This window comes from Stegodyphus dumicola, chromosome 5 (genome assembly GCF_044657685.1).
Source record: "Stegodyphus dumicola isolate Sdum_Otavi_A_Nest chromosome 5, ASM4465768v1".
Lineage (NCBI taxonomy): Eukaryota > Metazoa > Arthropoda > Arachnida > Araneae > Eresidae > Stegodyphus > Stegodyphus dumicola.
The window spans coordinates 2,157,020-2,733,735 of record NC_140772.1 but is presented as its reverse complement, the minus strand read 5'-3'; the positions used below and the strand labels follow the sequence as shown (position 1 = coordinate 2,733,735).

Genomic DNA, 576,716 nt, shown 5'->3' with positions numbered 1-576,716 from the left:
GCAATAACAGTGTGTACATATACTCTTCTGTTTTCAATCTACCGAAAGTCGACATTCTCCAATTTCGGTCTTTCACAGTAACATATGTTTATACGATTATATATATATATATATATATGTATATAATATATAACACTTTCAATTGCACAAGAGGCCCTTGCTTTTACAACTGCATTTATATGTGGAACACTTCCTTTTGCAATAACAGTGTGTACATATACTCCGCTCTTTTCAATCTACACCAGATCATATCTGTGATTATCGACATACACCGGTGAGGGTCCGAATGTAGAAGAATGTAATGCAATATTTGATCTTTCACCGACGTATTTGGTGAATGTTGACATTCTCCGGTGAACGTCGATATTCTCCAATTTCGGTTTTTCACGGTAACATATGTTTATAAGATTATATATATATATATATATATATATATTGTTTATATATATATATATATATATATATATAATCGTTTATTGCAATGCATTGTCGGAAACGCTTTCCTGGCCCATAGTGACGAGAGACAACACAAGAAAAATAGGGTACGAACATTGTAAAGATATTTGTTTATTTTCCTTAGCGCAGCGGAAACCAAGAAATAAGAACAAAAGCAGGGGATCGCCATCAAAGAAAGTATTCGAAAGTTCCTTCGGAACGTATCCTAAACATGGGTTTGGTAGGGATAGTCCAGTGCATTGTTCAGCAAGATCACGAGACCTAACTTGCATTATCAGTTCGTCTCGGGGTACTTCAACACATAAGTGCACGAAACCCCAGTTAGAAGTCCAACAGGAACTTGTGGCACATATTGTGGCAGGTGCTCGGAAAGTCCTGGGGATTCACAGTATTTTCCAGAACATCTCATGTTGGATGTGCGAGAGATGGGATACCTGTAACAGGGTGCAGGTCGTAATTTCGAACACCTTTTTGAGGTCCATAAGTGTCTAATTTTGTTGCTACTTTTTAATTTCTCTTGTGCTAAGCATAACTGGTGTCCGATCTTTCTTGTGTTTTGTGTTGTTTGCACCGGCCAGGAAAGTGTTTTCGGCCATGTTTTGCCATTTAATTTTTCGTCATCGTCGTCTCTCTCATATATGTGTATAAATACTTATGACTCAAGTTTTGCTACTATATGATGACATTTACAAACACGGTGTTTAAAATGCTACATATTCCCATCCGAAAATATATTTTTCTTTTCCTCTTGCCCTTCAAATAAGATATATGTGTCCTTCATTGCAAAATTTCCTGGAACTTTAATTTTTCTTTTTTCGAGGACAATGGAGAACATATTTCAGTATAGGCAGCTGTCGATATTCAAACATCAAATTGTAAAAGCCATTAAAGTGTGGCCGAAATGATCAGAAGGGCTAAATTCGCATAAGGATTTAGGAAATACATTTTGAAAGATTTTGTAAATTTTCCTTCAATAAATTTAATGCAACAGGCAAAAGAAATTACAGGGAACAATAAATATAGTTGAAAACAGTTATATCTTTTCCTAATTTACTTTGATTTGATTGATTTCTTTCTTTCTTCCTGTATAAATAAATAAACTTTAAGAATGCAACTGAAGAATGAGAATAAAAGTTTCAATTGAAAACAAATGGTGGCAAAAATCCTAGTGCGGCTCTGCTGGACGACGAAAAAGACCAGCAATATGATCCGAATTTGGAATAACGAGAGAAAATTTGAAATCTGTGCAGCCAGCGATGCAAAGAGACTCGTTAAAATACAGGTTTTGCTGATTCAGAAAGAACGTTACGTGTATATCTTCTAAAATGCTTTTTCCATCCTTTGTTTGTAGTTGTTTCCCTTTTCATTTCAGTTTCCTTTTTTCCTCCTATTTTGCAATTTTCGTCATTGTTTCCCTCTGTTTTTAAGCCGCCTGTTTATTTTTTCTGTTATTATTATTGCAACTTATGTAAAAATTAAGTAAGGAAAAGTAAGGCACTGAAACTTTGCAAATTATTACGCTCTACGTGAGATTCATGGAGGCCGCTTATTGCATACAAATAACGCAAAATACTTTAACTTATCTGCTTGGCTTTAGGTCAGAACAACGAAAACAACAAATTCACCCTTTGCAGAAAACAATTCTGCCAGGCAATAATCTACGGGGAGATTTTTCCCTATGAAACTGAGCCAAAAGTGTTATATAGTATCTAAATATGGAAGTGTTGTACATGTTAAACGTAATCGTCATTGCATTACCTTCACTATTTTACTACTGAAATAAAGATATACCGATTTTTTTGTAGATTGGAAAATCCTCCTTGTGATCATGAAAAGGAGCAAGAACTGGAAAAGAAGCGAGAACCGGAAAAGATGCAAAAACTGGAAAAGAATCAAAAACTGAATAAAAAGGAAGAACAGGAAAAGAAGGAGAAACTGGAAAAGGAGCAAGAACTCAAAAACAAGAGAAAACTGGAATTGACACAAAAACTAGAAAAGAAGAAAGAACTGAAAAAGAAACAAAAGCTGGAAAAGATACAAGAATCAGAACAGAAGCAAGAACTGAAAAAGAAGCAAAAATTGGAAAAGAAGCAAGAACTGAAAATGAAACAAGAGCAGAAAAAGAAGCAAAAACTGGAAAAGAAGGAAGTACTGAAAAACAAACAAAAACTGGAAAAGCAACAGAAACTAGAAAAGAAGAAAGAACTGAAAAAGAAGCAATTACTGGAATGAATTCAAAAACTACAAAAGAAAGAAGAACTGAAAAAGAAGAAAATACGGGAAGGAATACAAAAACTAAAAAAGAAAGAAGAACTGAAAATGGAGAAACATATTGAAGAGATGCTAAAACAAGCACACAAAAATGAACTGGAAAGGCAAAAGTTGTGGGAAAAATTGCAAAAACCAAAAAAGAGAGACCTGAAAATGAAGAAGGAACTGGAAAAAATGCAAAAACTGAAAAAGAAGCAAGAGCCGGAAAAGATGCCAGAAATGGAAAATATAGAGGAGTCTGAAAAGACGCAATACCTGGAAAAGAAGCAAAAAACGGAAAAGATTCCAAATCTGAAAGACAAGCTGGAATCGGAAAAGAACTGTCAAGCTCGAAAAGGAAACCGGTTGAACTGCGAAAAGAGCCAGAACTGGATACCGACTGTAGAACGCTTGATTTAATGACCAAACGAAGCAAGACCCGGAAAAGAAAAATAGAACAAATAAATCATATACCTGCTTCATTTTACCAAAATTTATTATTAACAACATTTTTATTATCAAGAACTTTATGGTATTTTAGTATATGGACGGCATTTGATAATATTTTGCTCGGTAAGTGTAACTACTGATATATTATTAGCTAGTAATTAGTCATGCTAACTTTAAGATACCAGTATTATTTTAGCAGCAACTAAGTACACTCTTTCGTAGTTCAGATCTATGTTTTCAGTGCCTTTCATGGCTGCGAGGTCTTCCGGTTTTACCTGGAAAGTCACAGTTTATTGACTTTTTAACACATAACTTTACACATGACAATATTTTTCAACAATAAATTTATGTTGTGCTACTGGCTTTAAATTGTGCAAATAAATATTGCACGGCATATCTTTCATAATTGAACTCATGAAATTAATTTATACAAATTTCGTTTTAAAATTTGTTTGACCCTGAGCTGTCTTATCCAACAGCAGATATTCATAGAACTTTATATCAAGGTTCAAAAAAACGTTCAAAAAGGAATGTTTATCCACTTTTAATTATGTGTTAATCAGCATGATTTTCATTACTAAGATTGTAATTCTAAACAAATTAAAAGCTATTGTAGTATGTACATTAGCTTTTCATTTGCTTTCACCTTGTTTAAATTCAGTTTGACATACCACAGTTTCCGTCTCTACTCAGGATTTTTTCAGTGTAAAAATTCAAGATTACAAATTGAAATGAGCGAAAGAAATAACTTTACAAATGTGTGTATACATTACATCAGAATCAAAATATAATTAGATAAATAAACTGAATAATATGTTATGAAGCGAATTTATATCAATTTCGATTTCTTTCAAAATAGAGATTCCTTCGCACCTCACAAATCTCACAGAAACTCTCGGTTTGTGATTCGTGAGCTTTAGTTTTTTATATTTGGAATTTGGCAGCAATATGATTCACTGTTACGATGCAAATTCTTGCTCACAAATTGGTTATCTAACTAGAAAATGGTATAATTAAAATAAAATGAATATTATTAGATGGAAATGTTGGTTTCCTTTGCGTTTATCTGAATGGTATCGTATATATAAATCTGTTGGAGACGTTTTTTTCCCACACATCGAATAGAGACACATAGTCACATAATACAAATAATATGAATACAAGAATATAGTGTAAGATGAAGCTCTACCACATTTCTCTATTACTTAAGACTGCGAAAGATTTGTTAAAGCATTAGAGGATCATACTCTGATGGATCTCGCCCTTCTGTTTCATTTTCTGCCCTCGAAAACACATTATACAATACAATAGATTACTTTTGAAGTACAATAGATTACTTTTGCAAGTACAATAGATTACTTTTGAAGGAATGGATTATTTGAAAACATTGTAACTGTAAGAATTATTCTCTGACGTTATTACTGAAAAAGCGGTTGAGAGCATAATCTTTGGCTATGCGCTTTAAGCTGTATTAAAACCATTTTGAAATGTAAGGCCTACAAACTGAAACGTAACTTTATCTTATTTCTGTACTATTCATTAGAGTTATATACATTCCCATCAATAGATTCTGAATGCCTAAATATTCTGCTTACCCAAATCAGTTATTTTTTTCCTCTCTTCTTTTTCTTAATTTTAATTAGTCCGGAAAGTAAAGCTATAGAGAATTTCACTTCTTCATTAGAAATCTGATTTAGAATTTTGTTTTCGGAGATAAAAGTTTGAATTCTTTATCCCTTTTCTAAACACAAAGATTGAAAAACGTAACATCGAAATTTTGAAAACATTTATGCACTAATAGAAGGGAAAAAAAAAAACAGAATATAATGCTTCAGCAAGCATGTAAATATCTCTATCACTTAAGTTTCAGCTATGTTTGTTATAGTATATTCAGGCGTATAAGGCGCACTTTTAAAAGAAAATGCAAGATAGAAATTTATGGGTACGCGCTGTACGCCAGCTATAAAAATGTTATGTTTAGAAATATGGAAAAAGTGAGCATACGAAAATTAGATTTCTGCGTGTAATTAAATGCTTTTTATTTAAGAGAAATAACATAGTTTATGTACTTAAAAATTTTCGTTATCGGATTCTGTTTCATTTTCACCTTCACCTCTGATCCATACTTGCATAGACAGATCCAAGTTCCTCATATACGTCTCAAGCTATAACTTCAAGCACATCATCGAATTCTCTTTCAGTTTTGCCGTTACTTTTACTCTGATCCACACATAAATAATCATCTTTCGTTGCATCTAGACCGTCAGATATACCACATAAATTAAACGGGTTTAATTTTATTCCGTGATTTTATTATCTACTGACACACTATTTATGGACTGGCATGACGTATTTGGTCTCCATTTGTAATTGTTTTTTTCACCTTCACTTTTGTTCGAGTATTCCACTAACGTTTAAAATATTCTATCGATGATTTATTGACATATATGTCTAATATCTGAACTAATGGCAATAATCCGCCGGGATAAACTGTCATATCTGTATAACACTCTTTCAACAACATATTTGTGTTATCCGTTAGATGGAGGCTGAGCATGTCCCAAAGTATTAGACTTTCTTGATTATCTGAGGCAAAAGGAAGCTTTTGCCAAATATTTCTTATCCACAGTTTCACAACATTTTTCTCCGCCGATCATTTCTCGTGAATACGGATGAAAACACTTTCGGGAAACTGCACTTCAGCAAAGTCTTTCTTTTCAAGATATCGATGAGCTTTTAATTTCGTACGGTCGGCTAAGCAGGAGATCAGTACGGTGAGGTGAGATTTCTCGTTGGCCTATTGATTTTATGTTAACCGTTATTTTTCTTTCATATCATTGTTTCTTTATCTCCTACTATATCAAAACTACAGGAATGACATCCATATTTGCAACACGTGATAGTAAATAAATTTTTACATATTTTTAAAAACTCATCAAAGTTTTATCTCTATATTTTCGAAGCCTTTGAAAAAATTTTATCTCTTTTTCTCGGAGAACTGAATTATTCCGTGAAGTAAATCGAATACACAACCTCAGTTTGCTTTAGAGTTTTCACTTTCATTTGCACTCCATTTTTCTATTTTTAAGGCAAAGAAACGTACGCTGTTTCTTGTTACAATTAATCCATTCTAGTGATGATGGGGATTTTCTACAATGCAGTTTCCAACACTTTCGCCGACGGTAAGCTATTTCATTACTTCTTTATGCAATACACATTTATTCTTTGGCGCAATAATCTTTGTAAAATTTCATGCCTCTTCCACTCGTGTACGAAGCATTCACGAAAACCAAACTGCATGATTTCCATTTTCTTTCGCAAACTGAATGACTTAACATTGGAAACTTGCATTGTGTTTGTTTCGTTCGGCGAAAGCCATAACTACTGCTGAAGAAAGCACTGGATGAACTACACTTCACTAAAATCAAATGTGATATCGTTAAGTCTTTGATGTTGACATCAGAACCACGGCTTCAAATGACTACAGAAAGAAGAAACATGACTCCTAATTCCGCAAATTCACTTTGGTCGAAAGTGCACTCTTATCCAAATTATGTTCCTTATTTCTCGAAGTCCTAGAATAACATTCTCTTCCACATCCAGAATGAATACAAATCACCTCCTACCTTGCAGAAATAGTTTCCCCGATAATCAATTCTCCTGCGCACCACCTTATCGCTTGCGAAACTGCAATGTTTCCGCAATTGACATATTTGCTCGTGTTTTCTAAGGTATGAAATAATCAAGAAGAGCTGTTGCGGGATATGATGTTTTTGGTATTGCCAAACCACCATGTGTATTTTATTGCTTTCTTTATTTACTAAAGATCTGATGCATTGTAATTAAGCGATATAAGAACTTGATTTGTATGCGATTACGTTTTCTTATACAAAATGTTCCAACAATGTGCTTATGCGTTGTAATTTGATTTATTCAAAACTCAGTCTAGTTATATTTATAAAATTTTCAATCGCAAACGAATGTTTTAAGAAAACAGTTTAAACGTTTTGGGTCAAGATACTTTTCAAAAAACGTCTAATCCAAGAATTATTTATATGAGAAATTTTATGTAAAAACAAATGGCGCACATTTTTACGTTTGAAATTTACTGGCATATTCCATGACAAATTTAGTAAGAGATTTCAGGTTTTTACCAGCTATAGGAAGTCAAGGATTTCTAGAATAATTTACAAAGTCAAGGACGAGTTCTGTCTATTGTTAATTGGTATTTTCATTTCCAAAATAGAACGTTGAAAATTAAATTTTGAGAGAAGTCTTTTTAATTTTTTTGCCACGCTGCATAATGAGTTCATTTCAAAAAAGCTGAAAATAAAAGTATCAATTTTCTACATTTTACTAATTATTCTTTCCTCCAATACCTAGACTTCATTTCGGAAACTTTCCTTTTGGATATAAAAAATAAATCACAAAACAATTGACTGATGTCAATCGAAATCAGACGGAGATACTTATGTTCAAAATTATTTCATAACGAGGGCAAACCTTTTCCTCATAAAATTATGAGTGTCGGAGAAACATATGAAGAGCTAGGCTTCGTAATTTTTACAAAACAAATGACTTTAAATTTAAAAGTACCAAAGCGCAAACATTTACGATTTTCAAACCACATTTGTACTTGCAAGTCAATGCCTACCACAAACGACCAAGATCCGGTCTGAACGTTTGCAGACAGTGCACACACATGCGTTTCGAGTACCTTTCATTTTGGTTATTTGCGTATGCCGTATAACCTTCTCAAATATTCTCATGCTTGTGACTCAGAATTGAATTATCATTTTAACTGATATTTTTATGTGACGTGTAACAATAATTTTGTTTATTTTTCAGGATGAAGATTCAGGCCCCCTTTGCGCATACCGACTGTAATTTGAATAGCCAGTTTACAATAACAAGCTTAATAGTAACCGACCGTCATAGGGAGGCGCCCGAGGCTTAAAGGAACGCGAATCTCTATCAAATTTGCAACTTGTGCAAATGTAATTTTGACTTTAAAATTCTTTTATTTTCCCTTTCTCGTGTCAAAAGTGTTTTTCTCTTCAATATTTAGTTTAATAACGTTAAACTTTAATTTAAATTTTTTTTTCGCTATTTTTACTTTAAAAAGATTTTAAGTTCTTTCATTTTACAAAAGTAATACTGATTTTAAAAAGTATAAATATTTCCTTTTGGTTTTTTATTTTAAAAAATTGCTTTTAAATGCTCACTTTATTTATTTTACAGAAATATTATATACTCTTATAAGCTAAACATATTTCTTTCTCGTATTTCCATAAATGCCATTTTTTAAAAATATTTTACTCCTTTCTATTAAGGGGTGTTGGAAACCCTATAGCAACAATGTTGAATTGGCCATTTTTGGATTACCTTTTCTGAAAATCTGCTGTTCTTACAAGCTTGAAGGTTTTTACGTAATTAAATTACATCTATCACCTCGCGCTCTTTCAAGCACGAGGCAGGTTCGTCTATGCACTCGCCATAGTAGGAAAATAATCTCTATCTTTCAAATTTTATCCTCTAATTTATTACACATAACGGTACACAATATACAATAAAAGAAATATCACTAGTATAGTATACATTTAATTATATACATAATATAAGGCGTGCAAAACATGTTTTAAGTAATCTCAGCTATATACATAATATAAGGCGCGCAAAACATATTTTAAGTAATCTCTTTCCACACGGCATGGCTGCCGGTCCAATCGCTAAAGTACCAAGTCTCGTATTCACGCCACCAGCCTGCCTCGATCGGTTTTTCCGAGGAATTCTTTTAATACGGTGTCTTTAATCATAATATTGTTATTTCAATCCATTTCATCGAGAGTCGCGATCAAACTTTTAACTTTTGTTTTTAAACTCTGCAAAATAATTTTCCCTTCTTCAGATATTTTATAGAGATTAAGAATCACTTCAGCATGATGTAAAAAGAATAGCCATTTCTCAGCTTTCGATGGTGGGTCAAACATAACTCCTTTCATTATTTTCAAATGTTTCAATAATCGTTTCCCTTTCTCTAAGAATCTCTAAGAATCTCCTATATCTTGATAAAAATAAGAACCTTAATTTCTCATTTCCATATAAATATACTTTCTCGGTGTCTACTGGCTTTAACGCCTGACATTCGAATCATGTTATTAACAGACATAAAAACAATTATAATTTTCTAAGTTAATATGGTTAATATATAAATTAAGAAGGACTTACCTTTGATCCCGATAGTGAAAATATCGAACGAAGAGCACAACTTGACGCTGTTAACTTTAATCATGAGCACACTGCAGTGGCACGTAACTTGACATGATTACAACACGGTAATTCACATTACCCCTGATTTAACTTTTCACGATTTCACTAGGATGATGAACACTGATGATCCCATTTTACCACTCACTGGCTGTTAACTTTTTAGCACATCACGCTTTCACAAATCGGATGAATTTATTCGCACACATGGCCCTAAACGCGCCATTTTCTTTCGTCATAAAAATCTTCTCTCATCGTAGATCCATTCGTGAACTATCACCGAATTTCATTTTATAACTTTCAGTAACTTTTTACAACCATATTTATTTATTATTTTCACTATTTAGTGATTTCCTTTTTCACAATCTTATCCAATCGACTGCGCCGATTTGCACCTCGCGCCGTTTCAACTCCGAGGCGGGTTCGGTCATTTCTAATGCACTCGCCATAATAGGAAAATAATCTCGATCAGCTTTGAAATTTTATCCACTAATTTATTAAACAATACACAATAAAACAAATACCACTACTATACATTTAGCTTAAGTTATCCCTTTGCACACGGCATGACTGCCGGTCCAACCGCAAAAGTCACAAGTCTCGTATTCTTCCCACCAGCTTGCCTCCACTCTGTTTTCCGGCGTAACTACGTCCCTTCCTTTAACCGTCTTTAGCCCCTCGCAGATAAAATGTTCTGGAAACGTCTTTCGCTAAGGGAAGGAACATCACAATACCTAGCTGAATATTCTGAAACGAGCTTTTTTATCATTTTAAATTTTAGAGTATTTTACAGTATATTTTGTTACGCATAGTAAAATTTAGCACTGATTATAATCAAAAGCTCATTTCGGCAAATATTTGGAAGCGTAGTAAATAAGGTATAAAAATTTCAGATACCTGTGAGCAGTAGTTCTTGAGAACAGGTACTACATCGAGTATAAAAAATCACGTTCGGCGGAAAAACGCGATTTTATGTAAAAATTCTCAATTATCAAAGTATTCAATGACAAATTAAAGCTAGATTTTGTACAGTCCTAATTTTCAAAGAGATTAAAGAACGGTGTTTTAAGAAAGCTAAAATTGTAGAGAATTTGAAAATGCAAATATCAGAAATCCTCATTTTATGAAATGTTTTGGCTTTCAACACCCCTTCAACTATTCTATTCTTTAAAGGTCCTTTCTCTTTTTTTTCTATTTTGGTAAAACTTGATATATAAATTTAATTCTTTGTCTTTTAATTTTTAATTTTATATCTCTGGTCGCATTTCTCTTTAACGATTAACATTTTGCATTTGGCTTATTATTATTATATTCAAATTATGCGAAATGAACAAACAGTAAATAATGAGATGCTCAATTAAAAACAAATACAGATTTAATGATAAACTGAAATTTTTAATGTCATTTACAAACAAGATTTCAAGGGGTTCAAGAGGCCGTTGCCTAAAAAAATAAGAAAACAATTCGTCGTTTCCGGAAGAAATGAAACTTTAAAAAATATTTTCGTTGTCACAAAAACCAAACTTTTTGAAACATTACGTTATTCAAACTCTTACGTCACTTCCGAGTGTCACGTTATTTAAGATGGCATAGGTTTCGGCTACGTCCCCAAGCCTCTGGCATCTCCTGAGGGCGGTTGGTTACTACACCTGTACCAAAGATAGTGAACTTCCGGTGATATCCTTCTGTCTGTAGCTGAATGAAACTGGCTCTATTTGACGGCACACTAGCGAAACACTAAAAAGTCATGATTTAAACGACGATGATTTGAATAATTTAACTGGAATTTTAAGGACGACAATTTAGATTAACTGCTGATGATTTTTTATTTAGGTGATCGTGAGTATATGGTTTAGTGATGAAGAGTATGAATAATTGAGTAGGATGATAATAAAACTTTAGGTGATCGGGCTTTGTATCTAGGTGAAGTTCTTTTATTCTGACGACGACTTCAATGATGATGATGAAGATGATACATAGGATGGTTTAGAATGACTGATGTGATTTGGGTGATGATGGTTTATCTTATTCTGACGATGATCATGGTGACGCGATATACATGATGGTTAAAATGACGATGTGTATTAAGTGATAATAAATATTTAGATGAATTTGATGGTGACATAGTTTTGACTGATGACGATTTTGTACATGATGTGAGAGTGATTTATATAATAATTTAGAGGAGTTAGACAATGAAGACGATGATTAAATGAGGATGAAGAACATGATGATTTGGTTGATATTGCTTTCTATTTAGATGATCTGGAAGATCTCTCTCGACGATGATAATGGTGATGATGACATATACGACGGTTTAAACTGAAGGTATGATTTCGATGATGATGATTATTTAAATGATGGTTTTGAATTATCTGGTGATAATTTTATAATTTTTTTCTTGGTTATTCAGATAACAATTTTGATGGTGATTTAGACGGTTGAGGTGATGAAGACGATGATCAAATGAGAATCATATTGTTGATGGTGGTGATTTAGATGATACTGCTTTTTATTTAGTTGATTTGAGCTATGATGATTTATCTTAATTTGGCGATATTTTCAATGACGATGATGATGATAATATATATATGATGGTTTAACATGAAGATGTGTTTTGGGTAGTTATGCTTAGTTAGATGTCTCAGATTAGCAGATGAAGTTGATTGGATTTAGAAGGAAATTTATATAGATGATGATTGAGTTAGATATTGATTTAGATGAAGGTATATTCATTTGATAATGATTATTTAAACAATAAGAGGGTCGTCCGAAAAATTACTTTGCCGTAAACCATAAGAAACAAAGTCTTATTACCTGGAAAAACCTATTGCAAAAGATACAGCTATATTTCTGCTACTTCTCAGCATAAGAAACATCGGAACTATACCAATTGTCATAGCGTCGGTTACCTATTTCCATTAGAGTGTCATAGAAGTCTGTCGCCTGGGAAGAAAGGCAGCCCGTCACAGTTGTCTGCAACATTTCACCTGTAGGAAAGTGTGCCCAGACAAGAACGTCTTCAGGTGCAATAACAGGTGGAAGTACTTAACAGCAAGATCGGAGCCATAGAATGGATGGTCAGACATCTCCCAGCGAAACGTCTGCAACATATATTTTGTGGAATTCCCTGTATGCGTCCGATGTTGTCGTAGGACACCACAACACCAGCACTGAGCATCCCAAACCATTTGTTCTGAATGGCTCTTCAGATGTTCTCTAGTAAAGCGCAATAAAGATCAGCTTTCACCGGAGCACCACTCGCCAATACGTCAATGAGCAGAATGCCTTTACTATCCCAGAATACCGTGGACTTCAATTTCCGTGCATAGACTGAGGATCGTCCGGCGCGTGGATCCCTGTGACGCCAATCAATCGTGAGTTGCTGTTTTCTGTGGTGAAGTGAGCTACCCACATCTCATCACCTGTAACGATTCTGTTAAATTGCGTTCAATAAACTGATTTATGTATCTGCTGCCTCTAGTTCTTTGTGTTTAAGTTTTGAGTATTCGAAATGGAACTCAAATACAATCAATCATATATATAGATTACATATCAATTCATATATTTGAATTAAATACATATTTACTTACCGGCCCGAAACTTTCTTAACACGTTGAGCGCGGCGCCGGTCTCTGGGGATCGACAGTGAACTTTCCGTGTGGCCGGCGTCGGTCCCTGGGAACCGGCACTGGAATTTTCGTTTGCCTGGCGTCGTTCCACGGAACCGACAGTATATGTTAAAAATTAAATATAGTCTGAATGAAATGTGATCAAATTTAGCATTAATGAAATGTATTGAAACATTCTAAACCCAAATGAGGCTTAGCTTTAAGGCCTAGCTCGCTGCCGGCTGAACGGAAAGGACAGCAAATTCGGCGCAGAACTCAGCGTGTTAATTAGGAAGCTACCGCTCGGCCTTAAAAACGCACAGCAGTTTGGTTTAAATAACCATTGATAACACTATTCTATAACGTTCTTTCTATAACGTTCTATAACATTTCTATAACGTTTCTATAACGTTTCTATAACGTATCTATAACGTATTATTCTATAACGTTCTTTGTACGTTAAAGTACATATAGCACAAGAGTGTGCAAGGAAACTGATATATAACAAATTTATTTAATATTTTTCATATAATAAGGATAATTTCAAACTGTAAACATAATTCTAAAAATCCATGACATTATCGAATTGAGACCTGTTTCGATGTCAGATATATCTCGTAATGAAATCTGAAATTTTTTGAAATTTAACAACTAATTTTTCGAGGTATTTGACAGTCCAACCTGTATAAGTTTCATTTATTTGTTTAAATGTTTGTAAAGTGTTATCACAGATTTTTATAAAAAAGTGTGTGAGAGATAAATGATAAAATTGATGGATAGAAATGAAGGGAATATTATGCATTTGTTCAGAAACATAAACGTAGTATTTGTGAGATTTCTCGCACAGCCAAGTTATAATTGTTTTGTTCAATTCTTTTTTTCATATTTAATTCTTTTAAATTAATTTCTCAAAGTTTGTCATAATTTATGTGACTCAACTAGGTACGAAAAATTGATTCGGAATGTAAAAGAAATATATGTATTCTGTAACATTATTTTTTGTAAAGTTTAATTTTTTTTTATTAACAAGGTCTGTAACCAATGTTTGCACTTATTTAATGCACGGAGTTCCAAGCAATTGCACTCATCATCCTACAAGCTGCAATAAACACAAAAACACAACTCTGAAAATGAAATATTCTAACAAGGATTGTAAAGCCAAAGGCATATAATTAGTCTCCTCTGTATGCTCAGTTCATTCAATATGATTTCTCTCACAGCTTATAAATTTTCAGATGAGTTACTCACGTTCGTTTTTAATGGTAATCAAAATAATGTAAAACTGCAATTAAAAACATTAAAATTTCGACAAATTGACTAAATGAAAAATATATTCCCTGGTCGCTTAAAATTGCATCAACGGTACCTAGTTCCAAATTGCAAGACGGGTATTCCACACACGGATAATCGAGAATTAGTATAACATTCTATAGCAAAATAATGCAAATTCCATGCTTTTTTCATATAATGCATTCATGCTGTCAGATTTATTATGTCTAATCTTATAATATTATTGTAAAATTACTGCCGGTAGAAATCATTCCTTGAAAATGAAGGCCCCTTGCCACCTTCAAATGGATAATTCAAACGTGGTCAAAGGAGAAATATTAAAATTTCAAAAATTCGTGTTTACGGTTTTTTAATACCTAGATTTACCACTGCTAACTAATATTATGATATAATAATATATTAATAATTAGTCAAACGAAATTTATGTGGCTTCGTGTCAACCACTTGGTATTTTTAACGCTGTGTTTGAGCAAAAACAGAATATTGTTTATTTAAGCTATAATAAACATCCTACAGTAACATTTAGTTATTGTACATTGTTTTTTATCAGCACTTACGAGCTGAAGTTTCGTCTTATTAAACTATCCATATTGGTGTTTTTCATGCTCCTATATTGTTTTTGTATATAAATAATGGAAATTACAATTGGGATGATCAGTTCCATAAAACTCTCAGTATTCTGCAATCCTAACCACATGACCAATAGTGCCCCAAACATACAAGAAACAAACAGGTATTTACAAGTAGGAATGATTTTCGAAACGTTTGCTTGAACAAAACTCAAAACAAAATAAAACAAAAGGGTCGAATCAAAATGTTAATGTTTCATAAAAATGTGCAGGATAATGTTAGATGTAAAGCCTGTTTTCGTTTCCCTGGCAGACGTACTAGGAAGTTTCATAAATGAAAGTTTTCTCTTTTGGTGGGATAGTGGCTGTGACCTATACATCGAACATTCATTGCTGGACAGTACGTGTAAAATTAGAGATAGATAGAGATAAGTAATTAATAGAGTATTTGACATATATAAACTCATCATTCAGATCTTCGAAAGTGTTCAAATAGTAAAAACACGATACCGTATGCTTTCACCACTTCACTTATGATGTATACTATGCCCATATGAGGTACTTCTCCCTGTTAGAGTTAACTAAATCTTAGCTATTGAAATATAGCATTTTCAAATTCTTTCCATTTGAATTTAACATGAATAATTTTACTCTGATCTCTCTCTTTCTTTTCTGTTTGTTTCTTATTTCTAGCCATCTATATCCAGTTTGCTTTAGAGTAAATAGATTTAAAATAATTAAAAATTACATTCCTATTTTCAAAAAACGTTTATTAATATTTCAAAGTAAACATTTTGATATTCGTCAAATGGAACTCGAACCTAAAATTTAATTTTTATTAAATCTTTATTCTATTTCCAGCACTATGCATAAAAATGCCCTTTCTTGTTAAAATAACGAAACTGATTTCAGATTTACTAGTAATGAATCAAATTGCAAATTGCTTAGATGACATTTTTCAGCTCTCAGAATACATTCCATTTGACTATGCAGTAAATCGAATGATTGTTTGCAGTTAACAATATGTAAAAAGCTGTTTGGGCCAGGTCGAGAAACAGGTGGTTTACATCTGAAGGAAACGAATGTTTGACAATGTCTATATACTATATATAAACTAATAATTAGAAACTTCCGCGTAATGCCCTTATGAAATAATTCACTGTATATTAGAAAAGTACGAGAAACAGACGCATATTTTTTCGAATGAAAAAAATCGAAAAATTATGTGCTTACTAAAATCAAAAATCTCAGGCGAACAACAAATAAGGTCTTGTAAGGCCTTATGTGTTGTTATGTGAATTTCCTTATAAGGCCTATTAAATTATACACACTTTTTGCTGCTGATCATTTAAATTTATTTCTTCGAATTGCTCTTTCAAACTTGAATACCCGATTCCTAAAAGAAAGTTGCTGATTTTGAAATTACGTATACTGCACAATTTTGGTCGTGCGTTTATGAATTTTTTCTAATTTTATTTCTTTATTAGCGGAAGTACCCGATGTCAATTAAGTTAGATTGAAAGCAATGTATCTAACAACAGAGAGAACGATACCGTTGTAATCCGTCTCTAACGATGTAAAAAATACGATTCGGTGCGATATGCAACCCCACATAAAAAATTTCGATAGAAAAATATAATTCTCTCTCATTGTATCAAAAGCAATGTCACTAAGCTTTTAGTGATTTTCGTCTTTCTAATCAAATGGCCATAACAGCTCAAGTTCCATCCAATATTTCACCTATATTCAACTTTAGTCGATTCAATGTCGCAAAATATTTATCATAATTGATCAGAAATCAATAACGCAAACAAACAAACAAACACACAAACAGACATTCTTCTTTATATATATAGGTTATGTAAAATTTACAAATTTTTTTATTAACAAAATGTACGATTTGCAAGCGAGCAGTAGCAACACTTTTCGAAATAAAACAATTCTATCTCCAACGCCCGAGACTGTTACCACTAGGAAAAATGAGTGCGAAAATTAGAACTTTCAGAATTTTTAATTAGTATTTTGGCTCATGAAAGTAGTTAAGATGAGAATAGTCGAAATGGCTTCCCTCGAATTTTCGGAGTCGGGAATAACGTATTTAATGTTTGGGATAGCTATTTTTATTTCATCTTTTGTCTATTTTCGTATTTTAACAAACTCTAGGATTTGAAAGAGAGCAATGGTAACAACTTTCGAAATAAAGCAGATTTTCGTCTCCAGCTTGCCAGACTGTTGCCACTCGGAAAATGAGAAAGAAAATTATCGTTTTTCCGAGTTTTTAATTTATAGCTCTGATTTTAGCTACTTTTTTTTTTTTTTTTTTTTTTTTTTTTTTTGAGAAAAGTGACGTCGACCTAATTGTAGAAAGTTTGGTGGTGATAGCTATAGTAGTGACCTAGTTATGAGAGTACAAACACACAAACTTTCTTCTTTATATACTATATAGATAACAAGTATGAAACTTTCCCAAATGTAAGTATACGAACCGCGAGACTGTATTAAAATTTGTATTTACTTATTTGTCAAAAAAGAATTTTTTTAAAAATTTGACATCGCCAAAACATGAATATTTTCGTGATTTAAAAACATTTCAATAACTGGAAGTATATTACTACAAGCAACGATTGCAAAAATAAAGGTCGTGTAGGGACTTTTAAGCCGGATAAAGGATGTTGATGTACATATACGTGAGCATATACATATACGGTTGGTACAGCTAACCTGCAATATAAAGAGAGAAGCAAGCCTACTCTTTAGAAAATTTCAATATTCTTCGGCTAATCGTTTTTGAGTTATGCGAGATACATACACACATATATTATATCTACATACATACAGAGAACACGAAAAAATCCCTTTTGAATGCATTATAAAATATACTATGAAAAGGAAGAAGTCTTTATTCTGTCCGTATGAGATGTCGCACAAAAATCATCCAAATGGATTCAGATATGGACAAAATGGACATTTCCACTGAAATGTGATACTTGAAAATTTTCGTAATTATAATACTTCCTTTATATTGTAAAATGCAGTAATAAAATATTACCTAAATGGAAAATCTTAAAAGGATGAGAATTAGTTCCAGAATTCCACAGCTATACTTTTAAGAAGTGGTCGTAAAAAAAAGTGGTTCGCTGAGAACTTCGTTCTAAAAGTTCAAGCAATAACTAAAACATTTTCGAATAAATTGTGTGTGAAAACTGTATGTCCCGTCGTTCAAAAGTAGTGGACTGTAAATTCACTTGATGTTCCCTCAGTGTAGAACCCAAGAAACCTCAGAGTCATAATGTTGACCGAAACTACTTTATTGGCTTTCAAACATTAAGTTGGCTGAGGAACGGCGAAGAACTCTTTGAAATCTCCGACTTCAGTAGCGGCTCACCAAGTAAACTCAGGAGAACCTCTGCTTAGTTGAAACTCACCGCAACTTAAAAGCTCTAAACCCGAGCTTTACGATCCTAACAAATTTGTGTCTGCGCCTCTCCTCGGTACAAAGGGAGAAATACAATTTGCGTAACATAGAACTAAAATATTTAATCCTTTGCGGCGCACTGTACGTTAAAGTCGGAATTTCAGCAAGAAACGTTGTATTCAGTCTATTTAGTCCTAAATAAATATACAGGTAAAATGTTGTAAAAATTGCACTTACCGTTTTAATTCTGTGGGTGTTCCATGAGGTGGAACACTGCGCCGCCAGAGCTTATAAAAGTGCGACTAAGCGAGCTTTGCAGTGAAGCACGAAAATGAGTAGAAGCGTTTGCATAAGAATGAAAAAACTCTGTATTATGGCTGTATACATGGTTTCCTGGATATGCACAATATTCTTGAATATATACGAATAAATGAGATACATATCTATATACACAAGTCCTATATACAAAAATGTTTATAAATTTTCCTATTTCTTAGCTTCGTGAAATTGTTCAAAGCAAGTCACACCTTTTTGATGGAAGCACAAACCAACTAAGATTAAAATAATTAACTACGATTAATATTAACAAAAAAGAAAAATAAGTTTATAATACATAGATACACGAAAAATATCTACACAATTATTGAAAATAAACGGGAATGAGACTAAAAAGACAGCAAAACATTCGCGTAGGTCTAAGTAACGATGAGTCAAGCTACTAATGAAATTCCCGCCTAAAAACTACCCCCAAAAATTTCGAGATGCCAATATTAATGCTTTCATAACACAAAACCCACCTCGCCCCTCAATGCTGCTTTGTTTGAATTCATTCCCTCCCCAAAAAAAATCAACGGAAAGAGAAAACGAAAACAACGGATGTTCTCTCCTGAGAGCACAGATGTTCTGATTAGTAAGAGCATGAGATTGCTAAAGGCGCAGTGTTCCCGCTAATGGAACACCTGGTTTTATTCAATGATTCTGCGTATGATTTTTGTATGAAAGATTAAAAAAATAATTTGGAGTACAGCCAAAAAAATTATGCCTATTTTTTCTCCAAATAAAATTTTTATATCATTAAAAAATAGAGAAAATTACTTGAAAAAAATGGATTTTAATAACACATAATAAATTAAAGTTATGTGTCTCCTTGTGATATGCTGCTATCTACGGTTTAAAAAGAAAAGTTCAAAGTATATTATAAAAGCATTTTTATCTATTTACGGTTGAATTTAGAGGCTTTCGAAGCGATTCAATTTGGGTGTTCCATGTAGTGGCACACTGAGACACAAAAGTTTAACCATATTTTAGAATCATTTATAAAAATATATAAATGTAAAGTTAAATATAAAATATTCGTTTCAAAGCGATCGTTGACGATTCCATATCTCTTTAGTCTTCCGTTGATGCGGTCATCTTAGAGAGACATTGTGAAAAACCTATATTTACTTATTTTTTCAAAAACATCGGTCATCTGAGGATGGTAACCGACAAGAGGATTTATTGTACCTATATTTTCTTTTTGTAAAATTCTGCGTTTACATTTTCTAGATCTAAATTTAAATTTGATCTTTCTCAAAAAAAAAAGAGTGTAAATGAATGCATTTCCGTTAATAATCTATTCCGTTAATAACTCTATCTGGCTGCAGTGGTCCAGAGGTAAAGTCGTTGAACGCTGGTAGCTAGACCCAGCACAAAAACACGCTGCTTGAGAATTTTGTGGTTTTTCTAATGTGTAATGTGCGTACGAAACTTTTCCTGAGAAAGTCCTCCCCAAACGCTTCCCTCCCCTTAGTAAAAGAGCCCTAACGTGCTCTTCCAATAATCCAATAAATTTAAATACGGTACTGAAATATTACGTAGTTCATCCTGACTTGTGTCATCACAACTAACGAATCGCAACATGCAAAGGATACTCATATAAAAGGATTACTTTGAAGAAGCTGAAGGAAAAAGAACAAAAGAAGTCTTAATTTTATTCAAAGAACATAATATTAGAAATTTCAGACATGCATAAAACTTTTAAATACATTTAATCTAAAGTAAATGCTCCTTTTCCCTTTTTTAATTTTTTAAAAATATATTGTTCATGAAGAACTGCCAATACAACTTTATGAAATGACTTAATTAAATAATAACGTTTAATAGTTAAGTAAATAAATTTAAAATTCTCTTAAAATAAAAAATAAAAAACTGCGTAGTACTCCCACACGTATCATTAATTTTCTACTTCCTTTCAACTTTTCAACGCAAGAGTTCCTTCTTGGATTTTTAGCAAAAAATTATTAATGAAAGGAAATATATGAAATATAGAGGTAAAAATATTCCTCATTCTTACTCGCACCTAGAATTCATTATTCGAATACGCACCAGCACCTTTTAAAAGTAGAAAAGATATATCTGCAGAATAATCGTCATGCGATTATTTTATTTACTCTCTTTTATAGGAATATATTTTCCACGACGATATTTTTAAACTGCGAAGTTTTGGAACCGCTTTCGGTTCTTCGTCGATGTTTTGTACCACGATTGTTTTCTTCGATGATGTTTTAGACTTACGATATGTTTTCCTGCCTTCTTTTCTCCCACATGTTTTCTACAACGAAGTTTCCGTCTTACGTTGTTTTCTCCGCTACGTTTTCGTCCGCGATGTCTTCGTCGGACCTCCTAGAATTCACTCGCAAGCAAGCGAAGTAATCGTTCCATTTAGACTCTTGTCCTTCGATAAAATAATACCTGGCCCATTATGGATTTATGCAAATGTACAGAGACGTATAAGATTATGGGGTTCATTTAAAAATGACTTTTCAGTCCACTTTCATATTAGTTTGATTACCATTAAAAACGAACATGAGAAAGGTGTCTAAAAATTTGCGTCTTATAATTAGGAATTTTTGAATAAGATTACAATAAATTTTTTTTTCTTATGGTTGGCACTTGCCTATGTCGGCATCGTCCTGCCCTAAGGCCAGATCGGTAGTCTCTTTATAATGGAGGCGCCTAGTAGGCGGGCCATCATTGCCTCCTATGAAGGGACATACAATTTTACATCCATGCCTTCTCCGGAATTCGAACCCGAGCCCTTCGGTATCGCACTCAGTTTTCCCTAACCACCATAACGCTAAAAAGGCTTGCAGCTACAGATTTGATTTTATTCTTGACTTATCATTATAGTCGTTAGAATATTTTATTCTCACAATTAAATATTGTTTTTTTTTCTTTAGCTTGTACAACGATGATTCAAATTTTAGTGTTTTTCCAGCATCAATGCGGTGCGCACATTGATTACAGACATGTTGTTTAAAAAAATAAAATTTACGAAAAAAAATGCAGATCAATTTTTTAACAGTGGGAATCAATTTTTCATAACTATTTCAGTAGTGTCAGTTAGGTCAGACTTGTAGAGATTAATATTAAAATATTAAAACTGAGACTCGGTCTTTCAGAAAGCCTCACAAGTACTTTCTCTCTTTCCATAACAATGTATGTTATTGTCGTTATGATTGATCAATACCAGTATTGATCACCGATAATTTTTAAGAAAATCTGTGATAACTCTTTACCGACTTTTAAACAAAGGAATGAAGCTTATACAGGGTGAGCTGTCAAGTACTTCAGAAACTGTGTTCTTAAACGTTTAAAAATATTTCATATCTTTTAATGAAATACATCTGACACTGAAGCATGTCTCCATTCGATGTCGCCACCGATGCTTGAAATTATATTCACAGTTTCAGCATGTTTATAATAAAAATTGTAACCAATGTGCTACTCACTGGTTTTCTCATATACTCCTGCGCTTTATGTACTTTAAAATTACAAACGGCTACAACTGTGTCTCTGTTCACCTTGTTTATTTAATCAAACTACTTTGTCTTTAACTGACAGAGTGTTGGCTTTATAGTAATATATACTTCTCACACTTCTGCTGCTTTGTATTGTGTTAAAAATGTTTCTTCTGTTTTATTTGGACCGTAAACTCTTCAAGAAAGTAATTCAGAAATCTGATTTAGAATGTGCGTGTTGATGATTGACTGATTCAGATGCTTGATTATTTTCTGATTAGATCTCATTTGCGTCTGCAAGAAGTGCCAATAATTAGGTAATAAATCTATGCAGAATTTTCGTCAGAACTCGTTGGTATGCAAGTAAATAAAATGCTTACACAAATGAATAAAATACTCCTCATATTATCATTTCGACGTTTCATATACAGATAATTTGACTAAAACCTGAATTTATATTTTCTCTCTCATTGTAATGTTTCTTTATACTTTTATAAACGTTCTTCCAAATAAATGTTTCCACAAAATTATTACAATAGGTTCTCAAGCATTACTCTCTTAACCTTCTAAAACCGTGCCGAAATTTTCATATTATAGCTTTCAGACCAGCGCGATCCGAAACAGTTTTGCCACCTCTTTGACATTTTCCTAATGAGAAAAGTCGTTAGTTCCCCTCTATGGATGAAGTAAAATTTACATGTTTGTCGGACGCCTACGTCCCATAGTAGAGGAGTTGCTAGATTTGCAATTTTTTCGATGATTATTTTGCTTTCATATTTAAATGAAAGCAAAATTCTAAATAAATAGTGCATAAATAAATGTGCAGTACTGGATGCATATCCAGTGCACACTTTATTTAGAACAAAATGTATGCAATGTTTATATTTCATTCATTATTTCTAATCAATCTCGTAAATAATTTGTGAATTTTTTAACTTTGTTTTCACTCTTCATTTATATTCGCGTATTTTCGTATTAGAAATTAGAAAGCGAGAACAAAATTTAACAAAATATAGTAAATACAGACTAGATCTGTAAGTCTGCAGGCCGGAATGCGATTTTTAATAACATATTTTCATTAATAAAATAATGGTAATGACTAAGTTAATGAAATAATAATAATAATATTTATTACCATTAGATGATTAGAATGAGATTCAATACAATTAGATTTTGAGATGAACTTACAGCAATAATAAAGCTTTACATAACAATAACAGAGATTTAAATCTGCTTTTTTCGATAATTTTGTTATTATAATATAAAAATCAAAATCCGAGATACATTGGTTGCGTTTAATAATTAATTTTAACAAATATTACATTGGACTATCAGGCAAAGAAGGTATATCTTTAACGAGAATTTTTCTTTGTAAAATTGGCTTTTGTTTATGTTAGCCGAGAAAAAAATTCGTGACTTATACATGCAATCATCAAAAGAATTTTGAGAACAGTTTTAAATGTTCATGAAGAATTAATTATACGTCAATTTCTTTCCATAGGTAGAAATTTCGTCTAAAACTATCGTTATATCCAAAAGTTGAAGTCTATTTCATTTTCAACGAATATTCTATTTGCACATAATATATTTTCTAATTTATTTTAGAAAGAGTAATCTTTCACGTTTTCAAAAGAATAAGGAAATATTCGGTGTAGATACCATGTAGTAAATTTGTTTTTTATATTTCTTCCAGTAATGAAAACGATTACACTGCAATATTTTCAAAGCAAAATTAAGAAAACCGTTTACGCCAAATTTTGCATAAAGTATCTTCTCGTGTATATTTTTATTTAAAGTGTGGAATTTTCTCTTTGAAAATATCAAAAATCATGAAGAGCAAAATTAATTCATGAGAAATAACTTTGAAATGCAATAATTCCATTGTAATATGACATAGTGGATAAAAGTCCAATACAGTTTATTTATTCACAAATAATCCCCCTCATATGCGAAATTTATGTACTGTCGATTGAGAAATATAGGTTAGTAAATTAAACCGGTTAATTCAATACTTTTCCTTTATCAATATTTTTACCTGCTCTTCAGTAAAGCGGTAAAGGTGGCTGAACACTTATAGCTCGCTTGGATTTGAATCCCGGATAAATAGTTGGATTCATGGTTTTTGTGTAACGTAAATGCAAGCCAGCTTCTCTTAAAAAGTCCTCCGCGAAGACATAACTCCCCTTATACAGGTAATCGTTGGGTGCTTTGATGTAATTCAGTAAGCGAACAAATTAATCCAATCAATACCGAAAAACGGGTTGATTACATGTGGAGTTTTCCACCAGGAATGTAAATGCGAGCAATTTTCTCTTAAAAAGGTTTACACGAAAGCATCCATTCCCTTAAGCAGATAGCGTTCGCGTGCTTTTCCGTAATCCAATCCTAATTTTCATACATTTAGTAGTAAGTTGACATACACCTTATTACAGACAAAATAACAACTTTTTTAAGATATTTTTTATTAACTTGTCTGAATTCTCTCTATCTCTTGAAGAGTATAAGAATTTCAGCAAATAAAACTGGCCCAAAATTTTATAACATTTTACTGATGTTTTGATTCAGTTTAGAAGTAACGTGAGCTTTACTGATATTTAAATATTTTTTGGCAGATCTCATCCTAAAATAGGGTGTAAAGATAAATTGATTTTATTTAATTTACAATCAATGAAAATCATTGAAAGCAATCACTGAATGAATGAAAATCAGAAAAACTATTATGCATACAATTGTCTCTTATTTATCTCCTGATAAATCAGACAAAATTGCCTGCATAATAGAAGCACTTTGAAAGAGTTGACAGTTCTTAAGGGTTTTATGCACTCCACAAAACAATGTCAAAATAAAATCTTATTATTCATAAGTACGAAAATGAAGTAAACGAGTAAACGATAAAAACGGTTTTATTTATTTTCTAGAAGGGCATTAAATCTAAAATATTAATCTATTCTTATTTGTTATGATTAAAGAACATTAAATATGGTATGCTTAAAGAGCGTGCAAAATCGCTGACGTTTTAATCATAGCAAAAGTCAGTACTAAAAAAAATAGCATTAAAATTATGAGACAGATTGAGAAAGAGATGGCCTCTATTTAATTTTCAAGTATATTCGCGCGAGACGAAACCTGCGGTTTTTGCCAAAATGTAGCTAAACTGATAAGAAGAGGGAAATAATGCGTAGCCAGCGGCTACTCTGAGCAGCGACAATGGACCACCCAAAGATCTACAGATAGGCGATTCTCTAAAATGGGGAGGGCATGGATGGTACGACAGTTGTACCAATGCCGGCGTCTGAGAAAGTCATTCTCCTTGTACAACTGCTGTACCAGCCGGCTTCGAGAGGTTAATCGCATTTACGTTTACTCGGCTGGAGAACTCAGTAAAGGACTTCTTACCACAATGCCCACAGTTGGATAATCTTCGGTTTCTGGCAAGTACTATCTTAGCTGGTAAAAGGCAGCAGACCAACAATAAAGTGCTATTCACATTCAATGTTCCCATGTTTAGCTATTGTCTATTTTGCCTTTCTGCTCACTTTTCGAATATTTGATTTTGAGTGAAACGATCGTTAAGATAGTAGGTGCTTTGAAATTTATAATCATTCATCCTTTGGTATTTAAATAGGAAAATTCTCATCGGAAGACTCAGTGTGAAAGTAATTCAGCTGACAGGGAAGTACTGCTATATGCGGTAGAATTACATTTGCATAAAGGTATAAAACCGGCCCTTTAAAAGAGCTTCAACGTTTTCATATGAACGTGTATTTCTGTTGAAATTCAACTAGTTGCAAAAGCACAAATCTTCATAATTTATTTTGAGATGGTGGAAAAACAGTGCTGATGTGTTATCAAGCTAAAAAAAAAAAAGGGGGGGAGGACTGTGCTTTATCTCCCGTTCTACTGGGCCGATTGACAAAATTCAAACTGCGTTTTTCATGTCTCGAAAGCGCGACTTAGGAATATATTAGATTTATACATAGCACTATTCTAACATAGGCATCTAACATAGGCATGTGTTGAAATCTTACTCCAGCTTTGGATTAGCGTGAAACGTGATTGCTTACAAGCTCTTTTGCGATTTCAAAATTTCTTTCGACTTTTATGAAGGTGCTTTTATTATAACATTGCAGTTTTTGTTTAGTATTTTTATCACCTGATAATTATGGAAAATTGTAAGGAAGATGTAAAAAATAAAAGGTCTTATATTCATCGACCAAAGAAAAGAAAGTTCCAGGGAAATCAGCATAATGATACAATGAATAAGAAGTGTGGTGTCAGTTCTTCGTTTAAAAAATTATATAGTGACACTGTTTTGCCACCAAGAGATAAAGATTACTTTAGAGCCTAATTTTAGTGGTTATAGACTATTTGATTTGGATATCCTATTTCAATTTATTGAAAATAATTTATGTTGTAAAATTTGTAATGTTCATTTAAGTGAACTATTTCATCATGGTTTAAGCTCAAAATTTGAGTTACTATGCTCAAAGTGTTCATGTAAAAGAACTTTCAGAAACTCTAATATGATGGGTGTCCGAAAAAATATATCAGAGCTAAACAGAAGATTTACGTATGCAATGCGAACTCTTGGTCAAGGGAAAGCTGCTATGCAGAAATTCTGCTGCGTTATGGATCTCCCTCCTGTGATTGCACATCGTTCTTTCAAATTCGTCGTTAAATGTGACTGTAAGTGGAGACGGTACGTGGAAGACTCGAGGACATACGTCTTTGGTTGGAGTCTGTTCCGTAATAGGGTCAGAAAGCAACACAGTAATCGATACAGAAATACTGTCTTTATATTGCAAAGGTTGCGAGTCATTTCTAGGAAATGGCGTAAGTGAACACAAGGCCTGTTTGGAGAATCATGCTAGTTCTTCAGGAAAAATGGAAATGAATGGAAAGATAAACAATTTTTCATGTTCCATGGAAAAAAGAGGTGTAAAATATACTTCTTATATTGGTGACGGTATCAGGTTCAATGTTCTGTCTTACTTTCTTCGGGAACATGCAAGGACCTGACTCGGAACAGAGAGCTTACTAAAGCTATGTTCAATAACTGTGGGAAGTAGACAGGATACACAAGAAGGGTATACAAAACCCTTTGTTTTTCTCTCTTTACAATAATTTCCGTACTTTGGAATACAAAGACCCACTACTTGTGGTCTAAACGTAAGAATATAAAAATATTTAACTAAACTCTAACTTAACTTTGGAATAATAAACGTGGAAGATTGGCCGTATACTAACTGGAAGCCGTATGTAGTACAGAGAACTGTTAACACTACAATACGTTTAAACATTATCACGAGGATTAAAACTCTGGCCTGGAAGGCAACCAGCAACTGAGTAAAACTTCTAAGGTAAGCGGCCTGCTTCGACTAACTCCTTCCTCTCTCTCGCTTGGCAAAAAGCCACATCTTAAGTACTTGGCGTTCGCCACACAAATTTTGCATAAATAAGGAACGCTTTTAATTCTGGCCGGAAGTAGAAAATAAGAAGTGATAGTAAAGATTTAAAATAAAATAAACGTTAGTAAAACTTCAGATCCTTACATACTTCCCGCCAGAGTTAATTAGTTTTCAACTGAGGTCTAAAACGACCTTGTTGAAAACTTTTAGCTCTAGAATCTAACGCGAGGCCTAATCTTTTACAAACATTTCTCACTAGAAACTTGAAATTAAAAAAAAAAAAAAAAAAAAAAAAAAGAAATTTGTTTTTACAATAGCAGCACCAAGGACACGCAATTTTTCATCTGTACTGCATCTAAACAGGAGCTTTTATTCAAATCTGGTTCCTTCCAGAGATCTGGAAGGAAAACTAGTTTAATGAAATGTTACACAATGTAATGGCAAGTAACATGCATATTTATATTTCTCTTAACATTCTTATTTCATTCATGACTATTTTAATTATCTCTCCCCGTGCTCTCAGACATGTGTTGCAAAAGAACACCAAACACGAATGTGTTTATGTATACGTGTTCAACACTTCCTCCTACAATCAAAACACTAACGTGTTAAAAATTCAACATACCAAGACCTCGTAACACACCCTAACTTCAACTCTAAGCCCTGAGGTACAATTCTGAAAGTGGCTAACTCTGAAGTGTAGCGTCAGAGAACCTAACTACATTCATTCAACCTTTAACACATATTCACCATGATTTGGTCTTTTTACAGTCACACGAATAAAAAAAAAATTTAACATTACTTTCACTTTTACCATATCACGGTATTTCTTAACATTTAAAATAACAGTTCACGTTGTATATAAGAACATATTAAAATGCCGTTAATTTTACGCATTTGAAAACATACATTAGTAGTACATTGTTAACTTCTATTCTTTTCAAATCAAGTGCCAATTCTTCTACATTGAAATACTACATTTCAAAAAGTCTTTCAGACTAAAATTTCTTTCTTGCCAGAATGTTTTAAATAAAATTTATACAATAACTTTTACAATATTTAAGTCTTTACATATTCCTATTATACATCAACTTTAGTTTTACGCGCGAGTAATTGAAAAACATAATACCAAAATCGGTAACAACTCATTTCTCGCCTTTTTGGCGATAAAGGTAGACCTCGCATGACGTAAAACTTCTTGAAATCTGCCACTTGCAGTAAGAATGAAAGATTAACTTAAGTTTGCAAAGTAACATAAAATTTTACTTATCTTTGTTATATTCGGACATTCTTTTCTGAGCCCAGTCCTGGAAGGTAGCAGAGATTCTCGTTTGATTTATTCTCCTTCTTGTGCGGGCTCGCCCTTCAGTGCCTTCCTCTAGAAGCTTTCTTTTTTCCTCCCGTTCGGTCACCCTTGAATACCTTCTTTTTCGCCTCTGCCTGTGGTCTTGGCCATTTGATGGCAGCTGGTCTTGGCGGAACCGGGAGACTTCTTTCGCGTTCCTGCTTGGACCTCGTTGCTGGCCGTTCAAATTTTCCTTGTAACTTTTCTTCCGCCGCTGGTGGCCCTTCCGCAGTTCGGCGACATTTGCTGCGGAGAGTCCTGTCGGATGAGTAGATCTTCCGTTTTAGAGCCGGATTATAGTTGCCGTCTTTTGTCCTGGCTCTCTTTGCATACGTCGTCCTTCTCCCTTCTTCATTCTGGGAGTGTTCGTGAGCTCTCTTTTCTGGACGGTGGAACGGCTTCTTTTTCTTGTTACCTTTAATTTTCCAGCGGGGAAACTTTCTTTTCACTTGCTCCTGCCTCTTAATAGCTTGCCCTTGGACTTGTCGTTGTTCCACATCTGGAGCTTGTGCCCGCCGTGTCTGCCGTGCCGGATCCTGCAAAAGATCTGTAAATATTTGCATTTTATTACGATCATAGTAGGGTTTGATTTGATCAATGTTTGCGGAGCAGGTTTCACCATTCCTGGCTTTTAACACTACTACAGCGTGAGTTATTTTTTCTATGACATATGGATCTTCAAATCGTGGAAAAAATTTGGCAGTTTTATCTTCTGGTGCTGAAGAAAGTGAATGCTTAATTTTTAACACTTCATCCCCTACTTTATAAGTTACTCCCCGTCGTTTCAAGTCATAATACAGCTTTTGTTTTCTCTGTGCTACTTCAGTATTCTTTTTTGCTTCTTTAATTAGTTTTTCTATATTGCCCATTTTAATTTCTGTGGCTCTTTGTTGCACATAAAATAATTTATCTAACGGCGTTACAATCTTTCTACCTAAAAATAACTCAGCAATAGTTTTGCCCGTTGTATCATGTTTTGCGGTCCTAAGGGCGAAAGCAAATTCATTGAGATAGTTATCCCAGCTTTTATGAAAATTGTTAACATAACTACGGATAATTTTCACTATATTTCTATTCACCCGTTCCGCTATATTTGATTGCGGCCGATACGGGACCATTTTTAAATGACGTATGCCCAGTTTTTGGCACATGTCTTCAAATACATAACTTACAAATTGAGGACCATTATCCGATATAACTTATAGGGGCGCTCCGTATTTTAAAATATATTTATTTAAAATAGAATCAGTAACTAATTTCGCGGAGTCTCGCTTTAAGGGAACAATTTCGGTCCACTTACTAAAATGATCAACCATAACAAGGAGATAGCGACGTTTATTTAACTGACTTTTTGGGAAAGGGCCCAATAAATCGATGCCAATTATTTCATTTGGAAATTCGGATTTAATACTATTTAGAAACCCGGCCGGGCGGAAATTAATATAATTAACTGCTTGACATGTTGGGCAGGACTGGACATACGCCCTTGTTAACTTTTGCAGTTCAGGAAAATAGACTGCCTCGCGTACGCGTTGGATAGGTTTTCGAATACCAGCATGAGAAGCTAAAGGGCTGTCATGGAGCTCCTGCAGGATATTTAATCTAAGACTAGCTGGGATAACAGGTCGAAATTCGTTGTTGGAATTTGTAGTTTTTGTATAAAATAATAGACCATCTATTAGTTCGTTATGGGCCGCCCTATTTCTTATCGCCACAATATCTTGGTGGCTAAAATTTTCAGGATGCTTTAAATACTAATAAATGCTTTCAAACTCAGGATCCGTACCCAGTTCGGTTATTACAGTTTGTCGGGAATTTATTGTACATGCTGTGAGCATTGCCACCTTTACAGTATTACCTTCTTCATCTATTTTAATTCTGGATAGGGCATCTGCTACGATATTTTCCTTTGCGGGGGTATGCTTGAGTACCAGATTATATTCTTGTAGCTTGAGTGCCCATCTTATTAACCTTGGGGATAAGTTTTTCCCTGAGTACAATCTAGTTACCGCCGCATGATCAGAGTACACTGTTATTGGCGCCTTTCCAAAATAGACTCGGAACTTTTGCACTACTAACAGAACTGCAAGTGCCTCTCTCCCGGTCGAGGAATAGTTTCTTTGTGTTTGATTTAAAGTTCGGCTAAAAAATGCCACGGGCTGCTGATTTTGCGAAAGTAGCGCTCCTACCGCATAATCCGAAGCATCCACTGAAATTTCTAAATTCTCATCCTTTTCAGGAAATTTCAGCACAGGGGCTTGCGTTAATGCTTGTTTTAATTTTTCGAAAGCACTATTGGCTTCGGCCGTCCACGAGAATCTTGCCTTTTTCCTTTTTAATTTTAACAATGGTTCAGCAATAGCTGCAAAATCTTTTATAAAGGACCTATAATATGAACAAAGTCCTAGAAAAGAAGAGAGCTTCTTCGCCGTGTTTGGAGTCGGATACTTTTGTACAGCGATTATTTTTGATTCGTCTGTCTCTATTCCTTTCTGAGATATTTTGTAACCTAAATATTTTAATTCAAGTGCTGCAAATTTGCACTTTTCGACATTAACATTTAGACCGGCCTCATTTAATAAAGAAAACACCTGTCTTAAATCCTGTACATGTTGGTCGAGATTATCACTAGTAATAATGATATCCTCTAAATAGATAAATGTGGACTTTCCATGAACAGTCCTTAACACAATGTCCATACATCGCTGAAATGTTGCCGGTGCCCCTGAAAGGCCAAACGGCATGCGCAGAAATGCATAAGTGCCAGACTTGGTTATAAAAGCAGTCTTAGGCACGTCCTCAGGCCTAATCCCTATTTGAAAATAACCAGTCGTTAAGTCTAAAGTCGTCATATATTTGGTGGATGTTATGTTCCTTAGAATTTCTTCAATAATAGGTAACGGATATACCGGATATTTAGTTATGGAGTTTAATATACGGTAGTCAATTGCGAATCTCCACTTTTTTCGATGTGTCAATGGATAGTCATTATTTATTTTACATAAAACCACCGGGCTAGCATAACTACTTGAGATGGGCGTTATGATCTTTTTACGTAGCATATCGGTGATATACTATTCTATAATTTTTTCCTTATTCTTATCATACCGGTATGCTTTGTGGCGAACTGGCATTGAATCTCCGGTGTCAATACTATGGTTAGTAACCTGAGTAAATCCTGGAATATCACTAAATAACGAAGCAAATTCACTTACCACTTGTCGGATTCTTTGTTGCTCTTCATTAGGCAGGTGGTCAAGGTTTAACATCGGCGGTTCAGCCTTTTCTTCACGAACTGGTTTCATTGTCAGCTTAAGAGACGCTTCATTAAAATCTAGCGTTGCTTGTGCCTCTGAAAGAAAATCTATTCCTAAGATAATATGTGCTTGCAGATTCTTCACTATGAAAAACATAACCTTTACTTGTTCGTCCTTGATACGGACATACAGCGGTAATTTACCTATACACTTACATCTTTCTCCTTGCGCAGCTAACACTGTCGTATTATCCGAATTATATATACGATATTTACGAAAATACTTCCTAAAAAAATCTTCTGCCACACAGGAATACTGCGCGCCTGTATCCAGGAGTGCGGTGGCTGGGATATTATTTACCAACACTTCAATCTTCGGAAGAGTCAAATTTTTCACCATTACTGTATTTAACTTGAAGGAATAGGGGTTTTCGTGGCCTTCGGATTTTCGCACCCTCCAGTCAGCAGAAATCCGTTTTAGTTTATATTATTTTTCATTTCCGTGCTTTCCTTCTTTTTCCACTGGCCTTGAGACTTTTTCCTGGATTGCTATTGAACTGTCGACGTGCGCCGGCTTTTTTTGAATGCTCGGGTTTCCTTGCCCACTGATTCGCTTTGCTTCCGTAGCCGTGTGCTTGAGTTTGCTGTAGTCTTGGCGCACCAAATTGGTTTCGCAGTTGATATTGACGTCTTCTTTCAATGTCCGCCGTTTTTCTACTTTCAAACTGGATTGCTAGCTCAAATAACTTTTCCAGTGTAGTCGGATTTCTTAATTCAATAAAGTCTTGCACTTGGGGCAGTAACCTCGGCAAAATCACTTGAATTATCTCAGGATCCGGACGGTTTCCATACAAGATTTTGAAGACGTGAATTTTTCTTAAAATACAGCTTGAGTGATTTTCGATTCTTTGCTGATATATGCTGAAAAGTTCCGTTTCTAATTTCGCACGATCCCTTACGTCAGGGAAGGCTTTTACTAGGGCAGTCTTGAAATTCTCGTAAGTATAGGTGGGACTTCCTGCTTGACCCAAGAGACTTCTGCCTATAGATTTGAACCAATTAAGCGCTTGGCCCCTCAAAGCGCTGGTAGCTAAGGTAACTTTTTGAAATTCGTGCACGGGGTAGAGCATGAAGTGGTCATCCAATTTTTCCAAAAAACTGATTACCGGTGAGTTTCCATTAAATGTTGATTCTAGTTTCATCGAAGCGCGCATGGTCTGGACGATGTAACCAAATCTTTCCAGGGCGGCAGCTGGCATTTCTGGATTCTGAGCCGCTTCTGCAGGCAGCACAGGTTCTTCTTGAAACTCGGCCATCGTTATTCTTTTTCGTTGGGCGCCAATATCAGGTTCAATGTTCCGTCTTACTTTCTTCGGGAATATGCAAAGACCTGACTCGGAACAGAGAGCTTACTAAAGCTATGTTCAATAACTGTGGGAAGTAGACAGGATACACAAGAAAGGTATACAAAACCCTTTATTTTTCTCTCTTTACAATAATTTCCGTACTTTGGAATACAAAGACCCACTACTTGTGGTCCAAACGTAAGAATATAAAAATATTTAACTAAACTCTAACTCAACTTTGGAATAATAAACGTGGAAGATTGGCCGTATATTAACAGGAAGCCGTATGTAGTACAGAGAACTGTTAACACTACAATACGTTTAAACATTATCACGAGGATTAAAACTCTGGCCTGGAAGGCAACCAGCAACTGAGTAAAACTTCTAAGGTAAGCGGCCTGCTTCGACTAACTCCTTCCTCTCTCTCGCTTGGCAAAAAGCCACATCTTAAGTACTTGGCGTTCGCCACACAAATTTTGCATAAATAAGTTAACGCTTTTAATTCTGGCCGGAAGTAGAAAATAAGAAGTGATAGTAAAGATTTAAAATAAAATAAACGTTAGTAAAACTTAAGATCCTTACATAGTTGATGCAAAACCATTTGCAGGTATAACTGACGCCAAACCATATGGTTCATTAAATATAGAAAAAATTGAGTGTGTTGGACATATTCAAAAACGAATGGGAATATGGCTACGCAAATTAAAACTTGAAAGAAAAAAAGTGAAATTAAATGACGGTAAAATCTGTCTGGGAAAGGGAGACTAACAGATAAGTTAATAAATGAAATAACTTCGTATTATGGTAATGCGATTAGAGAATATAATGAGTCTGTTAGTGATATGAGAAAAGCCATTTGGGCAATTTACTACCACAAAATATCGAGTGATGAAAAGCCGATTCATGACGTTTGTCCTACAAATGAAACCACATGGTGCAAATACAATAAAGCTAAGCAAAATAAAGCTGATTATAAGCATATAAATTCTGAACCAGTCGCTGTAATGGAGGCAATAAAGCCAGTTTTTATAGATTTGTCACAACCTTCGTTATATAGACGTTGCCTTGGCGGCAAAACACAAAATAATAATGAATCATTTAATTCCTTAATTTGGAAATTTTGTCCAAAGACATGTCGTGCTGGTAGTAGGATAGTTCAAATTGCTGGAAATGAAGCAGTAATTGCTTTTAACGAAAGGTCTGTTGGTAGACATTCTGTAAAAAATGAGCTACAGCTTTTTAGAAGTAAGTTTTCTATTGAAGGATTTTTACAAATTGATAACAAGAGAATAGATAACGCAGAAAAGAAAGGCTTGTCAGAAACAAAACAACAGCTAAGATTGAACGGCAGCAAAAAATGTCAGAAGTGCAGGCCTCCATAAAAATGATGGGGATGTTTATTGTGCTGGTGCGTTTTAATTTGTAAATAAAATTTTAGCAGTTTAGCATACAATTTGAAGTAAGTCGTAAAAGATTTTTTCACCCATGTTAAATAATATGTATATTATACAATATAATACATATCATATGCTTAAATGCTTGAGTTTATTTAACTAAAGTGGTTATGTAAAAATAAATTTTTGTGCAAATATGCCACATGTATTTTAATATACGGCTATCATTCTGTCATGGTAATGTATATAGCAAGGTAAATTTAACGTGTTTCATACTAACAAAAGCTTCTGCAATTTATTAGGATTTATACTTTTTAAATGTATTTTCAAAATAAATATACTATGCACTTTATTATTAGAAAGTTATATACTGAAGTATTGGCATTAAAACTCAAATTTCTTAAAACACGATTTTTCGCAGTTGTATACATAGCATTTAAAGTATGCTAAAGTTACATTGTGGAAGAACTATTAAATGTATTATATATATGATATACAGTAATATATTACAGAGAACTTTAGCTAAGACATTTGGCTATAAGTAAATTCTTATTTGTAAGGAAGTTTTAGTTTTATCATTCTTAGTCGATATGTTATACTTCGATGAATGTAGCAGTTTAGCATACAATTTCAAATAAGTCGTAAAGGTTTTTTCCCACTTATGTTTAAATAATATTGCATAATATGATACATATCATATGCTTAAATGCTTCAAAGTTCTTAACTGATGTAGTTATGTAAAAATAAATTATTTGTTCAAATATGCTACACGTATTTTAATACACGGCTATCATTCTGTCATGGTATTTTATATAGTATGGTAATTTTAATGTGTTTCATATTGACAAAAGCTTATGCAATTTATTAGGATTTATACTTTTTAAATATATCATTTTGAAAATAAATATACTATGCACTTTATTATTAGAAAGTTGTATACTGAAATATTTGCATCAAAACTCGATTTTCTTAAAATGCATTTTTTCCCAGTTGTATACATAGCATTTAGAGTATGCTAAAGTTACCCTGTGGAAGAACTATTAAATGATTTATATGTTTGATATACAATAATACATTACAAAGAACTTTACCTGAAACATTTGCCTATAAGTAAGTTCCAATTTGTAAGAAAAATTTTAGTTGTATCATTGATAGCGTAGAAGTTTCAAATCATTTTTAGTTGATATGTTATACTTTGATGATGGCAGCTTATTTTACATTAATTATGCTTATACCAACTATTGGAAATTGTATAATATTACAATATCTCTCAGAAAATAAGCATTTTATATATTTTATGACAAGAGAAGTATTTAAAAAAATATTTACATTAAAACTTTATTATCTCAAAACATAAATTTTCACTGTTGCGCGCATGATATTTTAAAAACGGTTCTTGGTACACACTTTAAATTTAATGGACTTCTTTATATGAGTATTATCATCTAACTGAACCAAAAATATATTGAATATTTTAATAGTCAAAAGTTTTACGCATGGAAATATTAAAAATTTTTTATTAAAATGCATTGTATAAATTTAGTTCTAAATAAAATGAGAATTTAACATGAAATTCTTAAGATTTTTGGTTCACAGTAGTCTTTAGATGCTATACAAGCTGTATATTAACTATGAAGTTAAAATATATAACAGAATGTTTCAAATTGTGCACGCAAAGTGGGAGTATTACGTGAACATATAATAAATTACCTCACAAAGAAGATTAAATTATAAAAACATTTGTGGCAACACAAACTATTTGCTTACTAATTCAGCTGTGCTATGTAGTGAGCTGTAAAAAACTGGAAGTAATAGCTATAAAAATAAATATGTTATCCCAATCCTTACAACAGGATCATATTCAGAGGTTTTGAGGGTTTTAAGGTGTACGAGACCCCTTAACTTAGTTCAATGGAGAACGTGATGCAACCACTTCGCATTCCCCAATGACTTTAGCTTTGGCACTTACGTTTCAACCGTCACCGGAATGACGGCCTTGATAATTCAACGAAAGAACATATTATTAGTACTCATTTCGTGCTCTTAACGTTCTTAGCATATTTCATAATGCCTTACCGGAAATTTCTGTTTTCAGCTATAATCCTGGAAGGAAAAGTTCTGTTCATGCTGGTTCTATCATCTCGACTTGAGGTTTTGGATGATGGTAAATTACTCATGTATCGATTGTTATACTAAGGGAACTCTATTTGTATGCCTCATGATTGAAAAGTCCATTATTGCCACCAACCATAACCGAAATCTGAAAGGATTTTATGTGGGACTTCTCAATATCAGGCAATCTCTGGCAAATTCCGCTCAACATCCACGATTTGTTTTCGTGACTTCTTGCTGATTAGCAGCATTATCTTCTGTGTCCTAATGTGTTCTGCAGTTCTTTCGTAAGTGTTCATCACCACTGCAGTTCTAGCATACTAAGGTCGCTTTCGTCTGACGTCTGTTCCGCCTCAAGGCACTTACTTAAGTGGGTAGACTGCCTGGACGAGCTGTCACTTGTCCACTAGTTTCTGGGTTGGAGTAGTTCCGATTGGGCAATGGTGTGTGCAAGTTTCTGAAAGGACTGCCACGTTTTTCATGGCGTACACTCTAGGCATTTTTTAAATCTTTGAGATCCACTATTCGCAGTTGTTTCTATACCTCAGGTTCCCGTATGCCACCGAGGAAGTATTTCATGGATTGTACTTCACGTATTTCTGTTGAGCAGTCAAAAAAGTAGAGATGGGACAGCATTTCGATAACAGTGGCGAGCTTCTGGATTATTTTGGTGAGCTTCTGCTATTGAGATATTAACTGCAGCCTTCTGTAGCCTTTTAAACACTTCTTAGTAGAGCTTTCGCGTACCGGGTACAGCATCAAAATCTAGCCTCTGGGTTTCTAGAAGAGTGGGACCGATATCGTCTTCTTCTATTCTCAGAGAAGCTGGGAAATTACAGGTTTGTCTTCGGAATCCTACCCATTTCCATTTGGAGCTATACAGAACTGAGCCTTGTACATATGCCAAATGTTTTTTCCATCACACGTGGAAAGCATGAGAAATGGGTGGGAAAACATAGGTACCAATTTAAAGGTATCAGAATCGTCTCCAGTTGTCATTATGAATGTGTTCAAGCTGTCAGATTCTTTGGCGACAACAGCAGAAACTCTGTCATCGATTTGTTGTTCGACATCAGAAACTCTTCCTTTGATTTGTAGTTTGACAGCATTAACTCTTTCTTTGATTTGCTGTTTGACAACAGAAACACGTTCTCCAGTTTCTCTAACTCTCCTTTCGACCATGTTATTTCTGCTTTCAAAATACTCGAAAATCTTCTACTGTTGTCTTTTATTTCTTCTTGACAGGCTTAAGTATCAATTTTGGATAGATTCCATCTTTCCTTGAACTGGTATTATTTCCCCGTTCCCTCCTTTGTTGGACGCATTTATCTCTTCTGTAAAGGAATCAACCTCTCCTTTTATATCTTCCTGGAACGCAGCAAAGACTGGCACAAGCTGCCCCAGATGCTCCTCAATTGTTCTTGTCACTAGCATTCTGTCGTACTTCTAACACCCAAAATTGTTCCTGGCATAAAGGTTCGTAAAGCATGCGGAAGAGCTGGTAGCTTGTTAGAATTTATTTGTCCCGAAAAAACACTAAACAATTCTGGAGTTTTTCGAAAAGTACGAGTAAAAAAATATAATTCCAAAAATATACGAAATATAAAGGAACACTGCTAGTAGTTATCACTTTAAAGTGCTGAGAATGATGAAGAAAATACGATGAAAAGCGCACGTAAAGAGCGAACATAAATCTGTCAATACTCCTTACTCTATGCTGAACTGCAAAGTTCAGAACTGAAGTTCATTCTGGTCTTATCTCATTTTCTCACTCTCCATACCAAAAGCCCGAAACTGACAAAACTGTTGGACGTTCGAAATTTTGGAAGAGAAAACAAATGAAGCCACAAGGAAAAATCTACATGGCTTATAATGATTGTCACATTAAAAAATCTATAAACTGTATTTACAGTGGTACCTCGATATACGAGTGCCCCAACATACGAGTGTTTTGAGACAGGAGCTACCGAGCGAGCGATGTTTTTGCTTTGAGACGAGAGCAAGATTTGAGATACGAGGAATCGCACACTACACCGCTGTACACGACCGCAACATGCGCGCGCATGTAGGTGTCGTGTGCAGCGTCTAACAGTTTCTCCCACCTCAGACTAGTCCTCAGTCTGAGTGCTTGTTTCCCTCGTTTTGGAAGCATTTTTGATAAGTTGGGTTCGCGTTTTTTGCTTTTTGTACATTTAGAAAACATTATCATATTTATTTTTATAACCCTGGGTCCAAAGAAGATGATGATGTCTATTGAATTAAAGCGTTAAATAATAGAAAACCATGAGCAAGGTGTGCGAGTAATTGACTTGGGGACGATGTACGGGCGTAACACATCAATGATATTTACTGTGCTTGAACAAAAGGAGTTGATAAAGTATAACGCCAACTAAGGGCGTTACAATAACTTTTAAGCTCCGACCTCTCTCCGTCAAGACATGGAGAAACTACTGATGGTGTGAGTGAGAGAGAAGCAGCTTCAAGGAGGAACCTTAACACAAAGCATCATATGTGAGAAGGCACTATTACGAGTTATTTACGAGCGATTTACGGTTATTTTCTAAAGAAGATCCCACACACTTCTACAAACGTGGAATCGGAAGACCCGTTTAAAGCCAGTCGGGGCTGGTTTGACAAGGCCTGGCTGGGTGTTACAACGTCTGCATGGAAGAAGCTGTGGCCTGAGGCTGTAGCTGAAAGAGAATTCGAAGGATTGGAACACAAAGTGTCAGTGGTAGAGGAGCTTGTTTCTCTGGGAAAATCCATAAGTCTGGAGGTGGAGGAGAGAGGTGTGAACGAACTCGTAGAGGAACAGTCTCAGGAGCTGACAACCGAGGAGTTACACGATCTGCATTTGCAGCAGCATACGGTGGTTCAACGAAAAATTAGTTTTGAAGAGGAGCCGGAGATGGAGGAGGTTATCCCTACAAGAGATATAAAACAGATCTTGAGAATGTGGGATAAAGTTGTAGAGTTCGTGGATAAAAATGACCGCGAAAAAGTTGCAACTACTCCTAAATCGGAGTTGTTTAACGAAACTTGCCTAACTCGATTCCGCAATACCTTGACAGGTAGGAAGAAACAAACCTCCTTGGACAGTTTTTTTAAACGATCTGCGGGTGAAAATGAGCAGATCATGACAAAAAGAGCGAAGACCAGTGACAAAAATTAAGCGCTTCCGTAGGCACTTTTTCTTTTAATTATGTTTTTGAATATGTATTTGTTATTTATAAATAAATGTTTCTTCTTGTTTTTGAATAAGAAACTACATTTTTCTTATTCAAAAACACTTAAAAAACAGCTGAGGTCGTGTTTTGGGAGCTGGAACGGATTAATGGCATTTCGATTACTTTCAATGCGGAAAATTGCTTTGAGATACGAGCAAGGTTACGAAACATATTAAACTCGCATGTCGAGGTACCACTGTACTTAATTATATAATCGTTAGCAGGCAGAGAGTAATAAATAATTTTAAAACTGTGCTGCTATCAATATACAAATTATGTTGACTAGTATAATTAATTTAGAATTATGCGAATACATATAATATAAGATGATGTATGTTACTACAGATACGTGTTAATATAATACATATATAAGTCTGTGCATATATATGAAATCATAATTCTTTTTATACCAGTTAACAGTTAGAATTACTGAACAACCATGAAAGGTTCCCCAAGAATGAAATATGGTGTAACAATGAACACTTAGTTTAGAAATTCGATTCTATTATACATTGCTGTAAAAGTCATTGTAAGAGTGAAAATTCTTCATTCTGCCTTAATGCGATTTTTTGCGTTTAATGCGTTGTTTGGTGATTTTATGATCCCGAATTATATTGATGTGATATATTAATACTGCATTTGTAGATATACGTTTTTTCAGAAACGAGTCAAAGCGATTGATTTTTTGTAAATATTTGGATTTATCCTTATTTTATTGACGTGCACCAGCACTGAATTGAGAATGGCTTGTGCTATGCTTCGATGGATGAAGAAGCGTTTGTAAGTAATGAATATTATGAACGTTTGAACATATTTAAATGAATAGTATTAAAAGTATATATTTACTTATATCATATACTAATAGTTTATGGTAAATTTTTCATTATAAATCTCATCACAGTTTCATTTCTCATTCTATTGCATTTCTATAGCGGTACATAAATTTTGTGGTTTACATATTGTAGATTGCATCAGTTTTACAGCGCAATTTATTCCTCGGTATGTTACTTGTAGTGTTATTAGAAATTCCATTATTTTTGTATTTTTTCTGCAATTGGTAGTATCTGATTAGGAAATTTATGTTTTATTTCAAGATATATATGAAGTTGGTAATATCAAGTGTTAAATAAACGTTGTTATCCGGGCAATAGCGTTAGCTTTATCGAGATAGATAAATGCAATTCCTATTTCTTAAATACTCAAGATATAAAGACACACTCGAATAGTAGATTCACTCACTTTACGTTTTTTAAGGGTTATATATATACATTAAGGGCGTGTTCAAAACAACCATTGACGAGTAGTCTTGGCGTAATTCGTATTCATACCAAGATTATCCATTTCTCAAGGCAATAATTTTTGTTATTTTTGCTAAACCGTTTACGAAAATATAATTTTCCGAATCCTGAACTCTTATGCATGGAAAGGCAGATTTTAAGATATTTGTTTTGCAAAATTCAAAATTCGTATTTTTAAAAATTTTTTTATGCAAAATTCGTATTTTTAAAACACTGATGTATATGTTCTTTTTTTAAAATTCTGCCAGTATATAACATTATATAAAATTCTTGTGTTATCACCATTTATAGTTGTCGCTTGCTGTACAGCCTGCTGAATACATGTTACTTTCTAGGTATCTACAATTACATCGTGTTGTTTCGGTACGAACAGGGGCGAAGTATTCATCACTTAGATACATTTAAAGATAATTAATTAATTTTTTTCTGATTTTGATATCTATAATATATAGACAGGATTACTGATAAGAAATTTAAGAAAATAGTAAATGAAGAAGTAAATAGAAAAATTTCTTTCAGGTATTGTAAGATGTCAATATAAACTTCATACATTTTACTAGGGGGCTGTTGACAAAGGAAAATCTTCACTATATAAGTCTACGAGCTCTACGTATACAGTGTGTTGCTCAAAGTAAACTTCCTGCATTGTGAAGAGTACTACGTGTATGTCGTGATGCGTTCATGCGAACCTTGTTTCCTCGTATGAGCTCTGCCTCTTCGAACCGAAATTGTCCGTAATCTGCAGCGTCTTGAGTTGTTTATGCAGCTTCTTGAGCTGTTCTGGTATTTCCTGTCGAATCTGACGATGACGCGGACAGTCTTGCATCCTTCGTTTACTTGCGACTTCTTCCCGTCATCGCGCATATTCTTTTGACGTTCCGCTTGCCTAATGGGCCTCCGTTTCGCTTCTGCTTACCTTTCCGGAGCACGCAGTGATTCTTGGTTTTCTGAATGTCTTTTGCGTCTGCTACTAGTTTCTGATACAGTTTGAGCAAGCGAAGTTTCTTGAGTTGTTGCTTGTCTGCTGGAACTCTTATTCGTTTCTTCTTCAGTTTCTTGAATGCGTAACCTTTCTTGTCACTATGCTTGCCTGCTGAGTTTCTAGTTGTATCTTCATTCATTTTTGAAGCATGCAAGTTTTCTTCTACTTGCCTGCTGAGTCTCCTAGTGCTTTTTACTTCATTTTTTCTGTAGCTCGCTGTAACATCTGTGCTGTCTTCTTGCGTTCAGACATTTTAGTAAATTGAAAAAAAATTATGTAACTGTAGTAATGTAACATTGCATCTAAAATATGTTAAATACCTACAGAAGTTTAAACTTCTACTCAGAAAGGAAGTATACCATAAAAGAAATTAAATTTTTATAAATAAAATTAGAATAGCATAAAATGCATAGAAACATTTCATTATGAAGAAAATGTATTCATTCTTTCCAAGCAACCAGCTATTCGTAAATAAAGTTTTCTTGCCAAGTCAGGAAACAAAGAACTTTGACACTTGGGGTAATACAATTGAAATTATGATTTAAATTTATTTTAATATAACAAATTTGCAAAATCTCAATAAAAGAATTAACGTAGCGATAGCATATCGTGTCACGTATCTAAAGGTGAAACATAAAAGTTGCCAAAAGCAGCTATTCATTTAAAATACTGAAATTAACGAAATATTTTTCGACATACAGTGACGTTATATGGAATCACGTGCTTTCTTCAACTCAGAATATAACCGTAAATAATAACAATAAGTTTCGAGTTTGGCAATACTATTTATTTCATATTTTTTTAACTTAAAAATTTCTCTTAAACAATACGATTTGAGAGTGAGAAGAGCCATCATTTTTCTAAATAAAGCAATTTGATCTCCAGCGCTTTCCGAAATTTTATATGACATCTCGAGTGATAGTCGTAGGAAGATAACAATAGTCGAAAAGTTTTACCAAGAATTTTTGAAATCCGAGGGTACCTCCTTCTAAACTCAAATCTCCCCCCCCCCCCGTTCCGGAGGATATGATGTTATGAAGAAAAAAAAACAAAGAGGCAAAATCCCACATATATTTAAACTGCTGATTCCTGTTTACAATATTCAATTTCCTTTAAAAACATTAAGCTTCATTTAAATAAAAGGAAAATAAATTCACACATTTTCCCTAGCTTTCAAGCTTTTATTGTATTTTTAAATATTCTTTTTGTCACTCTTGCGCAAGTTTTCCGCGACGTCATTAGGAGCCGTAGGTCGAAAACATATAAGAATCATTGCTGTAAATAATGATCATATGATAAATTGCATACATATGCGATTCTTTTGATTAGAATTTGAGTACAATTCTTTATACATCAGCTACTATGCCCCTTTATGTAACGACAAGAATTATTTTCAATGATTATCCGATGAGAATGATTCTTTACAATGATTATTTGATGACAATGATCATTTGCAAAGAATATTAAAAGCCGATGACTACGATTACTTAAATACAATATGCATGTCATTCGATGACAACGATTATTTCCAAAGAATCTTCGATCACGTCACTATTGTATATCGCTATACTTCTGGGATTGGGGGGGGGGTGTTGTGTATTGTACTACGGCCCTGTAATTAAGAGTTTTAAATGACATCAAAAACGTTAGTAAAACTTAGGATCCTTACATACTACCCGCCAGAGTTAATTAGTTTGAAACTGAGGTCTAAAACGACCTTGTTGAAAACTTTTAGCTCTAGAATCTAACGCGAGGCGAATCTTTTACAAACATTTCTCTCTAGAAACTAGATATTAAAAAGTCGTTTTTACATTATCATCTCTATGGACAAGTATTTTCATCTGTACTGCATCTATAAACAGGAGTTTCTTAGTTGAAATATGGTTCCTTATGGAAGGAAAACTAGTTTAATGAAATGTTACACAATCAAATGGCAAGTAACATGAATATTTATATTTCTCCTTTAAAATTCTTATTTCATTCATGACGTTATTTAATTATCTCCCCGTGCTCTCTGACTTGTGTTGTAAAGAAAAACACGAGCGTGTCTATGTACAAGTGTTCAACACTACCGCCTGCAATCAAAACACTAACGTCTTAAAATTCAACATAACAAAACCTCAGAACACACCTTATATTCATCTCTAAACCCTGAGGTACTATTCTGAAAAGTGGCTAACTCTGAAGTGTAGCGTCAGAGAGCCTAACTACATTCATTCAACCTTTATCACATATTCACAATAATTTGCTCTTTTTACAGTCACACGAATAAGTTAAAATTTTTGGCATTACTCTAATATTTTTACTTTTAACATATCACAATATTTCTTAACTTTTAAGATAACAGTTCACATTGTATATAAGGACATATTAACATGCCGTTAATTTTACGTATTTTAAAACATACATTAGTAGTACATTGTTAACTTCTATTCTTTTCCAAGCAAGTGCCAATTCTTCTGCATTGAAATTCTACATTTCAAAAGTCTTTCAGATTAAAACTTCTTTCTTGCCAGAATATTTTAAATAAAATTTTATACAATAATTTTTACAATTTTCTTAAGGTACCTTTCTCAAAGATTATCAATGCTTTTTCAATATTCAAGTTTTTACACATTCCTATTATACATTAATTTTAGTTTTACTCGCGAGTAATTGAAAAACAATACTAAAATAGGTAACAACTCCTTTCTCGCCTTTTTGGCGATAAAGGTAGGACTCACATGAGGTAAAAATTCTTGAATTCTGCCACTTGCAGTAAGATTGAAAAATTAACTTATGGTTTCAAAGTAACATAAAGTTTTACTTATCTTTGTGATATTCAGACATCCTTTTTTCTGCCCAGTCCTGGAAGGTGGCGAAGACTACGGTCTGGTTGATCTTCTTTCTTGTGCGGTTCGCCCTTCGGTTCCTTCCTCCATGAGCTTTCTTTTTCTTCCAGTTCGTTCACCCTTGAAGACCTTTTTTTTAGCATCTGCCTGTGGTCTCGGCCGTTTGATGGCAGCTGGTCTTGGCGGAACCGGGACAACTGTCTCTCGTTGTTGCCTGGATCTCGTTGCTGGCTGTTCAAATTTTTCTTGCGTCTTTGCATCTGCAGCTGGTCTTCCTTCATCAATTCTTCGACATTTGCTGCGTAGACTCCTATCCGATGGGTAGATCTTCTGTTTTGGAGCCGTGTTATAGTTGCTGTCATTTCTCCTGGCTTTCTTTGCATTAGTCGTACTTCTCCATTCTTCATTCTGGGGGTGGTCGTGCCCTCTCTTCTCTGGTCGGTGGAACGACTTCTTTTTCTTGTTACCTTCAGTTTTCCAACGGGGGAACTTTCTTTTCAATTGCTCCTGTCTACTAATGACTTGCCCTTGGGATTGTCGTTGTTCCACCTCTGGAGCTTGTGCCTGCCGTGTCGGATCCTGCAAAAGATCTTGAAATATTGGCATTTTATTACGATTATAAAATGGTTTTATCTGGTCTACGTTTGCGGTGCAGGTTTCACCATTCCTGGCTTTTAACACCACTAAGCCTGAGTTACTTTTTCTATGACATATGGTCCTTCAAATCGTGGATAAAATTTGGCAGTTTTATCTTCTGGTGCTCAAGAAAGTTAATGCTTAATTTTTAACACTTCATCTCCTACTTTATAAGTTACTCCCCGTCGTTTCATATCATAATAAAGCTTCTGTTTTCTCTGTGCTACTTCAGTGTTCTTTTTTGCTTCTTTAATTTATTTTTCTATATTGCCCATTTTAAATTCTGGGGGTCTTTGTTGAACATAAAATAATTTATCTAACGGCGTTATAATCTTTCTGCCTAAAAATAACTCAGCAGGAGTTTTGCCCGTCGTATCATGTTTTGCGGTCCTAAGGGCGAAACCTAATTCATTGACATAGTTAACTCAGCTTTTATGAAAATTTTTAACATAACTACGGACAATTTTCATTATATTTCTATTGACTCGTTCCGCTATATTTGATTGCGGCCGATACGGGACCATTTTTAAATGACGTATGCCCAGTTTTTGGCACATGTCTTCAAATATATTACGTACAAATTGAGGACCATTATCCGATATTACTTTTAGGGGCGCCCCGTATTTTAAAATATATTTATTTAAAATAGAATCAGTAACTAATTTCGAGGAGGCTCGTTTTAAGGGAACAATTTCGATCCACTTACTAAAATGATCAACCATAACAAGGAGATAGCCACTTTTATTTAACTGACTTTTTGGGAAAGGGCCCAATAAATTGATGTCAATTATTTCATTTGGAAATTCCGATTTAATACTATTTAGAAACCCGGCCGGACGTAAATTAATATAATTAACTGCTTGACATGTTGGGCAGGCCTGGACATACGCCCTTGTTAACTTTTGCAGCTCAGGAAAATAAACTGCTTCGCGTACGCGTTGGATGGTTTTTTGAATACCAGCATGAGAAGCTAAAGGGGAGTCGTGTAACTCCTGCAGTATATTTAATCTAAGAATAGCTGGGATAACAGGTCGAAATTCGTTGTTGGAATTCGTAGTTTTTGTATAAAATAATAGACCATCTATTAGTTCGTAATGGGCCGCCCTATTTCTTATCGCCACAATATATTGGTGGCTAAAATTTTCAGGATCCTTTAAATAATCATAAATATTTTTAAATTCAGGATCCTTACTCAGTTCGGTTATCACAGTTTCTCGGGAATGTAACTTACATGCTGTGAGCATTGCCACCTTTACAGTATTACCTTCTTCATCTATTTTTATTCTGGATAGGGCATCTCCTACGATATTTTCCTTTCCGGGGCGTGTGCTTAATTACCAGATTATACTCTTGTAACTTTAGTGCCCATTTTATTAACCTTGGGGATAAGTTTTTCCCTGAGTACAATCTAGTTCCCGCCGCATGATCAGAATACACTGTTATTGGACCTTTCCAAAATAGACTCGGAACTTTTGCACTGTTAACAGAACTGCAAGTGCCTCTCTCTCAGTCGCGGAATAATTTCTTTGTGTTTGATTTAAAGTTCTACTAAAAAATGCCACGGGCGGCTGATTTTGCGAAAGTACCGCTCCTAGCGCATAATCCGAAGCATCCACTGAAAATTTCTAAATTCTCATCGTTTTCAGGAAATTTCAAAACAGGGGCTTGCGTTAATGCTTGCTTTAATTTTTCGAAAGCACTATTGGCTTCGGCCGTCCACGAGAATCTTACCTTTTTCCTTTTTAATTTTAACAATGGTTCAACAATAGCTGCAAAATCTTTTATAAAACTCTAACTTCAATCTTTGGAAGAGTCAAATTTTTCACAATAACTGTATTTAACTTGAAGAAAGAGGGCTTTTCTTGGCCTTCGGATTTCCGCACCCTCCCGTCAGCAGAAATCCGTTTTAGTTTAAATTTTCTTTCTTCCTTTCCATGCCTTCCTTGTTTTTCCGCTGGCCTTCAGACTTTTTTTCTGGCTTACTTTTGAACTGTCGACGTTCGCCGGTTGTTTTTGGATACTCAGGTTTCCTTGCCCTCTGATTCGATTTGCTTCCGTAGCCGTGTTCTTGCCTTTGCTGTGGTCTTGGCGCACCAAATTGGCTTCGTTGCTCATACAGGCGTCTTCATTCGATGTCCGCCGTTCTTCTACTTTCAAACTGGATTGTTAGCTCAAATAACTTTTCCAGTGTAGTCGGATTCCTTAATTAAATAAAGTCTTGTACTTGGGGAACTAAACTCGGCAAAATCACTTGGATTATCTCAGGATCCGGACGGTTTCCATACAAGAGTTTAAAGACGTGAATTTTTCTTAAAATAAAGGTGGAAAGATTTTCGATTCGTTGCTGGTATATGCTGAAGAGTTCCATTTCTAAACTTGCACGATCTCTTACGACAGGGAAGGCTTTTACTAAGGCAGTCTTAAAATTTTCGTAAGTATAGGTGGGACTTCCCGCTTGACCCAAGAGGCTTCTGCCTATACATTTGAACCAATTAAGCGCTTGGCCCCTCAAAGCGCTGGTAGCTAAGGTGACTTTACGGAACTCATGGACTGGATACAGCATGAAGTGGTCATCCAATTTTCCCAAAAAACTGGTTACCGGTGAGTTTCCATTAAATGTTGCTTCTGGTTTCATCGATGCGCGCATGGTCTGTACGATGTACCCAAATCCTTCCAGGGCGGCAGCTGGCATTTCTGGATTCTGAGCCGCTTCTGCAGGCACCACAGGTTCTTCTTGAAACTCGGCCATGGTTATTCTTCTTCGTCGGGCGCCACTATCAGGACTTGTATTCCTCTTTACTTGCTTTGGAAACATGAACTATCCTGACTCGGAACAGGGAGCTTACTCAAGCTATGTTTACTAAATTACGTGATTCAAATCTTATTTATTGCAACAACTTAAACTGTTATGACACTTTCAATTGCACAAGGGGCCCTTGCTTTTACAACTGCATTTATTTGCCGAACACTTCCTTTTGCAATAACAGTGTGTACATATACTCCTCTCTTTTCAATCTACACCAGAGCATATCTGTGATTGTCGACATACACCGGTGAGGGTCCGAATGTAGAAGAATGTAATGCAATATTCGATCTTTCACCGACGTATTTGGTGAATGTTAACATTCTCCGGTGAAAGTCGACATTCTTTAATTTCGGTCTTTCAAGGTAACATATTTTTATACGATTATATATATATATATATATATATATAATAATTTTTTCCTAAACCGTATTGATTAATTGATTATATTATCTCCTAAGTTTAATTAAAGTAGAATTTTAAAAGTGTGCATCCATACTGGTGAGTTATATTTTGAAAGATGTTTTGAAGTAATTTGAAAGCAAAATGTTAATAATGTTTTAACGGGGACTGGAGTTAAATCATCACGAAGAATAATATTACAATTGTAAAAGTAAAAATTAAAACATGTAATTATTGTCATTGATCGGAAATTAGTTGACTTTTCAAGGGGAACAAACCAACTCCCGTTCAATGATCAATAATTGATAGAAATACGTAAATATGAAAGTGTTTCGTCTTTACTCGAGTTATAAATTAAAGCCAAACCGGCAATTCTAGTCAGGCCAAATATTTCCGCGAATAGTTGTTACTCAAAGAACTGATTCTCATGAAGCATTTTAGTCAATTCAATTTGGAGTAAAAATCAATTACTGTAGAGAAATCTTGTAAAACTCGAGTAATCGTTCCCGACACTATCATCTTTATGTATTTGAGTATCACCCAAGTCTTGCCGACTGATATAATTCAAAGCCCCTACTGCCGCTAAGAATTTTCGGACACCCTACACTTCTGAGTCAGACACGAAGAGAACACACTGCCAACTCCCCCACTAGAAAGAATGTAAGTTACTTAATACCTTTCTGGCCTTTATATCTTCATGTACATTCACTGATCTTATTTATATTATTTTCTATTTTATTTTTATATTATTTTTATATTATTTTTATGTTCTCTTTGATTTGTTTTTGCAAAGTTTGCATTATTTATCTTTTTTATAATCTTCTATGTTTATTTCAACTTTACTTTGATTTCGATTTCATAATGACAATTTCCAATGTTTAATTTCTACAAATAATATAGTACTCAAATACATAAAGATGATAGTGTCGGGGACGATTACTCGAGTTTTACAAGATTTCTCTACAGTAATTGATTTTTACTCCAAATTGAATTGACTAAAATGCTTCATGAGAATCAGTTCTTTGAGTAACAACTATTCGCGGAAATATTTGGCCTGACTAGAATTGCCGGTTTGGCTTTAATTTATAACTCGAGTAAAGACGAAACACTTTCATATTTACGTATTTCTATCAATTATTGAACATTGAACGGGAGTTGGTTTGTTCCCCTTGAAAAGTCAACTAATTTCCGATCAATGACAATAATTACATGTTTTAATTTTTACTTTTACAACTGTAATATTATTCTTCGTGATGATTTAACTCCAGTCCCCGTTAAAACATTATTAACATTTTGCTTTCAAATTACTTCAAAACATCTTTCAAAATATAACTTACCAGTATGGATACACACTTTTAAAATAATTCTACTTTAATTAAACTTAGGAGATAATATAATCAATTAATCAATACGGTTTAGGAAATAAATTATTATTAACTAACTTTGCAGCAATTGCGCAAGTAATAATAACTTGTATTCGCACTAAATGGATTTAAGTTCATACAACATTATATATATATATATATATATATATATATATATATATAACACTTTCAATTGCGCAATAGGCCCTTGCATTTACAATTGCATTTATTTGTGTAACACTACTTTTTGCAATAACAGTGTGTACATATACTCTTCTGTTTTCAATCTACCGAAAGTCGACATTCTCCAATTTCGGTCTTTCACAGTAACATATGTTTATACGATTATATATATATATATAGATATATAATATCTAACACTTTCAATTGCACAAGAGGCCCTTGCTTTTACAACTGCATTTATTTCTGGAACACTTCCTTTTGCAATAACAGTGTGTACATATACTCCGCTCTTTTCAATCTACACCAGAGCATATCTGTGATTATCGACATACACCGGTGAGGGTCCGAATGTAGAAGAATGTAATGCAATATTTGATCTTTCACCGACGTATTTGGTGAATGTTGACATTCTCCGGTGAATGTCGATATTCTCCAATTTCGGTCTTTCACGGTAATATATGTTTATAAGATTATATATATATATATATTGTTTATATATATATATATATTGTTTATATATATATATATATATATATAATCGTTTATTGCAATGCATTGTCGGAAACGCTTTCCTGGCCCATAGTGACGAGAGACAACAGAAGAAAAATAGGGTACGAACATTGTAAAGATATTTGTTTATTTTCCTTAGCGCAGCAGAAACCAAAGAATAAAAACAAAAGCAGGGGATCGCCATCAAAGAAAGTATTCGAAAGTTCCTTCGGAACGTATCCTAAACATGGGTTTGGTAGGGATAGTCCAGTGCATTGTTCAGCAAGATCACGAGACCTAACTTGCATTATCAGTTCGTCTCGGGGTACTTCAACACATAAGTGCACGAAACCCCAGTTAGAAGTCCAACAGTAACTTGTGGCACATATTGTGGCAGGTGCTGGGAAAGTCCTGGGGATGCACGGTATTTTCCAGAACATCTCATGTTCGATGTGCGAGAGATGGAATACCTGTAACAGGGTGCAGGTCGTAATTTCGAACACCTTTTTTGAGGTCCATAAGTATCTAATTTTGTTCCTACTTTTTAATTTATCTTGTGCTAAGCATAACTGGTGTCCGATCTTTCGTGTGTTTTGTGTTGTTTGCACCGGCCAGGAAAGTGTTTTCGGCCATGTTTTGCCATTTAATTTTTCGTCATCGTCGTCTCTCTCATATATGTGTATATCTACTTATGACTCAAGTGTTGCTACTATATGATGACATTTACAAACACGGTGTTTAAAATGCTACATATTCCCATCCGAAAATATCTTTTTCTTTACCTCTTGTCCTTCAAATAAGATATATGTGTCCTTCATTGCAAAATTACCTGGAACTTTAATTTTTCTTTTTTCGAGGACAATGGAGAACATATTTCATTATAGGCAGCTGTCAATATTCAAACATCAAATTGTAAAAGCCATTAAAGTGTGGCCGAGATGATCAGAAGGGCTAAATTCGCATAAGGATTTAGGAAATAAATTTTGAAAGATTTTGTAAATTTTCCTTCAATAAATTTAATGCAACAGGCAAAAGAAATTACAGGGAACAATAAATATAGGAGAAAACAGGTATATCTTTTCCTAATTTACTTTGATTTGATCGATTTCTTTCTTTCTTCCTGTATAAATAAATAAACTTTAAGAATGCAACTGAAGAATGAGAATAAAAGTTTCAATTGAAAACAAATGGTGGCAAAAATCCTAGTGCGGCTCTGCTGGACTACGAAAAAGACCAGTAATATGATCCGAATTTGGAATAACGAGAGAAAATTTGAAATCTGTGCAGCCAGCGATGCAAAGAGACTCGTTAAAATACAGGTTTTGCTGATTCAGAAAGAACGTTACGTGTATATCTTCTAAAATGCTTTTTCCATCCTTTGTTTGTAGTTGTTTCCCTTTTCATTTCAGTTTCCTTTTTTCCTCCTATTTTGCAATTTTCGTCATTGTTTCCCTCTGTTTTTAAGCCACCTGTTTATTATTTCTGTTATTATTATTGCAAATTATGTAAAAATTAAGTAAGGAAATGTAAGGCACTGAAACTTTGCAAATTATTACGCTCTACGTGAGATTCATGGAGGCCGCTTATTGCATACAAATAACGCAAAGTACTTTAACTTATCTGCTTGGCTTTAGGTCAGAACAACGAAAACAACAAATTCACCCTTTGTAGAAAACAATTCTTCCAGGCAATAATCTACGGGGAGTTTTTTCCCTATGAAACTGAGCCAAAAGTGTTATATAGTATCTAAATATGGAAGTGTTGTACATGTTAAACGTGATCGTCATTGCATTACCTTCACTATTTTACTACTGAAATAAAGATATACCGATTTTTTTGTAGATTGGAAAATCCTCCTTGTGGTCATGAAAAGGAGCAAAAACTGGAAAACGAGAAAGAACTGGAAAACGAGAAGGAACTGGAAAAGAAGCGAGAACCGGAAAAGATGCAAAAACTGGTAAAGAATCAAAAACTGAATAAAAAGGAAGAACAGGAAAAGGAGGAGAAACTGGAAAAGAAGCAAGAACTCAAAAACAAGAGAAAACTGGAATTGACACAAAAACTAGAAAAGAAGCAAGAACTGAAAAAGACACAAAAGCTGGAAAAGATACAAAAACTAGAAAAGAAGCAAGAACAGGAAAAGATACAAGAATTAGAACAGAAGCAAGAACTGAAAAAGAAGCAAAAATTGGAAAAGAAGCAAGAACTGAAAATGAAACAAGAGCAGAAAAAGAAGCAAAAACTGGAAAAGAAGGAAGAACTGAAAAACAAACAAAAACTGGAAAAGCAACAGAAACTAGAAAAGAAGAAAGAACTGGAAAAGAAGCAATTACTGGAATGGATTCAAAAACTAGAAAAGAAAGAAGAACTGAAAAAGAAGAAAATACGGGAAAGAATACAAAAACTAGAAAAGAAAGAAGAACTGAAAATGGAGAAACATATTGAAGAGATGCTAAAACAAGCACACAAAAATGAACTGGAAAGGCAAAAGTTGAGGGAAAAATTGCAAAAACCAAAAAGGAGGGACCTGAAAATGAAGAAGGAACTGGAAAAAATGCAAAAACTGGAAAAGAAGCAAGAGCCGGAAAAGATGCCAGAAATGGAAAATATAGAGGAGTCTGAAAAGACGCAATACCTGGAAAAGAAGCAAAAAACGGAAAAGATTCCAAATCTGAAAGACAAGCTGGAACCGGAAAAGAACTGTCAAACCCGAAAAGGAAACCGGTTGAACTGCGAAAAGAGCCAGAACTGGATTCCGACTGTAGAACGATTGATTTAATGACCAAACGAAGCAAGACCCGGATAAGAAAAATAGAACAAATAAATCATATACCTGCTTCATTTTACCAAAATTTATTATCAACAACATTTTTATTATCAAGAACTTTATGGTATTCTTAGTATATGGACGGCATTTGATAATATTTTGCTCGGTAAGTGTAACTACTGATATATTATTAGCTAGTAATTAGTCATGCTAACTTAAAGATACCAGTATTATTTTAGTAGCAACTAAGTACACTCTTTCGTAGTTCAGATCTATGTTTTCAGTGCCTTTCATAGCTGCGAGGTCTTCCCGTTTTACCTGGAAAGTCACAGTTTATTGACTTTTTTAACACATAGCTTTACACATGACAATATTTTTCAACAATAAATTTAAGTTGTGCTACTGGCTTTAAATTGTGCAAATAAATATTGCACGGCATATCTTTCATAATTGAACTCATGAAATTAATTTATACAAATTTCATTTTAAAATTTGTTTGACCCTGAGCTGTCTTATCCAACTGCAGATATTCATAGAACTTTATATCAAGGTTCAAAGAAACGTTCAAAAAGGAATGTTTATCCACTTTTAATTATGTGTTAATCAGCATGATTTGCATTACTAAGATTGTAATTCTAAACAAATTAAAAGCTGTTGTAGTATGTACATTAGCTTTTCATTTGCTTTCACCTTGTTTAAATTCAGTTTGACATACCACAGTTTCCGTCTCTACTCAGGATTTTTTCAGTGTAAAAATTCAAGATTACAAATTGAAATGAGCGAAAGAAATAACTTTTAAAATGTGTGTATACATTACATCAGAATTATAATATAATTAGATAAATAAACTGAATAATATGTTATAATGCGAATTTATATCAATTTCGATTTCTTTCAAAATGGAGATTCCTTCGCACCTCACAAATCTCACAGAAACTCTCGGTTTGTGATTCGTGAGCTTTAGTTTTTTATATTTGAAATTTGGCAGCAATATGATTCACTGTTACGATGCAAATTCTTGCTCACAAATTGGTTATCTAACTAGAAAATGGTATAATTAAAATAAAATGAATATTATTAGATGGAAATGTTGGTTTCCTTTGCGTTTATCTGAATGGTATCGTATATATCAACCTGTTGGAGACGTTTTTTTCCCACACATCGAATAGAGACACATAGTCACATAATACAAATAATATGAATACAAGAATATAGTGTAAGATGAAGCTCTACCACATTTCTCTATTACTTAAGACTGCGAAAGATTTGTTAAAGCATTACAGGATCATACTCTGATGGATCTCGCCGTTCTGTTTCATTTTCTGCCCTCGAAAACACATTATCTTAGTACAATAGATTACTTTTGAAGGAATGGATTATTTGAAAACATTGTAACTGTAAGAATTATTCTCTGACGTTATTACTGAAAAAGCGGTTGAGAGCATAATCTTTGGCTATGCGCTTTAAGCTGTATTAAAACCATTTTGAAATGTAAGGCCTACAAACTTAAATTCAACTTTATCTTATTTCTGTAATATTCATTAGAGTTATATACATTCCCATCAATAGATACTGAATGGCTAAATATTCTGCTTACCCAAATCAGTTATTTTTTTCCTCTCTTCTTTTTCTTAATTTTAATTAGTCCGGAAAGTAAAGCTATAGAGAATTTCCCTTCTTCATTAGAAATCTGATTTAGAATTTTGTTTTCGGAGATAAAAGTTTGAATTCTTTATCCCTTTTCTAAACACAAAGATTGAAAAACGTAACATCGAAATTTTGAAAACATTTATACACTATTAAGGGAAAAAAAACAGAATATAATGCTTCAGTAAGCATGTAAATATCTCTATCACTTAAGTTTCAGCTATGTTTGTTATAGTATATTCAATCGTATAAGGCGCACTTTTAAAAGAAAATACAAGATGGAAATTTATGGGTACGCGCTGTACGCCAGCTATAAAAATGTTATGTTTAGAAATATGGAAAAAGTGAGCATACGAAAATTAGATTTCTGCGTGTAATTAAATGCTTTTTATTTAAGAGAAATAAAATAGTTTATGTACTTAAAAATTTTCGTTATCGGATTCTGTTTCATTTTCACCTTCACCTCTGATCCATACTTGCATAGACAGATCCAAGTTCCTCATATACGTCTCAAGCTATAACTTCAAGCACATCATCGAATTCTCTTTCAGTTTTGCCGTTACTTTTACTCTGATCCACACATAAATAATCATCTTTCGTTGCATCTAGACCGTCAGATATACCACATAAATTAAACGGGTTTAATTTTATTCCGTGATTTTATTATCTACTGACACACTATTTATGGACTGGCATGACGTATTTGGTCTCCATTTGTATATGTTTTTTTCACCTTCACTTTTGTTCGAGTATTCCACTAACGTTTAAAATATTCTATCGATGATTTATTGACATATATGTCTAATATCTGAACTAATGGCAATAATCCGCCTGGATAAACTGTCATATCTGTATAACACTCTTTCAACAACATATTTGTGTTATCCGTTAGATGGAGGCTGAGCATGTTCCCAAAGTATTAGACCTTCTTGATTATCTGAGGCAAAAGGAAGCTTTTGCCAAATATTTCTTATCCACAGTTTCACAACATTTTTCTCCGCCGATCATTTCTCGTGAATACGGATGAAAACACTTTCGGGAAACTGCACTTCAGCAAAGTCTTTCTTTTCAAGATATCGATGAGCTTTTAATTTCGCACGGTCGGCTAAGCAGGAGATCAGTACGGTGAGGTGAGATTTCTCGTTGGCCTATTGATTTTATGTTAACCGTTATTTTTCTTTCATATTATTGTTTCTTTATCTCCTACTATATCAAAACTACAGGAATGACATCCATATTTGCAACACGTGATAGTAAATAAATTTTTACATATTTTTAAAAGCTCATCAAAGTTTTATCTCTATATTTTCGAAGCCTTTGAAAAAATTTTATCTCTTTTTCTCGGAGAACTGAATTATTCCGTGAAGTAAATCGAATACACAACCTCAGTTTGCTTTAGAGTTTTCACTTCCATTTGCACACCATTTTTTCTATTTTTAAGGCAAAGAAACGTACGCTGTTTCTTGTTACAATTAATCCATTCTAGTGATGATGGGGATTTTCTACAATGCAGTTTCCAACACTTTCGCCGACGGTAAGCTATTTCATTACTTCTTTATGCAATACACATTTATTCTTTGGCGCAATAATCATTGTAAACTTTCATGCTTCTTCCACTCGTGTACGAAGCATTCACGAAAACCAACCTGCATGATTTCCATTTTCTTTCGCAAACTGAATGACTTAACATTTGAAACTTGCATTGTGTTTGTTTCGTTCGGCAAAAGCCATAACTACTGCTGAAGAAAGCACTGGATGACCTACACTTCACTAAAATCAAATGTGATATCGTTAAGTCTTTGATGTTGACATCTGAACCACAACTTCAAATGACTACAGAAAGAAGAAACATGACTCCTAATTCCGCAAATTCACTTTGGTCGAAAGTGCACTCTTATCCAAATTATGTTCCTTATTTCTCAAAGTCCTAGAATAACAATCTCTTCCACATCCAGAATGAATACAAATCACCTCCTACCTTGCAGAAATATTTTCCCCGATAATCAATTCTCCTGCGCAGCACCTTATCGCTTGCCAAACTGCAATATTTCCGCAATTGACATATTTGCTCGTGTTTTATAAGGTATGAAATAATCAAGAAGAGCTGTTGCGGGATATGATGTTTTTGGTATTGCCAAACCGCCATGTGTATTTTATTGCTTTCTTTATTTACTAAAGATCTGATGCATTGTAATTAAGCGATATAAGAACTTGATTTATATGCGATTACGTTTTCTTATACAAAATGTTCCAACAATGTGCTTATGCGTTGTAATTTCATTTATTCAAAACTCAGTCTAGTTATATTTATAAAATTTTCAATAGCAAACGAATGTTTTAAGAAAACAGTTTAAACTTTTTGGGTCAAGATACTTTTCAAAAAAAGTATAAACCAAGAATTATTTATATGAGAAATTTTATGTAAAAACAAATGGCGCACATTTTTACGTTTGAAATTTACTGGCATATTCCATGACAAATTTAGTAAGAGATTTCAGGTTTTTACCAGCTATAGGAAGTCAAGGATTTCTAGAATAATTTAGAAAGTCAAGGACGAGTTCTGTCTATTGTTAATTGGTATTTTCATTTCCAAAACAGAACGTTGAAAATTAAATTTCGAGAGAAGTCTTTTTAATTTTTTTGGCACGCTGCATAATGAGTTCATTTCAAAAAAGCTGAAAATAAAAGTATCAGTTTTCTACATTTTACTAGTTATTCTTTCCTCCAATACCTAGACTTCATTTCGGAAACTTTCCTTTTGGTTATAAGAAATAAATCACAAAACAATTGACTGATGTCAATCGAAATCAGACGGAGATACTTATGTTCAAAATTATTTCATAACGAGTGCAAACTGTTTCCTCATAAAATTATGAGTGTCGGAGAAACATATGAAGAGCTAGGCTTCGTAATTTTTACAAAACAAATGACTTTAAATTTAAAAGTACCAAACCGCAAACATTTACGTTTTTCAAAACACATTTGTACTTGCAAGTCAATGCCTACCACAAACGACCAAGATCCGGTCTGAACTTTTGCAGACAGTGCACAGACATGCGTTTCGAGTACCTTTCATTTTGGTTATTTGCGTATGCCATATAACCTTCTCAAATATTCTCATGCTTGTGACTAAGAATTGAATTATCATTTTAACTGATATTTTTATGTGACGTGTAACAATAATTTTGTTTATTTTTCAGGATGAAGATTCAGGCCCCCTTTGCGCATACCGACTGTAATTTGAATAGCCAGTTTACAATAACAAACTTAATAGTAACCGACCGTCCTAGAAAGACGCCCGAGGCTTAAAGGAACGCGAATCTCTATCAAAGTTGCAACTTGTGTAAATGCAATTTTGACTTTTAAATTCTTTTATTTTCCCTTTCTCGTGTCAAAAATGTTTTTCTCTTCAATATTTAGTTTAATAACGTGAAACTTTAATTTAAATTTTTCTTTTCGCAATTTTTACTTTAAAAAGATTTTAAGTTCTTTCATTTTACAAAAGTAATACAGATTTTAAAAACTATAAATATTTCCTTTTGGTTTTTATTTTAAAAAATTGCTTTTAAATGCTCACTTTATTTATTTTACAGAAATATTATATACTCTTAAAGCTAAACATATTTCTATTTCGTATTTCGATAAATGCCATTTTTTAAAAATATTTTACTCCTTTTTATTAAGGGGTGTTGGAAACCCTATAGCAACAATGTTGAATTGGCCATTTTTGGATTACCTTTTCTGAAAATCTGCTGTTCTTACAGGTTTGAAGGTTTTTACGTAATTAAAGTACATCTATCACCTCGCGCTCTTTCAAGCACGAGGCAGCTTCGTCTATGCACTCGCCATAGTAGGAAAAAAATCTCTCTTTGAAATTTTATCCTCTAATTTATTACACATAACGGTACACAATATACAATAAAACAAATATCACTAGTATAGTATACATTTAATTATATACATAATATAATATTGTTATTTCAATCCATTTCATCGAGAGTCGCGATCAAACTTTTAACTTTTGTTTTTAAACTCTGCAAAATAATTTTCCCTTCTTCAGATATTTTATAGAGATTAAGAATCACTTCAGCATGATGTAAAAAGAACAGCCATTTCTCAGCTTTCGATGGTGGGTCAAACATAACTCTTTTATTATTTTCAAATGTTTCAATAATCGTTTCCCTTGCTCTAAGAATCTCTAAGAATCTCCTATATCTTGATAAAAATAAGAACCTTAATTTCTCATTTCCATATAAAATATACTTCCTCGGTGTCTACTGGCTTTAACGCCTGACATTCGAATCATGTTATTAACAGACATAAAAACAATTATAATTTTCTAAGTTCATATGGTTAATATATAAATTAAGAAGGACTTACTTTTGATCCCGATAGTGAAAATATCGAACGAAGAGCACAACTTGACGCTGTTAACTTTAATCATGAGCACACTGCAGTGGCACGTAACTTGACATGATTACAACACGGTAATTCACATTACCCCTGATTTAACTTTTCACGATTTCACTAGGATGATGAACACTGATGATCCCATTTTACCACTGACTGGCTGTTAACGTTTTAGCACATCACGCTTTCACAAATCGGATGAATTTATTCGAACACATGGCCCTAAACGCGCCATTTTCTTTCGTCATAAAAATCTTCTCTCATCGTAGATCCATTCGTGAACTATCACCGAATTTCATTTTATAACTTTCAGTAACTTTTTACAACCATATTTATTTATTATTTTCACTATTTAGTGATTTTGTTTTTCACAATATTATCCTATTGACTGCGCCGATTTGCACCTCGCGCCGTTTCAACTCCGAGGCGGGTTCGGTCATTTCTCATGCACTCGCTATAATAGGAAAATAATCTCCATCAGCTTTGAAATTTTATCCACTAATTTATTAAACAATACACAATAAAACAAATACCACTACTATACATTTAGCTTAAGTTATCTCTTTGCACACGGCATGACTGCCGGTCCAACCGCAAAAGTCACAAGTCTCGTATTCTTCCCACCAGCTTGCCCCCACTCTGTTTTCCGGCGTAACTACGTCCCTTCCTTTAACCGTCTTTCGCCCCTCGCGGATAAAATGTTCTGGAAATGTCTTTCGCTAAGGGAAGGAACATCACAATACCTAGCTGAATATCCTGAAACGAGCTTTTTTATCATTTTAAATTTTAGAGTATTTTACAGTATATTTTGTTACGCATAGTAAAATTTAGCACTGATTATAATCAAAAGCTCATTTCGGCAAATATTTGGAAGCGTAGTAAATAAGGTATAAAAATTTCAGATACCTGTGAGCAGTAGTTCTTGAGAACAGGTACTACATCGAGTATAAAAAATAACGTTCGGGGGAAAAACGCGATTTTATGTAAAAATTCTCAATTATCAAAGTATTCAATGACAAATTAAAGCTAGATTTTGTACAGTCCTAATTTTCATAGAGATTAAAGAACGGTGTTTTAAGAAAGCTAAAATTGTAGAGAATTTGAAAATGCAAATATCAGAAATCCTCATTTTATGAAATGTTTTGGCTTTCAACACCCCTTCAACTATCCTATTCTTTAAAGTCTTTTCTCTTTTTTTATATTCTGGTAAAACTTGATATATAAATTTAATTCTTTGTCTTTTAATTTTTAATTTTATATCTCTGGTCGCATTTCTCTTTAACGATTAACATTTTGCATTTGGCTTATTATTATTATTTTAAAATTATGCGAAATGAACAAACAGTAAATAATGAGATGCTCAATTAAAAACAAATACAGATTTAATGATAAAAGGGAAATTTTTAATGTCATTACAAACAAGATTTCAAGGGGTTTAAGAGGCCGTTGCCTAAAAAAAGAAGAAAACAATTCGTCGTTTCCGGAAGAAATGAAACTTTAAAAAATATTTTCGTTGTCACAAAAATCAAACTTTTTGAAACATTACGTTATTCAAACTCTTACGTCACTTCCGAGTGTCACGTTATCTAAGATGGCATAGGTTTCGGCTACGTCACCAAGCCTCTGGCATCTCCTGAGGGCGGTTGGTTACTACACCTGTACCAACGATAGTGAACTTCCGGTGATATCCTTCTGTCTGTACCTGAATGAAACTGGCTCTATTTGACGGCACACTAGCGAAACACTAAAAAGTCATGATTTAAACGACGATGATTTGAATAATTTAACTGGAATTTTGAGGACGACAATTTAGATTAACTGCTGATGATTTTTTATTTAGGTGATCGTGAGTATATGGTTTAGTGATGAAGAGTATGAATAATTGAGTAGGATGATAATAAAACTTTAGGTGATCGGGCTTTGTATCTAGGTGAAGTTCTTTTATTCTGACGACGACTTCAATGATGATGATGAAGATGATACATAGGATGGTTTAGAATGATTGATGTGATTTGGGTGATGATGGTTTATCTTATTCTGACGATGATCATGGTGACGCGATATACATGATGGTTAAAATGACGATGTGTATTAAGTGATAATAAATATTTAGATGAATTTGATGGTGACATAGTTTTGACTGATGACGATTTTATACATGATGTGAGAGTGATTTATATAATAATTTAGAGGAGTTAGACAATGAAGACGATGATTAAATGAGGATGAAGAAGATGATGATTTGGTTGATATTGCTTTCTATTTAGATGATCTGGAAGATTATGATTTATCTATCTCGACGATGATAATGGTGATGATGACATATAGGACGGTTTAAACTGAAGGTATGATTTCGATGATGATGATTATTTAAATGATGGTTTTGAATTATCTGGTGATAATTTTATAATTTCTTTCTTGGTTATTCAGATAACAATTTTGATGGTGAATTAGAAGGTTGAGGTGATGAAGACGATGATCAAATGAGAATCATATTGTTGATGGTGGTGATTTAGATGATACTGCTTTTTATTTAGTTGATTTGAGCTATGATGATTTATCTTAATTTGGCGATATTTTCAATGACGATGATGATGATAATATATATATGATGGTTTAACATGAAGATGTGTTTTGGGTAGTTATGCTTAGTTAGATGTCTTAGATTAGCAGATGAAGTTGATTGGATTTAGAAGGAAATTTATATAGATGATGATTTTAATGAGTTAGATATTGATTTAGATGAAGGTATATTCATTTGATAATGATTATTTAAACAATAAGAGGGTCGTCCGAAAAATTACTTTGCCGTAAACCATAAAAAACAAAGTCTGATTACCTGGAAAAACTTATTGCAAAAGATACAGCTATATTTCTGCTACTTCTCAGCATAAGAAACATCGGAACTATACCAATTGTCATAGCGTCGGTTACCTATTTCCATTAGAGTGTCATAGAAGTCTGTCGCCTGGGAAGAAAGGCATCCCGTCACATCTGTCTGCAACATTTCACCTGTAGGAAAGTGTGCCCAGACAAGAACGTCTTCAGGTGCAATAACAGGTGGAAGTACTTAACAGCAAGATCGGAGCCATAGAATGGATGGTCAGACATCTCCCAGCGAAACGTCTGCAACATATATTTTGTGGAATTCCCCGTATGCGTCCGATGTTGTCGTAGGACACCACAACACCAGCACTGAGCATCCCAAACCATTTGTTCTGAATGGCTCTTCAGATGTTCTCTAGTAAAGCGCAATAAAGATCAGCTTTCACCGGAGCACCACTCGCCAATACGTCAATGAGCAGAATGCCTTTACTATCCCAGAATACCGTGGACTTCAATTTCCGTGCATAGACTGAGGATCGTCCGGCGCGTGGATCCCTGTGACGCCAATCAATTGTGAGTTGCTGTTTTCTGTGGTGAAGTGAGCTACCCACATCTCATCACCTGTAACGATTCTGTTAAATTGCGTTCAATAAACTGATTTATGTATCTGCTTCCTCTAGTTCTTTGTGTTTAAGTTTTGAGTATTCGAAATGGAACTCAAATACAATCAATCATATATATAGATTACATATCAATTCATATACTTGAATTAAATACATATTTACTTACTGGCCCGAAACTTTCTTAACACGTTGAGCGCGGCGCCGGTCTCTGGGGACCGACAGTGAACTTTCCGTGTGGCCGGCGTCGGACCCTGGGAACCGACACTGGAATTTTCGTTTGCCTGGCGTCGTTCCACGGAACCGACACTGGAATTTTCGTTTGCCTGGCGTCGTTCCACGGAACCGACAGTATAAGTTCAAAAATAAATATAGTCTCAATGAAATGTGATTAAATTTAGCATTAATGAAATGTATTGAAACATTCTAAACAAAAATACGGCTTAGCTTTAAAGCTTAGCTCGCTGCCGGCCGAACGGAAAGGACAGCAAATTCGGCGCCGAATTCAGCGTCTTAATTAGAAAGCTACCGCTCGGCCTTAAAAACGCACAGCAGTTTGGTTTAAATAACCATTGATAACACTATTCTATAACGTTCTTTCTATAACGTATTATTCTATAACATTCTTTGTACGTTAAAGTACATATAGGACAAGAGTGTGCAAGGAAACTGATATATAACAAATTTATTTAATATTTTTCATATAATAAGGATAATTTCAAACTGTAAACATAATTCTAAAAATCCATGACATTATCGAATTGAGACCTGTTTCGATGTCAGATATATCTCGTAATAAAATCTGAAATTTTTTGAAATTTAACAACTAATTTTTCGAGGTATTTGACAGTCCAATCTGTATAAGTTTCATTTATTTGTTTAAATGTTTGTAAAGTGTTATCACAGATTTTCAAAAAAAAAAAGGGTGTGAGAGATAAATGATAAAATTGATAGATAGAAATGGCGGGAATATTATGCATTTGTTCAGAAACATAAACGTAGTATTTGTGAGATTTCTCGCACAGCCAAGTTATAATTGTTTTGTTAAATTCTTTTTTTTTTCATATTTAATTCTTGTAAATTAATTTCTCAATGTTTGTCATAATTTATGTGACTCAACTAGGTAGGAAAAATTGATTCGGAATGTAAAAGAAATATATGCATTCTGTAACATTATTTTTTGTAAAGTTTAATTTTTTTAAATTAACAAGGTCTGTAACCAATGTTTGCACTTATTTAATGCACGGAGTTCCAAGGAATTTCACTCATCATCCTACAAGCTGCAATAAACACAAAAACACTACTCTGAAAATGAAATATTCTAACAAGGATTGTAAAGCCAAAGGCATATAATTAGTCTCCTCTGTATGCTCAGATCATTCAATATGATTTCTCTCACAGCTTATAGATTTTCAGATGAGTTACTCAAGTTCGTTTTTAATGGTAATCAAAATAATGTAAAACTGCAATTAAAAAGATTAAAATTTCGACAAATTGACTAAATGAAAAATATATTCGCTGGTCGCTTAAAATTGCTTCAACGGTACCTAGTTCCAAATTGCAAGACGGCTATTCCACACACGGATAATCGAGAATTAGTATAACATTCTACAGCAAAATAATGCAAATTCCTGGTTTTTTTCATATAATGCATTCATGCTGTCAGATTTCTTATGTCTAATCTTATAATATTATTGTAAAATTACTGCCGGTAGAAATCATTCCTTGAAAATGAAGGCCCCTTGCCACCTTCTTGATGCCTAATTTCAAATGGATAATTCAAACGTGGCCAAAGGAGAAATATTAAAATTTTCAAAAATTCGTGTTTACGGTTTTTTAATACCTAGATTTACCACTATTAACTAATATTATGATATAATAATATATTAATAATTAGTCAAATGAAATTTATGTGGCTTCGTGTCAACCACTTGGTATTTTTAACGCTGTGTTTGAGCAAAAACAGAATATTGTTTATTAAGCTATAATAAACATCCTACAGTAACATTTAGTTATTGTACATTGTTTTTTATCAGCACTTACGAGCTGAAGTTTCGTCTTATTAAACTATCCATATTGGTGTTTTTCATGCTCCTATATTGTTTTTGTATATAAATAATGGAAATTACAATTGGGATGATCAGTTCCATAAAACTCTCAGTATTCTGCAATCCTAACCACATGACCAATGGTGCCCCAAACATACAAGAAACAAACAGGTATTTACAAGTAGGAATGATTTTCGAAACGTTTGCTTGAACAAAACTCAAAACAAAATAAAACAAAAGGGTCGAATCAAAATGTTAATGTTTCATAAAAATGTGCAGGATAATGTTAGATGTAAAGCCTGTTTTCGTTTCCCTGGCAGACGTACTAGGAAGTTTCATAAATGAAAGTTTTCTCTTTTGGTGGGATAGTGGCTGTGACCTATACATCGAGCATTCATTGCTGGACAGTACGTGTATAATTACAGATAGATAGATATAAGTAATTAATAGAGTATTTGACATATATAAACTCATCATTCAGATCTTCGAAAGTGTTCAAATAGTAAAAACACGATACCGTATGCTTTCACCACTTCACTTATGATGTATACTATGCCCATATGAGGTACTTCTCCCTGTTAGAGTTAACTAAATCTTAGCTATTGAAATATAGCATTTTCAAATTCTTTCCATTTGAATTTAACATGAATAATTTTACTCTGATCTCTCTTTTTCTTTTCTGTTTGTTTCTTACTTCTAGCCATTTATATCCAGTTCTATATCTTCTACTTGTGCCTCTGATATTTAATGTAACGGCATTTTGCTTTAGAGTAAATAGATTTAAAATAATTAAAAATTACATTCCTATTTTCAAAATACTTTTATTAATATTTCAAGGTAAACATTTTTTATTCGTCAAATGGAACTCGAACCTAAAATTTAATTTTTATTAAATCTTTAATCTATTTCCAGCACTATGCATAAAAACGCCCTTTCTTGTTAAAATAACGAAACTGATTTCAGGTTTACTAGTAAGGAATCAAATTGCAAATTGCTTAGATGACATTTTTCAGCTCTCAGAATACATTCCATTTAACTATGCAGTAAATCGAATGATTGTTTGCAGTTAACAATATGTAAAAAGCTGTTTGGGCCCGGTTGAGAAACAGGTGGTTTACATCTGGAGGAAACGAATGTTTGACAATGTCTATATACTATATATAAACTAATAATTAGAAACTTCCGCGTAATGCCCTTATGAAATAATTCACTGTATATTAGAAAAGTACGAGAAACAGACGCATATTTTTTCGAATGAAAAAAATCGAAAAATTATGTGCTCACTAAAATCAAAAATCTCAGGCGAACAACAAATAAGGTCTTGTAAGGCCTTATGTGTTGTTCCTTATAAGTTATGTGAATTTCCTTATAAGGCCTACTAAAATATACACACTTTTTGCTGCTGATCATTTAAATTTATTTCTTCGAATTGCTTTTTCAAACTTGAATACCCGATTCCTAAAAGAAAGTTGCTGATTTTGAAATTACGTATACTGCACAATTTTGGTCGTGCGTTTATGAATTTTTTCTAATTTTATTTCTTTATTAGCGGAAGTACCCGATGTCAATTAAGTTAGATTGAAAGCAATGTATCTAACAACAGAGAGAACGATACCGTTGTAATCCTTCTCTAACGATGTAAAAAATACGATTCATAGTTATACATTTTTCAGTCTGGTGCGATATGCAACCCCACATAAAAAATTTCGATAGAAAAATATAATTCTCTCTCATTGTATCAGAAGCAATGTCACTCAGCTTTTAGTGATTTTCGTCTTTCTAATCAAATGGCCATAACAGCTCAAGTTCCATCCAATATTTCACCTATATTCAACTTTAGTCTATTCAATGTCGCAAAATATTTATCATAATTGATCAGAAATCAATAACGCAAACAAACAAACAAACACACAAACAGACATTCTTCTTTATATATATAGGTTATGTAAAATTTACAAATTTTTTTATTAACAAAATGTACGAGTTGCAAGCGAGCAGTAGCAACACATTTCGAAATAAAACAATTCTATCTCCAACGCCCGAAACTGTTACCACTAGGAAAAATGAGTGCGAAAATTAGAACTTTCAGAATTTTTAATTAGTATTTTGGCTCATGAAAGTGGTTAAGATGAGAATAGTCGAAATGGCTTCCCTCGAATTTTCGGAATCGGGAATAACGTATTTAATATTTGGGAAAGCTATTTTTATTTCATCTTTTATCTATTTTCGTATTTTAACAAACTCTAGGATTTGAAACAGAGCAATGGTAACAACTTTCGAAATAAAGCAGATTTTCGTCTCCAGCTTGCGAGACTGTTGCCACTCGGAAAATGAGAAAGAAAATTATCGTTTTTCCGAGTTTTTAATTTATAGCTCTGATTTTAGCTACTTTTTTTTTTTTTTTTTTTTTTTTTTTGGAGAAAAGTGACGTCGACCTATTCTGGGACCGATAAAAGAATTGTAGAAAGTTTGGTGGTGATAGCTATAGTAGTGACCGAGTTATGAGAGGACAAACACACAAACTTTCTTCTTTATATACAGGGTGATTATAATTAAAGTTTAAGTTTCAAAACGCTATAAAAAAAGAACCACTCATGAAAATGACGTCAAATTTGAAAGGAATGTTATTGAAGAAGGCGGAAAGCGTATGGCAGAAGAAAAAATTTAGTTTCAACAGTTAGCAACAGATGGCGCTGCAAGCGGAAGAAGACGTAAATTAAAATGTTAGTTAAATTTCAGTGTTATAAAGCCGTCAGGTACCAGGCTGTTCCTCATTTTGCGTCTCAGACGTTCGCCATGGGTGTTTCACTGCAGGACCGCGCTCTGCTGGTAAAGCTGTATTACAAGAATGATGATTGTGCAAGAGTAGCTCTGCAAAAATTCAGGACACTGAAGGGTATAAAAGAAGGCATTGGTCCAATGAGTGTCGTATGTCTAAAGAAAATGATGCAAAAATTCGAAGCGACAGGTTCGTTTGATGTGCAATCTGGTAGAAGGAGAAAACGAGTGCATTCGACGGTAGTTGAAGAAGTGGCCCCAGCATTACAGGAGGGGTCGGCCGGTGGTGTGCAACCGTGCAGTGCACGAGGAATTGCCCGAACATTGGACAGGCCTACGAGCACGGTGCTGAAAATTGTACGAAACATCCTGCAATGCTATCCGTACAAAATTGGCTATGTGCAGGATTTGCTTCCGTCTGACCTGACAGCTAGGGAGACGTTTGCGTTAGAATTCCTGGCTCGCATGGAAATGGATAATGAATGGCCGTGGAAAATTTTGTGGATAGATGAAGCCCATTTCTATCTGACAGGATACGTGAATACCCAGAATTGTCGAATACGGGCAACAGAAAATCCATTGGCAAAGCACCCCGTACCACTCCATCCTGAAAAGGTCACTGTATGGTGTGGCTTTACGGCATCATTCATCCTACAACCATATTTTTTCGAGCAGACGGGTGCTTCCGATCCTGTTACCGCAACCGTCACTGGTCAGAGGTATGCGTCTCTTTTGCGCAACCACGTGATTCCAGCTCTGCAACAGCATGGATGTGTGGATGAAATCATTTTTATGCAAGATGGCGCTCCTCCGCACATTGCACATCACGTGAAGCAGCTGCTGAGGCGCCATTTCGGAAATGCTCGAATTATCAGCCGTCATTTATCTACAGCCTGGCCGTCCCGATCGCCTGATCTTACTCCGTGTGATTTCTGGCTGTGGGGATATCTGAAGGATGTTGTGTTCCGTGCTCCAATTGCAAATTAGCGGAATTAAAGGCACGCATTTCACAACACATTCTGAACATCACCCCAGAGACACTGCGATCCGTTGTGGAACATGCTGTTTGTCGCTTTCAACTTGTTGCACACAATGGTGGACACCATATTGAACATGTTTTGCGCCAGTCTCGTGACAGTTCCGAACTTCTTTGATGAATGGTTCTTATGCGGTACGTCGCCGCAAAACTCATGAAACCGATTTGTCCCTTTCGATGTGATATGTACAGTCATGCAAATAAAATTATTCAACAATTCTAATTTGTCAATACGTTTTAATGTGTAACTTCCACCTTAGCCGTTGTTTTACGAATCATTTCTCGTCGTGATTCGCCCGCTTACAGCGCCATCTGTGGCTAACTTTCAAAACTAAATTTTTTCTTCTGCCATACGCTTTCCGCCTTCTTCAATAACATTCCTTTCAAATTTCACATCATTTTCATCAGTGGTTCTTTTTTTATAGCGTTTTTAAACTTAAACTTTAATTATAATCACCCTGTACTATATAGATAACAAGTATGAAACTTTCCCAAATGTAAGTATACGAACCGCGAGACTGTATTAAAATTTGGATTTACTTATTTGTCAAAAAAGAATTTTTTTAAATATTTGACATCGCCAAAACATGAATATTTTCGTGATTTAAAAACATTTCGATAACTGGAAGTATATTACTACAAGCAACGATTGCAAAAATAAAGGTCGTGTAGGGACTTTTAAGCCGGATAAAGGATGTTGGTGTACATATACGTGAGCATATACATATACGGTTGGTACAGCTAACCTGCAATATAAAGAGAGAAGCAAGCCTACTCTTTAGAAAATTTCAATATTCTTCGGCTAATCGTTTTTGAGTTATGCGAGATACATACACACATATATTATATCTACATACATACAGAGAACACGAAAAAATCCCTTTTGAATGCATTATAAAATATACTATGAAAAGGAAGAAGTCTTTATTCTGTCCGTATGAGATGTCGCACAATAATAATCCAAATGGATTCAGATATGGAAAAAATGGATATTTCCACTGAAATGTGATACTTGAAAATTTTCGTGATTATAATACTTCCTTTATATTGTTGCGTGCGTACGGGTTCGTTATGAAATGAATGCACAAGTCCGATCAAAAATGAACAAAAATTTATTATTATCACAACAAAAATGCTTAAATTTTCTCAAATTATCATGCAGTATTACAATATCTCGCAGTAGTTATCTTTTAACTACTCAAATGTCCAATAGAACGTAATTCAAAACAGCTAAAGAACGCTAATCCGCGAATTCGCTACAATCAACAACAGTAGTTTTCTAAACAACAACAAACTAAACAACTACTACAAACTGAGATGTTTTCCTCCTTTTATAAGATTTTAAAATCACGCGCTAGAATTTTCCAGCACTTTCTCGAAATCAAAAAGAGATATTTATTTATTTAACGCACGCGCTCTTGTATTTTTAATTTTTTTTTTGGCTTAGCTTTCTTTTAATATTCGTCACGCGCTGCACTGCGCGAGAAATAAAACCATTTAATTTATAACTGAATTAACATTAGCTTTTTAAATACCAAATTCGTAACACTGCCCCCTTCCCAAGAACTGCACGTCCCAGCCAGTACAATCCCTGGACAGGAAGCTAAACTTACAACTGTGGCATAAAAGCAACTGAAGCATAAACATTACATTACAATATCAAACAATATAAACAATAAATGCAATAACTAGCTTAAACAAATCAAATGCTATCAAATACTAAATACAAAACAAATACTAAATACAAATCAAATACTAAATACAAATCAAATACTAAATACAAATCAAATACTAAATACAAATCAAATCAAATACACATTTATAAACAAAAAGGACCATGGTCTGATACTATTTACAATTATTTACATTACGTACTATGGCCATAGTAATGAGCTAACCTGTCGTAAGAGTTCGAAGACTCACGGATCCGAACCACGACGTCATTCGTGTTCAGCACTGTATATGGACCATCCGAAGGTGACTGTAATTTAGGGCTCAGTCTTTTTCGTTGAATTGGGTTCCAAAGCCACACCTTGTCTCCTTTGTTGGATCTCTGTCTAGTAGCTCTTGTGTCGCATCTGGTCTTCACTTTCTCCGTCGCCAAGTTCACTCGCTTTCGAGCGGAACGGTGCATCACTTCAAAACGGGCCTTGACATCTTGGATGTGTTCCTCAGGCGATGAAGGCGCATCCGTACGGCGATGAAACAGGCGGTCACAAGGCAGACGAAGGTCTCGACCGAAGAGCATCTGAGATGGAGAATAGCTGGTAGTCTGGTGTTTCTTTTCGACCCTAGCATGATTTCGGCTGTTTCTCGAGCTGGTTCTTTCGGACAAAGCGTCGGCATTTCCAGGTGAGGATCCCTTCTTAGGATGGATAGTCATGTCTTCAGATCCTGAAAGCAGTTTGTTGTTTTTCAAGTCTAAGGAAAAATTGTATTTCCTTAAAAAGTCCAATCCGAGTATGCATGGATCTGTAATATCCGCCACATATGCTGTGTGATGGTAGGCGGCACTTCCAAACGTGATGTTTACGTTTAACTTCCCAGTTATGTCGATCTTGTCACCAGACGCAGTCTGAAGGGTAACACAGGATGGCGTCCAAATAAGTTTATCTTTAAACTATTCAGCTAAATCTTTCCTAATGATGGTAACATTAGCTCCTGTGTCAATGATCATACTGCAAGGAACTCCATCGATATTCCCATTGATGGACAGTCCGTTATTGTTGCCACTCACTGTATAAATTTTTAAGAGCTTTAAAACAAGGTTTTTCACTATCTGGCAACCTCCGTTCCTCGATATGGTCACTAATTTGTTTACTGCGTTGTTGCTGGGAAATGGTCTTATTTTCCGTACCTCGGGGTGTTCTGCAGTTTCTTCGTATGTGGCCTTCAACTCCGCAGTTCCAGCACTTAAGAATTAGTTTCTTTTCACTTCTGTTCCGTCTCAAGCCACTGACTTGTCTGGTAAAATCATCTGCTTTATATTCCGTACCCTGGGGTGTTCTGCAATTCCGTCTTAGGTGACCTTCACTACCACATCTCCAACACCTTAGAGCCACTTTCTTCTCGCTCCTACTCCGTATCAAATCTTCGACTTGTCTGGCTAAATCATCTAAACGAGCCATCAGTTGATCCACTGGCTCATGGACTCGCACAGCTCTAACTGGGTAGCGATCTCTACTAGTTGCTTGCTGGGCTGCCTCGAACTTCATGGCGTACAACAGAGCGCTTATTATGTCCTTTACATCTGCCATTCGAAGAGCTTTCTGTATTTCAGCATCTCGGATGCCGTCGATAAAATATTGTAAGGACAGGATCTCCCTTGTTTCTGTCGGGCATTCCGAAAAGGCGAGATGGGACAGCCTTTCAACATCCGCGGCGAGCTCCTGAAGTGTTTCGGTAGGCTTCTGTTGACGAGATTTTAATTGGAGCCTGCTGTAGTCTTTTAAACATTTATCGCCGAAGCGCAGCTCCAAAGCGCCGGATAGAGCTTCGAAATCTAGCCTTTGATTTTCGGGAAGCGTCTGCAGGATATCCGCTGCGTCTGCTCTCAGAGAAGCGGCGAGATGACAGGCCTTAGCTTGGGAATCCCATCCATTCGCATCCGCAACGATAGAAAATTGTGTCCTATACACCTGCCAGGAGGTCTTCCCATCATATGTAGATAGTTTCAGAACGGAACGAGCAGGCATCGATAAAAATTTAAAACCTTCAGAATTGTTTCCTACCGTCGCTATGCACTTCTTTAGGCTGTCAACTTCTTTGGCGACGGCAGCAGAAACCCTATCATCAATTTGTTGTTCGACGGCAGAAACTCTCTCTTCTATATGTTCTTTTACAGAAGAAATTCTTTCTTCTACTTGTTCTTTTACCGAAGAAACTCTTTCTTCTATTTGTCCAACTTTAGTTTCAACCGCGCCTATGCTGCCTTCCATAGCCTCAAATTTATTTTCTATTACGCAGGTAATTTCTCTTTTCATTTCGTCCTGACCTGCTTTCATCTCGACTTAAAGGGATTTCATCTCTTCCTTAAAGGGCCGGTTTTATACCTTTATGCAAATGTAATTCAACCGCATATAGCAGTACTTCCCTGTTAGCTGAATTACTTTCACACTGAGTCTTCCGATGGGAATTTTCCTAATTAAATACCAAAGGATGAATGATTATAAATTTCAAAGCACCTACTATCTTAACGATCGTTTCACTCAAAATCAAATATTCGAAAAGTGAGCAGAAAGGCAAAATAGACAATAGCTAAACATGGGAACATTGAATGTGAATAGCACTTTATTGTTGGTCTGCTGCCTTTTACCAGCTAAGATAGTACTTGCCAGAAACCGAAGATTATCCAACTGTGGGCATTGTGGTAAGAAGTCCTTTACTGAGTTCTCCAGCCGAGTAAACGTAAATGCGATTAACCTCTCGAAGCCGGCTGGTACAGCAGTTGTACAAGGAGAATGACTTTCTCAGACGCCGGCATTGGTACAACTGTCATACCATCCATGCCCTCCCCATTTTAGAGAATCGCCTATCTGTAGATCTTTGGGTGGTCCATTGTTGCTGCTCAGAGTAGCCGCTGGCTACGCATTATTTCCCTCTTCTTATCAGTTTAGCTACATTTGGCAAAAACCGCAGGTTTCGTCTCTCGCCAATATACGTGAAAATTAAATAGAGGCCATCTCTTTCTCAATCTGTCTCATAATTTTAATGCTATTTTTTTTAGTACTGACTTTTGCTATGATTAAAACGTCAGCGATTTTGCACGCTCTTGAAGCTTACCATATTTAATGTTCTTTAATCATAACAAATAAGAATAGATTAATATTTTAGATTTAATGCCCTTCTAGAAAATAGGTAAAACCGTTTTTATCGTTTACTCGTTTACTTCCTTTTCATACTTATGAATAATAAGATTTTATTTTGACATTGTTTTGTGAAGTGCATAAAACACTTAAGAACTGTCAACTCTTTCAAAGTGCTTCTATTATGCAGGCAATTTTGTCTGATTTATCAGGAGATAAATAAGAGACAATTGTATGCATAATAGTTTTTCTGATTTTCATTCATTCAGTGATTGCTTTCAATGATTTTCATTGATTGTAAATTAAATAAAATCAATTTATCTTTACACCCTCTTTTAGGATGAGATCTGCCAAAAAATATTTAAATATCAGTAAAGCTGACGTTACTTGTAAACTGAATCAAAACATCAGTTAAATGTTATAAAATTTTGGCTAGTTTTATTTGCTGAAATTCTTATACTCTTCAAGAGATAGAGAGAATTCAGACAAGTTGATAAAAAAATATCTTAAAAAAGTTGTTATTTTGTCTGTAATAAGGTGTATGTCAACTTACTACTAAATGTATGAAAATTAGGATTGGATTACGGAAAAGCACGCGAACGCTATCTGCTTAAGGGAATGGATGCTTTCGTGTAAACCTTTTTAAGAGAAAATTGCTCGCATTTACATTCCTGGTGGAAAACTCCACATGTAATCAACCCGTTCTTCGGTATTGATTGGATTAATTTGTTCGCTTACTGAATTACATCAAAGCACCCAACGATTACCTGTATAAGGGGAGTTCTTCGCGGAGGACTTTCTAAGAGAAGCTGGCTTGCATTTACGTTACACAAAAACCATGAATCCAACTATTTATCCGGGATTCAAATCCAAGCGAGCTATAAGTGTTCAGCCACCTTTACCGCTTTACTGAAGAGCAGGTAAAAATATTGATAAAGGAAAAGTATTGAATTAACCGATTTAATTTACTAACCTATATTTCTCAATCGACAGTACATAAATTACGCATATGAGGGGGATTATTTGTGAATAAATAAACTGTATTGCACTTTTATCCACTATGTCATATTACAATGGAATTATTGCATTTCAAAGTTATTTCTCATGAATTAATTTTGCTCTTCATGATTTTTGATATTTTCAAAGAGAAAATTCCACACTTTAAATAAAAATATACACGAGAAGATACTTTATGCAAAATTTGGCATAAACGGTTTTCTTAATTTTGCTTTGAAAATATTGCAGGGTAATCGTTTTCATTACTGGAAGAAATATAAAAAACAAATTTACTACATGGTATCAACACCCAATATTTCCTTATTCTTTTGAAAACGTGAAAGATTACTCTTCTCTTTAGAAAATATATTATGTGCAAATAGAATATTCGTTGAAAATGAAATAGACTTCAACTTTTGGATATAACGATAGTTTTAGACGAAATTTCTACCTATGGAAAGAAATTGACGTATAATGAATTCTTCATGAACATTTAAAACTGTTCTCAAAATTCTTTTGATGATTTCATGTATAAGTCACGAATTTTTTTCTCGGCTAACATAAACAAAAGCCAATTTTACAAAGAAAAATTCTCGTTAAAGATATACCTTCTTTGCCTGATAGTCCAATGTAATATTTGTTAAAATTAATTATTAAACGCAACCAATGTATCTCGGATTTTGATTTTTATATTATAATAACAAAATTATCGAAAAAAGCAGATTTAAATCTCTGTTATTGTTATGTAAAGCTTTATTATTGCTGTAAGTTCATCTCAAAATCTAATTGTATTGAATCTCATTCTAATCATCTAATGGTAATAAATATTATTATTATTATTTCCTTAAATTAGTCATTACCATTATTTTATTAATGAAAATATGTTATTAAAAATCGCATTCCGGCCTGCAGACTTACAGATCTAGTCTGTATTTACTATATTTTGTTAAATTTTGTTCTCGCTTTCTAATTTTTAATACGAAAATACGCGAATATAAATGAAGAGTGAAAACAAAGTTAAAAAATTCACAAATTATTTACAAGATTGATTAGAAATAATGAGTGAAATATAAACATTGCATACATTTTGTTCTAAATAAAGTGTGCACTGGATATGCATCCAGTACTGCACATTTATTTATGCACTATTTATTTAGAATTTTGCTTTCATTTAAATATGAAAGCAAAATAATCATCGAAAAAATTGCAAATCTAGCAACTCCTCTACTATGGGACGTAGGCGTCCGACAAACATGTAAATTTTACTTCATCCATAGAGGGGAACTAACGACTTTTCTCATTAGGAAAATGTCAAAGAGGTGGCAAAATTGTTTCGGATCGCGCTGGTCTGAAAGCTATAATATGAAAATTTCGGCACGGTTTTAGAAGGTTAAGAGAGTAATGCTTGAGAACCTATTGTAATAATTTTGTGGAAACATTTATTTGGAAGAACGTTTATAAAAGTATAAAGAAACATTACAATGAGAGAGAAAATATAAATTCAGGTTTTAGTCAAATTATCTGTATATGAAACGTCGAAATGATAATATGAGGAGTATTTTATTCATTTGTGTAAGCATTTTATTTACTTGCATACCAACGAGTTCTGACGAAAATTCTGCATAGATTTATTACCTAATTATTGGCACTTCTTGCAGACGCAAATGAGATCTAATCAGAAAATAATCAAGCATCTGAATCAGTCAATCATCAACACGCACATTCTAAATCAGATTTCTGAATTACTTTCTTGAAGCGTTTAAGGTCCAAATAAAACTGAAGAAACATTTTAAACACAAAACAAAGCAGCAGAAGTGTGAGAAGTATATATTACTATAAAGCCAACACTCTGTCAGTTAAAGACAAAGTAGTTTGATTAAATAAACAAGGTGAACAGAGACACAGTTGTAGCCGTTTGTAATTTTAAAGTACATAAAACGCAGGAGTATATCAGAAAACTAGTGAGTAGCACATTGGTTACAATTTTTATTATAAACATGCTGAAACTGTGAATATAATTTCAAGCATCGGTGGCATCATCGAATGGAGACATGCTTTAGTGTCATTAAAAGATTTCATTAAAAGATATGAAATATTTTTAAACGTTTAAGAACACAGTTTCTGAAGTACTTGACAGCTCACCCTGTATAAGCTTCATTCCTTTGTTTAAAAGTCGGTAAAGAGTTATCACAGATTTTCTTAAAAATTATCGGTGATCAATACTGGTATTGATCAATCATAACGACAATAACATACATTGTTATGGAAAGAGAGAAAGTACTTGTGAAGCTTTCTGAAAGACCGAGTCTCAGTTTTAATATTTTAATATTAATCTCTACAAGTCTGACCTAACTGACACTACTGAAATAGTTACGAAAAATTGATTCCCACTGTTAAAAAATTGATCTGCATTTTTTTTTCGTAAATTTTATTTTTTTAAACAACATGTCTGTAATCAATGTGCGCACCGCTTTGATGCTGGAAAAACACTAAAATTTGAATCATCGTTGTACAAGCTAAAAAAAAAAAAAAAAAAAAAAAAAAAAAAAAAAAAAAAACAATACTTAATTGTGAGAATAAAATATTCTAACGACTATAATGATAAGTCAAGAATAAAATCAAATCTGTAGCTGCAAGCCTTTTTTAGCGTTATGGTGGTTAGGGAAAACTGAGTGCGATACCGAAAGGCTAGGGTTCGAATCCCGGAGAAGGCATGGATGTAAAATTGTATGTCCCTTCATAGGAGGCAATGATGGCCCGCCTACTAGGCGCGTCCATGATAAAGAGACTACCGATCTGGCCTTAGGGCAGGACGATGCTGACATAGGCAAGTGCCAACCATAAGAAAAAAAAAATTGATTGTAATCTTATTCAAAAATTCCTAATTATAAGACGCAAATTCTTAGACCCCTTTCTCATGTTCGTTTTTAATGGTAATCAAACTAATATGAAAGTGGACTGAAAAGTCATTTTTAAATGAACCCCATAATCTTATACATCTCTGTACATTTGCATAAATCCATAATGGGCTAGGTATTATTTTGTCGAAGGACAAGAGTCTAAATGGAACGATTACTTCGCTTGCTTGCGAGTGAATTCTAGGAGGTCCGACGAAGACATCGCGGACGAAAACGTAGCGGAGAAAACAACGTAAGACGGAAACTTCGTTGTAGAAAACATGTGGCAGAAAAGAAGGCAGGAAAACATATCGTAAGTCTAAAACATCATCGAAGAAAACAATCGTGGTACAAAACATCGACGAAGAACAGAAAGCGGTTCCAAAACTTCGCAGTTTAAAAATATCGTCGTGGAAAATATATTCCTATAAAAGAGAGTAAATAAAATAATCGTATGACGATTATTCTGCAGATATATCTTTTCTACTTTTAAAAGGTGCTGGTGCGTATTCGAGTAATGAATTCTAGGTGCGAGTAAGAATGAGGAATATTTTTACCTCTATATTTCATATATTTCCTTTCATTAATAATTTTTTGCTAAAAATCCAAGAAGGAACTCTTGCATTGAAAAGTTGAAAGGAAGTAGAAAATTAATGATACGTATGGGAGTACTACGCAGTTTTTTATTTTTTATTTTAAGAGAATTTTAAATTTATTTACTTAACTATTAAACGTTATTATTTAATTAAGTCATTTCATAAAGTTGTATTGGCAGTTCTTCATGACCAATATATTTTTAAAAAATTAAAAAAGGGAAAAGGAGCATTTACTTTAGATTAAATGTATTTAAAAGTTTTATGCATGTCTCAAATTTCTAATATTATGTTCTTTGAATAAAATTAAGACTTCAAATTAATCCTTTTATATAAGTATCCTTTGCATGTTGCGATTCGTTAGTTGTGATGACAACAGTCAGGATAAACTACGTAATATTTCAGTACCGTATTTATATTTATTGGATTATTGGAAGAGAACGTTAGGGCTCTTTTCCTAAGGGGAGGGAAGCGTTTGGGGAGGACTATCTCAGGAAAAGTTTCGTACGCACATTACACATTAGAAAAACCACAAAATTCTCAAGCAGCGTGTTTTTGTGCTGGGTCTAGCTACCAGCGTTCAACGACTTTACCTCTGGACCACTGCAGCCAGATAGAGTTATTAACGGAAATGCATTCATTTTCACACTATGTTTTTGAGAAAGATCAAATTTAAATTTAGATCTAGAAAATGTAAACGCAGAATTTTACAAAAAGAAAACATAGGTACAATAAATCCTCTTGTCGATTACCATCCTAAGATGACCGATGTTTCTGAGAAAATAAGTAAATATAGGTTTTTCACAATGTCTCTCTAAGATGACCGCATCAACGGAAGACTAAAGAGATATGGAATCGTCAACGATCGCTTTGAAACGAATGTTTTATATTTAACTTTACATTTATATATTTTTATAAATGATTCTAAAATACGGTTAAGCTTTTGTGTCTCAGTGTGCCACTACATGGAACACCCAAATTGAATCGCTTCGAAAGCCTCTAAATTCAACCGTAAATAGATAAAAATGCTTTTATAATATACTTTGAACTCTTCTTTTTAAACCGTAGATAGCAGCATATCACAAGGAGACACATAACTGTAATTTATTATGTGTTATTAAAATCCATTTTTTTCAAGTAATTTTCTCTATTTTTTTAATGATATAAAAATTTTATTTGGAGAAAAAATAGGCATAATTTTGCTGGCTGTACTCCAAATTATTTTTTTAATCTTTCATACAAAAATCATACGCAGAATCATTGAATAAAACCAGGTGTTCCATTAGCGGGAACACTGCGCCTTTAGCAATCTCATGCTCTTACTAATACGAACATCTGTGCTCTTAGGAGAGAACATCCGTTGTTTTCGTTTTCTGTTTCCGTTGATTTTTTTTTTGGGGGGGAGGGAATGAATTCAAACAAAGCAGCATTGAGGGGCGAGGTGGTTTTTGTGTTATGAAAGCATTAATATTGGCATCTCGAAATTTTTGGGGGTAGTTTTTAGGCGGGAATTTCATTAGTAGCTTGACTCATCTTTACGCGAATTTTTTGCTGTCATTTTAGTCTCATTCCCGTTTATTTTCAATAATTGTGTAGATATTTTTCGTGTATCTATATATTATAAGCTTATTTTTCTTTTTTGTTAATATTAATCGTAGTTAATTATTTTAATCTTAGTTGGTTTGTGCTTCCATCAAAAAGGTGTGACTTGCTTTGAACAATTTCACGAAGCTAAGAAATAGGAAAATTTATAAACATTTTTGTATATAGGACTTGTGTATATAGATATGTACCTCATTTATCCGTATATATTCAAGAATATTGTGTATATCCAGGAAACCATGTATTCAGCCATAATACAGAGTTTTTTCATTCTTATGCAAACGCTTCTACTCATTTTCGTGCTTCAGTGCAATGCTCGCTTAGTCGCACTTTTAAAAGCTCTGGCGGCGCAGTGTTCCACCTCATGGAACACCCACAGAATTAAAACGTGCAATTTTTACAACATTTTACCTGTATACTTATTTAGGCCTAAATATACTGAATACAACGTTTCTTGCTGAAATTCCGACTTTAACGTACAGTGCGCCGCAAAGGATTAAATATTTTAGTTCTATGTTACGCAAATTGTATTTCTCTCTTTGTACCGAGGAGAGGCGCAGACACAAATTTGTTAGGATCGTAAAGCTCGGGTTTAGAGCTTCTAAGTTGCGGTGAGTTTCAACTAAGCACAGGTTCTCTTGAGTTTACATGGTGAGCCGCTACTGAAGTCGGAGGTTTCAAAGAGTTCTTCGCCGTTCCTCAGCCAACTTAATGTTTGAAAGCCAATAAAGTAGTTTCGGTCAACATTATGACTCTGAGGTTTCTTGGGACTCTGAGGTTGAGGGAACATCAAGTGAATTTACATTCCACTACTTTTGAACGACGGGACATACAGTTTTCACACACAATTTATTCGAAAATGTTTTAGTTATTGCTTGAACTTTTAGAACGAAGTTGTCAGCGAACCACTTTTTTTTACGACCACTTCTTAAAAGTATAGCTGTGGAATTCTGATACTAATTCTCATCTTTTTAAGATTTCCATTTAGGTAATATTTTATTACTGCATTTTACAATAGTGTTACGAATTTGGTATTTAAAAAGCTAATGTTAGTTCAATTATAAATTAAATGGTTTTATTTCTCGCGCAGTGCAGCGCGTGACGAATATTAAAAGAAAGCTAAGCCAAAAAAAAAAAAAAAATTAAAAATACAAGAGCGCGTGCGTTAAATAAATAAATATCTCTTTTTGATTTCGAGAAAGTGCTGGAAAATTCTAGCGCGTGATTTTAAAATCTTATAAAAGGAGGAAAACATCTCAGTTTGTAGTAGTTGTTTAGTTTGTTGTTGTTTAGAAAACTACTGTTGTTGATTGTAGCGAATTCGCGGATTAGCGTTCTTTAGCTGTTTTGAATTACGTTCTATTGGACATTTGAGTAGTTAAAAGATAACTACTGCGAGATATTGTAATACTGCATGATAATTTGAGAAAATTTAAGCATTTTTGTTGTGATAATAATAAATTTTTGTTCATTTTTGATCGGATTTGTGCATTCATTTCATAACGAACCCGTACGCACGCAACAATTTTTTGTGTCAGAAGTGGGATTTGAATGCCAATAACAAGAGCGATGGAAGAACAATTCAGGCAAATGATGACTGCATTTGCTGCTTTCCAAGAAAAGATGGAAGGAGCCGTCAACTCCGTTAAGGAAGATATAAAAGCTGTACAAGAGAAAATGGATGCTGGTCAAATATCCGTTAAGGAAGAAATGAAATTGGGCCAGGAATGTGTTAAGGAAGAGATGAAATCCCTTAAAGTCGAGATGAAAGCAGGTCAGGACGAAATGAAAAGAGAAATTACCTCCGTAATAGAAAATAAATTTGAGGCTATGGAAGGCAGAATAGACGCGGTTGAAACTAAAGTTGGACAAATAGAAGAAAGAGTTTCTTCGGTAAAAGAACAAGTAGAAGAAAGAATTTCTTCTGTAAAAGAACATATAGAAGAGAGAGTTTCTGCCGTCGAACAACAAATTGATGATAGGGTTTCTGCTGCCGTCGCCAAAGAAGTTGACAGCCTAAAGAAGTGCATAGCGACGGTAGGAAACAATTCTGAAGGTTTTAAATTTTTATCGATGCCTGCTCGTTCCGTTCTGAAACTATCTACATATGATGGGAAGACCTCCTGGCAGGTGTATAGGACACAATTTTCTATCGTTGCGGATGCGAATGGATGGGATTCCCAAGCTAAGGCCTGTCATCTCGCCGCTTCTCTGAGAGCAGACGCAGCGGATATCCTGCAGACGCTTCCCGAAAATCAAAGGCTAGATTTCGAAGCTCTATCCGGCGCTTTGGAGCTGCGCTTCGGCGATAAATGTTTAAAAGACTACAGCAGGCTCCAATTAAAATCTCGTCAACAGAAGCCTACCGAAACACTTCAGGAGCTCGCCGCGGATGTTGAAAGGCTGTCCCATCTCGCCTTTTCGGAATGCCCGACAGAAACAAGGGAAATCCTGTCCTTACAATACTTTATCGACGGCATCCGAGATGCTGAAATACAGAAAGCTCTTCGAATGGCAGATGTAAAGGACATAAAAAGCGCTCTGTTGTACGCCATGAAGTTCGAGGCAGCCCAGCAAGCAACTAGTAGAGATCGCTACCCAGTTAGAGCTGTGCGAGTCCATGAGCCAGTGGATCAACTGATGGCTCGTTTAGATGATTTAGCCAGACAAGTCGAAGATTTGATACGGAGTAGGAGCGAGAAGAAAGTGGCTCTAAGGTGTTGGAGATGTGGTAGTGAAGGTCACCTAAGACGGAATTGCAAAACACCCCAGGGTACGGAATATAAAGCAGATGATTTTACCAGACAAGTCAGTGGCTTGAGACGGAACAGAAGTGAAAAGAAACTAATTCTTAAGTGCTGGAACTGCGGAGTTGAAGGCCACATACGAAGAAACTGCAGAACACCCCGAGGTACGGAAAATAAGACCATTTCCCAGCAACAACGCAGTAAACAAATTAGTGACCATATCGAGGAACGGAGGTTGCCAGATAGTGGAAAACCTTGTTTTAAAGCTCTTAAAATTTATACAGTGAGTGGCAACAATAACGGACTGTCCATCAATGGGAATATCGATGGAGTTCCTTGCAGTATGATCATTGACACAGGAGCTAATGTTACCATCATTAGGAAAGATTTAGCTGAACAGTTTAAAGATAAACTTATTTGGACGCCATCCTGTGTTACCCTTCAGACTGCGTCTGGTGACAAGATCGACATAACTGGGAAGTTAAACGTAAACATCACGTTTGGAAGTGCCGCCTACCATCACACAGCATATGTGGCGGATATTACAGATCCATGCATACTCGGATTGGACTTTTTAAGTAAATACAATTTTTCCTTAGACTTGAAAAACAACAAACTGCTTTCAGGATCTGAAGACATGACTATCCATCCTAAGAAGGGATCCTCACCTGGAAATGCCGACGCTTTGTCCGAAAGAACCAGCTCGAGAAACAGCCGAAATCATGCTAGGGTCGAAAAGAAACACCAGACTACCAGCTATTCTCCATCTCAGATGCTCTTCGGTCGAGACCTTCGTCTGCCTTGTGACCGCCTGTTTCATCGCCGTACGGATGCGCCTTCATCGCCTGAGGAACACATCCAAGATGTCAAGGCCCGTTTTGAAGTGATGCACCGTTCCGCTCGAAAGCGAGTGAACTTGGCGACGGAGAAAGTGAAGACCAGATGCGACACAAGAGCTACTAGACAGAGATCCAACAAAGGAGACAAGGTGTGGTTTTGGAACCCAATTCAACGAAAAAGACTGAGCCCTAAATTACAGTCACCTTCGGATGGTCCATATACAGTGCTGAACACGAATGACGTCGTGGTTCGGATCCGTGAGTCTTCGAACTCTTACGAAAGGTTAGCTCATTACTATGGCCATAGTACGTAATGTAAATAATTGTAAATAGTATCAGACCATGGTCTTTTTTGTTTATAAATGTGTATTTGATTTGATTTGTATTTAGTATTTGTTTTGTATTTAGTATTTGATAGCATTTGATTTGTTTAAGCTAGTTATTGCATTTATTGTTTATATTGTTTGATATTGTAATGTAATGTTTATGCTTCAGTTGCATTTATGCCACAGTTGTAAGTTTAGCTTCCTGTCCAGGGATTGTACTGCCCGGGACGTGCAGTCCTTGGGAAGGGGGCAGTGTTACGAATTTGGTATTTAAAAAGCTAATGTTAATTCAGTTATAAATTAAATGGTTTTATTTCTGGCGCAGTGCAGCGCGTGACGAATATTAAAAGAAAGCTAAGCCAAAAAAAAAAATTAAAAATATAAGAGCGCGTGCGTTAAATAAATAAATATCTCTTTTTTATTTCGAGAAAGTGCTGGAAAATTCTAGCGCGTGATTTTAAAATCTTATAAAAGGAGGAAAACATCTCAGTTTGTAGTAGTTGTTTAGTTTGTTGTTGTTTAGAAAACTACTGTTGTTGATTGTAGCGAATTCGCGGATTAGCGTTCTTTAGCTGTTTTGAATTACGTTCTATTGGACATTTGAGTAGTTAAAAGATAACTACTGCGAGATATTGTAATACTGCATGATAATTTGAGAAAATTTAAGCATTTTTGTTGTGATAATAATAAATTTTTGTTCATTTTTGATCGGACTTGTGCATTCATTTCATAACGAACCCGTACGCACGCAACAATATAAAGGAAGTATTATAATCACGAAAATTTTCAAGTATCACATTTCAGTGGAAATATCCATTTTGTCCATATCTGAATCCATTTGGATTATTATTGTGCGACATCTCATACGGACAGAATAAAGACTTCTTCCTTTTCATAGTATATTTTACAATGCATTCAAAAGGGATTTTTTCGTGTTCTCTGTATGTATGTAGATATAATATATGTGTGTATGTATCTCGCATAACTCAAAAACGATTAGCCGAAGAATATTGAAATTTTTCTAAAGAGTAGGCTTGCTTCTCTCTTTATATTGCAGGTTAGCTGTACCAACCGTATATGTATATGCTCACGTATATGTACACCAACATCCTTTATCCGGCTTAAAAGTCCCTACACGACCTTTATTTTTGCAATCGTTGCTTGTAGTAATATACTTCCAGTTATCGAAATGTTTTTAAATCACGAAAATATTCATGTTTTGGCGATGTCAAATATTTAAAAAAATTCTTTTTTGACAAATAAGTAAATCCAAATTTTAATACATTCTCGCGGTTCGTATACTTACATTTGGGAAAGTTTCATACTTGTTATCTATATAGTATATAAAGAAGAAAGTTTGTGTGTTTGTCCTCTCATAACTCGGTCACTACTATAGCTATCACCACCAAACTTTCTACAATTCTTTTATCGGTCCCAGAATAGGTCGACGTCACTTTTCTCCAAAAAAAAAAAAAAAAAAAAAAAGTAGCTAAAATCAGAGCTATAAATTAAAAACTCGGAAAAACGATAATTTTCTTTCTCATTTTCCGAGTGGCAACAGTCTCGCAAGCTGGAGATGAAAATCTGCTTTATTTCGAAAGTTGTTACCATTGATCTGTTTCAAATCCTAGAGTTTGTTAAAATACGAAAATAGATAAAAGATGAAATAAAAATAGCTTTCCCAAATATTAAATACGTTATTCCCGATTCCGAAAATTCGAGGGAAGCCATTTCGACTATTCTCATCTTAACCACTTTCATGAGCCAAAATACTAATTAAAAATTCTGAAAGTTCTAATTTTCGCACTCATTTTTCCTAGTGGTAACAGTCTCGGGCGTTGGAGATAGAATTGTTTTATTTCGAAATGTGTTGCTACTGCTCGCTTGCAACTCGTACATTTTGTTAATAAAAAAATTTGTAAATTTTACATAACCTATATATATAAAGAAGAATGTCTGTTTGTGTGTTTGTTTGTTTGTTTGCGTTATTGATTTCTGATCAATTATGATAATTATTTTGCGACATTGAATCGACTAAAGTTGAATATAGGTGAAATATTGGATGGAACTTGAGCTGTTATGGCCATTTGATTAGAAAGACGAAAATCACTAAAAGCTGAGTGACATTGCTTCTGATACAATGAGAGAGAATTATATTTTTCTATCGAAATTTTTTATGTGGGGTTGCATATCGCACCAGACTGAAAAATGTATAACTATGAATCGTATTTTTTATATCGTTAGAGAAGGATTACAACGGTATCGTTCTCTTGATTGTTAGATACATTGCTTTCAATCTAACTTAATTGACATCGGGTACTTCCGCTAATAAAGAAATAAAATTAGAAAAAATTCATAAACGCACGACCAAAATTGTGCAGTATACGTAATTTCAAAATCAGCAACTTTCTTTTAGGAATCGGGTATTCAAGTTTGAAAAAGCAATTCGAAGAAATAAATTTAAATGATCAGCAGCAAAAAGTGTGTATATTTTAGTAGGCCTTATAAGGAAATTCACATAACTTATAAGGAACAACACAAAAGGCCTTACAAGACCTTATTTGTTGTTCGCCTGAGATTTTTGATTTTAGTGAGCACATAATTTTTCGATTTTTTTCATTCGAAAAAATATGCGTCTGTTTCTCGTACTTTTCTAATATACAGTGAATTATTTCATAAGGGCATTACGCGGAAGTTTCTAATTATTAGTTTATATATAGTATATAGACATTGTCAAACATTCGTTTCCTCCAGATGTAAACCACCTGTTTCTCGACCGGGCCCAAACAGCTTTTTACATATTGTTAACTGCAAACAATCATTCGATTTACTGCATAGTTAAATGGAATGTATTCTGAGAGCTGAAAAATGTCATCTAAGCAATTTGCAATTTGATTCGTTACTAGTAAACCTGAAATCAGTTTCGTTATTTTAACAAGAAAGGGCGTTTTTATGCATAGTGCTGGAAATAGATTAAAGATTTAATAAAAATTAAATTTTAGGTTCGAGTTCCATTTGACGAATATCAAAATGTTTACCTTGAAATATTAATAAAAGTATTTTGAAAATAGGAATGTAATTTTTAATTATTTTAAATCTATGTACTCTAAAGCAAAATGCCGTTACATTAAATATCAGAGGCACAAGTAGAAGATATAGAACTGGATATAAATGGCTAGAAGTAAGAAACAAACAGAAAAGAAAAAGAGAGATCAGAGTAAAATTATTCATGTTAAATTCAAATGGAAAGAATTTGAAAATGCTATATTTCAATAGCTAAGATTTAGTTAACTCTAACAGGGAGAAGTACCTCATATGGGCATAGTATACATCATAAGTGAAGTGGTGAAAGCATACGGTATCGTGTTTTTACTATTTGAACACTTTCGAAGATCTGAATGATGAGTTTATATATGTCAAATACTCTATTAATTACTTATATCTATCTATCTGTAATTATACACGTACTGTCCAGCAATGAATGCTCGATGTATAGGTCACAGCCACTATCCCACCAAAAGAGAAAACTTTCATTTATGAAACTTCCTAGTACGTCTGCCAGGGAAACGAAAACAGGCTTTACATCTAACATTATCCTGCACATTTTTATGAAACATTAACATTTTGATTCGACCCTTTTGTTTTATTTTGTTTTGAGTTTTGTTCAAGCAAACGTTTCGAAAATCATTCCTACTTGTAAATACCTGTTTGTTTCTTGTATGTTTGGGGCACCATTGGTCATGTGGTTAGGATTGCAGAATACTGAGAGTTTTATGGAACTGATCATCCCAATTGTAATTTCCATTATTTATATACAAAAACAATATAGGAGCATGAAAAACACCAATATGGATAGTTTAATAAGACGAAACTTCAGCTCGTAAGTGCTGATAAAAAACAATGTACAATAACTAAATGTTACTGTAGGATGTTTATTATAGCTTAATAAACAATATTCTGTTTTTGCTCAAACACAGCGTTAAAAATACCAAGTGGTTGACACGAAGCCACATAAATTTCATTTGACTAATTATTAATATATTATTATATCATAATATTAGTTAATAGTGGTAAATCTAGGTATTAAAAAACCGTAAACACGAATTTTTGAAAATTTTAATATTTCTCCTTTGGCCACGTTTGAATTATCCATTTGAAATTAGGCATCAAGAAGGTGGCAAGGGGCCTTCATTTTCAAGGAATGATTTCTACCGGCAGTAATTTTACAATAATATTATAAGATTAGACATAAGAAATCTGACAGCATGAATGCATTATATGAAAAAAACCAGGAATTTGCATTATTTTGCTGTAGAATGTTATACTAATTCTCGATTATCCGTGTGTGGAATAGCCGTCTTGCAATTTGGAACTAGGTACCGTTGAAGCAATTTTAAGCGACCAGCGAATATATTTTTCATTTAGTCAATTTGTCGAAATTTTAATCTTTTTAATTGCAGTTTTACATTATTTTGATTACCATTAAAAACGAACTTGAGTAACTCATCTGAAAATCTATAAGCTGTGAGAGAAATCATATTGAATGATCTGAGCATACAGAGGAGACTAATTATATGCCTTTGGCTTTACAATCCTTGTTAGAATATTTCATTTTCAGAGTAGTGTTTTTGTGTTTATTGCAGCTTGTAGGATGATGAGTGAAATTCCTTGGAACTCCGTGCATTAAATAAGTGCAAACATTGGTTACAGACCTTGTTAATTTAAAAAAATTAAACTTTACAAAAAATAATGTTACAGAATACATATATTTCTTTTACATTCCGAATCAATTTTTCGTACCTAGTTGAGTCACATAAATTATGACAAACTTTGAGAAATTAATTTAAAAGAATTAAATATGAAAAAAAAAAAGAATTTAACAAAACAATTATAACTTGGCTGTGCGAGAAATCTCACAAATACTACGTTTATGTTTCTGAACAAATGCATAATATTCCCGCCATTTCTATCTATCAATTTTATCATTTATCTCTCACACCCTTTTTTTATGAAAATCTGTGATAACACTTTACAAACATTTAAACAAATAAATGAAACTTATACAGATTGGACTGTCAAATACCTCGAAAAATTAGTTGTTAAATTTCAAAAAATTTCAGATTTCATTACGAGATATATCTGACATCGAAACAGGTCTCAATTCGATAATGTCATGGATTTTTAGAATTATGTTTACAGTTTGAAATTATCCTTATTATATGAAAAATATTAAATAAATTTGTTATATATCAGTTTCCTTGCACACTCTTGTCCTATATGTACTTTAACGTACAAAGAACGTTATAGAATAATACGTTATAGAACGTTATAGAATAGTGTTATCAATGGTTATTTAAACCAAACTGCTGTGCGTTTTTAAGGCCGAGCGGTAGCTTTCTAATTAACACGCTGAGTTCGGCGCCGAATTTGCTGTCCTTTCCGTTCAGCCGGCAGCGAGCTAAGCCTTAAAGCTATGCCGTATTTTTGTTTAGAATGTTTCAATACATTTCATTAATGCTAAATTTGATCACATTTCATTGAGACTATATTTATTTTTTAACTTATACTGTCGGTTCCGTGGAACGACGCCAGGCAAACGAAAATTCCAGTGTCGGTTCCCAGGGACCGACGCCGGCCACACGGAAAGTTCACTGTCGGTCCCCAGAGACCGGCGCCGCGCTCAACGTGTTAAGAAAGTTTCGGGCCGGTAAGTAAATATGTATTTAATTCAAGTATATGAATTGATATGTAATCTATATATATGATTGATTGTATTTGAGTTCCATTTCGAATACTCAAAACTTAAACACAAAGAACTAGAGGCAGCAGATACATAAATCAGTTTATTGAACGCAATTTAACAGAATCGTTACAGGTGATGAGATGTGGGTAGCTCACTTCACCACAGAAAACAGCAACTCACGATTGATTGGCGTCACAGGGATCCACGCGCCGGACGATCCTCAGTCTATGCACGGAAATTGAAGTCCACGGTATTCTGGGATAGTAAAGGCATTCTGCTCATTGACGTATTGGCGAGTGGTGCTCCGGTGAAAGCTGATCTTTATTGCGCTTTACTAGAGAACATCTGAAGAGCCATTCAGAACAAATGGTTTGGGATGCTCAGTGCTGGTGTTGTGGTGTCCTACGACAACATCGGACGCATACGGGGAATTCCACAAAATATATGTTGCAGACGTTTCGCTGGGAGATGTCTGACCATCCATTCTGTGGCTCCGATCTTGCTGTTAAATACTTCCACGTGTTATTGCAACTGAAGACGTTCTTGTCTGGGCACACTTTCCTACAGGTGAAATGTTGCAGACAAATGTGACGGGATGCCTTTCTTCCCAGGCGACAGACTTCTATGACACTCTAATGGAAATAGGTAACCGACGCTATGACAATTGGTATAGTTCCGATGTTTCTTATGCTGAGAAGTAGCAGAAATATAGCTGTATCTTTTGCAATAAGTTTTTCCAGGTAATCAGACTTTGTTTTTTATGGTTTACGGCAAAGTAATTTTTCGGACGACCCTCTTATTGTTTAAATAATCATTATCAAATGAATATACCTTCATCTAAATCAATATCTAACTCATTAAAATCATCATCTATATAAATTTCCTTCTAAATCCAATCAACTTCATCTGCTAATCTAAGACATCTAACTAAGCATAACTACCCAAAACACATCTTCATGTTAAACCATCATATATATATTATCATCATCATCGTCATTGAAAATATCGCCAAATTAAGATAAATCATCATAGCTCAAATCAACTAAATAAAAAGCAGTATCATCTAAATCACCACCATCAACAATATGATTCTCATTTGATCATCGTCTTCATCACCTCAACCTTCTAATTCACCATCAAAATTGTTCTCTGAATAACCAAGAAAGAAATTATAAAATTATCACCAGATAATTCAAAACCATCATTTAAATAATCATCATCATCGAAATCATACCTTCAGTTTAAACCGTCGTATATGTCATCATCACCATTATCATCGTCGAGATAGATAAATCATAATCTTCCAGATCATCTACATGGAAAGCAATATCAACCAAATCATCATCTTCTTCATCCTCATTTAATCATCGTCTTCATTGTCTAACTCCTCTAAATTATTATATAAATCACTCTCACATCATGTATAAAATCGTCATCAGTCAAAACTATGTCACCATCAAATTCATCTAAATATTTATTATCACTTAATACACATCGTCATTTTAACCATCATGTATATCGCGTCACCATGATCATCGTCAGAATAAGATAAACCATCATCACCCAAATCACATCAGTCATTCTAAACCATCCTATGTATCATCTTCATCATCATCATTGAAGTCGTCGTCAGAATAAAAGAACTTCACCTAGATACAAAGCCCGATCACCTAAAGTTTTATTATCATCCTACTCAATTATTCATACTCTTCATCACTAAACCATATACTCACGATCACCTAAATAAAAAATCATCAGCAGTTAATCTAAATTGTCGTCCTCAAAATTCCAGTTAAATTATTCAAATCATCGCCGTTTAAATCATGATTTTTTAGTGTTTCGCTAGTGTGCCGTCAAATAGAGCCAGTTTCATTCAGGTACAGACAGAAGGATATCACTGGAAGTTCACTATCGTTGGTACAGGTGTAGTAACCAACCGCCCTCAGGAGCTGCCAGAGGCTTGGTGACGTAGCCGAAACCTATGCCATCTTAGATAACGTGACACTCGGAAGTGACGTAAGAGTTTGAATAACGTAATTTTTCAAAAAGATTGATTTTTGTGACAACGAAAATATTTTTTAAAGTTTCATTTCTTCCGGAAACGACGAATTGTTTTCTTTTTTTTTTAGGCAACGGCCTCTTGAACCCCTTGAAATCTTGTTTGTAATGACATTAAAAATTTCCCTTTTATCATTAAATCTGTATTTGTTTTTAATTGAGCATCTCTTTATTTACTGTTTGTTCATTTCGCATAATTTGAATATAATAATAATAAGCCAAATGCAAAATGTTAATCGTTAAAGAGAAATGCGACCAGAGATATAAAATTAAAAATTAAAATACAATGAATTAAATTTATATATCAAGTTTTACCAGAATAGAAAAAAAGAGAAAGGACTTTAAAGAATAGGATAGTTGAAGGGGTGTTGAAAGCCAAAACATTTCATAAAATGAGGATTTCTGATATTTGCATTTTCAAATTCTCTACAATTTTAGCTTTCTTAAAACACCGTTCTTTAATCTCTATGAAAATTAGGACTGTACAAAATCTAGCTTTAATTTGTCATTGAATACTTTGATAATTGAGAATTTTTACATAAAATCGCGTTTTTCCCCCGAACGTTATTTTTTATACTCGATGTAGTACCTGTTCTCAAGAACTACTGCTCACAGGTATCTGAAATTTTTATACCTTATTTACTACGCTTCCAAATATTTGCCGAAATGAGCTTTTGATTATAATCAGTGCTAAATTTTACTATGCGTAACAAAATATACTGTAAAATACTCTAAAATTTAAAATGATAAAAAAGCTCGTTTCAGGATATTCAGCTAGGTATTGTGATGTTCCTTCCCTTAGCGAAAGACGTTTCCAGAACATTTTATCCGCGAGGGGCGAAAGACGGTTAAAGGAAGGGACGTAGTTACGCCGGAAAACAGAGTGGGGGCAAGCTGGTGGGAAGAATACGAGACTTGTGACTTTTGCGGTTGGACCGGCTGTCATGCCGTGTGCAAAGAGATAACTTAAGCTAAATGTATAGTAGTGGTATTTGTTTTATTGTGTATTGTTTAATAAATTAGTGGATAAAATTTCAAAGCTGATGGAGATTATTTTCCTATTATAGCGAGTGCATGAGAAATGACCGAACCCGCCTCGGAGTTGAAACGGCGCGAGGTGCAAATCGGCGCAGTCAATAGGATAATATTGTGAAAAACAAAATCACTAAATAGTGAAAATAATAAATAAATATGGTTGTAAAAAGTTACTGAAAGTTATAAAATGAAATTCGGTGATAGTTCACGAATGGATCTACGATGAGAGAAGATTTTTATGACGAAAGAAAATGGCGCGTTTAGGGCCATGTGTTCGAATAAATTCATCCGATTTGTGAAAGCGTGATGTGCTAAAAAGTTAACAGCCAGTGAGTGGTAAAATGGGATCATCAGTGTTCATCATCCTAGTGAAATCGTGAAAAGTTAAATCAGGGGTAATTTGAATTACCGTGTTGTAATCATGTCAAGTTACGTGCCACTGCAATGTGCTCATGATTAAAGTTAACAGCGTCAAGTTGTGCTCTTCGTTCGATATTTTCACTATCGGGATCAAAAGTAAGTCCTTCTTAATTTATATATTAACCATATGAACTTAGAAAATTATAATTGTTTTTATGTCTGTTAATAACATGATTCGAATGTCAGGCGTTAAAGCCAGTAGACACCGAGGAAGTATATTTTATATGGAAATGAGAAATTAAGGTTCTTATTTTTATCAAGATATAGGAGATTCTTAGAGTTTCTTAGAGCAAGGAAAACGATTATTGAAACATTTGAAAATAATAAAAGAGTTATGTTTGACCCACCATCGAAAGCTGAGAAATGGCTGTTCTTTTTACATCATGCTGAAGTGATTCTTAATCTCTATAAAATATCTGAAGAAGGGAAAATTATTTTGCAGAGTTTAAAAACAAAAGTTAAAAGTTTGATCGCGACTCTCGATGAAATGGATTGAAATAACAATATTATATTATGTATATAATTAAATGTATACTATACTAGTGATATTTGTTTTATTGTATATTGTGTACCGTTATGTGTAATAAATTAGAGGATAAAATTTCAAAGATAGAGATTATTTTCCTACTATGGCGAGTGCATAGACGAAGCTGCCTCGTGCTTGAAAGAGCGCGAGGTGATAGATGTACTTTAATTACGTAAAAACCTTCAAACCTGTAAGAACAGCAGATTTTCAGAAAAGGTAATCCAAAAATGGCCAATTCAACATTGTTGCTATAGGGTTTCCAACACCCCTTAATAAAAAGGAGTAAAATATTTTTAAAAAATGGCATTTATGGAAATACGAAATAGAAATATGTTTAGCTTTAAGAGTATATAATATTTCTGTAAAATAAATAATGTGAGCATTTAAAAGCAATTTTTTAAAATAAAAAACCAAAAGGAAATATTTATAGTTTTTAAAATCAGCATTACTTTTGTAAAATGAAAGAACTTAAAATCTTTTTAAAGTAAAAATTGCGAAAAGAAAAATTTAAATTAAAGTTTCACGTTATTAAACTAAATATTGAAGAGAAAAACATTTTTGACACGAGAAAGGGAAAATAAAAGAATTTAAAAGTCAAAATTGCATTTACACAAGCTGCAACTTTGATAGAGATTCGCGTTCCTTTAAGACTCGGGCGTCTCCCTACGACGCTCGGTTACTATTAAGCTTGTTATTGTAAACTGGCTATTCAAATTACAGTCGGTATGCGCAAAGGGGGCCTGAATCTTCATCCTGAAAAATAAACAAAATTATTGTTACACGTCACATAAAAATATCAGTTAAAATGATAATTCAATTCTTAGTCACAAGCATGAGAATATTTGACAAGGTTATATGGCATACGCAAATAACCAAAATGAAAGGTACTCGAAACGCATGTCTGTGCACTGTCTGCAAAAGTTCAGACCGGATCTTGGTCGTTTGTGGTAGGCATTGACTTGCAAGTACAAATGTGTTCTGAAAAACGTAAATGTTTGCGCTTTGGTACTTTTAAATTTAAAGTCATTTGTTTTGTAAAAATTACGAAGCCTAGCTCTTCATATGTTTCTCCGACACTCATAATTTTATGAGGAAAAAGTTTGCACTCGTTATGAAATAATTTTGAACATAAGTATCTCCGTCTGATTTCGATTGACATCAGTCAATTGTTTTGTGATTTATTTCTTATAACCAAAAGGAAAGTTTCCGAAATGAAGTCTAGGTATTGGAGGAAAGAATAATTAGTAAAATGTAGAAAACTGATACATTTATTTTCAGTTTTTTTTGAAATGAACTCATTATGCAGCTTGCCAAAAAAATTAAAAAGACTTCTCTCAAAATTTAATTTTCAACCTTCTATTTTGGAAATGAAAATACCAATTAACAAAAGACAGAACTCGTCCTTGACTTTCTAAATTATTCTAGAAATCCTTGACTTCCTATAGCTAGTAAAAACCTGAAATCTCTTAGTAAATTTGTCATGAAATATGCCAGTAAATTTCAAACGTAAAAATGTGCGCCATTTGTTTTTACATAAAATTTCTCATATAAATAATTCTTGGATTAGACTTTTTTTGAAAAGTATCTTGACCCAAAACGTTTAAACTGTTTTCTTAAAACATTCGTTTGCTATTGAAAATTTTATAAATATAACTAGACTGAGTTTTGAATAAATGAAATTACAACGCATAAGCACATTGTTGGAACATTTTGTATAAGAAAACGTAATCGCATATAAATCAAGTTTTTATATCGCTTAATTACAATGCATCAGATCTTTAGTAAATAAAGAAAGCAATAAAATACACATGGTGGTTTGGCAATACCAAAAACATCATATCCCGCAACAGCTCTTCTTGATTATTTCATACCTTAGGAAACACGAGCAAATATGTCAATTGCGGAAACATTGCAGTTTGGCAAGCGATAAGGTGCTGCGCAGGAGAATTGATTATCGGGGAAAATATTTCTGCAAGGTAGGAGGTGATTTGTATTCATTCTGGATGTGGAAGAGAATGTTATTCTAGGACTTCGAGAAATAAGGAACATAATTTGGATAAGAGTGCACTTTCGACCAAAGTGAATTTGCGGAATTAGGAGTCATGTTTCTTCTTTCTGTAGTCATTTGAAGTTGTGGTTCAGATGTCAACATCAAAGACTTAACGATATCACATTTGATTTTAGTGAAGTGTAGTTCATCCAGTGCTTTCTTCAGCAGTAGTTATGGCTTTCGCCGAACGAAACAAACACAATGCAAGTTTCAAATGTTAAGTCATTCAGTTTGCGAAAGAAAATGGAAATCATGCAGGTTGGTTTTCGTGAATGCTTCGTACACGAGTGGAAGAGGCATGAAATTTTACAATGATTATTGCGCCAAAGAATAAATGTGTATTGCATAAAGAAGTAATAAAATAGCTTACCGTCGGCGAAAGTGTTGGAAACTGCATTGTAGAAAATCCCCATCATCACTAGAATGGATTAATTGTAACAAGAAACAGCGTACGTTTCTTTGCCTTAAAAATAGAAAAAATGGTGTGCAAATGGAAGTGAAAACTCTAAAGCAAACTGAGGTTGTGTATTCGATTTACTTCACGGAATAATTCAGTTCTCCGAGAAAAAGAGATAAAATTTTTTCAAAGGCTTCGAAAATATAGAGATAAAACTTTGATGAGCTTTTAAAAATATGTAAAAATTTATTTACTATCACGTGTTGCAAATATGGATGTCATTCCTGTAGTTTTGATATAGTAGGAGATAAAGAAACAATGATATGAAAGAAAAATAACGGTTAACATAAAATCAATAGGCCAACGAGAAATCTCACCTCACCGTACTGATCTCCTGCTTAGCCGACCGTGCGAAATTAAAAGCTCATCGATATCTTGAAAAGAAAGACTTTGCTGAAGTGCAGTTTCCCGAAAGTGTTTTCATCCGTATTCACGAGAAATGATCGGCGGAGAAAAATGTTGTGAAACTGTGGATAAGAAATATTTGGCAAAAGCTTCCTTTTGCCTCAGATAATCAAGAAGGTCTAATACTTTGGGAACATGCTCAGCCTCCATCTAACGGATAACACAAATATGTTGTTGAAAAAGTGTTATACAGATATGACAGTTTATCCAGGCGGATTATTGCCATTAGTTCAGATATTAGACATATATGTCAATAAATCATCGATAGAATATTTTAAACGTTAGTGGAATACTCGAACAAAAGTGAAGGTGAAAAAAACATATACAAATGGAGACCAAATACGTCATGCCAATCCATAAATAGTGTGTCAGTAGATAATAAAATCACGGAATAAAATTAAACCCGTTTAATTTATGTGGTATATCTGACGGTCTAGATGCAACGAAAGATGATTATTTATGTGTGGATCAGAGTAAAAGTAACGGCAAAACTGAAACAGAATTCGATGATGTGCTTGAAGTTATAGCTTGAGACGTATATGAGGACCTTGGATCTGTCTATGCAAGTATGGATCAGAGGTGAAGGTGAAAATGAAACAGAATCCGATAACGAAAATTTTTAAATACATAAACTATGTTATTTCTCTTAAATAAAAAGCATTTAATTACACGCAGAAACCTAATTTTATCTAATTCTAATAACTTTTTCCATATTTCTAAACATAACATTTTTATAGCTGGCGTACAGCGCGTACCCATAAATTTCCATCTTGCATTTTCTTTTAAAAGTGCGCCTTATACGCCTGAATATACTATAACAAACATAGCTGAAACTTAAGTGATAGAGATATTTACATGCTTGCTGAAGCATTATATTCTGTTTTTTTTTCCTTCTATTAGTGTATAAATGTTTTCAAAATTTCGATGTTACGTTTTGCAATCTTTGTGTTTAGAAAAGGGATAGAGAATTCAAACTTTTATCTCCGAAAACAAAATTCCAAATCAGATTTCTAATGAAGAAGGGAAATTCTCTATACCTTTACTTTCCGGACTAATTAAAATTAAGAAAAAGAAGAGAGGAAAAAAATAACTGATTTGGGTAAGCAGAATATTTAGCCATTCAGTATCTATTGATGGGAATGTATATAACTCTAATGAATAGTACAGCAATAAGATAAAGTTGAATTTAAGTTTGTAGGCCTTACATTTCAAAATGGTTTTAATACAGCTTAAAGCGCATAGCCAAAGATTATGCTCTCAACCGCTTTTTCAGTAATAACGTCAGAGAATAATTCTTACAGTTACAAGGTTTTCAAATAATCCATTCCTTCAAAAATAATCTATTGTACTTGCAAAAGTAATCTATTGTACTTCAAAAGTAATCTATTGTATTGTATAATGTGTTTTCGAGGGCAGAAAATGAAACAGAACGGCGAGATCCATCAGAGTATGATCCTCTAATGCTTTAACAAATCTTTCGCAGTCTTAAGTAATAGAGAAATGTGGTAGAGCTTCATCTTACACTATATTCTTGTATTCATATTATTTGTATTATGTGACTATGTGTCTCTATTCGATGTGTGGGAAAAAAACGTCTCCAACAGGTTGATATATACGATACCATTCAGATAAACGCAAAGGAAACCAACATTTCCATCTAATAATATTCATTTTATTTTAATTATACCATTTTCTAGTTAGATAACCAATTTGTGAGCAAGAATTTGCATCGTAACAGTGAATCATATTGCTGCCAAATTTCAAATATAAAAAACTAAAGCTCACGAATCACAAACCGAGAGTTTCTGTGAGATTTGTGAGGTGCGAAGGAATCTCTATTTTGAAAGAAATCGAAATTGATATAAATTCGCTTTATAACATATTATTCAGTTTATTTATCTAATTATATTATGATTCTGATGTAATGTATACACACATTTTAAAAGTTATTTCTTTCGCTCATTTCAATTTGTAATCTTGAATTTTTACACTGAAAAAATCCTGAGTAGAGACGGAAATTGTGGTATGTCAAACTGAATTTAAACAAGGTGAAAGCAAATGAAAAGCTAATGTACATACTACAACAGCTTTTAATTTGTTTAGAATTACAATCTTAGTAATGCAAATCATGCTGATTAACACATAATTAAAAGTGGATAAACATTCCTTTTTGAACGTTTCTTTGAACCTTGATATAAAGTTCTATGAATATCTGCAGTTGGATAAGACAGCTCAGGGTCAAACAAATTTTAAAATGAAATTTGTATAAATTAATTTCATGAGTTCAATTATGAAAGATATGCCGTGCAATATTTATTTGCACAATTTAAAGCCAGTAGCACAACTTAAATTTATTGTTGAAAAATATTGTCATGTGTAAAGCTATGTGTTAAAAAAGTCAATAAACTGTGACTTTCCAGGTAAAACGGGAAGACCTCGCAGCTATGAAAGGCACTGAAAACATAGATCTGAACTACGAAAGAGTGTACTTAGTTGCTACTAAAATAATACTGGTATCTTTAAGTTAGCATGATTAATTACTAGCTAATAATATATCAGTAGTTACACTTACCGAGCAAAATATTATCAAATGCCGTCCATATACTAAGAATACCATAAAGTTCTTGATAATAAAAATGTTGTTGATAATAAATTTTGGTAAAATGAAGCAGGTATATGATTTATTTGTTCTATTTTTCTTTTCCGGGTCTTGCTTCGTTTGGTCATTAAATCAATCGTTCTACAGTCGGAATCCAGTTCTGGCTCTTTTCGCAGTTCAACCGGTTTCCTTTTCGGGTTTGACAGTTCTTTTCCGGTTCCAGCTTGTCTTTCAGATTTGGAATCTTTCCCGTTTTTTGCTTCTTTTCCAGGTATTGCGTCTTTTCAGACTCCTCTATATTTTCCATTTCTGGCATCTTTTCCGGCTCTTGCTTCTTTTCCAGTTTTTGCATTTTTTCCAGTTCCTTCTTCATTTTCAGGTCTCTCTTTTTTGGTTTTTGCAATTTTTCCCTCAACTTTTGCCTTTCCAGTTCATTTTTGTGTGCTTGTTTTAGCATCTCTTCAATATGTTTCTCCATTTTCAGTTCTTCTTTCTTTTCTAGTTTTTGTATTCTTTCCCGTATTTTCTTCTTTTTCAGTTCTTCTTTCTTTTCTAGTTTTTGAATCCATTCCAGTAATTGCTTCTTTTCCAGTTCTTTCTTCTTTTCTAGTTTCTTTTGCTTTTCCAGTTTTTGTTTGTTTTTCAGTTCTTCCTTCTTTTCCAGTTTTTGCTTCTTTTTCTGCTCTTGTTTCATTTTCAGTTCTTGCTTCTTTTCCAATTTTTGCTTCTTTTTCAGTTCTTGCTTCTGTTCTAATTCTTGTATCTTTTCCTGTTCTTGCTTCTTTTCTAGTTTTTGTATCTTTTCCAGCTTTTGTGTCTTTTTCAGTTCTTGCTTCTTTTCTAGTTTTTGTGTCAATTCCAGTTTTCTCTTGTTTTTGAGTTCTTGCTTCTTTTCCAGTTTCTCCTTCTTTTCCTGTTCTTCCTTTTTATTCAGGTTTTGATTCTTTTCCAGTTTCTCCTTCTTTTCCTGTTCTTCCTTTTTATTCAGTTTTTGATTCTTTTCCAGTTTTTGCATCTTTTCCGGTTCTCGCTTCTTTTCCAGTTCCTTCTCGTTTTCCAGTTCTTTCTCGTTTTCCAGTTTTTGCTCCTTTTCATGACCACAAGGAGGATTTTCCAATCTACAAAAAAATCGGTATATCTTTATTTCAGTAGTAAAATAGTGAAGGTAATGCAATGACGATCACGTTTAACATGTACAACACTTCCATATTTAGATACTATATAACACTTTTGTTTTATAAAGGAGTTTTTTCCCTATGAAACTGAGCCACTTTTGGCTCAGTTTCATAGGGATAAAACTCCCCGTAGATTATTGCCTGGCAGAATTGTTTTCTACAAAGGGTGAATTTGTTGTTTTCGTTGTTCTGACCTAAAGCCAAGCAGATAAGTTAAAGTACTTTGCGTTATTTGTATGCAATAAGCGGCCTCCATGAATCTCACGTAGAGCGTAATAATTTGCAAAGTTTCAGTGCCTTACTTTTCCTTACTTAATTTTTACATAAGTTGCAATAATAATAACAGAAATAATAAACAGGTGGCTTAAAAACAGAGGGAAACAATGACGAAAATTGCAAAATAGGAGGAAAAAAGGAAACTGAAATGAAAAGGGAAACAACTACAAACAAAGGATGGAAAAAGCATTTTAGAAGATATACACGTAACGTTCTTTCTGAATCAGCAAAACCTGTATTTTAACGAGTCTCTTTGCATCATCTCTGCACAGATTTCAAATTTTCTCTCGTTATTCCAAATTCGGATCATATTACTGGTCTTTTTCGTAGTCCAGCAGAGCCGCACTAGGATTTTTGCCACCATTTGTTTTCAATTGAAACTTTTATTCTCATTCTTCAGTTGCATTCTTAAAGTTAAATTATTTATACAGGAAGAAAGAAAGAAATCAATCAAATCAAAGTAAATTAGGAAAAGATATACCTGTTTTCTCCTATATTTATTGTTCCCTGTAATTTCTTTTTCCTGTTGCATTAAATTTATTGAAGGAAAATTTACAAAATCTTTCAAAATTTATTTCCTAAATCCTTATGCGAATTTAGCCCTTCTGATCATCTCGGCCACACTTTAATGGCTTTTACAATTTGATGTTTGAATATTGACAGCTGCCTATAATGAAATATGTTCTCCATTGTCCTCGAAAAAAGAAAAATTAAAGTTCCAGGTAATTTTGCAATGAAGGACACATATATCTTATTTGAAGGACAAGAGGAAAAGAAAAAGATATTTTCGGATGGGAATATGTAGCATTTTAAACACCGTGTTTGTAAATGTCATCATATAGTAGCAACACTTGAGTCATAAGTAGATATACACATATATGAGAGAGACTACGATGACGAAAAATTAAATGGCAAAACATGGCCGAAAACACTTTCCTGGCCGGTGCAAACAACACAAAACACACGAAAGATCGGACACCAGTTATGCTTAGCACAAGATAAATTAAAAAGTAGGAACAAAATTAGATACTTATGGACCTCAAAAAAGGTGTTCGAAATTACGACCTGCACCCTGTTACAGGTATTCCATCTCTCGCACATCGAACATGAGATGTTCTGGAAAATACCGTGCATCCCCAGGACTTTCCCAGCACCTGCCACAATATGTGCCACAAGTTCCTGTTGGACTTCTAACTGGGGTTTCGTGCACTTATGTGTTGAAGTACCCCGAGACGAACTGATAATGCAAGTTAGGTCTCGTGATCTTGCTGAACAATGCACTGGACTATCCCTACCAAACCCATGTTTAGGATACGTTCCGAAGGAACTTTCGAATACTTTCTTTGATGGCGATCCCCTGCTTTTGTTCTTATTCCTTGGTTTCTGCTGCGCTAAGGAAAATAAACAAATATCTTTACAATGTTCGTACCCTATTTTTCTTGTGTTGTCTCTCGTCACTATGGGCCAGGAAAGCGTTTCCGACAATGCATTGCAATAAACGATTATATATATATATATATATATATAAACAATATATATATATATATATATATATATATATATATATATAAACAATATATATATATATATAATCTTATAAACATATGTTACCGTGAAAGACCGAAATTGGAGAATATCGACATTCACCGGAGAATGTCAACATTCACCAAATACGTCGGTGAAAGATCAAATATTGCATTACATTCTTCTACATTCGGACCCTCACCGGTGTATGTCGATAATCACAGATATGATCTGGTGTAGATTGAAAAGAGCGGAGTATATGTACACACTGTTATTGCAAAAGGAAGTGTTCCACAAATAAATGCAGTTGTAAAAGCAAGGGCCTCTTGTGCAATTGAAAGTGTTATATATTATATACATATATATATATATATATATAATCGTATAAACATATGTTACTGTGAAAGACCGAAATTGGAGAATGTCGACTTTCGGTAGATTGAAAACAGAAGAGTATATGTACACACTGTTATTGCAAAAGGAAGTGTTCCACAAATAAATGCAATTGTAAATGCAAGGGCCTATTGCGCAATTGAAAGTGTTATATATATTATATGTATATAATCGTATAAAAATATGTTACCTTGAAAGACCGAAATTAAAGAATGTCGACTTTCACCGGAGAATGTTAACATTCACCAAATACGTCGGTGAAAGATCGAATATTGCATTACATTCTTCTACATTCGGACCCTCACCGGTGTATGTCGACAATCACAGATATGCTCTGGTGTAGATTGAAAAGAGAGGAGTATATGTACACACTGTTATTGCAAAAGGAAGTGTTCGGCAAATAAATGCAGTTGTAAAAGCAAGGGCCCCTTGTGCAATTGAAAGTGTCATAACAGTTTAAGTTGTTGCAATAAATAAGATTTGAATCACGTAATTTAGTAAACATAGCTTGAGTAAGCTTCCTGTTCCGAGTCAGGATAGTTCATGTTTCCAAAGCAAGTAAAGAGGAATACATGTCCTGATAGTGGCGCCCGACGAAGAAGAATAACCATGGCCGAGTTTCAAGAAGAACCTGTGGTGCCTGCAGAAGCGGCTCAGAATCCAGAAATGCCAGCTGCCGCCCTGGAAGGATTTGGGTACATCGTACAGACCATGCGCGCATCGATGAAACCAGAAGCAACATTTAATGGAAACTCACCGGTAACCAGTTTTTTGGGAAAATTGGATGACCACTTCATGCTGTATCCAGTCCATGAGTTCTGTAAAGTCACCTTAGCTACCAGCGCTTTGAGGGGCCAAGCGCTTAATTGGTTCAAATGTATAGGCAGAAGCCTCTTGGGTCAAGCGGGAAGTCCCACCTATACTTACGAAAATTTTAAGACTGCCTTAGTAAAAGCCTTCCCTGTCGTAAGAGATCGTGCAAGTTTAGAAATGGAACTCTTCAGCATATACCAGCAACGAATCGAAAATCTTTCCACCTTTATTTTAAGAAAAATTCACGTCTTTAAACTCTTGTATGGAAACCGTCCGGATCCTAACATAATCCAAGTGATTTTGCCGAGTTTAGTTCCCCAAGTACAAGACTTTATTTAATTAAGGAATCCGACTACACTGGAAAAGTTATTTGAGCTAACAATCCAGTTTGAAAGTAGAAGAACGGCGGACATCGAATGAAGACGCCTGTATGAGCAACGAAGCCAATTTGGTGCGCCAAGACCACAGCAAAGGCAAGAACACGGCTACGGAAGCAAATCGAATCAGAGGGCAAGGAAACCTGAGTATCCAAAAACAACCGGCGAACGTCGACAGTTCAAAAGTAAGCCAGAAAAAAAGTCTGAAGGCCAGCGGAAAAACAAGGAAGGCATGGAAAGGAAGAAAGAAAATTTAAACTAAAACGGATTTCTGCTGACGGGAGGGTGCGGAAATCCGAAGGCCAAGAAAAGCCCTCTTTCTTCAAGTTAAATACAGGTATTGTGAAAAATTTGACTCTTCCAAAGATTGAAGTTAGAGTTTTATAAAAGATTTTGCAGCTATTGTTGAACCATTGTTAAAATTAAAAAGGAAAAAGGTAAGATTCTCGTGGACGGCCGAAGCCAATAGTGCTTTCGAAAAATTAAAGCAAGCATTAACGCAAGCCCCTGTTTTGAAATTTCCTGAAAACGATGAGAATTTAGAAATTTCAGTGGATGCTTCGGATTATGCGCTAGGAGCGGTACTTTCGCAAAATCAGCCGCCCGTGGCATTTTTTAGTAGAACTTTAAATCAAACACAAAGAAATTATTCCGCGACTGAGAGAGAGGCACTTGCAGTTCTGTTAACAGTGCAAAAGTTCCGAGTCTATTTTGGAAAGGTCCAATAACATTGTATTCTGATCATGCGGCGGGAACTAGATTGTACTCAGGGAAAAACTTATCCCCAAGGTTAATAAAATGGGCACTAAAGTTACAAGAGTATAATCTGGTAATTAAGCACACGCCCCAGAAAGGAAATTATCGTAGCAGATGCCCTATCCAGAATAAAAATAGATGAAGAAAGTAATACTGTAAAGGTGGCAATGCTCACAGCATGTAAGTTACATTCCCGAGAAACTGTGATAACCGAACTGAGTAAGGATCCTGAATTTAAAAATATTTATGATTATTTAAAGGATCCTGAAAATTTTAGCCACCAATATATTGTGGCGATAAGAAATAGGGCGGCCCATTACGAACTAATAGATACGAACTAATAGAACTAATAGAACTAATAGAATTATTAAAATAAATTTAAATCATAATTTCAAATGTATTACCTTAAGTGTCAAAGTTCTTTGTTTCCTGACTTGGCAAGAAAAATTTATTTACGAATCGCTGGTTGCTTGGAAAGAATGAATACATTTTCTTCATAATGAAATGTTTCTATGCATTTTATGCTATTCTAATTTTATTTATAAAAATTTAATTTCTTTTATTGTATACATCCTTTCTGAGTAGAAGTTTAAACTTCTGTAGGTATTTAACATATTTTAGATGCAATGTTACTTTACTACAGTTACATAATTTTTTTTTCAATTTACTAAAATGTCTGAACGCAAGAAGACAGCACAAATGTTACAGCGAGCTACAGAAAAAATGAAGTAAAAAGCACTAGGAGACTCAGCAGGCAAGTAGAAGAAAACTTGCATGCTTCAAAAATGAATGAAGATACAACTAGAAACCCAGAAGGCAAGCATAGTGACAAGAAAGGTTACGCATTCAAGAAACTGAAGAAGAAACGAATAGGAGTTCCAGCAGACAAGCAACAACTCAAGAAACTTCGCTTGCTCAAACTGTATCAGAAACTAGTAGCAGACGCAAAAGACATTCAGAAAACCAAGAATCACTGCGTGCTCCGGAAAGGTAAGCAGAAGCGAAACGGAGGCCCATTAGGCAAGCGGAACGTCAAAAGAATATGCGCGATGACGGGAAGAAGTCGCAAGTAAACGAAGGATGCAAGACTGTCCGCGTCATCGTCAGATTCGACAGGAAATACCAGAACAGCTCAAGAAGCTGCATAAACAACTCAAGACGCTGCAGATTACGGACAATTTCGGTTCGAAGAGGCAGAGCTCATACGAGGGAACAAGCTTCGCATGAACGCATCACGACATACACGTAGTACTCTTCACAATGCAGGAAGTTTACTTTGAGCAACACACTGTATACGTAGAGCTCGTAGACATATATAGTAAAGATTTTGCTTTGTCAACAGCCCCCTAGTAAAATGTATGAAGTTTATATTGACATCTCACAATACCTGAAAGAAATTTTTCTATTTACTTCTTCATTTACTATTTTCTTAAATTTCTTATCAGTAATCCTGTCTATATATTATAGATATCAAAATCAGAAAAAATTAATTAATTATCTTTAAATGTATCTAAGTGATGAATACTTCGCCCCTGTTCGTACCGAAACAACACGATGTAATTGTAGATACCTAGAAAGTAAAATGTATTCAGCAGGCTGTACAGCAAGCGACAACTATAAATGGTGATAACACAAGAATTTTATATAATGTTATATACTGGCAGAATTTTAAAAAAAGAACATATACATCAGTGTTTTAAAAATACGAATTTTGCATAAAATAAATTTTTAAAAATACGAATTTTGAATTTTGCAAAACAAATATCTTAAAATCTGCCTTTCCAGGCATAAGAGTTCAGGATTCGGAAAATTATATTTTCGTAAACGGTTTAGCAAAAATAACAAAAATTATTGCCTTGAGAAATGGATAATCTTGGTATGAATACGAATTACGCCAAGACTACTCATCAATGGTTGTTTTGAACACGCCCTTAATGTATATATATAACCCTTAAAAAACGTAAAGTGAGTGAATCTACTATTCGAGTGTGTCTTTATATCTTGAGTATTTAAGAAATAGGAATTGCATTTATCTATATCGATAAAGCTAACGCTATTGCCCGAATAACAACGTTTATTTAACACTTGATATTACCAACTTCGTATATATCTTGAAATAAAACATAAATTTCCTAATCAGATACTACCAATTGCAGAAAAAATACAAAAATAATGGAATTTCTAATAACACTACAAGTAACATACCGAGGAATAAATTGCGCTGTAAAACTGATGCAATCTACAATATGTAAACCACAAAATTTATGTACTGCTATAGAAATGCAATAGAATGAGAAATGAAACTGTCATGAGATTTATAATGAAAACTTTACCATAAACTATTAGTATATGATATAAGTAAATATATACTTTTAATACTATTCATTTAAATATGTTCAAACGTTCATAATATTCATTACTTACAAACGCTTCTTCATCCATCGAAGCATAGCACAAGCCATTCTCAATTCAGTGCTGGTGCACGTCAATAAAATAAGGATAAATCCAAATTTTTACAAAAAATCAATCGCTTTGACTCGTTTCTCAAAAAACGTATATCTACAAATGCAGTATTAATATATCACATCAATATAATTCGGGATCATAAAATCACCAAACAACGCATTAAACGCAAAAAATCGCATTAAGGCAGAATGAAGAATTTTCACTCTTACAATGACTTTTACAACAATATACAATAGAATCTAATTTCTAAACTAAGTGTTCATTGTTACACCATATTTCATTCTTGGGGAACCTTTCATGGTTGTTCAGTAATTCTAACTGTTAACTGGTATAAAAAGAATTAGGATTTCATATATATGCACAGACTTATATATGTATTATATTAACACGTATCTATAGTAACATACATCATCTTATATTATATGTATTCGCATAATTCTAAATTAATTATACTAGTCAACATAATTTGTATATTGATAGCAGCACAGTTTTAAAATTATTTATTACTATCTGCTTGCTAACGATTATATAATTAAGTACAGTGGTACCTCGACAAACGAGTTTAATATGTTTCGTAACCTTGCTCGTATCTCAAAGCAATTTTCCGCATTGAAAGTAATCGAAATGCCATTAATCCGTTCCAGCTCCAAAAACACGACCTCAGCTGTTTTTTTAAGTTTTTTTGAATAAGAAAAATGTAGTTTCTTATTCAAAAACAAGAAGAAACATTTATTTATAAATAACAAATACATATTCTATAAAAAAATAATTAAAAGAAAAAGTGCCTACGGAAGCGCTTAATTTTTGTCACTGGTCTTCGCTCTTTTTGTCATGATCTGCTCATTTTCACCCGCAGATCGTTTAAAAAAACTGTCCAAGGAGGTTTGTTTCTTCCTACCTGTCAAGGTATTGTGGAATCGAGTTAGGCAAGTTTCGTTGAACAACTCCGATTTAGGACTAGTTGCAACTTTTTCGCGGTGATTTTTATCCACGAACTCTACAACTTTATCCCACATTCTCAAGATCTCTTTTATATCTCTTGTAGGGATAACCTCCTCCATCTCTGGCTCCTCTTGGAAAATTATTTTTCGTTGAACCACCGTATGCTGCTGCAAATGCAGATCGTGTAACTCCTCGGTTGTCAGCTCCTGAGACTTTTCCTCTACGAGTTCGTTCACGTCTCTCTCCTTCACCTCCAGACTCATGGATTTTCCGAGAGGAACAAGCTCCTCTACCACTGACACTTTGGTTTCCAATCCTTCGAATTCTCTTTCAGCTACAGCCTCAGGCCACAGCTTCTTCCATGCAGACGTTGTAACACCCAGCCAGGCCTGAACAATAATTCTTAGGCACATCACGATGTTAAAGTGGTTTTTCCAGAACTCTCGAATGGTAAGGTTTGTGTTCTCTGTCACCTCAAAGCAGCGGCGGAAAATGTGCTTGGTGTACAAATTCTTAAAATTAGAAATCTCCTGCTGATCCATGGGCTGCAGGATAGGAGTGGTGTTGGGTGGTAGGTAGGGAAATTTTATATACTTGAACTCTTCGAGTAAATCATCTTCGAGATTTGATGGGTGAGTAGGGGCATTGTCGAGGCCAACACCAGAACAAAACACCAGAATTATCCACTCCACAAAGAAGTTCATTCTGTCCCACGACTTCGGATTTGCCCTCCACATATCTTCTTAAAATTATAACTGGCAGGTTTTCTTTTAAAATATTATATGACTTAAAGCCTCTGGGGTTTTCCGAATGGTATACTAGCGGAGGCTTGATTTTACAGTCGCCACTCGCATTGACGCAAATTGCTAGATTTAATCTATTTTTAATGGGTTTGTGACCTGGCATCTTCTCCTCTGCCGTTATGTAAGTTCTATTCGGCATCCTTTTCCAGAAAGCCCTGTCTCGTCACAGTTGAGGACTTGCTGGGGGGGATGTATCCTTTGGCTACTATCTGTTCGGAAATCATTTTGATGTAAACATCAGCTGCCTTTACATCCGGATTTGCTGCCTCACCATGCCTGACGACGGAGTGAAGGTCGGTCCTTTCCCTAAAGTTGTCAAACCAGCCCCGACTGGCTTTAAACGGGTCTTCCGATTCCACGTTTGTAGAAGTGTGTGGGATCTTCTGTAGAAAATAACCGTAAATCGCTCGTAAATAACTCGTAATAGTGCCTTCTCACATATGATGCTTTGTGTTAAGGTTCCTCCTTGAAGCTGCTTCTCTCTCACTCACACCATCAGTAGTTTCTCCATGTCTTGACGGAGAGAGGTCGGAGCTTAAAAATTATTGTAACGCCCTTAGTTGGCGTTATACTTTATCAACTCCTTTTGTTTAAGCACAGTAAATATCATTGATGTGTTACGCCCGTACATCCTCCCCAAGTCAATTACTCGCACACCTTGCTCATGGTTTTCTATTATTTAACGCTTTAATTCAATAGACATCATCATCTTCTTTGGACCCAGGGTTATAAAAATAAATATGATAATGTTTTCTAAATGTACAAAAAGCAAAAAACGCGAACCCAACTTATCAAAAATGCTTCCAAAACGAGAGAAACAAGCACTCAGACTGAGGACTAGTCTGAGGTGGGAGAAACTGTTAGACGCTGCACACGACACCTACATGCGCGCGCATGTTGCGGTCGTGTACAGCGGTGTAGTGTGCGATTCCTCGTATCTCAAATCTTGCTCTCGTCTCAAAGCAAAAACATCGCTCGCTCGGTAGCTCCTGTCTCAAAACACTCGTATGTTGGGGCACTCGTATATCGAGGTACCACTGTAAATACAGTTTATAGTTTTTTTAATGTGACAATCATTATAAGCCATGTAGATTTTTCCTTGTGGCTTCATTTGTTTTCTCTTCCAAAATTTCGAACGTCCAACAGTTTTGTCAGTTTCGGGCTTTTGGTATGGAGAGTTAGAAAATGAGGTAAGACCAGAATGAACTTCAGTTCTGAACTTTGCAGTTCAGCATAGAGTAAGGAGTATTGACAGATTTATGTTCGCTCTTTACGTGCGCTTTTCATCGTATTTTGTTCATCATTCTCAGCACTTTAAAGTGATAACTACTAGCAGTGTTCCTTTATATTTCGTATATTTTTGGAATTATATTTTTTTACTCGTACTTTTCGAAAAACTCCAGAATTGTTCAGTGTTTTTTCGAGACAAATAAATTCTAACAAGCTACCAGCTCTTCCGCATGCTTTACGAACCTTTATGCCAGGAACAATTTTGGGTGTTAGAAGTAGGACAGATGCTAGAGACAAGAACAATTGAGGAGCATCTGAGGCAGCTTGTGACAGTCTTTGCTGCGTTCCAAGAAGATATAAAAGGAGAGGTTGATTCCTTTACAGAAGAGATAAATGCGTCCAACAAAAGAGGGAAAGGGGAAATAATACCAGTTCAAGGAAAGATGGAATCTATCCAAAATTGATACTTAAGCCTGTCAAGAAGAAATAAAAGACAACAGTAGAAGATTTTCGAGGATTTTGAAAGCAGAAATAACATGGTCGAAAGGAGAGTTAGAGAAACTGGAGAACGTGTTTCTGCTGTCAAACAGCAAATCAAAGAAAGAGTTAATGCTGTCAAACTACAAATCAAAGGAAGAGTTTCTGATGTCGAACAACAAATCGATGACAGAGTTTCTGCTGTTGTCGCCAAAGAATCTGACAGCTTTAACACATTCACAATGACAACTGGAGACGATTCTGATACCTTTAAATTGGTACCTATGTTTTCCGACCCATTTCTCATGCTTTCCACGTGCGATGGAAAAAACATTTGGCATATGTACAAGGCTCAGTTCTGTATAGCTCCAAATGGAAATGGGTAGGATTCCGAAGACAAACCTGTAATTTCGCAGCTTCTCTGAGAATAGAAGAAGACGATATCGGTCCCACTCTTCTAGAAACCCAGAGGCTAGATTTTGATGCTGTACCCGGTACGCGAAAGCTCTACTAAGAAGTGTTTAAAAGGCTACAGAAGGCTGCAGTTAATATCTCGATAGCAGAAGCTCACCAAAATAATCCAGAAGCTCGCCACTGATATCGAAATGCTCTCCCATCTCTCCTTTTTTGACTGCTCAACAGAAATACGTGAAGTACAATCCATGAAATACTTCCTCGGTGGCATACGGGAACCCGAGGTATAGAAACAACTGCGAATAGTGGATCTCAAGGATTTAAAAAATGCCTAGAGTGTACGCCATGAAACACGTAGCAGTCCTTTCAGAAACTTGCACACACCATTGCCCAATCGGAACTACTCCAACCCAGAAGCTAGTGGACAAGTGACAGCTCGTCCAGGCAGTCTACCCACTTAAGTAAGTGCCTTAAGGCGGAACAGACGTCAGACGAAAGCGACCTTAGTATGCTAGAACTGCAGTGGTGATGAACACTTACGAAAGAACTGCAGAACACATTAGGACACAGAAGATAATGCTGCTAATCAGCAAGAAGTCACGAAAACAAATCGTGGATTTTGAGCGGAATTTGCCAGAGATTGCCAGATATTGAGAAGTCCCACATAAAATCTTTTCAGATTTCGGTTATGGTTGGTGGCAATAATGGACTTTTCAATCATGAGGCATACAAATAGAGTTCCCTTTGTATAACAATCGATACATGAGTAATTTACCATCATCCAAAACCTCAAGTCGAGATGATAGAACCAGCATGAACAGAACTTTTCCTTCCAGGATTATAGCTGAAAACAGAAATTTCCGGTAAGGCATTATGAAATATGCTAAGAACGTTAAGAGCACGAAATGAGTACTAATAATATGTTCTTTCGTTGAATTATCAAGGCCGTCATTCCGGTGACGGTTGAAACGTAAGTGCCAAAGCTAAAGTCATTGGGGAATGAGAAGTGGTTGCATCACGTTCTCCATTGAACTACGTTAAGGGGTCTCGTACACCTTAAAACCCTCAAAATCTCTGAATATGATCCTGTTGTAAGAATTGGGATAGCATATTTATTTTTAAAGCTATTACTTCCAGTTTTTTACAGCTGACTACATAGCACAGCTGAATTAGTAAGCAAATATTTTGTGTTGCCACAAATGTTTTTATAATTTAATTTTCTTTGTGAGGTAATTTTTTATATGTTCAAGCAATACTCCCACTTTGCGTGCACAATTTCAAACATTCTGTTATATATTTTAACTTCATAGTTAATATACAGCTTGTATAGCATCTAAAGACTACTGTGAACCAAAAATCTTAAGAATTTCATGTTAAATTCTCATTTTATTTAGAACTAAATTTATACAATGCATTTTAATAAAGAATTTTTAATATTTCCATGCGTAAAATTTCTGACTATTAAAATATTCAATATATTTTTTGGTTCAGTTAGATGATAATACTCATATAAAGAAGTCCATTAAATTTAAAGTGTGTACCAAGAACCGTTTTTAAAATATCATGCGCGCAGCAGTGAAAATTTATGTTTTGAGATAATCAAGTTTTAATGTAAATATTTTTTTAAATACTTCTCTTGTTATAAAATATATAAAATGCTTATTTTCTGAGAGATATTTTAATATTATACAATTTCGAATAGTTGGTTTAAGCATAATTAATGTAAAATAAGCTGCCATCATCAAAGTATAACATATCAACTAAAAATGATTTGAAACTTCTACGCTATCAATGATACAACTAAAATTTTTTCTTACAAATTGGAACTTACTTATAGGCAAATGTTTCAGGTAAAGTTCTCTGTAATGTATTATTGTATATCAAACATATAAATCATTTAATAGTTCTTCCACAGAGTAACTTTAGCATACTCAAAATGATATGTATACAACTGGGAAAAAATGCATTTTAAGAAAATCGAGTTTTGATGCAAATATTTCAGTATACAACTTTCTAATAATAAAGTGCATAGTATATTTATTTTCGAAATGATATATTTAAAATGTATAAATCCTAATAAATTGCATAAGCTTTTGTCAATATGAAACACATTAAAATTACCATACTATATAAAATACCATGACAGAATGATAGCCGTGTATTAAAATACGTGTAGCATATTTGAACAAATAATTTATTTTTACATAACCACATCAGTTAAGTACTTTCAAGCATTTAAGCATATGATATGTATCATATTATGCAATATTATTTAAACATAGGTGGGAAAAAATCCTTTACGACTTATTTGAAATTGTATGCTAAACTGCTACATTCATCGAAGTATAACATATCGACTAAGAATGATAAAACTAAAACTTCCTTACAAATAAGAATTTACTTATAGCCAAATGTCTTAGCTCAAGTTCTCTGTAATATATTACTGTATATCAAACTTATAAAACATTTAATAGTTCTTCCACAATGTAACTTTAGCATACTTTAAATGCTATGTATACAACTGCGAAAAACCTTATTTTAAGAAATTTGAGTTTTAATGCCAATACTTCAGTATATAACTTTCTAATAATAAAGTGCATAGTATATTTATTTTGAAAATACATTTAAAAAGTATAAATCCTAATAAATTGCAGAAGCTTTTGTTAGTATGAAACACGTTAAATTTACCTTGCTATATACATTACCATGACAGAATGATAGCCGTATATTAAAATACGTGTAGCATATTTGCACAAAAATTTATTTTTACATAACCACTTTCTTTTCTGCGTTATCTATTCTCTTGTTATCAATTTGTAAAAATCCTTCAATAGAAAACTTACTTCTAAAAAGTTGTAGCTCATTCATTACAGAATGTCTACCAACAGACCTTTCGTTAAAAGCAATTACTGCTTCATTTCCAGCAATTTGAACTATCCTCCTACCAGCACGACATGTCTTTGTACAAAATTTCCAAATTAAGGAATTAAATGATTCATTAGTATTTTGTGTTTTGCCGCCAAGGCAACGTCTCAATAACGAAGGTTGTGACAAATCTATAAAAACTGGCTTTATTGCCTCCATTACAGCGACTGGTTCAGAATTTATATGCTTATAATCAGCTTTATTTTGCTTAGCTATATTGTATTTGCACCATGTGGTTTCATTTGCAGGATAAACGTCATGAATCGGCTTTTCATCACTCGATATTTTGTGGTAGTAAATTGCCCAAATGGCATTTCTGATATCACTAACAGACTCATTATATTCTCTAATCGCATTACCATAATACGAAGTTATTTCATTTATTAACTTATCTGTTAGTCTCCCTTTCCCAGACAGATTTTACCGTCATTTAATTTTACTTTTTTTCTTTCAAGTTTTAATTTGCGTAGCCATATTCCCATTCGTTTTTGAATATGTCCAACACACTCAATTTTTTCTATATTTAATGAACCATATGGTTTGGCGTCAGTTATACCTGCAAATGGTTTTGCATCACCTATGTAAGGATCTTAAGTTTTACTAACGTTTATTTTATTTTAAATCTTTACTATCACTTCTTATTTTCTACTTCCGGCCAGAATTAAAAGCGTTAACTTATTTATGCAAAATTTGTGTGGCGAACGCCAAGTACTTAAGATGTGGCTTTTTGCCAAGCGAGAGAGAGGATGGAGTTAGTCGAAGCAGGCCGCTTACCTTAGAAGTTTTACTCAGTTGCTGGTTGCCTTCCAGGCCAGAGGTTTAATCCTCGTGATAATTTTTAAACGTATTGTAGTGTTAACAGTTATCTGTACTACATACGGCTTCCTGTTAATATAAGGCCAATCTTCCACGTTTATTATTCCAAAGTTAAGTTAGAGTTTAGTTAAATATTTTTATATTCTTACGTTTAGACCACAAGTAGTGGGTCTTTGTATTCCGAAGTACGGAAATTATTGTAAAGAGAGAAAAATAAAGGGTTTTGTATACCTTTCTTGTGTATCCTGTCTACTTCCCACAGTTATTGAACATAGCTTTAGTAAGCTCTCTGTTCCGAGTCAGGTCCTTGCATGTTCCCGAAGAAAGTAAGACGGAACATTGAACCTGAGAGTGGCGCCCAACGAAGAAGAATAACCATGGCCGAGTTTCAAGAAGAACCTGTGGTGCCTGCAGAAGCGGCTCAGAATCCAGAAATGCCAGCTGCCGCCCTGGAAAGATTTGGTTACATCGTCCAGACCATGCGCGCTTCGATGAAACCAGAAGCAACATTTAATGGAAACTCACCGGTAACCAGTTTTTTGGGAAAATTGGATGACCACTTCATGCTGTATCCAGTCCATGAGTTCCGTAAAGTCACCTTAGCTACCAGCGCTTTGAGGGGCCAAGCGCTTAATTGGTTCAAATGTATAGGCAGAAGCCTCTTGGGTCAAGCGGGAAGTCCCACCTATACTTACGAAAATTTTAAGACTGCCTTAGTAAAAGCCTTCCCTGTCGTAAGAGATCGTGCAAGTTTAGAAATGGAACTCTTCAGCATATACCAGCAACGAATCGAAAATCTTTCCACCTTTATTTTAAGAAAAATTCACGTCTTTAAACTCTTGTATGGAAACCGTCCGTATCCTGAGATAATTCAAGTGATTTTGCCGAGGTTACTGCCCCAAGTGCAAGACTTTATTGAATTAAGAAATCCGACTACACTGGAAAAGTTATTTGAGCTAGCAATCCAGTTTGAAAGTAGAAGAACGGCGGACATTGAAAGAAGACGCCATTATCAACAGCGAAACCAATTTGGTGCGCCAAGACTACAGCAAACTCAAGCACACAACTACGGAAGCAAAGCGAATCAGTGGGCAAGGAAACCCGAGCATTAAAAAACAGCCGGCGAACGTCGACAGTTCAATAGCAATCCAGGAAAAAAGTCTCAAGGCCAGTGGAAAAAGAAGGAAAGCACGGAAATGAAAAATAATTTAAACTAAAACGGATTTCTGCTGACGGGAGGGTGCGGAAATCCGAAGGCCACGAAAACCCCTCTTCCTTCAAGTTAAATACGGTAATGGTGAAAAATTTGACTCTTCCGAAGATTGAAGTGTTGGTGAATATAATCCCAGCCACCGCACTCCTGGATACAGGCGCGCAGTGTTCCTGTGTGGCAGAAGATTTTTTTAGGAAGTATTTTCGTAAATATCGTATATATAATTCGGATAATACGACAGTGTTAGCTGCGCAAGGAGAAAGATGTAAGTGTACAGGTAAATTACCGCTGTATGTCCGTATCAAGGACGAACAAGTAAAGGTTATGTTTTTCATAGTAAAGAATCTGCAAGCACATATTATCTTAGGAATAGATTTTCTTTCAGAGGCACAAGCAACGCTAGATTTTAATGAAGCGTCCCTTAAGCTGAGAATGAAACTAGTTCGTGAAGAAAAGCCTGAACCGCCGATGTTAAACCTTGACCACCTGCCTAATGAAGAGCAACGAAGAATCCGACAAGTGGTAAGTGAATTTGCTTCGTTATTTAGTGATATTCCAGGATTTACTCAGGTTACTAACCATAGTGTTGACACCGGAGATTCAATGCCAGTTCGCCACAAAGCATACCGGTATGATAAGAATAAGGAAAAAATTATAGAATGGCATATCACGGATATGCTACGTAAAAAGATCATAACGCCCATCTCAAGTAGTTTTGCTAGTCCGGTGGTTTTATGTAAGAAAAATAATGACTATCCATTGACACATCCAAAAAGGTGGACATTCGCAATTGACTACCGTAAATTAAACTCCATAACTAAATATCCGGTATATCCGTTACCTATTATTGAAGAAATTCTAAGGAACATAACATCCACCAAATATATGACGACTTTAGACTTAACGACTGGTTATTTTCAAATAGGGGTTAGGCCTGAGGACGTGCCTAAGACTGCTTTTATAACCAAGTCTGGCACTTATGCATTTCTGCGTATGCCGTTTGGCCTTTCAGGGGCACCGGCAACATTTCAGCGATGTATTGTGTTAAGGCCTGTTCATGGAAAGTCCACATTTATCTATTTAGAGGATATCATTATTACTAGTGATAATCTCGACCAACATGTACAGGATTTAAGACAGGTGTTTTCTTTATTAAATGAAGCCGGTCTAAAAGTTAATGTCGAAAAGTGCAAATTTGCAGCCCCTGAATTAAAATATTTAGGTTACAAAATATCTCAGAAAGGAATAGAGACAGACGAATCAAAAATAATCGCTGTACAAAAGTATCCGACTCCAAACACGGCGAAGAAGCTCTCTTCTTTTCTAGGACATTGTTCATATTATAGGTCCTTTATAAAAGATTTTGCAGCTATTGCTGAACCATTGTTAAAATTAAAAAGGAAAAAGGCGAGATTCTAATGGACGGCCGAAGCCAATAGTGCTTTCGAAAAATTAAAACAAGCATTAACGCAAGCCCCTGTGTTGAAATTTCCTGAAAAGGATGAGAATTTAGAAATTTCAGCGGATGCTTCGGATTATGCGGTAGGAGCGCTACTTTCGCAAAATCAGCAGCCCGTGGCATTTTTAGCCGAATTTTAAATCAAACACAAAGAAACTATTCCGCGACCGAGAGAGAGGCACTTGCAGTTCTGTTAGTATAAATCACTATCATATCCGCTATAAAATCGTCATTAGCCAAATCTATATCATCATCAAAATCATCTAAATATTCCTCACCACACAAAACACATCATGATTTTAAACCATCGTATCTCTATCACCATCGTCAGAATAAAATAAACCACCATCACACAAATCACATCATCATTCCATACTAATCAATCGAAAGTATATATCATATACACCATCATCATTGAAGTCGTCAAATAATAAAATCAGCTGTGATGTGTGCTAACATAACTTGGAATTATTTTTACAAAGTACTATCACCTAAAGCTTTATTACCATCATACTCATTTAATCACATTCTTCATCACTATAACATATAATCACAATAACTTAAATAAAAAATCATCAGCAGTTAGTATAAATCCTCATCCTTAAAATACCAGCTAAATTATTTAAATCATCATCATTTAAATCAAGATTTTTTTTTTTTTTTTGGTGTTTCGCTAGTATAACATCAAAACGAACCAGTTTCATTTAGGTACAGACATGTACAGGTAAAAGTGTTGGAGCTTCATTAAAGATTGCACAGGTATACATCCCAATAACTAACCGAATACAGCACGGAGGGAAGGCCAGAAGAATAAGAATCCTACTGGTAGTTCTTTAAAGAGAGATTTAGAAGTTAGTTTTTAAGTGAGGAGGACAAAAAGGGAGAACGGGTTATAGAAGAAATGAAGAAATCTAGAAAAAGGTTCATTAGAAAGTAGTAATAATATTGTAGTGGCTAAATCAGTTATTAGCCCAATGGATGAGTCCAGATCTCGAAACTTTGTGCTGTTGGAAAGGAGGGAAATCTAATAAAACAAGTTTTATATCAAGCTTGTACAGAATACTAGCAGCTTAGCTGCCAGCCTTCGTCTGGCTTTTAAATGTACCGGGAAAATGGCTGAAAGAAACACCAAACTTGAAACTTTAAAACAGCGTAGAATCTTACTCTGCAGAACAACTTCATAAAAAAAAGTTATTACGTATAACAAAATTACCATGAAATAAGCAATATCCCTTAATACAAATATTAATGATCTTAATAAATAAATTAACCAACTTCCCTTTGCAAAATCTTAAGAACTCAAATGGTATAAAGGAGGTTAAGAACTTTGTTTCCTAAAAAAATCACTCAAAACTTTTCAGTATCTTAAAATCAGTGAAATGAGCAACAAAGAACACAAAAGAAAACAAAAAAATTCTGGAAAGCAAAGTATAATTAATGATAATGCAAAGTATAATTAATGATATCCCTTGTAATGTTGCGCGCTTCCAACCTGCACGCAACAATAGTGGTGACTGCTAACAACTGGAAAGTAGACAAATTCTTGAGAAGGGTTTAAATCCCTTTTTATTCAACTTTAGAAATTACAAATGCGTGCTCTTGACGCTCGCAAACTACGCCGACCCGGCGGTAAAATAAAAATAAAAAACTAAAAAAAGAATAATAACAAGTGACTAACTACGAGGCTCTCTATACGTAACTAACCTCACCGCGTTCTAAGATACCGCTGATAATTCAGCAAACTTCTGAATATTACGTTGAAAAATTAACAACAAGAACTTAAACGCGTGGTTCTTCAATTTCTAACTACCCACCTCCACGCTCGTGCAGCAAGAAACACACTTTCGAACTCGTTTCCCTTCTATTTAACTCAGATTACTTCCGCTGACAATTTGAATCCTTTGCGCGTTCTACTAAAATTTACATACTCTGGCATTGGCAATTCCAGGGGAAAGTAAGGCTTAACAGGAAAGATAGTTTAAACTTAAAATAAATATTAGTTAAAATAAATATAAACCCTACATTTGCCGCTGCCAGAATTTGGAAAACTTGGAAGCAGGTCCTAGAAACGACCTATTGGAAAGTTTCCACAATTCTGATCTAAATTTTAAGAGCCTCGTTGACATAAAAAAAATCTGTTATCTCACAAAAGGTAGAACAAATTTCTGTAGATACTTATTTAATTCTCTCTTCTTACAGCAACCTTTCCCGGACTTCAGCAATCAATCTGTTCTCTTCCTTCCAGTATCTGGAAGGAATAAGTATCAGTATCTTTCTAAATACATTATAATTTACACTTTCTTGACACTGAATAAGTTTTTGTTTTTGAACGATTTATTTTCCTTAGTTACTGCTTAATTCACATTCATTCAAGTATTCAAACATGAATTTAACTTTACCCTGGCTCTCCACCATGTGTGGTGTCAAACGGGAATATTCGTGTTTTAGTATTGCAACACTTCTCCTAACCACAATGATTTGTTAGAATTCAACGACCAAATAGACACACCTTACTCGACATTATACAACTCGATGAGCTACTTTAACATTCTTAAAATTCAAGTGTAGGTGGAGAACCCTACAAAACACATTCATTCTAAATTCCCCCTCATTTATCTTTAGACATGCAGGCTTTCGCTCTAAAGCATGATTTTATCTACAGTTTAATACTTAAATTTGAATTCATTGCTTTTGAGCATTTACTTTTAGCATCAAAAATTTTATGCTTCTCGACTAAATTCTACTTTTACATAACTTTCAAGCAGTTACGTATATTTACAAAATTCTAATACATATGATTTTTACAATTTACCATAAAATGAATAAGAGAAAAATAAATTTTTACTTTACTCATTCTTCGCCAAGCTGGAGGCACTGAAACTAAAGTTGCTATTAATACAAGAATACGAAGTTATTTTTATCTTCGGCCAAATTTTGGCTTTAACATAAAAAAATTAGTCTTTCGACCAACAGAAACTGCTTCTTCCTAGATTTTATACTTATATACTTTTGCCTTAGCTAAATAAAGTAAAATAAAACTAAATCTCAACCGAGACACATTGACTTCCGTCAAAACATAGAACTTTGTATTTACGCATAACATTTCGGAACAAAAGAAAAAAAATGTTATAGAAGATTTTAACTTATCTTTGAGTTTTCGATGATTGTAACTCCGACATCCTCTTCTGGCAGAACTGCTCCCATGTTATAGATTTCATCGACGTCAGTCGTCTCCTTAGGGTCCTTCGAGTGCCGTCCACGTTGCTTCTTCTTTTTCGCCCTCTGCATGCTGGCCTCTTGGAGTGGTAGTCGTCGGGTTGCTGTCTTTTCCGTTTTGCCCCTGGACGGCTGGTCTTAGCGTCCTCCGGTCTGGAATCGTGCTCGGATTTCTTCTGTTGGTGGTGGTCTTTTCGTTCCTCCTGCCGTCTTTTCGTCCTCGGGAACGGCGGCCTTGTTTGCACCTGACTCTCTGGCCCTGGAAGCGTTCTCCTCGATGCAGAATTTCTACTGCGATAAGTTGTAAGTGGTGTTTTCCTCTTTACCAAAGTGTCTTTACGCGGCGGCTTTGCTTTCTTGTATTTCTTAAATGCTGGAGTCTGATGTTTTCATTTCTTCTTTTCGGTACCGTCGCATGACTTATAGAACGGCTAGGTTTCTCTTCTTGTTCTCTGCTTCTTGGGTTGTGGAACGGGTGACGTTATTTCTGGACCTTCTACTTCTTTTACGCTTGAGTCCTGCAAGAAACTTTCAAGGATTTCAAAATCATTTTGATTATAATATTTTTCACCTGGTCGGGACTTGCTTTACAGATTTCCCCTCTCTCGTTGTTAAGGTACAATACGACTCCCTTGATTTCCTGAATTACATAGGGCCTTCAAATTTTGGAGCTAACTTTGCAGTAAAATTGTCTGGGGCACTTGATAAAGAAAATTTCCGCTTCAACACTTTATCTCCAACTTTAAAATCTGCTTCACGGCGTTTTCTATCATAGTATAACTTTTGCCTATTTCTTGCCGTATCCGATCTTTTAACCGCCTGGTCAATAAGTGTTTGCACATCTTTCTGTTTAAATTCTTGGTCTCTTTGTTGCACAAAGAATAATTTATCTAATGGCGTAATTAACTTTCGTCCTAAAAATAATTCTGCTGGGGTTTTCCCGTAGTATCTTGATTTGCCGTTCTTAAAGCATAAGCTAACATATTTATGTAGCCATCCCAGCGCTTGTGATGTGTGCTAACATAACTTGGAATTATTTTTACAATGTTTTTATTAACTCCTGCTATGTTTGCCTGTGGTCTATACGGAACCATTTTGATATCGCGTATGCCAAGTCCAGTGCATATGTTTTCAAATATTTGGCTAACGAATTGTTTACCGTTATCGCTATGTACTTTTTTCGGTGCACCGTATTTATGTATCTGTGTAATGTATCTGTGTAAGAATGCATCTTCGACTGTTTTGGCTGACGCGCGTTTAAGTGGAAGAATTTCTGGCCATTTTGAAAAATGATCTACAATTACTAAAAGAAAACGATTTTTATTTAACTCACTGGAGGAAAGGACCAAGAAGATCTTTGCCTAAAATTTCATTCGGAAATGTAGCGCGAATGTACCGGCCGGGCTGTAATTAATATCATTTATTAACTGACATTTATTGCAGGACCTGACATACGCAGTTACTATTTTGTATATTTGCGGGAAATATACCGCTTCGCGTACCCTTTTTAAAGCCTTTCTGACCCCTAAATGACCCGCTGTTTTCGCGTCGTGTAATTCCATCAAAATGCTTATACGAAGCGAGGCTGGGATGACTGGTTTGTATTCCAGATTTTCGTTTGTTGTTTTCGTATAAAATAATAAATTATCTATTATTTCATAGTTTTCTGCTCTATTTCTTATCTCATCGATATCTGTGTGTTCAAAGCTTTCGGGGTCTTTCAAATACGCATAGATACTTCCAAATTCAGGATCAGCTTTCAATTCAGCAATAATTGTATCTCTAGAATCTAAAATTTTTGAAGTCAACACAGCGCATTTAAGTTCATTGCCTTCATCGTCCAGTTTTATACGAGAAAGTGCGTCAGCTACATTGTTTTCCTTACCCGGTTTATATTTGATTATGAGATTATATTCTTGGAGTTTTAAAGCCCATCTTTTTAACCTGGGCGTTAGGTTTTTCCCCGAGTAAAGTCTACCAACAGCCGCATGATTCGAAAAGACTGTTACAGGCGCTTTGCCGAAATAAACTCGAAATTTGTGTACAGCCATTAATACGGCTAATGTTTCTCTCTCTGTAGCTGTATAATTCCTTTGTGTATGATTCAACGTTTTACTAAAAATTGCCAAAGGATGGCCATTTTGCATAAGAACCACACCCACACCATAGTCCGACGCATCTGCTGCAATTTCCAGGTTTTCGTCCCCCTCCGGGAATTTCAAAACAGGGGCATTGATAAGCGCTTCTTTTAACCTTTTGAATGCGGTATTTGCTTCTGCTGTCCACATGAATTTACTTTTCTTTCTTTTAATTACTAACAAGGGTTCAACAATATTAGCAAAATCTTTTATGAATGGCCGATAATAAGAACATAACCCAAGGAAAGAAGAAATTTTCTTGGCGGTGTTGGGAGGTGGGAAATTCTTGATTGCTTTTATTTTTGAATCTTGAGTTTCTATACTCTTTTGCGAAATTTTTAACACAGATATTTAAGTCTTTAGTTGCGAACTTGCATTTTAAGGCGTTAATTGTAAGACCGGCCTCTTTTAATAATTTAAAAACTTCTTCTAGATCTTTAATATGTTGTTCCAAGATACTACTCTTTATAATTATATCATCTAGATAGATTAAAGTCGATTTTCCTAGGACAAGCTTTAGAACAATGTCCATAGCTCTCTGGAATGTAGATGGGGCCCTACACAACCCAAAGGACATGCGTAAAAATGCATAAGTGCCCGATTTTGTTATAAACGCGGTTTTATGTATGTCTTCGGGTCTAGATAACTAGTTGGGGCAATTTTTTCCCACCCTAGTTGGGGCAATTTTTTCCCACCCCAGTTGGGGCAATTTTTTCCCACCCCAGTTGGGGAAATTTTTCCCACCCCCAGTTGGGGAAATTTTTTCCCACCCTAGTTGGGGCAATTTTTTCCCCCACCCCCAGTTGGACAGTTTTTTTTCCACCCCAGTTGGGGCAATTTTTTTCCACCCCAGTTCGGGCAATTTTTTCCACCTTACTTGGGGCAATTTTTTGCACCCTTTTTTGCACCCTAGTTTGGGCAATTTTTTCCCACCCCAGCAATTTTTTTTGCACTCTAGTTGGGGCAATTTTTTTGCACTCAGTTGGGGTAATTTTTTTACATTTACATTAATAATTTATTTATCATTTATTTAATTATCCGTTTTAATTCTAAAAATAAAATTGAAAAGCAAAAGAGAAAAACATATAAAAATAATCTTATTATTATATTTAACTATCCGTTTTAATCTTCTTTTATTGAAACTCCAATTCCGAACAATATATGTAAGAATAATTAATCTTGTTATTATATTTAATTATCCGTTTTTATCTCCTTTTATTGAAACTCCAATTCCGAACAATGTATGTATTAGAATTCGTCTATTTGCATTAATTTAGCATTTATTTAATTATCCGTTTTAATTCGCATTTAACATTATTATTTATTAGTAGCGTCTCGCCCTAGCAGTGAACTTGCTTCACGCATGCGCAGTGACAAGCTTCGGTGGCGTTATTGGCTGCTGTCCGTTATACAGGATTGGCGATGCATCATCAGATCAGCTGAAGACATGTTATTCCACTAAATTCCACGTTGCAGAAGTTAAGCCTGAATAAGAAGTTTGAAGTTAGTTATGGTGTTACTGATTTTTTTATATTTAGCGTCATTAGTATGGAAGGTAACATCTACAAAGGCAGAATTGCGTTTACGCGTGCGCGTAAGACCTTTACGGCTACGAATATGAGTGTGCGCATGCGCGTTTAATGTATAACGGACGGTATAAATTATCTAATTCAGTTAATGTTGCAGATTGCGTTGTTCCTTAATCTTCGAATTGGATCCGGCTTATTATTTTTTGCAGACTGTTAGAGCAATTTTATAAAAGTAAGCTTGAACTTTCGATTGTGTCAAATAGAATTTCCGATATATATTTACTAATATGTAAAGAATCTACAAAGCGAAAGTACGTTTCGAAATCCATTAACAGAAGTGGAACAGAAAGTGGAATTGCTGCAAAAAATGGATAAAGGCATATCCTTTGATTATCTAATCATTCCGAAATATGTTTATCAATTTCACTCTACTCTGCTGTGGGAGGGAAACGACGCGGCGCGCAATGAATTGGAAGTTGATCTGTCAGCACTATCCTTATCTTCAGGGCAGATGTTTTTATTTTATTTGGCTTATAATTCCCTACTAAATGTAGTATTTCATCTCGATGTACTCCGTCTTTGATATGATTTAAATAAAGTTCGACGTCATTATAATTCGTTTCCGATAGTGAAGAAAGTGACGCAGAGTTTATTGAAAACGAAAATTATAGACAGCAATTATTGACAGCAATTATAGGACTTGAACAGCGGAACTTTGTAACTAAACAAGAAATTATGTCTGTTTAATAGAATTAAAGAGAAAGTATAGTCACATGAAACGAAGCAACTTAAACAACTTACATTGAAAGAAATGTTTAATAAAGTAAACAAATGTATTTCCACATTTGTATGGTTTGAGTCACTATAACTAAAGAGTTCTGCGAATTTGTAGATGTAGAATGTGAAAAAGGATCTTCAACATAACAACAACCGTTTTCTTTTACTACTTCCAACTATTGCAAAATTCTTGAAATCTAGAAAGGACTGAAATCTTATTTTATTTCACAAGAACACCTTGCAGAGATGACAATGATTGTAGTGAAATGTACTATTTGTGGTTTGTGCAAAGGCAACTTAAATTATTTAACAAAATTATCTATTAAGGAAAGTACAAAAGCAACTGCAACTGATATTGCCAATGAAATTGAAATGTAGAATTTTAGAATACTACAAAATGATGAATTATTAATCGTACAAAAGTTTACATTTCATGATAGATGTTTTGCTTACACTGAGCTATGAGACAACAGTTTTGGCGGAGCTGACTCTTTTATTTATATAAACAACAGTGAATTAACACGATATCAAACTGAAGCTTCAGATTAAAAAAAATTAATGAAAATGTCGCACATTATACAATTAACACGGATCTATTTTTCGAAGAATTAATGATTTCAAAAGCTTTTTGGTGAGCCAATTATAAAATGCATATTTATGGATACATGTTTTCAGTCGTTTCATTGAAAAATACACTTCATTGCTCAGTTCCATTCAAATAATAGAATACATTTCCAAGGATGCCAAACACATCCACACCAGTCCAAAGAGTATTCTCATTAATGAACGTGATATGGTTTGCAGAAAGAAGTAAAATGGCTGAACCAAAGGTTGTAGTAAGCTGCAACATTAATAGTGAACAAAAACTGCAGTGAATTTTTCGATGCCATTAAAAATAACAAAGAATTTTTAAAGAAATTTCACACTAGTGAAAAACACGACTGAATGAGGTATGTTGAATCACCAGAAATTTATTTTAACTCATTGCTAATTTTTTGTTAACAACTTCTTTACCTGAAAGTAATACCTATACTTTTTGAATTACTACTAAGGTAAGATAATGTAATCAATATGAAAAGAAAGGACCACAGTATGTTATTTTGCTGAATGCCTGTTAAAAGATGAACTTTTATGATAAATGAGATTAAATTAATTATGTTAAGCTCTCAAGAATTATTTGCCAAGATCTTTTATGATACCTGTAAATATGAAATAAAAAAATTGTAAAATGAGGTTAAATTAATTGATTATGTCAAAGGACTGGAGAGTTATTTGCTTAGGATGAGACATGCCTTTAAGGAAAGCATGAATTTAAAAAAAAAATGTTGATAACGGTATAATATAAGATGAAATATAAAACAAATAATATAAGATGAAATATAAAACAAAAATACATTTGGAAATAAATGTAAAATACGGTTAACTGATTATTGCATGATACAAAAACACATGTAATTGCTACAACATTAATTTAGGCAACTCGAAAACATCATCAACACGAGCGAAAAAAAGATAACGTCTATTTCCCTATACGGTTTTTAAGTCCCCAGTAAATAAATTCTCATATATTTGTGCACAATGCGCACCCCGTATGTTTTTTTAAGCACCTAGCACCTAGCAAAGAAATGCTCGCATAATTGGGCACAAAGTGACGGAATTTCACGCATTCCACAACACTTCACTCAATTCTTTGACTTGACTTACGAATCATAGAAATCTCAAATCATCGCCAAGCCAAACATACATAGATGTTCTTCGTTCGGCCAAGCGACGAAGGTTACCATGCTGAAAATATGCCTATTGCGCATATGGTAAAATGGTCACGTTATCCACGCAGCAGAAGCGAAGTAAAATGGTCACGTGACCTTCAATATGAGCCCTCAGAAGTTTTCCCTAAATCCCTCCCGTTACTCCGGATTCTACAGTAACCTAAGGCTCCTATAGAGCCTTACAGTAACCTAAACGTCAGCAGAAAGTTGTCGGGGTCGGTAGCCGGGTTTGGCGGTGATCTCCCCCACCGGCCGCCGTAGCCAGGTCGCCAAGAGCGAAAACTGCCAAATATTCCAAATATCCGAAAACTGCCAAATATTCTTAATATCCGAAAACTGCCAAATATTCTTACACATATATATATTTTTTAGACCAAAGGGGCAATTTGCCCAGAAGGGCTATTAATTTCATTTTGGCATTTTGCGTTGGTTCACTATAAACGGTGTTTCACTTTTCGAATTTTTGCCTCAAAATTTGCCCAAGGCCTTGTATTACATTCAAAGAAATTAAATAATGAGGAATCTGCATGTTTCTCGTACTGTGAAAAAAGAATGGTACCTACAGACATCAAATTTTGAATAGCGTAGTCCTCCACTCGAATATGGACATCTGGAGGCCCAAATTTGGAATTTTTTTATTATCTACTTCATATTTTGTAAAACTTTAACGGATTTTTGATTCACAAACTCAATGATTTCAAAGAAAGCAATGGCAATACTCTATACGGGGGGGGGACATTTTGATCTCCAGCGTACAAGATTGTATATTGGAAATTCTGAATATATGCTCTTTTTGCCTTACTCCATCTATCTAACCTCCGTGTTCGCACCTAAACTTGATTTTTCCTCCTGTGGCCAGAAAGACTTATAGTGGGTGCCAAACAACACGTCTGTCTGTCTACGCTCTCAGTTTTTCATTATATCGTCAGCTTTCAGCTATATCTGAATTCGGTCCTGATAACAGAACAACACCAAATAGAGGTGCTCATTTCCGTCGTAGCTACTGTATGACCTTAGGACCTGCTGTATGTAGGGTTTAAGTTGTTAAGTTGCTAAAATAGTTGTTATGTTACTCCAATGTCGGGTCCAATCCGTCATTAGACGTTGACCACTGCTAAAACCAGAAGCGGTGGTTAATTTATTATGGAGGCAACAAATAAGTGGGCTCCCGCCTTTGTTCCTGTTTCAAATTAATCAATTTCTGAACTTATTTTAATAACTTCGGACGAATGGAAATATATTTCGCAAAGAAAACCTTTTTAATTAACAACAAACCTCTTTATTTAGAATTCTAAACATATATATATATATATATACATAAAAATTCTACCTTATAATGAACTTATTAAATTATTAATCCAAAGGGGCTTAAGGACAATTGTTTTCGTTTTGCGATTTTGCGTTGAATCACTATAAATGTCCGTTTCACTTTTCAAACTGTTGCCACCAAATGTTAGAGTCTTGCATTATATTTGAAGAAATTAAATAATGAAAAATTCGAGTGGCTCCTAAACACTATACCATCTGGGGGGGGCAAAATCTTTTTATTATAAATTAATTTTAATAGAAAAATTATTTTAACATATGTGGGTTTAAGAAAGAGCAGCGAAAATTTCCCAAAAACCCAAGAACATGAATTTTGGCAGCATAGTTTTGTCAAAAATTGCGCGATTTGGCAACACTGCGTTGCAACGTAAAGCTGATTCGCTGGTTGTGGTAGCGCCAAAGAACAAATGCGTAGTCTACTGTGTGCTTTGGTTTTTAAAAGTTCCGAGACTTGAATGGATATGGAAGCGGTTGATGAAGAAGAACGCTTCAAAAGGCTTGCTTTGTATGTATTCACTTATATATATTTTTTTCATACATTTAAATAAAATCAGGAAGCTAAAACAAAGTTAAAACTATCATGGTAACCAGAAGTGAGGTTTCATCGCCAAAATTTTTAAAAAATTGTCGCGAAGCGAAGGGGCACTCAATTCTACACTAGAGCGAAAATATTTATATTCGTGATCCATTTGTACATAGAAATTCAGTATACAAGTAAAGTAAAATGTTTGATATCCAAATGTAATCTAATATGTGTAGTTTCCTAAAAAAGTGCCAGAATATTTAAATGTGCGAAACTAAAAGTATAAAATGTTAGTTTCCTTGAATTATGCGTTTTCTTAGTCTTCATTTTATAATAAATCCAGATGTAAAGTATAAGTTCAAAAATAGGCTGATCGTATTTTCTTCATATCACAGTTAAGTTGACCATTATTCGGCTGATCTTTAGAATATGGTAACTGGTAGTTTGGCGACATTTTGCAGGTGATAAAGGTTACTACCTGGGACTTTGGTAATAATGTGAGCAGTACTCAGTTCCGATTACGCATTATTTTGTCTGAGGGAAATGAGAGATCATGGGATATGTCATGTGATATTAATGGACGAATTACGGTTCTTTAATCGGAAAAGGGGGGAAAAAATCTGGAAATTTTGTATTTGGCTTTATTCTGTGTTGTGTTAAACTGTGTTCCTTAATTTAGAGGTAAAAGTTTTTGGATATTTTATTTATTTTATACGTGGAAATGTTCATGTTTGGAAAGGGTATATACTTTTTCGCTATCAGGTAATTTCATATATATTCTTTTTACCGGGTTTAAAGATTCAGAAAATTGTCATGTATTTTTGTGAAATTTTTCTAATTTATGAGAAAAAAGTAGTGTACATGGATATAGTTAAGAGTGTGCACAATGCCATTTTTGTGTAATTCTGGGATGTTTTTTTAAGTAAAAATAAGTCGATGTGTACATGGTTTATGTGTATGTGTTATTTTGAAAAACGCGTAAGGAGTATGGTATTGTGCACTTTTTCCCAATTTTGCAGTGAATATTTGTCATGATTAAGCAGTTTTGTTAGATAAAATTTCTAGCATAAGTGTAATTTGGCTATTAGATTGTTGGAAGAACTGTTCAGTAGATAAAAAGAAAAGAAACATGGGTATCCATGTACCACCAAGTTTGGCCAAGGGGTACCCTAAACTATACTTTTACTGCATTGTCATCACAATGAAAAACGGCTGATCTTTGAAATATGGTAACAGGTAGTTTGGCGACATTTTGGAGGCGATAAAGGTTACTACCTAGGACTTTGGGAATAATGTGAAAAGTTTTCAGTTCCGATTACGCATTATTTTGTGTGAGGGAAATGAGAGATCATGAGATATGTCATGTGACATTAATGGACGAATGACTGTGTCTTTAATCGGAGAAGGGGGTATATTGTAAAAATATCTGCTGTACTTTATAGGAGTAGTTTCATTCTATGTTCTGTGAAACAGTGTTGTTTAATATTTGGATTCCATGGCCGTATATAAAGTAAATCCGAAATTTTTATTACGTTTATGTGTAATTGAAAAGAATTGCTTAATTGCGGAAAAGAATTGCTTAATTGCGGATAAGTATGAATGTCCAATATGTGGGAATGAAATGAGATTGTGTGAAAGGAAGGATATTACAGATAGTTTGAATGGCGGTGCAAGAAACCTGGTGAAAATGGACATTTTGTGATCCGCCATGCACTCAAGATTCTGTAGAAGATTAGGTAAGTTAGTATTTTTTATTATTTGAAGTTATTATTTTTATGCATTGTTCTAACTGTAAGGAGTAAATAAATTAATATGGTATTATTGGAAAATTGTTATTAGCACTGATTTAGTTTAAAGTAATTAGGATTGTAAGCTAATTTTTATTAATTTAATGTATGTGCTTATTTATATTTCAAGTAGTGTTTTTTAATTTAATTATATTTTAATTTAATGATCGTGATTTTGAGAGTTATATGTTTGTAGTATTTTGGAATATGTTTGAGTAGAAGTAAATGTGCATGGAAAGAATTTAAGTATTTGACACTAACTATTTGTAATCATTTTTAATGTTTTGTTATAAATTCATTGGTGATGTTTATAATAGATAATTTAGAGGTAAAAGTTTTTGGATATTTTATTTATTTTATACGTGCAAATGTCCATCCTTGGTATATACTTTTTCGCGATCAGGTAATTTCATATATGTCCTTTTTACCAAATTTAAAGATTCACAAAATTTTCATGCATTTTCGTGAAATTTTACTAATTTATGAGAAAAAAGCAGTGTACGTCGATATAGTGAAGGGTGTGCGCAATGCCATTTTTGTGCAATTCTGGGATTTTTTTTAAGTAAAAATAAGTCGACGTGTACATGGTTTAGTTATATTTTAATTAAATGATAGTTATTTTGTGACTTTTATGTTTGTAGGAATTTGGTATACGTTTCAGTTGAAGTAAACGTGTATGAAAATAATTTAAATATTTGACACTAAGTATTTGTAACTATTTTTAATGTTTGCGTATAAATTCGTTGGTGACGTTTATAATATAATAGATAATTTAGAGGTAAAAGCTTTTGGATATTTTATTTATTTTATACGTGGAAATGTTCATTCTTGGAAAGGGTATATACTTTTTCGCGATCAGGTAATTTCATATATGTGCTTTTTACCGGATTTAAAGATTCACAAAATTTTAATGCATTTTCGTGAAATTTTCTAATTTATGACAAAAAAGCAGTGTACATGGATATAGTGAAGAGTGTGCGCAATGCCATTTTTGTGCAATTCTGGGATGTTTTTTTAAGTAAAAATAAGTCGACGTGTAAATGGTTTATATGTATGTGCTATTCTGAAAAACGCGCAAGGAGTTTGCGATTGTGCACGTTTTCCCAATTTTGCAGTTAATATTTGTCATGATTAAGCAGTTTTGTTACATAAAATTTCTAGCATAAGTGTAATTCGGCTAGTAGATTGTTGGAAAAAGTGTTGAGTAAATAATAAGAAAAGAAACATGTCTTTACTTCGTGAAGACAAAATGGCGGCGGGGAAAAAAAAAATAGAGGGTTGCTGTAGCAGAGTTGGTCGCCAAATTTTCGCCAAGTTACCATAATCCAAAGATCAACCTGAAAAACTTCTTTTATATCATCCTCATTTTTTACACCTTATCCACATTTCTTTATAAAATCCGTTAATTGGAAAATTTTACCTTTGTTTTCCTGGCTCTAGTGTAGAATTGGGTGCCCCTTCGATTGGCGACAATTTTTTTAAAATTTTGGCCGTGAAACCTCACTTCTGGTTACCACGATAGTTTAAACTTTGTTTTAACTTCCCGATTTTATTTAAATGAAAATAGATTGATGTGTACATGGACATATTTAAGGCAGTGCGCAATGTTTAGTTTGTGCAATTTTAGGATGTTTTTTCAAGTAAAAACAGATCGATGTGTACATGGACACAGATCTTGTGCAGCTCTTTGACTTCTTATTTTGGTTTTGGCCAACCAGCGGCCGAGCGGTAGAGTCGCTGAACACTGATAGTTCGATCCGAGGTTCAAATCCCACGAACGGGCTGGCTGCATGTGTGTTTTCGTCGTTTTCCCCATGTGTAACGTGTATACGAGCCAGTTTTCCTTAGAAAGTCCTCCATGAAGGCATCCCTCCCTTTAGGCAGATAGCCCTCAAGACTTTGCCATAATTAAATTACTTAACCAAACCTAACCTTATCATGGTTTTTGTAGCGGCCATCTTGAAATTGTGTCTTCCTGGCGTTGATCTTGGCGTCAAGAAAGAATCGCCAATAAACAAGGGGCACCCAATTGTAAACTTTTACCGTTTTGCTATATCTGAAAACCTTTAAAATTAGTGGCTATCATCATCAAATTTAGCTATCCTTCACTGTACATATTTGGCTATGCATCATGAGCTTGGCGACTAACGACAAATTGTTCCGTTAAATTTTATCTTTCTTCTATTGCGCGCTGAGACAATTATGCCTGAATTATATTAGTTTTGTTATATATTATACTTATGTCTATTTCTTGCACGTCCTTAAGGCTTATTATAGTTCTGAATAAATAAATTCCCACATGCATTTAAGCCTTACTGAGGGCCAGCGCCGGATATCTTACTGCCTTGATGCAGTCTCTGTGGGTCCTAAATTCTCCAAGTCTGTGTGGCCATCCGACCCCTGGCGCTGGTTTTGGGTTTATGTGAATAACAAATCAGGGTACTTTTCCGTTTCGCCGGCGCAAATCTCGCCAAGTAGTCTTTATTGGCGACAACATACAGTATACACATAAAAAATGTTAGTTCTAAGAATTCTTTTTTTGAAGACATAATCATTTTAATATCGCTTAAAATTTTATAAAAAGCCAATAAATAAAGACAATAAATTTGTAAAAACACATTAATTTAAGAATTTACTATGCTTTCACGGTTCAACATTCTGATTCGCCGGTTTATATCACGTGACCCCAAGCGATCTCATCTCACGTAAACTACTCTACAAAAATCTAATGCTCTCAGTAATTATCTACATTAATTTCAAGTTGAATCTTAATTTGGAACACAAGTTTAAATGCAAGAAATATTTCAATTCGTGCGAATAGCTTACTCAGAAATTATGTAAAACTGCAGTGCTTTACTTCGCTAATGCATTCTCGTTAGAATTGATGAATTTAACCCTTGACTTTACCTTTTCTATATTTTCGGCTTCGGGTAAGCACTGTGATTGCATCCTAATTAACTTTATTACCGAAAATGGCCTTAGACATAAAACTGAACTATCTGATAAAAATTCTATGTAATTATATGCCAGTATTGAAAGAAACAATCAATCTGATAAGAAAAAGCTGCGACTTGTTTTGAAAATGAGGCTTAAAAGGTTACCAGCGAGAATGTTCCGTTTGGCATCGGTTGTACCATTATTGGCGACTTTATCGCTTGCGCCGGCAAAACGGAAAAGTACCCAAATCAGTTATTCTTAATTCAAATAGCCATAAATTTAATCTTTGGGTCTATGAGTATCATCAACGAAATCTAATGGAAAGAAATGTTTGGTAAATGTTTCCTCGTAAACGTTTTTTAGCACATTTAACTTAAATCTGTAATCATCGTCAAGCGTAATGTCAACATATAAGGTTACCATACTCCTTTATTATTCAATTACTAACAAAAAAAATTGTTTAGGCATCCCTACATGAGTCATTACTGAAGTTGTCATGTTTTGATAAACATGCGGTGATGAGAGGAAAGTATAATAAATAATGATTCCTCAGGTTGGCGTCAGATCAACGATGTATCTATGTGGAATGTTTTGGTTTGAGATGTGTACCAAAAAGCAGATACGCAGCAATGAAACCAAATTACTGATCCTGATCGTACATATTTATGCTAAAAGGTTTGTTTCTTCAATAACAAGGTATTTCATTTAGTGTCAAAGTGAAGTTAAGAATTGACACTCTCCAGATATTTTATTATGTGCGAAAGGGGGGTGGAATCAAATGTGCATGCGTAAAACCTAGGAGAAAAAGGCTATTGGTGGTTTTGAGGTCCGGATTTTAGATAATTTCGGATAATGGACGTCCAGATTTCTGACTTTGTACTGAATTTCTTATTTATTTTGATTAATATAGCAATTGGATTATATGGATGATCTTTAACTTTGTTAGAGATTTCTTACTCGTAACTTTATGCTTTCTTGACTACTGTTATTATAATGACTTTTGAAATTGCTTGTTTTCATGAATGTGTTTGATTTATTTAGAAATTTTTTGTTTTCATCCGCAGAGAACCCGTTGGCGCCGTTTGCTGTTTTACTCGCCAAGTTCACCTATGGTTGATCGGCGTCAGTTATGAGATATTAAAACACATGGAAGTAAGTCGCGTAAATGTGATATTTAATGAATATAATCAAACTAATTAAAGAATAAGTAACATAAATTCACGTTAGCCGAGAAAACAATATATTAAGCATATGGAAGTGAAAATTCAAAATTAACCGGTTAAACACAATATACGAAAATAAATTTGTATTGAATTCAAGTTAGCACAGAAAACAATGTATAAAGCCTAACGGAAGTAGAATAATCATGTAATATTGAGCTTTGTAATAATGACCCTTTTTCTTGGCAATTTCTTGGGAAACTTGATACCTGTCTTTGAATATCTTTCAGTATTATAAAATTCCAAAATATTTATGTTTTTAACAGTGCAGTTTCTAAAGAAATTGTGAATTTACGATTAATATCTTCATTGCATAATTTTAAAGTACTTCCAAAACTATGATTGAAATTCCATTATTATCACATAAATGAAATCAATATGTATTCTCATTTAAATAGAAACTTAATTGCAACTGATTACATAAAAGGTTTTTTAGTAATAAATTATATTCTGCTCTGACTCATTTTTTAAATTTTATGCATATGCTCATGTATTGCACAAAAAAAAAAAAAAAAAAAAAAAAAAAAAAAAAAAAAAAACACCCAACATATTCACTTTAAATTTGGCATATTCATTTTTATTAAGACTTGCTTTTTTGCATGTAACTCGTAACAGGAACCAAAGAATATATTATTTTTTGTTCGCTGCTTTGCAACTGATATACACCTCATCAGCAGCCAAACAGTAAAGTGTCTGGTAAACCAACTAATGGGCAAGTTGTATGATTGTTTTCATGGTATTCTCAATATGTAACGTGGATTCAAACCAGTTCCCTTCAGAAAGACCTCCTTGAAGGCATCTTTCCTCTTAGGCAGATATCTCTCCCATGTTTTTCCATAATTTAAACAAACCCAAATGATGTATGCTGCTAAAAATTTTATTTAAAGTCCACATTTAACAACATTATAAAACTTGCAAATATGGTCCAAGTTAAGATCATTTGTAAATGCATATTAATTACACTAATTGTATATATTTATTATATGAATATTTTGAATGTCTATTTTATCATTAATTATTATTAATATATTTATGGACAACATTTCTTTTCTGATTGTTCTGTTCAATGTATCTGATTTTAATTTCACTTTTAAATTTTCACACCATAATTTTATCAAAGTCTTCTGAAATTTAGTCACAATTTCACTCAGTCAAATTTAACTGTGTAATTCACAGATGCAGCATAAAAACTATGTTAAATATCAGTCACCAAGGATGTATGGATTAGGTTTTTCATGCCATCTGTTTTGTTTATTTCATGCATATGATTGCATAAGAAGACTTACGTGAAATAAATGTGTCACAAGCAGTGACACTGAGATGTTATTTCACATATAACTGAGAAGTACAGCACTAATTAGCACTGTAATTGTTAAAGAAAGTATCCTAGCTTTTAAAAAGCTTCGTTGCATGTAATGTGAACTTAATAACTTTATCATTTTAAAAATAAGAAGGGTTTGTGTGTTTATTTAATTCAATGTGCAAAGCATGCGAGGGCTAGCTGAAAAAGGCATGCTTTTGTGAATTTTTTCTAGGGTAAATAGGCTCATATTTACACCACTTGAGGAAAACCACGAAAATGTCACAAAATACGTGCAAAAAAAAAAAAATAACCTGCCCAGCCAGCTCGTTTTTCAGGATTTGAGACGAGATTGAACTACCACTATTCAGCCCTCTTAACCACTGGTAGGACTAAATATGTAATACAGTCAAAAGTCTAATCCGGACTCGTCGGGACTTCGGCGATTACGGATTATCGGTTTTTCCGGATTATAGATCATCAATTTAAATCTGGTAAGAGGGCATGCAGAAATTATAAAATTAAAAATATGAAACCGTAATTTATGAAATAAAGAGCAATTATGATCTAATGGGTATCAAAATATAAACAAAAATAGCTTTATACTTATTTGTTTACTTTATTAAACATTTCTTTAAACTCGCGCATGCGTAAAGCATACATTACACATAGTCGAAATTAGAAAATTGCAACCAGAAAACTATTTGATGTGTATTCGTGATATTTATAATGACGAGGAATTTGATTTATATCATATCAAAGACGGAGTACATCGAGATGAAATACTACATTTAGTAAGGAATTATAAGCCGAATAAAATAAAAACATCTGCTCTGAAGATAAGTATAGTGCTGACAGATCAACTTCCAGTTCATTGCATGCCACGTCGTCCCCCCCCCCACGTGCGCAGGGCAGCGTGAAATTGATAAACAGATTTCAGAATGGTTAGGGAAACAAAGGATATGTTTTTATCCTTTTTTTTTTTTTTGCGGCGATTCCACTTTTTGTTTGAAAATACTTTCGCAGTCTTATGATACATTGCCAAAACAAAACATGCTTTCGCTTTGTAGATCCTTCACCAGCTCCAGAATCGGAAATTCCTTTTGACATAATCGAAAGTTCAAGCTTACTTTTATAAAATTGTTTTAACAGTCTGCAAAAAATAGTAAGCCGGATCCAATTAGATGATTAAGGAACAACGCAATCTGCAACATTAACTGAAATAGATAATTTTAGCTTATACCCTCCATTATACATTAAACGCGCATGCGCACATGCATGTGCGTACGCGTAAAGGTATTACGCGCATGCGTAAACACCTATGCGCATGTGTGAACACATTGACGCCTGCGCAGAAATTTTGTAGCTTTGAGGTCCGGATTAACGACTTTTGACTATCATGTAATCAAAAGTTAACTATGTGTTGTGTGGCAGGATTGCTTTCTCAAGTATCGAGGTAGGAAACACTTAATCTATTCTTTTTTTTAAGTGTTTGGTCACGGTATTATTCATTACATGTACTTTCCATAATTCATATAGAATACTAATATTTCTACTACAAATGTCTTTTTTTTTTTTTTTTTTTTTTTTTTTTTTTTTTCATTTTTTAGTATAATAGGTATAAATACAGTAGACGTATATAATCGATCGGGAGTGGCCAAACTTTAGGTCAGTGAGAGCCACAACTGCATGTTTACATCATTCTAAAATAGGTGAAGTAGGTTTCAGACAGCAAGAAATGTCGATTCCAAACAATCATTCAGTGACAGTCTTAGTTCAGTAAGAGCCATGTGCCTGTAATAAATTAATGAATGCTTGACTTTTAATACATCCATTTTACATAAACAGTTTTTCAGTGTTATTTTTTTAATGTACTTGTAAACAGTTTAAAGCATTTTATGTTGAAACAACTGCCTGTCTTTCATAGTATATTTGACAGTACCAATAATTTTCAGTACTGAAATTCTGTTCAGTAGCATTGTTAATAAAACTAGAAAATTGTACATTTTATTACTTTTGAAGAGTCATTTGCACTAGGATTCATTACACAAGTAGTGGTTTGCTAATTTTGATGACTTTGGGTATCCATAAAACTATTCCGTCATTTTAGAGAATCAATAATACTTTTTTATTTCAGTTGAATCATCTAATTGTGCATTAACAATATATTATCTGGTTGAAGTTTTAAGCCATAAATATTGTTTTTCTCATTATGACCATAACCAATAATAAAAACATTACTTAATTAATTATTTTAAATGCATATTTTGGTGGCCCATGAAGTCAAAATATTTTATCGTTTGGAAACCTTATGATTCTGCGTGCTTAACGCTACGTTAACAGCCATGTTACCAATTACCATTAACCCCCTTCCACCATATTTTCTTCCACGAACTAGCATCTGTCACCGAAAACTTCCTTAATTATATGAAAATATTTCTATGTATTTATTAAAAGTTCATAAATAATAACGGGAAAATACAAAAAAAAATAATAAATAAGTGAAGAATAATTTAAATCGGCAAATGCAAACAACGACGGGGATAATTCAACAAAATGAACGTTAGAGTAATGATTGCAACCTTCGTACAAGCGAATAGGTTGAATCTGCCGGATTACCAGGTTTGAACTATTATCGGCAAAGTTGGGGATGTTTGCATTTGCCGGGTTCTTTGCGGAAGTGTATCAAAATTCTAATTAGATGTAAACAAATTTAATTTAATAATAATTGAATGCCCTGGAAAGCTTCAAACTTCTTTTTTTTTTTTTTACTAGTACTTAAAAGATCTAACATTGTGGTTCTCAACCTATTTTGCCCTATTTTACGCCTTTCACCATTGCTAGAAGATCATTCCAATCATGCCCTTCCTTGGTACTTGGAAAAATGCATATATGTTTTTATTTAGATTGCTTTTTAACTTACTTTATAAATTAAACAAAAAAAAAAAAAAAAAAAAGAGTACAGAAATGTTGGTATATACCAGGATTCGAATAAAAATAGTTTTTTATATTCATAAACCACAGCTGCCAACTCTGGTTTTTCTTCTTGTCTCTTGGTAGATCAAATCTTCCAGTTTTCAATTTTTAGCCTTTATTAAGGAAAATGTTTCCCAGAAATAAATAAATTTCATTGAGTGAATTAAACTTAAATTGTGCTAATTCCATCTTTTCACCTTTAGTGATTTTCAAAATAATTTTTCTTATTAAGTTTTATTACACCTGAATTGTATTTTTTATTAATTTTATTAAACACCATCTGATCTGAATTATCTTAATCTAATGGAGATATTTGTAGATGTTTACATCAGGGTTCAAGCTGTGTTTAATCAATTAATATTTACGTCTAATTTAATTTTATTTCGATCTACGGTACATTACCGAGTTTATCCGGATTTAAAGTACTTTGATCAGTAAAAGCTTTTATTCACTACTTAAAAATTTCTCAATTCATACTCTATTTCGATTCTATTTTTACCATCAGTTCGTACTCTATATCGATATGTTGTTTAATGAGTAAGCTACAGTTGAACACATTTTATAAAACTTTCATTATTTTTTCTGTGGATGACAAAAGATATCTTAATTCAGAAAAACTGTAAATTTTAACATTACACTGATCATTACATTATGTAAGTATAATCAGACATCAGGCTGATCTTAACTGTAGGGTAACTCTTGGTTTCTGCTTGAAAAAAATCGGCAAGTAGTATTGGTTGTTTCCGAAATCTAAAAGCCCTAATGTTGGCGAAACTAGCCTTTGGGAAAATTGTGGGTTTTTTTTAAGATTTTAATAACTTAAAATAACCTAACCTACCTTTGTCATATTATTTAATAATGTGTTACTGCAGTTGGTTTATGTTTTAAAGGTTATAAAATATATTGTTTAGGCATCATTTAATGCACACAGTACAAGCTTAGCATACAGAACATTACTCACCTTTTTAAAACGTTGTAGTAGATGATGAAATCAGGCTTGTGTAGACACGTCACGTTCAAAACCATAACATTTTATTCCCCTTTAGGTGATAGGGTACTCTTTAAAATGTTTTGGTTCTGCACTTTATATAATGTAGGACATAATGGCTGTACAAGCTTTATCCATTAAGATCACTTCTGTAATTGTAAATGTAAGCAGGATCATTTAGTTTGAAATATTTGTATCTTCATTTTTCATAATTGACTGGCAGAGTCAGAATCAGTAATCCTAAGAGTGTGTTAAGTATGTAAATGATGATGCTTATCTTGTCTTAACCGTAAATTAGAACTACCACATGTTAACACAATAAGTCTGATATAATTCTTTTCCGTCTATATGTTGGTTAATGATGTTTTTGAACTTGTTTTATTTAACAGTATTTAATTTAGCATACAAATTCTTGACTTGAACTTTTTAATATTTTTTTGAGGGTTCTTGAGATTTAAATGGTTGTCCTGTTCCCCATGAATAATTCAGAACTCAAATCCACTATTATGATGATGTGACTGAGTTTGGGTCTAAAGTTAATTTTATGCTTCTTAAGATGTGACTAAAATTGCTACAGAAAATTCCAAGTTTGAGTTAAGTGACTACATGACAAGTGTTTATTTCTGGGAAATGCTGCTGATTTTTGAAAGAAGCTGCCGCAAGAAGGTTCATTGTATATTAAATGTTTAAATCCAAATCACGTGGCTATAGGATCCATTAGATTTTTTTAATTTAATATAATTTTTAAGTAAACCTCTTAATTTTTACTAGTTCTAATTTTTGTGTTTTCCTATTCAGAGTTAAATACAAAATTAAACAATTGTTTCCTGTGCAAATACTGATACCTTTAATTGAAATCAAATGAGGAAAAAAAATTATGCGACATGTAATTAGCTAAAAATTGAGTAATATTCTAATTGAATAATAATCGCAAACCCTGACTTTAAATTGCATCTACAATGGTGAATCGAAATCTTTTTCCTTGGGGTCAGGCCTCGATTTCAAAAATCATTACCTGTCATGATTCAGCCCTCTATTTTTACTAATGGATAAGGCCAGCAGCTAGCATATCTTCTTGCAGTGGGCGCAGTGAGTGGATCTCCAGAGAAGTGAAAAGGGGGGGGCAATGTAGCATCCTGGGTCTGGGGCCCATCATAAGATATAATATTTCTTTCCTCAAGTAGTTTTGAAAGTGGACTCTCGTTTATTTGCTTTTTCTGTTCCGAAGAGGCAGTTTGAGAATATCTGATAGGGGGTTGAACTGGCCATTTATATCGCAGGGGTCTTAATTACAAACATAGTCATAAATTACAAACAAACTTAAAGATGGAAAGTGCCGAAAAAGGACGTGACACAGCTCGCTTTGGAGGCATGGGAAAATGTAGGTGTCGTTTAAAACATCTAACTTCTCCGCATTCAATTTTATGGAGAGGAAAACAAGTTTAATTCTATGTATGAATGCAATTTTGTACAATAGGAATGGATTATTCAATGATAAACTGTAAGGCAAATAACATCTTTTTTTTTTTTTTCTTTTTTTTTTAAAGGCATGGGAGTAGAAAGGTGCATATTTGTTACATCAATAAATCTATAGTGTAAATACCCAGATTTGCATTTCGAATGCTATGTTACATGTGTACGAAGTATCTGAGAAGTCTAAACACAAGTGGCTTTCGACCTTTTCACGTCTAAGGATCGTTTACCAAATTGCAAATACATTGCGGTCACTGCACTTTTAGTTAATTTTCTAACGCTGCGTAAACACTTAATTGATTTTGATTAGGGACTTATGAATAAAATAACGCAAACTAGACTGCAGAAAATTCTTAAGAGTGCAGTTAATCTTACTGAACTGTGCATTATTGATGCAGTTTTTGGTTATATTCGTGTTAGTTAATGTGGAATTCTTAATTATATATATATGAACTTATAGCATCTAATTAATTTTTATATTTTTCCTTTTCGCATTTTTATTTTTTGAGTTTGTTCTACTAATAAATTCTTATTTTAATTTTCAAATGTTTAGATATTAAGTTAAACCTCTTATATGCAGTTGCAATTATTAATATTGGCGAGGAATTGCCTTGCTTTGATTCCAATTTAATTCTAACTTTAGATGCTTTAAGTTTATTTTACTTCAATCCTGCAGCTATAGCACAGGACGGGTTTAAAAATTTTGTTTTTAATTTTTAGCCTATTGTTATTTTTTTATATGTATGTATATAGGCATAAATAAATGCAACAAAATATGGAACAAGGTTATAAGGTATTTCTCCTGCCTTCGTAGTGTAGTGGTTCTGCACGCTGAGCCGGTATTGTCAGAGGTCCGTGGTTCGATTCCCGGCAAAGGCGTTGTTAATTTTTCATCTTGCCTGCTTCCAGAAAAAAATACCTAATGTCTCTACAAGGTATAAAATATCAAAGAAAAAAATTTTAAATATACAATGTTCATTAATGTATATATATGTATATAATATCTATATAAATGTTAGGTTCTGAAGCAATTAGAAAATTTTTAATTACATATATATACCATTTTGTAAGCATATATAAAATATAGCAATTTTTAAATTACTTATATGGTTTGTTGTGGTTTATTTAAATATAGCAAAGCACTCGACGGCTATCTGCCTAAGGGTAAGGATGCCTCTGTGGAGCACTTTCTAAGCAAAACTGGATCGTATATGCGTCACACATGGGGAAAACCATGTAAACGCCCATACAGCCAATCTGTTCACCGGAATGTGAACTCCGGACCAAACTATCAATGTTCAGCAGCTTTACCGCTCAGCCGCTAATGAACCTTCTCCTCACATATACATGCATATATATATTATAATATTTACATGTAGAACATACGTTACGGTGAAACACTGAAATCTGGAGAATGTCGACTTTCACCGGTGAATGTTGAACATATAAGAATATGATATTTTCTTTACCGTAATTCAGTCGCGAAAAAACGCACTTGAGACTTAAAATAAGAACATAAGAATTTAAAACACACAATACATTCAAAATGAGAAAGGAAAATAATAGAAGTCAAAAACTTACTTGATTATACAGTGCGTTCTGAATGAGAAAATAAAATAATAGTAATAAAAAACTTACTAAATTATGTGACTCAAATCTTATTTATTGCAACAACTTAAACTTTTATGACTTTTTTTTTTAACTCTCTTTTCGACCTACACCAGAGCATATCTGTGATTGTCGACATACACCGATGAGGGTCCGAATGTAATGGAATGGAATGCAATATTCGATCTTTCACTGATGTATTTGGTAAATGTTGTCATTCTCCGGTGAAAGTCGATATTCTCCAATTTCGGTCTTTCACTGTAACATATACATACACGTTAAATTATTAAATTATATTTGCATGTCGATTAATTATATTTACAGGTTGATCATTGATAAAAAATTATAAAATATGGTATGGAATTACTTCGCTTCCTAGATTTTTCGTAAGCTTCATCATATTTCTAAAACAGAATCTCAGTGGTGATCCCATTTCCAAGCTGTTTATATGTCTTATTTTGTCTGCACTGAATTATATTTAGAGAATTATTTCACATGATTATAGCTGAAAATGCAGTTTTACAAATGAAGAATTTAAGGGCAAGAAGAGAATTAGGTCCTTTTCTAATTATTCTTGAAGCATTTAAATTAAGAAAAACAAATGGCAAATTAATAGAGATCACTGAAGTAAAGTCTTCACAGAGGACAGATTAATTAGCAAATAAATTTTAGTTTTCATTAAGTAAAACAGAATTCATCCGCATTCTATTAGAAAGGAAACAATCCAAGAAAATATTTTTCTATTTTCGCAGTCATAATTTTTTTCTTAAATATTCAAAGAATTCATATTCAAATATTGCAATCTATTATAATCAGTAATAACTACCTAAAATGCAATTTTAATCTATATTAATTCTCATTTTCTCTCTGATAACCCCTCCTTAGAGTTAAATAGCAGTCGCAGCAGTTTTCGGCTACATTTTGCTTTATAATAATACGCTTACGTTTTCATTTACAACTTTTAATACTCTGGGAAAATTTCAATATGAGAACCCAGAAAATTATTCTTAACGATGCTAAGATTATTAAACATTCTCATGTCGCAGTGCTTCAAAAGAAATCCCGTTGTTTAAATTTAATATCCTTAACCCTCCGACATTCATATTCTGGCCTAAAAATAAAAGCTGCGAGTCAGAATTAAAGGGGTTGCTCATAGGCAACCTTAATTAAAAGTTAGAGGAAATGTTAATCAGTGCATAATATTATCTTTTGAATTAAACACTAACACACTATTTGATCAAGTTCAAATAGAAAACAGATATTCGGCATTTGATTTGAAAACAGATTGAACTTGCAAACAGATATTCGGCATTTGTAAAGAAAAAAAAGGATGAATCAATATGAGTTTGTTTTCCGACTGCAAAACCATCTTAAGATACTATCAAATTTGATCTTTAAATTTTTCCAATAATATTCAGAATAGAGGGGGGCACTATTATTAACTAAAATTCACTAATGCAAATTCTATTTTGGGTTGAAATGATTTTCATTAATTACATTTTAGAACCTATTAGGTTACTTTTTTATAATACGCCGAGAGATATTTTTGAAAATGAGCGATGCCTTTTGCCAGGACTCGAACCTGAACCTTTCGAATACGCGCCGAGTATGCTGACCATCACACCACAAAGACATGCTGGAAGGAAAGAGAAAATACATTATCCCTTATAAAGGGCGAATGGAGATTAGGGAACCCGATCGTTAAATCCTGGTTGTGAAGAATCAACGCTCACCACGTTTTAGTTCGGGCACCACTGTAGAGTCATTAGGTTATTTTAAGGCAGGAGGTGTGAAGAATGTGCAAAGGCGTCGCCGGGACTCGAACCTACACCTCTCGAATACGCGCCGAGTGAGCTATGGTTACATTATGAAGGCATGCAGAAAGGAGGGAGAAAATACCTTATAACATTAATGAAAAAATACTAAAAATATCTAAAAAGTTAAATTTTTAATTACTTCAGTTTTTGTACTGATAAATGATAAACTATTATAATATGAAAGAACAAAAGGACTAAAATTAATTATTTGCTGATTATTTAAGAAAATTAGGATATTTGGGAACTCACTTTTTTACTTCCTTGTACGAAGTAAGTTGTAAATAATGAGACGGTCAATGAACGAAGTTGTTGTACGAAGTAAGTTGCACTTTTGTAAGAAGTGTCGCAATCATAAAAATTTTCGAGTATGATATTTCAATGAAAATACCCAAATATTAACTGCTATCGGATACAATGAAGGATGTTTTTGCGTGACATCTGTAGGTAAGAACAGAATAAAGGACTCTTTTTTCCAAAACGGGTTGCAAAAAGGATTTAAAATGGATTCAGGACAGATTTTTTTGCGATGTCTGGACGTACGTACGTATGTATGTATGTAACTCGCATAAATCAAAAATGAGTAGACTCAAAACGTTGAAATTTTGTATATGATATAACATGTAGTTGTGCACCTACCTTTTTGGTTGAATTCGGCTGCACCAAACATATATAAATATGCAAATATACCCACTTTGTTACTCAGCTGCGTGAGCTCATTTTTTAAAAAATTATTTTTATATGTTGGTAAATTGTGCATATTTTGCTTTAAAAATGGTTGAATTATGTTGTTCTTATCTTCCAGTTAAAGTTCTTATGCCTTTAGTTAATCTGCATGCAATAGTTGTAGAATTATTAGCTATATAAAAGTTTTTTAAGTGCGGTTAAACCTAATTTTTTTTTTACTATAGCTGCCATATTTGTTTGCATTTGAAACTTAGCAAAATAGTGAGTTAAGTCCGTTTCTGCACCTTTAGTGTCTTTTTGCCGAGTGGGACCCAAAGTAAACTCAGTTTTGTGCACCGAAAAATCTGCCTTCTTGCTTGCTGGTGTCACTACTTGTTTTTGCATAGAAACAATAATTTTAATTGTAAAAATTGTTTTTTTGTTTTAATTGTATTTGGTGTTTTAAGTTTCTCTATATTTTGCAATTTTTAATAAAGCTATTTTGAGGTTTTCTGTATTTTTGTCTTGTTGCGAAGTGAGAACTGAATTAATTTAAAGAGAAATCTATTTAATTTAAAAAGATTCGAGGAAATAAGTTTCAATGAAATGCAGCCAAAAAAGTGCTCATAATTTAATATTCCGTGCAAGGGAAGTCATGTGGTCTACACATCAGACTTTTTAATGCTGTGCCTACAACAATTGTTTAAAATAGATTTTGACAACTAAATATAGCAGGACAAAATCGGGTGTGTTTCATTCACTATATGCGCGAAGTTCTTGATATAATCTTCTATTTCTTCTTCTAAGTTCTTGATATCCATGACATTTAGGAGCTCACTTTCAGTTATATTAATACCAAGTAATCCAGTGAAATACTTAAACCAGCTAATTTAATAAAAGAAATTCACACTTGTATATCCACACACTGAAAATTTTCTTATCCGTAATATAAAACACAGCACAAGAAATAAATATTTTGCAAAACGTAAAAAAAAATAAAAAATTAAAAAAAAAAAAATAAATAAATAAATAAATAAAATATTAACATTAAATAAGAATAAATCAGATCATGCAGATTTGAAAGGTAGTTCTGAATATTTTTAATTAGCTGTTACGTTGGCGGACGGCACGTCCAACTGTGTGACTGGAAAAAGTAGTGGTGCTGTCTGTTACAAAAGCAACTGTAAACACTTAAAAAACAGTTCATTTTAATTTACCGTAATTATTTATATACAAAAACTTTGAATGAAGCAAATTTAAACAGCATTTAGAAAGCAAGGGGAAAACCACGAAAGTGCCCATGCTGTCAGCCTTTCCATCGGAATGTGAACCCCGGACCGAGCTAACGGTGTTTAGCCTTTTTACCACTTGGCCGCTGTTGAGCCTTTGTGCCTACATGAAAAGCTTAACCCCTTCCGGTAAAATGACGAGTCAAGCTCGTCATTGGTTTTTCATGCCATATCGCACAATGACGAGCTACACTCGTCATGCATACTGTTGAATATGATAATTAATTTAGTTTAAAATTTCTAGTGTACTGAATTTGGCAACACCTTTTTTACTTGTGGAAATATCACAGATCCTATCACATGTTGTTACATAGAATTTCTTGGTACAAGTCACGCCCAAATTGTTGTTAGTCTGTAAGATTTCATTCTTGTAAAAATTTAGTGTGAGCATCGGTCAATATATATTTCTGTAAAGGAAAAATGGTACTTTTCCGTTTGGCTGGCGCAAATTTCCATTTCGCTGGCACAAGCGATAAAGTCGCGGAGTGTTGAGTTTCATGAAGTGTGTAAGATTTATTTATGGTTGGTGTGAAGAATTAACTTCAGTTAAATGGTATGAAAAGTTCTTTCAATATTGTTCCAAAATTCAATATTTAAATATTTTTTATTTATGCATTCAAGATAAAAAAACATCTTAGAACTAACATTTGCTGACATTTTTTATGTGTATACTGTGTGTTGTTGCCAATAAAGCAATAAAGTCTGCTTGGCGAGGTTTGCGCTGGTGAAACGGAAAAATAACGCAAAAATGTGTTGTATAGTAAATACCATAATAGATAAGAGTTTTGCAGACTATGAAGGTAAAGGTGATTGGAGCGATTATGAAGAATCAGAAGAAATAAGTGTACACTTACCTGATACTGATAATGAAGATAATAATAGTGAAATATTACCAAGAAAGCGAAAACGTGTTAGGCGACTAATAAGTGATGATGATTGTGAACCTTCTGGAATCGCAGACAAATCATCGGAAGAATGGTGTTGGAAGGAAATAGATAATGTGCCTGAAATAAAAAAATTTACAGGAATACCTGGTGTAAACCCTCTGATTATGCAAAACTAGGTGCTAATCCAAACCATTAGAGGTTTTTGAAGAAGTATTGAATGTGAACTTTTGGGAAATACTATCAATAGAAACTGACAGGTATGCGGAACAAGTAATAAAGAAAGAACATTGTCCAAGCAAGAAAATAGATGTAGAATGGTTTTTAATCTAGTAAATATTTCATACATCGGTTAATCTTTATTTCATACAGTATTTCGCAAGTTCATTTCTTGTATTATTGTAGACTCTAATATTTTACCTATATGTATTTAAAATTATGAGTTCATTTGTTTAATTAGTTTTGTGATTTAGAGACATGTTTTCCATGCCATTCTTTTAGAAAAAGAAACTCAGTTTTGGGAAATAACAATACAGATGTGTGATTTGATGATCGGTGGATAGTTACCATTATGACACCAAAATGCTTTTTTTTAATTTGAGAGAAAATAATAAAGACTTTGAAATAAATTTTATTTACTTTTGAATAGAAGCTCAATATAGCAATATGCACGTAAATGGTACATAAGGTATCATTTTTGTTTTGAATCTGAAATCTTAGGGGATAAACTAGGGAATAAAGTTAGGGGAGTCTACTGAGAGGATGATAGAGGAAAAGATTTGCTTTCATATTATTCTATCATACACCAAGAAGAGCTATGCGCGAAAGAACTAGGATTTGACCGCCTAATGAAAGTAGTGAGCGATACAATAAATTTTATTCACTGGCATGCTTTAAACCACAAGCAATTTAAGGAAATCCTAGAACATACAGATGCACCACATAGTGATCTCATATATTACTCTGAAGTATGATGGTTGAGCCGTAGAGAGCTTTGAAAAGGATTGCTGATTTGATTGATGAAATAATACTATCCCTTGATGAAAATGGGAAACAAACTAGGTTTTTAAAGGAAAAAGGCTAGGGAAAACAAACTAGGGTTTCCAGCGCCCGGGGAACTCTAAAGTATGATGGTTGAGCCGTAGAGAGGCTTTGAAAAGGGTTGCTGATTTGATTGATGAAATAATACTATCCCTTGATGAAAATGGGAAACAAACTAGGTTTTTAAAGGAACAGGGGCGGAGCTAGGGTTTCCAGCGCCTGGGGAAAATTGAAGAATTTGCGCCCCTTTCTGTGTGCCAAGAATGGAAAACATTTCATTAGAAAATTTCATAGCATCAATTTGGCGCCCCTTGGATGTTGCGCCCGGGGACAGATGTCTCCCCTTGCACCACCCTAGCTACGCCACTGTAAAGGAACCATCTTTCAAGTGCGACTTAGCATTTTTAGTTGATGCGAGAGCCCATCTGAATGACCTAAACACAAAATTGATGGGAAAAAAACTAGTTCATCAATCACCTAACAAGCAGTATCTGCTTTCAAACTAAAACTCCAGCTGTTCTCAAAGCAGCTTGGCTGTCAAAATTTTGTCAATTTTCTGTACCTGAAGAAGCTAAAAGAAAATTTTCCTGATAAACAACTGGAAAGGCTGCTTATTTTTTTTGTAAAGTGATTTACAGACTTTGAATTGCATAAGATTAAATTTAAACTGTTCAGGGCTCCGTTGTAGTCGAAGAAGCTCCAGAAGATGTTCAATCAGAACTTATCGATGTACAAACTTCTGACTTATGCAAATCCAGATTCCATGATTTAGATATTCTGGACTTTTGTAGAACTCCACCTGCCGAATTTTTGCACTTAAAAAATAATGCAAGCAGATGTGCTATCATGTTTGGTAGCATATATATATGTGTGAACAAACATTTTCTCTTATGAATCTAATGAAGTCAAAATTAAGAAATAAAGTGACAGATCAACACTTGCAATCTGTGTTATGAATATCAACAACTAACTTTAACCAAATATATCAAAAATTTTCATATAAAATTCAGTCTCAACCATCACACTAATGTATTTAATTATGGCTAACTTTACACATTTTTATTAAAATATTTGTATGCAAGTATTAAATTATCATGCAAAAGCATAAACTGTATTTTTTCCCCCAAACTGAACTGGGTGTTTTGGGTCCAGTAGTACATGCAAGGGAAACCGCATCCCTCTTAGCTTAGTATAACAATGGGCCCCCTTTTCCCTGAAGATGTGCAAATAAGTAAATCCTAATGGAGTTTCTGCCACACCTGAGTGGTATCGTACAAAGTTCAAAATCTGGACGTCCATTATCTGGAATGAGCTAAAATCCGGACCTCAAAGCCACAAACCATCAAGAAAATCAAAACCATCAACCATCAATAAAATTTTTCTCGTAGGCTTTACGCATGCGCATTTGATTTCCCCCTCCGTGTATAATAAAACATCTGGAGAGTCCCAATTCTTAATTTCACTTCCACACCAAATAAAATACCTTGTTACTGAAGAAACAATCAATTTAGCATAAATTTGTATGATCAGTAATTTGGCTCCGTTGCTGCGTATTTGCTTGGCACGCATCTCAAACCGAAACATTCTGCATAGGTACATCATAGATCTGATGCACACCTGGCAAATCATTATTTATTATACTTTCCTTTCATTACCACATGTTTATCTAAACATCTACTTGACTAATGACTCGCAGTACTCGTTATCTACTTGAGTAATGACTCATAGCAATACCTAAAAAAAATATTTTTTTTAGTATTTGAATAATAAAAGAGTGTGGTGACCTTATATGTTGACATTACGCTTGATTTCAGTTGTGCTAAAAATTGTTGATGAGGAAAAATTTACCAAAAATTTCTTTCCATATGCTAAAAATAGATTTTGTTAACCCAAAGATTACATTTAGGGCTCTTTGAATTAAGAATAACTGATTTGGTATTCACATAAACCCGGAACCAGCGCAGGACTCGTATGGTCACACTGGGTTGCAAAATTTAGGACATATTTATTCAGAACTCTGATAATGTGCATGTGCAAGAAATAGACATAAGTATAATAGATAACTAAACTAATACAATGCAGGCTTAATTGTCTCAGTGCATGATAGAAGCAAGATAAAATTTAATGGAACGACGTGTCATTAGTCGCCAAGCTCATGATGCATAGCCAAATATGTATAGTGAAGGATAGCTAAATTTAATGATAATAGCCGCGAATTTTAAAGGTTTTCAGATATAGCAAAGCAAAGGTGAAATTTTCGAATTAACAGATTTTGTAAAGAAATGTGGAGAAGCGGTAATAAATGAAGATGATATAAAAGAAGTTTCTTATTGTGATGACAATGCTTCTCAATCATCAATCAATTAATGAATAGCGAAATCTGTAGTATGGTTCTAGATCCAGAAATTACCGCTACCGATAGTGAAGAAAGGGACAGATAAGTTACTGAAAACGAGAAAATTTCGATTGACAAGTTAGTTGGAAGTCTCAAAACAGCAGTTACAGGACTTCAACAATGTAACTGAACAAGAGATTATGTCTGTCTACAGAATTAAAAAGAAAGTACATTCAAAAGTCGTTAATTCGGACACCCATAATCCGGAATGATCTATAATCCGGACCTCAAAGCTACAAACTTTTTGCGCATGCGTCTTAGTGACGCATGCGTGTAAGACCTTTACGGCGGCGAATACGCGCGTGCACAAAATACGTTTACGAATGCGCGTTTAATGTATAACGGACGGTATAAGCTAAGCTAAAATTATCTAATTCAGTTAATGTTGCAGATTACGTTGTTCCTTAATCTTTGAATTGGATTCGGCTTATTATTTTTTGCAGACTATTAGAGCAATTTTATAAAAGTAAGCTTGAATTTTCGATTATGTCAAATAGAATTTCTGATATATATTTACTAATATGTAAAGGATCTACAAAGCGAAAGTATGTTTCGAAGTCCATTAAACAAAAAGTGGAATTGCTGCAAAAAATGGATAAATGGATAAATGCATATCCTTTGTTTATCTTTAACGCCGAAAAAATTGAAAACAAAAAAATTTCGATTGACAAATTAGTCGGTATTCTCGACACAGCAATTATAGGACTTATACAGCAGAACTTTGTAAGTGAACAAGAAATTATGTCTGTTTATAGAATTAAAGAGAATGTATTATCACATAAAAAAAGAAGCAACTTAAACGACTTACATTGAAAGAAATGTTTAATAAAGTAAACAAATAAATAATAAGCTTTTTTTTTTTTTTTTTTGTTTGTTTGTAAATTTTGATACCTTTTAGATCATAATTGTTCTTTATTTCATAAATTAGGGTTTCGTATTTTTAATTTTATAATTTCTGCATGCCATCTTACCAGATTTAAACTGATGATCTATAATCCGGAAAAATCGATAATCCAGAATCGCTCAAGTCCCGACGAGTACGGATTAATTACTGATATTTATTTAAAATTGTGAATTTCTTTATTTTATTTAGTTTTGGGATTTAGAGATGTATTTTGCATGCCATTCTTTTAGTAAGAGAGTCTTTTAGTAAAGTCTGCTGTCACTACAATAAATGGTACATGTATACAGGTTTAAAAGAAACAGTCATTTTAGGAGACTTTCATCTCACATTAAAAAAAGTGTCTTCATTGTTAATCTGCATTTGAAACAGCCTTCTGTGCCTGCCTTTTTGTTATCCAGAATAATTAATTTTATTTCAAGGCAGTTTAGTAAACAACGCTTTAGTGAACTGGTTTGAAATAAAATATAATTTGAAAAATTCTCTTCTGTTGACCAACATCTCCAGTATGTAAGTGTCCAGTTTTTGTGGCCCATAGGCTCTACTTGCATCGTGTGATGCTGTGCAGAAGCCCTGGTGTAAGTGAAGCTCTTTTTCGGATTTCTTCTAGTAAGCAAAGTCAAATAAAAGTGAAGCTTTTGGTAAAAGCAAACTGGTGTAAACTATTTCAAAGCAAACAATATGTGTATAAGAAGTTATATGAAGTGCAATATATTGCACATATCTAGTATAATAATGTATAAGAATTTCATGTTCTTTTGAATAGAATCTCAATATTGGAATATGCAAATGAATGATACATAGGGTATCAATTTCGTATGAAATTTGAAATTTTAGGGGATAAATTTTGGAAATATTAAATGTATTTATAGTAAATTCTCTTTAATTCATAATTCTGGGGTCTTAAGTTCTTCGTAATGTAGGATAGTATAACAAAATCTGACATACATGGCTCACCATAAATGTGCACGAAACTGTTGAACTCGAAAAATTCATTTCCAGCAACTCATAATTTTTTCATAGTTTATATTAGTTTTACTTGATGTCAGTGCACTCTTAAAACTTGCATGCAGCATTCTCTAGGTTTTGATATGTGATTGTAAATATAGGAAATGTTTGTAATATGCACACTAACTATTCTGTTAGTTGTTTCTAAATACGTTTGTTACTTTTATATGGCAGCATGAAAAGGAAGAGAACAGAAGCTGCTGCTCCATTGCCTCAAGTAAGTTATTTTTTTGCAACAGAACTAGAAGTAAATAATGGTTCTAATCTGGTAGCATTTTAGACATCTTGTATTTAATGATAACGATATTTTTTTTACATATTTCACAACACACTATTAATGCCAAAAATTGTTTGACAAAATACATTAAACACACCAATGTGAATTGGAATTTATAACACTAAAACTACATTAATCTTCAATACTATTCCATTTTTTGTATAAATATCTCTCTGGGTGACCACAAAAGTAGAGTTGTAACTGTAAATGTTATTTATAAACTTGAAGCATCATTAATGGGAATTTCTACAAATCTGTGTGCTTTGACTCTAAAATGCTAAATGATAAATTTTTTCTATAGAATCCATACAGCATCTCATTTTATCCAAAATATGTTTCCACAGTATTTATTCTGCTCATACGAGGGCTATCCAGAAAGTAGATTACGTTTTGGAATAAAAAAATAAACAAAGTATAGGAAACAAATTTTATTATATACAGATGAAAGCCACACTCAAATACTACTTTTCTACATAGTCACCATACAAATTAAGGCATTTATCGTAGCGATGTACGAGCTTGGAAATTCCTTCGTCGAAAAATTCGGCCGCCTGCGCCTTCAACCACTTCGTTACCTCTTCTTGCAGCTGTGCGTCGTCATCAAAACGCTGCATAGCCAGCCACTTCTTCATTGCTGGGAATAGGTGGAAGTCGCTCGGTGCCAGGTCGGGACTGTACGGCGGATGAAGAAACAACTCCCACTTAAAAGATTCAAGAACTTTACGAGTGACATTTGCCGTGTGGGGGCGGGCGTTGTCGTGAATCAACAAGATCTTAGAGCTCAACATTCCTCTGCGCTTGTTTTGAATTGCTCTTCTGAGTTTTTGGAGAGTTTGGCAATACCTTTGAGAGTTTATTGTAGTGCCTCTTTCCAGGAAGTCCACCAAAATTACACCTTTTCTGTCCCAAAAAACAGTCGCCATCATCTTCCTTGCCGACATTGTTTGCATGCATTTCTTGGGTTTTTGGGGAGAACTTGTGTGCCCCCACTGCATTGATTGCAATTTCGTTTCACAGTTCACATGTTTCACCCATGTTTCGTCACTAGTAACGATTCGATCGAGTAAAGAGTCACCATCCTTATGGTAAGCGTCCAAAAAGTTCAACGCTGCAGCCATTCGCTGATTTTTGTGGTCCTCTGTCAAGATTTTTGGAATCCATCTTGCACAAAACTTGTGGTAACCAAGCTTTTCGCTGATGATTTCGTGCAACAAACTTCGCGAAATTTGTGGAAAACTCAAAGAAAGTTCCGTTATTGTGAAATTTCGATTTTCACGGACTTTAGCATCGACTTTTTCGAGAAGTTCGGCGGTCACTATGCTGGGTCTCCCACTTCAATCTTCGTCGTGAACATTGGTTCGGCCATTTTGAAATCTTATGACCCACTGACGCACTCCACCTTCAGTGATAATGTTGTTCCCATACACTTCACGAAGCTGCCGATAGATTTCTATCGGTTTACAGTTTTTTGCAGTCAGAAACCTTATTACTGAGCGCAGCTCGCGGGATTTTCAATTAACGCAGACATTTCAAACCGTCACAGTATCTGAACGGAGCACAGCACGAACCTCTCACTAGCATGGCTAGATGCAGACTGAGCTGCGCAATGCTCTGACCCCAAGATGGCCGCGCTAGCCCCGCCCCTAGCGGACACAGACGGAAACGTAATCTACTTCCTGGATGGCCCTCGTATTTCTTACATTGTAAAAGGTTCTATATATGGGACACAACATATTTTGAAGACTAATGTTGATTATATGAAACTAAATCTTCAGAATTTCCATCATATCTTGTTTATACATATCTCGAAGATTATGCAATGATGTTTTTAACTGCAGTTAGGTTTTCTGTAACTGCAATGAAAAACTGCAGGATTCTATGTGGTGAGAGTTTTTAAAATGTTGCTTTTATATATTTAAATAGTTTACTGATATTTATTTAAAATTATGAATTCCTTTGTTTTATTTAGTTTTGTGATTTAGAGATGTGTTTTGCATGCCATTCTATTAGTAAGAGAAACTCAGTTTTTGAAATGGCAATACAATTGTGTGATTTTATGAATGTGTGATCTCAATATAGCAGCATAAACATAAATGTCATGTTGTAATCTCAAGGTTTTGATATGTGATTGTAAATATAAGAATTATTTGTAATTTATGCACTAACTATTGTAATAGTTGTTTCTAAATATATTTGTTACTTTTATAGGGCAACAGGAAAAAGAGAAAAAGGGCAGAGTCTCCTGCCTCAGTGCTCCAAGTAAGTTATTTTTTGCAACAGAATTGGAAGTAAATGATGGTTCTAATCTGATAGCATTTTAGACACCTTGTATTTAATGATAACAATATTTTTTTACATATTTCACAACACACTCTTAATGCCAAAAATTGTTTGACAAAATATATTAAACACACCAGTGTGAATTGGAATTTTTAACACTAAAACTGCATTAATCTTCAACACTATTCCATTTTTTGTATAAATATCTCTCTGGGTGACCGCAAAAGTAGAATTGTAACTGTAAATTGTTTATAAACCTTCAGCATCACTAATGGGGATTTCTACAAATCTGTGTGTTTTGAGTCTAAAAGGCTAAATGAAAATTTTTTTCTATAGAATCCATACAGCATCTCATTTTATCCAAAATAAGTGCATTTCTACAGTATGTTAATATGTAGTAAGGTTCTGCAAGTATATGCAGATCCTTAAGAAGAAAGTATTTTTCCACAATATTTATTCTGGGTTGAGAGGAAATTTTCAGAAAGGTGCCTTTTGATGCCATTTCCCTCTAGGCGTCAAAAAATTCCTCCCAAGGATATAACGATTCAAGATGGCGGAAAAAATTGCGCCAAGTGCCGCTTATCTGAGTTTTCCTGATTTTTAAATTCATAATTCAACTAAAGATTTTCTTAAAATTTAATTAAACTTGTTTAGTAGCTCGAGCGGCGCTGCTGCGGCACCCAAGTGATTTGAAGTCATAAATCGAACGACGCTGCTACGACACTATGGTTTTTTGTAACGCAATCTCCTTATTTACGATGTGAGATAAGATATTTTTCTTGGAAGTCTTTTCATGGACTAGGCTCCACTGACATTGTTGCCAAATCTTAGCTCAGTTTAGTTAGTCTCAGCATAGCATTCGCTTGAAACAGTCTTGGTAGTAAATATAGTAATTAAATAGTGTTTTACCCTAAAAATATGGAGGAAGATCAGATCAGCTCGAGTTCGGACAAATTCGATTTTGCTGCTTTGGATGACCAACTTGCAGCGATTTCCGACAGAGTCCGCCGCGAAACGAACGAATCCAGTGGAGAAGACAGTGATGCAGTAAGAGGTGTGAGAGGACGGAAAATTAGAATTATAGAGAGTGACAGGGAAGTTGAGAGTGATGTTAAAAGAGAAGTTGAAAGTGAACCTGTGGAAGGTGCAAGTAGTTCAACATGAGTACTTTGTGGAGACTACGACGAAGTGCCTCCAAGCGTACAATTTATACCTGGCCAAAGCGTACAATTTATGCTTATTTATACCAAATTCATGGCCACAGAAACATGAATAGTTTCTAACATAAAACAACCAATAGATTTTTTTAAACTGTTTTTCACTAATGACCGCATGAAAATTGTGAAACCAATACATATGCAAAAAGAAAATTGGAAGGGAAGACGCTATCTGCAAATTCAATTTGGCAAAGCTGAAATCGTGCTCGAGTTGCTGGTGAGTGCAAAGGGTTAACAAAATAAGCTATATAAAAGCAGTAGATGCAGTTCGTAAGAATATTATTCTTTAATTTTCTGATGGATTCTGATCTGAGCACCATTACATATGTCCTGTTATTTGCTCCGTATGTATTGAAGTTCATGAACTTGGCCAGTTTCATGTATAAAAAAGATGGAATCACTGTTGGCAGCAGTGCAGGGCATTATCAAAGTTTTAAGAATTTCTGTTTTGCACATTTGGACCATCAGGGAGGAGATTCATTCTGAATGAAGTAGAAATCAGTACATCCGTATATCCTGAAACAAACATGCTACTTTCAGCTAAACAGTTGTTTTTTAGATTGTGTTTGAGTGTTGCCTTCTCTCCATGTCAGCAGTCATGGATTAGCTGTCTCTGGGCTAAATCTGGATTTCTTGGGGAAGAAAGCTTGAATGTGCATTTGTCCAGTCTCAGAGTTTTTAAGTCCAGTATCTTCAATCCTACTCCACACATGGAAAAGACCTATGTAAATTCTTTGCATAAGCTTCTTGTTATAGCCATTGGAAGCTTTCTTTGCAATGTGGCAGTTTATTACCTGTTCAGAGGTACCATTATTAGCAAATAAGGGTCATTCTTTTGAAGTTTGAACTTGTTAATGATGTTGATCAATATGTCTATAAATGCGTTCTATCTCTTGGAACCAATTCAGCCAAATTCGGAGGCTACCTCTTTAGTTTACTTGAATGTTGGATGGTATTATCAGTTGGTACTGGCTTTCCATCTTGGTGGTGTGGTGTGTTGAGAATACGGCAAAGCACACTAGGGTTATCTGCCTAAGGGGAGGGATGCCTTCGTGGAGGACTTTCTAAGGGGAACTGGCTCATATACACGTTACACATGGGGAAAACCACGAAAATGCCCATGCAGCCAGCTCATTCGCGGGATTCGGACCTCGGATCGAACTACCAGTGTTCAGCGATTTTACCGCTCGGCTGCTGGTGAGCCTTCCATCTTGGTATGGCTCATCATATGAGGTTTTAATGCAAAATACTTTTGACCCTGGATTCTGCGATGAAAGACTAAAAAATCTGCTGTTACTACAATAAATAATAGAAGTGTGCAGGTTTTTGTAAGAATCATTCATTTTATGAGATAATTTGTATTTTAATCAGCTTCCTATGCCTGTCTTTCCATTATCTGGAGTAATGAATTTTATTTCAGAACTGCTCAGGAAACAACGCTTTAATGAATTGGTTTGAAATGCAGTTTGTTTTGAAAAATTATCTTCTGTTGATCAGAATCTGTACTATATAAGTTTCCAGTTTCTTTGGCCTGCAAGCTATTACTAGCATTGTCTAATGCTGTACAGAAGCCCTGGTATGAGCAAAACTCTTTTTAGGATTGCTTTTTGGTAAGCAAACACAAATACATGTACAGGTTTTCCATAAAAGTGCAGTGGTGTAAACTATTACAAAGCAAAGAATATATGTGTTAGAAATCATATGAAGTATAATAAAATGCTTTCAAATTCACTGAAGTTTTTATTTAAATGTAAAAAAAAATTTATTTAAATGTATATGTTTATTTAAATGTAAATATATAGTATGTATATGCAGCGCTCTAATTCTGATTTTAATCCTTTTCAGAATCTTGAAAAGATTAAAACTCTCTGTAAAGAGGCGGAGGGCATGCTCCAATGTGCAGCCTCCCTAGGTAATTAATAGTAATTTTTTTGGCATATGTAGTAATTTAATGTTTTATATATATTTAGTTTGATTTTCTTCTTTTTTATCACAATCAAGGTGCATTATTTTCTGTTTGGCTTTTGTTAATCTTGTAATGATTATAAATGTTTGAATATAATGATGTTTGAAATGCACTGAAACCATCTGTTAATGAATTTATACAATTTTTGATTATTTCCCTCTTCTGAGGATGTATTTGTCCTAGAGACAAGCAAGTTATTGCCTCATTTATGAAATAAGAACTGAGGTTCAAGAAAATTTAAGCAAACTTATTTTTCTAAAAAATTCTAATTTCTGTGAACAAAAGGCATGTCTGGTGTTCGTGTTTTAAAATTCTGTGGCTTCTTGGCTATCAGCAGAAATTTTATCTTTTGATTTAAGTTCATGTAATACTGGAGACTAGCAATGTGAAATAAATTAGGCTAGCAAAATAAATTCATAGTTCTTTGTGGTGCACTACACTTTAAAATCGGTATTTCAACAAGAAAATTTGTATGCAGTCTATCTACGCCTAAAGGAGTATACGGATAAAATTTTGTAAAAATTGTACTTACCGTTTCAATTCTGTGGGTGTTCCATGAGGTGGAACACTGCGCCACCAGAGCTCTTAAAAGAGCGACTAAGCGAGAATTGCAGTGAAGCACGGAAATTAGTAGAAGCTTATGTATAGTAATAAAAAAAAAAAAACACTGTATTATAGCTGTATACATGGTTTTCTGGATATACACAACCTTCTTGAATATATATGGATAAATGAGATAAATATATGTATATACACAGGTCCTATATGCAAAAATATTTACACATTTTTCGATTTCGTAGCTTCATGAAATTTTCAAAGCATGTCGCATCTTTTTGATAAAAGTACAAAACCAACTTTGCAGGTTTTGAACAATGAACTTGTTTTGTGTGGCTTCTGTTCCGTGCAACAATATGTTTAGAATTCCAAGTAAAAAGAAAGAGAAAAAGAAATTCTTTCCTCTTCGGAAAGAGTTTTCCTGCCATTTATGGAAAATTAATAATAAAAAAAAATTAACTGCAATTAATATTAACAATAAAAAAATAAGCTAAAAATTATACACACACAAAAAATATCTACACAATTATTATAAATAAACGGGAATGAGACTAAAAAGCGATAGCAAAATAATTCGTGCAGCTTCCCTAAGTAAAGATGACTCAAGCTGCTGATAAAATTCCCACCTGAAAACTACTCACAAAATTTTCCCCCAAAACAATGTAAATAGAAAACATATACAACAGATGTTTTCTCCTAAGATGGATGTTCTGATGCGTAATAGCATGAGATCGCTAAAGGCGCAGTGTTGCCACTAATGGAACACCCCATTATATTTAATGATTCTGCACATGCTTTTTGTATGAAAAATGTAAAAAAATATATAACAAGTGATATAGAGTACAGCCATCAAAATTATACAGAATTTTTTTTCAAACAATTTTTTTTTTTTTTTTTTTTTTTTTTGCGTCGCCAAAAAATATAGAAAATAAGTGGATTTTAATAACACATCATAAATGAAAATTCTGGGTCTCTTTGTGATATGCTGCCATCTACTATTTAAAAAGAGAAGTTTGAAGTATATTATAAAGGCATTTCAGCAATAAGTTGCCTCCCCCCCCCTGATTATTTTCAACCAAAAAACGTTACCCATATGAGAAGATATGATGTAGTCTATCAAAGTAAAGATAATGCTGTGATAAATCGTGAGATGAAATTTATGATGATTCACTAATGACTGAAAAAGAATTTCTGGATTTATTGGCAGATTCTGAATTGAATCAGTATTTGAAGGATTAGAATGAAATTCTTTAAAAACTTTGTACATATTTAAAAATTTTTTGGATTGGATTGAATTATTTAATTATGGCAAATCACACAAGGGCTATCTGCCAAAAGGGAGGAATGCCTTCATGGAAGACTTTCTAAAGGAAACTGGCTCGTATACCATTACACATGGGGAAAACCACGAAATCGACCATACAGCCAGCACGTTCTGAAGCAAATGCGCATTTAGGAAGGTTGCTAGTCAAATTAGGCTTTTTTAATCTCTTGAAAAACTCTTTATGAATGACATATTCGTTGAGAGATGAGGAAGCAGTCAAAATATCCTATACATATATATAGAAAATAGTAACTGAAATCTGACAAAATTTGCATAGTTTGCGCAGCATTACCTAAAGCAAATGCCATGGAGTTAAAATAACTATTGCCAGTTTGGGTATGCCGTCTTTATTCATTGGCATCTGGTCATACGCTTGAGGCATAAAGCCAGAAAATTTTCTTTATTGTTTAAATTTGAGCGTAAAATCATATTGATGCCTAATTGGATAGTTGTCTGGAATAGTGACAGAATTTAATTTAATGGTAGTTGTCGCAAGGTCACCAAAGACCCATCCGATTTGTTTTACCATATGCTGAGAGCTACTCCAGCAGCTTTTAGAAGGACTAAAATGCCTTTTTGTACTAAAGTGAAATCTGGTTTTGGAGCAGCGAATTTATAAGGCACTAAGGCTTCTAAACTTAGCAGCTACTGGAGAATCTTTAGTTTTGATTACGTGTGTATTTCATGGATATCCGTATCCAAAACCTGTTTTTAAAACATCCTCAAAGAGAGAATCCTATTTTAAGTAAGTATATAAATACATGTAAATTTTATAAAACTGTAATTTTGGTTGCAATATCTGGAGATATCTCACCATCTGATGCAGCATCAGCTGTCAGTTGTTTTTGAGATTTAAAATTAACAGCTTCATTAATTCATTTTCTTCAAATTAATCATTTCTAGATTATTATTAAACACCAATTTGTAAAGAATAAGCAGATTTTTTTTTTTTTTTTTTTTTTTTTTTTTTTTTTTTTGGGTGGTGCAGTTAAAATCATGCAGCTTCTTTACCTTCCAAATCTTCTATTTTCTATTCCATTTAGCATTTATGTTTTGAGAATGCCCAGAAAATCATTTATGTCTTGCTGACTATGAGTTATGAAAGTGATGGCTTCTATGTATGATTTCCACTGCAGTTTTGCCCACCTGTCATTTTACACGGGAAATTCAAAATATCCAGACCGATCACATCCATGCTTTCCTTTATACGTTATTCTCTGAAGATCAACTACGTAGCAAGATCACTGTCCCCTTTTTTAGGTTTGGTTTTTCAAGCAGGCCTTTGAAGTATATAATTATGAAATAGAATATTGTATCTGCCCTCCTTCATCCTCTGGCATGAGCATTTAATAAAGATTTGAGAGGCTATTGGGTGTTCAAGCTTTGTGCTTGAAATTTGCCTACAGTTATGCTTTCGAAATTAGGTACTGCTTCACAAGAGGGCTTGATATTCCATCAAATGCTTCTGCTCTATGTTGCATACAGTGTGTCAAAAAGATGGATCCATCCTCCTATTAATAAAGATGTTCTATGTCAGAGGTGTTCTTCACATGCATTCTTATTTTGTACCCCTCCTGATTTTATACTCCATAGGCTGCAATAATAAAAAGTAAATTTTTTAACAGATAGTGGTGGATACACCATATTTATAACATTCACAAGAATATACAGTATTTATTTAAGCACAGGCAGCAAAACTCACAGCAAAAATCTATTTATTTGAGACTAAGTTTTGAGAAGCTTCAAGCAGATTTTGGGAATTCCGGAAGGCCTGAGTATCGGAGCGAGAAATTTCTGGTATGGTGTGATTCCGAGGAACAGCCGAGCATTATTTTCCTGGATTGATTAAGGAGCCTCTGGGAAGTACATAACATAGATTGGGAACCACTGCTTTAGAGATTAGAATTTGCTATCAAAATTGTGTTTCTATTTATCAGAATTTTACATAATGTAAGGTATATACTTCTAACATAGAAAACAGCTGTTATCTGGCTTTCCACAATATTAGGCTTGTTTCTCTACCCCCCCCCAAAAAAAAAAATTTAAGATGTTTGTAATTGGTTTTAAGTCGCAGTAATATTAATATAATGATATATTTTTCAGTTAGTCTCCCAAAAATAAAACTTAAAATCATATTGATAACTAATTCTTTAACGCAGCAGTTGTCATTCCTTTAAAGAAAGGAGTGTTTATTGTTGTTTCTTCAGCTTTGAATTTTATTATGTCACCAATTGCTCTTGCCTGAAAATATATGTATACAAATAAACAAATAATTTCAGTAGCAAAAAGAGCTTTTTTTTTCGCTCAAAATCAGTACATCTTCCTTTAAAATGTCAAATAATATCTTTTTAAGCTTACTGGGACCAAGCCCTCCAAAAACAGATAAAAGGAGTATGTATAATTTTCATGAAACTTTTCTAAATATTATCCATTTGATTTTTTGTTGATGTTGTCATCTGAGAGCAGTGGCCTCAAACATAGCATCAAACAAACACAAACATCTTTCTTATTCCAAATAATTGTAGTATGTTGAATCAGTGATTAACTTACATAAGCTAAAAATAAATTAGTTCCATTGTGAATTTTTTTCCGATTCTTGTACTTATTTTTAATGATAAGTAAAATAATGTAAAACTGCACGCTGAAAAATTTAAATATTGAACTTTGTCTTCAAAGTAATGGTAATTAAATTGCTGGAAATATTTCTGCAAGCCGTGTGAAACTGCTTCTACATGCAGCCTGCAGGTCACCAGTTTGAGACAACTGCTGTAGAAAAGTTTTCTTTTTTGTCAATATACTTCATTTTGAATTTTATTAAAATTAATCAGATTGGAACATTAAATATTTTTGTACAATTATATAACATATTTTTTCACTTTTTAAATGTACAGAAAATACATAATATTTCTCATGTCAGTCTAAATGAATATTCATCTAATTTCCTATAAAAAGTTTTGCTTTTCTACCTGGGCTATGTCTATAGACCAGTGATGGCGAACCTGTAGCATGCGTGCCACAGTCAGCATGCAGAACCTCATCAGCCGGCATGCGACTAAAATATTACTTCCTTAATCAATAACCACAATAAAATGATACTATGTAATTTAAATGAGTATTTTAGTTTGTTTAGTTAGTTTAAATAAGTATTTAGTCTTGAACGTTTCACTTACTAACTGATCGCATAATGCCACTGACACAGGGCCGAAGCCTATATATAAGCTTTTCATTTATCGCCACAGAAATGATATACATATCTATTGACCCAATTTATGACATTTCAATTGTTTGTGCCAGTCATATTACTCGTTACACAGCAAAGAATATGCCAAAGTTGAAGCAGCTAATGTTTGCTAAACGAATTCAAATTTATTGCAGACTGCCAGTGAGTTTTAATACTTTCATTGTTAAATAGATTCCACTTTTCACATCTCAGCATCCTGTTATGAATAATTCTAATGTAATATATAAACAGAATACACAAATATAACGGAAAAACATGCGATCTGATAATATAACAAAACACGAAAGCTTAGTAGAGAAGCCAAGCTTATTCACATGCGATGAGCCAGAATAAGCCCGATAAAGCCGAAAAGGAGCACATGAGGTCTAAAGTTAGAAGTTTAGCAAAGAGATGTCTGGGTTAATGGTTACTGCTATCCTCTGTTCCCGTTTGGTAGCCATAGATTGTTGATTCGTGAAAATCCAATTCCTTGCTATTGGTTAATAATGTTGCCTCATTTTAGTATATGATCAATTTATATTTAATGCATCATTTTAAAATTTTGTGCTTTTCTCTACTCCATGTCTTGAAACCCTCGCAAATGAATCTAGCATAAAAGGAAAAATTCAACATTGATAGTGCAAGATCATTTCAAGAGACCTGGGCAGATTGACAAATCAGCATCTTTGACAAATCAGCTTCTTGTATGTCATTAGCACTGCGCTTAGATTTTTTGGAAGGCCTTTTTGGCTCAGGGTTCTCAACATTCCCAACACAATGAGTATTAGATACACAATTTACATCAGTTTTAACATTGCATTTATCTGATTTAGCACTTTTAGCACATAGAGAAATAACATTATTAGCAATATTAGTAAAAAAAAAATTCCTCAGAATTGAGCACACCAAAAGATTCATGCTTACCTTTGAACAGTTGTACGAGTCCTTGGGGGATTCCTTTTTCTTATGAAAACAACTAAGTTTCATTTGTTTTTCATCTTCAGTCTTAGCACTAGCCAGTATCTCATCAATATCCCAATTCCTCTGACTAATGGCATTTTGTAGTATGCTAATTTGTTGAGCAACAGTGACATAATCATTTAAAGATTGAGTATTTCATTTAGTAATTCAATCCAGTTATCATCAAGCAATGCATTTGCATATTTATGTATTTCATCAGGTAGCCCTACCACGTGATTACGAACAGCAGCAGCAGCATCCATTTTGTTGAGCGGAGGGAATTCATTCTCCTCCATCACATATGTTAATAACCAAAGTCACAGCTGAAAATTAGCACACACAGCACAAAATTAACTGCACACTCATTCGGTTTAATCCACGGGAGACTGAGAACACTGAGATAGCACAGCCATAAAAAGAGCTTGAAAACAGCATAGAGTAGCTTGCTCTGCTCAGAACAGCAAGCACTTAAAGACTCTCTTCTCTTGACCAGCATCTATACTATACATGTTTCCACTTTTGTGGCCCATAGGCTGTTACTTGCATTGTGTAAAGCTGTACAGAAGCTCTGGTGTAAGAGAGAATTTTTTCCGGTAAGCAAACATCAATACAAGTGCAGATTTCTCATAAAAGCACACTGGTGTGAACTGTGATAAAGAGAAGAATATTTATGTTAGAGATTATACGAAGTGCAATAAACTGCTCTTAAACTGTTTTTATTTCAATGCAAAAATAATTTATACAGCATTCTAATTGTGACAGGCACTAAAAAGTGTGACAGCAGTGAAGGCTTCTGCGGAAGTTGTTCTTAACTCAGGTAATTGATAGCATTTTTTTTTTTTTTTTTTAGCATATACAGTAGTTTAATGTTTTATATATGTGGGATTTTAAATCCATAGCTTATTATTTTTCCTCGTGCGCTGTCTAAATTTTAGCTGTTGACTGCACGAGTGAAATTGATAGAACTCTCGCCCCTTTGTTTTATGAGAGGATATGCAAGATGATATAGATGGGGTATTAAGAGATGTAAGACGTTATAGCTGCCATGTTAATAGATATAAGATGTTATAGATATCGTGGTAATAGATAAACGATGTTATATATTTTGTATTAATAGATGAACTATATTATAGATGTATTAATGTTTTATTAAATGTGTTTTGTTTGAATATGAATTGTAATTTCGAAACTAAAGAACCCACATATATATTTAGTGTCATTTCCATCTGTTTTTAACTCAATGGTTAGTGCAGTATTTTCTGTTCGACTTTTGTTAATATTGTAATGGTTATAAAAGTTTGTGTAAAATAAGCTCTCTTGTTTCCACTTCCAAATTAATAATTATTAATGGCCAAGAAACATGGAGTTAATAAAAGTAAGTGAAATTACTTATAAAATACAAATTACATGTAATGTCAAATCCCACAGATAGTATGAAAAAGTTAATCATAATATAAGAAAATAAACAATGGCAGTAAATGCTTTATTCCATGAAAATAAAACTAAAAATGACTGAAACAATGACACTTCATATTTCCAATCAAATTCCATTGTTCTGAAAGTGACGATTTTGATACCTTAAGGGTCTTGAGAGAATGTTGATGTCATGAAGCGAGTCTTACTAAACGTATATTCTGAATATCTCTAACATGTTCTGTATTACAGTGCCATCACTAGCCATAGCAAATATTTTCTAGGCCCACCGGCAGCCGAGCGTTAAAAATCGCTGAACTTTGGTAGTTCGGTCCGAGGTTCAAATCCCGCAAACGGTCTGGCTGCATGGGCGTTTTCGGGGTTTTCCCCGATGTTTAGCGTGTATAAGAGCCAGTTTCCCTTAGAAAGTCCTCAATGAAGTTATCCCTCGCCTTAGGCAGATAGCCCTAGTGTGCTTTTTCGTATTCTCAATACACCAAGCATTTTCTTCCTCTAGGAAATCATGGTTCATTTGATGTGTCTTCATTGTCAGCAATAAAAATAAAATCCTCTCAATACCTCCAAATTTCATATAAGGTTAAAAGGCCCATTTTCGTAATGTTGGCTTATCACAGTGCTTGCATCGGAGACAGACACGAGATGAGAGTGGTCCTTGGGCTCTCTCGTGACCTTCGTGTACCTCGACACTTAGAAGACATAGCACGAAACTGCTATAACTGGTTCTAAAGATAGCAATGATTATAATCAGTATTTAACTAAGTGCTTAATTTATTTGCATTTCATAGTGGAAAAACCTAAGTTCCAACATTCTTATTTAAAATGAGATAATGATCTAACAAATAACATATATGACTGTAATATTTATAAAACTTGAATTATGTAGTGTTTGGAAGTATAAATACCAAAAGAAAAGCAATAGAACTGTAGTTGGCAATTAATAAAAATCTATCTTTTTTTTTTTTTTTAAAATATTAAACAATCAAAATGCAATTATTGTGGATTACGGATATTTAGTAGTAGTGCTGAAGTCTTAAAATGTGACTAGATCTACCCAAATGTTGTTACCTGCGAATTCTCTCACGTGATTGAAGATGAACACAACCAGGGAAGGGTATAAAAGACCCATTTATTGTTCACAAAATATTTAACATTTGGCTCAGAATTGCGTGATTACAAGAAATATTGGCCACTTGCAGTGAGAACTTAAAACAGGAAGTAACAATAAATTTAAAGTAAAGAGAAGTGCCAGATTACACGATTCAATTTAAGCTAACAGGTAGACTCAGAAATCTACACAGGCAGAATACTAACTCAACCGCAAGAATGCGTAGCCACTTTTAAGTTTAACTACAGGTAGAAACCATTAACCTTCCAGCACATGCACTTGGCAATTTTACATGAGCACGTGTGTGCCATATTTTTTACGACATCTGTTATTATACCATTTTTGACACGAAAAAGGACAGAAATGAGTGAATATTGGTAATAAGTTTGTTAAAACATAAAATATTAACCTTATTATTGCAGAATACAAATGATGTCACATTTAAATGATAGTAAATTCTTTTTAAACACTTATATTAGTCAGGTGGAAAAGCAATGATGTATTTTACTATAGAAATTTTAAAAGGTATTATTTAATAACTGTATTTTAAAATCCAAGCTAGTTTTAATATTCGTCTGTCCTGTTGATTTATCGTCGGATCGAAGATAACTTCTCAGAAAGAATAAATCTCTTGTAGTACATCTCAGTTAGCTATTTCAATTCCAGTGCCATCACTTGAGAACAATTCTTTCGCATTTACATGGTATCCTTTTTTTATTTCCATCATATGTAACAATCTCTGTCTTTCGAGTATTTTATCTTTTAGCAAACTTATATATTTATTTGTACATTCTAAAATTTCATCAAGCATATTTATATCAACTATTTTAAAAAATGTTTCTATTTCATCCTTTACATTGTAATGTATTTTGCAGTAATTTACAAAACAGACAATCTTCTTAATAGAACATAAATTTTATTTCTAGTTCACAGTGATAGACAAATTTTATACAATTCTTAAGTGGCAAAATTTTCATCCTACTCCTTCTTCAGAATACTAATCTTTTTTTAACAATATCTCTCGTTGTTGAGTAACGGTTTGATACAAATATGTCGTTGCCACTTCAATAATAATTATACTTATTTATTAAATAACAAGATATTACAACCTCTCCCCCCTCCTTACTTTTTTTTTTTTTTTTTTTCAAAACAACAATATCAGCACAATACAGAATTGAAATACAAGATGTAACATAATAAGATACACTAAGGAAGAGAGGAAGGAACAAAATATTTTTTTTATCTACATAGAGAAACAAATTATTTAATCAGGCCAGTGAGTACGACTTAATGCGTCTACATTTTTATGGTTTTTACCACTTCGATGAACGATCGTGTAATTGTAGGGTTGTAGTACCAGTGCCCATCTCATAAGTCGTGGATTTAGACTCGCATTATTTTTGAGCCAAACTAAGGGATTATGATCGGTCATGATGAGGAATTTAGTATGCCCGTCTAAATAACATTGAAGTTTCTTTACAGCAAATATTATGGCGGCGCATTCCTTTTCTGTGGTGCAGTACTTTTTTTCAGTTTCTGTAAACTTCTTACTGAGGTATAATACTGGATGTTGATTGTCTCGTTCATCTTTTTGAGCTAAAATGACACCCATACCAGAGTTTGATGCATCAGTTTGCAAAATAAACTCCTTATTGAAATCAGGTGCATGTAGTACAGGCCTTTGAGCTTTAGCTCTTCAAATGCTTTTGTGCACTCTTCTGTCCAATTTATTTTCCCTTTCTTTAAGTTTCCTTTCAAAGTTTCTGTTAAAGGTGCTGCGATAGATGAGAACATGGGAATGTAATGATTAGAATATCCCGCTAATCCTAAAAATGCTCTGACTTGACTTTTTGTGGATGGCACTGGAAAATCAAGAATAGCTTTTACTTTCACTTCACTTGGCATTCTTATACCACGACCTACAATATGTCCTAGATATTTTACTCTATCTTGAGCAAATTTACATTTTATTGGTTTAATAGTTAAACCAGCGTCCTTTATTTTGGACAAAACGGCTTTCAGGTGACTTAGATGTTCTTCCCAGGTGTTTGAAAAGATTGCCACGTCATCTAAATGTGGAACAGCAAAGTTTTCACAACCGTGAAGGATTTCGGCATCATTTTACTAAATGAAAATGGTGCATTTTTAAGTCCAAAAGGCATCTGTAGAGGTCTAAATGTGCCAAAACTTGTAACAAAAGTGGCTAATCTTTGAACATTAGGTGTTAAAGGTATTTGCCAGTATCCCTTTGTTAAATCCAAAAGAGTTATATATTTTGCGCCTGCTACCGTTTCTACTCGTTGTTCGATGTAAGGCAAGGGGAAGAATTGTGTTTTAGTCAATTTATTCAATTTTCTATAGTCGATACAAGGTCTTGGATCCCTCCTTGCTACTTCTACTAAAATCATAGGAAAAGTGTAATCTGAATCTCCTATTTCAATTATTTTATGCTGAAGCATTTTATCAATTTCTGTTTTTAATATATCTGTTTGTCTAGGAGACATTCTGTATGGTTTACAGTGGATTGGGGTGTTTTCTGTCAATTGAATATCATGCGTTATTAAATGAGTTTTTCCAGGTTTATTAGAAAAGATTTTTTAAAACTTCAGCAGCATATCATGCAATTCTTGAATCTGTTGTTCATTTAGCTTATCACTTAAGGAGCTGTTTTCTTTGATGTCCTCAAAATCGAACAATGTTGGTTCAGAGTCAATTGTTGGGAAATTTTCCTCCATATCATCAATTTCAGACTGATCTTCTGTAATCATAAGGTTAACCGATTCTGCTCATCTATGATAGGGTTTTAGCATGTTAACATGGTAGACTTGGTTAAAGTCATTTTTTTCTTCGAAACTCACAACATAATTAGTTTCGGATAATTTCTTCTCAACCTTCCCAGGACCTTTCCATTCAACTGCTAGTCTGTTTGGTTTATTCGTTGATACAACTAATACTAAATCCCCTTCAGAGAATTCTCTTTTTATAGCTTTACGATCGTACCACACCTTTCTTTTGGTTTGCATTTCCAGCATTTAATTAGTTTCGGATAATTTCTTCTCAACCTTCCCAGGACCTTTCCATTCAACTGCTAGTCTGTTTGGTTTATTCGTTGATACAACTAATACTAAATCCCCTTCAGAGAATTCTCTTTTTATAGCTTTACGATCGTACCACACCTTTCTTTTGGTTTGCATTTCCAGCATTTTATCTGTAGCCAGCTCTTTGCATCTTTTTAACCGATTTATCAATTGAAAAACGTTTTCAACAACATTAATTACCTATGTCTTTAGGATTCATCCATTGTTCATATAATAATGTTACAGGTGTTCTAAGATTTCGACCATATACTAATTCTGCAGGTGTAAATCCCGTACTCTCGTGCGTTATTGTTCTTAAAGCAAATAGAGCTGCGGGAACTTGCTTCTCCCACTCAGGGGCTGCTTTGATACATAAAACTTTTAAAATTTGTTTGATTGTTCGGTGAAATCTTTCAACAGGGTTGCTCTGCGGATGGTGTACTGAGCTTCTAGTTTCTTTTATTCCAAATTTTTCTACAAATTTTATGGCTAGATTGCTCATAAAGGAGGTACCTTGATCAGTTTGTATTTCTTTCAGGAAACCCATTCTACTAAATATTTGTAACACGGCTTCAATTACTGACGTTGTGCCAATATTAGGAACAGGTACAGCATCCGGATATTTTGAAGCTAAACAAATAGCTGTAATTAAATATCTATTGCCATTCGGTGTTATTGGTAAAGGACCGCATGCGTCAAAGTTAATTTTTGAAAATACTTCTGCAATAATTGGTACTAAAGTCAAAGGTGCTTTGGCTTTATCATTAGATTTTCCCACTCTTTGACGTGTATCGCAAGTTTTAACATACTCTTCTATTTCTTTATAGCAATTAGCCCAGTAAAAGTATCTTGTTAATCTATCTTTAGTTTTCACAACGCCTAAATGTCCAGATGTGCTATCATGACATAATGACTTTATTTGATCCCTATATTTTTCAGGAATAACAATTAATTCCCTTTCATTTCCATTTTTATCTATTTTCCTTTTCACCAACAATCCGTTTTCTTTTACTTTGAAATCATTTGTCTTGCTGGAATTTTCATTTTTAGCTTCGTTAAGCAATGACGCTAGATCTCTGCTTTGATGCTGAGATTCAATTAATTCCTTTGAATTAACATTAATCACTTTCTTAATTTCCTTGTCTTCCTCATCAGCTTGCGGTAAAATATCTTCGTCAGTGTCAATAAACGTCAATTCTTCTAGTTTCTCCATTTCAATTTCTCTGCTTCGATCATCTTCAGGAGATCCTTTTACTTGAGATCGTGTCAAAACCGCATTTATTTTTCCTAAATTTAAGAATGATTTACTTTTGAACAATTGTGCAGTTTTGTTGCCCAATACATATCTCCCGGGATCATTTGTAACAACAGCTGCCTTTGTCTTTATATGACCAAGTTCGCAATTAATTTCAACTTCCGCTAACGGTAGACACACTAAATGGTCATTTAAAAGATATTGTACCCAGACATGTTCTCCAGTCATTTTTGCGTTATCTATGTAGTTCCGAGAAATAACATCAACAGTGGCTCCTGTGTCTCGAAGAATAGGCATTTCATACTCATTCACTAAACCGTTAATTGTATATGTCTCTAACAAATCATCATTTGAAGATACGCAATTTACCTTTTCATTTGGTTTTAAGCGAGGACACTGAGGCTTAAAATGTTCATATGATCCACACTCGAAACATCGTGGTTGATATCTTTTGTCATATAAATTTTCTTGGTTTTTTTTTTTTTTTTTTTTTTTGAACTGATTTCTTTGCTGATGATCTTTCTTGTATTTTGAATCATCCCATCTATCAGAATGCTTAAAATGAGGTGGATGCTCTATTTTTTTCACAAAATTATCATAACGCGGTTTAAATGATCCTTTGTTAAATTTCTCAGTCTGATTGGTAGAAAATTTCGGTTTTATTGTTTTTCTCACATCTTCAAAATTTTCTTAACCATTTCAGTAGGTGAAATGATGGTTGTCCATTGATCCATAAAATGTTCTTTGAAATCAGGAGAAGTACGCTTTTTTATTTGATCAACCAGCATGAGATCTTTTAGCTGTTCAAAAGTTTTAATGTTTAATCTGTTAAGCCATCCTTCTAAATAATTTTTTAATTCATAGTAGAAATCATACCAAGTACTTTCAGTAGATTTTTGGTGTTTATTAAATAGTTGTCGAAATTTTTTCGCAGTCAATTTAAATCGTTGTAACAATAAAGTTTTTACATATTCATACTTTTTCGCTTCCTCTTCTGGTTCTCTAGCAATAAGCTGAACAATGTCAGGAGGCAGTAATGAAATAAGTTGAGTCACTTGATTTTCAGCAGGTATATTCATTATTTTAGCTTGATGCTCAAATAACACCAGGAATAAACTTATTTCATCTTCTTTAGGGTTGAAACGTGGCATGACATCGTGAATTCTGATTTTTAAAGGCTGCTCAGGTAACTGCGTAGTTTCTGCCGGCTGTGCTGTGGCAGCCATTGCTTCCAGCTGAAGTTTCTGTAGCTCAAAGGCTCTAATTCGCTCTTCTCTTTCAAGCTCTTCTTTTCTTTTTTCTCTTTCGCGTTCCCTTTCTCTTTCTTCTCTTTTGCATTCCTTTTCTCTTTCTTCTCTTTCGCGTTCTTCTCTTCTTTCTCTTTCTTCTCTTTCGCGTTCTTTTTCTCTTTCTTCCCTTTTGTGTTCCTTTTCTCTTTCGTGTTCTTCTCTTCTTTCTCTTTCTTCTCTTTTGCGTTCCTTTTCTCTTTCTCTTTCTTCTCTTTCGCATTCTTCTTTTCGTTCCCTTTCTCCTCTAATTGCAGCCAGTAGTTCTCAAGTAAACTCCTCATCATAATCGGGACTTTCAGTAATCAGTTTATGCAACTGAGCAATCTTAAATTCAGGTTTCACGGTTAAACCTAACTCTTCTGCTAGTGCTTTTAAATCCTGTTTTTTACTCCTAGCTAAGAATGACATGTTGACACAAGTTACTTTTAATAGGCTTCCTTTTGAAATTCAATCTAAAAGCTCGTACTTGTATTAAAAATATATAATTTCTGGCGAGATTTAATTTCTCGAATACGAAATTCACACTAACCAATTGGAGAGAATTATTTAAACAACTTTGCCAGGTTGGCACAAAATAATTTAATACTATGTCGGGTTGACATTTTAACTCACTATTCACAAGCCTCGTTAGCTATAACTATATAAACACCTTTGCCAGTTCGGCAATACAATGGAATTTTACCAACGTCAGTTTGACGATTTTACTATCTATCTCCACGCCTGGTTGGCAATAACAAAAACAATTTTTGCCAGTTTGGCAATACAACTTTTAGAATATACAATCTGTAATACGTCGGGATGACGTTACTATCTACCACACGCCTGGATGGCGGGAACTTAGACTTTGCCAATTCTGCAGTATAATCAATTCACTCTACGTCAGTTTGACGTTACTACCTATTTTCACGCGCCTGCTTGGCAACAAATTCAAAAACTCAGCAGTTTATATATATATATAAATGCCGGGATGGCTTACACATATCAATTATCAACATAAAATTTCAATACAAATAAAAGTAAAGCATAAATAATAATTTCAAAATACTTCTTTACCACGAATATCAATTATAAATTTAAGCTGAATAATTTGTGGGTCAGTTATTTTAAACAAAATCTTACACGATAAACTATAATTCTGAAATAAAGTATTAAAATTCAATAAAAGCTTTTTTTAAGAAAACCAAAAGTTAATCTTATCTTCAGAGATCAGCAGTATCCTATTTTTGACAGTTTTTGCTCAGACGCAAGTTACAGAAGCACAGAAGATAACCTTTGAATGATCCGCTTAAAATCTGGCTTTATAACGGCAGACTTCTTACATCCATTTCTCCTTGAAATAAAAAAAAAAAACTTGGCAATTGGTATTAGCAAACTTGTTCTAAAAAATTCAGTAAATTTCTGGGATTAGGAGACCAGCACCATCGAAATTGATAATTGCACTCCTAATTTCCAGTATCTCGGTGGAACCTCCAATTTATTAAGACTAATGTATTTTGCAGTAATTTACAAAACAGACAATCTTCTTAGTAGAACATAAATTTTATTTCTAGTTCACGGTGCTAGACAAATTTTATACAATTCTTAAGTGGCAAAATTTTCATCCTACTCCTAGCTGTAAAATCTTCAGAATACTAATCTTTTTTTAACAATATCTCTCGTTGCTGAGTAATGGTTTGATACAAATATGTCGTTGCCACTTCAACAATAATTATACTTATTTATTAAATAACAAGATATTACAACCTCCTTGGCATAGTGTTTTAGACCAGATAACGCTCACAATATTCATCTTGTTTGTCTTTGAGCAGTTTGTCTACTTCTGATTTTGCCACTTAGAAGATTTATCCTCCCTAACATAGAATATATCAGGGTTGGCCAAGCTTTATGTCAGTAAGAGCCGCACGTTTGATTTCAGGAATGTTCGAGAGCCGCATCTAGATTTTCTAAAAGCCACAAGTTCATATTTACATCATTATAGAATTAGTGGAGGAGGTTCTAAATAGAAAGAGATCCCTGATAACTTTGTAAAAAGAGTCTAAACTAATTAATTACTTCTTTTTGGACACATCTAGATTTTCTAAAAGTTTGTTTACCATATTTCATACATATGTTTTATATGCACGAGCCACACAAATTGTCTGCAAGTGCCATATCAGGCTCGCGAGCCGCACTTTGGCCACCCGTGGAATATATCATCATCCTTCCATTTTTCTATATCATTATTACTATCATCATCTGAAATATAATGTTCAGATTTACAGCTGATATTATTTATCTCTATATTTTCCTTACACCTATCGCTATTATTCTCGCATCCAAAGGTTTCTTTTTCTTCATCAGATAATTCTTGAAGAATGCAAGCAAAATCAGCTGGTTGCACTTTTTTTTTTTTTTTTTCCTGTGAAAACCGATATAAAAATTATAGAGTCAAATTTATACAAATTAAAATAATACACGTCAATTAATAACAAAATTACAAAATATTTGAGAAAAAAATACTTTCCTAATTTTCAGCCACAACCATGCGCATGTCGTAACTTTTACGAAGAAGCTGCCACATAGCGCAAAAGCCCAGTAATAAAACAAAAATGTCATATGACTTCCTGTTGGCGTATTCCATGATGTGGGGAAGGGTTGAAAGGAGAAATAGGAATGACATTCAGACGTCTCAGCCGCCATATGCGAGAAGTATGCATTAAAAACCGAATTTGTCGTAAACTTTGTGCATAGTGCGCATGCTGGAAGGTTAAACATGCATTCACAATAGCAAAAACACCGTCTAACCTTTTATCCTAAATACTCTCGTTCACCCTACTTTGTTTGCAATGTGGGGGAAAGCTAAGGGAATTCAGGAAAGGTTCACAATGTAAAATAAGTATTAGTAAAAATAAACAGAACCCCACAATATGTAGTCTACATTTTAGTTTAATGGTAGATTACTGTGATTATTTCATATGGTTTTTGAAACCAATACGTGGTACTAAGTTTTATACATTAAAACCTGCACTTGTTAATGTTCATTGTTGCACAATGAAACTTTTTTTATCATTTACAGTACAAAGTCCGAAATCTGGACGTCCGTTATCCGGAATGATCTAAAAGCCAGATTTCAAAGCCACAAACATTTTATTATTATTATTATTATTATTTATTAATGCTTTACACATGTGCATTTGATTTTTCCTTCCATAATAAAAGGTGTGGAGATTTTCGCTTAAAAATTCCGATTCTTAATTTCACTTAGGCAATAAATAAAATACCTCGTTATGGAAAAACAATCATGTAAGCATAAATTTGTGAGATTGATTAATTGGCTCCGTAGCTGAGTATCTGCTTGGCATACATCTCAAACTGAAACATTCACCTATTTTATATCCCTGATGCCGACCTGGCGAGTCATTATTTATTATATTTTGCTTTCATCACTGCATGTTTATCAATAAATGACAGTTTCAGTAATAACTCATGCTGTGATGTGTAAACTTTTTTTTGTATTAATAATTGAATAATAACAAGAGTACGGCAAACGTTTATGCTAACATTATGCTTGGCAGTGATTATAGATTTTTAAATGCTCTAAGAAATGTTGACGAGAAAAAATTCAATGAAAATTTCTTTTCATATGCTAAAAATAGATTTTATTAATGAAACTCATAGGCCAAAAGATTACATTTAGTGCTATTTTAATTAAGAATAACTGATGTGTTATTCACCATAAGCCCAGAAGCATCGACAGAATTTAGGGAAGACTAAATTTTTGGAATTTGGGGAAGCACCAAGGGGCAAAATTAAGGGATGAGAAGTTTTTATGATTTAGGGAAGGCACTGGGATCCAAAGTTTACGCATGGTGAAAATTTAGAACTTAGGAAAGTGCTTTGTAGCAGAATTTAGAACCCATAGAGACTGTACCAGGTGGTATCGAGCCCCAGCCCTAGATAAAGCCTTAACATTTATTCAGGACTCGGATTAGTTTGAAACATGTGCAAGAAATAAACATAGGTGTAGTAAATAGCTAAACTAATACAATTCAGGCTTAATTCAATATGCAATAGGAGCTAGACAAAATTTAGCGAAACAACTTGGCTTTCGTTGCCAATCTTGTGATACATAGCCAATAATCTATAATGGACGCTATTAAGCTAGGCTAAAATTATCTTTATTGATTCTAATTAATAAAGATAATCATTCAATTAATGTAGCAGACTGCACTGCTCCCTGATCTTCTAATTTGATCCAGCTTATTATTTTTTGCAGACTGTTATTATTACGGCAATTTTATAAAAACTAAGCTTGAACTTTCGATTATGTCGAAAAGAGTTTCCAATTCTGGATTTGCCAAAGGATCTACAAAGCAAAGCATGTTTTGATGTCCATTAAACATAAATTTAAACAACTTACATTGAAAGAAATGTTTAATAAAGCAAACAAATAAATATTGAGCTTTTTTTGTAAATTTTGATACCCTTTAGATCATAATTATTCTTTATTTCATAAATTATGATTTCATATTTTTAATTGTATAATTTTTGCATGCCATCTTACCAGATTTAAATTGATGATCTGTTGTCCAGAAAAATCCCAAATCCGGAATCGCTGAAGTCCCGACCATTCCGGATTTCGGACTTTGTACTGCATTATGAATTTCATTGCACTCAAATATAATGAAATCATGAATTTTTATTCTGTTTTCTTAATATCGCTTTTTATTATATATTAACTAATGTACACCTTCCCCCCCCCCGAAAAGGGAGGGGGGACAGTTCTATATCTTCTGCTCTACTGGACCGATGGTCGAAATTTAACTTATGTTTTCCATGTCTCAAAAGCGCGACTTGACATGTATTAGATTTATATATAGCATTCTTCTAGCATAAATATTTTGAGACAAAATTGGAATACCTGCAAAAAATGAAAGTTTTTATTCAAAATTTCCTAATATATACGTGACTTTTTTGAAATTTTGGCGCGTTTTGAAGTTTGGCATATTCATTAACCCTTTCCAGCACGCTACCTTTTAAAGTTGGAGTTTTGATTAAAAAAAATAAAAGATCGGCAGTCTAGGCCTAGAGAGTTGTGAAGATAGCACTTATCGTTTAATTCTGTGGGTGTGCCCAAAGTAGGCACACTGATTGAATAGAGTTTCAAAAAGAATTCTGAAACGAACATTGTTGTCTATGAACTGACCGATGAGATGCAGAGAAACAAAGAATACAGACTCTCAGTTGTCCTAGATTATCGGTGAGCTCGGTCTGGGCACACCTAGGGTTTACCGTTTGATTTTATTTCAGATTTCAAGGTTAAACATTAAAACTAATATAGAATAAGGAGATTACCATACAGCCAAAAGAATAACAGAAATTTATTTTCAAACAATTCCTTTTATACCCTAAAAAAAAAAATTGGAAGATCTCTTTGAAAAATGAGGGTCTTAAAACTAAACATGGCTAAGATATATGGGCTGGTTTGTGTTGAGCTGCCATCTACTATAAATAAAGAAGGTTCAGAGTAACCTATAAATCCTTTTTCATTCAATTTTTCTGTGCATACAGAAGGAAGTTTTTAGGTGTGTCCACACCGGACACACTGTGCCGCAAAGCGTTAAAGACATTAAATAATGAATAATATGCATGAATGTATGCATGTTTCTCAGTAACCTAGAGTCATCCAATTTTGAATATCATAGTCCTTCGCCCGAAAAACCAGGCACACGAACATTTGCATTTTCCGTTACTTAAATATGCATTTTCTAAACATGGAGAAAATCTTTCAAAAACTGCTATTCATTCAGTAGCATAATGAAGCTTTGTTTTTTCATTTAACGTTGGTATCCCAAATATGAAAAAATAAAGCCATGAAAACTTAATAATAAATAACATAAGTTCAAACATTCCTATTTATAATAGGTTTTGGGTATAATGCATGAACACGTTTAACTGATTTTTGAATGGTAATAAAGAAGCAGTGCTGTGAGTTGTGAATACTATTAAGAAAGTTGTAAAACTTCATTTTGGGATTAATGTTATAAAAATACTTTGTTGTGCTCTTTAAATTTTTGGTTAATTTGAAGCAGAAAACTTGCTTTCAGTTAAAACTTTGGTATAACTGTTGAAATGAATGTTTGAAAATATATTTAATATTCTTACAAAATGTTCAGCTGCAGTAAGATAGGGCAAGGCGGATTTAGGGTTGCCAGAAAGTGGCAAGGGAAAGCAGGTTAGTTGCCTTGGCACAAAATCTTCCACATGCCGACAAAGTTGGCAATATGCCGTGGACTGACGGAGAACATTCTAGAACAAATTCTTACCGGTTTGACATGAATGTTCTTGAAGGCAACCCAAAAGCTATATAACCCTGCTGGTATGCGAAGTAGGAGTGTCTCGTAGTCTATTGAGTTGATGTATTCTAACGTCGAGGTGTCTAGTCCGAGTATTGTGAGTTGATGCATCGAGTGCATCACGATTCGTAGCTCGGATAGTCTCGATAGTACGTAGAGTTCCGAGAACGAACCGAGTCGGGAGCCATTCTCCGGTGTTTCACCGTGAGGCTTTCTTCACCTTTATAGCCTGAAGTCTGTGTTGCTGATTGTTTTAGCGTTATTTGTCGTAGTTTTTCAATGACTGTAAACGTGTTTTTGGAGCTGTCCTAAGTAATACTGTCTAATAAATTGTGTTTCCATTCTTCATCAAATGTTGTTATTCGAAATCCAAATCTACGAACTCGTAAGTACCCCACAATATTTTGATGACAATATTGGAAGAAATTAAAAGGTCGATAGATTTCATTGCCAAATAGCCAACTATTAATTAGATGCATTTTAAGAAATAAGGACTAAATGCTGATTTTCTCCTTTATATTATGCTTTTCGTATTGTTTTGTTATAAATATTCTAAAAATGCAGTAACAACAGATATTATTAAAGGGAAGGTCTCTCAATACCATTTCTGTTTGAAATGGAAATGCATACAAAATACATACAATTCAATTCTCTCTCTCTCTCTCTTTTTTTTTTTTTTTTTTTTTTTCTTTCTTTTTTTAAAGTTAGGGCAAGTCTCTGGGGGCCAGAAGAGGTAAGAACAATTTCCCCCCTCAACATTTCTCTAAAGCATGTCTTTAAAAAAAATTCATGAATTTTGATTTATTTTTATTTTAAACATTCAAAATATATTTTCATTGTTACAGCAGTATTTTTAACAGTGGAATTTAGTATTTTTCTTGAGTATTGTGTTTAGGAAATTCCTAGCAGATTTATTATTCTTTTTAGTATGGAGATTTAAAACTCGGAAAAGTTTCTATTTTTATAAAACAGGAATATCATCAGTGGTTCTTTGAACATCATAATACTATCTAAGCAGTTTCTCTTTTCAAATTTTAAAGAAAATTTACCGTATACGCTCGTGTAATACTCGCACCCCAACTTTACAGATATAATTTATGTTAAAAAAAGTGACCCACACAATGTCTGCTCCCCAAAAACTAAAGCATTTCTTACTTTAAAATATATATTTTTTAATATTCCCTTTTTCCCTTCAGTCAATATCATTTGTTGATAAACATCTTTAGAGAAAGAATATGCATTTGTTTTGTCTTTGGTTGATGCCAGGATGGAAAGCAGAGACTTTCCTGGCTTTCTGGTATCCAGTCATAACATGGGTGCAGACACGATAATAAATGAAGGCATTCCAAACAAATTTAGTAATACTTTGTAGTGGTGATACTAAAGGTTTTCAATTTTTGTTTAGATGGCACAATTAGGTAAAAGGTTGAGAACCACTGCTGTAAATGTTTGACATCTGATTGTAAATTTAAGAACTATTTGAATATGTGCGTTAACTATTGAAAGTTTAAATATATTTGTTACTTTTACAGAGTGTGAAATCACCTCCACCCCCACCACTTAAAGTAAGTTTTGTATATTATACTTCATATATATTATAATGAGAATAAGTATCTCTCAATTAAGAGTATGAATGTAAAATTTTATGTAACTTGGTTATTAGCTTTTTTGTCAGTAGTCAACTTAGTGTAGGAGCTTTTATTAGACATCGGTCCTCAGTTTTAACTTGCCAGTTGAAGTTAAGTCTTGCTTTTTGAGAGCATTATTTATGTTAATGTTTAAATAATGTAAAATAATGTCCTTTATGGTTATTGCAAGAAATCTTCTTTTTCTTTTTTTTAATAGAAGATAATTTTGAGGTGTGTATGGATAAGTTCTTCATAGTATATCGAAATGAAGCAGTAAAGAAACATAAAATAATAGCCGAAGATTTTCCTATAAAGCTGTGTGAGAAAGTCAGTTCAAAGATCTTAAAATATCTTACGCTGTTGTAAAGCTGTGAGCAGCTTGGAAAATGATTTACTTTATTCTGTATCCTAACGGAGTTTAAGCCTCATCTGAGACTTTAAGTAATGACCGACATAATGCGTCGTTTGTGCAACTGCCTTTCTCATCCTCTACAGCTATAACATCTAAAGAGTAGAAAGATTAAACACGAACACTGACATAATGCATCGTTTGTGCAACTGCCTTTCTCATCCTCTACAGCTATAACATCTAAAGAGTAGAAAGATTAAACACAAAAGACATGAAAGGTATTTTCTTGATTATTTATTGTTACTAAGAAGATCTTTGTAGGTTTTTTTTATGTAATATCTTAGCGGCACATTATTGCTGCACTGATCTCGTAGATATATATATATCTGGTACTTCTTTAACACAATGTCTTTCAATTTTAAGCATATAGAATTACAGATCTGTAAAACTATTTGAATGCTTAATTAATACAGAATAACAAAATAATATCAAGAGTCATGTTCCATTCATTAAAGCTCCAGTTTTCATTTTCCTTTCAAAATCGAAGAGACATAGCTCATGAAAAATGCGCACAAAGTTTATTAAAAAACTCGGATACATTTGTAGCAGCTGATAATGTTTTTGTAATTCATTTTGTTTTTAGTTTAACTTGATGTTAATATTTTATATAAACCGGCATATAGCTAATTCAGAAGTCAAACAACAAAAATCAGCGTTATATTTACAAAATTTTCACAGGACTAGTTTCGATGGTTTTACCGAACCACCATCCTCAGCTGCAAAATGCATACAGCTATTTAAGATTTTTTATATGTAATTGCAAATATAAAATATTTGCAATATGTGTTGTAACTATTGAAAGTTTCTATTTATATACTATTTGTATATTTATATACTATATACTATTTTTAAAGGACTCCTCATCAACGACGAGAAGCCGAAGGCAGCGCCGCCGGCTCCGTCCACGACGTCCGAAGCCTGTAAGTTTTGTACATCATCGTGTATATTATAAAGAGAACTGTTAATCATTTTCAGTTAAGATTTTGAATGTTTTTTAATTCATAATTTAACTATTCTTTTAATATTTCAATTAACTTGGTTATTAGAATTTTTATTAGACTTTATTTTTGGAGCTTTTATTAGACATCAGTTCTTTGTCTTAATTTCCAAGTTGAAGTTAACTCTTGTTTCTTAGAGCATTGTTTTGTTGTGTACATGTTTAAATAATGTAATTATAAATAATTTGTAATCATTTACTTGCAATTTTTATTTGTAATAATTAAATATCAGGAAATTTAATGTTTCTTCATGTGTCGTATACTTACCAAAAATAAATTAATTTTGAAATTTCAGTTGTCTGTTTAAGAACTTCAGATAAGAACAACTTTAAAAACGTTTTTCAAATACAGAACATTTCTGTGCAAGCCAAGAATTTTTAATATACTGTCTGTTACTGATGTTGATTCTATTCTGTACACAAATTCAATATGATTTGCAAATAATTTGAGTACGAAAGGTATATTTCAGATTAACCATTTGAAAAATGTTTTCATTTTTTATTTAGTTCTAAACTACATACTAGTCATATTTCTTATTATGAGTGTCTGAGTCAGAATCTGTTAGGAATTCCCCAAAGAAAGATTTTAATTTTTTTTTTTTCGTATTAACATTATACTGCAAATCCTCAGCTAGATGGGAAAACCAGCAAATTTATTTAAATCCATTGAAGACAGTAGGGCTGGAAGAGTGACAGGGGCCAAGTCCCTTTGGTATGTGGAATCTGAAATTTTAGCATAAATTTTATATACTAGCATAATTTTTATATACATGAAATTTTAGACATATGTGGAATCTGAAATTTTAGCAGATAAATTTCAAAAGTAATAAAAAGATAGTCGATTCTATTTAATATATAATTTTGGGGTCTTAAGTTCTTCATAATATAGGATAGTAGGCTTATTTCTAATTTATAAATTTTTATTCCAGCGCCGGCCAATAACAAGGTCTAAATCGCAGGATTCAAATAATCTAAATCGCAGGGTCCTGGGACGGGGACGTTTCAGTAAAACAAATTTAGTTTAATTTTATGTTTTTTCATATATTTAAATTTTTAATGAAGATATTATGAGTTTTTATGTATTTTTGCCTTGCCATGAAGTGAGAACTGAATGAATGAGAAATATATCCCAAATTCGAGGAAATAAGTATAAATGGAAATGCAGCAAAAAATGTGTATTATGTACCCCATACAAGAAAGTCATATTTTGTTCACATCAGATTTTTTTTTTAATAAGGAATGCTAAATTTTCCTAAATAAAAATGCAAAGAAATATATAAAATGATTTATTTTGAAATTTAGAATATTTCACGTTTAAAAATGACAACACATGAATATTTGGTTTCATTTAAAATACTTTTTTAAGTGGAAGACTGTATATCTGTGACATAAGTAAACAGACAAACAGTTATATAAGTGAAGGCCGGGAGAGGAACTTTGCTGGATTTGATGCAATTTGCACATATGTGTCTTCGATTTTGACTGAATTTTTGCAACAAAGTCTTGGATTGTATGCAGGTTCTCTTATATTTATATATAGCATTGTTCTAATGCAGGTATTTTGACACAAAATCAGATTTTTTCTGAAATGACAAGCCAATTGTTTTCCATATTTCGGTTCTGGGACTCAAATTATGCCTAAATATTAAATTTTGCAATTTTTGGTGAGAAATTTAAAAATTTATCTTGGCACATTTTTTTCAGTTTGCTCCAACAGTAACTCACTTGGCAAACTTCTTAATTTATAGTAATCTATTTTTTCCCTTTTTTCATTGTACACGAGCGGGGAAAAAAGTCATCATTCATACTTTATAATAATTGTAACGAAGTCTTAACCCAAATTTGGCGTTATTATCGCTTATAACAAATATGCCAAATTTCAAAACGCGCCAATATATAAATTTGCGTATGTTTTAGGAAATTTTGAATAAAAAACTCTAATTTTTTGCATGTATGCTTAAAAATACATCTTCTTTATGAAGGTATTAAAAATTTTATAGGTTATAATTAAAAATGTTTTTGAAAAATTTATAAAAAATATTTAAAAATAAATCATAAAAAATGAGCGAATTTTATTTGGAATGAAACAAAATTTCGAATTGTTGAAAACTTGCCAGTTTGGCATAATTTGAGTCGTTGAATCGAAATATGGAAACGAATTGGCATGTCATTTGAGAGAAAGTCCGATTTTGTTTCAGGATAGCTATATAAGAACAATGCTAAATATAAATCTAATGCGTATCCTTAGTGGAGCTTGTGATACATGAAAAACACAAGTTGAATTTCCTCAATCGGCCCATAGAACGGGAGATGTAGAACTGTGCCCCCTCTTTTTTGAGCAGTTTACTTCGTGCATATTTTTCGATTGTGCTAAGCAATGTAATTTGCATTCACTTTGTTAATTGTAATATGGCTGCCTATTTGCCTGCCTTCCCTTCACATCTTTTTGTGCTGCATTCAGGAGTGAGCAATGTATTCCATTAGTTGAATAAGCAATGTGCATGAACTCTGCTCACTATGGTTATTTCAATTGTATTTTTGAATGTTTAATATTTCTTGTTATTTGCAGCAGAATAGTGCTTGTTTGAATGTAGAGCAGTCAGATGAATTCTGTAGCTCCCTTTTTTTGTTTTCTATTAGTCGTCTTTCAAAATGGTTCGAAAAATTATTTAGTATCCTCTTACATAAAATTTTTGCCTTATAAATAAACGTCTTTTCACATAATATGATGCATGTGCATTGAGTTACAAATATATATATTTTTTAGTTTGCATATTTTATATCTAATTCTTGAAGCTGATTCGTGAAATATCAATCCGTAGTTCTACAAAAATGAAACTCGTATCTTACATTTTCATGTTACCGGCAAAGTATAAAATCCAGCATTCTGTAAAATGCCTAGGCAGTTGTATACAATACCTATAACTAGCCGGCAATGAACTATTCATATTTCCTGGCTAGCCGGCAATGAACTATTCATATTTCCTGACTAGCCGGCAATGTACTATTCATATTTCCTGGCTAGCCGGCAATGAACTATTCATATTTCCTGACTAGCCGGCAATGAACTATTCGTATTTCCTGGCTAGCCGGCAATGAACTATTCATATTTCCTGACTAGCCGGCAATGTACTATTCATATTTCCTGGCTAGCCGGCAATGAACTATTCATATTTCCTGACTAGCCGGCAATGAACTATTCGTATTTCCTGGCTAGCCAGCAATGAACTGTTCATATTTTCTGGCTAGCTGGCAATGCCAGCAATGAACTATATTCGTATTTCCTGGCTAGCCAGCAATGAACTATTCATATTTCCTGACTAGCCGGCAATGAACTATTCATATTTCCTGGCTAGCCAGCAGTGACCTATTCATATTTCCTGGCTAGCCGGCAATGACCTATTCGTATTTCCTGGCTAGCTGGCAATGAACTATTTGTATTTCCTGACTAGCCGGCAATGAACTATTTGTATTTCCTGTCTAGCCGGCAATGAACTATTCATATTTCCAGGCTAGCCGGCAATGAACTATTCATATTTCCAGGCTAGCCGGCAATGAACTATTCATATTATACTATGAAACTATTCATATTTCATACACTTCCTAGGCATTCTATGGAATGCTAAATGACAAAACGGCAAAGTAGGAAATACATTTTCATTTTCGTTTCAAAGAATCGAAACTACTTACCAGAAGTTAATAAATGATGTGAACTAGCCAATACGACCACTCGGAAGGAACCACCGGACTACTGGCCCCTGAATCGCTAGAATGGGTTGTTTGTGGAAAGCAAAAGTACATTCATTTATCCTGTTAAAGAAAGCATCAGTACTATGCCACAGACGCCGAGTTATTTCCCATTCTTCATAAAAACACATTTGAGTACTGGACACGGACGAGGCGACAGAATGTTGAAAGAACTTTCCACCGAATACAAAAATGTTACGCGTAATGAACACTAGGGAAATTATGCAGTTCTTCAGATGCTATAATTTTTGTGCATTCTGAGTTATAAAATGAATGAGACGTAACGCTGTTAAGCAAACCTAGAGCCAGAGTTTTGCTATGGTAAATAAATACAGTGAATTTTAAAGAATGCATTTATTATATTTTGCTTTATGCACTATCAATGAAGTAGATTTAATTTAATTTTAGGTTAAGTATAAGTGGAATGCAGGAAAAATGTGCATAATTTAATATTTACAAGGAAGCCATGTGGTGTGCACATCAAATGTTTCCTTTGAAATGCCCATAAAATATCCATCCATCTTCTCAGTGTTTAGTTTTCCAAATAATCCCGTTCCAAATTTTCAAACTAGCTAGCCCAAAAAGCCTTTACAATCATCAACTTCATCAAAAGGATGATCTATGCTTACTGCATTATTTGCAAGAACTTCATTAATAATTTCACCCGAAGCTTCAATTTCAGACCCTGTTCATTCACTGCTGTATATCCAAATAAAAGTTTCTGTTTCATCAAAACTTCTTTCCCATGCCTCAGTGTCAGAAAGAATGTGTCGTAAAATGTTGTCAGCTCTTGTGGGCTCGTATTAATATCATTTATGTGTATTCTGGACTTTTAAAATTTGAACACATAAGCGGGAAAATCTGAATGACTGGCTGGGACGTAGGTACCACATCATCAGATGGGGTCAATTCCGGTCAAAAGAGGATGTCTGGTAAGCCTAATGATATTCCAAGTTTTCTGTCAATTTAGCTAATATCTTAATTTTCATAAGGAAAACTAATATTTAAATAACAATGTTCTGTTATGTAACAATGTTACGCTAACTGTGTTCTGTTAATAGCATTTTGATCTTTGTGTTTAAATGAATAAATGCTTATTTAAATATTGACTTAGTCAATATCTCTGTATTTAGCTTCTCAGCTAATATCTTAATTTACAGCTAATATTTAAATTTTGTTAATGTTTGTTTAGCTTTCGGGATAGCTAATATTTAAATAACAATGTTCCGTTAACAGTGTTCTTTCAATAATATTATGTTTTATGTGTTTAAATGAATGAATAAATATTTATTTAAATATTGACTAAATATGTATTTAAATATCTTTTGAATTTAGGTGAACTTTTGTTAGAATAGGAAGGTCGTCAAGCTCGTATCATCCACCCAGATGAGCAAACTGTCAATGGCGCCATACATGTGATCCATCGTGTAATGATGATAAGGCGTGATCTTACCAAATCAGGTGCTCCCATTGATTCATTTAGCAATGGCTTCTTATCCATCATTCCAGCTTTTTTTCGGTCGCCATATTTTTCTGAAGACCAACACATAGTAGAAAGAATAAAGGAACACATAATAAGGCAATAAAAACTGCTGTCAAACACTTACTGTGTTTAAGTAAAAAAAGAAAGATTTTTGTAAAAAACTGTGAAATGTGCATTTTAGAAGAAGAGGCTATTTCTGTGCAATCTTGTGTTCTTTTATTGTGTACAAATGTTAAACATCTTCAGACCAATGCCAGAAAATGTATTACAAATTCACGAACTGAAGTGTAAAAAAATGTATGTTTTGTAATAGAGTATGAATAATTCAGAAATTTGCTTATATTTCATAGAAAGCCAGTGAAGTGACACCATGGAAAAATTTTTGAGCCCTTTTGGGTAGAATTAATCAAAACGCGTTAAATGGAGAAGAGTAAAATTTATTACAATGTCCAAACTCATTTTTTAATTACAGTTCTGATTGAAAAATTTGCTGTCAATGTACAGCTTTTGTTAGTATTATCTATAAGAGGAGAAAGTTACCATTCCAGAATACTTGGAATTTTGTAGGAATATTCTATGAATCCTCTACTACGATTCTTCAGTACTTTACAAAATTTTAAATTTGTTATTATTGTATATTAACACAAAAATTGTTTGTTTAAGAAATGTTAAGCAATTATTCATGGCAAAGCAGATTGAAGTGTGTCGAAAACTATTTAAAGTACATTTATTTTATTAATGACAAATTCTATGTTTTGTAGAATGCAATCATTAGAGTCATAGTTTGCTTATTAAAAATGGCATCATGAAGCTGCTTCAAAAATTATCATTAGCTGTAGATCGAAAATGATTTAAAAACAAAGGGATTGTATATATTATAGTATGCCCATGTTATACTTATAAATTATAACTCGGATGTTAATTGAGTTAAAAGTACACGAGATTATTACTTCTTGAGTTCTATTTTCAAAAGCTTTGCTAGTGAAACTAATTAAAATTAATGAATTAGATCTGTTATGTGAGACCATGTTGTTTAATGTAGTTTCTTACTTGCATATTGTAGTAAATTGTTCCCCCCAAAATGACTGCTATTCTTGTGATACTAAATCATATTATTTGCAATAATGTTATTATTACTTGTGTAGCGAGATATTTTTTTTGTATACATGTAACGAAGAAACACACCCTTGCTGAAATCCTTCATAGCACACTCTGCTGTTTTGTCAGTTTGCAGTAATATATGCTTGAATGTTTATGTTTGACCAATTTATGGAAATGTTGTAAATTTTACTGTAAATGGATATAAATGAAAGGACCACTTCGATTCACGAAATACTACAGCAAGGAAAAATAGTGACTTGCTTTAGTTTTTCGTATTTCTGTGCGCAGTTGGAATAGGTGGCACTATGATTTCGTAGTATATCGTATTGTTATGATTACTATTTAATTACAAAAATTGTTCGTGAATATTATCGCAGCAGCACACAATGAACCATTTGCTGTAGGTATTAGATGTGAACGAAACTTTGTTCGTTATGGTCCTCGTCCCCCCTCCCTTACTGTGAATTAATAAGATTGTAAATCCGGTATTTTAGAGAAGGAATTATTTGGAAAAAGACTTTTCCTTAATTTTTTGAACTTGTATTATAGTTGCAAATTTTATGATTGATATGACTTTTTTTCTATTAAATGATTTAGAGAGATTCTGATTTAAATTACTTGTTTTTAAACTATTCACTGTTATGTAATAAATACGAGGGCCATCCAGGAAGTAGATTACGTTTCCGTCTGTGTCCGCTAGGGGCGGGGCTAGCGCAGCCATCTTGGGGTCAGAGCATTGCGCAGCTCAGTCTGCATCTAGCCATGCTAGTGAGAGGTTCGTGCTGTGCTCCGTTCAGATACTGTGACGGTTTGAAATGTCTGCGTTAATTGAAAATCCCGCGAGCTGCGAGGTGCGCTCAGTAATAAGGTTTCTGACTGCAAAAAACTGTAAACCGATAGAAATCTATCGGCAGCTTCGTGAAGTGTATGGGAACAACATTATCACTGAAGGTGGAGTGCGTCAGTGGGTCATAAGATTTCAAAATGGCCGAACCAATGTTCACGACGAAGATCGAAGTGGGAGACCCAGCATAGTGACCGCCGAACTTCTCGAAAAAGTCGATGCTAAAGTCCGTGAAAATCGAAATTTCACAATAACGGAACTTTCTTTGAGTTTTCCACAAATTTCGCGAAGTTTGTTGCACGAAATCATCAGCGAAAAGCTTGGTTACCACAAGTTTTGTGCAAGATGGAAGGCAAGAAGAGGTAACGAAGTGGTTGAAGGCGCAGGCGGCCGAATTTTTCGACGAAGGAATTTCCAAGCTCGTACATCGCTACGATAAATGCCTTAATTTGTATGGTGACTATGTAGAAAAGTAGTATTTGAGTGTGGCTTTCATCTGTATATAATAAAATTTGTTTCCTATACTTTGTTTATTTTTTTATTCCAAAACGTAATCTACTTTCTGGATAGCCCTCGTATATGATTCTTTTCTATCTAATTGCAAAACTTCTAAGGTTTTTAAATTGCAAAACTTATATAAATTAGTAATTTTTAAGTAGTTTTTTAAAGCTGAAATTGAGATTTTTTTCAAACAAAAATAAATAAATAAAAAGTGAAATGAATATTTAAAAACAAAAATGGCAAAAGACGTTACTAGAAAGAGTTAAAGTCCAAATTATGTAACTTTAAGCATTTAACTTTTAGAATTTTAAGATAAAATATTATATATGCATACTCTAATTTTTAAATTGTGTAAATTTACTCGCTTGAATTTTCCCTTTTTAAGTTAAACAAAAATAAAAACACATAAAAATATAAACAAACACATTAATGAATAAACAAACGCCTACAAAAAAATCTGATGTGTACACCACATAAATTCCTTGTAGGGAATATTAAATTATATGCATTTTTTCTTGCATTTTATTTAAACTTATTAGATTGAATTAAACCTACTTCGCCGACAGCGCATAAACCACAATAGAATAAATGCATTCTTTAAAATTCACTTTGTTTACCACAGCGACACTCTGGTGCTAGGTTTACTTAACAGTATTATATTTCATTCATATTATAACTCAGAATGCACAAAATGTATATATCATTTAAAGAATTATCTAATCGTTGCCACATGTTCTATTCAAATACTATATTAAAGCTAGAACTATGTATAAAAGAAATTAAGCAAACAAAACAAAAAAGAAACAGTTTTTCACAGACGATTGAGTATTTCTCATTTAATTAATTCAGTTCTCACTTTGCAAGAAGGCAAAAAATACATAAAAACTCAAAATATCTATATTAAAAATTACAAAGTAAATCTCAAACGCTTATTTCCTCGAAAAAATTCCAGAAAGAATTAAGCATGATTTAATTGGCAATAATAAATGAATGCGTTATCTTTGTTGTTGCGAAGCTAAGTTTCTCTAGATTGGCAACAAATCCACTAGTCTCCTGTTTCAAATGTAAACATCAATGGCCGCCATTAAAAACAGGCTTAGCGGCAATTAAACAACTTTAGAATTGTTGATAATTCTAAACATATTGCATACAGATTTACTAAAGGCATAAAAACCTTAACCGGAATATAAAAACAACATAATTCAATCATTTTTAAAGCAAAAAATGTGCAATTTACAAACATATAAGAGTAAAGAAACTGAGATCACTGAACCGGGTAACAGAGTGAATATATATATAAATATATTTATATACGTTTGGTGCGGCCAATTGCAACCCAAATACGAGGTGCACATGTACATGTTATAGCAGTCCTATATACAAAATTTGAACGTTCTGAGGCTACTCGTTTTTGAGTTATGCGAGATAGGTACGCACGTACGTACATACATTCGTGCAGACGCCACGAAAAATTCTCTTCAGAATTAATTTTAAAGCAGTTTTATAATTTTTTTGGAGGAAATGAGTCTTATTCTGTCCTTACATACAGATATCATGCAAAAACCGTTAAATTGCATTCGATAGTGGCCAAAATAGATATTTTTGTTGAAATATGTTTCCTGAAACTTTTCGCGATTACAATACTTCCTTTTTACTTCGTACAAGGAAGTAAAAAGCACATGAAATTAAAAAACTCTTTACAGTTTAATAATTATGAGTATTTTTTGTTTGAATTTTAGTATTTTAAACTTGAACTTTTATGGCAAAATTGCACACTTTGAATTTATCTGTTTTGATTCAAATTATGAAAGAGTTCTTAATGTTCTATCAGTTGGTTCAAGGATCAATATTAGTGACAGCTTTGGAAAATACATTTATATTTAACTAACACAACATTGATCAAAATGTTCAAACGGTAAGCGTATATTTTTTAGTCTAAATTGACTCAAAAATATGTTCCCCGTTTGATTTAATTTGTCAATATTAAGCATTTTTTTATTAATAATTTATATTAGGCATTTTTTCTTAATTTATATTTAGCTTTATAATAATTCATTTTTATTAAGCCTTTTTTTACTATTGCTATATTATATTAAGCCTTTTATTTTTATTTTTAATGTCTTAATATTAATATTTTTAATATCATAATCCCTTTTAATACCTGACAAGAAATTAATTTTTTTTAGTTATCTTCATGCCTGCAAATTTAGCACGAAATATTAAGTAAGTTTATTGCGTACAACTCACCGTTCTTTTACATTGAGTGCTGATTGATTGCAAAACAACATAGAAATTATTTCAGTATACTGTAGTAATTTTTTATCATGTTATTTCAGTATATTATAGTAACTGCTTATCTTGTTATTTCAGTATACTGTAGTAATTTTTTATTTCGTTATTTCAGTATATTGTAGTAATTCTTCAAGTCATCACTAAGTATATTAATATATTCGCTTAAGCGAAAAGTTTTCTTTCTTGTGCCCAAAATGCGATCCAATCAATCCAAAAATTAACTTAATAAAAAGTCACGCTAACTTTGGAAAAATCAGTGCCATAGAAATGTATTATGCCCTCAATTATAACATGATTTTAAGGAATGAAGGTTGTAGAAAGAACCTTACGAAATAAATGAGCTGGCCTTAAATATATTATTGATACCTAACGCTTATATGTATTAGCCGGAATAGTCCACTCTTTGCATAACGCTGGAGATAAACTGAAAGAAAATAATTGTGATATAACCAACAGAAGGCGCTTTTCAGGTATAGGTCCTTTGAAAATTATAAAACATAAGCCTCATATATTGGCATAATAATTGGAGTTCGACTGAAAAATGACTGACGGAGAGAGCTCCTCACTAGGGGGCAGGTGTCAAATTTCCGTTGCAGTGATGTACTATTAATTTTTCCTTTTTATTTTTTTTTTCACCTTAGATTTTAGCTTTTTTTTTAAGCCTCCCCCAGTTAGCATTCGAATTCTACGTAATTAATGAAATGTTGAAAATACAAAATGTGCATAAATTTGGTGTAGCGACAAGTCGAGTAAAAACTGAATGAGGACATCCGGTTTGTAGCATCTTCCCATTACGAAATTCATTTCTAGCTCTAAATATTAAGTTCAATTTCTTTTCCAAATAAAACGAATACAGGCTGAAAAGTTTCATTGAAACTTCTAGAATAATAAATGAACAAATCAGATCCTTTTTATATACGTAAAGGGAAGTGTTACACTGTAATAGCACTAAAACAAATTATTGTAATGTTTTTTGATAAAAGAAATAAATTTAAAATCCGGGTAGAAAATTATTCCTGGTAGTATTAGGTTATAATAATTAACTGGAACAATAAAATTTGTAAACATAATTCCTTAGGATTTACACTAACTTAACCCCTTGTGTACGGATTTATTTGAGAAAATTTTTGCTTGTGGAATGGATATAATTTTTGGTTGCGATTCATCAATAGCTACTTCACTTTAGGAGTATAAATGTAACAAAATTTAATATTTAGATAATCCACTATATTTCTAATCTTCCTTATTCTGTCATCTTCATTATCCGTAAAATGTAGAAAGCTTGAAATATCAAAAGCCTATCGCATGCCATATAGTGCTGGCAAAAATTGGAGTACTTATTGCATATCGTTTTGACCAATACATATGCATTTTTGGCTTCTTTATGTGCAACATCAAGATGCAATATAAGCTTTCATTTCATCAGAACTTACAGGAAACCACTTTTTTTTTTTCCCACAACCTTCTTTTTCTATCCCTTGTCTGGCATATCTATTTGTCTAAACCACCTTTTTTTTTACACAACCTTCTTTTTCTATCCCTTGTCTGGCATATCTATTCGTCTCTTCTACTATAGTGTCCCAAAAATCTTCATTCAAGACTTCTTTCAAAACATCCAAAGGTGTAGGATTACTGCCTAGTCTATGCAGGCTCCTTCTTCTTCCCAGATTCATTCCTCTGATACTGGTCACGAGAAGATTCACTATCACTGCTCGATAGACGTCTTGTGCGTCTTCGAAACCTTGATATTATATTACAATTGTCATCATTTTCTAGTTTGATATCGTCTTCATCACCTTCGCTTTGTATTTCATTGCAATTGTCAATTTCAGGATCACTAAACAATTCTTCTTTAGATTTCTCAGTCACTTTCACTATCATAAAATATATTCCTTGTTTTTGACATAATGGGGCAGTGTATCGCAAATAATGTTCACCGAAATACTGTAATTGCCTCTTCTATTATGACTGATACAAGCTCCAATGAAATGAACAGAATTGTGCATAACCTCAAATATCATTTTAGACATGTCATCCGCTCCTAGGGAAAACCAGTGAATGCCGTCTCTCAGACGTCAAATGTACCCAAGAGTTTAATTTTTGGTTTGACGTCTTAGACACTTCAACCGCTCCTAGGGGGAAAAAGTGAATGACGTGTCTCAGACATCAAATGTACTCAAGGGGTTAAGAACAAACAAGTAAACTTTTATCTTTTATTTGTTTCGAACGGATTTTATAATATTGTGAGGAATTGATTTAAAATAAGGGCTGGAAAAATTGTTCGTCTTTCGACAACTGAAAAGCTTTAGCTAAAATATTTCCATTTCATTTCGTTTTCCCGCTCTTCCAAAAATTAAGCAAAACATAACATTATACGAATCCAGAAATTTCATTTATACAGAGTGAATCAAAAATATATAGCACAAATGTAAAGGGGATCGAAATAAGCCAAGTTTGTAATAGAATGTGTGCGTAGAATGGCACGTTGAGGACGTACATGGCGACCCGCAGGCAAAAATCTGCATTCCCCGTGCGAAATGTAAGTCGTATCTATCGTTCCATGAACGCAAAAAACCACCGACCTACATTTTATCCCTGGGGCTGCGGATAAATGGAGCAGTTATTCGAAGGAAGCGCAAAGAATTCTTCCCCTGTACTTCCTATGAATAACTGCTGCGTTCCTTTCGCCTGTGAATAAAATGCATATCGTCGAGCTCCGTATTCAGGTTGCGATGCATACCACTCAAAATTCACACAAAGAAAGAGATTTTACATAGCTTCATCATTTACAAGCCCAGTTCAATTGACTGGTTAATATCCAAAAAAAAAAAAAAAAAAAAAAAATTTTCATTATTATATGATTAACAAGACCTTTCGATATGTTTCTCTGTTTTTATGTCAATAAAGAAAATATATGAAAATCTTTGTCTCATGTAATCTGGTTTGCATTGGAATTGTCATTTTTATAAAAAATCATGTATGCTCGAAATGAATGGAACGGTATCAACTTTATAAAGTATTGACTTCGGACTATATTTTGCTTAGCCCAAAGGGCTAGTAATTCCGAAACGCCACTTTGCGTCGATTCACTTTTCAAATTGTTGCCGCCAAAAATTATCGCTATCAATTATATTTAGAGAAACTAAGTAATGAAGAATCTGCATGAATGTTTCTCGCGCTGTGATGAAACAACGGTACCTAGAACCATCCAGTTCTGAATAACGTAGTCCTCCAATCGAACATGGGCATTTAGAGGCCCGAATTTTGAATTTGTTTTATTATCTATTTAAAATATTGTAAAACTTTAACAAATTTATGATTAACAGAACTCTACGATTTCAAAGCGAGCAATGGCAACACTGTACGAAAGAAAACACCATTTTTATCCCCAGCGCTCGAGACTGTGATGGAAATGCTAAAGGTATGCTGTTTCGATGTGTTTAAATATTTTGCGATGTTGCTGTCGAATTGAATTTTATGTGTTTTAAGTGCAAGGAACGTGATAATTAATACGTAAAGGCAGCACACAAAACGTTAAAAAAAGCCCTTTTCGCCTTAATATAAAATCTGAAAGTTTTTTTTTTTTTTTTTTTTGGTTAACTTTAATTTCTTCATGTTCCACAAAATATACCATGTAAGAAGTAAGTTGTATCACAAACAAACTAAATAAACAAAAGTACAGTAGCACTTATAGTAATTTAATAAAAGAGAAAACTGAAATAAAATACTAATAATACTGTAAATGCATCTTTATTATATAAATTGATAACTGAATTCCTAAAAGCAGCAATTTTCTCTTTAGTTCGTAAAAATTCAGAAAACATTTTGGCCTGTGTGGTAACACAGGTACTTTAGAGTGGCCGGAAGTGTGTTAAGTTTCTGGACGTAATGAACACATTCAAGAAGAATGTGATTCGAGTTAATTTCAAACTGTTGAAAATTGATCAACTTGTGACGCAAGATTTTCCAAATATAAAAAGCAATATTTCTATAATTGTATTCTGACTATGTTTAAAATAATCATAACGCAATTTTTTTAACTCGGAGTTCAATTAAAGTGTATTCCTATATTATCTTTAAAAGATGTGATAATAATTTAGCGGCGTCATATTTATTAAAATAACGCATTTTTTAAAACTACCTGTTTCTGATTTAATATCTGTAGTATCTACATACATTCCATAATGCTTCAAGTCTATGCCACATTTCATCAACCGTTTTACCTGGAGAGGGGTGGTGTGCCATTCTCTCAGGAACCCATGACCAATGTTTTCAATGGGTGACAAATCTGGAGACCAGAGCAGCAATCAAATGTGATGACCCTGTGTATCGAGGAAGATCAGAATACGATCTGCAACATATGATCTTGCATTATCTTCTTGGAAGATGGCGTTTGGCAGGCCTCGAAGATAGGGCACATCCACTGGACGTATAAGACACGAGAAATGTATCGATTTGCGTTCAAATTAAAGTCGATCCGAACCAGAGATGTGCGTGTCGTGTAACCAATGGCTGCTCAAATCATCACACCAGGTGCAGGGCCCCTATGCCGATATCGAATGCAAGCAGGCGACGTGCGGTCTTCTCGCAGCCTCGAGATACGCATACGGCCAACAGAATACTGCACGCTGAACTGGAACTCGTCTGAAAAGATGACATTGTACTATTCCTGTATCCAGCTTTGTCGTTCCGCGCACCAGAGTGGCCGTGTCTTGTCTACATTGTCAAGGGAAGACGAAGTAACGGTCGCCGTGTTGATAGTCCGCGCTGCTGCAAACGTCGACGCACCGTACGAACGAATACTGGGCGTGCTGCAAACATGCCCGTTTCCCTGACCGTCTGTGGTCGTACGGTTTTGCGGGGCTGACTTCACAACATGTCTGTCTTCTTGGTCGTTAGTCATGGAAGCGCGTTGAGATTCTGCGTGCCGTTTAGTATGACCCTCAGCAACTCATTGAATCCATATTCGCGTGACTGTGGTTGGATGTCGACCAATGCGACGGGCGATATCATGGAACGATAATCCACACTCTTGATAGGCAACGATCGTGCCTCTTTATTCTGCATTGTCAAAAACTCAAATTCCGACACTTGCTGGTAAGCATTTATTCTTATTATTCGAGGCATAACAGGAGATTCTGAGGAAACCCCGATCTTACAAAGCGCTTTCCAAATGAGAAATCCACTGCACAACTTTTCTTTTATGAAGTGTTTCAGATGTTGTTTCTCCCTCCTGCGTTGTCTAAATGCGATGAAATCATAATACTAAACATTTGCATATCCCAATGTCTTCTTCCTCTCTTGGGATTTTGATGTTCGTCAGATTATTCCTTCCTGGTGTTGCAATTTTAATGGCCAGCAGCGTATATTTAATATTTTAAATTAAATATATCATTAATTTTATGCATTTTTATTTAATTTTAATAACTGCATCTATTGTTTTTAATAATCTTAATCTAGATAATTAATTAACAGGCAGATCAAATATGAGAGAATAATATATTACGCTTTTCCGAATGGCAGCAGACTCTAACAGGGTTCGTAGCGGTCCTTGCAAGTGCTTATAAGGCCTTATATTTGAAAATAAAATATAAAGGCCATTATAGGTGCTTACTTTTTGTTAGCCCTTATTTTTTTGTTTTTAGTGCTTATTTTTTGCTTTTAGTGCTTTTTTTAATGAATGCGCCCCGTGCATGAGACCCCTCAGCTCTCTTACAAAAAAAAAATCACTTTCTCAGCCATTGGCTACTCCATACCACCTGACCTGATGATTCTCCACCACCTCCAGCCTTCTCTCCGCCCACCGACGCCGCCTTCAACTTTGTTTCTCATCGCATCGACCTGATTCCTGGGAAATAGCCTCCGGTTACTTCTCCCCAAGTGCAAGTATCGCCACCTCACCATCGACTGGACTCTATGCCATATTTTTTTGCTTACTGACATATTTTCTGCTTATTGACACTCTGCCAGAATTCACTTATGCTCCCAACGTTCGAAAAGTGATTCAGCATCGACAGGGATAGGACTCTTCAGTCCGGGAGCCCTTCGAAAGGAACCTAAAGGTTCACGGATGATACCAAAGCCGAAACTAAATAAACAACTTTTCTTCCTTATATGGAACGTCAGATGGTGAATCCTACTCCCGGAAATAGCTTTTCCCCCTTTCTCTGCATTAACGTAATCTACGGTGCGCGCGAGAATACAAACAGGTGCACATCGTTCTATTGGTCTAAGAATTGCGAAAACCGTAGAAAATTCCGGTACATTCGGTATTCTTTTCCTCCCACCCAAATACTACACACGTTTGAATTTCTTTCTATCAAGATTTTAATAATTTGCATTCTCGTTCCGCGTGGTCAGTTCATATTCGTGTTTATTATGATCGTTATGCTTATATTATGAGAATATGTATGAATATTTATAATAAAATAGTTGAAGTAGCTGCTGAAGTGTAGATAAATTTCCAAAAATGGGTGTATTTTTACACAGATTAGCTTTCTAAGGAATAATATTCGGAATGGCTTAAATAATAGGAAAGTAATCGAATAGTCAATTCCCCCCCTTCCCGATTCATTATACAGTACGGAGGTTGGGAGGTTCTACCGTTGGAAGCAGCGGACTCCCTCTTTTTTTTTTTTTTTTTTTTTTTTTTTGTGTGTGTGTGTGTGTCACTGTCCAATCTGCACTGAATAGGACTAAAAGTTCTGTGGTCTACCCAACCCAAGCGTTTCAAGATTTGTTTATGAACACTTAAAAGAATTTTACTGTGCTTTCTAAGCAGATTATTTCTCAGTTTGTTTGATAGTGGTCTATTTTTATATGATGCACATATCGAAATGTCAAAATCATTTATTTAGCCGAGAAATCTAAAGAACGGCTACAATCTCCCCTACTCCTCTTTTTCCAGTTACTATCCGGAATATTCGGCAATTTCAGAGTATGCAGGTTAGTTAAGCTTTTACTGTTGAAGGAGACTGCATGAAGCAATTTCACGTCTTCTGATTTCAGAAATGTGCCTCTTTTTTACTTAAATTACTTTGCTTGGAATAAATGTTAAGGGAAAACTGTTATGCAATGAAAATTTAGAAAATGTTCAGAATTTTGATTTAAGTTAAATTATTTAAATATTAATGTGAGTGGAAAAATAATTATTATTAGATGCCAAACGAATGCAATTAAAATGGCTTATTATTATTTATTTTCTATATTTTGAACTGAAATTTCATCATTAAATCTTGTAATATAGTTTAGTTCTGCATAGTTTTTTTTTCCCTCTCATTATAAACTAATTCTGTAAATTGAACTGTCATTTAAAATTTTAAAAAAAAGAAGAAAAAAAGTTGTTTTCCATGGTTGAGGTAATGCTCATTTTCTTAATAAATATTGCAGTGCTCATATTTTAAAATACAAGTCTAATTTTTCTTTTAAGGTTATGCTGTTGTGTATAATGTGCTTATTTTTTTCTTAAAATGTGCTTGAAAAGTGCTTATAGGTGCTTATTTTTTTAACTAAAATGTGGCTACGAACCCTGGGGAAATTAAAACTGAGAAGTACAGCGAAAAAAAAATGGTCTCCCGAAGTGAGTTTTCTCTAAGCCCAAATCTACCAAGACGAATGGAATCTAGAAAGTGTTCAATTAACTTACTCTAAAATTATAGAAAAATGATTTAATTTAGATTTAACAGTTTATTTTCTTTGAAATGAAAGGAACGCCTGGGATTTGAGCTCTGAAATGTTTATTATTTTAAGTTAAAAAAATTCCAGTTTTAAATTTGGAGATATCATGGCTTTCAATACCGTTGTCTTGAATTTCACCGACACTGAAACGATGTAAATTAATCTAATTTTCTCCAACTTTTTCATAAAAAACAAAATTAGGCTAAAAACTACTGTTCGAATATTTTGGTTTATTAACTTTTGTTGTTTTCGGTTACCGACTGTTTCCCATTTGATTTAATTTTTATATATATTTTCTATTTTTTACTTTTTTGCAGATCATTTGCCATTGCTTTTACTTTGTAACTTGTGCTTTTTTTTTTAACTTTAGAAACTTAAAATTTTTAACGGACGAAAGACTAATAAATAATTTACTATTAATAACTCAGCAATAAGTTTGCGCATAATTGTTACTTATTTGAATGACTACATTTGGTAGTATTATAGCTTCGTTATTAATTCAACTTAGTTTTCTCATCCCCCGCTCCGACTACGTGTATCCGTCATTTTTAGCAGCAACAGTATCTATCCGCCGCTGTTTAAATTCATAAGCTAGTATACTCAGCCGCTTATTACGGTCTCTTTTCCTGGAACCAAAATGAATACATGCCAACCAATTGAAAAACCGTTTAGTAAATTCATCTGCGCTGAGTATTAAATCCGACTGCCTAAAATACTAATTCTTCAGTGACAGAATATGCTACTTCTCCACATCAAAGCTTTCCCTAGTTCATCCATATAATGTTAACCAATAAATAAATAAATAAAAATTCTTAATGCTTTTTGATTTTACATTTAAAGGTCAGGTGCTGTAAGTGCGGACAAAACCACAGATCCAATACCTGTAAATTAAAACCAGATGAAAAAACAACTTGCATTTACTGTTAAGAAAATCACGTTTCTTATCGTGGTTGTAAGGTATACAGAAAAAGATTCAATCATTTAGAGAAGATAGAAAAACCACAAGAAATTCCTACTAATGACTTCCCCGAATTTATTCAAGCTTCAGGCCAAACTAATCAAGAAATACCTAAAAACCTTTAAAGTGACAAAGTTAAGCAGAAAAACCCGCAGGAAAATTTAGCAGAAATCATTAACATTTTCAAAGATCAGAAAACCCTTTTTCTCATTAAATCAATAACCACAATAATTCAGAGAATTAAATCAGCTAAATCAAATATGCAGAAACTTTGCCTAGCTTTTCAAGCCATTGAGATGATTCTGAACTGTGCAGATAAAGATTAATTCGCAGCTTCTCTCAAGACAAGCATAGCCGAGCGGCAGAAATTCTCAAGTAACAGATCCTCACATCGTGGAGCCACGTTTACTTCTTTTCTAGAGACTCTGCACTAGGTGCAAAAAGTACGTTCTATCTTACTGGATTCAACTCATCTTTAAAGACACTCTACTTATAATATATTGGTAAAGGCCGCACTAGGCCGATTGCCTCTTAATAGTGTTATGACATAGACATAGAGATGATTTTACATTAAGCCCAAAGGGGCGTTTTTTTAACGTTTTGAATGTTACTTTTATTTATTAAATATCATGTTCTACGTACTCAAACTATAAAATTCAGTTCAACAGCAATATCTCAAAATAATTTTAAAATGAGCATATTTACAATTTCAGATACAGAATCTCACGCGCTGGAGACAAAAAAAATTTTTTTTTTTTTTTTTTTTTTTTCTTACAGTGTTGCCAATGCTTGCTTTGAAATCGTTGAGTTTGTAAATCAAAAATTCTTTAATGTCTGACAAAATATGAAATAGATGATAAAACAAATTCCAAATTTGGGCTTCCAGATGCCCTTATTCTATGGAAAATTACGTTATCCAAATTTGGATGGCTCTAGGTACCGTTGTTTTATCACAATCCGAGAAACATACATACACTTACGCTGATACTTCATTATTTAATTCTTTAAATATAACACAGGGCGATAATATGTGGTGGCAACAATTTGAAAAGTGAAACAATGCTTATCGTGAATCGGCTCAAAATACCAAAACGAAATTAACCCTTTGTTGCATCATATCCACTTTAGTAGACGCAAGTTTAAATTTGTTTATTCTTTTGTAAATGCCTTAACAGATTCCATTCCTGTGTTTATTCATTCTATATTATTAGAACTTTCAACTGTGGATCATAGATGGCTGTATAACATCACTAAGTAAAGCATTGATATTTGGAAAATGGCTGCTACTTCTGTTTCCAAGTTAGTACTATTTCTCATAGTAAACATTCTATAATATTGCTTACATTTTCTTATACTGCCATTTTTTATTCATAATTAGTCATTTTAGACATTTTATTTTAAATGTCAGTTTGAGAAAATTGTGGAGTGGGTAGATAAAGATCTACCGAAAAGAGTGAATTGAAACCCAAGTACTACTTATCACAAGGAAACAAGGAAATGTTTATGTTTGGCAAGGAATTTCTAGAACATTTGACATTTGAATTCAACAGGTACAGGTTACAAAATCGTAGCAAAATGAATTCAATCACAATCGACGAAATGAAGGTATTTTGGGAGATCTGTATGTACATGTCAGTTGTAGATTTACCTTTAGAAGATGGTAATGATCACTGCAAACAAGGCAGGAAATGATTTCAATTTCAATGACCGTAAATCGTTGGGAAGAGATTTGTATGCATGTACGTATATGCATGCTGTCCACTGTAGTGAACAAACTGTAGCAATTATTTAAAACGAAATTTGAATAATTTTTTATTATTATTATTATTATTATTATTACTAAGGTTATTTTAAATAGAAAAAATACAAACATTTTCGTTTAACTTCTCTAGATTATTTGTATGCAACAAAGGGTTAACAGTCCTTCTGGGCTAACGCAGTTTGGAAAAAAAAATCCTGTAGAGACAGTGTAAATGAACGAGAATTCCTTCCCGAATTCTAAATGATCAGAAGTGGAAGTACAACTGATGTGCCATCTTTTAAGGTCTCCACATTCAAAACCTTCCATTTTGGGATAGATAATGTTACCAGCGAGTTATAAAAGGAGTTCATGAAGTGCATTTTACTATTATCATATCTTAAAAGTCTTCGAATGGAAAAGAATTGAAAAATTTTTCCAGACTGAAGAGAAAGGAAGAAAAGTAATTGTCATGTTAATAACCTTCATGCATGCTACAAGCATAATTTTCATGCTAATAAGCAATTTTTATGTTAATAAACAGACAGAAGCCAAACTTTCTGCAGGTTAGAAACGTAAATTTTGAAATTTGAATAAACCATTGGTAGGAGCATTTTTTTTTTTTTTTTTTTTTTTTTTTTTTTTTTTTTTTTTTTTAAATTTGCCTGTATGCTTAACATGTGCCCTGTCGAAATGCCAAGCGAAAAGATTTAAGCCACAAATTCCAACATTCAGATTTTAATTTTAGCGTATTAGAAAAGCTTTCAAATGACATCACAGGAAATATTCAATAAATAATTGAATTTTGGGAAAATGCAAACACTGGGAAAGAGATAAGTAAGACGATATCTCTGTTAGAAGGCCGTACATATAACATAAATGCGAAGGCAAAGCTCTCTAAATCCTTTAAAAACTGTTCCCGAAAATATGGCATTTATGTAGAAGAAGCTTCGGCGAAACTGCAGGCTATAATCTAATGTTTCAAATATCAGTCAAAGAAGTTGTGTGCTTTCATTTTTAGAATCTGTGTCAATTCGCAAAGTTATTCAGACAACCTGTATAAAAACTAATTATGAATGTGTTTAAAGAACTGCAGAAATTGACAGCAAAAGTGATGCAATCCAACCATCCATCGAATCTAGAAAAGCACTGCAAATTCTAAGCAAAATTTTTGAATTAATTTGCGCTGTTCAAAACAGTAGTTTATGCGTTTGAAAATGGGTTGTTGAACAATAATCAAGCAAATTCAAATAACGCAAACGAAACCGTTTGGTTTCTTCTTAACCTCCTCTAAATTCAAATAACGCAAACGAAACGTTTTGATTTCTTCTTAACCGCCTCCAAACGCTAAACCGCTTAACTGCTTCCAAACGGTTGATTGTAAAATTTCATCGAGAACGTAATTACAAAAAATTTTTTATAATAAAATTTGAAATGAATGAGAGTTGCATAACTAATTTAATTTTAGCATTAATTTTTAGTCCAAAGGGAAAGAACTGCAGAACTGCGATAGCAGTTTTAAACTTTTCAATTAAAATAATAAACAACTGATTTATTAATTAATCCTAAAAATAATTAAAAAAAGCCTTTCAGATTAAAAAGCCTGAAACCTTTCAAATTTGAATCACTCTCAACGTTCGTTTCACTTTTCAAACTGTTGCCACCAAATATTATCGCCCTGTATTATATTTGAAAAAAAATTAAATAATGAAGAATCTGCTTAAATGTATGTATGTTTCTCACATTGTGATAAAACAACGGTACCTAGAGTCATCCAGTTTTGAAAGACGTAATCCTACTGCGGACAAAATTTTAAATTTAGAATTTATTTTATTATCGATTTCATATTTTGTAAACTTTAGCGAATTTTTGATTAACAAACTCAAGGATTTCAAAGCGAGCATGGCAACGTTGTACAGTAAAAACATTTTATTTAAAGGATAGGGTGAATTTAAAATTATTTTGCGATATTGCTCTTGAACGAATTTTAAGGTTTAAGTGCCTTTTATTTATAGGCTCAATATGCGTTTAAGCAAATATTAATTGACAAAAACCAGTTTCTTCTATATCAATTGCATGAATTGGGTCGTCATTCGCAGCAATTCATTTCACATTCCGAATATGAGGTAATTAATATTTGTTTAATATTTGTTTTGTGAAAGTTTTCAGTTATTTGTGAATAAATAAATAAGATGTATGTGCGTTTGCTTTCAGAAAGTGGAAGTATGAACAAGAAATAGCTGGTCTCCTATAGAAAATTGTATTGCAGGATATATAGCGATATGGTTCGAATGGTTTTGTTTCATCTTCAAGTAGAGTAAGCATTTGAAATTAATTTTTTTTAATAACTTTCTACGATTTGGTTTGTATGATTAGGACAAAGTCTCAAGAGGTACGCCTTCGGAGAGGACTTTCTAAGGCAACTCGCTTGTATACACGTTACACATAGGTATAACCGCGAAAACAACCATGCATCCGTTCGCGGGATTCGGACCGAACTACCAGTGTTCAGCGATTTAACCCCTCGGCCGCTGGTGGGCAACTTTCTACTGACTAGAGGTAGAGTAGCTTCAAAATTACTGGATGTAACCAAATACTCGAGAGCTATGCCACAGTTAACTTTTAACATGTTATTTAATCAAAAGCAATATGGGCTGTACCGTGTCCTTAAATCTGCATTTTGTATATTATAAGTACAGCACAAAGTAAACAACGTATGTTTCTGTGTGCAAATGTAAGAGCTCTTAATTTATTTATCTGTTGTATCAAGTTATTTATTTCTGTCTTATATAATTAAGTTATGTACTATATAATCAAGTTATGTCTTACTTAATCAATTATACGTTGTTCAAAATCTATGTTGAATATTCAAGAATAATGTTCAGCGTAATATGTTGAAAAGAATATACAGCGTATTAATTGTAGCATTGAGTTGTAAATGTTCCTTAAGTACAGTGCAATGATCAACGCAATGCATATTATGAAATGTATTGTGTAGCAATGTGTTACATGCGATGTAGCCAGGAAAATGTTTACTTCAGCATGACAGAAAAATCTATATTTTGCCCATGTACTTTGCCCTTGTATTGTTTTCTGAGTGTAGCTTCAGATAGTTGCGGGATCCGAACGATACCCGTATAACGTTGCGCGCAACCAAGAGGTGACTGTGAAAACTTGTATAAAAGATAGAGCCTTGTGAAGGGTTTAAGTCCCTTTTTATTCAACGTAATAAATTACAATTGCGTCCTCTTGACGCTTACAGACTGTGCCAACTTGGCAGTCAAATAAAAATAATAACCTGAAAAGAAAGTAAAGACAAGATTCTAACTACGAGGCTCTCTAAAATAACTAACTCACCGCGTGTTACAATACCGCTGCTAATTCAGCAGGCTTGAAGCTCACTGGAACAATTACCACTACTTCCCGCCAAGCACATAGGCCGCAACGCGGGGTCTCGCTAACTACCTCCGCGCTCGCTAAGTAAGAATATCACACCGAACTCATTTCCTTCTATTTAAATCAGAATACTTCCGCTGATAATTTGAATCCTTGCGCGTTCTACTCAAATTTACATATTCTGGCATTGGCAGTTCCAGGGGAAAGTAAGGCTTGACAGGAAAGATAGTTTAAACTTAAAATAAATGTTAGTTAAAATAAATATAAACCCTACATTTGCCGCTGCCAGAATTTGGAAAACTTGGAAGCAGGTCCTACAAACGACCTGTTGTAAGTTTATCTAATTCTGAACTAATTGGCGAGAACCTCGTTTACACACACACACAAAAAAAAAAAAATCTTATGTAACAATTATACTAAAATTCTGTTGATCGTTACAAAGCTCTCTTCTTACAGCAACTTTTCCTGGACTTCATCAATCAATCTTGGTCTTTCCTTCGAGCATCTGGAAGGAATAAGTATCAGTATCTTTCTACATACATTATAATTTACACTTTCTTGACACAATAAATTTTTGTTTTTAAACGATTCGTTTTTCTTAGTTATTGCTTACTTCACATTCATTCAATTTTTCAAGCATTAATTTAACTTTACCCTGGCTCTCCACCGTGTGTGGTGTCAAACGGGAATATTCGTGTTTTAGTCTTACAACACTTCCCCTAACCACCATGATTTGTTAGAATTCAACAACCAAATAGACACACCTTACTCGACATTCTACAACTCAATGAGCTACTTTAATATTCTTAAAAATTCAAATGTAGGTGGAGAACCCTACAAAACACATTCATTCTAAATTCCCCCTCATTCATCTTTAAACATGCAGGCTTTCGCTCTAAAGCATGACTTTACAGTTTAATACTTAAATTTTGACTTCATTGCTTTTAAGCATTCACTTTTAGCATCTACAATTTTATGCTTCTAGATTAAATTCTACTTTTACATAACCTTCAAGTATTTACATACATTTACAAATTTTTAATACATATGCTTTTTACAATTTACCATAAAATGAATAAGAGAAAATAAATTTTTACTTTACTCATTCTTCGCCAAGCTGGCGGCACTGAAAGTAAAATTCTTATTAATACAAGAATACGAAGTTATTTTTATCTTCGGCCAAATTTTGGCTTTAACATAACAGAATTAGTCTTTCGACCAACAGAAAATGCTTGTTTTTAGCTTTTACACTTAAAGAAAATAATACATTTGCCTTAGCTAAATAAAGTAAAACAAAACTAAGTCTCAACCGAGACATATTGACTTTCGTCAAAACATAGAACTTCGTACTTACGCATAACATTTCGGAAGAAAAGAGAAAAAAAAATTATAGGTTTTAACTTATCTTTGAGTTTTCGATGCTTGAAACTCCGTCATCCGTTTTTGGCAAAATTGATCCCAAGTTAGAGGTTTCATGGATGTCAATCTTCTCCTTATTGATCTCCGAGTGTCGTCCACGTTGCTTTTTCTTTTGCGTCCTCTACATGCTGGCCTCTTGACGGAGTAATCGTCTGGTTGTTGGCCCTTCCGCTTCTCCCTGGGACGGCCGGTCCTGACGTCCTCCGGTCTGGAGTCCTTCTTGAATTTCTTCTGTTCCTCGTATTTTTGTGCCTCCTGTTCGCGTTTCAGTTTCCGGAACGGCGGCCTTGCTGGCACCTGACTCTGTAGCCGTGTGCGCGTTCTCCTTGATGTATAATTTCTCCTGCTATCCTTTGTAGGTGGTGTTTTTCTCTTTACCACGGTTTCTTTACCCGGTTCATCTGTATTTTTGTTTTTCTTAAACGCCGGAGTTTGAAAATCATTTTTTCTTTTTGATACCGACGTCCGGGTTGTAGAAGTGCTAGGTCTCTCTTCAGTTCTCTGTTTCTTGGGTGGTGGAATAGTTGTTGTAGTCTCTGGCCCTTCTATTTCGTTTAGACTTGAGTCCTGCAAGAAACTTTTAAGGATTTCAAAATCATTTGGATTATAGTATTTTTTCACCTGGTCGGGACTTGCTTTACAGATTTTCCCTCTGTCGTTCTTAAGATATAATACTACCCCTTTGATTTCCTGAATTACATAGGGGCCTTCAAACTTTGGAGCTAGCTTTGCCATAAAATTGTCTGGGGCACTTGATAAAGAAAATTTCCGCTTCAATACTTTATCCCCAACTTTAAAATCTGCTTCACGGCGTTTTCTATCATAATAAAGTTTCTGCCTATTTCTTGCCGTATCCGAGGTTTTAAGCGCCTGATCAATCAACTTTTGCACATCTTGTTGTTTAAACTCCTGCTCTCTTTGTTGCACAAAGAATAATTTATCTAAAGGCGTAATTAACTTTCTGCCTAAAAATAATTCTGCTGGAGTTTTTCCCGTAGTATCATGATGTGCCGTTCTTAAAGCATAAGATAATTCATTTATGTAGCCATCCCAGCGCTTGTGATGTGTGCTAACGTAACTGCGAATTATTTTTACAATGTTTTTATTAACTCTTTCTGCTATGTTAGCCTGTGGTCTATACGGAACCATTTTGATATGGCGTATGCCAAGTCCATTGCATATGTTTTCAAATATTTGACTAATGAATTGTTTTCCGTTATCGCTAATGACTTTTATCGGTGCACCGTATTTTAAAATGTATCTGTGTAAGAATGCATCTGCGACTGTTTTGGCTGACGCGCGTTTAAGTGGAACAATTTCTATCCATTTTGAAAAATGATCTACTATTACTAAAAGAAAACGATTTTTATTTAACTCGCTCTGGGGGAAGGGACCAAGGAGATCTATCCCTAAAATTTCATTCGGAAATGTAGCGCGAATGCTATTTAAGTACCCGGCCGGGCTGTAATTAATATCATTTATTAACTGACATTGATTGCAGGACCTGACATACGCCGTTACTATTTTGTATAATTGCGGGAAATATACCGCCTCGCGTACCCTTTTTAAAGTCTTTCTGACCCCTAGGTGGCCCGCTTTTTTTTTTTCGTGCAACTCCTTCAAAATGCTTAATCGAAGCGAGGCTGGGATGACTGGCTTATACTCAAGATTTTCGTTTGTTGTTTTCGTATAGAATAATAAATTATCTATTATTTCATAGTTTTTTGCTCTATTTCTTATCGCATCGATATCTGTATGCTCAAAGCTTTCGGGGTCTTTCAAATAAGCATAGATATTTCCAAATTCAGGATCAGCTTTCAGTTCAGTAATAACCGTATCTCTAGAATCTAAAATTTTTGAAGTTAACACAGCGCATTTAAGTTCATTTCCTTCATCGTCCAGTTTTATACGAGAAAGTGCGTCAGCTACATTGTTTTCCTTACCCGGTTTATATTTTATTGTGATATTATATTCTTGGAGTTTTAAAGTCCATCTTATTAACCTGGGCGTTAGATTTTTCCCCGAGTAAAGTCTACCAACAGCCGCATGATCCGAAAAGACTGTTACTGGCGATTTGCCGAAATAAACTCGAAATTTGTGTACAGCCATTAATACGGCTAATGTTTCTCTTTCTGTAGCTGTATAATTCCTTTGTATCTGATTCAATGTTTTACTAAAAAATGCCAGCGGATGGTTATTTTGCATAAGAACCGCACCCACCGCATAGTCTGACGCATCTGCTGCAATTTCCAGGTTTTCGTCCCCCTCAGGGAATTTTAAAACAGGGGCATTAATAAGCGCTTCTTTTAATCTTTCAAAAGCTGTGTTAGCTTCCGCTGTCCACGTAAACTTACTCTTTTTTCTTTTGATTACTAAGAGTGGTTCAACAATATTAGCGAAATCTTTTATGAAAGATCGATAGTAAGAACATAATCCAAGGAAAGATGAAAGTTTCTTGGCGGTGTTGGGCGGTGGAAAATTCTTAATAGCTTTTATTTTTGAATCTTGCGTTTCTATACCCTTTTGCGAAATTTTATAACCGAGATATTTAAGTTCTTTAGTTGCGAACTTGCATTTTGAGGCGTTAATTGTAAGACCGGCCTCTTTTAATAATTTAAAAACTTGTTCGAGGTCAATAATGTGTTGTTCCAACGTACTACTCGTTATAATTATATCATCTAGATAAATTAAAGTTGATTTTCCTAGGACAGGCTTTAGAACAATGTCCATAGCTCTCTGGAATGTTGATGGGGCCCCACACAACCCAAAGGGCATGCGTAAAAATGCATAAGTGCCCGATTTTGTTATAAACGCGGTTTTATGTATATCTTCGGGTCTCATAGCTATTTGATAGTAGCCAGACGTTAAGTCCAAAGTAAACATATATCTTGTCGATTTGATCTGTCTAATGATCTCGTCTATAACCGGCAAAGGGTAAACTGGAAATTTAGTAATACTATTTAGTTTTCTGTAATCGATAGCAAACCTCCAAGCCCTTTTATCCGAAGGAGGAAACTCGTTCTTTTTCCTACATAGTACGACTGGACTCGCGTACTCACTATTTATGGGCGTTATTATTTTATTCGTTAACATCTCCTGAATATGTTCTTCGATGATTAGGTCTTTTTGTTTATCATAACGATACGGTTTAGTCCTACAAGGTTTTTCGGCATTTAATTGAATCTTGTGAGTCACGATTTGACAGTTTCCTGGTTTTTCTGAAAATAAATGAGAAAAATTACTCACCACTTGCTGTATTGCTTTACTTTCCTGGTCATTCAGATGGCTAAGGTCCAATTCAGGTGTCTCCACAGGTTCCACCACACTCTGGTCCATCTCCAACACCACGGAACTATCTTGAAAATTTAATTTGGCCCTCGCGGCCCTTAGAAAGTCCATACCTAAAATAAGAGAGTGTTGCAGGTGTTTCACCACAAAAATTAATACTTTGAGATTTTCCTCTTTTACCTGTAAGTTTAATGATAATTTCCCGATGCAGTGACATGTTTTTCCTTGCGCTGCTATAATTTCCGTATTTCTGGTTTTAAATAGTCGTATCCTATAAACATTCTTTTTGAAGAACTTTTCACTCATAAAATTTCCTTCTGCTCCTGTATCGATGAGGGCTTCTACTGGTACATCGCCAACCAGGACTTGTATAATTGGTAGCTGTGAGTTTTTTACGATGACCGTGTTTAAATGTCTATTTGAGGGTTTTTTTAAAACTTCCGGGGTCTGGACCCTCCCTTTCACAGGCCCCTCTAGTCGTTTAAAGCTTTCCTTTCAATCTGTGTCTTCTGGGTACGCGGATGTTTATTTTCAAATTTTCTTTTTGGGCCTTGACCTTCGAGTTTCGATGCGTTAGCTTGATAGTTCTTTCCCCCATACGAGCGATTTCCATTTCTGGTTTCCTCCTTCCTTCGGGTACTTTGAGAATATGTTTCCCCTCTCGCTCTTTCCGCTATTCTGCGATTTTGAAACTTCACCGCCAATTCGAAAAGTTCCTGCAACGTGCTTGGGTTTCTAATTTCAAAGTAGTCTTGGACAGCGGGTAACAATCTTGGTAATATTATTTCAATTATCTCCGCATCGGGTTTTTTTTCCATACAGCATATCCGTTAGCTTGATTTTTCGTAAAATAAAGTCCGTCAATTCTGCTGTATCCCGTTGGTAGAAACTATATAGTTCGGCTTCCAGCCGTGCGCGGTCTTTCACTATGGGGAAGGCCTTTACTAACGATTTTTTGAAATTTTCAAATGTATACGTCGGGCTTCCAAATTCACCTAGAAGAAATTTGCCTATATTTTTCCACCATAGCGCGGCCTGTCCTCTTAGTGCTGATGTGGCGATGGCAACTTTTTGTCTCTCAGGCACAGGGTAGAGCTGAAAGTGGTTTTCTAGACCTTCTAAAAATACCGCCACCGAATTTTTTCCGTCGAAATGGACGTTTGGCTTGATTGAGGCTCTCAAAGTCTGGACCAGGTATCCAAATCCTTCTAACTGAGTTGTCATTTCTTGGTGTTGTCCAGCGGCTTCCATCCAGTTTTCGGCCATTTCAGTTCGATAAGTGTTCGGGCGCCAATATAACGTTGCGCGCCTCCAACTTGCACGCAACCAAGAGGTGACTGTGAAAACTTGTATAAAAGATAGAGCCTTGTGAAGGGTTTAAGTCCCTTTTTATTCAACGTAATAAATTACAATTGCGTCCTCTTGACGCTTACAGACTGTGCCAACTTGGCAGTCAAATAAAAATAATAACCTGAAAAGAAAGTAAAGACAAGATTCTAACTACGAGGCTCTCTAAAATAACTAACTCACCGCGTGTTACAATACCGCTGCTAATTCAGCAGGCTTGAAGCTCACTGGAACAATTACCACTACTTCCCGCCAAGCACATAGGCCGCAACGCGGGGTTCTTCAATTCTCGCTAACTACCTCCGCGCTCGCTAAGTAAGAATATCACACCGAACTCATTTCCTTCTATTTAAATCAGAATACTTCCGCTGATAATTTGAATCCTTGCGCGTTCTACTCAAATTTACATATTCTGGCATTGGCAGTTCCAGGGGAAAGTAAGGCTTGACAGGAAAGATAGTTTAAACTTAAAATAAATGTTAGTTAAAATAAATATAAACCCTACACCCGATTTGTCTATGTAAGCCGTCCGGATGTCCGGACCTGCTCTGACCTGTCACCTGCCTTGCTATATAGGTATTCATGAGAAGATAAATAGGTACTCCCTCTATCGATGATAATTAGAAGCGCTGTAATTTCTGTCGGCTTGTATCAAACCGCTGTCCGTTGTATTTATATAGACGAGGCTCACCAGCGACCGAGCGGTAAAATCGCCGAACCCTGGTAGTTTGGTTCGACGTTCGAGCCCACCAGTGGCCGAGCAGTAAAGTCGCTGAACACTGGTAGTTCGGTCCGAGGTTCGAATCCCGCGAACGGGCTGGCGGCTTGGGCGTTTTCGTGGTTTTCCCCGTGTGTAACATGTATACGAGCCAGTTTCCCTTAGAAAGTCCTCCACGAAAGGCTTCCCCTTCTTATTCAGATAGCCCTAATGAGCTTTGCCGTAATTAAATAAACCAAACCGACGTTCGAATCCCGCGAACGGACTGGATGCATGGGCGTTTTCGTGGTTTTCCCGATGTGTAACTTGTACACGATCCCCTTGTACATGAGACCCTCCTTGTTACCTTAGAAAGTCCTCAACGAAGGTATCCGTCCCCTTAGCCCTCGAGTTTGAGAAAAGTGTTAATTTAGATTAAAAATTAAATAAATTCCCCTATTCTATATGTCGTACGTTTCAGCAAAGGAAATTCTAACTTTTTTAAAAGAACAAAATGAAATTCATCATATACCTTGATTTCTAACTAATGTTTCACGTTACTAAAATTGTTACTAATAGTAGATGTGTGCTGTTAATTTAAATGTATTTCATTCAGATACCGCTGAAGTCACAAGATTTTGTAGGGCTACGAGATATACGGAATACGATTTGATTTTAGGATTACGTTTCTCGAGTATTTCGAGCGATTGAAAAGGCTAAACTAAACAAATGGAAGCGGTTTCGTGACGAAGCCAGAATTTCGTCAATCGAATAAAACTTTGCCTTCATTACAAGCATAAAAGAAATTACACGAGTTTCGCCAAAAGTGGGATCTATGTAATTTTCCTTAGTCTTCCTCAAATTAACTTTTATAGTGCACTTTATTTTAAAAAGAAACGGTATTATTGAATTTTGGTAAAAGGGCAAAATTTTAAAATTATAATCCCCCCCAACAACCAGATGCACTGCGCTTTACATAGATTACATCCTGTTCATATGTTATTTAATTAATTTGGACTTCTAAATGCAAGCAAAATTCGCATTCTTCTCTTCAGATTGGAAGATAACGAGGGCATACAGACAGCATTGATTTCGCAATGGTTACTAAGAAAATGTTATGTCAGCTGATTGTTGTGTGGCAACAACTTAATTCATTGCACAACAACGAGCCGCAGTTTTTTGGCTTAGCTGGCAACATTTATGAACAAAGAACTATAGCAATATACTAAAGCAACATTTATTATGAGCCGCCTAACCGGTATAGTGGTTAGCGTTGCTGACTGCCGTGCCGAAGGGCCCGGGTTTGAATGCCGGAGAAGACATGGATATTTGCAAATGTATAGTGTTTGTAAATGTATAGATGTTTGTAAACGCATGGCTGCTTTTTAAATATGCGACAAGCGGTTTGGTGGAAGGGAAGAGGAATGGAGACCCCCCGGGGTGCTCTCCATCAAAATGGGGGGCGGAACTGAGCTCAGTCGCACTGTTACCTGTAAGGTGTACAAGACTGGTTGCCAACGCTAGGTGTATCTTGCCCTTCTTGCCAAGAGGAATTTTGTGGGCGTGGACTGATGTTACTGTCAGACAAGTGAGCGTAAGTAACAACATAAAAATGGAATATCCAGTCCGCACCTCACTGTTGAGGTATCACCGGAGCCATAGGCTAAGAATATTAACTAGTCAGCCAAAGCTAAGCTAAAGAAAATAAATTTAATAATCAGTTATTTTTTAATTTGAGTCCTAGCAAATTTTGAGGTCCGCTAACTGAAAGATGTATTGACCACGCCAAAGTCTTTATTTGCAAAAAATTATAAATAAAGTGATCAATCAATTTTTTGACATCAGAATTATAGATAATACAAAAACAGTGTCAAAGACCAAAATTGGGTACTTTTCCGTTTCGCCGGCGCAAATCTCGCCAAGTAGATTTTGTTGGCGACAACATACAGTATACACATAAAAGCTGTTAACAAACATTAGTTCTAAGAATTTTTTATTTTGAAGGCATAAACATTTTAATATGGTTTAAAATTTTGTAAAAAGCCAATAATTTGTAAAAAGGCATTAATACGCTTTCATGGTTCAACATCCTGATTCGCCGATTCGTATCACATGACCCCAAGTAATCTCATATCACGTAAACTGCGCTATAAAAATCTAATTCAGTAATTATCCACATTAATTTTAAGTTAAATCTTAATTTGGAATACACGTTTAAATGCAAGAATTATTTCAATTCGTACGAATAGCTTACTCAGAAATCATGTAAAATCGCAGTGCTTTACTTCGCTAGTCCATTCTCATTAAGAATTGATGAATTTAACCCTTGATTTTGCCTTTTCTTTATTTTCGGGTGAGCGGTGTGATTGCATTCTAATTGATTTAATTACCGCGAATGGTCTTAGGGCATAAATTTAACTATCTTGTAAAAATTCTATGTAATTGTATGCCAGTATTGAAAGAAACAATCAATCTGATAAGAAATGGCTGCGACTTGTTTTGGAAATGAGGCGTAAAAGGTTACTAGCGAAGGTATTCCGTTTGGCATCAGTTGTACCATTGTTGGCGACTTTATCGTTTGCGCCGGCAAAACGGAAAAGTACCCAAAATTGAAAGATATCATAAGTTTTGTTACGGTTCGAACAGAAAATAAAATACAAAGTTAAGCATATAATAGAAAATCAAAATATTAGAAATACATTTTCAAGCCACAAATATTTTATGTTATACATAGATTGTGTTCTCATTGGAATACAGGAATTCCATAAATTTGGAAAGCAGTTGGCGACCTTTGTCTCATAGAATTAATTTGCATAGAAGGTCGAAAGTCAAGGTTTGCGGAAAAAGTTCATTTCTTTTTCTGTCCAAACTCGGACAGTGAATAATGCAGTGCGTCCGCTGTTTCTTGTCCACATGTACAGCGACTGGGCGGAGTCTTGAGTTTGAATCTATTAAAGTAACTAGGAAAGGCTCCGTGATTTGAGAGCAGTTGATTAAGAAAGAAATCATTGAAGTGTCTTTTTTCAGAGATTCTAGGAAGAATCTTGTATTCTAGGAAGAATCTGCCCGTATCTTCTTCTTGCCATCGATGTTGCCACAGAGTGAGAGCTTTTTCTTTAGCTGTTCTTACTATGAAGCTCAGAGGAAGTTTGCAGTCTAGATGCACTTCAGAAGATATGCCTTTTTTGGCGAGTTCGTCCGCTTTTTCGTTACCTCTGTAACCTTGATGGCCTCATATCCAATGTAATTTAGCTTTAGTTTGATAGACGAGCTTTTTAACTTCTATGATTTCTTGATTCAGAATGTCAAATCTTTCCAATGATTTCAGTACGGCTTGACTATCCGTATAAATGTGGGCTGTATGCGTGTGTATTAATAGCCAGTTTAGAGCTGATTTCAACGCTTGAGTTTCAGCTTGGAATACTGAACAATTGGGGTTCAGTTGAAAAGAAAATTCAGCTTTTAATGTGCCGTTCCAATAGACACAAAATCCCGCTCCTGTGCCATCTTCAATTTTGGAGCCATCCGTAAATAATTCATAATTTCTATTTAATGGGAGATGATCGTTCCATTCACAAGTCTTTATTGTGGCAGGATGGGTAAACCATTTATGTTTGGGAAAGTCGAGGGCTTCTTTTAAAAAGTGAAAATTTTCAAATGAAAAGTCTGACCAGCCTCTTTTAGTTCTTTGGATTGCACTTTCTTGATCCAATTTAATATCTAATGGAATCAGGCCGGCTAAGATCTGTAGAGCTGAGGTCGGAACTGTTTTGTAGCATTTTGTCATAGCTAGTAGGGCTACTCTTTGAATAGTATTTTCTTTATTTCGCATTTTAACAGTTGGTGGAAACCACCAAGCTGCACAGGCGTATACAGCTGTCCTTTCTATGGCTCGTTTGTAAAGTTCCTTCATAACTGCTTTGGAGAGGCCAGGAAATTTCATAAGCCGATTTATAATCTTGCAGACTTTTGTTTTTATGTAATCCAAATGTGGAAGCCAGGTAAGGCATTCATCTATTATTATACCTAGGTATTTGATTTGTTTGCGCCTTTTAATAGTAGTGCCATTCAACTTTATTGTGGGGGCTGAATATGCTGCGCCCCTCTTTTTGACGGCAATAAACATTGAGCTAGATTTCTCCGGGGAGAAGCTAAGTTTGCTCTTCTTCGCCCATTCAGTTATTTGAATCAGGGCATTGTTGGCTCTATTATGGATTTGTTGGTGGGTAGCTCCTGATACTATAAATAGTACATCATCTGCATAAGCTTGTATTTGAACTCCCTCTCCATTTGAAGTGCAGTGTTCATGACAATATTCCAAAAAAGTGGTCCGGAGTTTGATCCCTGGACACACCCTTTTTCTTGAGAGTGGGTAAGAGAAGTGTTGTTTGCTTCATAGATGATTTTTCTATTTTCCAGCATTGATTCTATTACTTTATATAGGTTGATTGGACATAGGAGATATTTCTCAGTTCTTGTAAAAGAAAAGGCCACCAAACGTTATTAAAGGCACTTTTAATATCGAGAGATATAATGTTCGTATAGCAGTTGTTTTTCCGGTTATTTTCAACTGTGTCGATTATATCTTTAATGGCGTCCGTGGAACAAACTCCAGCCGTAAAGCCATATTGTCTGTTACTGAGTTTGCTGTTTGAAAATAGGTAATAGTTGAGCCTGTTAGTTATTAATTTGTCATAAACTTTACTCCATGTATTTAATAGACATATTGGTCTGTATGCCTGTGGAAGTTCCAAGCTTTTGCCTTCTTTAGAAAAGAGAACTAGTTCAGCGGTTTTCCAGCATTCAGGAAAGATACCGCGTCTAAGAAGTTCATTGAATAATGCCGTGTGTACTGTTGGGTTGGCGTAAAATGCTTCTAGAATTATTTCTTTAGGAAGGTTATCCAAGCCAGGAGCTTTACCAGAATTAAGTGATTTAATCGTGAATTCAACTTCCTGTCTGGTGAACGGAAGATATTGTTTAGCACCAAATCGGGTCTTAATTTGAGTTCTAATTTGACTATGTTCTATTGAATCTGTGCTCCGGTCATCAGCTGGGAAGTGGTGCTCCAACAGCAATTTTAGAGTCTCATCAATGGTTTCAGTCATAGAATTATCAGGTTTAAGAAGCGCTTTGATTTGAAAAGGCAAGGAAATATTTCCTTTTGCCAGATCATAATGAATGCCAAATGGAGATTTTGGATCTATGCTTTCTAAGTGATTTTTCCAACACGTTCTTTTGGAACGGAGGATTTCTCGTTTATATTTGGCTAAGTCTTTCTTATAGATAGTCTTATAATAAGCTCTTAAGTTGTCGTCTTGAGTACAACGCTGACAGCGTTTTCTTTCTGCTAGAATTCTTTTCCTCATGATATTAAGCGATTGAGTCCACCAAGGGACCTCTTTGTGCTGTACGTTGAGGAATTTGCCCTTTGCTTTTATTGCTTGGTCGAAGATATCTTGGATCTTTTGGGTCCAAGTTTTTATTAAGGCTTTTAAGTCAACAGTATCTTTCACATATTGAGGATTAAAGGTAGAAAAATAACTACTGAGCTTTTCCTTAAGTGTAAGCCAGTCCATCTTGTTCAGTTTATACTTCCTTCGTATAATCTGATCTGTGCTTTTGTCACGAGAAATTTCAAAAGATACATAGCAATGATCGCTGAGCGATGAATCATCCAAAACTCGCCAATCATGAATAATATTTCCTTGGCTTGCTGTTAAGTCTATCCAGCTCTTTCCTCTGGAACAGTTATATGTTGGGGGACAATTTGGGTCATTTTCAATAATAAATTGTCTAGAAATCAGAAATTCTCTGACCATTCTGCCTCTAGGGTCTTCAAATGGAGAACCCCATATTTCACTTTTAGCGTTAAGATCACCCAGGATAATATTGTCTGTATTATCCGATAGATTTCTATCGACTAAGTCTAGGAGAGAAGTTAAGTCTGTAAGGTCCGTGATTGGTGGGCTATAACAGTTAAAGATCGTTAATGATCTTTGTTCAAATTTCAGTTTTATAATATTCAAAGTTGGAGTGGTCAGCGTGTTAAGAACCGTGAGGTTAGAATTTACGACCACAGTGCCGTCTTTGGTAGTCCGTCGGTTGTTGAAATGACTTTAGTTTGTAATGGGAAACCAACTGGTTTGTTGTCAATACAGTATGGTTCTTGCACGAAGACCAGATCATAGTCAAAAATGTGCACTTTAAGTTGTGCGGTTGCAACATGAGAGCGTGCTAAATTAATTTGTAGTGCTCTTAAATAGTTCTTTTGAGGTAAATTATCCATGATTTATGCGTTTCTTAAGTTCGTCTATCTCTAAGATGCGGCATGGACAATTTTTATCGAAGCTTGAATGTCCTTCGTCATATTGTTGCTCGTTGTTGGCGTTTCGTTCCGCACAATTAATACATTTGAGAGTTGAGCTATCGCAGTCTTTGTGAGAGTGGCCCACCTCACCACAATGACCACATGCTTCTTCCGTCTGACATTGCTTTGAGATGTGCCTAAATTGGCAGCATTTAAAGCATTGTGTAGGTCTTAAATATTCTTTGATGCTAAATCGTTCCCAGTTAATACATACTTTTTTAATTTTTAGGAGTTGTTTGAATAATTCTGGAGTGGCCTCGCATACCCAGTGGTTTTTATGCTTTTGTTTAATGGGGAATTTAACTACTAAACCTTCCCCGTCAAGTTCTTCATTTTGAGCCTTTAATGATGTTAATAACTCTTCTTTTGTGATATCCTTTGGGATATCATAAATAATGATTCTTGGAGACCGTTTTAATGGTCACAAGCTCACTCTTGTTGGATGGAATTTAATGGAAGTTGATCGTTACATTTTACCGCGTTGCTGTTTATACAAACAGCACAGTCCCGTAAACTCGACGTTATGTGGACTAAGGATCTAGGATCGTATCTTTTCTTCTGGCATCAACTTCTATGAGTTCTAACCAGTAGTTAAACATTTTACCAAAGGCCCTTAGTAATCATAATAAAATAAGAGGTGTATTGAAAAATACACCACACCCGAAGGCAAGATCGAAGTCATGAGATGAACTCAGTAAATATAATTTTTTAAATGCAATTAAATGGCATGTCATTAGCAGTGGTCGGTGCAAAATAAGTCCTAAGTTTCATAAAATTGCTGAATAAAACGTAAAATAAGACTGTAGAAGTAACACCACGTGATGCGAGATGGCCGTAGCGAGTGAAGGAGTCGTAAGACCGCGAACTAAAATTTTTCCCTGTAAGCAAAGTCTTTGCTATAAAGCACTTTACAGTACTAAATAAATTCTTGGTTAAATAGAAATAATAAGTAAAATAAGTAAGTAATCTAAGTTGCAATCAAAGTCCATAAGCTTTGTCAGAGCATTGTCCAAAACATAAGCAAAACTTGATTCAATGAAGAGTATTAAAATATGTGAAATAAGTAGAATAATATATATATATATACTGTACACTACCACCATAATGCATTAGGATGGATAGTTCGCGGTCTTTTTACTACATGTTCTTCAGTGGGATCATAGTTTGTGAGTTCTTTAATAGCCGGGTATTGCGAGTTTTTCATTTTTTTCAAAGAAGTTGTGTGCAGTAGTTAGTATTTGATCATGAATCGGCAGAATCTTTAAATCCTTATGAATTTGCGCGTTACGCACAAACCAAGGTGCTTTGGTAATGCTTCGAAGAATCTTATTCTGTAAGACGTTTATTTTCTGGCGTTCAGTTTTTCCAGCAGTCGCCCATGCAGGAACTGCATAAAGTAGAATTGGTCTGATGAATGTGATATAAAGTTTTCTCTTGATGTTTAGATTTAATTTAGATTTCCTTCCAAGCAGGAAGTAAAGAGACATGAATGCTGCATTAGCATTATTGATGGTATACTGGATATGATCCTTGAAATTTAAAGCTTTGTCGACGTACACTCCTAAGTATTTATATGAGCTTGATACAGGAACTGGTGAATTATCTATTTTTATAGTAGTTAACAGGATAATTTTTCTTATATCTGCGGTATAAAACAACACAACATTTAGCTGCGTTAAGTTTAATTTTCCAATCTTCACAGTATTTGTTGATTAGATTAGCTTGCATTTGGAGTTTGTCAAGAGCATTTTGTGGATTTCTAGAACTGGTTAAGATAACTGTATCGTCAGCATATTTATAAATACTTGAATGTAGTGGGACAGGCATGTCATTTATGAAAATATTAAAATATTTCGGTCCTAAAACTGAACCTTGAGAGACGCCTCGGAAAATCGTTTTGAAAAAAGTATTATTACGTGCATATGGGTTTATAATAGATTATTCAATCTACAGAACCGGTGGTAACTTGACGAAATTTTTTCAAAAGAAAAAAAATTATTTAATATTCAATCATGCTGGAATGACGGCAGAAATGTTGCTACCCAGGAAAAGAGGGCTGAAATATTATCGATTTCATTTGCTGTAAATTAAAACGCCAAACGATAATTTTAATTGTGGTGACCTTATATGAAGCTAACGCATTCTTACCGTTCATTTGTTGTCTTATATGTGATCTGTGGTTTCTTTAACTAAAAAACAAGTTCAAGAGTGTAGAAAAAATGTTTCGAAATGGCGGGGATGCCAAAATCCAGAAAGGTGGTAGTACGTGGATAGTTTTCAGTCAAGCAGTTACAAATTTCGCCAACGTCAGATTTTGTGGTTTTGACAATGGAGTTACACAAACCAGAAATGTAAACCGTTTCGAAAATTAAATAATTCATTTTCACAAATCTAATGATATATTTCATTTAGGTTAATAGTTTTTAACAAACTTAATAAATATATACTAGATAAATAAAAAAAAGGCTATATTTAAGAATTTACCAATTGTGACCGGCTAACAGAATAGTATCTATATCTTCCTGATACAAGCGTATTGGTATATAAGCCGACCAGCTTAATTTAGCTTTATAAAAAAAAGTTTCTAAAATTCTTACCGTATATACGGAAATATACTGTGTTTCTTCTGCAGAAAGCATGCGAATGTGTTCTAATTTAACAAGAATTTTGGAACAAAATCGTGTAAGTGAATAACAGCTTCGTATGCGTTTTTCCATGCAATCAAGTGTTACTTCCCTGGAAAAAATGGAACAAAAAACGAGTATCTAGGACATATCCCTACTAAATTTCCTGTTCTATCACCAATGTGTTTTTGAGCTTTTGGACTTTTAACCCTTTGGCCTATAACCACGAGCCTGACTTGTGGTAAAGAATTTGTGTCATAAACAAAAGCCATGAGTCTGACTCGTCGTCAGGAATTTGTGTCATAAACAAAAGCCACGTGTCTGACTCGTGGTGATTAATTTGTGCATAAAATGCCGCGTATTATTAGAACAAGCGGTTGGTGCTGATGTATTTAATTATGGCAAAACACACGAAGGCTATCTGCCTAAGGGGGATGCCTTCGTGGAGGACTTTCTAAAAGAAACTGGCTCGTATACACGTTACACATGGGGAAAACCACGAAAACGCCCATGCAGCCAGCCCGTTCGCGAGATTCGAACCTCGGACCGAACTACCAGTGTTCAGCGATTTTACCGCTCGGCCGCTGGTGGGCCCAACAAGCGATTGGAGTTATTCTACATCGAATATTTTTCCTTTGATTGTAACGTCAGTATTTTTTTTTCAGTTATTTCTGACGAAATTGGATGATCTGTTACTTTAGTTCCCCGTAAAGCTTCGTTACGTTCACACATTTCATATACAATTTCGTATAAAGAATTAAAAAACTCTTATACCCATCACATCCATCGTGCAATTATGTTTTTCAACTGTACAATTGATTACGATTACACACAATTGATTATGTTTTAAAATTACTATTTGTACCTAAACATTGTTTATTATTTCACCATTCCTTTCGTTACACTGAAATGTATATGTCATGAAAAATATACATTTTGCGCCAGTTCGGGTACACGGCTGAACAATTGAATGGCTCGGCACGCGACCGATTTTCTTGTTTACTATAGCTCGCGCAATTGGCAGATATCGTGTAGTCCAAGGGGTTAAAAAGCGGTCTTTCTTAACGTCGACATACAACCTAATTAAACTTTGGAAAAGATGTTCGAGTTCTTCCGATAATGGTAAGCGCTTTATTGTTGTGGAAATGACGGTGTAGAAAGACAGTAAAGAAATATCAAATAGGTCATTTAAAACATAACAATTTTAGGTAAACTATTTCTGTAATTAGGGTAAAAAATGTACGAAAAGCCTCTGTACGTACCGATGTCACGAAAAAGTCTTCTGAATCTCTTTTGAATCCACTTTATAATCCGTTTTGAAAATCATCAGTTTAGCAGAATTTCGTTCGGTGTTCTGCCCACCAGCGGCCGAGCGGTAAAGGCGCTGAACACTGGTAGTTCGGTTCGAGGTTCGAATCCCGCGAACGGGCTGGCTGCATCGGTGTTTTCGTGGTTTCCCCCATGTGTAACGTGTATACGAGCCAGTTTCCCTTAGAAAGTCCTCCACGAAGGCATCCCTCCTCTTAGGCAGATAGCCCTAGTGTGCTTTGCCATAATTAAATACACCACACCACAACACCGTTCGGTGTTCTATCGAACAGAGCGAGAAATAATCTTTTAGAAGAACACTACTAGTCTTTTGCAATACCGCTCCTGCGTATTTGTCAATCAATATGCAGATCAACCATTGTGCTTATTAGGTAGTGAATACAGCTTATTAGGTAGCTCCCTTACAGCTTATTAGGTAGTGAATTTTCTTATATAATTTATTAAAAGTGTGCGAGGAATGTCTAAGCTCCATCATAATTTTGAGATAACACACACACAAATATTTCGGCTCCAAACTTCTTAACCCTTTCGAGACGGCGCGCCTGTGTTTAAGACGTTCTCTCCGGACGGACGAGAGTCTAAGGAACGCTTCCACAGGACAGGAGATTTTACAGCGCTAAGCCTAACTTTAGGAAAAAGAAATAATTAAAAAAAGTTCAAATCATAATTTTTACCATTTTAGATTGTTACTTAAGCTATCATGTACTTTAAAATTTAATAGTTTTTTCTTTAATTTACATGAAAAATCTTAAACGATTCTTACTTTAGAAATTTTAAATTTAAATAAAGTTTTAATTGGCAAAACACATTGATAAACTTAAAATGTAATTAAAAGATAGTATAAGAAATATTATTTACCAGAAATGACAAAATCTTTCACGGAAAGTGGAAGGCAGGCACTCAGAGAGCTCAACCTCTGACGACACGTGACACGCCCTGTTTGCTTTCCTTTCCCATCCTGAGTCATGTTTATCTCATTTTTAGAAGGTCAAATCTATATGTATCTCAAATCCTACGGACGTGCAAAGCCATTTTGTGTCAAAAGTTGTAGTTTTTGAAATGTTCTAAGACACTGGCACGAATATGTGACGAACATGTGACGAATATGACACGAATATGTGACGAATATGACACGAATATGTGACGAATATGACACGAATATGTGACGGTGGGGCAACAAGCAGACGATTAGAATCGAAATCCATTTGATAACGAGTATTTTGTCGAGAACAGCTTACCAAGTAGTATTAGAAAGCATACATTTATGTTTCCGTTAATTTAGAAGCAAAGCACGTTCCGTTCTGAATGAAGCAAACCGTCAGACCAAGAAATCTAAATCATGGCAATGTAACATAAAAATGAAATCTACACGAATTTGAAAATGCAACAGATGCATATGCGCTTTGTTGGATAAAGAAAATCCATTGGATCAACAAATTAAACACGTTCTGAGATGGATGATGTGAATGAAATTATACTTTTCAGATGCTCAAGAGAGGAAAAAAAAAAAAAATAATAATAATAATAATAATAATAATAAAAAAATCTGAAATGTTTCAGATTTTAAATTACGTCCAAAGGGGGCGTTTTTTAACATTTTGTGTGTTACCTTTCTTTATTAAATATCATGTTCCTCGCACTTAAACCATAAGATCCAGTGCAACAGCAATATCGCAAAATAGTTTTAAAACGAGCATATCTTTAGAATTTCCGATACAGAGACTCACGCGCTGGAGATAAAAATGTTTTTTCTGCACAACGTTGCCATTGCTCGCTTTGAAATCCTTGAGTTTGTTAATCAAAAATTCGTCAAAGTTTTAAAAAATAGGAAATCGATCATAAAACAAATTTCAAATTTCAAATTTGGTCTTCCACATGCTCATATTCGTTGGAGGATTACGTTATTCAAAATTCGATGACTCTATGTACCGTTGTTTTATCACAATACGAGAAATATACATACATTTATGCAGATTTTTCATTATTTAATTTCTTCAAATATAATGCAGGACTCTAACATTTTGTGGCAACAGTTTGAAAAGTGAACCGACGTTTATGAGTCCGACGCAAAATCGCAAAACGAAAACAATAGTCCTTCAGGGACAAATGCCTTTGGACTAAAAAAAAAAAAAAAAAAAAAAAAAAAAAAAAAAAAGACCTGAAAGTTTCCAGATTTTATATTACGCCCAAAGGAGGGGTTGTGCCTTACTTTTATTAATTAAATATCACATTGTTTGCACTTAAGCCATAAAATTAAATTCAAAAGCAATATCGCAAAATAATTTTAAAATGGGCATATCTTTTAGAATCTCTAAAACATAGTGTCGCACGCTGGGGATTAAAAAAAAAAAAAATTTTTTTTTGTACAGTGTTGCCATTGTTCTCTTTGAAATCGTTGAGTTTGTTAATTAAAAATTCGTTAAATTGTTACAAAATATGAAAGCGATAGTAAAACAAATTCCGAATTTTGGTTTTCAGATGCCCATATTGAGAGGAGGATTACGTTATTCGAAATAGGATGGCTCTAGGTATCGTTGTTTTATCACAATGCGATAAACATACATACATTCATGCAGATTCGTCATTATTTAATTTCTTTAAATATAATACAGGGCGATAACACAGAGAGCTCAACCTCTGACGACACGTGACAGGCTGCCCCGTGTTTGTTTAGATTGTGCTTTCTTTTCTAATCCTGAGTCATGTTTCTCTCATTTTTAGTAGAAGGTCAAATCTACATGTACAGTGGTGTTCAAATTGTGGACACTTTTGGAAATTTTTATGTTTTTGAACTTTGTATGCTTATAGAAAATGTTACGTTTCGCAAAATGCAAACTTGTGTATATCATTTTAAAGAGAATTTATTACTGAATTCAATACAAAACACAAAATTCAATTATTTGCAATACAAAAAAAGTTATATGTACTTTAATATAAATAAAAAACACAGTTATGAAGTGGTTTGTAATGTCTAGCTTTCCTGGTCAATCACTGTTCTTGTTCTGATAACCAATCAAATGTTAGTAACTGCCAGTAGAAGCTGACATCATGTTTACACTTGAAACAATTCATTATTTTACTTTGTTCTGTAGAAGGAGGACCTGTTTCTTATACACTGCAATTACAAGTAGGAATTTTTGTAAAAATGTTTAATATTTAGTCAAGAAGCAATGACATCAAATAAAAGAGTAGATCTGACATCTAAAAGATGTAATATTATTGTGTTATGAGAGAGTGGTCTTTCCTATGCTGAAATTGCAAGACAGGTGGGGGGTTCAGTGACTACATCTGGAGTCCGAAAGTTTTGTTTACGATATCAGGAGACAAATTCAATAAAAAACAAAGAAGGAAAAGGCCGAAAAAGGTGCACCACATCTATTGATGACAGAAGAATAAAAAGACTATGTCTCCAAGATAGAAAAATGTCATCAGCGGCAATCAGAAGTGATCTGAATGATGCTGGTGTTTCTGTCAGTTCAAGAACAATAAGGAGAAGATTAACAGATGTTGGACTGAGAGGTAGAATTCCACGAAAAAAGCCTTATCTTAATTTTCAGCAACGAAAGAAAAGACTACAGTAGGCAAAGGAACAAATTAATTGGACAGATGATCAGTGGTCACAAGTTATATGGAGTGATGAAACTAAGATATCGTTATTCGGTAGTGATGGGCGAAAATATATAAGACGTAGAATAGGAGAAGAGCTACATTCTGACTGCATTCAAGCAACTGTGAAACATTCAACCCAGTTAGTGTTATGATTTGGTCATGCATGTCAGCAGATGGTATTGGCCGCCTTCATGTCATCGATGGGACCCTAAATGCCAGAAAATACATTGACACTATTCTAGAACCAAAACTTCTACCTTCCATCAGAGATCTCTTTCCCAACAATGCTTTGTTTATTTTTCAACAGGATTCTGCTCCTTGCCACACGGCCAAAATATCGAAGGAGTGGTTTCGTACAAAGAGCATTAAATTGTTGTCATGGCCAGGAAACAGTTCTGACCTCAATCCTATCGAAAATTTGTGGCACCGTTTGAAAACTCTTGTCCGAATGAGGCGCCCATCAAATAAAAGGGAACTAATTGAGGCTATAATTGTTTCCTGGCATCATGTAATAACGAAAGAAGAGCTTAAAACTCTTGTCAGCTCAATGAAACGTCGAAGTGAAGCTGTAATCAAAAATAAAGGGTACCCTACTAAGTACTGATAACTCACTGCAATCATCACTATCGATAACTATTATCGTTTAACTTCTTTTGTATTGCAAATAATTGAATTTTGTGTTTTGTATTGAATTCAGTAATAAATTCTCTTTAAAATGATATATACAAGTTTGCATTTTGTGAAACGTAACGTTTTCTATAAGCATACAAAGTTCAAAAACATAAAAATTTCCAAAAGTGTCCACAATTTTGGCCACCACTGTATCTCAAATCCTATGCACATGCAATGCCATTTTGTGGCAAAAATTTGTAGTTCTTAAAATGTTTCAAGACACTGCCACGAATATGTGACGGCCGGATATGATTTTTCTTTAATAGTTGTGCCCTCGGATGTCTAAAGATGTCAGCGGATTCGCATCTACCGTATTTTTAGAAGTAAAATATGTTCTTTCTACTTCTAAACTTTTTTAACTATAAGACGTGGAGAAGAATGTTTACAGGATTTAGCATTGAAGAAACTAAACTCGAAATAACTTCAGTATTGATATATGCGCTTTCTCCGTAAACCTAATGCAGAACATTTTTCAAGCATATAAAATTTAATTATTAAATTTTTTAATGCCTTGAAATTTTTAACGGTAAGCTCTTTAGTAGACAGCAATCTGAAAATCTCAATTTCCAGTCTTTTTATTCATTTTATTTTTGATTTTAAACAGTAATCGGTAAGATAGGATAAAACGTACTGTAGAAAGGTGATTTTCTGAGACTGACTGGAAATGCGTGTGTATTTTAGGAGACAATTAATACAGGATATAATTTTCATAATGTCTGCTATAAAATATTGTCAGAGTTTTTTAAACAATCGCAAATTAAAATCAAATTAACGTCTTTAAAAAATAAAAATAAAAAATTTCCCCTCGTTCACTGTTTTGGTAGCAGAAAGCCGCATAAACTCTTAAAAATTAAAAGAAAATAACTTACTACCAGATTTTCTTAATTTATATATTTTACTTTTAACTAAGCGAACGGTCTTGGGGGGGGGAGGACGGAATTTGACCCAAACTGCAAGGAATACGTTGTTAGCTCTTCCGGTTTCAAGTTTTAATTATCATTAAATTAGTATTCGTCACGTTGAGATAATAGTGAAATATTTCACATAAATTAAAATAACGAATAACACGCCCTACATTTCATACTATGATGAACTATCAATTTCAACTGCAGCTTCACTGCATAAAAAGATTATTATCTAAATACGCTGGATTTGGCAAGAAGTCGCCAAATGTGTAGCAAATTGGAGGAATTGAATATCCGCGGGCAGTTTACTGCGCATTGATAACTTGAAGAACAGGGTGAAAAGCTGTGAAAAGGTCGTTCTAGCTTTGTATGTGTTCTCAAGTTAGCTTGTCGCGAAGTGTAGTTGGTTCGTATGGTAATTAAGTGATTTATGATGTGTTAGCAAAATTTTAGTACAACTATTTTTTCGGTTGGCTGGAAATTCGACAAGTATTTAGAAGAAGGTTTTGAACATTAATTTGTGAAACATAGTATGAACTTTGTGGATAGTGAGTCTGCTGTCATATAAATAATAAATTAAAATTACGATGTCATAATAGATTACGTGGCGGCGGGTTAAAGCGACGTTGTCAACAGAAAATAGGAAATGCAATTTGGAGTTTTATTTGGTGGTATATTTTCCATCGTTGTTCTGACACGAGAGAAGAGGCTTTTAACAAACTTGTGGTGAAATTGTTTTGGTGATGTATGAAATTGGTATTTCTGCTGTTCGAAGAAGCATTTATTTATGGTAAGTGCGTTTTGTTTTATTCTTGTTTTTAATCTAGTAGAATGTTATGTTCATTGTTTTTTTAGTATGAATTTCTGTCGTTATTGTGGTTTTTTAATTGTTCGAAATTTATTTTAGTTTATTTTGTTCATTAGTGCGCAATGCCTAGATTGTGCAATTCGTAGATGTTTTTTAAAGTTTAAACAGAACGCTGTGTACACGGTATTCTTGAAGCTTATTATTATGTTAATTTATTAAAGCGAGGTGTTCGTAGATTATTCGTTCGTTACCTAGATAACAGGATGCTGTGTACATGATATTCTTTGAAATTTAATATTGTTATGCTAATTTATTAAAAAGTGGTGTGCGTAGTTCGCTATTTTGTTTCGTTGTCCAGATTGTGCAATTCGTAGATTTTTTTAAAGTTAAATCATATCGCTGTGTACATGGATTCATGTCAGATATTTTTGGTTAGAAACTTTACGTTTTTGCTATATAAATTTTTTGTTTTTATTTCAAATTTTTAGCTTAAATTGTGTGTTTAAAACATGGTTTTTGCATGTGCGAAAACCGCGTTTTGGGAGACATTTTAGGCTTAAAGTTCGAAATGTAGATGTTACGGTGAAACACCGAAATTTGGAGAATGTCGACTTTCACCGGTGAATGTCAACATTCACATAGTCACTTGGTGTATGTCCGAAATATTTTCCAAATACTCTTATTTCTGACTTACACCGGTCAATGTCGACATTCACCATGTACTAATGGTGAATATTGAACATATAAGAAAGTTATATTTTCTTCTCCGTAATTCAATCGCGAAAAAACGCACTTTTTTGACTTAAAATAAGAACTTCAGAATATTAGAACTTAAAACACACAGTACGTTCAAAATGAGAAAGGAGAATGATAGAAGTTTAAAACTTATTAAATTATGTGATTCAAATGTTATTTATTGCAACAACTTAAACTATTATGACACTTTGAATTGCACAAGAGGCCCTTGCTTTTGCAATTGCATTTATTTGCGGAACACTTCCTTTTGCAATGACAGCGTGTACATATACTCCTCTGTTTTCGACCTACACCAGAGCATATCTGTGATTGTCGACATACACCGGTGAGGGTCCGAATGTACAAGAATGTAATGCAATATTCGATCTTTCGCCGACAGTTCTTCGGATGTAGGAAATTCAGTAGCTGTAAATTGTGAGATATTGTATGAGCCTGCAAAACATCACCGTTTCGTTTTGACCTCGAAGGCAGCATGTTGTTCCCGTGGGTCTCTTTTGAAGTTTTTCTTTCAGTTTTTTTAAAGTATTTTATCGGGGTACAGTGTTGTCAGAAAATTTTCAACTAAAGTAGCAAAAGAAGACTCAAAAAGTCTCCAAAAATGGCAAATGACGTCAGAGATCACGGAAGTTTGACGTTATAGTTACGCAGGCTCATATGACCTCTGATGTCATCACAAATTTACCGTCTATTGGTTCTGTAAGTTACAGACTATTCAATTCTTAGTCTTTTTAATTACATAACTTAGCTTTAACGAAAATTTTAAAACTATATTGCTCATTTTCAGTTGTTTATATATCCATTTCTTTTTTAATTAATTCTCATTTAATTTAGTTTCAATTTTTAAATTAATTTGCAGATATCCATTCTTAAGAGATTCCTCACGTTTAGACTGTTAGCTCTTTTGTATTAAATTTTTTTAGTTGGCAGTTAATTTTTTAATTTATTTTTTTTTGCTTAATTGTAAACAGTTTATTTGAGGCATGCTTTTTAGTGAGTTTTCCGTTCTGTGTGGTGGATCTGTTTCAGATCCTGATTACTTAAAGAATTTTTCTTTCACTGTTAAATTTATTTTTCTTGTTATTTAGAAAAATGCCGTTGCTTTCATTTTCAAGTCATTTCCATTGCTTAGTTCTTAGCAATATTATAATCAGGAGTATGAATTTATTTCTCTTTTGGGTACCCAATATATGGCGCGCAAGCTGCAAGTTCTTTGATTCGATTCATCATCACCACAGAGCTCGGGGGGGGGGGCTGACTAAAAAACAAAATTCACGGGGGACTAGGGAGGGTGGTGAGAGGTCCCGAAGAATTTTTTTTCTTTCTTTTTACTTTTTTCACTTCTCTTAGCCCCTTTCTTGTTATACCAGCATCAGGCTGTGTAGTCTTGAAAATGGAAGCCCACATCTAAATAAGATTGCTAGATGTCAACTTCTATTTTAAGCCTAAATAAACTATTTTTAATATATATTTAATTGATAAATTATTTTAAAATAAAAGCATTTTACGATATATTAAAATAATCTTTGAAGTCGCAAAAAGTAGCATAAGAAAATGATAGATTTCGCAAATACTAAAATATTAGTAGCACAGGTTCGTCAAAAGTCGCAAATTTGTGCAATATCGCACGATCTGGCAACAGTGTCAGGGTACTACATTCTCAGATGATCCTCCAGCTTGGATGGTTTCATAGAGCCATTGCTTAAGACTTTGCACACTTTGTTAAGACGGCACATGGGCAGGTGGTTGCCCTACAATGAAGGAGTGAAGCCAAACTTTAAGCAAAGAACTGTATACTGCCTACCTTTCTTTTTAGATTGAGCCGTGTCTAGTATCAGTTATTTGTGATCGAAAGTTAAGCTGTTTAAATGCAAGGCATAGCAATTCAAATTTGATTACCCGTTGTAATGTATTTTGCAGTAATTGACAAAACAGATAATCTTCTTAGTAGAACATAAATTTTCTTTTTCTTTTACGTAGATAGATAATTTCAAGAAAATTATTTTGTGGCAAAAATTTCATACAACTACTTGCTGGAAAAACTTCAGAATTCTAATTTTAAAACAATTTCTCACCTTGCTGAGCAACGGTTACATAATACAAATATGGCGTTGCCACTTCAACAATAAATATAGTTATTTATTAAATAACAAGATATTACACTGTGCAAAACCTTATTTTAATCTTGAGGAAAGTATACAGCATGTTTTTTAAGTTGGAACATTACATTTATTAAGCTGTAGTACTTACTAAATAATAGATTTACTCTAAAATTTTCATTATACAAGTAAGTTAAAAAAAATCCCGCTTTACCTCCACCAAAAAAATGTCTTCATTCGTCCGCAAGCAAAACATACTAATTACTTGGTCGATCTGAAATTGTGTTATACTCGATATAATGCAAAATGTTGTTTCAGAGGAATGCTTATTCGCCACGAGCATAAACAGTACTCAAAATACCTTTGTTGTTATTTTTAGACGCGCCTGCTTTAAATTTTATAAGTTACATTGTACGAAGGAACTACAAAAGTAATATTGTATTTAATAAAGATTAATTTTTCTTAAAATACACAGCATGATTCTTTTAAAATTGTATGTATTCTAAGCATTACGAATATTATGTATAATAGGTACTTATGTATTAATGCAACTACTTTAATAGAAATCGCCAAATTTTCAGCCACACCCTGGCAACCATGCGCCTAACGACTGGCAAATATGCCGATAACAGTCCTTCAGTCAAGCAGAGCCGCCATTTTCGTATGTCTTGTTTTTTTGTCCTATTCCAAGTTCCAACGGTCTTTATAAATAAATCGTGACATGTTTTACATTAGTTTTAAAATATGAGCTTGGGGAATTAATTTACCAGCAATAGAAGAAATTGTAGTAAAATTATTGCAGGAATGCAAAATTTTGCTGAAAATTTTCTGAAGGGAATAAGAAAGATATGCGTTTTCCAGATGGTCGCTGCTGCCAAGGTTTGCGCTAAGCCGAGTCTCTACAATTCTCTAATGTTTTTTAAACGAAAACAGATTGCTGTATACTTCGGGAAAAGAAAATAGCGCATTTGAAGAAGAATGTAAGTGTTTTATTTTTTAATGCATCACGTAATCCTTATTCCTTATTTTATAGCTAAATTTGCATTTTAAATTGCTAAAGTATGTTTTCTTTTCATATGTTGATAATGTTTGTTTCGCCATTCTTTGACGCAAACTGAAAAAAGTGCGCTAAGACAAATTTTTGACGTTTGACGGGATTTCTGCCAGCTTTCATGGTTCGATTCTAGCCAATTTGCATGATCGACGGAACAATGCTAACTGCCATAATTTTTTCACCTTAAGAATCAATAGATTTGATGGTACTTACGTACTATGATGACTATCTAGATATCTCGCCAAAACTGGCGACCCTTGTAGGTTATACAAGTTAATCCTAACATAGGTTATAAAGGAGGTAAACGAAAGAACAAGGGACAACGTGGGACAAGCCGCCATCATTTGGATACCTATTTAGCTGAATTTATTTGGTGGGAAAAACACGAAACTCCTTTCGAATTGATTGACTATTTCAAAAGCTATTTCCCACCACTTTCCTCACCATTAACTTCAATGTTTCCTTTTAACCAGTTTTAGGTAAGTTAATTTTTTTAATTCATATTTAGTATATAGTTTATATATATTGTTGCGTGCGTACGGGTTCTTTATGAATTGAATGCACAAGTCCGATGAAAAATGAACACAATTTATTATTATTATAAAAAAAAGCTTAAATTTCCCCAGAAATTGTTATCTTTTAACTACTCAAACGTTCAACAGAACTTAATTCAAAACAGCTAGAGAGAAAACTCACGAGTTCGCTACAGTCCACAAGACCAGTTTTCTAAACAAACTCTTAAAACAACTACTAACTAAATAACTAACCAATTGAGAGGTTTCCATGCCGCTTATATAAGCTTTTTAAATGCGCGAGAATTTTCTTGTATTTTCTCGAAATCAAAAAGAGATATTTGTTTATTAAATGTTAAATTCACGTGCTCTTGTATTTTTTTAAAATTATTTCCGCTTAGCTTTCTCATAATATTTGTCACGCGCAGCACTGCACGGGGAATAAAACAATTTAATTTATAATTCTACCAACATTAGCTATTTAAATGCCAAATCCGTAACACTATATATACATGCGTTTATTTATAATAATTTATATATATGTTACGGTGAAACACGGAAATCTGGAGAATGTCGACTTTCACCGGTGAATGTCAACATTCACACAGTCTCTTGGTGTATGTCCGAAATATTTTCCAAATACTCTTATTTCTGACTTACACCGGTCAATATCTACATTCACCATGTACTAATGGTGAATGTTGAACATATAACAATATTAGATTTTCTTCTCCGTCATTCAGTCGCGAATAAACGCACTTGAGACTTGAAATAAGAACTTAAGAACATGAGAACCTAAAACACACAATACATTCAAAATGAGAAAGGAAAATAATAGAAGTTATAAACTTACTTAATTATACAGTACGTTCTAAATGAGAAAATAAAATAACAGTAATAAAAAAGTTACTAAATTATGTGATTCAAATCTTATTTATTGCAACAACTTAAACTATTATGGCACTTTATAACCTCTCTTTTCAACTTTCACCAGAGCATATCTGTGATTGTCGACATACACCGGTGAGGGTCCGAATATACAAGAATGTAGTGCAATATTCGATCTTTCACGGACGTATTTGGTGAATGTTGACATTCTCCGGTGAAAGTCGACATTCTCCAATTTCGATCTTTCACCAGAGCATATCTGTGATTGTCAATATATATATTCGGTTTCTTTGGTTTTCAAGTTTTTGTTCCTTTATAATTGGGGCTTTTATTTAAAAAAAATTTATAAACATAAACCGCCGATAAATAATTTTTATCGCACTTTTGGTTTGGATTTGCTTCGAGCTGGTTGTCTTTCACGCATCCGGATTCTTGGTAAGCATTTTAAAACTTTGTTCTTAGCGATTGTTTTCTTTTGATGAACAATGCCTTGCTTCGAGTTACGTTAAGGATCTCGTAAAGTTTAGGTTTTTGTTATGGATTTAGATTTTCTTAGGAATAGAGATTTAATTCATGATATTGTTGCGTGCGTACGGGTTCGTTATGAAATGAATGCACAAGTCCGATGCAAAATGAACAAAAATTTATTATTATCACAACAAAAAAATGCTTAAATTTTCTCAAATTATCATGCAGTATTACAATATCTCACAGTAGTTATCTTTTAACTACTCAAATGTACAATAGAACGTAATTCAAAACAGCTAAAGAACGCTAATCCGCGAATTCGCTATAATCAACAACGGCAGTTTTCTAAACAACAACAAACTAAGCAACTACTACAAACTGAGATGTTTTCCTCCTTTTATAAGATTTTAAAATCACGCGCTAGAATTTTCCAGTACTTTCTCGAAATCAAAAAGAGATATTTATTTATTTAACGCACGCGCTCTTGTATTTTTAATTTTTCCGGCTTAGCTTTAGTTTAATATTCGTCACGCGCTGCACTGCGCGAGAAATAAAACCATTTAATTTATAATTGAACTAACATTAGCTTTTTAAATACCAAATTCGTAACACTGCCCCCTTCCCAAGGACTGCACGTCCCGGGCAGTACAATCCCTGGACAGGAAGCTAAACTTACAACTGTGGCATAAATGCAACTGAAGCATAAACATTACATTACAATATCAAACAATATAAACAATAAATGCAATAACTAGCTTAAACAAATCAAATGCTATCAAATACTAAATACAAAACAAATACTAAATACAAATCAAATACTAAATACAAATCAAATACTAAATACAAATCAAATACAGATTTATAAACAAAAAGGACCATGGTCTGATACTATTTACAATTATTTACATTATGTACTATGGCCATAGTAATAAGCTAACCTGTCGTAAGAGTTCGAAGACTCACAGATCCGAACCACGACGTCATTCGTGTTCAGCACTGTACATGGATCATCCGAAGGTGACTGTAGTTCAGGCCTGACTCCTTTTCGCCGAATCGGGTTCCACAACCACACCTTGTCTCTTTTGTTGAATCTATGTCCAGTAGCTCTCGCGTTGTATCTGGTCTTCACTTTCTCCGTCGCCAAGTTCACTCGCTTTCGTGCGGAACGGTGCATTACTTCAAAACGGGCCTTGACATCTTGGATGTGTTCCTCAGGCGATGAAGGCGCATCCGTACGGCGATGAAACAGGCGGTCACAAGGCAGACGAAGGTCTCGACCAAAGAGCATCTGAGATGGAGAATAGCTGGTAGTCTGGTGTTTCTTTTCGACCCTAGCATGATTTCGGCTGTTTCTCGAGCTGGTTCTTTCGGACAAAGCGTCGGCATTTCCAGGTGAGGATCCCTTCTTAGGATGGATAGTCATGTCTTCAGATCCTGAAAGCAGTTTGTTGTTTTTCAAGTCTAAGGAAAAATTTTATTTCCTTAAAAAGTCCAATCCGAGTATGCATGGATCTGTAATATCTGCCACATATGCCGTGTGATGGTAGGCGGCACTTCCAAATGTGATGTTTACGTTTAACTTCCCAGTTATGTCGATCTTATCACCAGACGCAGTCTGAAGGGTAACACAGGATGGCGTCCAAATAAGTTTTATCTTTAAACTGTTCAGCTAAATCTTTCCTAATGATGGTAACGTTAGCTCCTGTGTCAATGATCATACTGCAAGGAACTCCATCGATATTCCCATTGATGGACAGTCCGTTATTGTTGCCACTCACTGTATAAATTTTAAGAGCTTTAAAACAAGGTTTTTCACTATCTGGCAACCTCCGTTCCTCGAAATGGTCACTAATTTGTTTACTGCGTTGTTGCTGGGAAATGGTCTTATTTTCCGTACCTCGGGGTGTTCTGCAGTTTCTTCGTATGTGGCCTTCAACTCCGCAGTTCCAGCACTTTAGAATTAGTTTCTTTTCACTTCTGTTCCGTCTCAAGCCACTGACTTGTCTGGTAAAATCATCTGCTTTATATTCCGTACCCTGGGGTGTTCTGCAATTCCGTCTTAGGTGACCTTCACTACCACATCTCCAACACTTTAGAGCCACTTTCTTCTCGCTCCTACTCCGTATCAAATCTTCGACTTGTCTGGCTAAATCATCTAAACGAGCCATCAGTTGATCCACTGGCTCATGGACTCGCACAGCTCTAACTGGGTAGCGATCTCTATTAGTTGCTTCCTGGGCTGCCTCGAACTTCATGGCGTACAACAGAGCGCTTTTCAAATCTTTTACATCCGCCATTCGCAGTGCTTTCTGTATTTCAGGGTCCCGGATGCCATCGATGAAATATTGCAGGGACAGGATTTCCCTTGTTTCTGTCGGGCACTCCGAAAAGGCGTGATGTGACAGCCTTTCAACATCCGTAGCGAGCTCCTGAAGCGTTTCGGTGAGCTTCTGTTGACGAGATTTTAATTGGAGCCTGCTGTAGTCTTTTAAACATTTCTCGCCGAAGCGCAGCTCCAAAGCGCCGGATAGAGCTTCGAAATCTAGCCTTTGATTTTCGGGAAGCGTCTGCAGGATATCCGCTGCGTCTGCTCTCAGAGAAGCGGCGAGATGACAGGCCTTAGCTTGGGAATCCCATCCATTCGCATCCGCAACGATAGAAAATTGTGTCCTATACACCTGCCAGGAGGTCTTCCCATCATATGTAGATAGTTTCAGAACGGAACGAGCAGGCATCGATAAAAATTTAAAACCTTCAGAATTGTTTCCTACCGTCGCTATGCACTTCTTTAGGCTGTCAACTTCTTTGGCGACGGCAGCAGAAACCCTATCATCAATTTGTTGTTCGACGGCAGAAACTCTCTCTTCTATATGTTCTTTTACAGAAGAAATTCTTTCTTCTACTTGTTCTTTTACCGAAGAAACTCTTTCTTCTATTTGTCCAACTTTAGTTTCAACCGCGTCTATTCTGCCTTCCATAGCCTCAAATTTATTTTCTATTACGCAGGTAATTTCTCTTTTCATTTCGTCCTGACCTGCTTTCATCTCGTCTTTAAGGGTTTCATCTCTTCCTTAACGCATTCCTGGCCCAATTTCATTTCTTCCTTAACGGATATTTGACCAGCATCCATTTTCTCTTGTACAGCTTTTATATCTTCCTTAACGGAGTTGACGGCTCCTTCCATCTTTTCTTGGAAAGCAGCAAATGCAGTCATCATTTGCCTGAATTGTTCTTCCATCGCTCTTGTTATTGGCATTCAAATCCCACTTCTGACACCAAAAATTGTTGCGTGCGTACGGGTTCGTTATGAAATGAATGCACAAGTCCGATGCAAAATGAACAAAAATTTATTATTATCACAACAAAAAAATGCTTAAATTTTCTCAAATTATCATGCAGTATTACAATATCTCACAGTAGTTATCTTTTAACTACTCAAATGTACAATAGAACGTAATTCAAAACAGCTAAAGAACGCTAATCCGCGAATTCGCTATAATCAACAACGGCAGTTTTCTAAACAACAACAAACTAAACAACTACTACAAACTGAGATGTTTTCCTCCTTTTATAAGATTTTAAAATCACGCGCTAGAATTTTCCAGCACTTTCTCGAAATCAAAAAGAGATATTTATTTATTTAACGCACGCGCTTTTGTATTTTTAATTTTTCCGGCTTAGCTTTCTTTTAATATTCGTCACGCGCTGCACTGCGCGAGAAATAAAACCATTTAATTTATAATTGAACTAACATTAGCTTTTTAAATACCAAATTCGTAACAATATTATTGATAATGGCACTCCGGAGGATAAGTATAAGTTATGGATTAACTTAAATACGCATCGCAATCAAATTCTAAATGGAAAGGTTACTGTTGCTCTTGATATTCTTGATGAAATTTGTAAACTCACTGAAGTCCTTAACTTAGGCATGAAAATGTTCAAAAATGTTGATGAACTTAATGAAAATTTTCCCATTGATAATGAATCTTCTGTTAGTAAACCAACTGATTCTCAAAATATGCAAAGCATATATCCCGATAATATTCAGAAGGCTACTGCTGATAAACAGAAAGAGGAATGGATCTATCCCCCCCCCAAAAAAAAACCACAAACGCAATCTTAGCGAAGATAGTAATCATTCAACCACATCTGTTAAAAATAAATATTCCGCTTTCCCTAACGAAGACGATATGGATGTTCAAGTCATCAGTTCTCAGAACTCTCAAGATAGCGAAGGATTCGTTAAACCCAGAAAAACCGCTAATAGAATACCTCCTATAATCATTTCGGACGTAAACGATTGGAAAAAACTCCGCGATGAAATTAAAAAACTAACTTCCCAAATGGAATGCAACTTTAAAGGCACTGATATACACATCAAAGTTAAAAGTTCAGATGATTACAGATTAATCACTAAATTCTTAGATGATAAAACTATTCCGTATCACACATTTCCTCTGCCAACTGAAAAACCCATACGCGCTGTGATTAAAAAACTCCCAGCACACACTAAAACAGAAGACATCTTTGAAGCGTTAACTGAAAAAGGAATCACAGTTAAAGCTGTTAAGCAGTTCACCAAGAAAATTAATGGCGAAACTGTCAAAATGCCCACCTTTTTAGTGGAAGTAAAAAGAAGCATTGAAGGGAAAAATATTTATAAAATTACACATATCCTACATTTAGGAATTACAGTTGTTAGCTTCCAAACTACGCCAGGTCCGACACAGTGTCACAACTGTCAAAGGTACGGTCATAGTAAAACGCACTGCAAGCATAAAACGCGCTGCCTAAAATGCGGCCAAAATCATGCTACGTATACTTGTACTAAAGACAAAAAGCTACCTGGTACCTGTGCCCTTTGCGGAGGTCCGCATATAAGTTCTTATCGTGGGTGTGAAATGCACCCTGATAATATAAAAGAGAAATCAAGAGAAGAAAATCGTAATACCAGAAGAAATAACCCACCTCCACCTCCAAGGGACTTAGAAAATTTTCCGCCTCTTCCTACTCAAAATCAAACCCAAAATGTTGAAAATAATAACAACGAAAATAATACAAGTCAAACCAATCGGAACCCAGAAAGTTCAGGAGAAGCACAAAACTCCGCCCCCGGATTCATATTATGGCTAAAAAACTTATTCAACCAAGGCAAATTACTTTTCTAGAAATTTATGACAGCAAAATCACTAATTGACAAAATCCAAATCGGATTTGAAGCATTTGAACTCTTAAGCAATATGAACTATGAATTCTAATCCTTATATTAATGTTACTAGTTATCATATCACTGCCTCGAGTAGTTTAAATGTCGCATATTTTAACGCAAATGGTATAAAAAATAAAAATACCGAGATACTTAATTACATTAATCGTCAAGATATTGATATTTTTCTCGCTAACGAAACTCATCTCAGAGCATGTGACAAATTTATCGTCATGATATTGATATTTTTCTCGCTAACGAAACTCATCTCAGAGCATGTGACAAATTTAAAATACAAGGATTTAGAACTTATCGTTCTGACCGCTCTCATAATAGAGGAGGCGGGACTTTGATTCTTGTTAAAAATTATCTTCGCTCCACTCCATTTAGCCTCAGCGGCAATACCAGCATCGAACACACAGCTATCATTGTGCACTCTCGTACCAACGAACCAGTGGTTTTTATCTCTGCTTACAATCCACCAAGGAACACCATCAGTGGTCACGATCTCATCAGCTTTAGCAACATCGCTTTTCCGGTTGTCATAGCCGGCGACCTTAATGCCAAACATAATTCATGGAACTCAAGAATCAGGAACACTAATGGTAACATACTCTATAGTTTCGCACTAAATAACGATCTCAGAATTTATGGCCCTACTCACCCTACCCGTTACCACCATACAGGGCCCACCAGCGGCCGAGCGGTAAAGTCGCTGAACACTGGTAGTTCGGTCCGAGGTTCGAATCCCGCGAACGGGCTGGCTGCATCGGTGTTTTCGTGGTTTCCCCCATGTGTAACGTGTATACGAGCCAGTTTCCCTTAGAAAGTCCTCCACGAAGGCATCCCTCCCCTTAGGCAGATAGCCCTAGTGTGCTTTGCCATAATTAAATACACCACACCACACCACCATACAGGTACAGCTGATGTTCTTGACATTGTCATTACGAAAAATATTCTTCAAATTCCATATCTTAAAGTCAATAATGAACTGAGTTCAGATCACCTTCCAGTCAATTTCACATTTTATGGATATGAAAGGTCACTTCCTCTCAAAAGCATCACTAACTGGACTAAATTTAAGGAAATTCTTGAAACACTACCTGCACATCCGGTTTTAGCTGATATTTCACACATCGAAGAACAAATCACTAAAATCAACAGAAGAATTAACACTGCTATTATCAATTCTACTACTTTTAAAGAATATCAGAAGCCCAAATTACCTGACTACTTAATTGATAAAATCAAAGACAAAAATAGGACTGCCAAGCAATGGAGAAGGACGGCTGATCCTACTATTAAAAACCAATTAAATAGAAAAATCCGTGAAATTAAAGAAGCTATTTCTGAATATAGGTCAAATTCTTGGGATGATCTCCTCGATTCCATGGACTTCCAGGAAATGTCTGGAAAATTCCAGGAACTGTCTGGAAAATTGCAAAAACACTCCGTAAAAATCAAGACTATAATATTGGTTCTATTAACACTAATTATGGCATCGCCTACTCTGAAAAAGATATTGCAGAAGCTCTTGCTCCCCATCTGGAAAATACTTTTACTAACAACAATTATTACTCGTACATTGAGGAAATAGAAGAGGATGTTTATAATTTTAATATTCACCTCCCGGACCGCATTGCTAATGAGCATATTAATCCCACCTCACCTAATGAAACATCATCAAAAATCTAAAAGTCAGAAAAGCTCCGGGTTCCGACGGGATTTCAAATAAAATCCTAAATATTCTGCCCAAAAGCTACATTGTTCTAACTACTAATATCATAAATGCGTGTCTCAGGTTAAACTATTTTCCACAGCAGTGGAGACATGCAAATATTGTTACTTTCCTTAAACCGGGGAAAAATCCAAGAGAGCTTAACTCATATCGTCCAATTAGTCTGCTTCCTGGGCTGGGCAAAGTTTTCGAAAGGGTCATACAAACAAGACTTACAAAGCACCTTCAAGATAAAAATACCATAAATAGTGAACAATTCGGCTTCAGAACTGGACACAGTACTGTTCATCAACTGCTTAATGTAACAGAGTATATCGCTGATTCATTCGTTAAAAAGAATACAATTGCAAGTTGTTTTTTGTATTTAGAAAAAGCATTTGACAAGGTGTGGCATGATGGTTTAATTTACAAGCTACACCTTGCTCATCTGCCAATTAACTTCATTAAACTTCTAAAAAGTTATCTGAGAAACCGTACCTTTCAAGTAAAAATTAACAACACTTATTCTACGAATAAATATATCAAAAGCGGAATTCCACAAGGAAGTGTTCTTGGACCCAGTCTTTTTTGCATTTATACAAATGACATGCCCGTCCCACTTAATTCAAAAATAGTTAAGTTTGCTGATGATACAGCGATATTGACCAGATCAATGAAACCACAACTTGCTGTTGATAAGCTTGAAATTGCAGTGAATCACGTTGTGTATTACCTTAAATCATGGAGACTCGGCATTAATCCCTCTAAAAGCAACATTCTACTTTTTCGCCGACATCGAAAATTCACCCCAGTTGAAGTGAACATTAAAATTAATAATCAAGAAGTTCCTGTGGTTAACAGCACTAAATATTTAGGTATCTATTTTGATTCACAATTGCTCTTTAAAGAACATTCCGAATATGCACTCAGAAAAGCGACTGTCGCAAAAATTGCTCTTCAACCCTTGATTGGCAGAAAATCCAAGTTAAATGTGAGAATTAAAAAGAAAATATATATTACACTTATTCGCCCGGGCTGCGGCGGCGTCTGGCGGCTTGGCTACTCGTGCTTTTTTCGTGCCTGGATTACTGTGATCGCCATGTGATTACAAGTTTTTCAGTGTGTTTTGCGAATCTACAACGTGTGATTTGTGAAATTCTGTTCACTCATCATGAGTGAAGGTGATAATTGTGTGAAAATTATGGAAAAGGCTGCTCGGCAAATTGTTAATTTCTCTGAGGATTACATCGATTACGGTAACTCGGTATTAGGTGGAAACTGGTGTGACATTCTTCATAAAGAGGATTTCGGACCTAGAGATTACATCGCCTGTGTGCAATTTCGTGACAAAATCAAAGCGGATATTAACTCACAAGGTCGATATTGTGCAAACAGCCTAAGGATTATGACGGATGATACCCAGAAACAGATTGTGGAAGAAAACTACAGAAAGACCAGAGCGATTGCCGAAGGACTTATTTCTGCATGCATAGGTAAGTGCCAGTTCTTTAGTAGTCTGGATCCTGGTTTTGTTAATCGATTTAAGGAAAATGTAATTAATAGGAATCGTAATTTATCTGATGTTTTGAATATGTGTAATGTTATTGATGCGTATAATACTACTGACAATGATAACAAACTTAAGCCCAAGGCTAGAAAAAACTCGGTCAAACGAGTTAAAAGATCAATAAATGATACTAGGGATTCTCCCGAAGAATACCTCCCGCCCTGTTAAATTAGTTAAAAACAATATTGATCTCCCTTTGGCCAATAAATTTGAAAACTGTCTTGTGCAAATAATGATGCTAATGAAAATGTACCAAATAATTGTAATGAAAATGAAGTTGAAATTATTGAAATGGACACGTAACAGGGTTCTGACAGTGTCATACCACCAGCTCTATCGCCAAAAATTCGGCCTATCATGGTTAAGCCTGATATAAAATTCAGCGACTTCATTAAGATATTAAAAACTGACAGCAAAGCTGACTTTGTAGGCAAAGTCAGTGGAGAATTCCTGAAAATCTTCCCGGCTACAGAAAATGACCACAGAATTGTTACGAGCTACCTGGACTCTAAAAAAGTGGATCACTATGTTATACTCACAAAGCATGACAGACCGATCAAGGTGGTAATCAGAGGGTTGCCAATCGACTGCCCAGTGGAAGAGATAAGCGAAGCGCTGCAAGACCAAGGATTCAAGGTTCGACGAGTCGCCTGATAGAGTGGCATAGGAAACCAGAATTCCTATGCCACTCTATCAGGCCCAAATTAACAATGTACCTGGTGTTGAGCAGGTGTATGACATTGTCAAGCTCCTGGGATTTTATGTTAAAGTGACTGCTTACCAATCAAACAGAAGTGTTGTGCAGTGTCACAACTGCCAACACTTCCATCATTCTTCAGATAACTGCAAATTTAAACCAAGAAGTGTAAAGTGTGCTGGGCCACACAAATCTGCCGAATGCTCTGCCAAAAGGCTTGATATTGTTAAATGCTGTAACTGCTTACAAACAGGGCATACTGCTAATTATAGGGGGTGCTCTAAGTTCCCCGTCAACAACACTATTAAAAACAAAAATGCAGGTGCCAAAGTTGGTTCTGATACCCTAAGCGCTCCCAAGCAGAGCGAAACCAATGTTCAAAATTCTCATGTGTCTAATGGTCGTACCTTTGCTGCGGCAGTTAAAAATGTTATTTTTGATAATTCTGAAAATGTTGTAAATAAGCCATCTACTAAGCCTCGTAAAAATGAAAATGTACAATCTCATGTTGATATTGCTAAAAATTGTAACCCCTCTGCTGAGGGAGGCTTTAGTGCCATTATGGAATTTTTAAGTTATTGAAAGAATTAAGCTGTGTTTTTAAAGGCCTCTCAGTAGGCAATGTTATTAGTAAAATTAGTGCCAGGCTGCCAGAGTTACAAGCAGCTAATAATGCCATTGACAAGCTATTTGTTGTCTTTAACATTTGTGAGGACATATTTGGCTCTAATAATGTAAATAATGAATAACTTGATGAATGATTGTGTACATATTTTTACATGGAATGCGAATGGACTATCCCGTAAAATTCATGTACTTCGGGATTTTGTAAATAAGTACGACCCCGATATCTTCTTCCTACAGGAACACCGCCTTGGCCCTTCATCACCTATCTTTGTGCAGAATTATGCTGTACACAGATATAACAGACCAGCTACAGATCAGAACCCTCATGGCGGGGGCACAGCACTTCTTATTAAACGCTGCATTCCTCACAACCCTGTTCCAATTCCACGGCTTTCAGCTTTTGAGGCCTCAGCCACCTCACTCATAACAAGCAATAATATAACATACATTTTTGTCTCCACATACATTCCACCCACACGTAACCCTCAACTTGTCCGCATGGACTTGCAGGTTTTACTCTCACTTGGCACACATGTTATTATTGGTGGAGACCTTAACGCTAGACATCGCGCATGGAACTGCTATAATTCAAATGACATAGGACATGTAGTTTTCAATTTGGCCAAATCGGCGAATCTACACATAGCAGCTCCCAAAACACCAACACGGTATACTGCCCGTTCTACTGGAATCTTGGATTTCTTCCTGCTCAAAAATACCAGCGTTCCGCTGGATATTTCTGTGCTCGACGAACTCTCTTCTGATCACAATCCGGTCAGACTGATTCTGAACGTCAGCAGCTATACTCCACCAGACACAAGAGTCTTTCGCACGGACTGGCGAACCTTCGCCAAAACTCTAAACAACATGCACTACACAACCCCCACAGTACAATCGAGGGATGACATTGATAGTTTAATCAAGATTTTTACCGATGATATCACTCATGCTTACTCTGCAGCCAGAAAGCCTGTGCCGAAGGGGCGCACTTACAGAAGCCAAGAGCTCAGACTACTCATCAGACAACGCAACGCTGCCAGACGTCAGTTCCAGAGGTCCCGCAACCGAGAGGACAAACAAAGATTCAACAGACTCTGCGGAGAGGTCAGATCTCTACTCAATACACAGGCACAACTCAGCTGGACCAGGTACCTTCAAAACCTCTCCACAGACGATAACTCGCTATGGAGAGCCATCAAAAGGTATACGAAATGCCACAACAACATTCCGCCCCTTAAAGGTCCTCAAGGGATCCATTACACCGAAATTGAGAAAGCAGAACTTTTAGCGCAGCTGGAATCTCAGTTTCGCACTAACAACATTCATGACTCCACCACTGAAAGCACTGTTCAATACTTTCATTCCACTTTCTCTATAAGCCCACGCACTGACAACATTATTCCAACCTTACCTTCAGAAGTCCTAGCTATTATCAAGAAACTCAAAAACAGGAAGAGCCCTGGCATTGATAACATCACAAACATCATGCTTAAGAAGCTGCCAGTCAAAGTCATCTTCATTCTCACCAAGATCTGTAACATCATCCTGGAATGGCAATACTTTCCTGAGTGTTGGAAAAAGGCTAAAATAGTCCCTATACTAAAGCCTAAAAAACCACCAAACAAACCAGAATCATACAGGCCTATAAGCTTGCTTTCGTCCATCAGCAAAGTGTTCGAAGCAGTCCTGCTCAAAAGAATCAACGCACACCTGGAGGACAACAACATTCTGATTCCCCATCAGTTCGGCTTCAGGAAGCAACTCTCCACGGCAAATCAGCTCTACAGGGTTGTTGAGACCATCGCTGAAGGAATGGGTAACAAGAGGATCACTGGTGGAATTTTTCTTGATATAGCAAAGGCTTTTGATAGAGTCTGGTTGGAAGCACTCACATACAAGTTACATGTTCTGGGTTTCCCAGAATACATCATTAACATCACCAATTCCTACCTAACAGGTAGATACTTTGTCGTTCATGTATCAGGCACAAACTCAACTTTCCACCCCATCCATGCAGGGGTCCCTCAGGGGTCCTTGCTTGGACCTACATATTTTAACATTTACGTGAACGACATTCCCACCACACATGACACAACATTAGCTATGTATGCGGACGACACTGCGATCCTGGCACAAAGTGCATTTATTGGTCCAGCAATACAACGACTACAGAATCACATCCATGCACTAGAGACCTGGCTCACCCAGTGGAAGATTGCAGTTAATGTCGACAAAACCAAGGCCATCCTGTTCACTAGGAAAACCAAGATCAAGAAAAATCTCCAGTTCTTTGGTACCACCATTCCCTGGGCCAAGCAAGTCCTATATCTTGGGGTGATCCTCAACAATACTCTCACATGGTCCCCACACATCACTTCTATTATCCAAAGGTTCCGGATTCGTAAAGCGCAACTCAACCCCTTAATTGCTCGGAACAGAGTGTAATCTATAGACAACAAGTTACTTATTTACAAGTCCATTCTCAGACCATTACTCTGTTATGCCAGCCTTATCTGGGCCCACACACGCAAAACTAACAGAGGCAGGCTGCAGGCTTGTCAGAATATTGTTCTAAGGCAAATTACCAACGCAGAATGGTATATCAGGAATAATAGAATACATAAAGAGCTGGGCATGATGCAGCTCAGATCATTCTACTACAGGCTGGCCAAAAGATTTCACAGTAGGCAGCAAATTATTGACAATCCCTGCATCAAAATCTGTGAATATGATTATAACGATCTTGCGAATATTGATCGTCCCCTTGCTCAGCTCAATGTGTACATTATGTAATTTATTCCTGCTTTGTGTATACTCTTTCTCACCCTTTTACCTGCCTCTGATGTCATGTATGTTCTTATTTTTATTATCTTCTAATGTTTCATTAATTATTGCTCATATATTTTTTGAATCATGTATCATGTACTTAATGGATCCAGACTATTGACTTACTCACTTACCATGTAACTTTGTAGTCACGGCTCGACAGCTTTCCTGGGCTTCCACCATAACAGCAATTTACCCTCTAAAGACCTAAAAATTTATATAAAAAAATATATATATATATATATTTTGGTAATTACTTATATGCTTATATTGAATGGTTAACTGTAAATATAATATTAAATGGAACCAGACATATTCTACAAGGGGTAAGGCCTCTGGCCTAGGCACCCTGGTGTTGCAAACACCGCTCTACTGGGTAATACTTATTCGCCCGATACTTCTGTACGCTATCCCTGTTTGGGCCACCGTTTATAAAACCTACAGAAGAAGACTACAAATTTTTCAAAATAAAATTCTACGCGATATCATCAATGCGCCGTGGTTTGTCAGAAACTTACAGATTCATAAAGAATTGAAGATCCGGCCCATTCCTGATGAGATACTCACTACAAGCCAGTTTCTTTCAAAAAATAGCTAACTCAAGATATGACCATATAAGGGAGCTAATTAATTATGATTCTATCCTGGAATGTGCTGCAAAGCACCTTCCATTATGTGAAGTGGTGAATTGTGAATAGTGTATATAAAAAATTATATTACATGAGATTGTATAATATCCCGCAGCATCGGACTTTGGATTAAAGCTCACTTATTCTTCGTATTTTCAACTACCTCAAATGAACATTGCGACATCCTAATGGATAATGGCATTGCTCTTTGGTAGCTTTTTATATTTTTCAAGTTCAATTTGTTTTCTACTACTTATGATTGACTTTGCGACACCCACATAGGTAATAGCTTAGCTCATAGGTATCTGCTTTTATGTACATATTGTGTATATACAGAAATTCACCACTTCGCGTTTTGAGAACAGCTACAGAGTACAAGACTAAAACCACTGTGTTCTTGGTTCATCAAGTGTTCTTTTGCTGTTTCATTGTATATACATTTAATTTACTATGCTTTACAAGTATTGTGTGTCTTCAAGTGTGAATTCTTCATTTTCACTTTATAATTTGACTGTGCTTACCTGCAAGTACTGTTTTCTTTTTCCACCGGAATGTGAACTTTCAAGAAGCATTGGCCGAGGTCAGTTTACGGGAGGGTGACTCCTGTCGTAACTGCCGCCGACCTACGACGTTTCAAGCCACACCCACTGGGTAGAACTCATTGCAATTCAGCCTGTAAGTGCCTTTTGATTTAATTTATGAAATTCAAAGTATTAGTGATTTAATTATGATTGTTCATGACTAGCTTACTACATAACTTAATATATTTTCATATTTTGTTGCCAGCTCTAACAGTTTTCCCAGATGTACTTCTAAATTTCATTGTGTACTCATGTACTATTCTAGCTCCGCCTATAGAGGCGCGGCGGTTACCGCCTTATTCTCATTTTTCCAAGCCTTAGGGCAATACCATGACAGGCAGTTAAAGCTAAATGCTGTCTAAATCAGATAACTGAACTGAACTAATTTTTATCGGCAGATGTTGCCAAGTGGTCGTCATAGTAGGTAAGTACCCTTTTTTGCTGTAGCAACCGCTGGTATTGAGTCGGCAATCAACCGAGATATCTCGCCATAATCTGGTTGCGTATTTTTGTACCTTGTCACCGTGATCGTATATTAGTATAGTATTGTACAGAAGTATTGCTGCATTTCTGATGTCACTGCGTTTTCTTATATTATTCATTTTTGTTCAGGTTTTCGAGTTCGCATTATTTATTTAAAAATATATTCCCCTTTTTTTTATAAGTCCAAAGGGGCAGTTCGCCCTAAAGGACTATTAATTTCGTTTTGGCAATTTGCGTCGAAACTTTTAAAAGGCTGTATCACTTTTCAAATCGTTCGCACCATATGTTATCGCACTGTCTTATATTTAAAGAAATTAAATATTGAAGAATCCGCCTAAATGTATGCATGTTTCTCGCATTGTGATAAAACAACGGTAAAAGCCATCGAAATTTGAATAACGTAATCTTCCGCAGAATGTGGAAACCCTAATTTGAATTTGAAATTTGTTTCATTATCGATTTCGTATGTTGTAACACTTCAACGAATTTTGGATTAAACTAAGCAAGTAATGGCAACACTGTACGAAAAAAAAAATTATCTCTAGTGCGCGAGACTGTATATCGGAAATTGTAAAGATATACTCATTTTCCTAATTGGAATTTGAAATTTGTTTCATTATCGATTTCGTATGTTGTAACACTTCAACGAATTTTGGATTAAAAAACTAAGCGATTAAACTAAGCAAGTAATGGCAACACTGTACGAAAAAAAAATTATCACCAGCGCACGAGACTGTATATTGGAAATTGTAAAGATATACTCATTTTAAAATTAATTTGCGATATTGCGGTTGAACTGAATTTTATAGTTTGAGTACGTAGAACATGATATTTAATAAATAAAGGTGATACACAAAACTTTAAAAAACGCCCCTTTGGACGTAATTTAAAATCTGAAACCTTTCATTTTTTTTTTTTTTTTTTTTTTTTTTTTGTGAATATGACGTTAACAAGCTTTAATTTACCAAGTAATGAGGTAGATGCCCTATCGTTTTTTCAAGAAAGAGGTCTTTTGCCTGACAAACAAGTTTGCGAAAATAGCCACAACATGAAACTTCATGTTAACAACGAAACCATTTGTAGGTGCAATATTAAAAACTGCAGGAAGAAGGGTCTTTGTGTCGGACTTTGGCTCAGCAGTTCCAGAATATCGTTCGTCATTGCTATTATATATATGTATTCTAGGGCAGACGAGTTGACGTCCATGAAATGGTGTAATCAATAGCTTAATTTGAGTGAAAGTGCTGCAGTTGAGACTGGAATAGTTGCATGCGATAATAATCTCAATATATAATAAAAGGATGAGTCTGTCTCTCTCTCTCTGTGTTTCGTTCGTAAACTAATAAACCCAGGGCTCCGAAATTTGGTCCATAGGTCCATCTAGACAAGAGCCAGTGCACCTCGAAGCCTCAAATTTTTTAAAAATTTTAACAATGGCATACAGCCATTGTTGCCGATATACCACTGTTGTCACTCGGAAAAATGAGAGCGATAATTCTGTGCAGTTTTTAAATTTAATGTTTCTCTTGGATACTGGACATTTGTTTTCCGGTACATTGAAAAGCCAGACGAAGGCTGACCGCTTAGCGTCTAGTAATAAGAATAGTTAAAAGATTTAGGAAATGACAGTTGCATTTCAAACCGTACCATGCGCAGTTCCTGCAATAATTAAAGCCGGAGGATTAAACCCGTCAACCAGATTTTTGCACCAGTACTGGAGGACAAAGATTTTGCCACCAAGATGATATTCAGCGATGAAGTAACGTTCCACTTATCTGGTAAACTTGGTGATAGAGTGAAAAATACTTGGTGAGTTTGTGGTTCATTTTATATATTTTTCCTGTGCATATCCGTAATACTTTTGAAAATATAGCCTTTTCTAAATGAATGAATAATTTATGCTAACCCTGTATATTGTATTTTTACATTTGCTTTCACGAGTTTTGCGAAAATATAGCTGAGATATAGGCGCATATCTAAAATCGCCAAGTATGGATGGGGACTGCTATAACATAAAAGTACCAATTTAATAAGAGCTCTTTCGTAAAAATTCGCAGAAGATGTGCGTCAACGAAACCGATGGATTTAATATTAAATATTATTTGATATAAAATTTCATTAAATCGTTGCACTCTTTGAATGGACATCTTAATTCTAGCATACCCCTCTGATATCCTCTTACTGGAGTTCCTCCAAGTAGTGCCCACCAGCGGCCGAGCGGTAAAATCGTTGAACACTGGTAGTTTGGTCCGAGGTTTGAATCCCATGAACGGGCTGGCTGCTTGGGCGTTTTCGTGAGTTTCCCCATGCGTAAAGTGTATACGAGCCAGTTTCCCTTAGAACATCCTCCACGAAGGCATCCCTTCCGTTAGGCAGATAGCCGTAGTGTGCTTGCCGTATTCTCAGTACACCAATCCTCCAAGTGGTAGAGTGACCTGGGTTCATATACTAAAAAACTTCAGTTTGGTTGAGAGTTTCCTTGGTTTCCCCATGTGTAATATGGATATGAGCCATTTTTTTGTTAGAACATCCTCCACGAAGGCATCTTTTCTACTAAATAGATAACCTTTGAGTGCTTTGCTATAATTTAAATAATCCAATCCTTCTCGGAACTAACAATTATTAGTGATGACACAGGATGAAGAATTAATTAGGTATTAACGCAACCGCCTTATCAGAAGTCACCAAATTTTCAGAATGTGCCAAACTCTGGAGTTGATGAGCCTAATAATTCTTCAGTTTTAATGAGCAATTCCGTACGCCTTCCTTCTGTTTCAAGTTGCAACGATTTTTATTTAAAGCCCGGCGCCAGAGGCGATGCAATCCATTGTGGTGTACTTAGGAAAGGCAAAAATTTTGAATTTAGAGAAACATCCAAATTTAGGGATGGAGAACTTTCTAGAATGTAGAAAAAACACTGAGTATCAGAATTCCGGTGCAGCAAAATTTTTAGAATTTGGTAAGACGCATGGGCATTTTCGTTGCTTTCCCCAAGTGTTACATGGATAGGAGCAAGTTTCCGTTAGAAAGTCCTCCATGAAGGCATCCATCTTCTTAGGCAGATACCCCTAACATGCTTTGCCATAATCAAATGAACCAAATCACACCAAACTCTAGATGGAATTCAAATAAGCTTTCTCATAATTCAGTAATGCATTAAGTCTAATCTGTTCAAAAAATATTTAGTCGGCATTCTTCTTAAAATCACAATATATAAGTAACTCGAAAATCCCCCTAATATGCACAAAATAAAATTAAGTAATCAGTTTACTGAGAAAATAATCAGATAAATGTATTTTGCATAAAAAAACTTCAAATGTTTTTAATAGTTATATGTCAAAATCAGAACGTTCTCGACTAATAGAACGTTCTAAAACAAACTGCATTCCTTTTCTTTCACTTTCAGTATTTGAAGACAGGTTTTTCAGTGGTGGTTCAAATGCATTGTTTCCTTTGGAAACTCACGTAACTTCGTTTTTCTGCGTTGTGACAAGATTACTTAATAGTTAATTTTTATTTATTACATAAGCTAATATGAACTAGTTATTTAAAAATTTAATTTGCATCATTTGCAATGAAATCATGACATAAATCAGTATTGTTTAAATATTTTTCCCCTCCACTGTAACTAATTAAGGGGAATGACGCTTTATTGTTGGAATTTTAGGTCATACGATAAGGTTCAGAATAGGATGCTGATATTTCTTTGCAGGTGTCATGAATAATTCTTCCAGAGAAGCATGTAATAAAGCGAGCGAAAATCACGGAAATAATTATTTCTCCCAAATGTTTTAAACTAAAGCCAAAGTTCTGTACTTTAACGTGACAAGTATGTGAAACGGTAACTATCAAATATTCAAAATTCTATTTAAGTGCAAATGTTTTTGGTATTTTATTTCAAATCAGCATTTTAGTTGAGGAAATGTGAAGCTTGAACTTTATTTTATACTTAACTTTAACCTTCAAAATTTACCTTTGAAGGCACAGCTGAATATTGGTAGTTCAATTTGGAATCGGGTTTTGGCGGGCTGGTGTATGAGCACTGTCATGTTTTCTCTCGTGTGCATATAAATAATAAATATTTGCCAAGGGATTGAGGTGGTTATACAGTAACTACTTCTGGATGAGGTTCGCTGTATCCTTAGCGTCATTGTCCTGTTGAAGCACGAATGATGTTCTTAAGCCAAGATTTTGAGCACTGAAATTCAAGTTATAGCTCAGTATGTAAGTGTACATGGTGTCATAATATTACCAATGAAGCATAGGTTACCAAGTCCGTTTGCTGCCATGCAGCCACAAACAACGACATTTTCTCCACCATGTTTCACAGTCGGAGTTAAATGCTGAATTCCAGCTCGGATTTTGGCTTTCTCCTCACATATTGTTGTCCATCAGTCCCGAAAATGTTAAACTTCGATTCGTAGGAGAAAATAACCATGTTCCAAAGCTCGTCTGATAAATTAACTTAGGATTTTGCAAAATATAATCTCTCTGTCCTGTTTATTTTTGAAATGAAAGGTTTCTTTCTAGCTGCCCTTCCATAATAACTCTCCTCAGGTATAATATTCCGTAGAGTCTTCACATTGAACATTTTACGCGAAGTATTAGCAAAAGCTTTGGCTAACTGGGATGCACTTATTTGAAGGTTTTTCCTAACCTCTTTGAAAATGCCCGTTTTCCCTTGCAGAAAATATTCGAGGCCGTCCACTTCTAATCTTATTTTCCGTCGATCCTGTCTCGTTGAATATTTTTACAACACTTTTAGAAGTAAATAGACTTTCAGTTGCATTCCTATAGCACGATAAGTTAAACCCTCATTTCGGAGCTGAATAATCATGTTTTTAGCATTAACATCCAACTCCTTCGAAGCCATTTTATCACAGTATTAGTCAAATAACGTTTTAAAAGTTTTGAAGTAGCACTCCAGGCTTTATACTAACAGGGTGTCTTGCTAGTCTAAACACGTGAGCTCAACATAGCAAAATTTGTGTAAAAGCCATATTAAAATGAAAGTTTCATTACCTCCTGTGTTTATTATGACCAGTTAAAATTGTGAAGCATTTCCTTTGCTACCTAATATGATCAATTATAGGATATTGCCAATGCTTTCTTAATCCACTGTAGCTCCTTAAAGTGCTTTACCCTACGTGGAAATGCAAAACGAGCTCTAAATTTTCTCCCTAAACGCTTTGAGAGGGAACTTAATAGAACAAATAGTTTCCCTTTACACTTCCATGCGTTAATCATTTACGTATGTTCACGTACATCGTACAAATCTTAATCCTAGAGAATGCAACCTTCTTCACTTTAAACACTGTCAATAGTTTGTGTCATTGATCAGCGCCGAATTTATCAATAGTTTGTCTCACTGATCCCCAGCATGTTTGAATGCGTATTATGTACATAGAGAACTCATCTAAACACGATATGTATGAGCATATACGCTTTCAAACGTGCATTATACATATCGCGTCATAAGCGTTTTACGTTATGATGCACATTACACGTACAACGTATTATACATATACCGCGATATTATACATGTTATACGTAAAATGCGATATGTTACATATCGAGTTTATACGTCACTATATATGCATGATATGCATTTAAATGCCATATATATACACGTGTAATGCTTATCATGTACATCACGTTTTCTGTAATTAAATTCTGCGACTGCGGGAATCTTTAGTGGGTTTAAATTCTGCTTCTAGATGAAATTTTATTGTGCCCCTGTGTTTGTGTTCTCTTTGCAACGTTTTCTGTAAGTATGGATTTAGCAATATTGATGTTTGAGTCTGTGGGAATATACGATCTCCAAATTATTATACAATGGAATATCAATTAACAAAACAATGCCATATTTAATTTCCCTTGGCTAATGTCGAGTTTTGTAATTCAAATTTGTAAAATTATGAATCTACTTTCTGCATTGTGAAACGATATTTGCTAGCATGCTTAAAGATGTGGGGTATGGTTTAGTTTAATATAGCAAATCATATTAAAGGGAGGGATGCCTTCGTGGAGGACTTTCTAAGGAAAACTGGTTCATATACACGTTGCACATGGGGGGGGGGAACCACCCATGCCGCACGAACAGTGTACATTTACAAATATCTATGCCTTTTTCAAGATTCGATGCCGGGCCTCAATGGCAGCCAATGTCATCTTACTACTATCTGGGTTCGGCAGCTGGTTTACCGTGGTACCTCTAAACCGTTATACATCATTACTCCACTCCTCCTTGGGGTATAGCAAACAAAATTTCTCAGTAAGAAATGAAAAGGCCCACCAAATTACTGTATTGGTAAAATTCCTAAACAGTAACTTGGCTTCAATTCCGGTCGAAAAGGCTGGCTGTATGGGCGTTTTCATAATTTTTCTCATGTGTAAGGTGTATACGTGCAGTCTGCCATAGAAAGTCCTCCACGAAGAGGTGTATACGTGCAGTCTGCCGTAGAAAGTCCTCCACGCGTCCCTTAGGCAGATAGCTGTAGTTTGCTTTGCCATAATCAACTAAACTAACCAGTAAGAAATAAAGGGAAAATAATCCTTTCTTGTAAAAAATCATCGAGCCTGGGCTCGATTCCAGATGAACGGGCTGGCTGCATGAGCATTTTCCTCATTTGTAACTCGTATACGAGCCAGTTTTCCTTCAACAGTCCTCTGCGAAGGCATCGCTCCCGTTAGGCGATATTCCTAGTATGATTTGCCATAACCAACTAAAATTATTTTTAATGCAACTACAAATGCAGTGGATGAAACCTATATATGATACAAAAGACGCACTGTACAAGAGACCATACGCAAATGTTATTTTGCTGTCCAACTCAAAAGCAATTTTTTAACATGTTCCAAGTTGTAATGTCTCTGGTTATTCTTTGGTAATCGATTTTATGCCCTCCGCAGCGTTAGTCGATTCACTGCTGTCTTTCTTTTCCGCAGTCGTGCACAACATCGTGCTCGGCATACGGTATGAGAGAGTCAAATCCAGGATACTCATACCGTATTCGCACTTCGAAAATACACTAAAATTTTTGAAGATTCAGAGTTATAGCTGGGATTGTTTATTGATTAATAGCAACAGGCATACTGATGATCATGGCCAGTCGTAGCACAGTTTTGAAAGAGGTAACCAGGCGTACTGCGTGCAGTCGGTCATAACATCAACCTCGAGTCGTACTCTAAAAAATCAAAAACGTTTCGCATCCAAGCAGGGACGTATACCGATGTACTATAGTATTTGTTCAATTAAAATATATAATTTGTAGATACGTTAGGTTATTTTGAAGCAGGAGAAATGCAAGATGAGCTTTCATTATTTTATATTTTAATACGTAATTAGCATATGTTAGAATTATAATGGTATTTCTCAACCCATTTAACTTTGCATTTAAAGAGATTTTTAAAGAAGTCAAAATATTTCTGTGTGATAACGATTTAAGTTAAAATCTTTAGAAGAAGCCCTTCTCAAAATTGTAAATGTTATTGCTACGAACATATAATACATTCACTTCCAATATAATTAATCATTAACTACCATGAATGCCACATTAACATTTATAATTACGATTTTAAACAGATACTGCTATTATTTTAATTCAGTCTTGTGGCAGTATACTTAGTAATGCCATATTATTTTCGATTATTAGTTACAAGCAGCAATACTATAATGTTATTCGTATTTATTTTTCTCTGGATTGTTTATTATCTCACTATAAACTATAATATAAATTACGCGAATCGACCAGCAGCGAGTTGATTAATGGTTAGTCGCATTTAAAATAAGATAGTAAAGTTCCTTTGAATTCCTAAATAGAATATTACTTGTTGCAAAATTGGATCGTCTTTGTTTTTATTATATACTCTCTTGAGAGGAAAGCAATTTAAAAAATGATCTGATTATCTCAAAATTTTATACCGAGTATGCAAATCAGATGATTGATAACTTGATTAATAATGACTAATCCATGATCAGTGCAATGATTGTTAACTTCGAACGCAGCGCCTGTTTCTGTTGCGCAACTTGCATAGTACAGTGACGGTTTAATCTTTTCTCCTTCTTGGTGTTGCAGTTTCCTGGAAACACAATCAATAATGCCGTTAAGACGTTGTTGAAAATTTGATAGACAGTTGCACAACTTCGAACGTGGCCGCATTTTAGATTTTCGTGAAGCAGCAAGACGCTCATCGGCGGAAGGCGCTAGAAAACAAATGCTCACGGAAACGAGGAAAGATCAGAAGATTGTGTCACATGCCCAAACGGTGTAATTGTCCGCTATTTAACGTGCTACAGCTATCCACCCGTGGTACCTTCCGTCATCTCATGGCGCTTGCTTGAGGTGGATTTACGCTCACAGCGGCATTGAAGACGTCTGCCTTTATCTTCAGAATACCGACAGAGTCGTCTGGAGTGGTTTTCGTAACTGATCATCGTACTGCCAACCAACTGGCATCGTTGTGTAGTATTAAGCGTAGAGCTCAGCGATGAATCTCCATTCAGTCTTGGAGCAGATGACGATCACCTCCGCGTGTGGAGGAACCAAGGCCCAATCAGCCTTAGTTTGACAGTGGCCATTACTCTTGGTGTGATGTGTCTTACGACAGCACGTCATGTACTGGACAGGACAGGACAGGAAAAAAGTGTAAGGGGCACCATTACATCACATAAGTGGTATTGCCCCTGTACACTAACTATCCAGAGGAACCCCGCTTCGGCATTTATTGAAACATTAAAATGTGGCACATACATGCATTGATTATACATAAATTTGACATGTAACATCTTAAATTTAACATTTACCATGCATTTTATATATTAGGCATTGTAACCTTATGAGTTTTTAGGCGATTCACAGAGTTTTTAAGGTACACAGTTCATTTGGTTTGTAAAGATATTCGAATAGTATTAAGTTCATAGAATTTGCAAGGCAAACAGTTCTTAGTTATACAGAGAGTACATATAGTTATAGGAAAAATCGTTTTCACAGTTCATGTGAGGCTTATGTAGTTTATAAAGTGCACAGTTCTTATGATCTCTTGAGTACACTGTTGTATGGTTTGATGAGTGTACAGGGTGTATCACTCATGGTTGGATTCTGTAGTATGCATGGTGCATTGATCGTAGTTTGCGAGGTGCACGCAGTACACCAGAGTCACTATTAGTTGTTGTCTCTTGTATACTGGGCTTATTGTTACATATACTATGCATTTGTGGTTATTGCTTATATAGCACATATGGGAAGAGACAACTTAACATGCATCCTGCATAGGCAATTTTAAACGGTTTGTTGATGACATCTGCAGCCGTTTGCGTTACCCTTCATAGCATACTATCCTATAGTATACTTCATAGCACATTTTGCAACTGCTCAGCCCCATTTTCACAGGAATGTACGAGAGCAGACAACCCTGGATCGGGAATTCTTAAACGTATACTGGTGTGCTGCTTTTGAAAGTTTTGTAATTTTCTGATTGAATTGTATAAGGTGTAAGTGCGAAGAAAATAATGCTTAATCATAGAGCTAAAAAGATAAAAAAGGGGGTTAGTAGGAGGGAGTGCAACAGCAGACTGCGAACCTGAAAACCTTAGCAAACCGTTTTGGGCGAGCCTTAATATTCTGTCGAATATAATTTCAAACTTTTTATTTTTCATTTATTTATTTATTTTTATTTGTTTATATTTTTCTTTCAAAGGAAGGTAGTTTTCATTGTGCTGGGGATCTTTTTTTTTTTTTTCGTACGGAAAATGAAAGACCCTTTTGCCTCTCTTCCTAGAAATGGATAGAGTTTATTATAAAACCAAAGCTAACTTAAATTTGGAATTTTTACCTAATTTTATATTTGACACTGATGTTTCTTTTGACGTCAAAAAATAATTCACTAATTTGCAAATCACAGAATTACTTAGCTCATGAGTATATTGACCATTTCAGAGGTGAGGTAAGAATAAACCAATAAAATTTATTAAAATGCATCTCAGTTTCAGATTTACATTTTTAAGAAATTAATTGTAGGAATTAATTTTACTCGCTGCTTAAAAATTAAGAAAATGTAATTTATTAATTATCCATGATGAGTTTTCAGTAAGTTTCATTTGAATTAGCAGCATGAGCTTTTACACAAGTTGTTCTTCTACGAAAGTAAAATATCGGACAATAAATAAATGCTTTTACTTACTTTTTTTTTGTTGTAAATTCTTCTTTAAGAATGTTTGTTACCTTGGTGGAAAATATCAGCATGTCTACTTTTTAAAGATCAGAATTCAAAGGAACCAGATCACAAATTTGTGCTTATAATTGTTATTTAAATTTATTTCATGAATTAAAAAAAGATAATTTTTTATACTTGTAACGTTTGAGAAAAAATAATTAACACGAGGTATGAAAAAAGAATCGTCTGAAAACGTGTACTGAAGAAATAAAATAATATATTTTATCGTAAGAAAATATTTGTTATTTTTAAATTTTCAGTATGTTAAAGATTGATATTTTATGAAAATGTATTATATTGGATAATTTTAATATTCGGGGTCATAACAAAGTTTTTGTCTTTATAATTAATATCGCAGGAAGATTAAAATACATTTGATTAATTTTACAAGAATAATTTATGTTGTGCATATTCCAAACATGTAATATTAAAGAATATTTGTTTCTGTCGAATAACGTGAGTGAGAATATGTATTTGGCTATGGGAAGGTTACCTTTAAAATTAATTTCATTTGTTAAAAGGCTTTTTTACAAAAAGTAGACAGTTATTTTAAATGGTTGACTCTGTTTCAAAAGATTCACATATACCTTGAAAAGATGACACATACTTTATATGGTATAAGTGTTAATGGTGGTTTATAATAGAGCTAAATAGACAAAGGAATAAAAGGGGGGTTGGTAAGAGGGAATGTAACAGACTCTTAGACTGCGAGCTTAGCGACAGCATAAAAACTTTGATCCTCTTGGGCGACCGTTAAAATCGTAATTCTTTCAGAATTTTGATTGTTATTGCTTTTATTTTAAATATTTTTCACCATTATTTGCAGCTACATTGAATATTTTAGAATATTATTTACGGGTGCTTTTCGTGTGTGAAAATACATGGTACTAAATTAAAATTTACCTTTGATTTATTCATAACTAAATTATAAGTGACCCTTATGGTTACAAATGTGTTGAATCTTTACATTTCATGAGTTAAATGCGTATTTGCACGGCATGAATTGCGGTAGGAAGGAGTATTTAGTCTAAAAGACTTTGACTCCTAAAGTAGTTACCCTACGGGGTACGTCGTAGTGGGGAAGGAGACCACTTTATGATTTTAAAGTGGAGAAGTTTTTAGTCCTACTTGTAGAAAAATGCAATTATTATGGTAGTTCTGCTCGTGCTGATGTGCTGTGCATTTGCAGCAATGAATATAACAAAGTTTTATCTGTGGCGCCCTTCGTTGGCGAACCCATAAAATAAAAACCGTTTAAAGTTTTGAGGTACCAGAGTATAATGCATTATATAAAATAATGTAATGTACTAAATTTTGAAGCGAAATTTGCACAATTTATTCTTCAGATCTGAAAATCATAACTTAGTATTTATAGGAATAAGAAAATCTTCTGTAGTTTCAGAATTCCTATTACGGCAATGTAGAAAATATTAGTAGAAAGTTAAAAAAATATAAAAATATCAATTTAAGAAACACATCAACGAAAAAGACCTCATTTAAACCGATATTATTTTATCTGGCGTTTAAAAGATAAATTTTTGTTTTATTCAGCACAATGAAATCCATCCTTTTTAAACTACCTAGATATATGTGAAATTCCACGATTTTCTGACTGTCGCAAAGACTTGGATTTCAGGTCTTTGCTTACATTTTTCTTTTAAGCAGAAATATCGGTTTCGCTTTGTCATACTACATTCTCGTCGCAAAATGCGTAAGATGTTAGGTCATGCGACGTCGTTTTGAAATGCGTTGTAAAAGTGCACCTGTGAATTTCGGTCTAAATAAAAAAAAATAAAAAAAATTGAAATAATAATAATAATAATAATAAAAAAACGCAAGTACAAATGCTTTTACTCATTTATACATTTTTGTAATTTTTCACAATTTTATTAAAAGACTGTAATTTTATGTTTGCTATATACTTTATTATTATTCGACACCATAAATATTGAACAGAGTATACATATTCAGTTTTTGTTAGAAGTAGAAACATTTTATCGCTTGGTTGTTATAACTGAATACAAGGACAGAGAATGGAAAAATATTCACCAAAAGAAATTAGGAAAAAACACGAAAAAATAAGTTAAAGAATATATATATTTCTCGCTTACGTATTTTTTTAAACCAAGTGTTTAAAATAGTTATTAGGAAAAAAATATACAATTATAATGAGTCCTAGATTGATTTGACATGTCGAACTAACAATTAATAATAAAAGACACAAAGAACTTGTTGAAAGAACTAGTTGATTTTAAATCGCTTAATTTGGTTATCAGTAAGAGGCAGGTTATATACTGTGAAGACTGGAAAAAAAAAAGTATTTTATGCTTCGCCAAATGGAAACAAATTGGAGCGTGAACATATTTCTTTGAAATTGCTGGTTTTGATGAAATTTGAAAGACAAATATCATAAGTCTTGCAGAGTGGCCATCTATTGCTTTGAAATCGTCGAGTTTGTTAATGAAAGTTAGTGCAAAGTATTAACTTTGCAAAAAGTAAATCTAAAAACTCGAAATTCGATCTTCGATGCACACGTGACCAGGTGTATGATAATGTGTAATCAAAACGGTGATCGTGAAATTTTAAATTGCCTTACGTGTGTTAAAATACTGCTAAGATTTTTTTTAGCAAATATCAATTTTTAAATTAGGTTAAGGCTTTCCATTTTGTTCTTTTTCTTTAATAAACATTAATTTATATTGCATTTATAGTAATTACGCACATGCTATTTAAAAGGAAAGATTCAATAGAGAGTTTCTTGCAAAACTGATATCTTTTTTAATGATGTAGTATAAAAATTGTCATAATTTTAAATAGTTTTAATATTAATGTATTTAAATACAAGGTTATTTATAATTACATGACGTGAAACATTTCAGTTTTTTAATGTGTCAGATTTGTTTCACATATAGCTTTGCGAATTGAGCAGACATTTATTTATGTGGCATGCTAAGATTTATTCGAATGCCACGAAAATGCCGTAGATGCAAACAAAAAGCTGGCTGATACCACAGTTGCATGAAAATAATGGCAGATTCCTCTTTGAAGTCTCAGCTTGTCCTTCAATACGACAGAAAGTAATATCGATATCTTTTCCAAAGCATCAAAATTTGCCGCAAAGCAGAGATGGTTGAGGAAAGTATCTGATTTTCAGTTTGCCACTGTAATGGGATGCAGGAGTAAATATAAGGCACTTTATGAAACATGGTAAGCCTAATTTTTATATTTTTTTTGTTTGCTTTAATTAGAAATATTCTGTATTTTAAAAGCGGCCTTTTTCTTCATTTTTTAGCAGTTTCTTAAACCACTTGGAATTTCTCAGATGGAGGGGGCTCCACTGCTGCTTCTACAGGATGAGCTGGAAAAGAAAAGAATTTTATGTACAAAAAGTGTTAACTGTATTTTGGATAGCTAGTCCATAAGACATTTGGCCTCATCTGGCCGCAACACTACCAGGCATTGATTCAATAATTTTCTGGAATTTTACATTTTCCCCCTAAAGATTCTCAATAGGATTAAGTCATTTAGGGTTTCTAGGTAACTAATTCATGACGCAGAAGTCAGAGGCATGGTGATGTAGGCATGCAGTAGGCAACCGGGACCTGTGAGAGGTGCAATTATCTTGCTGGAATACTGAATTTCCGTATGAAAGACAGGTGATGGAGGATGGGGACGCCTGAAGTTTAACAGAGGTTAACAGGCATATGTTCCGCTTCCTCCCTGGGAGTTTATTTAAGAACTAAGTGTAGATACATAGCCCTACAGGGGCAACTGTTGAACATCTAGTAGTTGAGGTACATTTGCATTAACTTGTTGATACAGGCATGGTTAAAGAAACACTTAATAGGTTATATAAATGGATAGAGAAGATTGGCCAGCAACTCCACATACCGAAGCATACGGAGGGAGATTGATACAAGTAGCAAAACATCGAAATAGTGCCAAAGAGAAAACAGCCCAAACCATGATTAAGTCGCCATGGCCTGGCATGCAGGATCCATTGCTTCATGAGCATGATGTCTTATTCTGAGTGTGTCGTCATTTTTAAGACTGATTACTCCCTGATACCAGATTCCAGAGTATTCCAGAGTCCATTTTCCGTGTTTTGTAGCTCAGGGAATACTCGCAGCTAGATCAACACACACAGAGCAATGGTTCTCTCTTGGGCACCCGAAGCACTTTTCAAGAAGTGTGGGTCGCATAGTTGGTTTACTGACTGAGCCCTGATTGAGCTGGGTGATAATTTAAGGTAATATTTGGCTTGGCTGGCTATGCAGAACTGGGGTGAGACGTCTTTGGAATTTGCTCGCTTGCTATGTATTTTCTTGCTAACCCTGCATTCGGGGAAAAGTATTTCACAATGTCAGCCCTATCTCTGTGACACTTTAGGGAACTGAAGGGCAACGTGTGTGGAAAGCGTCGGTGATCAAAGGTGTGTAAAAATTTGAGTACTATAGTACTAGATACACAGCGGTTATCTTACGAAATAAGAGAGAGGGAGGGAGGGAGTGAGTGAATGTGCGAGAGTGAGAGTGTGTGCGTGATTGTGAGAGCAAGAGTGCGAGTGTGCAAGAGAGAGTGTGTACGTGCCGGAAAGTATGTGAGTGCGACTGAGTGAGAGTGTGTGTGGGTGTGAGGAGTGTTTGAGAAAGTGCAATCACACACTCTCTTACAGTCACACACTCTTTGAGATAGTGTGTGCGAGAGCTAGAGAAAGTGTGAGTGTGAGTAAGAGTGCAAGAGAGTGAATGGGTGCGAGAAAGTGTGTGTGTGCACGAGTGCGAGAGTGATAGAGAAAGAGCGAGTGAGAGGATGAGTGGAAGAGAGTGAGTGTGAGGTGTGTGTGAGTGTGCGAGAGAGAGTGGGTGTGAGGAGGGTTTGAGAGAGAGAGTACACTCTCTAGCACAATCACACACTCTGTCTCTCACACTCACTCTCTCTCTCTCAAGTGCGAGAGTGTAAGAGACACTCTCTCTCGAGTGCAAGAGGGAGTGGGTGTGAAGAGCATTTAAGAGGGTATTCTCTCTTGCTCACACACCTTTCTTTCACTCCCTCTTTCTAGAGTGCAACAGCGAGAATGCGTGAGAGAGGTGCGTGTGTGCACGAGTGTGAGAGAGCATGTATGTGCGAGAGAATACCTGTGTGTCAGAGTGCATTTGAAAGAGTAAGTACGCTCTCTCTCACACTCACATATGTGCACTCTCTCTTTCGCAGTCTCACACTCTCCCTCTTGCCCTCGAGAGGCAGAGTGTATGAGTGCGAGAGAATGCCTGCGAGTTAGAGTAAGTACACTCCTGACACCCACTCACTTTCTCTTCCACTCATACACTCTCCCTCTCTCTCGAGGAGAAGAGGGAGTGAGTGGGTGTGAGGAGTGTTTGAGAGTGTGAGACTGCGAAAGAGAGTGTGCATGTACATGCGAGAATACGTGAGTGCGACAGAGTGAGTGGGTGTGAGGAGTTTGTGCGTGCACAAGTGCAAGAGAATGCCTGCGAGTGTGAGAGAGTGTACTTACTCTTTCAAATGCACTGACTCACAGGCACTTGTGCACGCACTCTGTCAAACGTTCCTCACACCCACTCAGTCTCTCTTTTGCAGTCTCACACTCTCTCGCACTCGAGAGAGTGTGTGAGTGTGAGAGAGAGAGTATACTCTTTCTATCAAACGCTCCTCACACCCACTTACTCTTTCACTCTCCCTCTCGCACATACACGCACACTCTCTCTCTCTCGCACTCGAGAGAGAGAGTGTGTGAAAGAAAGGTGCGAGTGCGAGAGAAAGTATACTCTCTCACACCCACTCACTTCCTCTCTCTTGCAGTCATACTCTCACTCACTCTTGCTGTAGCACTCGCTCACACTCACAATCTCTCTCGCACTCGTGCACTCGAAAGGGGGAAGTGAAAGAGAGGTGTGATTGCGAGTGAGTGTGTGAGCAAGAGAGAGTACCCTCTCAAACGCTCTTCACACCCACTCACACTCTCTTGCACTCATACTCTCACTCACTCTCTCTCGCACTCGAGAGAGTGTGAAAGAGGTGAGAGAGTGCGAGTGTGAGAGAAAGTGTGAGAGCGAGAGACAGAGTGTGTGATTGTGCTAGAGAGAGTGTACTCTCTCTCTCAAACCCTCCTCACACCTACTCACTCTGTCTCTTGCACTCATACTCTCACCTCTCTAGCACTCGCACACACTGTCGTACTCACACTCTCTCACACGCACATTCTTTTTCGCAGTCTCCCACTTTCTCTCTGCCACTCACGAACTCTCTCTCGCACTTGAGAGAGAGTGTATGAGTGCGAGAGAGTGTGTGAGTGTGAGTGCGAGAGACAGAGACTGTGGGTCGCAAGAGTGAGAGTGCTAGAGAGAGTATACTCCCTCAAACGCTCCTCATACCCACTCACACTCTCTCCAATTAGGAGTAGTAGATGTATTATACCAAAAATAATAAACAACAGAAGAACCCGCATACTGTAGATATAGAAACTTCCGATTCCGACGTTGAAGAGAGTGACAATGAAGATAATGACAAGGTACAGGGTGATTATAATTAAAGTTGCGATTTCAGAACATTAACTTTAAAACTACAGGTCAGAATGACTTGATATTTTGCCAGAACAATCGAGAGGCAATGAAATTTTGTTTGGCGAAGGGAAAAAATAGTTCCAAAATGTGGCGATAGACTACGCTAGCAGGGGTAAGACCTAATCAATAACCACACGAATGTTGTTAGCCAAAAGAAAATAATAGACTCCAAGGCTTTAAGACAGGCAAAAAGACATGTTTACAGTGAATAGTTTAAAGAATATGTGTGTACAATGATAATGACAAGAGAAAAAGGAAAAGCTTCATGAAAACAAACGTGCATAAGTTGTTCGATATGGCATCCACCTTGTTTCGCTACTAGTTGGAAGTACAAAACGACGTGTTCCAGTACAGTTCCGGAGGGTATCTGTGCTGATGCTATGAATGTGGTAAGTGATGGTTGCCTTCAAGTCGGCCAGATTCCCAACCTACCGACTGCAAACAATACTTTTCAGGTATCCCCCAAAGCCAAAAATCACATGGGTTTAGTTGGGCGAACGTGGCAGTAAAACTGTTGGAAAATGGCAGGTTATGATTTTATGAGTGGTCAGCAGTTCCTTCATAGAAGTAGCAATGTCCAGAGGAGCACCATCTTGCATCTTGTGCGAACCACTGATGCTGCTGAATTGCCAGAAGGACATGGTTAAGCAGTTAATGATCCCTGCAGATGTGATCTCGAAGAAGAACGGACCTATGACAAACGCTGCCATTATTCCGCCCCACAGTGACCTTTTTAGACTGAAGAGGTACTCGCTGTAGCAGGAACGGATTCTTGATCACCGATATCCTGCAATTTTGAGTATTTACAGAACCTTGCAAAACGGAATGGGCTCCCCCAGACCACAGAATATTCCCTGGCCATCCATTCTTCACTTCCATCCGGGCAAGAAATCACTGTGCAAACGATTCACATGTTTCCAGGTAAGCAAGTAGAAAGTTCTGCACATGAGTTAGCTTGCACGGATAACAGCGCAAGATGTTCCACAAAACATTACGCACAGTGCTGATAGGCATATCCAACATTCTTCCAGTTCCCCATGCACTGCTGATTCCTGTATCACTGTTCGTCTATTCTTGGAACTTTGTAGCCACATCTTCCACTGTCGCAACTGGGTTTCGTCCTCTACCTCATTTCACGTTAAATAAATCTGTCTCTTTGAATTTATCCATCAGTTTTCACAGGCCGTAAGCGGTTTTGGGGGCGAATTTTATGCCCTTTAATGTCCAGAACTTCCTGATGGCTGTTAATACAGAGTCATCGTTCTGACAGAAAAGTTTCACGAGCAGAGCGCGATCCTTAATTGTCAAACAACGAAGCATTTAAGCAAAGCATTACGTGTTCCGCTAATGTTCTGCATTTTTATCACAGCTACATCTGTGGTGTGCATGTCAAGTCTTGAAATATCCATATCTCTACAACAGCCATGTAAATCCTGACAATGGCATCTATCGGCACATTTTTTTAACTACCGTATTTGCCGGCATATATGACGCACCCCTTTTTTATACACATTTTTGAAGGATAAAACGTTATCACTGATCATTATAATGAATTTATAGTATTTTAAATATAAAGTAATACAAATTAATAATTTCTGCAAATATGCAATCTATACGGGAAAAGACCATCTTTTAATTTTTTTCGTCAAAATTCAGATACTCATCTCAAGAGCTAACTGGAAAGTCAATAGAAACCTTCTAAATTAGCATCAGAGTCCTCATACAACAAATTGTCCCCTGTACCCTCCAGTGCATTACTAATACCACATTTCTTAAATGATTTAAACACTATCTTTAGTTTCACAGCATCCCAGTTGACAGTTCTTATCATTTTATCAGTCGGGGTGGCCCGAAATGCCTATCTATAGTCTTGTTACCATACGCAATCACACGTACCTTGTATGTTATGTTATAGCAATGCCGACAATGGTTTTTGAGCTATAACTTGGCAAGAAATTAAAGATAACTGAACAGTAGAAATTTCACACGCTTAAAAGTCGTTCACAAAAATTGGAAAGTTTTCAGCTGTGATTGTCGATATGTGCGCATGCGGGTTCAATGAACTTTATGTAACTAATGTTCCCATACTCTGCAAAAAACAAGACAAAAGATTGTGCAACTCCGAATAGAGGAAATTTTGAGAAATAAATGTAATCGAAAGCTGAGTAAGACGGATTCCGTTGTTCAGACCTATTTTCAAAGACAAAAAGTGCGTCTTATACGGCGGCAAATATGGTATTTTTCCTTCACTAAACAAAATTCAATTGTTTCACGATGGTTCAGATTCCATTCGTAAAATATCCAGTCATTCTGACTGGTAGTTTTAAAGTTAGAGCAGCGTTTTGATATCGCAACTTTAATTATAATCACCCTGTAATTGTTGAAGATATTGCTAATGAGGATGAAATATTAACTCATCAAGTTCATTATAATTAATCAAGTTTGAAAAATTGTTAAGACATTTAAACATTCTCCTACAAAAAATGCCTTATTTGAAAAATATATAATAACTGGAAGTAAAACAGAACATGTTTTAATATTAGATTCTAAACCACGTTGGAACAATTTACTCCTAGTGATGGAACGATTTATGAAACTGAAATATGCAATCCCCAAAAGCAACAATTGACTTTAATCTCCCAATTAATTTTTCCGATACGGAGAGATTCTAATTTCTTAACAGTTAGTGCAACAAGGAACAGCTCACATCACTATTTAAAGAATTATATATTACATTGAAAAATCGCACAGGAGAAAGGCATACTGAAATAGAAAATGGCTTACGGTATTTACATAATTATAATGATTTAAAAATGAAAAAGAGGAAGAGACTAATCAAATCAAGTTTATGTTAAATTTTCTTAAAATGAAAATAGAAAGAAATATTAAACTTTCACAAACCTATCCACACACAGAAGAATTCGGTACAGTTATCGAAGATGATGATGGCACTAATGTCGATAGTGAAAAGAATTGTCTCTTGAACAAAAATTAGAATTAGCACTAACTAAAAAAAAATTCAACAAGCCAAAATAAAATACAGAAATCAGTTTTATCCAAAACCATCCAATGAGAAATCGATTTATTTGAAGATGAGGGATTTCGAGATAAATACTTGGAAAAAGTATATCGCCCTTGCTAACAGTACCACCTACTAGTGTAGATGCTGAAAGAGGGTTTTAGACAGCTGGTAATTTTTACACAAAATTACGCTCCAGGCTCAATTATGTTTTTTTAAGATCACATTTCAAAAATTTTAATAGTACCACAGAATACTGATATTTACACTTTTTTGTGATTTAAATATATAAGATGGTCCTCGTTTCTTTACAATTCTTTATATACTGTTATAATATATAAATTATGAATGATTTTTTGGTGGTATATACTCTAATAAAATTGGCAAATAAAACAAAGAAACACCTGTGTTTTCTTTCTTTTTTTTATAAAATTCCTACTACCGGTATTAAATCTAAAAACTACCGAATACAGGTATTGAAATTTTGGTCCGAAATTGCAATACCTAATCATGCCTACCTTACTCCACCCTAACCAGTTTAGCCTCTCTCCTCCTACTATTAGGGCTCCTACTTGTAATCTTGAAATTGGTATGGCTGAAATGATATACGAGGCAGTTCCTGACGCTCTTAAAGCTTTTTCCTTAGAAGTTATAGCTACAAATAACCCTAGCTGTGAGTGGATCCACATTTCTACTGATGACACTGCACGTAAGGAAAATACTGGTGCCGGTTGTACTGTGAAGGATATTTTGCGGAATCCTATTCTGTTGATCTGAATGCCTCTAACTTCGACGCAGAGATTTTTACCACAGGAAAGGCAATTTTAAATCTTCTTGTACCTGATACTAACTTTAGCAAGGCAGTTATATTTGCTCACTCCCGAGTGGGCAGCTGTCTCATACACCTACTGATTACTTTCTTGTTGAAGAGACCAAGATAAATGTATCCAATGCAATGGCTTTTGGCTCGGAGCTTGTTTTTCAATGGATCCCCAGCCACTGGAAATGAAAAAGCCCATCTTCTGCCTAAAAATGGCTGTAAGCTATCCTGGCGCAGCCCTTGTTTGTCATAAAATCTTGTCGATTAGGTGGATGGGGCTGCGCCCTATTTGTACCCTAGCCACATTATGCTATAATGATTTGAAATCTGAATGATAAAAATGATTACTTTAGCCACATTTCTCACTCTCCAATTAACAGTTTAGTTCTGAGGCAAAGAGGAAAGTGGACCAACTTTTAAATGTATAAACTCCTTTCAACCGATAAAGTGTGGAATACTCTTGTATTTTCGCCTATCCCAGTGGACATACCCCGTGCATTCTTTACGGCAAATTTTCAACTCTCGACAAGACATTTTATATAAATACCTGCACCGCATTGGTGTAGTTGCTGATGATGTCCGTCCGATGAAACCATGGACTTTCTTCATTTGACAACTTGTACTGCACTTCATTTTATGATTTTAATTCTGACAACTTTCCAAAGGCTAAATTTTAATGGGGGCTGCCAGAGGTTTCATGGCAGATATCGCTACAGACTGACATAGGGAAGAGCATCTTAGCTGCATTTAAAAAGAGCATAAAAATGTGTTATCATACTTACTTTGACAGTTCCCATCGTAAAAGGTGACGTCATCAAGAGCAAAGTTTCCATCAGTGGTTTCACCTTCAAATTCAATCTGCATTGAAATAGATAATAATAAACTTGTTAGAGAAGATTTCAATTAAATTCATAGTAAATATATAATGTGCACACCATGCGACTGCCTTGTACTGACTATTGAAATTTTACTTTTTAAAATTCCTACTATCAGCTCACACTCAACCAATATCTTGTGCAAATTTTCAATTGTTAATAAAATACTTTCTATTCGTCCACTGAAGTTCAAATACATTTTTTTAAAGTTGTAGTTGATGACACTTGATGTTAATATAATTTTTTCACATATTTAAAATTTTGTTGTATTTTCAAAATGTTTCTGTGTTGATCTAAGTAGGAATTGACTTCAGACAATTTTTTTATATTACTTGTATCCCTGCAATTTCTTTAGACTTATTTCCTCGAATTTCATTAGAAATGCATTTCTGTTACAATCAATCACTTCGCAGCAATGCAAAAGTACATAAACACTTCAAACATCTTCATTCGAAATTGTTAAATACAGAAAAATCTAAAATACCAAATACAGTAAACAACCCAAACAAAGTGAATTTATTGGTTAGCAAGTGTGAAGCGACGCCACTAAGAAAAATCACGCTTCCGAGACTAGAATTATTCGGCGCTTTGCTTGCTGCTCAGTTAGCAAGCAAAGTCAAGAAAATGGTGCATTTAAAAAAAGGCACTCAATGTTTTTTGGGCGAATTCAAAAATCACTCTGTTGGATTAAGAGGACAACAAAATGATAGAAATCATTTGCCACCAACAGAGTGAATGAAATACAGGGTTTAAGTGATACTGGTGCCCTGAGAAAGAAAATCTCGCAGATCTCAGCAGGAGAGTTGGTGCTGACATTTTATTGAATAGGTAACATTTGGTGGCATGGACCCAGTTTTTGAAAGAAAAGACTGATGTTTCTGTAGACAATGACATTCTAATTTCTTTAGATGACTTTTAGATGAACTAAAGAAAGACAGTGAGCCTAATGATCCTATTGCCTTTATTGTTTTTAATCATAGCTCTATAGCTGATATTCTTTTGAGTAATAATTAACTATTGTTCATGTTATGTATTTATATTTATCAATAATGTTAAAACTAATGAAAAGCTTACCTTGAAAAAAAAAAAAAAAAAAAAAAAAAAAGGAAAACATTTTAAGATCTATGCAAGTACAAGTTATTTTCATAACGAAAGGGAAAACTGTTCCTGATCAGAATTTTCTTTAAATTCAACATTTTAAGTCAAAATATACAAAGTAATACATATAAGATGTACAGCATTTATTTCATAATAATTTACACTGTTCAGCAGCAAAGTCCTCCTTATAAAACAGAGGTATCCTGCATAATTTTCACCTATTTTAATTTCAAACCAACATTAAAAAAGTCTGGATTGCTCATTATTTTTAAGAAATGATTTGTTTTCTATAGAGAAAGCAGTTTTTAAGCAGAAAAGGCACTAACGTGAAGCAAACTGTGTATCTCTTGAATACGAATACTGCTGAATTGCTTTAAATTTATCTTTTACAGAATGGCAATGAAAATATTGGAATATGAATCTCTTAATTCTGAGGATAAATTTGATCATTTATTTCAATGCATGAAACCGAACTCGCCAGCTTATTAGAAGATTTTGCTCTCTAAAGAGAATTATGGAAAAGCTACAGAGCTTTTTAAATCTATATTTGGCAAGGAAGAGTTTTTATTTGAATATTACATATGTGAACTCAAGTGTATTTGAGTTAAAATGACATGCAAATAACTATTATTGCAGGAGTTAAACAAGCAACAAGAATTAGCACAATATTTATAAATTTACAGGACTAGTTTTGAAGGTTAAATATAGAAACTCCTTCTTCAACTGCAGAAGTGCAAATGATGAAGTAAAAAGCAGTAATAAGATTAGGCAATAAGAACGATAAGAAGGATGTCAAGCTGCTGGCACCCTCTATTGATGAAAAATGAAAACAGCTATCAAATAATTTCATTAGAAACTGAGGGTAAAGACGGATTGGAACTGGGATTGCTAACTAGAACTGAAAGATTTATATCAAAGTGAAATGCCTTTAGAAAATCTAATTTAAATAATCTTAAATAAAATTATTAATAATTAATCTTAAAATAATTTAATAACTTAAAATTTTAGAATATTGCACATGTTTATGGAGCTCAATAATAATCATATCAATACATAATACAGTATAGAATACTGTTATTTATGCTGCATTATTATGTAGAATATTTTATGTAAAGAAGCTGTAAGAAAAATTGAAGCACAATTCAAGGACTAAGAAGGAAGAAGGTACTGAAGGATGATTGCTACATAGGGGGCTGGTTGGGCAAAGCACTCAAGAGCTATCTGCCTAAGATAGAAGAGATGCCTTCTTCCCTTTGTGGAGGGCTTTTTATGGAACACTGGTTCATATACACATTATACATGGGAGGGATAACTGCAGTCAAGAAATTTTTTCGAAACTTAAATGTACAAACATTCACTTCAGTGGAAGCATTAGTAGAATGCCTGTCTTTCATGTACATCACAGACAATCCATTATATCATACTGAATAGCTTGTATTATCCAGAAATGCTGACCTTACAGAAACACTTAAATAATACAGAAAAACGGAGTTGGAGGATAAAACATTTGCCAAAAAGGTTGTTGTGGTTTGATGAAAATTTTTCTCTGATCAAAGAACACAAGTATTTGCATTCGAGCACATTTTTTACAAAATGCAGCTTCACACTAAATAGTCAAAAGATGCTTTAATTTCTATTTGCATGAGATCACCTGTGTATGCTGCCCCACAAGATATTACTTCACATATGTCTTTTATGAAGAATATACTAACATCCTCTAACAACAAAATTCAGTTGTTGCAAGTTTTACACATGTGATATGATTCTTCCACAAACTTTTTTGAAAGAGTTATACATTTCATATTATGGTGGTATAACTACGAGGGTATACTTTGAGCTTATGTTACTGCAGTGGCTCTCAAGTTTTTTTGCCCCATGCAACTCCAAAACTCAAAAATGCATATACATCTACTTAAATTTAGATTATTTTTAATGTGCTTTTAATTAAACCAGAAGTATAGAAAATGTTGATAAAACTTGAATAAGAGTAATTTTTTATATACATAAACTAAAACAAGTTTAAGAGTAAAAGGCTGACCACATCCCACACATGAAACCATGAAAATTTTCCCCCAAGGGGAAATTTCAACCTGGCTGAGAACCCCTGTGTTATTGGGTATATATATTTCAGTCTATTCCATACATGTCATATATATACATTTTAGGGAAGAAGGATCATAAGTAGAACTTGATGATAGAATTATTTTATTTATTAACAAGTATATAAAACTTGTTAATAAATAAAATAATATGTTAGAATATAGATACATATTAGCTTCAATCATTAAAACATTTGTATAAAAAATAAATATATTAAAACACCAGGAACATTAAACTGCAGTTCTGACAAGATCTTCTCTCGGAATATCTTTCGCTAGTCAAGTCATGAAGAAAGAAAGAAAGACCAATCAAAGAGTACCAATGCAAACATTTAAAGTGAACTATAGTTTTATAGTATAAAGCCATATGGCTTGTCATATACCTACATATGCATACCCGCAATGGAAAAACTCATCCTTCAGAACATAACTACAAAAACCAGTGTGGAAATTCTACATGCTGGCTGTAATCTCCTATTCCTAGTGATTGTCTCTATAAGGAGATAAACACTAGTTGTGCATACTTATTACATCTGGGCTGAAAGACCTTAAAGATGTGTTAAATAGCTAGTGTAGTACATATATCTTACGTTCAATTTCACATACATCCATTTCTATCCATTGACCTATAAGCAAAATACATATTGGCCATCTCAGCCTAGTATAATGATGCATCTTAGGTCATGCAAAGTCAATGACTCAGAAGGTAGTAATATTTAATTTATTATTTAACCTTTAGCTTTTTTATTTAACCTTTTAGCACCTTTAGCTGGCATTTCTTGACACATGGTCCAAGAAAAGTATGATTTTTTTAGTATTCTGGATATATCAAGGAAATTCGGAACATGGCTTTTGTAATACTTAAGCTAGAGGAATAAAAGTAAACAGGCAATTCAGTTTATTATGAAAAACACATATCATAGATAATTCTAGCTGTGTTACAGTAGTTTTCCCTTCCCTATGTTTCAGAAATCTCCACCAACAGAATTAATATTTTCACTTAATTACATATTAACCTGTCATTTACTATTCTTTGGAATTCAGTTTTTTTCACATCTGCAGATACAAAAATCTCCTTACTGACTATAAAATTCTTAATATTTTAGCTTGTGTTGCAACATACAAATGATAAACATAAAGAGGTCAATATTTAATATATAGTTTGATTTAGTTGATTATGGCAAAGCACACTAGGGCTATCTGCCTAAAGGGATGCCATTGTAGAGAACATTTTAAGGGAAACTGGCTCATATACAAGTTACACATGAGGAAAATCACGAAAATGCCCAAGCAGCTAGCACATTTGCCTGTAATCAAACCCAGGTCATACCTACCACTGTTCAGCGATTTTACCGCTCGCCCATTGGTGGGCACATTTAATATACGAAAAAATTCTGAAGTCTTACATATTAACTGTGTTACTGCAAATGAAATTCCAGTTTGCATAGACACTTACATGGTGTGGTTATTAAATAATGAGATTGATCTCTTTGTCCATAACATACAGTAATGAACAGCCCACATTAGATGAATTCATTAGAGAGAAGAAAAAGACAGCTGTTGCTTTCACTCAAAATCAATCTGAGAGCAGTAATTGAAAGGACAAGGATGGAAGCTTCGTCATGTCTGTTGCTAAAAAGCAAGCAATGGTACCTTTTGAACCTTTTTTGTTTCAACCTTTTGAAATTTTAAAGAAAAATTTCCAAAGGAAACGAAAAGTATGGTAGGCCATTATACATTCAATATAAAGGTGAAATATGTTGTTTTGTATACATCTAAAAATAAATAAAAATTTATTTTTCTCGAAACTTTTATGTTGGTCATTTAAAAAAAAAAAAAAAAAAAAAAAAAAAAAAAAAAAAAACTTTGGAGTTGGGGGGAGGCAAAGTAAACAAAAAATAAAATATGGAAGAAAATATGCATATTCAGATTTTATCACCAGCTTTTTTTCCCCCTGTAAACCAGTGATTTTATCACTAAGATTTTAAAAACCTCAACAAATTAATTCAAATAACATACACAACTATGTTCACTCCACCTTCTAATATTACAAGCAACATACATATTATTAGAACTTGAAGCTCTTGCTCATTTTTTAAAGTTGTGCATTATTCTTTTGCAAACATGGAAATTAAAACTTTTTTTATAACTACATAGTTATAAAAAAAGTAAAACTGAAACTAAATTGTAATGTAAAACTCAAACTAAATTGGCAAGTTCAATGTTACTTGTAGATTCCTTCAGTTTTAGAAAATAATATATACTAAGATATCTGTTAACAAATTTGAATATTCTATTTGCATGACTAACTATAAACTACAAAAATTTGTGTCTCAGATATTTTAGAGGAATATTACTGCAAAATATGTAACTGTAAGATAATACATATTATAACTCTAATACATAACAGCAGCTAGTAGAAGTACGGAATAAACAATGTTTAGCTATCTTGTTACAATTATTTCCATTTATCTAACATATAAATGTTATAATTACTATGCAAACTTATTTTTCTGAAGATAGTACCTGTATTACATCTTTGGTATCTAGGCAAAAATTACAGTCTCCAAAAATAAAGAATGGTACTTTCTCATATTGGTCAGTAGAAAACCTGTAATATATCAGTTTTATAACTTGTAATATATCATTATCTAAAATAGATACTAAGCAAAACAAAACAAAAACAAAAAAGCATTCAAGACAAATTGCAAAATGGCTATGAGATAATATTACAACAACTTTTTTAATGTAACACAGTCTTAGAGATTTGAAATAATAACATAAAATTGTATAATAAAAAATAATAAAATTAAATGCCTCAGATATAAATATGAAACTGATCAATTTGTCACAAATTTAAAATAACTATATACACAGAAGCATATTTAAAAGAACAAAATGCATAATCCAACTTGATGTAACCTTCAAATATGAACAAATAAAAATAAAAAACATAAAGGATCATAACACTATGCTCAATAACTAATGCTAATATCAGAAATTATTTTTAAATACTCAAGAAAGAATACTGTTCTCTTTTATTTTCAAAAACTTTTTTTTATAATTATATTCTGTATACAAGGGGGGGGGAACAGCAATGATTGTTTATGCAGTCAATATTGAATAAGAACATTCTATTTCCTATATTTTGAATAGCTTGCTCCTTTCATCATTTTCGTATTTTTGTTTATATTTTTTCTATTCTTTTGCAATATCTAAAAACAAAATAAATTACTGGCCCCATCAAGGGTGGTAAAGTTACAAATAATATTTAATAATTATAAATGAGAGATTAATTAGTCAACAATAAGCATGCTTTATAAAGCCTGCCTGATTTGAATGACCATTAAGTTTTTGCAGCTAAATTAAGAAACAGACTTCTTCATGAATTTACCATTTGAAATGTATTTGACCCCTTGTCAAATACATTTCAAACATCTTAATGTGGATGCACAAACATTTGCAGCATTTCTCTATAATGAACAGTTATTATATGCTAAAATAAATTTCAGTACTTACATAGTAAAACTTATGTTTTCCACAAATTGTACAGAAACTTAATATAAACTTTCTCCATAAAGCAAATTTCTTCAATGCACAGAATTTAATAAGAAAAACTTGTTTTTGTTTTTGAATGATAATGAAACCATTTCTTGAATTTTTCCCTTCCCTAGCAATTGAAGTCTGATATTATCCCTAAAAGTCATGAATCAATCCCTGAGGTCATGCCACAAACCAACTTCACACAATCCATAAATGTGGAGTAATTTGCATTTCCACGGTCTTTTGAATGAATTAGTCACCTTCACTTCACTTCTTAGCATTTAAAAACACACTTTCAAGAAAATTTATTTTAGCAGTAGATCCTACATTTTTATTTGTAATTAAATAAACCTGAACTGCTTCTCCTTTTCTATTTTTGCTGATTCAAGAAATCTGAAACATTGCCATTCAGAAATTAAAAGGTAATATTTTAATATCATTTAGACTGCATCACTAATAACATTTCCAGATATTTCTATCATTGGAAGAAAGAGAAATATAGTCATAATCATGGAAAAAATCATCGTTTCTTTTTCAAGTGCAGATGCACAATCTGATCACTAACGGAACTGTATGGTTTTATGTCAGCATCACTTAATCCATGAGTGCCTATATCATTTCAACTATAATATTAGGTTAAATTAATTATGATTAATTTTTTACTTTTAATTATGTTTTAACAGGTTCAGCATTACTACTATGCCCAAGACATTATTATTTAATTAAAAAGCATTATTATTTAATTAAATACTTATATGCATATCTATGAAGAATCCTAGATTTTCTTCAAATGTAATTAGTCAAACAATTTTTCAGCACGAAATTTTTCATAGTTCTTTCAATTCAGACAAACTTTGATGAGCATCCTTGAATTGAAGGGATTAAGAAGTCCCTTCAATTCAGCTCATTGAAATTTGATTGAATGCAAGGTTTTTTAATCTGCAGATTTTATAGGTGTTTTGTCTTATGAAATACTCACCACCTAACTACCCAAATGAATGAGCTATTTGGCATTCTATAATATTAAGAATATATGATAATTTTCCTCCTGAAAATGATCATCTGAAAAATCTATTTAAACATTTAAGAATATATTTCAATAGTTAATAACTTCAAACCTCTGAAATAAAACTTTATATATTTGCTTTCCTTACAGTATGATATTTAGATAAATTAACTATCTTCCTTGTGGGATGTATAAGTTATCTTTTGCATAATACGTTATTCTTAGTCCTAGAATCTTTTAAAAAATATGGGATTATTATATGTGAGGCCAATTAACTTGTGAGGATTTTATGTTTTACTAAAGTTTATTTTATTTTAAAACTTTAGTGTCTTCTCTTATTTTCCACTTCCGGCCAGAATAAATGTGGTTAGTTTTAGTATGCAAATTGAGCTTGCAAACTATTAAGTATTTAAGTTGTGGCTTTTAGCCAAGAAGGAGTTAAGAGAGAGAGAGAGAGTCTTCTCGCCACCTTATTTCATGCATGCTTTTCAGTCAGTTGCTGTCCGCCTTTCAGGCCAGAAATTTAGTCCTCTTGATATTGAAGACATACTGTAGTTTTCCTGCATTCTGTGTATTACATACGTAAAGACCTAAAAGGCCAATCTTAGTGATACTAGTCTTTGTATAGTATTTGAGTTTAGCTCTTATTTAAATTTAGTTAGTTTGCAGTTCTTATTTTTTTAGTTCAGACCACAAGTACTGGTCTTTGTATCCTGAAGTGTGGAAGCAGCTGCAAACCATGAAGAATAAAGGGTAATTAAATCCTTCCCATCTTTGTCATATCTTCTACAATTTCATCGGACATACTTTAAAGTAAACTCACTGTTCTTCTCAGGACACCCACATGTTCGCCAGAGTGATTAGACGAAATAGTAGTCCGCATAAATTGAGCACAATTAAAAAGCTTCATAGAAATATATTATTTGCCTCAGAGCTAAAAAGCACAAAATAATGAGAGTTTGCTCTGGGTCTGACATCTTTATTTCTGAACTGACTGAGTGAGTGAATTTTTAAAAATTCCAACACATCAATAAGCGAGTTTTCTTCACAGAGACCTTCAGAGTGGGCAGACAGTCTTGATGAGATAGCCCATAACAAAATAAATGAACTGCATTAATATTCTCTTTCTGATGTTAAAAATTTTCATACTGGCTAATTAGAAACATATGCAGTTACAAAGTTCATTCAATGAAGTTTCAAACAGATTTCTATTTTTATGTACACCTATAAATATCTATTTTATACTTTTCATATATACATGCACATCTGTTGGGTTTACAGTTTAGACACTAAAGCACAGTACCAGCAAATAATAATATTTAAATGAATCACTAACAGCTCTTATATGAGAATATTTCATCAATCAGAGGCCAAGCAATTAAATCCACTGAATTCTAATAGTTTACACTGGATTTGGCTTCTGGCATACAGGCTGATGTTTTCTAAAAATAATGTGAATACATAGCAGTTTTTCTTAGAAAGCATCCCTTCCAAGACAAATAACAAACAATAATTATTGCCACAAACACCTAAGAATCTAATTAGAATATTTCTCAAATATATTGCAAACTGGCATTATCAGAGATGAAATTTATTGATCATTCTTTTCAAAAATACCAAAACCTGCAAGATAACCCGAATATTTAAAAAAAAAGGGGGGGGGAGGCTTTTTATACCCATTACTGTACATAACAAAGTAACTAAATTCAGCAGGCGCAAGAGCTCAGTGAACAACTGCTTTTCAAACTGGAGGTAGAATTTTCTTGCCTCTCTGAAGCAAATCAATTCAGGAATATTTTCTATGCCACACTACACAGTTCATTTAATCCTTATTAACAACATAGCTGACTGCTCACTAGAGTATCAGCAAAACATTGATACTGTACATGATACAAATGTATATAAATAAAGAGGATATATACACAAGATGCAATTGGACATATAAGAAATACTCTTAAAATCAAATTACTCAGATAAAAATATCACCCGCAGAATAATTAAGGATAATGTTGCTCTGGGTACGTCACTTTTACTGACAATAATGTTGCATGTATAAAGGAACATGAAAATTTCTCTCAAAGAAGTGTCTGTCTTTGATGAAGTAGCAACCAGTCCTCTAAATAGTGCATACATAATTGTACATGCAAGTATAGTTCTAGAGAAAGAAGTACAACTAGAAAAAAGTTTCCATAAAGTTTCTATTGAAAACTCAAAATATTTATGAATAATAATAATGATCCTGCAGTTTAATAGGAACAAGAAATTAACTCTCTTTACAAAACTCATGTATGATTTTATGTCATGAATAATAAAAGTGTGGGGATTCCTTGATAAATTTATAAAGTAATATAATTTTAACAATGCAATTCAATGAAGATATTTTATTATTTAGGTTGGCACACTATTTGTGACGTAAACTGTAGATTAATCCTGTAAAAAACATTATTTAACGTCCTTCTCCAGATTTGTTTTCTTGAAACTATTTTCAATTTCCCAAACCTAAAATTGCCTCTCAAAGTAAAAAAAAAAAAAAAAAAAAAAAAAAAAAAAAATACTTAATAAAGTGACACGGCAAGGTAGCAATAAGTGCTTTTCAAACTGGAGGTAGAATTTTCTTGCCTCTCTGAAGCAAATCAATTTAGGAATATTTTCTATGCCGCACTCACAGTTCACTTAATCCTAGTAAACAACATAGCTGATTGCTCACTAGAGTGTCAGCAAAACATCAATACTGTACATGATATGGATATAGATAAATAAACAATATATACAAAGTTAAGTTGCAATTGGATATATAACATATCATTGAGTTACAATTGGATAGTGGATCCTCTCTCACAGCATTGCCCAAAACAAGCCTCTATCATTTGTTAAACAGGTTTTAACTCAATAGTATGTCCAAATGAGCTTTGCTTGAAATTTAATCTGCAAGTGAAATATCTTTAAAATGAAAGGTGGTCTTCCTGAAAGATACAATTCAAATTTGAGAATTTGGCCAGAATACATAATTAATGGAAATATAACTGTTTAAAAACTAATGTTTTTGTGTCAACACTGAAAACAAATATTTCTGAAAGAAGGAAATTAGAAGAATGAACAACTGCAGAAAATCCATTTCAGAGAAGTTGCATGTTCAAAGCAAAATATCTGAATGTTCAAACCGTATTTTATTAAAATTTTTCAGGCAGTGTAGCACATCAAGTAGTTAAGCAAATGGGCCTATGTAAACTGAAAAGGGCCAAGATACAACTTTGTGGATGAATGCAAAAGATGATTATTTTTTTACTGAAGGGCTGTATAAATTTACATATGTCACAGAATGTTATATCGTAAATTGAAAACCCAAAGATGTCTCAGCCAAATGATTAAGAATTTATCCAAAGTTCAACAATCAAGTAAAAAACATTTATACCATCTAAAAACATTTAAATGTTGATGAAACTAGTCATTTCTTTCTTCTCCAGTTTTTAAAATACCTCACCTCTGAAGACCTTCAGTATCACGGTGAAAATCCCTTCACTATTTTATATTGAGCAAATAAGGAAAAAATAGAAGACTACTCTTAAGAATGTTACAAAAACCAAGATGTTTCACAACTATTGACAATATGCAGCCCAAAAAAGTGAATGACAGCAGACATATTTGTAGAATGTGTCAAAAAATTGGCAAAGTATTAAAAACTCAAAAATAATTTTTTGCAAACTCATTTTTTTTTATATTACACTATTTAATTCTTATGATTTAAAAAAAAATGAAATATTTAAACTTATTCTGAAATACGCATAACATTTTAACAAACTTAAAAGTAAGATGATAAAAATGTAATAATATATAAAAAAAGTCACAATAACAAAATTGTTTAAAGCCAAGGCAATGAAAAACTGCATAAACAATATATGTATCTCCTCCTAAATTAAAATTCTATTATCATCTTTTTCATTTATATATTCTTCCAGAATGGCTCACTGAAAGACGTACGAATTGTGCTTACTATATTTCCTTTTTTTAAGACATCTATTTTTTAAATGCATCATGGTGTACACAGGTTCACAAAGCACTCTTTAAAAGGAAATGCAGTTAAAATAAATAAAAAACACTGAAAAAATTTATATTAATAAATACTTAAAAGTACACAATTCAAATGTATAAAATTAAATTTTTTACATAATTATTTAAAGGAATATAATTCAGTAATATATCTAAAGCAATTCAGTAAAATTTGAAAAGGGAAAAAATTCCAACAGTGATTCAAAAATGTAATATATGGCAAAAATATTTCTACAAAAGAAGAACTGAGACTTCGGCAGATTAAGAATGAAAAGAAAAGTGAAATATGTTGCCAAAAACTAGGAAGTTCTCCAAGTGAATTACTCTTGGGCACAATGTAAAAAAAGCGAGCAAAACTTAATTCTCAAATTTTTCCTTAAATTTCTGATCACAATTTATAAAATTCGATATTTGAATACATTAGTTCAGTCTTAGAATTGAAATATGGAAAAAAATTGCCATGCTTTTTCAGAAAAATTCCAATTTTATGTCAGAATAAGTATATTAGAATAACACTGCATATAAATATATCTTATGTTATCAAATATATATCTTATGTTATGCTTTCAAGACGTAAAAAATGCAAGCTGAATTTCAGCAACTGGCCGAGTAGAATGGAAGATACAGAATTGCTTCCCCGCTTTCTTTTATTTCCTTGATTCAGTTATACCTGAAAATGCCCTGCTAAGCTTATAGTTAGACACTCTTTAAATGCATCAGAATCCTTTACATGGAGAAAAGCATTTCCCTCACCCAAGTTTCATGAAAACATGCAATATAGCATGAATATAAATTCTGGACAAAGGCATCTCTAAAATATATGACAGGACATTTCTGTACGAATGACTATAATACTACAATAGAACACACCCTCCCAACACCTAGAACAACTCCCAATATTACTTCAATGTCAGCAATCAAATCTCTCAGAAGCTTTGCATGTAATCTCTACTTCAGCTGAAAATGTTTTAATTTTAGTGAAATTTATTCAGCAAAATTTACTTAAAACTGATTATTTGCGTTTACAGAAAAATATGGTTAAACATTAAATTTAACTTTTTAGAGCAGAAAAAGACAATTGAAATTTCATAAAACAAATAATTTTCATTTATTTTGATACTATAATATTTAGATAGATGTAATATTAATTTAACAAATATAAACATATAGATACTGTATTTAAAATTTACATATTTATAAACACATAGTATATACTTTACACATGCCACTTTCTCAAAAAAGACGCAATTTTTATACCATTTTCATTGCAATTCGCATGTTAATTTCCTTGGATAGATTACACATATTAGATGCTTTAACACATAATTTAAGTGCAATTTTGTCTTTGAAATTTTAAACCTTGTGGTTTGGTAAATGATTGAAATGTTTATAACTGCAAGATTTAAAATGCTTGTAAAATGTATGGATTGACAATCATACTGATAATGCTTTTATGAAATACTTGTAAAAACAATGATCTGAACAATGTTTGGTCTTTATGGCCGAAATTCAATTGTTTTAGAATTGTTTCTTTATTATGAGTAACTAAAATGCTTCAATTTAAGATTATCATTACCATAATGTTGCTAATATAATGCCAATACAAGTAACCCTCGTATAACACAGTAGATAGGTTCCTAGAAAATGCCGTGCTGTGTGAAATCATGTTGTACGAGACCCAGAGCCAATATAAAAAGGGGCTAACACACAACAAAGAATATTACATATTTTAATTTAATACAACTTTAGTGTAATAAATTTCTTCTTTGTCATTACTCAGTATAATCAACAGAGAATGTTTTTTCAGTGGAATGAGATCGCTTTCACTTTTACTATTTCTTTCTTCATTTAAAGTTCTGCCATTTTCTTCTCTCTTTACAAAATCTGTAATTTTACTTTGCTTACTAGTTCTTACCCGGTCATTTTAAATTTCTCGATATAGGGGTAGACATTAATTTAGAAGTCAAACAACAAAAATCAGCATTATGTTTTCAAATTTTCACAGGACTAGTTTCGATGGTTTTCCCGAACCATCATCCTCATTTGCAAAAGTGCAAATGAACAAGATAAGATAAGAAAGACTGAACATGAGTTAAGTTACCGGCGACATCTATTGATGAAATGAGAGCTAAAACATAATTTCTTTAAAGATAATCTAATCTTATCCCTGTTGTATATTGTTATAGGGTTCTTGCAATTTATGAATCGTGTTACAGCGAAACCGTGTTACAGGATGCTGTGTTGAAGAAGGACTCCTGTACTTCTACACTGCTATGTGTCTGATAAATAAATAAAAATTAAAAAAATAAATAAATAAATATGCTTTCAGCTTTTTAAATTATCTAAAATTTTTCTTCAAATAGTATTCATATTTCTTAACAAGCTGTTTTATACTTATCAGTTATTTTACTCAATGTATGATGTTATAAAATTATCAACTGACACAATATGTTCTATTAACAAGTCTTAGTTCTGCATGCTTCACCTGCCATAGCCTTCAGATTTAGAATTTTCTTCTCTAATAAAAGAAGGCAATCAAAATGTATATTTTATTTCTAAAACAGCAACTAATCAAAACATTTCACCAAATTCATATTTGACATTTGAAAGGGTTTAAATGAGCACTGTACTTTACTTAGAAATAATTGCATAATGCAATGATTTTTACAATAGTAGCTACAAGATTAACCCATTTTTCACTGAGAATGAAGAAAAGTAACTTATATTAATATCAGAAACATGAAAGAAGGTGAACTGCATGTCACATTGGGATTTATTTTCATCTAACCAATGAAGAAAAAGTACACACTTTTGGAATTCTACAAGATGTTAAAATTATACCATTAGATATCCTACATGAAACAAATCATAGACTTCCTTCAACTTCAAACACAAAAATTCTATTCATTCCTTGAGCAAATTGGTTAAAAGTCACCTACAATTAATAAAATTAAAAAATATGCATGAAAGATACAAAGGCGGAGACACAACTGAGTGTCAAAATAACACACCCATTCAAAATAATGCTTGCCTGTTGCATCCCTCACACAACCAAACTGATCCCTTCACTTGATGTTACAATGAATATATTCACTAAAGAAAGAAAAGTTCAGATTGAGCCGGAGACTAGCAAACAGACAATAATGAATTTCTTTCTACTGAGGTGGCTTAAGCTCTGAAAATTATTACCTGCCAGATATCATTGCATGAAATCATAAAGTTAATGCAAGCCACATCATGCAGGTTACGAACTTTTAGCAAGCACCTCTTAGTGGCTAGCATCGAACTGTTCCTAAACCTAGAAGGCTTCTCTGAATCCTGGAAATAATACTGTATGGCTTGTTCAGCACTTTGTGGAGACATCAGTCCATGAATACTCTGCTTTGTCTTATGATTATTTTAACCTTCAACAAGAGGTTAACCTCATCTTCTTTGCAACTGATTAACCTTTTTAACAACAATTCTTCACACAAGGACTGCAAGACAATGAAGCAAGACAAACAGCCCATAGTGATTTCTTAACATGAATTATCATCTGATGATATGTGAAAATACAGATGAGTTCATTTAACTTTTTATGATGAAAAATAATTTTTGCATTTTTGTTGATTTTAACTCTTCATCACGCATTTTCAATAATAATGATTGATTCTCAAATGCCTTTATACAAACAGTGAATGCTTTTCAAAAACCACTCAAGGTTTCAGATGATTTTGGTCACCTCACAGGTAATGTTTAATACCAGTGTTTGTTAATGTTCTCATGACGTTAGCTGTCTACAAAAGGTGGTCATCACAGGAGAGTTCAGTATATTACAAAGCATTTTGGGGGGGGGGGAAACTAAAATATACATACTATAAGATATCTAGAAAAATTAGTAAAATGAAAAAATATGCTTACTTTTGTAATAAATAACCTAATGCATTTTGCCTAGTTTTACTGTATCTTGACAGAAACTGAAATATAAAAATATTGGTCCAATCATATATCGGATAAGTTTAAAATGAAGTACATTGGTGAATATAAAATAATAGTAATACCAACTGAAAACAAAATAATAGCAATATCAAATAGAAGTAAACAACAGTAATATCAACAAACAAACAGTTTTTAAAATATGAATCTAATGATTCATATTTTAAAAAGCTTAAATGACAATGAAGCATTATGCTTTCAACATATTAAGCAAAGTGTTTAACAATAAATAAATAAAAAATAAAAAAAAAAAAAAAAAAAAAAAAAAAAACCCACGTCAAATGACCAGTCACTTTAGCAAAAGCAAATTCAAACACAGTTTTTGTTTTTTTCTGTAAAATTGTTAATTCATAAACTGCAAAAAGCAGACCTAAACATCCACAACAATTTTTTTAAAGCTTCATTTAAACAAATATATATTTTCATATTAATAATAAATACTAAAAATAAATTTCAGAAATCAGCAAAGATAAAACTGCCTCTAATATAATCCTTGGACGATATAAAAGTAAAAACAGCCACAAAATAAATACATTAATAGATGTCAGTTTTCAGTTATAAAAACATATCTAAATTTACTGAAACTTTAAGCATTGCACCAGAAATCTAATATAAACATACATTATTAGTTTCATAAAATTTAAAAGTTAATTTGCCAACCACTGCTTCAAAAACTATTTTGCTGCAACACCTTTCAAGGTACTTAAAGAGTAGAAATTTTTTAATGCATGTTATAATCTCTTTCAGACATTATATGCAGTAATGAAAATCCTGTTCACTAGCAAAAAAATAATTTTAATACACTAAGTTTTCAGTAACTATATGCAATACAGCAAACTTAGCAATATTGATAGCAAAGAATGCTGATCAATATTGAAAAACAAACTTGGCAGTTGAGGCAAATAAATATTCATCTTTATTTCAATTGACATTTACAGCCACAATTCACCTGGCACTCTAGTCATGCCTATTAAAAAATATTTACCTTTCTGGTACTGTAGTAGGAATAGAGCAGCAAGGCAGCGTCTTAGCAAGAGCAAAGAGCAAAAGAGCATAGCTATTCAATATGAAAGTTCACTAAGAGAAAGATTTATTCTCAAAATTTTGAGTTCAAGTTCTGAATTAGTTACATCTTCAATGTTATGTAAGTCATATTATATGGACTGATCTAGACAGAACACAGTCCAGGAACAGTTAACAATATTTTTAGAACAGAGAGGGAAATGACCAAATTAAATATAAGGAATTAACTGGCTATTGCTAATTTAAATTGTAATTTTTATTCGCATATACTTTATCTTCCATATATGCATTTCCTACCTTTAGGGTTAATCAAATAAGGAAAAACAAGAAATGTTTCATGATAAGATGATACAGTTGGTAAAATCCAATTTTTTTTTTTTTTTTTGTCAACATAGTATGTTGGTAGAAATTTGCTTGTATCGAATAGAAAGAGAGTGACAGCGCGCTTTTACTCTGCATCAGATAAAAGAATGTCTGGAACAACAAATGTGTGATAAGAAGAATCTAGATGGTAGAATGGGATATTTCACTTAGCCGCCATCAGTCTGCGAAGAAAAATGTAATGGATGAAAATAGACAAGCAATGTGAAAAAAAGTTGGATCAATAAGGTAAAGTAGTAAGTACTTAACAAAATGTTAAGTTAAATAATTAACAAAATGTTAGGTAAGAATATCCGAAGGATATTTGTATTTTTCTCTAGGAAAATGGTAGAAATTTGAAAAGCACAGAAAATTTAGGTTGGTTGGTTGGAACTTTTCGGCACAAAACTCATGGTGATATATTGATATCACCATGATTACCATGATTAATATTGCGCCAAACAAAAGATTATGTATTTTCAAAACTTAAACTAATAAAGACAAGAACACATGCACCATTCAGTGCATACTCACGAGTCATGATTGGAAATTTAAGACAATGTTACATATAGGTATAAAATAGCAAGCTATAAGATCAAACACACAATTTTCTTTTTTACTAATTTTTGAAAACCATGAAATACAGATAGTAAACTCTATAGTCAAAGGATAAATTCTGATGAATATGAATATAACTAGATCCCAGTTAGATTTGAACTCAAAGATTCTGAAACTCAAATTGGATTCAGGGCATCCAATTAACATGGTAAAGCTTTGTAGCTTTTAAAAAGTTAAAAATGTTAGAATGTGGTTCTTTACCAACTTAATCTTTTGCTGAAATCTCCCAAGTATTAAAATAAAAATTTCAAAAGCAATTAAAATTTGGACAATCAATTAAAATGTGTTTAATGGTTAAAACAGTGTTGTATTTAGCACAAACTGGTTCAATTTCACCCATCAATAGGTATCTGTGTATTAGCCTTGTGAAACCAATTCTTAATCGGGTCAGAAGGACCTCCTCCTTTCGGTATAGGGTACATTTCCAATGTTCTATTTTATGTTTTGTATTTTGTAATTTATTGGTTAACTGTGCATCCAAAAGATTTTGCCATTTCATCAAAATTTTCCTCCCAATCAAAGTGTTGTTATCTGAATAGGGAACGGGTTAGCTGAACAGGCATATTTTGCAGTGACATCCACCAGTTCGTTTCCCACAACACTAATGGATCCTTTATTAGACTAGAATAGAAGAGAAACACGCTAATATGACAATCAAAATCGTAAAAACAACCTTGTATTTAGCGTAAGTATTTTGAAACACTCAATCGATTTCAAGGGCAGCTAAAGGTCCCTCTTCATCAGGAGAAAGAAATAACAAGAAAGAAGAAAAATACAGGGAAAGGAGTCTTAGAAACACGTGGTCTTTATCAGCACTGCACGTGGTTGTAACCGAATTTTTAATCAGAGTTGCACTGGCCGGCTACTTTAACTGAGCCTGGCTATCTGATTTAAACATGTAACACAAAGGACAAGAAAAATGGCGAAGTTAAAAATAGGGAGCGAGGGGCAAATGCACCTTCACGCTCAAAATCTGAACTTCGAATAATGGAAAGCAACCACTGAACAGATTTTTATACCCTCTGGTAGTACCAAACGTGAGGAGGTAATGCCATCTTTCGGCAAAAATAACTGAATTAAGATAGTAGAATTTTAAAGGCATTAGGAAGGACTGGATTGGACTTCAAAACATTAACTAAACCTGCTAAATCTTTGTGAATGTGAAAAGCCTCAAGAAAATCCAATTCACCTATGGAAGAAGCCTTTTGGATGATTTTTGCAGATCCAAAATCAAAATTATGGTTAAAAGTCCAACTATGATACGCTATTGAAGACTTGTTAATTTCGCCTTTTCTGACATAAGATTCATGTTCCCTGATACGAAACTTTAACGCTCTTTTTGTTTGGCCAATATATCTTAAACCACACTGACACGATATAATATAAATTCCCCAAGAATTCAAGACAGAAACGCAATCTTTTAGAATCGAAGGGTGAATTTTATTAATAGGCGAGAAACCGACTTGAAAATTGAATTTCTGGAGAATCCGTGCAATTTTATAGCTAACAGAAGGATAAAATGGAAGCACGACAAGGTCATTGTCAATCCTTTATTGTACCCTTTATTGTAGGATCCTTTATTGTTGGGTACCAAGCCAAGGCTTAGTACCCAGCAATAAAGGATCTGGTAACCTTTGGCTTTTAAGCTAACACTGAACTTCAGAACTTCTACGAGTAACAGATTTGTGTTATCCACATAGGATTCAAGAGCTTTTAGCACACTAAGCGAGTGTGTGTAACTAATGAAATTTTTCATATGTTGTTTACCTATGGAAGATAGAGTTAATAGCAAAGCAACAATCTCTGCAGTAAAGATGGTATAAGCGAGATAAAGTTTTCTTCCCTCAACAGTATTCCCGCACACGAAGGCAGAGCCGACGTGATCCTGGGACTTAGATCCATCTGTATACACTGCAACATAGTCATTGAAAGCCTGTCTATGTTCATAGAAAATCTGCTTGTACACATCATCATTGGTGTTATCTTTAGCTAAGTTGGAAAATGTGTTGAGAAGCTCAATGTAAGCATCTTTCCAAGGAGGATTTCCAAATATTTTACTGCTTGAACTTTCACCTCTTAGAAGCCATGTTCTTGCATCCACTGTTGAATGCATAATCCCAAAGCAGGAATACAAGAAAGATGCACTTGGTAGAGCAAATAAAACTGGCTATCGAGCACTAAGTAATTGGCTGAATTATCAGGATGTGAAACAGTTTTTGAAGTAATAGTGAAGAGACAACTACTCATGTCTCAGCTGAAGGAGTGGCTCGAAACATTCTACATACAAACATTGCACAGGCTTTTATATATTTTTGAACAAGGAAATGTGACATTTTATGCAATTCAGCAGATCTTGTCATAACCAAAAATAGGGGAACAATTTAGGTGTTTTCTGTACTTTCTGTAGTTTGAGGTCTTTTACTAGATGATTACTTGGCAGTTTCATGAAGTGTAATAAAATTTTGCAAAGCCATATTTGAAGGAAATAAAAATTTGAACCTGGCATCCCCACCCACCACAGAGTCCAACAAGGGGACTCAGATTCCTGCACCAAGGATAACCAGGTTTATATGCAAACTGAAGCCCCACAGTCAGCTTTCCTAAAAGCAGGTACTCCCGAGAGCTTGTCCCCAAGCCACTGACAAAAGGACCAGTGGCCAGCCGATTGATACCCATGAGTACGATAAAGTGCCTCCCATTTAGAAGAAGCAGAAGCCAAAGCAGTGTGTTGGGGACAGTACCTCGTCCTTCAACTACCAGGACCCTCCTTTCCAGTGACATGGATCTCCACGCACGCAGTTTTCTCACCATTCGAAAACTAGAGACAAGAACAGTTCTAGTTTCTCATAACAAACCTCAACCTCGGAAGAGGAATACCACAAAGCAGAAGAAAAAGAGAAAAGTTAGCATTTGAGAGGAGATGGAAAAAGGATAGAAAGGATGAAAAAGGCCTAGGATTGTGATACCCGATCACTAAGACAGTAATCCCCTGAAGGATCTTCACCTGCTATGCTTTAGCTGGGCATATTGAAATGGCCTTCATGTCTAAGGTGGCCCTATCAGGAGTTATGCTCCCAACATACTTCGCTCATTCTGCCCAATGACACACCCCGCCACTTTGATGCAGCATAGCAGAATTTGGGGGGGGGGTACAGGAAAATTCAGACCTTCAGTACATATTTCATTCTGCTTTAAGCATAATACAGTACAAAGTCTGTAATACAGACATCCACTATCTGGAATGATCTCAAACTCAAAGCCACAAACTTTTCTTTTTGTATGCTTTACGCATGCGTGTAATGTGTTTACACATACGCATTAACGCACGTTTGCACATGCGTGTTGGGAGGATGTGTCTCCAGATACGTTAAAAAATGCATGGCATAATTTATGGCCAGCTACCATATTTCATGGTGAGGACGATGAAGATGATAGCCGCAAATTTGAAGGTTTTCGGACATCGCAAACTAAAGGCGAAATTTTCCAGTTATTAAATTTTGTAAAGAAATGTGGAGATGTGGTAATAAATGAAGATGATATAGCAGAAGTTTTTCATTGCAATGACAATGCCCCCATCATCAATAAATGGACAGCGAAATCTGTAGTATGGTTCTAGATCCAGAAAATACCGTATAGCGAAGAAAGTGACAGAGAGGTTATTGAAAACGAAAAAATTTCAATTGACAAGTCAGTCGGTATTCTCGACACAGCATTTACAGGACTTGAACAGTGGAACTTTGTAACTGAACAAGAAATTATGTCTGTTTATAGAAAGTATTAGCAAAAAAAAAAAAAAAAAAAAAAAAAAAAAAAAAGCAAATTAATATGAAAGAAATGTTTAATAAAGTAAACAAATAAATATTATTATTATTATTATTTTTTTTTTTTTGTAAATTTTGATACCCTTTAGATCATAATTGCTCTTTATTTCATAAATTACGATTTCATATTTTTAATTGTATAATTTCTTCATGCTATCTTACCAGATTTAAATTGATGATCTTTAATCCAAAAAAAAAAAGCCCTAATCCGGAATTACCGAAGTCCCGACAAGTCCGGATTATAGACTTTGTATTCTATTTATATTATCACTTCAGCAAAGAGAATCCACTCAGGTAAAAGTAGCAATGCAGAACAAACAATATGTTATGCACATATCCAGGACAGTACACATCTCTGTATGATTACATTCAGTTCTTTTGTCAACTATAAACTTTGAAAATTTAACTCCAGGCTTTCTGCATTTGTTAGCTGTAAAATTTAACACCTTGCCTTAACTATGGCATATGAGAGATGTGGTACGTCAATAGGGCCAAAAGTAAACACAACATGTGACAGACATGAGCTAGTTATATTCTTTGGGCTACATGCAACAAAACACTTATCAATTTTCCTGTCTACATTGGAATGTGAAGATATATTTCTTGAATATTAGATACCCTTGAAAATGTCTTCAAAAAGAATACTAAGCTTTGATGAGGGTAATAAAAGTTTGCTAACATTTTAAACTATGCTTTAACAGGTATTTTAAATAATAATATTGACAGTAGTGATATTTTACTTTCTGCATGAAAACATAAACACGTAAACCATACAGCATGCAATTTAAATAAATAGACAAGCAACAGACAAAAAATAGACAAGACTTGGTTTCCTGTAGACTGGGACGACATGAAAATATAGTTTCCATTATGTATAATAATGGTTGAACTGAAGCCAACAATTCAAATGAATTCCTCTAATGAGGGCAGTTAAGAAACTCCAGTATTCAGAAAAATGATGCAGTTCAACAGATTTTTGCAAATATCGGGTTTTAATCAAAGTTTCCCACCACTGCAAATATCGTCCACTAAACAGATCACGTTCGCCTGTTTAAACGCATTTTGTCAAATGATTTTTGATATTTGAAAGAAAGGAACTTGCTTTAGTACACCGTGTTGTAAAATTTGTAAAAAAGTATTGTTAAGTAGAATGGGGTCACAAATAGAACTATCAGGCTACCACATTAGAAACATCATTTATTCCCAGTTCTATTGCAAAAAGTCAGCTACAAAATTTCGCCAAATCATGTGAACAGCTTTTGGTACTAACATTGTACCATATAACTCTGTGATGATTTAGTATCGAAAGTTCAAAAACAAGGACTATGACAGTGAAGAAGAAGAACGTTCTGGGCGAACATCAGTAGGACGCCCAGAACGTTCTGCCTGCCAGAACTTGCAGAAAAAGATCAGTATGCAACCACTCGAGAGCTTGCTAAGGAATTAGATGTTAGCGCCATGTCCACAATTCATGCAATGCATCGCATAAACTTGACATACAAGTTCAATTACTGGGTGCCGCATGAGACGAAGCAGATACAGACAGACATGTTCAGGCCTGCACTAATCCATTCGAATATCAATGCAAGGATAAAATTCTGGACCGCATCAACACTTCTGATGAAAAGCAAATTCACTTCAACAACAAAAACCAAAAAGGGGCTTGATCTGCATGCAGTGAACCTGTCGGCAGCATTGCAAAGTATAATTTTGACTAATAAAAAGATCATGCTTTGTATCTGGTGGGATAACCGTGGTATTATACACAAATAGTATCTGGAAAAAGGTAAAACCCCTGACAGTAAGGTGTACAGCAAGATACTAGTCCATGCTGATGCTACTATCAAGGAAAAATGCCAAACTGAGTTCTGGTGCAAGAAGGTAATATACTCCATCAAAATAATGAAAGACCACACGTGTCTGCATTCACCAGCTGGACTCTGTACAGACTTGAATGGTATCTTTTGCAACACCCACTGTACAGCCCTGACATTGCTTTTTTGGACTTTTACTTTTTTTACATCTGCAGCTACACCTTGCTGAATAAAAACTGAATAGAATAAAAACTTGCTGAATAGAATAAAAACTGGTCTTCACCATCCCCCATAAGCATTCAAACATGATATCAAAATCATGAATGAAAAAAAGAGAGAAAAGCACATTAATAATGTCAAAACTAAATGTATTAAACAGATTTTCGAATCCAATAACAACTCGCAAGGCACATGAAACATATTACTCAACTTCCCTTTAAATTTCCAGTTACATTATATGGCAGTATCTTTCAGACTCTCCCTTGTTTTCATGCAAATCTGATTAAACATAAAAGCATAATTTTTGCAAAAGTTTCAGCAAAATCATTTAAACAAAACTTACATCATCCATGGCTATGAAATTTGATGCGTCATGAAAAAGATGTATCTTGACTAGATCAAAGATTGTATGACCAATACTCCAGCGTGTTCTCGTGAATCCTTTACTCTAAAAACAGAAAATGAAAAAAAAAAAAAAAAAAAAATAATTTAACAAATATCAAACACCTTAGCAAAAAAACATAAGATAATGTGCATACAGCATATTTTAGAATTAAGTGTTTAATAGGTTTTAGAGTTAAGATGTGGAAAGTAGTACCAATGAATTGCTGTCTATTAATTTTTATAAAACTATCATATCCAAAACCTCGTAACAGTGTTTTCTTATCATTATGTAGGCCATGTAATATTTCAACACACTTTTTCTAACTTAATTTATAGCAGAACTCTGTCAAATTTTTTAATAATGTAACCAAACCAGAAGTCTAAGAATTATATTAAATAAATGCAATTTAAACATTTCAAACTTGTATATGAGATAAATTTTTAATGAAATGGGAATAAATTTCTATACATGAGTATTTTTTAAATTTGATTTAAGGTCCAAAATTTTAATTCCAATACTAGAAATGATATTGTTCGTGCTTTTTACAAAAAGTGCTCAACTGATTTACTTTAATACAGCATTTATAATAAAAAGTCCAAAATCTGGATTTTTCATATTCGAAATGATCTAATATCTGGACTTCAGAACAGCCTTCAGCAATTTTTTAAGATTTTTTTTTCTTACAAAGTATTGGAATGGAGAGTATAATACTAAAAAAAAAGAAGCTGTTCCATAACAGTGATTTTTCTCATTGACTAACTGAGATTCCTACTCATAACATTCAAACACCTGCTGGCTATGACTACACTTGCCCTTGAATGGTTGTGGGGGGATTAGCATTTTTTTAACAATGTAATTTATTTTTTAACATAAACAATAAATGAATGTCCAAGACATATTTTTTGGGAGCAGGATGTCGCTCATTCTAGTCTAAGTTGCTATGACTACACTTTTTGCCCTTGAATGGTTGTAGGGGGATTAGCATTTTTTTGAACAATATAATTTATTTTTTAACATAAACAATAACTGAATTTCCAAGACATATTTTTTGGGAGCAGGATGTCGCTCATCCTAGTTTCTGTTCACTGGCATAGCAACAGGAGAAGGAATTTGATTCTGAGGAATTTAAGTTCAGTTAACATTGCAAATTGTGCTCTTTCTTAACTTTTTAATTTGATACAGCTTATTATTTTTTGGAGCTGGTATAAATGGCACTGCACTATTAAAATTAAAGTTAGAACTTTAGTATTACAAATTAAAAGTTTGAACTTTTTGAAATCAAAATTATGTTAGAAATATGGCACTGAAGAGTCACTAGAACAACAATGAATAACAAAAAAACTATTCATAATTCTAAAAATGATAATTATGACAAAGTAGTGATTGAATAGATGAGATAGCGATGCTGCACCATTGAAAGTCCAATGCTAATGGCTCTAGGCAAAATATTTAATGAGGATGAAGTTAAAGGCTTAATTCGTATATTCAACAGGTCAGTTAACCAAATTTAAAAATCACCATAGCATGAGGCAGTTCAAAATTTCAGGCAATAAAACTTCAGCTGATCCATGTGTATTCACCAAACTCATTAACCCCTTCGCGCCGACTGTCACGTATACGTGCCAGCAACGAACACACTTACCTACCGGCCGACACGCAGGCGTGCCAGAGGATTGTTCCATTCTCTACCGACTGTCACGTATTTGTGCCATTACTTTGGAACGTTTTTCAAACTATAATTTCTGCCACAAGATGTCACTGTATGTCCATATGGTTTCAGATACATGTAAATTAGACCTTCTACTCGAAATGAGAGAATACTCACATACACGTGTTTTTAATTATATAAACAAACGGGGAAATAAATGTTTCCGAATGGCGTGATTTATGACGTCTCTTTAAATCGCACTTTTTATTCGCACGTGGTAGTTGTTTACTGTAAGTAGAGAAGTTTTATTTGCTCTAAAGCATTGGGTATTTTGGTTTGCAGTTCAGTTTTTAGAAAATAATTAGATCTTGTTAGACGTGAATTCTTTGTTTTTACCGTTGCAATTTCGAAGCGTCGAAAATGTTTAACAGAGCATGAAATAGCAGAAATGATGCAAAATATTTCAGATATTGATTCTGAAAGATTAACTGAAAGACACTTTCTAAAACTTTGTTCAGAAGAGACTGATAAGAAAATGAGACGACGATGCTTCGTTTGTTCACATTCCCGGAAAAATCCTCCAAAACGGCAAATGAGTTATTACGAGTGCAAGGAATGTAACATAGGACTGTGTGTAGATCCCTGTTTTCAAATTTTTCATACGAAAAGAGAATTTTAAGTAATATATCTAGTTTTCAGATGTATAATGTTAAAATTCATAAAATGGTGAGTAATTAAAATAAAATATGTAAAATATGCTTTTAAACAAGAAATAAGGTAATTAAAGTATATATATAAAAATATTTATAAAGCATAAGTCATTTAAATACTCTATAGAGCATTATTAAACAATGCATTTATACTTCGGAAATTTCATGGATTTAGGCCCTATAGCAAAAAAGCCCCCGGCCCTGGAGAGACGCTCGCGTAAGACACTGCCGGCCTCAGCGATAAGCGCGCGTTTTCGCTACCCGGCTCGAAGGGGTTAAGGATGAAAGTTATCACCAGAATTGGCTGCTGTCATGACACTGGTGTTGCTTGGTAATATATGAATTTTGAAATACCCGAGCTACCTCTACAGAAAAGACCTAACCTTGTGTCAAAGATTCCAAAGCGAGACTAATCGTTCTGGTATGTGCAAATGTTACAGGAATGCACAAATTTAAACTTTACACAATTGGGAATAACACAACTTTGACTTTTAAAAGAGTAAAATTTTCTCTATCATCGTTTAAATATAAAAGCATGAATGACAGAAACATTAACAAATGACTGATTTTGAAAATCATTTCATACCAGATACTCAGCAAAGTTTGAAATTAGTTGATTCATCGGATGATGCAAAATTTTAGCAATTATAGACAACTGTTCGGCTCATACTTTACTTAATGTTTTAGCTAATGTCTCCATCTTTTTCTTTCCTCCAAATTAAACATAAATCATTTGCCCAATGAGTATCAGAGTGCGTTGTACACTGATGCAGATGTAAGATAGTCTTTTTAAAACCTATGTTGAATTTTCAGAACAGTAACAAGGCCATTCAAGAAATTTTCAAGTACACTGACATAAAATCTGCTTCGTGGATCATTGGAAGGTCATAGAAAGATGTGTCTGAAGATACATTTAGAAATGCTTGGAATAATTTATTGCTAGCTGCCATATTTCACGGTGATGATGATTACAACAATCACAAAAATTATACACAAGCTGAAGGCAAAATTTTCCAATTAATGGAATTTGTGAAGGAATGTGGAAAATTAAGGTCAGATCAACGCCAGCCATTCGACGTGTGGTCAGTTCAACACCATACTTTTTTTTTGTTTTTGTTTGACGCCATACTTTTCATATTTTTATTTATTTTTAGATTACGTTTGCACCACCATTCAAATAAATTTGGTGTCATCATCATTTGGTGTTTCACACCCCACATTATGGGAATTCATAGATGGTCTCAGGCGTGTTCAAAAATCAATTGATCAACGTTACGAACAATTTGTATGTAGAGATGAACCGCCGCACAAGCGGAATAGGTATCTGTGAGCTCATATGAGAATTAAAGTAATAGTTGAAGATTTTGAAAATCAAAAAATAATAGAATACCTGAAAGGTGTGACGCATAACTTTGCAATGGATTAGTATAATAACAGTTCTGCGATGTAATCTTATTTATGTGTAATCTTATTTACCTGTAATTAATATTTGTCTGCAATATAACTACTTTGTAACCATATGTTTTTTTACCATTTGCGTATTTTGCATTTTTGATGCTGTTTTTTGAAAGAAATAAATAATAATAAAAAAAAAACCTCCTTCATGTCCCGGGGCCTTGACGTTGGCGAGGGAGTTTCTCATTAATCTGGGACACAAACAAAAATCTAGAACACTTTCACACATATACACACATATATTTATTTCAAATATGCGTGCAAACAATTGCTAATTCAATAAATAAAAATCAGTCATATTACTTACTTATATAATTTCATATTTATTCTATAAATAAATAAAAATACTAAAAAAATATGGCGTCAAACTGCCTTGGCGTTGAAACGACCTGCTTCGTTGGGTGCCATTTGATATGAGTTAAGCTTGTGTCAAGAAAGCATACAATAAACTAACTAGCCAGAGTTACATTACAGACATGAAAAAAACTGTGGTTTTTCCCATATCTTCACAAGGACTTCAGAATTACCTTACAGCAAGGTAATGCACAATCATGGAAGCAATCAATGTCAATACTTCAGCAACACACAAAAGGTTACAATTCTGCCTTAACTGTTGGATTCACTAGATGTTTTCCCAATTGAACATGTCTGGTATACAAATACTGCACACACTGGAATAACAGAGACTACCAGCAGCTGCAAATGATAGAACTCTGGCAACAAATTTCAGTCACATGGATTGCAACATCTCAAGATACTGTATTTCCCAGCATATGAAACACAGTGTGATTTATCAGGTTAGAATTTAAGAAAAATACTTTGGTCAGACAGAAGAGGATCTATAATTTATCCTTAAGGTTTTATTCCAAGAATTTTTCTTAACTGATATCCCAGATATCATGAAACAGGCGAAGATTTTGCAACTATAATATTCGAGGACATGTCACACACATTTTAATTTAGTATATTGTTTAGGTTGAGTGTCATTTCCTCGTAGTTTTTTTTTTTTTTTTTTTTTCTTGCCATTTTCCTGAAGTGCAACATTTACGCTGATATGATCTTTCTTCTGGATATTACGCTACGTAATTTGCTGATTGCGTTGCTACAGCCTGAATCTGTGGTGCCACGACTTAAGATATGGCCAATGACAGACGTCGATGAGCCAAACCACTAGATTCCCTGAAGTAATGTACAAGAATTTTTAGTTTTGTTACAGTCATATAGCCTAGGCATATTTTCACCTGTTTTAGCATATGAAATTGTTACAAAGCTGAAACAGCTGATTTGCCTTTCAGATACAACAATTTAACCAGAAATTCATTATTGAGCAATACAACTGACAGTGACTCATCAAAATTAGAAAATATAAAAAAACTAAATTTCAGCAGATGAACAGCTTAATCTCTTTGGCATTTCAATTACCCTACAGTATATATTCCTACTTGTATTCATTGCATATATTATGGTCAAAGTAAAAAATCCAGTGATTATTAATAATAATCCAGTTGTTGGTTTAATGTGATAAATAACACAAAATAATCACATTTACTAATAAATATTTATAATCATCAATGGGGTTTGGTCAATGCAAATAATTAAGCATACAAAACAGAAATTTCGAACTCTAATGAAATTTTAATGTCATGCAAACATGCATGAAATTAAAAAATGTCTTACAACAATGATTACTGTTATTTATTACATACTTTAGCATTTTTCTTAGCAGTGAAATTCAATCAATGGAAAAAAAAAAAAAAAAAAATGTTTTATAGCAATGATTACTGTTATTTGTAAGATACATTCATTATTTACTACATCAAATAAATTATATTATGAACACCTTACAGCAACAAAAAATGCAAATAAATTGCATTATAAACACACTGCTATTACATTTTAAAGAAATTATTAACGACTGTGAAATATGAATTTACGGAGGGTTTCTGAATTTTTCCACTGTAGCGATTTGGGCTACCATTACTTGTGCAATTACAATATTGAAATCCCTGACTACGTAAATTTCTTATGAGCACATTTTCTTACTTATTTTAATATTTGTAACTTTATTGACTAAAATAAAAGCTTCCTAGCATACACTAGAATAATTCTTTGGTTAGAAGTTGGTTTAAAATGCCATGTTTTGAGCTTAAATTATTTTCATTTTGTTTAAAAATTGTAACAGCTATAATTCACCTTATCAGCCTTTCCCATGCCATCCCTCTGGTATTTTTATCCAAACGGTTTCTCCTAAATTAACAGCTGCAGGTTTTAACTTAAAAAGTGCTAACATGTTTTCTTCTTGCTTATTTGGTGACAGTTTAGCACAGCGCTAAGTTTCTTGAATAATTTCTGAGACTTCATCAATTCTTTCTCTTTTCAACTTCAGAATTATGATGCTCCTTTTCTATTACCCAACACTCTTATTTCTGTTTTTCATTACATCTGCAACAGTCACTACCTCCAAGTCTTCATTCAAATCACCCAGTTCAACTTCCATATTCATTGCACCAGTATCTTTATCCTCGACTGAGATTACTTTCTGAGGATGGATATCAGCCTTAGACTCTTAATAATGCCAGGTATTCTTCATCTTCAATTCCTATTAACTGGCAAGTAGGTTCTTAAACATGCTTTAGCTTTACAGCTAAATATAGCTTCATACGTGCTGTGATCTCTTTCTAAGCAATGTGCACCATTTCTCACAAATTGAATAAACTTTATGCCTTCTGACCACTTTGTATGTTTGTTTCCAAATCAGCAAGTAACACCTCTTCAATATCTTGTTTCAATATTTTTATTAGCAAATTATTTACCATTGCCAGTCTTAGCTCTCCATAACGTGAACACATCCAGCAGATGATAGGTAACTTAATTTGCTTTTAATGCCCTTTACTGAACAATTTTCATTACATGGTCTCGTTAAACCGTTATAAACTTAATGTCTCTATTCGCTTCCGACTGTAAATCAGTAAGATCAATTTGACACCTTGGATTCAATTTAATGCTTTTAACAAAATAAACAAACAAAAAAGTTTTATCTTGGAACGAATTGTTTCTTTTGACAAAATTCACAAAGATTTAAATATATCAATTTTAATCACAATCTGCTTATATTTTGTCTTAAGCATTTTTATCATTCTATTGCACCCTCCATGGCCTCCAGAAAAGCATAAAGTATAATTAGGTCTTTTTTATTTTTAGCTGCAGCAATATGTTTTTTTAACACAACCAATTCTTCACAATATCATACCTTGATAGTCAATGATAATCTTCTGGTTATTTGCTAGAAGTCTTCTCTTCATTTTCCTTCTCTCTCTAGGGGAAAAAAAAAAAAAAAAAAAAAAAAAAAATTTCTAACTGAGAATTTTTTCTTTTTTCGATTTTAGCATATCAAAACCATCATCAAAATGTGCCCTCTGAAATCTAAATCATCATCCACTGTGCTTACAAAGAGAGTAAAATTTGTCAAAATTTGGAAACATTTATGTGTATGCTAGCAACTGACGAAAATAGTACCAAATTGAGACACAGCAGAACACAGAACATTTGTGAATGCTGAATGTAAAGTACATGTGAGTGTTTTGAAAAATGTAAGTGCCTACAGTAGATTTTATTCAGTTGTGGCCAACAGGCAAAAACAAACATGAGTGTTCACCACCACTATTATACATTTGCAATTTCGTTAGGTGTTGATGCAGGAAAATCACACTCATGCATAATGGCAAATCTCAAAAGGAACCCACTGAAAATTGTTACACTTCCCTTCATTGATGGTAATTATTAATAACAAACGATTCATGTGATAAACTCTCATAAATTATTAATTTGAAGTGGTTTGTTATTATTAATAACTGAGTTTTAAAAATACCTGACCATAAAATATATAATATATGGTTAAATGGGAGGTTTTATATCTTGATTTACTACGTTAACTACAAAAAAAAAAAAAAAAAAAAAAAAAAAAAAGAATATTTATTTAACCGCTTCACGTGCTTTAACAAATCTGACTACTCATGATTCAGATTTTGTCCCAAACATAAACATCATGAGACAGGCTCGAGAACAGAAAGCAGAGCCACACATAAACATCACGATTCAGGCTTGTGAAAAGAAAGCTGGGCTAGTGAGCATTAACATCGTAATTTCATGGTTGTAACCCAATGTTAGTTCCTATCAGTACACTACATGAGTTAGTCACAATTTTTTATTATACAGTCAAAAGTCGTTAATCCGGACTCGTCGGGACTTCGGCGATTCCGGATTATAGATCATCAGTTTAAATCTGGTCAGATGGCATGCAGAAATTATAAAATTAAAAATATGAAACCGTAATAAAGAACATTTATGAAATAAAGAACAATTATGATCTAAAGGGTATCAAAATTTACAAAAAAAAAAAAAAAAAAAAAAAAGCTTAATATTTATTTGTTTACTTTATTAAACATTTCTTTCAATGTAAGTTGTTTAAGTTGCTTCGTTTTTTATGTGACAATACATTCTCTTTAATTCTATAAACAGACATAATTTCTTCTTCAGTTACAAAGTTCCGCTGTTCAAGTCCTATAATTGCTGTGTCGAGAATACCGACTAACTTCTCAATAGCAATTTTTTCCTTTTCAATAACCTCTGTCACTTTCTTCGCTATCGGAAGCGAATTATAATGACGAGGAATTTGATTTAAATCATATCAAAGATGGAGTACATCGAGATGAAATACTACATTTAATAAGGAATTATAAGCCAAATAAAATAAAAACATCTGCCCTGAAGATAAGGATAGTGCTGACAGATCAACTTCCAATTCATTGCGCGGCGGCGTTAAAGATAAACAAAGTTTAGATAAACAAACGTTAAAGTTTAGATAAACAAAGGATATGCCTTTATCCATTTTTTGCAGCAATTCCACTTTTTGTTTAATAGACTTTGAAACATACTTTCGCTTTGTAGATCCTTTACATATTAGTAAATATATATCAGAAATTCTATTTGACATAATCGAAAGTTCAAGCTTACTTTTATAAAATTGCTCTAACAGTCTGCAAAAAATAATAAGCCGAATCCAATTCGAAGATTAAGGAACAATGCAATCTGCAACAATAACTGAATTAGATCATTTTAGCTTAGCTTATACCGTCCGTTATACATTAAAAGTGCATTCGTAAACATATTTTGCGCATGCGCACAGGCATATTCGCAGCCGTAAAGGTCTTACGCGCATGCGTCAATACGACGCATGAGCAGAAAGTTTGTAGCTTTGTGGTCCGGATTATAGATCATTCCCGATTATGGGTGTCCGAATTAACGACTTTTGACTCTATAAATGATATAATTTTTATTAAAATTATATATTAAAAAAATAATATATTTATAATATCTGCAAAAGGCAGAAGAATTAAAGTTTACTTCTACTAAAGTTTACTTACTTGAAGTATTATATATTTATGAAATATAATTTTGAAACTGTTATTTATTACAAAATATATTTATAATATCTATGAAGGATTAAAGTTTACTTCCACGCCACCAGTATCGCACAAAAGTGAGTATAATACAGGCATTTATGCTTCGGCTTGTATTGTGATTGTTCTCAAGCATCAGTCTGGCTTGTTTACCAAACATTGACCCATAACACTTGAGCCCAAGTTTTGTCGAGGTAAATGGCATGGGAAGGAGTAAATGCAACATAAATCTTGAAAATATCAGCATTGCTTTCAATCATTAAATATGATAATTAAAAAATTGAAGCAATGCAGAAAAATGGTGGTGTGTGGCGTATTTAATTATGGCAAAGCACACTAGGCCTATCTGGCTAAGAGGAGGGATGCGTCCGTGGAGGACTTTCTAAGGAAAAGTGACTCGTATACACATTACACATGGGGAAAACCACGAAAACGTCCACGCAGGCAGCCCGTTAGCGGGATTCGAACCTCCGACCGAACTTCCAGTGTTCAGCGACTTTACCGCTTGGCCGCTGGTGGGCCCCGCTGCAGAAAAATGAGAAAGATAAATTTTTAAGCAGGTGTCCTTTAGATGTATCACAGCACTTTCTACATTACACTGCCTATTATATATATATCACAGTAATTATTTCAAAATTTTGGAAAAAAAAAACTCTTGGCATGTGACTCAGTGTTTCCCCCATGAAAAAAGCAGAAAAGCAGAAACTAACGAATTAATGTTACCTCAGGAAATATCTCTGTGGGAAATTTTGATTTTTCTTTCATTCCAAAATGCTCAATACTTCCAATATAAACTTCTTTCCATGTCAAAGGTAAGTACTTGTGGCCTAGACAAGTAAAAATATCATGATTTAAATTATTTTATTTAAAATATACTGTGCATACAAATGGTGAACATAAGTGTGATTTATTACAAGAAAAATACACATGTAACAAATCATAAAAGCAGAGCACATTTTGAAGATCTTTTTATTTTATGCATAAAATTATATACAACATATCATTTTCAGTAATACCAGTATTCCAGATTAGTAATTCTTAAATTGTTTGGGCCCCAGCCATTTGAGTAAAATTGTTAACTCATGTTCTGCACCTCATAAGAGACAAAATATAAATTGTAGTCTTCAGATTAAACACAGTACAAAGTCTGAGATCTGGACTCCAATATCCGGAATAATCTAAACTCTGGACCTCAAAGCCACCAACAAAATTTATTCTTTTACGAATTTTTTTTATGCTTCATGCATGCACATTTGATTGTTTTTCCCATAATAAAACATGTAGAGAGTCCCGATTCTCAATTTCACTTCGGCACTAAATAAAATACCTTGCTATTGAAGAAACAATCATTTTAGCAAAAATTTGTGTAATCAATAATTTGGTTCCGTATATGTGTATCTACTTGGCATACATCTCAAACAGAAACATTCTACGTAAAAACATTGTTGATTTTAAAACTTTTATATCTCTGATGCCAACCTGGCAAATTATTATTTATTATATTTTACTTTCATAATCGTATGTTTATCAAGACATGACAACATGAGTAATGACTCATTCAACGATGCCTAAACAATATTTTTATATTAGTAACTGAATAACAAGGAGTATGGAAACCTTTCATGTTGACATTTATGCTTGGCGATGATTACAGATGCGCTAAATAATGACAAGGAAAAATTTAACAAAAATGTCTTTCCATATGCTAAAAATAGATTTTGTTAATGATGCTCATAGGTCAAAAGATTACATGTAGTGCTAATTGTTTAACACATAAACTCAGAGCCGGCACCCGAGATTGTATGGCCGCACCTGGAGGCAGAATATATGGAAGAAAAGATTGTTGGAATTTAGAGAAGCACCGAGCAACAAAATTAAGGGATAAAAGGATATCTGGAATTTAAAGAAAGCTCTGGGATCCAAAATTTAGGGGTGGCAAAAATTTAGAACTTGGGGGGAAGTGCATGGTAGGAGACTTTAGGACCCATGGAGACTGCACCAGGCGATAAGATATCTAGTGCTGGCCCTTGATAAGCCTCAAGTATCTGCGGGAATTATTTGTTCAGGACTCCGATAAGTCTTAAACATGTGTAAGAAATAGACATGAGTATAATAAATAACTAATAATTATGGCTTAATTGCCTCAGTGTGCTATAGAGGCAAGACAAAATTAAGCGGAACAACTTGTCTTTCATCATCAATCTCATAATACATAGCCAATAGTGTATGGCGGACGCTATTAAATTAGGCTAAAATGATTTCGATTCCAAGGAATTTCAATTCATGTAGCAGCTTGTGCAGTTCCTTAACCTTCTAGTTTGATCCAGCTTGTTATTTTTTTGCAGGCTATTTTTATTACAGCAATTTTATAAAAAATTAAAGTTTCAACTTTCAATTATGTCGAAAAGAGTTACTTATTCTGGAGTTGCAACAGGATCTAAAAAGCGAAAACCTACTTCGAAGTCCAATAAACAAAAAATGGAATTGCTGCAAAAAATGGATAAAGGTATACCTGTCTCAAAATTATGCGAGGAGTATGGCATTTGAAAGCCAACTGTATATGACATAAGATAACAGAAAAAGAAACTTTTTGAATTTTTTGTGGATTCCAACACCCACAAACATAATATAACAAACTCGCATAACAGAAAAATTATTCGTTATGCAAAAAGTGAAGATTATGGCAAAGTGATGACTGAATGGGTCAGACGGTGTCACAGCGAGGCATGCCATTGACGGATAAAATGCTAATGGCTCAAACTAAATTATTTGACTAAGAAATGAACTTACAAACTAAACATATTCGACAGATTGGTTAACTAAATTTAAAAATCGCCATAGTATAAGGCAATTAAGAATTTCAGGTGAAACAATTATGATGAACTATTTGCAGATGAATTCATTGAACTCATTAGTTAAAAGTTATCTCCAGAACAAATTTGCAACACAGATGAAACTGGTCTTTTAGAGCAATATGTACCGTAAATTACCTTGGACACCTTTACAGAAAAGACTCCAACTCGTGTCGAAGATTTCAAAGCGAGATTAACAATTTTTGCATGTGCAGATGCTGCAGGAACGCACAAGTGTAAACTTTTCGTAATTGGAAAAAATACAGGACATCAAGAATTTAAAGGAGTAAAATGTTTCCCATCATATATCATGCAAATAAAAGAACATGGGTGACAAAAGTGTTAATGAATGGTTGGTTTGAAAATTATTTCATACCCAAGGCTTGGAAGAATTCGGTTGGTTTACGGAGGCCTGACGTAAAAATTGTTCTGATTGTAGACAACTCTTTGGCTCATATGCCACTCAAAATTTTAGCAAAAGACAAAGTAACCGTATTATTTTTTCCTCCAAATTGTACGTCCATCATTCAGCCTATGGATATTATCAGAATAGTGTGCATGCTGAAAATGCAAATATAAATTAGAATTTTTTCAATCCTTGTTACACTTCTTGAACAATGGCAAGACTATTCAAGAATTTCTGAAATATTTTAGCGTAAAATCTACTTTCTGGAGCATCACACGATCTTGGGTCTCTTCAGATACTTTAAAAACTGCTTGGCATAATTTATGGCCAACATTTCATGTTAAGGATGATGAAGATGACAGCCGCAAATGTGAAGGCTTTCAGATATCTTAAACCAAAGGTTAAATTTTCCAAGTAATGGATTTTTAAATGAAATGTGGAGAAGTGGTAATAAACAAAGATGATATAACAGAAGTTTTTCATTGCAATAACAATGCTCCAATCATCAATCAATTAACGGACAGCGAAATTTGTAGTATGGTTCTAAATCCAGAAAATACCACTACCAATAGTGAAGAAAGAACACAGAAGTTATTGAAACTGAAAAAATTTCGATTGACAAGTTAGTCGGTGGTGATGTGGTGTATTTAATTATGGCAAAGCACACTAGGGCTATCTGCCTAAGGGGAGGGATGCCTTCGTGGAGGACTTTCTAAGAGAAACTGGCTCGTATGATAGTTAAACATGGGGAAAACCCCGAAAACACCAATGCAGCCAGGCCTATCGCGGGATTTGAACCTCGGACTGAACTACCAGTGTTCAGCAACGTTACCGCTCGGCTGCTGGTGGGCGACAAGTTAGTCGGAATTCTTGACATACCAACTACAGTACTTGAACAGCAAAACTTTGTAACTGAACAATTATGTCCGTCTATAGAACTGAAGAGAAAGTATAAGCACAAATAACGAAGCAACTCAAACAATTTACAATGAAAGAAATGTTTAATAAAGTAAACAAATAAATACAGTACAAAATCCAAAATCTGGATGTCCATTATCTGGAATGATCTAAAATTCGGACATCAAAAACCTCCAAAACATTTTTACTCGTAGGCTTTACACATGCATATTTGATTTCCCCCTCTGCGCATAATAAAACATCTGGAGAGTCCCAATTCTTAATTTCACTTCAACACTACATAAAATACCTTGTTATTGAAGAAAGAATCATTTTAGTGTAAATTTGTATGACCAGTAATTTGGCTCTGTTGCTGCCTATCTGCTAGGCACACATCTCAAATGGAAAAATTCCACATAGATCCATCATTGATCTGATGTCAACTTTGCAAATCATTATTTATTGTACTTTCCTTTCATCACTGCATGTTTATCAAAACATGACAACTTGAGTAATGACTCACGTAGCGATGCCTAAACAATTTTTTTATGTTAGTAATTGAATAATAAAGGAGTATGGTAACCTTTTATGTTGACATTACGCTTGTCAATGATTACAGATTTAAGTTAAATGTGCTAAAAATGTTGACGAGGAAAAATTTACCAACAATTTCTTTCCATACGCTAAACATAGATTTTGTTGATGATACTCATAGATCCAAAGATTACATTTAGGGCTATTTGAATTAAGAACAAACGATTTGTTATTCATATAAACCCAGAACCAGCGCCCATATGGTTGCATCGAGTCGCAGAATTTAGGACCCACAGAGACTGCATCAGGCAGTAAGATATCTAGTGCCGGCCCTCAATAAGGCCTAAGTATATGTGGGAATTTATTTATTCAGAACTCTGATAAGCCTTACACATGTGCAAGAAATGGGCAAAAGTATAATAAATAACTAAACTAATACAATTCAGGCTTAATTGTCTCAGTGCGCATTAGAAACAACATAAAATTTAACGGAACAACTTGTCGTTAATCGCCAAGCCCATGATGCATAGCCAAATATGTATGGTGTAGGATAGCTAAATTTGATGATGATAGCTGCTAATTTTAAAGGTTTTCAGATATCACAAAACAAAGGTGAAATTTTCCAATTAACGGATTTTGTAGAGAAATGTGGATATGCAATAATAAATGAAGATAATATAAAAGAAGGTTTTCATTGTGATGACAATGCTTCTCAATCATCAATCAATTAATGAATGGCGAAATCTGTAGCATGGTTCTAGATCCAGAAAATACCACTACTGTTTGTGAAGAAAGTTACAGAGAAGTTACCGAAAATGAGAAAATTTTGATTGACAAGTTAGTCAGAATTCTCGAAACAGCAGTTACAGGACATCCACAATGTAACTAAACAAGAGATTATGTCTGCCTACAGAATTAAAGAGAAAGTATAAGCACAAAGAACAAAGCAACTTAAACAACTTACATTGAAAGAAATTTTTAACAAGGTAAACAAATAAATATTAAGTTTTTTATAAATATTAAGTAAGAGGTTGGACATATTTGAAAGAAGATAAGTGACATTTACGTTTTACTAATAATTAGCTTTATGTTGATTTTTTTTTATGTCTCATTTTGTCACATACTTGATCAGTCTAGAGCAGAGGTTCCCAACCAGTGGTACGTGTACCACTGGTGGTATGCAAGAAAAAAATAGGTGGTACACAAAGAAGCAAAGTATTTTAAACTATTTTTTTCAAAAGTTAAAATCCCAACATCCTGATTGAGTTTTTTCTCTTAACACTCGTAAATTTATGTGATCTGCGCTTTGTTCAAGATTGATGGTGGTAGTACTTTGTAGTAATGGTACTAAAGGGTTTCAATTTTTGTTTAGATGGTACACGTTAGTCAAAAGGTTGAGAACTGCTGGTGTAGAGGTTTAATAACAGGTAGATTTTATGTCAAACGGCAGAGGTTAAAATGAGAAGTAAGATCATAATCAGCATGATTCATAACAAAAGACTGAATATTATCACTGCTGCTGCTTGTCTAGAGAGAGACCTGCTGATTAGAACAAACTTGAAAGGCCTGATGTAGGCACGGTTAGCAAGTGTTGAAAGTTAGTCAAGCTCTGTTTGATGCAGTTAGTGTCATAGCTTTGTGCAGAATTCCACGGGTTGTAACCCAGTTAATATACTTTCAGGTTCCAATAAGCCATTCAAGCACCAAAGTTGATAAGTTGTATTATTTTAAGTCTCACTAGATGCAAAGAATAAGTTTTACTTGAATTTCTACATTTTTGTGTTTTATCTTGTGACCACAGTGAATATTAACCACTGGCGCTACGACTAAACTTCACGGTTGTGGTGCCATGCGCTACAATATAACAAGCGGTAAAGTGTCTCATTTACGCAGCTCCGCGTCTGTGAGTACAATCCAGAACTGTAACTCGAGAAATAAACAATCTCGTTGTTAGGCGACATGTGCACCACGTTATTTTCATTTTTAGGCATGGTTTGAGACAAAAGCATCTTGACGTGCGTGGCACGTCTTTTTAGCGCAAGTGATTAATGAAAGGCAATAACTCGCTTTAATACATGGAGATAATTTTTAAGGGCAAGCAGTTAGTTATAAATAATTAAATTAGGTAAATAGGTAACCTTAGTCACTATGCATTTACATGGCCACTATTAAATTTTTTTTCCAACAATATTTGTTAAAAAAGCCCTATTAAAATCAAAATCTAATAAAATTTCACAGTTTAAAATACATGTAATTTATGACACTGATTCTTAAATAATATTAGAAAAATTACACATTAAAAGCTACAAAACATGTATGTTTGTAACAACAACACTCAACAAAATATTTATCCGTCATTTTAATTTGAAGCCTTCTCAAACATTTTGGCTAGTTTGCTAATATGCAAACCAATGCTCTCACTAGTTTCTGCATGCTTTATCTCCTAACTTGTCAACCACTCCACAATGTACCTATGAGGGTTTACTTGATCTGGTAAAAGCTAAACAGTCCAAAACCCTCCAGACAGATGTCAAGCAAATTATCACTAAGTCTGAAAGTAACTACAATATCAGACAAAGGTTTAAATAAGCCTCTTATTTAAAAAGAACTTAAAACATAAATGCATGCATAAATGATGTGCTAACAAAATCTATTACAGCTCACGGTGACGTAATTAAACACAAATTCAAACTAAAAATGTGGACTAGTGGTCAAAGATTGTACAATTTAATTTAATCTGGTTCAGTAACCCTATCATATGAGGAAACAGAAATGGAAAATTATAGTAAAGGTTGAAATTATAAATAATTGGGTAATTTACATAATAACTGCACATATCTTTGAAGAATAATTTTCTTTGTGTAGTCAGTTTCTTTCTTCAGCATGTTTCCTTTTTATTTTAGAATTTTTGGATTTAATTAAAGATGTCTGTTTTTCCAAAAAACACTAAATGCATTTAGAATGTATAGAAAAAAGTGACTAATTTAATTTCTTTAGTAATACGAAATTCAGAAGAAATATGAAATATATATGGTAAAGACCGGTTACAGAGATGGTGTGGCAGAATTTTTAGAATTTAGTGACACACCAAACAACAAAATCTAGAAATAGCAAAACTTTTATAATTTAGAGCAGGCACTGGAAGCAGAATTTAGAAAGGTACTATGCAGTTGAATTTAGGATCCACAGAGATTGAATCAGATGGGAAAATTTCTAGTGCCAGCTCTGTGTATGATGCACTAAGACATATTAGATGGACCTTTTAAATTGTAAGTTTTTTATTTCTTTATTAATTAAAAAATCCCTTTCTATAATCTTTCCTTTCTTTCCAAGTGATAAGATTAGAAGCATTTTTGATATTTTCCATGCTTGTGTCTAGTGAAAAGTAGAGAAAATAAAGGGAAGATAAACATGTTAAGAAAAAGATTCTAGTAGCAGGAGTAAAACATTCAAATATTATGCCTTCATTGTTCTTCCAGACATTCTCCAAAAAGTAAGAAATTAATCGTAAACTTTCTGTAAAATACATCCATTACGCGTTTATACCATGGAGACATTTTTCACTTTGTCACATATTTCTCGAATCATCTAGAATCGAGGGTCTATAAATCTTGCCTTCAAATCCTTCTAAATTTTCCAAACTGCAATGTCAAAAATACTAAAGAAAAATTATCCCAACCAATTTTGTAACAGCAAAGAGCCAGAAATATTTTGGGGGAAAAAAGGGGGGAGGGATAAAAGTATAAAATTAATTTTATAAAGAAAACTGACGCATATTCTGAGAATTTTGAATATTCTGAGAGAATTACATCGGAAAAACGCTTACTATGAAAAATTACAAAGGAGACTTTTTAATTAATTACACAGCTAACTTTGCATTTGCTAAGAGCTGTTTTGTAAAATGTGCTTTATAGCATTATACCTTGTTTATTTTTCAGATTTAAAATATTGTATAATAAGTTGCCAAAATGAAACTTTATAATATAACAGCGAAAAATAAAAATTGTTTATTTTAATGTTATTTTTAAAATATAATTTCAATATATTACCATTATTTTAATGAAATTTATCAATGTTACAATGTTTAAAAAAAAAATCGTCGAAAAATTCCCAGATTTCAGAATTAAAAATTTTCTATATAAACTGACGTTAAAATTGCCAAAATGTTGACAAGTCGACAAATTTAGAACTGCTTAATAAAAGAATTCACATCCCCAAAAGCGAAAATTGTTTAAGAGCTCTTTATTACCAAAAATGAAATTCGAAATGCTGATGTTTCACTTCTTGCTTAGAAACTCGAGTATCCCATGAAACTCGAGTAAATATTAGAAATACAAACAAATTACAACCCATAAACCCATTTAAAAAAAAAAAAAAAAAAAAAAAAAAAAAAAAAAAAAAAAAAAAAAACATCAGTGAATCGCAAAAAAATTTCTCCAAAATGCTAATTCACACTCAAAATGGCAGTCGTAAAAACAACACAGAAATTTCAGATGATTAAAATTAAGGACCTTCTACTGATTTGGGCCAAAATTAAGGACTTTTAAGGACCAAAAATTGATTCCAAAAAAATTAAGGACTTTTAAGGACTGTACAAATCCTGTAATAGCATATCACAGCAACATAGATAACCACAGATTTTAATAAATACAAGCATGATTGTTGCTCATAACATGTAATTGAACACTCCTTCAGAAATAGTCTACTCTCCTGTGTAATATTCTGAACCACTTAGAACTGAACTTAAAGACTACTACCACCAATTATGATAACACATGTTAAATGTTCTACAACAGCAAATTTGGATAATCATATGGACTTTTTGAAGTAACCAATCATTAAACATTAGGTGTCTGCTGTTACGATTTTATTAAAAGTTTCTTCATTTGCCCTGCAACTTATAGTGCATTAATGCCTTTTTTTTAATAGTGACTTTCTGTACCTTAATAGAGAAAGAGCCAATGTCTAGAGTGAGACTTGAATCAGTCACATCATAACCATGAGCTTTATCATAAAGAAAAGGTTTTCTACCATTATAACATTAAATCAGATTCCACTTTCAAGAGATCACCATGTTAAGCACTTTAGAATAAAAGAATATTGTAAAAATATTTAAAGCAATATGTGCATAAAAATAAAAAGTAGCAATTTACCTTTTCACTAATTAAATAAATAAAGAAAGACAGAAACTGCAGTACAATGCTTCTTTAACCCCTTGAGGACAAGTGTGCAGGAAATGAAGAGCAACCACAGGACTGAACATCATGCTGAATACTTTTTTGCTTCATATAAATCCATATTTTGGTTACATACTCCACTGTTGTTATTAATTTTGAATTTATTTAGCATACAAATTTATGACACTCTAAAACGTGACATATGTCAAAAATTCCTTTATGCATGTTTTCAGTGCCATTTTGCTGTTCACAGCTCATTTGTTTACATTCCACAAAATGAGCATGTTTACATCAGTGGAAGAATACACACATGCTTTTGAAAACAGCCCTTGTAAAGCTTCTTCTGGCTCTAAAAATAGAAAATATGATAGCGAAAAAGAGCCTAAAGAGGGGAGAGATTTCCTATAAGTTTAAAATTTTAATTCCAGTAATTCTGGTAGTGTCATTAATCAAAATGTGCCTACGCAGAATATAATATTGAAATCAACAAACAGATTCAATTTAGGGAAAGCCTTATTAAGAGGGTGTTTGTGAGCTGTGTAGTTATTTGTAATTTTTTATTAATAATCTTTTCTCTCATTTAAGAGTGTAAAAATAACTTTAAAAGATGCAGTTTTCCTTTCAACAAAATTCTCGGATGCATATTTTGAAAAGCATTCTTCACTTTCTTAAAATATTTTCCTATTTTATCTCTCCATTATGTTTTTCGACACTTGTACCGGTTTTAAGGAACAGATCTATCTGTATTAAAAAATAATTAAGGTATGAGTGCATTTTACTTATTCATGAGCAAATAATCTATACATATAATATAGAAATTAGAAAGAGCAAAATGTAAACAAAAGTCAGAAAGTTATAACCTATTATCAGCACAACCTGAACAACCATTAGTCCCAAAGTATGCAGATTATCGAAACTGTACAGTGTGAGTATATATAAATATATAATTTTCTGTACATGCTACATTACAACTTGAGGCTTAAATACCTACATTAAATTAAATTTGGACTTGGATGTTCCTCATGCTTGGCTTATCCTTTACACAGCAGGTCAAAGATTCACTTAAGAAAAGCAATTCTACTAGAGTTTAATGTTCAAAATATTTCTCATAAAATGTAAGAGCAGGCTTTAGAAAAAATTTAAATGAATACTTATGTTTGAAATCTCCTAACAAAAAAAGAATGACACAGGCATAAATACTGTAAGAAAACTAAAATTATATTTCAGTTCTAAATTTTATAAAATTTACAACTGAAATTATTGTAAAATTCCGAAGACCTTCAAAACAATCAGTTTTTAAATTTTGCACAGGCATAAATACTGAAAGAAAATTAAAATTAAATTTCAGTTCCAAACATCATAACATTTACAACTGAAATTGTTGTAAAATTCAGAAGACCTTCAAAACAATCATTTTTTAAATTTTGCACTCAAATGCTCTATTTGACAAAACTAAATTATGAAACATCACATAATAAAACTAACACACTATGTTTCCTCACATATTTTCCCCTTTTTCTTTTACTAACAGAAAAAAAAAAAAAAAAAAAGGGGGGGGGAATAATGTGAATAATTTAATTTCCAAACGATGCAGCTACAGCTAAGAAATTAAGAAATGAAAAAGAGTAGTCATAAATAAGCAACATGTAAATATTATTATTTCTTTAAAAGGAAACCTACATTCCAAGAAGAATACATAGCAGCATTACAGTACCTAATAATATATCTTCATTTTAACTTATCTATAACTTTAATCTCATACATTCTTATTGTTTTCTCTACTACTCCTTAGGCCTCAAATCATCCATAAATAATTAGAGAAGCTGAATGTGCAGCTGACTCAAACTAGATTGACTGACCGCTCATGTTTGCTAAACTGTGGCTAGTTGGTTCTTGTATTGGTCTGGCACGAAGTTCAATACAGTGTTGCTACCTTTTTAAAACTTCTGACCAGCATATTTTTAAATGAAATATTTAATTTAAAAAATTAACCTATTTTTTTCCAAATTTATGGTGAATAGAAAGTAAATATTTCTATTATTACATTTATTATTTATAATTATTTATTAAAAATATTGAACTAATTAATTATGTTAAAATTAATAAACTGCTCTGTCTGCTTTTGCTTTACTATAAAATTCAATAGTAAAGAAACTATAATTGTCTAAGTTAAACAAAAGGTTTAGACAGCAACAAGGCAAAAATTGTGAATTTTATCTCTTTAACTGTTTATTTTCTTTAATTTATGCATTTACCATATATACTATAATATATATGTATATTCAGAACTGGTTGAATGACTGAATAATTAAAACAGAAATTAAAAACTTATAAAGTGAAACTAACATTCACTTTACAATAAATATTTTCAGGTTAGAAATTAAAAATTTCACATTTTGTCACTCGAAACCTTTAGATCAGTTTAAGATAAAGGTCAAGTTATATTCATTATCTGTTCCAACAAAATACTCAAAAATATTTTTGCAAATTTACTTTATTTAATCATAATTTTTATAAAAACCGGACAAACTGACAATTAATTCAGATCACAAATCTAAAAATCGGCTTGTCTGGTGAAAACTGGCTTGGTGGGAACAATGGATTAAAAATTTAAGGGAAAGGTTCAGTGTGACCTTCACAAGTAGTTTCCAAGGGTTTGCATAAATGAAAACAATCACCATGTGGAAGAATCCATTTTAAATTTTAGGGAAGCTTGTTCTTTGAATGCAGCAAGGAAAGGAAATCATGCAAATATTTTTTAAATCTTCAAAATCAGGTCCTAAAAGGCTAGGAGATAAAATAGGAGAGGGGGGAATACATGAAGAAATACGGTATATTGTAAGGGTGAAATGACAAGCTCAGAGCACAGATATTTTTCTCTAATATTTAAATGAAAAAGAAATAAGCTATAATGAAATTATTAGAAATGTAAATGTTCATTAAGAATTAAAAGTAATTCTTTTCTGACAGACGTCTTATTTCCAAATAAAATGGCTACAGTATATTCAGATCTCATAATAGTGTGAAATTAATATTGTAAAATCTAAACTTTTTTAAAATCAGAGAAATTTAAAAATACAAGTACAATTTCCTAACTCATTTGAAATCACAGGATTTGGACATAAATGCAAGTCCTCTAATACTCTCATTAAATTTCACTCACTTAAAAAGGTTAAATCACAATAAAACAAACCATTTTTAAATAAATAATTCTTATTCGTATATTAAATTATTACATTTACCTCTTGACATACAAATAAAATAAACGTCTGAACCCCTTGACATACCAATAAAAAAATCTGATGTGTACACCACATGACTTCCTGGTACGGAATGTTAAATTACACGAATTTTTTCTTGCATTTTATTTAAACTTATTAGATTGAATTAAACCTACTTCGCCGACAGCGCATAAACCACAATAGAATAAATGCATTCTTTAAAATTCACTTTGTTTACCATAGCGACACTCTGGCGCTAGGTTTACTTAACAGTATTATATTTCATTCATATTATAACTCAGAATGCACAAAATGTATATATCATTTAAAGAATTATCTAATTGTTGCTACATGTTCTATTCAAATACTATATTAAAGCTAGAACTATGTATAAAAGAAATTAAGCAAACAAAACAAAACAGAAACAGTTTTTCACAGACGATTAAGTATTTCTCATTTAATTAATTCAGTTCTCACTTTGCGAGAAGGCAAAAATACATAAAAACTCAAAATATCTACATTAAAAATTACGAAGTACTAAATCTCATACATTATTCTTTTTGTTTTTAAGTGTGATCCATTACTAATTTAATTTAATGATGATTTAATTTTACACAGTCAAAAAAAAAAAAAAAAAAAAAAACCTGAAGATTGATTAGGTGAAAATACAGATAAACTGCTTAGTATTTTTCTGTTACTTGTATTATAATATGGGTAATTCTATTTTCCTGTGTTTTTGCCTCAGATTAAATGATTTTTAGTTAACCATAAGCATGTTCCACAGTATTACCCCAATACACCAAGAGTTTAGTAATTCATAGTCCCCTTGAAATATGTTTGCCAGCTATTTGATCAAAAGAAACTAGAGGAATTAAATTAATGCAGAGTAAGAACCAAAGATTTGTTATGAAAATGCTTTTAATAAAAGCAATATGCAAGGAAAACAAAGAATTTAATAGGAAACATTTTTAAGGCTTACAAAAATAACTGATTATGTTTCTTACTGTATATTTTTCTGGACATCTGATATCTTCATCAAGAAATATCCTTAACTGACCAAAAGGAGACAGCTGTTCACTGGTCATGAGAGCTCTAAAAATACAAATTATATACACTTTAACACTTTCCTGAAAGGAATAAATAAAAAAACTTCTACAACCAATGTAAAAACACTATAACATTTCATTACTTATCAGTATGCAATTACAGATGCTTTAGCAAGAAACTTAGAGAGAACAAAATATTAAATGTGGATAATCTCACCAAAACTGACATCAAAGCAGAATAGCACTGAAGTAATTTAATTTTTATTTAAATATATTATAAACATTTAAACAAAGTGTGTGGTCATGTGGACATCTTTGACAAGGTACATTATTTTGCTGAAAATCATATTTACCTGCTCTGCTTAACTATCAAATAATTCTAATCCTAGAGACACAAGAATCCAGTCAGTTAGTTTTCCCACTTTCGATTAACAAAATATATTAAAAGAATGTCTGCATCTGCCTGTTACATTATTATTACATAACAAGTTCTATGAAATACATGATGCTAGAGTGACAACCAATAAAAATGTCCAATGTTCATTCCTCAAGTGAGTAATATAACATACATAAATAAAGATTAATTTTTGTAATCAAAGCAAGGTCTCTTCACAAGATTTCTCAGATGAGGTAAGTTTTCAGCTCATTTTATATTACATAAATATAGTTAAGAAATGAACTTTGATCACATCCTTATAGTCACTAAACATACTGAATGCTGATGTTAAGAATATTCTTTACATAGCAGCATCCAGAATGATGCCACAAGCTTGGAACACTCTATATCTTTTAAAAGCACACAATTCATTCAACTCAGAAATTTTATATGCTGAAAATAAATCCTCTATAATTTTCTACCTTCACCTTTCAAGCTACATGTGTGACTCATGAAAGCTGTATTAAATGATGAACAGTCTTTATGGCCGTAAAGGAAGATCATGATATTCAAGGAACCATAAGGAACACACAAAGGCATTCCATAAAATTAAGTTTTTTGAAAATATATTAATGATGAAAAATTTTCAAGCACCGTTTCATTGCTTTATGTAATTAAAAACATTGCTATAAAAAAGGAATTACATGATGGCTTAACTCATTATAAAAATGCTTTAAACTGAAGCATTAAAATTTTTGCCCTTATGATATATTTTATATTTTTATTTATTTATTGTAATTTATTTTTCCACCAATCATGCCGATTCTTCTAGAACATATTTCATGGTGTTAGCTATATTCTGCTGGTTTCTAAGCTGTAGGAAAAAAAGGTAATGAGTGCTAACCCTCCCCAAAACAAAAGGGAACAAAGAAATTCAATCCATTTAAATTATTTTAGTTTTTCTATTCTCCAACTTTTAGTAGCAAAAAAAAAAAAAAAAAAAAAAAAAAAAAAAAAAAAAATTTTGTATTCCCACATTTCTTCTAAATATTTTACTTCTGAAACATCCAGAATATGTAAAATTTCTCATCTAATACTTATTCAGAAAAATGGTTCAAAGCTAACCAAGACTGTTTTTTTTTTTTAAATTATAGCAATGAAAAGTCCAAAAAGCACCAAAACTATAACTCCTCATGCATCTAGGCATCATTGCCTTCATTGAGGCAATTCTGTACTTCTTCAGAAAGAACTGCATCACTGCTGAGACTAAAAGTTAAGGCTGCACTTTTTTATCTAACTTGCATATTATCCCTCGTATATGGTGTTTTTTTGGGGGGGGCAAGCACACTAAAATGAAGCAGACAATCAGTTGAATGACAAAAGGAGACAAAGATACTAAACACAGATACCAAAAACCAGGATTATAATGACCATATGGCAAAACTTTCAAATTGGCCCTTGTGACAGCAGGCACTTTCATGAAAAAAGGATGACAATTTTATACACCAGGTCTGAGCATTCTATGACCCACAGGTCACAGAGCAACCCACTTCAGTTTCAGAACTAAGGTAAAAGGCAAATATGAAACAAACACTTGAAGAATATATAAAAACATTAATTGAAACTAAATAACAATAACATTTTTGTTTGATTACAAAGTTCCAGTCAAGAACACACATTTTTATTTTTAAATTTAAATTGTAGTATAATTTCAAGAAGAAATTGATAAGTTTGGCAGTGCTGTTCTATAATTCTTTGACATCTGAGAACATTAATACTGTTAGCTCAATTCTCCTCATGCACTCTGAGATGTTCAGTAGTCCAAGAATGACTTCAGTAGCGAAAAAAATCGGCATTTTGTTCAACTTATAAATGCAAGCAAATATTTTCACACACAAAATTTATTTTAAGTAAGAACAGGCAGAGCTTAAACACCAAAAATTCAGATGCTTTTGTTATTAAAATGTTATAAATAAAATTCACTTACGTTTGTTTTTATACGTAAAATTGTAATTTAAATTTTTACGTTTAAAGTTTAAAGCATATTAGAATTATTTTCTCAAACAAACTTATAATTCACCCAAACTGATGGTTTTAAAATGAAAACACCACTGGCCCAAAACATCTTAATACACACATTGTGGTTGATTTTAACCCACAGCCAAAAAAAGGTTGCCAACACCTGCTACACATCATTGCAAGTCAGTTCCACTAAACAGCATTTTGTATAGCACCTTTAATCTTTTGATGTAAAATTTTATGTTTTGAAAATAAGCTTTATCATTTTTGCATATCTACTGCTTCTAAATTTTGTAAATATCTGCAATTAAGATGTTTTTTCATATTAAATCAATAGTTGTCTTCGAATCTTTTTAAATTGCATGGCCCTTTACCAGCATAATAGGCCACAGGATCACTTTGCTCAGTTCTGTCCCGATTTTCATGGAGATCAACCCCCAAGGGTAAGGCCTAAAGATACCCCTCTTTCCCAATCGCTATCGCTAAGCCACTCAACAGGACTTCAGCTCACCATATATTTATAATGTCATTAAGCCACACAAACATCATGCCTCCCAGAGGATTCAAACCCAAACCCAATGAAATATACAGAAGCCAGGACTACTAAATATTATACCGATCAGGGCAGCATAAACCATATCATGATGTGACACTGATGACTTTTATATTTAACAGTTTAAAAATCTGAGCAGAACTTTGTTTCATTCATCATAGAAATCAAACTACAGGATGAACATTGCAAATCAGGGGCAGCTTACTACTGCAACATAAAACACATATCATACAAGGCTTAGAATATATATACTTTGTCAGCATCTGCTCAAGGAACCTGTAATCACTTTACAGACAGACATTTTCATTACAGAAAATTACTAAAATTTTCAAATTAGCCGAACTTCCAAAACTGCACTGACATGGTATGTCATAATCATCTCAGTAAATTTCTTTTCCTACCTGAGTCACACTATTAATGCCATATTCTTTATAATGAGCGTAAATCTTTACTAACATAATCATAGGGAACAGGGGCATGTAAAGACTTATATTTCACAATTTTTATAAAATTTGTTTCAGAGTTACATTTTAAGTAAAAAATAAAAGCTTAAAACTTTTACTTAAAATAACCTTTTACTTAAAATAAGCCAAAAATTTTTGTTGCACACCAGTTTTATGAAACTGAATATAATTACAACTAAAAGTGTTTAAAAACAACAGATATATTCTTGATTATAAGGAAAAACTCAACCATAAAAATGGGGGGGGGGAATAGCTTCTACAATTACTTCTACAAAAATAAAGTCATTACTGATCAAATAATAGCAAATTTATTGGAATTTCTCCCTAGTACCAAATCACTCCACATATGTACTCCATCTTTAGAAGATTTGATTATAAACTTTCCATTACCCCAGTCCCATCAGTCTGAAAATCGTTATAATCATATAAATCAGACATTGCCATAGTAGATACTTCAGGCATATATATATTATACCAAATTGTAGCAAAGATACTAGCACAGAAACTCAATATATGACTCAACATCCAGAAAATTATCAACAATGATTACTCAACATAAAAAAGGTATCTCCGGGTTCTCTGCCAGCCACCTCATTAAAGAAAATAGCAAATTTTTGGTTAAATTCTTCACCAAGCATCCATATTCAACAATTAAATGCGACAAGGTCAAAATCATACCCAAACCCTCTCAGAGTTCTCTTACTTTGTCTCAGAGTTCTCAGAGTTCAAATTACTTTATCTGCATTCTTTACACAACTTTTAATCTAGATTAAAATTTATTTCTATAGTGTTGCTTATTACATATATCCCTTCCTTGAACTTCTGATTTTTGTTATATATTTTACTATCTTCGGATTTTACTGGTTAAGTGCATAGAAGCATTAAACAATATTATTTTTAAAAAATTCTTTTTAAAATAATATTGTTTAATTCTTAATTTTTTTTAGTTAAAATTTTTTTTTTTTATTTTTAGTTAAAATGCAATCTTGCAGATAGTAAACTATTTACTTTTTAATTATTATTTAACTCTGAATTAGAATTTTCATAAAATTTGAAATTCCCATACATGAAATTCAGATATATTACTGTCGTATTTATAATATGTTATTGGCCATGCTTAGAACATTGCCATCAACAATGTGCAAAATTTGCTGAGTTTTTGAAAATCAAAGTTACAGCAGAATATACCCAATATTTGTCCATCAAATTGCTTTTGCCAATAAAGGTAAAAATATGACATTTGACACATAAACACTTTAAAATTTTGGTAGCAAATAACTTTCCTGTGCTACTGCAACCATATTATTACATAAAACTCTTTTAAATTTAAGGAAAAATAATTACGTAAAAACCTATATAATGTAATTTTTTATTCAAATCCTGGATCGCTACAGTTATATTTAAGAATATTTCACACTTTTCATAATTATAAAAAATAAAATTTTAAATTCAGATACAAAAAATTGAACCAGATTATTTAATTTCCATGTTTGAAATCATATTCAGAGACCATGCACAAACTGAACACAATGTTTACATTTATACATGACGAAGATAATATATAAGTTTATAAAAAGGTTTCTGATGTTAATATTGCATCATCTGAAAAATTCTGCATTGTTCAAATTGAAGTATGTTTTCTTATTATTTTATTACTTCTGATACTGAGTAACCTTTATCAAAGTGGACATGTTCAAATACAATCTTTTCTACTCGCACTGCATAATTCTAGAATGTGCTGGAGGCCCACCAGCGGCCGAGCGGTAAAGTCGCTGAACACTGGTACTTCGATCCGAGGTTCGAATCCTGCGAACGGGCTGGTTGCATGGGTGTTTTCGTGGTTTTCCCCATGTGTAACGTGTATACGAGCCAGTTTCCCTTAGAAAGTCCTGCACGAAGGCATCCCTCCTCTTAGGCAGATAGCCCTCGAGGCTTTGCCATAATTAAATAACCTAACCTAGAATGTGCTGGGCACAATTTTTTTTTTTTTTTTTTTCAGAACAGTGCTAAGAACAGAGAACCTATAAGTTATTTTTGTCATATTATGCTCATTTATTTTAAAATGGAAAAAAAAAAAAAAAAATGCTAATTAGATTGCCAGCAAAATGTGTGCTGTTTCTTATGACACAGTTCCAAGGTAGTTTGAGAACTACAAGCCTGTAAATTTCAGCTCTGAACTATGCAACATTACATGAGAAAGATCATAAGGTTAGCCAAAATAACTCTTTTGCTTAGTAATACCAAAAGGGGACTGCATCCAAAAAAAATTAATGCTTTGTGCATGGAAAGACTACAAAGAAATTATATACTACAAATTGCTGCCACCAAATCAGACGAATTCAGAAAAATACTGTTTCCAAATGGCAGTTTTAATATTAAAAAAAAAATCAATGCAAAGAGCCTAAAAGTGACCAACCTTTCTATCACAACTATGATTGGCCCAACATTTCGATGAATGTCAGACGAAAACATACTGAGCATGGATGAGATGTTTTGTGTCACCCACCCCCATATTCAAGACCTTGCCCTCTTGGATTTGCATCACTTCAGGTTACTTAAAGAATCTCTGAATAGCCTGCAGTTCATTTTTTTTTTTTTTTTTACATTATTTAACAACATGTCAATAACTTCTTTTAAGAATGATCCTAATGATTTTTTAAAATGTAAATTTTTCAGGTGCTTGAGAGATGTCACAGAACCAAAACAAAAATTATAGGGGCAAAAACTCGGAATAAAATGATGCTAAAAAGTTCAATGTAGGTTTCCTATGTTTCTGCTCAGTTTCATTTGTATTTATCATCAGAAAATTTTAGATGACCCAACAGATTAACTGATAAGCATTCTATGCAAATTGTTATAAGTATTATTCAACATAATGCTTTTCAAAAATGAAATTTTATTTACAAAATCTTAGAGAACCCCTGTACTAGAAAACACTGGAAGACTTTAGTATTGACAAACAGCCAACTCGTAGCACTGTTTGAATAATTTTAAAATGAAAAATATTTCTAGTTTGACTTTCATTGTATGAATATTATATCATGATTCTAAAATAATAAAACTTTATAATTAATGAGATCCTCTCAGCATTTGAAAGCTTATCAATTAATTAGATAATTCATTCAGCATACAATATGGATCATAATTGAAAATTAAAGTAGGTTACCCTCTAGTAAACCACAAAAGAATACCACTGAATGACATTTCCGAAGGAAAAAAATCACCTCAAATTATTCTAATATATTTATTAATAAGGCATCTCAAGGCAAATTGACAATGATGCCAAAAATCCCAAATTTTGAAATTAAATATCTTAGACAATTTTTGTCATATTGGAAGTTAAGCTTGTGTTTTATTTTTCATAACAGGGATATAAATTTCCTGAATGTAAGAATTACAGGCCCCAGGGAACTGCATAAAAAATACATTTTGTATCATTTGCAAAATTCAATTTTTTGAACAAAAAAGAAAAAAAAAGGGTGGGCTAAAGCATGAATATTCATGTTATTTAAAACTTTTTTTGTAACTGGAAGTAGATATCCTTGATTAACAGTTGTGAAAATAAAGGCTGTGTAATCACTTTTCTGGACATGGTTTATACGTGCGTGTTTGTGTACATGTGAGTATTAAATGTTCATTTATCAAGAATAATTTGTCAATTTTTTAATTTTAAAAACCTATTATATTAGTAATGAAACAATCTAATTCTATAACTGCAAAATTAAATATATACAATAAATTAAGAACACATTTACCTTAAGAATTCTTCAACATGCCCCATAGATTCTTTAGTGTTTTTACCTCCAACTTCTTGGCAATGCAAGGTTATAAATTTTGGTTGATAACACTTAACCACTTGAAAAATTTCACTTTGAATGAGCACGTATAACATTAACTTTCTATGCATGCAACAGAAGGAAATAGTATTAGCCTCGAATCCTTTTTTATTCAAAAGGGGAAAATATAACACTGTCTGAACAAAAAATTAATAAATATTAATAAATACTACTAAATTTGCCCCTGGGATCAACTAAGTCTCATATACAATTAAATGAAAGATGACTTTGAAAGTTGAATGCTACAGAAATATTTTAATTCACCTTCAAAATTTTCTCATAGAATTCAAAATTTAATCTTACAAATGAAGTACTTTTTTGGTATTATATTCCCCCCTCCTTTGTTTTAAAACAGCTGATGATTTCATTTTGGTTAGAGCTATTTTAACCTCACTCAAACATGTATAATCTCAAATGTACGAGGGCCATCCAGGAAGTAGATTACGTTTCCGTCTGTGTCCGCTAGGGGCGGGGCTAGCGCGGCCATCTTGGGGTCAGAGCGTTGCGCAGCTCAGTCTGCATCTAGCCATGCTAGTGAGAGGTTCGTGCTGTGCTCCGTTCAGATACTGTGACGGTTTGAAATGTCTGCGTTAATTGAAAATCCCGCGAGCTGCGCTCAGTAATAAGGTTTCTGACTGCAAAAAACTGTAAACCGATAGAAATCTATCGGCAGCTTCGTGAAGTGTATGGGGACAACATTATCACTGAAGGTGGAGTGCGTCAGTGGGTCATAAGATTTCAAAATGGCCGAACCAATGTTCACGACGAAGATCGAAGTGGGAGACCCAGCATAGTGACCGCCGAACTTCTCGAAAAAGTCGATGCTAAAGTCCGTGAAAATCGAAATTTCACAATAACGGAACTTTCTTTGAGTTTTCCACAAATTTCGCGAAGTTTGTTGCACGAAATCATCAGCGAAAAGCTTGGTTACCACAAGTTTTGTGCAAGATGGAAGGCAAGAAGAGGTAATGAAGTGGTTGAAGGCGCAGGCGGCCGAATTTTTCGACGAAGGAATTTCCAAGCTCGTACATCGCTACGATAAATGCCTTAATTTGTATGGTGACTATGTAGAAAAGTAGTATTTGAGTGTGGCTTTCATCTGTATATAATAAAATTTGTTTCCTATACTTTGTTTATTTTTTTATTCCAAAACGTAATCTACTTTCTGGATAGCCCTCGTATCATAATTCTGTGTGCATTACATCAATAATATAATAATTTCATTCACAGGCAGAATATAAATATTTAATACATCTTACTCCTAATGTTTCTCGTTTCTCTAGTGGATTTTTTTTTTTTATAATTGTTATTCGATTTAAAAGCGCAATTTTTTGTCTTCTAAAATATAAGCTATTATTTGAGGCATTATGCATTTGACATATAAAATTAAATCCTTAGCTGGGTAAACATAAATATTTTCATTACTTTTCTTATTCCAAATTACTCATTTCTACATCAGGCACTTAATATTCAGCCTTAAAGCAGTTCACTCATTTTTACACATCTAATTTATAAATGCTTGAATTAATTTTATTAAAAATATCATTCCATCATTTCTAGACACAATATAAAATTAAGAACGCAAAACAAAATTGTTTTTATATGTGCTTTCAACCAATTTTTAAAAGTTTTCTGTACTTAAAACTCATTACCACGAAAGGGAAAAGGAGATGCAGCAAAATTTGACAGATTGCAAGGACAGATTTAATATTCTAGATAATATTTCATATATCCTCAAGAGAACTTTTGGCAATGTCCAGAATTTGCCAACCATAAAATAATACTACTACAATTCAAGCTTTTTAATGAATTGGATAATACATCACTTTTTTTATATGCCATGATGAAGTATCATCCATGTAGTATATGTCATTTCCATGTCCATATGATTAACAGGGGAAATAATAGACTCAAACTTTTAAAAAGATTGCCTGGCATCACTTGGGGTTCCTTGACTGATACTCTTTTGACCTCATATAAAACTTATGTCAGGCCTGCTTTGGAGTACGGGGAGTGAACTTGCAAGCCACTGCCTCCAGAACCTGTCAAGAAGATATTAACTTGATGCAAAATAAGGCACTCAGGATTATTACTGGTGCAGCTGGTTCCATTCGAATTGCTGCCATAGAGATTCAGACTGACACTGAGTCTTTAAAATTTAGAAGAGAAAAGCAGGTTTTAAAACTCTGTGATAAGTATGAAAGATCGAATTTGAAACATTGGAATAAGTATTCCCCCGCCCCCCAACTGAAAACATACAAATCATTTATCACTTGTGTTGAGGAACTCTGTACCCTATATAACATCATGCCTACTTTACTCCACCCTTTCCAGTTTGGCCTCTCTCTTCCTACTATTAGAGCTCCTACTTATAATCTTGCCATCGGTATGTATTTTGACTCAAGATCCAACAACTTTGTTTAATATCAAATTTATTTCACTTTATAAACACATACATATTAATGCGACTATTTACATGTATAGTATAATGATCAAATGATCCATACATTTTAATGATAAAAAGCATTCAGTATCTCAGTAACGTAACTTAACTGCTTAGAACAGGAATTTTCCGATCACAATATTCAAATTCAAAAACAAAACTGGTTGCCAGATTCAAACATAAAAAAAATTACAAAACAAACTATTAAATAATAATAAAATGGAAATGCTAAACTTAACAGGAGTCACAACGTCCTCCTTAAAAACGAGCCTTAAAAGCAATGCAAATTGAAGCAGTGAAAATGTATACATATATAATACACATAAACTTTAACGAATGACATGAAATTGAACTAAGAACTATAAATGTGTGAATATAAATATAACAATACAGAACAATAAACACACAAATAACATTATAATTATCAACGTCTAAGAAAAAGTCAATAGCAGTTCATTAAGTCCATCCGTTCACCAGGCACTACTTGACGACCGTTTTGAATTACCTTTACATCTTCTGGAATTTCACTATCACAAGACCCAAGCATTTCACCCAGGCAGTTTTATGACTTTTAATTCTGACAACTTTACCAAGACTAAATTTTATTGGGCTGTCAGAATTCACATGGCAGATATTGCTTGCTACAGACTGACACGGGGGGGGGGGGGGGAGTCCCTATTCTAGAGCAAAACCATGTTTCCCACAAAATTTTCAGCTTGCACTTTTATTATATTCATATTTAAAGTGAAAAAAATTTATAACTGTAAGTAAGGATTTAGCTGCATCTACCAAGAACACAACACCAAAACAGATTCTCAGTATTTAAGAACAATATAATCCTTCTCCTCCTCCCTTTTATTTTTGATTTGATAGTTATATTAAGATCAACCAAAACCTCAACCTCTTAAAAAAAAAAAAAAAAAAAAAAAAAAAAAAAAAACTTCAAATATACATATTATTAAGAACTTATAAATCATCTTTGAATGAAATTATTGAAAAAAATTATTATTTAACATACTTGGAAAAAAAAATTATTTCCTGCAAGATACCAAGCATTTTAAACAGTTTTCCTAACAAGTGAAGCAGAAACACAAGTATTGTATTTAGAAGAGAAAAGCAGGTTTTAAAACTCTGTGATAAGTATGAAAGATCGAATTTGAAACATTGGAATAAGTATTCCCCCGCCCCCCAACTGAAAACATACAAATCATTTATCACTTGTGTTGAGGAACTCTGTACCCTATATAACATCATGCCTACTTTACTCCACCCTTTCCAGTTTGGCCTCTCTCTTCCTACTATTAGAGCTCCTACTTATAATCTTGCCATCGGTATGTATTTTGACTCAAGATCCAACAACTTTGTTTAATATCAAATTTATTTCACAGAGACAGTTTGCTACAATTTATTCAAATATATCCATCTCTTAAAAATTACAATACAAAGGTGGTTTCCATTACAATTAATACAGTCTTGCTGCATTATATGAAAAGATACTTTATGATAATATACACCCATAATGAAATCGCAAATTTGCTATAGACTTTGAAGAGCATTTGTGAATTCAATGCCCACTTACAGCAGAAGTATTTGTGCATTTTAACATTTATTCCAATGATGTCCAGTTTGCTTATTATTTTACATTCTTTTTTTCCCACAGAAGAATGCTCTCCTCATGTACACAGTGATCTGTTTTCCCCTTAAACAGAGATTAAACACAAATTCAGAAGACAAACAACAAAAATCAGCGTTACATTTACAAAATTTCCACAGGACTAGTTTCGATGGTTTTACCGAACCACCATCCTCAGCTGCAAAACCGCAAATGCGGTTTTGCAGCTTTTGTAAGAAATGCGGTTTGCAAAACCACATTTCTTACAAAAGCTTGTCTTGAAGAGAAGCATGTTATCTACGGCTGTTCTCCTCTTTCGGAAACCGCTTTGATAAGGCGATATAATATTATTCTTTTCCAAGAAGTAGACTAGGCGGCTGTTTACCATGTTTTCAAACAGCTTACATATGCAACTCGTAAGGGTTAATTGGCCGATAGCTGGAGGGATTTCTTGGATCTTTCCCTGGCTTAGCAATAGGAATTACAACAGCTCTCCTCCATGCACTGGGAAAATTATGCTCCTTCCACACTTTATTGTAAAGAATGAGAAGGGCAATCAGTGAGTTATAGCACAGATGCTTTAGCATTTCATAATTCACGCCATCAAGACCCGGAGAAGACCTATGTGTCTGCAACAAAGCTCTCCTTAATTCAAGCAAAGTAAAGTCTCTTTTATAAGACTCAGATTTGAAAGAGTTGAATGCGATGGAATTTCTTTCTGAGCGCTGGATAGAAAGAAATGCAGGTGAATAGTTTCTCTTGGAAGAAATGGCAGCAAATGTCTCACCAATAGTATTCGCAATTTCTTCTATGTAGCTAATCACTCAGCCATCTTTTCCCAAAAAGGAAAGTGAGCGGTCTTAACATATTCTGCATGGTTTTTGAACTTTTTCCCAAACCCGCTTACTAGGCATAGAGGATGTTATTGATGACACATATGAAATCCAAGAATTCCTTTGGCTCTGCCTTCTTGCTTTTCATGCATTTGCTTTGGCTCTTTTAAATGCTATGAGGTTTCGCAGAGTAGGATATCTACAAAAAATGGTATACAATTCTCCGAAGTTCCCCCCCCCACACACAAAGCATTCCTTTTTTAGGATGCAACCTCCTTCTTGATGTTACTATCATGTAACATTACTGTATAGAGCATTACTTGCATGGGCAAAATTTCTGTATTTAAACTTCTCAAACCATTTTCAAACTGTGTAATCAGAAACAGCCATTTGAACGAAACCTATGCCATAGCAAGATACTAGAATTACAGAAAGTGAGAAGAAAAGACCATATTTAAACATCTCCTTTGATAAAGTTCATTCTTTATCAGCAGTAATAAAATAATTAAAAGAAAATGCACTTGATTTAAAAACTTGCTGAATTTTCCAGATGATACAATATGTAATACCAATATATTACAGTAGCTTCTTCTACAAATTTTACAATGTACTGCATAATTTTTATGAGCTATCTGACCAGCACTTTTTTTCCTTATATAAAATAAATATGAGCATATGACCAAAAGGAATTGGAAGAATTAATACTGATGAGATACTGTTTAGCTAATAGTAGAAAAACACTCCTGTTTAAAAGTAAGCCGTTTGTCAGGTCCTAGTCTCATATACTTGAATGAAGTAAAGGCTTTTAATTATTTGCTATTTTATATATATTTAAAATAATGTTTTTGTTATTATATATATATATATATATATACTTAAGGAAATGAGAAGAGAAATTGTAGTTAGCTCGCCAAAAAGTTATCAGGAGCTGTGGCTCCAAGAAAAAGTTCAACACAGTTTTAAAAAAAAAACAATTACATTGAGGGGTGAAAAATTAGGCTACAAGCGAAATAAAATGTAAATTATAAAATACAATCGTTGGATACAAGTTAAAGTCAAAAAATACATTAAATACCTATCGATGTGACAAGTTAAAACATATAAAAAACCAATCGATGCAACAAGTAAAAACAAATAAAAACATATAAAAATTATAAAGTGGAAAATGGTAAATTAGCTCAATTCGAGGTCTAACCTGGCTTTTCAAGGGAAATTTCTGGTTAAACGTCGAACCAAGCTAACCCCATTACGCGTTTCGCCGAAACAGACAATTGAAACTTTAGCGTTACGAAATTTTTAATTAATTAGATAAATTGCCCTAAAAATTTTTTTTAGTCTCAATTCTCTGTTCCAATTTCCCAACGCGTCTGCTCAAAATGACACATTAAGGTGTAAAAAAATGAAAATGCAACTCCGATGTACAACAATAATAAAAATAATAATAAATAGCGGTCTGCTATTAGTCAAAATATACAATAACGTATGGGCTAGACCTGCCATCTTAAAGAATTAAACCTTTATAAATTTAGAAATCTGAAATTAAATTTAAATGAAATCTAACAGTGTGGGTCTTGCTAAGACCAAGAAAAAAATTTTTTGAAAAAGAAACATAAAAAACAGACCTGTGGCTATGCAGTCTTTTCTATCGTGAAGCATAAACTGAAAGAGGTTGTAACTCCCCTCTGTGTCTTTCAACGCTCTCCTACTTGTCGTGTGACGTAAGAAGGGGTAAACAAAGTCACTGGGCAACAGCCTATGTGATAAGACTGTCCATTGGTGGGAACTCGCCCCTACAAACTAAAGGGGGGGGGGTCGAAAGACTTGGAAAAAGTTCAAAATGGCATCAGTCAAGTTGTTTTAAAAATAAGAACTGCCTCAAAAAGTGAAAATGGCTAATTCAGCTAAAATTACTTAACATGGCCACAAAAGTAAGAGTAAAATGGAAAAAACAGTCATTAGTTAATAAAAGTCATAATTCTTCAAGGTAGAGAGCGATCAAGGCCTCAATGAAAAACGAAAAGGCCCGTTTGTTAATAACAGGAGTAGAATTGGCCACATTTTTAATATTTGGTTTCAAAGACATAAGTCCACACAAAACAGACATAAATGAATATGAGAAGAAACATGACCTTTTAGACGCAAAGAACTTGTTACTACTCGATAAAATTATTTTCAAGTGACTGCAAGAAAAAGGTTTATCTTTTAAACAACAAACCTTCTGAACAGTAACTATAGAAGTACTGGGTCTTTCCCAGATTTAGATTGAAGACTCCTTTCACGTACTTACAGTATCCAGCTTATGAGTCTTACAGTTGTCTCATCTAGTCACATTAACTGATGATTATTTCAATTTTCAGGGTGTCATTCACATAAACATTAAAACACAGTCAGACTGACAAAAAAGTTTAAAATACTGCAGTGGTTTGTAAATGTTTACTCAGCTGTGAGAAACGTATGACTGCTATATGCCTAAAAGAGGCATTCCTTTGTAAAGGACATTCTGAAATCACTGGCTTATACAGTACAAAGTCCGTAATCCAGACTCGTCGCGACTTCGGCGATTCTGGATTAGGGGTTTTTCCGGATTATAGATCATCAATTTAAATCTGGTAAGATGGCAAGCAGAAATTATACAATTAAAAATATTAAACCGTAATTTATGAAATAAAGAGCAATTATGATCTAAAGGGTATCAAAATTTACAAAATAGCTTAATATTTATTTGTTTACTTTATTAAACATTTCTTTCAATGTAAGTTGTTTGCTTTGTTTTTTGTGCTAGATGCGCATACGTAAACGCATTACAGGCATAAAGAGAAATTATGATCTAAAGGTTATCTAAATTCACACATACACACACACAAAAAAAAAAAAAAAAAAAAAAAAGAGAGAGAGCTTAATATTTACTTGCTTACTTTGTTATACATTTCTTTCAATGTAAGTTGTTTAAGTTGCTTCATTTTTTGTGCTAAACGCACATGCGTAAAGCATACAAAAAAAAAAAGTTTGTGGCTTTGAGGTATGGATTATAGATCATTCCGGATAATGGACTTTATACTGTATTTCAGTTACCCTCATAAAGAAAACCATGAAAAACTTGTTCAGTGAGCCCTAATTAAAAATCAGACCTGGGCCAAGTGAGGATATTTTAGTAGCCTTAATCTTTCAGCCATTGGGTAGTCACTCCGTGGGAGATATAAGTATCAAACAACACAGTATATATTTGCTAAGAATTTGCCACATGTAATATGTATTCAGAAATCAAGATGATCAATTTATGTACAGATGCATCTGAAATGTCTAAAGCTGTTCTTTATTTTTTAACAAACACTAATTAGTTAAACATCAGTATTTAAAGCAAACAAGCAATGAGATTGCAGCACTGAAGCATGTAAGTAAAAATTCTGCCTTTACAGGTATAAATAAAAGCTGAATTTTTGAATTACTACTTCCCCCCCATTATATGCATATGTGTATTAAATGGCAAAAATATAGATAAAATATAAATCTTCATTATTTTTCTTTATAATTTGAAGCATCTCTGTCTTACAATGGGATATAACTCCAAAGTACAATCCATTATCAAAAAAGGAATCTGGCCATTAATTCCATAGCTTTACAATCATATTATTTCCCTATACATTTACAGACTTAAGAGTATATCCCTAGTTACAGCAAATTTTTGTCAAAGTGCTCAGGTGAAATAAAATACTTGAAGAGCTGGCCTCCATCAGTACTGCATACAGATGGAAATATATCCAACACAATATTAGAAAGGGATTGCAAAGCCACCTATTTAAAAAATATAGATATGTATTTACATATGTGTAAAATCTGAAAGCATTAATATGAAATAATCATTTTATATTATGCCCAAAGGGACACTTTTTTTTATGTTTTGTAAGTTACCTTTATTAAATATCATTTTCTTCACCCTTAACCTGTAAAATTATATTCAACAGCAATATTACAAAAAAATTAAAAAAGAGGATATCGAAAATCAGAGTTTCCGATGCACAGTGTCGCGCGCTGAAGATAAAAACTTTTTTTCCCCTCCCCGTACAGTGTTGCCATTGCTTGCTTTGAAATCATTGATTTTGTTAATCAGAAATTCATTTAAGTTTTACAAAATAGGAAATGCATACTAATACTAATTCCAAATTCGGGCTTCCAGATGCCCATATTCGAGTGGAGGACTAAATTATTTAAAATTTGATGCCTCTAGGTACCATTGTTTTTTCAGTGCGAGAAACATACATGCATTCATGCAGATTCTTTATTATTTAATTTCCTTATAATGCAGAGCTCTAATATTTGCTGGCAACAATTTGAAAAGTGAAATGCCGTTTAGAGTGAACCAATGCAAAATGGCAACCCTCTGGGCTAAAAAAAAACAAAGAATCTAATTAAAGAATGATCAACTACTGCAAGTTCATGATGTTCATACTTCTAATCTCAAATTTAAGAAGGCATAAGTTTAATTCTAAGTCAAAGCACAATCTAGCAACCTACATATTGTAATGCTTACTCATAAGAAAGATTTTCAGAGATTTCATGCAAACCATCTTGGAAAAATTACTGAGATACTTAATATGGCAAGCATTTAATGAAAAATTTTATCCATTTAATAAACTGTCAGTCTATATTTTACAGTCACAGCCTCTGTGTAATGAAAAAGAATAAATTTCTAGAAGGTTACAACTTAAAATTTCACATTAGCTGATAACTTAGGCACTAATTTTGTGTGAATGAAACACATTTATAATAGCTGTTCTAACCACAGTTTGTGCTAGGCAGTTTGCTACCCAAGTGTAGTCTCTATGGTTCCAAAATTCTGTAACTCAATGCCTCCATAAATTCTATAAATTTTGCCACTCTGCTTCCCATTGCCTCCCCTAAATTCTAAAAATTTTGCTACTCGATGCTTCTCAGAATTCTAAAAATGTTGCTCTCCCCCAGTGCAACCACACAGGTTGCACCTACTCTGGTGGCGGCTCTGGTTCTAACTTATTACACAAATATTTAATTTGGCTGAAGTTAAGATAGGCTGCTCCATAGATATCTCCCAGAAATATGCAGTAACAGATTATTATTTTTGAATAACACTCTCACGTTGATAAAGTACAGAACTATTTCAGACAGTTTCCACAGCACAAACAGCACAGGTTAATTGAAAATGTCTGGATAAACCTGAATATTCATAATCTGCCTCACAGACACCAAAAACCAGCTCATTCTTGGCGTAAGAGGACTGCAACATAATGAAATTTTGCATACTGTTACAGGAAGGTGCAGCATTTTCAATACTTATATGTGACTCACATTACCAAACCCAACTTCCTCTTTACTTTACCAACATTGGTATGGTTAACAACCGAAGAAAATTCTGAACTGACTGATGATTGGAAATTTATTGATAATGTGATGTACAGATTTTTCATGCATACTACTTTTATAGTACATGATTTTGATTTATGTTACTAAATTCAACCGCTGTTACATTAAAAGTCATGCTTCCATGGGCAATGCAACCAGTGCAGTCACACCATAAGCAGATTTTTTTTTTTTTTTTTTAATTTAGAAAAGCAACCTGTAGCAAATCTACAGATGGAAAATTTTTTTAGAATTTAGAAGAAACACTGCCAGAATTCATGCATAGTAAAATTTATAGAATTTAGAGAAGTGCTGGACAGCAGAATTTAAAGACTCGCAGATACCGCATTTGGAGAAAAAATGGTTAGCTTTGATCCTGATAATGCCACTGATATTACAGCCAAAATTTTCCACTGGTAGATATCCCAATACTTGTGGCCAGATAGCGCACTTTAGATAGTATAAAATTGACTGTGACCAAATAGCATAAAATTAATCTGGGAAACAAAAACAAAACAAAATCATAGGATACTTATAATACAGATATTTAAGTCACACTACAGAGCATACCTAAAAACAAGAGATCCTTTTCAGATCACATCAGATAGCCTATTTGTATAATATTTGGTACTAGCAATAATAGCTTAATACTTATGATTAAGAACAGGTACCATATATACCTGCGCATAAGTCGATCCCCCCCCCCGACTTTTGAGAAAAATAAATTTGCCACCGCTGATAAACAGCATGCCAATGTACTTGATAAAATTACACTCGCACTTTAGCAAATTTTTGCTTATTTCATTTTAGCACATGATAAGCACGATGCAGTCGAAACATATCCCAAATCAAAAGGGAAGGTTTCCTTAAAATTACATATGGTTTTTAAAACCATAGATTTTGAAACCAATCAGTCATTAGGGTGTTGTCCATTCAACCATTTTTCTGGAAGCAAACATGAACACATGCTGGAAATGCTGTCAAATGCTGCACAAACAAATTTAATAAAAAACTAATAAATAAAATGGAAAGAATAAATAATTTTTTTTTTTCTGTACGAACGATAACGATATATGTATGTGTGTGTGTGATTATGGCAAAGCCTCAAGGGCTATCTGCCTAAAGGGAGGGATGCCTTTCGTGGAGGACTTTCTAAGGGGAACTGGCTCATATACACGTTACACATGGGGAAAACCACAAAAACGCCCATGCAGCCAGCCCATTCACGGGATTCGAACCTCGGACCAAACTACCAGTGTTCAGCGACTTTACCGCTCGGCCGCTGGTGGGCCTAACGATATATGTAATAATCAAGTTTGCTGATGTGTCATCGATCAGTGACGGCAGATCTTCTTTTCTTTTCTTTTTTTTCTTTTTAAAGGTTTTGCGTATAAGTCGACCCCCTACTTCAAAGTTTGATTTTTTTCCTTAAAATTGTCAACTTATACAGCATTTAAACTAAAAATTACCTTGTCATAGACATTAGTCAAATGTGAAAAGGACAATTTTATTATTTGTCACTCACTGTATTAACAATGGGTGGAGATTATAAAATCATGCAATCTTTTTCAAATTACTTTTTTTACTTATTTATTATGCCATCATAAAAGTGATAAGATGGCATGAAGGATCACAGGAATTACTGTAACAGAAAGTTACAAAAAAACATTTTGATAAACAATATTGTTTGTGCTTGAATGTTCAATTCATTGTTAAAGAAAAAATTAAATCATGAATCATAAATTAATCGTGAAGAATTATGAGTTATCAGTAAAGAAAATTCACTGTCTCTTATAACAGTAATGATAATCTACCTAGAGAATATTTTTAAAAGCTACACTAATTCAAAACCAAGAAACAGGCTCCACATATGCATATTGTGTAAAGATGATCAAATCAAAATAGTTTAGAATTTGTAGAATGAAAGATTATATTTGTTTCTTTCTTACTTAGAGATTACCATTACCCTAAGACAGATTCTGTGCTAATGCTGATAAAGCAAGCAAGCATCTCCAATAAAACCCAAATTTATCTACTCTTCACACAAATTTTTAAAAAATTTTGAAAACTTAAATGATGCCATGGATCTATTATACTCATACCTTTTTAAAAAGACCACAACTGCTAACTATAAGGTATTCAACAATATGTTGACAAACTTAGCATACATCAGATAAATGCTCACAATTAGATTATAAAGCTCATTTTACTTTTTGCCATGAATACACATTTTAAAATGACACTTTTAAGAGCATATACGAAGGCTCCTACCGATATGAAATTGACAATTTTAATTGATAACTATTTTACAAAAGCGTAAAAGCGTAACTGCCAACACTTTTTTTTACTACAAAGATACACTTTTACAGCACACACAAAGGCGCCTACTGATTTGAAATTGACAAGTTTTAATTTATATATATTCTACAAAAGCACAAATTGCTAATGTTTTTTCGTTACAAAGATACAGCAAATATGTAAAAACAATTTTTAAAAAAAGGTATGAGTTTTTTTAAAATAAGAAAAACATTCACTTTATATGGTATAGTAAGCATTTAATAAGTTTAATACTGTCTTCAAAATAAATAATACCTGCAAGGTAACAAAAATCATATTGATTTTTGCCATATCTACTCTTGAAGCTGAATTTTTACTGATTGTCATCAACTAATTAATGTTTTGTTCAAGAGATAAACATAGAATGCATATACATATATATTTTCATTAAAGCATGGTCAGGATTGTTTTATACATTTTGAAATGCTATAACATGAAAATAATTTTTAAGCAAATGCCAAAGTACATTCATTGTATATGGATAATTAATGGGGTAGTAACATATTTATCTCATTTTTCCACTTCCCTTAACCATTATACAATTAAAGCGGATAAAATTCCTCATTTTAAAACTTAGATCCGAGCTGCTTTATTGTGATCAATATGCCCTATAGTAATACAAATAACAGACATTTTTCTTACTATCCTTTCTTTATTATGAAAAAGAGATCCTTGTTACCTTGCATCATGTATAGGGCTGGTGCTGCAGATGATTTAACAAACAGAAAATGGTTATGGAGATAAATAAAAGAAATTTTCATGTCAAAGATACATTTTGCACTGTATGACCTGTCACCACAGCTGTGGATAAAATCAAACGATGATTAATAGCACCTCTCATTTGATAACTAGTGAGAATGATGAGACACTTAATATTAATACCATTATGGTTTTGAGTCATATATGAAAGACTGGAAGCTCATTATTTTGGTACTACACTGCTGGCCATTAAAATTGCAACATGAGGAAGGAATGATCTGACGAACGTCAAAGGAAGAAGTTGGAATGTGCAAATCATTAGTATTTCAGCACATTTAGACGATGCAGGAGGGAGAAAAGACATCTGAAGCACAGCATAAAAGAAAAGTTATGTAGTGGATTTCTCATTCGGAAAGTGCTTTAGTAAGGTTGGAGTTTGCTCAGAATATCATGTTATCCTCGGATAAGAAGAGGAAATGCTTACCTGCAAGTTTCGAAATTCGATAGAGGCAGGATCGTTGCCTGTCAAGAGTGTAGATTATCGTTCTGTGATATCACCGGTTGCACTGGTCGACATCCAACCACTGTCATGCGAATATGGAATCAATAAAGTGCTGAGGATCATACTGAACAGCATGCAGGATCTCAATGCCCTCCCATGACTAATGCCAGAAAGAACAGACATATTGTGAGGTAAGCCCTGCAAAACTGTATGACCACATCACGGACCATTAGTCAGGAAATGGGCAAGTTTGTAGCACGCCCAGTATCAGCTCATAAGGTGCGTTGACGTTATCAGCAGCGTGGACTATCAGGAGGGTGACCATTACTTCGCTTCCTTTGACAAAGTAGCATAGAGACAGACAGCGACAGGTGCACCAAATGACAAAGCTGGCTACAGGAGTGGCACAATGTCACCTTTCCAAATGAGTGCCGGTTCTATGTGGAGTATTTTGATGACCGTATACGTGTCTGGAGGGTCCCAGGAGCCTGCATGTCATCTGCTTGCATTTGATATCGACATAGAGGTTCTGCACCTGGTGTGACGGCTTGGGCAGCCATTTGGTACACGACACGCACATCTCTAGTTCGGATGGATGATAATTTCAATGCAGATGGGTACATTTCTGACTTTTTACGTCCAGTGGTTGTGCCCTATCTTCAAGACCCCTAAACAGTATATTCCATATATTCCTAAGCAATATATAGTAAAGATAATGCAAGACCACATGTTGCATGTCATGTTCGGACCTTCCTCGATACACAGGGTATTTGATTGCTACCCTGGCCTGCACAGTCTCCAGATCTGTCACCCACTGAAAACGTTTGGTCATGGCTAAATGAGAGACTGGCCCACCACCTCTCTCCAGCTAATACAATTGATGAAATGTGGCATAGACATGAAGCAGCATGGAATGAGTTGTCCATTTCTGTATTCTCAGCTCCATGCCTAATGGTTTAAAGGCCGTTTTAGCTGCCCGGTATGGCAGCTGTTTCTACTAAGTTTGCAACCCTGTAAACCTCCAATGTGCGTACATATTTAATCATTTTGTCTTCATACCACACTGTTTACATGCAATCTTTTTCGCATTTGCTTTCCTTCATGGTGTTGCAATTTTAATGGCCAGCATTGCACATTAATTGAATAATCAAAAATTTAGTGTTATTTGTCTATGTAAGGTTTCATTACTTAAATGCAATGAAAATTAGTTTTTCCTCAAACAACTCATCACTGGAAATGAAAAGTAGACTTTACAATGTTAGTAAAAAAAAAAAAAAAAAAAAAAAAAAAAAAGATGGTCAAACCCAAGACGACCAACACAGGTGATCTCAAGGGCTGTTTTGCAGCCAAAGAAAATTCTTTTCTCTCCATCTCTAGTGACAATAGAAAGAAGTCATATAATACAAGTTGCTCTCCAGCTAAATTTTTATTCCATTAAACACTGCCTATAATCAGAAAAAATGAACAAAGTCACTGAGAGGAAGAGGTCAGTTATTGCCAACAGAATAGGTACTGGAGTTCCACCATGACATAGACAAACTACATATTTGTATGAAGACTTGGCAAAAATTTTTATACTGATGTTTTAGTTCACCCATCATATTAACCCAGATCTTCAGCTTTCAGAGTACTATCTGTATATAGCTCTGCAAAATGCTTTTAATGGTTTAAAATTATCAGATTTAAATTTCTGTAAAAACACTTGAAGTAAATTTTAGGGAAAAGGCAAGAAAATAGGAAAAAAAAAAAAAAAAGAGGAGGGAAGGAAGTAATCACCAAAAAATTAATTACATTAATCAATTGGGTCAGTGCCATGAATTCTACAAACAAGGTACATTTCAGCAATAAGAAAACTGGACGAAAATCACTGATAAAAATGCTTACAAAATCCATTATGTGTAATACAAAATTTAGAAATTTTAAAAACACTAAAAAATTGGGACAAATATATGTTACAACCTAGCAGCTATGACAAAGCATGTAAAAGACTATCTACCTATAAAAAAAAAAAAAAAAAAAAAAAAAAAAAGGAAGAAAGTCATTATGGAGGATTTTTTTTTAAGGAACACTGGCTTGTATTTATGCTTCACCTATGGATAGCCATGAAAACAATTTAGTTTTTTCCAGTACAAAGTAAATTTCATATAGCACATAAAACCCAATCAAAAACCAAACTATTATTAATGTCCTATGGTTTTTTTTCCACACTGTCGTTGATCTGTATTAATAGCACTAAATAGATGGAAATATGTAAAACTCATTAAGTCATTATATATGGACGTTGAATCCATGAAACAAAATAAGGACAGAAAAGTCAAAACTCATGGACTGCACTGCATAAAAAAATTCACACTATAGGCTGACTTTTACAGATGATGTCGATTTTAAAACTTAATTTTAAAAGCTTTCATACTTTGGCTGTAGTAGCCGCCCAAGCAGTATACTGGGTATGGGAGTCAACTGTGATACTGAAGAGCCCGGGTTCGAATGCCGGAGAAGGCATGGATGTAAATTGTCTGTCCCCTCATAGGAGGCAATGGTGGCCACCTAATAGGAGCCTCCATAGTAAAATGGTCACCACTTCTGGCCTTAGAAGTCGCCAATGCTGATAAGGCAAGTGCCTGCCATTCGAAGGGGGTAACTTTGGCTGTAGTCACACATTCACACAAAAAAACAGTCTCTAAAAATATATAAACAAATACTACGAAACTCAATAACTAATTCTTGATGCTTATCAGAACAAAAAGAGGAAAAATATTGTGTTAGAAGTATTTATCAGTAAAAGAGCAGTAGAATGTTTATTAAACATTAAACAACACTTTAAAGAAATTTAAGGAATCATCTTTAAAACAGCAAAAGATCTGATCACAGAAATCAAGAAAAATTAAAAGACTGAAATTCTAAAATTATATGCATAAAATCAATGATCCCTTTCAACTTAAATACTACAGTAACCTTATTACAGAATGTACGCAATTCATTCATTGTCTGTCTGGCAGTTTAGTCTCCTATGTGTCATCTTTTAAGTGCCCCAAAATGGTTAATTTCTAGCATTCTAATATGTTGAACTAATTGATTCAAATTACTTGTTATCCCATACATTCGGTAATAAATATTTTCCATGATTATCATTAATACAATAATTATTTGTTCTATCTCAGATAGAAAAAATAATTTAGAATTGCAGAACAATATAAGAAATTTCACATATTTAACTACAAATATTTTTTGCTCTTTTCAATCTATGCAAAATTTATAAATTATTATTTCCAAGTATGATCATTTTAAAATTACAATGCTGTTAAATCCAAATTCTAAAATTATTATGGCCTATGAAACTGCAAAGCTTCACTACATCAAATCTCACACAATTAGCACCAGCTCAAAATTTTTTTTCTTTCTATAAAGCCATTTACATGACATACACTAAGTTCTGCATTCCAATCTGAAATTTATGAACATTATGAACTAATGTTTGTAACTTACATAATTTTAACTCGTATCATAATTTTAATTCCAAAATAAGCATTTTATGTACAGAGTAATAGAAAAGATACAACAGATCAACTTAAAATTGCATGATATGCAAATAATCATGAAAGGCAATAAATTAATAGCAGTACACATATATGCCATTTATGTACCTCAGAAATACTGATTGGAAGCACTGTACATGGGTAGAACAAAGAGCTACTGTTAAGTTTCGGATTTGTGTTTTTCATTGCTCCTGTGCATAGGCAGCTTAAACTAGATCCTGTTAAGAAATATGGCTGCCATAAAAAAGATTTCCAACATTAACGGCTAGAAATCTATGGCATATTGAAACTGAAAACTACCTTTTGAGAAACTAACATTTGTGTTAAGATAGACTATTTGCATAGTGATGCAAACATGAGGAAAAATGGACTCAATGAAGTGAAAAATCACAACAGCTGAATCATATGAAAGACCATGATAATGGACATACTATATGCATAGTTAATTACTGGACAGTACTGCCACAACTCAAGTATTAGAAAAACTTGATGTACTGCAAAGCAACCAGTTACTGCACATATAGTTGAACACTGACATACCACTGGGAAATTTTTGCCAGGTACCCATTACTTCAGAATGCATATCATAGGTCTCTGAGACTGCTATGAGACCCTAGACTATTGCATATGATGGGATCAATGACATATAAAATTTTCATATGAATCCCCTCTGTAGCACCATGATGCCAACCAACGGTAGAACAGGGACAGACAGAGTAAGTCCCACATTACATATCAGAGTACCAATCCATCATCTAGCATTATGGTATAAGATGCCACTGGTTTCCAATTCTCACTGCACCGGATAACCACCATTACATATCTGAAGTGTAGCAGCCTGTTGTTCTTTCTCAGGCCATGCATTCACTAGATGTATCACCTAATAAATGCATCTGGTCATGATAGCACAGCACAGACCAATCTTAGCTACAGCAGATGAAACCTGATAACATACCGAAACTACTGAGTTGCATACCTCAAATACATAATGAACATAATTTCCCTTCTGTACTGGGATACAGAACGGCAGTTACCACCACTTACAGTGGCAATGCACTAGACTGACTTCTTTACATTAAATGTCAAACTAAGCAGCAATTATTTCTTTTTCATATAAAATAATATCTGTATTAAACATAAGGAGTTCATGGCTTTTTTTGTTACATAATACTGCACTTTTTCATGTGTCTATTTGTATATGCCACGAAAAAGTGAGCACCAGTAAGCCTAGCTGAATGTTACAATATTTAATTCTACAATTCTTCCTAATTCAAAGCAAAAGGATCAAATTATAAACACAAACAAATTCCTAATTCAAGACAAAAGGACAAATTGCAAACAAAAATTATGAAGATAAACAGGAAGACAAGGAATGACAAACTGTCCGCATTTCAAGTTTTGTCATCCTATAAATTAAATGCCATCAAATTAAGCTAGAGTTAGTTAGCAGGTTCACTTTTACTTATTTCCTACTTTTAATCCTACAGCAGCTCTGCACACAATATTTTTTTTAAGATATTAATATGTCTTTCATTTACTTTTATATATATTGTTACGAATTTGGTATTTAAAAAGCTAATGTTAGTTCAATTACAAATTAAATGATTTTATTTCTCGCGCAGTGCAGCGCGTGACGAATATTAAAAGAAAGCTAAGCCGTAAAATTGAAATTACAAGAGTGCGTGCATTAAATAAATAAATATCTCTTTTCGATTTCGAGAAAGTACTGGAAAATTCTAGCGCGTGATTTTAAAATCTTATAAAAGGAGGAAAACATCTCAGTTTGTAGTAGTTGCTTAGTTTGTTGTTGTTTAGAAAACTGCTCTTGTTGATTGTAGCGAATTCGCGGATTAGCGTTCTTTAGCTGTTTTTAATTACGTTCTATTGGACATTTGAGTAGTTAAAAGATAACTACAGTGAGATATTGTAATACTGCATGATAATTTGAGAAAATTTAAGCTTTTTTGTTGTGATAATAATAAATTTTTTTTGTTCATTTTTCATCGGACTTGTGCATTCATTTCATAACGAACCCGTACGCACGCAACAATATAAATAATTAAAGAAAGGAGAACAAACTAAAGAAAGGAGAACAAATTAAAAAAGACCTTTGTGGTCAAGAACTTTTGTGCATTGAGCTGCAAAATTTAGAAAACAAGTTAAAAGAATAGTCTTAGTGCTTCCGCTAAAAAGTAGCTTAGATACTGCGGTTACAGTGAAACAAATTTTAACATACGGAAAATAAAGTGCAATTAAGTGTAAACATTATTATCACTAGAATATTTACAAATAAAATTCAAATCTAATTGTAAGTGAAATGTTGATCAAGGTAAGGCAAACTTTAAACAATAGAATAAAAGTGTGATATAAGACTTAAGCAAAAATACAAAAACAAAAAAGCGGTAAATGGTAAATTAGCCCAATTCGAATCTCATTACCGACCCTTCAGGGGAAATTATATAATGATATTCGAATCCAGCTAATTCCATAACGCATTTCGTCGAAACAGACAACTGAAACTATACACGAAACTCTTCTTGAATATTAACTGAAAAACTTAGTTAAAAACTTTAGTGTCAATTCTCTGTTCCATTTCCTGACGCGTCTGCTTGAAAAAACACATTAAGGTGTAAGAAAAACTATACATAATGGCCTGGTTAGGTAAATGTACAAAATAAAATAAATAGCGATTTGCTATTAGTAAAAAAATACAAGATTTTTAGGAAGGACCTACTAGCTTGTAGAGTTTAAACTTTGTGAACGTAGTTAAGAAATTAAAATAAAAAGCGAAGAAGACTATATATATATACACACTATATATATAAATTTTTAAAAAGTTAAATTATAAACAAATAGCCAAATTTTTTTCAAATAAATTTTAAACAAAATTTTAAACAAAAATTATTTTTTAAATAATAAATAAAAATACATTATAATAAATAAAAAATATATAAATCGATGAAAATTTAGCAGGTGAATGAACAGTCAATATTTGAGACTGAGATCTGAATGAATATTAATTTTTAGACCTAAAAATTCAAACAGCAGAAAATACATGAAAATTAAAAATGAATACAATTGTTTTATCAATGTTAGACCTGAACATCGTCAGGATGTATGTGAGCTTAACACTGATACAATTACCATACCCAGTCTACTAGATATGTTTCTGTTCATCCCAAATTAGCATAGGTTTCAAAATTAATTATTTTAAAATTATTTGTACCTCTAAAATTTAAAAAACGCTACCCCTACATACCATGCCTGCTAAAAAAATGTAAATACAATAATATAAACAACATTCAAAATAAAAATTCAAGGCATCAAAAAATACCTGTTGGATCACATGTATAAAAGTGAACAAAACTTCTCGCAAAAACAAAACTTCTCACAAGAAAACAATAAACAATTGTGTAAGTGCCTACTGAAATATAAATAATCTGGAATTATAACAATGTTAAAAATTGGCATCAAAATACAAAAATACAATTACAAAAAAAGGCAAAGAATTAATTAAAATTTATCAAGCAGTAGCTACTTCTAAATGACTGCTGAAAAGAATGTAGGCGGAAAGTCAGAGTAAGGTTATTATAGACGACAATAAAAATACTTTCTCACCCATTCACCTCATTCCTCCTCGCGGTTTAAAAAATTGGCTTTATTATGTAAAAGAATATTTATAGTCTGTAGAGGAAGCCAGCTTTTTTTCAGTAGTTTCTTAAAAATAATTAGGAATTTGATTATTGCCCACTTACTTGTGAAAGTAATAAAATTTCCTGTTGCTATTGCTCAACTTATGTGCAAATATTATTGATACGAACTAATTGATAATAAATAGTATTTTCTACAGCCTTTTTGAGATGTTACAGCTCCATTTAATTAACTTAATTGAATAAAAGTTAATCTCACTTCTTGATAATTAAAAATGCCAAGATTCAGAAAATTAACAGTCAGGTTTGCTCCGAGTTAGTGTTACTAAGATACAAAAAGCAAATACTGCTAGACTGGATATGATTAAAATTGTTGAAAGTAACAAAAAAGAAAGTAATGCGAGTGAAAGAAATCTGGGTCAGATAAGGTAACTGTATCAATAGGCTTACCTACTGACAATGCTCGGATCTGACAGTGATAAAATGACCATACCAATTTCAATTTTAATGTATTTTTGAATTTTTTAGAGTTAAAAATTTAAAACATAATGTTCGTTCAGATGTCACTCTCAGCCAAAGACTACTGACTATTATTCATTCAACTTCTAAATTTGCATCTATTTTTATATTTTTCGTTTCATACAATAATTACTTTTGTTTGCAATTTATTATTTAAAAAAAATACTTATTTGATTATAACTTAACATGTTTAAGTAATTTATGTCAATCTTAGCAGCAAATGCACAGGGTTCTAGGTTTGACAGTCATTCTTGCAATTTGCTTTTTTCAATTTTATATTAGTTTGTATCTGAGTAAGCAACTTAATATATTCTTTTATTATTATCTATTACTCTTATTTTAATAATTCAAGGACTTTCCGATTTTGAATTAATCTATTACTTTCAGGCAAAACTGAGGTTTCAAGTTTTTCCTTCATAAATCTTGACTGTAATTAAGGTTAGCACCCTTTTTACTTTTATCATCTTGCTGATTTGAAATATAGGAATGTAAAAATTCCAATTGTTTAACATACAGACAGACATAATGCCCCACCAGCTAATCCAACTTGGTGAGAAAAAGCAGTCTGAAAAACATCTAATTGTATTTACTCTATTACTTGTAACAAATGTAGTAAGGTTTGTATAGGACAGACTAAAAACAATCAAGAATAAACAACTACAGATCTCGCATTAAAATGAATTGCTTGCATCAGCTCATACTTCTCAGGCCACAGTAGAAATAGAACATTTTAAAACACACAGTTTCACTGATATTTCAATTAAAGTTTTAGATTTTATTCCTAATCTAAAAATTAGGCTTTTCAGAAAATCTGCACATTTTAAAAAACAGGGACTTAACACTTATCTTAATAAATGTACTTTATATTTTAATCATACTACTTATGGAAGATCTAATATTTTCAGTAAAAACGCTCTTAGAAGAACTAGATGAGGCAAAAAGACTACAAACAAAATACTAGTGGTTAATGTTCATAAACTTCAACTTAAGTTCATTAATTTATTTAATACTGAGATTTCACTTTAAAAAGTGTCACATTACTGCACACATTTACATTATCACAACTTCAATAGTACTTCATAGGTACTTTCAATAATTTTTCTGATATTAAAGACTTTGTATTAGATTTTATTATACTTAAATTTCAAAGTAACAGAAAGATGATGACCATGAATTTCTCTCTTATTAACTTTCTACATCTTGCCTTCAATAGAATAAATTTAAAAAAAAGGTTTAAAACATCACAATATCTTTTCCCACAACAGATTCCAGGACTCACGTCTGTTTCAACTACCCCCCCCCCCAAAAAAAAAAAAAAAAAAAAAAAAAAAAACCGGTTTTCCAACCATCAGGAACTGAACTGAAAAGCAACTTGATACTGCAATGATGTAGTTCCCCCCTTCTTGTATGGATTCTCCCAATAAACACATTATTACTGGTAATTTTGATATAGTTGGAAGATTATTTTTTAAGGCAGCTTATGAAACAGAGTACTAAATTTACGCCAGTTAGTTGGCTCAGTTAATAAGTCATTATGCATTAAAAATGTTGAAGATAATACAGATGACTTCATTTTAAGAACCAGCTTCAAGCTTTGCCTACCTACTCAAACCTTTATGGAATGGAAACATACATTAAACAATGGCAAAACAGCACTGTCTAAGCAGCAAAGTTCTGAAAGTTTTTACCTCTTGCAAGAACTCAAAAAAAATTTCTACTCTTAGGGCTAAATTTTTTATAACTAAAAACAAAGTCGGTAATAATTTCAGCATCATTTGTAACAGCTCTCTTGATGAAAGCGAACTTAAACAAGCAGTTACTTATGGTGTTGCTAAAAGTAACAAAAGAGCAATTATTAATAATAAACATCATGCTTTCCACAGAACACTAAAATTATTTCTTAATTCTGATTTCAGTAGATTTTCTAACTTATATGCACTGCTTAAGTTCCAAAAGAGCTCAGTCAACTTCAGATTTATTCCTAATGGCACGAGGAACTATAAGGAGGGATATGACTACATTTTTTTCTCTTAAATTCAAGCAGATTTGTAAACTTAATTTAAAAAATGTAAACAAAGAAAAACACTTCAATTGCATCATTTATAACAACCATCATGTGATTAAAATTGTAAAAGAGCAATATACTTAATATCAATTGCTATTACTTTGGGAACCTTTATACACCACAGCCAATGAAAAAAATTTATACCAGTCTATTAGAATTACCAATGTTACAGATACGTAAAAGTTTAGATACTATTACCTGGAAGGTATATCTCCACTGCTCTCTTTTTCACAATTACATTTAGTTCCGAGATACTACTTTTCTGCAAATTAATGGCATCTTTATGGGAATGAATTATTCTACTCAAATATGTAACCTTTACTTATTTACTAAAAAGTAGAGATTTCTATAGATATATTGATGATATCATTCTTTCAACAATTTTAACTTCATCAAATCTAGCAATATTTAGCCTTCCTGTCTTAAACTTAAGACAAACTGAGATTCATCAGTTTGACCAGCTGTCGATTTTCTGGATCTTAACATTTTTAATTACCAAAAGAAGTCACATTACTTGACAAAAGAGATTTCGACTTTAATTCTATTAAGCTACTTAATCGGAACAGTACATCTCCAAAAAGGTTATAGGAAATACTATTTATAATCAACTAGCTTGTATAAAAGATATTTTAAGGGAAGTCAACATACCAGAAATTCTATTGCTTTCACAAACATTCGCCAATAATCAAGTTAATAAATATGTTTAAAAATAATTAAAACTGAAAAAAAGCTGGCATCATCTATGAACTGCGATTTTTTTTTTAACATAATGAAGCCCTTTTTTTTTAACATAATGAAGCCCTTTTTTAAAGGAAGAATGAGGTGAATGGGTGAGGAACTACTTTTAGTACGTAAAATTTGTAAAATATGTAATTTACTGTAAATTTGTATTTTTATTTCTACCACTATGGCTGTAACTTTGACTAATGGGGACATTTCAAATTTTCTGAAAGTTGCCACTGCAGCCAAAATAACACAAAGAGCTGTTAGTCTGTTCTATTTTTCTTTTTCTTAATTTTTGCCAGATTCTGAATTCCATTTTTTAAAGTTTTTCTTTAAGTTTTTATAGCAACTATTTCATTAATATTATTTGGCGAGATTAAAGGCTGCTCTGAGTTCAGATAATTTTCCCATCCACATTCTTTCCAACATTCATTTAGAAGTACCTACTGCTTGAGTAAGTTTTAATTGATTCATATGATTTTTGTAATTAGACTGAAATATTGATTAACAAATTTGCTGCCGATCAGCATTAAGTTTTGAAAATATGTGCTAGTACTGGCATGGAGTGAAGGTTAGAAACTAGTTGTCAATGTATGTAGTTTGGAATGAAGACAAAGTTCCATTTCATGCAAAGACCATACACGAATAACATTCAGAAATTAGTTTGTAGGAATATCATTGTAACTGTCTTATAACATATTTATTTATAATATATATATATATATATATATTTGTTTGTGGCATAGTTTCATTCAAAAATAATGCATATTATTGTTACTAATTTTGATTCATTTTTAAATACCTTGTGCCAGGGTTCATGCAGCATTGCAAAAATAAATTTACCTTTAGTGCCAATCACACACTGGTGTGCAGTCATAAAATTCTATGCTTAAAGGCTTAGCAATCAATATGGTAGACATAATAATCTTTTGTTACCTCTTTTAAATCATATTTCTCATAAAGTTGGCATATGGGTACAATCTATTTCTATCACACAGCATTAACTATCAACATAACCTCACATGACCAGCAGTGAAAGTGTTAATGTTTATTGAATTCCAGATTTTTTATACTTAATTTTATGACTGCATTTACCACTTATATATTTACTGTGTTTATAGTTTTCCTGTAAAAAGTGTTGCTTTTGCCCACTTTGCCATTTTTATGCATACGACCCAACCGAAATTTTCTGATGCTTTGAATTTTCATTTTGAATGTAGTTTATACTATCGTATATATGCTTCTCTGGCTGGCCATATATGTAGGGATAGAGTCTTTAAATTTTCAGACATAAAAATGGTTTTTAAAAATGGTAAATATTACATTTTAAAGCCTCAGCCAATTTGGGATTAACAGAAACATATCTAATAGGCCAGGTATGATGATTGTATAGGTGTTATATCTACCTACCTCCTGACAATGTCTGGCAGTGAAAAAAATCAACATATTAATTTTTAATTTTCATTTATTTTAATCATGTAATTTATTAGTTCAAAAAAATTTGCATACGTGGTAATAATTTAACATTTTAAAGTAATGTACGTCAATTTTAGCAGCAAATGCACAAGATAATAATTCTCAAAGTCATTCTTGCAATTTGCTTTTGTCAGTTTTATATTAATTTGTGTGTTGTGTATGTGAGTGCACATGCATGTACATTTATATATGTGTGTGTGTTTACACAAGAAACAAAACCAAATGCTGGGTATTGGTGACTGGAAGAAAGCATTACTCATTGCAGAGTATCAGTAGCATGGCCATCACCTTGAATCTTGTTTGAAATTTTTAGCAGAGTATCAGTAAAAAGAAACAGTACAAACAGAAATGGGAACAGCAGCAACATAACAAAATCCTTCCATCATTTATAATGCCAATCTCATTTGAGTCCCAGACTTCAGGGCTACTTTAGATCAGATAGAAGGGAAAAAAGTAACAGGCACACAACAGCCAAATTGTGTCAACTTAGATACTTATTCCTTTTAAAAAATAAGGTATGAAAAAATTAAATGCAATATAAGGTATTTGAAAATTCTAAAAAATTTTAACTACAATTCTTGCATCACATACCTCCATTCTGATTTACAAAGTTCATCGACAAGTCACGATAGATACCATAATAATCATACTCTTCAACAAGTAGCACTTTCACCACTCAAGACCTAAATTTGAGTTAGATTCCTGCAATGACTGTTGAAATAGATGTTATTAGGTTTTTCAAATCATATTATACTTAGAAAGAAAATAACTATAATAATACTGAAATGCCATTAGCTTAAAACTTTTTTTTTAATGTGAAAGGGTATGTACAACAGACATTTCTCTGTCAATTAATGTAATTATCTTGCAATATCATTTTTATTAAAAGGCTTGTGTTACAATATGTAGTTTCCTATTAATACCTATAGTTAATAAAAATCAAAACTTCAATTTGTGTATAAAACAACAAATAATTCTCACTGTGTTTTTTTGCACTGCAACTTTGTGAATGTAACCCCCCCAACCCCCCCCAAAAATATCTTTGATAAACTACAAAAAATTTGATAATGCACTAATTATCAGGTTAGCGAGGGAATACTATATATTAGATTAAGCATAAATAGTTGCAAATCTCCGACTAATCTTGATGCAGAATAGAAAGTAATACAAAGCAAAAATTATGCAAATATTTTTCATGTGTATTATATAGAACTAAAGAAAAATCCAGCAACAATAACAACAAATGATGAAAGTTGGAATATATCATTTCTTCCTTTAAAAAATAAATTAAGAAAAAATCATAATAGCATAATGCAGATGACACATGCAAGCAGCAGGGAAAAGAAACTTTTACAAATTTACTACACATGCAACATAAGTGGCAAATGATAGAAATTCTTAATAAACAATTGTAAAAAGTTTCACACTTCTGTAGATGATATTGGAGCAGACAGTTTCTAGAAAGAGTAAACATGTAACATATAAATCATAATGAAAAATACACAGCATGCAAACAAGCTTTATATCAAACAAGTTTTGATTTAAAAAAAAATAATAATATAACATCATATTAAATTTTCAAAGCCTATAACATGTAATGAGGGAAAAAAAAAAAAAAAAAAAGAAACTGAACATACTATAAAATATCCCACTTACGAATCTAAAACTCAACCTTGAAATATATTTATTCATCAACAATTACCTAAAGCATTCAAACTTCCATTAACTACCAATCAGAGTTTAGCAATTATATTACTTAAAAACATGCTAGGGAAATCTATAATGCTTGAAATTAAATGAAATATCAACTCCCCTCCCAAAAAAATTCTCTCATTCATTAGTATCATCATGAAATACTATATGGTTCTCAGGAAAGAATAAACATCCTATAAATTATAAAATGCTAAAAATAGTCTTGCATTTAAAATTAGCATAGAAGTCAATTTAGTATATCAAAAGTAAGTCACTACTTCACTTTAATCATTGATTTAAGACACAAATATTGATGGTACAGTAGGAAGTAGTATCTACAATGACAAGCATTTTAATAAACAAGGCAAGTGCATTAAATTGGAAAAATGACACTGCAAAAAAATAAATGTAAGATTCTAGGCAAAATTCATCCGCCCTTTATAATATTTTTGCTTAGTGTCTCACTTTGAAGTTCAAAGTCATATACTAAACTAAAGAAATTTGGGTACTTCTTCGATATAGCGACCCCCGAGATTGAATCGCCAATCAACTAAGATTTCTTGCCAGAATCTGGCTACGAGTTCTGACACTTCACAAAACGATCATATATCAGCTTTGGGTGCATGTTTTTATACCTCGCCACATAATCGTATATTATTAGCTGCAAGAGCAAAAATGCACCATGCTGCATTTTTGCTCTTGCAGCCTGTTCTTACATTATTCCTTTCTGATGAGGTTTTTGAATTCACACTGTTTATTTTAAAATACATCCATTGCATTTTTTTTTTTTTTGGTGAATATCACATTAACATTCTTTAATTTACCAAGTAATGAGGAAGATGCCATATCATTTTTCAAGAAAGAGGTTTTTTACCTGATAAACGAGTATGCAAAAATGGCCACAACATGAAATTTTATGTTAACGATGAAACCATTTGGAGATGCAATGTTAAAAATTGCAAAAAGAAGAAGGGCCTCCACATTGAAAATTTGTTCAGTAGTTCCAGAATATTATTTGTCACTGCTATTAGATTTAGGAATTCTTGGGCAGAGGAGCTGATGTCCATGAAACTGTATAACAAACAACTTAATATGGGTGACAGCTCAATAAGTGCTGCAGTTGAACAGCTGAACAGGAGCTGCAGTTTACTGGAATAATTACATGAGAGAAAATAATAATAACAAAGATTTTTAAAAAACATGCTTATGAGTATTTTTGTAATATATAATCTGTTGTTTATTTTTACATTCACATTTCATGAGCATGGAGAAATTATAGTTGAAATCTCGGCACAAATCTAAAATCACTAAACATGATCGAAGCCGCTGTAACAAAGTACTAAAATTTGATTATCAAGTAATGCATCACAGAAATGCATAGTATTAAGCAATGCATCATGTAATGCGGAATAAGTAATCCACTTATAAATGGTTTTTGAATGGAAATGTTTAATTTAAAAATATGAGATTTAAAAGGAAACACTTAAAATACAGCAGTCCGGTATTAACTATGCTGCAGCTTCACCTTGTTAGTTGTGCGTTATTATAACACTTATTAAAATGATTAATTTACAGGTGTATTTCCTTTTCTTCTGTATTATCAGTCTTTATACCCTAAATTAAGTCATATATCAAAGATAAATTAGACTCTGTTACTTTAAAACAGATCTCTCAAAGCAACTTATTGTCTCCTCTAGCTTCTCCAGTAATCATGGCAACATCTAAATATATATTCAAGATCCTATCTAAATATATTCAAGATCCTATCACTTTACTTCAATTTAACCATTTGCGCTACGACGAAACTCCACAGTTGCGGTGACATGCACTACAATATAACAAGCGGTAAAGTGTCTCATTTACGCTGCTTTGCATCTGCGAGTGCAATCCAGAGCTGTAACTCGAGAAATAAACAATCTCGTTGTTAGGCGACATGTGCACCACGTTATTTTCACTTTTGCGATAAATGCCTATCGATGTGGTGTTCATGTCGCATGCGGTTTGAGACAAAAGCATCTCGACATGCGTGGCATGTCTTTTTAGCGCAAGTGGTTAATGTGTTTCAGTTCTAGCTTAAGTCAAATTACATTACACAAAATTCTGAATTATTCCCGCAATCAAACATATTTCAAGACATCATATGTTTTCCACAAGAAAATAAATATCCCAAATTCTGTTCTTTTGATTCTATAGAAACATGTTAAACACATTTATAATGGCTATTAGAAAAATCTGGATTTATTATAAAGTCATATATTAAAATCTAATAGCAGTGTTCAAACAGCAAAATGTAAAGATTTCGTCCACTTAACAATTTTTCACGTAATGTATGAAATCAGAAAATTCAAGCAAGTACTACAATAAACTAACTTTACAACTCCCATTTATGCATAATAAATTGCCATATTTTATATCCATTTAAGCAGATATTCTTCTATATAATTAATCATGATTTTGACAAGGCTGTGAAGAATAAATTATTAGGCATTTAAGTTTAAATACCAGTTACATTTTTAAATAAGATCAAATTCTCATCAACTCTATTTCTAGAATGTTAAATAATTCAAATTAAAAGGCAAATTGCTTTATATACAATTGTGTTTTCTCAAAACTTTTGCCTTCTCAAGATTTGGAAAACCCTGAATTAGTAATTTATTTCTCAAGAATCTCATGCTTTTAACAAATTGCTTCAGTTAAAAACTAAACAAGTCTGCACTGATGTATGTAATAATACATAGCACTAGAAACATAGTAACAGTAATAATATAACAGCAATGCTTCAAATGTTGATAACTTTTTAAATGATAGCAGGTTAAATAAATTTAAAACAAAGATTTTATGCTTTACTTTCTTGCAGCCCTTTAAAAACTGAGTAACAGTGAGATCAGGTGAAAGATAAATTAATCTTATTCTTCATGCGATAATAACACTTGTCAAGCTGTATGGATAAAAATACGCCATAGCATAAGGCAAGCGTCCAAATTTTTGGACAAACTCTGCTTAAGACATTCCTAACATTTACAGAGAAATATGCTTAAAAATAATAGGAAAGGGTGAAGTGCACAAAAAATCGTAGAATACAGAAACAGAAAATATTATTATATTTTACATTTATTCAATCAGTAGTTATATTACAAATATATAACAAGTTATGTTTTTCAGTTGCTGACAATTTTTATATAAAGCGTCTATTGCTTTATCTGCTAAACAGGTCCTGTGTTTAGATACAAAAATTCCAGAAATGGAAAAAATTTTCACATTTTGTGTTGACATTAATTTTATGCACTATGGTGTATTTCTCAGCATTTTCAAATCTCACAGTCATCTACAATATGTTTCTGGTATAGAAAGCTTCTCTAACTTCCCTACCCATACACTGACATCTACATCAAAAACAAACCCTTGCAGTCTTAATAAAACTCTGCAGCAGCATAAATATTATAACACTAACAAATATTTAGACAAAAAGCAACCTCAAGAGATGTAACTAGGCAACTGGTAGGTGTGTGAAATTTTATTTTACACTTCATCAGCACCTTCTCCAAAATCCTGGATAGATATGATTGCATTCAGCCGCAATACAAATCTTGCTTTTTAAAGCAATTTATGGTTATGCTTAATGTTATATCATTCTCTGAAGCTCATTCAAATCTCACATCATCAAAAAGTCTGAGCATAAATAAGAAAATCTTAGATTTCCTTCCTACATCATTCAGTATTTTTTCGATATTTTATTTTTAAGTACCGTAATTTCCGGAAGAAACGCTGCAGCGTTTACGTGTTTAAAACTTAAATTTTCAGCGTGTGCGGCATTTCTACCCATGCGGCGTTTAGGTGTACTAAATATAAAATATTTCCTATGATGGTCATTGTACATAGTTTGGATGGCCTTGTCATTGTGCATAGACTGGTGCTGTTCCCACACAAAAGACCACTCAGTTGATTTTTGCGAACGTTATTTTGTTTACATTCTTTCCCTTGAACGGATCTACATGCCTTATTCACCCTAAATAAGATCTCAGAAAAATAACATTCTTCCCCCTTTCAAATCAACCATCTCATCAGTTTGAATAGTCTCTCTCCTCTGCCATTCGATGAATCTTCCAGTACCCATCCTCTCCCCACCCCTGCCTTTTCTGCAATTTTTTTCAAAGGTGGATACAACTCCACCTGGCCTTGCAATAATGAACTCTGACATATTTCCCCTTCAGCATGAATCAATTTTTCTTGGCATTCTGCCAGATACAGATCCCATCAGTTTGGGTACAAGTACTTGTTGGATAGTTTTTAAGTAAGAAGAGAGTGGAAAATTTTTGAAAATGTCACCTAAACGGCACAGAAGCTATACTGCTGGTTTTAAGCTTAATGTAATTTCACGTGCTGAGCAAATTGGAAATCGAGCAACAGCTCGAGAGTTTGAAGTTGACGAGAGTTGTATTCGACGTTGGAAGACTGAAAAAGAACTTTAAAATATGCCACAACAGAAACGAGCGTAAGAAGTGATACTGTAAGGTGGCCGAATCTAGAGGACGACCTTGAAAACTGGAAAAAGGAGCAACGAGGAAAGGGAATGTAAAAGCTGTAAAAATTCGCTTACAAGCAAAATTTATAGCAAAACGAATGAATATAATGATTTCAAAGGAGGTGTAGCAGATTTATGAAAAGAAAAAATATTTCTGTGCCTACTAGAACAACAGTCGGGCAACAATTACCAATGGACTGGCAGGATAAAAAGGCATCTTTTCTAAAAATATGTGACAGATATTATTGACAAAAAAAACTTCTTCGGTCACAGATGGATGAAACGCCGTTAGCTTTCGACTCTCCTGCAAACAGAAGTGTTGATGAAACTGGTGCAAAAACCGTATCTGTGCTTACGACGGGGCACGAAATAACGTCATTTACATGTGTGTTAGAATGTGCCACAAACGGTGACAAGCTAAAGCCGATGATCATTTTTAAACAAAAGACTATTCCGAAGAGAGATTTTCCTAATGACGTAATTATTTGTGCAAACGAGAACGGCTGAATGTTCGAAACAATCATGCATGAGCGGCTACAAAAAGTTTGGCAGTGTCATATGGGATCTTTTTTCCAACCAAAAGGGTTATTGATAATGGATTCCATGGGTGCTCATTTACTTGAGTCAGTGAAAACCAGATGTCAAAAATTGTCTACGACTGAAGCAATAATTCCTGATGGTTTGACAAAAATCTTACAACAGTTAGATTTATCAGGTAATAAATCCTTCAAAGCTGAAGTCCGAAAGCGGTGGGAGTGTTGGATGAGTGAAGGATTGCATACGTATACCAAAAGCGATAAAATGTGTAGAGCATCTTATGAAGAAGTTGCAAAGTGGGTAGGAAGTGCGTGGAAATCGGTAAAAACATTGTCAATAATAGCAGGGTTCAAAGAAGCTGAAATTATATCCTTAGATAAACAGACTGTAAACCAAGAGGATGAATGTGATGATCTGGAAGACTTGGACTTACCATGCTGTTTGGTATTCAGTTACTAGTATTTAAAAAAAAAAAATTAATGAAATTTAAAAGCCAGGCCAATGATGCATGATCCCATGTGGAGCAGGAATTTTCTGCTGCAGAGACAATAATGGAAATGTCTTATGGCCTTAACTATGGCAAGCAACTCTTTCCTGGTCACACAGTAATTATTCTCCTGTTTAGATAACTACTTGCTCTATTAGGTCCCAAAATGTTTTCGGCTGTTAATTTCTTGGGACAAAACAGTACCGATACTTTCATTGCTTGCATTTGTGTTGCGAATAAATGGTTTGTTGAGCTGAGAATATGTGTTAGGATTGGAACAGATGTTAGAACCTCCTTCAGGTTGTTAAATGTATCCTCACATTTTTTTGTCCCCGGAAACTTTTGCTTGCTGTCTGTCAGCTTGTGAAGCGGTCTTGCGATATACGAATAGTCCTTCACAAATCTCCTATAGTAGATGCAAAGACCCAGGAAACTTCTCAGCTGATGCACATTTTCGGGGTGTCTCTAACCTTCAACTGCTGAAACATTTTCTGGATCCGTACTCACACTTTCGGCAGAGATGACACGTCCAAAGTAAGTCATTTCTAGTTTGAATAATTTGCATTTGGCGGGACTCAACTTTAGACGGGCTTCCTTCACTTTCTGAAATACCTTTCTAAGATTTTCTAAATGTTCTTCAAAACTCTTCCCGACGATGATGATCATCCAGGTATATCAGACAAGCATCACATGAAAGACCTCTCAGCACAGTCTCCATGAGGCATTTGAATGTCGCTAACGCATTACATAATCCAAGCGGTGTCCAAGAATATCATCAATTCTAGGAAGAAGGCAGCTGTATTTCTTCGCAACTTCGTTTAACTGGAGATAGTCAACACAAAATCTGGTTGAACCATCTTTCTTTCTGATGAGGACGATGGGAGATGCTCATGCACTTACTGAAGGCTCAATGAATTCGCTTTCTTGCATGTCCTTTAAAAGTGCTCTTACCTCTTCCTATTCAGCAATTGGTAGACGTCTTGGATGTTGCTTGATTTGTGGATGATCCCTGATATCAATTCTATGCTGTGTCAAATTGGTTCGACCCACATCAGAAGATATCTTGAAATTCTTGAATGACATGGTCGGCAGTACTCCTCTGTTCATCGCTTAATTTTACATTCTACAGTAACTCCAATGTCATGTTCTCTGAAGATGCGGATTCTGGAGAGTTACTGTTCCATTTAATGCTGATCACTGGAGTACATTCTACAACCACTTCATCTTTCCTAACAACTCTTGCCTTATCAGTTACATTGGCAAATCTCACTGGGACAACAGTTCTCGACAGGTTGACGAGTGCTGGGGCTACTAGTACCTATTTCGGGGTGTTACAGTTCTTTTTCACAATGCACAGAATGAGAGACCATAACTTTGTAACTTAGATTTTTCTAGTTATTTTGTTCACATATGATTTGTTTATATAGATACTTATTTATTGCATTGATTAATTAGATTTTGAGAAATACTTTTGGATAATATTGAAGAGGCTAAGGCAAAGCGAATGAAAATAAAGAACCAAGAGCCTTTAAATATAAAAATGAAAAAACAAGATTTCTACAAGGCCTTTCAAGAAATAGAGAAATATGACTGCGCTTGCAAGACACCTCTTTTGGAACTTATAAAAATCTATCCTGAAAAGTTAAAAGAAGTAGTCCTAACAGTAACAGTCTTCTTCCTACTCAAGTTAGTGTGGAAAGACTCTTCTCAGCTCTCAAGTTTATCAAATCGGATCTAAAAGTCTCATGTCCAGAAATTAATCCATGAACCATTATGCAGTCCAGAAATAATTGTCACTGTTTTTGGAATACAGAGGGAAAATACGCAATAAGTTCTGAATAAGCAACATCATCAGCTTTATGCGAGTCATACGTTATGGACTGATCTATAAATAATGCAGTCCAGAAATAATTATTACTATTTTTGGAATATAGAGACGAAATGCCCAAATTAAAAATGAGGAATTAAGGGGTTACTGATAATTTAAATTATAATTTTGAATTACATACTTTTTTATCTTATCCATATTATTAAAATATGTCTATTTTTATTTGCTTATAACATTATCTCCTCCAGAATGACAGGGAGTTGAATTTTGTAAAAAGTACTGTTGGATTCCAAAAATTCGTGAGAAGCCATTTTGACCATTCTCATCTTCGTACGACTTTAATAGCCAAGATATTAATTAAAAACTCTGAAAATGCTAATTTTCACTTTCATTTTTCCAAATGCTAACAATCTCGCATGCTGGAGATGCAAATTTTTTATTAACAAACTCTATGATTTTAATGATTTGAAAGCGAGCAGTGGCCATACTTTTCGAAATAAAACAGATTTTAAAGTTTTATGCCAAACATTAAACACATTATTATTATATAAGGCATTGAAGAATTAATTCTGACATTGAAGAAAGCAGAATATTGCATGTGACATAACAGCATGTCAAAAATGTTTCGTTAATATCAACATTTAAAATAAATAGCAGCTGCTAAGCAACTTTTTTGTTCTGGGTTAGGATAATTGACATGATATGTTATTGCCACATTAATTATTTTGATATTGAGAAAAAGTTGTTACATTACATTAAATTTAAATCATGATGTCATACGTATATACTATGTATTAACTTAAAGTGTCAAAAGTTTTGGCCCCCCAAAAAATATTTACCATTTGGTTGTTGCTTGGAGAGACTGAAATACAGTCAAAAGTCGTTAATCCGGACTCGTCGGGACTTTGGCGATTCCAGATTATCGATTTTTCCGGAATATAGATCATCAGTTTAAATCTGGTAAGATGGCATGCAGAAATTATAAAATTAAAAATATGAAACCGTAATTTATGAAATAAAGAACAATTATGATCTAAAGGGTATCAAAATTTACAAAAAAAAAAAAAAAAAAAAAAAAAAAAAAAGCTTAATATTTATTTGTTTACTTCATTAAACATTTCTTTCAATGTAAGTTGTTTAAGTTGCTTCATTTTTTATGTGATAATACATTCTCTTTAACTCTTTAAACAGACATAATTTCTTGTTCAGTTACAAAGTTCCGCTGTTCAAGTCCTATAATTGCTGTGTCGAGAATACCGACAAATTTATCAATTGAAATTTTTTTGTTTTCAATAACCTCTGTCACTTTCTTCGCTGTCGGAAGCGAATTATAATGACGAGGAATTTGATTTAAATCATATCAAAGATGGAGTACATCGAGATGAAATACTACATTTAATAAGGAATTATAAGCCAAATAAAATAAAAACATCTGCCCTGAAGATAAGGATAGTGCTGACAGATCAACTTCCAATTCATTGCGTGGCGCTGCAGCGTTAAAGATAAACAAAGTTTAGATAAACAAACATTAAAGTTTAGATAAACAAAGGATATGCCTTTATCCAGTTTTTGTAGCAATTCCACTTTTTGTTTAATGAACTTCGAAACATACTTTCGCTTTGTAGATCATTTACATATTAATAAATATATATCAGAAATTCTATTTGACATAATCGAAAGTTCAAGCTTACTTTTATAAATTTGCTCTAACAGTCTGCAAAAAATAATAAGCCGGATCCAATTCGAAGATTGAGGAACAAAGCAATCTGCAACATTAACTGAAATAGATAATTAAATAATTTTAGCTTAGCTTATACCGTCCGTTATACATTAAACGTGCACTCGTAAACGTATTTTGCGCACGCGCACAAGCATATTCTCAGCCGTAAAGGCCTTACGTCAACCCGACGCATGCGCAGAAAGTTTGAAGCTTTGAGGTCCGGATTATAGATCATTCTGGATTATGGGTGTGCGAATTAACGACTTTTGACTGTAATTTTTATCACATTGAAATGTTTTTATACACTTTTCTTCAGCTGAACATAGAACTTAGAAATTTTGCTTTGGCTGCAGCCCGCTAATACATATATGTATAAGATGTACTAGAAATCTTCCTGGCTCCGCTAAAACATACCTATTTGGAGGAACTTCTTCATCGTTGTTGTCATGAGGATCATCTTCACTTGTCCAATCTTCATTAAACTCAATTCCAGGCCAAAAATCCAAAATTTCTGTTAAATCACCCATTCTATCAAATTAAAAAAAAAAAAAAGGATTCCTCAGAGAGAAAAAAAAAATCAGAGCAACAAAAATCACTGTTTAATGCTGAAAATATACAGAAAGAAAAGTACTTTTTTAAAGAATTAAATGAATTAAAAAGCTAAACAATATCTGGTTTTTCATTTTAATTATAGCAAAGCTAAGTCTACCTGCTAAGGAAGGGATGAGGGAAACTGAATCCTATCTCATACACTCAATTAGCCTTAATTAATATCTGAAAGCCTCCGGCAGTACAGAGGATATTTTTTATTTTCACTTTTGTGAATTTATATGGCGACGGCAGTATACAGATTCTTTGGGATGTTAAGGAATTCTATGCGCTACTAGACACAGAAATTTCTAAATAAGTAAGTCGATATTTCCTTTTTGTTACTGTACATATTAGACATCATGTATTTCTATTTTCATGTTATTTCCTTGTTTTATTTTGATTTAAAATGCAGTTTATTGAGTTTATAAATTTTTTATGTTTTGGATGTTATTTTACTTGGAAATAGGAACAGTGCCAACAAATCAGCAAATTTTTTTTTGCCTGAAATAGAAATATATTTTTTAAGCCCTACCTTAGCACATTTTAATATTAAAAAGTGAGTCATCAGCGAGATATGAAACAATGTGTTACTATGTTATTAACGTGTAATACAGACAGAAAAATTAAGACTCCATTAGTCATCGGTGCAAGTAGAAAATCTCGTTGTCCGAAGGGTGCCTATTATAGCAATAAAAATGCTTGGATGACAAGAAGGATTTTTAGAGATTTACTTATGAAGTGGGGAAAAGAACTTCAGTAAGAAAAAGTGGTACACTTGTCAGATAACTGCACTGCCCATCCATATGATCTCTCACTGAAGAATATAAAATTAGTTTTCCTTCCTCCTATTACAATTTTCATTCTGATCAGGATGTTATATAAGCATTGAAGACCCATTACAGGAAGGAAGTGGTTTAAAATGTTATTAATGAAATTGGTACTCTTCTGTTATCCAATCCAGATTTATGTATGTATGCACAATATGTGTATACACACATACATATATATACATACATGTGTATGTGTGTATAGACAAATACATACATATATACATACATGAACACATTCATACATACATCTCTCAATCTGGTCCTGATAACAGAAAAGTACCATGAAATTGATATGGCTGACACAGTTTGTTCTTCTAGAGAAGCTGTTAAGTCGATTTCTCTTTTAGATGCTATGCATGTTATTTTAAATGCATGGGATGAAGTAACTCCCAATTGATTTCAAATTGCTTTAAAAAAGCCAGCTTTCATCCAAAGCAAATTCCTGGAAACTCTCGAGATGTGCCAGAAGACAAGGGTGGCGATGAAGAAATGCATGATGAGACCTGCCAAAAAAATATCAGGCTGTGAAAAGAGTGATGCAGAGATCATCCAAGTTATCAGGGAAAACAAAGGAATCAGTGAAAATGAAAGTGAGTTGGAAGATGAAATTCCAGTCCTGTACCAACAGCAGCAGAGTCTCGACAAAGCCATTAACAATTTTTAGAAAAACACTTGAACTTACAAGTGGAGATACAGAAAGTTACTAGGAAAGTCATGTCTTGGGGAACACCCTTGAAATGCTACTAACAAAAAAATATGCAACATGCTCAAATGGCTAAATTTTTAAATGGCTCTGGGTTAAAATTTACTCTACAGTACCCCTTGGCGAATCATTTCTTTTTTGACGCCAAGATCTTCGTCAGGAAGGATCTATGGTGATTTCCTGTTATGTTTTACCACCAATCCTCGAATTCCATATCAGAGATTATGTTCTTACTGCATTAATATAAATATTAACAAGACATAGTGCACAATAAAAATTAAGCCTTATTTAGGAACTTCGCGCACACTGCCCGACAGCCTGCCTCTTTCGCTCTGCTCGCTACTCGTAAGAAACTTCTCCTCTAGGGTTGCCACACTTATCGGAGGGCGCAAGGCGCGCTCCTTATCGCCATCACCACAGAGTTTCCACCCAGTTCCTTTAATGGCTATTCAAAGGAACGACATAGGTTATGAAATTATTTCAGAGTATCCGTGCTGTCGGGTACTTTTTTTTATGATTACAAAATTAAAATATAAAATTAGAAAAGATCAAAATGAAATTCAATATATAACAAGGTATTGACACATATAATAAACATGAAATAACAAGAAATATGTTAAGATATGAATTTAAATGATAAGTAGAAAACAGAATTATAAAATGATCTATAATTAGTACTCATCTGTGATCCGGAGGACGAAAATCGATGTAATCCATTACTTCTGGTTTGGAGATCTTGAGTGATGGCTTGTAGTCAAAACCGAAAGTGCTTGAGAACTGTTCATACGATTTAATCACGTCCGGGTCACCATTATGGTGATTTCCTGTTATGTTTTACCACCAATCCTCGAATTCCATATCACAGATTATGTTCTTACTGCATTAATATAAATATTAACAAGACATAGTGCACAATAAAAATTAAGCTTTATTTAGGAACTTCGCACACACTGCCCGACAGCCTGCCTCTTTCGCTCTGCTCGCTACTCGTAAGAAACTTCTCCTCTAGGGTTGCCACACTTATCGGAGGGCGCAAGGCGCGCTCCTTATCGCCATCACCACAGATCTACATCAATTTCAAGATGGTGCCGATCTTTCCCCCCACTACACAAAACCAAAACAAGAAGTCAAAGACTTACACAAACTCGGTGTCCATGTACACATCAACCTATTTTAACTTTGGAAAAAAAAAAAAAAAAAAAAATCAGAGAATTGCACAAACCAGGCATTTCACACTGCCTTAACTTTGTCCATGAACACATCGACCTATTTTCACTTAAAGTTAAAACTATCATGTTAACCAGAAAAAATTTGCCGCTGCGTTAACTCACAGAGATGAACAAATAACCGAAAATGCATATTTCCTAACATTAAACAACAAATCTTTTAACAAAAATTAACATACGGAGACGAATAAATAAATGAAACGTCAATTTTTTAACATACCTTTTTATCATGAGCATACTTTCAAGCTTCCCACCACCATCTTCTCCATCTTCCATGTAAGCAATTCAATTAAATTTTTGGTTGTTTCGGCTATCTGCTGTTAATGGTGGATAAATACACATAATAGAACCCAAACCATCAACATTCATCCTCTTACTTACCTCAGACATATTCAAATGATGGTACCCACATCAAAATACAACACTAATGCACGTGCAACTGAACACATCAATTGAAAAGAATGGTAAGTATAAAAAAATCCCGGTCCATACTGAAGTAATACTATTACAAAAAATAGCCAAAATCTCAATTTATCACAACACATTTGGTGATATTCGCAGAAAAACGGCTTCTTAACGATTAAAAAAAAAAAAAAAAAAAAAAAAAAAAAATTTCTCCAAGGCAAGTTTTGCCAACATTATCAACATTACGGTTACCAACATTGGGGTTTTTAGATTTCACGAACAACCAATACTACTTTCTGATTTTTCCAGAAACCAAGGGATACCGTACGGTAAAGACCAGCTTGATGTCTGATTATACTTACATAATGTATCGATCAGTGTAATGTTGAAATTTACAGTTTTTCTGAATTGAAATATTTTTTTGTCATCTACAGAAAAATAATGAAGATTTCATAAAAAAGTGTTCAACTGTAGCTCACACATTAAACACCAAATCAAAATAGAGTACGAACTGATGGCAAAAATAAAATCGAAATAGAGTATGAATTGAGAAATTTTCAAGTAGTGAATGAAAGCTTTTACTGATCAAAGTACTTTAAATCCGGATAAACTTGGTAATGTACTGTAGATCGAAATAAAATTAAATTAGACGTAAATATTAATTGATTAAACAGAGCTTGAACCCTGATGTAAACATCTACAAATATCTCCATTAGATTAAGATAATTCAGATCAGATGATGTTTAATAAAATTAATAAAAAATACAATTCAAGTATAATAAAATTTAATAAGAAAAATTATTCTGAAAATCACTAAAGGTGAAAAGATCGAATTAGCACAATTTAAGTTTAATTCATTCAATGAAATTTATTCATTTCTGGGAAAAATGTTCCTTAATAAAGGCTAAAAACTGAAAACTGGGAGATTTGGTAATATACCAGGAGACCAGAAGAAAAACCACAGTTGGGAGCTGTGGTTTATGAATATAAAAAACTATTTTTATTCAAATCCTGGTTGTACATCAACATTTTCTGTACTTTTTGTTGTTTAATTTATAAAGCAAGTTAAGAAATCTAAATAAATATACATATGCATTTTTCAAGTACTGAAAAGGAAGGGCATGATGAGAATGATCTTCTAGCAATGACGAAAGGGGTGGAATAGGGCAAAATAGGTTGAGAACCACAATGTTAGATCTTTTATGTACTAGTAAAAAAAAAAGGCTAATCTTTGAAATATGGTAACAGGTAGTTTGGTGACATTTTGGTAAGGCGATTGTTGTACCTCTCACATACAACGAGAATAAGTCTGGCAACAGCTGCAGGAAGAAAAACTTGGCAGTGCTGGAATGGCAACAGCGGATGATATTCTATAGATTTTAATATTTTGATTTTGAGTCGATGTTTTTTGCATCTTTTGCGATACTATTATGTTATAACATTTGAGTTTTGGGTGAATGAAATGGAATCCGCTGTCCCGCTACAGATATTAGTAAAATATATTTAGAAAATTAGCTGCATTGGAAAGGATGAAACCTTGTGTTTGAATTAGCGGTATTTTTCCTGCTAAAGTTGCGTCGAGTTCAGAATATTATGCCAGGCTTATTCACGCTGGCACAGATAAGTTCAAATTTTGTTTATTGTATTTATAGTGTATAACTTGCAAATATATGAATAGATTTCTATTAAATAAACATTTAAAATTCTGGAATGATGTTTCAAATTTTAGATGTAGAGTATTCAAATTGCTATGTCGGAGCCAGTGGCAGTCAGGTGCAAAATAAAATTGTTTTTGCTCCACGACATAACAGCGATAAAAGTTACTAGCTAGGACTTTAGTAGTGTACATGGATAAAGTCAAGAGTGTGCGCAATGCCATTTTTGTGCAATTCTGGGATGCTTTTTTAAGTGAAAGTTGGTTGACGCGCACATGGATGATACCGTGTATGTGCAATTCTTAAAAACGCGGCAAGCAGTTTGCGATTCTGCACTTTCTCCCAATTTCGCACCTAATCTTCGTCATGATTAAGCATTTGGTACAACTCTAATATACGCCCTAATTTCACCAAATGTGGCGATATGTGTTCTGCGATGGTTTTTGGCGCGATTTCGTGTTCTATGCCAACCCTGTTGACGTTGAAAAATCTTTTGCTGGAGCTCGTTGGTTCGCCTCTGTGTCTGAGAAGATGGGAGGGAAAGATAAAATGGTAGTTGTTGAATTGAAGTTCGGCAAAAGGAAATATGATTGTGGCTATCCTGTTGAGGGGTAGTGGGTATTTGGAAAGTGTGGAAAGACGGTCTGGGAGATTATTTTTAATGGCACTGCATGATAGAAGTAGGGATTTGTGATTTTATTTATTTGTGAACCATAGTATAAATTTTCTGGATAGTGTGTCTGGCTGTCATGTAAATACGATAGTGATTACGTGGCGGCATGTTAAAGGCGGTATGAAATTTATATTTCTGCTATTCGAAAACGCATTAATTCATGGTAAGTGCATTTTATTTTATCCTTGTTCTTATTTTGTAGAATGTTATGTTCATTGGTTCTTTAGTATGAATTACTGTCGTTATCGTTGTTTTTTTAAATTGTTTGAAATTTATTTTAGTTTATTTTGTTGTTTAGTGTCTAGACTGTACAATTCGTAGATGTTCTTTAAAGTTGAAACGGAACTCTGTGTACATGGTATTATTTATTACATGTGTACATGGAAATTTATTGTTGTTATGTTATTTTATTAAAGCGAGGAGTGCGTAGATCGTAGATTCCTTCCTTGCCTAAATTGTGCAATTCGTAGAATTTTTTTTAAGTTTAAACAGGATGCTGTGTACATGGTATTCTTTGAAATTTATTGTTGTTATGTTAATTTATTAAAGCGAGGTGTGCATAGTTTGTAGATTCGTTCGTTGCCTACATTGTGCAATTCGTAGATTTTTTTTTAAGTTAAAACATTTCGTTGTGTACGTCAATTCTTGTCAAATATTTTTGGTTAGAAACTTTACGTTTTTGCTATCTAAATTTTTTGTTTCAGATTCTTAGCTAAATTGTGTGTTCAAAACGTAGTTTTTGCATGTGCGAAAACCGCGTTTTTGGAGACATTTTAGGCTAAAAGTTCAAAATGTAGACAACAAATTTAGATAGTAATATGGCAGCGTGAAGGGCGAGAAATTTGGCGACTTGAGGGCGCATATCAGAGTAGTTCCAAGCATTTTTGTTCCATAAAAGTTCTAGTATAAGCGTAATTCGGCTAGCAGATTGTTGGAAAAAATGTTGAGTAAAAAAAAAAAAAAAAAAAAAATGCCTTTACTTCGTGAAAACAAAACTAGCAGGTTGCTGTAGCAGGGTTGGTTGCCAAATTTTTGCCAAAAAATTGCCAAGTTGCCATAATCCAAAGATTAATTTAAAAAAAAAATAAATAAATAAAAAAGAAGTTTGAAGCTTTCCGGGGCATTCAATTATTATTAAATGAAATTTGTTTACATCTAATTAGAATTTCGAAACACTTCTGCAAAGAACCAAGCAAATGTAAACATCGGGAACTTTGGCGATAATAGTTCAAACCTGGTAATCCGGCGGATTCAACCTATTCGCTTGTATGAAGGTTGCAGCCATTCCTCTAACATTCATTTTGTTGAATTATCACCCTCGTTGTTCGCATTTGCCGATTTAAATTATTCTTCACTTATTTATAATTATTTTTTCGTATTTTCACGTTATATTTTATGAACTTTTCCAAAATAGATGGAAATACTTTCATATAATTAAGGAAGTTTTCGGTGACAGATGCTAGTTCGTAGAAGAAAATATGGCGGGAGGGGGGTTAATGATAATTGGTAACACGGCTGTTAATGTAGCATTAAGCAAGCAGAATGAGGTTTCCAACCAATAAAATATTTTGACTTCATAGGCCGCCAAAATATGCATTTAAAATAATTAATTAATGCTTTTATTATTGGTTATGGTCATCTAAAATAACGAGAAAAACAGTATTTATGTCCTAAAACTTTAACCAGATAATATATTGTTAAAGCTTTTCCAACAATAACATTTGAGAAGATTTCAGGTGTGACACACAATTAGATGATTAAATTGAAATAAAAAGTATTACTGATTCTCTAAAATGACAGAATAGTTTTATGGATCCCCAAAGTCATCAAAATTAGCAAACCACTACTTGTGTAATGAATCCAAGTGCAAATGACTCTTCAAAAGTAATAAAATGTACAATTTTCTAGTTTTATTAACAATGCTACCGAATAGAATTTCAGTACTCCTGAAGATTATTGCTACTGTCAAATATACTATGAAAGACAGGCAGTTGTTTCAACATAAAATGCTTTAAATTGTTTTGCAAGTAAGGAACTACTCTGATATGCGCCCTCAAGTTGCCAAATATTTTTGGTGAGAAACTTCACGCTGCTATATTACTATCTAAATTTTTTGTCTACATTTTGAACTTTTAGCCTAAAATGTCTCCAAAAACGCGGTTTTCGCACATGCAAAAACTACGTTTTGAACACACAATTTAGCTAAAAATCCGAAACAAAAACAAAAAATTTAGATAGCAAAAACGTAAAGTTTCTAACCAAAAATATTTGACAAGAATCCATGTACACAGCGACATGTTTTAACTTAAAAAAAATCTACGAATTGCACAATGTAGGCAACGAACGAATCTACAAACTACGCAGACCTTGCTTTAATAAATTAACATAACAACAATAAATTTCAAAGAATACCATGTACACAGCATCCTGTTTAAACTTAAAAAAAATTCTACGAATTGCACAATTTAGGCAAGGAAGAAATCTACGATCTACGCACTCCTCGCTTTAATAAAATAACGTAACAACAATAAATTTCAAATAATACCATGCACACAGCGTTCTGTTTCAACTTTAAAAAACATCTACGAATTGCACAGTCTAGACACTAAACAATAAAATAAACTAAAATAAATTTCAAACAATTTAAAAAAACAACAATAATGACAGAAATTCATACTAAAGAACCAATGAACATAGCATTCTACAAAATAAGAACAAGGATAAAATAAAATGCACTTACCATGAATTATGCCTTTTCGAATAGCAGAAATATAAATTTCATACCGCCTTTAACATGCCGCCACGTGATCACTATCGTATTTACATGACAGCCAGACACACTATCCAGAAAATTTATACTATGGTTCACAAATAAATAAAATCACAAATCCCTACTTTTATCATGCACTGCCATTAAAAATAACCTCCCAGACCCTCTTTCCACACTTCGAAATACCCACTACCCCTCAACAGGATAGCCACAATGATATTTCCTTTTGCCGAACTTCCAATTCAACAACTACCATTTTATCTTTCCCTCCCATCTTCTCAGACACAGAGGCGAATCAACGAGCTCCAGCGAAAGATTTTTCAACGTCAACAGGGTTGCCATAGAACACGCAATCGCGCCAAAAACCAGCGTAGAACACATATCGCCACATTTGGTGAAATTAGGGCATATATTAGAGTTGTACCGCTAGTAAATTAAAAAAAAATAATACTGAAAAACTGTTTATGTAAAATGGATGTATTAAAAGTCATGCATTCAGTAATTTATTACAGGCACATAGCTCTTATTGAACTAACATTGTCACTGAATGATTGTTTGGAATCCACATTTCTTGTTGCCTGAAACCTACTTCACCTATTTTAGAATAATGTAAATATGCAGTTGTGGCCACTCCTGATTGATTATATACGTCTATTGTATTTATACCTATTACTATACTAATTATCAGATACAATTTTGAGAATATCAACAAGCAAAACACTTAAAAAAAAAAAAAAAAAAACACTTGTAGTAGAAATATTAGTATTCTATATGAATTATGGAAAGTACATGTAATGAATAATACTGTGACCAAACACTTAAAAAAAAAAAAAGAATAGATTTAGAAAAGAATAGTATTTCCTACCTTGATACTTGAGAAAGCAATCCTGCCACACAACACACAGTTAACTTTTTATTACATGATATTACATATTACATATTTAGTCTTACGAGTAATTCAGAGGGCTGAATAGTGGTAGTTAAATCTCGGCTCAAATCCTGAAAAATGAGCTGGCTGTGCAGGTTATTTTTTTTCGCATGTGTTTTGTGAATTTTGTGACATTTTCATGGTTTTCCTTAAGTGATGTAAATATGAGCCTAATTGCCCTAGAAATTATTCACGAAAGCATGACTTTTTCAGCCACCCCTTGCATGCTTTGCATTATGAATTAAATAAACACACAAACCCTTCTTATTCTTAAAATGATAAAGTAATTAAGTTCACATTACATGCAACAAAGCTTTTTAAAAGCTAGGATACTTTCTTTAACAATTACAGTGCTAATTAGTGCTGTACTTCTCAGTTTTATGTGAAACAACATCTCAGTGTCACTGCTTGTGACACATTTGTTTCATGTAAGTCTTCTTATGCAGTCATAAGCATGAAATAAACAAAACAGATGGCATGAAAAACCTAATCCATACACCTTAGTGACTGTTATTTGACATAGTTTTTATGCTGCATCTGTGAACTACACTGTTAGATTTGATTGAGTGAAATTGTGACTAAATTTCAGAAGACTTTGATAAAATTATGGTGCTAAAATTTAAAAGTGAAATTAAAATCAAAGATACATTGAACAGAACAATCAAAACAGAAATGTTCATAAATATATTAATATTGAATGATAAAACAGACATTTAAAATATTCATATAATAAACATATACAATTAGTGCAATTAATATAAATATATGCATTTAAAAATGATCTAACTTGCACCATATTTGCAATTTTTGCTGTTGCAATGTTATTAATGTGGACTCTAAAAATTTTATTTAAAGTCCACATTTGATAACATATATTATACAATATGCGCCATATATAACATATTTATATGGCGCATATCGATGTGTACATGGACAAAGTCAAGAGAGTGTGCAGTGCCAAGTTTGTGCAATATTGGGATGTTTTTTTAAATGAAAATAGGTCGATGTGTACATGGATACCAAGTTTGTGCAATTTTTTTACTTGCCATTTTCAAGTTGGCAATTTTGAGAAACACGCAGAGATTCTGCACTTTCCCAGTTTGTCGCCAAGGGCTCTCCTAGGATTTTACCCAAATTTTAATTAACATAATCTAATATTTTAAAGTTGCAGTTGCATAACATTATGGGAAGAAACGTATTCATGGAAAGGTTGTTTCACATTATGGAAAGCTTCTATCAATCAACTTTTATTTATTTTTAATTAAAACAAATTTTAAGACTATTTAACAGGAAGCGAGAAATAAAATGGAACGGATCACAGGATAAATAGTAGCATTTAGGCTGATTAGCATACCTCAGCTAAATATCCACTGTATCCTTAATTCTTACTCATCTATTACAATATAAATATACCTAATATTAAAAGTTTCAAAAACAATATTATAATTAAACTGCCTTAGACTAAATATCTCACAAGATTAATAAAGTTCTGCTTCAAGTAAGAGAAAAGCAGTTATGTAATTAATTGATAATACTGTATTATATTCTACAAGACATCTTTGTTGGTTTTTCAAGAGGATTTACCTTTCGAATTCTGCCCTGCTTCAGAAAATATGTTAGTGTCAAAAGCTGTTAAATACACGATTTTAAAAGTTAGTTCTTTGGCGCAGCTACAAACAGCGAATCAAGTTGCAACGCAGTGTTGCCAAATCGCGCAATTTTTGACAAAACTATGCTGCCAAAATTTATCTGCTTGCGATTTTGGGAAATTTTCACTGCTCTTTTTTCTTAAATGCACATATGTTAAAATAACTTTTATATTAAAATTAATTTATAATAAAAAGATTTTTTCCCCAGATGGTATAGTGTTTAGGAGCCACTCGAATTTTTCATGTTTTAATTTCTTCAAATATAATATATACTCTAATATTTGGTGGCAACATTTTGAAAAGTGAAACGGACATTTATATTCATTCAACGCAGAATTGCAAAACGAAAACAATCGTCCTTTAGGGACAAAGCCTCTTTGGACTAATAATTTAATATGTTCATGATAATGTAAAATTATTATGGCAACAGTGATGTTTTGTTTACATATGCTTTGAGCGGTTTAAATACGAAAATTGATTAGAGCCACTCCGAGTAAGTTGTTCATAAGACAAGTAAGTTTAATTATTTTTTACCCTACTGTCTAGAATTTCTGCATGATTAAAAGAATATAATTAAACCAGATTTCAGTTGAACAGTTGAACCTTTATTTACTATCATTTTTCTTATCATCACTAAATACTTGTTTTATTCTTTTAATATTTATTTCGATTCCGCTATGTTTATCTTGAAAAACAGCATAAGTTAAAACTATACTTGAAAGTTATTTTGTACATTAAAAACTTCATAGTGACTTGCAATTAAGTTTCAAATATGAATATTTCTCGCATTTCTAAAATTCCTTTAACCTGCAAAATTGTATTTTTTTTTTTTTTTTTTTGTTATGAAATACTTTTTTAGAAATATTTATTTTTGGTTTTCATCCGCAGAGAACCCGTTGGCGCCGTTGCATTTTTACTCGCCAAGCTAGCGGTTTAGCGACGATGAGCCGAGCCGTAAACGTTATATTCTGTAAACGTGATTTTTACTGCATGTAAATTCAAGTTAGCAGACAAAACAATATATTAAGCATATGGTAGTAAAAATTCACAGATAATAAGCATGTAGATGTAAAACTAACCGGTTAAACGTGATATACGATAATAAATTTGTATTAAGTTAGCAGAGAAAAGAATATATTAAGCATAAGACAATATATAAGCATTTATAACGGAAATAAAAATTCATTTAATAAATATAAATTAGTATTAATATACTGAAATTAACCGGTTAAATGTGATAAGCGAAAAAAAAATTGTCTTAAATTCCATTTAACACAGAAAACAATATATTCCTTACACCAGCAGTGGTTTGCTAATTTTGATGACTATGGTGATACATCAAACTATTCTGTCATCTTAGATAATCAATAATATTTTTTATTTCAATTTAATCATCTATTTATGTCACACCTGCCATCCTCTGAAAGATTATTGTTAGAAAAACATTAACAATATATTACCTTTTAAAATTTTACACTATAAAAATTGATTTATTCTCATAATTTTAGATGACAATAAACAATAATAAAAATAAAAGCATTACTTAGTTATTTAAAATGCACATGCACATTTTTGCGGCCTACGGAAACAAATTATTTTAGAGGTTGGAAACCTCATAGTTCTTAGAGCTGTTAATAATTAAGAACACAATGTAAACGGCCATGTTACAAATTAGCATTCACCACCGTATTTTCTTCCTTTCATCCCGAACCGAGAACCGGCATCTATCTACGAAAATCTGCAAATGCGAATAACGACAGTGATAATTCAACAAAATGAACGCAAGAGGAATGGTTGCAAACTTCAAACAAGTGAATAGGATAAATCTGCTGGGTTACCAGATTTAAACTATTATCGCCAAAGTTGGCGATGTTTACATTTACCAGGTTCTCTGTGGAAGTGCTTCCTTTATTTTGTGTAAATCATTTTATTTTTTACGTAAGAGTTTATGAAATTTAATAATCATTTGTGTTAAATATCGCTGCCTCAGCTTGGCGACATGTTTGAGCAATAACTTGCGGATTCACGTGAAAGTATTGCAACGATCGGTAGTTAAAAGTGAAAATCAAATGCAGATATTTAATTAAATTAATCTAATTTGGAGACTAATACGTGGCTTGCCAAATTTTTTTTTAATGATAAAACTATAAACTGATGCAGGTATTTTCATAATAGCTTACTATCGAATGAATACTTAGCAGAGACTTTCAGTTTTTATTCCTTGCATACAATTTTTTCCATCTCTTTATATTTTCTCATATAAACAATAAAATTTTACGAATTAAATTCTTTAAAATTTTTTAAAGAATTTAATTCGTATTTACAACTCATTGAGGCATTAATTTTAAAATCCTATGCCTTAATGCAATCGGACACAGTAAGTCAGCATTATTACTACAGGAAATATAAATGATAATGCTTGATAAAACTTTGGTTGAAAAATGGGAGGGTTTTTCATTTTCGAAGGAAAGGCTAATCTTTGGAATATGGTAACAGGTATTTTGGCAACATTTTGGTAAGGCGATAAAGGTTACTAGCTAGGGCTTTAGCAATGTACATAGATAAAGTCAAGAGTGTGTGCAATGCCATTTTTGTGCAATTCTGGGATTTTTTTTAAGTGAAAATAGGTCGACGTGTACATGGATATCGTGTATGTGCAAATATTAAAAACGCTGCAAGCAGTGGGCGATTCTGCACTTTTTCCCAATTTCGCACCTAATTTTCGTCATGATTAAGCACTTTTGTTCCATAAAAGTTCGAGCATATGCGTAATTCGGCTAGCAGATTGTTGGAACAAATGTTGAGAGGGGGGGGAAAGTGCTTTTACTTCGAGAAAACAAAATGGCGTCCAAAAAAAAAAAAATGACTAGCAGGTTGCTGTAGCAGGGTTGGTCGCCAAATTTTCGCCAAAAAGTCGTTAAGTTACCATAATCCAAAGATCAACCAGATGTTTTTGAAAAATGAGGGGTTTTAAAAACTAAACATTGCTAAAATATATGGACTGATTTGTGTTGGGCTGCCATCTAGTTTAAATAAAGAAGGTTCAGATTAATCTATAAATCCTTTTTCATTTAGTTTTCTGCCATCTAGTTTAAATAAAAAAGGTTCAGAGTAATCTATAAATCATTTTTCATTCAATTTTTCTGTGCCTACAGAAGGAAATTTTTAGATGTGCCCAGACCAGGCACACCGTACCACAAAGGGTTAACTCCGATAATGAATAATCATGATGTCATCAGATCCTCTTTTTGACTTGAACTTGATTAATTCTTAATAAGCCATTTTTTTAAGAAGTTTTATTTCTTTACAATTACAACCTGATAATCGTTAAAAACTAATTTAAAGTATTTTTCATTTTTAACACTTGCAAATAATATTACAAATTGGCTATATGCCAATACTGAAGCCTGCCAATATAAATGAGCATGAATTCTATACAATTATACGACTAAGATCTACATTTAGGAAATAATAATATTGATCATTATTTTTTGTAATAATCTGCATAGAAATGCTGGTCACTAAATCTCTTAACATCAGAAAAACTGATATTTTATTGTTAGTCTGATCCGAATGCAGACATTTCGTTCTTCGCTTTGTGTATGGACCCTGAATATGCCCATGGGTTATTTGAAATAATTGATTTGTGAATTATAGATTATTGATGTTTCTTTAAATACTAAGTGCAGATAAGCTGAAAGAAATGAATAATTTATTATTTATTATGAAGCACAATAAGTAGCACACACAACACAACAATAGCTAGAAATTACTCAAAGAAATGCAGATATTAAGTATTCCTTCTTAGTATGCAAAATATATTGTGAAGTTTCTCAAATACCTGTCAGGGTGGACCCTAACTTAAAATTCAGCTAACTGCTAAATATCATAGCTGATTCATGACTGAACTTTCAGGCTTTCTGATCTGTGTTTATGTACAGTGGACATGGGCTCTGAAATATCTTAAAGAATTGGCTTTCAGGGTTCGTATGGTCCTTAAAAGTCCTTAAGTTTTTTTGAATCGATTTTTGGTCCTTAAAAGTCCTTAATTTCGACCAAAATCGAGAGAAGGTCCTGAAATTTAATCTGAAATTTCTGTCTGTTTTTATGACTGCCATTTTGAGTGTGAATTAATATTTTGGAGGAATATTTTTGGAGCTGATAATCTTTTGGTTATCTTTTGAATGGGTTCATGGGTTATAATTTGTTCCTATTTCTAATATAAATAGTGGGATACTCAAGTTTCTGAGCACGAAGTGAAACATAAGCATTTCGAAATTATTTCATTTTTTATAATGAAGAGTTCTTAAAGAACTTTTCACTTTTTGGGGATGTGAATTTTTTTATTAAATGGTTCTAAATTTGCCGATTTATCAACATTTTGGCGATTTTAAGATCAGTTTCTATAGAAAATTTTTATTTCCGAGATCTGGGAATTTTTCAATGATATTTTTCAGAACATTGTAACATTGATAAATTTCATTTAAATAATGGTAATATTTTGGAATTGTATTTAAGAAATAACATTAAAATAAAGCATTTGTATTTTTCGCTGTCATATTATAAAGTTCCATTTTGGCCACTTATTATGCAATATTTTTGAATGTGAAAAATAAGCAAGGTATAATGCTGTAAAGCACCTTTTCTGAAACATTTCTTAGCAAAAGCAAAATAGCTATGTAATTAATTAAAAATCTATTTTAAAATTTTTTATGGTATTTATCGAGTTTTTCCCATGTAATTGTCTCAGAGTATTCAGAATTCTCAGAATATGCATCAGTTTTCTCCAGAGCTTAATTTGCGACCAAGCCCACAGGAGCCCAGCTCTGGTACTTCTTAGTTTTGCAGTTAAATCATAATTCTACCCGGAGCCCTACACTTCTTTTATGTACCTGAGCAAAATTTCAGTAGAAATTACATCTTGAAAATTTTATTTTTACTAATAAAATTATATTAAAAATCATATTAAATTTTAATTTATCTCTTCGTATTTTGTTAAATTTTAACTTGCACTATTTACCGTATTTGACGGCATGTAAGACACACTGGCATATAAGACGCACCCTTATTTAGAAGGCCACACACATGTAGATGTAGAAAAAGTTATGTGTGTCTAGATCTTTATCCGGGCTAAAAATAGCATTCAGTATTGAAAGTGTCCTTCATGGATAAGATGCAGGTAACTTTTTTGAGACCAAATTTAGGAAAAAAAGTGTGTCTTATATGCCGTCAAATACGGTAATTATTTTAAGCATTGATTAGTGAATTATTTAATTTTTTAATTATTAATGATTTTATTAGTCATGCTGTTACAGAATTGGTAGGGGTAATTTTGCTTTAGGATTTTAGACATTGCAGCTTGGAAAGTTTAGAAAGATATGAAGGCAAGATTGATAGACCCACGATTACAGAAGATTCCAGAAAAATGTGACAAAATGAAAAATGTCTCGATGGTATTAACACGCAGTTTCTTACTTTATGGAGAACGTCTGGAAGAAAAGTGAAAACATTGGTTTTATAGTTGAAAGTTTTACTTCTGATACTAGAATCTTCTTAACATTTTTATCTTCCTTTATTTTCTCTACTTCTCATTAGACATGAGCATGGAGAATATCAGAAATGCTTCTAATCTTATCATATGGACAGGCATTATAGAAAATGTTTTTTACTAATAAAGAAATTGAAAACTGACAATTTAAAAGATTCATCTAATATGTCTTAATGCATCATATACATGGCTGGCACTAAGCATTTTCTCACCTGATGTAGTTTCTGTGGATCTTAAATACTGCTTCCAGTGCCTGTTCTAAATGCTAAAAGTTTTGCCATTTCTAGATTTTGTTGCTCGGTGTGTCAATAAATTCTGAAAATTATGCCACATCAGCTCTGTAACCGAACCTTATCATCTATATTTCATATTTCTTCTGAATGTTCATATTACTAAAGAAATAAAATTAGCTGCTTTTTCTATACATTCTAAATGTATTTATTTTATTTAGAATAACAGAAATCTTTAATTAAATCTAAAAATTCTAAAATGAAAAGGAAATGGAGAAGAAATAAACTGAATACATAAAGAGAAAGAAAATTATTCTTCAAAGATGTGTACAGTTATTATTATGTAACTTACCCAGTTGTTTACAATTTCAGCCTTTACTCTAATTTCCCATTTCTATTTCCTTACCAGAATGCAAATCACTTAGACAGTTTTTAAACTGAGGTTTTTGGAATGTAAGACAAGAGTGTTTCTGACCTCCACTTGCTCCCTGCATTAGTTCCTGCCAGCTCTCATAATTTGTAATTATTTGTCTTTGCATTACCGTTGCCGACATTTGAGTTTGTTACAACGATAGAGTGAGTTAAATGAAATTAAGTTGCATAGTCTTTGACCGCTAGTTGATATTTTTAGTTTGAATTTGATTCTTCTTGTTTAATTACATTACCACGAGCTGCAGTTGATTTTGTTAGCATAAGAACATGCCTCTATGTCTAAGTTCTTTTTAAATAAGAAGCTTATTTAAACCTTTGTCTGACTTTGTAGTTACTTTCAGACACAGCAATAATTTGCTTCACAACTGTCAGGGGTTTGGGGGCTATTTAACTTTTACCAGATCAAATAAACCCTCATAAGTACATTGTGGAGAGGTTGACAGGTTAGGAGATAAAACACGCAGAAACTAGTGAGGACATTCTTTCGCATATTGAGACAAATTTATAATTGTTAGTAAAGATGGTTCAAGAGAAGGAAATCGATATAAATTACTCAAAATGTCTGGGAAGGCTTCAAATTAAAAAGATGCATAACTATTTTGTTGAGTGTTGTTGCTACAAAATATAAATGGTTTTGTAGCTTTTAATGTGTAATTATCCTAATATCGTTTTAGAATCAATGTCATAAATTATAGGTATTTTAAACTGTGAAATTTCATGAGATTGTGATTTTACTAGGGCCTTTTTTAACAAATATTGTTAAAAAATAAATAAAATTTAATAGTGACCATGTAAATCCATAATGACTGAGGTTATCTAATACCTAATTTAATTACTTATAACTAACTGCTTACCTTTAAAAATTATCTCTGCATATTAAAGCGAGTTATTGCCTTTCATTAACCCTTACCGTGATCACAACATAAAACACAAAAATGTAAAAACTTATGTAAAACTTATTCTTCGCATCTAGTGACACTTAAAATACTGAAAAATAACTTATCACCTCTGATGCTTTATTGGCTTATTAGAACCTTAAAGTATATTATCTGAGTCGCAACCCCTGAAACTCTACATGAAATTATGACAGTAACTGCGTCAGACGGAGCCCAGCTAACTTTCAGAACCTGCCAACCATGCCTACATCAGGCCTCTCAGGTTTGTTTTGATCAGCAGGTCTCTTTCTAGGCAATGACAACAACCAGTCTTTTGTTATGAATCATGCTGATTATGATTTCATTTTAACCTATGTCCCTTGACATAAAATCTGTTTACTATTTATTAAATCTCTAGACTGAGTGAGTATGTTACAAAATGAAACATTAATAATAATAAAAACATAAAGCTAACTATTTGTAAAACATAAATAAAATGCCACTTATCTTCTTTCAAATATGTCCAATTATTATAAGTGTAAAATATTTAATGCTACTTGATAAATTCCATAAAGTTAATTTTATTCTCACACTTATTAATTATAATGTTAATTAAGCTATGCTTAATAATAATGCATCCTACTTACGGATCTATATATTATTTATAGGATGGTGTTACAAAAGTGAAGTTCAGGCATAGATAATATTTTTAATTGAATTTATTCAGTTCCCATTTGTTCATAGGTCCTTAATTTTTTTTCATTAATGGTCCTTAAAAGTCTTTAAAAGTACTTAATTTCCATGTGCAGAAATGTGTACGAACCCTGGCTTTGAAAATGTGTTTTTGCAGATCTCCCATAAAAGCACCAAGTTGACAAGTTCTTATTCCCAAATGGGTAGCAAAAATTGCTGCCAAGGAATAAAGGAAATGAATTATTAAATCAAGTAAACCCCAAAATTATCAGCCTAAAAACAATAAATGAATAGAACACCACAAGAATGCAGAAAAACAAAAAGTGTAATCAGAAAGGATTCAGATGTTTACAAATATTCACAACAGCATTATTCAAGATAAATCTGCTGCAGTTAGTTTGGAACAAATGGGCACCCCATTGTTCTCAGCTACTGTAGCTAAAATAATATTTGAATGTAAGAAACTTTGATTTTCTAAAATATTTGTTTTTTTATTAGTATTTCGTATATCTAAGGATGGTCTATTCCTGAAGTTATGTTTATTCCTTGAAACTGTATAAAGATGAAAAAGATAGAGTTTTAATAATAATTTGAAGTAATTATTCTACATAATTTTATTTCATATTTTAACCTGCAGTTTAAATAACAATACATATACTGGGTTTACCTGCCTCTGCAAAATCAACTGATATTTGTATTCAGTGGTATCAAGAATCTGTAAGTGGTAGAAGAACTTTTAAGGTATGTTGGGCAATTGACAAGACCATCATAAGCAGTGCTGCAGATCGTGCTAATCTGTTAGAAGAAAATTTTAATTCAACTGATCTTTTTTTTTTTTTTTTTTTTTTTTTTTTTTGCTGGAGGAGTTATTGAGGTAACAATGAATAAAATATAATCAGTTTTAAACTTTGCTGAACCAAACATCACGTCATTAGCAGTTTTAATATTTAATGGGTGAATAAAAGTAATTTTTTATAAGACATATTTTCATTAATTTTTTTTCTACTATTGGTTTAGATGGCATCATAAATCTGAAATGCATTCACCTTTCTATGTCTCTTTATAATTTTACATTTCTAATGTTATGGTCACACTGAATTGAAAAAAATAATAAGCTGTTAAAAACAATTTTCTTGTAAATGATAATCACTTATTTCTGTTTCTTCCTTATGTCTGCATGAGGTTTGGCTCCAGAAGCCGTAGAATATAAGAGGGGGAGGGCACATGTATCCTTAAAAAGTAGTCTTTGTAATATTCTGCTGTTGTATGAATTGCTTGCTTTAATAAAATATATTTTGCTGACAGATCTGCTGACAGATTGCTGACAAATGCTGATCTCTTAGTGCTTCTGCAGTTAGGGCTGTTTAACATGCATTGGGCATCTGCAACATACTTGTGTCATTTTATTGGATCTTCAGTAGACAATTTGGCTAAGACTAGAATTAGAATGAAAGTTGAATGGATACTTTCTGCTTGACCATTTCCTCACAGAATGCCTGTAGTTTAGAATATGTACTGGTTTTTTTTCTTTTGCACAGTAATCATCTAGGCAGTTCTTTGAGGTGAAAGCCGTATCTCTGTTTGTAATTATTCTAAAAGGATCTCCAAAGATGAATCTTGGGCTGATGTCAGCTTTACTGATACAGCTAGATAAACTTTATAAAAGCATCTACAGGGGTCAATTCTTGTTTGTTTATAGTAACGGTCCTATAAAATCTTCATGAAGTGTGCTTAAAGGTACATTTTCATTGGTTTCATGCTCCCACCTTTTCCTTGCTTTTTGTTGCATAAAATACAACCTACACAATACACAGTAGCTTGCTGTATTCACTTTTTGAAGGTAGGAATGAAAAAAATCTCTCTTCAGTGTATAGAGTTTGATGCTCTTTCACAGCATAAACTGATATTCAAACTCCTAATGGACTTGAAGTGAATTATTGCTTGGCTGAAGATACTGACAAAGACTTCTGATGGTTAAAATATAACCTTTTTATTAAATCAGATCCTTGAACTGCACATCTCATGTTTAACAAAGTCAAACAATGACTTGTCGCAAGCTATCTTAAAAGTCACATTCAAATTCAAATTAAAACTAATCCAGTAATCATATATTGCACAATTCATTTAATGGGAAGTTGGCTCAAACTTCTCACCAGCATAACAATTTAAATGTCAGCAGTCACAATCCAAAGCCAGAGACTTTGGATTGTGATCTTATCTGAGATAGTGAGATAGATATAATAATAAATTACTGAGATAGTGAAATCTAGTAAATGTGGCCTCGAGAAGCAGAAACAGGCTTTGTCTTAAAATCTGTAATCCTCAAGTTTTCTCGAACTAATTTGCATTCTGATAGGGAAATGAAAAGGAGAAGTGTAAATTTCTAAATCATAACTGGTTAAATTTACGTTCTTGTGTAGCATGAAATTTTTGGCTAAATAATTTTTGGCATAGGCATTCCAGGCATGATTCTAATGCTAGAATGACATATGAATGTAGAAGAGGATTACTTTTAAAGGGACAGAAGTTAATTGACTTCAGAAAACTTTTTTAAATGTTGCTATACTGTCCATGCTTCGTAGCTATAGCTGTCCAGTCAATTTTTTAAATCACTATGGAATAGCTTTTGCCTACATTTTGTCAGGTATTGAAAACAAACTTGTGTATTTTGTTTGTTACTAAATATAAGAAAATGCATCCTTATTAGATTCATTCACCTATGTATAGTCTTTTACTGCATACATTGGCAAATAAATCTAAATAAATAAACAAAGCTATTTTGAAAGCCATTCATCATAAAAATTCCTAAGTGCCAGAGTTTTTCTTTTGCCATGTCTAGAATTATGATTGTAGGAACAAAATTGTACTGTTAAATTGACTGAATCTTCTAGTCATCATCAATGAGAATTTTTTTTTATTTTAAATTTATTTAGGTATCATTTATTAACAAGTTTCATTGCATCACAAATTAGCAACTATATATGTAGTCTACTGTTTCTTTTAAATATATTATATTAGGGCTTTTGTAATTCAGTACATGTATGAGCGCAATAAATTAATTAAGCAGAAATTACTACTGAGGTTCATGACCAAATGTTTGCGTGCAATAAAAATAAAATACATTTGAAAATTGCTGACAAATACAACTTTCTGGATGAATATTCAACTGTTAACACAAATTTATTTATGTGTCATAAATCAAGTGGATAAAGTAATTGTACATTGGCAGTTCATTCTATTTCAGTTCAAATATTATCTGTGTGAATATTTTCATTGCTTTCCTCATGTACTTCTCTCTGTATGTTGCAAACATGAATGAGTTTAATTTAAGCTAAATAAATAGTGCTAAATAAAAGTGCTAAATAAAAGGAAGCCTCGAGGACTGGATAATCCTTGCATGCATTGTCGTAATCATTTATTTGTGTACCTGAATTTTATTCAATAAGACAAACACAGTTATTTTAAAATCGTAATTGATGACGCCGTAAATAAATAAAAACTGATAAAAATTATTATACGTAAATTTACCCTCATACACTCATAATTACACCTGGTTTACTCATCATGGACCTCTTAGTTGTATGCTTTATTTAAATATTTGAGGCTGTTTACCCGCAAATAATAATAACATAATAATTATTTTTGTGGAAATATTTGTGTGGCTTTGCTGAATCTGATTAGAACTTGCTTCATCAAAAAATTTAGTATACAAAAGGGAATTAATGTTTATTAATACTGTGTCTTTCATTGTATATTTAAGGTGGAAATATTTATTATTATTATTTCTTTTATTTTAGACATTTCTAAAAGAAAGTTTCCATGAAGCAAGTCTTGATCCAACATATTGCAATTATGTAGTAGGTGGAAGAATAGCATACCTGTGTTCTGTTCTTGTGGAAGATACTGCTGTTGTTTTCTGTGGTCCAGACCCAAGAATTCTGGTGGCAGTTGATTTAGATTTATGAGATGCTGTTCCTGCTGAAGATAGCTCCAACTTATTTAATGAAACTTAACTTCAGTAAGTGGACTGTAATATTAACAATAACAAATTTATTTTAACAAAAACAACATTATTGAATACTAGCACACGCATGTGCTTATAGTTACCTATGTAACTTAGTTAAAAGCGAACAACCATATGCTCCCACATCAAGTCAAAAATCATACATACTAATAAGGCAAAAACGAAATAACTTTAGGGTTACACTAAAGCCAAACTCTGCTTGGCATAAAACAATGCTGCCAAGCAATACTCTTTCAGACACCGAAGACTAAGTAACACCTTTTTCTTTATGGCTCTTTTTATAAAATGGACTGATTAATTTTATTTCTAATTGTTTCTTTAGTTTTGGGATATATGCACATAGACATGCTTTGTCATAATCAAATAAACCGGTTTCTGCATATTACAGAAAACATATTTTTTCTGAACATTGGTGAGATATTTTGAATGATTTGGTGTCTTTTCAGTCAGTGGAAGATTAGCCGAAAGGGAAATTAGTATACTCAGAGCAGAAATTTCTCCCCCTCCCCCCACACACAGAAAGGGAAATGAGGCAGGTTGCAAGTAAATAATACCTTTCCATTGAGGAAATATCTTGCATCTCTACCTGTCTTACTTGAGTGTTAACTTTTGCTTAAGTTGCATGTCTTCAACTGGCTTATATTTGGCAACTATTTGTCAAATTTTGCATATTAATTAACAGCGGTAACTTTTAGCCTCTACAGAGCAGGCTATTTGTGTTTTCTTCTATTTGCATTTTACTCGCGTTCTTACTTGAAGAGGAAAAATTAAACATGTTATTCTATATAATTTTGATTTAAAAAGAATCTAGACAAATTAACTTAAAGAAAGCTAAAATGCATGGATTTATAAATAACTCTCTTCCTTAATAAGTTTTAAAAGTAATTAGTTTATTCAGCTAGCTTGAGATTTCTGTCTTCAACATACTATTTTAAAAAATGATTAGACAACAGTAAATTCAAATTCTATTCCTGGAAGACAGTACTTTCATTTTAATTTGCAGTTATTTAATTAAATTAAATTTCATAGGATAAATTATAAAAAAAAATTTCACTGATGCATATACCTCTAAATTATTATTTTAAAATGAAATGAAACAGCAAGCATAACATACATGGCAAATGGCTACATTCTGACTTTGTAGTTTAATCTCATATTTGATATTTCTGTGTTAGATACATAAATTGCAATCAGCATTAATTAGAATAGTTAAAGCTTTAAAGACATTATAAATAGTATTAAAACATAATCTCAAAAGCTTGTGAGATCATATTGTGAGTTCAACATGTGAGACAATTTGGAATTTTGATTTGAACTCATTTTTCATGGGAAAAGCGAAAAATATATGAAATTTTAAATGAAAAATATGTAAAATATGAATATAACACAAAATAAAATGTTTGATTAATTATACAAACATTCCAATAAAATGAGAAAGCTGCTCAAATGACTGAGTAGCAAAGTTACTAAAAAATGTGTCTAAGGGATAAGATTAATTTTTCTTTTATGCATTTTGCAAGGGAAATGTTTCTGAAATTTCATTTCAGTTTGTTAAAATTTTCGTCAGTTCAGAAAATGCGATGCTCCCAAATTAACTAGCTACATGGGCATTTTCTTACTTTTCTCCTTGTGTAATGTGAGTGGGAGACAGTTTCCCTTAAAAGGTCTTCCATTAAGGCATCTTCACTTTAAGAATATTGTGCTTCCCCATAAAAACCATTAAACAAACAAACTGAAAATACAAAGCACTGTTAAGTTTTTGTCATAATTTGGGGTGTGGTCAGAAATTTTATAATTCATCAAAATTTCCTCCAGTAAACTGAACAGCCACATGCAACTCTTTGCCTCCTTAAATACAGTCAAAAGTCGTTAATTCGGACACCCATAATCCGGACCTCAAAGCTAAAATCTTTCTGCGCATGCGCCGCATTGACGCATGCGCATAGGCGTTTTACTCGTGTGCCCAAGACATTTACGACTGCGCATATGCGTCTGCGCAAGTGCAGAATACGTTTTCGCGTTCGCGTTTAATGTATAACGGACGCTATAAGCTAAAATTATCTAATTATCTATTTCAGTTAATGTTGATGATTGCGTTGTTCCTTAATCTTCGAATTGGATCCGGCTTATTATTTTTTGAAGACTGTAAGAGCAATTTTCTAAAAGTAAGCTTGAACTTTTGATTATGTCAAATAGAATTTCCGATGCTGGAGCTCCCAAAGGATCTAGAAAACGAAAGTATGTTTCGATGTCCATCAAACAAAAAACGAATTGCTACAAAAAATGGATAAAGGCACATTCTTTGTTTATCTAACCGTTCCGAAATCTGTTTATCAATTTCACGCTGCTGTGCGCGGGGGGGGGGAGACATCGCGGCCGGCGCGCAATGAACTGGAAGTTTATTTGTCAACACTATCGTTATCTTCAGAGCAGATGTTTTTATTTTATTCGGCTTATAATTCCTTACTAAATGTAGTATTTAATTTCGATGTACTCCGTCTTTGATATGATTTAAATCAAATTCCTCGTCATTATAAATACCATGAATACAAATCAAATAGTTTTCTGGTTGCAATTTTCTAATTTCGGCTATGCGTAAGGTATGCTTTACGCATCCACGCGTTGAAAGAAATGTTTAATAAAGTAAACAAATAAATATTAGGCTTCTTTTTTGGTAAATTTTCATACCCTTTAGATCATAATTGCTCATTATTTTATAAATTACGGTTTCATATTTTTAATTTTATAATTTCTGCATGCCATCTTACCAGATTTAAACTGATGATCTATAATCCGGAATCGCCGAAGTCCCGACGAGTCCGGATTAAAGACTTTTGACTGTATAGTTTTCTTTATAATAAGCAGTAGTTTAATTTGTATAATTAAATATATAACTAAGTTAAATGTATAATTCAAATATCATGCTATGATGCTTGTTTATATGTATCATCAACTTCGTTTTTCATAGTATATTAATGCATATTATAATTTCAAAATGCATAAAATACATTAAATTTTTGAAGTATTAATAAAAGACCAGAAAATTCATTTCTGGACTTTGAGCAAATTGTTTTTAGAATGGGCTTTAACTGTTGAGACAGTATAAAAGACATATATTAGGAATACATTCTGCAATTTTTCAATTTTTTTCAGTCTTTTCTCAGTTTATTATATCAGCTGTATATCAGTATTCAGTTTTACCACATTAAATTCAATTTGACAGCAAAATCGCAAGATATTTAAAAGCAGCCAAACACCAAACTCGTACGGTGTTGCCACTGCTTGGTTTGAAATCATTGAGTCTGTTAACCAAAAATATATTAAATTTTTGTAAAACATGAAATAGATAATAAAACAAATTCAAATTTTGGACTTCCAGATGCACATGTTTGGGTGGAGGACTGCATTATTTAGTATTTGGTTGCTCTACGGTTGTTTTTTCACAATGCAAGAAACATGCATAAATTCATGTAGATCCTTCTTTATTATACAGGATGCTAATATTTGGTGGCAACAATTTGACAAGTGATACAGTTAATCTATCTCAAATTCATATAAATGTATCTCATCATTGTTGGATAATTTCTTGCTTGAAATACTATAGCCAAACTTAAGACGTATTTCTTTAATTTTAATTATAAACTAAAATTTATTCTAAACATGATCAAATTCATATGAATTGTATTTTAGAGATTTTTGACTGTTCTATCAAAGAAAGAATTACTGTCCATTAATATGCCAAATTTAACAGTTTTTGACCAAATGAGCAAAAAACTGAGAAAAGCAGACATTCAGGTAAAGTTGTTCATATGGATAACTTGGAGAAGAGGAAAACTTTTTTTTTTTTTTTTTTGATTCATTAGATTTATTGTACGAATTGGAAGATATGGAGACAATCTGGCATGCATTGGTGCAACTTCTAGGAACCACAGTGCATACTTACAATTTTTTACAAATGGAGGTAAATATGTTTTATCAAATTGAATATTACATGAGATATTATTTAAATGCTTGAAAATGTTTTTGAGTTATTCCATTATTTTTACATAATGCCATTCTTCCTTTACTTTAAAGAAATTATTAAGTAATGCATTTATAATTATTAAAATATTATACATAGTATTCACGTAATCATAACATGTCTGCTGAAGTGTCACTGTATTATGGATACTTGATTAGTAATAAGTTATTTCTCTGTTAACCCTGACAATGTCTATCACATGCTGAGGCTTACTTTCAAAAAGTCAGCAGAAATGTTTCAGGGGTAAGCCGTGCCAAACATCTAGGATTTCCCATGAATAAATTAAGAACACTGTGATGTTGGATGATTGGATCACACCTCTTCCTTCAAGATATACCAAATCATTTAATAAGTTTGGGTTCTTGGTGGCCATTTCAGAAAAGAGAATTCTGTAAAATGCTCCTCAGAAGAGAAATTGTCTTTTTGGAGCACTCTATTTTCATCCAGATAGCAGAAAAGTGATAAGAAATGTGACTTTTGAGCAGTTTCACATACTTGTTGGTTCAAATAGCAAAGATCCCAAACATTGTCAAGGAAGCTGTCTCGAACCATCACTGAATCATCACAATCATCATGACCTTGTCCATTTTCAGACTGGCACATTGGAAGTTTGGCTTTATAAGGATAGTACCGTATTTCTAACCTTAAAGTCAGCTTAATGCATTTGGAATCAAGACTCATACCTGCATGCCACTTGCTTCCATTCATCAATGAACCAGTCATTGTGTTCTACAACTCGTAGAAGGCAGATGCTGATACAGTGGCATGCTGTTGGATGTGGTACTATCACAGTTCTTTGGCTTCTGAAGTCTGTACAAAGAAATAAGTAGTCACAATTTATCTAATCAGGTGTAAAGAGTCAACTAAATGAGGCGCCCTGTCTGGATTGCTCATGTAGTTAGGTGATCACCTGAACTAAGGTTTAGTGTTATTGGCTACACATGATTATGGCTGAGACTACAAAGATCATGATCATTCAAGATTGCTTCTTAAATGATCAGGATTTTTAGCAATTGCTTCAAGATGCTAAACTTACACTTGTGCATATTCTATGGGAATATCTTCACATGTTCAAAAATGAGGCAGCAGTACCAGAATATCTGCATAATGATATTTATCCTTAGGGATGAATAGCATTGTGTAGATATGCATATGCACTTCATTGTTCATATAATATACAAAAAAGGTGAATGAAACCTTTTCTGCATATGAAGGCTTTTGTTATTATCCAGTTCTTATTTCATTTCCTGCTTCATTGTTATGAGAAGACACTTGAAGAAAGTAACTAAATGCTGGTATTTATATATAACAATAAAACCACTGCATAGAAACAGTTGTTAAAATTTCAGATTTTTTATCAGCAATTTGGTTGCCACTAAAAAGAAGAATCATTCAAGTTCTCTTTGCTTCATTAACTGAACAATACATTGTTGCAATTTAAAATGTACATTAAAGTTACCATTTGATTGACAATCATCCATCAATTTCTAGTGCTGAATTTTTATTTTCTTGCCCCATAAATATTTATAAGTACACACATACGCACAAAAAATATTTTAATGCATTAAAATGGTTTCACTATTTCAGTAATATTTAGTTATATCACTTTTTATTAATTTTTTAAAATTTTCAATTATTTTGCTCATTTCTCAGGCATACAATGGCATCTACTACATGAACTGAATTATTCTCATGCTCATGTTTATCCTATAGTTCTTCCTGAGAATGGCATCAACTGGAAGTCGTTGGTGGCAACCATCAGGTTTCTTTGAAGATGCCTGCATTAGATGATGACATTTCTATTGATGGTTCTGAAATCAATGCATTTGAGTTATTGGATGATTTGAGAGCAAGGAACTTGATCCTACAAACTGGTGGTTTGGGCCATACTCTGAGGTGAGAAAATTGAGTGTATTTTTAAGTTCTGTTAGGTATTGTGTTGCCCATTTAAGTTAAATTATTAACCATTGACTCATTTTATGAGAGAAATGGTTATTTTTATAGTAAAAACTGAACTCTGGGATGGTAGGTTTATGTAGATGTTTCTATTTTTAATTTTTTACTATCACCAGATGTGCTCGCTTCTCATTCTTCTCCGCACCACTTTTATGTTCACATTACTTTTCAAATAAAATGATACTGCCTCTAAATGTTATTGTTATGTATTATTTTGAAAGAAATGATATAGGGAATTAAAAAAAATATTTTGGCAACACTTAATACTATATCAGGAATCCTAATGATATGCTGTTTTTAAAAATTTTGTGATTTTGTTATTGAATTTTGTGTGGGGTAAGTGCAAAGAAAGGGATGCTTAATAATAAAGTTAAAAAGACAAACATAGTTGTGCAGGTCATTTTGTTAAGAAAGCTATGCATTGATATGATGAATTCAGAAATGACAATAGAAAGTAGGAAAATTTATGGCAACATTTAACACACTATTGAGAATTCTAAATGTGAATCTACTATTGAATTCTATGTGATGTAAGAATTCAGTGGGCAAGCTACAAATTTCATAACATATGATACCATTTTATAATATAGAACCATTAATTGCCGAACAAGCATTTTTGTCTTTTAAATGCTCCCTAAATTTGTTTGAAAATTTAAGCATTGAAATGGTATCTAAGTCAGAAAATTCATTCTTGAATATTTTTGTGAATTTGTCAGCCATATTTATGTGTTTAAATAAATATATAGGTACCCACCTACATACATGCATATATACATGATTAGGCATAATGAATATTTTACTTGGAATTTTTGTGCTACCGATACCATATACAATATTTGATTTTATATTTATAGACTTCTTTGATATACATAATTGAATTTATTTCAATAACTTTCTCTATCTTATTTTAAAAACTTCTGTAACTGGAAATCATTTCTAGGATTAATACTTTAGAAAATGAAAGATTTACTTAATATTTGCAATGTGACAGAAAATATCAAGAAAAGAAGTTACTTGCAGTTTTTTTATTTCTGTATTATAATAGAGTTTTCTTTTTTGCATTTTGTTAGCATTTGTTTTAAAAGGACATTTGCATTCTCAGTTTTTTCATTTAAAATTTCAAAGTTATACTCTGGCAGCATAATGAGAACATGAAGTGACTTTTCCGTAGACTAAATTCTTTATAATGTAATAGCTGGAATTAGTATATAAAATTGCATTTATATGAAGAAGACAATGCAGTAAAAAGGGGTGGCTAATTTCTTGTTAGTAGGAGACACATATTGGAGCTGAAGAGGATTGAAAAGTAATAAATATTATCTTTAAAATTAGTAAACCAGATTTAGGGTAGAAAGTAGTGTTTGAAGTAATTTAATAATATTTCACATTTCTTAATTCATAAAATCACATAGTAATAAACACAAAGAAGTAATTTTTTGCTCTTCCTCATTTATCAGGAAAATATGTTTAGTAGCTACACACATTTTTTTTCACGTGTTCATTTTTTCACATTTCGCACATTCATAATAAACACAAAGAAGTAATTTTTTGCTCTTGCTCATTTATCAGGAAAATATGTTTAGTAGCTACACATATTTTTCTGCAATGTGTTGAACATTTTCTTACCCAAATAGGAAAACAAGTTTTTTCCTTTGATTTCCAATATTTATTTTCTTTCTGATTACAGCTATGAATCAATTTTGCTAATTTTAATCAACTACTACATTCAAAATAAACTTTTTCTTACCCTCCAAAGGTCAGATACTTGCTGGGTGCTTAAATCCATAACGGTGACTAAATTAATTACACATCAAGCTGAGAAATGAAACTTATTTTAAAATAAGCTTTAAACTTAGCACAATTTTTTTTTTTTTTTTCATTCTTTATCACTAACAAACAGGGCAATCGTAACATGGGATATTAGCATACTGCCCAAAACAATAAGTGTAAAGTATATCTGTGGAATATTCCACTTCTTAATATAATTTCTAAAACTTACAGCACATAAAAATCCTTGTGCCTTTTATGATAATTTTAGTGTTTTCCTGGCCTTCATTGGAATGAGCCCAGAGACTTGGGGAGTCATTGCCGAAAATTGACATAAAATCGACTCAATTTGATCTAACAAAAGCACTTGGTTCTAGAATTTGGACCAGTCTTTTCTAGAATTAGAATTGCATTAAATTAATAATTATGAGTTAAATAATTATTTAAGTAGTAATGTCCTAAATAATTTCCTAAGCTGTTTTTAATTTGTTGAGTTTCTAAACTGTTAGAGGTGTTGCTTTAACTGGGTCAGGAAGCATCTTTTGCAATCAATTAATGCCATTCACTACTGAGTCCTTTTCAGAGCTTTTGTATTGAATGTATTGTTTTCAGTGTATTCAATAGTTTGATCATTGTCTAATATCAAAAGGCACTGAAAAAAACACTGCTCGAGGAACAGCAATTTGTATTTTCTTCAGATGAAGATTTTTTATCTGGAAATGCTTACCAAGGTTGTAAAATTTATATGTAATGAACTGTTATTTGTAGCTGTTGGCCATTTGAATCATTACACCATGACAGAATCATACATCAAATCTGAAATTTGCATAAAAAGTAGAACATGCTGGGATATGCAAATGTTCAGTATTCCACAGCATGTGTACATTATATGAAAGAGTAAATAACACTACAAAGTAATTTAAAAAGGCAGACTAAAATGCCAGTTTTTCATCCATACATTATGTTTACTTGTTATTTTGAAGGTTGGGGGTCATGTAATGTCTCATAAGACAAGAAGCAATTCATACTAACATGTCTCAGAATTCAGTTGCAAGGGGACTCAGTATTGTGAATTACTGTGTATCCCAACTGCTAATCATTTTGGTCTAATGATTTTTGCTAGCCTTTGCAGTTAATAACTCCAGGAGAACCACAGAGATTGGCCTGAGAATCTCATTGGTCTTCTCTCACTATTGCCCCAAATGACAGATATCTTGCCCACATGACTGTTAGGAATTTTTTATAGGAAACTGGATATATCGCTTAACATCAAGTATGGCTCAATGGCATCTGAAGCATTGTAGATTATTTGTAAAGTGAGCATTACTTCAGCTTTCTTTCACACTCTGACACAGGAATCAATGCCTTTGATGGTGTGTTCAGCGCCAAACACAGGTTCATGAAAAGTGTGATGTCACCTTTTCGAATAAGTCCCACGTTTCTTTTAGAATGTTGTGATAGTCATATCCATGTGTGGAGAATGCATATTCGAAGCTTGCATTTTTCATCATTATGCTGGCCCAGCAACAGTATGAGGTGCACTGGATGCACATCCTGTTTACCTGTAGTGTGCATATCTGGTACTCTTACCAGTCACTATCATATTACTGAGGTTTTAATGCCCATGGCTATGAATATATCCAGGGCTTCTGTCCCCTCTCCTTTCAATAGAACAATGGGCAAACCAATGTTCCTCACATTGCCCTACATATTCTTTATACACAGGATGTTCAACTCCTGCTTTGCACAATGCATGTTCAAGATTTCTCACCAATTAACAGTTGGAGAGAGACTGAAATGACAATATTTACATGCCAGTGCAACACTCTAGCATAGACCTTGAAACCACAGGTGGACTTTTGTACCCATGACTGCCATCCGAAGTTTGTCTGACTCACAAAAACAATAGCAGGTAACATTCAGTTTCCTTTCAGCTGCTATAATGAGTTATGATTATTGGGAGTACTGATTTCTGCATCCTCCGTACCACTAAATTTCCTGAATTTTAATCAATTCATCCTTCCATTTGTAGTATTTATCTGAGTAAAATCTAGCAATAAAAAGAGTCCTTGGTCAAATTATTCAAGAGCTCATTTTTCATACTTTGGAAAGCAGGAGATAATATTAATCTTGTTGATCCTACTGATGTTGGGAAAATAACACAGAGAGCAGCCATATTGACTTTTCATCAGCAGGGAGCACTAATCAATACATGATACAATGGCAATAAAAGCGAGTCTAGATGATTGCAGCAGCGTCTTGCTAGGATGAAAGCTAGAAAGATTCAGAGGAAGAAGGAAGGGAGTCAAAAGTTTCAGTTTGAATTAGAAAAAGTTTCGATTTACAATTATTTATTATTATTGCTATTGATTTACAATCTTTTTGATTTCGCAAGAGGCATCTACATTAAGTGTTATGTAAGATCGCATGATTAATTTGAAGGACGCAGTTTAGACTTATAGAGCTATTTTTAAGATAGCGAGATGTTCGCAAAAATGTTTTACTCCTGAAGATGAGGGACTGTGCCTGATCGCCCTCAAAATCGATAGACATTTATTGAAAATCTTCTCAGATAAGGTAGCTTTTCTGGGTAATTTTATAAGTAAAGCCTTTTCTAAGGGAAGTTTGTGAACATTTAAGTCAAAATCCTGTTTATGAAATAATGCTCTTTAATATAAATTACATTTTATTATTAAATAATCATTAAATTACATATTTTATTAATCCATTTAATTATGTATGATTTAATGATTTCCATTTAATTATGGATTATTTAATGATTTTTAATCATAATTGCATGATTATTATTTGTAATCATAATTACAAATCATTAAATCATTCTGTTTAATAAATTGCAATTTATTATTTACTATGTAAAAATCTCATATAGCAAATGAAAAGCAATTTACATTTGACTGAAATTTTTTCTGTAGGAATACTTCAGGTTTTGACACCAGGTGCCATTATTATTAAATATTAATTTTTAACACTTTTCCTATTATTAAGAAATTAAATTCTTAATATACAACTGTGTACATTTGTAAATGTATAGAACCAAGTAGATTAATAATATGTATTTCCCTTTAATTAATGAATGAGATAATTAAAGCTAACCAAAATAAATTTTACAGTATACAAGAGTTTCACGAGCACATTTAAATGCAATTTATGGGCTTTTGAAGAAATCCATTGATTAAAAAAAAAAAAAAAAAAAAATGCTTTTTCACATAATGTATAAAATTTCATTTGAAATATTTAAAAAGAAAAATACGTCATAAGAAATTCATTTGTAATAGCAAATAATTTTTAAAAATAAGATCAGGAATTAAATAGTCAAAAGGAGTATTGGTACAGCTTTGAAAATAGAAATAATATTTATTGAGCCTTTTTTAAATTAAATAAGATATTCTCATTAGATTTAAAAATAAATTTAAGTCAAATAAAAGCTTATTTCATGAAAAAGGCGTTTCCTAAATGATACATTAATTTGTTTAGTAGATTAATTGTTTTGTCATAGTACATTTATATTAGATTAACCACTCAGTGAAATTTAAGACTTTATTAATTTTCGAGAGAATTTAAACTATGATAAATATTTCTTAGTTTCATTCGAATAGGGAGATGTGTTTTATTTAAACTTTTAAAATTTAGATCCAGTTATTGATTAAAAAAGTTAAATATTCGAGTGATTCATGAAATATTCATAGAAAGAAGTTGAGTAATTTTCTCTTGAATAAAAAAAGACTAGAATAACTCTTCTTGAAATTCATAAAAACCCTTCTTAGTATGTTCAGAGGCCCACCAGCAGCCGAGCAGTAAAAGCCACTGAACTCTGGTAATTCATTTCGGAGTTTGATTCCCAGCAAACGGGCTAGCTGCCCGGTCGTTTTCGTGGTTTTCCCCATGCATAAGGCAGATACGAGCCAGTTTCCCTTAAAATGACCTCCACAGGGCATTCCTTCATTTCCGTGTAATGCCTAAAGGCGGAGCACGTAATAAGTAAAAATAAAAATATGTTTTAATATTAAAAGGCTTTCCAGCTTTTACTTATTGTTGTTGTCTTGACCATGAAAGAATGACCTTTTACTTGTTACTTGTACAACTGCTTTTAAAAGTATGGTTTTCTTCTGCAAACCCCTTATATTCTTCTCTATAATATACAGCATACCACATAAATGTAATAAAAATTATGGCACATAAATAACTTAATAATTAGAATATGAAAAATGGTTTACTAGGTTCTTGCCTTATTATTTTTTGTATTGTTATTGTTTTTGATTTTACAAATATACACAAGTTTTCAGAAACAGAATCACAGATTTTATTTGCACAATGGCTCAATTTTTATTACCGCGATGGCTGCGCTTGAGGTATTGATGTAATATTTTAAATATTTAGCATAAAATTGCTTAACATGATAGTTTCTTGGTTTCTACGGTAAATTATTGACTTATCTGAAGTCTGCTTCTACTAGGTAAGAAAAAGGGAAATGTTAATGATGTTTGTTGTTCGAAACCAATCCTTCTTCAATGCGATCAGTTTTTCTTTGATAGTTATTTCAAAATGAAACGTATGGCATTTCAGCGGTTCTATGCAAACACAATCAAGTTTTCACTTTATTAAAGCGAATATTAAAAGCTTTCAAATTTTGCAAGCGGCTCGTACGTAACACATATCTTCTGAGGAAGTTTTAAGTGCTTTGTAATTTTCGTGGTTGTGTTTTCTTGTGTTCCTGCCTTTTACATTTTTATATTGCACTTCTTGTGTAAAATTTTTTTATATATTTAGAAGAAATTAAAATTCGGTAAGGTTTAATATTTTTACGGTCGCTTAAATGAATTTGCTAAGGTTTTCTGTGCTCTCTCTCAGCTTGTAGTCTATTAATCTAGTCTTGCACTCGCTACTAGTTATCCATTTTTAAAGCTTTGTTATTAAGCATTGCTTTCTTCCCAATTACGCCGCTTACACTTCAGAAAAATGTCACATTTTTAAAAGCTGCATACTAGCATATGTTTTTGCAAATTTTGAATAGCGTAGTCCTGCATGCAAACATTCGCACCTGAACGCCCGATTTTTGAATTTCAAATTTGTTTTATTATTTATTTCATATTTTAAAAAACTTTTAATTTAAAATTTAAAATTTTTCATTAACGAACTCATTGATTTGAAACCACGGAACCTATGGCGAAACTTCGAAACTAAATATTTTTGTCTCCAGCGTGCGAAGCTGTTGCCATTCAGAAAAGTGGAAGTTATTTATCTTTCAATTTTAATAAACAAATTCGACTCTAACTTTTCATGATAACTAGTTTTTATAGAAGTAGTATAGCAAATATAAAAATATGCATGGCGTCTTCTTCCATTGTATCACCAATTTAAAAGTATGCTGTTTTTAAATATTTAGTGATTTTGTCATTGGTATTGAATTTTATGTGGTGAAGTGTGAAGAACCTTATATTTAATAGATAAGGTTAATACACAACAATAAGAAAAAATTAACAATATTGTTAGCACATAGCAATATAACACAATGTTAATAACAAAATGTTAAAAAAATGTTTTGTAAGCCATCTTGCTATCAAAACTGAATACTAATATGATGAACTGATTAAAGACTGAAAAAAATATGAAACTGCATAACAATACTTGTTACTGTATTGGAAATTCTAAAGATATGCTGCATTAAATGTAAAATAATACTTTTGTCATTTTACCATTGAATTTTACACGGAGTAAAAGCGAAGAAAGCAATGTGTATAACAAAACAAATTATGTAAGTGAGTTCAAGAGCAGACTAATAAGCTGCGAACTCAGCGAGTGTGTAGAAAATCTTAATAAACTCTCTTGTGTGACTTTAAAATCTGAACACTTTCAGTTTTATTTCATTTTATTGTCCCAAAGGGGAATTTACCGAGGAGGGCCATTCATTTCGTTTTTGGCATTTTTGTGTTGATTCACTATAAACAGCATATCACTTTTCAAATTGTTGCCACCAAATATTAGAGCCCTGTATTATATTTAAAAAAAATTAAATAATGACGAATCTGCACAAATGTATGTATGTTTCTGGCATTGTGATAAAACAACGGTACCTAGAGACATCCAATTTTGAATAACGTAGTCTTCCATTCCTATATGGGGATCTGGAAGAATAAATTTGGAATTTGTTTTATACCCAAATTTGGAATTTGTTTATATTATAAAGAACATATTTAATAAATAATGGTAACACACAAAAACTTTAAAAAACGCCCTTTTGGGAGTAATGCAAAATCTAAAAGCTTCCAGATTTTTAAATTTTTATATTTACTTCCCTTCCTCCTCAGTTTAAAAAAAAAAAAAAAAAAAAAATAGTAGTAACGCTTTTTCACTCACGTGCCCCAAGATGGCAATTAAACTCCTGGTTCAGTTTTCTTTTTCGAATCAACTGTTTGACCAATAATTAAGAAAAATATCTAACTCCAACTCAATGTTGGAAAGAAAAAGGAAGGCCATTATTTAAAAGAAATTAGTAGCTTGACATTCACTTGTCAAAAACCTAACACAGAATTTGCTAATTAGGCTTAATGAACCAGAGCAGTCAGAATTAACCAAGATAGCTATCCACTTATATTGCCTCTTGAGAGAATATTTTAATTCTACCGTAATATTTTATTCTGCTTGACTCAAAGAGGTTTGAGAAGATTTTGTCTTCCTTTCTACATCTTTTTAATTACTAACAGCAGTCTATTCTAAGACGTTTTCGAGAAAAAAGCATTTTTTACATATTATACATGTTCTTTCAGAGATCAAAACTATAAATGAGTCATTTTTATTTATTTACTTACTAGAGGAAGTATCCGATGCCAGTTAAGTTAAATTTAGAATAATGTATCTTGTAAATTTAGAATAATATAAATTTCTGTAGAAAAATAAACTAATTCTCTCCCATTATATTGGCAACAATCGCACACAGTTTTTAATGATTTTCGTCTTTCTAATCAAAAGGTCGTAAAAGCTCAAGTTCCGTCCAATATGTCACCTATATTCAATTTCAGTCCATTAAATGTGACAAAAAGTTTATCATAATTTATTAGAAGTCAATAATGCGAACAAACAAACACACACACACACAGACATTCTTCTTTATATATATATATTGTAACGCTTACACATTTTTGACTAACAAACTGCGATTTGAAAGCTAGCAAATGTATTTAATGTTGAGCAAAGCTATTTTTATTTCATCGTAAAACTTACAAATTTTTTTTTAACAAACTCTACGATTTGAAAGCAAGCAGTGACAACACTTCTCGAAAGAAAGCAGATTTTTATCTCCAACGTGCGAGATTGTTCCTACTCGAAAAAATGAGGTCGAAAATTAGAGTTTTCAGAATTAATTAATATCTCAGATTTTAGCTATTTTTGGGGAGGCAGTGGATGTCGACCTTTCTCAGGACCCAAAAAAGAACTGTAGAAAGCTTAGTGACGATAGCTATAGTAGTAGCTGAGTTAATTGCAAACAAATACACAAACATTCTTCTTTATATATATGTAGTGTTGGCAGTAGCGATAAATGCAAAGCATATTTTGCTTCCCTTAAAGCTAAGACTAATCTAAATAAAATTCATGCTTTATTCCGTAAATTAAAATAAGCTAACACTGTAGCCTTTACATTTAAAATCATTTGAGTGAAAGAAAACTAGCATTATGCTAACTCATAAAAACACACATTCGCCGATACCGACGTACATATAATACTCGACCAACCCGCAGATCTTGACGTCATTGGCCAATCAGCAGCAACCATGTTAGCTTACCACCGATTGACCTCCGATCAAAATTTGCATAAGGAAAAATTAAAGCCAACAAACGGCCCTGTTTTCCTCATGCAAATAGAAAAACAAAACTTACACAGAATTACAGAAGTTCATAGTTCAATTCTATTATACGAAAGCACTTATTGTCTTTAAACACTGAAAACATCTAAACAAAACTTCCTTAAATTAACAGCAGTCGCCGCTTTTGTAAATAAGTCCGCAGTATTTAATTTACTGGTGATAAATTCAAGGTCAAACACTCCATCATTTACTAGTCTTCTAATAAAGTGATATTTTATGTCTCTCTGCTTAGTTCGGCGATTTTCTATTGGCGATCTAGAAAAATCAATGGCAGACTTGTTATCACAAAATAGTTTATATTCTCTTGAATTAAACTTTAAAATTTCATCTTGTAAGACATTTTTTGTCCACATTAATTCCTTCGCTGCTTTAGATAAGGCGATATACCCCGCTTCCATGGTTGATAAACTTACACTTTTTTGTTTAACAGTTTTCCAGATTACCAGTACTTCATCTAAATATAATATAAATCCTCCCATGGACAAGTTGTCATTCCTATTACTTGCATAATCAGCATCTGAATAACAATATAAATTTAGATGTTTAATCTTCGATAAGTTTAATTTATATAATTTAGTACTATTGAGATACCCAAGCAATTTCAACAATGCTTCCCAATGCCTAATTCCAGGATTCTCCTGAAACTGTGATAAGATATTCACTGCATATGTAATATCAGGCCTTGTCCTGTTAGCTACAAGAACTAAACATCCCAACAGATTTCTAAAGGGTAATGTATGCATTTCCGCAATTTCTGCACTTGTAGATGGACAATCTAATTTGGTAAGAATAATGCCTTTATCTATGGGAAGTGAAGTTATTGGTATCAGAAAATGTTTAAATTTTTCAAAAGTTTCTTCTATATATTTTTGCTGATATATAAAAACCTCATTCTCGTTCTCTAAGAATTCAATTCTAAGTAACATTTCAGTTTTGCCTAATACTTTAAGATCAAAAAACTTACTCAGCTGTGAAATTACTTTATACCATATTGATCTGTACTAAAAATCACAATATCATCTACATATAACAAGAGAGTTACATCTGAACTTTTATAAACACAATTACACCATTGTATTTTCTTAAAATGTGGATTTTCTAAAGTACTTTCAAATTCACAAAACCATTCATGGCCGCTTTGATGTAGACCGTAAATGGCCTTGTGTAATAAACACACTTTATTTTCCTCTTCAATAAATCCCTTTGGTTAGGTCATATATATTTTTCATTTAGGTTTGCATATAAATATGCATTCTTTACATTTAACTGACAATTAGTCCATCCATATATAAACATACCAGTATAGTGAAAAATATTCTTATGATTGAAAAATTTACTACAGGACTGTAAACGTCATGAAAATCTTCACCTCTTTTCTGCCTGAATCCCTGTGCTACTGAACGTGCTTTGTATCTAACCACTTGATTCTTTTCATTTCTTTTTAGCATATAGAACAATTTGTTTCCTAGCATAGTTTTATTTTCTGGCTTTTCGACTAATTCCCAAACCTTTCTTTTCTTCATTGTGTCAATTTCTTCTTTCATTGCCTTATCCCATTCTTCGGCATTTACTGATTTTCGTGCTTCTTTAAAATTTTGTGATATAACAATTTCTACGGAATTTGCCTCTTCAGACACGGAGCTAGTCTCCTTTTCTACAAAATTAATAAATAATAAATTAACCCGAGTATTCGTTTTTTCCAATAAAATCAAACTTATCTTTTTCAAATTTAATATTTCTTGCCTCACAATACATTTCAATATCATTATAGGATCTAAAACGGGTGTCTGTTCCCTCTACATAATAATATATGTCTGTACATCTTCCGTCTGGCCTTTTAACTGCTTTTCTTTGCCAGTTTAAGTCTGATTCTTCTTTCGGGGTAAATTTATCATCTGAGAACTTTATTTCTTCTCTAGAAGTTTCCTGTTCTTCATCTGATTCTGCTAATAGCTCAGGTTCCTCTAGTCTTTTAAACTTAGTTTTTGTCTGGGGTATATCTAATGCTAAAAAATTCATCCAGTAACTGAATTATCCTTGCTTTTTGTTTTGAGTTCGAATTGCTTCTGTAGAACTTCCCATGCTTCTTTACCACTTGAGCATTCTTGTATCAGCAACCTGAACTCAGTTTTAATTCCATAATATAATGTAGTGAAGGCTCTGTTCTCTCTCAATGTGAATTCCTGCTTTTCACGTCTTGTTGTACTTTTATCTAATTCTTCTTCTTCGTCCTCTATGAAGATCCAACAATTTCTATCCAGTACCAGCATTTTAATATCGACTTTCCATCGATCCCAGTTTTTGTCTGATTTCTGTTCCAGGAAGCAAATGGCATCCTGGAACAGAAATCAAAGTATCATCAAATTCAATTTTTCAACGAACTTCACATTACAGGTTTCTATTAATCTGCGTTCTTCTGGTAGCCATATCCTATAACCCATAGTTTCCTTCACATATCCTACCATGATTTCTTCTTTGCACCTCATTTGTAATTTATTTCTAATCTGTTTTCGCATGCCAACTACCAAATATTTTAAAATAAACAACGTTGGGTTTTCTATTTAGAAACATTTCATAAGGGGTTCGGTTGCTTTTATGACATACTCTGTTCCATGTATGTATGAAACAGCCAAGAGCTTCTGCCCACCATTCTTTTCCCATTTTACCATCATTAAGCATAGCTTTAACTGCATCTAATGCCGTTCGGTTAAAATGTTCACACACACTGTTCTCTTCTGGGCTGTACGCGTTTGTGCGTTCAACACTAATTCCATTTTCGGCTAAGTACCCTTCGAATTGCCTGTTGCAGAATTCCTCACCGTTATCGGTGCGTATACTTATTAATTTCCTATTCGTCAGTCTTTCCATTTGCCTATGATAATTCTTAAAGTTGTAGAATGATTAATTTTTTTTCATACAATACACTGTTACTAATCTACTATAGTCATCCACAATAGTGAGGAAATATTTACTCCCACCGTTAGATGAAACTGGGAGTGGGCCACAAACGTCTAAATAAACCGACTGCAATGGTTTATTTGATCTCTTCGGAACAGTTTTAAAAGTTATTCTACTAGATTTAGCAATAATACACGGTTCACACCTCTCCATTGGTTTTTCAATTTCTGGTAACCATTTCACGCTTTGATTCTTACTAGTATTCTTAACATAATCAAAATTTACGTGGCTAAATCTCCGAAGCCATAGCATCGTATTGTCTACTTTATTTAACTTTCCAATTTCTGTACCGTAACCAGCTTCCTTTTTATCTGTTGCATATCTAAATGGTTTTACGTGATAAAGTCCGTCATATCGTTTAGCGTAGCATAATCTATCCCAATTATTAAAATATATCCACATCTTCCCTTTTGAAATCACAAAATGAACACCTGCCTTTTCTAACCTTGCTCCCGATAGTAAATTTCTTTTTAGATTTGGATTATATAACACATTATCTAACTCAATCCAATTTATTCGATTGCCTACTTTTACTGCAAATTTGACGGTACCCTTTCCTTGTACTTTACTTTCAGAATTTCCTACAGCTAAAGACATACGTATATCATCTATTTCTTCAAAATTTGTCATTAAATTTCTATTATTACAGAAATGAGTTGTAGCTGCAGTATCTACGACCCAATTAAATTTACCTGCGTTACCTCCTTTATCTGTAGTTGTTACATAATTTTCTACTAACATTAATTCTTTATCTTTAAACTGTCCATTATTATCGTCTATTTTAAATTTCTGATTTTTACTTACATTTTCTTCACATTGAGCGATTAAGTGTCCAAATTTATGACAATGAAACAAGGTCCTATTCTCATATTCCCCATTTCTCTGAATTTGTTCCCCATTTCCCTGCGTATCTTTCCCTGCATTTGAACTAATAGTATTGAACACGCTTACCTTGCTGTCTTCTAAATCAGCATTTACCATAAGTCGGCTTTCTTCCCTTACCAGTTCTTCAGCAATTCTTTCCAGCGTAAAATCTTCGTCCTTCCACCTTAGATCAACTGTACAATGCCGGCGTATTCCTTGGGTAATCTCCTTATTGCCTGAAATCCTTTAAAAAGATCTGGCAAGTTGTGTGCAGCTTCAGCCAACTTTGCAGTCATTTTTATCCTCGCGATGAATAATCCTATTTCTTCATTTGGGGTATATCTAATGCTAAAAAATTCATCCAGTAACTGAATTATCCTTTCTTTTTGTTTTGAGTTCGAATTGCTTCTGTAGAACTTCCCATGCTTCTTTACCACTTGAGCATTCTTGTATCAGCGGCCTGAACTCAGTTTTAATTCCATAATATAATGTAGTGGAGGCTCTGTTCTCTCTCAGTGTGAATTCCTGCTTTTCACGTCTTGTTGTACTTTTATCTAATTCTTCTTCTTCATCCTCTATGAAGATCCAACAATTTCTATCCAGTACCAGCATTTTAATATCGACTTTCCATCGATCCCAGTTGTCATGGTTTAGCAGCTCAAAACTTTCAGGTAGTAATGACATCTTCAATTAAGCGTGAGCACAACGACTTGAACAAACTTCTAAGACAGGTCAGCTTCTTTTCATGGATAACGGCCCTCTTCATCTACATTCATTCAATGCTGAGTTGAACTGGGTAACAGGTTAGCTGTTGGCTCTGGGCCCATAACCCTTATGGCAGTGGAGATAAATGCAAATCATATTTTGCTTCCCTTAAATAAAGCTAAGACTAATCTAAATAAAATTCATGCTTTATTCCATAAATTAAAATAAAATAAGTTAGTACTGTAGCCTTTACATTTAAAATCATTTGAGTGAAAGAAAACTAGCATTATGCTAACTCATTATAACTCATTCGCCAATACCGGCGTACATATAATACTCGGCCAATCAGCGGCAACCACGTTAGCTTACCACCGATTGAACTCCGATCAAAATTTGCATAAGGAAAAACTAAAGCCAACAATTATAGCCATCAAGCGATGTATGTCAGGGGTAAAATGAATCTGAATCTGTTAAGAATGAATGCGAAGTTGCTGGTTACGCTTTTTGCACCTCCGTATTTGGTTACATTAGTGGATACTCTGAGAAGACGATGTGTAGGATGCGCTTGAGCAGTTTATCTCAGTATTTCCCCTTACTGTACTCGCTGTCACTTAATGCACATTTAAGAACACAAATTTTCTTTCCTGGAAGGGTAACTAGCTGTAAGCATCGATAAGAATGCACTAGATAAGATGGCATGGCGAGAAATGTACGCGTTCCTAAACAAACTCCCCCAAATTTATTGCCCTTCTTAAACGGAAAGGTTTCCACATGTGAGTTGTGAGTGAGAGGACTTTACTTGAACGTCTCATGTTCTCATGAGCTCGTATTTCTAGGGAAATAGAGTATTGCAAGATCTGCTTATTGTTAAACTAAAACGTTAGGAATTCTAATTTTTGTCCTTGAAATTGTGGTTTAGTTTTATAAAAGTAGTACTGGAGCTCATCTTATTTAAGGCTCCGGTGTGTTCTGGCTACAATTGTAATTTATCTTAAAAATTTAGAAGCACCGGAGCTGGGCTCCGCCACAATTTAAGCACTGGGCATGCCACTTCTATTGTTCTGGTATTTTTACTAACCCAAACTGCCCAGCTGTGGCTCAAATGAAAAATGGACAGGACCCCTATCGTAATGTGCCCGGTGCTGCATGGAGCCTCTGAGGTGACAGGCACCGCACATCTACAATTAATTAGCATTCCCCTTGTCCAGAGCATCCCAAGATGGTATGGGAAAGGGTGAGAGGCCTTAACACCAGTCGCTGATTGAAATACAGTGCCATACAAGAGGCTTGGCAGATAGTACATTGCCATACAATAATACTTTGGTTCATACACCATGTCGCATTTAAAGTACAACATATTACATATTGTTACGGATTTGGTATAGAAATAGCTAATGTTAGTAGAATTATAAATTAAATTGTTTTATTCCCCGTGCAGTGAAGCGCATGACGAATATTAAGAAAAGGCTATGCCTGAAAATTAAAAATACAAGAGCATGTGCATTTAATAAATAAATATCTCTTTTTGATTTCGAGAAAGTACTGGAAAATTCTAGCGCGTGATTTTAAAATCTTATAAAAGGAGGAAAACATCTCAGTTCGTAGTAGTTGCTTGCTTAGTTTGTTGTTTAGAAAACTGCTCTTGTTGATTGTAGCGAATTCGCGGATTAGCGTTCTTTAGCTGTTTTGAATTACGTTCTATTGGATATTTGAGTAGTTAAAAGATAACTACTGTGAAATATTGTAATACTGCATGATAATTTGAGAAAATTTAAGCATTTTTGTTGTGATAATAATAAATTTTTGTTCATTTTTCATCGGACTTGTGCATTCATTTCATAACGAGCCCGTACGCACGCAACAATTTTTGGTGTCAGAAGTGGGATTTGAATGCCAATAACAAGAGGGATGGAAGAACAATTGAGACAGCTCATTACTGATTTTGCTGCTTTCCAAGAAAAGATGGAAGCTGGCCAAACATCTTTTAAAGAAGAAATGAAATTGGGCCAGGAATCCCTCAAAAGAGAAATGAAATTGGGCCAGGAATCCATTAAGGAAGAGATGAAATCTCTTAAAAATGAGATGAAAGCAGGTCAGGACGAAATGAAAAGATGTATAGATGTTTGTAAACGCATGGCTGCTTTTTAAATATGCGACAAGCGGTTTGGTGGAAGGGAAGAGGAATGGAGACCCCCCGGGGTGCTCTCCATCAAAATGGGGGGTGGAACTGAGCTAAATAGCACCGTCACCTGTAAGGTGCTCAATGCTGTTGCCAACGACAGGCGTATCTTGCACTCCTTGCCAAGAGGAATTTTGTGGGTTTGGGCTGATTTTACAGTCAGACAAGTGAGCATAAGTAATAACAACAAAGTTACTGGAGCACTAGGAGGGCAAATGATGAGATATTGGCTTTTAACATTATATGTTCACTGAGTTCTGTTTGCACAATACTGCATTCTATTGCATTGTTTGTACAATATCCTGTTTGTTTTGTGTGCATTCTGTTTTGTTTTGTTCTGTTTGTACGCTGCGGTTGGAAGTAAAAAAAAAAAAATTCTATAATTTGATTCGTTTCAAAAGAGAATCTGCATTTGTGACTATTCAAATCATTTCGTTTAAAGGAGATGTGACATGTTCTCCGGCTTTTACTTTTTCAAATGATCTAAGAAATTGCTCTTCATTTCATTTCAGTTCCATGAAAGGGTCAACCGGGATGAATTGTGCAGGAGTTTATTGCAACGTTATCTGATCATCGTCTTCGCTCCCACCAGCAAGCCTATAGATAGGAACAAGGAATGGATTCTTGGTAGAGAGAACAGTGTTATGTCCTATCATATCTGTAAGTCTTTTTAGGATTTGATTGTTACCTGCTATAGGAAATAAGACATGGAAAAATAAAACAAGTCACTGAAACATAATTTGTAAACATAATTTCACTTTGATTTCTTCCCGACCGTAAAAGTGGGGGGGGGGGGAGAAAAGGTATTTGTGATGCGATTAAAACTACTGAAATATTTTTATATGTATCTTTTATTTTACACATTTAATTTTTGCATTTCTAAGCAATAGAAATGTTTAAAATTTAGAAATCGAAGTGTTTTAAATTTGAAATATAACTTTTTTATTTAAATTTAGTACAACTTCAACGTGAGGGTGGCATTGATTAGAAAAATGATTTTTAGCATTTCGAGCGATAATTTCACATGGGTCTCTCATTTTTAAGCAGCTTTATTCTGCTTGGATTATGGAAAGCCACTGCAATAAAAGTTTTCATTTGTTGCTGTAAAAATCTGAATCAGTAATTGAAAGCTGAAAACTAACATTTTTGTTTAAATACAGAAAATCTCAACATCGCAATAACATTGATTGTAAAAATGATTATGTGCATCTATAAAGAGAGAATAATCTCATGCAGACTCTTAAAAATTTCAGCCGAAGCATACTGCAGTAAGATTTTGCATCTTTTTTTGCTAAAAATATGAAAAATTCAGAAAAAGGAAATTGAAATTTAGTATTTTTATTTTAATTAATAAAACTGCAGCCTCAAATGACATTGATTGTAAAAACCATTTTGTGCATTTTAAGCGATAATCTCGCATAAGTCTTTTTTTTTTTTTTTCAAGTGACTGTATTCTGCTCGCTTCCTTGAAAATCTCAATAATGGAAGTTATTACTTAGAATTTTGATGCTTGAAAGCACTTTCCAACCATACAAAAAAATGGCTAACGCACAGATTTAAAATATTAATAAATTTCGATTGTATCTGTTCAAAACATCTGTTTGCGAATTCACGGCAATTTTCCAGTATTTAATCTAAAATTCTCAAGACTGAGTTTGAGCAAAAATTAAGATGAGTAATATTTTCATTGCTGTAAATACATCACTATCATGATCAATAATTATATTAATATGAATTATAATAATTAGATAATTGTAGGATAATTTTTTAAACTGAAATAAATTCCTCAAACAAAAAATAAAGCTGCCAAAACAATTTAAAAGGCATTATAAAAATTGCCAAACAACAAAATGTCGCCAAACATCGTGGTTTGTAATTTTAATTTGAAATTTCAGTTATACATATTAGGTGCAAACTCAGCCTTAGTTTGATGTAGATTTTCAATAACTCTGTTGATTTTGAAAGCATCGGACACAAGTCTCTTCTCTTCAGGAGCAAACAGCCCACCAGCGGCCGAGCGATAAAGTCGCTGAACACTGGTAGTTCGATACGATGTTCAAATTCCGCAAATGGATTGGCTGCATGAGTCATTTCGTGGCTTTCACCATTTGAAATGTGTATACGAGCCAGTTTCCCTTAGAAAGTCCTCTATATGAAGGCATCCTTCCCTTAGATAGCCCTCAAGGCTTTACCATCATCTCAATAAATAAAATCAGGAGCAAAGAAATTCTCTGAAAATATCTATGCCTAACTTGGCCGAGCAGTAAAGTCGCTGAACATTAGTAGGTTGGAATCCCGGCAAACGGGCTGGCTGCATGACGTTTTCGTGCTTTTCCTGATGTGTAACATGTATACGAACCAGTTTTACTTCGAAAATCCTCCACGAAGGCATCACTCTCTTTAGGCAGATATTCCTGGAGGGCTTTAGCGTAATTAAAATATAATACTGTACCCGAATAAGGTTACATTTTTTCTCGAATTTTTTCATCAAGGTTATTATTAGTGAGTTGTAAGTTATAAATAAGAACCGGTTTATTTCAGCGAGTGACCGGTACTCATCTGATCCCATAAAAAGAAGAAATTTCTACCCTAGAGAGAGTGTACGCTTACTTACTTACCACCAGCTCAGTTGCTGTACCTCCTGTTGTATGACTCAATTGATGGAGCATTCTATTATCACTAGGCCCAGCCAAAATTTTCCGTGGAGTATTAAAAATTGTAGCGAAATTTATAAGTTACTCTGGAAGATGGGTTATTAAAGAAACCCTGTGCTGAATGAGTATTTTAGCAGTGTTTTATGCATTGTGATTGTGAGTTTATAGAGAATGTTGACTGTAGAGTTTGGATATAAGAAGTTATTCTGATGCATTAAAACGAACAATATCAACTGGGTATATTAATGTGCATCCTATGTGCTATTCACATATTTCCAGAGTTCCTATTTAATATTTGCTTGTCACGTTCATTGTACTCACTCGTGTTGAGTTGAAAACTGTGTTCATTGAAAAACATGTGCGGTTCACTTTTACACGGAGCACCATTTTATATCTGCTTGGCATATTGAACTGGTTACTGGTAGCGAACACTTGAAGATGAGACTAGAAAATATTAAGAGTATATGCAGGACTAACGCTAGTTTACGAGACTTGAAATATTAGAGTATACGTTTAAGAACACTCATCTTTTCTACGGGTTTCCCTAGTAGAACGGCAGATATAGCATTGTCCCATTTTACTTTTTTATTTATTTTGTGCAGTGTGCTTCTTTGCATATTCTTCGATCATTCCTTAAGCAGTGTTAGCATCGGACACAAGTCTCTTCTCTTCAGGAGCAAACAGCCCACCAGCGGCCGAGCGATAAAGTCGCTGAACACTGGTAGTTCGATACGATGTTCAAATTCCGCAAATGGATTGGCTGCATGAGTCATTTCGTGGCTTTCACCATTTGAAATGTGTATACGAGCCAGTTTCCCTTAGAAAGTCCTCTATATGAAGGCATCCTTCCCTTAGATAGATAGCCCTCAAGGCTTTACCATCATCTCAATAAATAAAATCAGGAGCAAAGAAATTCTCTGAAAATATCTATGCCTAACTTGGCCGAGCAGTAAAGTCGCTGAACATTAGTAGGTTGGAATCCCGGCAAACGGGCTGGCTGCATGACGTTTTCGTGCTTTTCCTGATGTGTAACATGTATACGAACCAGTTTTACTTCGAAAATCCTCCACGAAGGCATCACTCTCTTTAGGCAGATATTCCTGGAGGGCTTTAGCGTAATTAAAATATAATACTGTACCCGAATAAGGTTACATTTTTTCTCGAATTTTTTCATCAAGGTTATTATTAGTGAGTTGTAAGTTATAAATAAGAACCGGTTTATTTCAGCGAGTGACCGGTACTCATCTGATCCCATAAAAAGAAGAAATTTCTACCCTAGAGAGAGTGTACGCTTACTTACTTACCACCAGCTCAGTTGCTGTACCTCCTGTTGTATGACTCAATTGATGGAGCATTCTATTATCACTAGGCCCAGCCAAAATTTTCCGTGGAGTATTAAAAATTGTAGCGAAATTTATAAGTTACTCTGGAAGATGGGTTATTAAAGAAACCCTGTGCTGAATGAGTATTTTAGCAGTGTTTTATGCATTGTGATTGTGAGTTTATAGAGAATGTTGACTGTAGAGTTTGGATATAAGAAGTTATTCTGATGCATTAAAACGAACAATATCAACTGGGTATATTAATGTGCATCCTATGTGCTATTCACATATTTCCAGAGTTCCTATTTAATATTTGCTTGTCACGTTCATTGTACTCACTCGTGTTGAGTTGAAAACTGTGTTCATTGAAAAACATGTGCGGTTCACTTTTACACGGAGCACCATTTTATATCTGCTTGGCATATTGAACTGGTTACTGGTAGCGAACACTTGAAGATGAGACTAGAAAATATTAAGAGTATATGCAGGACTAACGCTAGTTTACGAGACTTGAAATATTAGAGTATACGTTTAAGAACACTCATCTTTTCTACGGGTTTCCCTAGTAGAACGGCAGATATAGCATTGTCCCATTTTACTTTTTTATTTATTTTGTGCAGTGTGCTTCTTTGCATATTCTTCGATCATTCCTTAAGCAGTGTTAGCATCGGACACAAGTCTCTTCTCTTCAGGAGCAAACAGCCCACCAGCGGCCGAGCGATAAAGTCGCTGAACACTGGTAGTTCGATACGATGTTCAAATTCCGCAAATGGATTGGCTGCATGAGTCATTTCGTGGCTTTCACCATTTGAAATGTGTATACGAGCCAGTTTCCCTTAGAAAGTCCTCTATATGAAGGCATCCTTCCCTTAGATAGATAGCCCTCAAGGCTTTACCATCATCTCAATAAATAAAATCAGGAGCAAAGAAATTCTCTGAAAATATCTATGCCTAACTTGGCCGAGCAGTAAAGTCGCTGAACATTAGTAGGTTGGAATCCCGGCAAACGGGCTGGCTGCATGACGTTTTCGTGCTTTTCCTGATGTGTAACATGTATACGAACCAGTTTTACTTCGAAAATCCTCCACGAAGGCATCACTCTCTTTAGGCAGATATTCCTGGAGGGCTTTAGCGTAATTAAAATATAATACTGTACCCGAATAAGGTTACATTTTTTCTCGAATTTTTTCATCAAGGTTATTATTAGTGAGTTGTAAGTTATAAATAAGAACCGGTTTATTTCAGCGAGTGACCGGTACTCATCTGATCCCATAAAAAGAAGAAATTTCTACCCTAGAGAGAGTGTACGCTTACTTACTTACCACCAGCTCAGTTGCTGTACCTCCTGTTGTATGACTCAATTGATGGAGCATTCTATTATCACTAGGCCCAGCCAAAATTTTCCGTGGAGTATTAAAAATTGTAGCGAAATTTATAAGTTACTCTGGAAGATGGGTTATTAAAGAAACCCTGTGCTGAATGAGTATTTTAGCAGTGTTTTATGCATTGTGATTGTGAGTTTATAGAGAATGTTGACTGTAGAGTTTGGATATAAGAAGTTATTCTGATGCATTAAAACGAACAATATCAACTGGGTATATTAATGTGCATCCTATGTGCTATTCACATATTTCCAGAGTTCCTATTTAATATTTGCTTGTCACGTTCATTGTACTCACTCGTGTTGAGTTGAAAACTGTGTTCATTGAAAAACATGTGCGGTTCACTTTTACACGGAGCACCATTTTATATCTGCTTGGCATATTGAACTGGTTACTGGTAGCGAACACTTGAAGATGAGACTAGAAAATATTAAGAGTATATGCAGGACTAACGCTAGTTTACGAGACTTGAAATATTAGAGTATACGTTTAAGAACACTCATCTTTTCTACGGGTTTCCCTAGTAGAACGGCAGATATAGCATTGTCCCATTTTACTTTTTTATTTATTTTGTGCAGTGTGCTTCTTTGCATATTCTTCGATCATTCCTTAAGCAGTGTTAGCATCGGACACAAGTCTCTTCTCTTCAGGAGCAAACAGCCCACCAGCGGCCGAGCGATAAAGTCGCTGAACACTGGTAGTTCGATACGATGTTCAAATTCCGCAAATGGATTGGCTGCATGAGTCATTTCGTGGCTTTCACCATTTGAAATGTGTATACGAGCCAGTTTCCCTTAGAAAGTCCTCTATATGAAGGCATCCTTCCCTTAGATAGATAGCCCTCAAGGCTTTACCATCATCTCAATAAATAAAATCAGGAGCAAAGAAATTCTCTGAAAATATCTATGCCTAACTTGGCCGAGCAGTAAAGTCGCTGAACATTAGTAGGTTGGAATCCCGGCAAACGGGCTGGCTGCATGACGTTTTCGTGCTTTTCCTGATGTGTAACATGTATACGAACCAGTTTTACTTCGAAAATCCTCCACGAAGGCATCACTCTCTTTAGGCAGATATTCCTGGAGGGCTTTAGCGTAATTAAAATATAATACTGTACCCGAATAAGGTTACATTTTTTCTCGAATTTTTTCATCAAGGTTATTATTAGTGAGTTGTAAGTTATAAATAAGAACCGGTTTATTTCAGCGAGTGAACGGTACTCATCTGATCCCATAAAAAGAAGAAGTTTCTACCCTAGAGAGAGTGTACGCTTACTTACTTACCACCAGCTCAGTTGCTGTACCTCCTGTTGTATGACTCAATTGATGGAGCATTCTATTATCACTAGGCCCAGCCAAAATTTTCCGTGGAGTATTAAAAATTGTAGCGAAATTTATAAGTTACTCTGGAAGATGGGTTATTAAAGAAACCCTGTGCTGAATGAGTATTTTAGCAGTGTTTTATGCATTGTGATTGTGAGTTTATAGAGAATGTTGACTGTAGAGTTTGGATATAAGAAGTTATTCTGATGCATTAAAACGAACAATATCAACTGGGTATATTAATGTGCATCCTATGTGCTATTCACATATTTCCAGAGTTCCTATTTAATATTTGCTTGTCACGTTCATTGTACTCACTCGTGTTGAGTTGAAAACTGTGTTCATTGAAAAACATGTGCGGTTCACTTTTACACGGAGCACCATTTTATATCTGCTTGGCATATTGAACTGGTTACTGGTAGCGAACACTTGAAGATGAGACTAGAAAATATTAAGAGTATATGCAGGACTAACGCTAGTTTACGAGACTTGAAATATTAGAGTATACGTTTAAGGACACTCATCTTTTCTACGGGTTTCCCTAGTAGAACGGCAGATATAGCATTGTCCCATTTTACTTTTTTATTTATTTTGTGCAGTGTGCTTCTTTGCGTATTCTTCGATCATTCCTTAAGCAGTGTTATTTGCATTCATTCTATTATGCCTGCATTCTTAATATCTTTCTTGTGTTGCATTCAGGGTTGAGCAATATATCTGGAGACTAGCCTCCGTTAGGTGAGTAAGCATTGTGCATGCACCCTGCTCACTATGTTTATCTCAATTATATTGCTGAATGCTTAATCATTCCTGTTATTTGCAGCAGATTAGTGCTTGTTTTTATGTAGAGAAGTCAATTGAATGGCATAGCACCTTTTGTTTTGTTTTCTATTAGTTTTATTTAAAATGGTTCGAACAAATGATTTAGTATTCTCTTATGTAAACTTTCAGCCCTCATAGGCATCTGTTCACATGAAATTTCGCATGTGCATTATATTACTAAAACACATTTTTTAAAATTGTATATTTTTATATCTAATTCTTGAAGATGATTCATGAAATATGAATTCCGTAGTAATAAAAAAATTAAAAGGCATTGTACATAATACCTATAACTAGCTGGGAATGTATGAAATTATTCATATTTCATACATTTCCTAGGAATACCAAATGAGAAACAGGCAAAGCATGAAATACATTTTTGATTCATTTTGAAGAACCTAAACTACTTACTAGAAGTTAATAAATCATGTATGAAAACCCAAATGACTACTAAGAAGGAACCATGGGACTAATGGTTCTTGAATCGCTAAGATGTGTATTTGTGGAAAAGAAAAGTACATTGATTTATCATTTTAAAGGAAGCGTCAATACTGTACAGTACTACGTTGCGGATGCCGAGTTATTTCCCGTACTTCATGAAAACTCATTTGAGTACTGGACATGGGCGAAGCGACAGAATGTTGAAAGAACTTTCAACCAAATACAAAAACATTGCACATAAATGATACTGAACTGTACAACCACCTTTGTGAGCTCTGCCGGAAAAAACAAAAAGTTATTAATAAAGGGCATTGTTGTGAAACTTATGACTATTTCTGAAATTAATTTCCGTTGTCAGGTAGATTGTTGTCTTACTGATTCCCAGTCTCGACCAGATAAAAAATACAAATTTATAATGTTGTATCAAATTCATCTCGCTACTTTTTTACGTATTTTGAATGACAGATTTTTAATGGGACTCTTTCATTACTTTTTCAAAATAACATTTGTACTTTTGAGGAATGAACATCTTTTAATAAAGAGCATTTGTCATTCTATAGAATGTTTATGCATTATACACAAAGCCTAGGCAAAATATGTAATTCTTCAGATGATATAATTTATTTCTTCAGGTAATATAATTTAATTCTTGAGATGATATCATTTTTGTGCATTCCGAGTTATAAAATGAATGAAATGTAACGCTGTTAAGTGAAACTAGCTCCAGGGTGTCTCTATGGTAAATAAATACAGTGAATTTTAAAGAATGCATTTATTCTATTTTGCTTTATGTGCTATCGACGAAGTAGGTTTAATTTAATTTTAGGTTAAGTATAAATGGAATGCAAGAAAAATGTGCATAATTTAATATTTACAAGGAAGCAATGTGGTGTACACATCAGACTCCTTTGAAATGCCCGAAAAATATCCATCCATCTTCTCAGTATTTATTTTCCCAAATAATCCCGTTCCAAATTTTCAAACTAGTTAGCCAAAAAGCCTTTGCAATCATCAACTTAATCAATTATCAAAAGGATGATCCATGCTTATTGCGTTATTTGCGGGAACTTCATTAATGCTTTCACCTTGTTTAAAATTTTTGTATTCGTCTGCGAGACTATCTGCACAGTCGTAAAGCGTTACCATGGTTACCAGTTTTTGCTTTACCATTGTTATTGTTAAAAATAAAATAAAATGGCTGTTCTAAAGCTTCAAAGTTGTGTTTTAATTGTTTATTTAGACAACATTTTTTAATTACACCTGAAGCTTCAATTTCAGACCATGTTAATTCACTGCTGTATATCCATATAAGAGGTTCTGCTCCATCAAAACTTCTTTCTGTGCCTTAGTGTAATAATGAATGCATTGTAGAATGTTGTAAGCTCTTTTAGGTTTGTATTAATATCATTTGAGTGTATTCTGGACTTTTAAAATTTAAACACATAAGTGGAAAAATATGAATAACTGGCTGAGAGGCAGGCACCGCATCGCCAGACGAGATCATTTCTAGTCAAAAGAGGACTTCTGGTAAGCCTAATGATATTCCAAGTTTTCTTGCAGTATCTCTATATTTAGCTTCTCAGCTAATATCTTAATTTTCTGTCATAAGCAAAGTTAATAATTTAAATAACAATATCAACAATGTTCCATTATGTAACAGTGTTTCATTATGTAACACTGTTCCGTTAACAATGTTCCGTTAGCAATTTTCTGTTAATAACGTTTTGTTCTTTCTATTTAAATGAATGAATGAGTATTTATTTAAATTTTGATTAAATATTTATTTGAATCTCCTTTGAATTTAGGTGAACTGTTGTTGGAATGGGAAGGTCGTCAAGCTCGTATCGTCCGCCCAGATGTGTAAACTGTCAATGGCGCCCTACACATGATTTGATCGTGTAATGATGATGAGGCGTGATCTTACCAAATCAGGTGCTCCCATTGGTCCACCTAGCAATGGCTTCTTATCCATCATTCCAGCATTTTTGCAGTCGCGATCTTTTTCTGAAGACCAACACATCATAGAAAGAATAAAGGAAAACATAAAAAGGCAACGAAAACTGCTGTCAAACACTTACTGTGGTTAAGAGAAAAAAAGAAAGTTTCCCCCCCCCCAAAAAAAAAACTCTCTGAAAAGTGCATTTTAGAAGAAGAGGTGATTTCTGTGCAGTGTTGTGTTCTTTCATTGTGCAGGAACGTGAACCTTCAGACCAATACCAGAAAATGTATTACAAATTCACGAACTGAAGTGTAAAAAAATGTATGTTTTGGGGTAGGGTATGAATAATTCTGAAATTTGCTTATAATTCAAAGAAAGCCAGTGAAGTGACACCATGGACAATTTTTTGAGAGCTTTTAGATAGAATTTATCAAAACATGTTAAATGGTGAAGAGTAAAATTTATTGCAACATCTAAACTCATTTTTTAATTACAGTACTGAACACGAAGTTTGCTGTCAATGTACAGCTGTTCTTAGTTCTATCTATAAAAGGTGAAAGTACCATTCCTGAATACTTGGGATTTTAGAGAAATAATCCACAAAACCTCTACTATGTTTCTTCCCTACTTTACAAAACTTTGTTATTGTATATTAATCTAACACAAAAATTGTTTAAGAAATTTATTTATTCATAATGAAGCGATACACAGATTGAAGTGTGTCAAAAACTATTTAAAGTATATTTATTTTATTAATAACAAATTCTATGTTTTGTGGAATACAATCATTAGAGTCATAGTTTGCTTATTACAAATGGCATCACACAGCTGCTTCAAAAACTACTTAGTTGTAGATTGAAAATTATTTGAAAACAAAGGGATTGTATATATTACATATATAGTATGCCCATATTATACTTATAAATTATATTAATTCAGACATTCATTGAGTTAAAAGTACATGAGAATATATCTTATTCAGTTCTACTTTTAAAAATCTTTGCTGGCAAAACTGATTCAAATTAATGAATTAAATCTGTTTTGCGAGACCATTTTGTTTAATGTAATTTCTTACTTATGTATTGTACTAAAGCTGTTCCCCTAAAAAAATACTGTTATGCTTATGATGCTGAATCATATTATTTGCAATAATATTATTATTACTAATGTAGAAAGATATTTTTATGTATGTATATACGTGTGTGACGAAGAAACACACCTTTGTTGAAATGCTTCATAACACACACTGCTGTTTTGTCAGTTTGTAGTAATATATGCTTGAATGTTAATGTTTGACCAATGTATGAAAATGTAAATCTTACCAATGTATGGAAATATTTAAATTGTTGGATATAAATGAAAGGACCACTTTGGTTCACAAAATGCTACAGCAGAAAAAAAAATTGTGACTTGCTTTAGTTTTTCTTATTTTTGTGCCCAGTTGGAATAGGTGGCACTATATGGGTGCTATGATTCCGTAGTATGTTGTATTATTATGGTTACTATTTTATTACAAAAACCGTTAATGATTATTTTTGCAGCAGCACACAATAAAGCATTTGCTGTATTAGATGTGAACAAAACTTTGTTGTGGTCTTTGTCCTCCCCCTTATTGTGAATTAACGAGACTGTCAATCCAGAATTTTAATAAGAATTATTTGGAAAACGACATTTCCTTAATTTTTTTAACTTGTTTTACAATTGATAATTTACCAATTTCATGATTGATATGGACTTTTTTCCTACTAAATGAATTCGGAAAATTCTGATTTAAATTACATGTTTCTAAACCATTTACTGTTATGTAATAAATGAATTATTCTTTTTCATCTAATGATAGAACTTCCAAGGTTTCTAATCTGCAAAATTTATATAAATACATATTTCTTTTTCTGATGCATATAAAACTTTCCGGCTCATATTAGCATTTTAAAACAAAAAAACTAAATTAAATAAACTAGTAATTTTTAAATAGTTTTTTTAAAGCTGAAATTCAGATTTTTTTTAAACAAAAATAAAATAAATATAAAACATGAAATAAAGATTTAAGGGGAAAAAATGGCAAATAAAGCTACTAGAAATATTTAAAAGTAACTTTAAACATTTAACTTTTAGAATTTTAAGATAAAATATTTAAGACAAATACGCTTACTGTAATTTTTAAATTGTGTAAATTTACTTGCTTGAATTTTGACCCTTTTAAATTAAACAAAAACACATATTAAAAATATAAACAAAAATATTAAAATACAAAAGCACAAAATAAAACATGTTACAATTTAAACATTGCAGGCATTGTTTTGTTTGAATTTTAGTATTTTAAACTAAAACTTTTCAAACAAAAATAAAATAAATATAAAACATGAAATAAAGATTTAAGGGGAAAAAATGGCAAATAAAGCTACTAGAAATATTTAAATGTAACTGTAAGCATTTAACTTTTAGAATTTTAAGATAAAATAAGACAAGTATGCTTACTGTAATTTTTAAATTGTGTAAATTTACTTGCTTGAATTTTGACCCTTTTAAATTAAACAAAAACACATATTAAAAATATAAACAAACATATTAAAATACAAAAGCACAAAATAATGCATGTTACAATTTAAACATTGTAGGCATTTTTTGTTTGAATTTTAGTATTTTAAACTAAAACTTAAACAGCAAAATTGCACACTTTGAATTTATCTGTTTTGATGAAAATTGCAGACGAATTCTAAATGTTCTGTGAGTTGGTTCAGTAAGTAATATCAGTGACAGCTATGGAAAATACAAATATATGGAAAATACAAAAAATATTAACTAACACAAAATTGATCAAAATATTCAAACGAGAAACTTAAATTTTTGAATCAGTTTATGTATTTAATTTGTCAATATTTAGCCTTTTAATTAGGATAGCTCCCAAAGCCTTTCTCCTCTCCTTACATAAAACAGTCTTGGCACTGGAGTATGCCGGTATTTTAGTAATAAAATCATAACCTTTTTGATATAATTCTGAAAGTAGTTTTGGAAATATATGGGGAACGGGAACTGATTTTTTTTGGGGGGGGGACTTTTCTTCTGCAAGTCTCTAACTTCCTTTTAACTTCGTTCTCAGTAATGTTGGGCACGCAGAAATGTACTTCGTATATGTACTTTCTTCAGTACTTTGTATTGAAAATTTCTCTTTACATTTCCTTTACAACGATGTGTCTTTTCTTTTACACATACCCAACTCATTCCTAATTTATTTTTTCGGTGTGGGTAATCATCTACAACTAAACATTCTTTTTTTGTAGAGAGTAATTTTTTTAAAATGGCTATGGGTTCCATCGCAGATTTTTTTTTGACGCTAAAAAAGACATACACGCTTCATAAGGATCAAACATCGACTGAGAAAATGAGAAAGACATTTTCTATTATAAGTATCGGCTTTTCTCTACAGCAGGTGCAAAGCTCGAAACTACACAATAGATGACATATGACTGATTAGGAAAACAACACAATAAGTGCGAGAATGTCCGCTCTGTCCACCTAGCTACTCTCACGTGTCCGCTGTAGCCACTGTCCGCTCTGACCGCGTAACCAATACAACCACCAAGAACCGGCTCAGTGTGCGCAGGTGAAACAGAAATATCAAACTTCCATCCTGGATCCTGGTATGTCTGAAAAACTTAAAGGAAGACAAGCCTAAGATACTAATTCTGAAATGCATATTATTTTAAAAGATAACAAACCTATATCTCTGATACCCAGAAGATATAAGAGATAAAGAAAGTGTTCAACTAAAACAAGTAAAATCTATTTTACAATTGGATTTGGATGTTCATGAAGAACAAGTTATGTCTTTGGAAAGAAAACTTTCCGTATCAGGCTGTAGAAATTTTACAGAAACAACTATTAGATGCCAAGAATGAAATAGAAGCTGCGAAAATACAAATGTTTAAGGTACAAGAAGAAAATAAGAAAACATATAACTTTCGAAGACGTTCTTCAAAATGTTATGAAATTAATGATTTAGTAGCAATCACCAAAGATAAAATCCTGTCTGAGAAAGAAAATAAAGTTCAAAATGTTAAACTGAACATGCAAGAAATGCTAGCTTTAGAAAAAGATTGCATGAGGGAAATTATGGAGAAGAGATTATTTGCTAAACAAGCAGAATTAGAAAGGAAAATGTGTATCACTCATGAAGATATCAGAATTATATCAGAAAGGTTGTCGTCAGTTGCGAGAAATTCTTAATGCTGATGATTGGGAACATTAGGGAGACCTGTGTGGTGCTGATGCTGTTCCAACGCCATCTAGTGCGACTTCAACATCAATTTACAAAGCAACTAAACATAAGACAACGTCACAGAAGAGGCGTTTCTTGAAGAATCTTCTGTCCCCAAAAGAAGACTTTCTAAAGCAATATCAGCTGTTAATTTTATATCTGAAGTAAGCAAACAAAATGCTTTTAATTTTCAAGCAAATACTGATTATACTTCTGGAAAAGAAATAATTGACGCAGAAATTCAAAATAGTTTTGAAACTTACGGAGAAGAGCTTCGAAAAGATGCGAAAATACAAATGTTTAAGGTACAAGAAGAAAATAAGAAAACATATAACTTTCGAAGACGTTCTTCAAAATGTTATGAAATTAATGATTTAGTAGCAATCAAAAGGACGCAATTTGGACCAATAAGTTAAAATCAAAGTATTTAGGCTTGTATAAGATTGTCAAAATAAAGAATAATGACTCCTATGATGTTGTAAAAGAAGGAGATCATGAAGGACCCACTAAAACAAGTACATGCGCTGAATACATAAAACAATGGACTCAAGCAGAAGAAGATGAATAAAATAATACTGATTATGACGTTCTTAACCTGAAGTGATACAACTGATAACCGAACTGTGAGTTTCCACCTAATAATGACTTTTATTTCAGTAAATGCTATTTTTAAGATGAAATGAACATTTCCAAAACTGTTAAAGATTGAAGATATTTTTCGTTTTAGATGAAATATAGAAGGGACTGTTGACGATGTTATTGTGCAAAGATGGACAATTAAGATGTTTCCTTTCAATATTGTCCTTAGCACACAATCTTCCCCTCTCCCTTCGTACTTCTTTTCAGGTTTCGGCTTATTTACGATGATGGTTCTTTTTATGATGTCAAGAGTAGAATAATGTCTTCGAGGTCGACGCATAGCAGGAACCCGAATGTGGGATACTAAATCCATAGTTTAACAATTTTCTTCGCGAGCTGTCTAATTTTTAGCTGTTGACTGCACGAGTGAAATTGATAGAACTTTGAACAGTTTGTTTTATGAGAGGAGATGTAAGATGTTGTTTTATAGATATAAGGTGTTATAGATGTTGTGTTAATAAATGAACGATATTATACAGTCGGTAGATGGAGCAAAATGACAAAAACCTAATCCAGAAATCTTTTTTTTTCTTTTTTCCCTTTCTGAATATTTCTGAAAATCATGTCTCTATTTTTTGAGAAATAAATAAATAATAAAATTCAATTAAAAATTTTTACTTGAGATGAAATCAGAATGGCTTTCTAGTGAACAAATGTGAACAAATTTTCAACGAAAGAAGTACTCAGCAATAAGTACTACAACTTTTTCAAATTTAGTTTTCCAATTAGGAACACAAGATAGAGTAAAAAGTGGATTTCTTGTAAGATTTCATTTCTTTTTCTTGGAAAAAGTAGGAAATTACGTAATTTTGGAAACTTCCTCAATTGCTTTGAATGAAAAATTCTTCAATTCATATGCAGCCATTCTCAGCTTAATTGCTCATAGCAATCACAGCAGATTACGTTTTATGCTTTCTATAGATTTCTGTAGTGCAGTGGATTTACATTTTACTTTTGTTATTTAAAATTCATTTCCGTACATTGGAATCAAAATATTGAGAATGAATAATTTAAAATGCGAGCGTCCAAAATTCGTTTGCGAAGTTTTTTCAGAAGTTGACGAGTTCCATCGACATGTGGCAACAATTCGCATTTCATTTTCTTTTATCGTTTGCAGATATATTAATTTTTAATGAATAAAGAATTTTTCCTTTGGAAATTTCCCAAAATAGCGATTCTTATCGCAAAGAATCTGCGTGAAATTTTGTCCTCGCAATGGAAATCCGCTAGGTAAGTTTTTGAAACTTTGTAAAATGCTTTTGAAGGCAATATTTTATTCAGCGTAAGAGATTTTGAGTAGTGTAAGATGTTTAATGAAGGGATAGAATACATCGAAGACGAAACTCGCTTTGTTAGATCATTTACTTTAAATAACTGAGTGTCGATCAAGTCGAAGATTTGCTTAGCGATCATCGTTCAATAAATTGGGATATTATTAAAGAAATTTTCATATCATCCAGACCTGTCAAGCTTTTGAACTTTAGTTCATCGCTTGTTCAAAATACAGTAACATGTCTCAGAAACATATCCTTCTTAAAATATAAGAATATTGCTGGTAATGGAATGTAGATTAATGTAATTAATGCTTACTATACCTGAAATTTGATTTAAGGATTTAACTAAAGAATTTGTATTATGGAAGGGAAAACAATCCGAAAGTATTTATAAATATTTTATTTGGTAATGATGTAGTATGCAAACTACCACTTTTTGTTACTTTTTTCTCAAATAGTGCGATTAAAATTCTAATTTTTAGTATAAAAATAAATGCAATTAAGAGTACATAAATGAATATAATTCCATTACTAATTTAAAAACATATTAAATTTTTAATGTCATTGCATTGATATTTCCATTGCTTTATAAAAAAATCGAATGTGTATTACCACATGACTTCCTTGTACGATTTGTTTTTGCTGCATTTAATTTAAACTTATTTCCTCGAATTTCATTAGATATATATTTCTCATTCAGTTAATTCAGTTCACACTTCGTGGCAAGGCAAAAATACATAAAACATCAAAATAACTTTATTAAAATTGAAAAATATAGTCTCTACATAGTATAATAAAAGAAAGAGTCTGTCTGTGTGTGCGTGTCTTTCGTTCGCGCTGCACGTAAGTTAATAGACTCACGGCTACGAAATTTGGTAGATAGGTGCATTTAGACAAGAGCCAGTGCACCTCGAAGCGATTTTTTTCGAAATTCGAATTAAAAATTTTTTTATTTTATGTTTTGTGACGAAATCGCGTCATTTTGAGACATAATGGCCTATAGGAAACGAGATTTTACTCTGCACACTCCATTTTCACATCGTCATGAAATGTAGGCACTTAACTATTTTACGAACTTAAAATAAATTGATCAGGAATAGGATAAGCTTCAGGCCACTTGGTGAAGTAATCAACGACAACGAGTATGTATTTGTTGCCATCAGCAGTTCGTGGCAGAGGTCCCAGGATGTCAAAGGCGATTCGTTCAAAAGGCGCCCCTACGTTGTAACGTTGCAGCTTGCCTCGGCTGCGTCTCTTAGGTCCTTTCCGACCTGCACAGGCATCGCAAGATCGGCACCACTTTTGCACGTCATCCTTTGCATTATTCCAGTAAAAGCGCTCACGAACTCTCTGTAAGGTCTTCATTATTCCAAAGTGACCTCCCGTAGGGCTGTTATGTAGTTCTTTAAGGACATCAGGATTGCGGGATCTTGGAAGTATCAGCTGCCATCGGAACGTCTTCCCATCATCCGATTCGAATTTCCGGTATAAGACGCCGTTTCGAATGTGAAGTGAATCCCAGAGTGCCCAATATTGTTTGGTTGTAGGACTACAGATAGAAATGTCCTGCCAGGTAGGTTTTCTGTTTGACGACTCCATTAGATCAATTATGGGTTTAATGTCGCGGTCTTCCAGCTGGTCTTTCCTGACTTCATCATCACTCCACGGTTCTCGATCAGCCGATGTTGATGTTGTAATTTGTCTTGCGACCGGAGTCAGCAGCTCGTATTTCGCTTCCACCCTGGAACAATATCGACAGTTTTCTTGGCAAGGTCTTCTAGACAGGGCGTCGGCGTTTCCGTGTGATGATCCCTTACGATGACGGATAGTGATGTCATATTCTTGGAGTCTCTGTATCCACCTGGCTATTTGACCCTCAGGATTCTTGAAATTTAAAAGCCAGGTCAATGATGCATGATCGGTGCGGAGCAGAAATTTTCTGCCGTATAGATAGTGATGGAACTGTTCTACAGCTTTGACTATGGCGAGCAACTCTTTCCTGGTGACACAATAATTCCTCTCCGGTTTAGACAGGCACTTGCTCCAGTACGCCACTACACGTTCTTGGCCGTCTGTTTCTTGGGACAAAACAGCACCGACACTTTCATTGCTCGCGTCGGTGTCGAGAATAAATGGTCGGTCGTGCTGAGGATACGTCAGGATTGGAGCAGATGTTAAAGTTTCCTTTAAGTTGTTAAATGCATCGTCGCATTCTTTTGTCCACAAGAACTTTTGGTTGCTCTCTGTCAGCTTGTGAAGGGGTCTTGCGATGGAAGAAAAGTCCTTCACGAATCTCCTATAGTAGGTGCAAAGCCCTAGAAAGCTTCTCAGCTGATGGACATTTTCGGGACGTTTCCAGGATTTAACCGCTGATACCTTTTCAGGATCCGTGCGCACACCTTCTGCAGAGATGACATGTCCCAGGTAAGTCACTTCCTTTCGGAACAATTTGCATTTAGCGGGACTCAGCTTTAGATTGGCTTCTTTCAGTTTCTGAAGCACCTTTCTAAGATTTTCTAGATGCTCTTCAAAACTCTTTCCGACGATGATGATATCGTCCAGGTATATCAGACAGGCTTCATAGGAAAGTCCTTTCAAAACAGTCTCCATGAGGCGTTCGAATGTTGCCGGCGCATTACACAGTCCAAACGGCATCACCTTGAATTGCCAAAGCCCTTGTCCCGTAGTAAATGCCGTCTTTTCTCGGTCATGAAGGTGTATTTCTACCTGCCAATACCCACTCTTTAAATCAAGCGTTGAGAACCACTTGCTTCCAGAAAGAGTGTCTAGAATGTCGTCAATTCTAGGAAGAGGGTAACTGTCTTTCTTCGTAACCTCATTCAACCGGCGATAGTCAACGCAAAATCTTGTTGAGCCGTCTTTCTTTCTGACGAGAACGATGGGAGATGCCCATGGACTTGTTGAAGGCTCGATGACATCGCCTTCTTCCATATCTTTTAACAGTGTTCGCACCTCTTCCTGTTTAGCAAACGGCAGACGCCTTGGATGTTGCTTGATCGGGCGATGATCGCCGGTATCTATTCTATGTTGTGTCAAACTAGTTCGACCCACGTCAGAAGACAAGCGGGAAAAAACAACTTGAAGATCTTTAATAACGCGATCGGCAGCATTCTTCTCTTCATCGTTTAATTGCGCATTCTGCAATAACTCCGATGTAATTCTCTCTGAGGACACGGATTCTTGGATGTTACTCTTTCTTTCAACGGTGGTTACTGGAGTACATGCTGCAACCACTTCACCTTTCTTAATAATTCTCCCCTTCTCAGTTACATTGGCGACTCTCACCGGGATAACCGTTCTGGATAGGTCGACGAGTGTTGAGGCTACTAGTACTCCTTTTGGGCTATTACAGTTATTGGGATATTCTATGACGCCGTAGCGGAAATTTTTGTTTTCGGCTATGGATCCAGGAAGTAAAATTTCTGTTCTTGCCGGTATTGTGATATTGTCTTGTGCTATGATTTTATGGACAGATTTAACTTCATCATTGACTCCAAATAACGCTATGTCCTCAGATGTAGAATGCAATTCGTTATTTTTAAAGTCCAAGGAAAAATTGTATTTCCTTAGAAAGTCCAATCCGAGTATGCAAGAATCAGTGATCTCTGCTACATATGCCGTGTGATGGTAAGCGGCACTTCCAAACGTGATGTTAGCATTTACTTTTCCATCGATGTTGATCTTCTCACCGGACACAGTCTGTAGGGTAACGCAGGGCGGCGTCCAGATAAGTTTGCTTCCCAGTTGTTGAGCCAAATCTTTTCGGATGATGGTAACGTTGGCTCCTGTATCTATCGTCATATTGCAGGGAACTCCATTAATATGTCCTATTATGAAAAGTCCATTACTGCCGCCTCTCACTGCAGAAATCTGAAGCGCTTTAAACTGGGGCTTTTCATGATCTGGCAACCTCCGCCCCGCGAGATGGCCACTAATTAGCTTCCCTGCTGTTTGTTAGGAGCGGTCTTAGCATCCGTGCCCTGGGGTGTTCTGCAGTTTCGTCGGATGTGTCCTTCAGCACCGCAGTTCCAGCACTTTACGGTCGGTTTCTTGTCACCAATATTCTGACTCAAGGCGTTCAGTTGTCTAGTTAAATCGTCTAGACGAGCAGTGACTTGATCCCCTGGCTCCTGGACTTGAGCAGCTCTGACTGGATGGCGGTCTCGACGGGTGGCTTGCTGGGCTGCCTCAAATTTCATGGCATACACTAAAGCGCTTTTCAGATCTTTAACATCCGCCATTCGCAGTGCTTTCTGTATTTCAGGGTCCCGGATGCCATCGATGAAATACTGCAGGGACAGGATTTCCCTTGTTTCTGTCGGGCACTCTGAAAAGGCGTGATGTGACAGCCTTTCAACATCCGTGGCGAGCTCCTGAAGCGTTTCGGTGAGCTTCTGTTGACGAGATTTTAATTGGAGCCTGCTGTAGTCTTTTAAACATTTCTCGCCGAAGCGCAGCTCCAAAGCGCAGGATAGAGCTTCGAAATCTAGCCTTTGATTTTCGGGAAGCGTCTGCAGGATATCCGCTGCGTCTGCTCTCAGAGAAGCGGCGAGATGACAGGCCTTAGCTTGGGAATCCCACCCATTCGCATCCGCAACGATAGAAAATTGTGTCCTATACACCTGCCAGGAGGTCTTCCCATCATATGTAGATAGTTTCAGAACGGAACGAGCAGGCATCGATAAAAATTTAAAACCTTCAGAATTGTTTCCTACCGTCGCTATGCACTTCTTTAGGCTGTCAACTTCTTTGGCGACGGCAGCAGAAACCTATCATCAATTTGTTGTTCGACGGCAGAAACTCTCTCTTCTATATGTCCAACTTTAGTTTCAACCGCGTCTATTCTGCCTTCCATAGCCTCAAATTTATTTTCTATTACGCAGGTAATTTCTCTTTTCATTTCGTCCTGACCTGCTTTCATCTCATTTTTAAGGGATTTCATCTCTTCCTTAACGGATTCCTGGCCCAATTTCATTTCTCCTTTGAGGGATTCCTGGCCCAATTTCATTTCTTCTTTAAAAGATGTTTGGCCAGCTTCCATCTTTTCTTGGAAAGCAGCAAAATCAGTAATGAGCTGTCTCAATTGTTCTTCCATCCCTCTTGTTATTGGCATTCAAATCCCACTTCTGACACCAAAAATTGTTGCGTGCATACGGGCTCGTTATGAAATGAATGCACAAGTCCGATGAAAAATGAACAAAAATTTATTATTATCACAACAAAAATGCTTAAATTTTCTCAAATTATCATGCAGTATTACAATATCTCGCAGTAGTTATCTTTTAACTACTCAAATGTCCAATAGAACGTAATTCAAAACAGCTAAAGAACGCTAATCCGCGAATTCGCTACAATCAACAAGAGCAGTTTTCTAAACAACAACAAACAAAGCAAGCAACTACTACGAACTGAGATGTTTTCCTTCTTTTATAAGATTTTAAAATCACGCGCTAGAATTTTCCAGTACTTTCTCGAAATCAAAAAGAGATATTTATTTATTTAACGCCCGCGCTCTTGTATTTTTAATTTTTCCGGCTTAGCTTTCTTTTAATATTCGTCACGCGCTGCACTGCGTGAGAAATAAAACCATTTAATTTATAATTGAACTAACATTAGCTTTTTAAATAGCAAATTCGTAACAATATTGAAAAGTTTTGCATGACTTTTTTTCTTCAACGGGAAGTTGGTAAATTTTTTTATTAGGATAATTAATATTTGTATTAAGGGATATAGCTTATTTTATTGTAATGTTTTTTCTCTTGAAAATATAAGATAAAATATCATTAATTATATTTTGCTTTTCAGAATTTTTTGTTTTTTGTATTCTTTTAATGTTATTTATTGCTCATTTCACTGTTTTTAAGATATTGAAAAATTTTGAGTGATTTTTTTTAGGAAACAAAGTTCTTAACCTCCTTTATACCATTTTCTTAAGATTTTGCAAAGGGAAGTTGGTTAATTTATTTATTAGGATAATTAATATTTGTATTAAGGGATATTGCTTATTTCATTGTAATTTTGTTATACGTAATAACTTTTTTTATGAAGTTCTTCTGCAGAGTAAAATTCTATGCAGTTTTTAAATTTAACGTTTGGTGTTCCCTTCAGCCATTTTTTCTGTACATTTAAAAGCCAGACGAAGGCTGCTAGTAAATGTAAAACACCAAGTACAGTGAAAACAGTTATCAAATTTTACAATTAAAGCCAGCGGTCAAGAAGTCAGATTTTTCTGTGCACAAAACTGAAAGTTTACTTTTGGTCCCACTCGGCAAAAAGACACTGAAAGTGTAGAAACTGACTTAATTCACAGTTCTGCTAAATTTGGCTCAGCCTTATTTAAACAACTTTTAAATTGCCCCACCTATTGGGTGCCTCCATAATAAAAAGACCACCACATCTGGCCTTGTATAGATTAATGGACTGGGTTACATTTGTAATTATTCACAATCTGCCATTGTATTTCTAAAATTCCATACTGAGATGAAATTCTTACTGATCTTCCCGCACTTTATTTCAATAAAGTGAGAATTCGAATTTTATAAAAACTATCTTTGATAATATTTATAAATTTTATTTACTCTTTTGAGAGCACAAACATGATTCCTCCAGATTAATAATAGCGAGTACAAATTTTTATATTGGACCTTTAGAACATCTTCTGATGTTGCCATTTCGGAAAAACACAACTCATTTTACTTTTATTCATAATTCACGATCTTTACATATGTGTATTTTAAGATTCTCTATTAATGTGTTTCTGATTTCACAAACAGAAGTCTTCAATTATGGAGAGGAGATGTTTAAAAATTTAAAACCTGTTTCTTGAAAAATTAAATATAACTTCAATGCACATGCAAGTTTGTTTTGAAGGTCTTGGGGTGAACATGCACATATGGCAAACTATATTTCTTTACAGTTTCCTGCATTCAAATACTTAACAATAATGTAAAAGAAAATGCAAAGTATTTTAAAATACTACGTTAAAATTTTGCTCTTAACTCGTGTAGACCTTTGTTTTTATTATCCGCGTATGTTTGTTTATATTTAATTGTGCCTTGTACACACTTGCATTCAGCATTTGTTTTACAGTACACTGAATTAATATATATGTTTTCCAGTTTGTAATAAATGTTCAGTTCTTTTGTATCATTTTAAGTATGCTTAAAAGTAAAATTTTTATGCATTTGTACAATTATTTGAATGCACTTTATTTTTCACTTTATTTCTCAATTGTTCTTCCATCCCTCTTGTTATTGGCATTCAAATCCCACTTCTGACACCAAAAATTGTTGCGTGCGTACGGGCTCGTTATGAAATGAATGCACAAGTCCGATGAAAAATGAACAAAAATTTATTATTATCACAACAAAAATGCTTAAATTTTCTCAAATTATCATGCAGTATTACAATATCTCACAGTAGTTATCTTTTAACTACTCAAATATCCAATAGAACGTAATTCAAAACAGCTAAAGAACGCTAATCCGCGAATTCGCTACAATCAACAAGAGCAGTTTTCTAAACAACAACAAACTAAGCAAGCAACTACTACGAACTGAGATGTTTTCCTTCTTTTATAAGATTTTAAAATCACGCGCTAGAATTTTCCAGTACTTTCTCGAAATCAAAAAGAGATATTTATTTATTTAACGCCCGCGCTCTTGTATTTTTAATTTTTCCGGCTTAGCTTTCTTTTAATATTCGTCACGCGCTGCACTGCGCGAGAAATAAAACCATTTAATTTATAATTGAACTAACATTAGCTTTTTAAATAGCAAATTCGTAACAATATTGAAAAGTTTTGCATGACTTTTTTTCTTCAACGGGAAGTTGGTAAATTGTTTTATTAGGATAATTAATATTTGTATTAAGGGATATAGCTTATTTTATTGTAATGTTTTTTCTCTTGAAAATATAAGATAAAATATCATTAATTATATTTTGCTTTTCAGAATTTTTTGTTTTTTGTATTCTTTTAATGTTATTTATTGCTCATTTCACTGTTTTTAAGATATTGAAAAATTTTGAGTGATTTTTTTTAGGAAACAAAGTTCTTAACCTCCTTTATACCATTTTCTTAAGATTTTGCAAAGGGAAGTTGGTTGATTTATTTATTAGGATAATTAATATTTGTATTAAGGGATATTGCTTATTTCATTGTAATTTTGTTATACGTAATAACTTTTTTTATGAAGTTCTTCTGCAGAGTAAAATTCTATGCAGTTTTTAAATTTAACGTTTGGTGTTCCCTTCAGCCATTTTTTCTGTACATTTAAAAGCCAGACGAAGGCTGCTAGTAAATGTAAAACACCAAGTACAGTGAAAACAGTTATCAAATTTTACAATTAAAGCCAGCGGTCAAGAAGTCAGATTTTTCTGTGCACAAAACTGAAAGTTTACTTTTGGTCCCACTCGGCAAAAAGACACTGAAAGTGTAGAAACTGACTTAATTCACAGTTCTGCTAAATTTGGCTCAGCCTTATTTAAACAACTTTTAAATTGCCCCACCTATTGGGTGCCTCCATAATAAAGAGACCACCACATCTGGCCTTGTATGGATTAATGGACTGGTTTACATTTGTAATTATTCACAATCTGCCATTGTATTTCTAAAATTCCATACTGAGATGAAATTCTTACTGATCTTCCCGCACTTTATTTCAATAAAGTGAGAATTCGAATCTTATAAAAACTATCTTTGATAATACTTATAAATTTTATTTACTCTTTTGAGAGCACAAACATGATTCCTCCAGATTAATAATAGCGAGTACAAATTTTTATATTGGACCTTTAGAACATCTTCTGATGTTGCCATTTCGGAAAAACACAACTCATTTTACTTTTATTCATAATTCACGATCTTTACATATGTGTATTTTAAGATTCTCTATTAATGTGTTTCTGATTTCACAAACAGAAGTCTTCAATTATGGAGAGGAGATGTTTAAAAATTTAAAACCTGTTTCTTGAAAAATTAAATATAACTTCAATGCACATGCAAGTTTGTTTTGAAGGTCTTGGGGTGAACATGCAGATATGGCAAACTATATTTCTTTTCAGTTTCCTGCATTCAAATACTTAACAATAATGTAAAAGAAAATGCAAAGTATTTTAAAATACTACGTTAAAATTTTGCTCTTAACGCGTGTAGACCTTTGTTTTTATTATCCGCGTATGTTTGTTTATATTTAATTGTGCCTTGTACACACTTGCATTCAGCATTTGTTTTACAGTACACTGAATTAATATATATATTTTCCAGTTTGTAATAAATGTTCAGTTCTTTTGTATCATTTTAAGTATGCTTAAAAGTAAAATTTTTATGCATTTGTACAATTATTTGAATGCACTTTATTTTTCACTTTATTTCTCAATTGTTCTTCCATCCCTCTTGTTATTGGCATTCAAATCCCACTTCTGACACCAAAAATTGTTGCGTGCGTACGGGCTCGTTATGAAATGAATGCACAAGTCCGATGAAAAATGAACAAAAATTTATTATTATCACAACAAAAATGCTTAAATTTTCTCAAATTATCATGCAGTATTACAATATCTCACAGTAGTTATCTTTTAACTACTCAAATATCCAATAGAACGTAATTCAAAACAGCTAAAGAACGCTAATCCGCGAATTCGCTACAATCAACAAGAGCAGTTTTCTAAACAACAACAAACTAAGCAAGCAACTACTACGAACTGAGATGTTTTCCTTCTTTTATAAGATTTTAAAATCACGCGCTAGAATTTTCCAGTACTTTCTCGAAATCAAAAAGAGATATTTATTTATTTAACGCCCGCGCTCTTGTATTTTTAATTTTTCCGGCTTAGCTTTCTTTTAATATTCGTCACGCGCTGCACTGCGCGAGAAATAAAACCATTTAATTTATAATTGAACTAACATTAGCTTTTTAAATAGCAAATTCGTAACAATATTGAAAAGTTTTGCATGACTTTTTTTCTTCAACGGGAAGTTGGTAAATTGTTTTATTAGGATAATTAATATTTGTATTAAGGGATATAGCTTATTTTATTGTAATGTTTTTTCTCTTGAAAATATAAGATAAAATATCATTAATTATATTTTGCTTTTCAGAATTTTTTGTTTTTTGTATTCTTTTAATGTTATTTATTGCTCATTTCACTGTTTTTAAGATATTGAAAAATTTTGAGTGATTTTTTTTAGGAAACAAAGTTCTTAACCTCCTTTATACCATTTTCTTAAGATTTTGCAAAGGGAAGTTGGTTGATTTATTTATTAGGATAATTAATATTTGTATTAAGGGATATTGCTTATTTCATTGTAATTTTGTTATACGTAATAACTTTTTTTATGAAGTTCTTCTGCAGAGTAAAATTCTATGCAGTTTTTAAATTTAACGTTTGGTGTTCCCTTCAGCCATTTTTTCTGTACATTTAAAAGCCAGACGAAGGCTGCTAGTAAATGTAAAACACCAAGTACAGTGAAAACAGTTATCAAATTTTACAATTAAAGCCAGCGGTCAAGAAGTCAGATTTTTCTGTGCACAAAACTGAAAGTTTACTTTTGGTCCCACTCGGCAAAAAGACACTGAAAGTGTAGAAACTGACTTAATTCACAGTTCTGCTAAATTTGGCTCAGCCTTATTTAAACAACTTTTAAATTGCCCCACCTATTGGGTGCCTCCATAATAAAGAGACCACCACATCTGGCCTTGTATGGATTAATGGACTGGTTTACATTTGTAATTATTCACAATCTGCCATTGTATTTCTAAAATTCCATACTGAGATGAAATTCTTACTGATCTTCCCGCACTTTATTTCAATAAAGTGAGAATTCGAATCTTATAAAAACTATCTTTGATAATACTTATAAATTTTATTTACTCTTTTGAGAGCACAAACATGATTCCTCCAGATTAATAATAGCGAGTACAAATTTTTATATTGGACCTTTAGAACATCTTCTGATGTTGCCATTTCGGAAAAACACAACTCATTTTACTTTTATTCATAATTCACGATCTTTACATATGTGTATTTTAAGATTCTCTATTAATGTGTTTCTGATTTCACAAACAGAAGTCTTCAATTATGGAGAGGAGATGTTTAAAAATTTAAAACCTGTTTCTTGAAAAATTAAATATAACTTCAATGCACATGCAAGTTTGTTTTGAAGGTCTTGGGGTGAACATGCAGATATGGCAAACTATATTTCTTTTCAGTTTCCTGCATTCAAATACTTAACAATAATGTAAAAGAAAATGCAAAGTATTTTAAAATACTACGTTAAAATTTTGCTCTTAACGCGTGTAGACCTTTGTTTTTATTATCCGCGTATGTTTGTTTATATTTAATTGTGCCTTGTACACACTTGCATTCAGCATTTGTTTTACAGTACACTGAATTAATATATATATTTTCCAGTTTGTAATAAATGTTCAGTTCTTTTGTATCATTTTAAGTATGCTTAAAAGTAAAATTTTTATGCATTTGTACAATTATTTGAATGCACTTTATTTTTTGAAACTCTGGTTGCAGAACTCTGAAACTTTGTGCTTTGATTTTTATTGATATTACGGCAAATCTCATTAGGGTTATCTGTCTAGAGAAATGGATGCCTTCGTGGAGGACGTTCTAATTGAAACTGGCTCGCAGACACGTTACACATGGGGCAAACCAGGAAAACGCCCATGCAATTAGAACATTTTCGAATTATTTCGCTTGGCACAACGGATTTTAGAAATCCAAACCGGAAACTTACGCAGTGTTTTTCGCGATTGTTCTATGGAATATGAACACATGCATAATGGAGACGCACTCGTATGCGCATAACGTACATATACTTAATCCTTTGCAATGACGGAATTAACATAAAGGCTTTCACTTTACGTCATATGATGCATACTATACACAGAAACCTTATGAAATTCTATTTCTCGTTCTTGAATACTAGGTATATAGCTTATAACCGTTTCAACCAGGTATCGTCAACGCAGTGCTCGCTGGTTCCAAGATGCTCCCTAAGCAGTTTCAAACTACCCTTTTTCAAATATTGGCCCACGAGCTGCCGAGCGGTAAAGTCGCAGAACACTGAGAGCTCGTTACGAGGTTCGGATCGGGCTGGCTGCATGGGCGTTGTCGTGGTTTCCTCATGTGTAACGTGTATGCGAACCAGTTTCCCTTAAAAGTCCTTCACGAAGGCATCCCTCCTCGTAGGCAGATAGCTCTCGAATGCTTTGTCGTAATCAAATAAACAAGCCAAATCTTTCAAATATCTAAATGGCAATTTTTGGATATTCGGAAGACAAATATTCGAAATTGTAACGAATGATTTTTGTAAATTTCTTATTTTTGCTTTCCCATGGTAAGAAATGTAAAAGCAGCAAAATTAGCCTTTTAACATAAACTGAATGCTAGCAAAATCAAAATAACACTTCATGACAAGATGAATCAACTTTCGATTGCTAGGAACATCTGATTCCGCATACAATGAACTATTTTCTATCCCCATTAACCTCATATACTCTGTCCAACCAGGTGCACTGCGCTTTACATAGATTACTTCCTGTTCATATGTTATTTAATTAATTTGCCTTCTAAATTCAAGCAAAATTCGCATTCTTCTCTTCAGATTGGAAGATAACGAGGGCATACAGACAGCATTGATTTCGCAATGGTTGGTACTAAGAAAATGTTATGTCAGCTGATTGTTGTGTGACAACAACTTATTTCATTGCACAACAACAAGCCTCAGTTTTCTTGCTTAGCTGGCAACATTTATGAACAAAGAACTATAGCAATGTACTAAAGCAACTTTTATTATGAGTTTTCATTTAGTTCACTAATGGCCCACCAGCGGGCAAGCGGTAAAGTCGCTGAACACTGGTAGTTCGATTCGAGGTTCGAATCCCGCGAACGGGCTGGCTGCATAGGTGTTTTCGTGGTTTTCCCCCACGTGTAACGTATATACGAGCCAGTTTCCCTTAGAAAGTCCTCCACGAAGGGCATCCCTCTCTTTAGGCAGATAGCCCTCGAGGCTTTGCCGTAATTAAATAACCTAACCTAACCTAGTTCACTAATGTTTACTGTGGGTGGCAAACTGGGCCAATGATTGGGCCTTGTCTCAGGTGAACTACTCGAAGAGGTGCCAAATTAGCCACAAAAATTTAGAAATTAGACTTCGGAAGTACATCAAGAAGTTGAAAAAGAATTAAAATACTTTCGAGTACTCCGGATGAATTAAGCGAAGAATTCATAATACTAATTTTTTTTTTAAAGCGCTGAGGTTTCGCAGCACTGGATGTTTCTAACATCAAAATTTAATCTTCGAACAAACGTGTTGAATTTTAGCTCGTTGCAATGGCTCAACTAGCCTAGATAGCACCATGGCGCAGACGTTAATATTCTCTACTATCAATTGTTTATTAGCAAAGCAACAAATCATGTTTTTGGCATAGATTTAGTCAAGATTTAGAGATCTTGTCTAAATCTCGCCAAACATTAATTTTGTTGCTTTGCTAATTTTATGTTTCACTTTGGTGTGTTTCTCTTTTCTTGGGCTGAAGATTTTACTTCACCATAACAAACTTTGTAAAGTCTATTGAGTTTACATAAACTATATAATATCGATATCAATACTATACAGTATCGCAACAGCCTATTTTTGTTGCCAATGACGAAATGCTATAATTGGCTAGATCTTCTGCACTTTCAATACACCTTTCCTTGGAGAACCATGATCGCTGCGTGGAGCCCGCGAGGCAGCATATCAGTTGATCCGGAACAAATCTCACCACCTGTACACTCTCAACTTATAACTGATTTTGGAACTATTTTTGTCGCAACCCACATAAGGCATAAAGGCCGACTAGAATAGCGTTGAAGGATCTAAATGAAGGTATTTACCGATAAAGTGTTCCATTATTATCAAGTTTTTGCTTCACTTTTGAGTAAAATTTGTTGTCGAACGATAACCATGGTGCGAGGTTGTATTGATACTTATTTTGGGACGGAACTGTATAGTTAGTTTTGTGATGGTTATTTCTGGATTACACTGCTGGATGGATTAAATGAGTTTTCTGTCAGCCTGTTTCATTAATTGTTATGTCTGGAAAACGATTGTATCTAAGGTAAGACATGACTTCTTTTTCTTCATTTTTGAGTTGTTCTCTTGTTTATAATGAAATAATAAATTTAATTTTTCATCATAAAATAGAAACGGAGTTTTAAATTTTTAACTTTTTTTGTGTGTGTGTAAGATTTAAGACGAGCCGTCGTGTCTGATTTTAATGCAACTGATATCGACATTAAAGAACACCTTATAAACGTTCAGTTTCGCTTCGTTGATTTTATAAGATAACCAGTATCGAATATATAATTTTAAAAGAATCTGTTCTTGTAACATGAATAAGTAAGCAATAAAATTTTGGAAAGAGAGAAATAAATGAAAAAAATGAATGAATTTTATGAAGGAACAGAAATAAATGAAAGCGATAAAGCTGTCAATTTAAAGATTTGAAACACGAAAATGAAATTAAAACATAAAAACCGGTTCGATCAGATATAGTCAATCTGATTAAATATTAAGAAAAATACTGAATCATCCATAATCAATGATTGATCCTCCAAAATTACGCCTGAGAAGACCGGAATTTAAAATAAAACGTCCACGGTCTAGAAATTTTAAAAGTTTGGAATTCTACCAATAGTCAAAGATTTGTGGAGGCATCCCGGTCATAAATGACGCGCGCAAATTGGAGAAGCTTTCAGCTAAATAGGTTTTAAATATGAAAAGTTCCCGACAGTTCCGGCCCATTTATCTTAATGAAGAAGGATGAAACACTCACGGATCAATTATGGCAATAATCATTTGTCATTAATCAAGATATCCGTTGGAAAGCATTTTAAGTGCCCTAACCATTCTCTCTGTCTGCGACACCCTTGATTTATCCTTTCCGTTTCCCAGGTACACGAGGTAAAGGAAGGAAATCGCTAAGCAAGCTATTCCATATGGGATTTTGGCACAGCATCCTTCAGAAAAAATTCTATTACGTTAATGATTTCTAAATCTTCTAATGTCCCTAAACCTGAAATATACATCACGTGAACTACACTGATGTATGCTGCTATCGTCTTGGAGATGTTCATCCAAGTTCGAATCTTGAGATTGCCAGAGTACAAGCTATTTGTGATTGTGAATCAGTTTAGGTAAAAGCTTTCTAACCGGGGGTGTGGAAAAGCAGCTCAAAACTTATAAGATTTGTGCTATTTTTGTTTTAAAAGGGAGTTTGATATCACAGCAAAGAGAAAAATACTTGTTCGGGCTGAATGTAGATTATGTTTATTGAAAAAAATTGGAAAAAAAACAGCATATCATCAACTAAAGGAATAGCATAACTAATATGGAGTTAGTACAACATCTTTTAAGAAGTGATATAGTAGTGTATGTTTGATAGCGATTAAGGTCCATTTTTACTACACTTTCTGAGATGAAAATATTTAGATACATTTTTTGGAGATCCGCGGCGAATGCTAAACTGTGTTGTTATTTGTTTAGAGCAATTATATTTACTTGATAATTGTAATTTTAATTTAGAAGTCAAACAACAAAAATCAGCGTTATATTTTCAAATTTTCACAGGACTCGTTTCGATGATTTTACCGAACCATCAGCAAATCATGATGGTTCGGGAAAACCATCGAAAGGAGACCTGTGAAAATTTGAAAATATAACGCTGATTTTTGTTGTTTAACTAATTAATACTTGTTCGGCATGTTATTGTATCTTAATTGTAATTTTATTTACTTCATATTAAATTTCTGCTCTCACATTTTACCTCCATGAAAAAATATTTACTATTCTTCTTGTTAAATAAATTGACAGTTGACATCACAGGCATTTTGAAAAGAATTTTATGTATATTGGACTAAATATTGTAGATTTTAATGGGCTTCATATACTATGAGCTCAGTAATGCTGAATATAACTGATTTTATACTGCGAATTTAGTTGTTTTGAAAGAAAATTCCAAGCATCGCTACTTTAAAATCACAGTTTTTATTAGGTAGAGACGTTCTGAATTTTGAAACCATGTCAAATAATTAAATTTGTTTTTTATATAGCATTGCGTCTAAATACATTCTTTGAGGTACCTGAATTTTACAAATCAAGAATTGGAGGCGGTTTCTCTAATCATTTTAAACTAAACATAAGGCAGCCTTTAAGAGAAAACTTACTCATGTGTCATTATATGTCTCATTGCCTTAAATGCCTATTGTATTTTAAAATGAAACACTTACTTTCTTTTGAAAACTTTTGTATCTCTCTACAGTAGCAAATAATATCAAGAACCCCTCCCCCCCATTTAAATCTTTGGCAATGTACAATGAATACTTACAATGCTGAAGGACTTTTACACATGTAATCTTAATAATCGTAGGCTCTAAACAGTTAGCTGTTAATTCTTAGAAAATAACCATTTTAGAAAATCGTTCGAGCTTCTACATCTGCTAATGTTAAATAAAATATTGTTTATTAGAAATTCTTCAGATTATGGATTAGACGCATTTTTTATATCATCACTTACTTTCAAAAGTAAATTTTTACGTTTCAATTAAAAATTACAAATAAGTAATATTTATTCTAAATTTCATGGAAAAAGTGATTTAAAGTTTTACGTCGCCTGTTTTCAAAATTCATTACTGGGATTACTATTGAATCAAGAGTCAAAATTTTCATTACGAAAATTGTACAAATTTTTTTAACTTGGAAGTGTTTACAACTTTGTGATATTAAATTTAATAGCACGAGTGATTAAGTAAAAAATAGTGATTTGTAAGTCAGAAGTAAATTATTTAAGCTGTAATAGGAAGAAAAGCTTATTTTGAATGTTAGATATTCCAAATAAATCAAACGAAGTACGGCATGCAATATATTAAAATAAAACTCTTTACTTACGCTGTATTTAAGCACATGTATTGGTATATAAAGGGCTACTTGTGCTGTTTACATATGATTTTGAAATATGTAAATCTTGAAACCATCCGCCCATTAAGTTTAAAATCCTTTCCTATAAAAACAATACAATTCTTTTGTTATATTTTGAACTCACAGATAATACCATTTTTATTCATTAGGCTATCCTGTACGAAGGCCAAGACAAAAATCTTGAAATGTGCCACGTTTTACTCACGTACGAAGTTATGTGCAGTTAAGAAAATGCTCTGAATTTTTTTCTGATCTTAAAATCTAAAAAAATAAGAAAATAATAAGCTATAGCATAAAAATACATTTAAAAAATTTTCCTTTATCCTTCTCAAGAAAACTTCCCTATTTCTTTATAAAGCGTTTTTAATGTTTCTCTGGTTTTCAAGATTGCCATAAAAAAGATGGAAGAGAGGGAAAGAACGGTAGCGTTACATAAGATCTCTGGCTCTATAAAGAGCTAAAAAATTATGACTCTTTGTTAAGTTCATTTTATCTGGCGGAATTTCTTTCACGAAATGAGAAGGGAAATTCTCCTAGCATTTCTTTTTACACTCGATTCTGTTTTAAGCATGCTGGCATTGTAATCTGATTAAATCAAAACCAGGAAAAAAAAAAAAAAAAAAAAAAAAAGAGGAAAGAAGATGAAGGGCAGAAAGGAAAAATAACAGATACTACAGATTAGAAAATGAACATATGAAAGAGATATCTCTAATTATCTTTCATTTGCAGAATCTGTTTTTAACAAAAAGATACTTTTTTATCGGCTTGCCTTAGGTAGTATACAGTAAAGATAGTTTCGACCGAACTACATTTTAATTGACTCGAGAACTAGATGTAATTAAAGAGCACGTTACTTATAAGGAATAGGATAAAAATACATTTCTAATAGAAGAAAAAGTATGATTTTTATGAAATCGATGGCGGTAACGCCACAAGTTGGCGACAACTTCTAGTTTACTTTTTTTGGTACTATTCGGTTTCGAGGGCCATAAAAAAATTGCAGCGAAAATGTATGCGCGAAAGCGCCAAATCTAGCATACACGCCCATTTACCAGCGTGCCAAATCTCGCGTACGAGCTGATTTCAGATTGCGTAAGTTTATATAGTTCTGTATTTCTTAAGACGCCATTGAAATACTAGTTTAATTTTTAATTCCTTTTTTGATATCCTATGGATCTAACAATTTAGGAATTACCTATGATGAAAAGTCTGCGATAGAACTTTGGGTAAAGTGCAGAATAACCCACTGCTTGACGCGTTTTTAAGAATTGCACATACTCGGTGTAAAGATCGTGACTTGTAAAGATCATGACTTGTGAAGATCGTGACTTAAAGAGAACGTGAAATATAAATAATAGGACAAGAACTTGCATTTTACGGTGTGGCAACAAGAAGAGGATTCGAAAGATTTTTATATATATATATTTGTTTAGAGAGTTGAATGTTTTTTTAATTTTTTGAATAGTTGTAAGAGTTTTAACTGAGTAGTTAAGAGTTTAAAATTTTGATAGTTTAGAGCTGCAGTATTTATTTATTTATTTTTTTTGGTTCTGTTTTAAAATTTAAATAAAAGTATTTTGTTTATTCTGAAAAATTAGCTTTATTCTTCCTACAAGATTCAATATTCAGTATATTGAAATAAGGAAAGGATTTTTACTGGCGCAGTCGACAGGATCGGAGTTTCCCCGCATATAATTACGAACCAAAATAACTCAGGTGAGAGCTCAATTTACCTTGGAAACGTAAAATAGTTAATTAAGATTATGAAAAGTTAATTATTGTTTCCGTCATGGAATCTTAGTTTATTTACTTGTCAAAGTAATGAATACGCCAGTGTTCAAATGTAATTTTCAAAGTAATGAATACGCCAGTGTTCAAATGTATCTACTTTTCTTAGCAAGAAGTAATTGCGAGCAAATTAATAGACATTTTAAAAGAAATTTATCTTAAGTGTCTTAGTGAATAAAAAATGCTTTTGGAAAATATACTCGGTAGAATTAAGACATTATGATAAATAAGCATTTTCGCTTGTAATTTTTTTTAAATATGAATTCTTTTATCAAAAATAAAAGTTTTCAAGGAGCTTTTTAAGGTGTTTGTTTTCTTGCAAGTATAGCTAGCAGTAAAATTTCAGATATTCATGTGTATATCATCATATTATAATTATTAATGTTCACAGTATTTTTCCGCACTCGATATGTTTTTTTTTTTTTTTTTTTTTTTTTTTTCCACTCCGTAAGCACAAATATTTCAAAAATTATCGAATTGATGATTTAAATAAATTTTAATAACTTATCTAAAACTGTCTGTGTTTAGAAACACTGCAGAAGCAGTGGTAAAGATTATTTCATGCAGAAAACTTCTTGATAATGATCTTAATCCTAAATCAGTATACTGCTAATGATTTATATTAATATCATTGATAACAATATAGTCCAGACTCTGATGTCTTTCTCAAACTGCCTTCTTTAAAAATAAAATTTCAAATAAATAAAAAACTTATTATTAATATACATTGAATTGACTCCAGCCTAGAATTAATAATTCTATAACTTATTTAATTTCAATAGTATAGTCTAGTTACTCGCGTATGATTAATTACGGTGCGATCGCAATCTAGGTAAACTATACTTATCATTTACACTATTGCGCTTCTTAATGACCTGATGGATATTGATTTTTCCGGATAATTGCGTTTTCTTAATATGCTACTTCTAGTCCAACTGATTCCATTTGAGTTTTCTTGCTGTTTTATAAGCAATATGAAAACTTCTTATAAATAATGACTAGATAACCACTCCTTTGTTTTAGACTGGTTATGTACCTAATTCAAATCAATGTATCGGAATTTTAGTAATTTGTTTTCAAATTGTGCTGTTTACAGACAGAAAATAAGGTGGAATTTTCTCTGGAAAAAATTTAATGAGTAGATACATTATGTTTTTCATCAGCGTCCTGTTAACAGTGAGAGAAAGATTGAGTTCATAAGGCTAATTAGAAAGAAACTGTAAAAAGAAAAAAATGAACCCAAGCAGGATTTAGCAAGGAAGACAGGAATAATTCTACTTTATGCATATACAAAACTTCATTCTACTCTTAAGCCAAAACTGCAGACGATACTATATGATATAAATTTTATTTTATGGAACTCTTTTTCTTCGAATTTCTCAATTAAGTCTGGTGTTCAGAAGCAAAAAAAAAAAAAAAAAAAAAAAAAAAAATTAATATTAAAAAAAAATATTGTTATTATTTAATAGTAATTTTAAAACTCAGTTTTAAATCAAACGTTTAGTAAATATTTACGTAAATGAGGCAGAAAGAAGAAAATGTTATTAGAGTGTATCTCGTCATATTTCCTCATATTAGAAATTTTTTAGATATTTAATATGCTACGAAATATATAGATTAATAATTAATATAGATACGAAATGCATATCAATAAGAAATTTTTATCTAATTAACTTTAAAAAAATTAAGTTTACTTGAATCATAGTTTTTTTTTTTTTTTTTTTTACCCTTTTTAAGTATTCTGTGACTTTTATTCTGTACCAATTTTAAACTGCAGGCTTAACAGCTACACTCTTAATGATATAACAAAAAATTTCTTCTGCGTGTGGTGCATTTTTTGGCTTCTGAAGATTATAAAAAAATAAGTAAATAACAAATAATTTTTTTTTGTAGATTTTGAGACAATGAGATGGAAGTAATGTTTATAATAAAAGCTGCTCGACATCTACGAATTAAAATGAAGACTACTATTAAGTCTATTAATATAATCCAACTAATAATTTCGGGTGCCTTATAAATGTTTTCTGGAAATTATTGACACAGTCAGGCATAATTTAATTTGTCACTATGAATTATATTACAGAATACTGCATTTTTTCAATAATAGTACCTTTTATTTTTATTCGGTGTCTGGAATTAAAATATATGCTTCGATTTAATTTTAAAATGTAACTAAAGATTTCTTTTACCTGCTTTTAGTCGGTGCTGTGACAAGAAGAGCTGTGGAAACAGAAATGAAACACCCTCCGATCCCGTGATAATTGACAGGTAGGATATGTGTTTCTTGGTGTATACTTTTCCATTCGTTGCATATATATATATATATATATATATGCAACGAATGGAAAAGTATATATATATATATATATATATATATGCATTAGTTTTGTTATATATGTATATTAGTTTTGTAATACAATAGGTTATGGAGCAATAATGGTAAAATAAACTATTCTATTAATAACCATTTAAGCTATTATTATTATATAAATTTTCCAATAACTTGCAGTTTTATATTTCTTATTCAAAATAATAATAATAATAAGCTATTTTTTAAAGTCCTTAGTTTCTTTTAAATTGCTTAATATTAAATAAACAATCAAATAAGATCACTAATCGCTGCCACATCCAGCTCGTTTTCGATATTCATTCGCCTGATCTCTAAATTTAGTACAAATGTTTGCGCAGCAGATGGCTCTACAACTAGATCCAGTTACCCTGCCCTTACAGTACACCTCTGCCCGCCTTATATTCATCTTATATTCACGACAACAACAGTAGGAGGAAAATATGTCCGAATTTGCTTGAGTTTTAGTATTCTGAGTAATGCAGCTTTTAAAAGAGCGCAAGAACGGTTGATTATGTTGCCAAGAGCCAGTGGAGTAATTCATGACACAATTATTAAATAGTGTGTAATTTTTTATAGCTAATTAAGAAATACAGATATGAAAATTAATTTTAATAGCTCTAAATGATTTTGATTGAAGGTCGTAATCATTTATCGCAGAAATATAATCTTCTAGAATAATTTCCCACTCTGTTTGGGTAACCGACTGAGAAGATTTCTACGTCATTCACGTTTCATCTTCGAGACTTTTTTGTATAAATGACATTAGGATTTATATCCTCCAACAAAGGGAAGAGGAGACGCTAGTCAGTTGTCTAATTTTCAGAAGATTATTAAATTTTCTATCAGTTACAGATATGTTTCTTAAAGATAGGGTGCCATCTGAACCATGTAACCCTCTGCGTCATACTAAAAGACTACATGAACTAGAAACATTTTGGGATATCTTTTATAACAGCCAGAGGATTCTTTGTGGTGGAACAGAACATAAATAATTTTGGTTGTTAAATTTTTTTATTTAATGTTGACTCATTTCTTACTATCAAAACGATACTAAACCAGCAATATCTTAATTTTTCAAAGCACATAAAATAGTTTAATGGCTATTCACTTGTTTTTAAATATGGAAAAGTATTATAGTAACACATAAGGACATCTTCACAGCATCTATATATTACATTGGCGAAATACATTTAAACAATGAAAATGACAGTACGAATGTTATAAATTTGCGAAGAAAACTTTAAATATTTCTGCAAGCAAAAGGTCATACAGCACATTATTTTAGATTTGATTATGAAGTTGTTTTGTTATTTTTCTAATAGTCTACTTTTTTCTATTCTTTATTTATCATTTTTCAGTTTTCCATATTTAACTATATATATACTTTCTTTATTTATCATTTTTCAGTTTTCCATATTTAACTAGTCAAGGTATGTTTCGTAAAACATACGTAAAATGCTGCAATATAAATTACATAAATTTTAGCGTGAAAAATCAGCTATCGGAAACAATTTTCCCCCCTATGTTGGAAATTATTTTAGAAGCTTATAATCAGACTAAAAGATATTTAAACAATTCAGAAAGGTTTTCAACCTATAATACAACCTAAAATATATTGTATATATATTGGCTTTCAGATTATCAAGATATGCATTGAAGCACACCTGAACTTGCTCTCACTTGCCACTAAATGCTTAGAATTAATTGAGAATGTATTAACAGGGATTCAAGTTTGCCGTCTCTCAAACTTGTAGTCAAAAGACTATTTGTAATCTCATAATGTAATTGATTTCTTTCTGCAAATGGAGTAATATTATATTAAAAATTACGTCATTTCAAAAAAGTGGTATTTTGCTTGAATTCAGCTATGTTCTACTATAGAATGGCTTAGGTATTTCTCAGGTTTTGAGAAAAATTTTAACTGCAGCCGGAGTTTTCTATAAGACAGTCTTCAATATTTCTTTACTATGATTAGAGATTGCAATATCAGCAGGGAAGTCCATTATTCACTTGATATTTCTTTTAGCATTAATAAGACTAATACTGATATTAGTTACAAAATACACATTGTTCATTGGGACCTTAGTTTCATTCGGAAAAATAAAGGTCCATGCCCCTGCAAAACACGCACAAGAAACATCCGAGGCTGAACCATAAGCCCAGCATCTAGTTAACGTAAGCTGAAAAAAAAAATGGATTTATATTAAAAATTTTTAGTATACGAGACATAAAGTTCGGCCAGTCGGAGACATGAAAACATATCACATTTCTGATTTCTGTTCACATTTGTTTTTAGAAGTAGAGGATAATAAGATTTCCAGTTCCAAATCTATATAAAACTGTAAAATTGATGGGAAGATTTCAGGTTAAATTTCAGTTACGAAGTTACTGCAAAGTTTGACATTTAATCAATAATTACCTTGTAGTATTTAATAATTTTAGCGCACGATTAAGTTTCTGTAGTAAACTTCTTTAGTGATAAGTTTTTAATTTAAAAATATATTTTTCATTAAATGTTGAATGCAAAATGCACTCCGTTGCTTTAAATGAACTTATATGCTATTAAAGAATATTTATTTTTTTTGTTACACTCTTATCAAATTTTACTCTCATAATTTACTCTTTTTCCATTTCTTATATTTCGTTAATTTTTTTGCCATATATTCATTTCGATTTAACATATTTTATTTCTTATCTGTCTAAGATAAATTTTATTTTATCTAATATATTATAATATAAATAATAAGATAAAGAATATATATAAAGAATTAGAATAGTTAATATTTATTATAAAACCATATAACCTATTTATCTGTATAGAGATTTATTTATATAATTTTATTATTTATATATGTAAAATGAAACATAGTTCTGTTACACACGCAGACTATAACAGCGTTCCGTAGAGTTACGCCATTTTTAATTTTAGAAATTAACTCTATTTGATACGGAAATATTCGTACATTTAGAGCATAGCATTGAGATAAATATCTATATTGAGGTAATATATTTTCCTTTGTGAATTAGGCGTAACAACAAACGTTTAGCTAAAAAACACTCTTGTTTTCCTCATTCAAAAAACATATTGCTACGGTAAAATAAATTTTGAGAAAAATAAAACATTTTAGAAGATAATTCAGAACTGCAAAGCAAATATGCTATTTGCGAAGGAAACTAAATTTTCAACCAAAAATTCTACGAAATATACGAATAAAACTAACTTTGGTACTTTTCCGTTTTGCCGGCGCAAGCGATAAAGTCGCCAATAATGGTACAACCCATGCCAAACGAAATATTCTCGCTGGTAACCTTTTACGCCTCAATTTCAAAACAAGTCGCAGCTTTTTCTTATCAGATTGATTGTTTCTTTCAATACTGGCATATAATTACATAGAATTTTTATCAGATAGTTCAGTTTTATGTCTAAGGCCATTTTCGGTAATAAAGTTAATTAGGATGCAATCACAGTGCTTACCCGAAGCCGAAAATATAGAAAAGGTAAAGTCAAGGGTTAAATTCATCAATTCTAACGAGAATGCATTAGCGAAGTAATGCACTGCAGTTTTACATAATTTCTGAGTAAGCTATTCGCACGAATTGAAATATTTCTTGCATTTAAACTTGTGTTCCAAATTAAGATTTAACTTGAAATTAATGTAGATAATTACTGAGAGCATTAGATTTTTGTAGAGTAGTTTACGTGAGATGAGATCGCTTGGGGTCACGTGATATAAACCGGCGAATCAGAATGTTGAACCGTGAAAGCATAGTAAATTCTTAAATTAATGTGTTTTTACAAATTTATTGTCTTTATTTATTGGCTTTTTATAAAATTTTAAGCGATATTAAAATGTTTATGCCTTCTTTTTTAAAAAGAATTCTTAGAACTAACATTTTTTAAATATTTTTTACGTGTATACTGTATGTTGTCGCCAATAAAGTCTGCTTGTCGAGATTTGCGCCGGCGAAACGGAAAAGTACCCTAACTTTCTATAATAGTTCATCTCATATATTTTGTATCATCATCTAATTTGTATAAATAATATGCATATTTCTAAAAGAAGTTTAAAAAAACTGATTCTATACTGTACAAATATTTAAAAAAAAATCATTAAAATGTATTCGCCACTGTCAGTTAACCCAGAGTCTTCAACAGGCGCGAAAATCAGAGTAACTGCATATATTTAGTCTTGTCTTTGAAGTATATTGTCGTTCTTTGGTGGATTTTACCGGAGTTCTTTAAACACTAGATTTTCCTCTTAATTACAAATGAAATGTAACTACTTTGCTGCTGATTCAATAACACGTTTTGCACGGTTATTTTCTTAATTTTCAAAAGGGCCAACCAGCGGCGGAGCGGCAAAATCGTTGATCACTAGCGAGCCCACCATTGGCAGTGTGGTAAAGTCGCTGAACACTGGTAGTTCGAATCCCGCGAACGGGCTAGCTGCATGGAGTTTTCGTGGTTTTTCCCATGTGTAACATGTGTTTCCCTTGGAAAGTTCTCCACGAAGGCATCCCTCCCCTTAGGCAGATAGCCCTCGAGGCTTTGCCATAATCACACACAATACAATACAATACAATACAATACGTTGATCACTAGTAGTTGGATCTGGGGTTTGAATCCCGGCGAACGGGCTGGTTGCATGGGCGTTTTCGTGATTTTCCGTATGTGTAACGTGTTGTGCGAGCAAGTTTTCCTTAGAAAGCCCTCCGCGAAGGCATACCTTTCCTTAGTCAGATTGTTCTCTAGTGCTTTCCCATAAATAAACCAAACTAAACTTCACTTTAAAAAACTTCTTAAAATTGTAGCTTTTTGATGCTTTTTCACTTTTCACTTTTTCTGACATTTTTATTTATTTTTATTTATTTGTCTTTTTAGAGCTCAAATGATTCTTCCGACAATCTTTTTTTTCAATTTTAATGAATTAGCTATTTTTTCGTACACATTTTCTGTACAATTCCGCCCCGCCCCATTTTAAAGAATATTATAAAAGAATAATTGCACCGAATTCCGCTTAGTGTGATATGTATTCCTTGTATTTCATGTATTGATTTAATTTTTTAATATATTTACAGTAGGTTTCACATTAATGATTAGGAAGAAACATAAAATGACTTGTCATTTAAGACAAAGTAAGTCAAGACAAGTCATTTAAAACAAGTTTGGTCAACACTTGAGTTAGTTCTAAGAAAAGAGCATTTTTATTTGATTTATACGATTTGTAGTTTATTACTCAAAGTACAGAAAACAATCTAGATCCCGGATGGAGCTGTACTGAACTGTTCTGTTTAAGAAATTGTACAATAGAACTTCTGTTTTTCAAATTTAAATAAGTCGAATGGAATGATGAAGTGTATATTCGAAATTGTTATTGCCTTTTCTCATTAGCTTGTAGAGACATTGGGTATATTTTTGGAAGCCGGAGAGATGAAAAATTAGCAACGCTTTCCCCGGAAATCGAACCGCGGACCTCTGGAATACCGGCCCAGCGTGCAGAACCACTATATTACGAAGGCAGGAGAAATACCTTATATACTCCCCCTTTTAAAGGGCGACTGGGATTTTTAGGGGACTCATTCGCCAAATCCTGGGTGTGGAGAATCCTCATCCAAAATCCTTTTAGTTAGGGTGCTACTGTAGAGACATTAGGTATATTTTTGAAGCAGGAGGGATGAAAAATATGCAATCGTGTTCGCTGGGAATCGAACCACGGACCTCTGAAATACCGGCTCAGTGTGCTGACCACTACACCACGAAGGCACGCTAGGAAGGCGGGAGAACAAGGTCGTAGCTAGAATTTCTAGCGCCCGGGAACAAATAAAGAATCTGCGCCCCTTTCTGTGTGACAGAAACGGAAAATATTTCATTAAAAAATTTCGTAGCATGACTTTGGTGCCCCTTGGATGCTGCGCTCGGGGACAGATGTCCCCCCTTGCCCCACCCTAGTTACGCCACTGCGGGAGAAATACCTTATAAGCTGAGCTTTCGATTAATTGAATGTCCCTTTATCTCCCTTCAGCTTCTGCTCGTGGAGGTTCCACTGCATTCCATTGCGCAAAGAGAAAAACCATAAAGAAACATCCACACAACCAGACAATTCTGTTGGAAATCAACCCCGTAACAAAACTACAAGTATTCTGTAATCTTATCCTCTGAGCCACTTTAGATAAATTCAATGAGTGTTACATCGCCATAGGACGATGCATACTCCAAGTATTACCATACTTGTAACATACCCGATAAAAATAGCACTGGATCTGTAGACTGCTGCTCGCCCGCTAGGAAACGATAATGGGTCGCGTGCCAGGAAGCCTTTATCAGACAGCGTCCTCGCTTGTTACATCAAAGACCCTCTAAAATTCGAATCCCCCGATTTGAGAGTCCCGCTTTAGCTCGACTGAACTGTCATCTCTCGTAGCTTTCTGAACCTCGGTGGTTTCCTTTAGCTGGCTGTCACAGAGACTCAATTGATAACTGGAGTCATTACTTATATTGAAATATTGAAATTAAATTATTGATTTAAAAGCAGAAATTAATTGAACTCCAGGGAGAAATTATTACCATTTCAGGCATTCCAAATTTTGTTGTAATTTCACTTTTCTTAAATATTTCATAAATTAGAGTAAAAAAATTGATACAACAGTGGGAGAAACATTTCGTATGATTTTTTTACCTGTCATTTCGCAAAGCTGTTCGCTGCAGTAACGCTTATGTAATTGCAATTAATATACTCACATCTAATCAGCAAAATTTACTGTACCGCATCTTCTGATTGTAACACTTTTAGAGCGGCTGCATTTTTAAAAAACCGCTGCGTGTTGACCTATTCACATACGTATACAGAAGAAATTTAGTAAATTTAAAGCGTGTTTGCTTTTCAGAATTTATTAATGACAAGCGTATGAACATATTTATGTTATCAGTTTATATCCTTCATGTCAGTGCTATATAGTATCTTTCATACCATAGCTTGAATATACAAGTAATACGGTTTCACTAGACGACCATCCAGAAGTCAATGCATTTAATTCGGCTAAGTGTACTTTCTAAAGTAAATGAATTAAGAAAAAAAAAAAAAAAAAAAAAAAATTGGAGCTAAAAAAAAAATTGAATCAGAGAAAGGCTTGAGCTTTCCTGAAATTTTCTTTGAAATTCTTACATAGTTTGCAGAGATCATTTTATGTTTAAAGTTGTTTTCAATTCGAATTTTCGGATTTTTAAGAGACAGCTTTAGTCTTAATTTTACCTCTTGCCGTTTGAAATATTCTCTCAAAACAGGGAAATATTGTGGGAGGTAGCCCAGATTCAACAGAAGAATTTTTCTTCTGTTAACCTTGTTCAAAAGGAGGAATGGAAAGCTTAAGAAATCAGACTTCACTGAACTGTCAATCTTTCGTGTTATATAAATCTAAACATTAAAGAAACGAAGACTGGGGAGAAATTAGGCGTACCATGCTTTAATACAGCCCAATACCCAGAGGTTTATATAAAAACGATAAGGAATTTTTAAATACCCTTGAAAACATCATATTCGTTGAAATACATATAAAATACAAAACTATTTTGTGGCCTAATAATTGATTTGTTAGCAGTAAAAATAAATCAGTTTACCTTTAAATGTACGGGCCCACCAGCGGCCGAGCGGTAAAGACGCTGAACACTGGTAGTTCGGTCTGAGGTTCGAATCCCGCGAACGGGCTGGCTGCATGGGCGTTTTCGTGGTTTTCCCCATGTGTAACGTGTATACGAGCCAGTTTCCCTTAGAAAGTCCTCCACGAAAGGCATCCCTCCCTTTAGGCAGATAGCCCTCGTGTGCTTTGCCATAATTAAATACACCACACCACCTTTGAATGTACGAAAATAAACTCAATTTTTTTCTGTTAAATGAAACGTTTCAAATATTTAAAAATAACTTCCTTGTTCCTTCCTTGTTTGTAGCGTTAAATGAACACAATATAGATGATTTCCGTAGGCTCATTTTTTCCTTTCTTTAAATTCTCTTTATCCATGAATTCTGTTTTGTAACTTTTAATAGATAGACTATCATATGAATGAATTGAATGGTCGTGCATGGACCCTCTCCACTTCTTTATAGAGCATGCGTGATGTCCTCCCTAGAGCAGTTGGAACTTCGATGAATTGCACATGGATTGTCTCTTGTAATGGATTTTGTTTGAAGATAATAACGAGTCACATTTTCAACATCTCAACGTATAATGTTTCTTTTCAACGAGTTGTTTCTTCCTTTATATTAAGATCCCCACCTTCTTACTCTATTATTAGTTCATATAAACACGTGAAACGAGTATTTTAGCTACTTTTGGCGTCATGTTTCCAACATTTTTCTGATACTTTGTGCGCCCTATAGCTCCTAAACGCTTGTCCCTCTGCCCTAAGATTTCCCAGTTCTTCTACTTGTGACATGAGCTTTCAGAAAAGTATATGGAGTTCCTTGAAACCGGTATCAAAGGTAGGTAGGTCACGGAGGACTGGAACGCCTGGTGTCTAACAGAGGTAAACAGGCATATGTTCCACTTCCTAGTCTAACTACAGCAAAAGCTCCCTGGAGCCGCACGAGGCAGCACCAGGAGATTATTGAGGTTGTCAAAGGGAAGTACATGGCCTTACAAGGGCATTAGTAGGATTATATTACAGATTGAAGAGGCAAGCTGTGGTGTTACAGATAGTAGGAAGTTAAACTGAAAATACTTTACAATAAGACGTACACATAAAAAGACCTAAAAACACATAGGCAAACAATACACAAAACACAATGCGTAAAATGCATAAACAGAGAGCACATAAAACAGGTACATACACATAGTCACTTAAGGCACAAAAAGACAAATGGAGTACATGAAGTCACACGAGAGCTGGAGCACAAGGTTAGTGTAGGACTGTTGATTTTTCCGATAATAACCCTATGTGCTATATCTGACTTCGAATCTAAAATTTTCTGAAAAACACAAAAACCTTGTCTAAAACTTAAAGGTTTATTTAACTGGAACTTCAACACTGATGAAAACTTAACATCACAAACAAAAACTTAACATCCTGGGTGGAAAACTTCAAAGTGCTTTAAAGTAACAGCTATGCCGGCACGGTGAAGAACACTTTCCCTTAAAAGACAGAATCCATCTAGCCCTTTCGGCGTATATCTCCATTCCGCTGAATTCAGACATCCGCTCCTACGTGTTTTGGACTTAAACGGCCAGGCTGGAACTGGAATAGGACTGGATCAGGACCGGAACAGGACTGGAACAAGACGGGAACCGGAACAGGACTGGATCCGCAACAAGACGGGAACCGGAACAGGGCGGAAACCGGAATATCTCATCCCCTGGCTTCCGCCCCGGGCAGGTCTATTCTGGCTCGAACTAAAAGGAACTGCGGTGCCACTAAGGAAAGCACCTCCTTTTATTGCCGGCGGTTGCCGTTACTACAGGCGACTTATGCAAATATTTAACATCCTTCCACCTAAGGAAAAAAAAAAAAAAAAAAAAAAAAAAAAAAAAAAGAAAAAAAAAAAAAGAAAAAAAAAAGTGAACTTTCACATCAAAGTAAAACAATGCAAAAGAGCCTTAATATGCCAATCTGTCCGGCGGAGTTACAGTTCTACCAGATCGTGTTACAGGCCTGACAGATTTATCATCTATGTTGAGTTTAAGTTCAGACAAAGAATCTTGTTTTTCATTCTGCAGCTTCACGGGTACATCATTTTGCGCTACCTCTAAAGGATACAGAGTTCGAACTGCTCTAAGCAAAATTCCATTTCGGGTCTTTACTCTTGCAAGCCGATCCATTCCATCAGGTCCTGGAAGTAGTTCTATGACACGACCAAGTTGCCAAAAAAGTCTTTTGTCACTACTACCGATCAAAACAATATCATCTAATTTAATAGTAACTTTCCTTTCAGCTCTTTTATGCGAAACCTTGAGAATTCCCAAATATTCTTTACGAAATCTATTTTTAAATGCTTCTCGTACAGTTTGAATATACTGAAATCTTCTTTGTAAATTACTTGATTTAATACCGTATTTTATATCCCGCAAACTACTAGTTCTAATTTCTTTTAAAAAGTCGGCAGGAGTTAAAGCTTTAAATTCAGGATCGGAAGGAATTACTGTCAACGGTCGGTCATTAAGAATCGCTTCACAGTCACACAGTATCGTGTACATTTCTTCATAATTTAAACAAGCATGTTTAAGAACTTTTTTAAGGACTTGCTTCATCATTCCGATCAGACGTTCCCACCAACCACCCCACCATGGAGCACTTGGGGGAATAAATTTCCATGTTATCCGCTCATTGGCTGCCTGCCGATTAATTTGTTCAAAATCTATTAATTTAAATGCATTTGAAGCTCCTACAAAATTAGTTCCATTATCACTGTACACAGTTGTGGGTTTACCTCTTCGTGACACGAACCGATGAAAAGCCTGAAGAAACACTTCTGTAGATAGAGAAGTCAGCAACTCCAAATGGACCGCTCTATAAACGGCGCATGTAAAAACACAAATCCATGCCTTTTCTTTGTTTCTCAACAATAAAGGACCACAAAGGTCTATACCCGTTACTTGAAATACTGCTGAATCATTTACTCGCTCTATTGGCGGTGGGGCTGATATGTGGTCAACAGGTGCAGCAGAATATCTCTTGCAAGTAATGCATTTACTCAAAACAGAACGCACCGTTCTTCTGCCAGATAACAACCAAAACCTTTCCCTTAAGGTATTCAGTATATATTGTACACCTGCATGTCCTTTCTTTTTATGTTCTTCCATAATTAAATTCCTAACTAATGGATGTTCTCCTGGTAATATTATAGGTGTTCTAAACTCTAACGTGTCATCTCTTCGAAACGCACCAGTTTTAATTCTTAGAATTCCCGCATCGTAAAATGGACTAAGAGTTCGTAAGCGTGCGTCTTCTATATCCTGAAACGATTCCGATTGAATCAAGCGAATAACAACCTTTTCTGCAAAATCAATTTCATCAACAGTGAGTTCACCTTTCCTTTTTTTCTTATTTCTGCAATTAAAGAAAAATCGTTGAATCCAACCAACAACTCTAACTGTTTTTCGATAGCTAGAAAATCGCTCACTCAAACTAAACCTTTCAGTAGACACTAGAGATGAAACCACTGCCTTTTTTTTCTCGCTGGCTATTTCCGCTTCATCAGTTATAAATTCGGCACTCGGCCAATTTTCTTGCGATTTTAAAAGCCAGCTCGGACCCTCCCACCATTTTGACCGGGAGAGTTGGCGAACTGAACACCCTCTACTTGGAAGATCTGCAGGGTTAAGGTGACGAGGTATATGCCTCCAATCCTCCACACGTGTCAAAAGCCTTATTTCCTGTACTCTATTTTCTACAAATGTCCCCCATTGTTCTTCCCTTTTTATCCATGCAAGGACAGTAGTTGAATCTGTCCAGAAAAATATACTTCTGGCCTCAAAGTCTTTTAGAGCGTCTGCAGCAAGACGAGATGTAATAGTTGCTGCTAACAATTCTAATCTTACAATGGTAGTTTCCTTTTTACCACAAGGGGAAACTCTAGACCTAGGCTGAAGCAACTGTACTTTAACTGATTCAGGTTCTTCTACACGAATAAAAACTACTGCCGCATACGCTGCTTGACTGGCGTCACAAAAAACATGGATTGAACACTGTTTTGGCTGATATCGTATCCACCTTGGAATTTTAATGTTTTTCAAAAGAAAAATGTCCTTTACCCATTTCAAAAATTTACTTTTAATTTCGGTGTTAACTTCTTCGTCCCATTTTACTTTTGTTTCCCATGTACGCTGTAATAACATCTTAGGTAATATAAGGACTGGACATGTTATACCGATGGGATCAAATACTTTATGGGCTATTGCCAAAATACTTCTTTTCGTAACTTTCTCGAAACAAAGATTTTGTAAATTAGCAACATTTATTTGAAGAGTATCGCCTTGTCTTTCCCATAACAAACCTAATACATTCGCAATAGATTCTGTTTCTAAACTACAGTCGGTATATTCCCAACCCCGCAATTCAAATTTTCGTTCTGCCATAACATCTGAAGATACTTTCATGAAGCGCTGTAATTCATCTTCACTTCCAACACTTGTTACACAGTTATCAACATAGAAACTATTCATTAATTTAACAATAATGTTGGAAGAATATTTTTCATCTGCATCATTTTTCTCCAAAATTGAATTTAAGTGATATTGAATAACAGCTCCAAGTAAAAGTGGACTACTAGTTACACCAAATACGACTCGACAATGACGAAAATGCTTCAAGCCATCTTCACCCTTTATCCAAAGAAATCGGAGGAAGTTTCTGTCACTAGAATTCAGGCCAATTTGTAGAAAGGCTTTACGAATATCAGAAATCACCCCTATTTTTTCTTGGCGAAATCTATTTAAGATTGTAGGAATAAATGAAATAAGGTTTAATCCCTTTTCAAGACAATCGTTGAGACTCGGAGAACCCTTTACTTTAGACGAAGCGTCAAATACTGGCCGTAACTTCGTAGTACTATGTTCCTTAACAACATGTCTATGTGGCAAATAATGATGGGGTAAATCTAATTCATTTACGGGTACTTCCTCTATTATGCCCTCTTTGAGCCATTCTTGGAATATATTTTCATACTCTTGGCGAAGATTATCTATTTCAAGTTGCCTAATCGTACCGTGCAACCTTTTAAGCGATAACTCAAAATTATCCGACAGGGGAGGGTGCCCTTCCAACCAAGGCAAAGACACTACAGAGCGGTCATCTTCTATTTTTACAGTATCAAGAAAATGTTGCCTCGTAGCCTCATACAATTCCAATTTAGTCTTTTGTTCGGATGGGTCCGTAATACCAAGCGAGTCGAGGGCCCATAAATCAGAAATACAAGCCTCTTTATTCAACATTGATGTAACTAAGAATGTTGAACCTTCACTATTCAACTCCCCGGTTTTTCCCATAACCGTCCATCCTAACTTTGTTTCAATAGCTACAAGACCGTTTGAAATTTGTTTACGATTCCCCGTTAATAATCGTCCTGCAACATCGGCTCCTATTAAAATTTCTATGGGTCCTTCTAAACGATCTGTTAAACTTATTCCACAGTCAGCAAGCTCTTTAAGCCATATTCCTTGTCCAATAGAAGGTATACTATTACAAATAACAGGCTGACTTAACGCATCAAAATTACAACTGTACGAGCCAGACATATTAGATAAATGAATTTTGTAAACTTTATGTTCACACAAACTGGTCGTTGTACCGCCAAATAATGCGTGGCTAAGGTATTCCTTTACCGTATACCTGTAACCCATATCTTGAGCTGCGCTTTGTAGAATATATGACCTTTGAGAACCAGTATCAATTATAGCTCGAGCCGAACGAGATTTTTTTTTTATCTCCTTTAATTATTACTCTTATTGTTTGCAGCAAAACCTTAGGAGACCTTGAAGAAATGTTGGCGAGTGTTTCAGCCTGATTTGGAGGCTGTTCCGTTGCCTTGTCTCACTCATTTGTGAATGGCCCTTACATAGAAAAATATGATGCCTTTTGCCGCATGTAAAACAAACTGTTTTTAATCTACACCTCCTGACAGAATGTCCAGATTTCAGACACAGATAACAAGAGCGTGTCCTTTGGACCAAAACTTCTCTTTCTGACAACGATAAGTTACGCGCCTGAAAACATTCCGCAGAACCATGATTTATACTGGAACAAAATATGCAGCCTTTTCTAGCTTCATTAGAAGAAGTAAACAGTTCAGCTGCCGTAGGTTTTAAGCGAGGTTCTCTTATCTTTAAACCCGAATTCCCTTTCTTATTACCGTGAGCCAATCGATCGAAAACATTGAAAGATTTAGCTGCTAAAGAAATTCTTTCCTCACTTTCAACTTCACCGCGCAAGAAACATAAAAGGCGCTCAAGGTCAGATTCCCTTTCTCTTAACTCGGCGTTTTCGCCGGTTAAACTTTCTGATCCTTTACGCGAAAACCTAAGTCTCTCCCAGGTTTTTAAGACTTCATTCGGCAATGCTGATTCTACCAATGGATATAATATCGCGCAATATTTGCCTCTATTTATTCCCAATATCTCCAAGGCTCTTAGATTAGATTCGAGTTCATCATATAGTTCCCGCAAAGAATGTGTACCTTGTTTTTGAATAACAAGGGTTAGCAAATCACGAATATAAATCTCCGTTAGTAATTCTTTGTTACCAAAACGAGTCTGCAATGCTTCGATTGCGCTCTTGTAACTATCGCCAGTTGGCGGAAAGCTTTTAACTATTTCCTCTGCAGGAGAATTCTCCATAGCCTGTGCTAAATAAGCGAATTTATCATTATTATCTAATGTAGGATCTTTATCAATCTTTTGGAATTGCCCCCAAAATCCTAGCCATTTCTTCATGTTGCCGTCAAAGATAGGCAATTTAATCTTCGGATAATGTAACATTTTATTCTGAACAAAGGACGGATCAATTAAAGTTACATTCGGGGTTCCAAAAGTGAGATCTTTTACTTTACTTTCCAGAAGTCTCCACCTATCAAAATATAATTCAGATTCATCTATTTCCTTAATAAGTAAAGTCTCGTCTGTAATTTCTTTAAACATTAATTCTCGTATTTTCATTTCAGTATCAAACAAAATTTTAGCTTTCTCGGAAATAACTTTTATTTTAATTAATTTTTCTTCCTGATTATATTTAGTTTCTTCATTGTCAAATTCATTACAAGCTTTACTGAATAGTCTTCTATATTGAGTTCTTGCTAATTTTAAAGCTTCCATAATTCAAAAATAAAAAAGTCGCTTACCTTGCAGATAATATCCTGTCGCTTGATGCCAAATGTTGATTTTTCCGATAATAACCCTATGTGCTATATCTGACTTCGAATCTAAAATTTTCTGAAAAACACAAAAACCTTGTCTAAAACTTACTTATAAGGTTTATTTAACTGGAACTTCAACACTGATGAAAACTTAACATCACAAACAAAAACTTAACATCCTGGGTGGAAAACTTCAAAGTGCTTTAAAGTAACAGCTATGCCGGCACGGTGAAGAACACTTTCCCTTAAAAGACAGAATCCATCTAGCCCTTTCGGCGTATATCTCCATTCCGCTGAATTCAGACATCCGCTTCTACGTGTTTTGGACTTAAACGGCCAGGCTGGAACTGGAATAGGACTGGATCAGGACCGGAACAGGACTGGAACAAGACGGGAACCGGAACAGGGCGGAAACCGGAATCTCTCATCCCCTGGCTTCCGCCCCGGGCAGGTCTATTCTGGCTCGAACTAAAAGGAACTGCGGTGCCACTAAGGAAAGCACCTCCTTTTATTGCCGGCGGTTGCCGTTACTACAGGCGACTTATGCAAATATTTAACAGGACAGTTCTGTTGTACATAAATACAGGTACATCTTGAATGATGAATGATGAGTTCGTGAATACTCATGTGTGCAGAAGAGTGCAGTTAGATTGCTAAGGCGTTGATTATTGTAGCGTCGCTAAGAACATAGATAAAAAACACTAATAAAAAAGCACGACGATGTTGTAGCACTAATTATTGGGCAGTGCCCCAGCAATTAGTGCACCGTGAGGCACACAAGCGTTCACTAACACTGCATAAGAAGATGCTTGTTCACATGCTGTTGAAAGGATTACATATATATCATTAAGGAGGCATAATACATCTCATTAAGGAGAAGTCATGTATTTGCGAATTGTTAGTATTGCCATTTTAGATTGGTGGGAACGGGAGCTTAAACACACAGTTGTGGTGAAGCACAGATATTGCAAAATCCATTGGACTAGTGCTTCGAATCTCCTCCCCGTTTTAAAGGCCCACCAGCGGCCGAGCGGTAATGTCGCTGCACACTTGGAGTTCGGTCCGAGGTCCGAATCCCGCGAACGAGCTGGCTGCATGGGCGTATTCGTGGTTTTTCAAATATGTAACGAGCCAGTATCTCTTAGAAAGTGCTTCATTATGGCATCTCTCCCCTTAGCAATATAGCCAATGAGGCTTTGCCGTTATCACATAAAACAAACCAAATCTCCCCGTTTTAGGAAGAATCGTGCAGCCGAAGAAAAGTAAAATCAGCGAAAATTACTGGTTAGATCTGGGAACAAACCCCGTGGAACAGGTGGCTTTTTTTTCCGGTTTTCTCCACGTTTTACATTAGCACGAGCCATGTTCCTTAGAAAGCCTTCCTCAAAAGCATATTTCCTTTATGTTAAGGGGTATTGGAACCCAAAAATCTTCAAAAAACGGTGACTGCGGATTTTTGTATTTTCAAATTCTCTACACTTTTATTTTTCTAAAAATACCATTCTTTAATCTCTATGAAAATTATAACTGTAGAAAATCGAGTTTTAATTTGTCATCGAATGCTTTGATAAACGAGGATTTTTACATAAAAACGCGTTTTTCTCCAAACGTGATTTTTTTTATACTCGATTTACCTTTTCTCAGGAACTACTGCTCAAAGGTATCTAAAATTTTTATGGCTTATTCCTAATGTTTAATAAAATGAGCTTTTTGTGATAAACTAAGAAAAAAAAAATTTAAAAATGTTTTGTGTGAGAAAAGTGCTAAATTTTACTATGCCTAACAAAATATTTTGTAAATTACTCTAAAATTCAAAATGTTTCAAAAGCTCATTTCAGTATAATAAGATTAGTATACTTTAATTACTCCAAAAATTTCAAGCCTGTATCTACAGCAGGTTTTGAGAAAAGGTACATTGAAAATGGCCAATTATTTAATATTGTCGGTATAAGGGTTGCTGATACCCTTTAATGAAATTGGCGTGCTCTAACATAAACGAAATAATTCGTGAACTGTGAAAATACCGCTTCAGTTTATAGGGGCGAAACCGCTTATGCCGGGTTTCGAGTCCCGGGCTGAAATGCGAATCTTCAGCGACTTTACCTCTCTGCCGCTAACATCATGAGTACTGTGATTTCTAGGACAATATAACTTTTATTACTACTCTAGAAAGTATATTTTATCTTCTTCAGACTCCATTCTGCTCTAATTCCATTTGAATTACTTTTTGCCCTCTTTCCTTGGTCTTCACATCATTCATATTTAAAAATATACGCTTTGCAAAACTCGTTTTTTTTTTATATACTAGCAGCTTCGCAGCCAGCCTTCGTCTGGCTTTTAAATGTACCGGAAAAATGTCTGAAGGAAACACCAAACATTAAATTTAAAAATTGCGTAAAATTTTACTCTGCAGGACAACTTCATTAAAAAAAGTTATTACGTATAACAAAATTACAATGAAATAAGCAATATCCCTTAATACAAATATTAATTATCCCAATAAATAAATTAACCAACTTCCCTCAAATGGTATAAAGGAGGTTAAGAACTTTGTTTCTTAAGAAAATCACTCAAAACTTTTTAATATCTTAAAAACAGTGAAATGAGCAGTAAATAACATAAAAGAATGCAAAAAATTCTGAAAAGCAAAGTATAATTAATGATATTTTATCTTACATTTTCAAGAGAAAAAAATTACAATCAAATAAGCTATATCCCTTAATACAAATATTAATTATCCTAATAAAAAAATTAAGCAACTTTCCGTTGAAGAAAAAAAATCACGCAAAACTTCTCAATATCTTACAAACAATGAAATAAGCAAAAAATAACATGAAAGCAACTCAAAAAACATAAAATTCCGCGCAGTACAGAACAACTTTATCAAAAAAAAAAAAAAAAAAAAAAAAAAAAAAAAAAAAAAATCAATAAAAATGTATTATATAACAGGATGAAAGTTTAACGTGTCCAAAAATCAAAGAAAACTGTACATTTTTCAAAATAAACATTTTTTTAAAAAATCCCGTTGAAAAGGTGTTAAGCTCCCTTTGTTAAATAAATTCAAATTTAATCGATTTATTGAAACACGAAATTTATTTTAAAATCGTAAAATAACTAAATGCCTATGTTTTATGACGATGTCAAAATGGAGTGTGTAGAGTAAAATCTTGGGTTCCTATAGCCCATTATGTCTCAAAATGACGTGATTTCGTCACAAAACATAAAATAAAAAAATTCTAATTCGAATTTCTAAAAAATCGCTTCGAGGTGTACTGGCTCTTGTCTAGATGCACCTATGTACCAAATTTCGTAGCGTGGGTCTGTTAGCTTACGCGCAGCGCAAACGAAAGACACACACACCACTTTCTTTTATAATATGTAGAGATTTACGCATCATATTTTATATAAAGAAAGTTTTTTTTATGGGCAGCATGTGTACAGATACACACTGCATTTAATTTTTTCTTCCAAGGAGGAAAAAAAAAAAAAAAAAAAGCGTCGTTGTTCTTTTCTGCTGACTGGGAATCTTTCGATGTTTTACTCGCATTTCATTCACATTTCGTCGCGCTTCTGCTAGACATTTCTTCTGCTTCTAGCAGCTTGTTTCTTGCTGCTTATTTTTATGCAGTGTTTATGTCCGCAGCCTGAAGATAAGCCAAAAAAAAAAAAAAAAAAAAAAAAATACGAAACATTGTCTATTATTTCAAGCTCCAATTCCAAAATATTTTAATTATTAAATAAGTCCACTTTGCTTTGTATAATTTATGCAAATTGCAAATATAAATATCTAGCTATTGTATAGTATATAGTTTCAAACTGGTGGCCTGCGGGTCGCATGCTGCCCCTGAAGGAAATTTATGTGGCCCGTACATTTCAGTCACGTATTTGTTTCAATACTCTCCTTAAAGATTTCGATAAAACATTAATTTATTGGGCAGTGGATATGTTTTGAGAAAAGAGAAAAGCACGAGAAAGCATTTCAGCAAAACCCGAGGTGGGCACTCGACCAGAAGTGTGATGGTAGCTCTCTTGTCTAAACGTTCTTCCTTTTTAGTACTTTTATTTTTAAATTATACATATCTTATTTCTCCTACACACTTAATGCCCCCTTGCGGCGGTAAAGTCGCTGAAAGCTGGCAGTTCGATCGAGTACCACCATGCCACACAGACACTATACATTTATAAACATCCACGCCTTATCCGGGAATCGAAACTGTATTCTTCGGCGTGACAGTCAGTCACTAACCGCTATCCCGGTTGGGCGGATCCTGTAATATAATGACTTAATGCCCATCCATGAACTGTTTCTGTCTATGGCGTATTTCGATGTAGTGATTTTGCGGTTCAGCAAATCAAAGATTTGGTCATCGAACTTTTGGGAAAAATTGAAGATTTGGAGCATCGAAAACATTTGGATCACTAGTTCTTGCTCTCTGACCTGTAGATTATATAAAACTTCTATAAAACGTTTAAGATTTATATGATTTTAGTCTCAATTATTATTATGGTTAATCTTAGGATTCTGACGTTACCAAAAGTTATTTATTTACGTTATTAAAATATTCATCTAAAAAGAAGTCCAGATTTAAACATTCAAAGGAGAGAAACCTAAGATATTTTGAACCAGCCAATAAGAGTAAAATACGTCGAGTAAATCATTCCTCTCTCCTCTCAGTAACATTCACAATATCACCACAGTGGCGACATCACTTGGCAATTGATAGAACTATTTTAAAATATTCTAAGTAAAAAAAGGTAATAGATAATTTTGCATTTTTTTATTTTAAAGCATAAAGCTCAAAAACTATATTTTTACTTTTTCTTTAAAAAATGTAAGTTGAACAACAGGGAATACTAAAATAATAAATATGGAAGATATAAGTATGGAATATGTTTGAAGTATTAGTTACAAGATTTAAATGTAGATGACACCACTACACATTCCGTGGTCAAAAAGGAAAATCCCTGAAACTGCGTTATCATGAAGCTAAAAATGTAATTTCGATTTTAAATTTTTGTTTTATACCATTCAGAAATGTCCTAAACAAGCGTCAATGATTTAATTTAATTAATTTTAAGGTTAAACTGCATTAAATTATCAATACCTGCAGTAAAAACTTTTAGTTCTTTTTTTGAACTTGTTTCGGAATTAGAAAAGAAAAAGCTTTATGATTCGAAATAATGGCTACTATTTTTTACTTCTTCCATATTTTTTATTAACTGAAGGAAATACTTCAGCGATAAAACTAATTTATCAGCTCCGCAAGAAAGTTTACCTGCTCCCAGTAAAAAGATAAACGCTCTCGTAGAACTTCATTTTTCGGAAATGTTATGCCAGTTATGATCATACGATGACGAGAAAGTTTATAACGGATCATGCTGGTCACTAGAATATGGAATTGGATGCTGCCTAAACTTGTGCTGCAGGCTTTCAGCAGGCTTGGTTTCGAAGTATAAATAAGATTTTCACAGTGGCGTAGCAAACATAACTGGCACCCGGGGCAAAATACCTTTTTGGCGCCCCCCCCCCACAAAAAAAACACTGATAGAAATATAATTTGTAGAATATATTCGTAATAAAAATAATGCAAATAATAATAAAATGCTGAATCTGCCATAAAATACTCTAAAATATATTAAGAATAGTCACTACCTAACCACACTAGCATTGGATTCTGAAATGTATCTGTATCGGCGGAAAAATCAGACTTACGATGATGTAGAATTAGTTAAAAAAGTATTATTTATTTTACATATTTTTATAATTGTTTTTAAAAAAGTACAGTTTTTAAACAATTAAAATTTTATATTATAGATAAGTAGATATATTTTTAATAATAATACAATGTTATAATACATTAATATAATTAATTACTATGTATACATTTTTCTTGCCTTGGATGAAGCAAATTTATCAATTACTTCATCAAAGTCGATCCTTTCAAATTCTTCTCTTTCCACATTCAAAAATGCCAGATGACTTAGGGGATCTTGTCCCATCGTTGATTGTAAATATGTCAAAATTAATTTTAATTTGCTGAACGAACGTTCATAGCTAGCATTTGATAATGAAATAGTTAGGAATATTTGAAGTGCAACTCTTAGGTTTAGAAAAACATTTTCTCTATAGATCTGTAATGGAGTTTTAGAACATTTTGCAGTCACATTCACTGCTCAAAACAATTAGGGAATATTGTGGTTCGGTATGAAATAACCATAAAATCAACAATCTATTTCAGAAAAGGAAGTAGAAGAGATTATAAAGGAAAATTATAATGTTTACAAAATTGGGAATATGTAAATTTAGTGTGTGACGTCGAAAACTATGCGTTTTAGATAAGGAGTAAGGAGCGGCCTGCAGCATTCCTTTTGTTGTAGCAGATTAAAAACAATTGACACGCGTTGAATGCTTTGTAGCAATGAATATTTGATGTCTCAGTAAGATGACTTAGTTGAATCGGTAACCAGGAAGGCCATCAGTCGTTTAAAGGAGAGTGAAACGCAATCCTTTGTAGCGGAAGCGTTAGGAGTTTCCAAAAATGTAATTTTCAGACCATGGAATCGGTTTCTGGAAAATGGATATGTTTGAGAAATTCGGGACAAGGTCGTGTTATCGTTTTAAAATAAAAACCGGGAGCTTTACCTGCATTTCCTTTAAAAATATAAAAATATATCTCTATTTTAGAGAAATAAAGTGGTCAGAAGGAATGTTTTGTATACGGAGATATTTGGTTGATGTACTGCAAACATTTTATCAGGCAATACAAGGAAATAAATAATTAATTGTATTACAGTGATTATTAATTTTAAATACATTTTCCAGAAATCTATCAAAATAAAAATTGAAATTTTCCGAAAAATCTTGTTTGGAGACCATTTGGCGCCCCCTTGCGAGCGGCGCCCGGGGCATCATACATTCCCTTGCACCGCCCCCTCGCTACGCCACTGGATTTTCACCGTCGATTTATTGTTGATTTTTCATACAGGTTGAGCACATCTATGTTGTTGTTATTATTGCTGTTATTCTGACTTATCTCACTTCTCTGGCAGTAATATCAGAACAAGCTGACAAAATTCATCGTGGCAAAGAGCGCAAGTCATAGTGTCACTTGTATTGTGTTAAAGGCTATTCCTTTGGCAATAGCCTTTAACACAATACAAGTGACACTATGACTTTGCTCAGTTCTGCCTCCGATTGGGCAGGAACGGGTCTGAGAGCCTTCTACCAGCAACCTCTCTAAAAGACATATTTAAAGTGTCCCATGTCACACAGACACTATACATTTACAAACATCCATGCCTTCGAAACAGCAGTCAGCGTCGCAAATCACAATTCCGGTTGGGCAATGCACGTGTATAAAAAGTAATCTATGCCACTGTATGATGAAACAATTTTAGATTATTTGATGTCTTCTTTAACAAATTGTATCGGTTGCGTTAGATGGAAAAAGTTTTATTACGAATCTACAAAATTGCTTCATAATTTTGCAATACTATGTTCGTAATTTTGCGAGAGTTTTATTTTCCTGTTTTATCTGTCGTAAAACGAGAGAAAGAGCTTTTTAACCTCCTTGAAAAGCAGATTAAGCTCACTTAAAGCCTTTTCAAATTCTTTTCTGGCGATTAAACGCAAATTATTTCCACTTTAATCGTAGCACTTTTGGTAAGAGATGCTTTCAGCTATAAGTACATTGACGAGCCAAAACATTATGACCATCCCCACGTTTTTCAATGAACTTCTCTGGATGACGCAGGTGCTTGAATTTGAATGGTATATCTCGCTTACTTGCGAGTAATGGGCTCTAAGCGAATTTGACAGAGGGCATATTGTGATTGTCGAAGATTCGGAACGAGTATCTCCGAATCTGCACGACTTGGTAGGTTGTTTACGATGAGCCATTGTTAGTGCGTATGCATAGTTGATAAATGAAGGCGAAACCAGCAGTAGACGTCAATGTGTTGGATAAAAAAAAAGGTCTTCTAAGACTTTCTCGCTTTCGACGCCAGGCAGTGGCTCAGCTTACACTTTAATACCACATAATTTCAAGTACATGTGTGTCGGAAGACACAGTTCAGCGGATATTACTGGACGGCGCAACAGATGTCCCACTCGTCTGTTGATTAAGCGTCATTGCCAACTACGCTTACAATAGGACCGGGAATAACAAGATTAGACAATGGATAAGTGGAAGACAGCTGCCTGTCACGATTTCTCATTTATCATGTCGATGCTCTAGTCAGGATATGCCGTCTTCCAGGCGTGCATTCGCTGCCCCCTTCCCTGTACAGCAGGTCATACACAGGCGGGTGGTAGTAGCGAGTATTATGCTTTGGGGGACGTTCTTAGGGACGGCTCTGAGACCCTTAATTGATAGAACAGACCATGAAAAATGAGGGCTCTCTGAACATAATTGCTGATCAGTTGCAGCCTTACCTGTTTGGAGCTTATGTGCGATTAAATTGAATATATTTGCTTTAATTAGGGTTGTAAGTACTGTTTTACTTCTCTTTTAGTATTTTGCTAAGTGATTTTATGATATTTATTGTCCTCATCAACTTTTTAAGGCAGATTGCATGACTGAATTCGCCGGCAGTGCTTTACTTCGCTAATGCATTCTCATTAGAATGGATGAATTTAAGCCTTGACTTTACCTTTTCTATATTTTCGGCTTCGGGTAAGCGCTGTGATTGCATCCTAATTGACTTAATTACCTAAAATGGCCTTGGACATAAAACTGTACTATCTGATAAAAATCCTATGTAATATGCCAGTATTGAAAGAAACAATCAATCTGATAAGAAAAAGCTGCGACTTGTTTCTAAAATGAGGCGTAAAAGGTTACCAGCGAGAATATTCCGTTTGGAATCGGTTGTACCATTATTGGCGACTTTATCGCTTGCGCCGGCATAACGGAAAAGTACCGAAAAGGTTTATAAGACTTGTTTGATACAACAATAGCTTTTGCTAATGTAAACAATTATATTATTTTGAACATTACTTCATCAGATCCTCTCACTCATTTTAATATCACTAGGAGAAGATATAATAACTAATTGAAATGAAAAGGCAATAATCTTGAAAAGTAATAAGTAAATGTCATTAGTTTAACTTTCTAACTATTGAGTTTGATGTATATGAATTTATCTATGAATCATTTCAGAATTATCATGTTTAAATTAGTATATATTTCGACAATTTTGAAAGTATGCCTGACAAGTTTTCTTAGAAGGGGAAATAAATAAATAAAAATAACCCGTCGAATTAGGTTTTCTCCCGCAATAGAAGGGAGGGGAAGCTGTTTTTTAATTGTGCATTCTATTATCTGTTAATAAAATAAGTTAATTTTTTAAATATGATAGGCGCTGCCACAAATATAAGGCAATATTGCTTAATTTTCATATTATAAAATAAAAATGCATCAAACATTTAGGTTTTATGGCTTACATATAAAAAAGTCGTTTTGTTTCAGTTGAAATAAAAATGTTTAGACATGTACGAATTTTACTATTTAATTAAGTCTGAAAAAAACATGCCTTACATTTTTTAAAAATAAATACTGTTTTTTTAATTTTCTTATTTGCATTAAAAGAAATAAACATTTGATGTACATATTATATATTGGCATATACGTATATTTGTCAGTAAATACATATTTAGCATAAAATAAATACATGTATATAGCATATAAAGTCAACTGAATATCTGGAATTTTCAAAAATCCGGACTAGGTATAGTTTTTAATTTAAAACAGAGTAGAAAATAAAATTACCTTTTAGGACATTAACAGCATCTTCGGGAACTTCTTGCAGTTATAAAAATCTGATAATTTTGAACTATCATGTAATGCCTCCTGAAAAAAAAAGTATTTTATTGTGCTACAATTTAAAAGAAAGACAAGGGGCAGATAAATTTGACAATTTGCTGTGGCACAAGTATTAGGAATATGGAACCTATGCAGAATGGACAAGGTTTTTTTTTTTAGTCCAAAGGGACAATTCTCCCAGAAGGACTGTTAATTTCGTTTTGGCATTTTGCATATATTTTGCATTTTGCATATTCCCGATATGTTTCATTTCAAATTGCTGCCACCAAACATTATATTTAAAGAAATTAAATAATGAAGAATCTGCATGAATGTATGTATGTTTCTCGTATTGCAATAAAACAACGGTACCTAGAGCCAACAAAATTTGAATAAGGTAATCTTCCATAGAATATGGGCATGTGGAAGCCCTAATTGGAATTTGAAATTGGTTTTATTATTTGCTTTATTATTTAATATTTTCTAATACTTCAACGAATTTTTGATTAACAAAGTAAACGATTTCAAAGCGAGCAATGGCAAGACTGTACGAGTAAAAAAAAAAAAAAAAAAAAAAATCTCCAGCTCGCGAGAGTATTGGAAATTCTAAAGATATGTTCATTTTAAAATTATTTTGCGATATTGCTGTTGAATGTTTTTATGGTTTAACTGCGAAGAACATGATATTTTATAAATAAAGGTAACACACAAAATGTTAAAAAAACGCCCCTTTGGACGTAATTTAAAATCTGAAGCTTTCAGTCTTTTTTAAAGAATGCAAGATTTTTTTAAAATCGTAAACGGAAAGCCGTCTTAGCAGCTTTATTGGCCTCCCGGACTTCTGAATGTTCAAGAGGCCTTAGCTACACCTACACTCTCGAGAATAACAACATATTTGCAAAAATATAAGTTTTAGAATGTTGATATGACCCAGGTAGTGCTAGTATTTATATTTTGGAAAAATTCAGCTTTGCAACAGTAAGTGAATTTTATTGTCACAAACTATAAGCAGAATTTATAAAAAATGAAAGTTAAAAATCTATTAAAAACTACTAGAAGCTGAAAACGATATGACTTTAATAGGAAATTCAGTAAAGTATACGGTTTTTATTTCTTCCAATACTACCAAATAATTTACACACTTGTGTTATTAAAAAAAATCAAAACTTTAGTATGCATTTTTTTTTTCCACCGCTGTTCTTCCTATTTAAAATAGGAATGCATGCAAAACTAAATTTAAATAATTAAATTCGATAGCTTTGTGTAAATTGTTCAAAAATAAAAATAATGTTAAGAATTATTTACAAAAAGTACCATCCATACGTACAGCTTTCATTGTGTTAGCATTACGTAATAAATAAAACTACGTTACAGCATTACACTCTTAAAGCAAATTTACAGACACCTAAAAAAAAAGAGCAAACTAAAACTACTTTTTATTACATACTTAAATTTTGACACATAAACTAACTATAATTTATAATAATTAAGATATTTATATTAAGAAATAATTGTATATATATTTTAAAAGCGAACTTACTTTTGGCAAAGGAGCTGTATCCATTGTTACGACTGTCCTCGCTTGAAATGGCGCTTAGCCAAAGAACGTTCTTTGGCTTAGCAAACTTGTTTGGTCAGTCTGGGTGGACAATGACAAGACAGGAGGTCGTCCTGCTCCTTCAATTCACTCCCTTCCCCAAGGTTATTATTGCAAGTGGGAAACATGTTCTGCTACCAAGACAGTAAATTTGCGTTGTTTGACACGAAACGGAGCGAAAACTGCTGTCACCATGGAGGTAGGAAGTAAGATGGAGTCGCCCTAAACAAGTTTCTCCGTACCCTGCTCTGAAGCACCGGCGATCCCTACGTGGTGACCAAAACATTGGGTCATTTACCATTGAGTTCTATGGGATTTGACGCGTTCGGGTGTAAATATTTTGTAATTACGTCGCAAATATACATATAAATGTATATATTTTCTTTTTCTACAACACTTCAGAGTCCTAAGTATGTGAAAACAACATATTTTTAAACAACATTTCATTCTGAACGGAATTAAATGCTATACTTTTCACAGGACAGTTTTCTCAGAATGGTTTAATTTGAATGAAATATTTTCACAAGTTTTCGTTAATTACATTAAAAAAAATTAAGGTAATTCGATTTTAAACGGTTAAGGTACAAAAATTAAGATCAAAGTTTATTGTATTATTAATATTAAAATTATGCATTATTTATAGAGCTTCTTCTTAAAATACTTTCTTAAATATGACATTATTTTTTGGCTTCTTTTAAATCGAAAAATGTAAGTCATTTTATAATTAATGCTCTATTCGGTTCATTTTAAATTAGAGAATTATTAGGAATTAGCGAAAATTAAATAGGTATTAAATAGTATTTGACTTTCTCTGAACATTTCTGAAAGGGAATAAAATAAGTGTTTTTTTTAAGTATTATTTAAAACTTGTAACTGAGTTATTATAAAATGTAAAGGGAATAATTCTTTTAATTATACTTATCAGATTTTTTTTTTTTTTTTTTTTTTTTTTTTTTTTTTTTTTTTTTTTTACCCTTTATTTCAACAATACATATTCCAAAACTCTTTATTACGTTCTTAAGTGCGCATCTCATAGCATTTGCTTTACAATACCTTTTAACAGATTGGTTTCCAATACGAACAATTCTTGCTTAAATAGTTTTATAACGTATTTGTCAACAGGATTTCAATTTATGTTTACAATTCAATATTAAGGTTATTATATATTTAGATAACATTTATAATCATTATAAATTAGATACATTTAATCATTAAATTTCTTCACAGTACTTTCACAGTTGTTTATAAGTGAATAAATTCTTCATTTCAAATACATTTATAAATAATTAAATGAATATTTAAGTATTTTGTCAAAGGCAGATACATGCTTTTTGCAAGCACATGCATAAATACCCATACATATTTCCTATTTATCATTTCCGGCATGTGCAAATCTTTAATTTCTGTGCATTCACTATATTTTTCGTGTAAAGTAATTTACACTAATTTAGCATACACCCGAAAGTTTTACATAAAAAATACATATGAATATAATTTGAATGAAAATTATAAGTATTATTTTTAATACCCACTCAGAGGTCAGTTTTTCTTCAAAATTCCTCCACGATGGCATCTCTCTCTTTAGGCAGATAGCCCTTGCATGTGTTACTCTATTTAATAAAAACTTAATCTGACCTATGTGCCTTATTACAAATATTTTAACATACATAATTTTATATTTACATTTAGTCATCAAGTTTCAAACTTTTCAAATCTTCTAGAAAATAAATTTTGGCAGATCTCTTTTAGCAATTTTCTTAAAATCTATATTTTTGTAGTGCAACTGCTTAGAATTTTATAAAACAAATTCATAATCAAAATCGCTGTTGTTAGTTATCGAAAAATAACCAAGATGTGATTTTTGCGTAAATGTCAGTAAACTATACAAATTGCTATTATCCATCACACTATGAATGTTTCTTTCATGCGAGAGTGTCCCTTTTTCGATTTCTATGGAACTGTCGTGTGTCGAAATACTATCAGAATCTTGTCAAACGAGCTTCTGAATGTAAACAAAGAACACCCCGTCTGGTGACCCAAGCTTCAAAGCAGTGCTTCACTTCTAGCGCGGAATGGCCCCTCCTCCCTTTCCTACCTCCATGGCTGTCACCCTCCAAATCCCACCCTGCGAGATTTATAGTGTAAGAATTTAGAAATGTTGAAAATATGTGCCCAACTACAAAGTCTTCCAAAGCTAAGAAAGAAAATTTAAATATTATTAGCCTTGAAGGAATTAAAATTTATCCTTTAATGCACGAATAAAGTGCTATTCAAATTCTTTAAAAAATGTCTCAAAATTATTTTCTACAAATAAGAAACCACTCTTTACTAAGTGTAGTATTTTATTAGCAATTTATAAAAATACGTTAGAATTGTGCTGCTCTTGATCTGAACACAATGTAAATTAAGCCAGCCTGGCTAAAATAATGTGGCTAAATGCCTGTAAAGAGTCTCTTGTTGGTTTAAGTCTTGGGGAACTTACATACGACAGTATAAACTTCTCCGGCTTTGTCCAGGTTTCGATAGAGAATACTCACCGGGATAGATTCAAATGTCTCTTACCTTTTCTTACTCTACGGCAATTTTTTTAAGACGAACAGTATTTTAAAAGTGCCCCCATGTCCCATATATGACATTTATGCCTTCCCTACAGCAATCCACGTAATGATATTTATACCTTTCCTAGTAGGTGTCAATACGATGGCCAATTTTTATTATATGTGGTTATAGCATATATATATATATAAGAAAATCTGCTGATATCTGAGTCACTACTATAGCTATCGTCACCAAAGTTTTTACAATTCTTTTCTGGGTCCTGAAAAAGGTCTACGTCTACTTTAAAAAAAAATCTGATGTGTACACCACATGACTTCCTTGTACGGAATATTAAATTATACGCATTTTTCTTGACTTTTATTTAAGCTTATTAGATTGAATTAAACCTACTTCGCGGACAGCGCATAAACCACAATAGAATAAATGCATTCTTTAAAATTCACTTTGTTTACCATAGCGACACTCTGGCGCTAGGTTTACTTAACAGAATTATATTTCATTCATATTATAACTCAGAATGCACATAATGTATATCATTTAAAGAATTATCTAATCGTTGCCACATGTTCTATTCAAATACTATAATAAAGCTAGACTTATGTATAAAAGAAATTAAGCAAACAAAACAAAAAAGAAACAGCTTTTCACAGACGATTGAGTATTTCTCATTTAATTAATTCGGTTCTCACTTTGCGAGAAGGCAAAAATACATAAAAATTCAGAATATCTATATTAAAAATTACGAAGTAAATCTTGAACACTTATTTCCTCGAAGAAACTCCAGAAAGGATTAAGCATGATTTAATTCGCAATAATAAATGAAGGCGTTATCTTTGTTGTTGCGAAGCTTAGTCTCTCTAGATTGGCAACAAATCCACTAGTCTCCCGTTTCAAATGTAAACATCAATGGCCGCCATTAAAAAAGGCTTAGCGGCAATTAAACAACTTTAAAAAATAACAATGGTTATTTTTCAGTTTATAAAATATATATATTGCCATTTGTGCAGCATATTGGTTATTTGTATTAAATATACACACCTAAAAATATTAGATTAAAAATTGGTTACCATTTTTATTATCAAAATTTAAATTATCATACTTTAATTCTAAAATTTAGTGCGAAATTTGGGCCTGTTTAGTAGAGATCAGTTTCCTTATTATTTCACTTAGTTTTAATCGCAAATGAGGATCTACTTTTAATTTTATTTTATATTTATTTTTCAAAATTTTGTTCACGCAAATAGATTGTGTAAAAAAAGTAATAAAATTTAATAGCTTTATTTGAAATGCCTTTAAGTTATTTTTTCGTTTGAGCCAAATATTAACAAGTGTTATTTATGAAATCTTCAGTTAGGAAATATATATATCAAGTGTTCTTTTTTGTCACGAGATTTTTTAATTTATACTTAAAAGTCCTTTGTTTCTTTGTGTACCACCTATTTTGCTCTTGCGTACCACCAGTTGAGAGTAGAGAAACGTGTTTCAGAAAGTAAATTTTTTTTTTTTTGCATTTTTGTAAATGCGATGTTTTGTTTGGAAGAATTATTGGTAACTTCTATTCTTTCAAAATTCAATACAATTTTAAGTTGTTTGAACAATCTTTATTACATTATCGTGCAAACGGTAAATGCGCTGTTCTTACGACACTTGCAATTAACACATTGCATTTCATAAGTATATTCTTACAGAAAATTTAAAATTATATACTATTTAAGCTATAAAATTTAGATTTCTTATAAAAATAAGTTATATAATTTAAAGCCAGCAACTGTAAATAGTAAAAATGATTATATAAAGCACTATAAAATAAAGCTTAAATATTTTGTAGATATAAAATAATTTAATAAAATAACTTTTCATTGTAAATGTTATTCAACACCATAGACAAAATATTTGTGCGTGATAGACATTTAAAGGTAAGAGATCACTAAGGAAACAAATTTGATAAGCAATGGTCTTTAAAAATAAAATCAATACCTGGAGGACAAAAACAGTAAAATGCCGTGCAATATGAGGTCAGTTTACTGTCCATTTTCTCCGGGTTTTTATGCGTTTTTACTTAAACCTTTTATTTGAGACACCTTTTCACACTTTCCAGATTGCAGTGAGAAGCATTTCTTTTTCTTCGATTTCAATAATAAGTAAACTTACACCACAAAACTTATTCTTACCTTGGACATTTGACCTTAGATCTCTTACCTTTAAATGTCTAAGTTCAAAGTCTCTAAGGTCCAACGTCAGACGTCTAAAGAAGTCTAAGGTCAGAAGTCTAAGGTCCAACGTCAGACGTCTAAGGTCCAACATCAGACATCTAAGGTAAGAAGTGTGAGAGTGTGTGTGAGTGTGTGTGAGAGGGTGTGTGTGTGAGAGTGTGTGAGAGTGTTTGAGGGTGTGAGGGTGTGTGTGTGAGGGTGAGGAAGTGTGTGTGAGGGTGTGTGTGTAAGGGTATGTGTGTGAGGGTGTGTGTGTGTGAGAGTGTGTGAGTGAGGGTGTGTGTGTGAGTGAGGGTGTGTGTGTGAGAGTGTGTGAGTGTGTGAGAGTGTGTGAGAGTGTGAGTGTGAGTGTGTGAGGGTGTGTGTGTGAGTGTGTGAGGGTGAGTGTGAGTGTGTGTGAGAGTGTGAGTGTGTGTGAGAGTGAGAGTGTATGAGTGTGTGAGAGGGTGTGTATGTGAGGGTGTTTTGTGAGGGTGTGTGTGTGAGGGTGTGTGTGAGGGTGTGAGAGTGTGAGAGAGTGTGTGAGGGTGTGTGTGGGAGGGTGTCTGTGGGAGGGTGTGTGAGTGTGTGTGTGGGTGATGGAATGTGGTGAGGGGGTGTGTGTGTGAGGGTGTTGTGTGAGAGTGTTTGAGAGTGTGTGAGAGTGTGTGTGTGTGAGGGTGTGTAAGATTGAGAGTGTGAGGGTGTGTGGGTGAGGGAGTGTGTGTGAGAGTTTGAGTAAGGGTGTGCATGTGTGAGGGTGGGTGTGTGTGAGTGTGTGTGAGAGGATGTGTGTCTGTGAGAGTGTGTGTGTGAGAGAGTGTGTGAGGGTGTGTGTGAGTGTATGTGTGAGTGTGTGGGTGAGGGTGTGTGGGTGAGAGTGTGTGAGAATGTGTGAGGGTGTGTGTGTGTGTGAGGATGTGTGTGTGAGGGTGTGAGAGAGAGTGTGAGAGAGTGTGAGAGAGAGTGTGAGAGAGTGTGAGAGGGTGTGTGCGGGTGTGTGGGAGAGGGAGTGTGTGTGTGGGTGTGTGTGAGAGTGTGTTAGTGTGTGTGTGAGGGTGTGTGAGGGTGTGTGTCTGTGCGAGTGTGTGTTAGTGTGTGAGTGTATGTGAGAGTGTGTGTGGGTGAGGGAGTGTGTGTGAGGGTGTGTGTGTGAGAGAGTGTGTGTGAGTGTATGTATTTGTGTGAGTGTGTGTGAGAGTGAGCATGTGAGGTTGTGTGTGAGGGTGAGTGTGAGTGTGAGGGTGAGTGTGTGAGTGTGTGTGAGTGTGAGTGTTGGATTGTGTGAGGGTGGGTCTGTGGGTGAGGTTGTGTGAGAATGTGTGAGTGTGTGTGAGGGTGTGTGTGTGAAAGTGTGTGGGTGAGGGAGTGTGTGAGAGTTTGTGAGTGTGTGTGAGAGTGTGTGTGAGGGTGTGAGTGTGTGTGTGTCTGTGAGTGTGAGGGTGTGTGTGTGAGTGTGTGACTGTGTGTGAGTGTACGTGAGTGTGCTTGAGTGTATGTGTGTGAGTGTTTGAGAGTGTGTGAGAGTGTGTGAGAGTGTGTGAGGGGGTGTGTAAGGGTGCGGATGTGTGTCTGTGAGAGTGTGCGAGTGTGTGTATGGATGTGTGAGTGTGTGTGAGTGAGTGTGTGTGGGAGTGTGAGAGAGTGTGAGTATGTGTGAGTGAGTGTGTGTGGGAGTGTGAGAGAGTGTGAGTATGTGTGAGTGAGGGTGTGTGTGAGGGTGTGTGTGTGAGTGTGTGTGAAGGTGAGTGTGTGTGTGTGAGGGTGTGCGTGTGTGCGTGTGTGTGAGTGTGTGAGGGTGTGTGGGTGAGGGAGTGTGTGTGAGGGTGTGTGAGTGTGTGTGAGAGTGTGAGAGAGTGTGAAAGTGTGAAAGTGTGTGAGACTGTGAGAGTGTGTGTGTGAGGGTGTGAGTGTGAGAGTGTGTGAGTATGTGTGAGTGAGTATGTGTGTGAGGGTGTGTCTGTGAGGATGTGTGTGTGTGAGGGTGTTGTGTGAGGGTGTGTAAGATTGAGAGTGTGAGGGTGTGTGGGTGAGGGAGTGTGTGTGAGAGTTTGAGTAAGGGTGTGCGTGTGTGAGGGTGGGTGTGTGTGTGAGAGTGTGTGGGTGAGGGTGTGTCTGTGAGGGTGCGTGTGATTGTGTGTGAGTGTGTGTGAGGGTGTGTGTGTGAGGATATGTGTGTGAGAGTGTGTGTGAGGATGTGTGTGTGAGGGTGCGGATGTGTGTCTGTGAGGGTGTGTGTGTGTGTGTGAGAATGTGTGAGTGTGTGTGAGAGTGTGTGTGGGAGTGTGAGAGAGTGTGAGTATGTGTGAGTGAGTGTGTGTGTGACTGTGAGAGGGTGTGTGTGAGTGTATGTGAGAGTGTGTAGAGTGTGTGAGGGTGTGTGTGTGTGAAGTTGTGTGTTTGAGGGTGTGTGTGTGTGAGAGTGTGTGGGTGAGGGAGTGTGTGAGTGTGTGTGTGAGGGTGTGTGTGAGAGTGTGTGAGTGTGTGTGAGGGTGAGGGTGTGTGTGAGGGTGTGTGAGAGTGTGAGAGTGTTTCGGAGAGTTTGAGTGAGGGTGTGTGAGAGTGTGTGAGTGAGGGTGTGTGTGTGAGGGTGTATGTGTGAGAGTTTGTGTGTGAGGGTGTGAGGGTGTGTGTGTGAGGGAGTGTGTGTGAGGGTGTGTGATGGTGTGTGTGTGAGTGTATGAGAGTGTGTGAGTATGCCTGAGTGTGTGTGTGAGCGTGTGTGTGTGTGTGTGAGGGTGTTGAGGGTGAGAGTGTGAGAGTGAGTGAGTGACAGTGTGTGTGTGAGGGTGTGTGAGGGAGTGTGAAAGTGTGTGAGTAAGTGTGTGTGTGAGAGTGGGTGTGAAAGAGTGTGAGAGTGAGGGTTTGAAAGAGTGTGAGAGTGAGAGTGTATGAGTGTGTGTGAGAGAGTGTGTGAGTTTCTGAGTGTGTGAGGGTGTGAGAGTGTGAAAGTGTGTGAGAGTGTGTGTGTGTGAGGGTGTGTGAGAGTGTGTGACTGTGAGGGTGTGTGTGAGACTGTGATGGTGTGTGTGAGTATGTTTGTGTGTGAGGGTGTGAGTGTGTGAGACGGTGTGTGTGTGAGAGAGTGTGTGTACGTGAGGGTGTTGTGTGAGGAGGGTGTGTGAGGGTGTGAGAAAGTGTGTGAGTTTGAGTGTGTGTGGGTGAGGGAGTGTGTCTGTGAGGATGTCTGTGAGGGTGTTGCATGAGGGTGTGTGTGTGAGAGTGTTTGAGAGTGTGTGTGTGAGGGTGTGTAAGAGTGAGAGTGAGGATGTGTGTCTGTGAGAGTGTGCGAGTGTGTGTGAGGATGTGTGAGGGTGTGTGTATGTGAGAGTGTGTGTGAGAGTGTGTGAGTGTGGGTGAGGGTGTGTGAGAATGCGTGAGTGTGTGTGAGAGTGTGTGTGGGTGAGGGTGTGTGTGTGAGGGTATTGTGTGAGGGGGTGTGTGAGAGTGTGTGAGAGTGTGAGGGTGTGTGTGGATGTGTGTCTGTGAGAGTGTGCAAGTGTGTGTGAGGATGTGTGAGGGTGTGTGTATGTGAGTGTGGGTGAGGGTGTGTGAGAATGCGTGAGTGTGTGTGAGAGTGTGTGTGGGAGTGTGTGAGGGTGTGTGGGTGAGGGTGTGTCTGTGAGGGTGTGTGTGCGGGTAAGGGAGTGTCTGTGAGGGTGTGTGTGTGTGAGTGTGTGGGTGAGGGTGTATGGGTGAGGATGTGTGTGAGGGTGTGTGTGTGAGGGTATTGTGTGAGGGTGTGTGTGAGGGTGTGTGAGAGTGTGTGAGAGTGTGAGGGTGTGTGTGAGTGTGTGTGTGACTGTGTGAGTGATGGTGTGTGAGAGTGTGTGAGTGTGTCGGAGAGTTTGAGTGAGGGTGTGTGTGAGAGGGTGTGTGTCTGAGAGTGTGCGAGTGTATGTGAGAGTGTGTGTGTGAGGGTGTGTAAGAGTGAGAGTGAGGATGTGTGTGTGAGTGTTTGAGTAAGGTTGTGTGTGTGAGTGTGTGGATGTGTGTCTGTGAGAGTGTGCGAGTGTGTGTGTGTGAGAGTGTGTGTGAGAGTGTGTGAGTGTGGGTGAGGGTGGGTGAGAATGCGTGAGTGTGTGTGAGAGTGTGTGTGGGTGAGGGTGTGTCTGTGAGGGTGTGTGTGTGTGTGACTGTGAGGGTGTGTGTGAGAGAGTGTGAGTGTGTGTGAGTGTGTGTGTGAGGCGTGTGAATGTGTGTGAGTGTGTTTGAGTGTGTGTGAGTGTGCGTGAATGTGTGTGAGAGTGTGTGTGTGAGGGTGTGTGATGGTGTGTGAGAGAGTGTGTGAGAGGGTGAAGTGAGAGTGTGTGTGGGAGGGTGTGTGTGTTTGAGGGTGTGTGTGTGAGGGTGTGTGTGAGAGTGAGGGTGTGAGAGTGAGAGTGTATGAGTGTGTGTGAGGGTGTGTGGGTGAAGGTGTGTGTGTGAAAGTGTGTGAGTATGTGAGAATGTGTGAGTGTGTGTGAGGGTGTGTGAGTGAGGGTGTGTGTGGGTGAGGGTGTGTGTGTGATAGTGTTTGAGAGTGTGTAAGTGTGTTAATGTGTGTGAGGGTGTGTGTGAGAGTGTGTGAGTGTGTGCTAGAGTGTGTGTGTGAGTGAGGGTGTGAAGGTGTGAGTGTGTTTGAGAGTGTGTGTGAGTGTGTGGGCGTGTGAGAGTGAGTGTGATTGTGTGAGAGTACGTGAGTGTGTTTGAGTGTATGTGTGTGTGAGAGAGAGTGTTTGAGAGTGTGTGAGATTGAGTGAGGGTGTGTGTGTGAGAGTGTGTGTGTGAGGATGTGTGTGTGAGGGTGTGTGTGTGAGAGTTTGAATAAGGGTGTGTGTGTGAGTGTGTGGATGTGTGTCTGTGAGAGTGTGTGAGGGGGTGTGTGTGAGTGTGTGTGGGTGAGGGAGTGTGTGTGAGGGCGTGTGTGTGAGGGTGTGTGTGAGTGTGTGTGAGGGTGTGTGGGTGAGGGTGTGTCTGTGAGGGTGTGTGTGTGATTGTGTGAGAGTGTGTGGGTGAGGGAGTGTGTGTGTGAGGGTGTGTGTGTGAGAGTGTGTTAGTGTGTGTGTGAGAGTGTGTGTGAGGGTGAGTGTGTGTGAGTGTGTGTGTGAGAGTTTGAGTGAGGGTGCATGTGAGAGTGTGTGTGAGTGTGTGAGGGTGTGTGTGAGAGTGTGTGAGTGTGTGTGTGAGGGTGTGTGTGGGTGTGTGTGAGGGTGTGTGAGAGTGTTTCGGAGAGTTTGAGTGAGGGTGTGTGAGAGTGTGTGAGTGTGTCCGAGAGTTTGAGTGAGGGTGTGTGTGTGAGGGTGTATGTGTGAGAGTTTGTGTGTGAGGGTGTGAGGGTGTGTGTGTGAGGGAGTGTGTGTGAGGGTGTGTGAGTGTATGAGAGTGTGTGAGTATGCCTGAGTGTGTGTGTGAGCGTGTGTGTGTGTGTGTGAGGGTGTTGAGGGTGAGAGTGTGAGAGTGAGTGAGTGACAGTGTGTGTGTGAGGGTGTGTGTGTGAGGGTGTGTGTGTGAGGGTGTGTGTGTGAGAGTTTGAGTAAGGGTGTGTGTGTGTGTGAGAGTGGGTGTGTGAGGTTGTGTGAGGGTGTGTGGGTGAGGGAGTGTGTGTGTGGGTGTGTCTGTGAGGGTGTGTATGTGGGTGTGTGTGTGATTGTGTGTGTGAGTGTGTGTGTGAGGGTGTGTGTGTGTGAGAGTGTGTGGGTGAGGGAGTGTGTGAGAGTTTGTGAGTGTGTGTGAGAGTTTGAGTGAGGGTGCATGTGAGAGTGTGTGTGAGGGTGTGAGTGTGTTTGAGAGTTTGTGTGAGCATGTGTGTGAGTGTGTTTGAGAGTATGTGAGTGTGTGTGAGGGTGTGTGTGAGTGTGTGCGTGTGTGTGAGGGTGTGTGTGAGAGTGTGTGAGTGTGTTTGAGTGTATGTGCGTGTGTGTGAGGGTGTGAGGGTGTGTCTGTGAGGGTGTGAGGGTGTGTGTGTGTGACTGTGAGGGTGTGTGTGAGGATGTGTGTGTGAGAGAGTGTTTGAGAGTGTGAGTGTGTGTGAGTTTGTGTGTGAGGGTGTGTGTGTGAGGTGTGTGAGGGTGTGTGAGAGTGTGTGAATGTGTGTGAGTGTGTGTGAGGGAGGGTGTGTGAGGAAGTGTGAAAGTGTGTGAGTGAGGGTGTGTGAGTGAGGGTGTGAGGGTGTGTGTGTGAGGGTGTGTGTGTGAGGGTGTGTGAGTGTGTGAGAGAGTGTGAGAGTGTGTGAGTGTGTGAGGGTGTGTGTGTGAGGTTGTGTGTGTGAGGGTGTGTGAGTGTGTGAGAGAGTGTGAGAGTGTGTGAGTGTGTGAGGGTGTGTTTGTGAGGTTGTGTGTGTGTGAGGTTGTGTGTGTGAGGGTGTGAAAGAGTGTGAGAGTGAGAGTGTATGAGTGTGTGTGAGAGAGTGTGTGAGTTTCTGAGTGTGTGAGGGTGTGTGTGTGTGTGAGGGTGTGTGAGGGTGTGTGGCTGTGGGAGTGTCTGTGAGGGTGTGTGAGGGAGTGTGAAAGTGTGTGAGGGAGTGTGAGATTGTGTGACTGTGAGGGTGTGTGTGAGAGAGTGTTTGAGAGTGAGAGTGTGTGTGAGTGTCTGTCAGGGTGTGTGTGTGGGGGGTGTTTGTGAGGGTGTGTGTGTGTGAGTGACGGTGTGTGTATGAGGGAGTGTGAAAGTGTGTGAGGGTGTGTGTGTGAGGGTGTGAGTGTGTGAGAGTGAGTAAGTGTGTGTGTGTGAGTGTGTGTGAGGGAGGGTGTGAGGGTGTGTGAGGGAGTGTGAAAGTGTGTGAGGGTGTGTGAGAGTGTGTGACTGTGAGGGTGTGTGTGAGACTGTGATGGTGTGTGTGAGGGTGTGAGTGTGTGAGAGGGTGTGTGTGTGAGAGAGAGTGTGTGTACGTGAGGGTGTTGTGTGAGGGTGTGAGAAAGTGTGTGAGTTTGAGTGTGTGAGTGTGTGTGTGTGGGTGAGGGAGTGTGTCTGTGAGGATGTCTGTGAGGGTGTTGCATGAGGGTGTGTGTGTGAGAGTGTTTGAGAGTGTGTGTGTGAGGGTGTGTAAGAGTGAGAGTGAGGATGTGTGTGTGAGTGTGTGGATGTGTGTCTGTGAGAGTGTGCGAGTGTGTGTGAGGATGTGTGAGGGTGTGTGTATGTGAGAGTGTGTGTGAGAGTGTGTGAGTGTGGGTGAGGGTGTGTGAGAATGCGTGAGTGTGTGTGAGAGTGTGTGTGGGAGTGTGTGAGGGTGTGTGAGGGTGTGTGGGTGAGGATGTGTGTGAGGGTGTGTGTGGATGTGTGTCTGTGAGAGTGTGCGAGTGTGTGTGAGGATGTGTGAGGGTGTGTATATGTGAGAGCGTGTGAGTGTGGGTGAGGGTGTGTGAGAATGCGTGAGTGTGTGTGAGAGTGTGTGAGTGTGGGTGAGGGTGTGTGAGAATGCGTGAGTGTGTGTGAGAGTGTGTGTGGGTGAGGGTGTGTCTGTGAGGGTGTGTGTGTGGGTGAGGGAGTGTCTGTGAGGGTGTGTGTGTGTGAGGGTGTGTGTGAGAGAGTGTGAGTGTGTGTGAGTTTGTGTGTGAGGATGTGTGTGTGAGGGTGTGTGAGAGTGTGTGAGAGTGTGAGGGTGTGAGGGTGTGTGTGAGTGTGTGTGTGTCTGTGAGAGTGTGCGAGTGTGTGTGAGGATGTGCGAGTGTGTGTGAGGATGTGTGAGGGTGTGTGTATGTGAGAGTGTGTGTGAGAGTGTGTGAGTGTGGGTGAGGGTGGGTGAGAATGCGTGAGTGTGTGTGAGAGTGTGTGTGGGTGAGGGTGTGTCTGTGAGGGTGTGTGTGTGAGGGTGAGGGTGTGTGTGTGTGTGTGACTGTGAGGGTGTGTGTGAGAGAGTGTGAGTGTGTGTGAGTTTGTGTGTGAGGATGTGTGTGTGAGGGTGTGTGATGGTGTGTGAGAAAGTGTGTGAGTGTGTGTGTGAGTATGTGTGTGTGTGAGGGTGTGAGAGAGTGTGAGAGGGTGTGTGAAAGTGTGTGTGTGTGAGGGTGAAGTGAGAGTGTGTGTGGGAGGGTGTGTGTGTTTGAGGGTGTGTGTGTGAGGGTGTGTGTGAGAGTGTGTTTGAGGGTGTGTGTGTGAGGGTGTGTGTGTGATAGTGTTTGAGAGTGTGTAAGTGTGTTAATGTGTGTGAGGGTGTGTGTGAGAGTGTGTGAGTGTGTGCTAGAGTGTGTGAGTGTGTGAGAGAGTGTGTGTGTGAGTGAGGGTGTGTGTGTGTGAGTGTGTGAGGGTGTGAGTGTGTTTGAGAGTGTGTGTGAGTGTTTTTGAGAGTATGTGAGTGTGTGTGAGGGTGTGTGAGAGTGAGTGTGAGTGTGTGAGAGTGTGTGTGTGAGGGTGTGTGTCTGTGTGTGAGAGTACGTGAGTGTGTTTGAGTGTATGTGTGTGTGAGAGAGAGTGTTTGAGAGTGTGTGAGATTGAGTGAGGGTGTGTGTGTGAGAGTGTGTGTGTGAGGATGTGTGTGTGAGGGTGTGTGTGTGAGAGTTTGAATAAGGGTGTGTGTGTGAGTGTGTGGATGTGTGTCTGTGAGAGTGTGTGAGGGGGTGTGTGTGAGTGTGTGTGGGTGAGGGAGTGTGTGTGAGGGTGTGTGAGAGTTTGAGTGAGGATGTGTGTGTGAGGGTGTGTGTGAGTGTGTGTGAGGGTGTGAGAGTGAGGGTGTATGAGTGTGTGTGAGGGTGTGAGGGTGTGTGGGTGAGGGTGTGTCTGTGAGGGTGTGTGTGTGATTGTGTGAGAGTGTGTGGGTGAGGGAGTGTGTGTGTGGGTGTGTCTGTGAGGGTGTGTGTGTGTGAGTGTGTGTGTGAGAGTTTGAGTGAGGGTGCGTGTGAGAGTGTGAGGGTGTGTGTGAGAGTGTGTGATTGTGTGAGAGTGTGTGTGAGAGTGTGTTTGAGAGTATGTGAGTGTGTGTGAGGGTGTGTGTGTGTGAGGGTGTGTGTGTGAGTGTGTGTCTGTGTGTGTCTGTGTGTGAGAGTAAGTGAGTGTGTTTGAGTGTATGTGTGTGTGTGTGAGGGTGTGTGTGTGAGGGTGTGTGAGAGTTTGTGTGAGGGTGTGTGTGTGAGGGTGTGTGTGAGTGTGTAAGAGTGAGAGTGTGTGAGGGTGTGTGTGTGAGGTTGTGTGAGAGTTTGAATGAGGATGTGTGTGTGAGTGTGTGTGAGGGTGTGTGTGTGAGAATATGTGAGTGTGTGTGAGAGTGTGTGTGGGAGTGTGAGTGAGTGTCTGTGTGACTGTGAGAGGGTGTGTGTGAGTGTATGTGAGAGTGTGTGAGGGTGTGTGGGTGAGGGTGTGTGGGTGAGGGTGTGTGTGTGAGGGTGTGTGTGCGATAGTGTTTGAGAGTGTGTGAGTGTGTGTGAGGGTGTGTGTGAGGGTGTGTGAGAGTGTGTGAGAGTGTGAGAGTTTGAGTGAGGGTGTGTGTGAGAGTGTGTGAGTGTGTGTGAGCGTGTGTGAGGGTGTGTGTGAGTGTGTGTGAGGGTGTGTGTGTGTGGGTGTGAGAGAGTGTGTGAGTTTCTGAGTGTGTGAGGGTGTGTGAGAGTTTGAGTGAGAGTGTGTGTGAGGGTGTGTGAGAGTGTGTGAGTGTGTCGGAGAGTTTGAGTGAGGGTGTGTGTGTGAGAGTGTATGTGTGAGAGTGTGTGAGAGGGTGTGTGTCTGTGAGAGTGTGCAAGTGTGTACGTGAGTGTGTTAGAGTGTGTGAGTGTATGTGAGAGTGTGTGAGCATGTGAGGGTGTGTGTGAGGGTGACTGTGAGAGTGTGTGAGATTGTGTGTGAGGGTGAGTGTGTGAGTTTGAGTTAGGGTGAGTGTTGGAGTGTGTGAGGGTGGGTCTGTGGGTGAGTTTGTGTGTGTGTGAGAGAGTGTGTGAGAATGTGTGAGTGTGTCTGTGAGGGTGTGTGTGTGTGAGAGTGTGTGAGGGTGTGTGAGTATGTGTGAGTGAGTAAGTGTGTGTGTGTGTGTGTGACTGTGAGGGTGTGTGAGTGAGGGTGTGTGTGTGAGGGTGTGTGTGAGTATGTGAGAGTGTGAGTGTGTGAGAATGTGTGTGAGATTGTGTGTGTGTGAGGGTGTGTGAGTGCGTTTGAGAGAGTGTGAGAGTGTGTGTGTGTGTGAGGGTGTGAGAGGGTGTGTGAAAGTGTGTATGAAAGTGAAAGTGTGTGGATGTGCGTTTGTGAGAGTGTGCGAGTGTGTGTGAGGATGTGTGAGGGTGTGTGTGAGGGTGTGTGTGAGTGTATGTGAGAGTGTGTGTGAGGGTGTGTCTGTGAGGATGTGTGAGAATGTGTGAGTGTGTGTGGGAGTGTGAGTGTGTGTGGGAGTGTGAGTGTGTGTGAGAGTGTGTGTGGGAGTGTGTGTGTGGGTGAAGGTGTGTCTGTGACGGTGTGTGTGTGGGTGAGGGTGTGTCTGTGAGGGTGTGTGTGTGAGGGTGTGTGTGTGATAGTGTTTGAGAGTGTGTGGGTGTGTGCGAGAGTGTGTGAGGTTTTGTGAGAGTGTGTCAGTGAGGGATTGTGTGAGGGTGTGTGTGTGTGAGAGTTTGAGTGAGGGTGTGTGTGTGTGAGAGAGTGTGTGAGGGTGTCTGAGAGGGTGTGTGTAAGAGTGAGAGTGTGTGAGGGTGTGTGGGTGAGGATTGGTGTGAGTGTGTGTGTGTCTGTGTGAGGGTTTGTGTGAGTGTGTGTGAGGGTGTGTGTGTTTGAGGGTGTGTGTGAGGGTGTGTGTGTTTGAGGGTGTGTGTGAGTGTGTGTGAGAGTGTGAGAGTGTGTGAGAGTGAGAGTGTATGAGTGTGTGTGAGGGGGTGTGTGAAGGTGTTGTGTGAGGATGTGTGAGGGTGTGTGAGAGTGTAAGAGTTTGAGTGAGGGTGTGAGAGTTTGAGTGAGGGTGTGTGAGAGTGTGTGAGAGTTTGAGTGAGGGGGTGTGTGTGAGGGTGTTGTGTGAGGGTGTGTGTGTGAGAGGGTGTGAGGGTGTGTGAGAGTTTGTGTGAGGGTGTGAGGGTGTGTGAGAGTGTGTGATGGTGTGTGTGAGGGTGGGTGGGTGAGAGAGTGTGTGTTGAGGGTGTGTGTGAGGGTGTATATGTGAAGGTGTGTGTGTGTGTGAGGGTGTGTGTGTGAGTTTGTGAGAGTGTGTGAGTGTGTGTAAGTGTGCGAGAGAGTGTGAGAGTGTGTGTGAGAGCGTGTGAGTATGTGTGAGTGAGTGTGAGAGTGTGTGAGTGTGTGAGGGTGTGTTTGTGAGGTTGTGTGTGTGTGAGGGTGTGTGTGTGAGGGTGTGAAAGAGTGTGAGAGTGAGAGTGTATGAGTGTGTGTGAGAGAGTGTGTGAGTTTCTGAGTGTGTGAGGGTGTGTGAGAGTGTGTGAGTGTGTCGGAGAGTTTGAGTGAGGGTGTGTGTGTGAGGGTGTATGTGTGAGAGTTTGTGTGTGAGGGTGTGAGAGTGTGAGAGTGTGTGTGTGTGAGGGTGTGTGAGGGTGTGTGGGTGAGGGTGTGTGGCTGTGGGAGTGTCTGTGAGGGTGTATCTGTGAGATTGTGTGTGTGTGTGAGGGTGTTGAGGGTGAGAGTGTGAGAGTGTGTGAGTATGTGTGAGTGAGGGTGTGTGAGGGAGTGTGAAAGTGTGTGAGTGTGTGACTGTGAGGGTGTGTGTGAGAGAGTGTTTGAGAGTGAGAGTGTGTGTGAGTGTCTGTCAGGGTGTGTGTGTGTGATAGTGTTTGAGAGTGTATGTGTGGGGGGTGTTTGTGAGGGTGTGTGTGTGTGAGTGACGGTGTGTGTATGAGGGAGTGTGAAAGTGTGTGAGGGTGTGTGTGTGAGGGTGTGAGTGTGTGAGGGTGTGTGAGGGTGAGAGTGTGAGAGTGTGTGAGTATGTGTGAGTGAGTAAGTGTGTGTGTGTGAGGGTGTGTGAGGGAGTGTGAAAGTGTGTGAGGGTGTGTGAGAGTGTGTGACTGTGAGGGTGTGTGTGAGACTGTGATGGTGTGTGTGAGTATGTTTGTGTGTGAGGGTGTGAGTGTGTGAGAGGGTGTGTGTGTGAGAGAGTGTGTGTACGTGAGGGTGTTGTGTGAGGAGGGTGTGTGAGGGTGTGAGAAAGTGTGTGAGTTTGAGTGTGTGAGTGTGTGTGTGTGGGTGAGGGAGTGTGTCTGTGAGGATGTGTGTGTGAGTGTTTGAGTAAGGTTGTGTGTGTGAGTGTGTGGATGTGTGTCTGTGAGAGTGTGCGAGTGTGTGTGAGGATGTGTGAGGGTGTGTGTATGTGAGAGTGTGTGAGTGTGGGTGAGGGTGTGTGAGAATGCGTGAGTGTGTGTGAGAGTGTGTGTGGGAGTGTGTGAGGGTGTGTGGGTGAGGGTGTGTCTGTGAGGGTGTGTGTGTGTGGGTGTCTGAGAGTGTGTAAGTGTGTGAGGGTGTGTGGGTGAGGATGTATGTGAGGGTGTGTGTGTGAGGGTATTGTGTGAGGGTGTGTGTGAGGGTGTGTGAGAGTGTGTGAGAGTGTGAGGGTGTGTGTGGATGTGTGTCTGTGAGAGTGTGCGAGTGTGTGAGTGTGGGTGAGGGTGTGTGAGAATGCGTGAGTGTGTGTGAGAGTGTGTGTGGGAGTGTGTGAGGGTGTGTGGGTGAGGGTGTGTCTGTGAGGGTGTGTGTGTGTGACTGTGAGGGTGTGTGTGAGAGAGTGTGAGTGTGTGTGAGTTTGTGTGTGAGGATGTGTGTGTGAGGCGTGTGAGAGTGTGTGAATGTGTGTGAGTGTGTTTGAGTGTGTGTGAGTGTGCGTGAATGTGTGTGAGAGTGTGTGTGTGAGGGTGTGTGATGGTGTGTGAGGGTGTGTGTGTGAGAGAGAGTTTGAGAGTGTGAGTGTGAGTGAGGGTGTGTGTGTGTGAGGGTGTGTGAGTGTGTGTGAGAGAGTGTGTGAGTGTGTGTGCGAGTATGTGTGTGTGTGAGGGTGTGAGAGAGTGTGAGAGGGTGTGTGAAAGTGTGTGTGTGGGAGGGTGTGTGTGTTTGAGGGTGTGTGTGTGAGGGTGTGTGTGAGAGTGAGGGTGTGTGTGTGAGGGTGTGAGTGTGAGAGTGTATGAGTGTGTGTGAGGGTGTGTGGGTGAAGGTGTGTGTGTGAAAGTGTGTGAGTATGTGAGAATGTGTGAGTGTGTGTGAGGGTGTGTGAGTGAGCGTGTGTGTGGGTGAGGGAGTGTGTGTGAGGGTGTGTGTGTGATAGTGTTTGAGAGTGTGTAAGTGTGTTAATGTGTGTGAGGGTGTGTGTGAGAGTGTGTGAGTGTGTGCTAGAGTGTGTGAGTGTGTGAGAGAGTGTGTGTGTGAGTGAGGGTGTGTGTGTGTGTGAGTGTGTGAGGGTGTGAGTGTGTTTGAGAGTGTGTGTGAGTGTGTGGGCGTGTGAGGGTGTGTGAGTGTTTTTGAGAGTATGTGAGTGTGTGTGAGGGTGTGTGAGAGTGAGTGTGAGTGTGTGAGAGTGTGTGTGTGAGGGTGTGTGTCTGTGTGTGAGAGTACGTGAGTGTGTTTGAGTGTATGTGTGTGTGAGAGAGAGTGTTTGAGAGTGTGTGAGATTGAGTGAGGGTGTGTGTGTGAGAGTGTGTGTGTGAGGATGTGTGTGTGAGGGTGTGTGTGTGAGAGTTTGAATAAGGGTGTGTGTGTGAGTGTGTGGATGTGTGTCTGTGAGAGTGTGTGAGGGGGTGTGTGTGAGTGTGTGTGGGTGAGGGAGTGTGTGTGAGGGTGTGTGAGAGTTTGAGTGAGGATGTGTGTGTGAGGGTGTGTGTGTGTGAGGGTGTGAGAGTGAGGGTGTATGAGTGTGTGTGAGGGTGTGAGGGTGTGTGGGTGAGGGTGTGTCTGTGAGGGTGTGTGTGATTGTGTGAGAGTGTGTGGGTGAGGGAGTGTGTGTGTGGGTGTGTCTGTGAGGGTGTGTGTGTGAGGGTGTGTGTGTGAGAGTGTGTTAGTGTGTGTGTGAGAGTGTGTGTGAGTGTGTGTGTGAGAGTTTGAGTGAGGGTGCGTGTGAGAGTGTGTGTGAGTGTGTGAGGGTGTGTGTGAGAGTGTGTTTGAGAGTATGTGAGTGTGTGTGAGGGTGTGTGTGTGTGAGGGTGTGTGTGTGAGAGTAAGTGAGTGTGTTTGAGTGTATGTGTGTGTGTGTGAGAGTGTGTGGGTGAGGGAGTGTCTGTGAGGGTGTGTGTGTGAGGGTGTGTGAGAGTTTGTGTGAGGGTGTGTGTGTGAGGGTGTGTGTGAGTGTGTAAGAGTGAGGGTGTGTGAGGGTGTGTGTGTGAGGTTGTGTGAGAGTTTGAGTGAGGATGTGTGTGTGAGTGTGTGTGAGGGTGTGTGGGTGAGGGTGTGTGTGTGAGAATATGTGAGTGTGTGTGAGAGTGTGTGTGGGAGTGTGAGTGAGTGTCTGTGTGACTGTGAGAGGGTGTGTGGGAGTGTGAGTGAGTGTCTGTGTGACTGTGAGAGGGAGTGTGTGAGGGTGTGTGGGTGAGGGTGTGTGTGTGAGGGTGTGTGTGCGATAGTGTTTGAGAGTGTGTGAGAGTGTTTGAGAGTGTGTGAGAGTGTGTGAGAGTGTGTGAGCGTGAGGGTGTGTGTGAGTGTGTGTGAGGGTGTGTGTGAGGGTGTGTGAGAGTGTGTGAGAGTGTGAGAGTTTGAGTGAGGGTGTGTGTGTGAGTGTGTGAGGGTGTGTGTGGGAGTGTGTGAGTGTGTGTGAGCGTGTGTGAGGGTGTGTGTGAGTGTGTGTGAGGGTGTGTGTGTGTTTGAGGGTGTGTGAGGATGTGTGTGAGGATGTGTGAGGGTGTGAGAGAGTGTGTGAGTTTCTGAGTGTGTGAGGGTGTGTGAGAGTTTGAGTGAGAGTGTGTGTGAGGGTGTGTGAGAGTGTGTGAGTGTGTCGGAGAGTTTGAGTGAGGGTGTGTGTGTGAGAGTGTATGTGTGAGAGTGTGTGAGAGGGTGTGTGTCTGTGAGAGTGTGCAAGTGTGTACGTGAGTGTGTTAGAGTGTGTGAGTGTATGTGAGAGTGTGTGAGGGTGACTGTGAGAGTGTGTGAGATTGTGTGTGAGGGTGAGTGTGTGAGTTTGAGTTAGGGTGAGTGTTGGAGTGTGTGAGGGTGGGTCTGTGGGTGAGTTTGTGTGTGTGTGTGTGTGTGTGTGAGAGTGTGTGAGAATGTGTAAGTGTGTCTGTGAGGGTGTGTGTGTGTGAGAGTGTGTGAGGGTGTGTGAGTATGTGTGAGTGAGTAAGTGTGTGTGTGTGTGTGTGACTGTGAGGGTGTGTGAGTGAGGGTGTGTGTGTGAGGGTGTGTGTGAGTATGTGAGAGTGTGAGTGTGTGAGAATGTGTGTGAGATTGTGTGTGTGTGAGGGTGTGTGAGTGTGTTTGAGAGAGTGTGAGAGTGTGTGTGTGTGTGTGAGGGTGTGAGAGGGTGTGTGAAAGTGTGTGTGAAAGTGAAAGTGTGTGGATGTGCGTTTGTGAGAGTGTGCGAGTGTGTGTGAGGATGTGTGAGGGTGTGTGTGAGGGTGTGTGTGAGTGTATGTGAGAGTGTGTGTGAGGGTGTGTCTGTGAGGATGTGTGAGAATGTGTGAGTGTGTGTGGAAGTGTGAGTGTGTGTGGGAGTGTGAGTGTGTGTGAGAGTGTATGTGGGAGTGTGAGAGAGTGTGAGTATGTGTGAGTGAGTGTGTGGGTGAAGGTGTGTCTGTGAGGGTGTGTGTGTGAGGGTGTGTGTGTGATAGTGTTTGAGAGTGTGTGGGTGTGTGCGAGAGTGTGTGAGGGTGTGTGAGAGTGTGTGAGTGTTTGTGAGAGTGTGTATGTGAGGGTGTGTGAGTGAGGGTGTGAGAGTGTGTGGGTGAGGGAGTGTGTGAGGGTGTGTGTGTGAGAGTGTGTCAGTGAGGGATTGTGTGAGGGTGTGTGTGTGTGAGAGTTTGAGTGAGGGTGTGTGTGTGTGAGAGAGTGTGTGAGGGTGTCTGAGAGGGTGTGTGGGTGAGGATGTGTGTGAGGGTGTTGGTGTGAGTGTGTGTGTGTCTGTGTGAGGGTGTGTGTGTGAGAGTGTGTGTGAGTGTGTGTGAGTGTGTGTGAGTGTGTGTGAGGGTGTGTGAGGTGTGTGAGGGTGTGTGAGGGTGTGTGAATGTGTGTGAGTTTGTGTGAGTGTGTGTGAGAGTGTGTAAGTGTGTGAGAGTGAGAGTGTATGAGTGTGTGTGAGAGGGTGTGTGAAGGTGTTGTGTGAGGATGTGTGTGTGAGGATGTGTGAGGGTGTGAGAGAGTGTGTGAGTTTCTGAGTGTGTGAGGGTGTGTGAGAGTGTGTGAGTGTGTCAGAGAGTTTGAGTGAGGGTGTGTGGGTGAGGGTGTATGTGTGAATGTGTGTGAGAGTGTGTGTGAGGGTGTGTGAGAGGGTGTGAATGTGAGGGTGTGTGAGTGTGTGTGAGAGTGTGTGAGTGTGTGTGAGTGTGTGTTCTTGTGTGGGTGAGGGAGTGTGGGTGAGGGTGTGTGGGTGAGGGAGTGTGTGTGAGGGGGTGTGTGTGTGAGAGTGTTTGAGAGTGTGTGTGAGAGTGTGTGAGTGTGTCGGAGAGTTTGAGTGAGGGTGTGTGGGTGAGTGAGTGTGTGTGAGGGTGTTGTGTGAGGGTGTGTGTGTGAGAGTGTCTGAGTTTGAGTGAGGGTGTGTGTGTGTGAGGTTGTGTGAGAGTGTGTGGGTGAGGGTGTGTGGGTGAGGGAGTGTGTGTGTGTGAGAGTGTGTGCGAGAGTTGAAGTGTGTGTGAGTGTGTGAGAGTGTGTGAGTGAGGGTGTGTGAGAGTGTGTGAGTGTGTGTGATAAAGTGTGAGACTGTGTGTGTGAGTGGGTGTGTGTGAGGGTGTTGTGTGAGGGTGCGTGTGAGTGTGTGTGAGAGTGTGTGTGAGAGGGTGTGAGGGTGTGTGTGAGAGGTTGTGAGTGTGAGGGTGTGTGAGTGTGTGTGAGAGTGTGAGTTTGTGTGAGTGTGTGAGTGAGGGTGTGTGGGTGAGGGAGTGTGGGTGAGGGAGTGTGTGTGAGGGTGTGTGTGAGAGTGTTTGAGAGTGTGTGAGTGTCTGTGAGTGTGTGTGAGAGTGTGTGAGTGTATCTGAGAGTTTGAGTGAGGGTGTGTGAGAGTGTGTGTGTGACTGTGTGTGTGAGGGTGTGTGAGAGTGTGTGAGTGTGTCGGAGAGTTTGAGTGAGGGTGTGTGGGTGAGGGAGTGTGTGTGAGGGTGTTGTGTGAGGGTGTGTGTGTGTGAGAGTGTGTGATTGTGTGTGATTATGTGTGAGAGTGTGTGAGTTTGATTGAGGGTGTGTGTGTGTGAGGTTGTGTGAGAGTGTGTGGGTGAGGGAGTGTGTGTGAGGGTGTGTGTGTGAGAGTGTGTGTGAGAGGGTGTGAGGGTGTGTGTGAGAGGTTGTGAGTGTGAGGGTGTGTGAGTGTGTGTGAGAGTGTGTGAGTTTGTGTGAGTGTGTGAGTGAGGGTGTGTGGGTGAGGGAGTGTGGGTGAGGGAGTGTGTGTGAGGGGTGTGTGTGTGATTTTGAGTGAGGGTGTGTGAGTGAGGGTGTGTGGGTGAGGGTGTGTGGGTGAGGGAGTGTGGGTGAGGGAGTGTGTGTGAGTTGTGAGTGTGTGTGTGTGTGTGAGTGTGTGATTTTGAGTGAGGGTGTGTGAGTGAGGGTGTGTGGGTGAGTGTATCTGAGAGTTTGAGTGAGGGTGTGTGAGAGTGTGTGTGTGACTGTGTGTGTGAGAGAGTGTGTGATGGTGTGTGTGAGGGTGGGTGGGTGAGAGTGTGTGTGTGTGAGGGTGTATGTGTGAGAGTGTGTGTGTGAGGGTGTGTGTGTGAGGGTGTGTGAGAAAGTGTGAGAGTGTGTGTGTGAGAGTGTGTGTGTGAGTGTGTGTGTGTGGGGGGGGTGTGAGTGGGGGTGTATGAGTGTGTGAGAGTTTGAGTCAGGGGGTGTGTGTGAGGGTGTGAGAGTGTGTGTGAGAGGGTGTGAGGGTGTGTGAGAGGTTGTGTGTGTGAGGGTGTGTGAGTGTGTGTGAGAGTTTGTGAGTGTGTGAGTGTGTGAGTGAGGGTGTGTGTGTGAGGGTGTGTGAGTGTGTGTGAGAGTTTGTGAGTGTGTGAGTGTGTGAGTGAGGGTGTGTGTGTGAGGGTGTGTGGGTGAGGGAGTGTGGTTGCGGGTGTGTGTGTGCGGGTGTGTGTGTGAGGGTGTCTGAGAGTTTGTGAGTGTGAGTGAGTGTGTGTGAGAGTGTGTGATTTTGAGTGAGGGTGTGTGTCTGTGAGGGTGTGTGTGTGAGAATGTGTGAGAGTGTGTGAGAGTTTGAGTGAGGGTGTGTGTGTGGGTGTGTGAGAATGAGAGTGTGAGAATGTGAGAGAGTGTGAGAGTGTGTGAGTATGTGTGAGTATGTGTGAGTGTGTGTGTGAGAGTAAGTGAGTGTGTTTGAGTGTGTGTGTGTGAGTGAGAGTGTGTGAGGGGGTGTGTGTGAGGGTGAGGGAGTGTGTGTGAGGGTGTGTGAGGGTGTGTGAGAGTTTGAGTGAGGATGTGTGTGTGAGGGTGCGGATGTGTGTCTGTGAGGGTGTGTGTGTGTGTGAGAATGTGTGAGTGTGTGTGAGAGTGTGTGTGGGAGTGTGAGAGAGTGTGAGTATGTGTGAGTGAGTGTGTGTGTGACTGTGAGAGGGTGTGTGTGAGTGTATGTGAGAGTGTGTAGAGTGTGTGAGGGTGTGTGTGTGTGAAGTTGTGTGTTTGAGGGTGTGTGTGAGGGTGTGTGTGTTTGAGGGTGTGTGTGAGTGTGGGTGTGTGTGTGAGAGTGTGTAAGTGTGTGAGAGTGAGAGTGTATGAGTGTGTGTGAGGATATGTGTGTGAGGATGTGTGAGGGTGTGTGAGAGTGTGAGAGTGTTTCGGAGAGTTTGAGTGAGGGTGTGTGAGAGTGTGTGAGTGTGTCCGAGAGTTTGAGTGAGGGTGTGTGTGTGAGGGTGTATGTGTGAGAGTTTGTGTGTGAGGGTGTGAGGGTGTGTGTGTGAGGGAGTGTGTGTGAGGGTGTGTGAGTGTGTGATGGTGTGTGTGTGAGTGTATGAGAGTGTGTGAGATTGTGTGTGAGGGTGAGTGAGAGTGTGTGAGTATGCCTGAGTGTGTGTGTGAGCGTGTGTGTGTGTGTGAGGGTGTTGAGGGTGAGAGTGTGAGAGTGAGTGAGTACGTGTGTGTGAGAATGTGTGTGTGAGAGTGTGTGTGTGAGGGTGTTTGAGGGAGTGTGAAAGTGTGTGAGAGTGTGTGACTGTGAGGGTGTGTGTGAGGATGTGTGTGTGAGATAGTGTTTGAGAGTGTGAGTGTGTGTGAGAGTGTCTGTGAGTGTGTGTGTGTGAGGGTGTGTGGGTGATAGTGTTTGAGAGTGTATGTGTGTGTGGGGGGGGTGTGTGAGGGTGTTGAGGGTGAGAGTGTGAGAGTGTGTGAGTGACAGTGTGTGTGTGAGGGTGTGTGAGGGAGTGTGAAAGTGTGTGAGGGTGTGTGTGTGAGAGTGTGTGAGTAAGTGTGTGTGTGTGACTGTCATGGTGTGTGTGAGTGTGAGTGAGGGTGTGTGTGTGAGGGTGTTGTGTGAGGATGTGAGGAGGGTGTGTGAGGGTGTGTGTGAGGGTGTGAGAGAGTGTTTGAGAGTGTGTGTGTGAGGGTGTGTGAGAGTTTGAGTGAGGATGTGTGTGTGAGGGTGTGTGTGTGAGAGTGGGTGTGTGAGGTTGTGTGAGGGTGTGTGTGTGTGAGGGTGTGTGTGAGGGTGTGTGAGTGTGTGAGTGTGTGAGGGTGTGTGTGTGATTGTGTGAGAGTGTGTGGGTGAGGGAGTGTGTGTGTGGGTGTGTCTGTGAGGGTGTGTATGTGGGTGTGTGTGTGAGTGTGTGTGTGAGTGTGTGTGTGAGGGTGTGTGTGTGTGTGAGAGTGTGTGGGTGAGGGAGTGTGTGAGAGTTTGTGAGTGTGTGTGAGAGTTTGAGTGAGGGTGCATGTGAGAGTGTGTGTGAGGGTGTGAGTGTGTTTGAGAGTGTGTGTGAGGGTGTGTGTGAGTGTGTGCGTGTGTGTGAGGGTGTGTGTGAGAGTGTGTGTGAGTGTGTGAGGGTGTGAGTGAGAGTGTGTGTCTGTGTGTGAGAGTACGTGAGTGTGTTTGAGTGTATGTGCGTGTGTGTGAGAGTGTTTGAGAATGTGTGAGATTGAGTGGGTGTGTGTGTGTGAGAGTGTGTGGGTGAGGGTGTGAGGGTGTGTCTGTGAGGGTGTGAGGGTGTGTGTGTGTGACTGTGAGGGTGTGTGTGAGGATGTGTGTGTGAGAGAGTGTTTGAGAGTGTGAGTGTGTGTGAGTTTGTGTGTGAGGGTGTGTGTGTGAGGTGTGTGAGGGTGTGTGAGAGTGTGTGAATGTGTGTGAGTGTGTGTGAGGGAGGGTGTGTGAGGGTGTGTGAGGGAGTGTGAAAGTGTGTGAGTGAGGGTGTGTGAGTGAGGGTGTGTGTGTGAGGGTGTGTGAGTGTGTGAGTGTGTGAGGTTGTGTGTGTGAGGGTGTGTGTGTGAGGGTGTGTGAGTGTGTGAGAGAGTGTGAGAGTGTGTGAGTGTGTGAGGGTGTGTTTGTGAGGTTGTGTGTGTGTGAGGGTGTGTGTGTGAGGGTGTGAAAGAGTGAGAGTGAGAGTGTATGAGTGTGTGTGAGAGAGTGTGTGAGTTTCTGAGTGTGTGAGGGTGTGTGAGAGTGTGAGAGTGTTTCGGAGAGTTTGAGTGAGGGTGTGTGTGTGAGAGTGTGTGAGTGTGTCAGAGAGTTTGAGTGAGGGTGTGTGTGTGAGGGTGTATGTGTGAGAGTTTGTGTGTGAGGGTGTGAGAGTGTGAAAGTGTGTGAGACTGTGAGAGTGTGTGTGTGTGAGGGTGTGTGAGGGTGTGTGGGTGAGGGTGTGTGGCTGTGGGAGTGTCTGTGAGGGTGTATCTGTGAGATTGTGTGTGTGTGTGAGGGTGTTGAGGGTGAGAGTGTGAGAGTGTGTGAGTATGTGTGAGTGAGTATGTGTATGTGAGAATGTGTGTGTGAGGGTGTGTGAGGGAGTGTGAAAGTGTGTGAGGGAGTGTGAGATTGTGTGAGAGTGTGTGACTGTGAGGGTGTGTGTGAGAGAGTGTTTGAGAGTGAGAGTGTGTGTGAGTGTCTGTCAGGGTGTGTGTGTGTGAGGGTGTTGAGGGTGAGAGTGTGTAAGTGTGTGAGTGACGGTGTGTGTATGAGGGAGTGTGAAAGTGTGTGAGGGTGTGTGTGTGAGGGTGTGTGTGTGAGGGTGTGAGTGTGTGAGAGTGTGTGTGTGAGGGTGTGTGAGGGTGAGAGTGTGAGAGTGTGTGAGTATGTGTGAGTGAGTAAGTGTGTGTGTGAGTGTGTGAGGGAGGGTGTGAGGGTGTGTGAGGGAGTGTGAAAGTGTGTGAGGGTGTGTGAGAGTGTGTGACTGTGAGGGTGTGTGTGTGAGAGAGTGTTTGAGAGTGTATGTGAGACTGTGATGGTGTGTGTATGAGTGAGGGTGTGTGTGTGAGGGTGTGTGTGAGGGTGTGAGAGTGTGTTTGTGTGTGAGGGTGTGAGTGTGTGAGAGAGTGTGTGTACGTGAGGGTGTTGTGTGTGGAGGGTGTGTGAGGGTGTGAGAAAGTGTGTGAGTTTGAGTGTGTGAGTGTGTGTGTGGGTGAGGGAGTGTGTCTGTGAGGATGTCTGTGAGGATGTGTGTGTGAGGGTGTCTGTGAGGGTGTTGCATGAGGGTGTGTGTGTGAGGGTGTTGTGTGAGAGTGTTTGAGAGTGTGTGTGAGGGTGTGTAAGAGTGAGAGTGAGGATGTGTGTGTGAGTGTTTGAGTAAGGTTGTGTGTGTGAGTGTGTGGATGTGTGTCTGTGAGAGTGTGTGAGTGTGTGAGGATGTGTGAGGGTGTGTGTATGTGAGAGTGTGTGTGAGAGTGTGTGAGTGTGGGTGAGGGTGTGTGAGAATGCGTGAGTGTGTGTGAGAGTGTGTGTGGGAGTGTGTGAGGGTGTGTGGGTGAGGGTGTGTCTGTGAGGGTGTGTGTGTGGGTGAGGGAGTGTCTGTGAGGGTGTGTGTGTGAGGGTGTTGGGGATGAGAGTGTGAGTATGTGTGAGTATGTGTGAGTGAGTAAGTGTGTGTGTGTGTGAGGGTGAGGGTGTGTGTGTGTGTGTGACTGTGAGGGTGTGTGTGAGAGAGTGTGAGTGTGTGTGAGTTTGTGTGTGAGGATGTGTGTGTGAGGCGTGTGAGAGTGTGTGAATGTGTGTGAGTGTGTTTGAGTGTGTGTGAGTGTGCGTGAATGTGTGTGAGAGTGTGTGTGTGAGGGTGTGTGATGGTGTGTGAGGGTGTGTGTGTGAGAGAGAGTTTGAGAGTGTGAGTGTGTGTGAGAGTGTGAGTGTGAGTGAGGGTGTGTGTGTGTGAGGGTGTGTGAGTGTGTGTGAGAGAGTGTGTGAGTGTGTGTGTGAGTATGTGTGTGTGTGAGGGTGTGAGAGAGTGTGAGAGGGTGTGTGAAAGTGTGTGTGTGTGAGGGTGAAGTGAGAGTGTGTGTGGGAGGGTGTGTGTGTTTGAGGGTGTGTGTGTGAGGGTGTGTGTGAGAGTGAGGGTGTGTGTGTGAGGGTGTGAGAGTGAGAGTGTATGAGTGTGTGTGAGGGTGTGTGGGTGAAGGTGTGCGTGTGATTGTGTGTGAAATTGTGTGAGTATGTGAGAATGTGTGAGGGTGTGTGAGTGAGGGTGTGTGTGGGTGAGGGAGTGTGTGTGAGGGTGTGTGTGAGAGTGTGTGAGTGTGTGCTAGAGTGTGTGAGTGTGTGAGAGAGTGTGAGAGGGTGTGTGTGTGAGGGGGTGTGTGAGTGTGTGACAGAGTGTGAGAGAGTGTGTGTGTGAGTGAGGGTGTGTGTGTGTGAGTGTGTGAGGGTGTGAGTGTGTTTGAGAGTGTGTGTGAGTGTGTTTGCGTGTGAGGGTGTGTGAGTGTTTTTGAGAGTATGTGAGTGTGTGTGAGGGTGTGTGAGAGTGAGTGTGAGTGTGTGAGAGTGTGTGTGTGAGGGTGTGTGAGAGTGTGTGTGTGAGGGTGTGTGAGAGTTTGAGTGAGGGTGTGTGTGTGAGGGTGTGTGTCTGTGTGTGAGAGTACGTGAGTGTGTTTGAGTGTATGTGTGTGTGAGAGAGAGTGTTTGAGTGTGTGAGATTGAGTGAGGGTGTGTGTGTGAGGGTGTGTGTGTGAGAGTTTGAATAAGGGTGTGTGTGTGAGTGTGTGGATGTGTGTCTGTGAGAGTGTGTGAGGGGGTGTGTGTGAGTGTGTGTGGGTGAGGGAGTGTGTGAGGGTGTGTGAGAGTTTGAGTGAGGATGTGTGTGTGAGGGTGTGTGTGAGTGTGTGTGAGGGTGTGTGTGTGTGAGGGTGTGTGTGAGTGTGTGTGAGGGTGTGAGAGTGAGGGTGTATGAGTGTGTGTGAGGGTGTGAGGGTGTGTGGGTGAGGGTGTGTCTGTGAGGGTGTGTGTGTGATTGTGTGAGAGTGTGTGAGTGTGAGAGTGTGTGGGTGAGGGAGTGTGTGTGTGGGTGTGTCTGTGAGGGTGTGTGTGTGAGGGTGTGTGTGTGAGAGTGTGTTAGTGTGTGTGTGAGAGTGTGTGTGAGGGTGAGTGTGTGTGAGTGTGTGTGTGAGAGTGTGTGGGTGAGGGAGTGTGTGAGAGTATGTGAGTGTGTGTGAGAGTTTGAGTGAGGGTGCGTGTGAGAGTGTGTGTGAGTGTGTGAGTGTGTGAGTGTGTGTGTGTGTGTGTGTGTGAGGGTGTGTGTGTGAGTGTGTGTCTGTGTGTGAGAGTAAGTGAGTGTGTTTGAGTGTATGTGTGTGTGTGAGAGTGTGTGGGTGAGGGAGTGTCTGTGAGGGTGTGTGTGTGAGGGTGTGTGAGAGTTTGTGTGAGGGTGTGTGTGTGAGGGTGTGTGTGAGTGTGTAAGAGTGAGAGTGTGTGAGGGTGTGTGTGTGAGGTTGTGTGAGAGTTTGAGTGAGGATGTGTGTGTGAGTGCATGTGTGAGTGTGTGTGAGGGTGTGTGGGTGAGGGTGTGTGTGTGAGAATATGTGAGTGTGTGTGAGAGTGTGTGTGGGAGTGTGAGTGAGTGTCTGTGTGACTGTGAGAGGGTGTGTGGGAGTGTGAGTGAGTGTCTGTGTGACTGTGAGAGGGTGTGTGTGAGTGTATGTGAGAGTGTGTAGTGTGTGAGTGTGTGTGAGCGTGAGGGTGTGTGTGAGTGTGTGTGAGGGTGTGTGTGAGGGTGTGTGTGAGGGTGTGTGAGGGTGAGTATGTGTGTGTGAGGGTGTGTGAGGGTGTGTGTGTGAGGGTGTTGTGTGAGGGTGTCTGTGAGGGTGTGTGAGAGTGTGTGAGAGTTTGAGTGAGGGTGTGTGTGTGAGTGTGTGTGTCTGTGAGTGTGGGAGTGTGTGAGGGTGTGTGTGAGAGTGTGTGAGTGTGTGTGAGCGTGTGTGAGGGTGTGTGTGAGTGTGTGTGAGTGTGTGTGAGGGTGTGTGTGAGGGTGTGTGTGTTTGAGGGTGTGTGTGAGAGTGTGTGAGTGTGTGTGAGAGTTTGAGTGAGGGTGTGTGAGAGTGTGTGTGTGTGAGTGTGTGTGTGAGAGTGAGTGAGGGTGTGTGAGAGTTTGTGTGAGGGTGTGTGAGAGTGTGTGATGGTGTGTGTGAGGGTGGGTGGGTGAGAGAGTGTGTGTTGAGGGTGTGTGTGAGGGTGTATATGTGAAGGTGTGTGTGTGTGTGAGGGTGTGTGTGTGAGTTTGTGAGAGTGTGTGAGTGTGTGTAAGTGTGCGAGAGAGTGTGAGAGTGTGTGTGAGAGCGTGAGAGAGTGTGAGAGTGTGTGAGTATGTGTGAGTGAGTGTGTGAGTGTGTGTGTGTGAGGGTGTGTGTGAGAGTGTGTGAGTGTGTGTGTGTGAGGGTGTGTGTGAGTGTGTGTGAGTGTGTGTGAGGGTGTGTGTGAGGGTGTGTGTGTTTGAGGGTGTGTGTGAGAGTGTGTGAGTGTGTGTGAGAGTTTGAGTGAGGGTGTGTGAGAGTGTGTGTGTGAGTGTGTGTGTGAGTTTGAGTGAGGGTGTGTGTGTGTGAGGTTGTGTGAGAGTGTGTGGGTGAGGGAGTGTGGGTGAGGGGGTGTGTGTGTGAAAGTGTTTGAGAGTGTGTGTGATATTGTGTGATTTTGAGTGAGGGTGTGTGTGTGAGGGTGTGTGGGTGAGGGAGTGTGGGTGAGGGAGTGTGTGTGAGGGTGTGTGTGAGAGTGTTTGAGAGTGAGTGTGTGTGAGTATGTGTGAGTGTGTGTGAGTGTGTGAGGGTGTGTGTGTGAGGTGTGTGAGGGTGTGTGTGAGGTGTGTGAGGGTGTGTGAGAGTGTGTGAATGTGTGTGAGTGTGTGTGAGTGTGTGTGAGAGTGTGTAAGTGTGTGAGAGTGAGAGTGTATGAGTGTGTGTGAGAGGGTGTGTGAAGGTGTTGTGTGAGGATGTGTGTGTGAGGATGTGTGAGGGTGTGAGAGAGTGTGTGAGTTTCTGAGTGTGTGAGGGTGTGTGAGAGTGTGAGAGTTTGAGTGAGGGTGTGTGTGTGAGGGTGTGTGAGAGTGTGTGAGTGTGTCAGAGAGTTTGAGTGAGGGTGTGTGGGTGAGGGTGTATGTGTGAATGTGTGTGAGAGTGTGTGTGAGGGTGTGTGAGAGGGTGTGAATGTGAGGGTGTGTGAGTGTGTGTGAGAGTGTGTGAGTGTGTGTGAGTGTGTGTGAGTGTGTGTGAGTGTGTGTGAGTGTGTGTGGGTGAGGGAGTGTGGGTGAGGGTGTGTGGGTGAGGGTGTGTGGGTGTGTGTGTGAGAGTGTTTGAGAGTGTGTGTGAGATTGTGTGATTTTGAGTGAGGGTGTGTGTGTAAGAGTGTGTGGGTGGGTGAGGGAGTGTGGGTGAGGGAGTGTGTGTGAGAGTGTTTGAGAGTGTGAGTGTGTGTGAGTGTGTGTGAGGGTGTGTGAAGGTGTGTAAGGATGTGTGTGTGAGGATGTGTGAGGGTGTGAGAGAGTGTGTGAGTTCCTGAGTGTGTGAGGGTGTGTGAGAGTGTGAGAGTTTGTGTGAGGGTGTGTGTGTGAGGGTGTGTGAGAGTGTGTGAGTGTGTCGGAGAGTTTGAGTGAGGGTGTGTGGGTGAGGGAGTGTGTGTGAGGGTGTTGTGTGAGAGTGTGTGGGTGAGGGTGTGGGGGTGAGGGAGTGTGTGTGTGTGAGAGTGTGTGCGAGAGTTGAAGTGTGTGTGAGTGTGTGAGTGTGTGAGAGTGTGTGAGTGAGGTTGTGTGTGAGTGTGTAAGGGTGTGTGGGTGAGTGTGTGTGAGGGTATGTGTGAGGGTGTATGTGTGAGGGTGTGCGTGTGAGGGTGTGTGAGAGTGTGTGAGTGTGTGTGATAAAGTGTGAGACTGTGTGTGTGAGTGTGTGTTTGTGTGTGGGTGTGTGTGTGGGGGTGTGAGGGGGTGTGTGTGAGGGTGTTGTGTGAGGGTGCGTGTGAGTGTGTGTGAGAGTGTGTGTGAGAGGTTGTGTGTGTGAGGGTGTGTGTGTGAGTTGTGAGTGTGTGTGTGTGTGTGTGTGTGAGTGAGTGATTTTGAGTGAGGGTGTGTGAGTGAGGGTGTGTGGGTGAGGGTGTGTGGGTGAGGGAGTGTGGGTGAGGGAGTGTGTGTGAGGGTGTGTGTGTGTGTGTGATGGTGTGTGTGAGGGTGGGTGGGTGAGAGTGTGTGTGTGTGAGGGTGTATGTGTGAGAGTGTGTGTGTGTGAGGGTGTGTGTGTGAGGGTGTGTGAGAGTGTGTGAGAAAGTGTGAGAGTGTGTGTGTGAGTGTGTGTGTGGGGGGGGTGTGAGTGGGGGTGTATGAGTGTGTGAGAGTTTGAGTCAGGGGGTGTGTGTGAGGGTGTGTGAGGGTGTGTGAGTGTGTGTGAGAGTGTGTGTGAGAGGGTGTGAGGGTGTGTGAGAGGTTGTGTGTGTGAGGGTGTGTGAGTGTGTGTGAGAGTTTGTGAGTGTGTGAGTGTGTGAGTGAGGGTGTGTGTGTGAGGGTGTGTGGGTGAGGGAGTGTGGGTGCGGGTGTGTGTGTGCGGGTGTGTGTGTGAGGGTGTCTGAGAGTTTGTGAGTGTGAGTGAGTGTGTGTGAGAGTGTGTGATTTTGAGTGAGGGTGTGTGTGTGAGGGTGTGTGTGAGGGTGTGTGTGAGAGTGTTTGAGAGTGTGTGAGTGTGTGAGAGTGAGTGAGGGTGTGTGAGAGTTTGTGTGAGGGTGTGTGAGAGTGTGTGTGTGTTAGTGTGTGTGTGAGAGTGTGTGATGGTGTGTGTGAGGGTGGGTGGGTGAGAGAGTGTGTGTGTGAGGGTGTATGTGTGAGGGTGTGTGTGTGTGAGTGTGTGTGAGTGTGTGTGTGAGTTTGTGAGAGTGTGTGAGTTTGTGAGAGTGTGTGAGTGTGCGAGAGAGTGTGAGAGTGTGTGTGAGATTGTGTGTGTGTGAGGGTGTGTGTGTGAGAATGTGTGAGAGTGTGTGAGAGTTTGAGTGAGGGTGTGTGTGTGGGTGTGTGAGAATGAGAGTGTGAGAATGTGAGAGAGTGTGAGAGTGTGTGAGTATGTGTGAGTATGTGTGAGTGTGTGTGTGAGAGTGTGTGAGGGTGTGTGTGGGAGTGTGTGGGAGTGTGTGTTTGTGAGTGTGTGAGTGTGATTGAGTGCGTGTGAGAGTGTGTGAGTGTGTGTGAGTGTGTGTGAGGATGTGTGTGTGAGGATGAGTGTGTGAGTATGTGTGTGTGAGGGTGAGGGTGTGAGTGTGTGAGTGTGTGTGTGTGTGAGTGTGAGTGTGTGTGAGGGTGTGAGTGTGTGATGGTGATGTTTGAGTGTGTGAGAGTGTGTGAGGGTGTGTGTGAGAGTGTGTGAGAATGTGTGAGAGTGTGTGTGAGTGTGTGTGAGTGTGAGAGAGTGTGAGAGAGTGTGAGAGAGTGTGTGAGAGTGTGAGAGTGTGTGAGAGTGTGTGAGAGTGTGTGAGAGCGTGTGAGAGTGTGTGAGAATTTATTACAGATATTACAATGTGTATAATATGTGGATGTTACAATGTATATATACAATGTATATTACAGATGATATAATAAGTGGTGTATTTAATTACGGCAAAGCAGTGTGTTATCTGCCTAAAGGGGGGTGCCTTCGTGGAGGACTTTCTAAGGGAAACTGGCTCGTATACACGTTACACATGAGGAAAACCACGAAAACACCCATGCAGCCAGCCCGTTCGCGGGGCTCGAAACTCGAACCGAACTACCAGTGTTCAGCGACTTTACCGCTCGGCCGCTGGTGGGCCAGATGATATAATAAACATCACGCGGAAGATCTAATATGTCTCATAAACGGTTAAAAACTACACAAAAAGCTTTTTTTAACTTCTAATTGTTTTGTTCTAATTGTTGTATGTATAATATGTCGATTACACAGTAATTATTTTAATTGATTCAATATTTATGATACCTAATATTGAAACGATTTTCTAAGATTAAACGATAAATTTTGACACTTAATGTATTAAATAAAAATATCTGTTGTGACATCACATGACTTCCCTGTACAGAATATTAAATTATACCCATTTTTTCTTGCATTTCATTTAAAATTATTGGATTGAATTAAATCTACTTTGTCGATATCGCGTGAACCACAACAGAATAAATGCACTCTTTAAAATTCACTATATTTGTTTACCATAGCGACACTCTGGCCGTAGGTTCACTTAACAGCGTTACATTTCTTTCATTTTTTAACTCAGAATACACAAAATTTATATCATCTTAAGAATTATCTAATCGTTGCCCCATTCAAATACTATAATAAATCTAAAACGATGTATAAAAGAAATTAAGCAAAGAACAACAACAAAAAAGAAACAACTTTTCACAGACGATCGAGTATTTCTTATTCAATTAATTCAGTTCTCACTTCGCGACAAGGCAAAAATACATTAAAACTCAAGATGCCTGTATTGAAAATTCTGAAGTAAATCTTAAACACTTATTTCCTCGAATAAATTCCAGAATGATTTCATGAATGATTTCATGATTTCCAGAATGAACATGATTTAATTCGCAATAGTAAAAGAAGGCGTTATTGCAAAGCTTACTTTCTCTAGATTGGCAACAAATCTACTATTCTGCTCTTTCAAATGTAAACAAGCAATGGCCGCCATGAAAAAAATTATTAGGCTTAGCGACACTTAAACACCTTTTAAATTGTTGATAATTCTAAAAATATTGTATACAGATTTACTAAAGCAAAAAATTTTAAAACAGTTTTTGCGACAACGATTTTTTAAATCGAACATCTGTTTTTAAAACAACAGCGATATTTTAAAGCAAAAAATGCACAATTTACAAACATGTAAGAATAAAGAAACCGAGATCACTGAGCCGAGTAACAGAGTGGATATATATATATACATATATTTATATACTTTTGGTGCAGCCGATTGCAACCAAAATACGAGGTGTACATCTACATTTTATAGCAGTCCTATATACAAAATTTTAACGTTCTGAGGCTACTCGTTTCTGAGTTATGCGAGATACGTACGTACATACGTTCGCACAGACGCAACGAAAAATTCTCTTCAGAACTCATTTTAAATAAGTTTTTAAATTTTGGGGGGAGACTCCTTACGTACAGATGTCACGCAGAAACATCGTTAAATTGGATTCGATAGCGGTGAAAATGGATATTTGCGTTGAAATATGATGCCTGAAATTTTTTGCTAATACGATACTTACTTTTTACTACGTTCTGTCTCAATTTTAAAATTTCCTTCCCTTCCCCTTTTATCATAATTGTACTTTTACTTACTTCCTACGAAATCAGAAGATTTAATGGATTCATTTTTGATATCTGACATGTGAAACTCGGGAGCAGGCACACTTTTGCACGAAAAATAGTGTATCGCATTTTTTGTTTTAAAAATGAATAACTTCAAGTTAAGGTTTTTATGCCTTTAGTTAATCTGAACGCAATTGTTGTAGAATTATCAACAAACTAAAACTTGGAGAACTAATAAAGCGACCATTTGTTTACATTTGAAACTCTTAGTAGAATAGTTAGTTAAGTCAGTTTGCACACCAAATTGGGTGCCTTTCTTCCAGCTGGGACCAAAGTAAACTTTCAGTTTTGTGCAACGAAAAATTTATCTTCATGTGTGGTGGCTTATTTTTGCTTAGCTACTATAATTTTAATTGTAAAAATTGTTTTTTCAAACCGTTTTTTTAATTGCATTTTGGTATTTTACGTTTTTTTTTTTTTTTTTTTTTTTTTTTTTGTATTTTACAATTTTTAATGAAAATTGTTTTAAGTTTTTATGATATAAGAAATCTGATGTGTACACCACATGACTTCCTTGTACGGAATATTAAATTATACGTATTTTATTTAAACTTATTAGATTGAATTAAACCTACTTCGCCGACAGCGCATAAACCACAATAGAACAAATGCATTCTTTAAAATTCACTTTGTTTACCATAGCGACACTCTGGCGCTAGGTTTACTTAACAGAATTATATTTCATTCATATTATAACTCAGAATGCACATAATGTATATCATTTAAAGAATTATCTAATCGTTGCCACATGTTCTATTCAAATACTATAATAAAGCTAGAACTATGTATAAAAGAAATTAAGCAAACAAAACAAAAAAAAAACAGTTTTCCACAGACGATTGAATATTTCTCATTTAATTAATTCAGTTCTCACTTCGCGAGAAGGCAAAAATACATAAAAACTCAAAATATCTATATTAAAAATTACGAAGTAAATCTCAAACGCTTATTTCCTCGAAAAAATTCCAGAAAGAATTAAGCATGATTTAATTGGCAATAATAAATGAATGCGCTATCTTTGTTGTTGCGAAACTAAGTTTCTCTAGATTGGCAACAAATCCACTAGTCTCCCGTTTCAAATATAAACATCAATGGCAGCCATTAAAAACAGGCTTACCGGCAATTAAACAACTTTAAAATTGCTCATAATTCTAAAAATATTGCACACAAATTTACTAAAGGCATAAAATCCTTAACCGGAAGATAAAAACAACATAATTCAATCATTTTTAAATCAAAAAATGTACAATTTACAAACATATAAGAGTAAAGAAACTGAGATCACTGAGCCAGGTAATAGAGTGGATATATATATATATAAATATATTTATATACGTTTGGTGCGGCCGATTGCAACCAAAATACGAGGTGCACATCTACATGTTATAGCAGTCCTATATACAAAATTTCAACTTTCTGAGGCTACTCATTTTTGAGTTATGCGAGATACGTACATACGTTTGTAGAGACGCCACGAAAAATTCTCTTCAGAATTCATTTTAAAGCAGTTTTATAATTTTTTTGAAGGAAAAGAGTCTTTTATTCTGTCCTTACGAACAGATGTCACGCAAAAACATCGTTAAATTGCATTCGATAGTGGTCAAAATGGATATTTTCGTTGAAATATGCTGCCTGAAACTTTTCGCGATTACAATACTTCCTTTTTACTTCGTACAAGGAAGTAAAAAAAGGTCTATAGACTTTCTTCCTAAAATTAATTCAGCAGGAGTTTTCTGAGTCATATCGTGGGTCATTGTGCGTAGTGCAAACGTGACTTCGTGTAGTGAAATCGGCCGAATCATCCCAAAGTCTGTGATAGTTTTTTCGTTAAATTTTATGAACCTCTGAAGAAATTTTTATAACTAACTACATAATTCGTATACCTTGAGAAAATGTACTTTGCTGTTAAGTTTTTACTGTATAAAGCATCGTCTGCTATTCCAATAAAGTTCTTAATAAAATAAATTATTGCAATTGCAATGCAGTAATGTTTGTCCACCCTATTTTACTAACATTAAAATGAGCTTCAAAATAGCACTAAAATAAGCTAATTTAATTAGATTAAACAAGAAACATGTAAACAGGAAGTTTCAAAGAATTTTAATTAGGAAATGCAGAAGTTTGCTTCGGAACCGTTCATAATGTATTTAATCGTATTTTCAAAGTTTAATGCAAAAGTTTATTTATGAACGGCGCATAATATTTCTTGAAATCACTTGACCGATTCCGTATCCCGTGACAGTAAACGTTCTCTTAATATTCAGAGAGCATTCCTCACTTGAATAGAACATGCCAATGTAAAATTAGGCAGAAAATGCAATCTTAGTTTGGCGTAAGTGTATTGTTACAGATTTTGTATTTAGTTAGATGTTTTTAGTAGAATTCTAATTAAATTGGTTTACATTCCAGTGCAATGCAGAACGAAACATATTTTTAAAGAAAGCTACGTCGGAAATTGTAATTGACTACTGTATTAGCTGTAAACGTAATTTTACTCTTTTGCTTTCCAGAAATCGAGAAAACAGACATTATCATAACTTTCTCGTGCCCGATTAAAATACTTTAAAAAGTCAGATAGAAACATCGCAGAACAAATTGAAAATCTATATCAAACTCAGATTTTTTGTTTTGGCCCAATCTTAAATGATTGACCGCTTCCTAAGCGACATTTTTCTGGCACTTGACAAATTTTATAATCTGTTTGCTCATATTTTTAGCGATTTTATTTCAATTTAAAAAATATATTCCACACTTTGATCACGGTCACCGACCTGTTGATCACAACAAACGAAGTATTTTCTGTGTTAACGAGCAGGACTTGGGCGATTCTATAACAACATCCGAATTATATCATTAACCTCGATAATATGAACCGCAGTCTACTGTTCTAAGATAATCAAGTCAATTATAGAAACTGATTTATTATTAGTCCAAAGGAAGAATTTGCACAGAAGGATTATTAATTTCTTTTCGGCATTTTGTGTCGATTCACTAAAAGCGTTGTTTCACTTTTTAAATTCTTGCCACGAAATATTAGAGCCCTGTATTATACTTAAAGAAATTAAATAATGCATTTCTCGCATTGTGATAAACAACGTTACCTAGAGCCGTCCAATTTTGAATAACGTAATCCTCCAACGAATATGGGCATGTGGAAGTCCAAATTTGGAATTTGTTTTATTATCGACTTCATATTTTGTAAAACGTTTTTTTACAAAATATTTTTGATTAACAAACTCGAGGGTTTCAAAGCGAGCAATGGCATCGTTGTACAAAAAGAACATTTTTATCTTCAACGCGCGAGACTGTGTATCGAAAATTCTAAAGATATGCTCATTTTAAAATTATTTTGCGATATTGCTGTTGAACTGAATTTTATGATTTAAGTGCGAAGAACATGATAAATAAAGGTAACACAAAATATTAGAAAAACGCCCCTTTCAACGTAATTTAAAATCCGAAACCTTTCAGATTTTTTTTTTTTTTCAATTCTTATGTAAAATTTATTCTATTTTATTTATTAGTTCGTTACATTCCGAGTTCTCGTAGCATTCTTTGTGTTTTATCTTTAAATTAAATTTTCTTTAAAATAAATTTCATTTTCAGGGCAAAGCGGAAATGAAGACCTATTGGCTAATTAGCCACGATCCATCATCTGGTAAGAGACGGAACGTAGCTCGCGGAATGATAGTTCCACCTCCGCTTTTCAATATACGTGAATCAGAAAATAGAAGACAAAGTCCCAAAACAGAATTCTCCCATCGGACGACTCCAGCTCAAATCTACCGCTCTGTAGACGACGGCGTACCTTTACCTAACGACTCTGTTCCTGGAAAATCGTATTTCTTTGGATATCACAAGACAGTCCCCGCATACCAAAACGTCTAAATCCATCGGCTGTCGTTGCAACACGCGACGCTTCGCAGTCAGAACCATGGGATGGGAATGAATGGGGTTTTAATATGGCCTTTGATGATTCAAACCCAGACATCCTGGAGAGTTCAGATGAATGGTTTTGACTCTTCTGAAGCACCAAGAAGACTTTCTAGTAATTACAAACCTAATATCAAAGTAGCATCACTGACAGCTGCAGACGATGCGTACAAACGTCTTATTTATGCAAAGAGGAAGCAGGTTGAAAACTTGAGAAAATTTAAAAAAAAGAAAAAAAAAAAAAAGAAAAAAAATCCTTAATGGAAGAGGTCGTGGTCTGCAGACAAGTTTGACCTCTCAAAGGAGTCTTTGAAGGAATGGTTAACAAACCTTTTTTACCACAAGTTTGCATGCTCAAGTTTCTGAGCTCAAAAGACAAGAATCAACTGTCGGGCCACTTCAGACAGTGAAAGAGAGCGATATAGAAGAAAGCGTAGTGTAATATGTTTGTACCTGTGCTAACTAAATATATCTGTGATATATCCGTGGCAGTTTCGGTTCGTACATACAGTTTTATTCGAAGTAAATGTGTTTTTGTTATCTAAAACTCATAAGTAAACTTATTTCTTACATTCTTTTCATTTTTAAAATTTTACATATTTTTTCCTTTTCACATTTTTACTTTAATGACAAAAATTAAAGTTGTTTTTGAAGTTTAACTTTTTATCTTCGCTTTTTGTTTTAAAAAAAATCTGATGTGTACTTCCTTGTACGTGATGACTTCCTTGTACGGAATATTAAATTATGCGCATTTTTTCTTGCATTTCATTTAAACTTATTAGATTGAATTAAACCTACTTCGCCGACAGCGCATAAACCACAATAGAATAAATGCATTCTTTAAAATTCACTTTGTTTACCATAGCGACACTCTGGCGCTAGGTTTATTTAACAGTATTATATTTCGTTCATATTATAACTCAGAATGCACAAAATTTATATCATTTAAAGAATTATCTAATCGTTCCCACATGTTCTATTCAAATACTACAATAAAGCTAGAACTATGTATAAAAGAAATTAAGCAAAGAAAACAAAAAAGAAACAGTTTTTCACAGACGATTGACTATTTCTCATTCAATTAATTCAGTTTTCACTTCGCGACAAGGCAAACATACATAAAAACTCAAAATATCTGTATTAAAAATTACGAAGTAAATCTTAAACACTTATTTCCTCGAAAAAATTCCAAAATGGATTAAGTATGATTTAATTGGCAATAATAAATGAAGGCGTTATCTTTGTTGTTGCGAAGCTAAGTTTCTCTACATTGGCAACAAATCCGCTATCTTGCTGTTTCAAATGTAAACAAGAGCAATAGCCGCCATCAAAAACATTATTAGGCTTAGCGGCACTTAAACAATTTTAAAATTGTTGATAATTCTAAAAATATTGTATACAGATTTACTAAAGGCATAAAAACCTTAACCGGAAGATAAGAACAACATAATTCAATCATTTTTAAAGCAAAAAATGTACAATTTACAAACATATAAGAGTAAAGAAACTGAGATCAATGAGCCGGGTAACAGAGTGGACATATATATAAATATATTTATATACGTTTGGAGAGGCCGATTGCAACCAAAATATGAGATGAACATCTACATGTTATAGCAGTCCTATATACAAAATTTCAACGTTCTGAGGCTACTCGATTTTGAGTTATGCGAGATACGTACATACGTTTGTAGAGACGACACGAAAAATTCTCTTCAGAATTCATTTTAAAGCAGTTTTATAATTTTTTTGGAGGTTTTAAAGCAGTTTTATAATTTTTTTGGAGTGTTTTATTCTGTCCTTACATACAGATATCACGGAAATACATCGTTAAATTGCATTTGAAAGAGGTCAAAATGGGATATTTTCGTTGAAATATGCTGCCTGAAAATTTTCGCGATTACCCGGAATTTCCTTTTTTCCTTCACTTCCTTTTTACTTCGTACAAGGAAGTAAGAAGAGTTTTTAAATTTACAATTTATTTATTTTGCAAAAGTTAAGATTTTTTTTCGCAAGTTCAATTTTTTTCTTTTGTTTTTTTCACAAATAGAACTTTACTTTTATCTTTTCCATTGAAAATAACTTTAAATTTCCTTTTCATTTTTCTTCCCAAACCTAATTTTTTTCTTCTAAAATTTTTTCTTCTCCCATTTTTTTTATTTTACACTTCAAGATTTATTGAGCTATCAAGATTATTAAAACCAAAATAAGTTCTAATTTATTTCCTTATTTGCCAGTAAAGAAGGCAGCATTCATTAATTAATCAAAATTTTTAATAGTTTAAATCAGGTGCTCTAACCGGTGGTACGCAAGAGAAACATAGATGGTACGCAAAAAAAAAAGTATTTTAAACTATTAAATTCAAAAATCTCGTGAAGAAAAAGAAAAATTGATAGAAGTTTCCTGTGATCGAACTCTAACTGAAGATTTCAAAAATAATGCACTGGTTAACTTTTATCTGAACCGAAAAATAACTTTAAAGGCAATTCAAATAAAGCTATTAATTTTTTATTCCCTTTTTGCACAAACCTATTTGTGTGAACAATGATTTTCATCCATGTTATATTTAAAAATTAAATGCGAAACAAAATTAAAAGTGGATCCTAATATCCTGTTAAAACTAAGTGAAGTAAGACCAGACACAAGGAAATTTGTCTTCCTTAAACGGACCCAAATTTCGCACTCAATTTTAGAATTAAAGTATTACAACTTAAATTTTGATAGTAAAAATTGTAACCCATTTTTAACCTAATATATTTTTTATATATGCATATTTAATACAAACAGCCAATAGGTTGTGCAAATGGCAAAATATATTCATTTTTAATATTTCTGTTGAGAAACTGAAAAAAATCATTGTAAAATGTAGCGGTGGTACTTACGTTTTTCAGTATTTATTTACATGGTACTTGTTAGTCGAAAGGTTGAGAACCGCTGGTTTAAATAATTCACAATAATAATATTACAGAAATAGAAAATTTGCTTCAGTTTAATTTTCAAAGAACTCTGATTCCCATTTACTATTATTTATCAATATAGCAATGTTTTGTTTAATATTCTAACCGCCACTGAATGTTACTTCCTTGTACGAAGTAAAGGAAGTACAAAAAATTCCGGGTATCATATTTCAACGAAAATATCAATTTTGACCGCTATCGAATGCAATTTAACTATGTTTTTGCGTGACATCTCTACGTAAAGACACAAAGGGCTTTTTTTTCCTCAAACCAATTATAAAGTTGATCCAAAATAGATTCAGATCAGAATTTTTTTCGTGGCGTCTGTACGTTCGTTTGTATGTATGTATCTCGCATAACTCAAAAACGAGTAGTTGTACACTGTTACTCGGCTCCCTGAGCTCCGTTTATTCTTATATGATAGTAAATCGCGAATATTTACTTAATCATGGAAAATGGTTATGCTGTTCTTATCATTCGGTTAAGGTTTTTATGCCTTTTATGTACTCTGCATGCCATCGTTGTAGAATCATCAACAACTTAAAAATTGTTTAAGTGCAGCTACGCCTGATTTTTGATTAACATAGCAGCCATATTTGTTTACATTTGAAACTTAGCAGAATCTTTCTGCACCTATTAGATTAATTAAACCAGAATTAAATCAAATTGCAACCAGAATTAAATCTTTCTGCACCTTCACTGTCTTTTTGTCGAGTGGGACCAAAAGGAAACTTAGTTTTCTGCACCGAAAATCTGCCTGCTGGCCGAATTGCTTGTTTTTGTGTAGAAACTGAACTCTAATTTTAATTGTAAATTTTTTTTTGTTTTAAATGAATTGACGTTTTATGTTTTTGTCTATCTTTGAGTTTCTAAAGAATTTTTTTTTTTTTTTTTTTGTATTTCTGCCTCGCCGCGAAGTTAAAACCGATTTAATTGAATCAGAAATATACCCCCGTAACACAAAACATCCTCAGGATGTCCTATTTAAGTCGAAATATCCCGGGACATAATTAGGATGTCCTGAGTATGTTGATTCTCAGATGTCCTGAGGACATCGTAATTTAACATCCTGAGGATGTCTTATTTAAGTCGCTATGTCCTGGGATATGAGAGGATGTCCTGAAGATGTTGATTCTCGGATGTCCTGACGACTTCACCAATTTCACATCCTGAGGACATTCATACTGCATTGTCCGGAGGACTTCAGTTGTCAAACATTCTGAGGATGTTCGTTCTCAAATTTACCAGTTTTAGTTTCTTGCACATTATTTAATTTTCATATGTATTTTACTAAGTTGTTTCTAAATGCTGTACATTAAAAATATTGATATGATTGAAGATTTATTCTTCTTGTTTTGTTATTAATTTTAACTGCTATTTTTTCTGACGTTTTTAAAAATTTACTTTATCATGGAAAAGATTTTTTCCAATGGATTAGCATTTTCTAGAATATTTGCTAAATTCCAATAACATATATTTTTTATAAAAAATGTATAACTCGAAGAAGTAAGTTTAAATGAAATGCAGAAAAAACTGCTTATAATTTAATATTCTGTATAAGAAAGCCATGTGGTTTCCGCATCCGATTTCTTTTCCTGTAGTTTCGAAGATTTGGCAGTTAACATTTTTGAAGACATATTGTAGATAACAGTAAAATTGCAATTCTGAATTACATTTTAATTCTCAATTCCTTTTAAATATTTCTGGAGTTTTCAACTTATTTGGTTCTTCTCGAGCTGAGGTATATTCCTTTCTTCTTAATAAAGAATCCATTGTCACAATAGCTTGTAATTCTTTGTGATTGTGCTAGCACAATTACTTACTCATAAGCTTAATAGTGTATTTAAAGATTTGATGCACACCCCATTAGTCATTATGGGACTGAATTTAGTTATGATGTTTGTTAAATTTGCTTTTGGATGTGCTCTTAAAAATTCGTAGCACCATCAAACTGCAAACGAAGCAATTCAAAAGTACGATTCAATTACTTTGGCCTTCGTGGCCTGTCGAAGGTATTTAATAACCTTCTATAATATAATTTTTACATAATTCTTTTAGATAAGTTAAAAACGAACTGTCAATGCAAGAGTCTCAAATGCTTTGCTCTTCTTTAATTTTCCCAAAAGAGAAATTTGCGAGTTGTTTGATATTTATCTCACCCTACTATGCTTTTGTTGAGGGTCAACAAGGTCTATCAGTGGCCGAGCGGTTAAGTCGCTGAATACTGGGAGTTCCGACCTAGACTCGATTCTAGGCGAACGGACTTGCTGCATGCGTGTTTTCCCCATCTGTAATGTGTATACGGAGCCAGTTTCCCTTAGAAAGTCCTCCTCGAAAGCATCCCTTCCCTTAGCCAGAGTTACGGCAAAGCGCTAGAGTGCTTTGCCGTAATAAAAAAACACCACTGGGAATCAATATATTTTAAGATGCCACCCTGCTGACTTTCTTGACTAAAATAAACACACAGGAAATTGCATCCAATTTGTATTGTGTTAGCACTGGAGTTTAAATGCAATAAAATATTGATTTTTAGATCTCAGAAGATCAGATTCAGAAGAATATTAATTCAGATCTCAGAAGTGGTGTTAGCACTGGAGGACTCGGAGTCCAACCCCTTCGAAACTGATCGATTATTACGAAATAGTGTATGATTCGAATAATTACTGATGAGGATTAAATGAAATATAGCGTAACTGTCCCGCACATAAAATCTAACAGGTGTTGATAACCTGATGACAAAAGTTACTGCTAAAAGTTCTTTAAATACAAATAAAAGCACATAGTTACACAAGCAATTGGAACAGTTTTAGTCAACATTTACAATATATTAAAACAATAAAATAATAAAAACTGAAACCTTTAAGATTTTATATTACGCCCAAAGGGGCGTTTTCTTAATGATTCATGTGTTACCTTTATTTATTAAACATGTTTTTCGCACTTAAACCATAAAATTCAATTTAACAGTAATATCGCTAAATAATTAAAAAAAGAGCATATCTTTAGAATTTCCGATACAAAGTCTCGCGCGTTGAAGATATTGTTTTCGCATAGTGTTGCCACTGCTCGTTTTTAAATCGTTGAGTTTGTTAATCAAAAATTCGTTAAAGTGATACAAAATATGAAATCGATAATAAAACAAATTCCAAATTAGGGCTTCCAGATGCCCATATTCGAGAAGATTACGTTATTTAGAATTGGATGGCTCTAGGTACAGTCGTTTTATCACAATGCGAGAAACTTACATACATTTCTGCAGATACTTTATCATTTAATTTCTTTAAATATAACACAGGGCGATAAAATTGGGTGGCAACAATTTGAAAAGTGAAACGGACATTTAAAGTTTTCGACGCAAAATGCCAAAACGAAATTAATAGTACTTCCGGGCAAACGCCTATACAAATTTTGTAACATTTCTTATTATTTTTAATTACAGATAAGAATGTTATTTGATTTCCTAACATTTATAACAATTGTGTGCCAATTGTGCAAGTAGACATGAAATTGTGCTTTGCCAAATTCCTCATGAATTAATACATTGTTTTTTACAAACTACGGGTGAAGTTACACCCGGGGTCTGTCTCATACCTTCACACGCATCTTGTTCAAAAGCGCGTAGAGGGGATGAGAAAATGAATAGATTCAATTTCTCCCAGTGTTGTTGGCAAAGTTGGCCAGTTGGCAAAGCAACAGGTGGATGTAAACATGACTTGTGGCGATAAGTAGGGTTTTTAAGGATGAAAATCTAGAAGTTACTTAGCATGCGTGAGCGCCTCCTTTCTTAGAAAGATTCCTAAACTATCGGCATTTGTAGCAAGTTCGGTAAAGAATATCAACATAGGAAAAAAACTCACTTTAACAATTTAAAATAAAAATTTTAATTATTAAATAAAGATTATAATAACGCACCTAATAGGTGGGTACCGTTACCTCCTATAAAGGAACAGAATTTTTACACTCATGCCTTCTCCGGGATTCCAAACCGGGACCTTCGGTATCGCAGTCCGCGACCCCCTTTACCACTATGCCATGGCAAGTCGAAACAAACTAAATGGCCGATCAAACTTACTATTTTTTTAATTGGTAACTTCGTCAATTACGTTCCAATTTGACTGAAATTTTTATATACCGGGCAAAAAATTGCACAAATAAAAAAATCGCACAAACAAAGACCGCACAAAAACAGGTTTCAGTGTACTTTCATTTGACATCATATGGGTTTAATCACCACTTTCTTTCCAACTTTGAAATCTCCCCCCCCCTGCGAGGTCTTGCTGAAGCAAACTGTTTTCTACTGAACAGCATGTGTTCATATAAAGAGTTGCTGCTTCAAACAACCTGCATGTTAGAATTTTCACATACCACACCTCAAAAATACACCCTACATTCAATTCTCAGCCCTCAGGCGCTAAGTGAAAAATTAACTTAGCATTCGCTGGTAAGCCTACCTTAAAATGTCATGGCTTTCTCAAAGTAATTTTCGTTTTTTACGTAAAATCTACTACTAGCTTGACTTTCATACATACACACTCATTCCTGTTTTACAAGCAGTTACAAAAATACTTTTAGGTTTACAATAACTTTAACTGAATTTCCTGAAAACAATTTTAAATTGTTTACATTCAATAAAATTCTTTTATAATAAAATAAAGAGTAACGAATTTGCTTCACTTAATTGGAAGCACTCCAAAGTTTCCTAAACTCAGCCTCTCAGATGAACAAATCGTTCTCATTTTTAAACTTAATTAATTTTGATAATTACAAAAAACTAACTTTAAATTTCATTCAATCTGAAGCTAGCTTTTATTTTTAACTTAAATTCTGTTAACTTGACTTTTAACTCTTTCACACATACAACCATATTTCTGTTTTTACTAGCATCGCAAAAATACTTAAACACATGTTCCACAAAACCTTTTACATTTACAATCACTTTAATCGAATTTCCGGTAAACAATTTTAAATGGTTTACATTCAATAAATTTCATTCATTTAAAGAATAACGAATTTGCTTCATTTAATTAGAAGCACTCCAAAGTTTTAGCTCTGTTTCTTGGACTAAAACGGAATATCTCGTTCTCATTTTTAAACTGAATATATTCTGGCAATTACGAAGCCTAATTTTAACTTCATGCGTTCTCAAACTAGTTTTTATTTTTAACTTAATTTCTACTATTAGCTGGACTCTTACACATGTATTAGTATCACAAAAATACTTTGTTTTAACACACATTTCATAAAAACTTGCATTTACAATCAGTTTAAGTGAATTTTCTGAGAACCATTTCAAATCATATATGTTAAATAAAATTCTTTAAAAGATTAACAAATTTGCTGATTCATTTAAGAGAAAACACGCTAACGTTTCCTGAAGTCAGTCTCTCAGACTAAAAATGAACATCTTGTTCTCATTTTTAAACTTAATATATTCTTACAATACAAAATAATTAAGTTAAAGGACGTCTTGCTCTGTAAAGTGCTAAAATAAGATTATCCTTGATCGAGGCAACGATTGAAAGAAAATTTTTGAGAACAATTTACTTGAGAGCTACTTTGAGCACAATTTACTTTTAAATTAAGATTAAGTAAAACTACATATTCAAGTAGAGTCATTTTCACTTATCTTTCGTTTGTTGAAGTCAGAGAATATGTTCTGGATGAACTCATTCTAGGAATCGAATTAGGAAGTCTGCTGGACCTTCAGCCGCAGAGCTCCTTGCTCTGAGAGGATAAGGCTGGCCTGGTCAGACGAAGCAGTCCACTGGTTACTAAGCAGATTTCTTGCTCTAGAGAGGTTCATCAAGAGACATTTCAGGCATGGAATGGGTGCCAACGTGGTTAAGAACCGACCACTCACAACGAACACGTGAACTGAGTTTCGGTCTATGATTTCGCAGAGTCGCCCGCGCAGTCGTACCTGCGCAACAATATCTTCACTGACTGGCTACTGCTTAAACCCGTTTCCACAGGTATGAACGGCACTGATGATTAGTTTTTACACCTGAGTAAGCTACCCAACCTGCATTGTGGCTAGTGTTGCTGACTGTACCGAAGAGCCTGGGTTCGAATCCCGGAGAAGGCATGGACGTTTGTCAATGTATGCACAAAAAGCTATTAAAATCAATCATACATATTTGTAAGAAAGTAAAACATTATTTTTGGTTCATGATGCTACAAATATGAACCCTATTGTTACAGTTTTTAAAGATTACAAATAACTTCACATTCAACAGATTTCTAATAATCTTTTGTAACTCTATATTTATTGCCGCCCAACCTGTATAGTGGTTACTGTCTCTGATTGCCGTGCCAAAGGGCCCGGGCTCGAATCTTGGAGAAGGCAGCAAATGTATAGTGTCAGTGCGGCTTGGCAGCAATCTAAATATGCAGCAAACCGAAAGTCCTCTCGTGTGGTTGGTTTGGTGGAAAGGGAGAGGTTTAATTGGATAGCTAATATCTCTACGCATATCTGGATATATAATTTATACCAGTGCGATCACGGAGAAATTAATTATTTTATTATTAGTACTCAGAGACTTTTGCATAGCGATAAGCTATTGCGATTTAGTCAGCTCATTACGTTTTAAAACTACATGCCCGGAAACTCGGCGGTAAAGAATCTCATATCCACGGTTCTTCAAATTTAAGTTTAACTTCAGCTACTACAGAATTCTGGGGAGTAGTAACATGTCTCTAATACTTTCCGTGAACTCACTATAAAATAGCTTTCCAAAAAGCAAGAGCGCATTATAAAAGAAATATCAGAATATCAAAAATTAATAGTTGGAAAACATTTTGCACTTCTACCTCCAAAATTTATGGCTCCGCCTTCAAAATAGCGCACAATAAAATTTTCACTCCTCCTTCATTATCAATGTACAGCTTCTCTGAATCAATTTCCTCTTCCCAAGCTGCGTTAGAAATTTTATCAAAACTATTCCCACAAGATGAATATAGATCGAATCATACACAGATACAGAAGCATCTAACAGTTCTTCTACACGTCGTCCTAATCCACCAACAGTTATCATCCCTCCAAAGATCGATGAATTGGAACATATCATCAAAAGACTAAATAACAGGAAAGCACCAGGTCCCGATGGTATCGACAACATCATCTTAAAACTTATTTTTTATAATTATCAACAAATTATTATATCATTCATTAACGCCTGCTGATATAACTTAACATTTCCTAATATATTAAAAAATGCAGAAGTTGTTTTGCTCCTCAAGAAAAATAAACCAGCCACAAACCCTCTACTTATAGACCAATATGCCTTCTTCCCACGTTGGGCAAACTCCTTGAAAAACTAATCCTTTCAAGACTTTTATATCATCTAAATAAGAATAAAATCATGCATGAAAATCAGTATGGATTCACACCAAATAAATCAACAGATCATGCTTTTCAAAAAATGCAAGAAGTCTTAAAGATGAATGAATCAAAGAATCTTCATTCAATAATAATTTCGATAGATATTCAAGCAGCCTTCGATTCTATCCGCTGGAAAGACATCATAACAATTCTAGAAATAATATCATGCCCTCAGGATATCCTTCATATTATCAAAGACTACCTATGCAATAGAACTCTACAATATTCTTCAGATTCCGGTGTAATAAATTATAAATTATCAAAAGGTTGCCCTCAAGGATCTTGCTTAAGCCCTACGTTTTGGAATCTTATAGCAAACGAAGTTTTAAAACTATACGACAATATTAATCATACCCATATCCAAGCATACGCAAATGATTTTCTTCTCATTGTGAACGCAAGTAGCCGGAAATCAAATATTAAAAACTGGAATATTCGTTTAAACAATAACAACTCAGTTTTTCAAGCAGAACTTTTTGCAATCAAAGAAGCCATATGCTTCGCAAAAGAACTTTCTTTACCATCCTTAATTCTCTCTGATAGTGCATCTAGTATTCAAGCTATAATTGGACACAGTCGATCGCCTATTGTACAAGAAATCCATTTTCTACTTTCTCAATTTCAAAACAATAATAGACCACATTTCAAATGGATTAAAGCACACATCGGTAATAGTAGTAACGAGCTCGCAGACGAACTAGCAAAAGGGGCTGCAAACAATTCTTCCCTTCCAAATTACTCAATTCCATATCCAATATCATTACTAAAAACAAAATTAGAAACAGAATTAATGCACTTATGGAAGCAAACCTGGACGGAAGCAACTACCGGCAGAAGAACTTTTACTTTCATATCAAAACCTTCAAGATCATTAATATCTACCAACCGTTCAATTACATTTTTCCTAACAGCTCATGGTCCATTTCCAAAATACCTTCATAGATTCGGACTTCAGCATACAAATCTCTGTACCTGTGGTAATGAAGGCACAATAGATCATTATCTCTTTCACTGCAACATTACTAAAGATTATCACCTTAAAGCATACAATTTAACTTCTGCTCAGTTATGGTTTCAACAGTTATTAAAAAGTAATATTCTCAGAAATAATCTTCATAATATAATAAATTATATCTCCGCAAACATCGATAATCTTAAAGGAACTTGAAATCATTATTCTTTGTTCATTTACCTTACTTAATAAGCCATTCTTTCTACTACCTCATTTTAATGCTTTCACTCAAGACTATCTTTATTTAAACCTTCAAGATCTCTCAAGCTCGATCAAGAATTTAAGGATATTTTCTAACTCCATCTCCTTAATATATTAATAAATTCTCAACTCAAGATTTTTAGTCAAGTCTTTTACTCAAGAATGACTCTCTATCAAGAATTTCCACGAACTTTTCATTCAGGTCATCCTAATTCATTCAAATACTATTTCTCATCAACTTTTATTCAATTACTGCTCTTCATTCTCCATAATGAAATACTTTACTCTTTACATATCTTACATTCTCAGCCTCTACTATTCTTATACATTATGTTGTTCATTTTCAAAATTTGTAATGATCTTCTTAAGTATTTACTTATCTATTTACGTTTCATTTACTTTCATATTTCTTTAGGTATTATGTTTTTATATATTTAATTTCTTCAATTTTTATTATATAATTCTCAAAATTCTGATACTTTATTTGACTTCATATATAACACCATTGTATTTATCTTTGTAACAGACCTATTTAAGTGTAATTGAACTATTTTATTCATGTCATGGACTGTAACCGAACTATTTTATTTAAACGCCATCTCGTGGCGATATGAAAAAACGTCAATCGACCTCCAGCCGCCATGATGATAGCTTACTATGTTATGTTATTCTCAATGTTTCATTTTTTATGTATATTTCTTTTGTTTGTAACCGTTCCTGTGTGCTCTGTTAATAAATCCTTTTAAAGCTAGCCGGCATTAGTGTCTATTGAGGAACGGCTACATCACATCTTATTCTAAATTTTTAACTTTTATTTATTGTATCTATTTATGTTTATTATTTATTGTATTATTTATATATTTATTTATTGATATTTTATTTTTATTATGTAATTATCAAAATTCTAAAATTTTATTGTATTTTACATAACAACACAGTTGGTAGATGATTCCATCAGTTGAGCGTAAAAGCTGAATGTCTTAAAGGCGGTGCAGCTGCTCATCTGATGGTAAATAAATACTTTCCGTGCAATGAAGGAGTCCGTATAAATTATAAACTTTCTTTTGTACAGGATTGGATTATTCAGTTATGGCAAAGCACACGAGGGCTATCTGCCTGAAGGGAGGGATGCCTTCGTGGAGGACTTTCTAAGGGAAACTGGCTCGTATACACGTTTTCTTTTGCACATACCAGGTTATCAAGTTATTAATAAGATATAAAAAGAAATATTAATAAATACCAAATTAAAGTTCATATTCTGCAACTTTCGAAACTATGCTCATTCATATTCAACTACGTCTGTTTTTTAAATTATTGTCACCATACTAATTCAGAAGTCAAACAACAAAAATCAGAGTTATATTTTCAAAATTCTTTTTTTGAAATTTTGCAACTTTCAAAATTTTGAAAATATAACGCTGATTTTTGTTGTTTGACTTCTGAATTAGTATTTTTTCTGCGTGTTATTGTGTCTTAATTATTGTCATCATCTCAAAATCTTGCTGAAAGTATAATTAAATTATTAAAATTGGTAAATAAATACCTAACAAATTTCCCACAGTTTGAAAAACTACTTTCTGTGATTTAAATGTTCACTTTCAGTCTCCCTGCTTAACGAATTTGTAATATCTTTTCTTTAAGTTAACATATAACATACAGATATAAACAAACTTGTCGAAATTTTAAAAAATATGCTCTCTCAAATACAGTGATTCAGTTGTTACATTTCACCAAAATTCGCCATTTCAACGCATACGTATACTTCAATTAAAATCAGCTTATGAAGAAAATCATGCATGAAAATCAGTATGGATTCACACCAAATAAATCAACAGATCATGCTTTTCAAAAAATGCAAGAAGTCTTAAAGATGAATGAATCAAAGAATCTTCATTCAATAATAATTTCGATAGATATTCAAGCAGCCTTCGATTCTATCCGCTGGAAAGACATCATAACAATTCTAGAAATAATATCATGCCCTCAGGATATCCTTCATATTATCAAAGACTACCTATGCAATAGAACTCTACAATATTCTTCAGATTCCGGTGTAATAAATTATAAATTATCAAAAGGTTGTCCTCAAGGATCTTGCTTAAGCCCTACGTTTTGGAATCTTATAGCAAACGAAGTTTTAAAACTATACGACAATATTAATCATACCCATATCCAAGCATACGCAGATGATTTTCTTCTCATTGTGAACGCAAGTAGCCGGAAATCAATAGAAATTAACTCCACCTTTTCTTTAAATATCTTCCGCAACTGGACAGATAAATTTCATCTTAAAATTTCTACTACGAAATGTAAAGCAATATATATTCCAAAAAGAGGTACTTCCATAAAAAACCTAAGAAAGCCAATAATCAAAATTTCTCAAGAAAAAATCAAAATTGACAAGAGCATCACATATCTGGGAATAGTATTAGATACTCGGCAATCCTGGCATTTCCATATTCAATATCTCAAAAACAAAACTTTAACCCTTCACAATTCTCTTCGATCTGTAACAGCCAGCACTTGGGGTATATCCTCAAAATTAGAAAAAATTTGGTACATAACAGTTATTGAAAAAATACTACTATATGGTGCTTCCGTCTGGGGTTTAACCTTGAATTCTCAGGCTCAAAAACATTTACTTTCAATCCAAAGACCTTTCCTCCTCTCTCTAGCAAAAGCATATAGAACTACTCCAACTAGTGCGCTACAAATAATAACAGGCATCCCTCCAATTACTTTATCTCTAATAAAAGAAGCAAATAAAGTAAGAATATCAAAACTAAGAATTCAAAGCATAATGAATAATAATGTATTTCAACCCACAGATTTTGAATATCTTAAACACAACTTAGAGCTACATCCTACATATTTTTACACAAAATCCCTATTGGGAACCTTTGAACTCAATAAATATGAACTCACCATATATACTAATTGTTCGAAATCTGAAGCAGGCGTTGGTAGTGCATATTGCGCATTCCGAAAAAATTCAAGTATTAAAAACTGGAATATTCGTTTAAGCAATAACAACTCAGTTTTTCAAGCAGAACTTTTTGCAATCAAAGAAGCCATATGCTTCGCAAAAGAACTTTCTTTACCATCCTTAATTCTCTCTGATAGTGCATCTAGTATTCAAGCTATAATTGGACACAGTCGATCGCCTATTGTACAAGAAATCCAATGTACTTGCATTCAATTTTCAATGTATTTGCATTCCTCCCGAGCAATACAAATACATTGAAAATTTATGTCCAGAAATAACTTCCATAATAAGACTGGATGTGAAGGCTGCATTATTTTCTTTTCTAAACTCATAAATTGTGTAAAATTCCAAGATTCTGTCACAGCACATTCAAAAGAAAGTTGACCGAAATATTATCTAGAAAGAGGATTGGCATTTTGCGTATGAAATCTTATTTTTGTGTGTGTTTTGTGGTGAACGGATAGTGCCGCTCTGATCTTTATGATGATTAGCGGCGCTGACTACTGCACCGATATGCCTTTAAATGTGTATAGTATCTTTGCGGCATAGAGACATTCTAAATACTGGCAAATCGGAAATCCTTTCGAGGGTTCTGGTAGTACAGTAAGAGAGGCGAGACACCGATACCTGTACAACGAGAGGAGAAATTCTGGTGTCATGTCCACTGGAACTTGTATCTAAACTAAGTTTGAAAATATTTTTATGCGAAATACGCCACTAGCGTAAAAAGTGTTATATGGCAGTCATCGAGCCATCGAAAAAACAAAATCTTAGAAAAGTTGATCGAAATCTGAAACTTTTAACGTCAATAGAAGAAAGACAGAGAATTTATTCATTACTTCATTCGTTACTTTCTTCAACACAAAAGGTTATAAAAGTAGTTTAGTCGTTCTATTTGCTCTGTTCTTGAGGATGAAGGTATATAAGAAAGAAAGGATCAGTTTTGATATCGAAGGTTTGAATTTAGTTATTTTGAAGTTGGTGGTACACAGGTACGCATGTGATAGTTACACATACGAATCTGTTAGCATTTCAAATTAACTAGTTTGGTTTATTTAATTACGGCAAAGCACCGAGAGTTATAGGCCTAAGGGGGGATGCTTTCGTGGAGGACTTTCTAAGGGAAACTGACTCGTATACACGTTACACATGGCTCGTATACATACTGCACAGAAACGTCCATGCAGCCAGCACGTTCGCGGGATTCGAACATGGGACCCAACTACCAGTGTTCAGCGATTTTGTCGATAGGCGGCTGAGAGGCATTCTACAGGGTGGGCCAAATAAGACCTACTAATGTTAAACATTGATAACGCTTGTAATAATTATTTATTTTAATTAATTTTTTATACATTAAATATATTTATGGAAATTATGCATGAAATATGACATCAGACCAAGGTCCACCCTTTTTCTCGATACGGAGATTGGCTCCTTTTAACGCGTTTTCCATTAAACCACGTACTGTTTCTGGTTGAAGGCTCAGTATTTCATCTCGAATATTCTGCTTCAGCTGTCTAATAGTCTCTGATTTATTAACATACAAGGTGTCTTTTAAATATTCCCATGAAAAAAGGATCCTTTTCCACTACTGGCCGCAAAAAGTATTCAATCATTGTTTTGTAAGAAGCTCCGGAAATCGTTTCCAGCGCTCCATCCTCATTCTCGAAGAAATATGGGCCGATAACCCTATTGACCACAACACCGCACCCAACAGTACACTGGAATTAAAATATTGCTGATATTTATGCTGCGTCATAACAATTGATCGTTGACAAGAGTAGAAAAACTCGATAATTTTAACGCGATGTATGGCTCCATAATAAATTTCCAAAAATTCAAATATAACCTACAAAAAGAAAAAAATAATTATGTCGAAAAATAAAAAAAAAAAGTTATTTGTGTTTAACGTTGGTCGGTCTTATATTTGGCCCACCCTGTAGATGGCGGCTTATTTCTAGCAAAAAAGGAATTTGCTAAATAATGAATTAACAAACCGTTTTCAATCATTTACAAGCTATGGAAAAGATTCAGAAATTATGTCACATGAATTTATCTAGGCGAAGAATTATGAATGAGGAGTCTGAATCTTACAATAAATTACACAGTAAATCTTTCCCACAGGAAATTGGGTCAGGGGCTGAAAAATGGATATATTACAATAAAACATAGCAAAAGAAATTCTCGAAGACGGAAAAGAAACATGCCAAAGTAAAAACATAAAATTAAGCAAAACAACAACCTTAAGCCGAAAACCTATTCGTTAGAACCGATGTTCCCAGAATCAAAGCGAAGAATGAGAAACAGAAGTTTAGAAATGATATCTTGTAGATGGAAAACCACCAAGTTGAATTTCGCGTCTCCTCTATCAGACTATATGCTTGACCCTCACAAATAGCCATACATTTCTCACTCATTCTCGATCCTACGTGAGTTCCTGGAATACGCTTAAAGTTTCTCGAAGCGAAGTTCATTTAAATGCAGGTGACTTGTGGATTTGGAATCAATTCTCATTGGATGTTCCTAGCAATAATATTACGATTTCTTAACATCATTTCAAGTTTGATTGGCGCATTTCATTTCTTTAGTAAAGTTGCGTAACTAGAAAGTGTTCGTTAATAAAGCTGATAGTAAAACATTAAACGATATAAAATCGTGACCACTTAAAAGCAGATTCTATGTACTGATATCTGAAGCCACTTATAAGAATGGAAAGCCATACGCAATGTGTTCTTTCTGTCGCACGTGAAGTAGGATGGTTGTGTGGAGACGTTGACATGGGCACGAAATAGCGACTGCTAGTGTCTCATTAAACGTTACGTAATGTCTTAATTTAGGCTTACAGTGCACTAGCATAAAAAAAAGAATCTTGAAAGATTCGGATTTTAAATTACGTCCAAAGGGTCGTTTTTTTAACATTTTGCGTGCTACCCTTATTTATTAAATATCATGTTCTTAGCACTTGAACCCAAAAATTAAGTTCAAAAGCAATATCGCAAAATAATTTTAAAATGAGCATATCTTTAGAATTTCCGATACACAGTACCACGCTGGAAATAAAAATGTTAAGTAAAAATTCAAGTAGTAAAATTTCAAGTCAAATTCAGTAAAAATTCAAGTAGCAAAAATTCAAATGAAACTTTCAAACGATTAGACACATTGGGGACTGTTCGAAAAGCAAACGATTTTTATATTTTTGCCTAGCTTCTTTATCCAAACAAATTCCATAAAATTTCATGTTTAGTCCAAAGGGGTAATTTGCTCAGAAGGCCTATTAATTTCGTTTTGGCATTTTGCGTCAATTCCCGATAAGCGTCGTTTCACTTTTCAAATTGTTGCCACTTAATATTATCGCCCTGTATTATATTTAAAGAAATTAAATAATGAAGAGTCTACATAGTGTGAATGCATGTGGGGATGTTTCCCCTCTGCTTCAGAGTGCTACAGTTTTTTTTAAGGTATAGAAAACTGCCCAATTAATATTTTTAAATCATTATTGTATTGTTTTGGAAAACGGCTAAAAGTTACTTTTATAATCTGTGAAAATTTCTAAATTTTACATCGGATATGCTTTTATATTTTGAAATTTTAAAATCACAAACATCAAATAATCCAAAAATTCCGGAGATTTGAAAAAAATTCAGAAATAAAGTTACAATTTTTATGCAAGTTTCATTGAAAATAATTTTTTTTGTCTCCATTCGATGGTGCGAAACAATAAAATTTTGATATCGTTCGTTAATGTGAATTGTTCGTTATGAAGACATGTGCGAAAAATCGTTTAAACATTAAGACTCGATTTTATAATTCTTCCCCCTTTTCATAACCGCTGAGCCAAGAGCCCCCAGTGAAGGTACACAACTGTTTTTCCGAGCTCGCGGGATAAGGTTAATTACAAATACCTAAATCAAATTTGGAAACAATTACATTCGCATTGTGTTGTCATGGACAACTGTTCCTTATAAACTGTATAAACTGCGTTGAACTCCATAGTTTATAAGGAAGTAGATTGAAAATAGATGGCAAAATTCCACTCGTAGTGAAGCACCACTAGTGAACTAAATAAAAGCTTATAAAACACAATATACAAACACTTGAATCACATGTTTCCAAACACTTTTACAAATACCAACGATATACAAACACTTTAATCAATACATTATCCCAACACAGTAATGAATAAAATATACAAACATTTTAATCATTAGCTTCATTTTTCGTAATATTAAAGGCTGATTAAGAGTATTTGAAATAAATATTATTATGGTACAAAAACAGTTTAAAATATAACGGAATTTCTTAAAACGCTCAAAAATGCTAAAGAAAAACCATAGACTTATTTGAAAAATAATAGCACAATAAACTATATGCTTCTTTGTATTCCACATAATATTATTCAAAAGGTACTCTAAAGAATCAAAATTTGAGAATTCATCAAAAAGTAATTCTGTATTTTTTGGCCTAAATACCATATTACAATTAAAAAAGAAAGCTTTTATTAGGAAAGGATTCCACAATAGAATTTTCTTTAGTACATGTACTAACAAACAATACAAAGACAAAGAAATTAAAGTCTACAAAATGCATATTACAAGCTGAAGAGACCAGCATTGCCTAGCTTTATGCAGAACAAAGAGGCTCCATTTAGAGCAGTGGTTCTTAACCGGGGGTGCCCGCAGCCCTAGGGGTGCGGGAATGTATTTTTGGGTGTGCGGGAGAAGCCCCTACCTAACCATAAAAATTTTTAAATATCATTTATTTAATTTATTATAATGTGGTATTGTGTATTCTGATTTGTCCAGAAACCTCTTGAGACTAATACATTCGTAATTGCCCGTTCAAGCCGAATAGGATTCAGTGATATTACAAACGTACGAACATTATATATATTATATTACATTGTTTCTAAATAATTAAATCGATTATAGTGAACCCCACTATGTCAAAAAAAATGACAAAGGAATGATAAGTATGCTGGTTATGGATTTACCTGCACAACCGAAAAAGATGGCACGCAGCGACCGCAATGCATCTTGTGTTCCCAGATATTTTCAAACAGCAATCTAAAACCATCAAATTTATTAGAGCATTTCAACAATCTGCATGGTGGCGAAAAAGCGCATAGCATGAACAGCTTGAAGTCAAAGAAGGCTCGGTTTGATACCAGTGGAACTATCCTAAAATTGTGCGGACCAGCAATTCAAAAACCTTTATTAGAAGCGTCATATCCAGTGGCATATTTATGTGAAAAAAAAAAAAAAAAAAAAAGAAAGAAAGAAACCTCACGCGATCGCTGAAGAGTTGATTAAACCTTCTGCTTTAATTATTGTTAAAACAGTTTTAGATTCGGAAGCACATAAAAAAATCCAACAGATTCCATTATCGAATGATATTATACGATCGCGAATACAAGATCTCAGTGAAGATAGTTTAATGCAAGTAATTGAAGACATAAAAATCAGTCCACTAAAAATAAGCATGCAACTGGATGAGTCAACTGATGTTGATAATTGTAGCCAACTTTTGGTATTTGTCAGGTACGTGAAGGAAAAAGAGGTGATAGAAGAATTACTATTTTGTGAGCCACTGGAGGTGAATACGAGAGGAATTGATGTTTTCAATCGCATCAAAGTTTTTTTACTAAATATCAATTACCAAAGAATGTGATTGGCTCTATATGCACTGATGGAGCCCCAGCAATGTTAGGCAAAAATTCAGGATTTTTTCCACATATGAAAAGAGAATTACCGGAAGTTATAATAACGCATTCTATGTTGCATCGTCATGCACTTGCGTCGAAAGCATTGCCAGAAAGTTTAAAACAACATCTAACTACAGCAGTAAATGCAGTAAAATACATCCGAGGCGAGCGCTTAATCATCGCATTTTTTGTGGATTTAGTGAAAGATTTTGATAGTAATTATGCAATGCTGAGGCTGGCCTACTTAGCAGACATATTTAGCCATTTAAATGAATTGAATCTATCGATGCAAGGATTTGGCATAAATATAATAATACTTAGTGAAAAATTATCTTCATTTATCGCAAAATTAGAAATTTGGATACGTCGAGTAGAAAAGGGGAATTTTGCAAACTTTCCCTCGCTTGATTCTGTTATTGCGAAAAATGAAAAGAATACAATTATACCCGACATTGTAATACATTTGAGACGATTGAGCGAATCATTCAATGGATATTTTTCTACCGGAAATATTACCAAAACTCAGAGATGGATACTGGATCCATTTTTATTTGACTTAAATTTGATGATCTGAAAAAAGATCAACTTATTCAAATGCGAGCAAGTAGATATGTTCAAATGGAACTCGAACAATTAGAATTGCAGCAATTCTGGTGTTCACAGTTACAGCGTTATCGAGAGTTGATGAACGAAGCACTGCAGTTACTCTTACCCTTTGCTACCACCTACTTGTGCGAAATGGGATTTTCATCGATGGTGTGTATTTAATTATGGCAAAGCCCACTAGGGCTATCTACCTAAGGGGAGAGATGCCTTCTTGGAGGACTTTCTAAGGGAAACTGGCTCGTATACACGTTACACATGGGGAAAACCACGAAAACACCCATGCAGCCAGCCCGTTCGCGGGATTCGAACATCGGACCGAACTACCAGTGTTCAGCGACTTTACCGGTCGGCCGCTGGTGGGCCCCGAGATTTTCATCGCTTTTGCATATAAAAACCAAAGCGAGAAATCGCTTAAATGCAAGTGATCGCTTAAATTCGTATGTCTTTCAAAAAAGGAACCTCGCTTCGCCATTCGCCAGTATAATAATGAGCAAACAACAGACTAGTCATTAATAAAAATAATATTGTTTTATTTTTATATAAAATGTACAATGTTTTTCAATAAACAATAAGTTTCGCATAAAATGTACTTTTCTAGACTAAAAAAATTAAAACACATTTTTCAATGGGGTGCGACTCTCTAGAAAGGTTAAGAAACACTGATTTAGAGGAACAGTTTCTTTGAAATCTCAGATAAACTGAGATTTTCCCCTTATTTTGGTACAAGATGAACTAAGCAGAATTTAACCAAGCTCGCATAACGTACAACAACGTAAAACTAACACGGCGCCCTGTAATGATTTTAGTAAAAACTGATATATACTTCGTTATTTTTTTTTTTTTTTTTTTTTTTTTTTTTTTTTTTTTAGGAAATGAGTTTTCGATAATCCCCACCCATTTTGGCAGATTTTTTTCACCGTTTTCGAAATATTCGCAAAAAACTAATACAGATCACGCATAATTCCGCTTATATTTTCTGCCCTCTTCTGTATAGTTCGAGCTGTTCTAAACAGTAAACGAATAGGGCGTCATTTACCGTTTTGGCCAATCTTTGGAATATGGTAACAGGTAGTTTGGCGACGTTTTGGTAAAGCGATAAAGGTTACTAGCTAGGACTTTAGCAGTGTACATGGATAAAGTCAAGAGTGTGCGCAATGCCATTTTTGTGCAATTCTGGAATGTTTTTTTAAGTGAAAATAGGTCGACGTGTACATGGATGATACCGTGTACGTGCAATTCTTAAAAACGCGGCAAGCAGTTTGCGATTCTGCACTTTCTCCCAATTTCGCACCTAATCTACGCCATGATCAAGCACTTTTGTTCCATAGCGTTCTAGCAGAAGCGTAATTCGGCTAGCAGATTGTTGAAAAAAAATTTTGAGTTAAAAAAAAAAAAATGCCTTTACTTCGTGAAACCAAAATGGCGTCAAAACAAAAACTAGCAAGTTGCTGTAGCAGGGTTGGTCGCCAAATTTTCGCCAAAAAATCGCCAAGTTACCATAATCCAAAGATTAACCGATTTCTTTCACAGTTTTCGAAATATTCGCAAAATACTAATACAGAGCACGCATAATTCCGCTTATATTTTCTGCACTCTTCTGTATAGTTCGAGCTGTTCTAAAGAGTACACGAATAGGGCATCATTTAAAGTTTTTGATAGGAATTGATAGTTTTAACGCAACAACGGCACCTAACCCAAGATGAGTGATGTTGGCACGACATTCTAATATACATGCCATGAGACCTTGTGGGTGACACAAACGGTTTTGCATATTTAACCTTCATTTTACTTTTAAGTTCACAAGGGCAATATTTCATGAAGATAGAAACACAATTGTAAACTTGTATATATTATACACAAACAAAGAGACACTCATATCTTTTACAGATATAGAAGATTTTAATGAATTCAGGCGGTGTGATTTTATGGGTCCAGAAATAATCGAAATGGAACGATCTTTATCGCTTTAAAATCGCTGGCTTTGTTAATTAATAAGAGAATAAATGTGAATAAAAAATATCTCGTCTTCACTGAACGTTAAAACAGTGCCGCATGCAAGATAAAAATATATCATTTCGTGCAGTGGCAATATATTTCTTTTAAATTACAAAGTTTTTAATTCAATTCGAAAGACAAATATGTTGCGAGAAGCAATGCACTTCTAATCACCGAGTTTTTGTGGTTAAATTTGAGACATCCTTCCCTTTTCACAGTGGCAAAACAAAGCTTTACCCATGACACGCTGTCCTTACCGCGTTATATCATAAAATGTGAGCTACCATTTCTGATACGAGGAAATTTAAGTGTAAATTTCAGTTTTAAATAAAACGAATTTTAATTTCATATTATTGAATTAAACTGGAAAATACGCCAACATACCTCATATATCTCAACATTTATAGGTCTCTCATATTCCTCTTTCAATCAGTCTAACCCTCTCCCCCCCCTTCTGACAAATTTAGCCTCGGGCAGTAAGGACCGTCCGGATAGACTAATTCATTCGACTTTTAAGCTCTGAAAAAATATCTTTAATGTTTAAAATACAAAGATGAATATCAATAATTCGAAGACTATCTAGTACTCTTTGAAACGTCTTGAACTGTACGACATCGGTTATATTTAACATTAAATTTTGTTATTTACAGAAGTATCTTTCGGTTGAACTTGTATAAGACACCATTGTAACCCACCCTTCATTGCGTTGTGATCCCTTCTGTAAATATTTCAGGAATAAATTTCCATAACACAATTTAATATATACGCATGCTTAATTACGATCATACTTATTTTTATTAAATCATGCATTTTTTGTTGCAAATGCTGCAACCTTTGGGTTGGTTCGTTGTGGATTTCTGGCGCAAAATCTCAAAGGCTATCTGCGCCGAAACAGGTATCAGGTACTTGAAGAAGTAAAGTGAGTAAAAACACAAGTTATAGAGACACAAATAACGCAGAAAACTCAGAAGCAAACTAATATACACACAAAAAACTTAGAAGCCCTGATGAAATCAACAGAAATAATAAAATGAAGGAAGCTGAGATGAACGATAAAATTCAACTATTAAAACAGATAAAATTCATTTATTAAAACGGGTAAAATTCATATAGGATCAACATTTAAAATACATTAAAGAAATATTAAAACCATTTCAGAATGTGTCATGAAAACCAGTATCCCTTAAATATAAGAATATGTGTTGTCCAATTAGTTGATGAAGAGTTACCTCCGAACCATTAAAATATTTCCCACAAAGTGCATTCAAGTACGGGCGTTATACTAAAATGTAAACACACAGAATGTACAAACCTATATCTGCGAGAAATGGGCTGTTTCTCCACTTTTAAAAGGTAATTCAAAGGTAGGCCATGAACGGCGAGTAAAAGGTACAGTGCGCAAAAAACAAAATGAGGCAAGTCTATAGCCGTCAATTGACCATTCTCTGTTCCATTTGACGAAATTCAAATTGCGTTGTTCGTGTCTTGAAAGTGCGTCTTAGGATATATAGTAGACTTAAGTACAGCGTTGTTCTAATATAGGTAATTTGACATAAAATAGGACTTTTTCTGAAATGACATGCCAATTTGTTTCCATATTTCGATTCCTCTAATTCCAAACCTCTAACTCTGACTCATTTTCAAACCTCTGATTATGATAAAGCATCCAAAGGCTCTCTACCTAAATGAAGAGATGCCTTTATGGAAGACTTTCTAAGGAAAACTGGCTCATATCGTCGGTACACACGGAGAGATCAGCGAAAATACCCTTCGCATGGAAACGGGCTCAGGTCAAACCAGTGCTCAACTGCTTCAGTGTTCAGCGACCGTGAGTGCTGGTCGACTCCTCAGTTACTCAGAAAGTTATAATACTTGACCTAAGCATCTGCACATTTTCCAGTATAATTTGTACATTATGTATTTGCAGGCAATACTTGTAGAATTATCAACAATTTAAAAGTTGTTTTAGTCCGACTGAGTATAATTTTTTTTTAAATAAATGCCATATGTGTTTACATTTGAAACTTGGAACAGTGAACTAAGTAAGCTTTTTCTCACAATCACACAAACTTACCCATGTGTTTCAAAATGCATAAAACAGAAAAAGCACTGTATACATAAGCGTGAAATAAGAAAACATGCTTAAACAGCAAAAACAATTTTGTCATCCCCACATGCACGTATTTTAAAGTTATTAAACGTGACAGACTCAATCATTCCCTAATTATATTGTATGTAAATACATTTGCTTTACATGAAAAAGCGGGAAAATAAGAAAGCATAAAAACTATAAAATTCCCCAAAACTTGTCAAATAATCCCTTCTTTCACGCATAACAAAATTAATGAAGACAAAAATCAAACACAAAATTTCTTAAACAGAGCCAGTAAATGCTCCTAATATTCAAACTAAAAGCACAAAAGCACTAAGTCATGCATTTTCAACACCTCAGTTTAATTTCAAGGTCTATAAATTCTCAATGTCAAATGAAAACATACCTGTTATATTAAGTTTAATGGCTCCAGCACATAAAAGAACTCAAAATTCCGAATATGCTTTCTTATGACGTCAAATTTCTTTATAAACCAGTATCGAAGCACGTAGATTAACACAACGCAACACCAAAAATCCAACCACACGGTTTTTTTTCTTTCACCGAAATATCGCATAAAAACTAAAAGCTCATAAATCACACAAACATGTCGCCGCTCATGTGCAGAACTTCCCCAATTTGGCACAGGAAAATTTTCTGTAATATCGGGTATGGGCCCACGAACGGCCGAGCGGTAAATTCGCTGAACACTGGTAATTCGTTCCGAGGTTCGACTCCCGCGAATGAGCAACTACTGCATGGGCGTTTTCGTGGTTTTCCCCATGTGTAACGTCTAGGATTCGAACCTCGGTAGAGGATTCGTAGAGAGCTTTCTAAGGGAAACTGGATCGTTAGAACTTACAAATGGGCAAAACAAAACGCCCATGCAGCCAGCCCGTTCACCGGGATTCTAATCTCGGAGAGAAGTACCAGTGTTTACGCTGGGCCCACTAAGGGTTGAGACTAATACATTTAAATGCTTTCAAACAAGAGCTCATCTTCATATTGAGCTCGGCCCACCAGCGGCCGAGCGGTAAAGTCGCTGAACACTGGTAGTTCGGTCGGAGGTTAGAATCCCGCGAACGGGCTGGCTGCATGGGTGTTTTTGTGGTTTTCCCCATGTGTAACGTGTATACGAGCCAGTTTCCCTTTCAAAGTCCTCCACGAAGGCATCTCTCCCTTAAGGCAGATAGCCCTCGAGTGCTTTGCCGTAATCTAATAAACCAAACCAAACCAAAATCATATTGAGCTCATTCTCATTGCATTTGGTAAAACTCTAAGAACATATTTAAGGCTCTTAAATATAATGTGTGGTTCTCGATCACATACCTGTTTTAAATATCAACTCTGAAAAATTATAGATAATGATATGTATTTCTTTATGAAAATCTGTTCAGAGCTTTGCTTAAAAAGTACGACTTCTAGTTTTTGAATTTTAGCCAAAATCCAGAACGTTGTTCTCATTGATGCAAAACTTTTAAATACGAAAATTTGAAAAGTTTTGGAATAAGCGCTAATCGTATAAAATCCTTATTTATAATATCATTTTGTGGTCCGTTTTTCAGCATCGGTTACATGTTTGCAATGATAACATTTTTAGTCATTATTAAAACCTCAGCAATAAATTATAGGAAAACGATTAAATAAAGAAAAGTAGTTGAACGTCCTTCAAAGAATGAAGAACTCACTCTCATTATTCAGTGTTGGAAACTAGCTATAATAACATTGTTAAAACGATCATTTGAAATAATCGTGAATGGCATTAAAAAGAAAAACCAAATTCTGAAAGCCTTCAGATTTTACATTACGCCCAAAAGGACGTTTTTAACGTTTTGTGTGTTACCTTTATTTACTAAATATCATGTTCTTCGTACTTAAACCGTAATATTCAGTTCAACGGCAGTATTGCAAAATAATTTTAAAATGAGCATATCTTTAGAATTTCCGATACACAGTCTCCCGCGCGCATATTCACAAAGCCTACAGACCATTTCACTACGGTCTGCTCTCATTGGATGAAACATTTGTTCGGCGGTCATATTTGGAATGGCAAGTTATCGCCCTGTAGGCGTAGTAATTAACGCCAAACAAACGGAAACAGCGTTTATTTCATTCGATATTTTTTAAGTTTATGAATGAAATCTTGGAGGAATTGTGTGGAATATATTTTAAATAACTTACTGATCTTATTAATAGTTTATTTGTATTTGAATTTAAACTTTTAGAAGTACGTAATTGTTTTACAAGAAAAAGGTGTTTGCATGGAGATAGCATATGCACTTTTTCGTCATTTCTGTTAGAAAGAGTATGATGTGTAAATTTCCGTAGAGCATTCATTTATACAAATAAAGGAATATTAAAAATAAACCAAATGAAAACATTGAGTAAGCATTTAAGGGCGTCGGATACCTATTCTTTTTTACCTAAATTAAGTATAACTAAAATTATATTTTATTCCATTATGCGCTATTTCTATTGAAACGCTTTTCTGGATCTTGGATCGTAATCTTGCTACTGGTATCTACTACAAAGAGTACAAACCAGTAAATAAAAATGAGAAAAATTAACAAAAATAGAGACAATAAAGGTGTTTAATTTTTAACACCGCACCCGAAGGCGAAAAGACAAATAATGATAAAGTCATTCAATAAAGTTAAAATAAATATTAATACGTGTAGAGCAGAACTGATGAAAGCTACGAGCGAAGATAGAACCTGCGATCTGGAGGTCTGAGAATTCTTTTCCGCGCTCGTTACCGCTGAGCTGTGATTTCTCTGGTGAGTTACGCACAATTTTTAGTACACAAGGCTCAAACACAAATTGTAAAGGCTATGAATCAAAAGTCGCCAAGCACTAGGTTCTGTAACCCTACGTTTCCTTTTTTAAGCAATCGGAGCAAACAGCAGTAGAAACGGTCTGTAGGCTTTGTGAATAAGCCTCCTGCGCTGGCGATGAAAATGTCTCTTCCCGTACAGTGTTGCCATTGCTCGCTTTGAAATTGTTGAGTTTGTTAACCGAAATTCGTTAAGTTTTATAAAGTATGAAACAGATAATAAAACAAATTCCAAATTAGGCTTCCAGATGCCCAAATTTGCCAGATTCGGGTGGCGGATTACGTTATTAAAAATTCGATGGTAGCGTTGTTTTATCACAAGGCGAGAAACATAAATACATTTATCCAGATTCTTCATTATTTAATTTCTTTAAATGTAACACAGGGATATTGGATGGCAACACTTTGAAAAGTGATTCGCCGCATATAGCCTTTAGCAAGTTATAGAAACACAAATAATACAGATAACGTACAAGCACACTAATACACATCCAGATAACTTACGAGCACACTGATAAAATCAACAGAAATAACAAAATAAAGAAAGCTGAGATAAACGATAAAATTCGGATACTTCAACTATTAAAATCAGGAAAAGATCCTATATTATCAACTTCTAAAATAAATTAAAGAAATATTAAAACCATTTCAGAATGAGTGATAAAAAGCAGTATCTCAATACCAGAATGTATTTGTATTAAAGTCTTGTCCGGTTAGATGATGAAGAGTTACCTCAGAACCATTAGAATATTTCCCACAAAGTGCATTAAAGTACGGACGTTTTACTAAAATGTGAAAATCGGAATGTGCAGAAGTACATCTGCGAAAAATGGATTCTTTCTGTGTTATGTTGAGGTAGGCCATGAATGGCCAGCTCTAAGGCGAGTTAAAAGCCCTCCCTCTCTCCGATTTCTGTCTGTCTCCCAATTCTTTCGTTTTAATGTTCCTCAGCTTGCTTTTAAGCTGAGTATCCCAGAATAGTTGCCACTTGTACAAGGCCTTCTGCTTGATAACAATAACAATGCTGTGATCTTTATAAGGAATGAGCCAAATGGACATTTCAACCATATTTCCTGCTGAAAGCCAGTATAACCGCAAAGTTCCAAAGTTCCAAAGACATTTCAACCGCAGACTTTGCTGTGATTTCTGCCAACTCATTAGCTTTTATATAGTGGGTTAAAAAAAGTATTGGCAATTGTTTATAATTGATCCTATTTCCTAACAAAGGACATTTTTATCTGGATATAACGAACACACAAGTAATATACACACAAATCTAAAGAAGCTTTCATTTTAATATGCCTTTTACACAAAATATACAACAAAAACATAAATTTGCATGTAAAAAATATATTGGCAAATTTCTAACTTCTATGCAAATTTTGTTATGTTGAGGTCACGTGTTTAGAGTGACAAGAAACCCTGTTAATTTAAAGTTTGCAATGCGACTTCAAAACTTTTAAAACGTTATTTTGCTAATATTGTGATAAATTGCTAATATTGTGTTCGAGATCGAAGGAATTGGATGCTAATGTTAAAAACATGATTATTCAGCTGAGAAGTGAGGGTTTAACACATCCTGTTATAGGATTACAACTGAACATAAGTTTATTTACTGTTAGAAGTGTTGTAAAAAAGTTCAAAGAGACAGGACTGACTAAAAATAAGATTAGAAGTGGACGGCCTCGAATACTTTCTGGAAAATAAAACGTGGCATTATCAAAGAAGTTAAGATAAGTGCACCTCAGTTAGCCAGAGATGTTGCTAATACTTCGCATAAAACTTTTAGTATACAGACTATACGGAATGTTTGCCATAGAGGAAGTTAGTATGGAATGGCAGCTAGAAAGAACCCTTTCTTTTCAGAAATAAACAAGTGAAAAAATTGGATTTTGCAAAATCTGATGTTAATTTATCAGATGAACTTTGGAACACAGTTGTTTGGTCCTACGAATCAAAGTTTAACATTTTTGGGGAGTGACGGACAACAATATGTGTGGAGAAAGCCAAACACCGAACTAGGAAAACAACATTTAACACCGACAGGAAAACATGTTGTAGGGAGTATCGTAGTTCGGGGTTGCATGGCAGCAAAAAGAGTGAGTAGCCTACTCTTCATTGATGGCAATATGACAGCACATACATACACCGACATATTGCGCCATAACATGAAATTCAGTGCCTCAAAACTTGGCTTAGGAACATCATTTTGTATTTCAACAGGACAATGAACCTAAGGATACAGTGAACCTCAACTGGCAGTCGTTACTCTATAATACTCCTCGCGAGTTAAAGACACCGCTTCAATCGTCCGACATAAATTCGATTGAAAATTTATGGCACAAACTGGACTTAGAATTCAGGAAATATAAAATTTCGTATAAAGAGGAACTTAAGCGTATACTCCTGCAAGAGTGGCACAGAATCCCCATCAAAACTTTGGTTTTTCAAAATAGGACCTTTTAAATAACCAGGACTTGGGTTTTCTGTATGAGAAATAGATTACAAGCCGTTATGAGCGCAAAAGGTATGAGCACAAAGTATTAAATTTTGTTTCCTCATTTTCCTGTATGATCTTGCCAATACTTTTTCGACATCCAAATTTACGTTTTTGTTGTATATTTTGTGTAAAAGGCATATTAAAACGAAGGTTTTCTTAGATTGGCGTGTTTATTATCTCTTGTGTTCGTTATGACTGGCTAAAATTATGAAGCATTTCCTTTGTTACCTAAATGTGATAAATTATAGACAATTTCTAATACTTTTTTTTACCTAATTTAACGCCCAGGAACCCAGCAGTAAAGAATCTCATATCCACGGCTCTTCCAATTGAAGTTTAACTTCAGATCTTTCAACTACTACAGGATTCCCGAGAGAGCAGCTCGTGAGAGCAACTCAGCGATTTCTTTCGAAACCACGCTCGTGAGTTGCTCATTCATATTTGACTACATCTATTTTGTAAATTATTGTCATCCTCTCAAAATCGTGCTGAAAGTAGAATTAAAAAATTGCTTTTAAATTAGTATCTAACAGATTGCCTACAATTTGAAAAACTGCTTTCTGCGATTTAAATGTTCACTTTTGGTCTCCCTGCTTAACAAATCTGTAATACCTTTTCTTAAAGTTAACATACAGATATAAAACTTCCTGAATTTTTTTTAAAAAATTCTGTCTCAAATACAGTCATTTAGTTACTTTTCACCAAAAGTGGCCATTTCAATGCAGATGTATACCTTAATTAAAATCAGTTTATGAAGGAGCCGTCCAGAGTAATACAAATACATTGAAACTTTATGCGCGGAAATAACTTCCATAATAATAATATTCAATGTGAAGGTTACATTACTTCTTTTTTTAAACTTAGTGTAATATTCTAAGATTCTGTCACGGCTAGTGCCGCTCTGTTCGGTATAATGATTAACGACGCTGACTACCGTACGGATATGGCAATGCTCGAATTCTGTAGAATGTATGAATATTTAAATGTGTATAGTACCTTTGCGGCATAGATATATTCAAAATCCGGAAATCCTTTCGAGGGCTCTGATAGTAGAGTTAGACAAGTGACGGGAAGACGCGGGCCCCATCCCTCTACCATTAAGATTAATTGGTGTAGGGCCACGTTCCCCATTATCTAGAGTTTGACCAATGAGGCCACATGGGAGGCTCACACAGGGCTCCCAAATCCAACGCCTAGATCATCCGGTTGGCAGTCCTGCTGACCAAATGCCACCGGGGAAGACTCCCGTCCAAAGTGCCCGGGTCCAGTATTTATTTATTTGATCAAATAATACTGTACATGGATAGTGATACATTTGCAGTTGTTTACATACCTCTGTTACTTACTTTGTTACTAACATACAAGCAATAGTTATTAACATACAATTCAATTGCAGACATATATACCAGGATTGTAGATACCTAGTTATATAAAACCATACTTGCTTAAATGGATTATCTGAGCCAAATTCCTACGTGCATACCTTAAACATACCAGATTACCTTTATATATAAATACTGTAAATTGGAATACATATAAATTTGAAGGAATACATACTTAAATGGGATAACTGATGTTAATCACTATGTACATTCCTGAAACAGACCTTACATTTGCTCTTATTTCGCGGTTATACAGTGACATTATGCCGTTACACTAAATATTACATTACATTACATTTATTATGCTTCTAATTACATGTACCACAACTTCACATATAGTGTTATATATTACTTATTTCATGTTACATAATTACATACTGCACATTACATTATACAATATCGCCAAACCTGCTATTATATTACTTGAGTTTACATTAACAATGTGACATTAATGGTTCAGTTACATAATACATTAACATAGGGCTGGTTACTTTACGTTACATTTAATACATGATTAATCATATATTGCTTATATACATGCTCGATATTACATACCTCGTTTGTTAAATTCCTTCTTTACATATTGCTGGGTTTGCAGTATTACTTCGGGCTTACTGCCATTACTACGTATGCATTCAAATACGTTACTCATTACATATAATTCGCTATGCTTTACACAGTTACATGTCTTATAGAGCGGTTTACAGTGACATTATGCTGTTACACTAAACATTACATTTACTATGCTTCTAATTACGTGTACCACGATTACGCATTTAATATTATGTATTACTTATTTACATGTTACATAATTACATACCACACATTACATGATACGATGTCGCCAAACCTGCTGTAATATTACTTGAGTTTACATTAACAATAGGACATCAATGTTTCAATTACATAATACATTTTCATACGGCTGGTTGCTTTACGTTACATTTAATACATGATAAATTACATATTGCTTATATACATGCTCGATATTACATACCGCATTTGCTAAATTCCTTCTGTACATATTGCTGAGTTTGCAGTATTACTTCTGGAGTAGAGTTAGAGAGGCGACACACCGTCGAACCGTGCCGCGAGATGTTCTGTATAAAATTTGGGCGGAACTACACAGTTAGTTCAGTGGGGTTATATCTGTACAACTAGAAGTCCCAATGAACAACAAAATTCTAGTGTTCCGGCCACTTGAACCTGTACCTAAATTAAGTTTTAAACTAATATTTTCGTGTGAAGTATGTCACTAGCGTACAAATCTAACATTTTCATGTCTTCGTGTTATATGGCAATCATCGATCCGTCGTAAAGACGAAATCCTAGATCGAATTCTGAAACTTTTATTAACGTCAATAGATGAAGGAGAGCAAGTTACAAAGAATTTATTCATTACTTCACTCGTTACTTTCCTCAAGACATAAAGGTCATAAAGGCAGTTTAGTCGTTCAATTTCCTGTGTTCTTGAGGACGAAAATATATGAAAGAGCTAAAATTATCGAAGGTTTGAATTTAGTGATTTTGAAGTTGATCAAGGATACACAGACATGTGAAGGTTACACATACGAATCTGTTAGTATTTCTAGATGGCTGGTTTGGTTTATTTAAATTTCGGCAAAGCCTCGAGGGCTATCTGCCTAATGGGAGGGATGCCTTAGTGGAGCACTTTCTAAGGGAAATTGTTTCGTATAGACGTAACATGGGTAAAACCACGAAAACGCACATGAAGCTAGCCCGTTTCGAACCTCAGACCGAACTACCAGTGTTCAGCGACTTTACCGCTCGTGGGCGTTCTAGAAGGCGGTTTATTTCTAACGGAAAAGGAATTTACTAAAGAACTGGGATTCAGAAACCGTTTACAAGCTATGGGAAAGATTCAGAATGAATGTCGGATAAACTTATCTAGACGATGAAGGATGACTACGTAATGAGGCCTATGAATCTTGCAATAAATTACACAGTAAATCTTTCCTACAGAAAACTGTGAGACACTCTGAAAAGTAGATATATTACAACAAATATATTACAGTAAAACAAAGTAAAAAAAAAAAAAAAAAAACTCTTGAAGACGGAAAAGAAACACGACAAAGTAGAAACATAAAATTAGGCAAAACAACAACCTTATGTTATTCTTGGCTAAAATATACGCTAAAATATGCACTAAATACAAAATTGTTGCTGTACGATGCTTTGTCGATTTAAAAAAATAAAAAAAAAAAAAAACTAAAAACTAAAACTAAACTCAGTGGCATAACAGCCCTAGTGGGCAAAGGCCTGCAGTGCCCGAAATCTGCATTCTTGACAGTGGGCCCCGGGGTGCGTAAGCATATGCCCTAAACAAGTGATCAGCTTCTCGCAGGATCCCCAGTGTTTAGTCCCCAAGCGAACTTGGTACTCATGTTATCAACCCAAGTGACGGAAATCAAGGGATGAAAGTCTGAGTCGACCTTGCACAGCCCGGGAATCGAATCCCTGACCTGTGGTGCTGCTGCGCGATGCGCTAGCCACTACGCCGCCGGGCTTTAAAATAAATAAAAGCTGAATAAATCTAAGAATAAGAATCAAAAACAAGAATGGAAAACAGAAATTTTGAAATTGTATTCTTAAGGTGGAAAATCACCAAGTTAAATTTTGCGTGTCTTCTAGCTCGAAAACACAAAGATTCGAAAGTCGGTGGCATTACGTCGAGATAGCGACTTTACGCGGGTACCCGTTTTTATGAACCTCTTCGAGTTTGCCTGAGCCAACTATGCTTGGACCTCACTAATAACTGCACATTTGAGAAGTTGTCACTCATTCTCGATCCTTCTAGAGTTCTTGGAATACGCCCAAAGCTTCTCGAAATGTAGTCCATTTAAATGCAGGTGACCTGTGGATTTTGGATCAAACCACAGTGAAAGATCTTAGCAATCATATTGCTATTTCTTTAGCGCTTTTTCTAGGTTTAGGCGCATTTGATTAGTTGAGTAACTAGAAAGTGTTCATTAATAAATAAGATAGTTAAAACGGTAAACGATTCAAAATCGCGATCTCTTCAAAGCAGATTCTATGTACTAGTACGTGAAGATACTATGAAAATAGAAAGCTGTACGGAATGCAATGTGTTCTTCCTACTGCACGCTGAAGTAGGATGGTTGTGTGGAGACTTTGACATGGGCATAAAATAGCGACCGCTGTTGCCCCATTAGACGTTATGTTAACTCTTAATTTAGGCTTACAATGCCCTACAGTTACATCATAATAAAATTAAAATGTAAATAGCCTTTCATAAAGAGTAAAAATAGTTTAAAGTAGCAGGTAACGAGAGAACACGTGTTTGAAATGAACTGCCTATTATTGCAGAAACCGAATTTATTGTAACTCCTTTAATGATACTCTGAGGAATAATATAAAATAGCTCTTGAAACGGTACGTTTCATTGAACTTTGGAAGAAACTTTTTGTACGGTTACAGTTTTGAGAGTATGACGTTGAGAAAAAATTGAGATAATAGAGTAAAGTTAAAAACTTTAAAACATAATTTCGTTTCGAGGACACTTGGAGGTAAGATGTCTCTATGCCTTGTATTTCCTTACCATCTATACCTTTTATCCACCCAGACAATATGTCATATTCAAAACACCCTAGTACGCTTTGTCATATTCAAAACAGAATTATAATCCATGGGTCCTTCTCCTTAATGGATGAATTATAATCCATGGGTCCTTCTCCTTAATGGATGAATTATAATCCATGGGTCCTTCTCCTTAATGGATGAATTATAATCCATGGGTCCTTCTCCTTACCCATAGATTATGATTCTTAAACATCATTAATTTGTAACATAAAGAATGCGCCTGAAGGGCTCCCCGGTAGAGAAGCTGATTCTACAAATGGCTCTGCGAGTCAAAAGGTATAGGAACCACCGAGTTAGAAGATAATAAATAACGACGCTTCAAATTTTCTGATTATAGATATTTTTATCTCTTAAAGGTACATTGCGCTGTCTTGAAAATTCTAAAACATATGTGTACGCCCAAGAGCATTACATTTAAACAACGGAACTTTCCCAAGCGGAATTATCAAAAAACCAAACTCGACTCTTTCCTTTAATAGCCCACATGCGGCCGAGCGGTAAAATGTCTAATACTGGTAGTTGGGTCCGCGATTCGAATCCCGCCAACGAGCTGGCTGCATGAGCGTTTACGTGGTTTTCTGGAGTGTAACGTGTACACGAACAGTTTCCTTTAGAACGTCTTCGACAAAGGCATTCTTTCCTTTAAGCAGATACTCCGCGAGGCTTTGCTGTTGTCACATAACCCAAACCAACATTTCCTTTAATATCCAAAACTGCATTACTTATTCTGGGTTATTTGAACACTGCAAAGCCCACACTTGTTTAAGGAAAAGGATGCATTCACAGAAAACGTCAAAGAAAACGGGCTAAAATCTACGCTATCCATGGAGAAAACCATGAAAACACCCATCAACAACAGGTCCGCTCTGGGAGGTTTCGAACTCAGATCGCACTCCCAGTGTTCAGGAACTCTAGCTACTCGCCCACTGGTCGAAGAATCGCATTGGTTATTACAGTGTTGAGGAAGCTCCCGAATACAAGCTGCCTAAGAACAGGAACGTCTTTGAGGAAAATTTTCTAAAATGAACTTGTTTATATTGCATACGGGAAAGTTAGCAAAAATATCATACAGTCAACTGGGACCCACAGTATTTGATTTTCAAGTGCCAGCCCACAAAGCTATATTGCAAAGTGAGGACACAAATTGCATTTGAGTACATTAAATGTCTACTAAATATTCTTCAATTACGACAAAAGATATATAGAGATATGTCAAGACACTGCCATGTCCACGTGAACCTCATATATTTCATAACTTAAATTAAAATCTCAATTATTGTGTTAACAATTTAATATATTACAGTAAAACTAAAAATTTAATATAATTTAATAATTTAAGATTTGGGAAATATCTGAAACGTGTTAGAAACGAAGCGAAGTGATATAACAAGATAATTAATTGCCTCGAGAATATGATAAACGCAGAAAGTATCGAATAATCAGAAGATACATAAAAAAATTCAGGTCCTAGATACTTAATATAGTTATTACATTTCTGATAAGCTATGTAAAAAGATCAACGTACCCAGTTTACTAGTTTACTGTTATCAAAAAGGACAATTGATAAATTAATTTTGTCCAGCATGTTATTAACAAAAGATGTCACAGGAAAGAATGACTATATTCTGTGAATGTATTGGTATTTTTTATTCGCATTTGAATCTGAAAATCTCTTGTGGGGCCTGGCTTCAAACTGGCGTGGTAATCGGAGATTTACTGGCTAACTGTGAATACAAAATGAAATCACCATACACAAACAATTTCTTTAATGCTGGGAGATATAAATGGAATTTGAAGATATAAATGTTTTAAATATATTCCAAGGTCTCAATTATTGTAGAAAAATATTCAGATCCAAATGGCTAGAAGATGTCTTAATATTTTGGAGTAGTTTAAGGAGTTGGAATTCCCTATACCGACAATGTTAAATTGGCCATTTTCGATGTACCTTTTCTCAAAATCTGCTGTGTAGTTAAAGTACACATTATACTGAAATGAGCTTTTAAAACATTTTGAACTTTAGAGTAATATATAGAATATTGCAATAGGCATAGTAAAATTTAGCACTTTTCTCACAAAAAACAATTTGTGAATTTTTTTTTCTTAGTTCATCACAAAAAGCTCATTTCAATAAATATTAGGAAACACAATAAATAGTAATCAAGGACATGATAAACATGCCGCTGATAAAATCACGTTTCTTCCAGCAAGATGATTTTGAATTTATTAGCAATACAGATATTTAGAAAAAGAGTTTGAATATTGCATATAAAATCCATGTTTGTCAAAAGTAGCTTTCGTTAAAGGCTTCAACTATAACTGAGGTAACGTGTAATGCCGTTAAAAACTGAAATTTAGTTTCGAAAGTTTGTTATGGAAGCAAATGTTCAGCGATAAGAAAATAATGTGATGTATACATTTTCTCATATCACGCTTTAATATATTTCACTAGCTAAATAACACTAGGTAAATATAAGGATGTTGGTGTACATGATTATGTTAAAGCTTCGAGAATTATCTACCTAAGGGAAGGGATGCCTTTGTGGAAGACTTGCTCGTATACACGTTACACATGGGGAAAACCACGAAAACTCCCAAGCAGCCAGCATGGGCTAGTCGGCCTACAGACATAGGGAATTTATTTAGCGGAATATTTCATTCGCGATACCCTAGTCGTTAGTGAAATCTAAAGTTAATTTTCAGCTCAAACACATTTCTTACTTGCATTCAAATACGCATTCTTACACCTTGCATACAATAATGCCTACAGGTCTGAGATGTGTCAAGTAATTACTCGTCAAAAATGGTCAAACACTATTTTGTCCGCTAGATTTCAAACACTTTCAAATTGGACATCAAGATTGTCAGATAGATTTCAAACGGTTTCGAGTGATCAAAATTTCGCACCTCAAAACCAAAAGAAATTTACTTTGCTATTTAAAATCTTAGCGAATTATCGTCTAACAAAATCATTGTCATCATTCAACTTGAATAAAAGGCAATATTAAAATATTCACTATGCTTTATATAAGCTGCAGTCATTATTAGAAATAGCCTTTCTTCAAAATGGTTTATAACGTTTGACTAAGTTTTATTCGAGGAAATAAGCGTTTAAGATTTACTTCGTAAATTTTAATACAGATATTTTGAGTTTTTATGTATTTTTGCCTTGTTGCAAAGTGAAAACTGAATTAATTGAATGAGAAATAGTCAATCGTCTGTGAAAAAGTTTCTTTTTTGTTATATTTGCTTAATTTCTTTTATACATCGTTCTAGCTTTATTATAGTATTTGAATAGAACATGTGTCAACGATTAGATAATTCTTTAAATGATATAAATTTTGTGCATTCTGAGTTATAATATGAACGAAATATAATACTGTTAAGTGAACCTAGCGCCAGAGTGTCGCAATGGTAAACAAAGTGAATTTTAAAGAATGCATTTATTCTATTGTGGTTTATGCGGTGTCGGCGAAGTAGGTTTAATTCAATCCAATAAGTTTAAATGAAATGCAAGAAAAAATGCGTATAATTTAATATTCCGTACAAGGAAGTCATGTGGTGTACACATCAGATTTTTTTTCATTGCACTATTGATTTATTTTATTGCATATTTACTATGCAGATAGATTTAATTTGGCAATGTACTTATAAATTGCCCTACTTATTCATTGTATTACTTTTATGATTTATGCTCTGTTTCATATACTGGCATTGCAATATGCTCTAGAATCCTAGTTTCTTAAATCTGTAGCCATTGTACAGCCACCTAGCCTCTGCTAGGCCATTTTGCTGATGCAATAACGGGCGTTCGGATCCAAATGCGGAAAAATTGCGGGACTGTGTGAAATGGCGAAACAAAGCGTAAGGGGACGCTCGTAAACAAACGCTTGCATCTTTCGGTATTCGTGTGGTGATCTGGTGTTAAGTCAGCTGGAAAGACATTTGGAAAATGTGTTGTTCAAAGTAAGTACGAATAGAAAAAAGAAAACGCGGACGAAGAGAGTTTAGCGAGGTACCGTGTAGATTTTTATTGAAAGACGGGTGACCGCAGTGCGAAAGATATTGCATAACTATGGCCATTGTAACCTAAGTATCATGACTGCATCTAATTAGAAGTTATACTACAGGTACAGGTAGAAGCTAGCCAGCACCTCCGTAGTACCATTGGTAATTGAGGTACTGCTGAACCTAGCTAACTGTTAAAACTTTTCACCCCAATTTTGAGGGAGAACACCCCGGGGCGTGGTCCGAGGTTCTCCCGCCCCTCTTTTTTTTTTTTTTTTTTTTTTTACCATCAACCACTTGAGAGGACTTTCTGAGATAACTGAGTTCTGGTATTAATAGTGTGTAGTACTGCTTGAATTACTTGTAAAATGTTATGCGTGAAATTACGTTATAAATCCTCTCCAGTACAAAATATAACTACGCACACAAAATATAAAGGTTACGAAAGTTTTTTAAGTTCGGCGAATTCAGTCATGCAATCTACCTTAAAAAGTTGATGAGGACAATCAATATCATAAAATCACTTAGCAAAATACTAAAAGAGAAGTAAAACAGTACTTACAACCCTAATTAAGGCAAATATATTCAATTTAATCGCACATAAGCTCCAAACAGGTAAGGCTGCAACTGATCAGCAATTATGTTCAGAGAGCCCTCGTTTTTCATGGTCTGTTCTATCAATTAAGGGTCTCAGAGCCGGCCCTAAGAACGTTCCCCAAAGCATAATACCCGCTACTACCACCAGCCTGTGTATGACCTGCTGTACAGGGAAGGGGGCAGCGAATGCACGCCTGGAAGACGGCACATCCTGACTAGAGCATCGACATGATAAATGAGAAATCGTGACCAGGCAGCTGTCTTCCACTTATCCATTGTCTAATCTTGTTATTCCCGGTCCTATTGTAAGCGTAGTTGGCAATGATGCTTAATCAACAGAGACAGACGAATGGAACGTCTGTTGCGCCGTCCAGTAGTGTCCGCTGAACTGTGTCTTCCGACACACATGTACTTGAAATTATGTGGTATTAAAGTGTAAGCTGAGCCACTGCCTGGCGTCGAAAGCGAGAAAGTCTTAGAAGACCTTTTTTTTATCCAACACCTTGACGTCTACTGCTGGTTTCGCCTTCATTTATCAACTATGCATAAGCACTAACAATGGCTGATCGTAAACAACCTGCCAAGTCTTGCAGATTCGGAGATACTCGTTCCGAATCTTCAACAATCACAATATGCCCTCTGTCAAATTCGCTTAGAGCCCATTACTCGCAAGTAAGCGAGAGAACAATTCCTTATCTTTTCCAGCAGCAGCTGAATACCATTCAAATTCAATCACCTGCGTCATCCAGAGAAGTTCATTGAAAAACGTGGGGATGGTCATAATGTTTTGGCTCGTCAATGTACTTATAGCTGAAAGCATCTCTTACCAAAAGTGCTATGATTAAAGTGGAAATAATTTGCTTTTAATCGCCAGAAAAGAATTTGAAAAGGCTTTAAGTGAGCTTAATCTGCTTTTCAAGGAGGTTAAAAAGGTTCTTTCTCTCGTTTTACGACAGATAAAACAGGAAAATAAAACTCTCGCAAAATTACGAACATAGTATTCCAAAATTATGAAGCAATTTTGTAGATTCGTAATAAAACTTTTACTATCTAACGCAACCGATACAATTTGTTAAAGAAGACATCAAATAATCTAAAATTGTTTCATCATACAGTGGCATAGATGACTTTTTATACACGTGCGTTGCCCAACCGGAATTGTGATTTGCGACGCTGACTGCTGTTTCGAAGGCATGGATGTTTGTAAATGTATAGTGTCTGTGTGGTATGGGACAATTTAAATATGTCTTCTAGAGAGGTTGATGGTAGAAGGCTCTCATACCCGTCCCTGCCCAATCGGGGGCAGAACTGAGCAAAGTCATAGTGTCACTTGTATTGTGTTAAAGGCTATTGCCAATGGCAAGCGCTTATCTTGCGCTCCTTGCCACGATGAATTTTGTCAGCTTGTTCTGATATTACTGCCAGAGAAGTGAGATAAGTCAGAATAACAGCAATAACAACAACATAGCTGTGATCAACTTGTATGAAAAATCAACAATAAATCGACGGTGAAAATCCAGTGGCGTAGCGAGGGGGGGGGCAAGAGGGTGTATGATGCCCCGGGCGCCGCTCGCAAGGGGGCGCCAAATGGTCTCCAAACAAGATTTTCCGGAAAATTTCAATTTTTATTTTGATAGATTTCTGGAAAATGTATTTAAAATTAATAATCACTGTAATACAATTAATTATTTATTTCCTTGTATTGGCTGATAAAATGTGTAATAAAATGTTTGCAGTATATCAACCAAATATCTCCGTATACAAAACATTCTTTCTGACCACTTTATTTCTCTAAAATAGAGATATATTTTTATCTTTTTAAAGGAAATGCACGTATAGCTCCCGGTTTTTATTTTAAAACGATAACACGACCTTGTCCCGAATTTCTCAAACATATCCATTTTCCAGAAACCGATTCCATGGTCTGGAAATTACATTTTTGGAAACTTCTAACGCTTCCGCTACAAAGGATTGCGTTTGATTCTCCTGTAAACGACTGATGGCCTTCCTGGTTACCGATTCAACTAAGTCATCTTGCTGAGACATCAAATATTCATTGCTACAAAGCATTCAACGCGTGTCAATTGTTTTTAATCTGCTACAACAAAAGGAATGCTGCAGGCCGCTCCTTACTCCTTATCTAAAACGCATAGTTTTCGACGTCACAAACTAAATTTACATATTCCCCATTTTATAAACATTATAATTTTCCTTTATAATCTCTTCTATTTCCTTTTCTGAAATAGATTGTTGATTTTATGGTTATTTCATACCGAACCACAATATTCCCTAATTGTTTTGAGCAGTGAATGTGACTGCAAGATGTTCTAAAACACCATTACAGATCTATAGAGAAAATGTTTTTCTAAACCTAAGAGTCGCACTTCAAATATTCCTAACTATTGCATTATCAAATGCTAGCTATGAACGTTCGTTCAGCAAATTAAAATTAATTTTGACATATTTACAATCAACGATGGGACAAGATCCCCTAAGTCATCTGGCATTTTTGAATGTGGAAAGAGAAGAATTTGAAAGGATCGACTTTGATGAAGTAATTGATAAATTTGCTTCATCCAAGGCAAGAAAAATGTATACATAGTAATTAATTATATTAATGTATTATAACATTGTATTATTATTAAAAATATATCTACTTATCTATAATATAAAATTTTAATTGTTTAAAAACTGTACTTTTTTAAAAACAATTATAAAAATATGTAAAATAAATAATACTTTTTTAACTAATTCTACATCATCGTAAGTCTGATTTTTCCGCCGATACAGATACATTTCAGAATCCAATGCTAGTGTGGTTAGGTAGTGACTATTCTTAATATATTTTAGAGTATTTTATGGCAGATTTAGCATTTTATTATTATTTGCATTATTTTTATTACGAATATATTCTACAAATTATATTTCTATCAGTGTTTTTTTTGTGGGGGGGGGCGCCAAAAAGGTATTTTGCCCCGGGCGCCAGTTATGCTTGCTACGCCACTGTGAAAATCTTATTTATACTTCGAAACCAAGCCTGCTGAAAGCCTGCAGCACAAGTTTAGGCAGCATCCAATTCCATATTCTAGTGACCAGCATGATCCGTTGTAAACTTTCTCGTCATCGTATGATCATAACTGGCATAACATTTCCGAAAAATGAAGTCTTACGAGAGCGTTTATCTTTTTATCGGGGGCAGGTAAACTTTCTTGCGGAGCTGATAAATTAGTTTTGTCGCTGAAGTATTTCCTTCAGTTAATAAAAAATATGGAAGAAGTAAAAAATAGTAGCCATTATTTCGAATCATAAAGCTTTTTCTTTTGTAATTCCGAAACAAGTGCAAAAAAAGAACTAAAAGTTTTTACTGCAGGTATTGATAATTTAATGCTGTTTAACCTTAAAATTAATTAAATTAACAAATCATTGACTCTTGTTTAGGACATTTCTGAATGGTATAAAACAAAAATTTAAAATCGAAATTACATTTTTAGCTTCATGATAACGCAGTTTCAGGGATTTTTCCTTTTTGACCACGGAATGTGTAGTGGTGTCATCTACATTTAAATCTTGTAACTAATACTTCAAACATATTCCATACTTATATCTTCCATATTTATTATTTTAGTATTCCCTGTTGTTCAACTTACATTTTTTAAAGAAAAAGTAAAAATATAGTTTTTGAGCTTTATGCTTTAAAATAAAAAAATGCAAAATTATCTATTACCTTTTTTTACTTAGAATATTTTAAAATAGTTCTATCAATTGCCAAGTGATGTTGCCACTGTTGTGATATTGTGAATGTTACTGAGAGGAGAGAGGAATGATTTACTCGACGTATTTTACTCTTATTGGCTGGTTCAAAATATCTTAGGTTTCTCTCCTTTGAATGTTTAAATCTGGACTTCTTTTTAGATGAATATTTTAATAACGTAAATAAATAACTTTTGGTAACGTCAGAATCCTAAGATTAACCATAATAATAATTGAGACTAAAATCATATAAATCTTAAACGTTTTATAGAAGTTTTATATAATCTACAGGTCAGAGAGCAAGAACTAGTGATCCAAATGTTTTCGATGCTCCAAATCTTCAATTTTTCCCAAAAGTTCGATGACCAAATCTTTGATTTGCTGAACCGCAAAATCACTACATCGAAATACGCCATAGACAGAAACAGTTCATGGATGGGCATTAAGTCATTATATTACAGGATCCGCCCAACCGGGATAGCGGTTAGTGACTGACTGTCACGCCGAAGAATACAGTTTCGATTCCCGGATAAGGCGTGGATGTTTATAAATGTATAGTGTCTGTGTGGCATGGTGGTACTCGATCGAACTGCCAGCTTTCAGCGACTTTACCGCCGCAAGGGGGCATTAAGTGTGTAGGAGAAATAAGATATGTATAATTTAAAAATAAAAGTACTAAAAAGGAAGAACGTTTAGACAAGAGAGCTACCATCACACTTCTGGCCGAGTGCCCAGCTCGGGTTTTGCTGAAATGCTTTCTCGTGCTTTTCTCTTTTCTCAAAACATATCCACTGCCCAATGAATTAATGTTTTATCGAAATCTTGAAGGAGAGTATTGAAACAAATACGTGACTGAAATGTACGGGCCACATAAATTTCCTTCAGGGGCAGCATGCGACCCGCAGGCCGCCAGTTTGAAACTATATACTATACAATAGCTAGATATTTATATTTGCAATTTGCATAAATTATACAAAGCAAAGTGGACTTATTTAATAATTAAAATATTTTGGAATTGGAGCTTGAAATAATAGACAATGTTTTGTAATATTTTTTTTTTTTTTTTTTCGGGCTGCAGACATAAACACTGCATAAAAATAAGCAGCAAGAAACAAGCTGCTAGAAACAGAAGAAATGTCTAGTAGAAGCGCGACGAAATGTGAATGAAATGCGAGTAAAACATCGAAAGATTCCCAGTCAGCAGAAAAGAACAACGACGCTTTTTTTTTTTTTTTTCTCCTTGGAAGAAAAAATTAAATGCAGTGTGTATCTGTACACATGCTGCCCATAAAAAAAACTTTCTTTATATAAAATATGATGCGTAAATCTCTACATATTATAAAAGAAAGTGGTGTGTGTGTCTTTCGTTTGCGCTGCGCGTAAGCTAACAGACCCACGCTACGAAATTTGGTACATAGGTGCATCTAGACAAGAGCCAGTACACCTCGAAGCGATTTTTTAGAAATCCGAATTAGAATTTTTTTATTTTATGTTTCGTGACGAAATCACGTCATTTTGAGACATAATGGGCTATAGGAACCCAAGATTTTACTCTACACACTCCATTTTGACATCGTCATAAAACATAGGCATTTAGTTATTTTACGATTTTAAAATAAATTTCGTGTTTCAATAAATCGATTAAATTTGAATTTATTTAACAAAGGGAGCTTAACATCTTTTCAACGGGATTTTTTAAAAAAATGTTTATTTTGAAAAATGTACAGTTTTCTTTGATTTTTGGACACGTTAAACTTTCATCCTGTTATATAATACATTTTTATTGATTTTTTTTTTTTGATAAAGTTGTTCTGTACTGCGCGGAATTTTATGTTTTTTGAGTTGCTTTCATGTTATTTTTTGCTTATTTCATTGTTTGTAAGATATTGAGAAGTTTTGCGTGATTTTTTTTCTTCAACGGAAAGTTGCTTAATTTTTTTATTAGGATAATTAAAATTTGTATTAAGGGATATAGCTTATTTGATAGTAATTTTTTTCTCTTGAAAATGTAAGATAAAATATCATTAATTATACTTTGCTTTTCAGAATTTTTTGCATTCTTTTATGTTATTTACTGCTCATTTCACTGTTTTTAAGATATTAAAAAGTTTTGAGTGATTTTCTTAAGAAACAAAGTTCTTAACCTCCTTTATACCATTTGAGGGAAGTTGGTTAATTTATTTATTGGGATAATTAATATTTGTATTAAGGGATATTGCTTATTTCATTGTAATTTTGTTATACGTAATAACTTTTTTTAATGAAGTTGTCCTGCAGAGTAAAAATTTTAAATTTAATGTTTGGTGTTTCCTTCAGACATTTTTCCGGTACATTTAAAAGCCAGACGAAGGCTCGCTGCGAAGCTGCTAGTATATAAAAAAAAAACGAGTTTTGCAAAGCGTATACTTTTAAATATGAATGATGTGAAGACCAAGGAAAGAGGGCAAAAAGTAATTCAAATGGAATTAGAGCAGAATGGAGTCTGAAGAAGATAAAATATACTTTCTAGAGTAGTAATAAAAGTTATATTGTCCCAGAAATCACAGTACTCATGATGTTAGCGGCAGAGAGGTAAAGTCGCTGAAGATTCGCATTTCAGTCCGGGACTCGAAACCCGGCATAAGCGGTTTCGCCCCTATAAACTGAAGCAGTATTTTCACAGTTCACGAATTATTTCGTTTATGTTAGAGCACGCCAATTTCATTAAAGGGTATCAGCAACCCTTATACCGACAATATTAAATAATTGGCCATTTTCAATGTACCTTTTCTCAAAACCTGCTGTAGATACAGGCTTGAAATTTTTGGAGTAATTAAAGTATACTAATCTTATTATACTGAAATGAGCTTTTGAAACATTTTGAATTTTAGAGTAATTTACAAAATATTTTGTTAGGCATAGTAAAATTTAGCACTTTTCTCACACAAAACATTTTTAAATTTTTTTTTCTTAGTTTATCACAAAAAGCTCATTTTATTAAACATTAGGAATAAGCCATAAAAATTTTAGATACCTTTGAGCAGTAGTTCCTGAGAAAAGGTAAATCGAGTATAAAAAAAATCACGTTTGGAGAAAAACGCGTTTTTATGTAAAAATCCTCGTTTATCAAAGCATTCGATGACAAATTAAAACTCGATTTTCTACAGTTATAATTTTCATAGAGATTAAAGAATGGTATTTTTAGAAAAATAAAAGTGTAGAGAATTTGAAAATACAAAAATCCGCAGTCACCGTTTTTTGAAGATTTTTGGGTTCCAACACCCCTTAACATAAAGGAAGTATGCTTTTGAGGAAGGCTTTCTAAGGAACATGGCTCGTGCTAATGTAAAACGTGGAGAAAACCGGAAAAAAAAGCCACCTGTTCCACGGGGTTTGTTCCCAGATCTAACCAGTAATTTTCGCTGATTTTACTTTTCTTCGGCTGCACGATTCTTCCTAAAACGGGGAGATTTGGTTTGTTTTATGTGATAACGGCAAAGCCTCATTGGCTATATTGCTAAGGGGAGAGATGCGATAATGGAGCACTTTCTACGAGATACTGGCTCGTTACATATTTGAAAAACCACGAATAAGCCCATGCAGCCAGCTCGTTCGCGGGATTCGAACCTCGGACCGAACTCCAAGTGTGCAGCGACATTACCGCTCGGCCGCTGGTGGGCCTTTAAAACGGGGAGGAGATTCGAAGCACTAGTCCAATGGATTTTGCAATATCTGTGCTTCACCACAACTGTGTGTTTAAGCTCTCGTGCCCACCAATCTAAAATGGCAATACTAACAATTCGCAAATACATGACTTCTCCTTAATGAGATGTATTATGCCTCCTTAATGATATATATGTAATCCTTCCAACAGCATGTGAACAAGCATCTTCTTATGCAGTGTTAGTGAACGCTTGTGTGCCTCACGGTGCACTAATTGCTGGGGCACTGCCCAATAATTAGTGCTACAACATCGTCGTGCTTTTTTATTAGTGTTTTTTATCTATGTTCTTAGCGACGCTACAATAATCAACGCCTTAGCAATCTAACTGCACTCTTCTGCACACATGAGTATTCACGAACTCATCATTCATCATTCAAGATGTACCTGTATTTATGTACAACAGAACTGTCCTGTTAAATATTTGCATAAGTCGCCTGTAGTAACGGCAACCGCCGGCAATAAAAGGAGGTGCTTTCCTTAGTGGCACCGCAGTTCCTTTTAGTTCGAGCCAGAATAGACCTGCCCGGGGCGGAAGCCAGGGGATGAGAGATTCCGGTTTCCGCCCTGTTCCGGTTCCCGTCTTGTTCCAGTCCTGTTCCGGTCCTGATCCAGTCCTATTCCAGTTCCAGCCTGGCCGTTTAAGTCCAAAACACGTAGAAGCGGATGTCTGAATTCAGCGGAATGGAGATATACGCCGAAAGGGCTAGATGGATTCTGTCTTTTAAGGGAAAGTGTTCTTCACCGTGCCGGCATAGCTGTTACTTTAAAGCACTTTGAAGTTTTCCACCCAGGATGTTAAGTTTTTGTTTGTGATGTTAAGTTTTCATCAGTGTTGAAGTTCCAGTTAAATAAACCTTATAAGTAAGTTTTAGACAAGGTTTTTGTGTTTTTCAGAAAATTTTAGATTCGAAGTCAGATATAGCACATAGGGTTATTATCGGAAAAATCAACATTTGGCATCAAGCGACAGGATATTATCTGCAAGGTAAGCGACTTTTTTATTTTTGAATTATGGAAGCTTTAAAATTAGCAAGAACTCAATATAGAAGACTATTCAGTAAAGCTTGTAATGAATTTGACAATGAAGAAACTAAATATAATCAGGAAGAAAAATTAATTAAAATAAAAGTTATTTCCGAGAAAGCTAAAATTTTGTTTGATACTGAAATGAAAATACGAGAATTAATGTTTAAAGAAATTACAGACGAGACTTTACTTATTAAGGAAATAGATGAATCTGAATTATATTTTGATAGGTGGAGACTTCTGGAAAGTAAAGTAAAAGATCTCACTTTTGGAACCCCGAATGTAACTTTAATTGATCCGTCCTTTGTTCAGAATAAAATGTTACATTATCCGAAGATTAAATTGCCTATCTTTGACGGCAACGTGAAGAAATGGCTAGGATTTTGGGGGCAATTCCAAAAGATTGATAAAGATCCTACATTAGATAATAATGATAAATTCGCTTATTTAGCACAGGCTATGGAGAATTCTCCTGCAGAGGAAATAGTTAAAAGCTTTCCGCCAACTGGCGATAGTTACAAGAGCGCAATCGAAGCATTGCAGACGCGTTTTGGTAACAAAGAATTACTAACGGAGATTTATATTCGTGATTTGCTAACCCTTGTTATTCAAAAACAAGGTACACATTCTTTGCGGGAACTATATGATGAACTCGAATCTAATCTAAGAGCCTTGGAGATATTGGGAATAAATAGAGGCAAATATTGCGCGATATTATATCCATTGGTAGAATCAGCATTGCCGAATGAAGTCTTAAAAACCTGGGAGAGACTTAGGTTTTCGCGTAAAGGATCAGAAAGTTTAACCGGCGAAAACGCCGAGTTAAGAGAAAGGGAATCTGACCTTGAGCGCCTTTTATGTTTCTTGCGCGGTGAAGTTGAAAGTGAGGAAAGAATTTCTTTAGCAGCTAAATCTTTCAATGTTTTCGATCGATTGGCTCACGGTAATAAGAAAGGGAATTCGGGTTTAAAGATAAGAGAACCTCGCTTAAAACCTACGGCAGCTGAACTGTTTACTTCTTCTAATGAAGCTAGAAAAGGCTGCATATTTTGTTCCAGTATAAATCATGGTTCTGCGGAATGTTTTCAGGCGCGTAACTTATCGTTGTCAGAAAGAGAAGTTTTGGTCCAAAGGACACGCTCTTGTTATCTGTGTCTGAAATCTGGACATTCTGTCAGGAGGTGTAGATTAAAAACAGTTTGTTTTACATGCGGCAAAAGGCATCATATTTTTCTATGTAAGGGCCATTCACAAATGAGTGAGACAAGGCAACGGAACAGCCTCCAAATCAGGCTGAAACACTCGCCAACATTTCTTCAAGGTCTCCTAAGGTTTTGCTGCAAACAATAAGAGTAATAATTAAAGGAGATAAAAAAAAATCTCGTTCGGCTCGAGCTATAATTGATACTGGTTCTCAAAGGTCATATATTCTACAAAGCGCAGCTCAAGATATGGGTTACAGGTATACGGTAAAGGAATACCTTAGCCACGCATTATTTGGCGGTACAACGACCAGTTTGTGTGAACATAAAGTTTACAAAATTCATTTATCTAATATGTCTGGCTCGTACAGTTGTAATTTTGATGCGTTAAGTCAGCCTGTTATTTGTAATAGTATACCTTCTATTGGACAAGGAATATGGCTTAAAGAGCTTGCTGACTGTGGAATAAGTTTAACAGATCGTTTAGAAGGACCCATAGAAATTTTAATAGGAGCCGATGTTGCAGGACGATTATTAACGGGGAATCGTAAACAAATTTCAAACGGTCTTGTAGCTATTGAAACAAAGTTAGGATGGACGGTTATGGGAAAAACCGGGGAGTTGAATAGTGAAGGTTCAACATTCTTAGTTACATCAATGTTGAATAAAGAGGCTTGTATTTCTGATTTATGGGCCCTCGACTCGCTTGGTATTACGGACCCATCCGAACAAAAGACTAAATTGGAATTGTATGAGGCTACCAGGCAACATTTTCTTGATACTGTAAAAATAGAAGATGACCGCTTTGTAGTGTCTTTGCCTTGGTTGGAAGGGCACCCTCCCCTGTCGGATAATTTTGAGTTATCGCTTAAAAGGTTGCACGGTACGATTAGGCAACTTGAAATAGATAATCTTCGCCAAGAGTATGAAAATATATTCCAAGAATGGCTCAAAGAGGGCATAATAGAGGAAGTACCCGTAAATGAATTAGATTTACCCCATCATTATTTGCCACATAGACATGTTGTTAAGGAACATAGTACTACGAAGTTACGGCCAGTATTTGACGCTTCGTCTAAAGTAAAGGGTTCTCCGAGTCTCAACGATTGTCTTGAAAAGGGATTAAACCTTATTTCATTTATTCCTACAATCTTAAATAGATTTCGCCAAGAAAAAATAGGGGTGATTTCTGATATTCGTAAAGCCTTTCTACAAATTGGCCTGAATTCTAGTGACAGAAACTTCCTCCGATTTCTTTGGATAAAGGGTGAAGATGGCTTGAAGCATTTTCGTCATTGTCGAGTCGTATTTGGTGTAACTAGTAGTCCACTTTTACTTGGAGCTGTTATTCAATATCACTTAAATTCAATTTTGGAGAAAAATGATGCAGATGAAAAATATTCTTCCAACATTATTGTTAAATTAATGAATAGTTTCTATGTTGATAACTGTGTAACAAGTGTTGGAAGTGAAGATGAATTACAGCGCTTCATGAAAGTATCTTCAGATGTTATGGCAGAACGAAAATTTGAATTGCGGGGTTGGGAATATACCGACTGTAGTTTAGAAACAGAATCTATTGCGAATGTATTAGGTTTGTTATGGGAAAGACAAGGCGATACTCTTCAAATAAATGTTGCTAATTTACAAAATCTTTGTTTCGAGAAAGTTACGAAAAGAAGTATTTTGGCAATAGCCCATAAAGTATTTGATCCCCTCGGTATAACATGTCCAGTCCTTATATTACCTAAGATGTTATTACAGCGTACATGGGAAACAAAAGTAAAATGGGACGAAGAAGTTAACACCGAAATTAAAAGTAAATTTTTGAAATGGGTAAAGGACATTTTTCTTTTGAAAAACATTAAAATTCCAAGGTGGATACGATATCAGCCAAAACAGTGTTCAATCCATGTTTTTTGTGACGCCAGTCAAGCAGCGTATGCGGCAGTAGTTTTTATTCGTGTAGAAGAACCTGAATCAGTTAAAGTACAGTTGCTTCAGGCTAGGTCTAGAGTTTCCCCTTGTGGTAAAAAGGAAACTACCATTGTAAGATTAGAATTGTTAGCAGCAACTATTGCAGACGCTCTAAAAGACTTTGAGGCCAGAAGTATATTTTTCTGGACAGATTCAACTACTGTCCTTGCATGGATAAAAAGGGAAGAACAATGGGGGACATTTGTAGAAAATAGAGTACAGGAAATAAGGCTTTTGACACGTGTGGAGGATTGGAGGCATATACCTCGTCACCTTAACCCTGCAGATCTTCCAAGTAGAGGGTGTTCAGTTCGCCAACTCTCCCGGTCAAAATGGTGGGAGGGTCCGAGCTGGCTTTTAAAATCGCAAGAAAATTGGCCGAGTGCCGAATTTATAACTGATGAAGCGGAAATAGCCAGCGAGAAAAAAAAGGCAGTGGTTTCATCTCTAGTGTCTACTGAAAGGTTTAGTTTGAGTGAGCGATTTTCTAGCTATCGAAAAACAGTTAGAGTTGTTGGTTGGATTCAACGATTTTTCTTTAATTGCAGAAATAAGAAAAAAAGGAAAGGTGAACTCACTGTTGATGAAATTGATTTTGCAGAAAAGGTTGTTATTCGCTTGATTCAATCGGAATCGTTTCAGGATATAGAAGACGCATGCTTACGAACTCTTAGTCCATTTTACGATGCGGGAATTCTAAGAATTAAAACTGGTGCGTTTCGAAGAGATGACACGTTAGAGTTTAGAACACCTATAATATTACCAGGAGAACATCCATTAGTTAGGAATTTAATTATGGAAGAACATAAAAAGAAAGGACATGCAGGTGTACAATATATACTGAATACCTTAAGGGAAAGGTTTTGGTTGTTATCTGGCAGAAGAACGGTGCGTTCTGTTTTGAGTAAATGCATTACTTGCAAGAGATATTCTGCTGCACCTGTTGACCACATATCAGCCCCACCGCCAATAGAGCGAGTAAATGATTCAGCAGTATTTCAAGTAACGGGTATAGACCTTTGTGGTCCTTTATTGTTGAGAAACAAAGAAAAGGCATGGATTTGTGTTTTTACATGCGCCGTTTATAGAGCGGTCCATTTGGAGTTGCTGACTTCTCTATCTACAGAAGTGTTTCTTCAGGCTTTTCATCGGTTCGTGTCACGAAGAGGTAAACCCACAACTGTGTACAGTGATAATGGAACTAATTTTGTAGGAGCTTCAAATGCATTTAAATTAATAGATTTTGAACAAATTAATCGGCAGGCAGCCAATGAGCGGATAACATGGAAATTTATTCCCCCAAGTGCTCCATGGTGGGGTGGTTGGTGGGAACGTCTGATCGGAATGATGAAGCAAGTCCTTAAAAAAGTTCTTAAACATGCTTGTTTAAATTATGAAGAAATGTACACGATACTGTGTGACTGTGAAGCGATTCTTAATGACCGACCGTTGACAGTAATTCCTTCCGATCCTGAATTTAAAGCTTTAACTCCTGCCGACTTTTTAAAAGAAATTAGAACTAGTAGTTTGCGGGATATAAAATACGGTATTAAATCAAGTAATTTACAAAGAAGATTTCAGTATATTCAAACTGTACGAGAAGCATTTAAAAATAGATTTCGTAAAGAATATTTGGGAATTCTCAAGGTTTCGCATAAAAGAGCTGAAAGGAAAGTTACTATTAAATTAGATGATATTGTTTTGATCGGTAGTAGTGACAAAAGACTTTTTTGGCAACTTGGTCGTGTCATAGAACTACTTCCAGGACCTGATGGAATGGATCGGCTTGCAAGAGTAAAGACCCGAAATGGAATTTTGCTTAGAGCAGTTCGAACTCTGTATCCTTTAGAGGTAGCGCAAAATGATGTACCCGTGAAGCTGCAGAATGAAAAACAAGATTCTTTGTCTGAACTTAAACTCAACATAGATGATAAATCTGTCAGGCCTGTAACACGATCTGGTAGAACTGTAACTCCGCCGGACAGATTGGCATATTAAGGCTCTTTTGCATTGTTTTACTTTGATGTGAAAGTTCACTTTTTTTTTTCTTTTTTTTTTTTTCTTTTTTTCTTTTTTTTTTTTTTTTTCCTTAGGTGGAAGGATGTTAAATATTTGCATAAGTCGCCTGTAGTAACGGCAACCGCCGGCAATAAAAGGAGGTGCTTTCCTTAGTGGCACCGCAGTTCCTTTTAGTTCGAGCCAGAATAGACCTGCCCGGGGCGGAAGCCAGGGGATGAGATATTCCGGTTTCCGCCCTGTTCCGGTTCCCGTCTTGTTGCGGATCCAGTCCTGTTCCGGTTCCCGTCTTGTTCCAGTCCTGTTCCGGTCCTGATCCAGTCCTATTCCAGTTCCAGCCTGGCCGTTTAAGTCCAAAACACGTAGGAGCGGATGTCTGAATTCAGCGGAATGGAGATATACGCCGAAAGGGCTAGATGGATTCCGTCTTTTAAGGGAAAGTGTTCTTCACCGTGCCGGCATAGCTGTTACTTTAAAGCACTTTGAAGTTTTCCACCCAGGATGTTAAGTTTTTGTTTGTGATGTTAAGTTTTCATCAGTGTTGAAGTTCCAGTTAAATAAACCTTTAAGTTTTAGACAAGGTTTTTGTGTTTTTCAGAAAATTTTAGATTCGAAGTCAGATATAGCACATAGGGTTATTATCGGAAAAATCAACAGTCCTACACTAACCTTGTGCTCCAGCTCTCGTGTGACTTCATGTACTCCATTTGTCTTTTTGTGCCTTAAGTGACTATGTGTATGTACCTGTTTTATGTGCTCTCTGTTTATGCATTTTACGCATTGTGTTTTGTGTATTGTGTGCCTATGTGTTTTTAGGTCTTTTTATGTGTACGTCTTATTGTAAAGTATTTTCAGTTTAACTTCCTACTATCTGTAACACCACAGCTTGCCTCTTCAATCTGTAATATAATCCTACTAATGCCCTTGTAAGGCCATGTACTTCCCTTTGACAACCTCAATAATCTCCTGGTGCTGCCTCGTGCGGCTCCAGGGAGCTTTTGCTGTAGTTAGACTAGGAAGTGGAACATATGCCTGTTTACCTCTGTTAGACACCAGGCGTTCCAGTCCTCCGTGACCTACCTACCTTTGATACCGGTTTCAAGGAACTCCATATACTTTTCTGAAAGCTCATGTCACAAGTAGAAGAACTGGGAAATCTTAGGGCAGAGGGACAAGCGTTTAGGAGCTATAGGGCGCACAAAGTATCAGAAAAATGTTGGAAACATGACGCCAAAAGTAGCTAAAATACTCGTTTCACGTGTTTATATGAACTAATAATAGAGTAAGAAGGTGGGGATCTTAATATAAAGGAAGAAACAACTCGTTGAAAAGAAACATTATACGTTGAGATGTTGAAAATGTGACTCGTTATTATCTTCAAACAAAATCCATTACAAGAGACAATCCATGTGCAATTCATCGAAGTTCCAACTGCTCTAGGGAGGACATCACGCATGCTCTATAAAGAAGTGGAGAGGGTCCATGCACGACCATTCAATTCATTCATATGATAGTCTATCTATTAAAAGTTACAAAACAGAATTCATGGATAAAGAGAATTTAAAGAAAGGAAAAAATGAGCCTACGGAAATCATCTATATTGTGTTCATTTAACGCTACAAACAAGGAAGCAACAAGGAAGTTATTTTTAAATATTTGAAACGTTTCATTTAAAAGAAAAAAAATGAGTTTATTTTCGTACATTTAAAAGTAAACTGACTTATTTTTACTGTTAACAAATCAATTATTAGGCCATGAAAATATTTTTGCATTTTATATGTATTTCAACGAATATGATGTTTTCAGGGGTATTTAAAAATTCCTTATCGTTATTATATAAACCTCTGGGTATTGGACTGTATTAAAACATGGTACTTTGCCTAAAATCTAACCAGTCTTCGTATCTTTAATGTTTAGATTTATATAACACGAAAGATTGACAGTTCAGTGAAGTCTGATTTCTTAGCTTTCCATTCCTCCTTTTGAACAAGGTTAACAGAAGAAAAATTCTTCTGTTGAATCTGGGCTACCTCCCACAATATTTCCCTGTTTTGAGAGAATATTTCTAACGGCAAAAGGTAAAATTAAGATTAAAGCTGTCTCTTAAAAATCCGAAAATTCGAATTGAAAACAACTTTAAACATAAAATGATCTCTGCAAACTATGTAAGAATTTCAAAGAAAATTTCAGGAAAGCTCAAGCCTTTCTCTGATTCAATTTTTTTTTAGCTCCAATTTTTTTTTTTTTTCTTAATTCATTTACTTTAGAAAGTACACTTAGCCGAATTAAATGCATTGACTTCTGGATGGTCGTCTAGTGAAACCGTATTACTTGTATATTCAAGCTATGGTATGAAAGATACTATATAGCACTGACATGAAGGATATAAACTGATAACATAAATATGTTCATACGCTTGTCATTAATAAATTCTGAAAAGCAAACACGCTTTAAATTTACTAAATTTCTTCTGTATACGTATGTGAATAGGTCAACACGCAGCGGTTTTTTAAAAATGCAGCCGCTCTAAAAGTGTTACAATCAGAAGATTCGGTACAGTAAATTTTGCTGATTAGAAGTGAGTATATTAATTGCAATTACATAAGCGTTACTGCAGCGAACAGCTTTGCGAAATGACAGGTAAAAAAATCATACGAAATGTTTCTCCCACTGTTGTATCAATTTTTTTTACTCTAATTTATGAAATATTTAAGAAAAGTGAAATTACAACAAAATTTGGAATGCCTGAAATGGTAATAATTTCTCCCTGGAGTTCAATTAATTTCTGCTTTTAAATCAATAATTTAATTTCAATATTTCAATATAAGTAATGACTCCAGTTATCAATTGAGTCTCTGTGACAGCCAGCTAAAGGAAACCACCGAGGTTCAGAAAGCTACGAGAGATGACAGTTCAGTCGAGCTAAAGCGGGACTCTCAAATCGGGGGATTGGAATTTTAGAGGGTCTTTGATGTAACAAGCGAGGACGCTGTCTGATAAAGGCTTCCTGGCACGCGACCCATTATCGTTTCCTAGCGGGCGAGCAGCAGTCTACAGATCCAGTGCTATTTTTATGGGGTATGTTACAAGTATGGTAATACTTGGAGTATGCATCGTCCTATGGCGATGTAACACTCATTGAATTTATCTAAAGTGGCTCAGAGGTAAGATTACAGAATACTTGTAGTTTTGTTACGGGGTTGATTTCCAACAGAATTGTCTGGTTGTGTGGATGTTTCTTTATGGTTTTTCTCTTTGCGCAATGGAATGCAGTGGAACGTCCACGAGCAGAAGCTGAAGGGAGATAAAGGGACATTCAATTAATCGAAAGCTCAGCTTATAAGGTATTTCTCCCGCAGTGGCGTAGCTAGGGTGGGGCAAGGGGGGACATCTGTCCCCGAGCGCAGCATCCAAGGGGCACCAAATTCATGCTACGAAATTTTTTAATGAAATATTTTCCGTTTCTGTCATACAGAAAGGGGCGCAGATTCTTTAGTTGTCCCCGGGCGCTAGAAACTCTAGCTACGACCTTGTTCTCCCGCCTTCCTAGGGTGCCTTCGTGGTGTAGTGGTCAGCACACTGAGCCGGTATTTCAGAGGTCCGTGGTTCGATTCCCAGCGAACATGATTGCATATTTTTCCTCCCTCCTGCTTCAAAAATATACCTAATGTCTCTACAGTAGCACCCTAACTAAAAGGGTGTTGGATGAGGATTCTCCACACCCAGGATTTGGCGAATGAGTCCCCTAAAAATCCCAGTCGCCCTTTAAAAGGGGGAGTATATAAGGTATTTCTCCTGCCTTCGTAATGTAGTGGTTCCGCACGCTGGGCCGGTATTCCAGAGGTCCGCGGTTCGATTCCCGGCGAAGGCGTTGCTAATTTTTCATCTCTCCGGCTTCCAAAAATATACCCAATGTCTCTACAAGCTAATGAGAAAAGGCAATAACAATTTCGAATATACATTTCATCATTCCATTCGACTTATTTAAATTTGAAAAACAGAAGTTCTATTGTACAATTTCTTAAACAGAACAGTTCAGTACAGCTCCATCCGGGATCTAGATTGTTTTCTGTACTTTGAGTAATAAACTACAAATCGTATAAATCAAATAGAAATGCTCTTTACTTAGAACTAACTCAAGTGTTGACCAAACTTGTTTTAAATGACTTGTCTTGACTTACTTTGTCTTAAATGACAAGTCATTTTATGTTTCTTCCTAATCATTAATGTGAAACCTACTCTAAATATATTAAAAAATTAAATCAATACATGAAATACAAGGAATACATATCACACTAAGCGGAATTCAGTGCAATTATTCTTTTATAATATTCTTTAACATGGGGCGGGGCGGAATTGTTCAGAAAATGTGTACGAAAAAATAGCTAATTCATTAAAATTAAAAAAAAAAGATTGTCGGAAGAATCATTTGAGCTCTAAAAAGACAAATAAATAAAAATAAATAAAAATGTCAGAAAAAGTGAAAAGTGAAAAAGCATCAAAAAGCTACAATTTTAAGAAGTTTTTTAAAGTGAAGTTTAGTTTGGTTTATTTATGGGAAAGCACTAGAGAACTATCTGACTAAGGAAAGGTATGCTGTAACAGCTTTAAATAATATTAAAATCTTGTAGATTAAATAATTTAAATAGATGAACATTAAGGTATTTGTGAATGGCAAATGGATGGCAAATGAATGGTGAATGGATACCGAGTTTGTTCAGTTCTTTGATTTGTTATTTTCAAGTTGGCGATTTGAGAAACGCGCGAACCTTGCGCACTTTCCCAGTTTATTGCTGAGGGTGTGGGCTCTGCCAGGATTTTACCCAAGGTATGTAGGGGATGACTGAAAAATTAACTTAAAAGTTTTCTGATAATTAGGAATTATTCTTTATTCCAAACGTTCAGCAATTAAATTCGGTAGTTTCCCGCTTATCTCCTCGCAGTATCGTATAAGAACATATAATATGATATAATAGTACTCGATAATTAATAATAAGACAATGAAAAAATTAGAAGTGACGTTGCTTATGTCATTTAGTGTTTATTTCACATGGAAACTGTTTGCCTATTGCCGGCAGCCATACATTACATCACCCCGTAATCCTTTCTTTCCTGATATATAGATTCATATCATGAATATTTGAATATTTTCCATTACTTGGAAGAACTCCACGGGGAAAGTGCAGAATCACCCACTGCTTGGCTCGTTTTTTTAAGAATTGCACATATTCGGTATCCATCGACCTATTTGCACTTTAAAAAAAATTCTCGAATTGCACAAAAATGGCACTGCGCACTCCCTTCACCTTATCTACGTACACATCGACCTATTTTCGCTTAAAAAGTAAAAGAAAATTGTCAAAAATCCAATTCTTCTTACCCTTGTAAAAAGTGCCAAACAAATAAGTGGGCTATTCTGCACTTTAGCCGAACTCCACATTGCTGAAAATATTCTATCGAATCTTTTTCAGTGGATGGTCATTCAAAGGCACATGGCGAGACCAAACAACGCGAGACTCGAAAAGAGAATTTCGAGGATAAAAATGGACGCCAAAACATAATGAGATACGATTGCCAGATTTGCGGGCAGGTAAAGTACCTTAAATTCATTACTTGTCTTATCAAACTGTGTTTTTATTGTTTCGTTTGGCACTAAATGCCTTAGCAGGTTATGTTATATTTAAAATTTTAAATTTAGGTTATGTTATATTTAAATTGCTTGGTGTTTCATTTAAATTCGCAATTATTTATAGATGACACACATTTTTTTTCTTTTGTCTGGACTTTGAGCGATTTTTAGTATGAATCTGTACAGCTTATATAGAAGTTTGATGAACCCCCTGTGGTTCGGGGGGGGGCGATCGTGCGTTTGCTATCGTCTGATATCATTTTCCCGGCAGAACTTGCGTTAAAAGTTAATGTTAAGATTTTTTAGAATTCTGAATGTAAGGTATACTTTTTGCTTACTACGTTTAGTCTATTCTTAATTCTTTTTCTCTGGATTACCTGATTAATTATATTTGGTTTATAATTCAGTCTAATAAGTTTATGTAGGAGTCTAAATTCTGTATTCAGTCTAATATGTTCATGTGTTAAGAATTAAAATTAGAAAAACTTGGACAACAAGGTCTTCATGCGAGAATCTCATTTATTTCTTTAGTGTAATGTATTTCAACGTGGGCTAAAAATTTTCGAAGAGTTGGTGGTAAAAATTCAACTATTCGTGGTTTTCCCCATGTGTAACGTGCATACGAGCCAGTTTCCTTTAGAAAACAATTTTTTTTATTGCTCTCTATCTAAATACCATGCTAAATCTAGAACGAGAAATATGTAATATTAAATAAAACTAATGAATAAATGAGATATTTTAAACAACTTGCCTTTAAATACGAAATTAAGATAATGTTTCGGCATTGAGGTACAAATATTATAAAGAGCGAGTTCTAGTAGTTACACATCGACCTATTTTTCACTTAAAACCCGTGGAAGAAAGATTTTAAACATAGAAAAGATACAGTTTAAGACCTACTTTGCTAACCGAGGTAGGCCCAACATCATCCGAGCAGTAAAGTTCGCTGAACACTGGTAGCTCAGTAGAATTTCCAACAGAAATACAGCTGGAGAAAAACTTGCCACGAAATGGTACAAAATAGACTCGGAGAATTCATAAAAAGGGAAGTAAGTCCAATACATTATTATAGCAATTTTGACAGAGTTTTTATTTTTAAATATATTTGTGTGCCCCGATAAAATGGTTACCATTACTTTCTTGTTTGCACGCGAAAAGTGCAAAATTTAATATTTATTTTATTTTTAGTTCATTTCAAGATTTCTCGGTTTCGTTCGTCTCTACGATATTCCATGTAATAAAAAATAATTCAGAATTAAAATTTAATTATTCTTTCAAAAAGTGTGTGAAGTCTTGTTCTACGAGAATACTTCTTTGATTCGCTGTTAAGTCTTCTTTCTTTTCAGCAAGACCATTGGCATTCAGAGGTTTGTCAGAATGTTTCTGGTTTTATTCGGCCCGAAGTTTGGAACATTTTTCTATTATATAAGCCATGAGGACGAATTTATTAGTTTCCTTTTTGATTTCTAGCTTATCAAAGGTTATTATGGTCCAAATTTAAAAGCTTGATAAATGAAATGTTATTGATGAAATCAGAGCTTTCATAAACCAACATAATGAAAGCCGACTAGAGCTACAGTGGCATAGAGTTAAAAATGTGAGGTTTACAGTTGATCTAGAGATTTGTTTAGTCTGGCTGTGAATGAAGTTGTTAGCTGCACATAAGTTTGTGGAGGATTCAGATCTATCTGCACGTCTTGATAAAGGTAGCACATAGTTAAAAAAATAAAAGTAGAACTTAGATAAAGGTAGCACTTAGTTTGATAAAGGTAGCACTTAGCTAAAGGAAAAAGTTCTTTCCCGTTTGAGCTTTCGTTTAGTTTAGAATTCGAAACTCTTCTGCTGAATGCGAAATTCTGCAGCATTGCATCGTCGTTATCGACAATCACGCTATTTGTTTCTTAAGTGTCACTAATCTATTACTAGCTGTAATCGAAAGTTCTGAGTTAAATAACTTCCTTCTTTTAGCCAAGAGAGTGGTTTGGTTGAAACCAGCAGTAAGACATCTAACGTTTTTCTGCCGGAGAGAGCGTCTGCTCTCCGAAGATGTTGTTGTTGGCTGTTAGCTCAGCGTCAGTTCGGAGTACTGAGACATCTCCGAGTAGCTTTCTCTTTAACTGCGCTTTGCATTGCATTGTGTTTAACATTCATAGTACTTTGAAGTGCAACTACTGATTGTACTCTGTAATATCGTGAAGAGTTGTACGACTATCTTTGTAGAAAGTTCCAGATTTCTGAAACGTTTCATTCGATAAAATAAATCTTATCAACATTTCATCGGAGATGTGTGCATTCAACCCATTACGAACCCGTATGCACTGTAACAGTTTTAAATAGTATTAAAATCTTGTAGTTTAATTAATTTAAATAGATGAACATTAAGGTATTTGTGAATGGCAATATTTGAAACCAGACTCGAGTGCCTCGTGCGACTCTCGCACGAAGAATGTAATTTATTTTTAAATGATAGAATATGTTTTCTCTTCTTGTTTGTATGTCGCCATTTTGAGTGCTAAATAAAAGTTATTGCTGTGTTCCATCATTGGAGTTGCTTCATTTCGCCAAAGAAGTATCACAGTCATAATTATTTTGGAGGCACCAACAGACGAGATCGAATAATCGTGCGTATTTTTATTTTATTAGTTCATCATTGAACATAAGGTGCTACTTTGGTAGACGGTTGCACGGATTTTTGGCGATTTACGTTGGCCGAATTGTTGGCGCGATTTTTACAAACGTCAGCCATCTTGAAAAACGCTGTTTTTACGCATAGTAAAGTATTCGAAACTTAAAAAATAAATAAATAAATATCGTTAAAAGTAATGGATTAATTTTTTGTTGAAAATGTCGTTTTTTAAGATGGCAGGCAAGTGTAAATAAATACATTTACTATGAGTATAAAATACTAAAGTAAGGTTATTATTACTTTCATATAGCAAAGAAGAGAATAAAAACACCGCTATAAAAATATTGGCTAACAAACAATTAAACAAACGTTTAATTAGATTAAAATATTACTGAAATTGAATATCGAATTAAAAACCATCATACCAACATTTAAAAGAATTAGAATATTATTAAATTCAAATACTTTAAAATACGTTATATAGAATATAATTAACATTAAAACATATGGACAATAATTATCTCAGCAATTTCTGAAAATAGTGTATTAATTTTTTTAACAAAAATTGAAGTATACAATTATAAAATAAAAGAAAAATATGTACTTACATTTTTTTGAGTGTTTAACCTGTTCTTTACTGATAAGTACCACAATAAAAAATCAGAATCATAATTTAGATAACATCTTTGAAGACATCTTTCAAGGAATTCGAAGATATAAGTTAAATTTTAAAACGGCGCGGAAATGCACAAATTGTCAGTAACCAATCAGGGAGCTGATTACAGCTCGTTAATGCACAAATATTCTATAACCACTCAGAGAGCTTATTACATCACGGCTAGAATTAAAATTATTTAAAAATTCATACATAATACAATCATTTTTAAAAAAATGCAAAATTAAATTGTATTTTAATATTTAAGAGCCATAAATAATGTTTAAAACATTAGATTAAATTTATACATATTAAAACGAATTACTTTCTAAGTAAGGTGACGTCATTGATTACATCATCCACAACATAAAATTTCATAAAATATGATAAACAATAAAATTTTTATTTCAAATAAAAATGCAAAATTAAATTGATTTTTAATATTTAAAAGCCATAAATAATATTTTAAACACGGAATTTATGCACAATAAAACGCATTATTTTTTAAATAAAATGACAACAAAGTATCGGTTACCATAAATAACTTATCCAGCAATGGGTTTACCATAAGTTGTATTACTCGCCAAAGGAAAATCGCCAAAATCCGTGCAACCGTCTACCAAAGTAGCACCGAACATAATATTAGTGATACCAGATTATTACCTCCTGTTAATATTGAATTGCTTTATTTTATTAGTTCATCATTGAACGCAATATTAGTGATACCAGATTATTACTTCCTGTTAATTTTGAGTTGCTTTATGTTATTAGTTCATCACTGAACGCAATATTAGCGATACCAGATTATAACTTCCTGTTGATATTGAATTGCCTTATTTTATTAGTTCATCACTGAACGTAACTTCCTGTTGATATTGAATTGTCTTATTTTATTAGTTCATCACTGAACATAATATTAGTGATACCAGGTTATTACTTCCTGTTAACACTGAACTGCCTTATTTTATTAGTTTATCATTTGAACGTAAACTTAGTGATACCATTTTAATGCCATTTCTACTAGAGCTCAAAGGAAAAGAAAAATAGCTGAAGAGCAGATCTTGGAACCGATGAAGGAAGAAAATAAAGCATCCAGAGATGTATTTGAAGAAGAAGTTAAATCACCAGAATTAAAAGAGGAAGATGTTCACGAAAATTTAAAAAACGATAAAGAAATTAATATTGAGAATCATTTTGCAATGCAGCGTTATCATCATCTTTCGGCTTTTGATTTAATATCAAAGCCGCTACTAATAGACGAAGAAAACAATTGTCGAAAGCAAATGACAAATGAAGATTATCCGAAAGGCACAGATGAACTGAGGAAAGGCTTTGCTGTGAATTATAGCCGAGGAACTGGTCCACCATGGAAGAGATCTAGGCGTCGTCAAGAAAAAAAAAGAACGCTAATTTGAACACTGGTCCATTTTCTTCCTATTTAAATGTGGTGTAAAAATACTTGTTTAAAACTTAAAATTTTCGGTCTGAAAATTTGGAAACTTATGAGAGAAGTTATCTTTTCTCTTTAAGCAATTTAGCAAGCCGAGCTTATAAACTTACGAATTTTACAGAACTTTTCCCTTCGGCAAAAGTCTCTCCGTTGGGGGAGAGGTTGTAACAGCTTTAAATAATATTAAAATCTTGTAGATTAAATAATTTAAATAGATGAACATTAAGGTATTTGTGAATGGCAATATTTGAAACCAGACTCGAGTGCCTCGTGCGACTCTCGCACGAAGAATGTAATTTATTTTTAAATGATAGAATATGTTTTCTCTTCTTGTTTGTATGTCGCCATTTTTGAGTGTTAAATAAAAGTTATTGCTGTGTTCCATCATTGGACTTGCTTCATATCGCCAAAGAAGCATCACAATGCCTTTGCGGAGGGCTTTCTAAGGAAAACTTGCTCGCACAACACGTTACACATACGGAAAATCACGAAAACGCCCATGCAACCAGCCCCCGTTCGCCGGGATTCAAAACCCAGATCCAACTACTAGTGATCAACGTATTGTATTATATTGTATTGTATTGTGTGTGATTACGGGAAAGCCTCGAGGACTATCTGCCTAAGGGGAGGGATGCCTTCGTGGAGGACTTTCCAAGGGAAACTGACTCGTATACATGTTACACATGGGAAAAACCGCGAAAACTCCATGCAGCTAGCCCGTTCGCGGGATTCGAACTACCAGTGTTCAGCGACTTTACCACTCTGCCAATGGTGGGCTCGCTAGTGATCAACGATTTTGCCGCTCAGCCGCTGGTGGGCCCTTTTGAAAATTAAGAAAATAACCGTGCAAAACGTGTTATTGAATCAGCAGCAAAGTAGTTACATTTCATTTGTAATTAAGAGGAAAATCTAGTGTTTAAAGAACTCCGGTAAAGTTAACTGACAGTGGCGAATACATTTTAATGATTTTTTTTTTAAATATTTGTACAGAATAGAATCAGTTTTTTTAAACTTCTTTTAGAAATATACATATTATTTATACAAATTAGATGATGATACAAAATATATGAGATGAACTATTATAGAAAGTTAGTTTTATTCGGATATTTCGTAGAATTTTTGGTTGAAAATTTAGTTTCCTTCGCAAATAGCATATTTGCTTTGCAGTTCTGAATTATCTTCTAAAATGTTTTATTTTTCTCAAAATTTATTTTACCGTAGCAATATGTTTTTTGAATGAGGAAAACAAGAGTGTTTTTTAGCTAAACGTTTGTTGTTACGCCTAATTCACAAAGGAAAATATATTACCTCAATATAGATATTTATCTCAATGCTATGCTCTAAATGTACGAATATTTCCGTATCAAATAGAGTTAATTTCTAAAATTAAAAATGGCGTAACTCTACGGAACGCTGTTATAGTCTACGTGTGTAACAGAACTATGTTTCATTTTACATATATAAATAATAAAATTATATAAATAAATCTCTATACAGATAAATAGGTTATATGGTTTTATAATAAATATTAACTATTCTAATTCTTTATATATATTCTTTATCTTATTATTTATATTATAATATATTAGATAAAATAAAATTTATCTTAGACAGATAAGAAATAAAATATGTTAAATCGAAATGAATATATGGCAAAAAAATTAACGAAATATAAGAAATGGAAAAAGAGTAAATTATGAGAGTAAAATTTGATAAGAGTGTAACAAAAAAAATAAATATTCTTTAATAGCATATAAGTTCATTTAAAGCAACGGAGTGCATTTTGCATTCAACATTTAATGAAAAATATATTTTTAAATTAAAAACTTATCACTAAAGAAGTTTACTACAGAAACTTAATCGTGCGCTAAAATTATTAAATACTACAAGGTAATTATTGATTAAATGTCAAACTTTGCAGTAACTTCGTAACTGAAATTTAACCTGAAATCTTCCCATCAATTTTACAGCTTTATATAGATTTGGAACTGGAAATCTTATTATCCTCTACATTTCTAAAAATAAATGTGAACAGAAATCTGAAATGTGATATGTTTTCATGTCTTCGACTGGCCGAACTTTATGTCTCGTATACTAAAAATTTTTAATAAAAATCCATTTTTTTTTCAGCTTACGTTAACTAGATGCTGGGCTTATGGTTCAGCCTCGGATGTTTCTTGTGCGTGTTTTGCAGGGGGCATGGACCTTTATTTTTCCGAATGAAACTAAGGTCCCAATGAACAATGTGTATTTTGTAACTAATATGAGTATTAGTCTTATTAATTCTAAAAGAAATATCAAGTGAATAATGGACTTCCCTGCTGATATTGCAATCTCTAATCATAGTAAAGAAATATTGAAGATTGTCTTATAGAAAACTCCGGCTGCAGTTAAAATTTTTCTCAAAACCTGAGAAATACCTAAGCCATTCTATAGTAGAACATAGCTGAATTCAAGCAAAATACCACTTTTTTGAAATGACGTAATTTTTAATATAATATTACTCCATTTGCAGAAAGAAATCAATTACATTATGAGATTACAAATAGTCTTTTGACTACAAGTTTGAGAGACGGCAAACTTGAATCCCTGTGAATACATTCTCAATTAATTCTAAGCATTTAGTGGCAAGTGCTCTCACTTGATAGTAAGAAATCACAAGTTCAGGTGTGCTTCAATGCATATCTTGATAATCTGAAAGCCAATATATATATAATATATTTTAGGTTGTATTATAGGTTGAAAACCTTTCTGAATTGTTTAAATATCTTTTAGTCTGATTACAAGCTTCTAAAATAATTTCCAACATAGGGGGGGAAATTGTTTTCGATAGCTGATTTTTCACGCTAAAATTTATGTAATTTATATTGCAGCATTTTACGTATGTTTTACGAAACATACCTTGACTAGTTAAATATGGAAAACTGAAAAATGATAAACAAAGAAAGTATATATATAGTTAAATATGGAAAACTGAAAAATGATAAATAAAGAATAGAAAAAAGTAGACTATTAGAAAAATAACAAAACAACTTCATAATCAAATCTAAAATAATAAATATTTAAAGTTTAAATATTTAAAGATTTCTTCGCAAATTCATAACATTCGTACTGTCATTTTCATTGTTTAAATGTATTTCGCCAATGTATATATGCTGTGAAGTCGAAATACATTTACATGCTGTGAAGATGTCCTTATGTGTTACTATAATACTTTTCCATATTTAAAAACAAGTGAATAGCCATTAAACTATTTTATGTGCTTTGAAAAATTAAGATATTGCTGGTTTAGCATCGTTTTGATAGTAAGAAATGAGTCAACATTAAATAAAAAAAATTAACAACCAAAATTATTTATGTTCTGTTCCACCACAAAGAATCCTCTGGCTGTTATAAAAGATATCCCAAAATGTTTCTAGTTCATGTAGTCTTTTAGTATGAAGCAGAGGGTTACATGCTTCAGA

The 576,716-nt window shown here is 34.5% G+C and overlaps 3 protein-coding genes and 2 long non-coding RNA genes across 24 annotated transcripts; 3 read left to right on the top strand and 2 right to left on the bottom strand.

The window, feature by feature from the left end:
• Positions 1–127,632: 127,632 nt before the first annotated feature.
• Positions 127,633–189,281, top strand: LOC146997016 (uncharacterized). Of its 6 annotated transcripts, XM_085816440.1 has the most exons (10): positions 128,576–128,715; positions 153,195–153,237; positions 155,506–155,556; positions 158,640–158,706; positions 162,993–163,030; positions 165,582–165,636; positions 180,019–180,047; positions 180,847–180,879; positions 182,206–182,271; positions 187,431–189,281. In XM_085816440.1, the coding sequence occupies exons 1-10, from the start codon at positions 128,666–128,668 to the stop codon at positions 187,443–187,445; spliced, it is 447 nt and encodes a 148-aa protein (XP_085672566.1). In that variant the 5' UTR covers positions 128,576–128,665; the 3' UTR covers positions 187,446–189,281. The 6 variants fall into 6 exon arrangements, with proteins under 6 accessions (XP_085672570.1, XP_085672569.1, XP_085672571.1 ...); XM_085816444.1 differs by lacking the exons at positions 128,576–128,715; positions 187,431–189,281 and adding an exon at positions 127,633–127,865 and having other exon boundaries at positions 182,206–182,469; XM_085816443.1 differs by lacking the exons at positions 128,576–128,715; positions 187,431–189,281 and adding an exon at positions 127,633–127,909 and having other exon boundaries at positions 182,206–182,469.
• Positions 189,282–261,381: 72,100 nt separating this feature from the next.
• LOC146997015 (inositol polyphosphate-5-phosphatase A-like) lies at positions 261,382–373,451 on the bottom strand. Of its 4 annotated transcripts, XM_085816433.1 has the most exons (9): positions 373,354–373,436; positions 362,403–362,516; positions 318,120–318,232; positions 304,777–304,880; positions 294,740–294,844; positions 286,467–286,522; positions 276,497–276,581; positions 270,681–270,756; positions 261,382–262,836 (listed from the first exon to the last, which is right to left on the bottom strand). In XM_085816433.1, exons 2-9 carry the CDS (start codon positions 362,513–362,515, stop codon positions 262,778–262,780), a joined length of 711 nt encoding a protein of 236 aa, XP_085672559.1. In that variant the 5' UTR covers position 362,516; positions 373,354–373,436; the 3' UTR covers positions 261,382–262,777. The 4 variants fall into 4 exon arrangements, with proteins under 4 accessions (XP_085672559.1, XP_085672562.1, XP_085672561.1 ...); XM_085816436.1 differs by lacking the exon at positions 276,497–276,581 and having other exon boundaries at positions 373,354–373,451; XM_085816435.1 differs by lacking the exon at positions 304,777–304,880 and having other exon boundaries at positions 318,145–318,232; positions 373,354–373,433.
• Positions 373,452–373,723: 272 nt separating this feature from the next.
• Positions 373,724–419,009, top strand: LOC146997014 (uncharacterized). Of its 5 annotated transcripts, none has more exons than XR_015041073.1 (6): positions 373,724–373,931; positions 384,994–385,214; positions 389,084–389,181; positions 390,895–391,137; positions 408,063–408,210; positions 417,293–419,009. It is a non-coding gene; the product is annotated as an uncharacterized LOC146997014 (long non-coding RNA). The 5 variants fall into 5 exon arrangements; XR_015041069.1 differs by having other exon boundaries at positions 373,725–373,931; positions 390,955–391,137; XR_015041071.1 differs by lacking the exon at positions 408,063–408,210 and adding an exon at positions 401,476–401,574 and having other exon boundaries at positions 373,725–373,931; positions 390,955–391,137.
• An 895-nt stretch (positions 419,010–419,904) lies between these two features.
• Positions 419,905–471,411, bottom strand: LOC146997013 (uncharacterized). 2 transcript variants are annotated; one of them, XR_015041075.1, is made up of 3 exons: positions 470,909–471,411; positions 469,336–469,416; positions 419,905–420,186 (listed from the first exon to the last, which is right to left on the bottom strand). It is a non-coding gene; the product is annotated as an uncharacterized LOC146997013 (long non-coding RNA). The 2 variants fall into 2 exon arrangements; XR_015041074.1 differs by having other exon boundaries at positions 419,905–419,948; positions 470,909–471,403.
• Positions 423,441–522,222, top strand: LOC146997012 (transcription factor unc-3-like). 7 transcript variants are annotated; one of them, XM_085816438.1, is made up of 3 exons: positions 423,441–423,553; positions 444,581–444,649; positions 509,020–509,906. In XM_085816438.1, the coding sequence occupies exons 1-3, from the start codon at positions 423,456–423,458 to the stop codon at positions 509,033–509,035; spliced, it is 183 nt and encodes a 60-aa protein (XP_085672564.1). In that variant the 5' UTR covers positions 423,441–423,455; the 3' UTR covers positions 509,036–509,906. The 7 variants fall into 7 exon arrangements, 2 of the variants coding, with proteins under 2 accessions (XP_085672564.1, XP_085672563.1); XR_015041067.1 differs by lacking the exon at positions 423,441–423,553 and adding an exon at positions 433,515–433,594; XR_015041066.1 differs by lacking the exon at positions 423,441–423,553 and adding an exon at positions 433,521–433,598.
• Positions 522,223–576,716: the final 54,494 nt, after the last annotated feature.

What these genes read in the sequence shown, in the direction of transcription:
- LOC146997012 (XM_085816437.1), top strand. Translation starts at nt 437,710, where the DNA reads ATGTCTGGAAAACGATTGTATCTAAG. An exon ending in GGAAAACGATTGTATCTAAG is followed by an intron (nt 437,736 to 444,580) that starts GTAAGACATGAC and finishes ACCTGCTTTTAG; the next exon opens with TCGGTGCTGTGACAAGAAGA. An exon ending in GATCCCGTGATAATTGACAG is followed by an intron (nt 444,650 to 521,969) that starts GTAGGATATGTG and finishes TCTTTTGTACAG; the next exon opens with GATTGGATTATTCAGTTATG.
- LOC146997015 (XM_085816433.1), bottom strand. Translation starts at nt 362,515, where the DNA reads ATGGGTGATTTAACAGAAATTTTGGATTTTTGGCCTGGAATTGAGTTT. An exon ending in ATTTCATAGCCATGGATGAT is followed by an intron (nt 286,523 to 294,739) that starts GTAAGTTTTGTT and finishes TTTATATTTCAG; the next exon opens with TTTCTGTCAAGATACAGTAA. An exon ending in ATACCAAAGATGTAATACAG is followed by an intron (nt 270,757 to 276,496) that starts GTACTATCTTCA and finishes ATTTCAATGCAG; the next exon opens with ATTGAATTTGAAGGTGAAAC.
- LOC146997016 (XM_085816439.1), top strand. Translation starts at nt 128,666, where the DNA reads ATGGATATGGAAGCGGTTGATGAAGAAGAACGCTTCAAAAGGCTTGCT. An exon ending in GTCTCTGGGGGCCAGAAGAG is followed by an intron (nt 180,048 to 180,846) that starts GTAAGAACAATT and finishes TTACTTTTACAG; the next exon opens with AGTGTGAAATCACCTCCACC. An exon ending in CTCCACCCCCACCACTTAAA is followed by an intron (nt 180,880 to 182,205) that starts GTAAGTTTTGTA and finishes CTATTTTTAAAG; the next exon opens with GACTCCTCATCAACGACGAG.